The sequence below is a fragment of the Rhinolophus hipposideros genome (genome assembly GCF_964194185.1).
Source record: "Rhinolophus hipposideros genome assembly, chromosome: 9".
Lineage (NCBI taxonomy): Eukaryota > Metazoa > Chordata > Mammalia > Chiroptera > Rhinolophidae > Rhinolophus > Rhinolophus hipposideros.
In genome coordinates this window covers 15,638,262-16,180,653 of record NC_138055.1, presented here as the reverse complement: position 1 = coordinate 16,180,653, position 542,392 = coordinate 15,638,262, and the positions used below count along the sequence as shown (strand labels likewise).

At 41.1% G+C, this 542,392-nt stretch overlaps 8 protein-coding genes and 1 pseudogene across 19 annotated transcripts; 4 read left to right on the top strand and 5 right to left on the bottom strand.

Moving 5' to 3' along the window:
* Nucleotides 1-69,722: 69,722 nt before the first annotated feature.
* On the top strand, nt 69,723-202,552 carry STAB2 (stabilin 2; the record flags this gene model as incomplete). The annotated part of the gene is made up of 69 exons (XM_081059459.1): nt 69,723-69,797; nt 72,822-72,955; nt 74,298-74,413; nt 83,459-83,544; nt 84,333-84,402; nt 92,216-92,311; nt 92,802-92,927; nt 93,601-93,797; nt 95,889-96,022; nt 102,839-102,972; nt 104,647-104,729; nt 106,091-106,240; nt 107,579-107,722; nt 108,283-108,339; nt 108,492-108,617; nt 114,602-114,655; nt 114,943-115,023; nt 116,955-117,107; nt 119,633-119,695; nt 122,383-122,469; nt 123,333-123,419; nt 124,604-124,715; nt 127,139-127,319; nt 129,171-129,264; nt 130,518-130,676; nt 132,327-132,422; nt 132,998-133,093; nt 135,662-135,709; nt 137,506-137,642; nt 138,079-138,193; nt 140,352-140,429; nt 142,445-142,543; nt 142,631-142,738; nt 143,553-143,684; nt 144,480-144,608; nt 145,842-145,895; nt 146,934-147,029; nt 148,074-148,269; nt 149,640-149,735; nt 152,384-152,429; nt 153,279-153,355; nt 156,191-156,316; nt 158,091-158,164; nt 159,905-159,976; nt 163,503-163,622; nt 164,578-164,625; nt 165,424-165,507; nt 166,744-166,890; nt 167,689-167,829; nt 168,810-168,869; nt 170,219-170,395; nt 171,744-171,833; nt 173,982-174,128; nt 175,416-175,472; nt 176,566-176,692; nt 178,083-178,232; nt 183,648-183,752; nt 185,064-185,171; nt 187,150-187,343; nt 188,477-188,618; nt 190,317-190,450; nt 191,945-192,110; nt 192,235-192,341; nt 194,336-194,455; nt 195,376-195,516; nt 197,096-197,203; nt 198,077-198,205; nt 199,344-199,460; nt 202,063-202,552. The coding sequence occupies 69 exons, from the start codon at nt 69,723-69,725 to the stop codon at nt 202,111-202,113; spliced, it is 7,644 nt and encodes a 2,547-aa protein (XP_080915585.1). The 3' UTR covers nt 202,114-202,552.
* Nucleotides 202,553-204,405: 1,853 nt separating this feature from the next.
* Nucleotides 204,406-257,644, bottom strand: NT5DC3 (5'-nucleotidase domain containing 3). Its single transcript, XM_081059458.1, has 14 exons — nt 257,353-257,644; nt 241,883-242,067; nt 232,255-232,329; nt 231,737-231,792; nt 226,343-226,433; nt 225,210-225,347; nt 223,137-223,197; nt 222,607-222,709; nt 222,368-222,469; nt 220,042-220,123; nt 218,941-219,027; nt 216,366-216,506; nt 210,579-210,643; nt 204,406-208,619 (listed from the first exon to the last, which is right to left on the bottom strand). Exons 1-14 carry the CDS (start codon nt 257,543-257,545, stop codon nt 208,367-208,369), a joined length of 1,632 nt encoding a protein of 543 aa, XP_080915584.1. The 5' UTR covers nt 257,546-257,644; the 3' UTR covers nt 204,406-208,366.
* An 857-nt stretch (nt 257,645-258,501) lies between these two features.
* LOC308501822 (putative tetratricopeptide repeat protein 41) lies at nt 258,502-318,430 on the bottom strand (annotated as a pseudogene). The gene is made up of 10 exons: nt 318,250-318,430; nt 317,164-317,237; nt 305,844-306,651; nt 304,821-304,938; nt 303,023-303,125; nt 302,102-302,281; nt 301,451-301,544; nt 297,366-297,460; nt 261,426-261,527; nt 258,502-258,560 (listed from the first exon to the last, which is right to left on the bottom strand). The product of its transcript is annotated as a putative tetratricopeptide repeat protein 41 (transcript).
* A 736-nt stretch (nt 318,431-319,166) lies between these two features.
* Nucleotides 319,167-335,406, top strand: HSP90B1 (heat shock protein 90 beta family member 1). Its single transcript, XM_081060380.1, has 18 exons — nt 319,167-319,427; nt 320,403-320,502; nt 321,216-321,357; nt 321,934-322,050; nt 322,988-323,319; nt 327,114-327,225; nt 327,446-327,565; nt 328,346-328,462; nt 329,963-330,100; nt 330,209-330,286; nt 330,400-330,465; nt 330,923-331,192; nt 331,472-331,717; nt 332,223-332,359; nt 333,865-333,943; nt 334,025-334,180; nt 334,496-334,612; nt 335,117-335,406. The coding sequence occupies exons 1-18, from the start codon at nt 319,379-319,381 to the stop codon at nt 335,144-335,146; spliced, it is 2,406 nt and encodes an 801-aa protein (XP_080916506.1). The 5' UTR covers nt 319,167-319,378; the 3' UTR covers nt 335,147-335,406.
* A 675-nt stretch (nt 335,407-336,081) lies between these two features.
* On the bottom strand, nt 336,082-345,460 carry UQCC6 (ubiquinol-cytochrome c reductase complex assembly factor 6). Of its 2 annotated transcripts, XR_013994045.1 has the most exons (4): nt 345,258-345,400; nt 341,689-341,806; nt 338,179-339,892; nt 336,082-338,125 (listed from the first exon to the last, which is right to left on the bottom strand). XR_013994045.1 is itself a non-coding variant. In XM_081060392.1 (3 exons), exons 2-3 carry the CDS (start codon nt 341,794-341,796, stop codon nt 339,797-339,799), a joined length of 204 nt encoding a protein of 67 aa, XP_080916518.1. In that variant the 5' UTR covers nt 341,797-341,806; nt 345,258-345,460; the 3' UTR covers nt 337,863-339,796. The 2 variants fall into 2 exon arrangements, 1 of the variants encoding a protein (XP_080916518.1); XM_081060392.1 differs by having other exon boundaries at nt 337,863-339,892; nt 345,258-345,460.
* On the top strand, nt 345,128-363,866 carry TDG (thymine DNA glycosylase). 2 transcript variants are annotated; one of them, XM_081060382.1, is made up of 10 exons: nt 345,128-345,362; nt 352,890-353,032; nt 355,246-355,487; nt 356,313-356,382; nt 357,956-358,091; nt 358,295-358,377; nt 358,457-358,551; nt 360,868-361,039; nt 361,468-361,593; nt 361,930-363,866. In XM_081060382.1, exons 1-10 carry the CDS (start codon nt 345,340-345,342, stop codon nt 362,058-362,060), a joined length of 1,221 nt encoding a protein of 406 aa, XP_080916508.1. In that variant the 5' UTR covers nt 345,128-345,339; the 3' UTR covers nt 362,061-363,866. The 2 variants fall into 2 exon arrangements, with proteins under 2 accessions (XP_080916508.1, XP_080916507.1); XM_081060381.1 differs by having other exon boundaries at nt 345,130-345,362; nt 361,927-363,841.
* Nucleotides 362,333-415,572, bottom strand: GLT8D2 (glycosyltransferase 8 domain containing 2). Of its 4 annotated transcripts, XM_081060383.1 has the most exons (12): nt 415,193-415,572; nt 409,419-409,550; nt 404,151-404,561; nt 393,725-393,772; nt 391,240-391,332; nt 389,063-389,234; nt 385,423-385,540; nt 383,905-383,989; nt 383,173-383,285; nt 381,001-381,167; nt 367,577-367,689; nt 363,631-364,583 (listed from the first exon to the last, which is right to left on the bottom strand). In XM_081060383.1, the coding sequence occupies exons 4-12, from the start codon at nt 393,741-393,743 to the stop codon at nt 364,414-364,416; spliced, it is 1,050 nt and encodes a 349-aa protein (XP_080916509.1). In that variant the 5' UTR covers nt 393,744-393,772; nt 404,151-404,561; nt 409,419-409,550; nt 415,193-415,572; the 3' UTR covers nt 363,631-364,413. The 4 variants fall into 4 exon arrangements, with proteins under 4 accessions (XP_080916510.1, XP_080916512.1, XP_080916511.1 ...); XM_081060384.1 differs by lacking the exons at nt 393,725-393,772; nt 409,419-409,550; nt 415,193-415,572 and having other exon boundaries at nt 362,333-364,583; nt 404,151-404,381; XM_081060386.1 differs by lacking the exons at nt 393,725-393,772; nt 404,151-404,561; nt 409,419-409,550; nt 415,193-415,572 and having other exon boundaries at nt 362,333-364,583; nt 389,063-389,311; nt 391,177-391,301.
* A 153-nt stretch (nt 415,573-415,725) lies between these two features.
* Nucleotides 415,726-457,128, top strand: HCFC2 (host cell factor C2). Of its 4 annotated transcripts, none has more exons than XM_081058526.1 (16): nt 415,726-415,909; nt 417,310-417,458; nt 418,664-418,824; nt 426,510-426,718; nt 427,489-427,573; nt 428,978-429,084; nt 429,192-429,380; nt 434,131-434,298; nt 434,803-434,855; nt 440,576-440,753; nt 442,705-442,908; nt 443,453-443,526; nt 445,452-445,589; nt 447,132-447,317; nt 448,704-448,989; nt 456,932-457,128. In XM_081058526.1, exons 1-16 carry the CDS (start codon nt 415,747-415,749, stop codon nt 456,988-456,990), a joined length of 2,409 nt encoding a protein of 802 aa, XP_080914652.1. In that variant the 5' UTR covers nt 415,726-415,746; the 3' UTR covers nt 456,991-457,128. The 4 variants fall into 4 exon arrangements, with proteins under 4 accessions (XP_080914652.1, XP_080914650.1, XP_080914651.1 ...); XM_081058524.1 differs by lacking the exon at nt 456,932-457,128 and adding an exon at nt 451,530-452,461; XM_081058525.1 differs by lacking the exon at nt 456,932-457,128 and adding an exon at nt 451,581-452,208.
* A 10,481-nt stretch (nt 457,129-467,609) lies between these two features.
* Nucleotides 467,610-484,466, bottom strand: NFYB (nuclear transcription factor Y subunit beta). Of its 3 annotated transcripts, none has more exons than XM_081060441.1 (8): nt 484,318-484,466; nt 481,711-481,786; nt 475,420-475,513; nt 473,878-474,008; nt 471,742-471,939; nt 470,432-470,513; nt 469,553-469,632; nt 467,610-468,745 (listed from the first exon to the last, which is right to left on the bottom strand). In XM_081060441.1, exons 2-8 carry the CDS (start codon nt 481,714-481,716, stop codon nt 468,713-468,715), a joined length of 624 nt encoding a protein of 207 aa, XP_080916567.1. In that variant the 5' UTR covers nt 481,717-481,786; nt 484,318-484,466; the 3' UTR covers nt 467,610-468,712. The 3 variants fall into 3 exon arrangements, with proteins under 3 accessions (XP_080916567.1, XP_080916568.1, XP_080916569.1); XM_081060442.1 differs by lacking the exon at nt 484,318-484,466 and adding an exon at nt 483,223-483,743; XM_081060443.1 differs by lacking the exon at nt 484,318-484,466 and adding an exon at nt 483,209-483,347.
* Nucleotides 484,467-542,392: the final 57,926 nt, after the last annotated feature.

Sequence of the window (542,392 nt, the reverse complement as noted above, 5' to 3'; positions counted from 1 at the left end):
ATCACCCAGCCATAAAAAAGAATGAAACTTGCCATCTGCAAAAACGTGGACAGACCTAGAGGGTATTATGCTGAGTCAAATAAGTCAGACATAGAAAGACCAATACTGTATTATATGATTTCACTTATATGTGGAATCTAAAAAACAAATGAACAAACAAAACAGAAACAAACTCATAGATACAGAGAACATTTTGATAGCTGTCAGATGAGAGGTGGCTGGGGGATGGGTGAAGAGGGGGAAAGGACTGGAGGTACAAATTGGTAGTTACAAAATAGTCATGGAGATGTAAAGTATAGCACAGGGAATATAGTCAATGATATGGTAACACCTATGTATGGTGTCAGATGGGTACTAGATTTATCAGGGTGATCACTTTGTAAGTCATGTAACTGTGTAATCACTACGTTATATACCTGAAACTAATATAATGTTGTATGTCAAATGTAATTGAAAAATAAAAAATCATTAAAATAAAGAAGAGAATTTTTACAATAATCCAACAATGGGAACAACTGACCTTTTTAAGATACTTAATCATCCTAACTTTGAATATATTATTTTCCAGGGATTGTCAGTAAAATTTTAGTTTTCTACATAAAAGTTTTTGACCATCTTTTTAAATATGTAATCCTAAGTACTGTTAGGGATTATTTTTTTCGTTGTTTTTCATTATAAGTAGTATCCTTTAAATTACATTTTTTTCTATTCATTTTCAGGGTATAGAAATATGATTTAATTTTATAGATTGTTTTAAAACAGTAAGCTAGCTAAACTCTCAAATTAATTCTGAAATATATCTCTAGATTATTTCAGGTTTGTGATGTGAACAATTGCATCACCTGCTAACAGTGACAGCTTTGTTTCCTTCCATTCTTTATGCTTTAAATTTCTTGTCTTGTTCCTAGCTTACATCTCTAAAAGAGCATTTAACATTTGTGGTGGTGGTGGGCATCCATGTTTTTCCCAAAAACAGATTTACGGTTTATTTACTAAAGTAAATAAAGCTTGGTTGTAGAGGCCTCTGTGAATTCTGGGATTATTAGTATTTGCAAAGTATTCTAGGTTGAGAAGCACTTAATGAAAAATTGCTTTAATACCGTAGGTCTCAAAATGACAAAACTAAACATACTCTTACCATATGATCTAGAAATCGCTTTCCTTGGTATTGACCCAAAGGAGTTGAAAACTTACATCCATACAAAAACCTGCACATGGATAGATGTTTATAGCAACTTTATTCATAATTCCCTAAATATAGAAGCAACCAAGATGTCCTTCTTTAGGTGAGTGGATAAACTATGATACATCCAGACAATGAAATGTTATTCAGCAATTGAAATAAACTATTACACCATGAAATGACATGGAAGAACATTAAATGCATATTACTGAAAGAAACCAACCTGAAAAAAGCTACATACTGTATGATTCCAACTATATGCACTATGTGTATCCATTCTCAGAAAGGCAAAACTATGGAGACAGTAAAATGATCAATGGATGCCAGGGGTTGGTGGGAAGAGGGCAGAAGGGATGAGTAAGCAGAACATAGAGACTATTTTGGGCAGTGAAAATTCTCTGTGATACCATCATGATGAATACATGACTTTATACATTTGTCCAAATGCAGAGAGTATACAACACCACGAGTGAACCCTAATGTGATCTATGGACTTTGTGAGATAATGATGTGTCAATCAATGCATGTTCATCAATTAAAACAAAGATACTACCTGATGGGGATATTGATAATGTGAGAGGCTGTGCATAAGTGGGGGCAGGGGCCTATGGGATATCTCAGTACCTACTCTCAGTTTTGTTTTGGATCTAAATCTTCTCTTTAAAAAAAAATTCTTGTTTTTTAAAGTCTCAGGATAAAATGACCTAAATCTCTGTCTCCAATTTTGTGTGTTTTCTTTTCATGCTCATTTGATAGATAATTTTTAATTGTAGTATTGAGGCTTGAATTATGATATATTTCAATCAAAAGGGAGTTAAGACAGGAAATTGCTTACAAAGGTGTTGGGAAAGAAGAGGTGCAGAGTTCCAAAAACAAGAAGTGACAGAAATCACAAGGTGCTAGCCCTCATGTAATGAAGGATCCAAAATAGTATAAGCTTCAGCCTTTACAAAAGTTGTTGTTTCTTGGTTGTTCCTGATATTAATAGGAATTTATACAACATTTTTCCCATCAATTACAATGTTTGATGCATTTTTATTTATTATTTATTTATTCTCGGTAGACTGCCCTATCAGGTTAAACAAGTTCCCTTCTACTCCTACTTTGCAAAGTTGTTTTGTTGTTTTGTAGCACGGGTGTGTTGTTTGTTTTTAATTAGGAAGAGATGTTGAATTCTACTGGATGTCTTCTTTGCATCATATTTTGATCATATTTTTCTTTTTAATCAGTTAAAGTGATGCTACATTGACCGAATTTTCAATATTAAACCAGCTAGGTATTCATGGAATGAAAACAACTTGGTCACAATGTATTTTCTTTTTAGTATATTGCTGTATTTTGTTTGTTAATATTATGTTTGGTTTTATTTTATTTCTTCAATGATCGTGAGCGAAAATGAGGGTTTTTTTCCCCTATTTGTCTTACTTTGGTACCAAATTATGCAAACTTCATAAAATGACTTGGAAAACATCCTCTTTTTCTAATTGCTGACAGAGTTTGAATAAGATTAAAATTGCATGTCCCAAAATATTTGAACAACGGTATGGTAAAACTATCTTATTCTCATGTTTCCTTTGTGGGAAAATTTTAAACTACTGATTCAATTTATTTAATGCTTATAGGACTATTTAGGTTTTCTGTTTCTCTTGAATCAGTTTTGGTAAATTGTGTTTCCCTGAAAAACAATTCCTTTATTTTCTAGGTTTCCAAATTTGACATTAAAGTGTATATAATATCCACTTAGGTTTTTAATCTATTCAGCATGAGAATATGTTCCTGTTTTAATTCTTAATATTATTTATATTGCATTACTCTCTTTTTTCTTGACAAATTTTGCCAGAAGCTTATCAATTTTATTACTTTTTTCAAAGAACCAACTTTTATTTTTGTTGATTCTTTTTACATGCTTATTTTATGATTTATTAGTTTTTATAGTGTTTTTTTAATTATTGGTTTTCTTATGCATTTTGAGGTTTATTCCATTGTTCTTAACTCATTGATATATTTTTAAAATATTTTATCCAGCATTCGCTTTGTCAATTTAGAGAATCACACAAGATAATTAGTCTGCAATACCCTTAGAAATAGAAAAACCCCATTGGACTTTCCAACTTATCATTATTAATATTTTAAAATTACTAAATCTTCCACTTTTATTTGGCATCCAATTAGTTTCTTCAAAATGATCATTTTTCTATTGATTTTTTTCAGATTTTATTGGTGAGCAGTATGTTATTAGTAATTAGTGATCCTTTTCCTCTTTTCTTTTCAACTGGTATACTACTTATCTTTGTTTCATGTCTTATTTAATTTCTTAGAATTTTCAGAATAATCTAAAATAGTAGTGACATGGTAGGTATCCTTGTTTTATTTGTAATTCAAGTCCTCTAGTGTTTTTCATTAAGTATGATAATGGCTCTTACAATAAGATAGATTCTTTATTGCATTAAGTACCTGTTTCTAATTTATAAAAAAATTTATAAGGTATGTTATCAAAATCTTTGGTATTTAATAGCATTCTGATATGATTTTTCTTGTTTATCCAGCTATTGTGATATTTTTTGTTTCTCTATAATTCCTAATGTTAAATTATCCTGAAATGATATCTGCTGGGTACATAGAGTATAAGACAATGTATTTATATTATTTGCATATTTGTATAAGACAACATATTTTATGTACAATGATGACTTCCATGTGTTTATGGGGTTTTTAGGACATTGACATCCATATTCACCAGTAAAATAGTTTGTTGATTTTGTTTTATTGTACTACCTGTGTCCAGTTTGGCTGTCAAATGAATCAGGAAAATTTCACCAGTTTTTCTGTCCTATAACAATTTCTATAATGTGGAACATGTGTTTCTTTAAAACATTGAAGAAACTCACTTGTAAAACTGTCTGGGCTCAGAACCTTGTTTAGAGTTAATAATGTGAAAGCATTCTTCATCACTGCCATGACTTCTGTTCTAAGTGAGTCTTTCATCTCTCTGAATTAATTTTAATTGTTTGTGCCCATTTTTGTTTAGGCTTTTAAATGTATCACGATGAAATTCTACATGGTGGTTTCTTATATTATAAATCTCTATCTGTACTATAGCAAGAGGAAACTGGTTCATCCATTCCATTTCCTTGGAATTGTAGGTATGGTTGGTTCTCCTCTACTCTTCATGAGAAAATTCAAAAAAAAAACACACCTCCCCTCAAAAGATAATTGGTGAGATCAGAGAAGGCTTATACCTATGGGGCCCAATTTATCAGGAGTTACATTACTAAAAAAGTAATAAGGGTATCTCTCTATCTCTGTTTTTATCCTGCTTCCTCTTCTGCCTTCCTGTTCCAGGCCTGGTTTCTATGTGGAAAGCAGACCTCACAGACCTTGGCAAATTGTCTTGTAAGTCACTATTTGTCTATTCAGCTTTTCCACTGTGACTTTTATCTTCATTCAATTCAGATTGAAGATAGTGGGAAATCCATTCTGGCTTAAAAACCAAACCACAATCTCAATTTGTCTTTACCAGTGAGCCTTTTACTTGCTTGGCAAGGCATTTGGCCTACATTACCGTGTTTCCCCAAAAATAAGACCTAGCCAGACAATCAGCTCTAATGCATCTTGTGGAGCAAAAATGAATATAAGACCCGGTATTGTATTATATCATATCATATCATATCATATCATATCATATCATATCATATCATATCATACTATACTATACTATACTATACTATACTATACTATACTATACTATACTATACTATACTATATTATATTATTATATGAGACCCGGTTTTATATTATAGTAAAATAAGACGGGTCTTATATTCATTTTGCTCCAAAAGATGCATTAGAGACGATTGTCCGGCTAGGTCTTATTTTCGGGGAAACATGGTAATACAGCTAATAAGTTATGCAAAACAGGTCTTGAGTCTATGAAGCAGGACTCTGAGAGGGAAGAAGGCATTATTCACTTCCCAAACATAACCCCTAACTTATTAGAGACCTCTTCTCATTCTCAATCTTATGTGTTTGCGGTTTATCTTTTTTCTTAGGTCAATGGTCCTGCAATTTTCATGTCGTTGTTGTTTCACCATCTAAAATAAGAGATTTTGTCTGAACCAAAAGCAGTGGTAAAGACCTCAACTGCATAGCTTTATAGAGCTTCACTCCAATGGTACTTTAGTTATATGGCTTGGTTTCTTTACATAAACTTGCTTCTCTCTGCCATCTTCTCTTCCCTCTATCAAATAATTTCCTACCCCTCCACTGTATTTCATAGCGTCTGCTTACTTATGACATCCATTTGATCCTTAATGATCCTTAATGATTATTTCTCCAGGACTTTTCAGCTCTTCCTCTGGTGCTAACAGCTGGGTTGTGTCAGTATTCCCAGTTCATATCCAGCAGGTAGGGAATCTTACTAGCCCAGCTTGTGCCTTCAGGCTTAGCCGTATCACAGATCCCAAGAAGCCTAGGGAATGGTCAGCCCAGGGCTGGTCAAGCATCTGCCCCTACGCCTTGATCTCCATTTGGCCACCTCAATAACAGCTCCAAATTAACATGCCAAACCAGAATGCAAGCCTGTTCTCCCATCTCTGCTCTCTTCCCCATTTCCATAATGTGCACCACCATATGCCCAGTCATTCAGGCCTGTGTGCTCTCCTAGGTTCCTCCCTTTCTCTCATCACCTCACTTGCACATTCCCACTTATCACGTCTTATCCATTCTTCCTCTAACGCAGATCCCAAATTCACCCATTCTTTGCATTTCCATTAACTTCACCTTAATTCAGGACACTATCATTTCTTATTTAGATTACTACAACAGTTTCCTTATGGTCCCTAACGAGTCATGGCACTTCCGATTCTTTTCATCATTCAATCCATACTCTACACAGCAGCGGTAATTATCTCCTTAAAATAGAAATTCGGTTGTGCAGCTCCCTCACTGAAAATATTTCAATAGCTTCCTATTCTTCCTAGAATAAAACCCCATGCCTGACACAGCTTTCCATGATCTGTTCCTGGCTAATCTCTCCACCTCATCTCACAATATGCTCCCCCACTCACAATGTTCCAGCGATACAGGCTTCTTTCAGTGACTCAGGACCCTTGAAGCTCTGTTCTGCCTTAGGGCCTCTGCACAAGCCTCTGCTTGCTTGCTCTTCCCTCTTTGCTTCTTCATTTGCTTTAGATATGTGATCTTCTCTGAGAGTCTTTCCTTAGCCACTCTATGCAACCGGAACTCCCCCCCCAACTTATAATTCTTTAGTTTATTGCCTTATGTTTTCATATTTTTGTCTGTCTCCCTAAGTCATTGAAAAAGAAACTACAAAGAACAGAGAAAAACAAGCCGAAGTCAAAAAGAGAAGAAAATGAAAACTTCAAAAGATAACAAAAAGGGGAAAAGGCAAGAAATTGAAAGGGAGTAAACACAAAAATCATTAACCTTACTGGAGAAAAAAGTTCATAAACATTTTAAATAAATGCAAATAATGTGTACCCCTCCAGTGAACATTTTAACCACTCATTTCTAAGTCTTATATAATGATTTTCTAACTTTCCTGTCTTTAAGATTTATGCATGTCAATTTTTCCTGAATTCTGATGGCTGCTACAATCTTCTCTAGTCTGAGAACTTATCAAAATGAAGACTCGAAACGAGTTGGAAGCGTTTGAAAAAGTCATTACGAAACACTAGAAGAGTCTAATGCTTCTTTTCTCGTTGTAAGTTTGCATGGAAAGCATCCAAGACAAGTTTTAAAATAAAACGAGCCTCTCTTGTGGCCATGGGTACATGGGGCATCCTTTTCCCACAATAGCCTGGCCCTCTCGCCGCTCTTTGTCCTCTGCAATGCCTCTTTGTAAATCACAGGTGTTTGTGGGCATAAAGCCCATCAGAAGGGAGGTTATTGTGAAGAGTTCTTTCTTTGCCACTTGTTCTAAACCTGTTCAGAGAGTGCTCCGTGCCTTAGACCAAATCTCCATAAAAATCAAGAAACAAGAAGTTTTCTGTATTCCTGCCCAACAGCCGCACTATGACATTAGTTTCGACAGCTCTGTGACCCCGTATTGTCCCAACTTTATTCACTCGTCTCTTTTTGTCTTTCTCTCTCCACTCCTTTTTTTTAAGCCTTTATTGGGATTTTTTTATCTACTGTAAAATAAAAGCAAGAGGATGGGTGTTTTTTTAAAAGCACTCTATGTGGCGGCAGTTAAAAAAAAAAAGCTATCTGCAGTTACTGTACTAATGGTTTCAAAAAACACCTGCAAATCAAAGAAAGACACCATGGCAGTGTCTTCAGAGTTTTTTTTCTTCTTCTTCCCTTAAAGGTCCTTCTTGGCCATTATAGAGTACGTTCGGGAATGAATTTATGTGACAGCTATGAAGTTAGTATTAAAATTGTGAATAGTGTCTAGCAGTTTTCATGCCCTTAGTATAAGATCGCCTCAATTTGCCACACAGCGGTGAATAGAGTGGGGGTGGGGGGGAGCGGAGGGTGTCAAATGAATGGGAGGAGGAGGGTATGTGAATGGGAGGGTTCCCCTGGAGGGAGCAGCACGGTAGTCACAGGAGAAGAGTGATTTATTTTTGAAATTCCAGAGAGAAAGGCCAAGAGAAGCTGCCTAAAAGATTGTGGAGCATAGGGTGGGGGGATGTGAGATAAAAATGTCCATACACATTTAGCAACTGTCAACGCCAACTCTAGAAGCAGGGACAGGGCACAGAGGTGAAGGAGAGGGGAGTCCAGTGGTAAATCCATTCCTCTGGTCTTCCAAGATTGAATATTAAATGCCAGCGGGGAGCAGATGTGGGTAGGGGCTGCAGAATGGGGGTGAGAGGCATGGACAGAGGGGGTTAAGCGTTTATCTCAATGGAAATTAACCACTTGGTGAGAATTAGGAGAGAGCTGGAGCATGCTGGGCTGGGGCGGGGTGTGGAGAGTGTCTCTCGGGGTATTTAAAGAGAAGAACTCTTCTGATGCGAGGATTTGGGGAGGACATTCACAAAAATGAGGCGAGGTGGCGGCCTGCAAGGAGTAAGGCGGGGCGTGCCCTCGGCTGCCCCACGGCCCCGCCCCGGCGGCCCCCTCCCGCCTCCCCGCCCCCCACCCCGGGTATTAGCATGCTGGCCGCAGAGGGCCGGGCAGGCGGGGGAGGACAGCAGTGGGATCGCAGCGCGGGTCGCATTGTGGGCCGCGCTCGCCTCCGCGGGGGACCATCTGCTCGCTGTCAATGCATCACCTGCTCGTCTGGGCCGTCGCTGGGGCAACGGGGGCGGAGGATTAAGGAGCGTGTGCGTCTCCATGCAGGCCACCGCGGCGGGGGCGGGCCGGGAGCTCCTTGGCCGCCGGGAGCCCCGGGACCGGTCCGCCGGCAGAGGGGGCCTGCGACCACCACGGCGGGCTCCTCCACTCGCCGCTGCCCTTCGGGCTTTGCAAAGGCCTGGGAGCTGCCTTCACTCCAGGAGGAGGCTGGAGTCCCGAGGAGGAGCAGAGAGCAAAAGGCCCTGTGAACCCACCCAGAGGAAGAGAAACGCAATCCCCGCGTCTACCTGGAGCTGAATGGGCCACGTCCCAGGCGGGACCCCCGCAACCTCCTCCAGGGAATCTGTCTGGCCCAGCTCCGTCCCTGGGATCGCGGCACTGTGCAATTCTGAGCGCCCCGGAGTCGCTGGGCAACCACAATGGGGTCAGCATCTCGGGTAGAACCTCCCTGGCTCCGGCCACCCAAGTCACAGATAACTTCCACATCTCTCATCTGACCTTCTGGTCTGCCGCCCCCGACTTCAAGACGGGGGGAAGTCTTCGACATCAGAATATGAGTGACACCTGCCCTTTGGTCCTGAGGTTTATCAAAACGGGTTGATTTTCCACGGAGGGAGTAGTTCTGGAGATAAAACTCCCCAGAAATCCTGAAATTCCCCTTCCACTGATTCTTGCTCACACTCAAAAATGAATACAGGAGAAGTGCAACGAGAAACGCGCCAACAGCAGGGGGCAGAGCTAGGCTATAGGTGGGAGCAGTGTCCACTTGGGGATTATATTCCATCCAAAATCATGCTCTCTGGTTTAGAAGCTTCCAGGAAAATCTGTCCTCTGCCATTCCCCATCTCCACCTCCAACTGGTCAAGAACACTGTTGTATCAACAAAGGTTAGTCACATCTGTTAGATGATTTCATGCCCCTAATCAAAGAGGGACCAGTTAACTGCCTCCCTGTGCGCTTTCCATAGACTACACAGAACCAAGGAGCTGTGAAGTTTTAATCACAACTCGTAAGATGTCTTTTTTTCTTTTTCCTTTCTGGGCTGGCTAATTACTGTATTCCTCTACAGAATAACAGGCAGTAGCAGAAAGTTGAGATTCACAGAGTCCCAGACTGGACCTTCCACCCTGCGCCAGACCCACATCAGAAGCATTTCCAGCCAAGTAAAATCCCAGCTAGTTTCTAAAGAGCTGTGAGTCAAGAAAACCCCAACCTTTCTTGTTAGGTCTCATTCCAGGCTCTGGTAACTCTTGAGGAATCAACAGTCTTTCTTTGACTAACTCAGTAACTCACATCCATTTCCTGAAGTTCTGCTTTCTGAAGAAACAGAGACTCAGGCCTCTTTTCAAATCAACCCTTTGTGCTAAAGATATTGTTAAATTGTCCATCAACCTTCTCAAAATTTCTCCTGTCTTTTACTCCAGTCATTTTTATTTTCTTTAACAAAACCCTTAATTAAAGTTACACCTAATATAAGTTTGTGATATTGACCCTATGTACTCCAACTAAACTCTCATAGCCATTAAATAAAATTTCTCCATACTTTTCTGACTTCTAGATATGAACACCATGAATTTTATGATTAAAATGAACTCTTAGAATTTTACTTTTACCTCAATTATTTGCTGTTCTTACCAGTTATATACAGGAGGAAAATGTCAACTTATATATAAAACTATCCACATGCTTTGACACAATAGATGAAGGAAAAAGAACAAGTGTTCAATGTATAAATTTTCTTAAAAGTAAAGATAATTCTACCTATCCAAAACTACTTTTAATTGTGACTCTCGTGAGTTAAACTTGAGAGTTCCAAGAAGGCGTGTAGTTTGATTCACAGGTATTTCCAAATAGAATCAAGGCATCATTCCCACTAAAAGAAGGTTGAGTTTAAGACCAACCATCCTGTCTATAGATAAAGTAATTGAAACCAAAAGATAAGTAACCAGCCCAAGACTGTTACCCAAGACAGTGGGTAGGGATGCCCAGGGCACTCTCAACCCCACTAACCTCCCAGAGGAGCAGCTTTCCACACTAAAAACACCTCAAACTGCCATTTAGCCACTCTGTTCCCACTCCTACAGCTGCTGGCTTCACAGGCAGAGATGAGAACTCTTCACCAATTCAACAAATAATCATTGAACACCTGCCACACGTCAGGCAAAGCAAACAAAGATCCCTGCCCTCATGGAGCTCACTGTTTTGTAGAGATAAATATTTTTTTAAAAAACTACATTTACCCAATAAACACTTATTGAACATTTCTACAAAAGGAAAAAAATATACATCTAAATAAGATATGGATATCTCTCTCAAAAAGAGAAAAACACATACGAAGAAAGCAGAGCATAATATAATTAATCAGAAAATAGTATCAATATGACAAAGTATCATGGGAATATAGAGGAGGCATCAGATAATTTTTGTCTAGATAGCGCTGCAGAGATATCATGAACTGGGCCATAAAGTAGGAGTCCCCAGCACCTAAAACAGGGCATGGTGTGTAATAGATACTCAATAAATAGCTGTTAAATGAATTAATGATACATTTTCCAAGTAGACAATGGGAAGATATTTCAGGTAAAGATATCACAGTGTAAATCAAGGCTCCAGGACATACTGTTTAAGGAATGATGAGTGAGCAATTCATTGTGAGCAAAACAATACAAGGGGAAAGAGGAAGATGAAATGTTGGTGTGGAGGCTTTGAATATCATGCCAAGAATGTGGACTTTGTGTTGAGGACGAACAAATTTTCAACAGCAGAACACTTGTTTTAGACAGAGTCCTGCAAGAAACTCACATGTAATAAAACTGATCAAAGTAGAGCCGCCATGGTTGAAACAGGGATAGGACCTGACACCCTTCCACTTGGCTACAATTCCACCATGTAGGCACCACTGGGGAACCCTAGTATGCCCTTGGAACACTGTTTGAAAACCAGTGTCATGGACAATGGATTGTCACTGAACATTGTTAGACATGGGGGTGTTGAGTTTGGATGATAAGAAGTCAAGGAGAACAGTTAGAATGTTATCAAAATTGTCTAAGCACAAAAATAATGAAGACTTAAATTAGCTCGGTGACATGAGTAGTGAAATGGAAGATAAAGAAATTTTGAAAGTGGAATCCTTAATACGTATGCTTCAGGGAAAATAATGTCACCTCTGGTACATCTGAATCTGGATACTTCAAAATGGTAATATATCCCAAATTGTGCATCGTAACTGTTACTGTGGCCAACACATTCCCACACTTGCCAAAGTTAGTGAAAAATACAAATTCCTTTATACTAACAGCTTAAAATATGACTCATATGTCAGAATATAGATTTTTGGAAACGAAGATGAGTAAATGGAAGATTTAGAAAGATAGCAAAAAGGAGGTCACAGATGAGAGATACCAGAGGAACCAATTTTTGAGCAATGATTATTGTTATGGGGATTGGTGATCTTTCCCAGCACTACCTTAAATGTAAGCATTCAAGTGTTTTACTTAAGAGCCACATAAAATTCCTGATGGCTCACATTTAGATACAATTGTCTGTTAAGAGCTTGTGATTTAAGGAATCCATGACACTTCTGGACTGGGTCAAACAAAGATATATGCTCACACAAATAAGCTAATGGAAGAGAGGCAGCAAAGTAGAGCTAGGAAGCTGAGGAAATTCACATGATGAAGATAGCTGGCATTTAGCCCAAAGTGAAAACTATAAATATTAATCAGATGAGAATCAGTGTCACTTTGCTGCAAGAATGTTCTGTAATTAAAAGGGTGGGTATTGTGTTGTGCGTGTTAGCACAATTGCCGCCAATAAAATTGGATGCCAGCAGTTCCAGAGTGCTGGAGAGAACAGAGATTCTTAAGGATGTCACCCAGCAGAAAGTTTGCCACATAAGCATCAGCCATTTATGTCAAATTTAAATGATACTTCAAAATAAAGGGAGGAAAATAAATAAATAAATAAATGAACAAATAAATAAATAAATGGGAAAGAAATACCACAGCTTCAAATTTGTGTTTCTGTCTTTAAAAGAAAGGCAAGGCAAGAAATGTTGGTTGGATACCTAGATGTCAGGCATTTATCAGACACTTTCCAAACAATACGTCACTTACTCCTTACACTAAACGTGCAGAAAAGGTGTCATCATAACCATATTTCAAAGATGCGGCCGTTCCAAAGTTGGCTGTGTAGTCCAGGGTGTGACTGTGAAATGTGAAATGTCCATGTGAAATTATAAGATCATGAGATTAGGGTTCTTAATGGATCATCCACATGAGCACTGAGTCGCCCAGGAAGCTGATAACCGTTGAAGTGGATGGAAAGGCTTGGAGGGAGGTGCCAAAGCTCTCCTGTGGGGAAATCACTAGTGACTCTACTCAAGGGTGGGGCAAGGATGTTTGAGCAACAGACCAACAGTGTCAAAGGAAAGGGCATTATTGGAGATCAGGGGATTAATGGTGGAAAGAAGTAAAGTGGGGGAAGCATGCCGGTCCTTTATTTCCTCTGTGCCTGAACATGGATGAGAGAGGAAAAACAGCTTCCACTTTGGGAGGGTGCAAAAGAAGTTATCTCTTCAAAGGAAAACATTTTGGTTAGGTCAGAAGTCGAGGCACCTTTGAATGAAGAGGCAGAAATGTAGAAAAGTTCTGGTTAGGTCACTCTCTGGTCTCTCTCTTGCCTACAGTCCAGACCTTTAAACATTGTTCAAGGGCTCCATGAATGATCTTGTCCATGGTACCCTAATAAATGCTTAACAACCAGCTCTCTGGGAGGATAAAGCCACGATTTGCAGCATTTGCTAGTTTCCCTGGTGTAAATACTCCCACCATGACTCATTTCAGACTTGCAGCATAGCATTAATGAGTGCGGAGTTGGGAGAAGATACGCACCATCAGCTCGTAGGAGCAAGTGCACGTTGGCTCCAACACACCACTACCCTTGTCTAGTTCGTATTTTCCTTTTGCTTCTTCCCACTCTGTATTTCTGTTCAAAGAGAGGTCTGCTAATTTGTGCCAACTATACATTGCACAACTCTAGCAGTTCCATGTTCACCACAGACAGCGTTGATATGCACATGTGACAGCTTTCCTTCAGATGGCTGTGAAGTGTACAGAGAAAGAGACCTTCCATAATTTGCACAGTGTCATTTGGTCGTTGTGCTGCTCAAAGACCACAGACTAAAAGTCAATGCCAAATCCAGCCCATAGACATCTTTTCTTTAGTTCACACTGAGTTAAAAAAAAGATGTTTTTTTTTTTCTTTTTAACTTGCCAACATTTACAAGTAAGGAAACCAAAACCCAAATTTCTAGATTCTCTTGGAGAAATCAGAGCAGGCTGCATTATTAACCTATGGAAAGTGCCTACACTTGCACCAACGTAGTCGTTCAAAAGATGTCAGCCCCGTCAGCCCACCTGGCTGATATTTCATACTCATGGTTTTTATCATGATATCCTGGGATCCGTGTCATCTGGACTTCGTCTTCCTTTGCAGGTCTTCATTCACCTCTTAGTTTCTAGAACAGTCTTTCCACCTCAGGACCTTGTACCTGAGATTCTTCTTCCTGAAACACTCCACTCTCTACTTCCTTCACTTTACCAACTCCTACTCATCCCTCCATTCCAATTTAGACGTAATTTCCACCATCAGCTCTCAATATGACTCCCAAATGGCCTTCAGCAAGCTTATGCCCGTGCCATGTACCATAAAGTGCTCAGAGTGATCTTTTTAAACGGTAGATCAGATCATGGCACAGTGAAATTACAATGACACACAAGCTCCTTAAAATAGCCCTTCCAGGACTATGTGATTTGGACACTCTCCCCATTTTCCAGTTACACTGTTTGCCTTTCTCCTTCACAAATACACCACACGTGTGCTACTCCCTCCACGTGGAACGCTCTTCCCCAGGTCTTCTTCAGAGAGCCAACACCTTCATATCATTCAGGCCTCAGTGCAAATCAACTGCACATCCTCAGAGAGGCCTGCCATAGGGATCCCTATAAAATAGCAGCCCTCCTCCCTACCAGCCTCTCTTCAACTGCTCTTTATCACATCCTTTTCTCACATATCTCAGATATCCCCCCAGACCTCCAAATCGGAATTCCTGTACTTTTGCTGAGCTACCCCTGATGTTTCTAATGTGCACCAATTTGGGAACATCCAGTCTATGGTACAACAGGTAAGGAAATAACAGTATGTGTGTTAAGGAATGTTAGTGTTTCATTCCTTCTGAGTTTTTGTAGTTCAGTACTGCAGTGACAGTACAATACCACAAACCCAGAATAATTGTGCTGCAATAAAGTACTACTATTTCCTTGCCTATTTATTAGTGATACCTGATATTAGTGATACCTGAGGCCTCAATCGACAAAATTCCAGAGAGCCTATTAGAAACAAAACCCAAAATTCCTCCAATCCCTTTGAAGAACAGTGGTGAGCAGAGGGGTGAAAGGATGAAGTGGAGGATGGACACCTAAAGGTGATCTCCACAACAAACAGGATGACAACAAATAAAGACATGGGTTAAAATCTTAATGTTGATGAAAAATTAAGATGAAAGGAAAAGAAATGGAAAGTGGCCATAAGATCAGTAATGTATAATCAATCAGTCTTGTGAGCAGAGAGACTGTTTTCCTGCCAAGGGGAACATGGCAATCATGGAGAAATTATTTCCCAGCAGATTTACAAGCTTTTGAGTTTGCCCTAGCAAACCAAAGCCTTCAGTGATGTCATTTCCATGGTATGCTTCCAAATTTCACACTTACATAGGAAAAAGAGTCCCAAGTCAAATTTGAAAGCCCACAAGCAAGAGGTGGAAATGCAATTTAGTAGCTGTAAGACAGACAGTATTGCAATTGTGGAGAACACTGCTGAGAAGAAATGTCACTTTCTCTGAAGCGTCTATCATGTCTCTATCTACCGAGAATCTCTCCTAGGACCTTTCTTTTTTTTAACTTGAAATTACAGTTACTTATAAATATATGTATCTTCCCTTCTACACTGTAAGTTCCTTTAGGGCAACATAATTCACAATGGTCAATAACCTAAGCATTGGAGGCGGAGACACCTGGTTTCAAGTCCTGGCTTGGCCAGTTGCCAACTGCATGACCTTGTGTAAATTATTTGACCTCTCTAAGTGTTAATTTCCTCACCTATGTAAAAAAAAATGGTACTCATTTAAGAAATAATAATAATAGCTAATATTTATAAATGCTTCTGTGCCAGGAAGGTATGAAGTGTTCCAAGTATTTTACATGTAATATTTTAGTCAGCCTTCATAGGAACCCTTTGAGGTAGCTACTACTATTTTCCCCATTTTATAGATGAGGCAAGCTGAGATATAAGAATGTTAAGTAACTTGCTCAAGATTACACAGCCAATAGGTGATTGAGATGGTACCTACATCTGATGCCCTCTGATGCCAGAATGAGATGATGCTTGTAAAGTGCTCGGCACAGCAGTTGTGTGCCTAGGGTGATCTGTTCACACCAGGGAGTCCTCATGCCACCTTCCCCCCAGTGCCATGCGACAGTTCCCAACCCTAAACTACCTTATGCTCCGATCATGTAATGTTTGTTGCTGAGGAGTCAAGGCGGGAAAAACACAAGAATAATCTGTGAAATATCTCATTTCTTGGGAAGTTAATCACCACCCAACTAACAGCCTCAAGGAAGAACCATTTTCCTGGAACAGATTTCCAAATCTGCTCTCCTCAAAAGAAAAAAAAATCAATTTCAGCCCTTGAGCCAAGTTTGAACACCTACAGACAACCTTGCAAATATAATTTAAACAACACCCAAAAAAGCATCCTTGTGTAAAATACAGATGATACTGCTAAAGAAAAGAAAATGGTAAACCAAAGAGAGTTTCCAAGCCTGAACCAGTTTAGCACCAATTCTGAGCAGAGCAGGTACTGGATATTATGCATGGCTGTACTGACCCTAACTAAGTCCCATTTTTATTCTGAATTCCTGTTTTGAGCAGTGCAACACAGACCGATTTCAGAGATCACACACATATATGGAATACAATAAATCCCAACACAGAGGCTTTCTCTTTTTCATCCCTAAACACACGATAACAATTTCCATATCCCATTTCATCTTACACCTTTAGACTTTCTGAACCCAGGGAGTTGACATGGAGATATAATTTTCTTAAATCCCCTTGAAACTATCACTTTGTTTGTGATAAAATTACAGTATCACACCAGAGAAACCCTGGGTTTCTTTCCTTTGTGCTATAGGCTCAAGAGAGGCCAGATCACAGGCAATTGAGAACAGAAAACTTCAATGTGAAATCAGATTTTATTTTGTCCCTTCTTTAAAGGCTGCAGTTTGGTTCTTGGCCCATCTTTATCCCAGCTGTACACACGGCAATTCTCTCTTGTATCCTGCCCATGCTCCTCACGTCCAGCCCCCTCTCCTACCAAGAGACCACATGCTGTTGGTTGTTCCCAAGCTAGACAGTGAAAGACATTATATGGTAACTTTGGAGAGTTATAGAGGTTCCCGTCCATGAGGACAGGGGACAGGATTGAGCATCTAAATTCTCAAGAGGCTCACAGGTGAAGCTCTAAATTTTAAAGCCCTCAGAGAAGAAATGGAGGGGAAGATTGCAACATCTTTGAGAATTTCATTCTCCCAATATGGTAATCTCATTATGACCTGAAATTGGATGCCACTGATGTTTGGAAAGTCAAAGAAGTGAAAGAGAACCAAATAAATATTATACAAGGTTGGACAATTAAGTTCGCAAACTCATCCTAGAAAAAGTGCTACATACCTCATTGCTGAATATCACTATGGTCACCTTCGAAGTACTCCCCTTGGGAAGCTATGCACTGATACCAGCACCTAGTCTACCCTTCAAAGTAATTTTGGAACTCTTTTTCTGGAATGGGCATCAGAGCTGTCATTATTTTACATTTGATGTCCTGAATGTCATCAAAATGTCTTCTTTTCAACATTTCCTTTATTTTCAGGTAAAGAAAGAAGTCATTGGGGGCCAGATCAGGTGAGTAGGGAAGGTGTTCCAATACAGTTATTTGTTTACTGGCTAAAAGCTCCCTCACAGACAGTGCCTGTGAGCTGGTGCATTGTCGTGATGCAGGAGCCAGGAATTGTTGGCGAAAAGTTCAGGTTGTTTTCGTCTAACTTTTTCATGCAGCCTTTTCAGCACCCAATAGTAAACTTGGTTAACTATTTGTCCAGTCAGTACAAATTCATAATGAATAATCCCTCTGATACCAAAAAAAAGGATAGCAACATCATTGTAACTAGTTCATGAACTTAATTGTCAGACTTCATATATGTTTAATAAAATTATTTGTATAATTTATAATATAAAAATATGAAATATGTAAAAAATTATATACAAAATACATGTGTATATACACTCATATATGTCTGCATATATATAAAATTATATATGTATATAATTGAAATGTAACAAAAATTGTCACACTATAAAAATACCCTGCAACCCTCAACTAGGAGTGTGAGGTATTCCAAGTTTGATCACTCCATTGCTCAATTCCCTTTTCTTTCTTTCTCCTAACTTCAGTCTGACTCTCTCTAGAGGCATAGATAAATGCATTCAATTACTTGAAAGAGCCACTGGCTTGAGTGCATTTGCAAAAAGTTAGTACAACTAGAAGCAGGGCCAGGCAGAGATGTCCCTTTTCCTCCAAGTTGGCCAGTAATGTGGCATTCCTGGTACGGTAATGTTTGATGCCTTTTCAAACTGTTATTCTTTAAGTATTTTAAATTTTCACACTCTTACTTGCCTTAAATTTTCAAACATCTAAATACACTTTTTAAGCTTGCATGTTTTTTTTCTGTGGAGAGGATGACAATGACAGCTCTAGCTTCACTGTATGTGCTGGAATGTTAAGCTCTGCCTCAAGTGTACTTTAATGTAGTCTGCAAAACGGAAGCCCTGAAGGTATCCCTACCCAGTCTCCTCAGAGAACAGTTTAGAAAAATAAGAGTGTCATATTTGACCCTGCTCCTTGGGAGTCTTGGCCCTTTTCCAGGTGGATTGGCCATATTTTCATGCCTATCACTATTGTACTCTCCTGAGAAGTACTGGTGTATTTGATTTTCTCCCTTTATTAAATTTCCAGTGATTTTGTTGGTTCCTTTTATGGAATTTACTCATATAACAAATGGCACAGGTAGCCTGCCCTCCAGTGAGACTCTGGGACTCCATGAGGATTGTTGTTGTTGGGGGTGGAGGTAAAGCTGGTCTTGACAGGGTAGCAGACACCTCTTGCTCTGTCGGTCCAGCATTCATTCCTGCTTCTTCAGGTAAGTGTTTGCTGATAATCCGCTGGGGAAGTACACTCCACTCTCAGTCCATGTGTCCCATGGGTCATGTGTCCCGAAAGTGGCACATAACTGGTTCAGAGATGGACAGGTGACCCCAGGCAGGCCAAGGAGAGTTAGGATGTTTGCGTAAACCATAAGGAAAAGGGATCTCCCTTTCCATGGGGTTTCCTAAATTCCATTTGGCCATTTCTTGTCATCGGATGAAAAGAGAATGAAGCCACATGGAAAGAAACAGAGCCAAGAAAGAAAGATTCCTGAGGACATGACTTCATAAGAGACCTAGCCACGCCTGATGCCAGATATGCCCCTGAATTTCAATTAGGTGGGCAACTTCCTTCTCTTTGCTTAAGCCCACAAGAGTTGGTTTTTCTGTCCCTTGCAATGAAAAAGTCCTGATTCCTAAAAGCAAACTCTATGATCAGCCTTCCCCCTCACTAACAACAAAAAAGATTTTACCCTGAGATTAAGAAATGGGGTCTTTTTCTGAGGACAGATTATAGTACATCTCTGGGATTGGAAGACTCTAGTTTGGGGAGAAAATTAAGATAGAACCAAAACCCATTTGAACTAAATTTACTAACAGAAAGAGTATGCAATCCTTTAACGAGTACTACTGAGCACCAAATGCATGATAGCAAGTCAGTGTACCAGGTGCTGAGACACAACTCCGAAGACGAGGCAGTGACTGCCTCCTGATGTTCACGCTCCAGTGGAGGGAAACGGAAAATAAGCAAGTACTATGCCACATGGTGATGTGTTTTGGAGAGAAATAAAGCAGGACAAAGGGGCTAGGGAGTGGGGGATGCAATGATAGGAGAGCTTCTCATCTGAGCAGGAACCAGAAGAAGGTGTGAGAGCTAAGGTGTGAGAAACTCTGAAGGAAAGGTGTTCCTGGCAGAGGACAGAGCAAATGCAAAAGCTCGGAGATGGGAGGGGGCAGAACAGAGTCAAGGAACAGCCGAGAGCCTAGCGTAGAAGGATCAGTTGGAGGTAAAGTCTGAGTTAAGAGGGAGGCCAGATCTTATAGGGCCCACCGGGAATTATAAAGACGTTTTTACTTTGGCTCTGAGTGAGGTGGGAGCCATTGAAGAGTTTTGAAAAGAAAGATACAATCTGACATCACTTAAAGGTTCACTCTAGTTGCTGGATAGAAAATAGGTAGGAATTGGGGGGAGCAAGGACAGGCGGAGAGATATTGTCCCTAGGCAATTCTACACAAGCTTTTAGATGGAAATACCAGTATAAAACCTCTAAATCCAAATAGTCTGTGAAGCTCTAGTGTGAAGAACTGAGTATAAAAAACCAACTCCCAAATATACTTGAAGAGAAAGAGGTCAAAACCGTAGCACATAAATAGTTATTATTTTAGTCCCTCACAGTTCCAAACCCGTGGTTCTTAATCAGGGGCCATTTTGTCATCCACTCCCACCCTCCGCCCCGCACCCCAGCAGGCATTTGGCAATGTCTGGAGAACTTTTTGGTTTTCAGGACTGGCAGGGGAGAAGAAGGGGAGAGAGTGCTACTGGCATCTTGTGGATAGAGGCCAGGGAAGCCACTAAACATCTATAATGCACAGGACAGACCCCCATGACAAACAACTATCCGGCCCCAAATAGCAATAATGCCACGGTTGGAAAAACCCTAGTCTAGAGAATGTAAAGATTCTTCATTTTTTTTAATAATTAGTGACTTTTAAACTTGCAATAAATATAAAATCAGAGAAGCACAAACTGAGTTTGATTACTTTCCTCTTTGGCCAATCATTTGAAAGGCAAAGACTATAGCTGCTGTTTTACATTTAAGAACAACTTATTGGGAAAATAAATAAATAATGGCCTTTGCTTTCAAATAGATCACTAAGAAAACAAAAGTGACATAAGAATATTCCTAAATTTATAACAGGATGAAGACTTACAATTTTTTTTTTAATATGAAAATGTCACTCCAGGGAAACAAAAGTACCTGGCACAGATTTTTCTTTGGGGAGGAAAATGCCTTTGAAAACCCAACTAGTTGTATAATTAAGTGATAATGAATGCAGAGCTGTACTTTGTATTCCATTCCAGCACATTGGAGTTGAATCTGAGCTTGAAAAGCTAAATCCCTCAGTGCCTTGGCCCCTCATCAGTGAAGTGCAAATCAAGGCCTTTAACTGCTACAGAAGGGGTGGTTCCAAAAAAAGTGTGAACTACAAATATTATGTTTTCAAACTGCCTGCTTTCTAATGATATGCTAAGTTGTATGTGCAAACGGTATTTAATAAAAAGACATGTTTCATTGGAACAAGAAAGCAAACTATCATATGTGATGTTTTATGCATAATGGAATGATAATCTTTTTTTAAAAAAGAAATAAGGGCTATTAATTTTTATTTTACATGGAAAATAGAAATGCTTTCTGGATTTTTAACTCACCAATGATTTCACTCACAGAGAGACTAAATAATATTTTATATTTGTGCTCTAGTTAACATGATGTATAAGAAAAATGTGTGAGAGTATGTAGGTGTGTTGGATTGAGTGTTTTGCTTGGTTATAAAGATACAATATAGTACAACTGGTCCTTGAAAACTTGCTTGAATGAAAGTTGGAGAAACTTCTCTTAACAATACTGCAACAAAACCTTAATAGAGGACCTGCAAATGGAAGAAATTCATAACTTGACGAGCTATTTTATATTTTATCATAATAATTAAAGGTCAGAACATAACCAACCTGTAGATAGGTAATCATTCAAAGAAGCTACTATCAGTTGATGTCTTTCTCTTATTGTTTAAAAACAAATAGAAAGGAGGTGAAATATGTTTTTGTTTTCATACAAATTGGTATTTTCTCAAAGAGGGACTAAAAAATTCCACATGCAAAGAATTTAGGAGTTAAGCCTGATGGGGAGTAAAATAGGTGATCTAATACATAGTCAAGTTTAAGTAGCATTTATAAAATAGGTAGGCTTAAAAGTCTACTTAGTCACACAGGGCACCCAGGTCAAGAAAAACAGGGCTTCATAATAGGAAGGTAAACAAATGACAAAAACAATGAGACAGCATACTTCTGAGTTGAATTTAACACCACCTGGCATCTACCAGATTTAACAGAGAACACAAGTCCTCACTTAACCTTGACCACAGGCACCAGCCATGGTGCGACAGACTCTTGGAAGAAGACCAACCAGCCACAGGTCTATTGAGGAGACCACCGGGCAGGACCGGGACAGCAGTCAGACAAGGCTGCCCTGACGAAGCTGTCCAATCGGTCTATTCTCTTCACAGCAAAGACCTGATAACAGAAGGAGGAAGTTTTGGCAAGCCAGGTTGGTGACACAGTAAGACAGACCCAATATAAATTTCTCTTTTGTAAATATACATACATCCAAGTCTGTGTGCTTGAGAACTTTCTGGGTGAGACAGGCAAGTAGCATCTTCTGCTGGCTCTGGTCAAACCAGAATAATTAATTATTCATGGAGTTGCATATCCACATTGCCCCTCGTCCCTGAAAGTCAATATCCCAGCACTAACAGAACTATGGATTGGGAAGCTTGCAACCTGAAGCCTGGATGGCTCACGTAAGAGGGTTTGATGGAAGTAGTCAGGGCCACAGTGGCAAGAGCGGGGTGAGAAGGAGGCCTGCAGGATGTCTTTGCCGATGCCAACCATGAAATGTAGTCAGCCCCCTTGAAGTTCCATAGTGGCATGACCCCTGGATGGATGACCCACAAATTAAATAGACCATTTCCGATGAGTAGCTGGAGAGGTAAATGAACTAAAACTTCTTTTCTGTTATTTTCGGAGATACCCCAAGACAGCCCAGAAGCAACACAGAGGCCTGGCCTTTGGGAAATGCTTTGAATTATTAGTTTTTAATGAGGATGTCTTTTCTCTCAAACTGGATTAAAAGTTTCTTATGTTTCTCTCATCCCAGGCATTTAGCTTTTAAAGACCACCTTTAGCAAGGCCCCTCTTAGAGGAAAGAATAAAAAGTCATAAAGGACATTTTTAAGATTTGAAAGAAAATTCATTGAAAATAACTTTAGTTTCTTCTGAAAGAGAATGTAAATTACTGGTACATTTGTGGATTATACCTCCATGTTTTTTCCTATTGTTTTTTTGTTTTGTTTTTAATCATCATGAATCAGAAAGAAAAAAAAAACAATTGAAAAGCATTATTAAAAAGGCAGTAGAAATATGCTAATGCCACTAAAGGCCCAGCAGAAATTACAACACTTCAGTCAGGATATAAAGGTTAAAAACAATGTGAGTCATGAGGAAGACGCACAGATGTTACTTTGAACTCTAAGCCAAAAATTGGCCCACAGGCCTGCCAAGGGCTAATGCTGTATCAGTCAGAGTTCTTAGGGGCAAACAACAGAATCTACTTTGGTTGGCTTAAGCAGAATGGGGACTTATTAAAGTTACATAAGGTAGCTCATTGAATCTTAGAAAGAGACAAGGAGCCAGACCTGAAGTCACCTGGCTGGGAATTCTAGCCATCCCATGAGATTCTCTAATGAAACATTACTGCTCAGCATCCCCTATTGGGACCAGACACCAGAAACTTCCACTGCTGCCTACGTGAAGTGGAACCCATTGCCCCACCACACCCAGAAGTCTGACTCTCCCTCACATCGTGTCAACTCCTCCCATTGCTGTTTTCTGAATCAAGTCTCATATGGGAGGGCCCAATACGCACAGGCAACCAGGTGCAAGAGAGTCTAGAGACACGTGGTTTTTTGCTTTCCACCTTGAAAAGGACTTATAAGGTGAGAAACCATCAAAATGTACAGAGAATGTTCAAAGATGATAGGTAGCCACAAGTGACAACAGTCCACTATGAACCCCAATCTCCCCTTTTCATCCATATTTCTTTCCCCCAAACCCTCCATTCTAGGCAGCCTGATCTCTTTATTTTTCCCTGCACATCCTACATCTCAGTTTTACAATATGAGGCACAGTTTAGTAGCTCCAGATCACACAACTACAAAGAAGTAAAAATCTGAATTTGAACTCAAGACTGTCTTGAAGTCCAGAGTCCACATCTCAGTCATGTGTTGAGAGTAGATTTAAAATCTATCCTATCCTTCACCCTGTCCCCAACCACACCATTCTCTATACTAGGTACTTTGTACCATGTACTAAGGTAGTAATTTAATTCATTTCAACAATTTCAATAATTATGTTTTTAATGTCTGAAATGGAGTCTTAGTTCAGCCACTTAGAAATTATGTAATGTTGGACAAACTACTTAACCCTCTGAGTCCATTTCCTCATCCACAAAGTGAGAATGATGAGTTTCTCAAAGAGGTGATATGATGAGATTTTTGGAAATCTCTATAAACGCCTGGCAAGACCCAGGACAGGGATCACAGAAGACTGGAAAGCTATGATGTGACATAAGCCTGTATCACCTTATAAGGTGAACAAATTACCCACAATTCCTGGGCACAGGTTGTCCCCAGTAGGGAGTTGGGGAGATTTCACTCTCTTTGGACCTTAAGAGCAGAGGGTTGAGTTCCTTACCTCTAGCCCATGAAAGACCTCTCCTATGTTTTCCTACATATCACCTTATAATAAACACCCCTCCAGAATAGCTCTCTATTTCTTATGATCAAAAGCAAAATGAACCAAAAAGAACTAACTGAAATGGTGGCCTGAGCCAGAAACTCTTGAGACAAAAAAAAATGGAAATGTGAAGACTTCATGGGCATGCCCAACCACACATGCTTTTTCATCTCTCTGCCTTGTGTGAATGCCCTTTATCCCTGGCACTATTGGTGGACTCCTGTTCATCCTTCAAGACCCGTCTTCATTATTTATCGCCTTCTCTGTGAAGCCTTCCCCCAGGATAACAGAAGAAATTAGTCACTTTCTTCCCACTTGTGAAAGGCTTTTATGCTTCCGGTTGCTACAGTGCTCACCTATCTCCCCTACTAGGCAGTAAACTCTGCCTTTATTTGTCATGCCAAAATTCATTATGTACTCTATAACCTGTAGGCTATGGCATGCACAGTACTCCATTAAACCTTCGAGCTCCAGCAGCAAACACAATGCATGGTTTCAAAATGATGTTCAACAGATGTGGATGGAGTGACCAGCCCTGACCTTGATTCTATTTCCCTTTTGGTTGTGCTTCGTCTCACTACATGGGCACCACTGTGTTTTACTTCCCATTTTCTTGGCTCACCTTTTTGACTCAACCCTTATTGTGGCACCAACTGTACCCTGGAACTACCTGGCAATCTTATATCTCAGCTGTACCCCCATCTCTCATGTTTCTCCATCATAGCCTCATCCAGCTATCTTGATACATGTGCAAATCTAGAAGGAAAAGGGAGTCAACACTCCATGGGACAACTCTTGACCATTGGAAGATGGGAGCTGGTGGGGGAAAAAATGTTCCACTTTTTCATGTCTCAGGAGACAATTTTGAGGTTCATTCTACATGGGATTGTGTTCTAGTTGCCCTCAGAAATAACCAGCTAATAATATACCCTTCGACAGGCTTTCAAGTCTTCCTACTTTCACTATCTAGCCACCCCTCCACACACACCTTGAAATTACCTCCCAAAATAAATAGGGCCTCACCTCAGGCTCTGCTAAGATAGAAGTTCACAAGGGTTTTGATTGTAAAGCATATGGGAATAAAATGTCCAGAAAGACTATTCTTCTATCCTCAACAAGTCAATTTGGAAACAAGTCCTATTGTTACATAGATTATGAAAAAAGACAGTATCTGGCAGGTTCTTGTGGCTAGATAAGCAAAAACCTATCCAGTCCCAGAGAGGAAAACAATACCAACTTTGAAAGATGTTAGCCTAAAGGACCATCTTTGCGTAGGGAGACCATCTCCTATATCTAACTTGGTTTAGTATTGACAGCTAAGATAAATTAACCCTCTCTTCCAAAGATGGCCCACCTATAGTTCAAGTTCAATCCTTTCAGATGGTGGTTCCCAGTCACCGGAGGTCTGTGGGGCTATTGCAATATCCCATAATAATTTATATGAGCACTGTGTCTTATACGTAGAGAGAATACATGTCTCATCATTTTCATCTAAGTACCTATGTATGTAGATGTGTTGTGATTAATCATATAGAAATTCATTCAAAATGTTGCTGACTTCAGCCTGTATGTACCGTGTTTCCCTGAAAACAAGACCTAGCCAATCATCTCTACAATCATCTCAGACAATCATCTCTAATGCATCTTTTGGAGCAAAAATTAATATAAGACCCTGTATTATATTATATTATATTATATCATATTATATCATATCATATTATATTATATTAGACCCGGTCTTATATTATGGTAAAATATGTCTGGGTCTTATATTAATTTTTTGCTCCAAAAAATGCATTAGAGCTGATTGTCCAGCTAGGTCTTATTTTCAGGGAAACACAGTATTTTCTCCGTTCATAATATATATTCTGACATGAGGGGCATCTGCAAATTACTTTACCATTATAAAAGGATACCCATATTCCAAAAGCTTAATAGCTCCCTGTTTTAAATATTATTAATATCAAATAATTGCTTAATAATAGCTTCGATGCATTGAGTGCCTACATATATTATCTTAAACGTCTCAACAACCAGACAAGAAAGTATTATTTGTCTCATTATAAAGGTAAGAAAACATTCAAAAATGAGTAAAGGACTTGCCTAAGGACGCAGAGGTAATAAGTTGTGGAGCTAAGATCAAAATCCAGGCCTCTGAGACCCTATTGGCATCACTCATTCATTCATTTCCTTATTGGACAGACATGTTTGGGGACGTGGCATGTGCTATATACTTCGGGTAAACACAGTCGTTACCTAACCCCTGCTCCTCAAAACATGCTCCCTCTGCCAATTTAATTCAATTATTCTGTCTCTCTGTTCAGCTTAAGTCGGTTTAAAGTGTAACAGAATCTGACCTTCTCCTTTAGCTTATTTTCACAGCCCCTAAGACCCATCCTGCCTATCCTTTTTCAAGGATTTCTTGCTCTTTTATCATGTGTTTGTTCTCTGGCCTTTAGCTCACCTACGAAGATGAAAGAAGAGACAAGTCCAGCGATCTGAGTCTCTCTGGCCACCTCAGTTTCTTCCTTTGGCCTGGGAGGAAAGCTTGGGTTAATAGAGAGGAATCGAAATGTTGGCAAGAACACAGCCCCATCATGCTTCCTTGAGGCACAGAGTAGGAACAAGAAAGAATGGAGTGGTCATGTTTTCTAAGTGTACCCTTTTTGTGCAAAGCCAAAACGACATGCTTTCCTTACCCCCACCCCAACACACTATCCCTCATTCACACCAAGTGACAGCTAACACTGGGCCAGTTCTCCCTTTAAAATTGCTGTGAACAAACCCAGCAAACCCAGGCAGCCATCAACCCTGCCACTGAACAGAATGACTGTCAGCCCAGTGACACAGTAAGACTAGACCAAATCATTTTTTATTTATTTGAAATGTATGATTTGCGAAGTACATTTATCTATCACTACGGCTCAGGCTGTTTGTTCCCTGACAGGGTGTCTCATAATGAATGGCTGCTTGGGGGCAAAAAGAACAGTTCTGTTTCCAGATCCATCAAAGGTCGTGGGTGAACATCGTGCCAAGACAGTCACAGGACATCTCCAGGAAATATTTTCAGGGACACTCAAGGTGGCACAGTGACAAGGGGAGCTCAGCAATCGCAGTACCTGCACCTGGTTTTGATCAGGGTTGCCTTCTCCTGAGTCCAAGGGATGCTAATTACAAAATACACCTGGGCCAGCTGCAAAATTAAACATTAGATCTATCAGATGGTGTTCTTGAGTCTTAAAGAAGCAGTGTGGCCAATGTTCTTTGACCCAGCACTTCAACTCCTCTCGGAACTCACCTTAATGCATGCAAAGATTTGTCGCCAAAGCTGTTCGTCATAGTGTGTGATGATGATGACGACAAGTGATGATCACAGGCATGACAGCTTAAGGCCTATGGGACCTTGTGCATATTAACTCAGTTTCTCTTCATAGCAACCCCATCGAGTAAGGGCTATTACTGTTACCACTTTACGAATGAGGAAACAAACATCAAGTAGTTAAATAATTTCCCAATATCACACAGCCAGTAAAATGCAGCACTGGGATTGTGGCCCTGGCAGCCTGCCGTCAGACACTGTTCCCTTAACCGGTTATGCTAGCGGCGAGAAACCAGACACCTTAGTGCGTTTCATCTTTCAACTATGCAGAATTTTCAATCGTATATCTTTTAGTCCTCAACAAAGAGAATCCATAATAACATTCATAGAACAAAATGACCAAGCCACCTTTAAGAAGAAATGATACAATACTCAGGGAGACTAAAACACAGTTAGCTTTTTTTTTTTTTTTTTTTTAGCGTATTTAAGCTACTCTGGCTTCCTGGGCTGCAAGAGCCACCTTCTTGCTGTATCCTTACAAGGTGGATAGAGAGATGATTTCTCTCATGTCTCTCCTTAAAATGGCACTAATCTCATTCATTAGGGCTCTACCCTCATGACCTAATTACCTCCCAAAGGCCCCAACCCAAAATACCGTCACATTGGGGGTTAGTTCTTTAATATATGAATTTTAGGGGGGCACAACATTCAGTAAATGGCACCAAGACTCAGAGAAACTAAGAAACATGTTCAAAGTCATACAGTCGATCCGTGAGTGGTAAAGCCGAAATTCAGATTTTTTGGACTCAATGTTTTTTCTACCATGTAATGTTTCCAAAGGATAAGGAGATTTGGTGTCTTTTTCAAAATAAGCACCAATGCCAACTAAATTTAGTATTTTGTCTCAGGATCTTATGAAAACCAATAAATCCCTCTCCTCCAAGTACCTGAGAGCTTCCACGAAGGGTACAACCTAAAAATAGAGATGGTCCCTATGCCTTACATGTATCTCGTCTCAAATAATCCCAATAAAAAAACCAGCACAAGATTCCAATCTTTATGTTCACTATTTCACTCTTCTCTTTACCACTCTTAATAATCACAAATATTAAGTTCTAGTGGATCCTCTATTCCTCTTGATAAACTAGGGTGTAACTCAAAGGTAGATTTTTTTTTCAGAATGTAATACCTGGAATATTAGATTTTATCAATCTTTTCATAAAAATGCTGTGGGGGCTCAGAGTTGGAGCCCCTCACCGCTAACTGCTTTCATGATTCCTGAACTATTTTTACTGTGCCTCACCTCCTTCTCCATTCTCAGGATATTGGTTGCCAGGTAAACACCCCATTCTGAACATCCACACCTTATAAACAGGCCGTGCTGCGTTAGCACAACAATGCACAAATCTGCGCTGGCAGTAGGAGACAGTCAGGGATGGGGGCTTTGAGAATTTGAGCTCTGCAAACTGTTGGATTTCTCTGGAGTGTACTAGAGTGTGGGCGTTCTGCTCTTCAGTACCCTGACAGCTGTAATAAATGCAATTCCACTGATCATTTCAACCTGCAATTTGCAGAAATCTGATTCCTTTTATGATGTGTGGCTATTTCAACAGGGAGGCAAAACCAATCCTGCACTTGGGCATTGAACTCTCATCACTTTTAAACTTCTTTTTTCTCTTCTGTAAAACTATTTCCAAGAGTTCTCTTATGGTCACCCTTCTTCCTCATACTTACTTCATTAGGTAGCCTGACCCCTCTGACACTCAAAATAGTCCCAGAGACCCATAGACTGGGTCTTAGGAACGTATTTCTTACAATAACCTTGTCTGAGTTTTGCTTCAATCATTACGCTCAAGACACAAGTTATTTAAATGTGTATTACTGACTTGACTTTAGTATTTAAAAGTGCAAAGAAGTCTTCTCTTTATATTAACTAATGGAGGTGCTGAAAATAATAAAGCCTGAAATGGGAAAATTTCAGCTAAATCCTTTTTCAGAGATTCCTCTGAAAAGAGATGATGACCCATCCCAGGACATAAAAGTTATCGGTAAGTATTTGCCTAGTTTTCGTGGAGGCTGAGGCCATTCTCTTCTGGAATCCAAACTGTCACCAGCACATGGAGTCTGACTGACTTATGAAGAGTGTGATGTGGAATCGTTTGGTATTCTGCAAAGGCAGTGGCGTGTGTTGGGGGGCCAAGGCATGCTGGTGACTCTGGGGTCTGCCAGGCTTTCACTCTCTCCAGATTGCCCCTGTCTCACAGCAGGAGCTGACCCAGGCTTGGAAAAGGTTAACTAGCACAAACAGCCATCATTTGTGATGAGTGGGAAAGCCCCATGTGTTGTCCCAGCTTCTCTTTATGAGGCATGAGGGGTGGTTTTTCTCTGTTGTTCAGACGGTTGGCACAAGGTAAGTACCCAGCATGCTTCTGCTTTAGGAACTGGAAGGGCCTGTCTCCAGGCAAGTGTTCAGGAGACCAAAAAAAGAAGCCATCGGAAACCCTCCTCTTTCTAAACTGGGAGAGGTGAGGGGTGAAGGGGGTAGGGAAAGAGGTTGGGGTGGGGTGGGGGAAGGAGCAGAATAGCTCTTCAGTGTGCACTGAATAAATGCGTTCACCTCGACCTAATCGGTTCAAATGCTCTATTTTCAGATCCCATCTGCTTATCTCAAGGAAAGTTTGGGGAACAGCTCCTGTCCTATTGTGAGCCCATCATTTTGCAAATCTATTCCCGTCAGAGCTCTCATTATAACAGATGTCAGCAGCGGAATCTGAGCTGTCGGAGAACCGCCAACCATGAAAAGGAGGGGCAAAGGCAACAAGCCATGCACACAAAACCGTCACCCCCACCACAAACGTAAACAGGCATGTTTGTCACAATATTTTCCCACATTGCCTAACAATTCCAGGGGACTTTGTTTGAAAAGGAAAGGGGAAAAATCACTGTCACAATAAAGATGCAGAATTCTTCAAATTCATTTCCAAGTTGAAAGATTTATACCCTATTTCTAAAGTCGTCTTTCTCTGCAACAAAAATTAATATATGTTTATTCCCTACAAGAGAGTTTCTTGCTAACATTAAAATGGTGTACTGGCTAACTTTTGGTCTGGGCAGCAATGTAGAGTTTAAATTCTTTTTTTTTATTCTTTTTTTTCCTAATAAGACCTGCCTTCACACTGGGTTGTGATCAACACGAGACCTAAAATTTTGCATGTAGTAGGAAAGAGAGCACAATTTTTTGTCAGTCCCTCTTATTAGTCCCTCTTATTAGGCGTTAGAATAACCCACAAATGTTGTCTGTAGCAATAGGACATGCTCAAGGGCTGCTTCCCTTGGGAGCCGTTTGTCTAAACTGGATTTTCTGTGGTTAAAGAAAAACCAAGAGTTGGGTTATGGAACTGGAGATAGTGGGGACACTGGATTTTTTCCCCAGCTCAAGATTTTAGTAGTTTGAATGGCAGGTTCTTCTCCCTACTATTTAAGTAAAAGGATATTAACCTGGTGACTATTAAAAGTTAGCATTCATCAAAACATATTAATTCCTGGAACCTGAGAGGCTTCCCTGAGCTCTCATCCAAAATCAAAGCCCATCAGTGATTTTGTTTGAAGACTAAAGCCCTCACCATATCTGCAAACAGGAGCTTCACTTAGTCACACAGTTCTTTATTGAAGAGAAGACACATCCCTGAAAGAGCATGCTGGTTCTTTCAAAGTTTTATTTTAACCTCAATTTTAAAAGCTGCATCATGAGGCGTTGTGGGGTTACAGCTTTGACATAACATGGGTTGTGATGTTCAGTCGGTTGGTTTTTCTACTTTTCAGACCAAATGACTAAAGGCAGATTCCAGTGTTACAGCCTATCTGTGAAGCATTACCCGCACGTCCTATAAAGACACTTGACACAAGAGTCTGCTGGGTACTAGACTTATCGCAGGGACCACTTCTTAAGTTATATAAATGTCTAATCACCATGTTGTATACCTAAAACTATTAGGTTGGTGCAAAAGTCATTGTGATTTTTGCAATTATTTTTAATCTTTTAAGCTACAATTACTTTTGCACCAACCTAATAATATTGCACGTCAACTGGCATTGAAAGAATGTTAAATACATAAATAAAAAATTAATTTTTTAAAAAAGGCTCCTTTTCTGGCATATCCTGCTCTATGCTTCACAGAAACTCACTTAACTTTCATGACAACAAGACGGCCATGCAAATGTTAGTATTCCCATTTTACACTTGAGGAAATGGAGGCCCTCAATGAGTTAAGGTTTAAAGCTGCATCTTCCAACCCTAATGCCCCATGTCTTTCCTGTGCACCCTATATGTGAAAAAAAACCATCAGTTTCCACACCCATTTGCATCACAGAATTCCATGCAGTCACCAAAAAAAAAAAAAAAAACAGGTCAGAGTAAGAGAAGAATATTTATTAAGATAAAATGTATGCAGTATATGATGTGGAAAAATGCCAGATACCAAAAATGTGTATAGTATGATGCCAATTTGTTTTGCAAATGGATTTATTTATATGCCTAGATTAGAAATATGTACAAAAATACTAACTGTGGTTGTCACTGAACGGTGATAATCTTATTTCATCTTCTATGCATACTTTGTATTGAAAACAGTTTATACAATAAACTTGTAAAATAGTGTTTTGTCCATCAGAAAAAAATAAAATATTTGATTGGCAGTACTTATCACAAATAACGTTCTAAATGAAAGAAAATGTAATAAGAAGATAGCTCTACTTTATTTTGTGTAATTCTCTATGAACTCCTGACACAATGACAAGGAATCTTCTTGACTTTCAGATCTCTGACTGCCACGGCAGAATCAAACATTGTCATCTGCTATTTGAATGATATGCTTATTAAATTATCATTAGTATGTGTGACCTACTAACTATGTGACAGAATACAGAAAAATGAGGGTGAGCGCCATCACCATTACTGCAATATCTAGGCTTGCCAACCTCCTCTAACAGCAGGGGGAGACACAGCATTGAATCTTCAAAGAGGTCACATCAAACCACTCTTGCCCCACAGGCAAGGTGAAGCGCAGATCACACGGACAACGGGGAATTGTGTGTCTGCTGGCATGACTGGAACCAATGCCAATCAAACAAAAGCTCAGCCTTCAGTTCAGTCCCTGACAGGATGTGATTCCTTTCAGACTGACTCGGTCAACACAGTGAGCTCCTGGATATTTTCTGGCTGCGTTTCATAACATAATGATGTAAATGAATCTTTAGCCTTGAATATTAACTTGGAGCAACAATGCCGGTTATGTCCTCTAATTCAGTAATGACTGTACTTATCGAATACTATGGTGATTTGTCATTGCTAAAAACAGCAAATGCATTTGGGGGAACTTGAATTTTCTTCAATTGTCCCTTCAGATTTCCAGTCAAGTATTCATTCTGACAGTATAGAGTTTAATATTTATAATGCCCCAGAAGACCTTTCGGCTAATCTGATGTGCGCTGGTTCAGTGTCTTCAGCAGCTGCTGTAGTTTTGATTGTTGTTCTTGTACACTGTGCTTTTGGTCCTCATGGATTGTAGTTAAGAAACCTCCTCTCCCTGGCCCCATTTTCCATGAAAAACTTTCCTGGGTGACCTCAGGGCCTACAGAAAAGTACAGCTTGATGCCAGGCATGGTTTGAGGAACCAAAGCTCACCCTGCACTCAGAACATACTGAATGTTTCTGAAGCTACTTTTTGAAAACAACATTTCTGAGATGATGTTTGTGGCACATATTTGAGGTTGAAAATACGAAATTGCCATTTGCTAGGGCCAAAGGATTCAAAGAGCAATACTTGCCATGCTACAAATTTTCAAATCATGGGATCCGATAATGATCCACTGAAAATGCATAACATAGGTTAGTATTCTACCACCTTCCTTCTCAATAAATGATAACGCTCCAACATTAGCACTTTATGGGCATAGATGCTTTGTGTAGAGTCACTACTAGGTCTGAATACTCGACTAGCGCCTACTAACAGTGCAATAGTAGACAAGTCTTCATTTCCTTAAACCTCAGTTCCCTTATCAGCAAAATGGGGCTAATATAGTATCTATTTCGTAGGGTTGTTGCTCAAATTAAATGAAGCATATAAGTGCTTAGCCCAGCCCTGGCCATATAATGAGTACTCAATAAATTTAATTCTTTAATTCAATTAATAAAAATGTGTTAAGGACCTATTATCTCCAAAAACACCTTCACGGAGTTTACATTCTGGTGGATGGCATTGTTTTATCGAAATTCTTTGAGGGCTATTTAAAGGTTCTTCTTATACCAGAAATATCTGCCAGTCACCAGCCTAGATATAGAATTAAGATTCAAATAATTATTCTGAGTCTCCGTACATTTAAATTACATGCTCTGGAAGAGAGGAAAAGGAGAAAGAGAATGTTGGGATGTCTAGTAATTACCATCATCTCCCCATTCCTGCAATTATGCACCCAAATATTTGTCCAAGCATGACCCAGAGAATCCATGACCCACTGGGAGAACCCCAGCACTGCTTCCCAGGTACTGTTCTAGCTTCGGATGAGAAGAGCTGGACATGGAATATCAATCCCAGCCCTTGTGTCACAAGGAATGGAGAGAGTTCATTCATTCATTCATTCCATAAACATTTACTTCACATTTACTATGCACTAGTCACTGTCCTAGAGATAGAGCCCTGGAAAGAGACTGTCGCCTGCCCTCAAGAAACTTACAGTACACTTAGAGAAAATGCAAATGAACATGCAATTACAGTAACCTGTAGTAAGTGATATGAGACAATTCTCCATGGGTCTCAGATTTCTTCATGTCTCGTGAGCAGAAGTACTAACTGCTCTATTGATCAGACTATCTTTTCAAGAACGCTTGTACAGCAAACAGCCTTGGATGATAGAAATAGTATTTCCCTCCAGAGAAAAGGGCAAGCTTTTTTTACTGTCCAGTATAATAAAGATAATGTCTCTCTTTTGGGTAAACTTTGGTCAGGTTTGCTCGCAATCCATTATAAAAGATTCAGGTTCTCCAAGCCCAGGGTTCCTCTTATTAAATACAACCAATGCATGTTCAAGTACCACCTGGCCTGTGGAAATTGAGCTCAGGGAACCAATGCAAGAAAAAGATCGTAGTCTGGCAACTATTATTTCTGTGAGTAATAAGCCTTCCTTTGTCTCTGTCCTTCCAGAATTTAAGAGACTGTGACCAGCTAACATTTTGGAGTAATCGTCCCAAAGGTAGGGATTGAGAAGCCAAATCCTGAAGGCTTGTTAGAGTTCACTTATCATAGAGGAAGGAATGTTACCTCAGATAGAAAAATATCATGGATATTCTGTTTCCTGAAAGCTAGGAACAGCTTTCCTGACTTTACCCAACCTGATACTGAGTCCTTTCAATGGTTTTGTGAGCCTCCAATTCACTGTAATATTCCTCACTGCTTGAAATACCTAGAGTGGCTAGAGTGGTTTCTGTTTGCCTGGCCCAAACCTTAAACAAAGAGAGGGAAGTAGCAAGAGAGAGCAGGACAGTTTATGGAATGAGGGCATGGAGGTAACGGAGATGAGGATGGGATTCAGAGTTTAAGTGAAGAAATGAGCCTTAAAGAGGTGAAGGAATCCTTCCTTACTTACCTCAGAAGAGAACAAAAAAAGGATGAGTATTGAATAAATAAAAGTGAAACAGAAGGACAGGACATCTCAAAGTTTTCTTTTTCTTCCCAGAAGCAATAATAATAATTGCTAACATTTATTGACCCCCTAGTACATGTCCAACATTGACATAAGGACTTTAAATGTATTAGCTCATTTAATGGTCACGATGATGTAAGTTCCCCAATTATTATTACCTCCATATTATTATACAAAGGAGGGATCTAAGGTAGAGAAAGATTGAGTGTAGAACCATAATTTTAACTTGGGCAGTCCATCTCCAGATGAAACAGATATAGAGATATAGATAGATATATATATATAGATGACATAGATATAGAAACTTAGCTGCACAGCATTGGATTAATATTATCCTTGCTTCTTTTTTTTTTAATAAGGACAAATCACCTACAGTTAGAATATTGACAAGTTACCTTTACCTACCGTGTTTCTCTGAAAATAAGACTGGGTCTTATATTAAGTTTTGCTCCCAAAGATGCTTTAGGCCTTATGTTCAGGGGATGTCATCCTGAAAAATCATGCCAGGGCTTATTTTCCGGTTAGGTCTTATTTTTGGGGAAACACAGTATGTGCTTCCCCAATTCTGTTCCCACGCCTCTCCCCATCTGAAATCATCATTATATTGAACCTTAACTGCATCATACCTTTACTTTGTTAAATACATACTTTTGATATATTGGTGTACATATATATTAAAGTTAATTTTTCTTAATTTTAATAAAAGGTGACATGCTAAATGTAATCCGAGACTTAATGTTTCACTTCATATTTATTAAATATGAGATCATGTATATTATTTGCACTCTTTAATATTTTTATATTATTACTTTGATTTACTTAATCTATCAATTACTAGAAATGTGTATTAAAATCTCCATAGTATGAAGTTAGATTTGTCAGTTTTTTCTTATAGCTACTTCTGTTTTATGCATTTTGACAGTATGTTGCCAGGCAAATACACAGTTAGAATTTTTATATCTTTCTCATGAACTGAACCGTTTCTCATTATGTACTAAATTTCATTATTTCTTGTAGTGTCCTATTCCTTATATTCTAAAGTTATTAATATTATTACACCAGCTTTCTTAAGATTAGCATTTGCCTGTTATATCATTTTCTATACTTTTAATTTTTCTGTATGCTGACATTTTAAATGTGCTCTTAAATAGCATATGGCTGTATTTTTAAAAACCCAGTCTGATCATCTTTGTCTCTTAACTGGAATATTTACCATTTAATTTTTTGCAGTGACAAATGTATTTGGGTTTACTTCCATCACCTTATTTTGTACTTCCTATTTGTCTCACCATTTGTCTAATTTTCTCATTTCTTGCTTCTTTTAGATTGATTTTTTTCTTATTCCACTGTCTCTTCTATTGATTTAGAATTTATAACCACATTTCTACTATTTTATATTCCCATAAAATTGTAGCATGAATAGATATTGTTAAAGTCTAAAATTAATCATATATTTATCCTCTTCCCATGAAACACAAAGGCCTTAAAATATCTTAATTCAATCAGCCACTTGCCAATTTGCATACTATTATTATTCTGTGTATTTAATTCCATTTCAGCTTATTGCCATAAATGTTTTCTAAAATTCATGCTTGTTTTAGACCTATACATATATTTACAACTTATTCACTACTCTCCGTTCTTGCATCTAGGAACATTCCATCTGGGAACATTTTTATTATTCCTCAAATACATCCTTTTACAATTCTCTGTAGTAAGTTTCTATTGGTAGCAAACTTTCTCAGGTTTTATTCTTCCTTATAATGTCTTTATTTTACCTTGACTATTATATTTTTTGCTAAGTAATTTTAGGTTCATTGTTATTTTATCTGTACATTCACAAAATTCTACTTTCTTCTGTCTTTTGTTGTCACTGTTCAGAAATCAATTCTATTCAATTGCCATTCTTTTGTAGATACTCTATTTTTCTCAGACTGCTTTTCAGGTATTATCTTTCTTTGCGGATTTTAAACTTTGACTGTGAAGTTTCCAAGTATGTATTTTTTTTTATTTGCTTGATTGGAATGGATTAGATTCCTAAATACGAGAATTGGTGCTTTTCATCAGTCTTGGAAAATGCTTAGCCATTATCTCTTAAAACATTCCTTCTCCCTTATATAGCTCTACTCTTCCAATGAAACTCCAAATATTAGACCTTCTCACTCTATCCTGTGTTTCCTAATCTTTTCAAAATATCTTTCTTCTCTTTGTTTCTTTGTGTTTTATTCTGGATATTTTCTTCAGATCTACTTTCAATTCATCTATTCTCTTTTTTACTATGTCTAATCTACTATTAAAATCTAACCACTGGTGGGAATGCAGACTGGTGCAGCCGCTATGGAAGGCAGTGTGGAGGTTTCTCAAGAAATTACGAATAGAATTACCATATGACCCAGCAATCGCTCTCCTGGGTATCTACCCAAAAAATCTGAAATCATTTCTCTATAGAGATACGTGTACTCCAATGTTCATTGCAGCTTTGTTTACAGTGGCCAAGACATGGAAACAACCAAAATGTCCTTCAATAGATGAATGGATAAAGAAGTTGTGGTATATATACACAATGGAATACTATTCCGCATTAAGGAAAGATGATATAGAAGCATTTGTGACAACATGGATGGATCTTGAGAGTATAATGCTAAGTGAAATAAGTCAGACAGACAAAGCAGAGAACCCTATGATTTCACTGATATGTGGTATATAAACCAAAAAGAACAAGACAAACAAATGAGAAAGAAAAACTCATAGACACAGACAATAATTTAGTGGTTACCAGAGGGTAAGGGGGTGGGGGGTGGGTGATGAGGGTAAAGGGGATCAAATATATGGTGATGGAAGAAGAACTGACTCTGGGTGGTGAACACACAATGGGATTTATAGACGATGTAATACAGAATTGTACACCTGAAATCTATGTAAATTTACTAACAATTGTCACTCCAATAAATTTAATAAAAAAGAAAAAAAAATCTAACCATTGATTGTTTTTCTCTCTTTATCTAGTACCAAGTTACAAGGTAGACCATTATAAGATCAATTCTATTTTTTAATTATCATAATTTTTTGGTGCTTTTAGGTTTTTGTTATTGTTGTAGTTTATATGATGGGTTAACAAATAAACAATTAGTAGAAAGAATATTTCCTGGAGATCTTAAAGGATATGGGAGAATGGGAGAAAACAGAACAGTCACCTGATAGTGAGGTGGTACAAAATGGTGAGGTGTTTTGAAGGAGGTCATTATAAGAGAAATGAAGAATGTTGAAGTACAAAGCTATTATAACTAATTTATCATCTAGATTTTCATGCTGTCCAATGTATAGCTACTAGCCACATATGGCTAGTAAATTTAAACTAAATAAAATTTAAACTAAATAAAATTAAAGATTAAATTCCTCCATCTTACTAGCCCTATTTCAAGTGCTCAGTAGATATTTGTGGCCAGCAGCTAAGTACATCAGACAGCTCAAATAGAGAACAATTCCATTATTGGAGAAAGTTCTACTGTCCTGAACTGAGAGCTATAGCTCAGAAGAGGAAGCCCTCCCTAGGGTCCCACTACACATCAACAGGCACGATTTTCAATGCATGTCGTGGCTGTCTAAAGTTAAACGTCTTACGTGGAAATTCTATCTACCTCAGTAAACATTTATTAACCACCTTCTAGATGCAAGAACCAACCACTGCAGGAGGGTGGGGGGGCAAGAAGGGGAGACAAAAAAACAAGTTATATGTGGCCACTGCCTTTAAGAAGTTTACGACCTAGAGAGGAAGAAAGATGTGTGGCCTGCTTCAAGGGCTGGACAAACACAGGAATCGTTTCCTTAAGCATAATGTCTTCAAAGGCTGGAATTATAAAAGGTACCACATTCTAAATTCTCTCGTTTCAGTGTAGAAGTGAAGGTTTCTGGAACTTCGGAGACAATGGAATAAGACTTGTACATGTGACAACATAGGTCTCTTATAGAGAACCCAAGACTGAGATTCTTTAAAGCTCTCTCTCCTGCCCCATTTTTAGGGTAAAATGTAGCATGTTGAGGTAGCATGACATAGTTCAACGTAGTTCAATGTTGTGTGAAACCATATTTTCACATTTCTCCAAAGAAATGTAAATAGGTTTATCTTGGCTATTTCATCATTTGTAAAACAAGCAAGTTAGACTGCAAGGTAATCCCTGACAGTTTCAAAAAGATCATGTTCAAACGACTTATATTTTTTTTTATCTGAAAATATGAGAAAAAAGTAAGGTTTTACTAATCTGGATTGGCACTAGGCCCCAACCTGGGGGCTGCGTCAGAGGTCTGTGGTTACATGAAGCATGTGAAGAATCCTGAGGGAGGAGCAAGAGCTCCACGATGTGGAGGGACCACAGCCCTTTGCCCTGAATGTCTGGCGACATACTACAGTTGGGGTCCCTGTTAGTAGACGTACGTGTTATAGTAATTAGATAACCAATTCTTCCAAAATGGACAAGGGGTTAAAAAATGTTCACCAAAGAAAATGCAGACTGAAGGTAATGCAAAAACACATCTAACACTACACCACAGGAAACTGCCAATATTTACTCAGTTTTTACATAAGAAAAATAATAATTATTTTAATAGGGTTCAAACTAATGCTTGCAACACCAAGAAAGTGGCCTTATTCCTTGTGCCAGTCAGTCAACCACATTATAAGGCAAGAACCATGATCATATAATGAGACTTGATAGGAAGTGAGCTCAAAGAAGGTGAAATTATCAATAACATTTGCAATATAGACATATATCCACTGTCCTTAAATGTGGACCTCACTGTAAGTATATACTGGGCCTTAAGCTATTAGCTAATGATAGAACCAACACATCAGAATGACTTATTTACTTTATCTTTACATTATATTTTACTTGTTGGTGTATTTTATACTGCGCATAATGTGCATATGTCAGTACAGCAGTGCCCATCGGGCACACAATCAAACCCTGTGTAGATGATGCCATAATTGCCAGCCACAGGCCCTCAGCAGTAATCCTGATGTGGATGGCTTATGTTCTACTGCCACCTCGTGGCAAGCACACTGGGAACATGCCTAAGGTAACAGTGGGGAGGACTGGTTTGGACCAATAAACTCTAAACTTCCAAGGATCCTAGAGCCCAAAGAAAACAAGCTGAGTTTTCTTGAGTGTCACTGCCAAATTTGGAAAATTTGGAAACTGGAAAATTTGATGACTCACACCCGTGTCACATCAGGGTCCTACAACCTTGGCAGTTACCTCACCTCTTTGGACTCCTCTTTGCTTATCTGTAAAATGTTGATGATTTTCAAACACTTGATGAACTTCAAAATCTCCTCCAGTTCTAAAATGCCTATGCTGTTAATCATGTGTCACTTTTCCTTTGACTTGCTTCCAAAACTCTTCATTTACAGCTGCTCATGAAGCTATAAAATCTCAGAGTTTGTCCTTTCTTCTCTGTGTCTATTCCATTGGGTACACCTATGTTGAAATATTATTTCTAGGCCCAAAAGGGAGCCGCTCAGGGTGCCACATCAGCAAACCCAAACTTAGACAACCTTCAGGTCTCTATAAATGCTACACTTGACGGTAAATGCATGAATGTATGTCCAGTCAGCCAAGCTCCAAACACCAAGCCAACTCTGGGTTCTCTACTTATTTCCTTGTTCCTTGTTCATTTTCTATTTTTCGATTCCTTGTTCCTTATTCTTTGTCCTATAAAGCTTCCTGCCTTCTGCCCCATTTTGCAATTCTCTGAACCCTCAGGACTAGAGACTGTCTGATCCATGAAGCATTAAATAAAGTTTGTTTGTATCATCTAAGCCAGGGGTGTCCAAACTTTTTTCACCAAGGGCCATATGTGGTAAAATACACAAACAGCCGGGCCACTCACTCAAGGTAAAGCACGTATTGCCTCACCTGGTTTATTTAAGTAAACTAAATCAATCAGCCTACAACACTGCTTTGAATGGGATTTTTTTTTTTTTTTTTTTTAGAACAAAAAAGATTGGCAGTTCATTCTCAAAACAGCTGCCTTGGATTGCTTCTGGATGGTGGTCCTTCTTGACAGACCTGGAGGGGGTGGGGATATAAAAAAAATTATATACTATATTTCAAGCTTGTTATGCAAATAAGTTTGGATTGTAAACAGATCAACTAATATTTGTTTTAAACATGCTATCAACATAAAATGATTACATTTATTAATAGGGCTTAATAACACATGGAACGTGTAATATATTTTCAATTCAGGGGAACACGGTTGCAGCTCAGTGGGAAAAATGAAGTTGCGCTTTGGCCTGCAGGATTGCTGGCAGGCCCGGAGTCAGTTTTTCGGTTGAGATGTGAAGGACAACACAGAGATGGTCGTTGGTCATTTTGGTTCTCAATCTGCTTTTGTTCAGCCTCATCAGAGAAAATGTTTGTTCACATATGTATGTTGAGCCAACAGACTCATCATTCTTTTTGCGTGGCATCTCCTCAGAGGAAACTTAGCTTCTTCCAAGCTCCGGCAGAAGTCAGGTAAGGAGAGAAGCTGATGTTGCTTCTTCAGAGAATCATCACACTGCATTTCTATAAGTTCTAATTGCAGACTCTCTTCCACTTCTTCTGCATTTATCATGAAGAGAGTCGCGAACAGCTTGATATCGTTCTCAATGGTAGAAAAATCTTGGAAGCGCTGAGAAAATTCTGCCATGAGAGATGTGATCACAGACACATGTTTCCCCTTTTTATCAGAGAGATCGGCCTTTGGAAACGCAGATCTGATTTCAGACAGTGTGGGGAAGTGCGCGACATTGGAGGTGTGCAACTGTGCCTCACACAGTCGGAGCTTCGCACAGAATGCTTTCCTGTGTGCGTGAGGCTGCGGTCCGAGTTGGTCTTTGCCTTGGAGGTTTTTGTTGAGTGCGTTGAGGTGTTCAGTGAGACCAACTGAAAACGCCAGGTCTGCCAACCACAGAGGGTCACTCAGCTCATGAAGAGGTCGGTCCTAATAAAACCGCTGAAGCATGGAGCAGCGACTTAGCCAGCACACTTCTGAATGGCAGAGCAGGTCCCCATATGCAGCATCAACGTCAGGTAAGAAAGTTTGGAATTCTCTGTGGTAGAGTGCTCGTACTCCAATTATGTTTACCGTTTTCACAAGTGTTCATCACGTCGCTGAGATGTTCTGTCTCGGCACAGAGTGCTTCCTGGTGAGTGATACAGTGCATTTTACCTGCCTCCCCTCCGCTCTCCCGCACCTTGGCGCACACCACAGAGGCCATTCCTGTGAGCTCGCCTGTCACAGGTGAGCCTGTCACAGGTGGAGCTCCACACAGCTTGTCCCATTTAAGTCCTATCTTGTCAGCTGCATTTGACACAGCTTCAAAAACGTCTTTACCCGTTGTTGTGGTATTTAGACTGCTGAGCTCAAGCAGCTCCTGCAAAACGCAAAAGTTATTATTGTCAACTCCCTGCAAAAAAAATGAATAACTGTGCGGTATCTGGGGCGTCTGGGCTCTCATCACGTGCAAAGGAGTAGAAATAAAAAGCACACATTTTATCTGACAGTTGATGTTTTCTGTTGGCTGACAAGTCTTCGATTATCCGCACAACTGTGTTTCTTGATAGGCTAACGCTGTCGAATTCTTGACTTTTTTTCTGGGCACATTATTCCTGCGACTTTAGTGAGGCACTGTTTTATAAATTCACCATCTGAAAAAGCCTTCCCCTGCTGGGCAATGAGTTGAGCCACCTCATAGCTGGCTGTTGTGGCATTTTCTTGAGTTTTTTGGCACAGGAAAAATACTGTTGTTAAGCTAGCAAGATAGCTGTCATCTGCTTAACCTTCTGATCTCATTCCACACCAGTGTAGGACATGCAGGTCTGATGTTTGGTTTCTCAGTGTCGTCTTCCATTGTACTCCTTCATCACTGCCACACTCTCATTACAAATCAAACACACACACACTTCCTCTTGACTTCCATAAAGAAGTATTCATTTTCCCACCGTGCCTGAAATTTTCTACACTCACTTGCTATCTTGCGTTTCTTTGGTGTTGTCATTTTCATTCAGTGCGCTGTGGCAAAATTTTTCTTAATTTTGTGTTGCAGAGGAACGCCCTCGATCAACTCAGTAGCTCCACCTAGAGTTAAAACCAAGAAATGCAATACCGCCAGGTTTCATGTGCGGGCCATATTCTGGCATATTTTTGGAATTTGCTGCCGGCCAATTAAACATGGATCCCAGGCGGCAGTTGGCCCGTGGGCGGTAGTTTGGACACCCCTGATCTAAATTGTCTTCTTTAATCATTTTTAACAAGTGTCTGCCACTTACAGTTCTTAAGTTGTTTTTTGTTTCTGTTTATCTTGTTTTGTTTTACCTTTTATTTTGAAATAATTGTAGATTCACAGGAAGTTAGGGGGGAGATGTACAAGGAGGTCCCATACACACTTCTCAACCTCCTCCCATGGTAGCATCTTATGTAACTACACTACACAAGCAAAACCAGGAAACTGACACCACCGCAATCCACAGTTTACTGAGATTTCATCTGTTTTATATGTATTTGTTTGTGTGCATAGGTTGTTTTTATCTATTCCATCATTTTAGATTCCCAGTGCCTGGCAAATAAATGACCTTCCCTATATGTTGGGGAAGAATAAATTGTTCCAATTTCTTTTAAAAACTAGTTGGATTCTCCCTAAGAGGTTAAGTCCAACCCTGATTTCACAAGGTAAAACAGTTTTTACTGATGCTTCAGAACATGGCAAGTGAAGTGCTGGGAAATAAAAGCCCCCAGGTGTATCCCTCAAGCAGTGTTTGACAGGAGTCAAAGTACACACTCCCCAGTGTCCCAATCCTTGGCTGGGATTCTCTGAACATTGAGACTTCAGCAGAACTAAGTCCCAGACGCCCAGAGCACTAACCTGCTACATGATGGATGCTTCCCTTCCTGTTTCCTTTCCCTTCTCTCCTCGCAATGTTTGCTGGGATCAATCCCCAAATATATCACTTCCCTTTAAATCCCTGTCTGAGGGTCTGCTTCTTGAGAAACCCAAACTAAGACGGGTTGCAAAAGCACTGCACTGGAAGCAATTCAGAACCACAAAGCACAATGTGCAGCCTTTGTCTTCTTTAAGAATTCATTCTGAACTGCCTGCCAATTTCACGTTAATATTAGAAAATGGTCTAAAATGTTAGACTGGTGTTCCGTGACGTTTACATTTGCCACATTTACTCCAAGGAGATATACACTGAGCTACAGAACTCCTTTCTCTTTCTCAACCTCAAGCCCACTCTCCACCAAGACATGAGTTCTAACGCCAAAATATATCTTACAACAGTCCACGCCTCTCCATTCACATTGCCACTCCCCTGGCCCATCTCATCACCATCTCGTGCTAGACTTGCCATCTCTTACTAAACTGTCACAATAGCCTGCTGAATGGTCCATCCCCACTTCCATTCCTGACCCTTTCAATCTACTCTTCACATAGAAACTAAAAAGATAGTTTAAAACAAACCAGTGTATGTCCCTCACTTCTGGAAAATCTTCATTGGCTTTCCATTGCACATAGAATGAAATCCCCAACTCCTCCTCTCACCCTAGGAGACTTCTCCAGCTTCCGTTTTATGCCACTGTCCTCTTCACTCATAACACTCCAGGAACCTCAATTTCCTCTCTGTTCCTAGAAGGGATCCAGCCTCTCCCGCCACCAAACTTCATGCTTGCTCTTCTCTGTTTCTCACATACTCTGCCCAGACCCTTGGTGTGTTTGGTTCCTCCTCATCTTTCAGATTTCCTTCTCTGAAAATCTTCTCCAATTATCTTACCTAAAATCACCCACCCACATACCCCACTGTCATTCTCTAGCACTGCACCCTGTTTATTTCCTTCACAGAAACTATAACAAGTGCTAATTGTTTCATTTCTTGGTTCATCCACTCATTCAGAGACTATATATACTTAGCCATGTGTCAGGTCTAGTCCCCCTGGCAGGCATAGGAGGTATCCAGTGAGAAAAAAACAGGCGACCCTCATCCTCACGGGTAAAGAGTCTAGTGAAAGAGACAACTGTTAAACAAATAACATGCAATTTTAAAGCTGGCACTTGCTGAGAGGTGTTATGTACAGGGTACTATGAGAGCTCAAACTAGAAAAATTTGGTCCAGTTATGGAAGGCATCCCCAAGGACGTTAAAAAATGAGCCGAGAGTCTGTGCAGCAAAGGTTAACTCAGCAGACCCAGGTTGTTCAAAGCCTGCACATTCCCGAGAAAGGCCTATCTTCAGCACTTGTCCTGGAAGAGTAGCTCTGAGCCCTTGGAAGTTTCTGCCGACAAGAGTGGTTTTGTAGGCCTAAGGCCTTGGGCCACAAGGTACCAGTTTGATCCAATGGTTTATACTAACAATGTGATTGACAGTGAACACCAGGGTTTTGCTCTGGGAGACTGCATTCTGAGTAACTGAGATCCGGCACACAGATGCTACAGGTCGACATACCAACCCTAATTAAGAACCCTCACTTGGGTGAACTTCCCTGCGTGGCACCTCTTCACTCTTATTGTCACACATTGCTGCTGGGAGGATGAAATGCATCTATATGACCCTATTAGGACAAGACAGCTGGAAACTTGTGCCTGGTTTCTCCTGGACTCTGCATTGTGAGTTTTTTCCCTTTTCTGATTTTAATCTGTTTCCTTTTACTGTAATAAATCATAACCATGAATATAACAGCTTTCCTGAGACCTGGGAATTCTTCCAGCAAATCACCCAGCCTGAGGGTTTCTTGGGGCCCCCAGACACAGGGCCAAAAGAGCATTCAAGGCAGAGGCCCAAAAGCCCTGTGACAGCTCTGAGCATAACATGAGAGGCGTAACCAAAGCAATCAGTTGTGTGATACAAGTGTTCGTATTCTCTCTTTACCAATGAATGAATGGCAGCTCCATGAGAGTGGACATCAGCCATTCTTACTCACTAGTATCTTACTCACTAGGTATCACTAGTACCTACCATGATGCTTGACACATCATACATGCTCAAAGAATATTTGTTAAATGAATGAATAGCTAAGAAATAAATGAGTAAATTAATGAATGTATCTGGGATTTGTGTTACATTCTTATAGCACAGATAATTATTATTGATAATTGTTACCAATAATCATCTCTCAATACCTCAAGCTATCAAATGTAGTTACTTGGGTAGTACAATGGCAGCAACACTGTTTTGTGGCACTAGAAGTATTTAATTTTAATTTTCACCTTTTCAGCTTATCCAGGTGTTTCACGCCATTAAAACTCAATTGCTGATGCCAGAGTATCTGTTCCATGTAGAGCTGCTGTATTTTCTTCCTTTTCTCACTCCAGCAGTTGGATTAAGCAAAATCTTATACCTCAGATCTGCTGCTAAAGTCATTTGATGATCTCACAGTTAGAATCTGGAAATGGCTCCTACTTATCGAGCATTTTCTGTATACCTGGCATTGTGTTAGCATATTCCACGCTTAATCTCCTCCAGTCTTCACAACATTTTGTCAAAGGAACTGTCATTATCCTCACTGGATCAGTGAAAAGGGACATTCAGAGAAGTCAGGTCACTTCCCAATTCACACAGTAAGAACACAGGTTTTACTGACTCTTGAGAGCAGAAACCATCTACCAGACACAGCTTAGTATCCTGTTTCCCCGAAAATAAGACCTCGTCGGACCAGCAGCTCTAATGCATCTTTTGGAGCAAAAATTAATATAAGACCCTGTCTTATTTTACTATTAGACCAGGTATAATAATATAATATAATATAATATAATATAATATAATATAATATAATATAATATAATATAATATAATGTAATACAGGGTCTTATATTAATTTTTTGCTCCAAAAGACGCATTAGAGCTGATTGTCCAGCGAGGTCTTATTTTGGGGGAAACACAGTGTCTCTCCACCAGCATGACTCAACGCTTACATACTTGCCACCAACATGACTTAACTATTTCAGAAATTTCTTGTCCAGGAAGAGGAAGTTCCAAATAACTGTGTTGTTTGTTCCAGGAGCTTTCTGAAATCTACTTATCCGAACTATAGACTATTTAAGTAGCCCACATCAGGGTGAATAGCCCATTTCTCAGAATTCTCAACTGAGGTCATCAAACCGCTACTTGATCTTCAAGTTTCACTTCCAAACCTCACCTCATCATGTTCACAAATCCTACACCATTATATCTCAAAGTGGGTCCATTCTCAGTCAGGCCCCTGCTTTGAAAATCCTCATTGACCAGACTCCTAAAACATGATATATCCTGCCTTTGACACAATGCTTCCCCTTCTGTGATCACAGAGACTGTCAACATAGTGGTCTCCCTTACTGCAAAAAGCAATGCATTTGGATTTGCTTGATCAACAGTCTCTTGTAAGAGGCAGCAGTCTATCCCTGGCTTCTCATTTATCATGTGTGTGCTCTCACCTTCGTAGGTACCTGTATCCAACAAGAAATGAATCACCAATAAGTGCATCTCTGGGGTCCCTGCCTCAAGGTCAATCTTGTTCTGGTTCATCCCCAGGAGTATAAATTCTAAACTAATCCCAGATATTCTCTAGTCCCCTTGTCAGTTACCATAATATACTACAGCCAATTAAGAGCTCAGCTTAGAAAGGATCTAGAATTGCATTGGGGGGTTGGGGGGGAGCAATGGTCCCGGTTGCACTGAGAACATACCTGGTATTTAAGGGCCGGTACAGAAATTAAATTCCCTGGGTCCTTGTATCAGCAAGTTTTCACTGCATAACAAATGACCACTAAACCTCATTGTCATACAACAATAGGCATTTACTGCTCACACGGTTGAGTTCAGTTGGGGTTCGGCCTGGGGGTTGTGTCATCTAGTCTCAGCTCACTCATATATCTGGGAGACCACTGCCAGTCCACTGGTCTGGACTGGTTTCAGCTGAGGCTATTGGGGTGCCTCAGCTCTGCGCCATTTGTCTCTCATCCTCCAGCAGACTAGCTTTGGCATGTTCTCAGGGCCATGGCAGAAGACCAAGACGTCAGGTCCCAGTGCTCAAGGCCATTTCAGTCCTCTGCTAGTATCACATCTGCTGACATCCCATTGGTCAAAGCAAGTCACATGCCAGAGCTCAGAGTTAAGTGGGGAGGGCCCTACAAAGTTACATGGATGTAAGGAGAGGTAACGAACAGGGACCAGACGATGGCCTTTCTCCGGACTTCTACCTCATAACACATGCTTCTGTATAGCTCCCCATGAAAAGTCCATCCTATGAAGTTCAATTTCTGGGTCTCAATTTTATAAACACTTTACTTAACAAAAGAAAGCAGACCCTCTTGTGTTTTTCAAGCTTTCCTCCTCCTATCAGATGGGTGCCACATTCAACCATTGTTTTTGTCCCTGACACTTCTGTTTGTCTTTTCTACAAGAATGATAAGATATGAAAACACAGAATGGGGCACTGCAGAGGGAAGCCACATTAGTGATAGAAGTTGTCTTTGGTGCATTCAGTGTCCTTCTAACTCATCACCTTAGATGGCACTTCTCTCTGATTTTCCCCCCATCCTCCTCCTACACCTCCTTCTCTTTAATCAGTGTTTGTGTGCTAAGAAAAGTACAGGTTTTGAGTCAAACAGTCCTTGGTTGGCTTCTCAGCTGATTCACACAAAAGCCATGCTACCCTGGAACAATTCCTTCATGTCTTTGAGCCTCAATTTCCTTATCTGCAAAGCCAGAATAAGTCCCCTATTTGGAGGACTGGTGCGTTAAATGAGGTACTGTGTAGTAAGTACCCAGCATGTACCACAAACAGTTGATGCTTTCTCTCCATTTGCTCTGTTGCCGCAAGGAGGGGCAGGGAAAGCTTTTTAAATAAAAGAAGTGAATCTGTAAGAACAGTTCCATTTGCAAGAGATAGAGAACATAACTCAAAGCAGCTTAAGCAAACAAATTAATCATGGGCTCAATTAACTGAAAATCCAGTAGTAGTTCTGGTTAAAGACCTTATTATCATTATGACCCAGAATGATCAGGGACCATTCTCTCCTCAACTCTGTTTCTCCCCACATTGGCTTCTCTCAGGCATGGGTTCTCTTCAAAATGGCCTCTGGGACTCACTCCATAGTTAGCTCCCACAGTTCCAAGGCTAGTGGAAATCCTGTAACCCAAAACACATACACTAAGAACAGGAAAAACCTGGTTCTCGAGTGGTAAGATTACCAAATAAAATACAAGAGACCCAGTTCAATTTAAATATCAGGTAAACAACAAATAAATGTTTGGTATAAGTATGTCCCATGCAATATTTGGGACATACTTCTATTAAAAAGCTATTTCTTGTTTATCTGAAATTTAAATTGAACTCGGTGTCTTATACTTTTATTTGCTAAATCTGGCTACTCTATCTAGAGGGAAAATGATAATACTCTTAATAAAAGTAAGGAGAATGTATACGGGGCAACAATAAAAAGAAAGAAAAGAAAGGAAGAAAGAAAGAAAGGAAGGAAGAAAAGAAGGAAGGAAAGAAAATAGGTCCAACAGGTCCATTCCAAAGGGAAACTGGTTTCAATTCTTATACTCCCACTTCAGCCCTGAGACTTATGACCATTTTCAATACACCAATCTTGCTAAGTAAGTTTGGGAAGATATGCTTTCTTTTCTCTCTCCATTCTGACTTCTTTGCAGCAATACTTCAAACAATAAAGAATTTTTCTAAAGTCATTTAAATGCAACCAGAACATTTCAGAACCAGAAAGGAAATTAAAAGTCAACTCTGTCAGCCCCACTGTTTAACTAATAAAGGTGCCGGACTCAGCTGAAAAAAATCGATCCAAGGTTACATAGTACTTCCGGACAGAACTGAGTCTAAAGTTCAGATTTTCTAAAACCTAATCATTCTAATATCTACTCTTTCTCTGATAATCTTTGTCATAGCATCTAGAAAAAAAAAAGTCATTTGGGGATGACTTTGTAGCACTTTAAATTGAGTTGACAGAGAAATTCCACATAACGCTAAATTAAAACTCCAACAGAGAGGGGCAATGCATCCACAAAACGACTTGTTTATGTGGAGGCCAAGGATTTCCTCAAAACACGTGCATGATCCAATACAACCCACATGTGAGCTCTCAAATTCACGCTGGACACCCATGATGCATATAGCCCACGTAGCTTGTACGCCTCCCCAGGCAGGCCTGCCCTGCGCCTGTTCAAATAGAGCTTCTTTTTGGTGACAGCAATTGCGCCAGCTGAGCGACTCTTTTGAGCCACACCACAAAAAGACACGAAAAGAGGCAGCTTTCAAGATTAATCTCTGGGTGAGACCACCCCTTCCCAGGCAAGCAGGGTAGCTGTCAGCTGTTGATGGCAGGGCCGCATTCCAGGATAAAGCAGCAGCCTGCCTGTGCCCTCTGCCCAGCGCCACCCCAGCTCAGACTGATAAAGGCTTGGTCCACAGGCAGCATTCCTCCGCAGAGCAGCTGCACTCACGTTTTAACGCGTCCCATTGTACTGTCGATTTAATGAGGGCTCTTGGGCACTGTGTTTGTAAATGACAGGTCATCAAAATGCCAAAGCACGGGAGATACAACCGTCACCGTTAAAGGGGAAAAAAATTTAATTTAAAAATAAAATAGAATCATAGTAAAACCCACACTACTGTCTGGAATTTATTAATTTATTAATTCTCCTCTATCCCGAGCAAGTTACTATGGCAGAGTGGTTAAGAGCATTAGTTTTGGAGGCACAGACAAGTCCCAAGTCCACACCTGCTACCTGGGGCAGGTTATTGAAGCACGTGGAACTCCAACTTTCTCAGCTATAACACGGATATAAAAGCCATACTGTCCTCAAAGGAATTCTGGGAGGCTGAGTGAAACATTGCATGGAAGACGCTTAGCCTGACATCTGGTATCTTGTAAAATTGACAAATTAGCTATTATTTATTTTAATAAAATACATGTGATACTGGAAGACAATAGCCAAAAATGTGTGTGTGTATGTGTGTGTGTGTATGTGTGTGTGCAGCTCACTATTACCTAAACCACCTCCTCTTTACCGGGTTTTAATCCCTTTTCCACCAAGTCAGAGATAATGAGTTACAATTTGGAACGTGATTACAAACAGTGACTGGGACACACGTGCCATATAATTGTCAGCTATTATTATTATCGATCACATTGTTGTTATTGTTGTTGAAGAAACAAACTATTAAACACAAATTGAGTTCTCTCGAACCAGGCCTCAGTTGGCTTGACCCACTCATTAATAGGTTTCTCTGCTCTGAAATTTTGGAAGGAAAAGCAAGATGAAATATTATAAGGAATGGAGATGGACTCTGGTGAGAATTAGGCTAGAATGAGGGTCAGCCAACCACGACCCACAGAGCAAATCCAGCCTAATTTTTGCTTTTGTAAATAAAGTTTTATTGAAACACAACCTTTATTGACACACAGCCCCACTCATTAGTTTATATATTGTCTATGGCTGCTTTTGCATTACAGTGGCAGAGGTGAGTAGTTGCCAAGGAGATCTGCAAAGCCTAAAATACTTACTCGCTAGCCCTTTACAGAGAAAGTTTGCTGATCCCTGAGCGAGAAAGAAGGGAACAGGCCTAGAAAAGCATTTGGCATATAGTAGTTCATCAGTCAATATGCTTGAAAAACATAACAAACTGAATAAAATAAATAAATAAATGAATAGGCAGGAAGCACTTGATTTATTGTTGCTCCTGACCTGTCAAGGTCGTGATGAAGTCAGGACGACTTCATATTGATGTGTCAGCTCTGTTATTGTCCCGGGGGATTGTTTGAGCCATTGTTGGGAATGAATAGGGCATAAACATCACTTTGTAAATTAGACACAACAGTACTGGGTTCCTGCCAGTCAGCTCCAAGTGTTCCATCCTTTGCCCTATTCAAGCAGGAGAGGGAGAGAGGAAACTGGTAATAGCGGAAAATACATGTAACGTTACTTTGAGATACTATAGAAAACAGAGAGCAAAGGGGGCAGAATCTAAAATGGCACATTTGTCTTCAGCTGTAGCAGAGGAAAAGGCTGCGTCTGATTCTTAATCCTGCTAAACTCTACGGAGTGCAAAAAGAAAAGTAAACCTCTACGTTCAGAGAGATCAGTGAGCACAGCCATTTTGAAAACAAAAAAAAACAAGATAAAAACTTGAGTGTGGATATGGCTAGGATTTGGTTTGGACAAGATTATTTGAACACAGTTGTCTTCTAAAACTTCCATCAAAATTCCTAGCTTACATGTGACTCCTGGGTGTCCCTCCATCATAATGTGAGCTCTCTGCAGGCCCAGCATCGTCGCTGACCTTTATATCCACCCACAAAGCTTAGCACTTTGCCCTGTACTTCCTTTTCTGTTTTAAGCCCAGTTTGTGCTGGGTTTTCTTTGACTTGCTACTAAAATTGCCTAAGTTATACCATTATTGCTGACTATCAATGAACTCTGCCCTCCTCTCCTCTGAAACATGTTGATGAAAAAGAGGCAGCAAAAAGAGAGGTTGAGAGTTCAGAACCTGAAGCCAAACTCCCTAGATTTGAACCCCAAACTCTGCCACTTCCCCTTGGGCACATTACATCATTGTATCTTCATTTCTTCACCAATAAATGAGGAATAATAATAGTACCCACCTCATAAAATCATTGAAGACTTGTGAGATAGTTTGTGTAAATGCTGAGAAGAGGGCATAATGATTAATCAGACTATAAAAACACTTGCCATTACTACAGTGGTGATGTGGCCGACCTATGCTGTTCCCTTTGCCCATACCTCAAAGGAGCCATCACCCTTTCAACCATTTGATGCTTCCCCTAACTGGTTCAATATCTCTCTCTCTCTCTCTCTCTCTCTCTCTCTCTCTCTCTCTCTCTCTCCCCCCCCTTCATGGCCTCTCTTCTCCTTTGAACGTAATTGGCATGGACTGTGGGGACAAAACAAATTCTTTTACTACCCAAAACAGATACACAAGCTCACTCTGGATGAAATGGGTTTTTCAGACCCTAAATGTGTCATATATTAGCAACCAGATATACACACACAGAAGCAGAAACTATCAAAGGTCCAAAGCTGCATTTTCCATCTGTTGTGAGTGAAAATCCTCTCTTGAAAGGTGGAAAGAGGGGACCCAAGTACAAAATCCAAAATGCTGCTTTCACTCTACTGAAATGTAACCTGCGTAAACTGCTCCACAAATCAGAGGCAATTATTTATTCTCTCCAATCACCTCTCTAGGCTCCATAAAGCTTATTTGACATGAAATCTAGCATCTCTTTCTAAAATATTCTGCACCACCCCATGTCCCGCTTGTCCATAAACCCCAGGGATTGTACAATCCAAAAGGAGGGTCCATGTGGTTCCCACACTCACTCAGACTGGGAGAAAACTGGAGCCTCGGGTACTGTCATTGCCTCTTGGGGCCACACGGGGTCACTGTTACAAGCAGATGCTGCAGGTCTCAGCTGGCTGTGGTTCCCCACAGGTTGTTCATGTCCTGGCTCTCTAAGGGAACTCCATCCTTGTGCCGAGTGTAGCAAGGGAGCCTGCTGCACTCACAGGTCTGCCACTTTCAGAGACTGGCTCTTTCAGCTCATGTGTCCAACCACCTTCTAGAGAACATTAGCCAACCGCAGGCTAACGGAATCAGGTATTGGTTCTAGCACTCCCACCTCAGAGCCAGAATAGCCTTCCACCTGTCTTTTCCTCTACAGTGTTATCATTTTTCAAGGGGGTCGCACCCCACCCCCGATCCAAGGGGAACCCTCCTCAGTGGCTCCCAGGGGTCATGACTTTAGAAGGGAAATTGCCCAAAGTGATTCCAGAAGGCACCTTTCTCAGGATAGAAAAGGGCAAACACCACATTGAAAATCAGGCAGTGGGATAAAGTCAGCCCCTTGCTAACTCCTCGTGGGTGGGAAAGGAAGTGAGAAGAGGAAAGGAACTTGAGATACTGCCCTTCCACTTCTGCCCCTCACTCCACCCAGACTTTGTGTGCTCTCACTTCAAGAGATTGCTTGCCCTCTGTCTGCTGATACTAATTTGGATAATTTTATTAAATCTGTAGTTTTGTGTTTATCTTCACTAAAATCCCATTGACTGTCCTTTTTGGACCATTTTTGGGTAGTTTGTGGACTATCAGGTGGTGGGTGGCTCCTGTGCCTTCAGAGCTGCCACAAAAGACCACAAAATTAGCCATGACTGAAGGACATTAAATTTTTTTCTTAACTTTTGTTTTCTACTTAATCTGCTTCCAAAAGCACGTAGTAAGCGACTTTTTCATTATAATGTTTTCAACAACCTGTATGCATACAAAATTTAGGTAACCATTAAAATATACACTGTATTATAACAAATGCTGGCAGCAGGTGTATTTTTAAGAGTAGGACTAATAAATCAGATCTTCACTTTTTCAACTACCAGAGGGTTTTTCCCATCTCAACATTCTTGACCTGCTGTATGTTCCTCCCTTAACGTGTTACAGTTTTTACTCTCTTGATCTTTCAGTTTTTGCTCCCTTGATTGTTGGCCATATTCAACTGAATTGTTTTAATCAATGTGTTTCTTTAATATAACGTAATGTTCCCTGTTCTTTAAGAACCAGCCTCAGTGGAACATTTTTCTACATCAAAGACACAAACATATGAAAATTATAAAAATATAAGAGCTAAAACTATAAAACTCTTTTTAAAAAAATCATACGTGAAAAGTTTCATGACACTGATTTGGCAATGATTTGTTGGATATAACACCAAAAGTGGAGGCAATAGAAGAAAAAATAAATTGAACTTCATCAAAATTAAAAAATGTGCATTAAGGGACACTGTCAACAGAGTGAAAAGGTAATCTGTGGAATAGGAGAAAATACTTGTAAGTCATATCAATGATAAGGAATTAACACCCAGGATATATAAAGAATTTCTACAATTCAACAACAAAAAACAAACAAACCCAATTTTCAAATGGACAAAGTACTTGAATAGACATTTTTCTAAAGAAGATACACAAATGTTCAATGAGCACATAAAAAGATACTCTACATCATTAAGCATTAGGGAAATGCAAATCAAAATCACAGTGAGATACTATTTCACATCCATTAGGATGGTGACTATAAAAAAAAATTAAAATAAGTGTGTTGGCAGGGATGTGGAGAAATTGGAACACTTGTGCATTGCTGGTATGAATATAAAATGGTGCAGCCACAGTGGAAAACAGTACAGTAGCTCCTCAAAAACTTAAACAGAATTACCAGATGATTCAGCTATTGGAAAAGATCATCGAGAGCACATGACCAACAGCTGACCTGAGAGCTGGACCCAGGCTATTGGAGGCTTCTCTCCTCACCCCCCTCCCCTGCCTCCCTTGTCGGCCCACCATTCCCAAAGTAGGAGCTATACCAGAGACATAACCTTGACAGAGTAAGGTGTTCTTGAGACCAGCTGGACAGAATATATGACTGAAATCAGGAAAGGCCTCTATATAAACTTTTAAGATTCTGGTGGGCGTGTGTGGCCGTCCAAGACAAGCCTCGTAAGTAAGATCCCAGGCTTATTAAAACTTCCACCTACCTATCTGGAGCGATCTGCCTCTCTCTTTTGCCTCTACTTGGCCCTCTGAGTATCAGGCCAGTTTCAAATTTCACCCAGGAACCTCTCAAGGTTACAAACCAGCACCAGTAATTCCACTTTTGAGTATGTGAAAGGATTTCAATCTAGAATGAAACTGGAGGATGTGCAATGCAGAATCTTATGCACATGCCCTCAGAAGAATGGAACTTAAGAACTGAGAGACTGGTTTCCAGTAAATGCCTCGTTTACAGGAAACCGAGATTTATCTCCTGACCAATAAACTTCTGCCAAGAATCCCTCCTGGTCGTCAAGCCAATAAACTTACTGCTTGGATCTAGCTGGCTTCACTCTCTGCGCACTCTTTGTGCTAAATATAGCCCTCCCCAAACCCTCAACGAATTGGCCCATAGCTTGCTACAGAATGTGTTTCTTAAATTGCAGTTCCTCTGTTATTCCCGAATAAATTCAATTTCTGGTCATTTAAGCTTGCCTCGGTTTACCTCTTCATTTAGTTGAACAGATATATACCCAGAAGAATTGAAAGTAGGGATTCAAACAAATATCTGTACTCCCATGTTTGTAGTAGCATAATTCACGATAGCCAAAAAGTGGGAACAACACAAATGTTCATTGAAGGATGAATGCATAAATAAAATGTGGTATATATGTACAATGGAATAGTATTCAGTCTTAAAGAAAAGAAAATTCTGATATATGCTTCAACATGTATGAACCTTGAAGACATTCTGTCTGCTAAATGAAATAAGCCAGACACAGAAGGACAAATATTGTGATTTCATGTACATGTAGTATCCAGAATAGTCAAAATCATAGAGACGTAGGGTAGAATAGGGTTTCCAGGAGCTGAGGAGAGGGAGGAAATGGGGAATTAGTGCTTAATGGCTATGGAGATTTCATTTGGAATGATGAAAAAGTTCTGAAGATAAATATTAATAATAGTGAGGGCTACACAGCAATGTGAACATACTTAATGCCACTGAACTATACACTTAAAAATAATTAACATGGTAAATTTTATGTTATATATAATTACCACAATAAGAAAAAGAAAGAAAATTAGTGGTCTTTTAATTTATATAAGCTTAAATTCTATTTTTTTTTAAGGCAGGTGGTCCTCAACTAAAGAGAGAAGCAAATGGAAAGTGAAAAAGAAAATTTCTGCTGCAGATATCCAAAAAGACTCAGAGAAGGTAGAATGATAATAAGTGAAAACCACCCTCATCCGTTACTGCCGTATTTCTTTGTTCCATGCTTTCTGCAGAACTCAGTGAAAAAGAGATCTACCCCATCTCCAATTTCTCTCCTCCCATTCTTTCTTAAACCTATTCTATTCAGGTGTCCTTGCCTACCTCCCCACTGAAATTGTTCTTGTGAAGTTCACCAAAAACCTGAGGAACACAAGGACCCTAACAGATATGTAGCTTCTCCAAGATTATACCACTTGTTAATGAGAGAACTAGAACTAACACCCTGGAGAATGTGTAATAGTTTAGTGATTTTCACATCCTGGAGTAACAATTGGGAAACATCTATTCCAACTAGAACTAAAACCCTGGAGAATCTGTAATAGTTTAGTGATTTTCACATCCTGGAGTAACAATTGGGAAACATCTATTCCAAATGGTTTTCTGGTCTTGTTTGAGAGTCTGTGACAGCTCCACATCTCCCTCTATCTCTAGCAAAGGTATTCACTCCAGCAAAGTGCCACAGGGCAAGAAGTCCTAGAGAATAGTATAGGCCACCCAAGCATTGAAGACTCTACATCTTAAGGACTAGGCTTGGGGCTCCAATAGGGAATGTGGGGAGTGGGAGTGTTAAAGTCAGAGGTGAGTGGAGTTGGGGCATAAGTCATTGGTTTGTGGGTATCACATTGCTACTTAGGATAGACAGTGTGGGGTATATTTGTGTGTGTGTGTGTGTGTGTGTGTGTGTGCTAGTTTTCACCTTTATCATGGAGCCTGGTTAAAATTTATCTCCCCAGTGAATTAATTAGTATGACACACATAGGGACGGTTTTTTCTACATTGAAATCAATCATGATCATCATCGCTTTTTCCTTCTCTATTGGGACATACCTAACAGCATATAAAAATGCTGTTAATTCCCCTCATGTTTTAAAAATTTTTCCTTGATTCATTTCCAGCCCACCCTCATCCGTTACTGCCATATTTCTTTGTTCCATGCTTTCTGCAGAACTCAGTGAAAAAGAGATCTACCCCATCTCCAATTTCTCTCCTCCCATTCTTTCTTAAACCTATTCTGTTCAGGTGTCCTTGCCTACCTCCCCACTGAAATTGTTCTTGTCAAGTTCACCAAAAACCTCCATTCTGCTAAGTCCAAAAGCCTTACCCCAGTCCTCACCTTACTCCACCCCTCATCATCATTCAACACAGGTGAGCGTTCCCTCCTCCTCAACCCAGTTCTCCTGCACCTCTTAGAATCAGCATCACCTGAGTTTAGTGGTCTACTTTCTATCTACTCTCACTGCCTTGGTGACATTCTTTGCCCCTAGGCTTTAAATATGACCTATGGTGCTGATGATTCTCAGGTGTGTATGTCCTGCCCAGGCCTCTCTCTGGAACTCCAGACTCATTTATTCAACTATTCAGTGACATCTCCATTGGATATGTGATAGCCTTCTCAAACTTATATCCAAAAGTGAATTCCTAAACATCTCCACAAAATCCTCACACCCTCGTGTCTCAGTGGATAGTAGCTTCATTCTTTGAATTAGTCCGGCCAAAAACATTGGAGTCATCCTTGATTCCTCTCTTTGTTACTCACCCCTCATCCAAACTATCCACAACTGTCTTTGGCCCTCCTTGTGAAATATATCAAGAACCTGACCCCTTCTCACCACCTGCTTCTGTTTAAAAAGTTTTAAAATAACCTGTTTAAAAAGTCTTTAAGTGGAAGTCTAAATAATATTTTATTTGGCCTGATTTATACAGGTAGGTATTCCAAATACCCACCTTTACTTTGTCTACTTTGTGTAGACATAGGTCATATCTAACAAGATGAATTCTATTCTTGGTTGCTATCACACTGTAAATTTTACTTATCCATTCATTCATTCCACAAAGACATATGGAATGCCAGATACTATGCTGGGCTCTGGGGACAAAGTGCATTATAGCTTCCAGCATACTTTTGCACATATGATCTCAGTTAAACTGTATTTCAACCTTGTGAAATAGTCTGGGCAAAGGGAGGTATCTTGATTTGGTAGGTGTGAAAATGGAGACATAAAGAAATTGAACAATTCATTCAGGGTCAATAAGTTAGTGTGAAGTAGTAATAGATGTCAGGTAATCTTACTCTAATCATTTACTCTGCCTGTTGTGGTAGGCCACCGTGCTGATATCAGATACCTAAGCTAGTAAAATAGATTATCTGTGGTTCATCTAACTCAGTCGTTACAATGCTGAGCTGCATTGGGTGCTATTTGTTGTCACATTTAGACCAGGCCATGGCCATAGACGTCCTGAAAAATGAATATAAAGAACATGGTTGAGATTCTCACAACCGCAGAACTGAAAGTGTTGGGTCACCGATTCCCAATGGTCCACTGCATGGTCTACTAGCCTTATTATCCATACCATAGTACACCATGGGCAAGTTGGATGGATTGAGGCTTCCTATTTTATGTAAAAGCACTTAGCCTAGGAATGGGGACCACCCTAGCTCTCCAGTGCACATGATGAAGTACACACCTGCCAGGCCTGCCTCTACTTTGTGACTTGTTTAGGCCTGGAACAATCTTCCCCCAAAGAGCCACTTGATTAATTTACTTCCTTCAAGCCTTTCTTCAAATCCACCGCCCCCCCCATGAGACTTATGCAGACGACTCTATTGAAAATTGCCACATGCATTCCTCCCACCCTGTAACGCCTACTTCCTCTTATCCTTATCTTCTTTTTCCTTTTCCTTGGCATGTATCACTTCTAAGTCACCATACAATTCACTTGATTATTGTGTTTATTGTCTGTCAATTAGAATACATACTCATTTAAGGGCAAGAATTTGTGTCTTTTAGTTAACTGCTATATCTCAACTATCTGGAGGAGTGCTTGTTATATAGTAAGCACTCAATGTAAAAGATTGACAGAATAACTCACAGAAGTGAAAATTCTCAGCTCTATAAATGAGCAAGTTAGATAATTCAAGTAAAATATCACCCTAAAAAAACACATTTATTAAAACATACTCTTCTTTTTTCTTTAAATTCCTTAAGCCATTTTCAAAATCAGTTCTTTCTGCTCTTTATGTTGTCACTCAGTTCTGCTATAACATCCTCCTCTAAATGGGTCATTCTAAAATCTCCTTGTGTCTTAGTGAGTTTTTCCACATCTTATTCTGTTGGATTATTAGTTTGCTACCTGGGAAATCATATTCTTATAACTCATGTTACATATTTTTCTATTTCTTACAAATGAAGTGATTTTCATCCACAAAGTGCCAGACTTTTTCCATATATGGTAAGTATTTGGTTCAGAAAGAAGAGTTGGTTCAATATGTACAAGGGTCTGGCTCCAGTTCTGCCCCAAGCTGCTGACCCTGACCTTGAACAAGTCCTTGAGCTCTATGATAAAATAAGAGGGTTGGACAACAAGATAGTCACACTGCTTCTCCACATTTACAGGATTATAAATTTCAAATTTCTTTAAGTCTTGGACATTTTGGTAGTTGAATTAAATTTTGGGTGCATTCTGGAGGATTATATGTAAATTATTTTCTCCCTCAACTAATCTGAAATTGTTTTAATCCCTTAATATTACTTTCTCAACAACTATAGAACATTCTAGGATTTTGAGGAAAGGGATATATTTAATTAAGCTAAGATTCATTGCCATGGTGTTAATTTTGCCTAAATTATTTCATCAGGCTGCAGAAGCAGAAATCAGATTGAACCACATGAAATAGTCACTCTTTTAGGCCAAAAATGTTCTAATACTGGCAACTTCATATGGTGTACCCTAACATGGACCTGTGTAGCATTATACGTGATTAGAAAAGAATCTAAACCTTTAAACTTCATGGAGAGGCACCCTTTTAGTCCCTTTCTCATGGACTGAATTTTCTAGGAATGTTAGTATTGTGAGTATAAGATACCAGGGCTCAAGAGACGACCTGTTTGGGTTGAAATGTTACGCCTCCAGGTAGCATGTACATTGGACTCATGGCACTGCCTCTCTGTAAATGCTTTCCATCTTACAGAAAGGGCTGAACGAAATGATGGAGAAATGTCCATGCCTTCCCCTAGGCCCGAACACCCCTCCTGGTTCCTCCTCTGCATTGTGCTTTGAGACGATAAAGAAACGCACCCACTTGTTGTTAGGAACTGACAGGGCAAAAGGGTTTCCTGCACACTCATCAGATCCTGGCCCTCAGCAGTCAGCTTTCCCCAGCGGGGGATGTGTCCAAACATGTGTGTCCCTGTCCTCCTGGCCCTTTCCTTTTCCTTTGTTAGTTCAAATCTTTCTATGCAGCAAACTTTTTTTTATTCTTTCTTTTTTTTTCTTTTTGATTTTGTTTTTCCTCTTTGTAGAGACCAGTCAGCAGGTCCTACTTTAGGCAAAATTGTAAAGTTGGCAGTTTGTCTTCAGCTTCCCCCTTTCATTCCCTGTCAGCACCCTTCCACCTCCCATTCTTTTACTCATTCAATCAACCAACATTGATTGTTTAGGCACTCAGCATACCCAGGGTACCTTTCTGGTTAGGATGTTTTTTTTCATGATGGCATCTGAATTCTTAACTAGGATTATTAATTAATTATTATTTGGTATCAATTATTTGGTATTTATATAATAATCTGTGGTATTTACACGGTCATTGTGAGCATTTTTCCACCCAGTTGTTCAAGAACCATTTCTGTTTCTTCTCGTTTCCTCACCACCAACAGCAGCAATTCCTACTGATTCTGCCTTGAATAGGTAGAATCGTACTATGAATCTAACCACTTCTTTTCCTCCCCACCACGATCACCTTAGTTCAAGCCGCCCTCCTCGCTTCCTTACATTACTGTTACATCCTACTTGACCTCTTCTTCCACCTTTGCCCCTCTCCCCCAAATCCATTTTTCAAACAGCAGTCAGAGTTATCTTTTAAACACTAAGTAAGACCTAGTGTTCCCAGCTTAAACTCTTGCCATCACGCTTTTAATCAAGCACCAACCCACTGCCATGGCTTGGGTCCTGCCTGATTCTGGCTCTGGTCCTCTCTCTAGCCGCATCCACAAGCACTCTCTATTGCACCCGGCTACACTCACCCTGCCTTTATTCTGCGTCTCCGACACCCCAAGCCAGTCCCCATCTTTGGCACCCTCACTAGGTGTTCCCTCTGCCTTTTCCTCTGACTTTTACACAGTTGCTCTTCCCTCTGACTTTTATACAGTTGATTTTTTCTTGTCATCAGCTTCATGTAAATGTCACCTCACAGAGAAGTCATCTCTGATCACCCATGCGAACATAGTCATCTAGGCATTCTGTCACATCACCACTTTTTCATTTTCCACATAGTACTTATTCCATGTAATAGTATCTTGTTTGTTACTGTCTCTCCCCTACTGGAATGTAAGCTTCATGAGAACAACTTTTCATAGGCATTTTTCCCAGTCCCTAGAACAGTGCCTGATATATAGTAAACAAACAATTAATTCTTGTTGAATATTATGTGCCTGGTAGTTAACATAATGTTATTTAATCCTCTCAAAATTCCAATAGAAAAGGTACTGTTATTAGCTTTGTTTTACAAATTAGAAATCAGAGGCAAGTAGGGACTTTAAGCAAGGCTAGCTACATAACTTATGGGGCCCAGGACAAAATGAAAATCCAGGGCTCCTTGTTAAAAAATCATTAAAAATTAAAGTGACTAAAATCTTGGTAACTGACATGATGTAGAGAAAGGAGCAATTAAAACACTAGCAACCCAGAATCCTGAAGCCAGAGGTGATACTCAAGTGTTACTCAGGAAGTGTTTTAGCCCTTCTTTTTCTTTTTCCAACATGGAAAAAGTCTCTACAGATTCCAATCAGGAAATTAATCCCCTCACCCAAGAGCAAGCTATCACACCTCACGTTGCCACCACTGACGAGAGATCACAGGAGCAAAGAAGGTGAATGCTACCTGAGGAGAACATGAAGAGGGAGCAGTGAGAGAGCAGAAGGGCAGCCCTGGGCAGAGGAAAGCCGTTTCCAGGTCTTCAGTTACTGACAACAACACAACAGGGGACATTGGAAAAAGCAAACTGCCTTGAAACGTTGTTGATTAAAAACTCCCAACTCAGATGGAGATCCAAAATAGCTGAGTAGATAAACACTGTGCCTGCTTCTTTCCATGAACACATTGAAATTACAACTAAATTATAGAACAATCAACCTGGAGAACCATCTGAACTCTGGCTGAACAGGAGTTTTATAACTAAAGATATAAAGAAGCACGCCGAGACTGGTCGGAGGGGTGGAGATGCACAACAGGCTGGCCCCAAACCTCTGTGTGGTACATGAAAATTGGGAGGAATATCTCAGCCACAGAGGTTCCCCATGGAGGAGCAAGAGACCTAGCCCCACACCAGGCTCCCCAGTCTGGAGTACTGGTGCCGGGAAGAGGAAACCCCACAACATCTATCTGTGAAAAACACTGGAGATTCCAACCATACAGGTGGGACTGACGGCTGTGGTATATGGAAACCCAGACATCTTCTTAAACGGCCAACGCACAGACTCACACGCAGACACTTACCCTGGGCTCCGGTGGAGGGTTGGTGTCTCAGGGTGCATCGGAGGCATATGGAGGGCAGACTAAGGTATGTGGCTTTGGGCAAGAGGTGGAGGATAATTGCCATTTTCCCTGCATAGGGTCCTCTTCTTGTGTAGCCGAGCAGGCGGCCGCCATCTTTAATGCGTTGAGCCCGCCCCCTACGCTTACAGCCAATTCTGAATCTGGTCCAGTGAGCTCAGCTGGGACCCTACCTCACTTAATTCCCCCAATGCCGGAGGCACTTTCTCCCCAGTAGCCAGCCCCGCCCACATTGCACTCAATCTTGGAAAACTATTGGCGTCCCCTGCCCCAGGTGGGCAGCAACTGGCCTCGGTGTGTCCTAAGACTTTTGCTGAGTAGCTCCAGACCCAGCACTGGCACCAAACTAAAGTGTACATTAACTGGTAACCACAATTCTTCTCACTCTAGTGACTCCCTTACACGCTGCCTCACCCAATTTGCATACCACACGAGGCTCTATCAGTGGCTAAACCTTAAGAAAGCAGGCAGGTGGCAGTAGGCCTCCAGGTGTCCTGGCTTTTTGTGGAGCTACCCCAGGCCTGGTACTGGTGACAGCCATCCTCAGTTTGCAGCATGGCTTCTCCTGCGTGCCTCCAACTTTAGCACAGGCAGCAAACAACTGTGAATCACTTTGTAGCTCCTACCAGATGATCCCCAGCTGGTCACAGGCGGTGGGTGACCTGTGACTGTGCTGGAGCTCCTCCCAATAGGCCCCAGAACCAACATACTTGGAGATTGGCTTCAGATAACAGCAGAGCACTGCCCAGTTAGCCCCCCAAGCAGCACACTCAAACAGCAGTCTCAACAGGCACCAGAGCTTGCTACAGCAAACCCCATTCAGTGGAATAAGACCCCTACACAGCAGCCCATAAGCTGTGGACGTGGCCAAATGCCACAGCCAATCAGCCTGACAGCAAATCCCACCCACAGATATGCCAATAACAATCAAGGCTCAACTATAACAGGAGGCCACTAACAACCCACACAAGGAACATTCCTGAAGCATTTGGAGCAGGTGACAGGGAGACTGTGCCAGGGGCCCACAGGGCATCTACTACATAAGGCCACCTGGCCAAGACAGGGAGACATAGCAGATCTACTTAATCCATAGAAACAAACACAGAGAGGCAGCCAAAATGAGGAAACAAAGAAATATGTCCCAAATGAAAGAACAGGAGAAAACTCCAGAAAAAGAACTAAATGAAACAGAGGCAAGCAGCCTACCAGAGACAGAGTTCAAAACAATGGTTAACAGGATGCTCAAGAAACTTAGTGAGAACTTCAACAGAGGGGTAGCAAGCCTAAAAAAGGATATAGAAACTATAAAAAAGAACCAGTCTGAAGTGAAGAAGAATACAATATCTGAAATGAAGACTGCACTAGAAGGAATCACCAGCAATCTAGATGAAGCAGAGGATCAAATTAACGACTTGGAAGATAAGGCAGGATAAAACACCCAATTGGAACAGCAAAAGGAATCCCAAAAAATGAGGAGAGTTTACCTCTGGGACAACATCAAGCATAACAACGTTTTCATCATCGGGATACCAGAAAGAGAAGAAAGAAAGCAAAGAGGGATTGAGAACCTATTTAAAGAAATGATGACTGAAAACTTTCCTAACCTGGTGAAGGAAATAGACACAAAAGTCTAGGAAGTTCAGAGAGTCCCAAACAAGATGAACCCAAACAGGCCCACACAAAGCACATTATAATTAAAATGCCAAAGTTTAAAGACAAAGGGGGAATCCTAAAAGCAGCAAGAGAAAGGCAACTAGTAACTTATAAATGAGCTCCCATTAGAGTGTCAGCTGATTTCTCAACAGAAACTTTACAGGCCAGAAGAGATTGGCACAAAATATTCAACCAAGGGTGCTCTACCCAGCAAGGCTATCATTTAAAATTGAAGGACAGATAAAGAGCTTCCCAGATAACAAAAAGCTAAAGGAGTTCATCACCACCAAACCAGTATTACAAGGAATGTTAGAGGGACATTTTTAAGACGGGGGGGGAAAAAAACCACCAAAATTATGAATAATAAAATGGCAATAGCTACATATCTATCAACAATTATTTTAAATGTAAATGGATTAAATGCTCCAGGAGGGCTGAATGGATAAGAAAACAAAACCCTTACATATGCTGCCTACAAGAGACTCACTTCTTATCACTTCTTATTGAAAGACACACACACAGAAAGTAAAGGGATGAAAAAAGATACTTCATGAAAATGAAAATGAAAAAAAAAAATACATATACCAGACCAAATAGACTTTAAAACAAAGACTATAACAAGAGACAGAGAAGGACTGTAATCCCACTTCTGGGTATTTATCCAAAGAAACCCAAACGCTACTTCGAGGGGACATGTGCATCCATATATTCATTGCAGTTTTGTTTATAATGACCAAGATGTGGAGGCAGCCTGGGTGTCTGTCGATAGAAGAATTAATAAAGAGGAAGTGGTACATATATACAATGGAATATTGCTCAACCAGGGAAAAGAGTGGGTTTTTCCCATCTACAGCTTCATGGATGGACCTGGAAGGTACCGTGCTGCATGGAGTGTAAGACAGAGAAAGACAGATGCAATGTGATTTTGTTTATATATGTAATCTAAAGAACAAAATAAATAACAACAACAACCACAACAAAAAACAGATACAAGCTCATAGATATAGAAAACATTTTGATGGTTGCCAGATGGGAGGGGATTTGGGGGCAGCATGAAAAATGGGGAAGGAATTAAGAAGTACAAATTGGTAGTTTTGTACCAATTACAAAATAGCCATAGGGACATAAAGTAAAGCATAGGGAATATAGTCAATGATATGGTAATAACTCTGTGTAGTGTCAGGGGAATCACTTCTTAAATTATGTAAATGTCTAACCACTATGCTGTACCCCTGAAATTAATATAAAATAATATTGAATGTCAACTGTAATTGAAAAATTAAAAAAGGGGGAGGATAGGTGAAGGGAAATAAGGATCCAAATTTCCAGGTATAAAACAAGTCATAGGATTTAATGTACAGCATGGAGAATAGTCAATAATAGTGTGATAGCATAGTACGGTGTCAGATGGTTGTTGGACTTATCATGGTGATCACTTCTTTAGGTACATAAATGTTGAATAATTATGGTGCCCCCTGAAATGAATATAATATTGTATGTTAGCTATTTTTAATAAAAATCTTTAATAAAAAAAAAAACTCTTGTCTCAGAACAACTTTGAATGATTAGAGACAGAGATTGAACAATCTGCAAAAAGGTATATGGACCAAAGTAAAGAAAGTGACATCCCACCTTGTGAGGGACACACAGATCAGCAGAACTGGGGCAACACAGGAAGAGGAAATCCATACCCACCTTGGAGCTGCACTGGGTGTAGGGTAGAGATTTGTTTAGCTGTTGTCTATGAAATTGGCATATTTTAACTATATAATAATAATGATTAAGAGTGGCTGAGCACCCACTATGTGCTGGGAACCAGTCTAAGTCCTTTACTTGTTGATTGCAGGTACATTTGGGGAAAGCAGTGGTAAAGATTTGAAATAATTTGAAGGTTCTCTGTTCAAATGAGTCTCAAAGAAATAAAATTAACAAAACTGCTCGGACAATTTCTAAACAAAGCCCTGTGAGTTATACGTATTTTTTTTTAATGCCACTAATTGATAAAGTATATGAACAGGTCTCTGGAGTCCCCGTGGCCATTGGAAGCCTAACTTCTACTTTCTTGCAACTTAAACATAAAATAGTCAACCTGCTGTAGGCTAGAACTGTGTTTCCCTAAAATAGAACAATAGAGAACTAAATCTTGAGGTTGTTGGGTTAACTTGCAAAGGGAAAAACATCTCTTGGTCTGAAAAACAAATGGAAAATGTTACTTTAAGCAAAGTGAAATGGTGTTTCTTGGTTTGCTTACATTATGTCTTACTGCAGGACTTCTCAGAACCTTTACTAGGCTAATGAGAATAGTCAGTACGTCAGAAAGGGACCCCAGAGGTAGGCTTTTTCAAATTATCTGATGAGAGAATTCTTCCGCAGCGTTCCCTGCAGAACTATTTAGGAAATGCAAATATGGGTTCATTTTACTATTTCCCCAGGGATCTGGCCCACTCCAAGCCCCAGAGATGTATCCACGTCCTTCTGAGAAAAAAGAATCAGAACGAAGCTTCCAACTGCTCTTCCTGGTAGTATCAGTTAAGGCAATACAGCTGCTACAACAGATAAACCTCAAACCTTCCTTGGCTTTACAGAATAATGGTTAATTTTTCAACAAGCAGCAGTCCCATGCACGTAGAATCACCCCGGAAGCTTTGAAAAATACTCCTTCTGTTCTCCACACCCAGAAGTTCTGATTTGATGGTTCTGGAGGAGAGCTGGACACCAGGGAATTTTTCTTAAGCTCCTCCAGGATTCTGAGCCATGGTTGCAACCCATTTGAACCAAGGGCTTCCTCATCGGGCATCTTCCCATTCAGACTTCTGGGTTCGCCTCTAAGGCTTTCTGTATTGGAGATTTCTCAGATTATTGATCAGTATAATGTCATGTTGTTATGAAAATTCAAAAAGAGGAAGATTTGGCAGAAAAAAAGAGGATTATTTAACCCAAACTAGTCTCTGTAACTGTATGAGTCCCCCAGTTAACTCAGTGTCATGAGATATACCCTCATAAGCCCATCTTATTGATAAGCCCAAACTTTATCCTTTCTGGTTCTGGGCCTGACACTTTTCCATTATGTCAATGGGACTGGAGTACCACCTGCTATTTATTTATGCATTAAATATTTATTGTTTTAGGCAGGAGAGGGTAGTGGTTAACAGTGTTAGCTCTGGCACCACACACTTTGAAAACCGGATCCCCACCCATGAGCTGTGTGACCTTGGAAAAGTTGCCTAACCTCTCTGCATCAGTTTCCTCATCTGTGAAATGGAGAAAATAATCCTCACTATTTCACAAAGTATTGTGAGGATTTAACAGGTTAATCCATGGAGATACCTAGAATAGTGACTAGCACATACTAAGTTTTCAACAAATGTTAGTTATTATTATTTGTTCTAATTATTTTCAAATGCACATCTCAGCTGAAGGTTGCCAGAAGTATGGAGACAATGAAGGCTATGCCCCTGTTCTCAAGGAATTCACAGTTGGGCATGGAAGACAGACATACAGACAGAGGATTGTGACAGATGTGACTGGGCTTTTGTAGCATTAAGTGCATAACTTAAGTGCTAGGGTCTCCAAGGTGCTGTTGGAGGCACAGGACTGGTAGGCTTCCCTGAAGAGGTGGCATTAGATCCTTGAAGAGGTGGTCTTTGAGAGAAAGATGAAATCTATAGATTCAGTCATTTGCTACTGAAGCGACATAGAAGAGGGGAAAGGATGAGTCGAAAACCCAATTTTTGGCACCTGCAAAAAGACATTTCTTTGCAATAGTTTGCCAGCCAACCGGGTGAAACCACCCCCACTCTTCAAAGTCAAGGACACAGGCTTCCACACCATGCCCTCCGCTGGACTGTACTCATTTACGGGTGCTCCCACAAATACTGCCCAAGAGCAAGCTTGGAATCAGACAGCGAAGCCTGTAGTTTTCCATCAGGTGGTTGTGGAAAGGTTGGCAGGGCTGTGGGTCCAGGAGCAGACAGAACCAGAGGCATCAGAGGCAGAGTAGTAGGAGGCAGGAGCTTATTCCTGGGAATTTCACAAGGCACAATAACTCTAGATCATGTCTCTGCCCCAGCCCCTTCAGGATATCCTGTCATTCAGCCAGGGTACATATACAGTTGAGAGTGACAAGTGTCACCACAACCCCTGGATTTGCCATTTTTCCTGCCTAGAGGCAGGTCTCACATGTCATCACATTTAATCCAGAGAAAAGTGAGGGGAGGATTTAAAAACAAACACTGAAATGAGAAAGAATTCACTGGGAGTTCATCAGACGAAGTTAAAATAGATAAACAGTTCTGACAAGTGCCTGGCACGGAGAAATACTTCCTCGCCATGCTACAGAAATTAATGTTTTTTCTTGGATTGATGGTACAAAGTTTCTGCTCCCCACCTGAAACTGCAGAGCAGGTAAGATGAGACTTGAGTTTTGGGGCAATTTTTTTTTCTAATTTGTTAGTTTTCATGATATGTTCAAAAGCTTTTTGCTTTCCTATGTTGTCACGGATTGAGAGTACTATGTGGACTTCATAAAATAAAGAGAAAGCTTGTGGAGAATAATGGTGATGCACCGTCTTTCTGAAGGTGTGCTCACCCAGTTGGTGGCGATTCCTGTGCTAACACGCCATTGTTGGCAGGTCTGATTTTGATGCCAACATTCCTCTTGTCCTGGTGGATTTGGGTATCCTGGTTTTGTGTGTGTTTATTTAGGAGTCTCATCACTGCAAATACCTTCTATTACGCCATTCTGAATGGAGAAGATAACAAGGGCTGTAGAGAGATGTTTTGGGGAATTCCAGATTGGGTGATATCTGGCTGAGAAACACAGTAGTACAAAATGTGTTAGGTATTCATCCCTCTACCTCACAAGTCACAGTAGAAGTGCCCAGGGCAGTAGAAGCAGCAGCCCGTGTGAGTACACTAGCACGCCAACTTCTTGAGCAGGCTCACCTGAGTGGCCACTAACCAAGTTCAGTGTCAGACCTGCAGCAAGGCCCGCCTCCAGGAGGGGTGGGTGAAAGGCAATCCAAGTGATCGATTTAAAATGCATTTCACAAGATACAATGGCTGCTATATTAGTAATAAAATTTAAACATGATTCTGCACCTGTACCAGGCAAATTTTAATCTGCACCACCAGCTTCTTTCCAGATGGCTGGACTCTGACAGTGTCTGTCATGAAAACTTTGAGAGATGGGATAATGTTTATGCACTCCAGCTCTGAGGTTAGATAGGCGTGAGTTTGAACTGTGGTTTCATTTGTTTCACAAATATTTCTAAGGACCAGTGACTGTTCTTCACAGCTTACTAGCTGTTCAGCCCTGAGCGAGTTCCTGAGCCTCTGTAAGCTTCCATTTCTCCCTTGACAGTACTCCCCATCAGCAGTAATTACCATCCTCGCTATCACCATCACCATCATCCTAATGACTGCTTGCTTTGGCGCACATGTCGGGTTTTGACTGGTGCTTAAAGCTGAGTTTACTTTCCAAGAGGGGATCTTATGAGAAACAAAATGAGTCATTCCATTTGAAAAGGACAATTTGATGTCCAAAGGATTTTTGAAAAGAGAATATTAACTTCGGCCTACTAAGAAAGAAAAAACAAAGCAATGTCACCCCATATACTTACCCACCTGGGGAACCCTAATGTAAAGGCAATCCTGCTTTAAAAACTATAGAGGTATGATGACCACTCAAGGGGATTAATTCAAACTATACCTAAGGGTGGCTTTTATTATTATTCCATAAAGACCATTTCAATGCTATTTTTGCTTCATAAGATCACCAAATGAAAGCTGCCAGTAAAAACAGATTTTGTTTTCCTATACACCACTACACAGCGTGCAGGGAAGAGAAATGGCTAATCAAGGAATCAGAAGTCCACTCACTTACAGCGTGATCTTGGGCAAGTCACTAAACCTCCCCTCACCTCAGTTGTCTCATCCATAAAATGGGAATGATGACACCTGCCCTACTTATCTTTAGGGTGGTTGAGGTCAAGTAAGATGATGCCTTTGGAAGTATGCATAATATAAACCACTCTGTCAGTGTAAGGTTTCCTCCCTCGTTCAACCTTTATAGATTTCAACAAATTTGGAAATAGCTGTGGTGTTCCCTCGCCCCCTACTCCAGTATTGGGCTCGAGGAATATGCTGTGACATGACAAAGAAGTACGAGAAGTAAATGAAGAGCAATGACAACAACATTGTGCTCTAATGTTGTTAGAGCACACTAGAGCTCAGTGGCTGACCACTGAGAAAAGGAAGAGAAATGAGTGTGGATGTGGGGAGTGTTACACAGAGCCCTGAAGGATATGAGGTTTGGGCAGCCACGGGGAAGGGAAAGAACATTCCTATCAGAAGAGGCAACAAGCAAAACACAGAGATGGAAACAGAGAAGCAATACAGGAATTAGCACTTACTGCCTACAATATGCCACAGACTGGGCCAGGCAATTTGTACGTGTGACGTCATCTAAAGTCCTCAGTAACCTGAAGAGTGGTTATCAGTATCTCCCCTCACAGAGGCCGGCAAAGGGGAAAGAATTCATTCCAGATGGCACACTTAGCAAGATACTGTGCTTGATTCCCAGCATCGGTCTTTGGACTCCTAAGTTCAGTCTGTCTTCATGGTACAAAGTTGCTGCTTCTTAAGCTTGATGGGGACATGAAAGAAATTTGAAAGAGGGGAGGCAATCTACTTGGGAGGATCGGTACCAGTATCATGGACAAGGAGGGGTCCTGAAGACAGGGCCAAAGTGGCTCTGCATGAATCATTTTAACAGTTCTCTGCTGCCTGGTGTTGCTAATTGATGGTGTCTAGTGTGCCTGTCTGATTTCCTACAGTGCATTCATTCAATCAACAAATATTTCCTGAGCACGACTGTGTGCCAGACAGTGTTCTAGGTGCTCGGCACAAAATAGAAAAAGATTGCTGCCTTCAGGGAGCCCACATCCTAGCTGGATTGCAATCAAAAGATTGCCAACATATTGGGAGCAGAAGCCATATGCTCCACGACATTTAGCACCCAGGCTAGGGTTTTTCTGTGGAATTAATGTGGAAGTGGTATCCCTGAGATTTGTTGATCTATGACCGATTAACCCTGAATAACCTGCCTTGACAATTTCCCACTTAAAGACAATACTCTACAATATGTTGCAGGTTTCCCATTTGGAAAAGTGTAGGTAGTAAGGTTACCTCACCTTGCTGGACTCCAGACTTTAGATCAGCGATGGCAAATGGGTGGGACAAGCAACCCATTGCACAGCCAGGGCAGACAATGCTTGTTGATCCCAACACTCTTTCCAGATAAGATTGAAAGCAGCCCTCCAGTCATGACCAATCAACCTCTCTGCCATCCCTGTCATTCCATTGACATAAATGGAGAAGATTGGCCCAGCAAGGTTCTGCTAATGGGACTTTTTTTTTTTTTCACAGGCAAAAAGATGCGATAAGAAGTCTCTCCTTATAATTAGGACTGAGTGCCTATCCTGCTCACTCAGTCTTGGAATTAAGTGCCCCGATGGTTACACCAAAGTTACCAATGGCTCTGTAGGGGTTCGAGATTGCAGGTAACATTATGAGAAAATAAGTGTGCTCAAGTCTTGGAACTCAAGGGATTGTGAAACAGAACTTCCTGTCTCAAAAACTCAAAAACTCAAAAACTACAAAGCATTTCCATGATTTTCTCTTACTCTGAGACTACATGAGTTCAAACTTAGGTGACTCACAACTATGACCTTGAGTCTACAAAATATATTGTTATCAATTCACATTTTAATACAAAATTAACTATATTGCATTGCACATAAACATTCTCCCTTCATTTTGCCTTTCTTTAGTTTGAAAATACAGATTTTGTTTCACTTGGAAAGGGTTCTAGTCAGACCATGTTAAAAGCCTTGGGTCTGACAGTTGCCTTACCAACAAGTTATGGACCCTGATATTCATTAGAACCCAAAAAAAGGGAGACAAATGAATCACAGCTTCACTGCATTTCATGTGAGCTCTGCATTCCTGAAATCCTTTATGATTCAAAACTCTCATAATTCAAAGCTAATCCTTGCAAAGGATGACAAGCACTTCTGCTCACCAGCTAATAGACGAAGCCATGCAGCTCAAGTGCAAACAATGTTTTATTTACTTAGTCTACTCATTTAGACATTAAGCAGTACTGAATGATTTCATTTTTAACGTGTAAAGGATTAGTATGATTTTTTATTTTGTATACAATGAAACCTTAACACCGTTATATCTAGAAACACTAAAGTCAAATCCTGGAATAAGCCATCCAGGCAGCCATCCCTGTCAGAAAACAATGGTGTTGACCTCCACAGAATTGCTATTCCAGACCTGTATCTCAGCTTATACAAAAACTGTTCTAAAGAATTCATCGCTATATCTCCCTCAAGGAACCTGTGGCAAATGTCACTCACTACATTGTACCACCTCTCACAGAAATTTCTACACCTATAGTATCTGCAAACACATGTGCTACTCCTGAGCAATTGGTTTGCTTTAAACCCACAGATCCTGTGTTATCACATAACTTGTGATCTTTCTCTTCTCACACTGGCTGCTAGGATACCAAGTGACATATGTGAAGTACACTTTCTAGCATGTGCCTAGACCCCAACCCAATTTTTCTCATCTACTAACTTCACTTCTGACATCATTTTAGATATTTCACCCCTATTTTCATTGTGCCCTGATTTTTTTCACGCATTTCTTACAATGAAAGATAAATCAGGATTACATTTTATTCTACTAGAAAGCAAACTGTGTTCAATGTATATTTTTTTTAAAATATAGCCAAGTGTAAAGACCTAAATAAAAAATCTAGGGCAAACCCACTGCCCAGAGTTAACTGGATCGCTCTGATTGTGGGTTAATGTCCTCTCTTTATCCTTGAAGGTATACCTTTGAGGTCAGATCATACTCTCGGTCTCTCCCTGGATGCCGCCACATCTGTAGGAAGGACTACCTCCAGCCTCAGTGCTGTCCAGGTCACTGGGGCCCAGACTGCCTGGGTAAGTAGCACACTTTTCTTGGATTTTGATACTTGCTTCTCAGTGTCCCTCCCATTGGACAGAAAATGGAGAGGACGGAAACTCGATAAAAGGAGAATATCAGCATCTTTTTCTAAAAAGTCACATTTCTGTCTAAATGTCGACAATCTTTCTTGCCCTCTCAGCTTTTCTAAAGAAATCTGCTTTCCTCCAGTTAGTGATCTCTCTGTAAGAGAACCGCTTTCGAATTCAGAAAATGAGACAACTAAAAGGAAATCCATCTTTACAAAAAAAAAGATAACGGCCCATAGAGAGGAAGTAAGAATGCTGGGTTCTTGTGACCCCAAACACAGTTTTCTTTAAGAAGAAAGTTTGTTGCAACACCTCAAAAGACTGTAGTTATTGCTGAGCAACCAAAATAATTACTAAGTCTTCGAAAAATGTAGAAATTGGGATGGAATATCAAACTCTATACTAACCAGGTTCCACTAAAAGAAAAACTACTGGCCAAGTCTGAGCCAGTGGTAATTAGTCTCCTGTGGTCAAGCATTGCATGTGTTGGCTGAAATTCAACTTCTATCCTGGTTCGAGATGTTTACATTCTAGAGTGTAAACAAGTGACTTCATCCTTTCTATGACATGCAAATTATATGAGATCCCTTTTTGCCTTGGATAGTAAAAAAAAAAAAAAATCAGACATTTTAATTCATGAATTTGCCATTTATTTTTCATCTACTAAAATGTAATGAAAACATCTCCTTATTACCTACTTAAGGGGAGAGAGTCGTTCTCTTTTGCTTTGTGTTTTTTTCGATTAAAAGAACATAAGCAAATCGTACACAGCTTGTAAAATTTAGAAAAATATGAAAAAGAAAAACTACTGCAACTTGTATTCTGTCACACATCGGAAACCCTGAATAGTTTGGCGTATTTCCCTGGTCTTTTATTCCATACAGCTTCTAAATAGTTGAGCCCATATTGTATGTACAATGGTGTCTCCTGTCTCTTTTTGTAACTAATGATTAAATGAATAATAGCTTCCATTTACTCAACATTGCTGATATTAGGTTGTAGAGAGGTATTTGACCTGTATTATCTGATTTAATCCTTAAAACAAATCTTTGAGTTAGACATTTCTATCTCCATTTTGCAAATGAGGAATCAGAGATTTAAAGATTATCTCTTGCCAGTTTCCTTTGGACTGGTAAGTGATAAAGCAAGTTCTCATTTAGGGCTGCCTGGCGCCAAAACCTGAGAGAGAAAGAGGGTGAGAGAGAGAGAGATCCTCTAAATGTTTGTGTGTTTTTTTAAATTTCTCTTTTGATTGGTAGTACCTTCAATCCTCCCACTCAATCAATGCCTGGATCATCTTGCCTGGAAAGGGCAAGGTTTGGGGTTTAGGCTGTCTTGGCCCTACTCTCTGTTCTGCTCTGTAACTGTTCTGTTCTCCGTTTCACCCAAGCATGTTGGCACAGTGTGTTTCTAAGAGTTTATTACATCAGAATCAAGTGATTAACCCAGACTTCCAGATTTCCAGAACTTTTTTAATGCTAAATGTGACCCCGATCACATCCTATTCTTATATACATCCTAATATAACAGAAAGAACTTTTAGATTTAATTTTCTCTTTCTAACCCACAAAAATGAATCTGATACTAAGTTACTAATCAGAGACACCACAGACAAGAAAATGATTTGTCCAAAATATAGTAACAAAAGACAGCGCATCCAACATAATTAATGATGGACCACAGCCACGAAAGGAAAAGTACTCTGAGCCTTTTGCCAAGCTTTAGGTTTGAATTTAGTTCCATCATTACTGGTTTGGACAAGTTATTTCCAGCTTATGCCTCCATCTTCTTAGCTGTCAATGGGGGTAAATAGTCCTAGTTTATAAAACTATATTAGAGATTTTAAAACATTGATATAGGTGAAAGTACTTGGCAGGTGTATGACACAAAAAAAGACTTCTTATAAAAGTTTTATGAGTGAGTGAATCACCGTCAAAACAGACCTCTGATAATGAAAGGCAAATAAAAGGACACCCTTTCTCCGAGGCCTTTTTCAACTGTGGGTAACTTATCATGAACAGGTTAACGAGACTGAAAATCTTCAGTGGGTTTCACATGGTCACCCTCTGCTATATGCAATTGTGGTAAGGCTCACACCTGCCATGGAAGTTGTCTGCAATTCCTTGAACGTTCAGGCATTTCCTTCTGATAGGTCTGGAAGCCACAGAAGCAAAACATATAAAAACCAAGGCTTGGACATTCTTTCTGCTGTCCTCTCATTGGGACAAAAGTGTACTTCCCTTTATCTTCATCTTCCAAACATACTGAATGTCTCAAAAGGCTTCCTTCCTTCCTTTGGTTCAGGAAAGAGATAAATCCTCTACGTGGCTGTGTTCTTTCACCTCTTACATTTTGTGGTGATGACAGGCGCTATCTTGATTATCACTTTACATTTCCGCAAGGATAAGGCCATTTTAGAGCTGCTGACATGTGTCCATCCTTCTTTTTGAGGAAGTACAAGCTTTGGAATGGCCTTCTTTCCCAGGCAAGGGCAGTATCCACTTCCTTTTAATGCTCAAGAAATACATTCATACTCAACACCACTGGGTTACTCTTTAAATTCTTTTAATAGTACCTTATTCGAATTAGAAAATAACTCTATGATCAATTCTGAAAACTTGGAAAACTCAAAAAAGCAGAAGGGAAAAAAATTTACTCATCATCTTCTAAAATTAAGACTAAGGCATGAATTCTCACTTGGGAGAAAAAAAAAATATATATATATATATATAATCATTCTGACATAAGAAAGGTGTTTCTATCCATTTTTAATGTGATTTGCCCTCATTAAAACTTGTACTGCTTTGTCAGATCTGCATATGGAAGTCTATTCTCAGCACAAAAACATATTTTTAACCTTGCAACATCATACATTTGAACAACCAATATTCTATTTGACGTGAAGTAGATCTTTTCTTATTTGAATGTGCCAGTTCTTTTTATTCCATCACGAATGTTAATGAATTTGTGCTGTAACTCAAAGCAATGGAAAAAGAATGTGGCAAAACAACCTGATTATTTCAAAAGGAAATGATCTTGAATCTTCTTTTTCAGGTCAATGTCATCGAATTATGCACGTTGAATTTTTTTGGTTTGTCATGTTATTTGCATTTTCAGACCACTTTTTTCCTTCCTGGTGTATGTTCCTTGCCATCCACTGCACAGGTTGCAAATAACAGACTATATGGATTTGGAACCATTCTTTTAGGCATGCCCTTTTCAGTTCTGAGTGACAAATGATGCTGAGTTCACATGAGGAACCTATTTCTCATCATTTTCCCAGACAGACAAGTTCAACCAGAGTTATAAATTGAATACCGGGACAGAGTCTCTGCGTAGCACTGTGAGCCAAGCTTTTACACAAAGGTGGTGACATAGAACAGGCACCCCTAGAGTTTCTTGGGAGATAAAGTTACAGGGAGGTCCCTGGCCTTTGCTGGCCAGGAAGTTAGTTACCTTCCTTTAAAGAAACAGCACAGCTGATGATTTGCTGACAGCTTACAATGGGTAAGCCGCCTCCATGAGGAAAGTCACAATGCAAGGGACCACCAGAGTGTCCGTGAGCAAAGGGAAATGTGATAATGACCTAAAATAGCCTTATCAACTCCTGAGCCTCACAATGCATCAGAAATGTACCCTTATAGCAAATTCTGTAATCTCTTTTCCAAGTGTGGCTGCTGAACACGTCAATTTTACTATCTTTTTCTTAATGGGGGCCTGAGGGGATAGTGAATGATTAGAGAAGCGGGAAAGAAATTCACACTTTTGCATAAAAACCTCCACCTCCTCCCTGCCTGGGAAAATTCACATTGATTTTTTCCGGCATACCCAGAAGTTCTCAAACATTCCTGCACAGTAAAATTACTGTCAAGCCTGTGAAAATGCATATTCCTGGGTCTTACACCCAGAAATCCCCACTTGGTAGGTGTAAAGGGCCAAACTTGGCATAAAATTAAAACTGGTTATTCCTAACCAACGGGTTGAGTATGGACTGAAATACAGCCCATCCTTGGCTCACCAAGCCACACTTTCTTGGTCCACCCCAAGGAAGGACCACCTCTCAGTTGTAGTTTCATCCTCTTGCCAAGTCTTGTCTGTTGGATATATTGACGAGGGCAGTGGGGGCTGGGGAAGCTTTCTTAATTTGCACAAAGCCTCTCTATGCTCTGGTGGATTAGCCCAAGTCCTGTGAAAAGCAGATGCCAATGCAGCGCTAGAAATGCTGGAGGTTAATTAAAAGAAGTGCCTACAAGAGAAAATGAGAAGGAAGCCAAGAGATGCTGGGGGAGCCATCCAACAAGCACGGAGGTCTGACCCTTGTGAATAAGAGAGGGAGCCAAGGAAGGTTAAATGGGAAAGTCTTAGACCACATGTAGCTCTCAGAAAATTTGGTAAAGCTGACGGTGAGTCCTCCAGCCAAAGTCACCCAACAGAGGAGTTCTGTGTCTTCTAAGAATGGGCCTGCCCTGGTATCCCTGCCAGTCTCACTCACTGCTGGAAGCAGTCATGGGAAGTGTGGCCTCATGAATAAGATGGTGGTTTGGGGGGAATTTATGCTCTCACCATACAGAGGTGAGAGGTGCAATTTCATGGCTACTATTCCTGAAGAAGAGGGCCTTAAGAATCTGCCTTGGTGTTAAGGAAAGATGATATAGGAACATTTGTGACAGCATGGATGGATCTTGAGAGTATAATGCTAAGTGAAATAAGTCAGACAGAAAAAGTAGAGAACCCTATGATTTCACTGATATGTGGTATATAAACCAAAAACAACAAAAAAACAAGACAAACAAATGAGGAACAAAAACTCATAGACACAGACAATAGTTTAGTGGTTACCAGAGGGTAAGGGGGTGGGAGGAGGGAGATGAGGGTAAGGGGGATCGAATATATGGTGATGGAAGGAGAACTGACTCTGGGTGGTGAACACACAATGGGATTTATGGATGATGTAATACAGAATTGTACACCTGAAATTATGTAATTTCATTAACAATTGTCACCCCGATAAATTTAAAAAAAAAAAAAGAATCTGCCTTGGTAACAACCCCCCCTCCCAGGTGATTAGAAGCAGATGGTCCAGTAAATACCCTTAGAGAAACATCTGCCTACATTTTTAAAAAGAAAGGCTTGCTAACCGTCCCCTAAGGAACAAGGATACAATGTCACACTGTCAGGAGTCGGGATGGAGGAAGCTTTCCATTCCTCCATGATCAGCCTGTAACCCAGAATATGGTAATATTCTCAGTAGGTGACTCAGCCCCATTCTTCTCTATATGTTATCACAAGGCATGGGCTAAGTAGGAGGGACAACCAGAGGATAGGAAAGTTGAGTCTGCTCTAGAGGAGGCGTCAGGGAGAGTGTCTTTTCGGATGGGAAGGGCACAGGCAAGGCGTGGAGAGAAGGAGACGCCCAGGGTAGTCAGCTAGGGTGAACAGAAGGGATGTGAGATGGGAAAGGAGTTGGTAATGGACGGAGGAAACTATTCAGTGGAATGCGAGTGTGGGAGACTAGGGTTCAGGCATCATTGCCTGCAGAAGTAAAAATGCCCGGGAGGGCATTTCTGCGAGTTGGCACTGACTGCTGAGGCTCAGAGTGAAGGAGGCTCTATGTTCTTCTGAGCCAGCCCGGAAGGCAAGGTTGAGATCTCTCAGAGGGCCCCTTGCATGCCTAGGGAGAGGCATGGGGACCAAGAGAAGTGAACAGGGGCAGAGCTGTCACCGGTCTATCTTCCTGGTCCTGCCTAAAGTTGGGCCAAGTTCTTACAAAAACCATCTCAGCCCAAGAAGGGCCTAATGTCAGAAGGAAATGGGAGAAGAGTTGCGTGATAGTAGATGCTGTACAGAAATGTTCTCTTAGCACCTCATGTCAGGCATTGTGAACTCGAGTCCTTCAGCTGGTTTTCAGATGAACTTCAAAGTGCATCCCTGGGATGGTGAGGCCCTCTCCTTTTCTCTTTATCCTCACCTCCTGCTGATCTTTTTAAAATAAAGACCAGTCCTTAGTGATCTGGCTATTGCCCTCAGATCTAAGTCAACTGGGCCATTCAGGATTAGGTTGTTTTTGGTAAATGCAGGTGACCTCCAGTAGGTGGAGTGATGAGCGCTCCAGGTCTCTTCCCCCTCAACAACCTTGATCCCAGTTAGGAAACCAGTGTTTATTTGATTATCTGTTGATCCATGACTCTCTCCCCCCTGGACTGGACTAGAACCGTGGAAATAGAGACCAGATCTGTGCACACACCTTGTATATCCAGGATCTTACTTGGTCCAGATTCAAATAGGTGCCCGATATCGCGGAGTGTTGGTACCTGTTATACTGCCAATCTGAAAGAACAAAAACTGGAGAGGATGGAGAGTATCCACTCTAAATAATAACAGCCACCATTTATTGAGCACCTAATATTTCCAATCCCTACCAGAACCTGCCAGGATGACACTTGAACTGAATCTCAGAGCCAGGCATTGACATTCCCAAAAGGATACAGCTGGCAAAGAGTTGACCTGGGCTTCAAACCAAGAACGTTCTGATTATAATGCCCCGGCTCTTTCGTGACATCATTGCATCTCATGCAGCCACCGCCCTAGATGATGCAACATATTGGTTTTCAACGTGGTTTATATTAGCTACCTGTCAGCGTGTCTTCTCCTTCACGCATGAGCATTTCTGTTATCTGTGCTGTGGCCCTGGTGTACAGGAGGGCTTGGTTTGTGTCTAGCATGATGATATACAGTGTGGAAGACTCTGCAGCACCTGCCTGTGTTTGAAGCCTGGCTCTGCCACTGTTGTAAAGAAAGAAAGACCACAGACTCAAAGTGTACAATTTAGACCCTGTGGTTTACTAACCTTCTGCACGCAGGGAAGAAACAGAGGAGCCAGAGAGAACATAGCTTACGCATGTGCCACTCAACTCTCTCTCCTTCCAGTACCTGCAAGTTACATGTGTTCTTTTAAAGAACTAGCCTAGTACATCAAGCGAGCCATCGGGGTATCACTGAGAGAAGGGATGGCTTGTCTCTGTGGTCTCTTTTTTTTAGAAGTCTCTTTTTCCCAAAACTGCCTTTTCTGTTTCCATGGATGCTGATTTCTCGGAAGCTATATGGCACAGCAAGCTCGTGGCACGGAAGAGCTCTGAACAAAGGTCTTTGTCGATGGGTATGGAAGGGGAGGGAGGGCAGGAAGGTGGACGCTTCCAGTAGAGGAGGGGCAAGTGAGTCTTTCATTATCCCTTAACAGCTGGGTGACCTTGAGCCACTTTACCACCACATGCCTCAGTTTCCTCATCTCGAAAATGGGGCTTAAAATAGGACTTAATGTCAGGAGATTGCTTTGAATGGTACATACATACATCCTTTATTATTATCTAGAACTCCATACCATGAGCGGTTGTGTGGAAGGCATTTGCCTTGCTAACTCACATTTGGGGTGACATTTGATCCTGCCTCATTCACACAAACACATTTCATGGCCATTGTATGATTTCTGCTTGGTGTTTGCTGGTCCGGATCCCTTGTTTACACAGAACTCACCCAATGTGGTATTACATCCATGTAGAACGTAGACCAACAAGTAAAAAAGAAACAGAAATTTGTTTCACTCTCATCACAGTAGTATCTTACACTTCTGTCACTTATCAATACTTTAACACCCAATTGGATTTGGGGCCTTGTGATTTCTGACTTTCTAGCTGAATGTCCCCGTCCTGCAGGGACTCAGCTCCTGCTCCCTGCACAAGGCAGGATATGGTGAGGCCGAAAAGGAACACCCACAGAGCCATTTACAGTGGGGTCATACCACTATATTCTCGCTGGCAGCTGGGTTGGAGATACAGGAAGCAGGAGCCACACTATCTGCAATCTGCCAACCGACCAACCACTTTGCCAGTATAGCCACGGCAGTTATATCAGTGGCCAATGGCTAACCGGTAACAGCTGATGGCCACCCAGCCACAGCAGATGGCCATTGGATTACAGCTGATGGCTACGTAATAACGGAGCCAGCATCTTTCCACGTGAGGCCGAGAGCCTGGAAACTGCTCTCCTGGCTCTGTCCCTACAATCCCTCTGCCCCAACATGTACCATAATGCTTAGTGGGTAGTGAATATTCTCTAAATGTTTAGTGAATGACTGAAATCCTCTAATAAATGTCTATAAAAGCTCCAATTCAGGCCTAGCATAGCCCCAAAGTGCAAAATCTGTGCTTGTTTGGAATCAGCTTCTGAGTAAAATCTAAATTCTTGTGCTTGCCACACAAAGCTTTTCATTCATTGAACTCAAGGATCTGATGATTCCTCATCAGCTACCTCTTCCCCCAGTACCCAAGTTCCAGGCCCCAGCAAACTTCTTACCATTCCGGGAACAGGCTGTGGCCTCATACAACTCTGAGACTTCGTACTTGTCCTTTCCTCTTCCTGAAATGCCCTTCCCTTTCAAGCACAGCCAACTCCTATTGAGCCTCCAAAACCCCAGCTTAAGTAATTCCTCCTTAGGGATATCTCCTAGACTCCCCAAGGCAGCATTAATAGCTCCCTTTTCTGGTCTCCCTCAAAATCCTATCTAGCACACTAACAGGCCTGGCCTTAAAGTCACGCTAAGCGGTGAGCTGAATTCCCAGCTTTGCACCTTGTCAAGTGTGTGTCTTTGAGCAAATCATGTGACCTCACTGAACTTTATCCTCCTTATCTGCTAACCAGCACCAATAGCAACCCCTGAGGGTGGCAAGGGGAATGTTTTAATTAGATCATTGTAAAGTGGATAGCAAATGTCCAAGATTATAAAAATAAACAGCAGTTTGATGCTTACTATTACAGCTCCTGACATCACACAGCATGATTCACTTGCCTCCCCTGTATAACCCTAGGTGATACTAGCAGGGTCTTCCATTATTTCTTATCCCCACTCAGTAACTGGCACATAGTAGGTGCTTAATGCATCTTTACAGAATGCTTGTGTGTAGTCATGAATGAATGAATCTGAGTCCTTTTATTCCCTAGAATGTCCAGGAGGAGCGAGGTCCCCCTGCAGTGGCAGGGGTAGTTGTGTGGAAGGCATGGAAGGAAACGGAAGCTGCCTGTGCCAAGTAAGTTCAGAAACGTGTTCTCGCCTCTGACTCTGCTCCCTCTCCTTACCTTTTGTCCCTCCTTAAACAGACACATACTAGCTGGAGTCTCTAAGAAGTAGCGATATTCGTATAAAGAGTAGGCAATGTGCAAGAAAGTGACTTCTTAAAGGCATGGGGCCTTTGAGTCTGTTAACTGCTCAGCCTTAAGCGTGTCCATCTATGAAATGGGTTTGATAATAATACCTATGTAATTAGATTAGTTGAAAAAGTGAAATGAGATCATACCAGCGAAAATACTTTGTGAAACAATCCAGGGCTGTAGAAATTGTCATTGTCCCTGTTCATAATCACCACTATTAGAAGGATTTCTTTGTTATCCCATGAAAGTGACTTTTGCTAGACTTTTTAGATGACTGAAGTACAAAGAAATCCTTCTGAGAAAAAAACAATGAGCTCCACTGTCTTCAGAAATGCCACATTGAGAGAGTTTTCATTTCATCCTTGGATACAATGCTGAGATGGCTGTTAGCACTGGCTCTGTAGTGACGTCTTTGGACGGACAAAGCAGCTTTCTTCTGAAGAGCGCCATGCTCAGTAAAAAAATAATACAGGGCTTTACATACTTATTGTCACACAAAAACAGCAAAAAATAAAGGGGAAAAAATAGAAAGGCACTTCCAGATAAGCACAGAAGAAAAACGTAGCTGAGAAGCAAATGCTGACCAGACCATCAGTGAGAAATCAATGGACTTCCTGGGTAACAGATCACTTTGGGTCTAATGATATCTACCCGGGGTGTTTTGCAGAAAGGGTTTGGTGGAACAGCCTGTGAAATCTGTACGGATGACAATGTATTTGGACCCAACTGCTCAGCAGGTATGTCTGATTTTTGTCTAATCAGATGCATTTAGAAAGGCTGACAGTCTAAACATGGCTATACAGCAAAAGACCCCAAAAAGACTGTTCCTTGGGGGGAAAATACGAAAGAGTTGTGTATAACCAAGTCTACTGAGACAAAACAGAGTTGACAACAAATCTGATCAAACTCAGTTTTTGAAAAAAGGGCGTGTTTCCTGTGGTGTTCAGCACTTGCAGTCAGCATTCCTTACCAGCGATGTTTCCTGGCAAATTGGGGGCATACAGCTTCCTCTCTCTAGGCTCCATGAATCAACACCCACTGTTCTTTCCCGGTCCAGCTTCTCCCTAAGGTCTTTCCAGATCCTGGTCTCAGCATTGACCATCTCCCCATGGCCATTACTTCCACCATAGATCCCTTCACATTCTATTCTGTCCTTTCCTTTGGGGAGTTCGCAAATAAATGCCTGAGGTGATCAGAGATTGTTGGCTCCATGTTGCAGATTAAAACAAACAAACAAACCTGACACTGGTTTGTCCACTCTCTTATTTTTGGTTTCCCCCAGAAGTATAACCTGAAACAAGGATTTCAGTACCAGTAGCATATGTAGGAGGTGACCCCAGCAACCACTAAGAAAGTGACATAGGGGGAATAATGGGTGTGTTTTCAAGTCAGAGACTAGTGTGGACGAACAGAGCTTAATCCCCTGGGGAACTCTGGAGTTGGTGTGGAACTTTCATCTCAGAGTTATCTCACCTGAGGGGAGAGAGCCAGAGTGCAGCAAGAAGAATAATCACTCCTCCCCCAAAAATGTCCACATCCTAATCCCTGGACCTGAGAATATATTCCCTTACATGGCAAGGAGGAATTAAAGTAGCAGATAGAATTAAGGTTGCTAATCAGCTGACTGTAAAATGAGATGATCCTGGATGAGGATTTAATGAGATAATCAGTGCACGATAAATGTTAGCAATTATTGTTATTACCGATTATTCCCTAGTGTCCCCTAATCTTTCTCCATCTACCACTCCATAAAAGATGATTTCATAAGAGTCAGCAAAAATACATTTAAAACAGATGTTGGTATTCTGTATGTTTTTAAGATTACATTATACTAAAGGACATTAAACTCAAATATAGTCAATTGATTGCTTAGAAATCGATTGCTTAGAAATCGTGTGTCCCAAATTGTCCCTTTCCTTCCAGAATACTAGCATTTAAATCACTTATTTTAAATAAATATTGAAATGGGAAGGAAGAAAGACAGTATCTAGCATTGGTTACTTCTCAAGAAAGCCAATTAATTACTTTGGGATGAAAATATAGATAGAAAATTAATCCGTGTTGCCTCCAGGAAACTGGTATTGGTTGCCAGTGAGCACAGATGTCCATGGAGATTCCAAACATTTCTAAATAAAGTAGCATTTCTTCACACTTGCTTGTGCCATGGAGAGAGGGCAAGCGAAAGGGAGAAAGATGGTTTAGAGACCTAAATTGTTAAGAAAGTTACAAACCTAAACCGAAAGTCGGAAGAAAAAAATTCCCAATTCTAGGTTCTAACAGAACGTCGTGTGGTGACAGAAAGGTTCTTTACCTGTGTTATCCCACAGAGCCTCTGTCACACGTGACCATGGAGGACCTGAAATGTGGCTAGTCTAACCAAGGGGCTGAATTCTAAATTTTCGTTCATGTTACTTACTTTAAATGTAAATAGTCACATGTGGCTAGTGGTTACCATATTGGAAAGCTCAGCTCTAGAACATACGATGCCTAAGAAAAGGTTTTAAAACCAGACTGGCCTGTATTTAAAACCAACCCCAGCTGCTGTGTGACCTGGGGCAAGCTATGTAACTTCTGCAAGCCTTCCTCATCTATAAAACAGGAATCATGATACCTGCCTCACAGGGTTAACAACACAGCAGTGCTCTTAGCAGCATGGCACAAACACTCCATCAATGGAAGCAAGTATTAAATGAGGACAAAAGCCAGCCAACAGTAAGGTAGACAGTCATTCACCTATCAATGAATGAATGAATGAATGAATGGCTCAGTGATACTGGTCATTTCCTATTGGCAACGACTAGGGGAACTTGCAACCCTTTACAGCCCTGCGTCCACTGGGTGCCAGTGTTGTTTTATCCAATGAGGTGTTGGTCCCTCAGAGGTGGTGATTCTGCCTATAAGTAGGACAGCTCTATTAGCTGCAGTTTATTTTTAACGCTGGCTTTAACCTGATGCCGGAGCATTCTCCTCCCCGACTGGAGATTAATTTAGACACGATTTACGGCTGCATCGGCCAAGGATTTTCATGTCTGTTGCCAAGGCCCTACCCTGCTTGGTGCCTCACTCCTGGTTGGGGCAGAATGCAAAGCCCACTTTCTCTGACATGACCTTCAAGTCAGTCCCACAATCATGCCATGTGAATTAACATCAGCTGGCACGTGCTGCGCACCTGCTGTGTGCCAGGTAGTGTGAAAAGAGGCGTGACATATTTGACATACATGATCTCTTTGGCCCTTCACAGCAACCCGTCAAGCTGGATTCCTCATTTTATAGATGAAGAAACAGAGAGGCTTCTCAAGGTCACACGGCTATTAGAGGTGCAGAGGCAGGATTTGACCCCAAGTGTCTGTCCCTAGAGCCTGGACATCAAAGCATTGCACCATTCTGCCCCTGGCCAGCATCCACCATTAGACCGATGACAGGTGATGGGGATACAGATAGGGGAGAGATTAGGTCCCCACCCCCAAGGAACTGGAAACACAGGTGACCATTATGATCCAGTGTGCAGAGCACCGTGGAATGCTACCGGAACACCGGTGAGGGAGCAGCTCACTCTGCCAAGGGCCCCGGCACGGGGGCTTGGTGCACTGCCCCTCTGACCCGATGGCCACAGCTTTGACCACTTTAAAGTCACACACTGTTAAAAATTTGATGTATTTAAAGTCAAATTTCAAGTGTCTCTAGAGATTTGTCACAAATACCAAGGGCTCTTTAAATGACATCTGAGAATCCCTTTGCCACTCACTTCTCCTTCCCAAGGACACTTTTTTGGCAGTGGCTTGCAGCCCTGAGATGCATGTCAGAAGGTCCCTCAAGCTGTGCCAAGGCAGTTAATCCAGTACACAGGCTGTGCTGGAAGGCCGGACGCAGGGAGTGGCTCACACCAGGTTCTCCAGCCCAGAGGGGAGCTTAGCGACAAGGACAACTCTTGCAGTGAGCATCTAAATTGGGAGCAAGGACTGAGTCACATTCACCTCTCCTCTTCCACCCCCTTGCCCTCTTCCAATGACCACATGACAACCTTGTATCTCTTAAGATCTGGCTTCCCCACTACACTGTGAACTTGAATTTAAATACTGTGAATGACTCATATTTGTATCCCCCGTGCCTTATCCATTGCCTGCCACTAGGTAAGACCTAGGGTGATCAAACTGAGACTTCTCCGCTGGTATACCCACTCCTCAGCCCAGGTGTCTCCATGACCAATCTGCCTTCTCTCGGGAACTCATCTGTTCCAAAAGCTAAACCATAAGTGGACATCGAAGTGCTTTGCTAAAATAGAAACAGTGGCAAATCAGTTTTTGAAGGAAGGATGACAATTGAAAATCTGATTTAATTCTTCACTTATTTCAATGAGTTCTTGAGCTCGTTAGCTCCGATTTTTCATGTTATACAGGGTTAATGATTCTTGCCTCACAGCGTGCTGTCAGCGTTAAATGAGATAAAGCGTGGAAAGAGTGTGGCAGGATGCTTCGTAAATAGTAAGTGCTCAATAAAGGGAAGCCCAGGGCCAGTTCTAGGGTGAGGTGAGGGAGGCACATGCCCCAGCTGCAGAATGTAGCGAGGCATCAAAACCTCAATAATCAAGCTAAATCAATTCATTAGTTATTTAGAGCTGCTGGTACAAAGTACCACAAACTAGGTGACTAAAAGAAAAACACAGGAATTTATTGTCTCAGCTCTGGACGCTGGAAATCAAACAACAATATGTTAGCAAGGCTTGGCTCCTTTCAAAGCCTCCAGGGGATGACCCTTCCTTGCCCCCTCCAGCTTCTGGTAGCCCTAGGTATGCCTTGGCTTGGGGCAGCACCATTCCAATCATTGTCTCTGTTTTCACGTGGCCTTCTCCTCATATGTCTGTGTCCTCTCTTCTTATAAGGACACCCGTCATACTAGACTAAGGCTACTCTACTCCAGTATGACTTCAGCTTAACTAATTACATCTGCAGTAACTCTGTTTCCAAATAAGGTCATTTTGGGGTACTGAGGGTTTGGTTTCAATATATCCTTTGGGGAAATAAAATTCAACCCATGATAATCATATTCTTAGATTAGTGAACAAAACATCAAAATGTTAAATAAAAGCAGGATCCAACTATGTACTTGTGCTACCCTGCCTCACCTCCTCACCCTATACCCTGCCTCACCTCCTCACCCTACACCCTGCCTCACTCTCCTCACCCTATACCCTGCCTCACCTCCTCACCCTACACCCTGCCTCACCTCCTCACCCTATACCCTGCCTCACCTCCTCACACTACACCCTGCCTCACCTCCTCACCCTACACCCTGCCTCACTCTCCTCACCCTATACCCTGCCTCACCTCCTCACCCTATACCCTGTCTCACCTCCTCACCCTACACCCTGCCTCAATCTCCTCACCCTACACCCTGCCTCACCTCCTCACCCTATACCCTGCCTCACTCTCCTCACCCTATACCCTGCCTCACTCTCCTCACCCTACACCCTGCCTCACCTCCTCACCCTACACCCTGCCTCACTCTCCTCACCCTACACCCTGTCTCACTCTCCTCACCCTACACCCTGCCTCACTCTCCTCACCCTATACCCTGCCTCACTCTCCTCACCCTATACCCTACCTCACCTCCTCACCCTACACCCTGCCTCAATCTCCTCACCCTACACCCTGCCTCACCTCCTCACCCTATAACCTGTCTCACTCTCCTCACCCTATACCCTGCCTCAATCTCCTCACCCTATACCCTGCCTCACTCTCCTCACCCTACACCCTGCCTCAATCTCCTCACCCTACACCCTGCCTCAATCTCCTCACCCTACACCCTGCCTCACCTCCTCACCCTACACCCTGCCTCACCTCCTCACCCTAATCCTGGCCCTGCAGGACCCTGTCTTTATTGAAATTTTAGTTGTGCAGTTGTTGGCATTGTTGTAAAACACTGTAAAAGATGTTATGGGGAAACACAGGAAGGGGGAAGACCTTCTAAGAGATTCCAATCTAATAGGGAGGAAAAAACATACAGATTGAGAAGGGAAAAAAACAAAGCAGCCCTGACAGCTGTCAGCTGGTAGCTGGCCTAGTTACTCCCAGCTCAGCTGTGGTGTTGCCCTGCTGAGCGTAAACAATTCCACAGCATATCATCATCAGAGACTCGCCATATCAGTGCTAGAACAAGACAGAAACTAGGCCACTGCATAACCACGTCTGAAGAGAGAAATAAACAATGACAGTGGGCAACCATGAAAATAATCCACCAGCTGCCTCTTGGGTAATACGAGTGGCTACTGCTTCTTCTCCCATGGCCACTCACTGCTGCTGCTGCCTTTCTTTGACCCCTGACGTGTTCCTAGTGATCTCTGGCTCGTTGGCATGCACAAAGTTAATAGTTTACAGTACGATGTGATAGGGGACAAGGTACCAAAAAAGTGCTGCTGCTCCCAGAGGAGCACACATTCTGCTTTGGTACCTCAGATGGCACCACAGAGGTGGGGGTGGGGAGTGGGGGCTTTGGTTGGCCTTGGAGGATGAAAAGGATTCCCATTGGAATGCAGAAGGGAGCACGGCTGGCAGAGGCAACCATATGGAGCTGTGCAAGTGTACGATGTAGGTCCACCTGGCATGGTCTTTCCTAGGCCAGCCCCGTCCATCTCTTCCCTGACAACTCCCAGTGCCATTGCCACGTCATGTCATAGCACTGATCACACTGCCCTGTGATGGCTGCTTTCTTCTGGCCTTAGATGGTGAGCTCTTCGAGGGCAGGGACCTTGGATCAGAAATCCTGAGCACGGCACCCTGACCATAGCAAATGAAGGAAGGGGAACTAGTGAGTCATCCCTTGTGCTTGGGTCCTAAGACATGTGAAATGAAGTGGTAGAAGAGAAAGATGAAAAGTTTCTAAAGGTTATAGTCAGCTTGGAGAGGGCCTTATTTGCCAAACAGAGGAATTTCTATTTCATTTGGTTAGCAATTGGGAGTCACTGAGGTATTTTGGGGGAAGTCATCCACATTCCATTATCAATCAAAATAAATTTGGATGGACCGGACAGGTGAGAAATTGGACAGCGAATTCAGGTAAAATGTTACTGCAGGAGTCCAGGCAAAACATGACAAGGATCTGAATGAGGACAGCTCCAATGGAGTTGAGAGAAGAGCAGAAGATCCGGAGTGGGGCGGGGGGGGGGGGACACATAACAAGAATACAAAGGATTTGATGGTTTATTAGACGTTTGCAATACTTTAAACCTTATTAATCCTTGCTTTTCCAGTATTTGGTTGGGTTTTTAGGCATGTGTGTCTTCTTAATTACGTTTTATCTGAGCTAGTATTACATTGGCTTACATGCACCAAACACATGTGTGGGAGGCAGACTAATGGCCCCCTAAGGATGTCTACGCCCTAATCCTTGGGACTTCTGAATATGTTAGGTTACGTGGCAAAGGAGAGTTAAGGTTGCCGATGGAATTAAGGTTGCTAATCGGTTGATTTAAAATAGAGAGATTGTCCTGGATTATCCAGGTGGGCCCAATGTAATCACAAGGGTCCTTATAAGTGGGAGAGGAAGGCAGAAGAGAGGGGACAAATAGAGATGGCAGGATGAGAAGGACTTAACTTGACATTGATGGTTTTGACGATGGAGAAAGAGGCCATAAGCCAAGGAATGCAGGTGGCCTCTAGAAGCTGGAAAAGGCCAGGGAACAGATTCTCCTCTTGAGTCTCTAGAATGAACACAGCCTTACTGAAACCTTCATTTTTATCCCAGTGAGACACATTTCAGACTTCTGATCTCTAGAACTGTAAGATAATAAATTTGTGTTGTTGTAAGCCACTAAGTTTATGGAACTTTGTTATAGTAGCAAAAGAAAACTAATGCAGTACATTTCACAGAGGGCTAGGCATAAGATGCTGGTGACCCACCCAGGCAGTAAATCTTACTACAAACGAGCCACACGCTGAATACTAAAGAGTTGAGCATTTATTTCAAATGCCCTTCACTTCTCATTCCCAAAATGAACTGTCACTGGGCTGAAAAGTCATCTATTTCAAGGTAGAAAATATGACATATTCCCTGCCCTTTTGAATTTCTTTTTATGCTTGCATTGCCCCATCATTTGGGAAGTAGGCTTTATTTCCATATATTACTCCTGTTACCAACCGTGGTTGAGTCAGTGGCAACATTCCTCTTTTAAACGTGACAGGTGTATACATAAGGCACTAAGTTAATTCTCTTGGTGAGGTGTCCAAGGAGGAAGTAACTCATTGGAAAGTAGAAAAAGGAACTCCAATGCACAAAACATGCCATGTATGCTTTATATACATTATCTCACGTAACTCTATAGCAATCCCATGAGGGAGGAATCATTATCCATATGTTATACATATAAATAAATGGAGCCTAATAGAAAGAAACTGAAGTCAAGATTCAAGCCAGGGTCTCTCGGACTGCAAACTCTTGGTTATCCCCACCTCATCATACAGAGTCTCAGGAAATACTCTCTAAACATTATCCTTCCAGAATCTTTAGAAGTCGGTATCAGATAATGAAAAAAAAATCCCCATTTTCTGCCTTCAGTGTGCAGCTGTGTGCACGGAATTTGCAACAGTGGACTAAATGGCGATGGGACCTGTGAGTGCTTCTCTGCCTACACTGGGCCCAACTGCGACGAGCGTAAGTACCGCTGCTTTCCTGAATGCACACCAGACCAAACAGACATAGATGTATGCATTTCAACTGTGGTTGCATATACTGGGGCTCTATATCAAACGTTTTGCTGGAAGAAAACCAAAAATAAAACAGAGAGAAAAATAAAGGAAAGGAGAAGAGGGATAAGAAAGGGGAGGGGAGGGAAGAGATAGTCTCAAAGATTGGAGGTCTCGGAAGGTTTGGGAGCAATGCAGTGACATGGCTATAGCTATGTTTTGGGAAGGGCAAGCTGGTGGCAGTGTGAAAGAAAGAATGGAAGGAAGACACTGGAAAACTGGGAAACCCGTTGAGGCCACTGCAACAAGTTAGGCACCTAGTAAGTCACGTTCCCAATGACCGTTCTCAAAGACAGAACACATTAACAGGAAACAGAGGCTCCAAGGGTGCTGTGATTCACCAAAGGTCACAAAACTAGTAAATAGGAGAGCTGGGACTCAACAATCTTCCTTTGCAGCCATCCCTGAATGTGCAGCCTTGCTCTGCCCAGAAAATTCCAGATGCTCACCTTCCAGTGAAGACGAAACGAAACTAGAATGCAAATGCCTTCCTAATTACAAAGGTGACGGCAAATACTGCGAGCGTAAGTAGAATTTAGATCCTGTTAGTTTATTAATTGAGATGTTTAGGTTACTCAACAGAACAAAAAAGGACACTCAAAACCTCCGTAATATGAAGGCAATGACCACTTCTTCTATGTTGTTGAATGAAATATATAAAAAGTTCCAAGTAAAATGCTCAACGTGAAACTGGAGCCAGACTGCTTGGGTTCAAATCCCAGAACTGCCTAGTACCGACTACATGAACCTTGGACAAATTCTTTAATCGGCCTTTGCCTCCATTTTTCTATCTATCAAATGGGGATAATAATCGTACTTATTTTAGAGGATTATAAGGATTAACTGAGTTAATGTATGAGAAATGCTTAGAACAGAACCCAGTACATATTAGAAATTCTATAAGCATCAGTGCTTTCTTTCATGCTATTTTATATTTATATTCACACATAACATGGCATAATAATATAACAATACCATATTAGTAGTTTTAATCTCTGATGGTCATATATGGATCTGTTTGGTAGGTAAGGGTGATCAGGTAGGGTAAGATTAAATGTTTCTTACTCCCTCTCTTAAAACTTTGAATGGCCTTTGCGGCTTTGACGAGCCGTGATGGGCAGTCCCTTCAAAGTTCAGTTTCCCTTCTCCATCCTGAGTTTGATAACTGCCTTTTTTTTTTTGTCATTGCTTCTCAAGCCATCAATCCCTGTTTACAAAATATCTGCCACCCTCATGCTCGTTGCACGTACCTGGGACCAAATCGGCACAATTGTACCTGCCAAGAAGGCTACCATGGGGATGGCCAAGTGTGCTTACCAGTTGACCCCTGCCAGATTTACTTTGGAAACTGCCCTACAAAGTCTACAGTGTGCAAATATGATGGGCCCGGACAGGTGAGCTAATGATGGATGAAACTGATGCGAATAGAAGTAGGACAACCATCGAAGGTAAAAGGTGCCATAGGTACACTTTGTTTTTTGTGCCCTCCCAATTCTCCTTTTCAATGTTCAGTGTGGGCTTCCTCTCCAGACAGACTTGCATGTGATCAGGGCAGACCTCAGCATGTCCCCTCTCCAGTCCGTCCTCTACTCTCCCACTTTCCAAGATCCCCAGTCAAAACTTCACTGTCCTACACCCTTTTCTATCCCAGTCCTATATGTTGATTGACAAAATATACACACAACTCAAGTTAATTTAACAAATTAATTGCTAACCAAGTCTTGGGTGAGTGTGCAATGGACTTTCACCAGCAATCCCCTAGTCTCTCTAATTTCTTTTCAAGGTAAAAGAGGACTCTGAGAATCAAAACTACTCTGTCCCAAAGGGCTGAACACTGATAAAACATCAGGCAGCACTGGCAGACTGTGGGGATCAGTGAGGACATTCTGGGGGTGAGACCCTGACCCTCTAAATCACATCATGACCTCAACTGGTTTAATTCATCCTGGTCAGGAGACCTTTGCTAGGAGTATAGTTGAAAGAACATTTTCCCTAATATTTAATTCAACCATCAAATTAAGGGGTGCCTACTGCACTCATCACTGCACATCAAGTGTTCAATGGAGGAAATTCATCCACTCAGGAGGCTGTCGCTGCCTGCGGGGGAGGAAAGTTTTCAAGTGCCCTCCTCACTCTCAGTCACGGGTCCCCAGCAGTCTAATCAGCACCCATGGGAATGCTTCTGGCATTCCTTGCAGAGCATCTACCCACTCTTATCTCCAAGGAAAAAGAATATATCACACAAATATTGCTGCTATCAATTTCTGAAGCAGATTTGAAAGAAATTCAAAAGGCAGCACTCCTGTCCTCTAAATGAGGTCCCTTATGGGCAAAACCATGTTACACTCTGAACCAACATCTCAAGACCTTAGGAGTGAGGTTAAAAATATACTATATCTCTTTTAAAAATGTGTCCCAAGGCAGATTTTCGAGTCTTAGAAACATCCATTGCTCACACAGGAGTGCGTTCATTATTTCCATTATTCCAGAGCAGGGTTCCTCAACCTCTGCATGGATCATCTTTTGGACCAGATAATTCTTTGTTGTGGGAGGCTATCCTGAGCATTGCAGGATGTTTAGCGGCATCACTGGCCTTTAATAGCACTTCCTCCCTTTTCTACTGTGAATGAAAATCAAAAATGTCTCCAGGTATTGCCCAATGTCCCTTGAGTCGAGACTCCCAGTTGAAAACCGCTATCCTAGAGCAATACTTCCCTTCCAAACCTCAATCTCTATTCACCTGTAGATAATTTAAAACCAGGAATCCTGGTGCCAGTGAGGCCCAGGGTTAGCAAACAAAAAAACTGAAAAGGTAAACTACCAACAAGGTATATGAGTTTCCAAACAGATGAGATAAATAGACATGGTTTCCAATTCTAGACACTTTGACAAAGTTCTAGTTTAAGCCCGCATTTTGAACCCACCACAAGTTAGTTTTTACGGAAGAATAAAGATATGAATTTAAGAAGAATATCAGTTTGTTTTTTTTTTAATTTTTCAATTACACTTGACTTTCAGTATCATTTAGTTGCAGGTGTATAACATAATAGTTGGACGTTTATGTAATTTACAAAGGGATTCCCCCCAACAAGTCTTGCACCCACCTGACACCATATATGATTATTACAATACTATGGACTATATTCCGTAAGCTGTACTTTACGTCCCCCTGAATCCTGCCTACTTCCAACCAAGTAAGTTTAGAAATTGGTCCTTTCCCATGTGAGCCTGCTGATGAGAACCCCTACTCTGGTCAACACCTCTATTGTAGCCTCAGGAGAGACCCTGAGGCAAAACATCTTCAAACTAAGCTGTGCCCAGATTTCTGACCACAGAAACAATGAGATAATAAATGGGTTTTGTTTTAAGCCAAAAAAAAAAAAAAAACAGAGAGAGAGGGAGAGAGAGAGAGTGAGAAGAAGAAGAATGTCAGCTTCTGTAACTAACTAGAACCTTGCTTGTTTTTCTCTCCCTGTCTCCTGAAGTCTCACTGTGAGTGTAAGGAACATTACCACAACTTTGTACCTGGAGTCGGGTGCAGTGTGACCGATATCTGTGAAACTAATAACCCCTGTCACAGGAATGCAAACTGCACCACCATCGCACCAGGCCAAGCCAAGTAAGTCTTTGCCATGCCACCACCATCTTTCCAAGTGGTTCAAGAGGTGGCCAGTCAATGCTGCAAGCTCTTGAAGGGCAGGAAATATGTCTTTATGCAGCCTTGTGTCTACCCCAAACCCCACATAGCACAATGCAAGGAGCATAGTAGGTACTCAATCTTTGTTTAATCGGTGAATCATTCAATAATTGTTTCCTTTGTAATGGCCATTAGAACAGTCTGAGATACTGATCTGGCCAGCTAACATGGTATTAAGTGGTCAGAGCGTGGGAGAAGGAAACCACTGTCACTAGGAAAACAAATGACTGTTACAATTGCAGGTTTGCCCTCTAATGTGTATGCCTGTTTCCTCATCTGTGAAATATTGCTTGTTAGTGGTGCAAAACAAGACCAGGGAAAGTGAATAAACACTACTGGTGTTTCCTGGACTCCAGGTTTCAAAAGAAAGGGGTTTGCTGTGAGTAAAAATATTTGTGAAATATTCCTGAGGCAGAGGTAGTTCGCGTGATGGGAAGGACGTGGTATTTGGAATTTAAAGACCTGGGTTTGAGTCTATGCCCTAGTATCTATCAGCCGCATGACCTTGGGAAAGAAACACCATCTTTCTGGCCTGTTTCTCCATGTGCAAAATAAGCACAGTGATGTCTACTTCATAAGGTTACGTGAGAGAATGTTCTGGAAACTGCTATGCAGCTGTATTGTTATTTGTGGGTGAACTGAGACTAGAACCCATGTCCTTTGATTCCCAGATCGAGGCTTTTATCTTGGTGCCACTTTCAGCTCTCATTGTCATTGGCACCTATGAAGGATCTCTACTGCCATTATGAGCTCAAAAACATATGAGACATTGAACCGTGTAATTATAAAACAAGTTCCTGTCATCCCAGAGCTCCCTTCTATCTTCTCTGGAGTTCATTCCTTTTATAGTTGGGTCTTGAAGGTGTGGATTTGCCCAGATCAGTTTTGTGATCGTCATGCTCTATCTGGGCAAATAAGCAAATCCGTACTCACTGTGGGTAGAATAGAAAGTGCTTGGGTGTCAGAACATCTGGGTTCAAATCCCAGCTCTGCCACTTAAACTTTAAACTCTGAACTGAAGTTTCCTCTGTCATAAAAGGGGGAGAAGCAGGGTTGTGGTGAGGATTGCATGAGATTATATTCATCCATCTCTGAGCAGGAACTGGCATATGGAAATCTCTCCATACATGTGAGTGCACATACAAACACACCGCAGACATGAGAATAGGGACATATGCACCCAACACACGTAATACACAGGCACGTCTTCTCCTGAAACACAGATGCTGGTAATATTAACAACCAAACAAGCCAGCTTACACAATTTCCACCATCCTCAGAGAAAGCATAAGTAGAATAAACCAAACAAGCCAGTTTACACATTTCCACCATCCTCAGAGAAAGCATAAGTAGAATAAACACTTTCTTTCTTTTGTGTTTGAGAAGGTGAAATTGAAAAATGAAACTGGAACATGAGAATAATAGAAATTGCCTTAAAACTTGTGGTTAAGATGTCAGTGGGCCTAACAATGGATTTTAGGGATATGTGTGTCACTCACAAACCTCCCTAATCCCCCCACTACGCCACCAGAATTGACTGTCTTCAGCTGAAAAGAGGCCTAGGTAAAGGCTGAGTAAGTTACATTGATAAAATATGGGGCCATCAATAATATAGGTAATTTAGTTCACCCAGGAGAGTTGATTATAAGATAAAGATTTCTTTTGTTTATTCCTCCTTAATATGGCAATCGGTTTATGGAGAATGTTCAAAATCACACTGTGTTAGGCACAGAAGGCCACCCAATAAAGAAAAATGGGTTCAACTATGGGTTCTACCCTTCACCACTGGGGTGACCTTGAGCAAATCATGTAATTTTTCTGAACCACAGTTCCCTCACCTAAGTCGGACCAGACACCAAAAATATCTCCCTGAGGAGCGCTGACACTTTAAACTCTAAGTTCCCTTTTGATTATTACTAAGGAGAACGAATAGCTTCACGTCTGGTACAACTGTGAGTGTTTACTTTGACTTGGTAGAGGTGGGATGTCAGGGGTGAGACAGAGAAGCATTTCTCTCTTCTTGGATTCAGTTCAACTGTAAAGACTGGAGGTGACTGAGAAGGCATATTGGAAAAGTGTGGTTTCCATTCGGACTACAAATGGACAATAAACGACACTGAAATCTAGAGCCTCTTAGAACACTAGTGACACTGATGCCATTCCATGTTTGTCTAAGACTTGTACAGGCTAGGGGTCCTTGCTGTGAATAATCTCCCTGGAGTCCTATCCAAGGATACACTGTGCAGAGGTGAGAGCATGGGTTTTCCCAGATAGACTAGGTTTGAATCCCAGAGTGGCCACTCCCACGTGTGTTTCCAGCAGTACAACCTTTAGACCTGGGTGACAGGGGACCCAGATGGGATGCATTTTAGAGGGCCCCATCTGGCCCTCTGCTGACCATACCAGGGCAAGGAGTCTGAAGGACCAGGGGAATGTGCTACCCCAGAGCCTGAGCCCCCCTTACAGACCACACCCGGATACCCAGAACCCCATAATTCTCCACCCAACAGGCTCCAAAACACTTCCAGGACATACACAGGGTCTTCCTGGGATCATTCTCCCCAAGGTATGGCCAAGAGTGGCTGTTCTCAGAGGGTGTGGATGAGCCACCATTATCTCCATCACTTTCATGAACACGCCCTTGGCTCTAGTTCTACTGAACTACTTCTTGGTCTTCTAATATGCCGAGATATCCCCCCTGCTTAGACATCCTTCCCTCCCCACCTCTTCTGAGTCAGGCTAACACACTGATCCTTCAGTGTTTAGCTTCAGTATCTCTACCTCTAGGATGTCACCCCTGTCCCCACCCCCCATCCCCATCTACTCAGATGTCCCCACCCCAGGCATCCAAGGCACCCTGGAATGCTTCTATTTATCACCCTGAACTGTGATGAGTGCATAATACAGTGGTGATAAGCACAGGTACTGCCACTAACAGGCTGTGTGATCTTGAATGAGATACTTAGTCTCTGTGTGCCTCAGTTTCCTCATCTAAAATGGGGCTAATAACAGAACTCACCTCATAGGAATTTGTATTAAATAAGATACCATAATAAGGCCCCTAGAAGAATGACTGGCATAGGAACGATCCCTAGATGTCAGCTCTTATTATCATTACTGATCTCAATTCCTGACGAGAATGCAAGGTCCTTGGGGGTCCATGTCTTATTCAACTTATTGGAACAACTCCTGCCTCCCTTTGCAACAATGAAATGAGAGTTTGGAGGAACAAATGAATCAATGAAGGAATGAAATGAACAAGTGAAGAAATGAAGGAAGTAACTGTACTGAGTCTTTTGGGACACCCTATAATTAAATAAAACTAAATTTTATCCAGCATTAAACATAATCAGCCCCGTCCCATAACTTATAAAACGCAAATGGCATGTAAGTGTTCTTAAAGCCTCAAGATAACAAGAGACCTTTACACCTGCTAAAGAACCAGTTTGTAAAAGAGCCGATGCTGAGCTGTGCCATCGCCCCACTGAGAACATTTAAGTTGGAAAATTATCTCATGAAGTCTCAGACTTTGGAATGACATTTTAAATCAAAATAAAAAATATTTATGTCTCATACATTCCATTCAGCACTGAGGCCATTAAAATACAATTCTCCTGCTACCCTTAGGAAAAACAAGTCAAGACACTTCACACAAAGCAGATCTTTGGCCTCATAACTTAGAGACGTTTTAGAAACATTTTTAGTGGTTTGTCCAAGTGACTTGTCTTGCTATTACCAGCTGTCTTCAAATGAAACTTACGTACTTTAGAGCAGGATTAATTTTCAGCGATGATAATTGTAGCACTTCCAAGAATTACCCGTCCCCCTCTTTGCTTTCTTAAATTCACAGTCTTGTAGCACAGGATTTCCAGAGGCAGTTGATGCTTGACTAGGGAACTGGTTTTCGGTTGTATTAACTAGACTTCTTTCATGGTTAGATCTACCTGAGTGATTTCTCGTAACAAGGTTTCTCAACCTCAGCGCTACTGACGTTTGGGGCAAAGGTTAATAGATGAGCTTTCCTGGGGGGACTAGGTTTGAATCCCAGCAACAACTCCTGTCCCCGCTGAAACATTGAAATGAGAGTTTGGAGGAGCAAATGAATCAATGAAGAAATGAAGGGAGCGACTGTTTGCTGTAGGTGCTATCCTGGGCACTGCAGTATGTTTAGTACACCTCTGACCTCTGCCGCCTAGATGCCACTAGTACCTTCATCCCAGTTGTGACAACCACAATGCGTCCAGATATTGCCAAATATCCCCTGGGGGGCAACATTGACCCTGGCTGAGAGCGACTGCTCTATAACAACCCTGAGGACTCAATCAGTAAATTTGTCTGGCTGGGAAGCTATGTATCCCTCTGGGATTATATTCAATGTTACTTTCTCTTAGAAACTGTTCCATATTTCTCCAGGCAGAATCAGTCACTTCCTCTTCCATGCCCCCCTGCATCCTATGCAGTCTTCCTCATGGCACTTCGTGTGGAACTTAAGTGGTCTGTGTACGGACTTGTCCTGCTGTATTCCAGCCTCTCCTCACCACTGTTGCTGTTATCACCACTGTCTCCATCATCATCTCCATTGTTCTCATCATCATCATCATCATATTCCAAGTATTGAGCTGTTTCTATGTGTCTGTCACTGGGCCAGCTGTTTTAATTGCATTGTCTCTTCTATTGACAGCCTTGAATGTATTATGAAACTTATTTCATAGGTAAGGAAATTTGCCTATGATATTGCTATAAATTATATGTTGTCAGGTCCATCTCTAGCATGTGAGATGCTAAAAGGGCAAGGTATCGTTATTATCATCTTTATAAGCCTCTTAATTCAAGGTTCCTAGAATTAAGTAGGTACTTAGAAAATAATCAGTTCCATAGTTAGGCACTGTCCCAGGTGCTGAGATATAGTGAGGAATCAGGGGGAATCCAGGTTCCAGAAGAGCTTCCTATGTAGCAGAAAGAACAACACCTTAAAAGGTCATTTTGGTGGAAAGGGTTGTGATGGAGGTATCATCAGAATGTTCCTGGCAGGGGAGAGTCAGGGGGTCAGGTAAGGCTGCCTAGAACAGGTCACACCTGAGCTATAAGAGAGGCTGGGAGAGCAGATGGTCTGAGAAGGGAATCACAGTCTACAGAAAGAATTCAGTATCGCTGGAATTTGCAGTGCATGGCAGGAAGGAAACATAAGCAGGATCCCCCTCTGAGGGCCTTATATGCCATGCAAAGCACTTATACCTTATCCTATAGGTGAACGGACTCCTGGAGAGTTTTAAGCGCAGAGGTGCCAGACTTCCCTTTTGGAGAGACCACATTGGGGGTTGCGTGAAGCATTGATTTGAAGGGAAGAAAACTAAGGGCAGAAAGACCAGTTAGGAAATCATTGCAACAATCCAAGCAAGGGGTGATAAGACTCTGAAACGTTTGTGCAGCAAACTTGTTGAAAATACATCTATTTGCCATGGCACCATATTTAACAGCACAAGTGGACGAATGCGTGCATAATTGTTCTTTGGAATCTAAGCATGAGTCATATCTGTGGTGTGGTATGACCACAGCATCCCTGCATCTCTCTTCTCTGAGACGTTCTGCCCTACCTTACATTTGGGTCCTCATTTACCTCCAGGATCCTGGTGAATGTTGCCTTCCTAAGCACATTACCAAGTGCAGCCAGCTGTCAACTAATCTTGGCTGGGTGGCAGTGGTGTGCTAGAGCCAAAGCTTGCTGATTGTTCAGTTTTCAGAAAATTTGCAAGCTGGTTGGCATCATGTGGGTAGTGTGAGGATGGCCAGGGTAGGAGTATGAACCATGGAAATTGGCAAATGCTGAGAATTGGGGCTCCCCACCCTACCCAGAGAGCTGGTTGTTCAACATTTGCCAGCACACCACTGCTAATACAGCTTTAACTACGCCTTTCACTCTCTTTATCTTTTGTGAAATTAAACTCTAGTATAAATTCTGTGATTTTCATTGTTTATATATTTATTGTAACTCATTGACTACTTATTGTACAAATGTTACTGAAGTGCTTACTATGGACCAAGCCCTGTGCTAGGTCCTGGGGTTATAACAGTGAATAAATAAACAGCCCTTATCCTCACGCTTTCCTCAAATTAGATAGGGAAGCAGAGATGAATCAAATAACCACACAGCTGAAAAATCGCAGCTGCCACTGGTGGTACAGAGAGGAGCTACACCGTACCAGGAGAGTTCCCAATTAGGGGGAGGCAATCTATAGTGGGGGAGCGGGAAAGGGATGGACAATCGAGGACGATTTCCCTAAGGAAGAAACAATTGAGCAGAGATCTCAGCTAAAAAGGAAGGGGAGGGGAAGAGTCTTCTAAGCAGATCAGTCGCTCTGAGTGGTTACTTAAGGCTGGTTTCAGTAGCTTATTTGGACCCTGGTTCTGCAGTGAGGCCCTAGAACCTGCATGTATACATAGTAAGTTCTCCAAGGGCTTCTTGGTCACACTTTGAAACATACTAAGACAAGGAGTATACAAATATATCTAGTGTTTATGGATATGTACCATGTATTAGATATCCATTTCTTGTGGGCCTACTGTATGTCAGGCACTGCACCAGGCATACTTACTTGTGTTTGTGCCTCTCCTCTCCCGGCCTTGTTCCTGGCCTACCCTGGGTATTCCCCGTCTTTTGCAGATGAGGGAGTTGGACTGTAGGGTCTCATTGCTCAATGGCTCTAAGACCCTGAGATTATGTTTTCACCCTCTCTATAGATGCATTTGCCAGAAAGGTTATGTGGGCGATGGCTCAACGTGTTATGGAAACATCATGGAGCGACTCAGGGAATTAAACACTGAACCCGGAGGAAAATGGCAAGGAAGCCTGACCTCTTTCATCTCACTCCTGGGTACGTAGCTACAGGGGCAGATTTCCACGTAAAGGGCAGCCAGCCCTCTTTCAGGCAAGGGCATCTGCAAGATACAATCATTCAAAACTTGGTGGGCAGGCTAGGCAAGTCTTGTCGGGTGGGATCAGCCCTTCTAGGGAAGAGTGATACAGGTGGGAGGGAAAGCACAGGCAGCTGTTTCCAAGGAGACAAGCGGGACTTAGTGCCAAGAGATCCAGCAATGCAACAATTAGGAGGCAGAGAGCTGCAGACAGGGTCCTGGGGCCACCAGAGGGGAGCTGGGCTGCAACAACACTGAGATGGGGCAGCTACTAGGTGACTATGGAGACCTCCCTCTTTCCCTTGCCCTGTGGGTCTTCCAGGTTTGAAACAAGCTTGGCAGGTAATACTGGAAATAGAGAGTGATTAAGCCCCTGAGGCAATATCTATGTTCTTCAATGGAGGTGCTGTTTGAATTTGGAGAATAGTCGGCTGTGTGTGACCATTTCACACATTGTTGGATGTTTAGCCTCATTGGCCCCCCAACCACTAATTGTCTGTAGTGACACATTCTCCACCAGCCCTCCAGCAAGGGTGACAGCCCAAAGCACCCGCCTGCATTTCCAAATGCCCTCTAAATGTCATTACCCCACATTCCCTTAAAAATGAAATATCATAGCTGATAGCAGCATTAGGTAAGACTTTCAATAAAACACAAATTTGGCCAATCAACAGAAACCAAAACACAGACTTGACCAATCAACGGAAGCCTTCAAATATCAGGATTTAGAATTTACCAGTCACCAAAAATGATTTCCCAGAAAAAGCACAGATAAAGAGATAAATATCGTCCATGGGTCAATGCTGTGCTCTCAGCATAAAGCTTAACGGACATCCTGCATAAATGTCCTGCTCTTTCCGAGGCATTCAAGGGGAGTCAGGCATTACTGGCACGCCTTAGGACTCGGGGGCAATCTGCCAGGCTTCTCACAGCCTGAGAACTCTTAGAATGTCATCAAATGAGAGCAGACGGAGTGACAGAGTATCCTTTGCAGACTGGGTCCTGGAACATTTTCCTGGACTAAGTCCAGTTGACCTCTCACCTGCCCTGTTTATGAAGCACTGGTACACATGCCCTCCTGTGTGAGAGCACAGAGCCCATTCTTGCATCCCAGCTTCCCAAGGGGCATGGAAACAGGACCAGCTGCATAACTTGCAGGGCCCCATGCAAAATGAAAAGGGTCCTTTGGTAAAAAATAATTAAGCATCTTAAGATGGCAATAGCAGAGCATTAAACCAAGCATGGGGGCCTTCTGAGCCGGCTCTGGATGGAACAAGGGCTGGCAACATCTCAGAGAGTCAGGCCCAGGGTCAGGGACCTACTGGGTGGGTTTGTCTGAGGTTGTTGTTACGTGACCCTCACAGAACCTCTCATCCCTGGGTATCCTTGAAGCCAAGACTCCGGCTGCAGAAAAAAATCACACGGTTCTGAGGTAGCTTTGGGCCCTTGGCATCATGCTTCCTTACATTCTTAGATAGCTTCCCAGTTTATAGAGAGCCTGCACATGCCAGTTAGAACAGTGAAGCTCTTGAGTCAAGGGCCTAAGTGGACCCCAAGGACCATTGCCTCATTTCACTCCTCATGGGACACTGACCCATTTGTGTTTTCTTTTTATGTGAATTTTGACTTCTAAGACAAAGCCTATGCCTGGCCGCTAAGTAAACTGGGACCATTCACTGTGCTGTTGCCAACTGACAAGGGACTGAAAGGATTCAATGTAAGTATTTAAAATAAATCTACGGAGGGGCTAATGTCAAAAAAAAAAATTTAAAACAAAAAATCACCTTAGTAGGCAGTAACTTCTTTTACCTAAAGTGGGAAACCCTGATTAAAATTAAACTTACTGATAATAAGAATGATCACGTTGGATACATTTCTTTTAGTGAAATAGAACATCCTGACAGAAAGGACACAAATTATAAGTGCACAACTCAATGAATTGTCACAAAGTGAATGCACTGTGTATCCGGCAAGCCCATTGCCAGCTTTCTTTAAGAGCCCCCTGGATCCCCTTCCCATCATTACCGCTCAAGGCTAATTATTAAGGGTTCTTAAATAAGATTTGCGTAATGCAAAACTGCTCACTTCCTACAGGAAGAATTAAACTAATGCATTCGCTAGGTTGTTTGTTTCTTCCAAGTTATCATACATGGTCACAGTGATAGGGGAAACTAGAGGGAAATTGTAGTCTTCAATGTGACCAGCTGGTGTCTGAGGTAATGTTACCCGGTAGGAATGAACCTCAGTGCCTGGTGCAGGTGTAGCTTCATGATGGTATCAACGAAATACTCAGATTTGATTTCACGTCGGTAATGGACGTACTGATTTGTGTAAAATTGGTTTATCTTAATCCAGTATATTCTGTGATGATAGTTTTTGCTGCATTGAATGAAAACCCAATACGTTCCAGACTCCCGTACCCTAATATGCTACCACCATTAATCTATCTGAGATGAATCTATCATCAGTCTTCAGAGGTGCCCTCACCTCTCGGCTCTTGGGGAGAACTAGTAAATATTGAATGCCTCTGAGCTAGGCACTTTGCATGTGTTCTCTTCTTTAATATACAGATTGAATTCACACAAAAATAATTTTAAAAATGTATCTGTGGGTGGATTGTTGGCAATACACTGACACCAGGTAGATTTGGTCCAATGGATTTCAAAAATCATTTTACTGTTCAAAAGCTCCATGGATCCACTCTAACTTCATATTTCATTTCCATCTGCTTCCTGGGCTCTATCTAGGTCATTCCTTGTGCCTGCCACCCTCCTGGCTCCTCTTGGCCCCAGTGCTGGGCTCTCCCCACTATGTCAGATTCCACACCAGAGCACCTGCCACGGTTTGAGAGTATACTCTGCTTCACCTCCCACTCTCCAGATTTCTAATCCCTTTAAGGCCTGGCCCAGGACAGCTGCACTCAGGGAAAGTCATCTGTATGTGAAAGAGCCCAAACCAGAGGGAGGGTTTTGGCACTGACTTTGATATCTTTGATCCTGAACAAGTGAATGCATGAAATACAAACGTCATGTTCTCCTTCAAACAATAGAGACTGAAGAAACTGCTCTCCTTTCTTAGGTAAAAGAGCTTTTGATGGATAGTGAGGCCGCTCAGTACTTCGTGAAACTCCATATAATTGCTGGGCAGATGACCACAGAGCATATGAATAACACAGACACATTCTATACCTTGACTGGAAGGTCGGGGAAAATCTTCAGTGGTGATAAGGTAAGGGTATCTCTGATGTTCGCTCTCAGAGCCAGTGCCCACAGATGGCACTCTCTTTGGGTTTGCAGGTTGGGAAAGGTTACAAAGAACTTTTCTGATTCCTTGTCTGTCAAAGCACCTCCCTACACTGGAAGAAGCAGAAAGCAATACAAGAAAGGGTCAGGTAGGAGAAGAGAGTGCACTGTTATGGAGAGGGGGGTTTTATAAAATGTTTGATTTCTGAATTAGTTTGCAAGGCAACCATCATGCAACTGCCAGCAGCAAAGAGAAACTTTGAGCAGCCTGTTTCCTGGAAGTATCAGCACAAAGCCAGATCAGCGTTCTTCTCACAAAAGGAAATGGATGGTGTTTGTTTTAGACTATTGGAGTTTATCCATCCTCTCCAGCATAACATTCCATCTCTCCTAAGGCCATTAATTCTGTTTTGTTTTTTAAAAAATAGAACTATCCTCTTCCCCTTTCACAAATAGCTCTTTCTGTGACTCTACTGAGCTGGTGTACATGTGATTGAGTGACAGAATGTGTGTGTGTGGGTTATGGCCTATATGGTTGCACTTCACCAAATGTCAATAGTTGATAGATGTTTTACTGAGCACTTACTCTATGCAAGGTACTAGGGTAAATCTTTAGTTATGTTATATAAGATTCACAACAACCCTGTGAAGGAGTTTTGTCAGAGCCAAGATTCAAATGCAAGCCTGCCTGACTCCAAAACCTGAATTCTTAACCAGTGTATTGTATTGTGTGTGTGAGGATGGATGGATGGATGGATGGATGGATGGATGGATGGATGGATGGATGGATGGATGGATGCCTGGATGCATGGATGCATGGATGGATGGCTTTCTTTCTCACAAGGATATGCATGCATTCATTCATCCATTCATTTAACAAATAGTTACTAAGTCTGTAACTTATAGGAGCCACATGGGAAGAAGAAGGAATTCACTTCAGTTATTCATTCAACAAATATTTTTTACTGTGTGCCTTCTTTGTACAAGACACTAAAACAGATGATGAATTTATAGTAGATTGAATTGTTTTGCCCTTTTGGAGCTTGTAGTCTATTGTGAGACATTTATAATGCCTTATTCACATTTAGCATGTAATAGTCATCAGTAATGTTACACACTCTGTCTCAAATGATCTTAATGAAAACCCTGTGAAGTCAGCCAAACAGATACCGTCATCCCCATTTTAAGTGAAGTGATTTATCCAAGATCACACAGCCAATAAATGGAAGAACCCAAGGATTCAAGATTTCTGACTTCTAGTCCAGTACTCACTCCTGTGAGAACACCACATTAATTTTGTTTTATTTTTTCCTTGGTGTTTTAGGACAATCAACTAAAGCTTAAACTCAATGGAGGCAAAAAGAAGGTCAAAATTATACAGGGGAACGTAATTGCTTCCAATGGGCTCCTGCACATCCTCGACCGAGCCATGGCCAAGATGGCGCCCACATTTGAGAGCAACACTGAGGTGAGATACTTCAGGAGAAAGTGGTGGCAGCCCCAATCCATCTTCCTTTGTTCCCTGGAGAGTCACATCCAAAAAGAAAATGCATGCCAGCAATATGTACTTGTGCTTTATTTGTACTAGGATCCCAACCATGGGGGAGATAGGGTCATTTGTCTGTTTTCAACAGAATTCTGGATACCTCTTCAGAGAGAAAGGCATGCGGTAGGTGTAGGAAAGATCTTGATTTTGTGACGTCTTTTATAGCCACATCTGACAATTCAGTCCAATGACCAGTGAAAATTTGTCCCTCATGCTTTATGGAAGAGGGCAGTCTCACTTCAGTAAAATTTGTTCCCTCTGACCTATTTGATGGTAGCTAAAGGCCACTTCACGATGTGCAGTTCTCAATGACTGTTTTGACAACAATAAGAAATATTTGTATAATGTTGACCAGGTCTCTTTATATCTATCCACATTTACACCTAAACTCTGTCATCAGTTTTTTTTTTTAATGTTAGGGTATCTATTTCCTAAACCACCTTATTTTTTTACTGATTTTTAAACAAAATGTTTCTTTTTAGCAAACGATAATGACCATGCTACGACCAAGATACAGCAAGTTCAGGTCTTTGTTAGAGGTATGTCCTTTGCATGAGTTTCTGAGAACTGTTTAATGCTCAGTCCTTTGTAAAATTAGCAAGGGTGTCGATTATGAATATTTTTGTGAGGAATCACTCAAATATTTGTCTGAGATAGGTTACAAATATAAAATTTCATTTCTCAAATGCAGAAAACCAATGTGGGACGTGCCTTAGAGGAGGATGGAGTTGGTGGACCATACACCATTTTTGTTCCAAGTGATGACGCACTGAATAACATGAAGGATGGCATTCTCGATTACCTTCTTTCTCCAGAGGTATTATAACCTACATACTCTGACAACACCATGTCAGCATCACTGCTTCAGTCTGTGTCTATACAGGCTTTTTCTAAAGTAGGTATGGCAAATAAGTAGCACATTTACCACCACCTACCCTCCCACTGCCAAGGCAGACATCATTAATCAATCAGAGTATTCTGGAACTAAGCCTGATACCCCAGTGGCTTAAATCTGCCCAATAGAGTTCCAAGTATCTGTGACCAGCCAATCAGACTGGGCACAGGAAATAAAATCTATTTTCAAACCCAGATCTAAATTGTTGGTTTGATTTGTCCTGGCTTCTCTAATATTTCTCAGTAGCACAATTAATGTTTTAAGTTCTCTTCCATTCTAAAACTATCTAGAAAATGAAGTCTAAACTAGGCCATCCCGGGCCAGGAATAGGTGAAATTTAAAAGGAATAAATGTTATGTTTACATACTCCAGCTTTTCCTTTCTGTTGCTCTCATCTCTCTCCACAATGACCCTCTGCTTATATACCATGAGCCTTCAATTCTCTCACATTCTCCTCTAGAAAGGATACTTTGTTTTAGTCCTTCAGATTAAAGTGTAAATGACTGAAACCATTTACAGTGTTTCCTCTTCCAGAAATAACAGTCTTAAAGTAAAGAGGAGGATGGCTAATCATGGAATTTTGTTCATTAGAACATCAAATGGTAGAAGGGCCACAGGCTTTCTTCCAGTGTCCTGAAATCATGCTGCCATCTTGGCAACGGGGCAAACCTACCCATGACCTCATTTAAATCAGTGCTGATTATACAGAATGGTTGCGGAGCGGGGGAATCCAGGCCTTTTAGGGTAATGATTCCCAAATTATAATATGCTTAGGAATCACCTATGAGCTTGTTAAGGAGGCATATTCTTGGACCTTACCCTAAGCTTTCTGATTTAATGACACTAGGATGAGACCCAGATATGGACATTTTTGGTAAGCAACAACTTTGTAACTCAGCTAACCCAGGCTACACTGTTTTTGGAACCCTGGAACTTACTGCCTGTTTGGTTTAGAGGTTCATATGGATATATCCCTTCCTACAATACTCTCAGGTATCTACAAAGATATCTTGCTTTCAGAAAACTTTGGATTAAAACATTATGCATCGAGGAGATAAATCGGAAGGTAATCCCTTACACTGCAAAAAGATGTTCAACATATTAAAGGATTTGCTACAGGTTTCCATTTAAAATGCTATATATTTATCAATGTCTTAAAAATAAGATGTTCATATATAGAGAGATGATGTAATACAGAATTGTACACCTGAAATCTATGTAACTGTACTAACAATTGTCATCCGATAACTTTAATTTTTTTAAAAAATAGGAAGAAAAAAATAGGATGCTATTTTTAAAATATGATTCATGCTCAAATTTCCTAAACCTTAGCTATTGCAGGAAAACTGTTCGGCCTCTCTTTAAAACTCACACTTATACCCAATAGTAAAGTTAAACAAGTAATGTTGCTCCCCTGGGAAATTATTAAAATCCTGAGATTACGTCTTCTCTGAGTGCGTGAGCTTCTAATTTGATACAGATTTTTTAAAAAAAATAATAAAGGAGTTCTGAGATACCTAATTAGGTACACTTAGAATTACACTTAGAATTAAAACAAATCCTTTTTAACTAGAATAGAAAAAATTCAACCTCCCTGGTTTTTTGTCAAGCACCTTTGCTCAGAACGCTTTTCTCTTTCTCCTCCCTCTAACTCCTTCCAGTGGTGGCTGGAGCTGGCCCACTCAGGCTCTTGAGAGCAAATTGCGTGTATCTCGTTCAGTGAGATCACATTGGTAGCTTGAAATCAGCCTGTGGTGATTTAGACCATATGAATTGGCCAACGCTATAAATCATGGCTTTTTTTCATCCCATAGAAGTGATTTACCAGCACACCCCTGCTCCTGACTCTCAATCTCCTTTCTCTCAAAGGCAATGTTTTTCTTCCTGCAAAGAATATAAAACTTCAAGTCTCTGTCCTGAGTCAAAAACTATCTTTCCACTTCAATTTCTACGTGAGGAATAGAACAATCATTTCTGCCTCCTTTCCAAGTCCAGAGCCTGTGTGGGTTAAAATTTCTCAATCAATGAAGCTCCTTCCCTTTCCATCCATCTCACTAGCATCTTTCAGCTTTATCTGCAGGGAAGAACCTCAGCTGGAGACAGTAAAGTTCCCATCAACTATACCAATGAAATGGAAAATAAACTGATTTCATTAGAGGAATGGTTTCTAATTTAGCTTTGGGAATGCCACGTTTCCGTGCCAGTGTATCTTTCTATGTCTCTCTGAAGCAAAATTTCAGTCCTAAAACCATCCCATCCCCTCACAAACCACTGATTATAAGCCTCAGTTTAGAACTCCTCACTGACCTGGACAGAAATAAAAGCAAAGGGAGCAAGAGACTGGCTCTTGCCAATTCATAAGTACCTTGAAAGTAAAAATGGGACAAAGGGAGGTGAATTTACATATTCACAATGTGATAGAAAACTCTTTCTGCCTCTGGCACCAAAAGATTGGTGGGGTTCCTTGTTGCTGTTGTTATTACCTAAAACAGCTGGGAGGAAGTGAATGTCCTCATAAGGAAACGAATACACTACACCAAAAGCCTCTTCCACAGTACCACCTGGAAGCATATCCTGTCCATTTGAACTGCACTGGACTGAATTCTAACTGAACGAGGACCCCTAGCCAGATAAGGCAGCAGGCACGCACACATAGCGGCTGGTGTGATGCTGATCCATGCCTTTGTCCCTTTCATTCTCCCGTTTCTTGTAAAAAGGATCCAACACTCAATTTCGAAATTGAGGCTTTAGAAATGGGTTACCCAATTGATAGTCTTCCCTATAGAATCAGAAGTCTGGAAGGAGTCCATACCAGTCCCTTTATTTTGCAGGTGAAGTTGAGCATAGAGGAGCTAAGTGACTTGCTCAAGGTCACACAGAAGCAGAAGCGGAATTAGAACTGAGGATCCTGAGGTCCAGCTCAGTGCTCTTCCTGGGACCCCTTCCCTCCTCCTTTTATTTTTTTTTTAATTTTATGAAATTTATGGGGGTGACATTAGTCATAAATTATATTGGTTTCAAGTGTACATTTCTGTAATACATCATCTATATATTGCATTGTGTGTTCACCACCCAAAGTCAGTTCTCCTTCCATCACCATATATTTGACCCCCTTTACTGTCTTCTACCACCTCTCACCCCTTTACCCTCTAGTAGCCACCAAACTGTTGTCTGTGTTTATGAGTTTTTGTTTGTTTGTTGCTGTCAGTTTTTTATCCCAAACATGAGTGAAATCATAAGGTTCTTGACTTTTTCCATCTTACTTATTTCATTTAGCATGATATTCTGAAGATCCATGTTTTTGCAAATGACAGTATTTCATCATTCTTATGGCCAAGTAGTACTCCATTGTATGTATATGCCACAATTCTAATTTGATCTTCTTTACCCAGTCATCTATCAAAGGATACTTTGGTGGTTTCCATATCTTGGCCACTATGAATAATGCTGCAATGAACATAGGGTACATATGTCTTTATGAATAAATGTTTTCAAAATTTGGGGGTAGATGCCAAGAAGAGGGATTGCTGGGTCACATGGTAATTCTACTCTTAAATTTTGAGGACACTCCATACTATTTTCCATAATGACTACCAATTTGCATTGCCACCAACGGTGTATGAGGGTTCCTTTTTCTCCACATCCTCTCCAACACTTGTTATTTTTTGTCTTGTTGATAATTGCCATTCTAACAGGTATGAGGTGGTATCTCATTGTGGTTTTCATTTGCATTTCCCTAATAGTGAAGTGGGCATCTTTTCATGCATGTGTTGGCCATTTCTATCTTCTTTAGAGAAGTGTCTCTTCAGGTTCTCTGCCCATTTTTTAATTGGATTGTTTGTTGGTGTTGTTGTTGAGTTGTATGAATTATTTATATGTTTTGGATATTAGCCCCTTATAGGAGGTGTTTTTTGCAAATATCTTCTCCCTTTCGGTTGGTTGAAGTTTTGTTTTGTTGATGGTTTCTTTTACTGAGCAAAAGCTTTTTAGTTTGATATAGTCCTAATTCATTTATTTTTGCTTTTACTTCCTTTGCCTTTGAGGTAAAATTCATAAAATCCTCTCTAAGATCAAGGTCCATAAATTTGGTATTTATGTTTTCTTCTATGTATTTTATTGTTTCAGTTCTGATAATTAGATTTTTATCTATTTTGAGTTAATTTTTGTGTATAGTGACAAAGAGCAGTCTAGTTTCTTTTTTATTTTCTTTTTTTTTTGCACGTGGCTTTCCAATATTCCCAGCACCATTCATTGAAGAGGCTTTCTTTCCTCCATTGTATGTTTTTGGCTCCTTTGTCAAAAAGCATCTGCCTGTATATATGTGGGTTTATTGGCACAAACATTTATGCAGGGCCTGCCATGTACCCCATACTATGCTGGTGGGGACACAGTGATCAATAAAGCAGAAAGCCCTGGTCCCTGCCTTCCAGGAGTTTGCAGTCCAGTTTGGTCTGACATTTCCCAGTGGTCCCCACTTTTTCTCACCCCTTCTACCAATGAGCGTTCAAGCTGATAATAGCATTGCTTCTACCTGCAGGTCCCACTTCTGGGTACCACAAAGTAGCTGTAAGGGGAAGTCAGGACCGAAAGGCTAAGTCATGCTCAAGGTCACATAGTAACAGAATCAGTACTGCAGAAAGCATCACTTCCATGGCTAGATAAGTGGTAGTCGACTTCAACATTCTTTTGGGTAACCATGCTCTGCACGCAATGCAATTAACTTATAGATGTGGTGGCCATACAATTTATCATTTGCACCAGGACACTTTTGAGAGTGAATAGAATTGCCAGGGCAATAGGCATCAGCCAGAGTTGTACCAGACAAACCAGAATATGTGGTCACTCTACTTACAGGTTACTCCCCTGACATGGGGACCAAGACCAAATGCAGAGACAAGTTTGGGTGAACGGAACTCATGTTCAACAAGATTTTCTTTCAGCCTGGGACTTCTCACTGTTAGAACATGTCCCTCGAATCGTCACCTTGTTGGGCGTTACTATTATCTTGATTTGTGATACTTCACCTTTCCAAGCCAGAGTGACAGGCTGTGCCACTTAAGCAGAATTCAAGGGCTGTGAAGTTTGCAACTGCCAGCTCTGACTCAGCTCAGAGATTGCAGCAGACTGCAGCAGGCCACCAGCACTGCCACTGCCTTCTTCCCGCAAAGAGACTGGTCCCTGTGCTCTCCAACTGTGTGCCTCACTCCAGGGCAATCTTACAGGGACGACTCATCCTGTGTACAGCCCCAAGACCCTCATTTTCCTCCACATCTGCTTCCGTTTCCTGAAGCATGAAAAATCTTGGAAAGGGCTTTAAAGGAGAGATGAGCACATATGAGTACATCGTAGTGGTTCAGAAGGGAAAGTGTCCTGACCAGATAATCCTAACAAGGATTATATATTCCTAAATAATTAGTATGTGGTCTGACAAGCAGATGTTTATCTATGGCAAGAGTGAAACAGAACCATAAACTAAGACTGTCTTAGAAAATCAGAGCTATGACCTTAGGTATGTAGAGAGCTAATGGAGCAGAGGGATGGAGTGCTTGGGCTAAGTCTTAGGTTTATATCCTAAATTAGCTTTGTGACCTTGGGTATGTCTTGAAAACTCCATGTTATTGCACATATAATGAGTCAATACTAGTCCCTAACTCACAGGGCTGTTGGGAGGATTAAATAAAACGTGCACATGTTTTCAGAACAGCCCCTGCCAGAGTGGAAATCTGGTGAATGTTAGCTATTTGGGGAATGGAATTTTTCTCACCCTGGATTTCCCAATAAAGAGATTATGGGTTACTTATTTTTCCTGACTAAGTGTCCAAAGTCATTTGAGGAGATTCCCACAAAAGGGAATCTTGTGTTGTGTTTTCATCATTGACCAGCAAAATATTTTAATTATTTTGCAGGGATCTCGGAAGCTTCTGGAACTCGTCAGACACCACATTGTCCCATCTATCCAGGTTGGCCCCACTTTTCCTGCCCTATTTTTCCCTTGCTCTCAAGATATCTGACCTTGTCTTAAATTCCAATATTATGGTGCTAGAAAATATGTGACAGTTGTTCTTTTTCTGTAGTTTCAGGCATACCCTTAGCACATGAAGAAATCTTCAAAGCCATAAAAACTCATGACATCGAAGCTCATTATTTATGTCATAATCTGGCAGACTGTTTTTTTCCAGTGAGGACTTTATGAAAGCAGGTCTCTGGATATTGCTCTAAACATCTCTGTCTATTGTTCTCATTGCAGCTTGACGTGGCCACCCTCATTTCGACCCCTCACATTAGGAGCATGGCCAACCAGTTCATACAGTTCAACACAACCAACAATGTAGGTGAAAATTCTACCACCGGTATTGTTACTCACATGCATTTTTGCTCTTCTTCTGTTTATTCTTTAGGTTATCCTTTCTCTACATGAGCTCACAAGCTTTACAGATAGTTCACTCATTGGTTGTTTCTTTCGGCAAATATCTGCTGAGCGTCTAACTACCTGGGCAAGAGTCTGAACTAGAGGCCAAGGATGAAGCCGTGAAAAAGATAGGCGTCCAGCCCAACAAGAAAAAAAAGACTTTAAACAATGAATTAGCAGCCAGTTAATTATTTAAATACAATTGTAATAAGTGCCACCAAGAGGAAGTTAAGAGGGTTGTGAGAGCATGTTAGAGGAGGAATCTGAGCAAGTCCGAGGGTCCAGAGGTCCTCAGTGAGGAGGTGATGTTTTGGCCAAGATTCAAAGGATGAGTAGAGTGAACTTGGGCAGAGATGAGAGAGTTCCGAGCAGAAGGGAGAACATATGCAAAGGCCAGCGGGTGGGAGGGAACAGGATTGATTTAAGAAACTCACAGAGGGAATCATTATTCAGCTAACTCCCTGGGGTTGTAATATCAGCAAAATTCTGACAGTGCGGAGATTATAGCTCCTGTTGATTCATTGTTGACGGTGATGATGATGACCATACAACAAATATCTATTAAGTGCCTACTACGTGCCAGACACCATTTCAGGTCCTGAAGTTGGACCAATGAGCAAACAGACAAAAGTTTTTGGTTGCGTAGAACTTTCATCTAGTAAATAGGAGGATAGCCAATAAACAAATTAAGTAAGTAAAATATATCCTGTGTTAGAGAGTAGTAGGTGCTGAGATGAAAAACAGCAAAGCAAGGAAGGGGGATAGAAAGTGGGGATGGGGTTGACACTTTAGATAAAGTACCCAAGAAATCCTCATGGAGAGGAAAACATCTGAGCAAAGTACCTGAAGGAAATGAAGGAACAAGCAGTGTGACTAGCTGGAGAAAGAGCATTCCAGAGTGAGGGCACAGTAAGTGCAGAGACGCAAAGCAAGGAGCGTGCCTGAGCTGGTTGAGGAACAGCAAAGTCACAGTGGCTAGAACAAAGAAAGTAGAAGGGAGAGAGGTCATAGGGAAGTTCGACGCAGTAAGAAGGGGTGGGAGAGGCGTGGTCAGGTCACACATGGCCTAAAAACTCAGGGTAAGGACATAGGCTCTTACTTGGAACAAGATGAGAAGCTATTAGAGGATTTCGAGCAGCAAAATGACACCATCAGACATATATTTTGGGAGACTAGCTAGGAAGCCATTGCAATACCCCAGAGAAGAATGATAGTGACATAGACCAGGTACATGGTAAAAAGTGGTTGAATTCTGAAGATATTTTGAAGGTGGGTGGGATGGAGGGTGAAGAGAGAGGAAGTCAAGGATGGCTCCTGAGCTTTTCCCTTGAGCAACCACAGATGGAGGTTGCCATACAAGCTGCAGGTGGAGCAGATTTGGGGGGAATGTGGAGAACAGAATTCCTCACTCATTTTTGCTCCCTCCCCTACAACATAAGCAGGAACTTGTCTGCATCTGTTCACTGATTTATCCTCATCGCCTAAAGCAGAGCCTAATGCAAGGTCAATACATGGATCTGAATGAATGAATTCTTATTGCACCACAGAGAGGTAAAATAATTTGCCCAAGGTCTCATAGCAAATGTATTGTGGAGGGGAATAGTTACACTTCTTCCTGAGTCTGGCACCTGCAGGGATCATTTCTGCGAGGACATCCTTGCCTGGTGTCACTCAAGAATTCATTTAACAGATTCGTCTTTCCCTGTCTGCAAAGCCCTTCCGAGAGCAATCTTCCATGCTCTGAAAAGTGAACTTGAAGGCTCTTTAGTGAGGTCGCCATCGTTCAGCTCTGCCAGGGGACCACTAGTGTTCCTGCTGTAGAGAATGAAAATGTCATTGCTTCTTTTCAGGGACAGATTCTGGCAAATGATGTGGCAATGGAAGAAATTGAGGTCACTGCCCAAAATGGCCGAATTTACACCCTGACTGGAGTTCTCATTCCTCCCTCCATCGTCCCAATTCTGCCCCACCGATGTGATGAAACAAAGAGAGAGCTGAATCTGGTAAGGAAACTAGGAAAGTAGATAAGGGCCCCTGAACAGTCCCAGAGCAGACAACCGTCCTGCTATCATAATTCTGCAGAAGCTAACAAGCAGAGTTTTACCACGTGTCACTGTGTGTCCCCTTCTCTTCTTGTAAGGACACAAGTCATTAGATCTAATGCATCTAATCCAGTATGACCTCAGCTTAAATAATTACATCTGTGAAGACTCAAATGTGATCTTTCCAAATAAGATCACATTCTGAGAGTTGGGAGAACATAAATTTAGGGGCACACTATTCCACCCACTACATTTCAAGGGACTTGACGAAGGATTTAAAACAGACTTTCTTCTCAGGGGCATGCTCTGGCCTTGCCAATCAACCGTCTTTCTGTGCTTCTTTTCAAATACCAAACTTTCTGATTGCCTATGAGCGTGTGTACCCTCTAATGGCCTTTCCTGTTTCCATAGCAACTTTTTGGCTCAGTTGGTTTTAATCAGAGCACCCCAGATTTCAACATTGCTGTACCTGTGATCTTTTAGTTCCATAGAAACCACAACTCTAACGTCACAGTAATAATAGGTCTGGTTATTGCTTTCTTATGACACTTCAATAATGTTTCAGTGATTGTTCTCACAATATCTTTGGAACATGGGCATTAAACAAGTAACAATGGCCTCTTTTTACTGATTTTATTTTACTGATCCCTCTTCTTGTCATGAAGGCTGGAAATAGCTGGCTGAGCACCTGGCACAGGCTTGTGGCTGAGTCCAGATTTCCTCTCTGACCTAATGACTCTGATATGTTTTAAGCTGTTATGATGGAATTAGTCCTCCATGCCAGTCACAGACAATCTGGGGGATTGGATTCGACTCTGAGCACGGCACCACTTTTTAAGAGAGGCAGAAATGTTGTCCCTTTCCCAGCCAGTCTCTGGCAGTGATTTTTGTCTGGTTCAGTCCTTGAAATAAATATTGGCAGGTGTATCACCGGGCCTAGACCAGCATAAAGATCAGAACAGGACACAAGAAAATAGTCCCATTTCCTGGCCCAAAAATAAATATATTAGGAAAATAGGGCCTCTGCAGAAAACAATCAACAGGAGTCAACAATTAGATGTCTTCAGAGCACCCCAACCCTAAGCAGCCACCTTTCAAGTACAAGGAAGAAGTCTTTGAAGGGACAAGTGCAGCCCTAAGTGCTTGCCTTGTTGTGGGTTGCCAGTTCCAAGCTGTTCAAAAGCTTTTTCTCCATCTATGTGAAGAACGGAATCAAGACGTGGGTTTGTGCCGTGACCAAAAAAATTTTGATTAGATAGGGAGAAGAACTTCCCAGCTGCCTTAGTAAGGAATCTTCTACTATTTTTTCTGGGTCTAGTCAAATCTATCTGCTCCACATGGTTTAGAGTGGTTTTGATTAAGTCTGTTAAAAGCACAAACGCATTCTCTGGAAAGTATTTAGGGCTAGCAAAGAATAGAAGCTGCTGGCACCTTCTATAAGTCTCCGTTTTCACCAGGCTGAAACCATAGCTGCCTTTGGGTATGTATGTTTTGATTTGGGGGCATGTGTGTCTGGGCTTTAGAGGTTTAATAAATAGTCCTCTGTACTTGTTAGGGCCTGGGGTCCCTGCAGGAAACAGAATTTACCCCAATGATTCAAATGGAGAGACTTTACTGAAGAAGCTACCACAGAGAAATGGGCAGGGCTAAGAAAATGAACAAATTATGCTGAGGCATCTAGGGAGAAGCAATGGCAGGAAACCATTACCACCCCAGGACCAAAGAGTCACAGGGGTATGAGGGAGCAGAGTTACTTGAACCCGTAAGAGTAGGAAGAGTGGAAGAAGGGACGACTGTCAGGAGCTATAGGAATGGTTCCTAAGCATAGGGAGAGCAGGGAAAAAATACCTTGACCTTGCTCCCCACCTCCTCACCAATATCTTGCTGGTGCATGCCATCAGCCAAGATCAATTGGAAGCGGGCAAGGAAACCCAAGAGATCGTCCTCAGGGTCTACCTGCTGGAGCACAGAGCTCCGTGCAGAAGGTCAGAGAATGGATCTGGACAGAGTTGGATGCACACACTCCTTTCCTTCCTCCTGAATTCACAACCAATGGAGGAAGACGCCCACGAGCCTGAAAGGCAGAGATTCAATGTTCAGCCTCATTACTGCTAAGCTCATTGGAGAACAAGGACTTCATCCTACTACTTCATCCTTGGCACAAGTGGACAACCAGAGTGTCCCCTGAGAGGCAGGTGCCTCTCTACACAGCAGACAGTTGATCAGAAACCTGAGGGCTGTGGACAGCCTGATCCTAAAAGACAGAGGGGAAGGGGCTGAGCATGCTCAGTTACTTCTCCCAACTCCCTCCTGCATTGTCTCTGTTCCTTTTCTCTGGGGAGAAATCAGTAGGGGATGGGAAGAGAGGCAGGGGGTGTTACTCTAATGGAACCCCCTTCACAGGGAGGAAGTATGAGGCCAGACAGGATGGTCTCCTGCTCCCTCCTACAGGGGTACCTGTACTGACCCACCATCTTTTCTTCCAGGGCGCTTGTGTGAGCTGTTCCCTGGTGTATTGGAGCAAATGTCCTGCTAACTCCGAGCCCACAGTGAGTGTGACAGCTTCATGAAACCATATATCACCCAAGCAACCCCACTGGTGTAGTTTCTTATCTTTTCTACCTTCTTCTTAAAAACTATTAACTCCAACTGGGGTTAATATATGATTAGCTCTTAGCCTACCACCTAGGGGATGGTAGAAAGACAACCTTCAGATCCGCATTTGAGTCCTTGCTTATTAACCCTAAGTAAGTTGCTTAACCTTTTTACTCTAATTTCCTTCATCTATAAGTAATAATAATAATAATAATGAGCACAACAACAGGATTGGCATAGATGAAAAACCCAAGCGCAGTGCCTAAATCAGGTAGCCCTTCAGTAAAGGTTAATTCCTTCTCCATTTTCCCTTTTAAATAAAATCCAACGTTTGTGTTGGGAAGGCAAAACTTTCCCTCCACACTCTAGGGTCTCCACGGGGGCCTCAAAATTAAGTTGACATAAAACAAACTAACAGAAGAAAAGCACACAGATTTTGACACCTACATGGGAGCGTCCATAGGAGAATGAAGACTAGAGAAGTGGCAAAACCCAAATGCTTATATAGTAGGTTGAACAGAGGGGCAGTTTTGGAAAAGTAACTGAAATGTTTGGGGAAGCTAAAGGTAGATCAGTTATTTTAACAAGGTCTGTTTGTAAGGTTCTTCTTGGCTTCAATTCCCTGTCTATGGTGACAAGGTATTTCTTTTCTCCTGGTAAAGGGAGGAAATCTTTCACATAGCAGTTTTACCTCCTGTTTTCAGAAAGAAAAGGAGAAATCAGAGTGTCCCTTTTCTAGCTGCTGTTTTTCAGGTACCTTTAACTCAAAATAATCCTTATGCCCAAGTGGCATCCTTTGGAATGGCATATTCTCCCACCTGTTATTTGTATTTGCTCTTCCCCATCCTTATTCTAGACATAAATATCAAGAAAATGCCACTAGAACCATCAAAACCTTTTCAAGTTTGATTGAATTCCACACACCTTTATTGAGGATTTATAGTGCTGGCTCTAGGGGCAAAAAGATGAATAAGGTACAGTTTGTTTTATTTTCTTTTTGTCTTGAGAAGCTCTAATCTAAAAAGGGAAACAGACAATTTACAATTCATATGCCATGTATTGTATTGGTGGAAAAAGTAAAGTTGATGATAGAAATTCCTGCCTATAAGTCCATCCTCAGAAAGAACTTCCCAACCAGAAGTTTCATTCAACACTAACATAAGTCACTGAGGAAGGCGATGAGCTCGTTAATGCAATCCTATGGTGAAGCATTTGATAAAGCAAAACATTAAAATTAAATAGGCACAGGTGTTCAGGTATTTATTTTGCTAAATGAAGCCGTGAGTCCTTCAGCACGCTGCCAAACAGGGAATATGAAGAGGAAGGAGGAAGGAGGAAATCGTGTTGGTGGGTGTCACGGAGATTGCTGTGTGCCAGACATTGTTCTGAAAGCTTTACACAGCAATCCTACATGAGACAGGTATATTAGCATCCTAACCACTGTGGCGTCAGGGGACTGAGGCAAAGGAACATAAAACACCTCACACAAGGTCACTCAGCTGATATGTGGCAGAATCATGATCCCAAGGAAGTAGGAGGAAGGCAGGAAAAAAAGATGGGAGACATGGCTTTGAGCCAGAAGAGCCCCATAAACTGCCCCTCACATGCTCCCGTGATCTACACTTGGCTAATTATTCTGAGATCCAACAAGAGCACTAAATATTCTCTCAATGAATATATTCAAGATTTTAGTTTTTTATAGTCTGTGAAGTTCTCAATGCTGTCTTCTTGAGCAAGAGCCTAAGATGAAGGGGTAAGGTCAACATCAATATTTATCTACCCTAAAGTCAGAGCCAGGGACTAGTGCTTAAGACAAAACTTAAGATCGGCATTATTGTCCCATTTCACAGATTAGGCAGTTGAGGCCCACAGAGACTACACGACTTGCCTGCGTTATCCTAAAGTTCATAGGTGGTAAGGCAGGTCCCATTCTCTGGACCTGCCACTTACTAGCAGTGTTCCCTAGAAAAACGATTTAACCTGTCTGGGCATCAGTTTCCTCATCTATAAAAAAAGAGATGAAAATACCCACATGGAGTTGAAGACTGATAACCTCATTGTGCAATGTGTCTGACTCTAGTAAGCTCCTCAATATATTGTAGTTCTAGATAATTATGAGTGGACACTGGGGCTAGAGGATAAAAGGATGTGTTTAAATCTGTACTCCCCACCACCCCGATAGAAAAACTCAGACTATCACTAATTTTTTTGAGGGAGTGGAGGGGGCGTGGATCTTTCTAAAAAATAGAGATGAACTCTTTACTGACTCCAAAATTTCTATATAAAAGGAGTTTAGGGGTGGCAACTAATTGGAAGGGGAGTCTAAGCCATATGCAGATGACCATGAGCGTGTTCCCTGATCGATTAGCGATGTCTGCCACAGCATGAGAGGAGGCAGAGAGCTGCATGTGCCCTGCGTTGTGCAAACCTTGGCCTGTATTCTACTAACAAGGGAACGGAGTACCTAAAGATGGTGACCATGCTCTGACCAGGACCCACATGTGCTGGCGTGGTCTAGAGCAGCTTCTTGGCACGGACGGTAAAGTGGAAGTAGAACGTCTAGCATATGTGGAAGCTGAGAGATGCGCAGAGGACCACGAAACGCACACTGCAATGCTTGTTCTCACTGGCTTTCTTCCAGGCACTCTTCACACACAAATGTGTCTACACTGGCAAAACAGGGAGCCTGAAGAGTGGCTGCGCCAGATACTGTAATGCCACTGTGAAGGTGAGGAGTGGTGTGGCCGGGGCCCTCCTCCAGGCCAGCAGGGCTCTCACAGAGCCCAGCAAGACTGGGCAGCGCCAAGGCTACCCTCTTGGGCCCCAGGTTCTGTGCAGTCACAGGCTGCCTGTGGGACCTTGGCCATGTCTTCCTGCAGGGGAAGTGAAGGGCAGATTCTCTCTATGGCAGCCCGGTCACCCCCTTCCCTGCATCCACCCCTCCCATGGTGCCCTACGCTCTTAACATAGAGCCCATACTCTCAATGCCGCCCACACAGCCCACCCTCTGCCTCTGACCTATCTCTGACCTCATTCCCACCTCAGAGTGTGGGCAATCACTGTCCACTTCCAACCTCAGAATGTTCTTCCAGGTTTTCTTGGGGCCCAGTCATCTTTCAAGTCTCCACTTAACTGTCACCTCCACCCAATTTCCCCAGTTTCCCCCACCTCTGTCCTCACCTGCCAACTATATTATGGTACTTGGTTTTTTCAGCACTGACCACTCTCTGAAATTCCCTCCTCCTCTTCCTTCTCCTTTCTCTCCGCCTCCTCCTTCTTTCTTATTTATTGTCTCATCCTAATTAGATAGAACATATACCCCATGAGCAGAAGCCTTCATCTGTCTTGTTCGCAGGTGCCAGAGCCAGACTGGCCCCCGTGGTCAGCCCTCAGTAGATATGTGGTGAACAGATGGCTGAGTGCTGGCCATGCCATCATCTGCCAAAGAAAAAGTCCAGCTCCTGGGTGGTGGTTGGAGGGGTGGAGGGCCGAGTGCTGTTTATGACATTAATAGAAACGAAAATATATCTCCTTTAAGGAAATGGCACTCTGCTCTGGGTTTCAAAGGGCAACACGCATTTTGTTTCCCAGGTACCAACGTGCTGCAAAGGCTTCTACGGGCCCGACTGCCACCAATGTCCGGGAGGCTTCTTGAACCCATGCTCAGGAAATGGACAGGTGACAAGGACAGTCCCTGATGCATACTTTTTCATGAATGTTGAGGTTGACCTTTCTTAAGTTGAAAAATGATTTTTAAACCCACTGAACCAAGAAATGATACAATGCCAGCCACTATCCCCAGGAAGTAAAAATAAAAGATCAGTTAGTAAAAAAACAGGTAGCTGCATTAGAAGGAATCTTTTGGGGGCGGGGGGAGGTGGGGTGGAGGGAAAGGTACAGTGATGTTGCTTCTAGTCTCTGCTTTTCTACTGCTGACCGCATGACCTTGAGCTATCAGCAAGGGTCGCCGGACCCCTCCCATGGACGACAGCAAGCTTGGCTGCATTGATCTCCAAGATTCCTTCCAGGAGTAAGATTTTATGATACTTAACAACAACAACAACAACAACAACAAAATAATAGCATTGCCCAGTGATTACTTTTTGTAACCTATTTGCAAAACCCAGTGAAATATAAAGGCCAAAACTTAACTCATCTAGCTTGGAGGTCAGAGCTAAACAAGCAAAGGTAAAAAAAAAAAACAAAAAGTAGTGTGGTTCACATGGGAAAAGTATAGATCTGCACATTTAAGAAATCCATATCTGAATTAAGCCTCTTTCAAGGGGAGGGGAAAACGCAACCACTTGTGGGGACACCACTCAGGTGAGGAGACTAGGACGAAGTTGGTACTAATTAATGACTGAAGCCAGGTGGTTGGGGAGTCACCTCCGATGCATGTCAATCGTTACAAATCGAACCTTGAAACTGCTGGGGAGATGGAAAGCAAAAATATTTACCACTGAAGGGAAAGATACTGCAGTGTAAAGCCACAGATCCGAGCAAGTGAGAATCTGGAGAGAAAGGCCAGCCTTCATTCTGGAAGTCAGTGGCTTGTCATGCCATCCCTTAAGCATTTTTTGGAGATTCCCAGTTCACCACTGTGACTCCCCCTGCCCCTCCCTCGACTGACTTCCCTTAAAGTTCTAACTCCTGCCTTGGGACCCCCAAGCTTGTCACTGTTTTGAGTTTTCTACCTGATACCAACATGACCCCACTTTTCACAGATTCCCAAAGAGTCCTTTCAAGTGGGATTGAATCCGAGTTCAAAGAAGTCAGGCCATGCAACAAAAGGGCCTGGGACTTCTCGGGATGGGGAGGGGGGGATTGTCCTAACGGCCCACGGTGCCTGCCTTTGTTCTCAGTGCTCAGATGGCCTCGGTGGCAATGGGACGTGCATTTGCCAGGATGGTTTCCAAGGCTCCCAGTGTCAGTTCTGCTCAGATCCCAATAAATACGGACCTCGGTGTGACAAAAGTAAGTGGCCCTTCCAGAGCTTCCTTCTGCTCCTCAGCCAGCGTTCCTGCTGCACTGCAATAAGCCAAGGGTGCAGGCCTGGTGTCCTGGGTGCCTTTCCTTGGTGTATGCCCTCATCACAGGGCAATTCTTAAGCACTTGCTTCTCAAACTGTAGCACGTGCCAGGTTGCTGGGCCCCACCCGTGGAGTTACTGAGACAGTAGGCCTGGATGGTGTCTGACAATTTGCATTTCCAACAAGTTCCTTGGGAAGGCCGACCACTGTGGGTCCAAGGACCACATTTTGAAAACCAGTCTTTTAAAGTTTCCCCCACATACCTGAAGTGATAATAGTGGGTTCCATATCAAGAAATAGACTCGCCCCCTGCCTGTCAAGCAGTCTGCTTCCATCAGTCCCTCTCTTTGCAAAGTGTACAACCTTAGGCAAGTTATTACACCTCTTTAGGGCTCAGTTTCCTCATCTGTAAAATGGGGATAATAATACTAACTACCTCATACAGTTGGTATAAATGGAAACCACTTGCCTTAGAATAATACCTAGCACATAGTATGCACTACCAATAATACATTAACTGTTATTTTTATCTATTATTGTTGCTATTATTCTCAGTTCAGTGACATAAATGTCAAGAAGCTTATAGAACATGTAGAAAGTTCCACAACAGTAGACATTGAAAAAAATGAAGTTATGTAATCTTGGAAAATGCACTGTGTTCTTTAAAATGACATTATGTATATATTTATGTACATAAATATATTTAGATACATAATTCTAAGCTAAGATTAGAACTTAACTTAGAATGAAATTAACTTAGAACTTAACTTAGAATGAATAAAATGAAAGAAATGGATCAGAGCTGGATGTAGAGTCAAACCCAGCTGAAGTTAAATCCCCACTGTGCAACTTACTGGCTGTACGATCTTAGAAAAAGTCTCTCATTGAGCCTCAATTTCCCATCTGTAAAATGGAGATAATACTGCTACCCACTTCATTTGCCATTGATTAAGTTACACCATAATTTAGGGCTTTAAGTAATCAATAAATGAAGCCATTCTTATGACAATTACTCCTAACTTCACTCATTTGTTACAAAATGCACAAACCTTCCCGCCTCTTACTTTGTCTGATCTTCACAGCTACTTCTTAAGATGGACAGGAAGCCAGAACATAGCAGAGTCAGGGCTGCTGGTCCTAGTTCGATGCTCTTTTTTGCCAAATAAGGTTTCTGAGGGGAAAAAAATAGGGGTTTATTCCCAAACCTGCCAATGTTGGCATTTTTATGAGGCCAGTGGGGCAGGGAGCCAAGGCTGGGGGCAGCGGGGCTGGTCATCCTGCTCGAACACTCGCCCCACCCACCCCAGCACCTCACCATCTGAGGCAGGGGGTCCTTTTTTCTGGGGTCTTGTTCCTTGCAAATGAAGCCCCTATTAGTTTTTGAGAAGTCTTTTTTTTGTTTGTTTTAAATCCAGTCATGCTTTTCCAGCCCTCTTCCTGTGTTTCTCTTCTCTTTCCTGGATGTGGGTTCCAACCACCCAGACTAATTTCTCTCCCATCAGTCCTTTTTGGGGCAAAAACCACAGATTCCTTCATTTCTGATTATATTCAAGCCTCCAAATCCTTCCCACCTGCCTGTGAGGATCATTCACTCCCGCGTGCATAATAGGAACCTGAGTCTGATAAACTAGCTCACGCTGCAAATTTTAAATACCTATAATCAAAAGCAAAGCAAGCGGCTGAAGTTGAAAATGACAATAGGCATGTGGAAATGCCAGGTAATATGCTGACTTACTGTGTTTACACATGGTCACAATATAAATGGGCTTTGAAGGCCTGAGTTCAAGGTCACGCTTGGAAATTTAGCAGCAAGTTAGGCAATTTGCTTCACCTATCCAGGCTTCCATTTTCTCAGCTGGAAAATGGGGATGATAAAAGTACCTACTCCTGAGGCTGGTGACTATTAATGAGATGGTACAGGTTAAAGACAGGCCCAATGCCTTGACTGGTTTGCTGTGATGGAGAGTGAAGAACAAATATATAAGCTACACACAGCAGAGATCATGCCGGCATGAGCAATCACTGCTATCTTTCCAGAATGTCTTCATCAAAAGATGAGAAGTTTCCAGACTAAAGTTTCCAACTACGAAGTACATGAAAATGGAGTTCTCTGGCTCCTTTCGCATCATCACAACCCACCCTCCCCACCACACCCCCCACACAAACATATAAAGCAGCCCTAAGACCAAGTTTTTCTCATCCTTGATGGGCCACACTGAGAAGCACTTGAGACCCTAAGAAGCAGCGTCCAGAGTCTGCCCCTGCTCAGCCCCAGGTTCTGCTCTGACAGGAGGGCGGGGGGACGTGGCCCCTGTTTTCCATGACCCATGTACCCCAGCCCTGAATGTTCTTCTTCCTTCTCTTTCAGAATGTCTGTGCATTTACGGAACGTGTGACAACAGGATCGGTAGTGATGGGGCCTGCCGCGCTGGCACATGCAGAGACGGTTCCGCTGGGAGATTCTGCCACAAGCAGACCTCAGCCTGTGGGCCCTACATGCAGTTCTGTCACATCCATGCCACTTGTGAATACAGCAATGGGACAGCGAGGTAGGCCATTGCATGTTGGGGGCGGGGGGAGGTACCATCCTTAATGGCCCGTGGCCACTGTGTTACCTGTAGACAGACCCAACCCATTGTCTCCAACTGCCAATGTGGTTTTGTGAAGAAAACTCCAGACTGAGCTGGGTTCAAACTGCAGCACTCCCTTCTTTGAAAGTTGTGGCCTTTGAAAGCTGTGTGGCCTTGGGCAAGTTACTTAACCTCTCTGAGACTCACTTTCCCCATCATGCCAATAAGGGTGATGTTGCCAACCTAGCAGGGCAGGTGTAGACATTAGAAAAACTCAATGTAAAAGCACCCGGGACCAGGACTACTGAGTTATAGGTATTCAGTCACGGAAACTGTAATTATCATCATCACTCATGTGAAGGAAATGAAGATTTGTCCACCCACTTTCCAACCCTTTAAAAATAGTTTACTTCCTAAGGTCGTTAATAATAACTCCCCTGTTACAGGCACCTGCCAGGAAATTGGGTCTTTGGTCATTGGATCACTATTTGTTTCCTCAATACCATCTAACGTGTTCAGTGGGCTTGGAGAGAATGTTTCCTCTCCAGGCGTATCTGGTTCAAAGTCAGTATCCACTCAAACAATATCCAGGGCAATGCAGAGAATGTCTGAAATTCTTGGCCTTATTTTTACAGCACTTCTCCTAATTTGTAATTACATAGTTATGATATTTGCTTACCTATTTACAGTCTGTTTCCCCCACTAGACAATAGGAGGCAAGGGGCCAGAGACTGTCTTCTCTCTTCCACAGTTTACAACAGAAATGCATCTTCCTAAGGACTTAGTTAGGATCTACATCAATGCATAAAGCAAAAACCTTAAGTCATCAAAAGTGTCCTTAAAACCTCTTCACTCACCCACAAAAGACTACCGAGATGGGTCTGAATATATCATATAAGCTTAGCTTAGGTAAGTCAAATAGCGTTGGAACAGGTCAACCTATATGTTCATCTGCGTACCAGATTAAGTATTTAATTCCTCTAGGAACCTTGAGACATGAAAAAATTTTTTTAGATTTTTGTGATGCACACAATTTGCAACAGTGACATAGGGGTATGATGGAATTACAAGGTGTCCCAGCACCTATCAGAGGGCACTCAATAAATATTGGCTGAACCAATGCCCCCCCTCCCAATCTAATAGCGAAAGTATCAGGGTAGAACATTTTGAGAGAAGCGTCTGAGAGGGTAAGGGGTCAGGAAACTGTCAGCTCATATGGAATGAGGCACCTCACGGAATGAGGAGAATGTTGTGTGGGGGGTGCGGGGGGAAGAACCTGAGAGACTAGAAAAGGGAGAGAGGGGAGGTCTCACCTGACCGCCACTTTCACATATTTTAAGAATCGTTGCATAGAAGAGGGTAGACTTATTCTCTACTGAACCAGAGATAATAACTAGAGTTACAAAGGGGCAGATTTCTGCCCAGTATGAGCAGAAAAGCTGCCAGATGTCGAGCCTTAGAAGGTGCAAATGGGTACAAGTGCCCTGCTCAATGATCCACATGCATTAGCTCATTTAATCTTCACTACGGCCTTATGAGGGAGGTGGTCTGATTAGACCCATTTTCCAGATGAGGAAACAAAGTCTCCCAGAGGTTAAGGCACTCGCCCAGGGTCACATGACTGCTGAAAGGTGGGGCCTGGATTCCCCCCTGGGTCTGACTGACTGCAGACCCCAGCCTGTGACCACCTTGGTTCATTGGCTCCCTGCACAAAGGCAAACTGTCATTCTTTCTGGCCATGAACCAGTTCACGCCAGGCTGGATGGTCCTCTTCCGGGTGGTTGGTGCTTATATTTCTGGGCTGATTCTATTCACTCCTCTTCCTGGCAGCTGTGTTTGCAACGCAGGATATGAAGGGGATGGAAACCTCTGTTCAGACATGGACCCTTGCTCGGAATTAACCCCAGGAGGCTGTAGCCGCAACGTGAGTGTGATTGGTCTTCATTTATTTCCAGGCTGCCAGATTTTTTTAGGAAATCCTGAGAGAAGACCTTCCAAATGGCAGTGTCTGATGGCTTTTCACTGCATGAAGCACATCTGTTTGAACCTTGTGTTTTCAAGACAGTGCCAGGTGCCTTCTATAAGGCCCCACTTCCTCAGTGAACATGTGGCGGGTGGCGGGGGCTCTTTGGGCTCTTAAAAACACAGCCTGAGAACCAGACATTGAGATCATTAATCGAAGTCTTGATTCAAACGCTACAGCTTACAAGTGGCGTTCATGTATTCACATACATGGCTCCTAACTGGCTCCTCTAACTGGCTCCTCCCACCAACCCAGCGGAGCAGATTTTGTTATTCCCATTTTACGGACTAGGAAACGGAGGTTTGGGGACAGTAGGGACTTGCCCTGAGTTCTGTTATTGTCAGGGCATCAGCCCAAACGCACCACTGCTTTCACTAACACCTTCTGAATATGACCACCATCACCTGGTCCTATTCACCTTCATTCTTACCCACAATGATGGGTCTCCCTGCAGTACATCCGTTGTCCTCCCACAGACGGAGTGGCTTGAAGTGGGTCAGATTGCGTTTCTCCCATGCGGAAACTCCCTCAGGTACTTCCCCTGGCTCTGAGGATAAAATCGGACACCCTGCCTTGGCCCAGCCCACCGGACTCACCTTGGGCAGGCCCAGGCCACTCAGGCAGGCTCATCTCAATAACCTATCTGGCACCTTAGGCCCTCTCACCATGTCCTTCAGCCTCCTGATGTGGACATCCCGAGAGGCCTGGAGTTGGTACAGTGATGAGGAGCTTGGGCTCCAGCATCATCTAGACCTGGGCTTGTGCCTCGTGGTGGCCGTGTGACCTTAGGCAACTTCCATCACTTTTCTCAGCCTCAGTTTCCTTGTCTGTAAAATGGAGATAATAACACTGCCTTCGTCAAGATGGTGGCTTACCCCTGCCAAACATTAAGAACAGTCTCTGGCTCAATAAAATGGCAGTGAGGTCAGGGGTGGTGGCTGTTAGCTAGCTAACTCCGAGCAACGTGGCTCTTTAAACCATCTCACTTCCACTTTTCCACTGATCTCCATACAAATGTGTGTTTTACTCCTTTCCATTGAACTCCATGCAAATCTGTGTTTCTAGAATGTCCCTCTGACAATCCTTTTCTGCTTTTGGTATCATGTAAGTGGACTGAGGTTTCCGGAGTTTTGCTGCTTCTTTTCCTCCTGCAGGCAGAATGCATCAAAACTGGCATAGGGACCCACACCTGCGTGTGCCAGCAGGGATGGACGGGGGACGGAAGAGATTGCTTGGAGATCAACAATTGCCTTCTGCCCAGCGCTGGCAGCTGCCACAACAATGCGACCTGTTTATACGTAGGTCCCGGGCAGGTAGGTGTGACGTGGTAGAGAGCCAAAAGGAAGCAGGATTCCAGCAATGTTTTTTTCGCCCCGCTAGACACAAAAGAACTCTGGTTAGAACCTACTGCCGCTCTTTTATCATTTGTAGTAGTGACAATAAGTTCACTGTCACAACAAACTTATGATGTAGGTACTATTTTTTTTCACCTTTTGATCTCCTTCACCCATTTCATTTACCCCTACCCCTCACCTCTGGAAACCACCAATCTGTTCTCCATCTATGATGTCGGTTTGCGGTTGTTGTTTTTTATTTTTAAGATTCCACATATAAGTGAGATCATATGGTATTTGTCTTTCTCTAATTTATTTCATTTAGCATAATGCTCTCAAGGTCCATCCATGTTGTGGCAAATGGCAAGATTTCATTCTTTTTTATGGTTAAAAAATATTCCATTCTAGATATATGCTACATTATCTGTTCTCTGTCAATGGACACTTAGGTCGTTTCCATATCTTGGCTATTGTACATAATGCTGCAATGAGCATGGCAGTGTAAATATCTTTTCAAGTTAGTGTTTTGTTATCTTCAGATACATACCCAGAAGTGAAATTGCTGCATCATAAGGTAGTTCTATTTTTAATTATTTGAGGAACCTCCATACTGTTTTCCATAGTGGCTGCACCAATCTGCAACCCTACCAGCAGTGCACGAGGGTTCCCTTTTCTTCACATCCTCGCCAACACTTGTCTTTTTGAGGATAGTCTTTCCAGCAGGTGTGAGGTGATACTTCACTGTAGTTTTGATTTGAATTTCCCTGATGATTAGTGATGTTGAGCATCTTTTCATATACCTGTTGGTCATCTGTATGTCTTCTGTGGGAAAAGGTCTATTCAGATCCTCTGTCCGTGTTTTAATCAGAGTGTTTGTATTTTTGCTACTGACTTGTATGACTTCTCTATGGATTTTGGTTATGAACCCCTTATCATATATTTGGTTTACAAATATTTTCTCCCATTCTGTGGGTTGCCTTTTCATTTTGTTGACGGTTTCCTTCGCTGTGCAGAAGCTTTTTTGTTTGCTTTTTTTATTTTTGCTTTTGTTGCCATGCCATATAAGACACTTATTCCATCTTATAAATGAGAAAATTGAGGCACAGAAAGGCTAAATATTTTGCCCACATCATACAGAAAATCAATCATGGTGTGAGATTTCACACCCCGGCATTCTGACTCCCAAACTGCCCTCTGAGTCACACTTTGACCACACTATATTTCTGTAGCACTCTACAGTTTGTTTCTCTGCTTTCACATCACCTCATTTAAGGGGAACTGAGGCAGAGAAAGCTATTTAACCTTTCCCTCTTGGATAGAGGGGCCAGTTTTTCCAATGTGATGTCCTTGAGCATCTAAGTTCTCTGAGAATCTCCATATGGCCCTTCTGAGATATTAAATTCAAAATGGAAATACCAAGAAACTATCAGATTGGGAAATTTAACATAGAATGTGGATGACCAACAGCTCTGGAATCTGAAGTATAACAAACAAAAGACATGCACGCGGTTCTCAGGAGGGCCGAACAGATACGGTTCCCATCGTTCATTTTTCAATGCCACATGAGGGCAAGGCATGGGAGGCTGTTGTTTTTAATAATTCCCTTCAACTCTGTTTTTGGAATTACAGAATGAGTGTGAGTGCAAGAAAGGATTTCGAGGCAATGGGTTTGACTGTGAACCAATAACTTCATGCTTAGAACAAACTGGACAATGTCATCCACTGGTGAGTTACTTGATTTCTTTTATCCTTACTAAAGAGCAAAAAACAAACAAAAAATGCTTAAAAAGGAAGAAAGTTAGGATATTTTTTATCTGAACAAAATCCTCTTATTCCCAAAGGGAATCCCTAAGTAGGCTGTGCGTAGTTATTGCAACTTTCACTTTATTCCAAAGCTTGGGAAAACAAACACATGATTGCTACAAAAAACACAGGACACCCCATTAAATTTGAATTTCAGATATATGATGAATCCTTTTCCAGAATAAGTATGTCCCCAAGTTGTACATGGGACATACTTCAACTGAATAGTATTTATCTGAAATTCAAATGAGCTGTGTCCTGTGTTTTTCCTTGCCAAATCTGGCAGGAATGAGAAGAATTTCATTGTGATTAAATAAGTGCTGCACCAAACATGCAGACAGGAGCCTTTCCTTGCAACACTGGAGTCACTTCCAGCATCTTTCAGCCCCAAATTTGCAGTTCTCACTTTAGATGGAGCCTGATGTCTCACGGACGTAACTCATATCTAACTCTTTAGTTAGGAAGTCAAACCATTTTTTTCATCTTCGTTTTATCAGGCCACCTGTCAGTTTATTTCTTCTGGCGCCTGGAGCTGTGTCTGTCGAGAGGGCTATGAAGGAGATGGCTTTCTGTGCTATGGAAACGCAGCAGTGGTAAGTCATCTAAGATCAACTCCAGTACAGAATAATACAGACAAAGCTGTTTTGTGAAAATGCTATTAGCTAGAATGCCTTTCAAGGGCTCTACAAACCATTTGCTCCAGGAGATTTTATATGAAGAAGCTGCTTCTCACAGATGGTATATGTGAGTCACAAATTTTCTACAGGCTAAAGGGAGCTAACTTTTATTTGGCACCATCTGCGTACCAAGCAGTCCTGGCTTCTCTTTCTTTCCATTCAATCTCTTTTCATTCCCAAACTTCCCAAACGGACACCTAACTGGCCTGTGCTGAGCTCTCTGAGTGCATTGTGTGCCTCCTATTTGTACCAGAGCACCCTGTGCTTACCACACCTAGTGTGTGTGTGTGTGTGTGTGTGTGTGTCTTCAGTATACCTGGCATCTTACTAAGTCCTTAACATGCAGCAGTACCCCCATTTAAATCTCCCAACCACCTCTGAGGTTGCTGCTGCTAGTATGCCCATTTTACAGATGAGGAAACTGAGAGGCTAAGCAAACTTGCCTCAGGCTGCTCAGCTCCAGAGTGAGGAATCCAGCCCACGGCTGTCTAAGGGCAGAGCCCAAGCCATTACCCACCAGGGTCGAGCATGTACACGTCACACCGAATTGTCTTTGCTCATGCATTTATCTGTCTCCTCCCTCCATTGGATTTGTAAACTCTTGAGGGCGGGTCTTCGTCTTGTTTCCTATTTCACTCCCACTGTGTATAAAGATTTTTTGTTGAAATGAGACATTAAAGAAATTGGCAGAGTTTCTCATCACTTCCTTTTTGTTCAGCTCACTCACTAGTTTGTTTCCTGTCCCTCCTCTCAGCCGAAGCCATTGGTCTAACAAACCCCAGGACCCGCACTTCACCCAAACTAAGAACCTCTCTCAGGCTCAAATCCTTGTTCCCTGGGGTTGGCTGCAGCGTGTGCCCCTTGGCCTCTCTACCTATGCAGGCTCCTTCTCACCCTTCACTTCACACTGTTCCTTCTACTCACCCCGTCAGGCCTAGGAACCCAGACATGGAGCGTAGACCCAACATTTTGTCTGTACTGTCCATTGGCCACATTTCCTAAAACCTTAAAACCCTAAAACCCTGTTTTCACAACGTCCCTTTCCTCCCACAGAAAATGACATGAAGTCCAAATCCTCAGCCTGGGAGTCCAGGCATCTTTACACAGGCTCATGTCACTTTTCTTGCAAGTAGCTTAGCTTAGCTTTAGCTTAGCCATGGCTTTCCCAGCTCTATGCTGGCTCTGTTCTCCTCTCCCATGGACCCCGCGTCTGATCTTTCTGCCGCCAGTCCAGATCCAACTCGTGCCCTCCTCTCCTTTAAAGCAGCCCCTTTAAGGAATGACATGAGCTCTCAGCTCTCGTACTTATCCATTTAGTAATGTACTTTTTAACAGGTATTTACTAACTTAATAACCCCAACTACTTTCAAAAACGAATTGAGACAGCTCTGAGATTTATTGTCTTTATAAAGTTGTCTTGCATGTAATTGTTACTGCCACTTTCATGGAATTATATGATTTAAAAATGCTTTCACATACATTAATGCATATAATATTTATAATTCCAGGAGTGAGGCACCATCATATTATCAAATTCATTGTTCAGTTTAGACTCGAATTCTCAGAGGGGTTAAGTGACTGGCCCAAGGTCACACAGCTAGTAAAGGGCAGAGTCAGGAAAAGAACCCGGTCTTTTCTAACTCAAAGTCCGGAGCTTTCTTTACTCTCACACCTTCAAACATCATTGATATATTGGCATTCTTGATTATCTTTTCAAGTCTTAACTTCCTCAGAACCACTGTAAGTTGCGTAAGAGCAGAGGCCATTTTTCCCGTTTCCTATCTTATATTTTCCCTGGTACCAATTGTGGTGGTCCAATATACAATGTTCATTAATAAACACCATGGTGAGTAAATTAAAAATAAGAGCTAAAACCTACTGAGCCCATCCTGTATGCCAGCCTCTGTGCTAAGCACTTTAAAAACATTAACTCCTCCAGTTTGCACAACGACCCTATAAGTTGGTGCCTTTATTATCCCCTTTTTACAGATGAGAAAATTGAGGCCCAGAGAGATTAAGTCACTTGCCTAAGGAACCAGGAAATGGTCGAGCCAGCATGAAAATCCAGGCAGTTTGGCTCCATGTTCCAAGCCACTGCTCAATATTGGCTCTGAATGGGGGCTATCTACTAAGCTTTGTGACTCTCTTTAGGGTTGGGTGGCCATGTTCTTACAACCTGAATTCTGATTTGTAAGAACTTCAGGTTGTTGTTCCCTTTGAAGTTTCTGGAATTACTTCTTTACCTCAAATATAAAGGATAATATGGCCACTAAGCATGAAAAGAAAAAAATGTTTGGCTCTTGCAATATGGAAAGCTGGGACACCCGATCATGTCAGCGTCAAGGAGGCCCGCAAGACAAATGAACCTAGCCCTGGGAAAGTGAAGTACAGGCTACCCAGAAATGCACTGATTATGCTTCTCATTGTTCCTTCTCTCATGTTCTCTCTCATCTTTCTCTCCCTCCCGTGCACGACATGAATAAGGAATTGTCATTTCTCTCTGCGGCAGCTATATTTAACCAGTGGATAAACGTGAGTACCTTTGTTGGAATTTAGGATTGGGAATGTATGTAATTCTAGAAATTTGGAATGTATATAATAGAAAACTGAAAATGCAGCTGGTAAAAAGTAGGGAAGGCAATTGTCTGGAGCAGAGGTTCTCAATCCTTACTGCACTTTGGAATCACCTAGAGCACATTTTTTAAATAGCCACCCCTCTGCTCCCACCCCAGACCCTCTGATTTGAATGGTCAGATAAGTTTGCCCTGGACATCAGTGTATTTCAAAAGCTTCCCAAGTGAATCCAACAGGCAACCAAGGCTAAGAACTTCTGGTCTAGGATAAGCTGGGGTGGCCAACTTTTCAATTAATTCAAATATGTATGTATAGCTTCATTCATCACAAAGGTCTTTTCTCAAAGTTAACATAATTCATCATTGTAATTCACCAAATTAGAGTTGAGATTTATAGTTGCAGTCTAGGAAACTCCCTGTGTGCTTAGGTCTCAGCCCAACATGCTCTGAGGAGCTTTATCCTCTCCCCGTAAAGTTCTATGACAAAGAATCCAGTCCCTACCCAATCCAGCGGTCTGAATCCCTGTCATCTTTGCCTGAGTAGACAGAGGTGGCTGCCCCCACCAGCCATCACACAAGTGGTTTATCCCCTTTAAATAGACATGTGCCAAGATCAGTATTGCCTGGTCAGCACCCATCCTGGGACAGCTCCCTGTTGCTTCTACTGTGTTTCCCCAAAAATAAGACCTAACGGGACCATCAGCTCTACTGCGTCTTTTGAAGCAAACGTTAATATAAGACCGATATTATATTATGTTATATTATATTATATTATATTATATTATATTATATTATATTATACCCGGTCTTATATTATATTACATAAGACCGTGTCTTATAGTAAAATAAGACCATGTCTTATATTAATTTTTGCTCCAAAAGATGCATTAGAGCTGATGGTCCAGCTAGGTCTTATTTTCGGGGAAACACAGTATGCTCTCCAACCCCATCACATGGAACCACAGGGACTGAGAGTCCTATTGTGCACGTTGATTTCCATATAGACCCACCCCACACTCATAAGCTTGCCCAGTGGTGTACTGGACCCAGCTCATCCTAGCTCACGAGAGCACATCTTTCCCAACTCCACCTCCAAAACTGTCAGGTTGGTAGCTTGAATTCAGCCATGGTGCGAATACCCCTCAGAAATCAGTGAACACTATAAACCAGAGCTTTGTGTGTGTTTATCTTGAAGAGCCAACTGTTAAACATAAGCACACCACTGCTCTTACAACTAGCTCCAGGTAAGAATGAAAAAGTAGGTAAAGTTGGATTCCTGTCTCTCTCCCATGCTGCAACTATAATTTACTGTAATTTTCCCACCATCCTTATACCAAAGGTTCCAAGGGGTGTCAAGTTTCTCTGCAAATACACACACACACACACACTCGCACGCACATATAAGCACACACATATGCATGTACACATACACACACACGGTCATGATCCTATCAAAACTATTCACTGACTCTGTTTGGACTAAAGGGTAAATGACTATAATGACTCAAAGTGTGACTCAATCGGGAAAATTTGCGTTTTGACAAGGCTCAGATAATTATATAAAAGGAAAGAGTCTCAGAGGGAATATGAAGCATCTGCCAGTTGGTGGGATGGATTTGGGAAGGGGTCCCTGGAACCTTCACAGTGTCCCTGAAATTATATCAAAGGGAAATCGTCATCTCTGCCAAGCATTAGGTCAGCCCTGTTTGTCCCCTAACATGAGTCAGGCCACTTTCTTTTCCTTCTGTGTTTCAGAATGCTTCTTTACAACCCATGCTGTCAGCTGCCTCAAACCTCACTATCCTCGTGCCTTCCCAGCAAGCTATCGAGGACATGGACCAAGATGAGAAAGGCTTTTGGCTGTCCAAGAGCAACATTCCAGCCCTTATAAAGTAGGTATTGTGCATTTTATTCTTCACAGTATCTTACTGGCACCAGTGTGAACAAACTTCAGTGCAAGGAAGCCACATGGTCCTTCAGATCCAGGGAGCTGAACGGGTTCTAGGCCTCCCCTCAACTCTCCCCAGGATGGCAATAGTTAACATTATTGACAACCAATTCTGTGCTAACTGCTCTACATAAAACTCAGTTTATCCTCACAAGGACCCTATGAGATAGGCATTATATTTATTCCCATTTTATAGATGTGGAAACTGAGGCCCAAAGTGATTAAGTAACCCGAGGTGCCCTAGCTGATCATTGCAGGGGGAGATTTTGAGTCTGGCCATCTGGCTGCAGAACCTGTTGTTTGTTTGTTTTTTTAACTACTCAATGATTCTGCCTCATGCCTTGATATTTCACTATAGTCCTTACAGACTGTTGTCTTAGGTACCACACACTGTTGGGCACGTACGGAGTGGCAGATCTGCAGACTCTGTCATCTTCTGATATGCTGGCAACCTCTTTGCAGGACAACTTCCTTCACCTGGCGAAGACAGATGGGGTAGGAGAGCACTGCAATATGTCTGTTCAGTGGAAACATGTCACTTACATTCATAATGTACTTTTTAAATTTTTGTTTTATGGAAAGTTCCAAACATGAGCAAAAATAGACCAAAAATAAAACCTCTAACCCTCATGTAGGCATCACCCAGCTTCAACGGTCATCAATATATCCAGATACAGACACACACACACACACACACACACACACACAGTTACTCTATAGCAGTGATCTTATAAAATGTGGTCCTCTGCCCACAGTTTAGTCACAAGGCTCTTCCTGACAGACCCCAGACTGATCCAGAAAGTCAAATATTGCAATTCTTCTGGGTGAAGGTTGTGCAGTTTCACGACTTTGATGTTTATGTGTGGTTAACTGAGAGCTTCTTACTGTAGCCTACTAATTGAGTCATTATAGGTTACTAAAATTTAATATTAAGTTAGGGTCAGTAAGTCAACAAATATTTATTGAGCACCTATTATGCTCCAGGAGCTGATTGAAGTGCTGGAGTTAGGGTAGTTCCCAAGGAAGAGCTGAGACCTGCAGAAGCTCATCTTCTGGCACTTACTACAGTGTGTCAAGGACTTGAATCCAGTCTTCCTTGAGGAAGTCTGGCTGCCCCACTGCACGTGACACTGTCTCAAAACTCTTCCTATGAATTGCACAAGAAGAGAATGAAGGTTTACTGGAAAGGGAGAACTGCTACACCAGTGGACCATGGGCTGCAGTCCCAAATGTTTGATAACTACTGCTCTAAAGCATATCTACCTTCCTACTCATCAGTGTAAGCTCTACGGAAAGCTCCTTGCCTAGTGTTACCTAAATATGTGTGCTTCATCAGAAAATTCCTTTTCAAAATCAGAGAAGAGTTACAAATGGCCCCATGGGTTCCTTATATATCATTATAATTCTAGTGCATTACATACATATGTCAGACAATAGGGTTAGTTTTTACCAGCATTTTAAATCACTGATTCTTTTAGTAAGCATTAACCAAACATTCACCCTGGCAGGCTTCTCCCAAACTCTATAGATTCAAAGATAAATCAATCAAGACCACTGGTCTGGAAGAGCTAACCATCCAAGAAACTTTCTTAATGAGTTCACTCCTATGTCTGATATAAATGTCTCCCTTTAATCAACCAGAAGTGCAAAGTGGCCAGGCATGTTTTCTTTAGGGCCTCTGCTGATGTGACTTGGTTGCTGATCAGGGTAAGAAAAGTCCCCTTTGCACCCAAAGTGCCCAGGAAGAATTTCAAATGAAGGGTAATGGTGAGGAGAGGAAACCAGAGAAACCAGACAGGGTGCCTCGAGTCATGGTTGGTTGATGGCTAGGCAGGCGGGTAGGTTACGTTTTATTTACCTCCATTCCCCATGAAATTAATTCTCTTGAAAAGTAGTTGGATTCTGACCAGCAAAGTCAGTTACTGTCTGTATGAGTTTGCTAGGCCTATTCTAACAAAGTAATACCGACTGGGTGGCTTGGACAACAGAAATTTCTGTCTCACAGTTCTGCAGGCTGGAAGTCCGAGATCAAGGGATGGGGAGGGTTGGCGCCTTCTGAGGTCTGTGGAAGGAGCTGTTCCAGGCTACCTTGTAGATGATCATCCTCGTGGTCACACGGTGTTTTCCCCTGACAGTTGACTGTGTCCAAATTTCTTCTTCTTACAAGGACACCAGCCATATTGGATTAGGGCCCATCCTAATGACCTCCTTTGAACTTCATGACCTCTATAAAGACCCTATCTCCAAATAAGGTCACCCTCTGAGCTTTTGGGGTTTAGGACTTCAACGTGTGAATTTGGGGGAGGGAGGGAAGATAATTCAACCCACAACTCTCTCTACAGTGTTGTTCAAATAGCAGGGTCCCTGCATTAACTTCTTTAATGAAACAGAACAGAATGGAAAAGAAGTGATGATCAGATACCTCTCCCGTATACCTCCCCTGTAGTAGAAGAAAGTACTAGTTCATTCTGCTTGTGTGAGTGTGTGTGTGATGTGTAATGGGTCACAATTTAAAGATATTTCTAACTGTGGGTCATGGTCCAAAAGTGTGAAGAGGTCGCTGCTGCTCAGAAAGTGGAAAACCCAGGAATAATGTCAGTCCCAAGGTGTACTCTGCAGAGAGTCACCTCCCCATTGTGGCTTGCATTTACAGAACGTCACAATTGAAGGAGCATCCATCGTTGATGGTGACAACGCAGCTACCAATGGAGTGATACACATCATCAACAAGGTCAGAACTGCCATCCTCCCCACGTGCAGCTTCTCTTCTCTTTTTATCCTCCTGCACAGTATCTTTTGAGGAGAAATATACTTAACCTTAATATAAAAGCAACCTGTACTGTGCTTCATTACTTTTATTTTAACACCATTTAGAGGCTCTACTCATTCAAGCAGGCTCACTCACTGTTTGCTCTGCCCATAGTCTGCAGGGGGCCCTGTATAAAGTGTGGCCACATATATTGTATTTCTTATTCATGGGACCGTCTTACAGACACACAGAACCTTAGTATTGGGAAGTCCTTGTGCCCAGATGGATATTATCAAGAACTGAAGGAGAAGCAAATGCTTATGTATCACTTTCCCACTCCCCTCTCTGCATTATTAAAGTGATGAGATGGGGAAGACTATCGGGGAAAAAAATGGAAGAGGGTTGAAAACATATTGTGAAATGTTCATTTTCTTCTAAGATGCAATTCAACAGTATTCAAAGGTATGAAGTAGAAAATAAAAAACCATAATTTTCAGTTACTATATTAGGATCTTCACTTAAAGTTAGAATTTAGGGTATAGTGGGAACTTTTGAGATGTGGAAGATTAGAAAAGACAATTAACTAATTACATCGTAACTAAAATTGTTCTCATTTGGCACTTACATACTCACTTTTTGATTTTAAGTTACAGAAAAGGTCAACTATTTCCATTCAGAAAAGAAAGGCTATTCGTTTGTCTCCAGCATTATTTTTCAAAGACCTTCCAATTCTCTTTACCAAGAGACATTAAGAAACAATATTTTTTGAATAAGTAATTCATCACTTGCAAAGAGCTATGCTGGGTTTGTGGCTTCATTCAATGCTAAGTAACATTACTTTTCAAGGGTATTTTTCTTTCCTAATCCTGGCTTTCTAAAGTACTAAAAACCTTTTTTAAAAAATAGAAAATTACCTCTCCTTCTCATTTACATTTTTGATGGACATAACCCCCTTAGTAGAATAGCACCTCAACCCACCTCCTACACTGAACATTATTATCATGGAGGCTAGTTCACATCCCACCTCCTCTGGGAACCTTCCCTGATTTCTGCAGCCCACATCACCAAAACTGTCAGGAAGCTAAGTTCTAGAGTCCTTAGGCACGTGGCTAGCTGTGTGACGTTGGGAGAATTACATAATCTCTCGGAGCTTCAATTTTCTTCCCCTGTGAGGATTAAACAGCACCCTCCGTCAATGTGTGCTGCCTGGTGGATCCTAATAAATGTTTGTTTTATTCCCTTTGCTTGCCTCCGAAATCCCACAGGGTGTCTTGGTATAGAGCTCATTTAGCATAACTGTGCCCTCTTGTGTTGCTCGTTGTTCCTTATGGAATGGGCCCTGAACCCCTGTATGATGGCATGTCCTGGAGGGCTGCAGCTGCATCTGTGTCATCAGCACTCACACCTAGCCCTGAGTACAGTCACACTCGGAATGACTGACATCCCATTAGGGGCCAGGCATGGTGCCAAGTACCACGCGTCACATTATCTCATTTGATCTTAACAACAACCCAGAAGAAGGATGTGCTATTGTCCTCACCTCCCAAATGAGATACCTGGGGGTCCTCATGGACAAGTAACTAGACTGAGGAAGAAGTTATGTGGACACAAAAGATTCATGGATGAATGTCCACTGATTCAAGTTGTCTGCTTAGCCTCTGGGTTGCACTGGCTCCCTAAGGAGCTCCTTCTATACCTGTCCATTGGACATTGTGGTCACCTTGGCAGGGCCACCTCGTATAGTTGTGCAGGTTGTGCACTGCGTAAAGGTCCCTAGCTTAAAGATGGAGTGGGGCTGCAATCCAGCCTACTTCCCTCCCCAAGCTATGCACCCTTGTTGGTATTGCAAACTATCAAAGGAAAGGGTACCTTTTCTTAAATTTGCAGAGGCACCCGGGGGACTGGCAGTGACCCTTGTAATTGCATGAACCCAGGCATTGGAGAAGAGCAAGTCCTACCAACACATGCTAACAGAATTTGGGGGCTTCCTTCCCCAGGTTCTGGTTCCCCAAAGAGGTCTAACGGGCTCCTTACCAAACCTGCTCACCCGGCTGGACCAGATGCCTGACTACTCCATCTTCCGGGGCTACATCATTGCAAGTACCACATCCTCTGCATGACTCACTTGCTCAGGTGACCTGGGAACAGAGGTCCCTCACACACTTTGTCTCTTCCCATCACAGCAATATAATCTGGCGAATGTAATCGAGGCTGCTGATGCTTACACGGTGTTTGCTCCAAACAACAACGCCATTGAGAGTTACATCCGGGAAAAGAAGGTCGCAACTCTAGTAGGTATTGGGAATAATACCAGAGAAATTGTTTTCTGGAAATTCAACCACTCAACGTTGTTCAACCCATCAGTCATGTGCCATTTCACTCTTGCATCAAAACATCATTTCCGTATCCAGACACTCAATGTGAACTCATGGGGAGACTCTCTCATACACACACCTCCCTCGTGCCATAGCTGCCCACACACTGTATTTAGTTTGTACTCCTGGGAGCACACACTTGGGCCCATGTCCACCAGGATGCAGTGTCCCAGAAACCTGGATGTGTGTCCACAGGACACAGGTGTTCTCTTGTCCTGAGCCAACGCTGGGAGTGCAGGCCTGTCTCGTGCAGCAACAACCCACCTCACCCCACTGAGGGTCAGCCTGCCAGCCTTGCTCCGGCCCAAGTGAGACCCCAGGCCCACAGGCCTCCCTCTCTGCAGGGGACACAGATCAAGCTCTTGGAAACATCCCATCAAACCTCCTCATGATCCCTGAGGTGAAAGGCAGGCTTGAGTGTGGGGACTCTCTTCACAGCCGTTCTTTCCAAAGAAATCATCTTTAAAATCCTCCCCCAAACTTGCATGCCCTCATTCTGGGTCTTTGGGTCACGTAATGAGTTCCTGATCATCCTACATGGAAAATTTGCAAGTTATCTAAGGTGATCTGCCTCAGATGTAGTATTTAAGATCTATTGTGTCCTGATACTTGGTCAAAACTTGCCGTTCAGCAAGCTGTTGCTCCTGTAATCCCCCCGTGCCCGGCACATTGGAGCAGCCTGGTAAGTGGCTGGCCTGTGGGGTGACTTGCGCTTCTATGTGTTGTCCAGGAGGAGGACATACTCCGGTATCATGTGGTCTTGGAGGAGAAACTGCTGAAGAATGACCTGCACAATGGCATGCATCGGGAGACCATGCTGGGCTTCTCCTACCTCCTCGGCTTCTTTCTCCACAATGACCAGGTGCAGTTCTTTGAAAACCCAGGCATGAGTGTCTAGCTCCTGTCGTCTGTCATCACTTCCATATCGGAATAATCTCACCAGTGCTTCCTAAGCCTTATCGACCCAAGACGGTTGATAAGGTTGTCTGTGTTTCACCGTAAAGTCATGACTAAGCCAGACTGCCAAGCTGCCATTCACCCTTCAGATACCAAGTGTGGCTCTACCGATCATGGCATTTGAATCCCAGCAGTCACAGGTGCCCTTCAATACTGCTTCCTAACCAACCCGACAGTCCCCCAGCAGCCTCCAATATGGAAGGGAACCTGGCAGCCGATTAACCAGGAAGTAGAGACACGCTGCAAGGACAGTGAGCTTCATGCTCCGTGTCGTGGTTTGGGAAAGCATTCACACCTCCAGGACCTTGGGTCCGCAGCCCAGCAGAGCACATCCATAGCGCTATTTCGTCCATGGGCACTAACATAATGTGCCTGATTCAGAATTTTTCAATCCTAAACCAATGAATTTGAGAGATGGAGAGAAACCTTAGAAATTATCTGGAACAAAGGAAGACATTGAGATTCAGAGAAGAAAATCAACCAGCCCAAGGTCACACAGCCAGATGGTGCCAGATGCAAGACTATTACTCAGACTCCCCTCTCTTAGGCCAGAGCTTTTTCCACCACAATGTACTACCTTCTGGGTAAATATTGGGAGATGTCCTAGGCTGTTTCATATTGATAACCTCCAAACCCCATCTTCCCTGTTTCTCTTCAAATCACTGCAATAAAAACTTACATTTAACGTTCTCGTTCACAGCTCTATGTAAATGAAGCTCCGATCAACTACACCAATGTAGCCACTGACAAAGGAGTGATCCATGGCTTGGGGAAAGTTCTGGAAATTCTAAAGAACAGATGTGACAATAACAACACTACTATTGTGCGAGTAAGTTATAGCGAAGGCCAGTGATGCCAGTAGAGTGTTGGCTTATTTTCTGTACCATTTTAGGCGTAAGACTCATCTGTTAGGAGACCTCAATTCAGTTCCAACGACACTGAATGAGCATCCCTGACGTGCAAAGAAGCATGCCGGCTGGGGCTCCACAAAGATCAATAAGACATGACCTCTGCCCTCCAAGGGCCCACACTCTAGTGCAGTGAGATGTACCTTGAATGCCTAGGAAAGGCTTCCCAGAGGGTTGTGTTGAGCAAGATCTGAAACTATGGTCTTCCTCAAAAGGGGGAAAATGTCATGCCTAACAGAGACACAGGAAGGGGGCTACAGTGCACCTGTGGCAGCTATTGGCCTGGTCTGCTAGGAGAGAACATATGAAGAAGTATTATTTCAGTAATGGAGACTTTTCACTGCAGTCCATTGGATGGTATATGATCTTCCAGTAATAGTAATACCTGCTGACGTTTACTGAGTACTTGCGTGCCAGGCACTGATGTAAACATTTTCCATGTATTAACCCATGTAATCCCCACAGTACCTTACAAAGTAGGTGCTATTACTATGCCCATTTTATCGATGGGGAAAATGAGCCTAAGTGCTAAGAGAGAGGCTAAGGGAGACACCCAGTGTCCCAGAGCTAACAAGGGGCAGAGAAGGAATTCAAATCCAGGCAATGTGTCCCCAGAGCCAGAGCTCAGAACAGCCACACCAGCCGCTCTGGGACATGGTAGGTTAAGAACGAGACACAATGGTGGCCTCTTCCTGTTGTAGGAGCAGGTCACACTTAAGAGTTCCCATCATTCTCAACTTGTGCTCTTTGTGTTGAAATAATACCTATTACCTCCACTTTGACCCCTCATATTCTCCCAAGGCTGGGAATGGAATCTGGCCCAATTCACTAAATAATGGATTTTCAATAAATGAGGGTTGCTGTTCAAGGAATTGGGATTTAAAGGACATAGGACCTCCACACGTTAAGGGATTCTCAGCATCAGAAGAATATGGTGGAGGAAAGTGATGCTCAAACATCCAAGACCTAAAGTAGTTCCAGTGCTTGTCTTGAAGAGTATTAAAGGGTTGACCAGATGCGCTTCCCTCATATCTTTTTGATTTTCAATTCTGTATCCTAAAACTGTCAGCTCCAAGACCTGGAACATATTTGCAGCCTCCTTTTACACTAAAACTATAACCATGAAATGTTTTCTTTGCCTCTGTTTTTCCCAGGGAAAGTGTGGGAAGTGTCCCCAGCAGCCGATCTGCCCATTTGGAAGTAAACCACTAGTAAGTATTATTTTCTGCTTCGATAAAATAGTTTCCAGGGAGGTCCAACTTAGAAAAAGAATCTCAAACGTACCTCATTTTTCACTGCCCCGATTCCTTCATTTGGTTTTAATTTAATTTACCTTATTATGTTGTACACATCTTTCTATAGTCTTGAATCCATTTCTTTTGGACCAAAGCAAAATTTTAACTAATAAACAAATATAAGTGGGGGTGGGGAGATTCATCTCAAGCAACGCACAATGCAAAAAGAGATTTTTCACTTTCTACATATTCCAGTAGTCATTTGAGGACAGGAATAAGACATCTTATCGGAGAAGGCAGCTTCCAAATGCAAAACCATATCCAGCCTGGATGAGTTCCACCTGCCTGATTTCCTTTTACAGTTGGAATTACAACTAACTTTTCTCTAAGAAACAGATGGCAGACTTGGGGGAGTGAGGTGGACGTGTCTTTGAGTTAATTACCAATCTGTGTTTCCGGTAGATATTTCTTCTGAAAGCTACTTCTTCTATTCCAACCATTACAAAGAATATACACTCACACACCTTCCGTAGCATGGTGATAATTTGTAATGGGAACAATGCTGATTCTCTCATTTGAGTTTTAATTTAATCGTGTATATTATAGGGCTTTGTTAGCAGGCTTAATCCTTTCTCAGACCAAGGCACAATAGAAATCAATACAAAGATAGAAATCAAGTTTCAGATCAACCAACGTGTTATGCTGGAGGACATTTTTGTCTGGTGTATTCTATGATTCTTCCTAACTTAAAGTTAGTCTTCTAGAGAAAAGTTCTTTTTACAGAGTACTACCTTATGATACAATTATTTGGATTTTTCCATCTGGTGTTCTGGCAGCCAACATTGTTTGCATATTTTTTTTCTTACGAAGCAATTCCAAGAAACCATCGCCCTCCCTTTCCAGGACATTTCAGTCAGAGAGACAGTCATGTGTCACCCACCTACTTGCTTTTAGAGATTGGAAAACGTTTTTCTTCATTAAAGTGCTAATATAACCATTACTATTTCATAGGGTGAAGAGATGAGGAAATGTATTTATACCATGTATTTCATGGGCAAGCGTTCTGTATTCATTGGATGCCAGCCAAACTGTGTGAAAACTGTCATTGTGAGTGTAACGATTTAATCCTCCTTCTAAGTATTGCAGTGGCACTGGGAAATTTAATCATATGTTCTATTTCTCAAAGTGCCTTTGCCTGTGTTCTCTCTGCCATCTCCTCTTCCTACTCATTACCTTCATTATCATTGTCATTCAAAGCAGTAGTGATAGCAATAAAACGTAGGGCAGCCCAGTAAGTCATCAAATAGGAAAGCCCTGCAATCTCCAATTGCACGATGAAGAAATTGAGAGACTGAGAAAGTGAGACCCTCGCTCTCCTCACACCAGGGTGAAGTATCCTGTGAGCATGCTTGTAAGCAAAGGGGAAAGAAGACACGAGCTTCCTAAGGAACGAAAAGGTGCACCTGGACATTTAGAAACAGGACCGCAGAGCTGAGTACCGCTAGGCTGCTGCTTTGGAATCTGCAGGGAAATTCTTTATAAATTCTTGTCTTGCAGGAAGTTATATAGCAGACATAACCTCTGCCTATCCGACAGAGGCGAGGTGATTTAGCTCTTAAGCGGCAGAGTTTGAGACCACAGGAGATTTTCCAGGTTTTGTGTTTTAACGCTCTCCAGAATAAAGGCAGGCCAAGCCAAGCAGACCTCCTGCGGGGGTTCTCTAACTTACAAGAGATTCATTTTTAGAGTGCTAGAGATCTCACCTGCAGTGGCCTGCCACCTTCAGTGTGACGTAACGTACACCACGAAGGGGCCAGGCTTGGGGATGGTGAGGGCCCCCCGGTGTCCCACCCCTCTGGCATCACTTTTTGTTTTTGCTGCCCTTTCTTCTTTCCCACTTTCCTTCACCCTCTTCTCTTACTTGCCTGTTTCCTTTCCCTCTTTCTTCCCTCCTCGGTGGAGCCCTCTGTCCTATTCCTGACACCCTGGAAATTGCTTAGCCTCCCCCATTCTCAGGGGTTCTCACAACCCCCACAGGATGGGGTCGGAGCTAAGGGGACACAGCCAGTCCCACCAGCGGGATGTCTACACTGCAGCTGGACAAAACCAGCAGATGGAAGTGCAGGCTCAGCCTTGTCCTTTCTGTTTTAGACAAGAGAATGCTGTGCGGGCTTCTTTGGCCCCCAGTGCCAGCCCTGCCCTGGGAAGGCCGAGAACATCTGCTTTGGAAACGGGATCTGCTTGGATGGGATGAACGGCACGGGCATATGTCAGTGTGGTGAGGGCTTCAACGGGACAGCCTGCGAGACCTGTGTGGAGGGCAAGTACGGCATCCACTGCGACCAAGGTATGCACCCTCTGTCCCGCTCCCCCAGGCTGGAAGGGTAACTTGGCCTATGTCGCAGGCTGGCTGAAATCCTACCTCTATTATCATGTGATATAAGATCATTTGTAATGATCTTATCATTATGTTGTGTAATTTGCATAGGGCAGCGTGTCCCAACATTTCCAGTCACTCACCTAGACCTACCAGCTCACCCCCAGCCTGTTCACTGGCATTCCCCAACCCAGCCACGTTTCTGATTTGTCTGTGCTCACTGGCTCGCATAGTCACTCTCTCAATTTTGGACGTTGCTGGATAGTTTGAAAAGCAGACTTGTGCACATTGTCTCATTTAATCCACACAGGAACACTATGTACTTGGGTGTTGTCATGCACAGTTTAGAGACGAGGATATTAAGGCAAAGAGGTTGAATGGCTTCCCCAAGGTCACACCTGAGGAGAGGCAGAACTGAGATTTGAATGCACGCCTTGCTAGACTCCGAAGGCTTGCTCTTGAATCGTACTGTCCTTTATACAAAGATCACTCTTTTGATTCCCAGCAGCAAGCCACGTGCTTTAAATTGCTTTCACAAATATCATAATCTGTTTGAGCCAAGCCGTCTGCATCCTCTCAGCCTGACTTTCTTGTGTCCAGGGACACACACTTGCTTGACTTGGGAGGAGGGGTTTCCTAGTCCGTGATGAGAACACAAAGCACTTCTTTTATCTTGTACTAAAAGCCATAAATTTGACCTTGCTGTCCCTGTTCGGGCCACATAATATATAACCGGCATTATAGTGCCAGTCTGTCTCTATGTTACGTGGAAGAATTATCTGCTTGCATTTGTGCAGGAGCTCCTAACCTGGGATCCACAGATGACCCTCAGGGGCTGACTGGTTTTTTCCTGGGGAAGGTATCCCTAGCTTTCATCCAGTCCTCAAAGAGGTTCATGAGGGTCCTGTGTAACAAAGGAATCGGCATTTCTATGTTGTTGACGAGGGTAGTGCCATCCCAGGTTTATATACGCCCAGTATCAAATGGGCTTCTTTTTTAAGCCCACTCTTAGGGACCACAAAGGGTCCCACATAACCTTGGATCCTCAGATAATCCCAGCTGAGGACATTCTCACTGCTCGGGTCACCGCCCCAGAGTGTTACACTGTCCCAAAACTGTGGTCCTTGCTGAGGCGTGACCTGATTCACCTGTTAGCCTGCTCGATTCTACCTCCTCGGCCCCTGTGCTTCCTGTCAATCCAGCCCTCCGTGAAAGACAGCGGTTCTCGGGACCCGGGTGGGAGAATTAAGGGCACTGAAGTGACGCTTTGTGGTAAATGATTAATGAGTTATCGATCACAGGTCAGCAATCTGACAATGTGTGGGCATTTCTCCACTTAGCGTGTTCTTGTGTTCACGGGACATGCAACCAAGGACTCTCGGGTGACGGCTCCTGCGAGTGTGACGTTGGCTGGCGGGGCGTGAAATGTGACAGTGGTAAGAGCGAGCCCTTGGTACTGACAATCTGTTCTTAGCCTCCCTTTTTAGCAGCGACATTTTTTTTTCTTTCTGAAATAGAAAAGACCTATTTGTTTCTTCCTTGAGCTATAAAAGTAATTTCTACTTGCAGCAAAAGGCTTGTAAAATAAAGCAGGAAAAAAAGACAATAAAAATGACTCATACTCCCAAGGCAGGAAAAAGCTATCATTAATATTTTGTATTAGCCTTCTGACATTTTTATAGGTAGACAAATATCTGTGTAAGGGCCGTGTTCTGCATACTGTTTTGTAGTCTACTTTTTCACATCCCAATATATAATGGATATCTTCCCATGTGAATAAGGAGGGGTAAGTATTAGGTGGGTGCAAAAGTAATTGCGGTTTAAAAGGTTAAAAATAATTGCAAAAACCACCACTACTTTTGCCCAACTTAATATCATTATATTTTTTTAATTTCTATATAATATTCCATTATGTCTGTACCACGCTTTCTAAACCAATTTTCTGCTATCGTAAACAGTGCTGCAATGAGCATCTCACATACACATCTTTATGCATTTGTCTCATCCCTTCCTCCCACTCCTCCTCTCACCAGAAGCCTTGTGATATGTCTCGTGGCTTCCTTTCATATTTCCCTCCATTCCGTACTCCACATTTCTGCCAGAGAAAACGTTGCACAACATAGATGTTTTAGTCTGGTCAGGCTGCTACAACAAAGTGTCATAGACCGGGTTGCTTATAATCAGGAGGAATTAATATTGCCCAGTTCTGGAGGCTGGACGCCCACGTTCATGGTCGGGTTCTGGGGAGGCCCCCCTCTGGGGTGCAGACTACCACCTTCTTGTGTTATGGCAGGAGAGGCAAGGGCGCTCTCCGAGGCCTCTCTTATAAGGGACGAAGCCCCTTCATGAGGGCCCCACCCTCATGAGCTAATCACCCGCCAAAGACCCCGCCTTCTAATACCATCACATTAGGGATAGGTTTCAACATATAGACTGGAGGGGCAGGCGGAACAAAAACATTCAGTCTATAGCAATAGGTAAGATCATGTTTCCACCTCTCCCCCAGGACTTGACAATCTGCTATGATTCCTCATTGTCTCCAGGTAGAAAGTTCATTGCCTCCAGGACAAATACCTTATCAGGGAGGAGTACAAAGCAATTTGGTGGGGTTTTTTTGGGGAGTGGGGACTAAAAGGGGTTCTTTTCTAATTATTTTTTTCAGTTACATTTGACATTCGTATTATTTTCTATTAGTTTCAGGTGTACAGCATAATGGTTAGACGTGTATATAATTTATGCAGTGATTCCCCCCATTAGTCGAGTATGCACCGGGCACTATGCATAGTTGTTGCAACATTATTGACTATATTCTCTATGCTGTACTTCACATCCCCGTAACTATTTTGTAACTGCCAATTGGTATTTCTTAATCTCTTCACCTTGCATACAAAGCTATTCACCAGTTGGCACATGCCCAGTTTCCCAGCCTTATGTCACTCAGCAGTGCACACTCAGCACAGGGAGCTTCCAGTCTAATAATGGAAATAAATGTTCAATACTGTTCACAGAATGGTGGTATGGGAGTGTAGAGCAAAGAGCCTCTAGATTAGAGGAAGACAACCCCTCTGTCTCTATGCACATTCCTCACGCCTAAGCCCATGGCAGACATGACAAATCAATCACTGCACTCCTTCCCACTGAGGCCAGGTAGAGGTGCCACATCTTTCTCAAAAGAGCACACCACGTAGTGACTACCAATTCACCAAAATTGGCTCAGAAGTTTTAGAGTAGGTTTCAGAGAGGAGAACCTAAAAGATGGTTGGGATTTCAGTAGATAGTAAATGAGAAACAGACTTTCAGGTTTGAGGTAGAGCGTACATTAAGACACCAAATTGCATTGCATCCACTCCATTCCATTTGAGCCTGTTAACGTTCCTTCTGACACAAAACAGACCACTTTTGCAGCCAGGTCTGTTTTCAGGGCCTTCCGTGCGGCTTGCCAAACCTAATGAGATTTTTCTCCCAAAAGCTCTTGGCATGAGCATCATGCCCAAAGGGTACTCGTTCCTTATCTCTAACCATTTCTTTCTGGATCCTCCCCTGCCAGAATCATCAAAAAAACTGGGCATCTAACAATAAGAACTTATACGGTTCCAGGAAATTTAAGAATTAATTCAACAAATAGTACCTCTGTATGCCAGGCCCTGGGCTATTTCTGCACATACAAAAAAACAAACAAAAAAACCTTTTAGTATTAGTTATAATTAGGTGTTTTTTTGTTGATATCACTTCATAATAAAATGATGAAAAACGAGAAAGAATAAGGAACATGGGTAATATAAATAAAGTGGAAAATAAAGCACCAGGGATGGACGGGTAGCAACACACAGCCCTAAGGAAGGATACTGTGTTTTCCTCATCCTTTCATCCTCAGCATATTTGACCTTCAGATTTGGCTCTGAGCTTCCTGGCAGCCAGTGTAAAACATACTGACATGATCACATGGTTTTACGTAGTAAACAGGATGTACATCATTTACGACAGAGAAAGTAAATCTTTTCCTAGGACCAAGTACTGAAAGAAAGTTCTTGAGTGACGTTCATAAAAGAGGGCTGACAACGCAATTGGCTTTTTTTTTTTTCAGAGATCACTAAGGACGACTGCAATGGAACATGCCATACCAGTGCCAAGTAGGTACCCTCTGAGCCTCTTTTGGGGACAATGCGAAGGGGATTCTTTCCTAATAGTGTGCACCCCAGGCCCTACCTTCAGGGGAGAAGTTTCCTAGTACCGTTTCTAAGGATTTAGGATAAATTTAATATGAAACTAGAAATATCTCTGAAGAGGCCACCATCAACTTGCCAGATCCAGTCTTTTAAATAAGCTGCCACCTGAATTACCTGGCACGTTGGTAAAATGCCAGCTGTTACCTCCAGTTCAAGCCACAGGGACTCCTTCACAGAGGCAGAAGGAGCCCGTGGGCCTTTCGCTTTCATCAAACCTTACTGCCAATTCACAGCTAAGCCTTCTTCACATTCAGTTTCATGCTCCAAACTCCCAAAGGGGCCTAATGGTTAATTAACTAGGAGCCTATAGCTGGAGTTAGACATGAATTTAAATCAGCCTCTGTCATTGTCATTGGCTGCATGACCTTGAGTCAATTATTTAATGCCTGTAAGTCTCGGTTTCTTCATCTGTAAATGGGAAGAATACGTAATATCTACTTGTCAGGGCTATTAGATATTGTGTAAGTTACACGAAGCAATGTGTGAAGCACACCCCCTAACACAGAGGTGACTCTGATGATTAGTAGCTACTCTCTCCTTACCCCTGGGCCGCTGCCCACATATACACACTCTGGTTTGCCTGACAAATGACTGCCGTTTCAGCTGCCTGTGGCAGGACATGCTATAAATAGACTCTCCTGAGCATAGGCAGGCCCCCTGAGTGCCTCCTGGGGCAAGAGCGGGGATGCTGGGGATGAAGGGGGTGGGTGTTCTGTTTTCTCTACGAACAGCATTTGCCCTTTATCCTTGCAGCTGTCTTCTCAATCCGAATGGCACCGCCTCGTGCAAATGTGCGGCAGGATTCCAAGGGAACGGGACAGTCTGCACAGGCAAGTGAAGAAGGAATTTAGCTGCGGGGAAACGGGCGAGCAGAGCTGTGGAGAGATTTGTGTTCCTGCAGAATGAATGGGCAGTTGCTACCAGCTATTGATGGTAGGCTGCTGATTTTGCCCGGTGGGCAGGAAACCACTGTTTTGGGATGGGCATGTGGTTTGGAATGGGCTGGGGAAGGGAAGGGCAATTGCACCTCTTCTCTTCTCCAAGCAGCATTCACAGCCTTGACCACATTTGGGGGTCTTTAAAAAACACTGATTTGATTGACCTCAGGGGTGGCCTGAGCATGGGGACTTTGGAGTGGGACACAAAAGGTCTTGAGTCCTGTCTGGTTCTTCCTCCTACTACCCATGTGGCCTTGGGTGGGTCTCTTAACTGCTCTCTGCCCCCTTAGCTCATTTATAAAGTAAACATAAAACTATCTCCCTCGCCAGTGGTTTGGGGATGAAATGACCTGTCTGTGTACAATGGCAGAATGACACAGCTGTTAAAAACAGCTCCAGCATTCGACTCCCCAGGTTCAATCTAAGTTATTATAATTTGTGTTACCTTGGGGAAGTTATTTGACTGCTCTTCATCATTTTTTTAATCTGCGAGTTGTAAATAGTAAGAGAGTCTCTCTCACTGAATAGTTGGATGATAACCTGAATTAATACCTGTGAAATGCTTAGAACAGCCCTGGCACAACACTCAGTAAATGTAAGCTGATACTCTTAGAGTGCCCAACACATGTGGTGCTAGAAAAATGGAAATGCTTAGCGTCATTTTCCTCTGGAGCACTGTGTCCAGGCAAGCTTCAGATTGTGGCAGAGCTGGACAATAATCGCACCAATCTGCTTTCTAGAACATCTTATCCCGGGGATTCTCCCAGCATGCAGGTACTCTGACCCTGGACCCAGATGTTTCGTGCAATAGAAGGTGTACAGTAGACTAGTGAAAACAACTGGAAAGGACAAATAACTGGAATGTTTTTGTTGCTCTTGATTTGGGGGGAGAAAAGGCAAAAGCAGAAGTCACACGTTGATATGAGAACAACCAGCACTCCTGTAATACTTTCACATACAATATTAGATGTGAATCCCTTATATAGGTGGACCCCAAGGCTCATGTTAATTAAGTGGCTTGTCCAAAGTCACATGGTGAGTGAATGCCAAGCCAAGGCACACACCTTGGGACTCTAAGTGGATCTAGGTCTTTGGTCCAGTTTGAATTAATTTTTGTATGTGTTGTGAGGGTGAGGTCCCAACTCATTCTTTTGCATGTGGATATCCAGCTGTCTCAGTATCATTTGTTGAAAAGATTATTCTTTCCCTCATTGAAACATCTTGGCAACTTTGTGGAAAATCGATTGACTATGAGTTTATTTCTGGATTCTCAATTCTATTAGATAGATAGATAGATAGATAAATAGATAGATAGATAGATAGATAGAATATATATATTGCCAGTACCACACTGTCTTTATTACTGAAGCTTTTAGTAAGTTTTAAAATTATAGAGTGTGAGTCCTCCACATTTTTTCTTTTTCAATACTGTTTTGACTCTTCTGGGCCCTTTGAATTTATATATGAATTTTAAGATCATCTTGTCAATTTCTGCAAAAATGTCAGCTGGGATTTTGGTAGAGATTGCATTGAATCCGTAGATCAATTTTGGGGGGTAGTGCCACCTTAACGAAACTAATTCTTCTGATCAATGAACATGGAATGTCTTTTCATTACTTAGGTTTTTGTTTTTTCAATTTCAGCACTGTTTGTAGTTTTAAGAGTGTAAGTTTTATACTTTGTTAAATGTATTCCAAAGTATTTTATTCTTTTTGATGCTATTGTAAATGACATCTTATTGTTTTCTTAATTTCATTTACTGTTTGTTCATTGCTACTCTATAGAAATACAATTGATTTTTACCTATGAATCTTGCATCCTGCAACCTTGTTGAACTTGTTTATTAGTTCTAATGGTTTTTATCGGATTCCTTAGGATTTTCCATATAGTATAATATCATGTCCTCTGCCTATAGAGATGGTTCTACTTCTTCTTTTCCAATCTGGGTGCCTTTTATTTCCTTGTCTTGCCTAATTGCTGCAGCTAGAACCTGCAGTACAATATTTAATAGAAGTGGCAAGAGTGGATATCCTTGTCTTATTCCTGATCATGGGGGAAAGCATTCAGTTTTTCACCATTAAGTAGGATTTTAGCTGTGGGTTGTACACTGACATTCTTTAACAGGTTAAGGAAGTCCCCTTCTAGTATTAGTCTGTTAAGTGTTTTCATCATTAAAGGTACTGAAATTTTTTCCTTTCGCTCTTTCAATTGAGATAATCATGTACTTGTTGTCTTAATTCTATTAATAGACTGTATTCCATTGATTTTTGGATGTTAAACCACCTTTCTTTCCTGTATAAATCCTACTTAGTTATGGTATATAATCCTTTTTGTATCACATATTGCTGTATTTGATTTGCAAGTATTTTCTTGAGGAGTTTTGTGTCTATATTAATAAGGGATATTGGTCATAAAGGATAGTTTTCTTGTGATGGCTTTGTCTGGTTTTGATATCAGTGCAATACTAGCTTCATAAAACTCACTGGGAAGTCTTCACTCTTCTAGTTTTTGGAAGAGTTTGTGAAAATTTGGTATACGTTCTCTTAAATGTTTGGTAGAATTCACCAGTGAAGACAGTTGGTGCTTTGAATTCTTTTGAATTATCTATATTTAATCCAATGCCTGCCATTTTGAAATATGTTCTATTTCTCAATGACTCAAATAAAAAATACGTCAATTTTTTTCCCCCTCTCCTATTTCTCTGCTCTGTCATCTTGTCTTCTACAGCAATCAATGCCTGTGAAATCAGCAATGGCGGTTGCTCTGCCAAAGCTGACTGTAAAAGAACCACCCCAGGAAGCCGAATGTGTGTGTGCAAGGCAGGCTATACCGGCGATGGCATTGTGTGCATAGGTAGGTGTCCTCCCTCATCCATCTGGTGGCAATGGTTTAAGCGTCAGCCCTGTTATGTGATCCTAATGTGTGAGCGCTGCTGGGATCATCTTTCAGTTTGTCTGGGCAGGAAGGTATGAGGGTATGGAAATGTGACCACAGTGGTGTCCAAAAATCACTTTGGAAGGAGAAAGGGTGGAAACTTTTTCCAATTAAACATTATGAAGATGACTGAATTTTAAAACATTGGTTCTTTTTTTTATACAAGTACCACATTTTCAATATAGAAAAATTAGAGGATACATATACGCTGAGGGGGAAAAAAATTCTGGAATAACCACTCTTACGACTGTTGCATTATCCCATTTTGCAGTGTACACATGTATTTTTTTAAACAAAAATTGTTCCTCCTATAATGTTTGCTGTTTAACAATATGATAGAACAATTCTCCCTGAATACAAGTATACCTCCAATCATTACCTTAATGGCTACGCACTGTTTTTCTGTAAAGGTATGCTATCGTAAGTTGTCTGAATTTTAACTTTTCAGTTGTAAAAAAAAATTCACACAGAGGAGTTGCAAAAATAGCACAAAAATGGACCCACTTGCTCTTTACCTAGCTTCCCTTATTATTAATCTTTTGCCCCATTTGCTTTATCTTTTGCTCTCTTTATGTGTGTGTGTATTTTTCTAAACTATTTGCTATAGATAGATAGATAGATAGATAGATAGATAGATAGATAGATAGATAGATAGATAGATAGATAGATACTATAGACAGATATCATATTGCCTTTATCCTTAAATACTTGTGCATATTTAAGAGTAAATATATATGAATAAAGATAGACTCTTACATAACTACAGTTATCATTTCAGTAAATTTATTATTGATGTAATACTTTAATTACCATTTGTATTCTAATTTTATCAATAGACCCAATAATGGCCTTTTTTGATAGTTTTTTCCTCTAGTGCAGGGTCCAATCTAGTTCTGCATTTAGTTGCCATGTCTCTTTAGTCTCCTTTGACCTGGAATGATTCCTCAGTCTTTTATGACATTCACATTTTGGAATAATATCATCCACCACCCCAACTTTTTCTTTGCCAGCATGTCCTTCATTTGGGGTTTGTCTGATGCTTTTTCATGATTACATTCAGAGTTTGCATTCCAGGCCCAACCCTTCTCAGGACATCACACTGGAAGCTGGTGGTTTCCAAGTGCCTCTTGTTTGTGATGTTAATTTTGACCACCTGATCGAGATGCTGTCTGATTTCTCCATTGGCACAGTTACTTTTCTCCCCTTTGCTACTAAGAAGCAATCAGTGAGGACACACTTAATGCCAAGCAAATATCTGCTCTTCATTGACATGTCCTCCTAAACTTAACACGTATTGATGAATCGTCCCTGAACCAATTATATTGGGATGGTGGCAATGATTTTTTTCATTTCCTACATCTTGTCATTCATATCATGTTGGAATGGATTCCAAGAGATTCTATTATTTCAAGTCCTTGGCTGCAAACGCTCATATTCATTCACTAGAAGGACAGATTCAAGCCCACAAACTGTGCCTCGGCTGGCACAGCCCCATCCCAGAGTCGACTTTGAAAAACCATGTCTGGGAGCCTCCTGATTGGGTTACACCCAGCTCAGAGGTGTCAGAAAACGGAATCACACTTTGATGCCTGCTCCCCTCAGTCAGTTCACCATCCTGGCTGGCCCCTCCAGATGCCTTTACTGGAAAATGAGGCTTGATTCTCATGCCAGGTGTTGGCTTTTTGTTTGAAAGAGATCAACCCGTGTTTGGAGAACCATGGTGGCTGTGACAGGCACGCAGAGTGTACGCAGACAGGACCCAACCAGGTGAGCTCTGCCTCTGCGGGGAGGGCTAAGATTTCCTAGGAGCAACCTGCTGGGGCTTTAGACCCAGGCCTGAGAACAGACCTCTGGGGAGCAGCCGTGGAAAATAAATATGTACTTTAGGGGAAATTCGGAAGGACTTCCCAAAGAGGCCATTCTTTGCGAATAAGGAGAAATGGGAGGAGAGACAGAGGACTTAGGAGAACGGGATTTCCTAGAGTGGGGAGAAGCGAGCATCTGCACACTCCACATGGTTCCAGAAGCACCCAGACAGTCTTGGACAACGTTCCCCTTTCTTTCAGCTTTCTGATTCTCAGAATCTCACGATTTTCCTTTGGCTTGAGGCTCTGAAATGCATGTGCCCCAGCAGAAGATAATGGTTTTAGGCCCACTGTCAGTCATATGTTCCCTAACACAATGAACCTCGCAGGGCCTCCCTAGTGAGCAGGTTCGGGGAGGTGGGAAAATGTGAGGGCTCCAGTGCAAAGGATAGGAGCAGTCACAGGGTGAAGAGACACACGTAGGAAAGCTGGTGGCTCAAGGAGCCAAGCTCTGCCTCCTTGGTCTCTGTCACACTGTGAACAGCACAGCGGTCACGCAGGAGATAACATACATCAGAAACTGGATGACGAAGTCCAGTTCCCCAGGTCAATAGAACTATTGACCTTGTTAAGCCATTCAGAGACCTCAGTGCCAGGTCTTCCGATGGGCAAATCAAGCACATACCTACACCCACCCCAAAATAAGAAACAAATATTCTTATTTTGAAAGATTCTGTGCATGTATGTGTACTTACACATATAGTCACAGGGAAAACCAGAACAGGCAATGTTGGTCCACCTTACACATACTTTGGGGATCAGTAGAGTTCTGGTTTCTACATGTGGAGTGGGGGAAACCTACAAGATTTTTGGTGCTCAGGGCCTCTCCACGTCCTCCTCCGGATCTAGAAGGCAGTGAGAGGGATGCAGGTTGATCTCTGAGACAGAACCTTAGCCCAGGAGAGGCGGCTGATGGGCATCTTGGTAAAGGTGTGAGTCCAGATCAGGGTCCATAACGAAGGCTGAGGAGAAAGAGTAGTGAAAACCTCCTATTTGGCCCTGGCTGGCCCGGCCAATGAATTCAGTTTCTAACAATTCCTGTGTGGGAAGCTTTCATGTGGAGTAGAAAAGCCATCTCTTGGGAGGACACACCAGGACCAGGTGCCCCTTCCTTTGGACACACAGCTCGGTGAACAGAGTATGGCTGGGCTTCAGCTCCACTCACCCCTGTGCCCAGGTGCTGCTCAGCAGAGCGCATGGGACACAGGGATAAATTAGTCCCCAACTCCCGTAGTCAGTGTCCCCACCACCAACCTGAAGTGCCCAGCCGACTTCTGTGGCCAAACAGTGGGTTATTTTCACGTGTGCAACTAATTTGGCTCTAGTGTCTCCTAGCACTGGTACTGTGGGGCGAAGCCTGGGTGGGGATGGGCAAGAACTGAGTACAAATGGGTGGGTGAGACATATGGTAACAAAGTTTTAAAAAATAAAATAGCTTGGCAGCAAAGATAGGATAGGTAGGAGATCCCAGCACTAGAGGGAATTGTGCTAAAACATGATAAAAAAAATGACAATTATCCTTATAGAATAGATATTACCAATGTAGGATCTTCTAACACTACCATTACCATCGTGGAATTCAAGTGTGAGAACCAGCAGAATCTACCTGTGAAATGACCCATTTCCCTCCCCTCCTGAACAGGCCGTCTGTAACTGTTTGCCAAAATACACCGGCGATGGGAAGGTCTGCACACTCATCAACACCTGCTTAACCGTGAGTATGGTTAAGGGCTGAGGCCCTCAGAGGTCAGGCCTGGGGTTCCTCCTGCTCCTCTCCCTGGGGTTGGAGTGATGAGGGGATCTCCTCAGAGCTGGAGATCATGGCCTTTAGGCTCATGTCTCCCTCATGTTCCAGTTGTAATGTTGAGGAAACTCCAGTCTTCTGTGGCCTTCACCTCTGTCCGTGTCTTCTTTTCTAATAAGGACACGGTGAACTTAAGGCCCAGCTGGTTAATTGAAGATGATCTCTCGAGATCCTTAATTGCATCTGCAAAGACTCTTTTTCCAAACAAGGTCCCACTCACAGGCACCAGGGCTTAGGACAAGGACACACTTTTTGGCGAGGCCACGATTCAACACGCTGCAGACTTGAAGGAGGAAAGGTCCTTGTCCAAGATCACAGAACGAGCTCATGGCACAGCCAGAACTTGAACCCACATCTCTCTGACTTGAAGTCCACATTCTCGGCCACTTCTTGTGATGCTTGTTCCTCCCACAAGGCACTGACCCCAGAGGAAGCCCTGTCCAAACACCTTACTTCCTTTATCCATATCACTACCCACATGAGAGTCTCCAGCTATAGGCATGAGAACAGTGCAGACACCATGTAATTAAAGCCTTTCCTCTCCATGTGAGGTCCTTTCTGTCCGCTTACATCAGTCTGGCAAGCTTCTCAGGAGAACAGTGTCCCCACACAAAACCTTTGTGCAGGGACAATAGGGAAGAAGCTGCAGAAAGCAGGGGGCTGAGGTGTGGAGCTCTTACAATTAGTACTATGGCCAGCTTTATTTTAACAGCAGTTCTGCCAGTGGCTATTTCCACTTTTTCCAAAAATGGCCCCTTTGTCTTGGCAGTTAATGCAATGAACCCACCTGTACCAGACACTCGGGTACAAGAGTCATTAACTCATGGCCACTCTTCTTTGATCTGTAGCCATGACTGCCACCACCCACTGGGTTCTTTTCATGAAGAAAGGAAGTTTGTTTTCTTGCAAGATGAGTAATGCTAAGGCATATTTTTATGCTAATGAGTGTGATACAATAGAGAGAAGGAAACTGGTACTGAAGGAGAGAAGGTGGATTGTTTCAAGAGGAAAGTATATGAGTGGATGAGAGGAATGGCACCCAAAGCCCCCAGGTGAAGAGGGAAGCCTCACATACCGTGTTTCCCCGAAAATAAGACCTAACCGGAAAAAAGCCCTGGCATGATTTTTCAGGAGGACATCCCCTGAACATAAGCCCTAATGCAGGGGTGTCCAAACTTTTTTCAACGGTTTTCACCAAGGGCCATATGCGGTAAAATACACAAACAGCCGGCCACTCACTCGAGGTGAAGTACGTATTGCCTCACCTGGTTTATTTAAGTAAACTAAATATATTTTTGGAATTTGCTGTGGGCCAATTAACAATGGATCGCGGGCCGCAGTTTGGACACCCCTGCCCTAATGCGTCTTTTGGAGCAAACCTTCATATAAGACCCAGTCTTATTTTGGGGAAAACACGGTAGGAGCAGAGGCAGTGGTAGGTAGGTAGGTAGGTATGCAGGTAGTCAGTTAGTCAGTCAGCCCATCAGTTTGTCAGTCAACAGGCAGTTAGGTAGTTAGGTACCATAGCTAGGTAGGTGGGTAGGTAGGTACCATGTTTCCCCGAAAATAAGACCTAGCTGGACAATCACCTCTAATGCGTCTTTTGGAGCAAAAATTAATATAAGACTTATTTTACTATAGTATAAGACCCGGTCTTATATAATATAATAATATAATATAATAAATATAATATAATACCTAGTCTTATTTTACTATAAGACCGGGTCTTATATTAATTTTTGCTTCAAAAGACGCATTAGAGCTGATTGGCTAGGTCTTACTTTGGGGAAACACGGTAGGTAGCTAGTTAGGTAGGTAGTCAGTTAGTCAGCCAGTCAGTTAACTCAGTCACTCAGGGGCACCTACTTCATGTGGCCCCTTTACTATGAATTAACTTGAAATTGTCTATGTCTGGTCATTCTAAATAAATTATTGGTTCTGTGAAGACAGAGACCATGTGCGTTTCTATGTGTCCAGTGGGAAACCTTGCACAGCATGACACACATCTAGGTCGATGAATATTCACTAGATACCAGGCACCGTTTAAGGCACTGGGACGTCATCAGTGACCAAGCAGCAAAGTCTCTTTCCTCAAAGAGTTTCCATTTAGGGGGAAGAGATGGGCCCTCAGTGTGTAAATGATCAGTCAGTCAGTGGGTTGTTAGTGAGCTCATTTGTTACATAAGGAGAGCAGAGTGGGTGAGTTCAGGCCCAGGCAGGCGGTGAATTTCGGGACAGGAAGCTGAGGGGGTTCTTATCTCTGTCTGGGAGTGAGGGGCCAGTGACTGAGAGTTAAGGAGGGAAGTGAAGGTGTGAAATGTCTTCTCCAGAGAGAGGGGGTGGGCACAGGGAAGACGGGTTTGCAGGAGACAGACATCTCTTCAGTAGGAGGCGAAGAGAGCTTTCAGGAAACAGGAGGGGTTTGTGAGGGCAGGATATGGGGTCAGATCACAGGTGTGCAGAGCACCGTGTGGGGGAAGGTCCATGTGCTGGAGGTGACCTGGGGCACTTAGACCTCTACCTCTGACTGAGATAAACAGGAAAGTGGGATAAGAAAGTGTTCATCTTGGTGGTCTTAGAGCATGCAGGGTATTGGGGCAAGTAAAATCCAAAGTGTTTAGCTGGAGGACTCAGGGCCGCTAGCGGGTGGTGAATGGTCTTACAGGAGTCAGCTCGTTTGAACAGCTCACTGAGCTGTGTCAGCTTGAGGTGGGAATCTGGGGCCAAAGGTCCCTCCTGGGTTGAAACAGCTTGCTCCACCAATACTTTTGAAGTGGGGATTGGGATGGAAGGAAGATTTTGCAGCCAGCCTTTACAACTGTCCACCTCCTTCTCTGCTCAACCTCATCAGATTTTTTCTTGAGCTTTCCATTCTTTCCCCTCTCAGAAACTTTGCTTAGGCTTGCAGAGCCCTTCTTGGGGTTTCCATGGATGTTGGCTTTGAACTGTACTTCGCTTTGTTGATATTGTAGGTCTCTGCTCCATCTTCCACAGTTTATAAGCTCTTTGCGACCGAGAACAATGTCTTGGCTCTATTTTATACCGACTGCCTTTTAGCCAATGACTGTTACCTTTGCTACATGGGATCAGAGTTTAGCCTAAAGCAAGGAAAAGTCAAACAAGATTGGGGCCTTTCTCATTAATCCCCAGGTACTGAGGAATTTCTCATTTGGCAACTGTAGGCTAATCCATGTAGAGCAAAAGATCTGCTCAGATGACCTACCATCTTGGGATATAAGGCTGGGTAAATAAAGTGGCCCCGACAACTGTAGGGAATTAGAAAGCAATGTCAGGAAAAGGGCAAATAATGCAAACTAATCAGTTAGAGAGTGAGACCAAAAATCAATTTCAATACAGAATTGCTTTGTGAATATTGGTAGAGGTGGCAAACTAACGGGTCTGATTTCCATCCCCCACCCCTTGGAAATTTTACCAGAAAAACGGCGGCTGCAGTGAGTTTGCTATCTGCAATCACACTGGGCAAGAAGAAAGGACGTGTACTTGCAAGCCAAAGTACATCGGGGACGGCTTTACCTGCCGTGGCAACATCCAGCAGGTAACACAAAACAGGTTTCCATAAAGTAAACTCTACTTCTCTCACTGTGTTAAGAACCCAGGTCTCTAAGGAAGGTGTAAGTTTTGTAACACGGAAAGCTCTGTAACAATATGAAAGACTGTTATTAGATAAACTGGCAATGAAAAGAAATTTCATCTACCCATGGGAATTCATTTGACCTGGAATGAAGTGATTCAGATTGAATGGGTCTAGAGTCCAAAACACCTTGGTTTGAATTCAGCTCTGCCAATTTGTAATGTGACTTTGGGCAAATTACATCCCCTCTCTCGGCCTCAGTTTTCTCATCTGTAAAAGAAAAGAATAATGGTGCCAACCCCCTCAGGTTGTTAAAAGATTTAATGAGACAATGTGTATAACAGGGATAGCACACCCGGGCATTACCACTATATGGACTGCTGTCGGAGTGTGTGTGTGTGTGTGTGTGTGTGTGTGTGTGCACGCGCACGCACTAGGCAGAGAGGATGATGGGGTACAGTACTTATAGGTTTCTACCTGTTATAAAGTGGATGTTCCCTTATTTGGTGTAAAGAGGGAGTAGAGCATTCTGGCTGATCCAATAGTTTTGTTAATAAAAAAAAAACTAAGTGTGCCGTAAACCTATAACTCATGTTTTAAAATATTGGAACTTTTAAAAATACTCTTAAGCTCAGATGCTCCTGGAAATGACTGAACCTTCCTTTGATAAATCAGATGGTTTATCCAGAAGGTTTTGGAACTCCCAGTATGTCCACATAACCACCCTAAACATTAGTTGTAAGCCTATCGATTGGGCTTGAAAAAGGTGTACTGTGACAGATTTCCAGTTGAAACGATGGTAAATGCTCTTTTCTTCGGGCAACTGTCCTAAAATCACCCTATGTTGTTCTTGTATATAATTTATATTCATATTCTTATAATTCATATTAAGTGAGCCTGCCCTGTTCTTTGATTCTAGGAGCTTCCCAAGGACCCCAAAACTTCTCAGTATTTCTTCCAGTTGCTGGTAAGAATAAGTGTATCTGTCTTGCTACAAGAGGTGGGTCTCAAGCCACATACAGGGTAATCCTGTAGCCTCTGGTGTGGGTGAGGGTAGAAGAACGTCTGGGAACCCGGGAAAGGTTCTGCACTGGTCATTTGTAAACCTCTCAGATCTCAAGTGGGCAGCATGAATGAGTGAAAAAATGTCACACGGGCCCATTCTACACATAAAAACAAGTATATGAAAAAAACTGCCATCATACCAGGGCAGAAAAGAAGCATTACTGGGGCAATTGGTTTACTCTTTGGGTGAAAACATTATGTTAGATCTTTCTGCACATCAAACATCTGAATAAGTTCTAGATATATTGAAGGATAAATAATAAAAATCTAGAGGAATAAAATCTAGAAGAAAATATAAGTAACCATAGGATCTTAGCGTTGGCGAGAAGATAATTAGAACAGGGAAGTGAATCATCTTATTCCTTATATTTGTGTTATTATCCCAATGAATATGTGAAAAAGAATACCTGAAAATAACAAGGATTACGTCTCAGTGATGGGTATGGGTAGTTATTTTCTTCTTTATACTATATTTTCAACTCTCAAAACAATAAGCATATGTTATCTTTATAACCACATAAACATAAACATTATTTCAATGACAAAGAACCTGAATGAATTTGAATCTAAGACTAATTAAAGCACAGATCCCCGCATCCAGTATTCACTCCCCTCTGCCACCATCTACTCACTCTGCTGTTTCTTTGAGCCCCTGCCTGTATTTACGTTAAGTATGTGGCCCCCACCTTCCTTCCCACAGGAGCATTCTGTACAAGACCTGGTTGGTCCAGGCCCCTTCACCGTTTTTGCACCTACATCTTCAGCCTTCGATGAGGAACCCCGGGTAAGCACGAAGCTTAGGCAGGTGGAAGAGGTCTGGGAATGGAACACTGGCTTTGGGTGTCACCCTGGAGCCAACCGTGGAGACATTTCTGGGCAGGAGATCAAGGATCAGGAGATCAAGATCAAGGATCAGCTGGAGCTGACCAACAATTGAAAGGGCTGCCTCTCATCATAGGGACCCCTATCAGGGGAAGCATTCAAGTGGATTTGGGGTAACCGCTGGCCAGAGACCCCCTAAAAGATCGACAATTCTCAAATGATTTAAACCTCCCATAGACCCCCTCCCCCCAAAAAATGGCATGCTGGATTAAAGGGATTTAAATAGGTTCATTTCTTGCAGGACTTACCAGTGCCTTTACTGTTTTTATATTCACTGGGACTCTTCATGCTGGGTTGCCCATTAACATGTAATAATGTAGCAAACACTTATTGAGCATGCCACATACTGTTTCTAGTGCCTGGTCTATATTAGCTCATTTAGTCTTCATGACAAACCTGTGAGCTAAGTGCTATTATTTATCCCCATTTTACAGTCAAGAACACTGAGAGAAGTAACTTTCTCAAGGTCACATGACTAGCAAATGGTGGTGCAAAGACTCAAACATGACCCCAGAGCCTGTGTTCTGAATCACCGCATACACTGCCTCTCTGTGCATATATTTTAGACATTAGCAAAGCAGGGACACAAAAATAATTTTTGAAAAAATTTGACACTTGATAGTCTTTTTCATAAAGCCTCAAAGGAGCCATCATAACGAGAACCATGTGGGCTTTTTATTACACTGACTTTATGGTTGATATTGTTTGCATTTTGATTTACAAATGGAGAAGCATTGCGATCTTTTTCTATACTAAAGGTTTAAATCTGGCCAAGGTACTTTTCCAAGAGGGGAAAACCAATGCAGTCTTTCCTAGCATTTTTCACAAGAAAACTCTTTTTTCAAGCAACATCTCACAGGACTTGAGGTCTTTGCCACATGTGTTGTGAAATGCTGGACCAAAGGAACTCCAAGTTCCCTTCCATGCTGAGATTCTACAATGGAAGCAGGAAAGGAATTAGGGCTACCTTCTCCCTCTTGCCTGAAATACTCTCTAACCTGAAACCCTGACTCCTACTTGCCAAGGTCCGGGTGGGGAGAGAAATATGGCTCAGCACATGGAGTAGAGGACAGCAAAAGGGCGAGGGGGAGCAAAAGGCTCCTGGCTATGGCGGGAACCCTCTGGTCGTCTATTACAGATTAAAGACTGGGACAAACAGGGCCTCATGCCCCAAGTGCTTCGGTATCATGTCATCGCCTGCCACCAGCTGCTCCTGGAAAACCTGAAATTGACCCCAAATGCTACTTCTCTCCAAGGGGAGTCAATTGTCATCTCCGTCTCTCAGGTAAAAGAGGCCACTTCAGGAAGGTGCCCATTTTCCTTGGGCCTTCTTTCTTCTCCTCTTACTTAGAGTAATACCAGTAATAATAATAACAACAACTAATGCATGTTGAGTAATACATGTTGAGTGGAGTGTATGCCAGGTACTAAATGTTTGAAACATACTAACTCATTTAATCCACAAAATAATACCATAATCTAGATACTATTATTTTCTTCAACTGAGCTCAGAGAGATTAAGTAACTTGTCCAAGGTTACCCAGTAAGTAAATAGTAAAGCTTGAATTCAAACTCAGAGGAAGCAGCCTCAGGGGGTCAGCACCACTGCTTTTGGCAGCATTGGTGAGAAGCTGGAGAGGGATGAGATCTTTTGGTCAAAGCTACTTGACCATCCTGGTTCCCTCCCTCCCCACGACATAGAAAGAAATGATGGCTACAGAATTCATTGCAAAAGGGAAAAAGTGTGTGGTGGGGGCAGAAGGGAGAGTTGGTAACATAAAGGACACATGTGAACGGGAAGCTAATTTTGATCTGCTTGTTATTTTGTGTTTGAGAATCACAGTGAAATGCCTGTTTTGGTTGATTACTTGTTATTAACTTCTCCAGATGAAACTTATGTTTGTCTCAGTTTCCTTTTTATAATCCTAATAAAAAAAAATGCTAGACTTGGACCTTCAGGTTTTGCCACAGCTCTACTTAAACAATTCACTTTTATGACAATTGAACATGTTGGTGAGCATTCTGAAAGAAGGAATTTTGTGTCTGTTTCTATTTGTGCTCATTTTTTTTTGGTTGATTTCAGGACACGGTGTATATAAATAATAAAGCTAAGATCATATCCAGTGATATCGTCAGTACCAATGGAATCATCCATGTCATAAACAAAGTGCTGTCTCCCCAAAACTTGCTTATCACCCCTAAAGATGCCTCTGGAAGGATTCTGGTGGGTGAACTCACTAACTCTCAGCACGGAGTGACTGATAATACCAATAATGTATTCTTATCTCAATTTTTATTTTGAGGCACCATTTTGAGACATTTCACTTTTGCTGCTTTAATCTCAAGCTACTATTAAAAGCCTAGTAAATATTTTTCTTGGTAAGAACATAAGTAAGTCTATTTTAAATAAATAGACTTTTTTATCGGTTTTTCTTTAGTGTCCACAAGGGCAGGAGGTCTTGCATAGATTTGGAAGATGGAAAAATTACATAGATAGATGGGACGAGGGGTCACTAAAACTAAAGCTGGAGTAGAACTCCTTCTTAATTGACAGAAAAGACCATTTTAACTTTTATTGTAGTTTATTCATATTGGCCAGGGTTCTTCGTTGTAGACAACAGAATCCACTATACCTTTCTTAAATAAAAAGGAATTTCTTAAGATAGTAATATCCCCAAATCTCTTGAAAAGCCAGAGAACCTAATTCAGCTGCCGCACAACTAGGAACATAGCAGCCCAGGGACCCTGTAGAGGGAGGACCCCTGACTTCCCCACGGGGCTATTCCAACTGTACCAGCTCTGCCAGTGCCGCTGTCTCCAGCCTCACCACCTAGGACACAGGACTGTGGACACCAGATGCATCCACCATTGTGCTTGTCAGAAGACCTGATCTTCCTGCCAGCACCAACTGCCACCTCCTATTGTTTCTTTCCACCAGAGTCTTGCACAAGCACTTCTCCTTGGTGGATCCTATATCAATCACTATGGGGATCTAGCTACAAAGCACTCTGGGAAAATATAGTGCATAGCCTTCCAGCTTCTGTAATACAGAAATGCATGGGTACAAAAGAGCTGGAATGGGTGCCAATGAGTCCATTTATCGTACCTGCCATGTTATCTTATCTTATTTTGCTGAGCGTTTGTTAAAGTACTTTGTGAACTGTATGAGGAAAGGTATCATTCCCATTCTTGTTATCTTTGCAGCAAAATCTTACAACAGTGGCAATAAACCATGGCTACATCAAATTCAGCAACTTAATACAGGTAAAAACCTAGGAGAAAAGTTACCTCAGGGGATAACCTGCCTAAGGTTTGGGGAAGGTTTTTTTGTGTTTTGGGGTTTTGCTGTTGTTTTGGTTTGGGGTTTTTTTGTTGTTTTGTTTCGTTTTGTTTTGTTTTGTTTTGTTTGGGTCACTAGACAGCTACTGTGGGATCTGTGTGGGGAAGTCCTAATTTCCTAGAGAACAAAGTCATTCTCTGCCTCTCCATTCCCAAAATGTAGTATGGTTTGTTCAGCTATGTAGTGTACAATGGCCAAGTTAGAAACATAAGTATGTGCAGCTAGAGCGAGGGAGAAGAATTAGGACGTGCTCGTCCCTGAACTAGGTGCTTCAGATCAGGAATTGTCACCTGCACTACAGCAATGCAGAGGGAGGCGGAGGTGGAGAGTTGGGGAACCTATGCCGGGGAGGCAGGTAGAAATGACATTTAAAACATTATCGTTCCGACTTCAGAGACTGTTCCCAAGAACTGAGTAAAGAAACTTCGTGTTCAAACAAAGATTGCAGAGGAGAATCAGGGCGGTGTAGGGCTCTCCCCCTCCTGCCCCAACAAGTCCTGGGTGGACCCCCCATAGCACACTCTATGAACGCACAATTTCCAAAATGTCTGGGGCTCCAGCTGTCTGGGGAGCTTTTTCAAAATGGAGATTTCAAGGTGTTCAAAAATGAGAACCTCCAGGAATGTTACAGACAAGTAATCTTGGTTCACCTACCCACTCCCAAAACTTTATTATATTATCACCGCCACACCTGGGCATCAGGTCTGGTTGAACACAGACTTTTATAGCAAATTAGGAAACTTCTCTGGGGCTCCATGAAAGGAAATGATAAAGCCTACTTCACAGGGTTACAAAAAAATTAGGAAGAAAAAATATATATCATGCACCCAGTTTACAGAAGGCTCTCAAAATGATCCTTCCCCATCCATCTGGTCATTTCTGTTATCTATTAATAGAAAGCTTATAAACCTACAGAAGTACCTCGGTATTGGATAGATTTCACTTTTTAAAAATAAAATATGGGTAAAGGAATGAATGGGTCTTCCAGAAATTAAAATATCTGGGCAGGAGTAGTAACAACAACACACAAAAAAAAAAAGGTACTCGTTAAAGTTTATTTTCTTATTAACAAAGCCCAGAATTTGACTCTCTGTTTTGCTTTTCTAAGTGTTCTTGGACAACGGAGGGAGCAAATGGCTGGAGTGTGATGGTCCCCTAGTTTCTGGCTGTGTCATGGGGCAGGCGCAGAGGGGACCATGCCCCACCTCCACCCCACGCCCCACCCCCACCCCAGACCCTCAGCTTCATGGCTGCCCATCTCCCTGTGTTTCAGGATGCCGGCTTGCTGAGTGTCATCGCTGATCCTATCCACACCCCTGTCACTCTCTTCTGGCCCACCGACCAAGCCCTGCAAGCCCTACCCCCTGAACAACAGGATTTCCTTTTCAAACAAGACAACAAGGACAAGCTGAAGAAGTATTTGAAGTTCCACGTGATCCGCGACGCCAAGGTATTTTGTCTCGTGCACATGTGGCTGCAGCGGAGACCCGGCCCAGGAGCGGCCAGCCGGTCGGTGTGTCTCCACCTCCACAGAGGCCTGAGCACCCCGTGCCACTGTGCCCTCCTCTGACTGGCCCTCATTAATTGGCCCCTGCAGTATCCCACTGGTTCTGTTTCTCCCGCCTGTATGTTTTTGTTTTTTTCTAACTTTAACCAATACCCAAGAGCCGCGTTCCTCTCTGGTACAACAGGCCAGCCTTTTGTCTTCTGTCGTTCACATGGCAAAACGGCTGCGGACCACAGTTCCCAACTTTCTCCAGATGGGCTCTCTGTCTCCCAATTCCAACATCTCTAGGCAAAAGCTGCCAGTAGTTGAACAACTAATCAAGCTACTTAGCCAAGCTCCTGTGCTCAGGGAATCGAGACTGTGTAGGAGCCTGGCAGCTCTGGCTCAGTCCTCAGCGAGGACCCATCTTTCTCTCCAGGGGTGAGTCTGTCCAATCCAAGAATGTCAAATGTCCTAACTTCGGTTAGTTCATGAGACCTGCATGAGCTTCCTAGGTAATTTCTTGTCACAAATTACCACAAACTGGGCAGCTTGAAGCAACAGAAATATCTTCTCTCAGCGTTCTGGGGGCTGGACATCTGAAATCAAGGTGCTGACAAGGTGTCCCTTCCCAAGGCTCTGAGGGGACATCTGTTCTGTTTCTCTCCTAGTTCCTGGTGGTTCCCAGAAATCCTTGGCATCCCTTGGCCTGTAAATGCATCCCACCAATCTCTGCCTCTGTCACCTGGCTGTCTTGTCCCTCTGTGTTCCTGTGTCTTCACATGGCACTCTCCTCCCCTCTCTTTTGCTTACAAGGACAGCAGTCTTATTGGATGAGGGGCCACTCTACTCTAGTACGATCTCATCTTAACTAATTGCAGCTGCACTGCCCTTATTTCTAAGTAAGGTCACGTTCTGAAGTAGCGGGAGTCAGGACTCCAATAAAACTTTTGGAGGGGACATAATTCAACCCATAACAGTGCCCTATGCTACTTTCCTAACCCACTCATCCTGCCATTGGCTTCACACATCAACAGAGCAGATTCCACGGACTCCCAAGCACAGATGGGGGATGGAAGGGTGACTGAACATAGTCCAGCCGATGGAGACTTTTCCTACAGAAAGAATTTCCAACCTCCTAGAGGGCCCGTGATTATTATTCCTTTTGGTGACATCTACTGTCTTTTTAAAGCTGGAATTATTAGAACACTTGGAAAAAACTTGAGTCTGAATTCGGTTTGTTGGCAAATCTCCTTTGTGCCCTTCTTCAGCCCAAATTTAGGGTATTAATGTGGCATCCTCACTCCTACAGATTTTATCGGTGGATCTCCCCAGATCTGCTCCCTGGAAGACCCTGCAAGGTTCAGAGCTGAGTGTGAAGTGTGGAGCTGGCAGTGACATTGTGAGTATTGTCACCCTGGTGGGAGGTGAGAACACATTGTCAGCGTTCTCCAACCATTGCCCTTTCAAGGAGATACTCATTTTTTTCCCCTTCATTAACAGCAAGCTCTTTTCTCTCATTGCCATGGGCTGTAGTCCCCTAAGAGTAAGTAAGTGGATATGAAAAAGCTTATAAATCCTGGCCAGCCCAAGCTCTGGAAGCAGTGCCACGGAGCCCCACATCCCTTCCACTTGTGGAGAGCAGCTTTTAGTATTTATTATTTTATTTATTTATTTACTTACCTACTTATTTACTTATTTAGCATTTATTTTCCAGTGTGACACACTTCCCTGGAACAGGCAAGTGCACTGTCATTCCTTTCCCTTTCTCCCCAGCCCTACTGTGACCTCCTCTCCAGCTGTCCCTTGGCAATCAGAGCGAGCCAGCACTGGGCTCTACCTTCCTAGATCAGCCAGCAGAGAAAAAGTTTGTGATTTTTCACCTGCTGTAGCTAGTTCCTGAGCAATTTTACCTTCCTGTAATTCCATATGATGAATAGGTATGATAGGGTAATGGTAACTACCTCCTATATCCTATATATCATGGAAAACCCAAAACGACAGTGGCTTAAATATATAAGGGTTTATCTCTCTTGTAAAAGAAGTCTGGAAGTGGCCAATCCAGAGTTAGTATGATGGCTCAATGGGGGAGATCCTTCTGTATTTCTGTTCCGTAGCACAAGTTTCCAGCTTCAAAGTCACCTCGAGGTCCAACATGGCTGCTGGGGCTCCAGCCACCATGTCCACCCTCCAGGTGGTAAGAAGGATGAAGAGCAAAAGGGATGCAACTCCCAGATGAACTGATTCACGGAGCCTCCTGAGAAGTCCTATACAACATCCTGTTTCCATCTTCTGACCAGACAGAATCCCTTTGGTGTTTGAATCGGAATGCCATTGAATTTATAAATCAATATGAGGGATGTTAGCATCTTTACATTCCAAATTCTGGAAAATTATCCTAATGTACTTAACACCATTGAGATCAGCTGTAATATCTCCATACACCAAACTGGACACCTACCAAACAAACATAATAAGAATGCCCAATGCTCGTTCTGTGTGTTAATACAGCTTTCAGAGCACTTTGCAATGTATTATTTAGTTTGATCTTTATAACAACCCTATGCAATGGAATCATTCATCCTATTTACCCGGTGAAGAAAATTCAACGTCAGAGAAGTTCACTGACTTGCCCACAGTCACACAGTACGTAAGTGGAAGGAGAGAGATTTAACCAGAGTTTCCCAGTGTTCTTTCACACTGTCTGTCCCGTCAACCGATGCTGAGATTTATCCTGTTTTTCTTCTCACAGAACTTCCTAAAAGTATTTTGCTCACTGGGAGGGAGTGGGGTTAATGTATCCATCAACGTACTCGCTGGGGGGACCTTAGGGAAGAAAGCACTAAGATTGTTGCAAGCATTCAAGGAAATAATGTACCTGAAGCCCAATTTTGACAATGCCTAGTACATGCGAAAAAGAAGTTATTGTGATCATTACAAAGTGAAAGCCCATTTCTTGTATATCCTGGAAAGCAAGTTGTGTCAGGCACTTTGCTGGCACTAGATAAGAAACCTGGATTACTGCACGTGGAGGGGTCACATCAACAAAGTTTATCCTGAACCACAGACGGGTCATCCCTGCTCCACCCACCCTGTCACACCCCCCATTGCCACTGTGTCTACTTTGGTACAGGCGTGTTGCAGGGTGGCCAAGCGTGTGGGCTCGGGGGCTGAATTCCTGGGTATGAATGCCTGCACCATTCGCTGTGTGAACTTGGGTGTTATTTAACCTCTCATTGCCTCGGTTTCCTCATCTGTAAATGGGAATACTAGTAATAGTGGCTACATCCTAAGGTTGTTTTAAGGATTAAAAGAATTTGCACAGGTAAAGCACGTAGAACCGGACTTAGCACATAATACCCGCTGAGTGGTTCAGATATGTAACCTATATATGGGTATATATCAGTTCTTTCTGGGTCTTGCAGGTGCTGATTACATATGGCCTAGAAAAGGAAGAAGAGCAGTCTGAGGATTGTTGACTTCTCTCTCTCTCTCTCTCTCTCTCTCTCTCTCTCTCTCTCTCTCTCTCTCTCCTCCCCTCCCCCAACAGGGCGAGCTCTTCTTGAATGACCAAACATGCAGAATTGTGCAGCGCGAGCTCTTATTTGATCTGGGCGTGGCCTATGGCATTGACTGTCTACTGACTGATCCCACCCTGGGGGGCCGCTGTGACACTTTTGCCGCATTCAATGTCTCGGTCAGTCCTAAAAGCACTACTCTTACTATGGTAGGAGAACCTTGGGCCAAAGAACATCTCTCATAATCCAGCATGGACCCTGCTGTAAAACTACTGTTGGCTGGTCCTCAGCGAGCCTGGCAACCAAGAGATCAGTGTTCTTCAGATTCAGAATCAATAAGCATCAACCTGGCCCTGCACAGGCCTTGCACATTTTCATTTCTCCACCCACCCACCCAATCCATTCATTCCCTCTCCATTAAGGAAACCATTGTTGGGTACCAACCAGGTGCCAGCTATTCTGTCAGTCATTTTCAAGCCTACCCATCGATTATTCACTCATTCATTCAACAAACATTTTTTGAGCTCCCGCCAGATTAAACCCTATGAAATTACCACATGTGCCATACAAAAACGGCAATTTCATATGGTTCAGTCTAGCATTATATGCTACCTACACCTTCATTTATTTACTCACTAATAACATTGGAGGCATTTATGAGTGTATCCCGGACCCTGCACTGTATGCAGCATTTTCATATTTCACACTCATTCATCCACCCAGTACCATTTATTGAGTTTGGCTCAATGCTCACCTTAGCCCTGTAATAGTCCAATAACAGAAGTAGTGATTATGAACCCTATTATGTAGATTTGGAAACTGAGCCTCAAAGAGGTGAAGTGACTTACGTGGCAAAGTCTGTCGCCAGTTAAGTTTGGCAACTACCTGGCAACTTGTAAGCATTCAATAAATATCCCAAATTATTAGGATACCAAAGTAGGAGATGAAAACCCAGTTTTCCTTTTGGCTGTAGAGGGTGTGGCCTTTTTAACTTCCAAAGTATATTCACACATATTTTCCAGTTAGTCACTTTCCCTCACCAATCCCCTGAAGATCAAACAGCAGAAAGAATTATTATCCCTGTTTTATATATCAGAAAACTCAGGATCAAAGAGTGTGACTGGCCAAAGGTATCACAGCTGGTTTATAATGAAACTGACAGCTGCATCCACATTTTCCACAGCTGCTACACTATACCTGCGTGACACAGCCCTGGTCCATCCACCTCTGCATAACAGCGAACTTTTCCCCTCAAAGAACTAAACCAAGGAGCTGAGGTCCAAGAGAGACCTGCAGAATTCTCCATGGCGAAGTTTCAGTGTGTCTGCTCTTATATTCTTAAGCATAGTCGGAATCTTAATCAAAATTAATTAAGTTCTTAGCTCATCAAGGCATAAACCAGGGGCATTTCCTCCTATTTCCCAATATTCTTGATTTTTAAGTGTTTCTGTTTTCTTGAATACTAGGGGGATTGTGGGAGCTGCATCTATACTCCCAGCTGCCCACGGTGGACAAAACCAAAGGTAATTATTCATGCTATGATAACGTTTAGAGAGAACGAGGTTTGTTTCATTATCAGATACCAATTTTCTGTGAGGTATGCGCATGTGTGCCTGTGTGTGCATTTATGTGTATGTTGGATAACTGTAATTTATGTCATTCTTTCAACAACCAGGCCAATGGGAGATGAACATTCTTAATTCAGGCAACCTGTCAACCCACTACCTGTCTTCTTGGAACTGTCTAGAAAACTCATGGGATTATAGACCTAGAAGGAACATCAAAAATAATTATAATGATAAAACTAATAGCTGCATTTTGTTGGCTGTTGTTCATGTCCCTGATTCTGAGCTAGGCCCTTTATTTATACATTACCCCTGTTCTTCATTATAACACTCAGATGAGGCTATTTTTACCTCCACTTATGAAAAAATTGAATCTCAGAGAGGGTAAGCAATCAGCCCAAGGCCAGACAGCTAGCGAGGAGCAAGGCTAGCAGGAAATCCCAGAAAGCAATGTAAGAGTAAGGTTAAGCCAATGAAATTTGGAGTCCACAGATATAAGATCAAATTCCAGTGGCTTGTTTTTGGCCAACAACATACTCTATGTTTTTGCCCTGTAAAACTGAGCTAATAACAATTCTGATATTAGGAAAAGTAATTTTTAAAATGTGGATACAGAGCCTGGCACATAGTAAGTGCTCGTTAAATATTGGTTTTATTACTTATTCCAAGTTTTTTCTACTCTACTAGTAAAACCTCTAATAAAAACACTCCTACAAAACAAAATGTAACTTATACCCTCCCTACTGATGATTTGGGGGCCTTGCTACCCCTCCCATGATAGAAAGCTACCTCTCCTCCACTCCCTCTCGAAGCAATCACACCTTCTGCAAACACTGTAAGAGTCGGAAAATCCTTTCTCTTAAGACTGGGGAAGTCTAGCTCCGCACCCCCCCCCATTGATTTGCCTATCTATGCCCCCAAGAAAAGACTTCCCTGTAAAGGCCAGAGTCCCATTTTCGATTTGGGCAGTACCCAGATAATCCACTGGGAGCTGACTAAAGCCCAAGTCCAGGAGGTGGAAGGCGAGGGATGGTTCTCTTTCTTCCTTTAGGGTGTGAAGCAGAAGTGTCTGTACAACCTGTCCCTCAGGAGGAACCTGGAAGGCTGCCGGCAGCAGTGCGCCCTGGTGATACAGCTCCCCAGGTGCTGCAAGGGCTATTTCGGGAGAGACTGTCAGGGTGAGGGCGCCTCTTACCCCCCGGACATTCCAAAAGGATTGTACAGTCACTCCGCAGCATTTGCAAGTTTGGAAAGGACTGAAATTATGAAGTGCATGGGTTGCAGGGTGGGGGGGTGCATAGCTCCTAGTGACTCCGCTAAGAAAAGATGCAAAAGCAATCATTCTGAAGAGTTGTGTAGCCTTCCTCCTACTTTTTTCTTTTGTCACATTTTGGGTTTTTTACAGTTAAGAGTCTTGCAATGGTGTATCATGCTTTTTTTCTTAGCACATTTCCCATGGTGCTAGAAACACCATAGTTCCGTTTTTACTCTAGTCCATGATACTGATAATCATGTGAATTTAAATGTATCTAACAGAATTCTACTTTGACAGGGCTCTATACTAATATGATATCTGTGAGCCATTACTGCCTGAAAAATAAACTCTGCTATAGGACATATAACATCACCCTCCCTTACTTACCTCACCAGGAGAGGGCTCCATGCCAAAGGGCATTTGGGCCCATCCTGAAACCCCTGTGTCTAGATACAACTACTAGGCAACAATACATCAACAACAGAAGCGTGACAAATGCCATGGCACTTCCCATCTGCCATGCGTTGTTTTAAGTAAGCACACTAATGGAGTGCTATGTCCCATATATATCAATACATTTACACCTCGGAACAATCCCTAAGAAGTAGATTACATTGTTATCCCATTTTACAGATGAGAAAATGGAGGCACAGGAGCACCTGGGACTCCCACAGAGGATAAGAAGGCAGCCCACAGTCCCACACTGTGTCTCTAGAAGCCATGGTTTTAACCAGCATGCAGACTCCATTTGTTCTGGTCCAGTTAGAAAATTCTGGGCTGGAGTCCACACGATCACCTAGGCTCCACTCTTCATCACTAAAGTGTGGACCATTCACAAAAATCAGCGCCATCTCTTATATTTGTTCAGTGCTTTATATTTTCAAAATGTTCTCAGTTATAGTACCTCATTTGACCTTCATGTCACAAGGTGGTATAGGTCAAGTGGGCAGTATTTCATCATCATCATCATCATCATCATCATCATCATCACCATTTAGAGCTAAGAGAACTGAAGCTCAGAGCAAGTTTATTATTCAGGCCAGAGTCACTCAGAGCCAGGTCTCCCGGCCCCCAAATACAGTACATGGTTCAGCATATCACCCTGCCGAGGTAGAATCCTATCAGATACATTTAAGTTCATGTCCCATAAGCCAGTGGCTTGCCCTAAACATCATGACACTATGTGGGTGTGTCCCCAGGGCCACAGTCCCTCTGGGCTAATGGAGGTCAGAGCCCACAGCTAACGATGGGTTAGCAGCACATTTACAAATGCTGCGGAGACTGTTGAGTCCCTGCTGTTTCATTTCTTCCAGCCTGCCCTGGAGGACCAGATGCCCCGTGTAATAACCGGGGGGTGTGCCTCGATCAGTACTGGGCCACGGGAGAGTGTAAATGCAACACCGGCTTCAACGGGACGGCGTGTGAGCTGTGCTGGCCAGGGAGATTCGGGCCTGATTGTCAGCGTATGTGGTACCCACTCCCCCGTGCTATAGCCTGTTCAACTGTGTACTCCCCCATCCTCATCTACACATCCTCCTGACCTGGAAGCATGCATCTTCCCCTCTCTCCAGCCACCCACCTCCTATCTGCCTACCCTTACATGCTTCCCCTCCTAGAATGTATTCCCAGTTTCCCTCCACTAAAAGAGCTTCATCTCTAAAAATTGAAACTCACATGCCCTGCAGCCATCAAGGCAAGCTGTGCCTGAAAAACATCCATTCATTCAATTATTCAACCAAAACGTATTACTGAGTCCTTACAAATATTGATAGCTAACGTTTATGAAGTGCCTACTACGTGCCAAACAGGTTTTTACCATTTAATCCTCACAGCAACCCTTTTAAGGGAGGTACTGTTATTCCCACTTAGCAGATGAAGCAAATAAGGCACAAAGGGGCTAAGTGACTTGCTCAAAGCCAGGAATTGTTCTAAGTCGTAAGGATACAGTGGTGTGGGGAGGAGGCAAAATCCCACTTCTCAAGGACTGTATTTGTATATTCAAAGGGTGAAAATAGATAAAAACTGCAGTAACAAAGTAGTTATAAAAGGTTCTTTGCCAAAATTTAATGTTTCAAGACTATATATGTTTCTGAGTTCCAGTCAAAATGGCGCAGTAGGTAAATGCTGAGCTTACCTTCTCTCACGACCACATCAAAATTATAACTAAACCACAAAACAACCATCATTGAGAATCACCTAAAATCTTGCTAAACCAAAGCTCTACAACTGAGGACGTGCAGAAGAAGCCACATCAACACTGGTAGGAGGGGCAGAGACGCAGAACGGGCTGGTCTCACACCCTCGTGTGACCATTAAAAATCAGGAGGGATATCTCAGCTATGGAGCTCCACCCGGAAAAGCGAGGAGTTACAGCTCCTCCCCAGTGTCGGGGAGAGAAGTCCCCATAATTTCTGGTTGTGAAAACCAGTGGAGATTGTGACTGAATGAGACGGAGGGCAGCTGGAGTCCCGGGTGCTCCTCTTAAAAGGACTGCGCACAGACTTACCGACGGAATTACTGGCTCTGAGCTCCAACACTGGGGCAGCAGGTGGAGAGGCGACAAGGACATATTGGGGTAAACTGAGTTGTCTGACTTCAGGATGAAGGCCAAAGGGGCAGCTTTCTCCCAAACAGAGGGGCTGGCGGAAGCCATTGTTTATTTGCTGAGCCCTCCCCCTTCCTGAGGGCAGACGCAGGTGGCCATCATATCTGAGACTCCATCAAGCGGGCTAATGCTGTTCGTTTGCTACGCCCTGGTGATTCTGAGACCACACCCTGCCCGACTTTCGGGCACATCCAAGCGGTTTCCAGTGGCTTTTTCATACAAACTGCCAGCCTTGGCTAATGCGGCAGACTCTCCTAAGGTCTCTCAATGGTTTGTGGAAGCCAGACAAGAAGCCTCTAGCTCAGCATGTCCTCTGCCTCTGGCTGAGCAGCCCTAAGCCCAGCACTAGCAGCAGCTGGCCTTTCTTCATGGCTTGGCCTCTTCCAAGCATGGCTCAGGTGGCAGCCATCTGCAGATTGCTTTGTGGTTCCTGCTGGGTGGCTCCAGGTGGGGCACAGGCTGCAACCAAACTTGACCTGCAGTGGGTCCACTCCCAGGTGGCCCTGGGGCTGGCGCCCCCAACAGCCAGTTTCAAAATGAGATGGATCATCATCCAGTCGCCTCCAAAGATGACACACCCAAGGGGCAGATTGGGCAGGCACCAGAGTCCTGCTGAGGCAGATCCTGCTCTGTAGGATCAGCCCCTGCACCACACTCCTCCACCCGGTCAGTCCTCACAACCCTGGGCCCGAGGGACAATCCCTCCAATTGATGTGCAAATAGCAACCAAGGCTCAACTACAAAAGGAGGGCACACACAACCACACAAGAAACACACCTGGAGTGCACAGCACAAGTGACCAGGAAGACTGCACAACTGGGCCCCACAGCACACCTACTACATAAGGCCACTCTACTAAGACCAGAAGACATAGCAGCCCTACCTAGTACAGAGAAACAAACACAGGGAGGCAGCCAAAATGAGGAGACAAAGAAACATGTCCCAAATAACAGAACAAAGCTCCAGAAAAAGAACTAAACAAAATAGAGACAAGTAATCTACCAGACGCAGAGTTCCAAACACTGGTTATAAGAATGCTCAGTGATCTCAGGGAGAACTTCAAAAGGGATAGGAAACATAAAAATGGAGACAGAAAAATGAACCAGTCAGAAATAAAGAATACAAGAACAGAAATGAAGAATACGTTATAGGAAATCAACAGTAGAGAGTACATGAAGCAGAGAATCAAATCAGTAATTTAGAAGATAAGGCAGCAACCCAATCAGAACAGCAAAAAGAAAAAAGAATCTGAAAAAGGGAAGAGAGCTTAAGAGGCCTCTGGGACAACATCAAGCATACCAACATTCACATTATAGGGGTACCAGAAGAAGAAGAGAGAGTGCAAGGAATTGAAAACCTATTTGAAGAAATAATGATGGAAAACTTCCCTAACCTAATGAAGTAAATAGATATACAAAACCAGGAAGTGCACAGAGTCCCCAATAAGATGAACCCAAAGAAGCCAATAACAAGACATATCATAATTAAAATGCCAAAGTTTAAAGACAAAGAGAGAATCCTAAAAGCAGTAAGAGAAAAGCTACTAATAACTTATAAGGGAGCTCCCATAAGATTGTCAGCTGATTTCTCCACAGTAACTTTGCAGGCCAGAAGGGACTGGCAAAATATTCAACATGATGAAAAGCAAGGACCTACAACCAAGGGTGTTCTACCCAGCAAGGAGAAAGGCTATCATTTAAAACCAAAGGACCGATACAGAGCTTCTCAGCCAAGAAAAAGCTAAAGGAGTTCATCACCACCAAACCAGTATTACAAGGAATCTTAGAAGGATTTAAGATGAAAAAAAATAAAGAAAAAAATATATATATACATTTATATATATAATATATATTTATATACATTATATATAAATATATATAATATTTTATTTTATATATATTTTTTATATTATCTATATATGTTTAAAATAAAATGGCAATAACTACATACCTCAACAATTACTTTCCATGTGAATGGATTAAATGTTCCAATCAAAAGATAGGGGGCTGAATGGATAAGAAAACAAGACCCTTATATATGCTGCCAACAAGAGACTCACGTCAGATCAAAAGACACACACAGACTGAAAGTAAAGGGATGGAAGAAAATATTCATGAAAATGGAAACAAACAAATCTGAGGTAGCAATACTTATACCAGACAAAATACACTTTAAAACAAAGACTACAACAAGAGACAAAGAGGGACATAGCAATCCCTCTTCTGGGTATTTATCCAAAGAAACCCAAAATGCTTCTTCAAGGGGACGTTCTCATCCATATGCTCATTGCAGCATTATTTATCATACAATAGCCAAGAGGTGAAGGCAACCTGGGTGTCCCTCGATGGATGAAGGGATAAAGAAGAGATGGTACAAATGACACAATGGAATATTACTCCGCTGTAACAAAGAGGGAAATCTTGCCATCAGCAACAACATGGATGGACCTAGAGGGTATTGTGCTGAGTACAGTAAGTCAGACAGCAAAAGATGAATGTCATATGATTTCACTTATAAGTGGAATCTAAAGAACAAAATAAACAAACAAATGAAACAGAAACTCATAGATACAGAGAACATTTTGATGGCTGCCAGATGGGAGGGGGTTTGGGGGCAAAGTGAAAAGGGGACGGGATTAAGAAGTACAAATTGGTTGTTACACAGTAGTCATGGGACGTAGGGTTTAGCATAAGGAATATATTCAATAATGTTGTAATAACTAGGTATAGTGTCAGATGGGTAGTAGATCTATCAGGGTGATAGATGGGAGGGGGTTAGGACAAGGTGAAAAGGGTGAAGGGATTAAGAAATACAAATTGGTAGTTTGTCATTGGGATGTAAAGTGTAGAAAATATAGTCAATAATATGATAATAACTATGTATAGTGCCAGATGGGTACTAGTCAGGGAGATCAATTCCTAAGTTATAAAAATGTCTAACCACTATGCTGTACACCGAAAACTAATATAAAATAATATTGAATGTCAACTCTAATTGAAAAAATTAAAAGCGGGGAGATAAAGAAGAATAAGAGGTTCAAAGTTCCAGGTATAAAACAAATAATTCTTAGGGATGTAATATAAAGTATAGGAAATATAGTCAGTAGCATTGTGATAGCGTGGTACAGTATCAGATGGTTGCTGCACTTATCATGGTGACCAGTTCTTTAGCAAGGGAATATAATCAGTAATGGGGTAATAACTCTGTATAGTGCCAGATGGGTACTGTTGAATATCTATGATGTACACCTGAAACTAATATAGTATTGCATTTTATCTATATTTTAATAAAAACCTTTTTAAAAAGAGTAATTACAAAAGGTATAAAGAAAATGAAGCAGGTAAAGGGAACTGTGGAAGAGAAATGAGCACGTGCAAAGGCCCTGAGGCAGGAGTGGGCTTAGCATGCAACAAACAGCAAAGAGACCAGGTGGCTGAGCAGAGTGGGCAAAGAAGAGGGAGAGAGGAAGGAAATGAAATCTGAAGGTTGCCAGAGGCCAGATCACATAGGAACTTCTCAGCCAGAGAAAGATCTTTGGCATCTGTTCTAAGTGTGATGGGTGGGCTGTAGAAGATTGTGAATGGAGGAGTGTCATGAGCAGAGTAGAAAGATCACTTCCGCTGCTCTGTGGAGAATATCCTGCAGGAGAACAAGAGCAGAAGCAGGGCCACCAGCAGGGGAAGCTACAATCTAGGTGACAGCTAGTACTGCCTTGGGCTAGGGTATTAGTGCTGGAGGTGGGGAGAAGTGGAAGGATCAGTATGTATCTTTAAGATTTTACTGTTAAGTAGATTTCTCCAATAGGAGAGCCACATAAAATCCATTTAAGTTCATGCCCCATAGGCCAATGGCTTGTCCTAAAATGAACATCACAATACTATTCTGTTACATACCCCATCCCATTTTCTATTTCCATGTTTGTGACACAACATATTTATAATTACATGGTCAATAGCCAGTTACTCCAAGACTATAAGATCCATGAAAACAGGGACCTTCTCTCTCATGTTTTCCATGGTAATCTCATCGTCTAGTAGTGTCTGCTCCATGACAGCCACTGAATAAGGTAGTTTTTGAATGTTTGAATGTTTGAATGAATACATGAATGAATGAATGAATGAATGAATGAATGAATGAATGAATGAATGACTATGGCATAAGCAGTGTGCCTCCCACACTGACAATACGGCCAACAGGTGGTCATGAGCTGGTTGATTGGATTTCAATCCCTGATCACTGATTACTGATCACACTCCAATTTGTTGTTTTACAGCCTGTGGCTGCTCTGACCATGGACAGTGTGATGAGGGGATCACAGGCTCCGGGCAGTGCCTCTGTGAAGCAGGATGGACGGGCCGCTTCTGCGACACTCAGCAAGGTCTGTCATGCGAGGGGTTGGTGAGCCGCCAGTAGCACCACGCTGCAGTGGACCCTACAGAGAGCATCCAACTGAGAGGGTGGGGGTCTGAGCAACACCTAAGAAAAAGAAAAAAGATAGCACAGCAGATGTTCCCTTTTCCACGTAGAAAAGATGACTTGGATATGTGGCCCCAGGCACCAGGAGGTTTGGCAACTTGAAGCCAAACTAAAGGGAAAGATTTAATTCAAACCCTTGAAACCAGTATGCGGTCCTGTGCTATCACGGAAGGAGCCGCCTCAGGCAAAGAATTCAGGATCAGACAGGAATGGTCCCGCAGCATCGTGGTCCCGGGCCCACATGTGTACAGACACAGAGGCAGAGTGGTTTCATAGTAAACGCCCCGCTTTGGGGTCCAGGATCTGGCCCCTGGTTCTGCTGCTCACCAGATGCGTGGCCTTAGATAACCCACCCACTCTGAGCCTTCACAGGCTCATCCTTAAAAAAAGAAGTGTGTGAGGCACGCTTTGCAAGGGGAGCGTTGTTCTAAGGGTCAGAGATCATGTTTTGAAGTGCCCAGGGTATGTGGGCACTTAAAAGGACTACTATCATCATGGCCATAATCTTGATCCTTACCGAGCAGTCAGTATTCTGAGGCCTCCCTCGTACCCAAAGCCCTGTGTTCTGGCAAAAGCCCTGAGATGTGAAATTTGAATTATCCACTGTGAATCACTGTCATTTCATCCTCCCTGGGGGCAGAAGGGCATGACTAAGCTCTTTCTGTGGGCTTTGGCAACCTGAAGTTCCAAGTCCCAACAGCACCCTTAACTGCGGTGCCTCTTCCTTCCCGAACCTCTGACCGCCCCATGGATTTGGGCTGCCTGTTGATGCTGCAGCTCCATCCAGTCACCAAAGCTCCAGACTTCTCCCAATCTTAATGGTGCCCTCAGAAAGCTGTGGGATTTCTCCTCCAATTTAACCATCTCTGTCTGGAACCCCGTGTCCTTAGGACCAGAGCACTAATCTGCCAAATTCATCTCTGCTAGCAAATTTTGCAGTATAAAGTTTTAATTAGTTGCTCCTAAAGTTAACATATTTGCATTTTAATCCGATTAATGTTGCAGAAATAATGTCTTAATATGAAGGAATAAATCCAGAATCTCAGAATTTCCAGGCTAAGAAGGACCCTAGTAAGTCCACCCATCCTCCTCCCGCTGTAAGGGGACACTTTTGAAACACAGTAGCAGGCCAGAGAGTCTTGAGAAGATGCTTTAGGCAGATCTCAACTCTCTCACCACGATGCAGGATGAATGGTGACCTTTTTCTTTGCAGTCCTGCCCCCAGTATGCACACCTCCATGTTCTGCTCATGCCACCTGTAAGGAGAACAACACGTGTGAGTGTAACCTGAATTATGAAGGAGATGGAATAACGTGCACAGGTGGGTCCCCTTCGTGCATGTGTAAAATAGCAATGTGGTACAGGAGCAGAGCGGGACTCAGTCAGAGTTCCTGGGCTCCATCCTGGCCCTTCTACGTCCTGCCTGGGCCACATGGCAATACACACACTCTCTGTGACTCAGTTTTCTTAATGGGTTTGCTCACGCATGACCTACCTACTTCCCAAGTCATGGTTTTGAAATTGCTTTGCAAACTGCAATGTACTTTATTTTATAGTGTTTTTCTAACTCTATGATGAATCCAGTCTTATTTCAAAAAATTCATAACATACACTACAGTATTTAAAAAATAACAGTTAAACCTAGTCAAATTTTCACCACTCAGTGAGAACCACTCTGAACTTTGCAAAGTCTGTCCTTAGTAGTTAAGATATCAGTTCACTCACACAACAACCCAAATGAACAGTGGCATATACAAGGCAGATACAGTTGTACCTCGGTTTTTAAACGTCTCCGTTGACGAACATTTCTGTTTACGAATGCCATAAATTTTATGGATCTATGGTCTCATTAGATAGCAAAATTCATGCTAAATTTGCAGTGTTAGGGGTTGATTTTAAAGGTCTGGAATGGATTAATCCATTTTGCATTACTTTCTATGGGGAAACCGTGCCTCAGTTTTCGAATGTTTCGAACTCGAATGGTCTTCCAGAACGGATTATGTTTGAAAACCGAGGTACCACTGTATTTAAATGTTAACTTTTATTCATAGAACAGTTTGGATGAAGGCATGCAGGATTAATATAGGGTATCACTCTGAAAGGTCATCTGGCAGCCCAGACGCCTAATATCTTGTAGCTCTGCCATCACTGACTTGCCTGGCCCAAGATGGCCACCACCATAAGCACATCCCAGGCAACAGGATAGAGATGGAGAGGAAGGAGGTCAACCTTCCTCTCTTTAAGAACACAGCTAGTACTTGCTAAAATACTGTCTGTCCCCATCCCATTGGATGGACCCAAATCATAGGTGACACCTAGCTGCAAGAGAGCCTGGAAATGTAGTCTTTGGGCAACCATGAGCCCAGCTAAATATATATTCTGTAAATAAAGGAGACAATAGATATTAGGGCAAAGCTACCAGTCTTGGCCACAAGTACATTCTTTTTTCATGAAGAAATATTCATATAGAGATATGAACTTTCTTTATAAAAATGAGATCTTGCCATCCCTGCTGTTTTTGTAATCTTCTACAAGACAGTCCAGAAGTGAGTCAGTGCTTAACGGTGGCAGCAAAGACCCAAGTTCTGTCTTTCTATCCTGCCATCTTTAGGGTGAGGCCTTCTGTCTTCACGTCCATTATCTCAGTTTCAAGTGGCTACAACCACTCCAGGCAAAAAGACTGGCAAGAGAAATCAGATGGCTTTCCAGCTATTCCAGAGGCTAGAGCTAATCTATTATTAGGGGATTGAAATTTGGGGGATTGTGGAAAACAAAGGTCCTTAGAGATAGCACAACACAGTCAGGAAAGCATGGGCTTTGGAATCAAATCATCCTGGGTTTAAAATCCCAACCCCACCAAGTTCAGCTGTTTTGCCTTCCTCAGGTCAGTGAAGCTCTGAGTTTCAGTTTGTTCATCTGTAGGATGGGGGTACAATGTCTCTCTCACAGGTGCTCAATAGTGCACTAATTCTACACACACCTATACACACATAACCATCCTAACGTTAAAAACCCAAACTTATTCAGAAAAGTACTACCAAAATGGAGCCTAGATGTATGTGCCAAAGGGGGCAGAGGTGGACAAATGCCATCAGGCCTGGTCTATCAGGGTATTAGCCACAGGATAATGTTTGCAAAGGCTAGCCCAGAGACCACGGGGCATGGGGACAGAAGTCACCGACATGTGGAGACCCATGTATGCCCCCATCACCTCTGGTCCTGTGACTCATACCCCCTAATCTGAAGCCCCAGTTACACAGATGGTGTCTCATTGAGCCCTCTCTCCCCTGTTCTTGCAGTTGTGGATTTCTGCAAACAGAACAACGGGGGCTGTGCGAAGGTCGCCAAGTGCTCCCAGAAAGGCACAAAGGTCTCCTGCAGCTGCCCAAAGGGCTACAAAGGGGATGGCCGCAGCTGCACAGAGATAGACCCCTGTGCAGACGGCCTCAATGGTGGGTGTCATGAGCATGCCACATGCCAGATGACCGGCCCGGTGAGTCTCTTCCCCAGGGAAATGTGAGACCAGCTTCTTGTGCCTCACTCAGGCTTGCTTCTCCACCCTGCTTACCATTCTGCCTCTTCCTAAGTTTTCTTCCCACCTCAATCTATTTCTTGTTAAGTCAGCAGGCTAAATGCAAGGTGGTAGCCTAAGCAGAAGAGGATATTAGTGGGAAAACAGATGAAATCCACAGTCTATTGTGTAGTTAATAGTAATGTGCCAACACTAATTTCTTAGGATTGACAAATGTACTACGGTTATGTTAACTGTTTACATTAAGGGAAACTGGGTGGAGAGTATATGGGAACCCTTTCTGCTATGTTTGCAGTTTTTCTGTAACGCTGAAATTATTCAAAATAAAAAAAGTTTATTAAGACAAAGAAATTTGGTAACAAGTGGCAGGAAAAGTGCAGGTTTGGACACACCCTCAAGTCTTTATAGAATGGAATCATTGCCCTGTTGCCCTGTTTACCTGATGAGAACAGAAGATGGTAGGAGATTATGTCCATTATGATTATAAACGTGAACTTAGAGTCACACAACCTTGGAGTCTTAGCTCCTGGACTTCTACACTGTGTGGAATGGGGCTGGCTACTTAACCTCTCTGAGCCTCAATTTTTTCATTTGCAAAGTGGGCCAATAATGCAGACCTCCTAGGATTGTTGCGGGGATTAAATGAGATCATTCATTGATTCAACAAATGGTCATCAAGCACCTCGTATGTGCTATTTCAGGTGCCAGGGATGTAGCAATAAAAAGATTATATACAAGGCAAGGGAGAGGGCAATGCTCGGTAAGGAAACAAACGTACAAGATACATACGTTCAGGGAGCACCAAGCGTCAGGAAGAACATAAATCGGGCCGATGTGAGAGAAGGGACAGGGAGAGCTAGTTTATTTCAGTGGATCAGGGAAACGACACTTGAGCTGAGATGTGAAGGATGACATTTCATCGTGAGCCTGTACAAACACAACACGTAGCAGTTACTAAATTCCCTCTGGACAGCAGAGGTGTGTATTCTTGGTCCCTCTAAACATCTCCTGTGCTGGATGATGGCCCACAAAGCACTTGGGGGCTCTGGGGTCCTAGAGAAGTGGCTTTTTTATCGTTTCTACTCTCCCCACAGGGCAAGCACAAGTGTGCATGTAAAAGTCATTACGTGGGAGACGGGCTGGACTGTGAGCCAGAGCAGCTGCCCATTGACCGCTGCTTACAGGACAACGGGCAGTGCCACGCCGATGCCAACTGTGCCGACCTCCACTTCCAGGGTCAGTGTGGCCAGGGGCTGCTGGCCCGCAGCACCTGGTCTTCAGGCTTTGGGGAACGGGATCTGGACAAGAGCAAAAGGGGAAAAAATTAACTTTAAAAAAGGAAAAATTTTAATTTAGTATTTTTTAAATTAAAAATTAAAACTTGGGGACCAAACAGCCCATGCATTGCCCAGGACCCAGTGCCCAGGAGGCCGTGGGCCTCTGTCAGAGAGAGACGGAGTAAACTCAGAATTAGACCCTGAGCCATGAGAAGCAGGAGGAAGCTCAAAACTCATCTAGCATGGGTTTTCCTGATACTCCCTTTCCCCACATTGCTGAGTAACCCCTGCCACCAGTTGATTGGAACTGAATCTAAGGAGAGTAGTTCAGGGTTTAAACAACAACGAGGAAGCGCCTGCCACATACAGAAGCGACTTCTCAGCAATTGTTCTGATCGTAGCACATGGATGGGCATAGGCCCCACTTACTTTCAAGGATGATGTCAGTGGCTTAGAATAAAGGTACAGGTATAATGAAACAAAGTACAGAGGTGCGGGAGTTAGGGCCTCCTGAAACTGGATGGAAGAAAGCCATAAAGGACCCAGAAACTAGTTCTGAGCCAGGGTGAGGAGGGGCTTCTGTGGTTCAGAAAGCGATTCAGGGCACTGCGTATTATGGCTGACGGGATGTCTCTGACTGGGTTGGCTTTGCTTTACAGACATGATCATTTTCGTGAGGCAGGTTTTACACATTTCAATGATAACTACTGACTTACTACCTATATGTACTAGCTTAGTCCATCAGGGCTCCTACAATAAAGTGCCATAGATTGGGTAGCTTACAAACAACAGAAATTTATTTCTCACAGTTCTGGAGGCTGGAAGTCCGAGATCAGAATGGCGGCACGGTCAAGTTCTAATGAGGGTCCTCTTCTGGGTTGCAGGCTGCCGACTTCTCGTTGTGTCCCCACATGGCAGAAGAGGCAAGGGTGTCCTCTGGGGTCCCTTTTATAAGAGCACTAACCCCATTCATAAGGGTGCTATCCTCATGACCTAATCACCCCCCAAAGACCTCACCTCCTAATACCATCATATTGTGGGTTAGGATTTCAATACATGAAGATGGGGGGACACAAACATTCAGTCCATAACATATATCAAGTCCTAAGACACCTCAAATTTCTTTTGGAGAGGAGATAGAGGAGGCATGGGATATATAACATTGTCTCCTTGTAAGACAATCCCCAGTGTAGTTAAGGACATTTGTATAAGACCAGGAAAAGAGAGTAATAAGACGGAAAACAGCAATTTGTCTCATTGATGGTGCAACTGAAATGAGAGAGAAGAATAGAGAAAAATTGAAAGCAGAGATGCGAACAGATATTTGCACACCCTTGTTCACAGCAGCATTATTAACAACAGCCAAAAGATGGAAACCACCTAAATGTCCATCAACTAATGAATGGATAAACAAAGTGTAGTATATCCATACGAAGGAATATTATTCAGCTTTGAAAAGGAGTGAAATTCTGATACACGGTACATGAATAAACCTTGAAAACATTATGCTACATGAAATAAGCCAGACAGAAAAGGACAAATGTATGATTCCACATACAGAAACTCCATAGTTGGCCTTCCGCTTGGAAAGTCCTTTGCAAGGGACGCTGCCAACCAGGCAGGCTGAGGTGGGCCATTCCTCTTCTTCCCCTCCTAGATACCACCGTTGGAGTATTCCATCTACGTTCCCCACTGGGCCAGTACAAGCTGACCTTTGATAAAGCCAAACAGGCCTGTGCCAACGAAGCTGCAACTATGGCAACCTACAACCAGCTCTCCTATGCTCAGAAGGTGGGTCCCCAGTTAGTGGGTACCATGCATGCAGGGTCCAATGGGGAGGAGCTACAGCATCTTCTTAAGATGGTCTGGAGACTTAGACTTGGGCTGTTGCCTTCTTGGAGGGGAGTGCAGAAAGCTCCTGGAGCTATAATAACTTGTCACATATAATAATTTGTCACATCCATTACGAGTCTACTATGTGTCTGGCACTGTGAGGGGTAGTTTGTTGACATTACTATCCATCCTTATGACATCCCTGGAGGTACAGACAGGGCAATGGTGCCCAATGTCAAATATGGCCTTGACTCCAAAAGTCTGTTCTCAACCATGACATTCAGCTGCCAAGACAGAGGCACAGACTGGGAGTGCACCTCACAACTGGAAACCAGAAAGAGATCAGTAACCACAAGTCTAGGATCCCCATGAACCCACAAAGCAGTCGAGTTTCTCTGGAATAGCTGGAACTCTCTGTGTCTGGAGGGGCTGTGAAAGGGGTAAGTGGGGATGGTCCCGGCTCTCAGCCATAGCCAGGCAGGAAACGGAGCTCTGGCCAGTGCTACTCTCGGCCTCTAACAGAAGCTCTGCCCACTGGGAAAGGCCAGCACCTTGGAGTTACCAGCTAGTGGCTGCCCACTGGGGGTAGAGGAGGTGGCTGCCTACACAGTGTGATTTTATAGCTCTTCCTTCACCTCCATCGCCAGACCTGACGTTTCTAAGGAACAAAGGCTTTGATGGCAGAACCCAGGTTCCTGGAGGGTGTGAATTTCTCCTCTCCTGCTTGCTGGTTGGGTGGCTTTGATCAAGCCATTGAAACCTCTGTGCTACTTGGAATGTTAATATGAAGACTAAAGGTAGTATGGCACAGAGACTAGCACACAGTAGGAACTCAGGTTTTAAGAGTAAGAGTTCTGGAGTAGACTACCGGGGTTTGAATCTCAGCTCTGCTACTTGCTGGCTGTATGACTTTGAGCAAGTTATTCAACTCTTCTTTGCCTCAATTTTTTCAACTATATGATAGGGTTTTGGTTTTTTTAAGTTCCTATCTCAAAGGGTTGATGTAAGGGTGAAAAATGCTGACACATGAAAAGCCCTTGCAATAGAACCTGGCCCAGAATACGCTCTCAGTGTTATGGTGATGATGCTGGTGGTGATGATATTGTTGATAATCAGTTAGAGTTTTGTCAACTCATAAGCAGAAGAATTTACAGCCAGGGGTCAATGGCTGATAGCAAATCCTTTCTCAAGAGCGGGGCAGAAGATAAATGAGTGTGACATACTCGGCCACATACAAGAAAGAGAGGGTGCCACTTTCATCCATCCAATGGTTCAATCAACGAAAACAACGAGCATATACTATGTTCCAGGCTCAGAGGTATAATAGGCAAAATTAGCCATAACCCCAGACTCCATAGAGTTTACAGTCTGATGAGGGAATCAGACATGAACCCAGGAACCCACAACACATCTGAAATGGCAGCTGATCTGTGGCCACATGTGTCCCTACAGGCCAAGTACCACCTCTGCTCAGCAGGCTGGCTGGACGGTGGGCGGGTTGCCTATCCTACAGCCTACGCCTCCCAGAACTGTGGCTCTGGCATCGTTGGGATAGTGGACTATGGACCAAGAAACAACAAGAGTGAAATGTGGGATGTCTTCTGCTACCGGATGAAAGGTAACTAACCCCAGATTCCAGGCCACACAGCTGCTCAGCCTGGCCAGCCATCCTCCCAGGGTGAGCTTGGCAGCCCGGGGCCCTGCCTCACTGGAGCACAACCCCATGTGTTCCTGCCTTCCAGATGTCAACTGTACCTGCAAGGCGGGCTACGTGGGAGATGGCTTCTTGTGCAGTGGGAATCTATTGCAGGTCCTGATGTCCTCCCCCTCACTCACAAACTTCCTGACGGTATGTACCATGTCTGCTGGCTTTCACCTCAGGGAAGGAGGGGTTGCCTCAAAGCAGATTAGAGAGGTGAGTCCTTGAGAGGAGACAAAGGCTCACGGTCACGGTGAGGAGCATGGTCACTGGACCACATTGCCTGAATGTAAAGCTTGCGTTTGCCGCTTGTTGCCTCACCTTAAAGTTCCTTTCCTCCCTGGGCCTCAGGTTCCTCATCTGTACTATGGCGATAACGATAACACCGACTTCATTGGGTCACTGTAGTAAGCAAATGAGTTAATATTTGTAAAGCACTTAAACCTGGCCAGCACGTGGAAAATGCTATATTGATGTTAGCTAGTGTTATTATCTCTGCATCTAGAGCAGTGTAAGAGTCGGATCTGTAGGAATGAGATGCTCTTTTGTCTTCATGGACAGGGAGGGACACAGTGAGCTAAGTCTGCCTGGGGATGACCCACTGAGCCAAATCACCAACATGGCACCCACGTGCATTTTGCACTGCACTTCAAGTCACTTTGATATTCTACAAGTTATGTCCAATGAAGAGAAAACCCCAGTTGGAGAAGGATTTGACGTTGACTGATCAAAGAACTGAGCTAATAGTAACAATAACAAGAACCGCTAATATTTCTTGAGCATCTACTTTGCACTGGGTACCGTACTGAGCCCTTTCAGAGCACCTTGCACTTAGTCCACAGTTCTAAGCTCTGAAAGGCAAAGGATTGTCTCTGCCTTGTGGCTGGTGTATAGTAGGTGCTTAGTAAATACTTGTTAGAAGGAATAATCCTTATGCAACCTTGTAAGGTCACTTCTGCTATTATTCCTCTTGTGGCTAAAGCAACGGAGGCTTAGCAAGGTCAAGGACACAGCCAAGGAAAACGGACTAGGCATAAATAGAGGTCTTGCAAGATCAGGGCAGAAGTTAGAGAACAAGGACCCCAAAATGGTGAGTCTCTGTCCATAGACCAAAGGTATCTATCTAACTGGTCTGGAAATCAGGATTAATATTCTAAAGAAAAACACCCAAACCAACGTTTCTGTTATGTGGGAGCTTGTCCTGTGACAGCATTTCAGGGAAAAAACAGTATCAGAATAAAACCCACTACCTGTATACTCTTCAGCAAATTAGTTTCTCTGGGCATTAGTGGTCCCGTCTGCACAATGATAAAGTCGAACTGGGTAGTGTGATTTCTTAAAATGTATTCAGTGAGTATTTGTTGAAAACTGACTATGTGCTTGATACTATGACTGAACAAAATAGACACAGAAAAAAAAAACAGAATAAACAAGTAAAGAGGATTGAATGCTAGAAGGTGATATATCCTAAGGAAGAAACAAAGCAGAGCTGGGAGGTCGAATGGGGAGGGGGTGGGGCACCACAGGGCTCTCATTTTGCATAAAGTGATGAGGGAAGGGCTTAGAGACAAGGTGACAATTGAGACAACCAACCGAGGAGAGAGAGTTAGCCATGCAGATTTGGAGGAAAAACACTACAGGCAGAAGGAACAACCAGGCAACGGGTGAAAGGCAGCAGGGTGCCAGGCAAGTTGGAGAAACAGCAAGGAAGCTGGTGTGGCTGGAGCCCAGTGAGCGAGAGAGAGAGGACAGCTGGGCCTGGGGTCAGAAGAGCAACCATGCCCAGGTGGTTCAGGCCTCCTGGGCCATTTGAAGCATTTTGACTTTTCCTGAGTGAAGCCAGGGCCATTGCAGGGTTTTGACAAGAGGAGACTCAGGCTTTGACTTCACATTTCAAAGAATTGCACAGGCTGCCATGTTGAGAATGGTCTAGGATATGGCTGTGACTTAGGACCTCAGGATTCACTGAGGAAAAGAAAAGTGCTCCTAAAACTTTCTCAAGGGACAGTCAGAAGACACAGCAGATGAGTGGCAGCCTGAGGTGGAGCTAATGTCAGGAATGTTTCCAGGTGTGATCCTCTCCAGCCATCACAGGCCTTACACACCAGGGCTGGCCCATCTGATCCCTTCCTTCCTCTCCCCAGGAAGTGCTGGCCTACTCCAACAGCTCGGCCAGAGGCCGGGCATTTCTGAACCGCCTGACTGACTTGTCAATTCACGGCACCCTCTTTGTGCCACAGAACAGCGGGCTGGGGGAGAATGAGGTGAGTCGGGTCCCTGGTGTCTGTGCTGTAGACTAACGTTCATAGAGAATCAGTTACCTACCACCACAGCGATGCTGTGTCACAACTCCCCCCAAAACTCAGTGGCTACACATTTATTTAGCTCAAACATCTGCAGGTCAGCTGGCAGTTCTTCCGGTCGTGGCCAGGCATGCTCACATGTCTGAGATGGACTGGCTGTCAGCTGAGCTAGGCTGGCCTGTCTGGGGCTCTGCTCCTCAGGGCTCTCAGCCTCCAGCAGGCTAGCCAAGGCGTGTTCTTACGGCGATGGCAGAAAGTGGTGAGAGCAAGCCCAGTCCTGCCAGCACTTTTCAAGCCCCGGTCTGGTGGTCACATTTGCTAACATGCCACTGGCCCAGTAAGTCAAATGGCTGAGCCTAAAGTTAAGAGTGGGAGGCCCTCAGAGTCACATGGCAAAGGGCAAGGATACAGGGATGGGTGACGAACCTGGGCCATTGATGCAACCAATCCACCATACCAAACTTTGTCACGTCATGGCACACAGAGGAATCGGCAATGTTTATTCAGCCCTCCCACAGATGGTTGACCTGCAGGCTCTGACAGCCTCACCTCCTAAGGCTGACAGGATCAACACCCCTGCCTACTTGTTCATCACTCTAGGCCCATTCTTCCCAGGACACCATTGGGAAGCTCTGCTGAGATCATAAAGATAACTTTCAATACCACTTGGTAGCTAAAAGGGAACCTCAGGCAGGGGCCAGACAACCAAAAGCCTCAGAAAAACTTGACTTTTCCTGACCTACATATGGAAACAGAAGAGCCAAGGCCATGAAAGATGACTGTGTGTGTGTGTGTATGTATGTGTGTGTGATCCTACTCATTAAAAAGAAAAAATATTGCTTGGCCTTTAAAAACCATTCTTGTTTCTCCTTTCCTCTCAGACGCTGTCTGGGCGGGACATCGAGCACCACTTTGCCAATGTCAACATTTCTTTTTACAATGACCTTCTCAATGGCACCATCCTGCAAACGAGGCTGGGAAGCCAGCTGCTCATCACCTCCAGCAAGGACGAGGGCCAGCTGGTATGAAAAGTCTTCTGGGGTTTTTAGGAAAAAGAAATGATACATGCAAAGCTCCTAGCATACAGTAGGTGCTTAATAGATGGCCACTATTATAATGTGAAAATACACTCTAACCCTGCCATTAGGAGATGGTATTAGCTGCAAACCATAGCATACTACACTGCTTGTTAGGCTGCCTTTACCCCTTTGCAAGTAAGCCATTGGTGACCAGTGAGGAACTATCAATGAAACAACTTTAAAGCTGTCTGATTGTCCGCCTTTGTTTCTGTCACACTGTCAACCGATCCCAGGTGTTATCACGTGATTCTTGAAGTCAAATGAACCTACTATGAAAACTACTTTGGCCACTTGCTCGCTGTGGGAACTTAGACAAGTGATCCAACTTCTTAGTGTCCCAATTTCCTCATCTGAAAAACGGGGGTGATGGGGATGTGTTGATGATATTGAGAATGATGATGGCGGTGATGACAATATGGATAACAGTGATGGTGATAACAGTGGTGATATCATGATGACGGTGATGATGGTCTCTTTCGATGATGGTGATGATGATGGTAGTGATATTAATGGTGATGGTAAAGATATTAATGGTAACAGTGCTGACTATTTTGATGATGATGGTGATGGTGTTGATGATAATGATGGTGGTGATATCAATGGTGATGGTGATGGTGGTGACTATTTTGATGGTGGTGGTGGTGGTGGAAATGATGGTAATGAGAATGGTGATTGTGGTAGTGACGATATGAATGGTGGTGGTGATGATGATGGTGGTGGTGATATGAATGGCGATGGTGATGGTAATGTTCTGATGATGATGATGGTGGTCATGATATTAGAAGTCATGGTTGTGGTAATGATCACCATGAGGTCAAAATCATAGGCTCTTGTGGGGATTCAGTGATTCAAGGCTTGCAGCATGCAAAATAATGCCTGACATGGAGCAAATGCTAAATATTGTCTTTTTAATTTTTACCTAATAAAATATTTCTGTTATTAAAGACCAGTAGTTTAGTGCTTCTCAAACTTTAACAGGCATTTAAATTACCTGCAGGTTTGTTAAAATGCAGGCTGTAATTCAGCACGTGGAGTGTGGGGCCTCAGCGTCTGCATTTCTAATGAGCTCTTAGGTGATTTCCCACACCACAAGCCAGTGGATCACACTTTGATTAGCAAGGGATTAGATCACTTAAAAATGCCTTTTCCAACGGTGGGGAGTGATGCTCAGAGCACTGGATCTGGAGTCCAGAGGCATGGGGTCTGCCACTTACTACCTGGGTGATCTTGGATAAAACATTTTCCTCCTGAACCCTCATCCATCAGCCAAGTGGGCTGGACCGTTAACCCCTTAGGTCCTCTGCAGTCAGATCAAGTTGTTGGCACAAGGGCAACTAATGTGTTCCGGGCTGTTCAGAGAGTGAGCTGAGTCCTATGCTGCCTGTCGGTGAAGGGAGGCCTGCAACCCAGACTCTGAGATCTCGGGCAAAACAACCAACTTCCTGCCATGGAAGCATCGCCCCATCGGGAGGAAGAGCCACATGACTACAGATCTCCGTCAGCCTTCTTCTTGTTTCCCTAGGAGACCAGGTTTGTCGATGGAAGAGCCATTCTGCAGTGGGACATCTTTGCCTCCAATGGGATCATTCATGTCATTTCCAGGCCCTTAAAAGCACCGCCGTCCCCAGTGGTGAGTACCCAGAGTTCCTGGAGAGGGAGCAGGAGGAGCCCAATGTGTGCTCCCCAGGAGGTACACTGTTGCTGGAAGCCCTGTTCACCCCCTTCCCTGGAGACTGGACAGGCCTCCCCCATCCATGATAGCTGGCCTTGGGGATGCCTGGTTCATCCCACCCCCATTCCTGTGCATTAGCAACACAACACTTGTCACCATTAATATCTGTTGACTAAGAGAGACAGAATGGGGCAATGACGAAACCACTGGAAGGGGAGTGAGAAATCCTGGGTCTTCCACTTCATGGCTGTGTGATAAGTCCCAGAACATCTCCGAGCCCCACTTTTCTTCCCTGCAAAATGGGGGGTCATATTGCCTTCCTTCCTGGGTTCTTGGGCGCACTATGAGTTAATATAAAATAACTAGGATCGTCCCTGGCACATGCTGCAGAAGAGTTGCATGGTTGGTTGGTGGTGTTGGTATCCTCGCTTTGTCCCAAAAATGTGAGGGAGGGGTGAGCACAGCTGGCTTCTGGGAAATTCCACAGCATTGCGGTTACGCGCATAAGCTCCAAAGCCAGACTGGCTTCAAGGCGCACCTGTACACTGGCTTCGTGATATGGGGCCAGTGCTTAACGTCTCTATGCCTCAGTTCCCCCATTTAAAAATGGAAACAGTCATAATTGTCCCTATCCCTTTGGGCTACTCTATGGCTTAGCACAGACTCTGGCAGTAGTAAGAGTAGATGCAGGTTAACTGCTTTATCATTATTTTTATTCCAACATGTCCCAAGAAGCCCCAGGCCTGCAAGAAGGGGGTGCGCTCCAGAAAGCGTACCTCTTTGGGGAAGTCCCCAGTTCTAAGGACCGACCCCTCCCCTTTCTGTGTGCAGACTTCAGCCCACGCTGGCGTGGGGACAGGGGTAGTCTTTGCCATCATCCTGGTCATTGGAGCTATCGCTTTGGCTGCATATTCTTACTTTCGACTAAACCGCAGAACAATTGGCTTCCAGCACTTTGAGGTACGAGCAAGAAACATGGGAACAGGGGGATGGGGTTCCTCTCTGCAATTCAGCCCTTGGCTCTGGACTCCTTCTGGGCTGCTTCCGAGCGCTCACCCAGGAGTTGGGTGCTTGGCACACACTTCCTGCCTCCTGGGTGGGGTCTGTGCCCCTAAGAGCAGCAGCAGTGCCAGCTCCAAGCACCTCCTCCTGAGACAGGGTTGGTGAGGAGGGTGATGGGCTGCCAATAGCACAGGGCCTCCAAGCCTCTGTGCCAGGGGTCTGGCTTGGAAGCCAATGCACCAGGGCCCAGAAAGCACTCTCCCCTTGGAGGATTCACGAGACAAGCCCTCACCATGATTGGCTTGGGCTTCAAGACTGATTCTAAGGTGGGAAACAGAGTCAGGGACCTGCACAGTGGGGCCGCACACTGCAGCAAGCGAAACATAATGCCCATCTGAACTGTTTTGGAATTTCAAATATTTCACCCTATTTTAACTGTTGAGCCCACAGCTAGGTCAGCAGGTCTTGGCTGACCGTAGGGTGACCCTGGGGACCAGGCTCAGCAGCGGCACAGCAGCTAAGCACCCTCTCTTAGGAGCTTTCTACTCCCTGGCCCAGCCTCTCCTCCCGCTGCCTCCTCCAGACACTCCTGGTAAAGACTGTGCAGAGCCCGCAGGCAGCAGTTCATTTCCTTCTAGCAAATAACCTGCCTCTTGGTATGCTCCAGGGGCAAACCTCAAAACATCATTTTTAGCACAAATGGACACTCTGTACAAGCCCTTTTACATTAAGTTCAAAGGCAGGCAAAACCAGTCCAGGGTGATTGAAGTCAGCTTACCCCAGGTGGGATTGGGTAATGGGGGTCCAATGGCAATGAGAGTACTTCCCGGGAGATGGAAATGCCCTTGTGCTGATTTGGGTGGTGGTCACACCTAGATGGAAATATTAAGAAGTCATTGGGGGAAAAAAATCATTGAGCTGAACACTTAAGATGGGTGCATGTTACTACGGGTAAATCAGATCTCAACTCAAGTACAGTTAATAAATAGTTCCCGAGGTGGAGGTGGGGGGCTTGCTTTCCCTGCCATCTTGGAGGCACCCCTCCAGCCCCCAGCACATCCTGGCTCTCAGCTTAGGCGCTTGTCTTTCCGAACAGTCAGAAGAGGATATTGACGTCACAGCTCTTGGCAAGCAGCAGCCTGAGAACATCTCAAACCCTATATATGAGAGCGCCAACTCGGCTCCCCCAGAACCTTCCTACGACCCCTTCATGGTGAGTTTGCATTTTTATCTAGAACAGGTTCAGATGGGGTGCAGGGAAATGATGTCTTTCAGCAAATCTCACTGGAAAGAGTCCCATCAAGAAAAGCTCAGTTCTAGGACAGGTCTTGGGGCAACACGCCTAAAAGCCAGTGTGGTGTTGCAAGCAGAGTGAAGCCGTGTGGTTGTTCAGGCCTGGGTTCTTCTGGGTGGATGACAGAAGCTTCCCACAGTTAGAGGTAGGGAAGAAACAAGCTGTTGCCCAACCCCAACCTCATGACCAGGTGACATGTCGTAAGGAGAAGAAATGGGCTAAATTCTGCTGCAAACATTTGAGGTAGCAGCTGCCAAGTAAGACATAAAGTCTTAAAAGGGTATGTTTCCTGTAGTTATGCTTTACAGTTGCATTTACATTGTTGGCGCAGATGCTTCTGCCTGTTGTCAGCTGCTTCTTGCTTTTGGAGCTATGTTCTTTTGATGAGGTCCTTTATATCTAGGGGTGCATGCTGTGCTCTGATCTTCCAGGAAAGGCTCATTTGTTCCTAAAGTTGGTAGTCCTTGAGCTTAGATGGGGCCTCCACTGACTTCAACCCAGGGGGACCCATTCACACTGAACGTGGAAGGTACACCCTGCCTGCCAGTGTATTGCCAGTTCTGGACTGAGATGCTAGGGATAAAACTTAGTGCTGCCTTTTATACAAAGATAAGGACAACAGACAGCCAGTCTATGCACGCCCTTTTGTACCTCAGCAGACTGAGCTGATGGCCTTACTCAGGTATTTGGTCTTATGTGGGTCTAGAACCTCCCTGCAACAGTAACCAGAGCCAGAGAGCTGCTGTGCTCACTTTGTGTGTGGACATGTGCTGCCCCTCCCCCCAAGGCTGTATTATGGTTGTTGGGTTTTTGTAAGTTGGTCCTGAAACATTACACAAATATTTTATTGCACGACTTTAAGCGTCTATGGTGCAACAGATGTTATTTTTCCACGGTGAACCAAATGTAAATACCATCTGGTTCTTGGTGCCTGTGGCAGCAGATGGACTATAGTTGCAATAGACGGAAAAATAACCAGATCATAAATCCCATTTTGTTTTTCTAATCAAAACTATGTGAAAGTTTCTAGTCCACATTGCAAGGGTAGGTTCAGCTAGATTGCATTTGTTAATATTTTACTTCTGCAAGCATTACATTGAAATCAACCTCATTTTAAAAGCAGGGAAAGAAAGTTATCTGTCCTGTTCAAGGCGCTCCTTGCCTTCTCAGCTCTCTGGCCCCTTCGAAGGACATGCTCAGCACCGTGTATGAGAGAGTCACCTGAGGCAGGCAAGAGTATCATAGACGCAGGATTCCCCCAAAACCGTCTCATCAGACCTGATGGCAAAAATGTTCCAGTAACAGTACGCCTGAGCTGAGGGTACCATCCCAAAAAGTGACATGCTATCTTCTCTTGCCTTTTATACTGAAGGGTGGGAGGGACCTATAGAATACCTGTAGCCAATGCAGACATCTTGAACACATCGATGATGCTCGTTAACAAAGCTTCGGTGCTGATCAGAGCTAAAGACAGCTAAAGGCTTGGGGTGGCTGCCTCTGCAATATGGCTTCTGACTGACTCTCTCAAAGCTCAAGGGCCATCCTTAGTTCAAGATGAATTTTCAAACTGAAAGGATGTTTTTGGTAATCATAAGAATAGCCACCTTTTGTGGGGTGGCCCCTCCCTTAAGGTAGTATCTAATTTAATCCTCACACCTCCCTGTGAAGTAAATATTACTATGACCCTTTAGAGATGAGGAAAGGACAGCAGAGTTGAAATGATTTGTCCAGGGCACACATGCTTCAAACAGCAGTGACTACAGCCACCCCAATCCTTTGCTGTCTTAGCTCTGATCAGAACGGTAGCCCTAACCATCACACCGTCCTGCCTGCCAACATGAGACATGAGACAGCAGCATGAAGGAATGCTCCCACCCACGTGTGTTCCCAGGGCACTTGGGGAAGAATTTTATTTTAGGCTGTGGGGGAGGGAAACGTTTTCCTTGACTCTCTTAGGGTCCCTGGCTAGGTCTGAAAATAAACTGACAGATTCACAGGAGAAAAGCATATGAATTTTACTGCATCATTATGGGAACCATCAAAGAAGAATGAAGACCTGAAGAAGTGGCCAGAGATGAAAGTTTTTATACTTTTAGACAAAGAAGCAATATACTATTTGTGAAAAATTGACAAGACACAGGGGTAGAAAGTGGTGAAGAAGTAGGAAGATAAAGTTAGTGTCACAAGGTTTGTTTGTACAGATCTCCTGGACCCAATTCCTCATCTCTGGTGATGAGTATCTTCTTTCCTCACTGTACAAGGAGGGGCCCTTTCATATGGCAGTTTTATGACCTGTTTCAGGGAAGAAGGGGGAGGAAGAGAGGAGGTCAGAGTGACCTTCCTGCCTCTGCCATCTTCAGCTTAAGATTTAATATGCCAAGATGCCGTATTTTGGGGTAATGTGTCCTGAGCCCCATCAAGGCCTCAGACTAGTGGTCAAAAGGAAACGCTCAACCTGGAAAGGTGTGACAAGTACGAAGTCCTGGGCCCTCTCTGCGTTTCACAGACCTCTCTTTTCCAGGACTCCGAGGAGCAGCAGCTGGAGAGTCGTGACCCTCTGGGGGCACTGTGAGGGCCCGACCAGCTGCCACCAGCCATCACTCTGCCCCCCCGAACCTCCTCATAAAAGGCCATCAACTGTGAATCCTCAGCACCAGCTGCCCTTCGGGAACCGAAGGTCCTCTAACACTTTGAAATATAAAGCACTCAAGCCGTACCTCATCTCTTGGTGAATCTGGGGGACTCTTGTTTCTGTGGGTGAGAGACCATGTCAAATCCACCCACCAACTCAGGGGGGCTTCTCCCTCCTCTGACCTTCTGCTATCTTTCCTGTGTACCTGTAGAGTCAACATTCTACCCAACTCGATAGTAACTGTGACCTTGTCTTACTTCCCTATTAGATTGGAAGCTCCTGAAAGCAGGCGCTTGCTTTCTTCATCTTGTGTCTTAGCACTTGGCACCGCTGTCTGACACATCAAAGGTGCTCAATAAACGTTTATGGAACAGAAGTCAAGTCAGTGGAACCAACTCAGTGTTCTGGGAAACAACAATACAGTTCGCCACAGGAGGGGTCAAACTTTGAAGACAAAATCCATGTATTAGAACTAATTAGGGCCCTTTCGATTAGCCCACATCTGCCTTATGAATTATTTCTTAATTCTGTTTTGTTTACTTGTTTGTGTATTTTAAGGAGACATGGTAACCACAATGAGGTGCCACTTCCCACCTAAAAGGATGGCTGTAATCAAAAAGTACTGGCGAGGATGTGGAGAAACCAGAACCCTCACACACTGCTGTTAGGATCTGCAAAATGGTGCAGCCACTGTGGAAAAGAGTTTGGCAGTTCCTCAAAAAGTTAAATGAAGAGTTACCATATATGATCCAGAAACTTCTCTAAGGTATATACCCGCGAGAAACAAAAACATGTCCAAACTCAGATATGCATGTTCACAGCAACATTATTCATAATAACCAAAAATGGAAGCAACCCAAATATCCATCAGCTTATCAACAGTGTATCCATATAATGAAATGTCAGTCCACCCTTAAAGGGAACTAAGTTCTGATACATGCAACAACATGGTTTAACCTTGAAAATATACTAAGTGAAAGAAGCCACACACAAAAGACCACATACTGTGTGATTCCATTTATATGAAATGTCCAGAATAGGCAAATCAGAGACAGAAAGTAGATTAGCGGTTGCTAGAGACTGGGGAAGGAGTGGGAATGGGACTTATCGCTAAGTATGGTGTTTCTTTTTTGAGTGGTGAAAATGTTCTGGAATTTACAGTGGTGATATGCAGGACTCTCCATGCAATGCAGAACATCTATGACACCAGGTCTCTGCCCTCAAAATGCCAGAAGTGCCCTCCCTATCACTGTGACAATTGAGTGCCCTCCAACCCACCCACCACACATTCCAAACTGTCCCTAGAGAGGGAATCCTGGCCAAGTGTGGGGATGTCTGCTGGGAAGAGAAGTGAAAGGCTGTGTTGAGCAGATCTCACACTCCTCTGTTGCCCTCACAGCCCACAAAGCTTTGTTCCACGTTATTGGGGGTTTCGCTGAGCCAAGTCGAAAGTTCTGGTAATCCTGTGTCTTATAAGCTTTTCACAACTCCAAGAAAGGTAAGAAGTCCCAGTTTCAAGCAAAGGCACAGCTTACCCTCTCCTCTAGGATGCTACACCTTAGGAATAATCTCACATTTCCAGGAAATGGCTCCTCAGAAAGAAGATGGGACAGATTTGCTAGTGGGTCCACCAAGGCCACCATCACAGGTACAAAAAGGCAAGTGACTGGAAGGAAAAACAGTAGGCTACCCGTGGAACATGTAAATGAGATTAAGGTCTTGGCATGATGAGAGGTCAAGGATATTAAGATGTTTAAACACACACGCACACGGTTTTATAAAAAGCTCTTCAAAATATTTATAAATGTATCCAAAACCCAGTAGTGATCTGACTTCATAGCACTCACTTCTAATTCATTATTATTCAATATTTTCTTACCTGAAGACATTGCTTCCAATTTCCAGCTTTCCGGGTAATTAGATGGCAGACAAACCTGTGGGTCCCCAGCTCCTTGTCTCATGGTGGGAACTGTCTGAGAGAGAACAGAAATTCCAGGTGGGTTACCTGCCGCCTACCTATGGCGAAGCTCACACCAATTTTCCACCTGTGGCTTAATTACACAGTCTTCGGGCTCGAAAGCAAGCAGGTGCGCTCTGCGGGGAGTGATGGGACAAGAGGGGTGAGAAATGAACCCCAGATCTGTTGCCCCTTCTCTCGGGGGTATTCTTTTTTGGGTACCTTAGAATTTGATACGGCTCTGTCACTAACGTAAGCACACAAAAACAGATGACTTACAAAAAACTGGATGATACAATTCACTTTTATTTGGCAATAAGTTCAATATCATATAACATAAAATCAACATTTAGAACAAAGAGCAAATTCACATTCAGAAGAAGTAGCACATCTACCCAGTTTGCATTTATTGGGCCTGATTATCACACTGGCACAATCTGCCGTTCTACTAAATAATTAGAAAACGGCTTCCTAAGTCAAGCGTTCAGGCCTGCGGTGCTACAATGCCACAAAAGTACAGAAGCGCTGGTATGGGGTGGGTTCCCTGCACGGCGGATGTGCTGAGACGGAGATCCACATGCAGGTTTACAGGGTGTGTTCTCAGGACCTACGCAATGGGAAGGGAGCGAAGGGAAAGGGAGAAGGAAAGGGGGCATCCGTGAGGGGGCTTGTCAGCAGCAGAAACTCCCAACGCGGGCAGCACGCCCAGCAGTTGGGGGAATAAGTCCTTCGGTTTTCTGAAGGGTTGGTTATCTGGGCAGCCAAACGCATCACCCACGACGAGCACAGTGACAAACGAGTGTGATGAGAGGTATATTCAACTAGTGTGCAAGCCGGGCAGCTCAATTACACATAACAATTACGCCATGTGCTGGAAACACAGTATCGTACCACTGTTCATGTAAGTAAATATGCCCAGAGAGCAGCTCCTAGGGGAATATGGCCACTCACCTATAGAACTTCTTCCTACGGCCTGCCCCCACTGTGAAGTCGCTCATCTGCATGTTTTCAGCAAGGTAATCTCGCCATCGCCACCAACACAACTCACTACAGCAGGGGTTGCGAACTATGGCCTGAAGGCCAAATCCAGCCGCAGCCTGTTTTTGTAAATCAAGTTGTAATGGAACGGAACTGTGCCCATTCCTAGAGTAGTGGCAACAGAAAATGCCCTATAAAGCTGAAAATATTTACTGTCTGGCCCCTTACAGGAAACGTTGACTGCCGCCTACATTAAAGACACTTCACTCCCTTTCCTTTCCTTAACCTACTAAGGTGTTAGAGTTAGCTGAACTTGGAGCCAAGCATCCAAATGCTAAGGCAAATAAGAGAGGGGTGTGGGGGAAACAAGAAAATTGACACCAAAAGAAAATCAAGAGGGCAAAACACAGGTTCCCTAGTAGGTGAATAGGGCAATCAAGGACTCTGCCTCTGGCCATAGTTTTAGAGCCTTTTAGGTAAGGGCCCCCCAGTGGGCCTTTGGCAGCAAGAGAACTCTGCAGAGTGGGATTCAGTCCACTACTGAGCACACCTGACTGCTTCAAAGGCCTCTGCGAGGAAGAGACGAAAAGCTATCTGGTTCACCCACAGCTAAATTAGCTAGAAGGAAGGATTACTTTTCGTTTCTCCTTTGCCATAATTAAGAGGGTCAATGCACTCAAAGCAACTAGTCATTGAGTCAGACATGTGCCTGAATCAGTAACAGGTGTTTCATGTTATGTGGCATTAATAGCGATAGCAGAAAAAGAAACTAAAGAGTGGGAGCTCTAAGCCAAACTCCTAAAATAACTCAAAAACCAGGTTTCATCTATCAAAGCAACTCTGGAAGAATCCATGGTGCAGGTCCCCTCCAGGACCTTGCCTTCAGCTGGCACAGACTGCCCCTGGACTGTGAATTTTTGTTCACATAATTAGAAAATCAGTCTAACCAATGCTAAATTTAAAAATGGAGAGTATTTTTAAATGTACAAACTAAGTTTATGCTGTTTGCTTTCCAAATTGCTATTTTAAAGGGTGGAAAATAGACCCACTTCCTTTGCACCAACATGCACACATCCGTGGGCGTACCAGAGAAGAAAAGGGGAAGGACACAAAGCCCAGTAGTGTGTCAAATCCCAGCTGAGTCGTGACAATGACAAGTTAAAATCTATCTTGACTGAGCGCAGATGAAAAGGCCTCTGTCCTTCATCTGCAGATGGTTGTCCTGACCCGTATTGCTGGCCCGGGCACGGGTCTGCAGTCCACACGCACACTTTCGGTGGGCCCCGCGGAGACAGATGCCGGGCTGCAACCACATGATCTCAGTACTGCCGCCACGTGGCGCATCTCAGTACTGCTGTGTTCAGTGGCCGAGACTAAAACCTTAACTGGTAATAAATCGTAAAATTCATTGTCATACCCAGAAAATGTATTTCTCCTCCGAGGCTTGGGTCACCTAGCCTAGATATCCATGAAAGCAGGTTTTAAAAATTGTTTTATTTCATTCTTGAGTAAACAAAACACCCCAAAGCAGGAATTAAAAGCCAAAAGCACCAGTGTGTCCTTTGAGGACCCCAACACTGAGCAGCTCTGGGCATCCACCTGCACCCCTTAAATGCCAGTCTCCAGTAAACTCTGACACTTAAAACACCTGGGAGCTAACAAACAGTAAACAAAAGGCCTGCCCCATTTCCAAAAAGGAACGGACTTCTGTGTCTATAATAAAACTTAGAAGTAAAAAAGGGGTCTATCTAGGTCTATTGGGTCTAAAGGGTTACCTTCAGTATTACAGTTAAATACAAGAAAACATCACAAGTAAAAATCCCATTACAGTAAGTGGCATCACAAAGCATGCTATACACGTATGGAATGCCAAGCTAGCATTTGTCAGTAACTGGTTCCGACACATTTATTACAATAAAAATGCTGAATTCGCAAGCACCCTCCACAAGCCCCCTTCCTGCGACTGCCCATCCATTAGGTTTAAGAATGTACGTCACTTGAATTATCCTTAGAAAAGAAACGAGAAATACTCAGTTAGCTAAGTCATTTCTAACCCTTTTTTCTCTCAGTTTCAATGCCCTTTTTATCCTCTCCCACCTGTAACACAGACACCTAAAGAAAACCACCCCCCGACTCCCAAAATAGCCACACAAAGATGGCAGGAAAGAAATCGAAGGAGAAGAGAGAGTGAGAGCAGGCGAAGTGGTGAGGGCCCCCTCTCTCCTCCAATGATGAATGCCACGCCCATGGGCGAGGCTGCACACGTCTGCCGCCCTCCAGAAAAGGATGGTTTACGGTAATGCCTATGTTTGAACAAGATTCCAACACAGCCCAGCGAGCGTCACGGCATGGCATTTCAGTACAAGGACTTTTTTTTTTTCCTTTTTCATTTTCTGTCCTCCAATGAGCACATCAAACCAATGCTTGGGTGGCATTTTTGAGGCTCTTCTGACCTGCTTGTGGCTCACAGTCTTATTGTACAAAGTCTGTTCTGAAAACTTAACCAGACGCTCTTCTCTCCTGACTCTCCTCCTCTGGGGAAGAGAGTGAACCTGCCCATCACTTGTGGCCCCATTTGTCCTTCCGCAGCTGGGATAGGACCCAGGAAGTGGACCCTGAGGACAATCAAGGCGAAGGACTCTCACCTTCTCTTGTTCTTTCTTACTTAAGACTTTCCGGAGACGCTGTTTTTCTTTGAGTGATGTACCAGAACGCCAAAGCCCCAGTACCGAATGGCAGGGGCATCGGCTGCAGTTTGGGGGTCATCTCTGCTACTCACTGACGTCGAGTTGTGCTCCTGGAGAGCTCACTAAGCCATCCGCTTTCTGCAGACAGTTTATCGCTGCACATCACTGTGCCCCGCAGTCCCCCATCAATGTTCAGTACATATTCCGGGAGGGAGGCAAGAACAGTTTCAAAGCTTCACCTACTGGAATACGGAGATGGCATCAAGAAGTCTCACCTGTCCCTAAAAAACGGACATTAGTTGCAGTACCTCGAACAACAGGAAAGCAGATCACAGAGTCTCCATGTGAAGCATGCCGTTAAGCCCAACGTGTGCAGGAAGGTGGGGCTGGTGGGCTGCTAGCTTCTGTCTTAACCTGGGGAGTCTTCTCCATAAGGTACAAAATAAATATCGAAGGGCACATTTGTATCTTTTCTGAAAGCAACACTCGTATCCACACAAAGTCACCGGCAGCATGTCCACCCAATCCAGAGCCTGGCTGTTTCTGGCTTTTTCCACGGGTGGGCACCAGATTACTTGGCCAGGGCCTCCTGCAGGAGGGGGAGTCTGAAGGTGGGGATCCCGTCAGACCACGCGGGAAGTTCGTGCTGCAGGGGAGTCCTCCTGGGGTAGAACGTGTGGCTGACATCGTAGTTCAGGAGGCAGCTCAGAGACGCCATGTAGATGTCAGCAAACCGTGACAGGCGCCTCAGGAAGTAGGTCGGGTTCTGGTCTGTGCGGAACAAGCTTCCAAACTGGGCGTTGAAGAAACTTTTGGTCATTTCTCTGAAGAAGAAAAGAAGGGCGTAACAGACAACGTTCAGAAAAAGTCTGCTTTTCAGGCACTAAATTCAAAATCACCTTTTCATTTTCAGAGGATTCATTTGAGAGGACAATTAGCCTAGAAGGGTGGCCCCGAATTCTAATCAGGAAAACAGTCTGTGCGTCCATCCGTCCAAATGACTCTGATCACATTTCCACTAAGGCCAGCGGGACGGAACACTGTAAAGCCCAGAGTGTATGCCCCTCTAGATCTGCGCACCACATTTCCCGAACAAAAACAGAGGAGGCTGGAGCTGCTTCTGAAGGTACAGAGAGATGCACAATGTTCTCAGTCCCCAAACTTCCCTCATCTACAGATTGGAACCAAGACCTCCTTATGATAAAGTTTTAGTAAAAACTCTAGTAAGAGAAGTAAAAGCATATTATAAACTCTAAAGTACTTTGATGTCTGAGAAATTAAAGATTCTTTTATAGAGATGAAAATAAATCTCCACTATCCATTACTTGGCTTCAAACACCCCACTGCCTCCTCAAAGTCTAGGTTACAAGAATTTTGCAAGGCTGTTCTTCCCACTCCAGAATCTAAGCCCCTGCAGGTGTGCATAAGTGCGTATGTGGGTAAATCAACACCTCTATCACATGTACACAGGATATGCACATCTCTGATGGCTAGAACATTCCAGCAAAATGGCTAAATACCATTTGACTATTAATAAATCAATCAGTTACAAATATAACAAACATTATAGTTACCTGTTGTCATATTGGTAACAGTAGATGTGATAACCAAAAAGTAGAATATTAAAAGAACTCAATTAGGTCCATGGGTGGAATGACATAAATGGTGTTTAAAATTTTACTGAAAAATTTCATAGAGATAGGAAGTTGTTAAAGACTCAAATTCAAAACCAAAATCTCTGATGGGTGAAACAGTTCCTTTATCTAACAATTTGCAGTCCCTGGAGTGTAGGACCCAGGTCTAGCCTTCAGGGGTGAGAGGCCCAGAGTCAAATCATAATATATGCCCATCACCCTCTTACCCGACATTTTTAGACCAACGTTAGAGTGATAATCAAGTTAGAATAAGCGACTGGCAGCCATGGAAAGGGAGGAGGAAGGATGAGTCAATACATCCACGGCTTCTGCAGCCCGAGGGATGGACTCTGTCCCTTCTCCATGCTCCCCACCAACCAGACTGTCCATTGCTCAGAGGCCAGAACCCAGGCAGTGACCGCGACCTCCAAACCTCAGAGACAGCTGTGCCTGGGGCAGGGGAGGCCAAGGACGAGAGCAGATATAATCGTGTAAATGGGTCCACACACCACCATCCTCTCAGGGAAGCACAACTGTCCACAAGGCCTATTTTGAACAACTGTTCCCTTAAAGGCACACCAGAAAAACTTTTCTGATAGCAGGGGGCATTCTTCACCAATAAACGTAACGATACTGAGTGCAGGCACATTCTTGAAACAGACGAGGTTACAAATAAGCACCAGGGCTGCAGGAGGCCCAAGAATTCATTGTGGTTCAGGGCCCATCTCCAGTACTGTCCCAGGAGCCACACTGGGTGGCTGGCATTATCAACTACAGGGCCACCGGCTGCCCAAATGGAAAAGTCAAGCAGGCAGGGAGTAGGGATGGGTAGGAAAAGCTCCTTCAAAACAGGAAGGGTCTGGCAGGGAATGTGGAATCAAAATAAGTTACGCCTGTGAGTTTAGGTGAGAGAAATAAGAGTACAGTCATTTTATTTTAAAAAAAAAGAGACAAATGACAAGGGTAGGAGGTGTGAGGGAGGTCACTGCTGCCTCAACGAAATGTCACACACCACTCGCTGACAGCAGATGGGTGGTTCTGGACACTGGCGGTGTCACATTCATACCTGGATGTTTGGGGCAGGTGTGTGGGCTGGGCATGTGCAGACAGAGTGACAGACTCCCTACATTGAAAACGGGCTGCTCTTACCTCATGTCTTTCCTCTCCTTTTTCCACTCCTGCAAAACCAGCTGCGACTCTGCATCTCTGTGAACCTGCAGGGCACAAGCCAATTACTGAGACCATTCTGGTAGCAAATAGACACATTAAGTAATGAGCATTTGTTAGTGGGCAGTTTTTCTTAAATTTATTCAGGTCTAAGAGATAAGCACTTCCACAAAATAATACATTTTTAGACTTCCCAGTTGCAATCCTCTCTCTTCACCAAAATAGTTTTAAATGTCCAAAAATGGATATATGGTTTAACAAATTAAATGGAATATTATGAAGGTATTAAACAAGGCTCCTATTAGAAATACTAAAGTACTGGGTGGCTGGTTAGCTCAGTTGGTTAGAGCGTGGTGCTAATAACACCAAGGTTGCCAGTTCAATCCCCGCATAGTTCACTGTGAGCTGCGCCCTCCTTAAAAATCATAATAATAATAAAAGAAATATGAAAATATTGATAAAGCCTATGTATAAATATAATACATATGTCTCCACATAAAACATATGTATATATGTGTATAATGTATCCATTACACATATGTATTACCTATATAAAAATATTAATAATACATACTACCTATTACATATATTTTATAGATATATGCATCAATATAAAAACGGCAGTTAAGTGGAAATAGCAGGTATAACAACAGTACATCCACTAATTGGACGCACGTAAAAATATATGCATACATTTGGAAATTAACATAGAAAATGTTCTTTGATGTGCAAGGATAGTAGAATTACAATTTGTTTAATTTTTTTTCCTTTATATTACCTTTTAAAGTATTTTTTTTAAAAAAATAACTGTTTCTGTAAAAAGCAAGAAGGTCAAGTACCTCAATGAGATGGAAAAACAAAGGATTTTCTGATTGGGCTGAAATATGAGCGCAAAGAGAATGACAGTTGCCCATAACCTACCAATGGAATCTCACAAGTCTCTCTACAAGGCTCCTGTGGCTAAAGAGAAACACTGGACCAGAGCCAGGGGCGCACATGATCCCAGAGGACAGATGGCTCCCTGCGACTCATGATCACAGGGCAGCCTTAGGACCCAGAGGAAAAGAACAAACATGCAAATCACCTGCTATTGACGTGGGAGCCAAGGCCCTTCTGTTTATCACATCTGCCCAGTTCAGCACCCGCTAAGGGCTCTTGTCACTTCAGACAAAACCCTGAGCTTGCAATTTGGGGCTCTTGCCCCACACCGCTGCCTCCACCACCAGGAAGCAGTGACCCTGAATGACCATTGCCTGTGTTACTGGAGCACCGGACGACTGGCCCGGCACTTCGAGGGGTATTGACGGTTCTGTGAGCACAGTTTTAATTAGCTTTCACTTTTTAATCAACAAATTACTCACTACACAATTTAGGCTGTATAAAGTATGTGATTAGATCAAAAATCTGTAGGGTGTCACAAGGAATTTTAAATATATATACACACACACACACATGCATACACATACCTATACACACACAAACATACATGCATCAACACATATACACATATCACATGCATCTACATACATATACACACACATACACACATATTCAGCACCTACTATGTGCTGTGCATTGTGCTTGATGCTAAAGATACAAGACAGGCCAAGATGGAGGCCCTTACGGGTGGGAGGGCGTTACCCAGGTAAGCAGATCATGACAAAACAATGTGATATGGCACAGAATGGGGGGTCAGTCTGTGGGAGGGAATTCCCGCCCACCTCTAACCACACACCTTTTTTCCCACACATCCTTTTTAGTCCACGAACGAGCCACCCGTGTCCAGTATGAAGGAGAAGCTTCTAGTCCCTCACTCTGCTCCATGCTTGCAGGAGGAGAGAATTCTATGGCTGGTGACCACAATAAGAATTGCCAAGGTTAACCTACTCTTTCCTTTTTGAAACTACCATGTTTCCCTGAAAATAAGACCTCACCGAAAAATAAGCCCTAGCATGATTTTTCAGGATGACATCCCCTGAACATAAGCCCTAATGCGTCTTTGGGAGCAAAAATTAACGTAAGACCCGGTCTTATTTTCGGGGAAACACGGTAGCTGCCGCAGAGCATGTGAATGCTCCTCTCTACTCCTGCCCCCAATCCCAGAGCTGGCTCTGCAAACGTGAAGAGCCAACGTGGGTGTCCAAGTTCAAGGCATGTTCTCCAGCCCAGCTTTTCCAGAATGGAGGGGCAGCCATGGATGATGGTTCACCTCCAGCAGAGCCCAAGGTTGCTGAAGGACATGCAAAGGTTGCAGGCCCCAGAGATCTAAGGTCAGGGGCAAACTCCCAGAGGAGGGTATTCTGAGCTCTGCTGGGTGCGTGCCTTCACCCAGCCTCCCCTCAGGGCCTCCTATCCAAAGCCCACCCCGCATCTGGCCGTGGCTGTCTCCCGCCTGCCCTCCCAAGAACCTTTGCCCATCACTTGTCATTTCTCCCATACAATCAGAGTCCTCACCTGGATCCTTCCCATCAGCATTTAAACATGCTAAAGTCTCTCCCATTAAAAAAACTATTTTCCCTTGAGTCACCCCTTCTCCAACCGCATTTCCCCTACAAGGCCAAACTTCAGAAAACAACCATCTCAGGTGTCTGAAATCTACTTTAAAATATTTCAAAGATTGTGTGTTAATTAGTTATAACTAATCTGTAATTGAAACCATATACCCCAATGTGGGTAGTTTGTACCGGGAAAGAGCAACCAGAAGCCCACGCCAGAGGTTACCTAGACACTTGAGCCATCTTTAGCCCCCGTCATTAAATAATGTACTCTGCTCTTCATGAGCAGAAATGTAGGCTGGCTTCATGTACTGGCCTTCCCACCCCTGTGTGGGCAGGATATTACAACGTAGCCAGCAGCCCAACAGCCTATCCCAGAGGAGGCCAAATCCAGCCCACCACCCATTTTTCTATCGGTCTATGAACTTAAGAATGGGTTTTCCTTTTTAAATGGCTGAAAACATATCAAAATGAGAATAATTTCATGATACAACAAAATGATGTGAAATTCAAATTTTAGGGTCCATCAGCAAAGTTACAGAGACACAGCGACTAGCAGCCACTTGCATACTAAGGCTGCAAAACAGGTGTGACAGAAGCTATATGGCCCAGAAGTCTGCCAACCTCGGGGCCAAATGAGGCTGTGATGTGGTTACCTGGGAAGACCCTACCACCATTAGCCACACCACTAACCAGCACTACCACCACTAACCACACCACTAACCAGCACTACCACCACTAGCCACACCACTAACCAGCACTACCACCACTAGCCACACCACTAACCAGCACTACCACCACTAGCCACACCACTAACCAGCACTACCACCACTGGCCACACCACTAACCAGCACTACCACCACTGGCCACACCACTAACCAGCACTACCACCACTGGCCACACCACTAACCAGCACTACCACCACTGGCCACACCACTAACCAGCACTACCACCACTAACCACACCATTTTGGGGGACCCTTTAAGGCTAGTTAACAAAATTGTGCTTTATAGCTACTTTTCTTAAAACCAAAAATTATATACTTGTAGTTAATGCATCAGACTTGGCTCTAAATGACACTCTGCTGTCCCCAAAAAATATCACACCCATGCTCAGAGGACAGATGTTTCTCCTCAGAAAACAGTTCAAATAACGTGCTAGGTGCTCTGAAAATAACCCCAAAGGCAGTTCTAGAAACATCTGACACGGGATCACTGGAATAATTTATAGCTTTCCAGTGGAAAGGGGACAGGGAGGACAGTGAGAAATGACATTCATTTGGATATTTTTTGACTAATCAGCCACACTTCTCTGTATCCTAGTGCTGTAAGAAGTGTCAGGACCCGAGGCGATAGAGCAGGGAGGTGAAAGCTCGAGTCCCAGCATCACCCCTTACTTGAGCGAGTTCTCTTCCCCTCTGAGCCTCAGGTTCTTCATCTATAAAAGGGGGTGATGTCAAGACCCACTTCAGAGTTGTGCGAATGAACCAGATGTAAAGCCCTTAGAGTCTGGAACATAGTACGTTCTCATTCCTAAACAGCTTGAGCCTACTGTTCACTAACCTGGTGATTCTGGAAAAGTTACTTATCTCTTAGCCTCTGTTTGCTTACATGTGAAATGGGGGTGGCAACATAAATGTCCATTTCCTCTTCTTCCTTCCCTAACCTTACACCTTGTATAATTAATTCTATAAATCACAGAAATATTCTCAGCACTTCCATTTTCTAATCACATACTCAGTCATCAAACTTTTTATATCGGTCAGAGAGAGAGAGGAAAGCAAAGAAACTGTCCTCAAAGCTAAAATGCAGGGACAGCATCTACGTGCAGGTCACGTTTGTGTATCTGACCGGCTGCCAGCATCACAGAGAGACCACACAGCAGGGAAGCACCGAGTGCAGGGCTCAAAAGCAGGAACCTGGGCATCACACAAGGTTCAAGTTCTTCCTTTCTCATCTTATGACCTCAGACATGTTACCTAACCTCTCAAATACCCAGTTTCCTTACTCTAAAGTGGAAAAACTGCTACCTACCTACACAGGACAACTGGGACTATTAAATGAATAATGCGTGCAGGGCAAGCCCTCAGCACAATGTCTGCCATACAAAGAGTAACTATTATTACTGTATGCCATACGCACAGACTCGAGGCTACACTAACCCAGAATCAATGCCTTTTATTGTTAGGAAATCATCTCACAGACAAGCATTGCAAGGAAACAGAACAAGTTTTTGTCAGAGGTGAGCCAAGAACCCATGTAGCTGGAGCACATGGAAGCAGGACCCGGGGGACATGCAAGGTCCGTGCTCTGGACTGTGTGTGCCCTGGAGTAACGAGCTGGCCTCCACCCTTCACAGCTCCGCCTGAGCTCACTGCCAGCTGCCTCCACACGGGCTGCCAGCTGGGCCAAGCAAGGCAGTTCCCTGGCCATTTCCAAAGCGGGTAGGCCATGTCAGAGGCTGCGGGTGCATGAGCCAAGAAAGCGGGCATCTGTGCCCCTTATCCTGAAAGAGTCAGCACTCGCACTGAGATGGCTGCAGGCTCGGCCCGCTGAACCAAGTGAGAAAGCAAGGAGCACCATGAGATTGGGAAGCAGGTCACAGCTGCCAGGGGGGAGCTTCACAGGCCGGGAAATCACCACTAAAAACAACACTGCTCACCAACTGTCCAAAACTGGCTATGTAACTTACAAAAAGAAGAAACTGGCACTGTACTCTAGTGAGCCAGCAAATTGTGGGTATTATCTTCAAAATCAAATGGAGGCTGCACACAGGACCTTCACTCTTGCTTTGAACATTTCCAGTAAGCCATGATGCCCAGCCTGAAGTGTTCATTCCATAGGACCCCTAATTTTATAGATGGGGAAACTGAGGCCCAGAATGGAGAGGATCACTGCAGGCTAAAAGCAGAGCAGAACTAGACCCAAACACTGGCCGTGGTTCTCGAAGCCTACTATCCCACAGGTCACCTCCCAGCGGGGCTTTAGTGGGAAAGTGAGGACGCTGGATTGTCACTCACAAGGGACGTAAACGAACACCTGTATTCATACAAGCTCCACAAAGCTCTTTCTCCAAATGAGGGCATTTTTAAAGATCTCTTCAAGGATATTGGCAAAACTCTCTTAGGGGCAAAATAACCCAGTAGTTATTCTGCAACATGGCTTACACCTCATACTTTATAACCACAATTAAACAGAAAATACCTACAGTAACTCTGACTAGTGGACTAACTTCAGGCTTAAATAAAAGGTAGGAGAGAAACAAAATTCCAAACCTGCATTTGCTCCAACAACCCGGTCAGGGTCTGCAGCCACGTCATGGTCTGAATGTACTGCTCCGTGTTCATGATTCTGAGCTCAGATCTTAACTCAGGGATAATTGCACCAGTTCGCCAGCCATGCTTCAGGGTCAAATCCTGATCACAAAGATCACAGAGAGCCAGTATCAATCTCAACAGAATGTAAATCATTGCATTACCTTACCCAGACACAACAGGCATTCATTGAATTACTTTTTAGTTGTAATGGTTAGTTAGTAACCAAGCCCAATTCCATGGATTATATTTAATTAAAACCTAGTTAGCCCAAGGCTTTGACCATTTTCCCCCAAGAAAGTTTCTATTCCAGAAGTAATGACTATGAGTCACAGCCCTTGCAGAAACACTGGGTGAGGAATCATTAACCATGGCCTGTAAAACAACAGTTAGGTCAGGGGCAGAAAGAGGCTCAGCCGAGATGCTGTTGAAGGTCTTCATTCAATTCATCCACAGCTGGCTGAGGAGCAGCACTGGGCACCATGCCTTGTGGGTTAGGGGAACCGTGGGATCTCAGGCTTGGACTCATCTCACAATGTAAACATACATGATCACATTTTTCATTCCAAATATTGTAACCCTATGATGTGACAACAGGCCAGACTACCTGATGCCAACTATGTCCTGGAAAATCTAAGATACACAATCACCATACTGAAGGGTCGTTCATTTCTCTCATTTGGCAAACATTTGTCAAGTACTACTACTATTTGCTGGGCCCTGTCCTAGACACAAGGATAAAACAATGAACAAAAACTGACAAATCCCTGCCCTCATGGGAAATACAGACAACAAATAAGCAAGTTTTATAATAAACACACCGTGTTAAGAGGTCTGAAAAATTTTGAAAGATTGAAATCATACAAAGTATCTTTTCTGCTCACGAGGTATGAATCTAGAAATCAACAGAAGAAAAAAACTGGAAAATTCACAAATATGTGGAAATTAAACAACACATTATTAACCACTGGGTCAAAGAAAAAAATCACAAAGGAAATTAGAAAATACCTTGAGACAAATCAAAATGCAAACACAACATACCCGAACTTATAGGGTGCTACAAAAGTAGAGCTAAGTGGAAGATTTATAACTATAAATACTGACATTAAAAAAGAAAGGTCTCAAATCAACTTCCTAACTTTATATCTTAAAGAACTAGAAAAAGAAGAACAATCTAGATCAGAGATAAATAAAATAAAAAATAGAAAAAAAAATCAACAAAACCAAGAGTTGGTTCTTCAAAAAGATCAACAAAATTGACAAACATTTAGCTTGACTTAGAAGAAAAGAGAGAAGACTCAATTTACTAAACTCAGAAATGGACGTGGTGACGTTACTACTGATTCTACAGAAGTAAAAAGGATTTAAAAGAGTACTATGAACTGCTGTATGCCAACAACTTGGACAACCTAGAGGAACTGGACAAATTACCAGAAACACACATCCTACCAAGACTGAGTCATGAAGAAATAGAAGATCTGAATGGACTTCTAACCAGTAAGGAGATTGAATTAGTAATGAAAAACCTTCCAACCATGATGGCTTCACTGATGAATTCTACTAAACATTTAAAGATGAATTAGTACCAATCCTTCTCAATCTCTTCAAAAACTGAAGAGGGGGGAACATTTCCTAACTCCTTCTATGAGACCAATTACCCTGATATCAAAGTTTAGTGTGGAAAGCTGGTTAAAACACAGATGGCTGGGCCCACCCCCAAAGCTGCTGACTCCATAGGTCTGGGGTGAGGCCTGAGAATTTGCATTTCTAACAAGTTCCCAGGTGATATTGATGTTTTGGGACCACAACTGAAGAACTATTGTGACCGTGTTTCCCCGAACATAAGACCTAGCCGGACCATCAGCTCTAATGCGTCTTAATTAATATAAGACCGGGTCTTATATTAATTTTTGCTCCAAAAGACGCAGCAGGCGCTGGAATCGACCCCCTCTACCTCCAGTTATATATTGCTCCAATTATACCATAGGTTAAACCATAATTCAAGTCCTGCCATACTCCTCTAGTTATTCCAAGGGGCATAAAAAGTCTCATTTTCACATAACAGCTTTCTTGGAAATGCCGGTTTTGTACTCTTTTGAAGTGACTGGCTGGCAAAAGAAGCCCTGGCTGATGTCTATAGACTTTTATGCTGCAGTTGTATATTTCTGACGCATTCATAAAAGGAAAAGGAAAGAACACTGGCATTTATTTTTTACCATTATTCAAATGGAAAGATTTTTCTGATAAACTCTGAGTAAATTGCTAATTTCCACCATTTCCAAAAAAATTTATCTTTCTCACAATTGATCCATCCTGTTCTGTAAAAAATGAGACATAAAGAAAAAAATTTAAAAAAAAATAAAAAAAAATAATAATAAAAAAATAAATAAATAAATAAAAAAGAAAGAAAGAAATTGTGGCCTACTCCTCATTTTTATGTAAGTATAACATGGTCTGAAGCAAAAGAGAAATTCCTTAATCACTGTGACTAATACGTCTGTCCCCCAACAAAGAAATAGGAAAACAGGCTCCTCACCGCCAGGTCACTGTATATATGGTCACCAAAATATAATACTTTGGATCCTCTCCATCCCGTAAGCTTCAAAAATTCATATAAATTGCCCTGCAATAAGGAAAAACACAGCTATTATATCATATGACAGATAGAGACCTGTGTATAACCCATGGTCCAAAATACCTGCTTTTTAAAAACTTCAAAAAGTTTTTGCTTTTATGATTTATATTAAGTATCAAAATATCAAAATAAAAGCATCTCAGTATGAAATTTTTTAAGCCTTTCTTCTAAGTCGAATACACTTTTCAAAAAGATTCATATTGTACATAATTCTTTGTAATGACCTTTTTACGTGTAACATGCTGTGACCATCTTTCCAAGTCAAATATCAACCAGCCTTGTAATTTCCGTTCCTGAGAAGTATTATACTTCATTTTACCAATTCCCTGATGTTGGACATTTATTCTGTATTATTTACTTTGTTGTGTATTTTGTAAGTAACTTCATGATAAACATTCTTATACCAGGGTTTTAGCTACATCTTAATCATTTTCTGAGGCTCACTTTCTAGAGGTGGAATGACTTTATCAATTTAGCTAATTGTTCATGGCCTAGAAAATTAACTTAATGTCAAATCTAGCAGGTTGTTACATACCGACCAGGAATGGATCAGTATGTTAAAAAATAAAACAAAACTAACTTCAGCAACACACTAATAGTCAACAATTAAAACATTTATTCAAACATTTGCAAGCCTTATATCATGCCAAAATATATTAAAACTATATATAAAACACAGCTTGTCAGAAATAATAATGTAGTATGTCATGGGATTAAATGCTTCTTAAAGAAAATTTTCCAAGCTTTGCTATTGACTTCTTAAATGTTACGTAATGCTTTAAATTTCATTTTTAAAAACTATTCAATTCTGAGTTTAGATACAACATATTGAAAATATATTGACTTAAGCTTAAATTTTGCCACCAACTTATAAACAGTCAGTTGGAGAAGAGTACTCAGAGCTGTGCCTGGCACACAGTAGGCCTAAGAATGTAGGCTGTTATCATTGTAACTGACCACACAAAGCAAAGCAACAAGAAGGATAAACTGGTCATGAGATACCTGCTTGTAAATCTGGCCTTTCTGCAACTTGTGGATTTTATCCCAGAGTAAGACACCTTTCTCATTCACCTTTCGGAAAGGTCTAAGAACAGAAATGGGAGACATGATGACACGTGGCAGTCGTGCAGGCTGTCTGCTGCGTGAAATACTACTCGGCTACTCACTGGGAACAGACAGGAGATCCACAAACCTGAGAAAGCCTGAAACCGAACGCCACCACATCCCCTGGCCCAGGGCAATACCTCCCAAACTGCGGACCCAGGGAATCCAAGGACGTGAAGTGGAGAAAGAACTCTAAGATCAAATACATTTGGAAAATACTATGCACTATGTATCTATATGTCCCTCTTAAAAAATTACCAGTGGCTATGAAAAGGCCTCCTGTAAAGAAACTGCCTTGAACTCAGATTTCCCAAATTTATTGAACCATAGGGAAAATATGTTTTTTTCAAAACAAACTCTATTTTACAAAAAAAAACATATTGAAATACTACTTTAGTGTACTTATCCAGCTTTGTACTTGAAATTCAGCCACTCTAGCTATAAAACCAATCAGAGGATCAGATGAACTATTTTGATAGAAAATGGGAAATAAGAATAAGGACTCATTCTTCACCCAGGGAGTGCTAGTCCAAAGAACGAGGGGCTTGTTAGCCTTTATTTTTTTAAGGTAACACCTATTTGGATTGTTCTTCTGAAACAATCCAAACATATATTACAAAAATATAAACTCACTTCAAAAACTCTGGAAAATGCAGAAGATATTATAATGGAGAAAAGGAAAATTACCCATAATTCCAGCACCTAGGTATAAACACTTAATATTTCAGTAAACGTCTTTCGGTCTTCATATGTCTGTTATCTTTCTTTTTTAATGAACATATAAAATGAGGATCATTTGTGTATGCTGATGATACCTTTTTTCTCTAATGTTGTGAGCAATTTCCCATGTGATTATTCTTCATACATCATGTTTTACAGTCATAATACATGCTCACTGCTTTTTTCCCCCAAAATCCACCATTTTTATGGCTGCATAATATCCCCTCATGGATGTTCCTTTAGGGTGTTTCTGACCTTCATCATTATACAATAACACAGGGATGAATACAGATGGCGAGTTATTCAGCTCTTACTCCAGCCATCCGGAACAAGGCAAAATAAATGGATGCCGTGTGGGAAGGCGCTGTGCTGGGACCTGACCACCAAAACCCACCCCGGGAAGCGTCCAAGACACGTTTCTGCCACTCTATGTACAAATGACAAGGGATAGGAGGGCCATGGTGAAAGGAGAGATGAGGTCCTTCTGACCACACCCCAGAATCTAATAAGAAAACATGGGAGAACGCTTCATTGGTGACAAAGCAGTAAGCCCGTGTGAATGGCTGTTTCTGACCAGCTTTCTAGTTTTTCCTTCATTCCCTTGAATTCTGTCTCTACATACGGTTCTTGGCTTTGCCTCTTCTGCTAGGAGTCACTGACACTTGGAAAGCTAGGAATTTAATCCATTCAACACTAACTACAGAGCCCCGCCTTAATGCACTTCAGATCACCTAGCAGATAAGGAAAAGGTTACCAAGTGCAAAATTGATTAATGTGGGTAAAAGCATTTCAAAATAGGCCATTATTATACAAATATGAGCTATTTTTATAACCCTTGCCACAGTAACATTCTACACTATTGACATTTGGGGGAGATAACTCTTGGTGAATAAGTATGTCTCACATATTAAAAGATATTTTAGTATCCCAGACCCCCACCCACTAAATCCTAAGAACAAACCCCAATCACTGTCACAACCCAAAACCCCAACTCCCCTATTTCCCAAGACTACAGGGATAGAAAGACATTCTGTAAGTCTTGGTAAAGATTTACTCCACTTGATGCAAAACCTGTATTGCAGAGTTTTGCAAAATCCAATTGCAATTTTAAAAGCATCATTTAGAGCTCTATTTAAAGACCTACCCACCCGGTGGTTTGCTATTGCTGTTGTTTTGTTACCCTTTACAATGCATCTGCTTCAAGAGAGCTAATTTACCATGTGGCATTGAGTTTGGGTTTTTCACTGTTGTCAATCGTTTTCTTAAATCCTGACTCATAGGACCAAAGCAGCCCGAGTTGAACTGAGAACCATTTCAAAACGTGTAAGGTGTCTGCTGTGAACTAATCTTACCCTCCTTCCAAGTACTTGTTCAAAGGGTTAAAAATCAAAAGCTATAATTTCAGATGCTTGTGCTTTTCCATCTGGATTTCACCAAGACACGTACTATGTAAGTATTCACAGCAGCAAATGAATAAAATCTAATCCCCTCAAGAGACACTCACCTCCGCTTATCGTTAAAGAAGTTTGGCTTCTCAGCCTGAACGATGACCACGTCAAACAGGTCCCTCCAGTCCTTTCCAACAATGTAGCTCATCCCTTTGTCCCTAGAACATGTCAGCCCAGTTAGTCCAACCTTAATTGGAATTCACTGCTTTAGCAACTTTTTCTTTCAAATTTCTAATTGTTAAATGCAATACGAGACGTGAGCCAAAAGCTAGCCAGGAAACAGAGAACAACTTACACAAAGCTACTGGGGCTATTGGTGATGAGAAACATCTTCTTGCCATGATCAGCCAGTTTGGCCAACACTGCCCGGGTCTGCTCAGAGTAGCAGATATACTTTTCTAAGAGCAAGAGAAAAATTCACACATGGATTCAGAATGAAGTCAACTCAATCTGTCAATTGCTTATTGAATGGAATCTACAGGTCCAGTGCTGTCCTGGGCACTTGGGGGAAGAGAAAGAAGCTTTAAGGATGCTTGATTCAGGGTGGTCTATCAGTCTCCAGTGCAGCAGTAGCCAAGACGCTGCCTCCTCGGTCTAAGGGGAAAACATGAAGCGGCTGCAAGCTGCTAGTGCTTCTCTGAGTCATGTCAAGTTCAGAGGCATAGGGCAGGGAGGCGGCTGAGATGCAAGGACACGGGGTCCTTACACAGCACTCAGAAAGGGGCTGCAGCTCCTGCTCAGCACTGGATGAAAGTAAAATGGCTGCGCTACTGCAGGGCAAAGGGCAAGGCTGAACCGATCTCCACGGTGATGCTGAGAACGTACCAATATCCGCTTCGATGGCTCTGTACATGATGCCTTTGATGTGCACGTCTCGAATTGAATCCTGTCAAAAGATACAACAGTACAAGTGAAATGGCATTCATGAAAGTGTCTGTCACTAAAAGCCAAGCACCAAATGAAATCTAAATTCTCATCCATCTATCACAGGTGGCCCCCCCTTGGAGAAAACTTCAGTTTCCATGGTGAGAGTGGCAGTTTCCAATGCAGTTTTTCAAAAGGTCACTTGGAGGAGGTAATTTGGGTAAATAATTCTGAATAAAGCCCCACCTGATAAACTGTAATTATATGCAGTATCATGAACAAATGATTCCAAGTCATCTGGGCAAAGGGCATTATTGTTCTTTTCATCTTTGAAACCTTCCTCTAGACCCCAAAAGCAGGTTCACTAATCTAGAAAAAGGCAGAGACGATGATGGGCTCCTTCTCTCTTCAGTGCTACCAGTGACGCGAGGAACTGCCAATGAGATGGTAACTCAGGCAGAGCTGTGGTCTAGCCTGCAGATACCAAGAGGAGGGGGCAGCAGCTAATCCCTTTGCAGGCCCCAGGATGTGGCAGCCTGATGCCTGGCGGGTGTCAGAGCACAGCGCCACTGGGTGGCACTGGGTAGGTCCTCTACACAGATGGTACTCCTGGAGGCGCATTGAAATTTTCTGGAGCCTGTGGCAGGGGACTGGGCTGCAGGTAAACTGGGCCATAAGCCTTAGAAAATTGGTACATATCTGCCAAGAATGAGCACCTATAGACTGTAAACTCAACCTCAATTGCCTTCTAGCACAGGCTTGTTTCAACTTCACATGGGCAGAAGGCAGTGGTTAAGGGTAAGCCAGAGCCAAATGTCCTGGCTTCAAATCCAGGCTCTGCTAGTTACTAACTGTGTACCCTTGGGTAAGTTACTCAACCACTCTGTGCCTCAATTTACCTAGAAAATGAAGGTGATAATAACAGTATCTAACTCAAAGCATCATTGTGAGGATTTAATTAGTTAATATGCATAAAGCAGCCAAATCAGTGCCTGGAATATAGTAAACTCTGCATATGGGTTCACTGAGACAGTAATACTTATAGTAAAAAGCTGAACTTTCCAATAAGTATCTCCTCATGAGTGCCAAGTGTTACGTAACTACAAGTGAGTCTCAAAGATTCTGAAAGATGAAGTATTAGTGCGCACAAAAAGGAGAAGAGAAACTAAATATTTAAATTCAGTTCAAATAACACCAGACTGAATTGAGAAAATAAAATTCATCTTTTGTCTTCCTAAAATCCACGATTTGGGGCAGTCAAAATTTTTAATTGAAAAAAAGAAATTTAAATTAGTCATAAACATATAATAAAAACATCATAGTATATGAATAGGGATCTTTAAAAAATACAAATATTTAAATAAATATGTAATTTAAATACTTAAAAAATATATATAAACATTTATAACACATGCTTAGAAGAATATATTAAATACATATATCAACATTAAGTACTAAAAAAGGTTCAGTTTAAAGAATGTATATAAACACAGGTGAAAGCGAATATGAATTAAAATACATAAATAAAAAGTTATATAAATGAGGTGTGTGTTATCTGTCTGTCTCCCTCTCTGACTGGATTTTTGCACAGCTTCTGCGGGGCATAGAACTTTTGTGTGCAAGAGAAAAAGGAGCCCCCTCTGGGCAACGTCTGCCCCCTCTGGGTCATCCCCCCCACCACCATCACCACCACATCACAGCCTGAGACACGCATGCCACCTCTTTGTGTGAAGAGTCACCCCTCCCTGCGGGCTGGCTGGGGGTGAGCTGGATACCTGGCCCTGGCCTTTGGTTGGTAAGAATTAGAAATCCAGGTGACAGTATAAGCACACCCTTCCTTTAACAATAAATCTGACTGATTTCCAATTCTCCGTAACGTGACATCTTTCCTACAATTTTCAGGGTTAAACTGCAAATACGAGAGCTCCCAGGCGAAGGACTATTTCAAACACCTCAGCTACAAAGGAAGCCTAAGGAGTCTGTTAACTTCGCTGAAAAGGACGCAGCATCATAATCTCTCACTGGCGACACAACCTTGACGTCTTTGTACAGGTGGACAGGTTCATAGTCGATGTTGTTCTTCAGAAAGTATTCGTTCACACAGGACAGGAGGGTCATCTCCGGCAGGGAGAAGATGTCCATGAACTGCTTCATGGTATTTCCATGGGAACTCTGCAGGCAGGGAGGACACTTTAGAAACGGAGGCCGACAGCTCAGCAGAGCTCACAACTCTACTGGTCAACACCTGGATCCCTCGTCACAAGAAAAGGAAAGTCTAACAATAAAACATGGAAATGTTCACCTCGTTTCTTACCGTTCACGGCACAGCTGACATCTTGCTCTAAGCAGAAGTGGCATATCCAAAGAAATGCCCTGATTTCCCCTCAAAAAGTCTAACCGTCCCCTCCCCCTTCCGCCCCGTCCCCCTTTCCTTTCCACTCGCCCATGTGCTCTGTCCACCACCCAGCTCACACTCTTTCAGCAAACACAGAGAAGAACCAGCAAACAGATCACTGCCCTTGGAATGGCAGAAAAAGGCCCTTAACGCTCTTGAATTTGAGTGTCTCACGACAGCCCATGTGTATGTTTAAACAGAGCCTTTCTGTGCTCGCTTCGGCAGCACATATACTAAAAAGAGCCTTTCTCTGAATGCCTGCAAATTATAATACTCAGTTTACCGGCTGACGGGACATCTCCCATTGCATTTTGACAATGCAAATAAGACAATGGCTCTCATTAGACAAGAAGCAAAAATTCAGAAGAAAGAGAACCACAGAAGTCAGAAAAGCAGAGGTTTCCTTTCAGGCATATGGTAACCTGCTGCCCTCAATCTCAGTGGAGGCAACAGCTGCTGCACTAAGAGCCCCCAGAGACTTAATCCAGAAAGTGGGGACACACCAGGGAGGTGGTGACAAAAAGGAGTAAGTACAACGAAAGTGTAAGGCTTTGTCAGGTAAGGAGGAATGGGCTAGAAAAGGAGAATCATGAACGAACCCAGGAAGCCTCTAACATACTTCTCTCTCTCAAACTGAGGGTCTCTGAACAAATTTTCTTGTCAATTCCTTATGAACAGAGAGTCTAGTAGTTCAGGCTACAAAATCTACCAGGCCATGTTTCGAGAAGGAAAAGGACAGGCTGTTTTGAATAAATAAAGCACTTCTCATTACCTTGCCATAAAAGTCGCTCATCTGCTCCAAAGGCACGTGGGACCCCTCGTACATTTCGATGACTTCTTCATCAGGGACAACACTGAGGCCTCTGGAAGAATGACAGGCAGTGCAGTTAAAGAGCTCGACTGGAGACAGCAATCATTATCAGATCTCTGGCAACTGCTGGGAGTTTCCCACCGAGGTGTAAGACGCTGTTCTCACAAAAAGGCAAGATGAGCCACCAGTGATTGCTGCAAATAACAGGCGAGATGCTACTACTATTACTACTAGTGGCATTCTGTTGGTAACAAGACAAAAATAACAGCTATTATTACAGGGCTCCTACTATATGCCAGATAGGAACTCCACACAGTCATTCGCTTAATTCTCAGCAAGCCTAGGAGGGAGGCACTATTATTCCTCCCATTTTCCAGCAGAAGCAACCAAGGTCAGGCACCTGCCCAAGGTCACCAAAGTAGAAAGTGGCAGGTCAGGATTGGATCCCAGGCTTTGTGGCTCTTTGTCACACTTCCTCCCTTAACAAGGTGCAAGGTAGATGACTTATTCGGGGGTGGGTGTTTTTGTTTTGTTTTGTTTTGAATGCTTGTATTACATTAGGGAGAGAAAGGCCAATTCTGTCTCCACCATCCTCACGCCCTCTGAGACTTTACCCTAAGAAGGTCAGTGCTGAGATGAAAAAAGTCATACATAAGGCTCAGGTGGACTAAACGCCATGACACTAGGCAGGAAGCCTGGGCCCCACCTCTGACTGTGGTGACCCAAAAACTATGTGACACTGAAGGCCAGTGTCCTCATCTGTAAAAAGCCAAGATAACACTTGCCTGCCTCCAGGAGCTGCAGGATAATCTGCAGATGAATTGAGCTCCTCCACAGAGGGAAACATAAATTCTGGAGTCAGAGTGGCTAGATTTTACCCCTGCCTCTGCCACCAGCACTGTGAACAGATTCTGTCACCTGGGACTCAATGGTCTCATATTTCTACACCTGGAATTGCCCACTCTAGAATGTTACGAAGGGAAATGTCTGCTCCGCTAGAAGAGACGGTGCTTGAGAAACAGACTCCATGATGAGGAAACCACAGAATGAGTTATGGAAACTCCACGCCGTGCTACAGCGGGAGTATAATTCAGTAAGAATTTTAGTTACTAATACAAATAGGTCGCTTAGCATACAAAATCACTTGGCCAATATTAAAATACACATACTGTAAAATATAACTTATGTTTGATATGTCACTTCAATGAAAATATAATTTCAGCCTCTTTCTTCCATTCTCTACCCTCATATTACTTTTTAAAATATATTGAGTGGATTCATTAGTATTTTGCCTCCGATCTTGATTAACTTTGAAAACAAAAGAGGTACTATATTTCCATTTATCTTTGCTCCAGAAATCAGATAAAACACTGACCCTGAGCCAGATCATTCTAGACAGTGACCTTGGGAAACAGTTCTGGCTAAAGCAGCAGCAGTCAGGCGTGCACACCCCTAAAACTCTAACACTTAGAAAGAAAATGGAAAAAGTCAAAGAGGTCTTCTGGGTGACATTTCTCTGTGTCTCCACGAGGCCCAGCAGCCTTTCAGAAGTCACTGCTACCTCTAACCAGTCACAGGCACCTGGACAGACAAGCTGCGTCCTTAAGGCCCAAGTAACCAAACGTCCACTCCAAAGAAGCGGAGAAATCAGTCTGCTACAGTCAGCTGAATTCCATGGGAGGCACCTCCCACAGACGGAGCACCGTGCAGAATGGCTGTTGACAGGCTCAGGCCAGCTATTGCTGCACTTGAATGAAGCCTAAACCAGCACTGAGATCAAAATGAAAACTACTTTACACGGCCCTGTATAGTTATGAGAAATATGAAGGTTAGGGGCACAGATCTGAACGAGTCTGCCCGGGGTTCAAATCCCAGCTCCCTAGTGACTAGAGGGTACTGCCTGGACAAGGAATCTGACTTCTTTGGGTCTCAGTGTCATGTTTAGAATGGAAACAGTAATAGCATCTACCTCCTGGTGTTACTGAGAAGATGAAATGAGTTACTGTATACAGAACAGTAACTGGGATATGGTAAGCGCTATCAGAGTTCTGCTGGTGGGGTGTGATGGGAACAATCACCCTAGTTTTTCTCAAGGTTCCAATTAAGAAACAAAAATGTGGGTACACAATGGGACTGCAGTGGAGAGGCAGTATGCCACCTCCTCTGCGCAGCAGCACCCACTCCCGCGGCACACAGCATAAAATTCAACCTGATAGAGGAATGGCAAGTCCCAGGCAGCGGGTCTCAGAAACAAGTGAGGCTGAGATAGAAACAGTCTTCCCAGCCATTCACTTATTCATTACCCTTTTGAGTGGAAAGGGAAGAGAAGTGACATTTACGCATGCCTATAATGTCACTGTTCCAAGTATGCAACACAAGCTGCCCTCAAGGTGGGCACTAGAATCAATCCCATTTTACAGAGGAGCAAAGGGAGGCTTTGAATGGTCAGGAGGTTGCTCAAGGCCTCATGCATGTAAGCAGTGGGGCCGGTGTTCACACTCAGGAAGTGTGACTCCAGAGCCCACACACGTACCCCTGCTACCTCAGCGCACCACACCCCATTCTCAGCGACCTTCCCAGGACTGAAAGCTGAACTCCATCCCTTCTAAATGCCCCAGCTGGCTCCTCCTGCCTAGCTCTGTCTATACACCTTAACACAATTCTCCTGTGAATTTATCTACAGGAGAGAGCAGACGATTAGAGGATCATGTGACTGTAGAAGAGGCTGAAGGGGGAGGAGAGGCCTCAGCATAAGTCAGCCCTGAAGGAGGGATGAATGAGATTTTGGGAAGCAGAGAGGAACGGAACCAACATGCTGGCAGAACGCCAGCATGAACAGATATTGAGCAGTGAGAGAGGAGAACTCACAGGAAAGGAATACATGTGCTGTTTGCACCTGCCCGACACCCACTCCCTCGGAGGTGGGTGGAAACTGCTGGAAAAGAAACTCCCCTTCCCAGGTCGACCTGGAGCTGGAGAGATGGAAACCTGGTATTACCACGGTCACCACAGGGAGGGGCCTGCCTGAGAGGGGGCTAACCCAGAAAGCAACAGAGCCAAGAGATGAAAAGAGTTCTGACAACAGCAATGTGGCTCCTGGAGCCAGCGGAACCTGCAACTGGCCTATCCTGGGAATGCACAGTTAGTGAGCCAATACTGTGGTTTTAAGCCAGTTCCAGTTGCAACCAAGAGTCTTAACCAATCCAGGAAGTGCAGAAGCTGTGGATGGAAGAAGAGGAAGCTAAAAGTTTAGAGAAAGGTGACAAAAGCTGAGGTTTGGGCTCTGTTCTCTAGACAGTGGGCAGCCACCCAGGATTTCAGAAGAGAGGAGGGGGTGGCTGAGGCCAGTGCTTTAGGTAAATCAGTAGAGCAACAAAGTCCAGGACAGACTACGCTGCAGAAAACTGTAAAAGCCCAGGAGAGAAGGGAGAAGTGTCTGAGTCAGGGAGCTGCCAGCAGGAACACAGAGGGAAGGATGGAATTGCAAGTCCATGAGGGACTTCCAGTGAACACTGAAGACATTCAGAAAGACCATATCGCACGAAGGCCAAAAGCACAGACTCTGGAGCCAGGCTGCTTGGGTCTGAATTCTACTTCTGTACGGCCTTGGGCAAGTTGCTTAACATCTCTGGGACTAATAAGTACCACTTCATTAGATACTTGTAAGGTTATTTTGAGGAGCCAAAGAGTTAACACAGATATGGCAGTGTCTGTCCCACAGCAAGACTCAATATTTATTCATTGCTATTTGTTAGTACTAATATTATTGTTATTCTCATCACCACCACCACCTCTCCTTTCTCCTGAAACACATTAAAATGACAATAAGAGTCAAGTATAAATCGCTCAAAAGGTCAAAGGAAATGAGGACAAAGACATCGGTAGAATAAGACATTTCAACATCAGTAGACAAGACAAATCATAGATGAAAAGGAGACACTTAGCAACATTGAGAACAGGGGCCTGCAATAGGAGACCAAAGAGAACAACTGATTAACCACCACAGATCCCCAGAAAGGCTCAGCCCTTGGAGGCACCAGGAAGCTACTCGAGGATGTGCTCCAGCAAAATGAGAAAGTAAAACTAGAAAGGGGAAAACACAAGTCCAAGGATGAGCAATCAGTGGAGACCAGAGGAGGCAGCTCTCCATTTTTTAAAAATGTGAATAATAGTGTTCAAAGTGTTTGAATTGTTGATAAATAAATACATGCTTGGTATTTGTGATGGAAAATTTAGAAAACTAGGGACACGTACACAGAAAATGAAGCAAATAAAAAGTGAGGTTATTATTAAATCTAAGAAAAACCTAACACTACCAGGAAGAAACAATCCCAGTGCACAACTTGGCTTAAGACCTGCAGAGTCATAATGCAAACAATGATGGTGAAATAACCAGATAACAAGGTTAGGAGAATGAGGACAGAGAAGGGGGCGCGTGAGCGAAAGCGCCAAATCCTTATCTGTCATAGCAGGGATGATGACCAGAATTAATACATTAGGAAACAGAAGTATCGGTATGAGCACACTTATTAGAAATAGGGAAAAAAAGGTTTTTTTAATCCAAAAAGAGTTTTTAAAGGGGTTGGGTGGGGGAAGGGAAGACAGAGGACTGCTGTTGTCTGCTATGACATTGTTAGTACTATTTGACTGTAACTGTGTCTGTGTTTCACTTGGATAAAAATATTCATTTTAACAAAGAACTTGTGAGAGAAGAAACTAAGATATGCACACCTCTTTTTTTTAAAATACAATATATGAATCTAAATATAAACCACACTCCTAAATCCCACCCCTGAATTTGAGAATTTTAGAAAAGATAAAACCCGTCATTTTCAAAGTTCCAAAGATTTCTGACTGAGCTACATGCTTCTACTAATTCTAATAAACAAGGAATAAAAACGTCTTACTATCCAAACTACTCAACTACCGTGGGGGTAATGAGAACCCACTCTCTCACCCTGACATCCCTCCCCAAGCAGACCTCCTCTTCAGGATACTAGCTCAGCTGGCCAGCAGCACCTCTGGGAGGAAAGCCAGTCCACCCTCTCAGCCTCCGGAGAGCCCCGCAGGTATCTTAGCACATGTCCACCATCCTCTTAGTTGCCCTGGGCTGCAGTCACTCATTTCCTTGGGTGACTTCCTACCTTCACCCCAAGCTCCTTGAGAACACCCTTCTGTGCCAAACTATTAGCATCTAGCATGGTAGTAGGCCCCAATGAATGTCTCTAATGAAGGATGAGGGAGGGAATGATTCACAAAGACACACACTGCAGCTCTCCTCATCACTGGACAGTCAGAGACCCAAAGCCACTTGGTTACTTCGGGTGAATTAAATTTGCCTCCTTGTACTCTTACCTGTAGACAGTTCCCAGCTGGATGTAATGAAATGCATCAATCTTCATCAATACTGCCTTCAAAAACAAAAACATAGGGACAGGTAAATAATACACAACAATTCACATATGTAATGAGGATTCTGGTGTCATTATAAATCATAGCAACATTAAGTTGTCATAACACGGAAGCACACTGTATGTTTCTGAAAGGTTTGGTTGCTGATTAAAGCACTGTGCTACTCATTAATAAGGAAATGGCCTATCTGCAAAAAAAAAATCTGACAACTGGCCCCTCCTCAAAACATCAAAAAGAACTACCAGAAATAAACAGTATCTCCCAAATTACTAAATGCATTCATTTCTAATACTGTGTATTAGAAAAGGACTTAATCCAAAGATGTTTTGAATAATTCAGTTCTGCATCCCCAAAGAATATAATTTAAAATTAATTTATGTGTTCAGCAAAGAAAAACACCAAGAGTACATTTTATTCCCAAACACCGTTAAACTGTAGAAAAACACGAGAATTAAACCTACCCGCTGCACATCATAATGAAGTCCACGAATTGCAAAATTTGGGTTGTAGTCATAATTCCTGATTTCCACAGGATACTAAAAAGGAAGAGACGAATCAGTCTTAGCGAACACTATACTGAGTTCAAGGTGGTGTCTAGATTTGGTCCTTGTCAAAGGCTGAGGTGGCTACTGCACTTTGGTGGGAAGGTGCGGTGACATGGGACAGACCACCGCACGTCCCTCTGCTTCCGGACCGAGAGGCCTCTGGCGCCAGAGCCCTCCCTCCTGCCCCACTCTGTTTATCTGCCCGGCACATGTTCCCCCAATTTCTCCTGTCTTAACTGCCTCTTCCCCTCCCGTCCCTCTGCCCCTGGACTCCCAGATCCCTGAGACCCCAGAAACGTTTCTGCTTCTACGTCCTTTTACACACTGTCAACCATCCATTCAGCTCATCTGTGAGCACCTCCATGTCACAGCTCCCCAAATGGCCCCATTACTAGGTTTCATAAAGACACCTAAGCTGAAACTTTCTCAAAAGGGTCCCTCCATATAGCTTTCATCACGTTCCTCGTCTGGGCAGCTGTCCGCTGCTCACCCTCCATGGGCTGGAGGGACCCCACAGCTGTCGGTGCAGCTCCCTCCCACTCAGGCCTGGAGAGGCCCTTTCGCAGCACGTGTTTCCCCGTTATTGCTCCAGCTCTGACTCAGAACATGTCCCACTTCTGAAGGCAGCTCGGCTCCCCTGGCATTTCCTGGTTACTACACCATTCCTCAAACGCTGTAAAGATCCCAGCTCCCTGCTTCTCCACTGCACCAGGCATCTGACTCCTTGCTGCCCTCTCCGGATCTCAGAAGTAGAACACCAGCTACCCCACAGGCAGCACCAATGCCCCGAGCACCCCAGGCCCTGCCGTTCCCATTTCATACATGGGACATCAGAGGCACTGGATGGAACAACCTGAGCTGGACCATGCTGGGGCGCAGTGGGCAGGGAGTCAGGCTTGGCCCTCTGCCCTTGCTCTCCCCCACACCCTCCACCCTCAGAGCACAGCCCTGCAGGACAGAATATCTAGTCCTGACTCTAGGGCAGGCGTGTCAAAACGTTTTTCAACGTTTTTTACCAAGGCCATATGCGGTAAAATACACAAACAGCCGGGCCACTCACTCGAGGTGAAGTACGTATTGCCTCACCTAGTTTATTTAAGTAAACTAAATATATTTTTGGAATTTGCTGCGGGCCAATTAACAATGGATTGCGGGCCGCAGTTCTGACACCCCTGCTCTAGGGAGACTGTGTCACCAGGATCTTCCAATCATGATGCAGACTGCTTAAGAAAAAACCTAGGCAACAGTCAGGAAGCACAAGAAACCTCTCTGCATGGCTGCACTGCTAATGTTTCGTGGCCAGGGTCACACTGGCATGAGACATTGCCCAGTACCACCAGGCTGAACCACATGCGGCAGGTTTTCAATTCAAGCTGCACAAAGTGCCGACTCAAATGTAACATTTGGGCTCATTTACCTGACACCTGCCACGCATCCCAAGAAATCACTACACAGTATTTCCGCCACGCGTGCCCAAGAATTCTGAACACTGGGCAATGTTCTGCATTTTTACTAACATACTTCTTACACACACACACTCCCAGAACCCAACACGGGGCACCACAGTCCTGCTTACGGAGGTGAGGCCAGGGGACACCGCCCCTCTGGAGCCTCCTTTAGACTCGGGAGTGACGAGTCAGGGAGGGAGCTATTAACAAGTTACTGAGAGAGGGGCTTTTACTGAGCACTGGCCATGTGCCACACTGTCCTAGCCACTTTCTGTGACTTCATTTTATTTACTCCTCACTCCCCAAGCATGAAGGAGGCAGGGCACCATATGTCTGGTTTACTGTTGAATAACCTGAGAAGGAGAGTCAAGGAGCCTGCCCAGGCGCACAGAGATAAATAGACGTTCGCGTACTGGCCGAACCCAGGTCCGCATCACGTCCACGTCCCCAGCTACTAACCTTGACATTACAACACTGCCGGCGAGCGCCTGAGGTTCAGATGCCTATAAATAGACCCGTTTCTCAGAGGTCCCAGTACGGTATTTAAAGTAGCCTAAATTATGAGTCTAGTTAGAGCCAGAGTAGAAGCAGCACCCTGCAATCAATTCTGAACCAACCTGAGCCACCGTACTAGCTGCTCACGGCCTGCCATGACAGCCGGTACTGCCGCTGAGAGGACTCAGTGAGTTCGCTGAGGACTCACCGTTTCCAGCTAGTTTAGCTGAGGCAGCACGTGAATGAGACAGCGAGCGCACAGATACTCTGTACATGGACTGCTGGAAAGTCTGGGCCTCCTTCCTTGAACAGGGCTTCCCTGGGCTCCCCAGTAGGACACGAATGTCCTAGTGAGACACGGCCCCACACCCACTCATGTTCCCCTGCCTGTGCTCTCGCTGTGTATTCTTAGAGAGCCACTCCTGCTAGATACACAGTGGTTTTCCAATGGTCCAGAGACCACAGCAGACGACCTGGAGAACTGACAGAAGCAGCTGAAAGAGCCCCTGTGGGACAATGTCGTCCTGATGAACACAGGCCCCCCAAATCCTAATCCTACTATGTGCTACCTGTGTGACCTTAGGCAAGGTCACCTGCCATTCTGAACCCCCGTTTTCTCATCACCAAGGTCAGAATAACAAGAGTCCTCCCCTATGTGAAAGCAGAGAAGATCAAGCCAAAAGATGCGTGCGGGCTGTGAGGGCAGTTTCCGGCACAGAGCGAGTGCTCAAGAAAACTGAGTTGCTTTGCTGAGCTGGGAATCGAGAGGCCTGGGCTCTTAGGCTGACGTTACTAGCCTCTGCTACTCTACTCTCCTGGAGGACTTCAGGCGAGTCACTTAACCTCTCCAGGCCTCCTTGATATGGAAAATGAAATGGTTGGATTGGGGTGATTTCTATGCTCCACTCCTGTCCCTAAACTGATTCCCCATACAAGCAGCCAAAGTCCAAAATGTCCTCATGATGGGCCCCTTTCCAACACACAACACACACACACACACACACACGCGCGCGCGCGCGCGCAACATCTCTAGGAATAACCAGCAAAAGTAATATCCGGTTGAGAAAGCCACAGCTGCTCACATCAGCCAGGTCTCCAATGGCCTATGACTAGATTTTCTGGACTCTTCACAGTTTAGAAACTTTCCACCTGCCTGAGAAACATGACTCACCCAATGTGTCATGAAGATTACAGGCATCCCTAAAAGCAGAAAGAAACATAAACAATAAAAGACTTTTACTTGGGATTTTTATTAAAAATTTTCTTTTTTGGACCCAGTCTGGTTTCCTTCAGTACCTGGATTTGCTCCAATTCCAGGAGACTCTGGGCAGGCTAGTGTGTGGGGGCAAATAAAGATGGAGGTTTCCCCCTGATAATGCTACAGAAATGTCCCTTACAGCTTCAAGGAAAGTTAAGACTGAAACACTGCAGAGAATCCATGTGTTAGTTCCCCATGTAATTCCCCCAGTTCTGCAGTTTGGCCATGAGCCCCTTTCCTTGCTAATTACAGAGCTCTGGCCACAGCTATGGAGCTCGGCATTACAACACTGCCTGTGAGCGCCTGAGGTTCAGATGCCTATAAATAGACCTGTTTTTCAGAGGTCCCAGTATAGTATTTAAAGTAGCCTAAATTATGAGTCTAGTTAGAGACAGGGTAGAAGAACATAAAAACAAAGCTCTCCAAATCCACACAAAATATGAAGCAAAGGCAAAATGACCTGCATCAGAGTGGCGGTTCCACGCCGAGCACAACACTGTCACTTAACTGGAATTCAACAAAGAAATCAAATATTTGTCGAGCACATACTTTGTGCATTAGGAATATGGCCATGAACGAAACTGACACAGTCTCTGCCACCCAGAAGTTTCCATTCTACTGAGGAGAGGCAGACCATAAGCAAATAAACACACAATGCAGTGATAAGTACTACAAAGAAAATTTAGTGTAAGGGTTCCGAGACCTCAAACAAGAAAAATGAGGAGCAAGGACTCGGGCAAGAAAATGTGTTCCAAAACAGAGGAAACGGCAAGTGCAACGTGCAAAGGCCCAAAGGTAGGAACGTGTCTGGCAGTTCAAGGAGGAGCAAGTAGGCTGGTGTGGCTGGAGCAGAGTGAGAGCAGGTGGGAAGGGAGCTCGGGAGGAAGCTGGGGCCGGGGAGCGTGGGATGCCTTCCGGCATTCTGAGTGTGATGGGGGGCTCCAGAAACACTGAGCCCACGGGTGAAGTGATTAACATTTAAAGGTTCCCTCTTGCTCCCAAATAGAGCAGACTAAGGGGGAACAGCGGAAGCAGGGAGATCAGTCAGGAGGCTAGGGCACTGTCAGATGGGAGGTGATGGTGGCTTACACCGGGGTGATGGCCGTGGGGGAGGTGAGGAGTGGATGGGGTCAGGACACCTTTGGAGTGAGTGAAAAGAGAGTTCACAGCTGCAGAGTGACTTCCACCCATATAGTACAGCATGGGGAGGCGGAAGAGAGTAACTGTACAGTGGAGAGACCTCTGCCACACGATCAAGGCCAACATGACCAGTGATAAATCATGTTGACGAAATGGAGCCTGGGAAAGACGTGAGGACCACGGCACTTGACCGCTGTGGTCCTCCTCCTTCAAACTCTGTGCGGACAGAGCCAGGAGTACAGTTTCCAGGCTCTCGGCCTCACATGGAAAGGTGCTGGCTCAGGTAGTAAATAGCCATCAACTGTGATTGGATGGCCATCAGCTGTGGCTAGTTGGCCGTCAGCTGTAACCGGTGAGCCATTGGCCACTAATATTACTGCCATGGCTTTAATAGCAGAAAAAAAATGGGAGCTAGCAAGAAGATGGTGGCTAAGCTAGCAAGCGTGGATTGCAGTTAGCATGGCGGACTGTAGCTAGCGAGGGGAGTCGGTCAGTTGGCAGAAAAGCGGACAGCAGGTCGCACGTCGTGTGAATCCAGCCTCCAGCAAGCCTATAGTGGTATGATTCCCCTACCTATGGCTCCGTGGGTGTTCCTTTTTGGCCTCACCATATCCTGCGTTCTTATGTGCGGAGTGGGACCAGAGACCCCACAGGCCGCCCCACACGACAAACGCATAACCCCAGTCTAACCATGAGAAAACCGTCAGACAAATCCCAAGAGATGAGCATCCTAAAAAATACCCAACTAGTATTCTTCAAAACTGTCAAGGTCATCAAAAAAAAGGCAAGTCTGAGAAACTGTCAAAGCCAAGAGGAGCCTAAGGAGACATGACAACTAAATGCAATGGAGAGTCCTGCATGGGATTCCTGGATCAGGAAAAGGACATTAGACAAAAACTAAGGAAATCTGAATCAAGTATAGACTTTAGTTAATAATTAATACTGGGTCTTACATTATGATAAATGTACCACAGTAATGTAACATGTCAACATTAGGGGAAACCAGGCAGGGTACATAGACAGGAGCTCTCTGTATTACCTTTGCAACTTTTCTGTAAACCTAAAACTCTTCTAAAATTAAAAGTTTGTTTATAAAGAGAAAGAGAAAGGACCCACAGAATTTGCAGAGAGACCAGACGTGGAATACAAGAAAATGTGGGGGTCACAGCTAATGTTAAGTTTGGACTGAACAACCATGTGAAAACCTGGTGATTGATGATCAGGAACACTGACGAGGGTGCAAATTTGGGAAATGAAATCAAGAACTCTTCAAACACTCTCTTTTTATCCTTTGGCGGACATGTGAAATGATGAAACAGGTGCAGTTATCACCCGATATTTTTCATTTCTATTTTTGTAAAATCTTGTTCTTATAAAAAAGAAAAAGGGTAATTAAGAAGGAGCTGGAACTTTTACACTTGCTTTTTGGGAAGATGCTAAATTGCAAACTTACTGTTCTATTACTGTGCATCTCAAAAGCAGATGCATTCCCATTTCTAGGACATTTAGTCTTTGGCAGGAAAAACAGCACTAAACTCAGTGCTTTCAACAGCATCTTAGAAGAATTTTTTCAAATCCAAAGCAAGAGAAAAATCTGCACAAGCTTAATTGACTCTATTAATATGCCTGATATAATTACTGTTATGATATACTTCTTTTACCAAAGCAACAAACAGACATAATGGGAATGAAATTTAACTGGCCCTAAATCCAGAAGCTTTTCTAATCATAATGATTGCACTTTTTTTTCTATCTATGTCATCTCTCTTTCCCCCCAAATTTCATAAATTTTTTATCTTCAGAAATTTTTAATCTTCATGAATATTTTATTTTCTTATGAACAATAGACCCGTAAGGTAGCAACGAAAGGTGTTAATTCCACAAGGGGAAATGTGGAATAAAGGAGAGAGCATTTGTGTCCTGGAAACAAACCGATCTAAGCTCAAATCCTGGTTCTGCCTCCTACCGGTCTCCAAAAGCCTCAGTTTCCTCAGCTATAAAACAGAGACAATATCTATTTGCAGGGCTGTCATATGGATTAGAAATGATAGTAATAATAGCAAACATTTATTGAGTGTTTTCTATGTGCTATGTTCTTTACATAAATTAACCCATGTAATTACCAAAATAACATTGTGAAGAAAGTACTGTTACTGTACCTGCTTCACAGAGGAGGAAACCGAGGCCCAAAGAAATCAGGTGAATTTCTCAAGATTACCTACGAAATAAGTGGTAGAAGCAAGAACTTGAACCCCAGCCGTCAGGCTCTAGAACCTGTGCTTTTGGCACCTAGCAGACAATCAACAGACGGTGCTGTAGTAACAATGACCTTCATTTTATACATGATATTAGAGTCACAGCAAATGCTGCAGACGACCTGGGACTAGATGCCAGCACCAATGTACCCCTCCGGCTCGATCTCCCAGTGAGGTGGTTCAGAGGTGGTGTAGTTTGGCAGACAGGAGAGCAAGGGTAGGACCACCTGGTTCTTATCCTGCTTCCACCCTCACAGTGGAGAAAAAAGGACCGTGGGTTAGACAGAAGAGCATCTCTTGCACGAATGGAGAAATGCATCTACATGGCAAGTGGCCAGATAGGTTTATATCTGGTAAAGTGGCCATAACTAAAGAAGGCTGGCTGTTGGCTAAAGGAAATGTTATTTTTTGGCAAACGCCATTCATTTCTGCATTCTGAATGACATAATGAGTTGTTTATTAAAACCACTAATAACCAAAAGCTGAGGGGATCAGGAAATATACCACATCAAATGGTGAAGATCCAAAACTAATGGAAACTGGCGGCATTAATAAAGGCATGGTATCCAGAACCAGAGAAGTGACAGCCTCCCCCTATTCCACACTCGTCAGACCCTACCTGTAGTAACCTCTCCAGTTCAGGGCTTCACATATAAGAGGGAACAACCAGAGCAGACACAAAGGAGGGTGACCAAGATGATGAAAAGACTAGAAAAGAGGCCAAATGAGAATGGTTAAAAGAACTAAGAATGGGGGTGGCCGGTTAGCTCAGTTGGTTAGAGCGTGGTGCTGCTAACACCAGGGTTGCCGGTTCGATCCGCACATGGGCCACTGTGAGCAGCACCTTCCTTTCAAAGAAAAGAAAAACAAAACTAACAATGACCAGTCTGGGAAAGAGGAAAGGAGAAGTCTTGGAGGACCGGTCTGTATATATGACACCCAGCCTATTACTCAGTCAAGTTTTAAGTTTCTACTCACACCCACCCAGCCCAGCTTTGTTGAGAAACTCCTTCCAGACTCCACAGAAATATCACCTTCTTTGTTGGTTTCCCAGTTCCCGCAGGCAGAAAAAGTTGTTCCAGCCATCCTCCACACATCCCTCGCTCTCTGTTCAGATGTCTGTAGAGACCTCCACCAGGTGGCTTTATAATCCATCTGTCTACCTGACCGACTCCCCCACTACACTGTTGGGTCTCCAAGGGCAGTACCTGGGTCCTTCTCATCTTCATCCTCCCTGCTTCTGGTACAGGGCTTGGCATAGAAAAGGCACTTAGTAAAGGTTTAAGGAATGCGTGAAGGAATGAAGAAAAGCGATGGTGAAAAGCGGTATGAGGCAGAATTGTTCAACCCATGGAAGAATCCCCCAAATCACAACTGCCTCCTGGAGTAAGGCACTCTGGTCTGAGACGGAGGTTTGAGCTGCACCATTTGGGATACTGTGGGGGTTCTCCAAGGGCATGAATCCAACTGACCTCTGAGGATGCTTCTCATCCTGGTTCCTGAAATGTGTACTCAAACTAGAGGACAGCAAGCTAGGTTTTGAATGTTTCTCTTTTTCTTTCCTTATTCAAAGCTCTCAACAATACTATGCATCAGAGGACATTCAAATGTTCTTCATAAAAGAACACAATTCAAATCAGTGATGAGGATAAAACAGCGTGTAGGATAAGCCCTGACATTTCTTTTTCTTTCTTATAATGCAAGTGCCTGACTTAAGATTTGATTTCCGAAGCATCCATTTCAAAGAAGCATTCTCTTCAAATCTAGAATAAATACACCGCTAAGCACAGGACTAGACAGAGTCAGGCCACCTCCTCCTTTAGAGATCTTGGTTGATTTTAACAAATGACCATTTGGGCTACTGGTTTTCTCTTCCTGTGCTTTAAATTCCTGCTTGTATGTTTTAAATTCACCGATAAAGAGTGAGCCCCCACCCTCAACCCCACTAAAAACGGAACCCCAGGCCCACACATGGCACTGTCTGGGGCGGTCTGTCTCCTGCTCTCTCTCTCTCCACCCACGACCTCACTGTGTGACCCCAGACGTGCTGTGCAATTTCCAGGCCTTGTAAATAATAAACCTGACTCTTTTCCAAGTCTCCTGATGGTTATTGCTAAAGGGCATCTTGCAATCATAATAAAAACCACAAGGATTGGTCCTGCCACAACACTGGTTATTGATAGGCTGAGATTAGTACAAAATATATTGCGTATCATTTGAAGAATTCTTCTAACCAGAATTCAGCAGGCTGCCACTCCCTCCGACTTTGGGAGAAACTATGTCACTGCTCTGTGAGAAATGACTGCACAAATATCTGTAGGTGGATCTGCGCTAATGCATAACTTGGCAAAGTCTTTTGTCAGAGAGACACCTAAAGACTTAAAAAAAAAAAAAAACACTATCTTCTGAGTACAAAGTTTCAGTTAGGCAAGATAAGTAAGTTCTGGAAATCTATTGTACAGCATGGTACCTATAGAGAACAATATTGTACTGTATACTTAAGGTTTGCTAAGAGGGTAAATCTTATATGAAGTGCTCTTAACACACACGCGTGCACACACAAACACACAGGGATGGGGGGAGGGGGAAAACAAGGGAGGGAGAGGGGGACAATAATACCAAAGGGGGCAGGGAGGAAACTTTGGAAGGTGATGGCCTTGATATGGTGGTGATGGTTTTCCAGGTGTATACTGATCCCAAAACTCATCAAGTTATATACATTAAATACGTACAGCTGTTTACTTGTCAATCATACCTCAATAAAGTAGGGGGGGAAAATCTTTCAGGTAGAGTCATTGGAAGGGAACAAACTGCTCACTGATTCAGCCACAATTTACTAAATGGCATCTACGTGCAGGCACCATGAGGCCAGGTCCACTCAGCTCACGGCTATTCTTTCAATGTCTAAGAGACCGGTGAAGAAGACTGCAATGTCCCTGGGCTCTTACCCGGTGTTCATTGATGAGAAGGTCCCGAGCGGCATTAAATATCAGTGTGTGGAGGTGCTTTGAATAAAACACCAAGGTGTAGTCATAATCGAAGCCATAGATCTCTATGTCCGACAGGCTCATCTCGTTGTTTGAGAAAATGGCATCTGGATTCAACAAGTTGTTCATAATAGAAGGAACCAGCTCTAGGAGTAAAGAAAAAAAAATACATTATACCATATGATAAATAAGGGTTAGTATGTTTCTAAATAAAATGAGCCAACTAAAGTGCAAGAGTGATTTGCTTTTCTTTGAAAACATGCGGAGTGAAAGAAGGCAGTCACAGAGGATTACAAGTTGTATGGTTCCATTTCTATGAAGTGTCTAGAACAGGCAAATCTATACAGATAGAGAGATTAGTGGTTGTTAGGGCTGGGGGGGGATGGGGAGAAGTGGAATGACTGCTAACGGGTATAGAATTTCTTTTTGGAGTGATGAAAATGTTCTAAAATTGATTATGGTGATGGTTGAAGAGTTGTTGTGACTATACTAAAAAACCTGAATGGAAGACTTTATGTGGGTGAATTATACGGTATGTCAATCTCTTAACAAAACTGCTAATAAAAAAAGAATAGTTGCTTCAACTTCACAAAAAGATTTACACTGTTCATAAAATAATACAGGTTACAGACTTTAGAAGATAAACAGATAATAAAATTTAAATGTCAAAAATCATGACATCACCCAGAAAAAAACTATTAACATTTTATGTATTTGCTGCCACTATTGTTCCATGTATATATTTTACATTGTTGACCTCACACTGTATATACAACTTTGTATTATGCTCTCTAAATTTAATTTTCTATCATGATTGTATTCTCCAATCATTACAGACTTTCTCAGACTATAACTTTTAAACCATTACATAAGATTTGGGTACCCTGTGCCAAATCGGCCTATTACTCTATGTTACACATTTAGGTTTCTTTTTAATAAAAAAAAAAAAAAAAAAAAACTCCAATAAGTATCTTCATACATTAACTTTTACCCTTCTGATTATTTCCTTCAGATGGTTTATTAGAAGTGTGATTAACCCACAGCAAACCATCAGGGTTCCCTGGATCCAATAATATTAAGTTGGTGCAAAAGTAATTGCCATTTAAAAGGTTAAAAATAATTATAAAAACCACAGTTACTTTTGCACCGACCTGAATAGTTTAGAGTTTCTTTTTGAGTACTTCTGACTATGTGTAAGCATAGCTATTTCATAATTTTTATTCTTTCTTGGAGGTTTTCCAAAAACTCCTTCTACCTTACATTTCCCATGAGTTCACTGGACACTTTTAAAAATGTCCATCCCATAAAAATATGGGATGTCCGTGATCTTATTCTTCCAACATCTTGAAACATTTTGCTATTTTACCATTGCAGGAATTATTTCATCATTACCCATCAATTATTTCCACCTATGATAAAAAATAAAATAAAAAAGACTAAATTAAGAAAACGGGAGAATGACAGAAGGTTGCCTGAGATAGTACAATAGTAAAATAAATCCTCACTATGACATCGTCCTTCAGTTTCCTCACTGCACGGCCCAAAGTACTGTATCATTTTCAAGAAGGTATAAAAGAAGTCTGAAGAGACCATCTTTGCAATCATTTTCTTAGGTTTCATGGAACACAGTTGAAAATTCAGTTTTCCGTTTTCCACCCGTAATGGCGAAAAGAATAAAATTGACAGAAGAAGACATTTCACAATTATTAGATGAGTCAGAAGATGAATGTAAAGAGATAGAAAGCGGCTCTCTAGTCTAATGATGATGGAGAAATTGATCGTATCAGTGAAATCTCAAGACTACGAGTCTTCAGCGACCATATCCCAGATGAAATTTCAGGTCAAAGGCTGCAGAGTATACTTCTCAAGACAAAAAGGACATCTGATATTCTCATCCAGTTTTCACAGGTAATCATTTAACAGTAAGAACCTCATCATGTAACATTTTGTGACAGGAACACAAACCATCCTATTTTGCTAAAAGGATATGTGAAAGCATTCTTTCATCTTTTATGATGTTAGTCGACCATAATTTACTCGAAACAGCTCGTAAGTAGACAAATGCTGGAGGCAGGTGATTTTTGGGAGACAGGAATAAAACCACCAACAGGCACACAGAAACTGACCTGTCCATATCTTACTACTAAAATGGAACTGTCTGTACTTTACTACTCTTTATGTTACTAAGGACTGGCTCCACTATAATAGCGAATATTTATTTACTAAGCATTTACCACGTACTACATGAGTCGTGAGCACTCTATATTACCTCATTTAGTCCTTACAACAACCTTATGAGGTAAATACTATCCCCATTTTATGTATGAGGACACTAGAGGCACACAGAAATTATATAATTTGCTAAAGGACACACACCCACTGAATGGCAGAGCTGGGCTTTGAACTGAGGAAATCTGACTTCAGAATCTTTGCTGTTAGCTCCCTTCCCCAGGATTATAGGAATCAACAAGCATTTGAGGAGGGCACACTTTTTTCAAAAATAAAATGGACTCAATCCTCAGTCGTTTCAGTGTTTATCATAGAGTCTACCGTGCTTCCTCTTTCCCTTTTGTTCACTTCTTTCGGGCTCGCAAAGGCCTAGTTATCCTCTTCCGTTCTAAGGGCCACCTTAAGTACTCAGAAGGTACTACTCTAGCAGTATGACAGCTGCAATCAGGGGACAGTCCCAGCCACTGGGACTATCTTACATTCTGTAAGCGGGATGGCTTACAGAATGACTAAAATGAATTATTTTCTTAGCATTTCAGAACGCTCTTTACAGCTTTGGGGCTTGGATCCTTTTGAAAACCTAACACAAGCTATATAGAGAATCCTCTCCCTAGAAATATGCACATATAGATTTTGCACGAAATTTCAAGGAGGTTGACCCCTGAAGCTTACTCATGTCTCCAGTTAAGTTGCTATGTAACACTAACTTAAAACCACGCCTTCACATCTCCACACAGAACTTCCAGGTCAGTGAAGGCAAATGGACAGAGATGGATGGACAGATGGATGGATTTCCCTCCCCTGACAATCTAGATATGGCTGAGTCTACTGAAAACTCAAATAGTCAAGATTCACCAATTCCACTTCTTCAATAGTTTCTTTTGTCAAAATCAATGAGATGATAACCATGGCTTTTTTTTTCTTTTGCAAATAAGACCAATCCAAGGACAGAAAACAGTAACATTTTAAGAAACCCGAAGGCACACAAGAACTAGCTGTGAGGAGGGGAGAAGCGGGTAGTCCCAAGCTGTTCAGCATGAAACACCAAAGACCTTCCGGCCTTACAAAATCAATGGGCCACCACAGATGACGCTATTTTCTAAATCTGACCACACAGCATTGTCGGGAGAAGGTAAGTGAAGCGGCATGGCTTACAGAATGACTAACAGCTCTACTTTCACAAATGAACTTTCCAAGGGAAGTTCTAACAGCCTGTTTAAAGTAGAAGTTTATATTTAGAAATGGTGTTGGCAATGAAGTCTCTCTCCCTTTCTACCACCTGAGAAGACTATGTGACGCACTCAGGAAACACTATTAAGAGGAATATCACTAGCAGCCAAAAGGTGCCCTGAAACCCCTCACTGGACTGAAAGCACTGGGCATATTAATCACATGACCATCACCAGAAGGCTTGGAGGTTTAATTTGTCATCACTAAAAATAAACAGGAAGAACATCAGAAGCTTAAAAGGGATCTCAACACCCCCTGCAACCACTTCAAAAAGTGCTAAGAATAAAACAAATACTTACAAAGCAAAAGAAAGAAATGTCAACCACTCACCAAGAGAGAAACAGTCTGTATAAATTGTAGACTCTAAAATATAAATGGAGGGGACCTGACTACTAGTCAGTTACATACTTTCCCAAAGCAGAACAAAAGTGGGTACGAATTTAGAAAGTGAGTTCCCTTTGTCTCTATCTAATGGATGATGACAGCAAGACTATACATACAATTAGTACAAGGAAATGGAGAGACAGTTCTGCTGCTCTGGCCAATGCTCTGACCAGAGCCGGGTTCCAATGCAGCCACCCTGAGCTGGAAGCCAAGGGCAAGGGCCCTTCAGGGGACAATGTAGCAGATGGGGCACCCAACGGCCCACTCAGCAGCTTCCAGTTTCTTGTCTGCTAATCTCATGGAGTACTGGAAAATGTGGTGAGCAACCTATAGGAAAAGATGTAAGCTTCGCGGTGAAGTGGGGGCAAATCTTTTTGTAGTAAAATATACATAACACAAAATTTACCACCTTAACCTTTTTTAAGTGTATGGTTCAGTGGCATTAAGTTCATTCGTATTGCTGTGCAACCATCAACACCACCCCCTCCAAAACTCTTTTCATCTTGCAAAACTGCAACTCTGTGCTCATTAAACTATGTAATGCCCTGTTCTCCTCCCCCGCCCCAGGCCCTGGACACCACTCCACTTTCTGTCTAAATTTGACTGTTCTAGGTACCTCAGATAAGGGGGAATGATATGGCATCTGTCTTCTTATGACGGGCTTATTTTATTTAGCACACTGTCCTCACGGTTACTCCATGTCATAGCATGCGTCAGAATTCCTTTCCTTTTGAGGGCTGAATAATATTCCATGGTGTGTATGTACCACATTCTGCATATCCACTCATTCATCGATGGACACTTGGATTGCTTCCACCTTCTGGCTATTGCAAATGCTGCTGCTATGAACGTGGGTGTACAAGTATCTCTTTGATCCCCTGCTTTTCACTTCTTCAGGATATATATCCAGAAGTGTAAGAGCTGGATCACACGGTAATTCAATTTTTCATTTTTTGAGGATCTGCCATACTGCTTTCCATAGCCACTGTATCATTTTCTGTTTTCTTTTTTTTTTTAAGACTGCCACAGAAGAATTCCTTCCTTGCCTAAATTTTACTTTTATTCATGACAGAGAAATGAATGAAGTCAGAACTTAGGTACAGGAGTCAGACATTTCCCATCTAGTCAAGGAAACATTTCTAAACTGTAAAGACCTGAGACTGGGAAATACAATCTTTGCCAAGGACTTCGTCCCCTTCAATGTTCAGAAATGCTAAACGACATCTCCCTCAATAACGGCCTCCAGTCTAAAAGAGCAGTGTGTGGGATAGTGCTGAGGAGAAATCCAGGGCGTGAGTCATGACAAGAAATATTCCTAATGTCCTCAGAAAGGCAGCGTGATGACTACTCAGTCCTTGGGCACACGGCACTGAAAAGCTCTAAACGTTTACCAAATACATTACTTGCTCTCAGCATTATCCCAAGAATGAGTCAGATCAAGACAGGAGGGGTACGAGGGATGGGCCTGAGAAAATGAGGTCCTACAGGCACCCTGTGGAAAGCAGTGGTTGTGCTCGCCCAGTGTGGCTGCACCATCTCCTGCTCACGCCCATTCTGTTCATCTCTCCTTCCAGGCACATGGGGAGGCTTACAGTCCTCTCTCCAAGCCCCACCCCTGGCTCTGGCCAGCTCTGGTCAAAACAGAAGTGACAGGTGCCACTTCCAGACCACTGCACACTCCCTTTCCCTGCTGTACCTATCCTGGCAATATGTGCTATGGAGACACCACAAGATGGAAGAAGCTGGGAAGGCTAAGCCACCACATGGAGGGCACCTGTCCTAGAGAGGTGCCAGCAGACTTTGCGTGAGTGAGAAATAAACTTTAGTTATAGTTGTCTGTACGAAGCCACTGAGATTTTGGTGTTGCTTGTCACTGCAGCAAAACCCAGCCTCAGCTGACTGATGCACTTTCCATTCGTCCAGTATGCTGCATTTCTTTGGGAAAATACCCCTCTCCAACATTCAGACTACATGGTGTCCTTGAGGTTCCTGACTCCAGGAGGAGAGCAGGTGACCAGGCTGGCCAAAGAGAGCCCTTGAATTCCCTCCCTAACCAGCACTGATTAGTTTGGGGCAAGCATAGGACACCCTCTAGCACATCATCATTATACTTTTCCTGCAGCCAAAGTGAACCAACAAGTCCAAAATAAGGAAATTTCTGGATTTGTAGGGGAATTTCAAAGAACAGTCATTCTATTCTTCTAAACTTGGACCTCAGAGGATGTAAATCTGAAGATGGGAGGCGCCACTACTAGGAACCTGAAAAGTCCAACGGAGAAGAGAGCACGATTGAGAGAGAGAAGCAACCCAGTGAGAGTCATCTCAACTTAGCCAAGTCATAATAAGTATGACTTGAGGTGGTTAGTGCTGCCTCTGCATTTTTCAGTTATACCAACCCATAAATCTTTTTAATTTTTTTTACACTTAAATTCAAATCAGTTTGAGTTTTCTATTGCTTGCAACTGAAGGAGTCCCAAGTTAAACTTAATTTCAAGGATATTCAGCCACACAAAACTCTTACTACCTAGAAATTTTTCAACTTTTTAACCTGGCTTCAAAGGCATTTCCCATTTATACTTTAATCTACCTTTTCAATCTTAAATTCTCCTTCATACGCCCCATTTTCAATAAGATGAGTAGTCTACTACTCTGTGCTCTCCAGAATACCCTGTAGTTGGGTACTGACTTAAATTAAATTCACCTGAAGTATTCTGTCTCTTTGTCTAACTAAATAGTGATTAGCTACATGGAAAAAACGTCAAGTAAGATTTTCCTTCACACTGTCTCAAAACAAACACCAGGTGAATCAAACAGTTAATTATTTTAAACATTAAAAAGGTGAAAAATGTATGTTACAATTTACTTCATCTCTTAATAAAACATAACTTTCCAAACATAAAAGCAATAGAATAAATCACAAAAGGAAAACATTGACCGATCTACAACATAAAATTTTCTGTGTATCCAAAAATATCAAAAACAGTAATTTGGGGGAGAAGGGATATACTCAACAAAGAAATTAAAACATAAACAGCAAAGCATTAATATCCTTAGTATTAAAAATTCCATACAAATCTGTAACAAAAGGAGACTCCAACAAGTGAAAAGATAAAGAATGTATCTCATAAGAGAGGAAATTAAATGGCTAATAAATACAAATGCTCAACCACCCTAATTATTTTTAAAAAGCAAATGAAAACAATTAGACATTTAACAGTACTAGCTCTCTCCTAAAGATGGAATTACACATGGTTTCATTGTCTTTATTTCACTCACATTTTTTTCCCCTATAATAAGCATGTGTTCCTTGGCTAAGAAATCAAGATGCCATCTTCCTCCTATCAGATTACAGCAGTATTTCTGTTGTTATAGTTGTTGTTATTTGTAAGTGTTGGCTGGGAGGGGAGGGGGGTTCTATTCTTATTTTGTTTTTAATGACAGAACACAGAGTTGGTGCAGGGACTGGGCCGCCCCATTCCTTGCCATTTAGAGTACAAATCAATTCGAGCTTCCTGGAAAGCAAGTTCATAATAAGTACCAGGAGTCTTAAAAATATTCATACCCTTCGACCTAGTAATTCTCCTTCTAGGAATCTATGCTAAAGCAATATTCAGAAATATGGATAAATGTTTATATACAAAGATTTGGTTATAGTGATATTAATAAAGCAAAACTGGTAGAAAACATGCCCCATGTGGAGGCCCAAATATACATCTCAGGTATTTGAACTCAGGGACCAAAACGAGCTCACGAGAATATGATCAAACAGAAAAGCTGAAATACCCTTGAAAAATCCTTGAAGTTCAATTTTTTTGGTAAGGCAAACCACAATCCCAGAGACAGGAAGATAACATTTTTCTTTATTAATGAAAGATTATTAATTATGACTAATTAATTAAACTACGATTTTTTTCTTTTTGATATATGCCCTAGACTTCATACTGTTCTCCTAGAAAAAAGAACATACAGACCTGAACTCCCCGAAGAAAGGAGAGGAAAAAGGGAGAAAGAAACAACTTTTCTTCCTAGAGAATTTTAGTGGTTACGAAAATTCTCCCAAGTACAACACCTGCCTCATGCTGGACCACTCCTAGTGTCCCACCTCCTGGGTACCTGCCTCGGGCCAGGCAAAGACACAGTCCTCCCCTTACTGCTTTGTCTTTATAGCTTTACTGAGGACCAATGATGTATAATACATCACACATGAAATGTACAGTTTGATAAGGTCTGACATATGTATCATCCCAATAAAGAAAACGAGCACATCTAACACCCCCAAACATTCCCTCACACCTCTCTGAGGTCCACCCTTCTCCCACACCCTTACCCATCCCCAGGCAACTGCTGTTCTTTGGGTCAGATTTGTTTGCATTTTCTAGCGTTTTATACAAATGAAGTCATTCAGCATGTAGCATTTTGGTAAATTACTACCAAATATCCCACTACTAAACTCTCAGGAATTTTTTCAATAAGCATGTACTGCACACCTTCTATGTGTTAGATATTGTAGGGGACACTGTGCAGAGATTATACATAAAAATAATAAAGCACAAACTGTAATGAGCAACATCACAGGCAGTGAGGAAGACTAAGAAATGGCTCTCTGACAGATGGAGATAAGAGGAACTTTACACAGGGCTGGCTGTGCCCCCGAGGAGGGGGCAATTCAAAGCCATTTTTATTGCATCTATTCATCTAAAAAGAAGCTTTCATTTTTTTCACTAGTTTATATAGTTTGTATTATCTCCAGGAAAAATCAATCCATGACAAATAGAATTACTCATCTGAATAATTAATAATGCATATGACATTTATACCTCTCCCACCAAAAGTTAAAATTAATCTCTCATTACTCTGTAAGTGTATGTGTAGTTCTAACTGCTCCATAGAAATCCATCATGCTTCCCAAAGTTCCAAAAATGAAACTACATGCAACTATATTTGATATCAAATTATATATCGTAATGGTTCAATGACATCCTAATCTTAAAATAAGTCACTTAATAAAAAAGAAATTTAACTGCTCAAAAGAAAGGGGAAAAAAGAAAATGTAGCCATATCAAAAGATCACACCCTAGGCAAACTATCAAGAATTTTTCATCAAAGTATACAGGACATAGAAAAGGAATGAATATCAACATCTTCCATATGCCATGCATTGGGAACGTGTCATTCATTATCTCAATTAACGTCCCAAAAACTCCATAAGGTAAATACTGCTGTCCCCAATTAGTAGATGAAAAAACAAGGCTGAGAAGTTAAGTAACTGGCCCAAGGTTGCAGTTACTGAACATTGAAAATGTAGGTAGCATGTCTGGCATAGTACTCGGCACACAGGTGGTGCTTCATAAATGTCAGTCCCGTTTCCTTTTCTCTGCTCATCCATTCATTCAGCTAACATTGTTCCTAGATCAGCATAACCCAGGATCCTCGCCCCATCCCTTTCAGGAGATCTTTGAGGTCAAAGCTATTTTTATAATAATAATACCAAAACGTGGTAGGCAGAATAATGGTTCTCCAAAGACATCCACATATAATCCCTTGAACCTGTGATACGTTACCTTTCGTGGCAAGGGTGGGTGGGGGTGGATTAAGGTTGCAGATGGAATTACGGCTGCTTCTCAGCTGTCTTTAGAAAGTAGCCTGCATTATCCAGATGGGTTCAATGTAGTCACAAGGGTCCTTACGTGTGGAAAAGGACAGCACAGGATTCAGTGTCAGAATGATGTGAAATCAGAAAGACCAACTTGCCATTGCTGGCTTTGAAAATGGAAGGGGCCATAAAGCAAAGAATGCAGAAAGCCTCTGGAAACTGGAAAGGCAAGGAAACGTTCTCCACCAGAGGGTCCAGAAAGGGCGCAGTGCTGCCAACACCTTGATTTTAGCCCAGTGAGACCCATTTCGGGCTGCTGATCTCCAGAACTATTAACATAAGGTAACAAACTCGTGTTGTTTTAAGTCACTACATTTGTGGTAATTTGTTACAGGAGTGATAAGAATTTAAGGCAGAGATTAACTGCCTTTTTCACTCCTGTTCTCTCACTAACATGCAATGGAGTTTTCCAGAGGCTACATGAAGTCTGATACTGCGATAGGCTGAAGCAGAATCGGATCCAAGAAACTGTCTCCTGTTAATCCAGACTTTTTATAGACATTTGCAAAAATGTGAATGATTTTCTAAGGTTCTTAGAAAAAGTTTAGGCATTCTTCTAAAGTTCTTGTATTTTGGAAAACAGTCACTTGTCATAAAAAGTGTACCATTTATGTTAACAGGTTTATGTGAACAGATTTATTATTGTTTTAAATAAATGAATACTTATTTTTAAAAATCGCCGCTTTAATTTCTAATACAGTCACTACTTTGGTTATAACCTATACAAACAAAAACTTTGGGATCTTCAATAATTTTAAATGTGCAAAAAAGTCCTGAGAGCTACAAGGTAGAAAATTCAGACCCTAGCTATAGCTATGCCTGCCTTGTTCACTATTATAGCTAAATACACAGAGGCTATACAGAAAAAGCGTATTTCCGGTTGTACAGTTAAACATCTCTGGGCATTAATAATGTATATTCTTGTTATGCATATTATTAGAACTTTCCCAAAAATGTTCTTTAGAACCTCTTATTGAGCCATTATCCAAATAAGGAGGGATCCATGGTCAAATTTATTTTACATCCTACCTCTGGGCGAGTCCTGCATTTTAAAGGCTCTGATTCACTAGCTCTGATAAGCTTATCTGTAAAGACTCTTAACATATATTCTCCACATTCCATTAACCACATCTCTCAGAAGACGGTAGAACACAGGTCTAATTTTTAAATTATGTCACAAGTATCTAAGGGTTGCACTTTATGTTCATTCTACACAAGTCAAACTTAACTCATTGTGCTACACACAGTCCAAAATTTTTTATTAAGTACTCAATGCTCTCCACCAAGCACTCTGAATAAATCCTTCAACAGCCTGTAAAGCTTCTAACACTTCATATTAATCCCCGTATTTTTTTTCCACAATATACTTTATAGCTCCAGCCACGTAGCCAAACCTTCTAAAAAAGACCAGGCTCTGAGATGACTTTAGAGGGGGGGAACCCAGCAAGCTCTCCAAATGTGCATACAGTTAGAGCAGCTCTTCTTGGAGGAGAGGAATGCTCCCAGTCTGGACCTACAGGGACAGGCTAATTATCTGATGAGCACATAAGGAAGGCCGGGGGTTAAGTTCAAAGACACACACAGTATGCAACGTAACAGGAAATAACAGAACACAGACACATACATCTGCCCCTTTACATTATAATCGCACGATAATTTCTTAGAATTCACCATTTTAGGAAAAGACTTCTCAGTCTTGACACCATTGACGTTTGGGGCTGGATTATTCTTTGTGGTGGGTGGGTGGCCGGGCTATGCATTGTAGGATGTTTAGCAGTGTCCCTGGCCTGCACCAACTAGAGGCCAGCAGCACCCCCTGCCCCCAAAGGGTGACGATCAAAAAGGTCTCCAGATATTGCCGGAAGTCCCTTGGGGAGCAAGATTCGCCCCACTCTGGTTGAGAACCACAGTTCTACGGGAAACTTTTGCTACAGGTTACAAACCAATATTTCTGTTTCTGCAAATACAAAAACAACTTTTGTTTGAGCTGAGTTCGATACAGGACGCATAAATATTACGCTTCAAAAAAAAAATCTTCAGTTAAAAAAAGGAAGAAATTCCAATTGAGGGACATTCTACAAAGCATGCGACCAGTACTCCTCAAAACTGTCAAGGTCGTCAAAAACAGAGAAACTGAGAAACTGTCACAGCCAAGAGGAGTCCAAGGAGACACGACAACTAAACGTGGTGTGCTGTTCCAGATGGGACACTGGAGTAGAAAAGAACACTCGGTCAAACACTAAGGAATTCTGAAGTATGGACCTCAGCTAAGACTGACACATACTGACAATGTATCAATATTGGTTCATTCATTGTGACAAAAGTACCATACTCATGTCACGTGAGAGGTTAATAGGGGAAACTGCGTATAGGATTTATAAAAACATGTAATTTTTCTCTAAATCTAAAACTGATCTTTAAAGTTTAAAAAATAAACTTTATAAAACAAATTTAATTAAAGTTGAAAAACAAAAGGAAGAAGGATGGGAGGGAAAGGGTAAAACAAAGTGAAAATCATGTATTCCCTGAGCTGGCTTCATCCTGGGAGCCCCTTCGAAGGGAAGATCCTGAACAGGTTGGATTACAGCAAGAGATCAAGTAGCCAGAAAGAAACAATCAGGAAGTGAGAAGACAGAATTATTTCGTCTTCTTGTAAACGGAAACCAACAACCACAAAAACCATATGTTTTTGTATGAACCATCAGTATTTCTTCTGACCTCTCACTCCTACAGACACAGTTCAAGTGTCAGCCTAGGCAAACATTTCCTGCATCCCCCAGCAATGATCTGCTCTGGTTTCAGAGTCCTTGGAGCTGTTGTTTATCTCCCCAAGCTGAACTGTCACTTATCTGTTTACCAGTCTCCCCATCCCGGCAGCATGAGTCCCACGCTTGGAACTGGCAGGGGCTCAGCCACTGTGGGTCCCTCCCTCTCAGACTCATCCACCTGTGAATCAACGACCTTTGAGCCCACTGCTAGGTGCTTAATAAATGCTTAGTGAATGAGCGCAGGCTGGGCACATATACTCATACAGACTTCAGCTTAACAGGTAGGGATGGTACAACCCCCAACAGGGCAGAAAAGGAAAAGTCAAACTAAAGTCCCTGTGTTCCAGGGGGTGACAGAGAGACCATGTGCTGGGGTATGAAGATGGGATGAGGCACACGAATACCTGATTCATAGACCTGTTACACTTGAAAAGATTTACTCATGATTTAGTCCAGCAGCCTCACGCTACAAAGGGAGAAACCAAAGCTTGCTCAAGGCCACATAGCTAGTTATGGTGCTGCCCTCGGTGAAGGAGACCTAAACTCCAGAGCTAACTAACCTACCTCCACCCCTTACTAAGTGTGTCTAAAGCTGAATTATTTAATAGCTAATAACAATAGCTGCTATCTACTGAGCATCTGCTGAGCCCCAAGCCCACATTAAAAATCCTCACATTATCCCCAGATTACAGTTGAGAAAACTGAGATCAGAGAGGAAAACAACTTTCCACCAATGTCACAGAACTAATAAATCTCAAAATCTCCCTCCAGCTGTCATACTCCCAAATCCCCCTGAGACTGTCACACATCAAAGCCCAAACTCTGGCCCATGGCAATCTTTATTACCCAACACTTCAGCTGTCCCATTCACAGACACTGCTCCAAACCCCTTTCATGGATGGATTCACTCATTCCTCACCACAACCCTATGATGTCGGTACTATCAGCATCCCACTTTACAGATGAGGAAACTGAGGCTTCCTGACATCCCCAGGATCTCAAAGCCTGCAAGCGGCACACCTCGTCCACAAAATAAGAATGGCCAAAATGTTGTCTGCAGTTTCTTATAAAACTAAACATGTAATTGTCATTCCATCAAGCAATGGCATGGCATTTAGAGAAAGGAAAACTTAATGTTCACACAAAAACCTGTACACAAATGTTTAGGGCAGCTGTATTGTAATAGTCAAAAACTGGGAGCAACCCAGATGTCAGAGGGAACCGTGGTTAAACAAGGTTAAGCTGTGATACATCCACACCATGGAATGCCTCCTACTCGGCAATGAAAAGAATACATTCAACAACTTGGGTGAATTTCCAGGAAAGAGTATTCAGTGCAAAAGCCAATTCCAAAATGTCACATACTATGTGATTCCATCTACATAACATTTTTGAAATGACAAAATTTTAGAAATGGAGAACGGATAATGCCCCAGGGATTAGAGCGAGCACAAGGAAGGGGGGTGTGTTATAAAGACAAGACGAGGGATCCTCTTAGTTAACTGTTCTGTATCTTGACGGTGGTGCTGCATACAAGAAAAAACTGTACCGAACTAAATGTACATGCATATAAGTACAAGTAAAACTAGAGAACTATGAATAAAAGCTGTGAAACGCATCAATATCAATATACTGGTTTTTATACTGTACTATCGTTTTGCTAATATGTTACTATTAGGAGAAACTGGGTAAAGGGTATGCCAGATCTCCCTGTATTAATTCTTACAACTGCACGTAAATATACAATTATCTCAATGAAAAATTTCAATTAAAAAAAGTAGTCTGCCCCAAAGCTGGGGTAGATGACCTAGATTTCTTTCACCAAAGCTCTGCAATTCCCAACGTTTCCAAAGCCACTCTTCTTTCCACTTTCTTTCCACTTCTCCACTTCTCCAAAGCCACTCTTCTTTCCACTTCTTTCCACTTCTTTTCCACACAACCACTTCAAAAACCATTGCAAAATTAACTCTGAGCAAAAGAAAACTAAGCAAATAAGCCCCATTTAATTAGCATTCTGCATTACTAGCCACATTGACTTCCCTCAGAAAAGTACCCCAATTGCTTTCTTTCACTAAACTGACTTCTGGCCAAAAGATGGAAAATGTGATCCTACAAAATGTTCTCTCCCAACAAATAATCTCTATCTGTGTGTGCCACCTGCACCATCACCCCAAATAAATCAGTTTAAAATTTTCTATTCTGAATTTTCCTTGAAAGAAGCAGCACCAGCGGATTATCACTGGCTCTTTACACCAGTTCACAAATGGTCAGTTGCTACTGGAAAGCAGAGCAGCCCAGAGGAAATAAGAAAGTGAGTTAGGGGCTGAGACAGACCTCAGTCAAGGTGTGACCCTGGCGAGGTTCCTTACACTTGAGTCTCACCTTTCCCACCTATAGAATGGGGATGTGGCACCTTCCTCATTGGTATGGGAAGAATTCAGGAAGACTGTGCGCCTGGCACTAGTATTTTACCTGTCCTCTTGCTGTCTCTTCCCATTCCTCTTAGTGACCACCGAGCCAAGCTAATTTTATGGTTCACCTGGACACAAAGTAGTCACTCCCTGGTCTTCCCTCCTCACTGGGGTTAGTAGATAGACCAAAACATTCCCAACCTGGACCCCTCCAATTTCAAACACAGCAAATCCTCCCCTTAAATAAAGAAGAAAAATAGATCAGCCTCTGTTCACTGCCACCTGCCCAGCAGCCCTGCTCCCGAGTGATCCGCCGCCTGCAGGATTCCGGCTGTTACTATTGTTACTGCGCGTTAATAACAACGTCTCCCGGTGCATTGGGGTGACCGTCTCCCAAGCGATGTCGGTGGAATCCCCGGGACAGCCCCAAGCGCTTCCAAGGCAGATTTCTAGTTAAAAATCCCAAGAACTTATAAAACATCTTTCCCAACTGGACAAACGCAAAAGTTGTAAAGTTTCTGGAAGTGCGTTTTTCCGCGTTTCCCCAAATTGCGCTGCAGGAGCGACGTCGCCCGCGATAAGGGTTGGGGGCGACCGAGGGTCACGCCCCGGGGCCCTGGAGGTCAGCGGCCGGACCTGCGCGGGGCTGCGGGTGCCCGCTTCCCTGCTGGCCGCGTGGGAGGGACCCTGGCGCCCCGGGCCGGCGGGAGCCCCCACCCACAGGTCCTGGGGGGTCGGGGGCGCCGCCGCGCTCACCGTCCGTGCTCCTCTTCGCCTCCCGGTAGCGCTCCCAGAGGTAACGTTTCATGTCCGGGGCAGTCCCAGGTGCCGTGCACAAGTGCCGTGGGGGGCCCGCGCGCGGCCAGCCCCGGGCCGCAGTCCCGCAGCCGCCCCGCAGAGCCGCCGCCGCCGCCTTCGCCCCGGCCCCACGAGTCGCCGCCGCGGCCATCCTCCCCGCCGCCCAGCTGCGAGTGGCGCCGCGGGGCCAGAGCTCTGCCCCGGGATCGGCCCCGCTGCGGGCGGCTCCCTGCGTCGGAGCACGTGGTGGCGCGGCCCCCTCCTTCGGCCGCCTCGGGGGCGGGGCCTGGGTGGGGCGGGGCCTGGGTGGGGGCGGGGCCGTGCGCCGGGTGGGCGGAGGCTGGTCCTACCGGCGGGGGCGGGGCCGGGGCCGGGGCGGCCGGGGCCACGAGCCGAGTTGGCTGCAATCACAATTTGATTCTGAGGCGCACCTGGGTGGCTGAGCGTTTGGGCGGACGCCGGGTCAGGCCGAGGCCACGTGGAAAGGGATGACTCGTGGCTGGCCCTGGGCCACTAAACGTGACTCTCGCGCTGCCAGCCGAGCTCCGCATCATCTTCCTCCCACGGTCTGTGGCTGTCCCCTGACTCTGGCTGCACAGGCAGTGCCTCAGGCCCCGACTTCAGGAGGTGACCTCTCTATATACATTAGTGGCCTCTGAATTCTGGATCTCCCCTGGATCGCGGGGGCGGTTCTGGGATGTCCCCGGATGCCCGGCTTGTATTCTTAGAATGCCCACCGGCCGGGAGGGGGCAGTTGGGCCACGGCCCCATACGTGGGCTGATGTGTTTGAAGGGCACACACCACTGTACAGCCTGGAAGGTCAGTGCCCCTCCTGAGATTTCTGCCTCTCTAGGGAGGCCCTCAGGACACCGCCACCCAGCCTCCGCTCCTGCCCACATTCACCCGCGCCGTGCACCTGTCTTCTCTCAGACCTATAGGCTGCACCTGTTCTGTGCATTGTGGTTCCGCCAAAGCCAAAGCAACAGCCCCCCCACCATGTGACTGAGTCAGACTCAGCTCCTGCAGGAAACACTGACGTGGCCCACCCAGGACCTGGCTGAGAATCACTGAACTGCGAGGACTTGCCAGGCTGTTGGTTACTGCGGTTACCGCCGAGCAGGGTGCTGCGCGGAGTACAGGGTACTCGCAAGGCTGGCACTCTGCCCTGGAGACCATACAGCCACGTGTGAAAGAGGTGGGGCACGATTTAAGACAAATAACACTAAGTATTAGTGCAGGCTTAACTTGTGAGCTGGAGGGATCCGGAGATGCTTCATGGAAAAACGTGGACTCTGGGTTAGACGGTGGCAGCTAATGACTATTATACTATGTATTGAAGAATGTGCTGTGTGTACTGACTCATGCAATCCTCTCGGGAATCCTGAATAATTTCTCCCATTTTGCAAACTAGTGATTGCCAGCTAAGAGCAGGTTTGGGGTGGGTGAAAAAGGTAAAGGGATTAAGAAGTACAGGTTAGCAGTTACAAAATAGTCAAGGAGATGTAAAGTACAGATTACAGAATATATTCAATAATATTGTAATGACTATGTATGGTGTCGGATGGGTACTAGACTCATAGGGGGAATCACCTTGTCTGTTATCTAAATGTCTAACCAATATGTTGTACACCTGAAATTAACATAATATTGAATGTCAACTGTAATTGAAAAATTTTTTTTTACTTTTTATTTTAAAAAATTCTCCCTTGGGGTCGGCCCGGTGACTCAGGCGGTTGGAGCTCCGTGCTCCTAACTCCGAAAGCTGCCAGTTCGATTCCCATATGAGCCAGTGGGCTCTCAACCACAAGGTTGCCAGTTCAACTCCTTGACTCCCGCAAAGGATGGCGGGGCTCCACCCCCTGCAACTAAGATTGAACACAGCAGGTTGAGCTGAGCTGCCTCCCAGATGGCTCAGTTGGTTGGAGCGCGAGTTCTCAAACACAAGGTTGCCAGTTCCATTCCTCAAATCCCACAATGGTTGGTGGGCAGTGCCTGCAACTAACAATGGCAACTGGACCTGGAGCTGAGCTGTGCCTTCCACAACTAAGACTGAAAGGACAACAACTTGACTTAGAAAAAACAGTCCTGGAAGTACACACTGTTCCCCAATAAAGTCCTGTTCCCCTTCCCCAATAAAATCTTTAAAAAAAAATTGTCTCCCATTTTATAAATAATGAAACTGAGGCTAAGAGAACTGAAATAACTTTCCAAAGTTCACACAGCTTAGCCCATTCTTCCATTTAGCTTCCTAACATACTAGGTAAGATTTAGTTGGGTGATAAGGAAGAAGGCAGCCAATAAATAATCCTTAACAGGTAATATCTCACAAATCATTGATAAAATGAGAGGCAATTAAAATGTTTAAATCATATATGATATCAAGTCCATGGACTCTGATGCTTTAAACTGACTTTTTGGTTTTAGTTTATTCCAATTTATATCTTTTCTTATTCATGTTTCATAGAAAATGTTTTGGTGATTGAAACTGTAAATTTTATTTACATGGAGAATTAATTCATAAATTCAAGATAGATAAATGTTGTCATGCAGCTGCCTGCCAGTCTGTCCCCTCGTGTCTACCCCTAAAAAGAAAGAATACTCTGTGAGCTAATTCTTTCAGGGACTTTGCTTCACCTTTGTGCTTACACCACATGTCTAGCTGTTTGGCCCCCAAAAGATGGCTGGCTAGCCAATGACGGGTAAGATTCCTCAAGAGAGGAACGACCTAAGACAGGCACAGTCACGTGGGGACCACCAGGAGAACTCACTGGGTTGATAGAGGTGGGCATAGACCCCTGCCTCCCCCATCTAAGGAGAGCCTCTGCCTCTGTGGCTGTATTCCTTCCCACAACCTGCTTGGGAAGTGATTCCAGATGTGATAACATCAGTTCTCCATCTATTCTTATCAGTAAGTTTCAGCATAAAGGTTTTGTCCCCTGGGGAGGTACAAACAACAATTAATAATACATCATGGGACTTTCGGCAGGCAAGGGTGGTTGGTTTGAACCAGTTTTCTGGTATGGTGTATGAGACTCACAGACCCTAGAAAAAACAATGCTGCTTCCTTGTATGTGCATCAATAAAAGCCACAAGGTGGCCTGATTCGGGGCTCTCAGTCCTTTGAGGCTGTGAGACCCTTGGCCCCTGTTTTAAAACTTTCTTGATTTCTGTTTCTTTCTTAACCCTTCGCCGTCCCTTCTCGTTCTCTCGCTGCCCATGTTGCGCTGGGTGCGACAGATAAACTATAGCAATGTAAAAGTAACACAATTAGAACTTTTATAACATTGCTTCAGTATACTTTTAGATATGGAGCCCTGTGAGGTCAACATTCATATACCTACCATAAAAATGTGAATCACATAAAAATTATTCTTCTTAGCGAAAACCTGTTACAGTATTTTAAGGGGCTAAAAAAACCAAATCCCTAGACCTTGATTAACATCACTCCTAGGAGTTATAAAAGAAAATATCTCGTCAAAGAGTTCTAAATAAAGTAGAAAAAAATTACAGATGCAGAAGAGTCTGTGATAATTTTTATTCTTTATTAGCATCATTTGAGGTCTTCAACCATTTTCTTTCAAACTGAGATCTCTGCAAAAACACTTCTGAGGAATTGAACTGTTATCTGGGCTATGAAAAAGCCACTTTTCTAAAGTGAGGTCAGATATGGATTCCCAGGGATTATTTGTGCTAAGAAGCCATAGTAGGGGATGCTGGTAAATTGTAGTTATTTGGACTTTTCCACTCTTCACTTCAGCTGACAAAATCCGTTACTGTGAAAGCTTTACTACACTACCCATTTTACCCACAGATAAAGTCTTAGAGGAATAATCTTTCTTTTTCTTTGCTGCTTCTTTTTCTGGGCCATTCCACATTTCAACATTATTTTGTGTCTTCTGTTGGGTCTTCTCCTCAGCAGAAATGGAAATAATGGGTCTCAAGACTTTTTTCCCTTTTCTGGAAGCACCTTTTGACTTCCCTGAAATTGCACGAGGTGCCAAGTCCGTGCTTTTAGCCCTCTGTAACTTACCTGTATTCATGCACACAGCAGAACTCACACTATCTTAGAACTCTGGGCACTATGGTAGTTTAATTTCAGCAAGTTCTCCCATAATGTGCCATTCCTAGAACCCTCAGAACACCGCTAGCTCATCCCTTGAGACCAACATCTCCTCCCCCAAATCTGCTCAATTTCCCTAAGAAGGCTGCAAAAGATCAAAAGTTGTCAAGATGTCCTACATAGAACACGAGTAACAGAAGCATATATCTTTCTGAGATTTAACACAGAAACTCACGGCAGGATTCCATGGATTGATGACTCAGAAGATCCCAGGTAGGTCACCCTGAAGTCAGATGATCTGTACAAATAGCCCAGTGCCTCAATCACGACCTGATGACAAGAGTCACTGATCAGTAACTGACCCGCTGGATATTTGAAAATAAGAATATGAGCATTTTTAAAAATTACTCCTGACTTCACACATTTAAGAGAGAAAGATAAAAGACATGTAGAGAAGATGGCACTGGAACATCACCTATTGCCGTATCCCTGCCAAAAACATTTAACTTGAATCTACTTATAAAGAAACAATCAGACAGCTACAAATTGAAGAACATCAGGGCAGGGAGGGTAGGATAGAACCTGACCTCGACTCTTCAAAAATGTCAATGTCACGAAGGACAAAACAAGCCTACTTAAACGGTCTAGACTAAAGGAGACAATCTAATGCAAGGAAAGATCTTACATAGCATTCCGAATCAAAAAATAAACAGCTAGGACACTTGGGGACACTTGAAGATACTTGAACATGGACTGTACATTAGAGAATATCAGTAATGGTTCAATGTCCTTGGTTTGATAATTCTAGTGTGGTTACGAGGGGAATGTCCTTGTACTCAGAATACACACATGGAAGTAGAGGTAAAAGTGTCATAGTTGCAACTTTCAAATGATTCAGAGAAAACTGTATGTGTCTCTGTGTAGATAAAAGAAAAATAAGGCAAATGTGGAAACGTGTTAACAATTGGTGAATGTAGGTGAAGATTATTTAGGTGTTCATTATACATTGCCAGGTGCCATTACCATTAATTTAACATAATTCTCTATAATGTGTTAAAAGGAAAAAAAGCTGGAGGTATCATGCTACCTGATATCAAATTATACAAGGCCATAGTAATAAAAACAGAATGGTATTGGCATAAAAACAAACATATAGATCAATGGAACAGAATAGAGAGCCCAGAAATAAATCCATCCCTATATGGTCATTTGTGACAAAAGAAGCAAGAATATACATTGGGGTAAAGACCGTCTATTCAATGAACGGTGCTGAAAAACCTGGATAGATAGATACATGCAAAAAAAATGAAACTGGACCACCTTCTTATGCCATATACAAAAATAAACTCAAAATGGATTAAAGACATAAATGTAAAGCCCAAAACCATAAAACTCCTAGAAGAAAATATAGGAAATAAACTCTCAGACATTACTCTTAGTAATATTTTCACTGATACATCCCCTCGGGCAAGAGAAACAAAAGAAAAAATAAACAAATGGGTCTATGTCAAACTAAAAAGATTTTTCACCCATCAAAATCCCAATGGCGATTTTTAAAGAAATAGAACAAAAAATCATCAGATTTGTATAGAACCACAAAAGACCCCAAATAGCCAAAGCAATCCTAAGAAAAAAGAACAATGCTGGAAGTATCACACCCCTTAACTTCAGCTTGTACTACAGGGCAACAATAATCAAAACAGTATGGTACTGGCAGAAAAAGACACAGACCAATGAAACAGAATTGAGAATCCAGAAATAAACACACATAAATATGGACAGATAATTTTTGACAAAGAGCCAAAAATATACAATGGATAAAAGACAGCCTCTTCAATAAATGGTACAGGGAGAATTGGAAAGCCATATGCAAAAGAATGAAATTAGACTGCTATCTGTCACCGTGTACCAAAATTAACTCAAAGTGGATCAAAGACCTAAACATAAGACCTGAAACAATAAACTGCATAGAAGAAAACATAGGTACTAAACTTATGGACCTTAGGCTCAAAGAGCATTTTATGAATTTGACTCCAAAGGCAAGGGAAGCAAAAGCTAAAATGAATGAATGGGAATATAGAAAACTTAAAAGCTTCTGCACAGCAAAAGAAACCATCAACAAAATAAAGAGGCAACCAACTGAATGGGAGAAGATTTTTGCAAACAACGCCTCTGATAAGAGATTAATATCCAAAATATATTATAAGGAACTCATACAACTAAACAACAACAACAAAAAAAACAATCCAATTGAAAAATGGGCAGAGGACCTGAAGAAACATTTCTCCAAAGAGGACATACAAATGGCCAACAGACATATAAAAAAATGCTCAACATCATTGATCATCAGAGAAATGCAGATAAAAACCACAATGAGATATCACCTCACCCAAGTTAGAATGGCTATCATCAACAAGAAAAATGGTAACAAATGTTGGAGAGCCTGTGGAAAAAAAGGAACCTTCATACACTGTTGGTGGGAATACAGATTGGTGCAGCCGCTATGGAAGGCAGTGTGGAGGTTCCTCAAAAAATTAAGAATAGAATTACCATATGACCCAGCAATCCCTCTCCTGGGTATCTACCCAAAAAATCTGAAAACATTTATCCATAAAGACATATGTGCTCCAATATTTATTGCAGCTTTATTTACAGTGGCCAAGATATGGAAACAACCAAAGTGTCCTTCGATAGATGAATGGATAAAGAAGTTGTGGTGTATATACACAATGGAATACTATTCTGCCATAAGAAAAGATGAAATAGTACCATTTGTAACAACATGGATGGATCCTGAGATTATAATGCTAAGCGAAATAAGTCAGAGTCAAGAACTATATGATTTCACTGCTTTGTGGTATATAAAACTGAAAACAACAAAAGAACAAGACAAACAAATGAAAAACCAAAAACTCACAGACACAGACAATAGTTTAGTGGTTACCAGAAGGTAAGGGGGGAGGGAAGTGGTAGATGAGGGTAAGGGGGATCAAATATATGGTGATGGAAAGAAAACTGACTCTGGGTGGTGAACACACAATGTGATATATAGATAATGTATTACAGAATCATACAGCTGAAATCTATGTAACTTTACTAACAATTATCATCCCAATAAACTTAAAATTAAAAAAAAAAAGTTATTTCACAGCAAAGGAAACCATCTACAAAATGAGAAGACATCCTACTGAGAGGGAGACAATATTTGCCAATAATATCCAAAATTTATTTTTTAAAAAACTCATACAATTGAACATCAAAAAAAAAAACAATCCACTTAAAAAAATGGGCAGAGAACATGAAGAGACATTTCTCCAAAGAGGAAGTACAGATGGTCAATAGACATATGAAAAGATGTTCAACGTTACTAATCATCAGAGAAATGCAAATAAAAACCACAATGAGATACCACCTCACTCCTGTCAGAATGGCCATCATCAATAAATCAACAAACAACAAGTGCTGGCAAGGATGTAGAGAAAAGGGACCCCTTGTGCACTGTTGGTGGGATTGAAAATTGGTGCAGCCACTATGGAAATCAGTATGGAGCTTCCTCAAAAACTTAAAAATAGAACCACCTTATGACCCAGAAATTCCACTCCTGGGTATTTAGCCAAAGAAATCCAAAATACTAATTCAAAAAAATATGTTTACTGCAGCACTTGTTTACCCTATGTTTACTGCAGCACTATTCATAATAGCCAAGGCAAACAACCGAAATGCCAATAGATCCAATAGATGATTGGATAAAGCAACTGTGGTACATTTACACAATGGAGTATTACTGGGCCATAAAAAAGAATGAAATCTTACCATTTGTGACAACATGAATGGACCTAGAGGGTAGTATGTTAAGTGAAATAAGTCAGACTGAGAAAGACAAATAACATGATCTCACTTACATGTGTAATCTAAAAAACAGAATAAACAAACAAACAAAGCAGAAATAGATTCATAGATACAGATGAACAAACTGACAGTTGCTTGATGGCAGGGGTTGGGGGGCTGGGTGAGAAACGTGAAGGGATTAGGAAGTACAAATTGGTAGTCACAAAATAGTCATGGGGGTGTGAAATACAGTATGGGGAATATAGTCAATAATGTTGTAAAGACTATGTATAATGTCAGATGGGTACTGAACTTACCAGGGGAAATCACTTCATAAATTATATAAATGCCTAACCACTGTGCTGTACACCTGAAACTAATATAAAATAATATTGTCAACTATAATTTAAATATATATACATATATACACACACACATATATGTATCTTGTATATGTAATGTATGTCATTGTAATGACTAGGTACGATGTCAGATAGGTAGTAGACTTGGGGTTACCACTTTGTGAGGGGTATAAATGTGTAATCATTATGTTGTCTTGTACACCTGAAACTAATATTTAAAAAGTTAAAAAAATACATTTACAATCTAATTTGCAAGTGTACTTATTCATTCATTTTACCCATTTACAAGACTGCTTTTTAGGGGCTGACTTTGTACCATTGATTATAAGCATAATGTAAGGCCAGTGCATAAAGGGCATCGATCTGGGCATGTACAGAGACTTCTAAGCATTGAAGGGCAAAAAGCACTGACAGATGACCCAGCCAGCGTCCCTGTACTTAACAATAACAGTCACAGAAAATTTATGTAATTACCATCCGTCAGGCCTGTATACTCCTGTGAGGTGTAAACTATCCTCACTTGTCTTATTTTTTTCATTTACTCTTTTTAATAGGACCTATATCCACATGGTTCAAAATGAAAACATATAAAGATATAAAGAGAAAAGTGTCTCTCCCATCTCAGTCCCCATTCTGTGCAGTCTTTTCCTAAAGCATGCGTCATGCGTCCTCCCAGAGAATTTTTAGTGCCTGTTTGCTATCTTTTAAAGATGAGAAAACTGAAAGAAGTTCAAAGTAATTCGCTCCCGTTCACAGTCGAACAACCCCAGGTCTCCCTCACCCCCAAGCCCCTGCCCTTGACTGCTCCCCTAGGCTGCCTCTGACCCCATGGCCTTCTGCGCATCAGCTGTGGCTTCTGTTTGCAGAGATGTTCTCGCTGTAGCTCTGCTTCCTGGGTCATAGCCCGGGTCACATACTGCCTGTAGCTTCTGCTGGAAATCTGACAGAGACTTTCAGCTGTTGTCTCTGCTTAGCAATCTGTGGTTATTCTTCTTTTTGGATTATTTTCATGTCTCCCTAGTATGTTCCCAGGTGCCCCAATTTGGCTCGGCAGAATGCACTTGTGAAGGACCCTGCTCAGGACAGCCACATTGCACTGGCCTTCACTGGCCTTCAAAGGTCACGTGGAGAAGAACAGAACCAGAATGTCTCATGTGGTGGCCGAGCGAGAACTTATTCTCAGAGACCCTCTGGGTGGCAATAACCAGGTCCCTCAGATGGCTCGTTCCACCCTGTAGAGGCTCTGACTCGCTGGGGACTGAGACTGTCACGCCGACCGGCTGCTGGTGCCCGTGGCACACACTGTTTCAGGCTTATGCTCCCCAAATTCTCTCTTGGTCACACCCCTTAGCTCCTCGGGCTCCTTTGCCCTCAGGACCCACTCTGGACCTGTACCTACAGCGCTGACTTCAGAACTTTTTGGGGACACAATCTGACTATACTTTCTGGCACAAGCATGGTAAGTAGCTGCCAGGAAAGGACATTCTTGCCTCTGCCCAACCCCGGTCCACCCACCCTCCCTCGGGGCCGGTACAGTGACTCTCATCTGGCTTCCAATCTTTGCTCTGGCTGGATGGGGAAGGAAGCTAACATTTAACTGCTTACTCTGTTGGTTGTCTTGCATGTATTATCTCATTAAATCTTCAGAACAACCCTATAAGCAGACATTTTTATCCCCTTTGGCTGGTAAAAAAAATCAAGACTCAGAAAGGTTGTGTCCATAAACCCAGAAAAGAGCCAAACTGGGATTTAAATGCAGGTCCCTGGGATCCAAGGACTATACCTTCCAGAAGTGGGAACAGAGAACACTATTCTCCCTGTCACATTGGTTCCTTAGGAGATTCTCCCAAAAAATACAGCCAAGAAGGAACCATCAGTTACCACTTCCATTTTGTGCTTGTCGACAGAGCCACATCCACCTTAGTTTCAACAGAGCATGAACTGGGGTTGGGAAGAGCGGGGAAGGTCCACTAACTTCCTTGAAAATCTGTTTTCATATTTTAAATGCTAAGATTTCCTAGCCCCACCCCACCCCCTTTTCCTTCAGTGTTTAAAAAGTAAAGTGGTATCTTTATTATTTCCTGGGGAAAAAGAAACCACCCTAATTCACCCTCCCTCACCAACCTTTATTCACGATGACCCTTCTTGCTTGAAATGCTCTCCCTCACCTTCTTCACTCTGCAAACACCTCACAGCCAAGTCACTTCCTCTGAAAAGTCTTTCTTGTTGGGGCAGCCGATGGTTCAGTTGGTTAAAGCATGAGCTCTCAACAACAAGGTTGCTGGTTCGATTCCCACATGGGATGGTGGGCTGTGCCCCCTGCAACTAAGATTGAAAACGGCGACTGGACTTGGAGCTGAGCTGCGCCCTCCACAACTAGATTGAAGGACAACGACTTGGGCCAATGGGCCCTGGAGAAACACACTGTCCCCCAATATTCCCCAATAAAGTAAAATTTTTAAAAAGTCTTCCTTGTTGCTTCTTATATGTGCTTCCCCATACCCTCTAGCAATGTCTGTCACCGCACATATCACATTGGATTTCAGTTATCTCTTATGTGCTTATCTCCGCAACAATACCACAACCTCCAAGAGCTCACAAACAGTGGGTCAGAGGACTGGGTTCCAAGTTCTGAGTCTACTATGCACCACCTTCAAGATTTCGGAAAGCCCCTTGGTCTTTCTGAGACTCAATAATTTTAATATCTAATTCATAGGATTCTCTGATCAGTTGCAGTGGGGTAGGTCATATGACATATCTGCTATTTCTTCAGCTTTAAAATTAGCTGAGGAATCTCTAGCGTCCCTTCCAGGTTTAAAAGTTTTCTCAGTTTATGAGGACTATTTGATGTATTCCTGCAAACAGGAGCATTTACAAATGTTATCACCCATTAAAGAACGATTAAACCTACACAACAAGTAAAAAGGAAGCTCTGTTAATAGTTGTAAACTGGATTGCTGGATTAACCAGGGCCCTCTACTTCCTCTACAAAACATGCCACCTGATTGATGCCCAGGGCACACTAAATGCCTGCAGCTAGTAGGCTCATTACTACCCTGCTGGCAGATTTCTGTCCCTAACTGCTGGGTCCTAGATGACCAGGAGTCAGTTGGGTTTGTTAGTCTAATACTGGTGACTGAATGAAGTATGGTATAAGCTAATAAGGTATCAGCGGGAAATGAAAGAGAGTTGTTTTCTATGAAAAGCAGGCTGAATGCTTTGAAATTCTTTCAAATTATGAGAGGGCAAGACGACCATAAAAGACTGAGGGAGGCAAGAGGTGTCAACTAAAAAGGATCCTGCACACACTGCATCACAATTGTGGAAGTTCTCACCCTACAGGAGCCAAAACTAGAAATTGTGTGTGATGCGTTTTGAGAAAGATGACATCTAATAATCAGAGGATCTATTAAAAAAAAATTTTAAGACCTTGATTCTAAATTTAAAATTGGGGAAAGGAATTACATGTATATGTTTAAGTTAAAATTAAAATGCAAATTTTGTCTTGATATAACTTACCAGACATTTTAGATTAAGGGACCTATAGAGAAGAGGTTTCTGGCTGACCCAAGTATTTTAAAATCAAACGAGGAGAAAAGGACTGACTCACCCCACTAAAAGTCAACCACTAGAGCCTTTGTTTAATTTCTTCCTTCCACGTTTGACTGAGTTCTTTTAATAAAAGAACTCCAGGGAGGGGGAAGTCACATAATGTTCATCTACCATACTTCATTCAAAATAAACAATTCAATACAGAACACTCAGCTTGATATAATGGCATATAAAAAGCCACATGTCTGGTGTGTTTTTTTTCTCAATAGGCAGATTGAAACCACTTATCAGAGAAGAAGAAGAAGAAGATGCCTCTGTGTGAGTGGTAGCCTGGATCATAAATCATAAAAGCCCACTTCTTATAGTCAGGATTTGTACTAAAATCTCTAGAATTGAGAGTTTTATTAGATTTTTTCTTGAAACTGGATTGAAGCTGAGATGAGATGAGCTGTAAAGGATCTATTAAACAGAAAGATTTCATTTTTGGATTTAGCACCCTCTCGCAAATCCATCATTTTAATTGGTGTTTACTATAATCTCATGCATAAAAATGTGATGAGTATAATTAAAATCTGAATTATCATTTCTGGAAGCTCACTAGTTTCAGACCCTGTGGATGATTACACTGTATTCTACAGGTTGATCGAATGTAATCATAAAAGACTCAGGAAGGTGCCAAGACTTTCAAGTTAGCAATTACCATCGTTAATCTATAATCCACACTGAAATCGGAAAAGTCAACTAACGATTATTGTTTTCAATAGTTTGAAATACAATCTACGCCATTTCTTCCACTGGTGTGAGCTGGAGCACAGCCAGCACTTCTGCTGAATACCCAGGCCAACGGTGTAATTACCCAGAGAGAACATGTTTACCCACTTCCCACCCTTCCCGCCTTGGCAGAGCCCTTCTGTACAGTTAGCACCGTCTCTGAGGCTTGGAAGATAGGAAGAATAAATCAGAAGACCCTTGTTCACAGTCTGTTTGAGAGGTCAAAATACATTGGAAAGATACAGGAAAAGAGTGTCCAAAAGAGTCCTTCAAGCTCCTTTGTGACTCTGGAGTCACAACACTGTTTAAGCATATTATATTAAAAATCCCTTGTGATGACGATTGTGGGGGTTCAGAATGAGTCACTCCGTGTGTCTCTGTGGTATGGGGCTTATTTTAAGCTAAAGGTAACTGAGACCTGCATAGAAGTGCCCCTTCTCTGCCAATTCACATCCTCTACTTCCTTAAGGGTCCCTCCCAAGAGACACGCCTGAAAAACTTCCCACTACTGATTACTGCATTCCTTTATATGTAAGCATATAACTCTGCAGAGAATCTCCAAGCACTCAACACCCAGATTTTACAGATGGGCCCAGAGATAGACCGGGGCCAGGTTGCTTATGTGACAGTGAAATTCTCTCTCTCTCTCTCTCTCTCTCTCTCTCTCTCTCTCTCTCTCTCTCTCTCTCTCTCTCTCTAACTGTCATAAAGACTCTCTCTCTCTCTCTAAATGTCATAGCCTGCATTTCTCCCATAGGCTTCAGGCTAATAGCTCTTGCTACAGAAATGCTCATTAACTAGAAGAATTCTGCTTGAGACTTGAGTATTTTGCAAAAACAGCCCCTGGTCAAAAGGTGCCTCTCCTGAAGAAGTGGGGAAATATGTACAAAACGATAACTGTTTATCAAAGATTTACAGGAGTCTCAAGACGACTCAGACCAGCGGGGGGTCAACAGACCAACAAGGGACAAAGAGATTTAGAAATGTCATGCTCTTCCTTGGAGCCCTGTCACTGCCTACCTCTCTGCGGTCCTTACTCACTGCCACCCCTTCTCCTGTGACATAAAAGACAGCTGAATTTGGGGCGCTCTTAAGATGGATTTGCTGAAGTATTTAAGACCTCCATCCTCTCACACTTGTGTCTTCTCAATCAATAAACCTCTCCTTATTCCAAACTCGGACATTTCAAATGCTGGACTTTTGAAGCATGGGGCACAGAAACCTTGAATCAGTAACAGTTGTGACTTGCCAAAGGTCACATGGCTGATTATGGCAGAGCTCAAACTAAACCCCAGCGCAGGCCCCGCCAACCAGGTTATGCTTTAAACTGTATGTATGTGTTGCATTTTTTATTATAGATTTGTAATCTATAATAAAGACCTTCCTTCAAGGCGGGAGTTTATCGTCTTTTGCTTTTATATCCCCCAGAACATGAAGGACATTCCTAGTTTCCATCTATTTCTCTTTTCCTGTTACTGCATCCAGAAAAGGCCACGACACTATTACCAAATTTAGAATTTAGGATGATCTGAATTGAAATACAGGCCATGTGGCATTCATAAAATCCGCAGTGGGAGACCTAGGGGACCACTTCAATGTGATAACCAGCTCCCTGCAGAACACCAAAGGGAGACAGGCTACAGAGAAAGGAAACAAACATTAGCTTCATACACGAGACTTCAAACTAAAATCACAAAGGCAGATGTAAGCAATGTCTTACAACTGAGCTGCTGTTCACATGGGCAGATTCCTGATGAATTCTCCAAGGCAGGCTTACTTATCTTTATAGGGTGAATGATTCTCCCAAACTACCCCAGATCTACCCACTAGTCAGGGGAAATGACACACCCTCACAACTCCACCATGGATGACAATGTATAAAGCACTTAAAATAAATACTTGCTGAATAAATACAGTGTAATCCCCAGTATACCACAGTTGTTCTTCCTCAATGCAAAAATACATCGTCGACTTTAAGGAGGAATGCTTTGATGACTAATGCTTGGTTACACTTTTACAGAGGGCCTAAGACTTCTTTAAAAATACCTAATGGTGATGAGTCCCAACCGTATGTGGCTCTGGCTTACTTCTTATTTTACGGAGTCCACTCGGGCACATTCCATTTAGACAGACATTTTCCATTAAAGGTAGGTAAAGAGGATGTGGGTATGCCACCCCAAAGTATGCCACATTGATCTAAGAATTATTCTGAGCTGAAGGCATTTGAATTCCTAAACTCCCATACATGCCTAAAAGCAGAGCCTCCCAACAGGACTCAAGTGTCATAAAACCCCACCCAAGAGCAACTCGGAAACTTCTCCTCCAGGACACAAAAAAACTGGCACCACACCCAGGCAGGCATTGTTACAAAAACATATCATCTGGTCTACTCAGGGCCCACTTATCTTCCCCTCAAATCCCTAGCTTTTCTATAAGTGCCTTTTCTCCCCCTCCCTCACCCTTGTTAGGTACACAGACCCCATGTTCTAACCATGCCCTGGAGTCAGTTACATCACTAAATAATAAGCGTGATGCATTTGCTAGGGAACTTCAGCCTTATGTTCCCCTGTTAATCTGTCTTTTGTTTGTCTAATTTTACAGGACCCCAGTGGGAGAACCTAGGAAGGGGAAAGGGAAAAACAATCCCCTACAGTTTTGGTGATGAAATTCCATCATTGAGATACCTCCCTCCGTCTGGAAGCTGAAGTTAAGAGATCCTGAACCTCAGACAAAAGCTGCAGAAGATTCAACTTCCTACCAAAGTCGGCCTCCCAGATTCCTGTCCCCAGGGTCCAGTGGAACAAGGGTGGTAAAGTCTGTCTTTTCAGTTTAATTTTCAGGCCCACCCAGAGACCCTGAGACAGTTAAGGAAAATTTTTTCCTCCTCTATGTCGGAAATCTAAAAATACTTCTTACATGTTGAAAGACAACTGATTCAAAAGTCTCTATAAACAGTCTACTTTTCCTCCCAACACTGTCACCTTGTGTGCGGAAGATACTGGTCTGTTCTCACGGTCACGGATTGAAACAGAAGTACAAGAATCCCACACGAACAGCTGGATTAACCATCTACAATACTCCTGTGAGCCACAAGTAGGCTTTATATTAAATAAATCAACAGCAGGAGAGAAAAACAATAAGATGGTGGCAAAAAAAGGGCTTCTTACAGAAAAAAATACTTGATCATAACCATATGGAAAATTGACTGCAAAATTGAAACATATTGGAAAGACTTACTTAAGAAGTCACAAAAACACTGCAATTTTGATTCTGTACGCCTTCTTATCTGAACGTATATGAATGTATTATATTTCCATCAGAGACCAGACACCAAAACTGGTAACAGGATACTACTACACGAAGCAACGAGATTAGATATCCTAGTTCCTTTTCCATAAATTTTCTCTAGATTCACATCTGCATTTTCTGGTTGTAAACAAAATCCTTCATGCACTCAGCCTGGAAACCTTATTGGAAAAAAAAAAAATGCACGCACGCACACATACCCCTTCCTAAATCTATAGATTGAAAATATTCTTTTCCTACAGATATCAGGTATTTTAAGCCTTCCTCCACCCCCACCGTCACCCCCCACAACCCCCACAGCAAATGACAAGGCTGAAAACAATAATGTTTGATTGTAAAATGGATGGTAAACATACATCCTGGGGGAAATGGTTGGTTTAAGTCAGGGCTTCTCAATCTCAGCACTCTGGACATTTGGGGCTGGATAACTTTATGTTGTGGGGGGCTGTCCTGCACATTGTAAGATGTTTGGCAGCATCCCAGCTCTCCACCTACTGAGTGACAGCAGTACCCCCACCCCCACTCCTGACCGTCAAAGTGTCTCCAGACTTTTGTTCTGAAGAAGATTGTGCCCTGTGGCACTCCGAAAGTATAGTCCCAGCACTTATAGAAAATGAGATTTCAGGGCCAGCCCAGTGGCTCAGGCGGTTAGAGCTCCATGCTCCTAACTCCGAAGGCTGTCGGTTGGATTCCCACATGGGCCAGTGGGCTCTCAAGCACAAGGTTGCCCGTTCAACATCTCGAATCCCGCAAGGGATGGTGGGCAGCGCCCCCTGCAACTAAGATTGAACACGGCACCTTGAGCTGAGCTGCTGCTGAGCTCCCGGATGGCTCAGTTGGTTGGAGCGCATCCTTTCAACCACAAGGTTACCAGTTTGACTCCCGCAAGGGATGGTGGGCTGCGCCCCCCGCAACTAGTAACTGGCAACTGGACCTGGAGCTGAGCTGTGCCCTCCACAACTAAGACTGAAAGGACAAGTTGAAGCTGAATGGCACCCTCCACAACTGAGATTGAAAGGACAACAACTTGACTTGAAAAAAAGTCCTGGAAGTACACACTGTTCCCCAATAAAGTCCTGTTCCCCTTCCCCGATAAAATCTTTAAAAAAAAAAAAAAAAGAAAAGAAAATGAGATTTCTTTATAGCCTATTAGAAGAAATAAACAAAGCTGTCCAAGGCTGAGAAGTCTCTACTTGGCACACCGGAAACCCACTCATCAGACGCACAAAAGGTGGGAGGCACTGCCCTGTGGGACTCATGTGCCTGACTACCCCCACCCCACCCCACCCTCCAGCTGTGGCGTGTCTCCAACTTTCTGTCCAAGCATTACTTGCAACTTCCAATTCAATTTTCCACTCTCCTCAACTACCAAGTTTGGCAGCAACATTCCAGGCAAATGACAGAAACCACTGAGTGGCTACTATTTACAGAACAAGCTAATGGCTTACTGGGCCAACTAAGTACTGAGACAGTAAAAGGTAAAGTCCTGCCATTCTGGTCCCCGGCAAGAGCCTGGAGAGTGGGCCCCATCTCTTGTGAGGCCTCTGAGGAGTTCTCCAAGAGTGACCATGGAAGACCACCCTCAACATGTGAATAAATTCCACCTAACTGAGCTGACACCAGTGTAGAAGAAACCGAACATTCACTATAAACCACAGGTAAGAAGATCAACATTCTGATGGAAGAAATTTAAAGAAAAAAATGGAAACTCCTCCCATGAAGGGGAACAAAACAGTAATAATAGAAGCAACAAGTAGCAAGAGGAGCAAATGAACTCAACTGCCCTCCTAGGAAGATTTAAGGCCAAATTTTTATTGCAATTTTTAACTTTCATTTTAAAATTTTTATTTTGGCCTTCAATCAGAGTGTGCCTTCAGATCTCTGGGCCAGCTCTGAGGTCTATGTTCTATAAGTAACGTCAAAGGTAGGCCCATGTAAACAGCCATTTTATTATTTCCAGTCATGTGTTGCTTTAGTGTCACAGGAAGAAGTATGAAAGGCTATTCCTACAAAACAGTGTCTTAAAACCAAATTTGAGAAAGAAGGGAACCCATACTGACTAAAGAAGGGAGGGTATGGTTGGGCATGGTAGTCTGCCTACAGAGGAATGAGAAATGGGATGGAAAAATCTTTTAAAAGGTATCTTTCTGGGGTCGACGGGTGGCTCAGTTGGTTAGAGCGTGAGCTCTGAGCAACGGGGCTGCTGGTTTGATTCCCACATGGGCCAGCGAGCTGAGCCTTCCACAATTAGATTGAAGTCAATGAGCTGCCGCTGAGCTGCTGGGTGGCCAGATGGCTCAGTTGGTTGGAGCGTGGGTTCTCAACCACAAGGTTGCCGGTTCAACTTCTCAACTCCCAGAAGGGATGGTGGGCTGCACCCCCCGTAACTAACAACGGGCAACTGGACCTGGAGCTGGGCTGCGCCCTCCACAACTAAGATTAAAAGGACAACAACTTGACTTGGAAAAAAAAACGTCCTAGAAGTACACACTGTTCCCCCAATAAAGTCCTGTTCCCCTTATCCAAAAAATAATAAAATAAAAAATAAAAATAAAAAGATATCTTTCTGTTATGGACTCAATGTGTACTCCCCTTCCCCCACAAATTCTTATATTGCAATCCTAGCCTCCAAGAAGACTGTATTGGGAGATGATTAGGACATAAGGGTAGAGCCCTCATGAATGGGATTAGTGCCCTTATAGAAGGGACCCCAGAGCACTCTCAGCCCCTTCCTTCCACCATATGAGAACACAGCAAGAAAATGGCTGTGTAGGAACCAGGAAGTGTGTGGGTCCTAACCAGACACTGAATCTGCTGGTGCCTTTATTTTGAACGTCTCAGCCTCTGGAACTATGAGAAATAAATTCCTGTTTTTTAAGCCATCCAGTCTGTGGTACTCTGTTATATGGTAGTAGCCCAAACAGACTAAGACACTTCCTAATGAGGGAAAGTACGTGCAAAAAAAAGGTTGAATGTGGAACAGGAGTTGCTCACTTCAAAAATGAAGACATTTTTAATAAGCAAAGTATGCAGGTAAAACAAAGGGAAAAGTCACCAGCTCCTAATGGAACCAGATCAGAGCAATTTACCTGATTTGCACAAAGTATGACTTAGGCTGCTGCTCAGCTGCTTCCTGAGGAGTGAAGAGTTGGCCAGAGTGCCTGCATTTTCCTTCATTTTTATTACTCGTTCATAATACTCAATTGCTTGCTTTCTTTGGTTCTAGAAAAGAGAAATTTAGTTAGTTTTGCATTGAAAAAGCATTGCAGTCATTCATTCATTCATTCATTCATTCATTCATTCATTCAACATACATTTACTGAATGCTGGCGCTAGGGCTGTGATGCAAAGATGAGTAAGACTAATCCTTGTCCTCAGAGAATTTCCTGAGGTAGGAGGAGAGATTGGAGACGGAAACCGAAGACCGACTGCTCATGATGGGCATTGAGTGTAAATCTAAGGATTTGGGACTTTAATATCAAACAGTGTTTATTAAAAGAATGATGGGACCCTATTTGCATTTTAGAAAATTCTCCTGAGTGGACGTGTGGAGGATAAACTGAAGCAGGTGAGGCTACAGGCAGGGAGACCAGTTAGTCCAGAGGAAGAATGCTGATGTGAAAGGAGACCTGCTAAGGTTTGGTGTCACATTGAATGCTGTGGCCCTAGCGCTGGGAGCACTGGGCATCTCCACGAGCAGTAAAATGACGTGGTTAGGATCCTGAGCTGTAAAGTCAGGCAGGCCTGGACGGGACAGCACAGCTGGGCACAGAGGCTCCGCAATCCAACTTCCCAGGTGCTAATCCTGGCTCTGCCATCTCAAAGCTGGGCAAGTGTCTTCATCTCCTAAACTTCAGTGTTCTCATGTTCAAAATGAAGATGATAGCATTATTGTGAGGATTAAATGAGAAAATGTGTAATGAATTTAGCATAGTGACTGATGATAAATATCCTGAAGATGTACCATTAAGATAACACTATATTTTCGGCACTGGGTAAGATGGGAAAAGCCTTTTGTCAGGAGAAGGGGATGGATGTGTTCTGTCTTCAGAATGGAGACTCTGGATCGCCCAAATACTCTGGAATCCCCAAATGGAGATGTCCCATAGGCAGATGGTTGCACATATGTGCAGCTGATGATAGAGGTCTGAGAAGATGGCGACAAGAAGCCATCACCACCTAGAATGATGGCTGAAGCCCTACACAGGTGTGGTGAAGGTGCTAAGACCGAGTGTCGTGCGGGGGACCCTGCTCGCTGAGCCATTTGTCGTGCAGGGCGTCCGACGGGGTCTCTGGTCCCGCTCCCCACATAAGAACGCAGGACATGGTGAGGCCAAAAAGGAACACCCACGGAGCCATAAGTAGGGGAGTCATATCACTATATTCTCACCAGCGGCATCCACCTCTCAGCAATTCGCTCTTGCTAGCCCCCATTTTTTCTGCTAGCGTAGCCACAGCAGTTATATTAGTGGCCAATGGCTTACGGGTTACAGCTGACGGCCAACTAGCCACAGCTGATGGCCATCTGATCACAGTTGATGGCCATTTACTACCCAAGCCAGCACCTTTCTATGTGAGGCCGAGAGCCTGGAAACTGCTTTGGGGGGCTTTCTCCCCACACCGAGATAAGCGTAGAGTCCGAGAACTGAACCCAAGAGAACACCACCATTGGACAAGAGTCAGGAGAGAAAGAGGAAACCCACAAACGAAACCAAGAGGGCATAACCAGAAGATAGCCATGGGGGCGGGGCCATCTCAGAAGCCAAGGGAATGTTGCTTCAGGAAGGGAGCGTCTGAAACTGTCAAACACTGACGCAGGTGAGGACCAACAAGATCAAAGTGCAGACACGCATTTAGGATGTCCCTGGTGACTTCCACAGGAGAGGAAGACGGGGTCAGTGGGGGTAGAAGTCAAACAACAGTAAATGAGAAGCGAGGAAGAAAAGAACCTTGTCTGTGAAGTGGCAGCTGCTAATGCATGCACACAAAATTGAGAAAGAGTAGATGACATTTATTTCCCTGAAAACGTACCACTGTTCCTCTTACAACAGTTTGTTCATTCTCTGTCCTGAACATTTTTTACTTTCAATTTTTTTACCTCATTTATCCATCCCCCATCTACGAGTTAAGTAGGAAAACAATGGTGTCCAACCCAGACCTATCTCCCAAGCCCTGCTCTGTACATTTTTTCTAGACAAGTGAGCCTCTACTGTATAAACAGAGGACCCTTCACAAATGTATCCTTTGATTTCACAAATAGCTGCCTGGGGCACTCATTGTGAAATAGTAGTGGGGAGCGTAATGAGACCTACTTTTTAAACCAACATGCCATTTAAAACAGGGTTTCTCAACCTGAACAGTAGCAACCCCCATCAAGTTGTGACCAAAAAGGTCTCCAGCACTGTCCAATATTCCCTGGGGGACAAAACTGCCTCCCAGTTGAAAAGCACTATATTAAAATTTTAAAACAACCTAAGCTGAAGAAATGATAAATGTGGTTGAGTCCAGAATGCATGCGTCACAAATAATAAGATCTTTCCCCTAAAGATGGGAGGCACATGTTTCAAAGAAGTCATTATTGCCTTACGAAATCTTTTTAGAACCTCTCTTTTGGAAGCGCCCTCAGAGCCCCAAGAAAATTCGTTTAGCAGGCTCTGTGGTGGCCAGTCTCAAGGAATTGTTGCAAAACTACTTTGAGAATAGAATCATAAGATTGGTGCCTCCAAAAGGAGTGCTCCAAAGTGGGACATTCTTTTGGAATGTCTAAGCTTTGGCACGCCTCCTACAAAGCCAGCTTCCTCCCTTCACAACCAGCGTATTTCACAAGCCACGCTTCCTGACGCACTGGTTGCTATGTGGGGGCAGAATCTGTACCCACCTTGCTTGTCACTTCCACCCCAACCCCTTTCATCGTGTTCGGGCTGGGCCAGGCCCTCAGTAAATCTGAGCTAAGTGAATGAATGAGTAAATGGTGGCAATCATTTGGAAACTCAACACCTCATAAAATAATTGGTGCTTCCAGACAGACACGAGTCAGTGATGGAAATCGAGACCTCATGAGGGAAAAAAACATGTGGTGCAGGGCGAAATTTCAGTCATAATAAGACAGCAGAGAATCACTGGACTCTACTCTCCGAAAGATGAAGAGTGGTCAACATGGCTTAAATCAAACTCTCTTATGATTTCTAAGCTAGGCCTCAGTTACTTTGTAACACATAGGTGGTAATAACAAAATAGCTACCAGTTCTTAACGTCTCACTATGTGCCACACTTTGTGTGAAGCGCTTTGTTCACTTTTGCACTTAACCCTGCTCACAGGCCCAGGAGATAGTTACTAGAATCCTCAGCAAGTAGAACTCACTGAATCAGAGGTTAACGTTCTTGCCAAGGTCACACAGTGGTCAGTGCCAAAGAACTTTAAATCTGGGTCAGCCTGAAAACAGCCATGCTCAGTTCACTACTCCATGCTACCTTCTGAGGACATGAAATACCTGCAAATTCAAATTGATGCATTTGTCACATTTATTATGCACCTGTGGGTTGTAATATGCCATGGAGGATACAAAAGTTGGTACATAAGCATAGTCTCTGCCATAAAGGGACTTGCAATATTGAATCTTAACAAGTCTCTTTACATAGAATTCCTTCTATAGAGAGAGATGTGTGCCAATGGGTTGGAGGCAGTGTTTTATGAAAATTTGAAAGTCTTTGCTTGAAAAGAAAGGTGGTTTTGTCTTGGGTTATGCTATCCTTGGTCCACAAATTATACTACAATTAGTGAAAATGTATAATTTTCTTAAAGGGCAGTTAAATGTCATCCTAGGTATCATCCTACACATAGTTAGTAGTTATAGGTTATGAGTAAAACTTTCATTGCATTCAACAAAGTGAAACGTTCATAGTTCAGGAAAAATAAATTAATATAAAGACAAAACAATCAATCAACCTTCCCTAACATCTTTATGAAAATTATAGCCAACTTTTTAACCAGTCTTTAATTAATTCACTCCAATCCACTACTCAACTTCCCCTTTTGCTTTATGAACTTTCCTTTTTCTCCCCAAATGATACCAATTAGTATTCATTCATTCTACAGTGACTCCCATCTATTTACTGCTTCTCGTCATTAATATCCAGTGTGAGGCATGAATTAAAATCATCACTTCTTCACTGATGAATATAATTAATTGATTCCTTGATTTGTGAACTAAATTGTAAAGGAACAAATGTAAAGGATATTTGAAACTATCCAATGTCGCGTCCTACGCAACAAGGGCAGTGAGGATGCGAGAAGGGGCAGTTTGGGTTAAGTTTTTAAGAAAGAAAGAAACAGAGACTTAATGCTGTTAAATCTCTCAGAAGGCCAGGGGTCTCTCTGTCTCAGAGGACTGGAGCCCAGAATAAGGCCGCCTGAAGGTTTTTATTGATAGGTGTACCAATACAAGAAAATAACATTGTTTCTTACAAGGTCTGTGAGACTCATACATCATAGTAGAAAAATGTCTATTCCAATCTCCCTTTGTCTGTAAACAGCCGAAGTATAAGGTCCCATGATGTCTTACCTAAGGTATGTACCTTCTCAGGGTCAAGTCTCTCATATTGTAACAGCTCCATTGAGATAAGTGGAGAGAACTGATCTTTATTGTCTTCATGACTTCTCTCACAAACAGGTGCAAGGGAAAAGCCAGGGCCCATAACAGACTTTCCCAGGCAGGGGGAAGGGGAGGCAAGGCCCCTTCCCATATTCTTCTAAGGCAGCTCATTGGGGGTCCCCACTGGGTTCCGCCTGGCTTAGGGTGTATTTCCCATGAGATATCTTACCCGTCTTTGGCTGCAAACCATCTTTTGGGGACCAGACAGAGAGACATAAAGTGTAAACACAAGGATGGAACAGAGTCCCAGAAAGGCACAATCTCACAAACTCTTCTTTCCTTAAGGAAAGACATGGAGGGACAGTGGGCTAGGCTGTTGTGCGACTACAATCCAACACAAAGGGAATATCATTTGAAGGATTTAAAATTATTACCCACCTTATCTGCCCTAACACGTTCTCAACACTCAAAAACAACTCTTCAGTTTCATTGGTCTTGCCCATAAGTTTCAAAAATCTTCCAGTGAAGAACACTAAATGGCATTTGTCTCTGGCAGTAACCTCCGAAAACCTGCATTCCAGCACTAGAATGGGCAGAACAGCAAATAATCCTGAAGCATATTTGGAAAGGAACAAAGAGCTCCGATTACATACAAGAGTTAAATACATTATCTGTATTTCAGTGTTTCTCTCTCAAGGGATCAGCATTTTGCTTTTTGTTCAGGTTTACATATATTACCAAGTATTTTAAACTACAACATGAAAAATAACTCTAGAGGTTTTAAATAATCTTGGTATGTAAATTTTGAAAACCAGAGAGTCAAAGAGCAGTATTTCTATAACTCAATCCGTATAGTGCTATAATTTGTATTTGGGGGTGATTTTCAGGCAAGAGGAAAAAGGTGTTTAAATTCCTTACACAACTCTGCCCTCTGTTGCCAACTATCTTGAATTACTGAACAGAAAGAACAGAATGTTATAACAAAGTAAGGAGCATGCCGTGTGTGTGTGTTTGTGTGTGTAGTTACACCTTACTAGACACAAATGAAAATATACAGAAATTATTTAAACTTGAAGACCGAATTTAATACATGGTATTGCAGTCATTATTTTCAGAATTTCTCTTTCCAAACATGCCAATATCTACACTTCTACATTTGTCCATCTGTTACATTTCAAATTATTGTGCCCAATGTGTTTGACCCAAATATGTTCCTTGCTCCTCACCCGCTCCTTTGCACATGCTGTAGGCCCTCCAGACCTTAACTACCCCCCTGCTTTCTTTCTGCCGACCTTTCTGAGGGTCACCATTCAGGCACAGAGTAAACAGTGATCGAGCATCTATGTGTTGGGCAGCATTCTAGGCTCTGAACGCCAAGCATAGCACGTGGACTTGCAGCCCTCAGCACTGCAAGGAGGCCTGGTGGCTTTGCACCACAGCTATTGTGCCTCAAGTGGGAGAGCAAACACTAAATCAGAGCCAAGGGAGAGAGAGCGCTGAGGACCAGAGTCCAAGCCGTTTGTCCACAGGCGCCGTCGGAGCAAAGGGGCCTGAGGTGGGTACAAGAACTGAGGGACCAAGCCACACAGACAGGGAACCTAGGAACTATAAGCAGCTGCTTGGAGAAGGCAGACAAAGGTGGTCTGGACAAACAGCCGGGGGATGGGTTCCTGCCCAGGGAGAGACCTTTGCACATTCCAGGAGGGTTACTGGGTTCAGATTCCTGTCAGGGTCTCAGGTTGGAATGGACTATGTCCATCACCGTGTTTAATGATCAATTCAGCAGTCTATGTGCTTCAAGAAATATTCATCCATGAATTCTGCCTCCCACTGACTACACCCTCGTGTTCACTCAGCACCAACACATAGTTGGAATAGACAAGAAAGTAAACTTTCTCATTATAAAATAACATGTGTACGTTACAGAAAAATTGAAAAATGCAGAAAAGTACAAAGAAAAATCCCTCATAATTTCTTCATTCAAAGATAGTCTCTGTTAACATACTGCTGTATGTGCTTCTGATCTTTCGTGTGTCCCCACAGTCATTTTTTTTAACTTAAAATTGGTATCATCCATAAGTTTAATATGTTTTTTACTTCCATATTCAACAAATATTTATGTCGGTACTGTGTTACATGTTGAATACATATTGAATATAATATTCGTGCTTCCAGACCTCATAGAGCTTATAGCCTATTGGGAAACATTGTATTGTAAATATTTTTCCATATCCTTAAGAATTGTTTGAGAATGTACATATTTATGACTGGATTGTATCCCATTTTACAGATTATCATAAGTCAATTTTTCAGTATTATAAAATGTCATCCAGTGAGAATTATTGGCAGAAATCTTTTTAAACATCCCTAATTATTTCCTTAGAAAAATTGTTAGAAATTGAATGACCTACAGGATATTAATATTTTTAAGATTTTAGATCAGGGGTGTCCAAACTTTTTTCACCGTTTTTCACCAAGGGCCATATGCGGTAAAATATACAAACAGCTGAGCCACTCACCCGAGGTGAAGTATGTATTGCCTTATCTGGTTTATTTAAGTAAAGTAAATATATTTTTGGAATTTGCTGCGGGCCACTTAAAAATGGATTGCGGGCCGCAGTTGGCCCACGGGCTGCAGTTTGGACACCCCTGCTTTAGATATACATTGCCAAATTGCAGATGTAAAGACTATCTTATCTTATCTGGTAAAGACTATGCAGATAGAAAGACTATCTCAATGTAAACTCTTACTGTAGCATGAAAAAGTATTAATATCTATTTCCTCACACCTTTGCCAATATTATTGTTTTTAAAACTCATTATACAAAAAAAATCGTCAGTTTGGTAACTGAAAAACAGCATCTCGTTATTTTAATTTCCATTTATTTGATTACAAGTGAAACAGAATAGTGTATTGATTAACAATTTATATGTTCTTCATCAACTCTGAATGCCACCAACTGCAAGTGCATCTCTATTTCAGAAATGGGACGTTTTGAGAAAGCCTGCTCCTTAGAACCAATGAAATCCAGTATTTATTCTTTAATGAATTCATTCCTGCACCAACCATTTACTGAGCACCTTGAGTACCTGCTGTGGGGCCAGGCACTGTCCTGGGCACAGTACATAAAGGATGAACCCAAACAGACCTGGGCTCTGCCAGCCAGGCTGTCAGAATGGTTGGGGAGACAGGCCATCGTATAATCACACAAATAAATATAAATTCATACTATGAAAAGAACCATGAAAGCGGTGGTGCTATGAACTGAGGAAAGTTTTTCGAGGAAATGACAATTGATTTGAGAGTTTTAAGAAAAGAATAGAAGGTTTTGTGGCAAAATGAGGGTGGGAGGGTGCTGCCAGTGAAAAGATGAGGCTAGGATGTCCCCACTCACCCCTCCTGTTCAACATCATACTGGGAGTCCGAACTAGTGCACAAAGACAGGAAATGGAAATAAAAGATATATTGGGAAAGGAAAAATAAAACAATCTTTGTCCACAAACAATGTGATTGTCAAGGTAGAAAAAAAAAATTAAAAATCAACAAAAAACTCCTGGAACTAATAAGCAATCACAGCAAGGTTACAAGGTTAATACATGAAAGCTAATTGCTCTCCTATGTACCAGCAATGAATAATTGGAATTAGAAATTTAAAACACAATATAATTTATCATAGCACCCAAAAAATAAAATACTTAGGTATAAGTCTAACAAAATATATACAGTATCTGCATGCAAAATCTATAAAACTCTGATGAAAGATATCAAAGAAGATTTGAAGAAATAGAAGGATATTCCATGTTGATAGATGGAAGAGTCAACATTGCTAAAATACTTGAGCTATAGATTCAAGGCACTCTCAATAAAAATCCTCCACAGATGTTCAGCTGATCTTTGACAGAATGGCAATGACAATTCAACGGACATAGTCTAATTAACAAATGGTCCTGGAACAATTAGACATCCATAAGCAAAAAAAAATTTTAAAGAACCTGGATTTACTCAAAATGGATCATAAATCCAAATATAAAATGAAATACTATAAAACTTTTAGAAGAAAAAAGAAAAAAAGCTATGTGATCTTGGATTTGGCAATGAGTTATCGAATACATCAAAAGCATAATCCATGAAAGAAAATATTGATTAAGTTGGACATTTTTGAAATTAAAAATGTCTGCTCTGGGGGCAGCTGGATGGCTCAGTTGGTTAGAGAGCAAGCTGTCAACAACATGCTTGCCGGTTCAATTCCTACATGGGCCAGTGAGCTGTGCCCTCCGCAACTAGATTGAAGACAACAACTTGGAGCTGATGGGCCCTGGAAAAACACACTGTTCCCCAATATTTCTCAATTAAAAAAAAAATGTCTGCTCTGTGAAAAGCACTATTATGAGAATGAAAAGACAAACCACATTTTGGGAGAAAATGTTTGTAAAATATATGTCTAATGAACAATTTCTATCAAAATATACAAAGAAATTTTAAAAATCAACAATTGGATGTGTAAAGATGCTCAACTTTGTCATTATGGAATTGCAAATTAAAAGAACAATAAGATACCATTTCACACCTATTACAAAGGCTAAAAAAAACAAACACTGACACCACCAAATGCTAGTGAGGGTGCAGAACAACAGGAACTCTCATTCATTGCTGGTGGGATTGCAAAATGGTACGGCCCTTCGAAGACAGTCTTACCATACGATCCAGCAATCATGCTCCTAGGTATTTCCCCACTGATTTAAAAATTTATGTACAAACAACAACAACAAAAAGCAAAAAAAAAAAAAAACCACTTATGTACACATAAAAATTTGCATGCAAACATTTATAGCACCTTTATTCATAATCACCAAAAACTGGAAGCAACCAAAACGTCCTTCAATAGGTGAATAGATAAACTGTGATACATTCACACAATGGAATATTATTCAGCAATAAAAAGAAATAAGGTATCAGGCCATGAAAAGACACAGAAGAATCTTAAATGCTTATTAGTAATCTTCACAACTGTATACAACAGTCCTGACAGCTTAGAGAAGGCCAGTGGTAGTAGAAGTGGACAAGTTTGAGAAAAAATGTCAGGGCTCAGTGATGAAATGGGGAGGGAGTAAAGGAGAGAAAAGTGTCAAGGATTACTTCAAGGTAGTAAATTGAGAGACGGTCCCTGGAAGAGAATCCGATTGTGGAGGAATGTCCATGAGTTCAATTTTACACGTGTTGGGTTTGAGATGCTTTGGAGACATCATCCAAGTGGAGAGTTAAGTATGCAGTTGGATATATGGTTCTGTGGCTGGAGAAATAAATGTGACTCACGTGCACATGGACAATTACTACAGCCAGAGACATAGGCTTATGGTAAAATTAAACCATGAGAGGAGAAGAGTCTTAAGGAAGCCAGGTAGAAAAGGAGGAACTAACAAAATAGACAGAAAAGGAGCAGCCGGAAAGATGCAAGATGAACAGGGGAGTGTGTATCAGCAAAGCCAAGAGACCACAGTGTTTGGAAGGAGAGGGCATGGTCAAAAATATCCATTGATGCTAAGAAGTAGAGTCAGGCAAAGACAGAAAATGTTTTTTGGATGGCCTGCTCATGATCTTGCTTGTTTTTACGGAAGTGTTCATCATTTTCTTATTGATTTTTAAGAGCATTTTATATATTAGAAATATTAATCCTTCGTCAGTTATATACATTACAAATATTTTACTTATTCACTTGTCTTTTGTTTCTGGTTTTTCTCATTTTTTGTGTTATTTTGTTTTACATATAGAAATTCCATGTTTATTTAGACACATTTATCAATTATCTTCTCCTTCATGATTTACACTTTTGTTTTCTTGCTTAGACTCATCTACATGTTCTTATAATTTTTTAATATAAAATTTCATTATCTTGTATTTAACTCTTATCCTTCTGGATTTTGGTATAATGTTTCTGGTAACTTTTTTTTTTACCAAATAGTGGGCCATTATCACAACAGTACTTATTTATTTATTCCATAATCCATTTGATTTGAAAATCGTTTATCACTAATTTTTTATATCTATACCTAAGTCTGTGTCTGAGCTTTCTACTTTGTTCCACTGAGCTATCTACTTTTGTTCCTAGTAATGTTTTTAAAATTATTATAGCTTCATAATAGGCTTAAATAACTCGATATTCAAATTTCCCTCATTATTTTAAATTGTTATTCTCACATATATTTTTCTCTAAGAACTTTAGAATCACTTTGAAAATTTAGAAGTATTTTAATTCCATTGGAATATCAATTAGAATTGTCTTATGTCCATAAATCAATTGGGGAAGAATAGTTAGCTTGACGACATTGAGTTGCCCCATCCAAGAATATTGTTTGTCTTTCTACATATTGAAAGCTTATTTTCTGTAATTCTGAAAATTTTATAAAACTAAATATCCTACACACTTCTTGTTAAATTTATTCTTAAAAAAAAAAAACTTATTCTTAAGTATTTCATATTTTCTGTGGCCATTGTGAATGTATCTTTTTATTTTTCTGTAGAGCTTTAAAATTTAATAAACCATTTTGTTCCATTTACCAAAAATATTTAGAGGTTTCTGAAGGTATCAAGGGCAAAGCTTCATTACATTAGTCATGAAAAGTTGGTATTGTCGCATTTACTAGAACCTCCTGACGAGATTCCATAATGCAATGCATTTTGTCCTTTGCCCTAATAAGCCTGCCCCTTAAAGACAAGATGATTCTCCCTACACCACATCCGCGATCTGGAGGGCAGCCAGCCATCTGCCAAGATGGAGCTACGCTGGGACCTATCCTTCTGCCACATCTGTTCTTAGTCTGTCTCTTCACATCTTCGACATTGTCCAAAAAAAAAAAAATGAGTGTAGCCAGAAATGGGTTTTCCTCACTTTCACGTGACCCAGGGCTCTAGCCAAACACAGGAGTATCATGTCGCAGATAATCTACAAAAACTGATTTGGCCACAGAAGTTGTCCTCTAGGCTCAAAGATCTCTCTGCTGGCCATCAATCAGAAATGCAGCTTCCCCAGATGTTTCCCGCAAGGAGGGGCAAGCTCCAGCGCCAGGAAGCACCGGGAGAAGCGAGTTCCAGACTTGGCACTGGGCCTCCTTCCATCACCGTAACCAGTTAGGCTGCTTGTTCCCGTCGCAGCCACCAAGGGGAGCCAAACCACACAGTCCGCAGGGAGGAGCCGAGAGGCTGGGCGTGCGCTGCATCCTGGACCCACAGCCTCCAGCAGGCGGCGCTGCATCAGACTCTTCCACTGCGCGGTCAGACTAAACAGACTGGGTCCCCCGGGAAACTCTCACTACCTTTCCAGTAGCAGGCAGTGGTCAAAAGTGGAAGTGGTCCGTTTACCTTTCAGAACAGAATGGGGCTGATGAAGCATGAGCCTCAGAAGGAAATTCTTAGTCATCCCGTGTGGGGAGGGAGGCTGGGCACTGCTGTGGGGAGGACGCTGTCACCGTCCCCATGCATTGGGGCTTCCTTTCTGCTTTGAAGCACGCCTGCCCGAAAAGCAGCTCTGCACCCGACAGCGCGGTCTGGCCCTCCCCTCCTCAAAACTCTTTCCACTGGTGGATTTGGGGAAAGGAATTTGTCCATCATCCACTTCCCTGGCCAGGCTAGCCGTGCTTCCGGGGATGCTGGCTCTGCTGTGCTCTCCGCCCTAAACCTGCTGCTCCCACCTGCGCCCCTTGTCCCTCCTGGGCTTGCGCTTCCGGTGCGGCTTCGTGAGGCGATTTCCTGTCCCCTCTCTGATTCATACTGCCTTAAATATGGAACTCTGTGGATTCTCCTTCATGCTCCCAAACAATTTATAACAGAATTTTGCTTAAAATGTAGGGTTGTCAGAGAGGGGTTTCAACACAACACAAATTAGAGAATCATTTAAAATGGAATAGTAGACAGTTAATTAAATACATTTAATTGACACCCATCCTCACTTTGGGAATTTCTAACTCCTTGGTCTCCTGGTTTTCCTCCCACCTGTCTAACCCCTCCTCCTTCTCCTCTTGCTTCCCGATCCTCTGCTCACCCCTTGGAGCACTCTCCTAAGCCCACCTCTCTTCTTCCTGTTCCTAAACGCTCTCATTTCCTCTCCTGGCTTCAGGCCCCACAGTATGTATGGGTCCCTGACCCAGCTGTCTTTCTCTGAACCCAGAGAGTATCTCCCCCTCACATTCTACAGTCACTCCAGACTCAACGTGGCTTCCATCCCCTAAACCTGCTCCTTTGTTAGATGGCAATAGGTAACATGCTTACAGAATCACCAGAAAGGCCCTATGGATATCTCCAGCCTAATTCAAAGGGACATATTCTGAACTAGGCTCATGTATACCAGAAACCCCTGAGATTTTACACCCTGAAACAGCTGATTTCCTCCCACTTTCAACCCCCAGCCCCCAGCCCCTTCCATCATGTTATGACATACCCATGTTATGACAAGCAGTTGTGGCATTATCAGGAAGGACACTTACCCCACCTTGGAGATCTAATCTTCCTCTGGTTAGCTATCAGCTTCCTCTGACATACGGAACTCCCCTCACCCCATCTCTTACCCCCTATCTCCTTCCTCTGCCCTATGTCCCTAAGCATTGACAAATCTCCAGATGGATCCGGTCTTTATTCAACACACTGGTATCCTTAGAAGTATCGCTTGGGTACTTTCCCATGGAGGTTTAGAGGATCAGACAAATTCCAAAATTACATAAGTAATGCATGGTAATAAGAATAAAGGTAAAAGCTACATGGTTAAGTTACCAAAAGGGATGGAGGTATGTAGAGCCCGAATCCATTCCTAACTATCTGGGAGACCTTGGGCAACTCACCTCACCTCTCTGAGACTCAGTTCCCTTAATTTCCATCAAGATAGTAGTAGTATTATAGAGGTTTTATAAGAATTAAACAAAATAATACGTATAAAGTACTTGACTTAGAGCCTGGCATATGACAAATGCTCAAAAATCTGTTATTATGGTCACCAGACTGTAAGCCCCATGAGGTCGGGGATTCTGTTGGCCTAGTTTACTGCTACGTCAGCAGTGTTGGTGAGTCCATGGCCAAGGAAGGTGCACAGTTTCTATTTGTTGGAAAAATGAATGAAGGTTATTACTGTTTAATAAGCCAGGAAATACAGGATGAAAGAGACAGACAGAGAGACAGAGAGACAGAGAGAGAGGTCTCTTCAGTCCTAGCCCATCTTAACCCTAATATGGCCAATCCTAAACAACTCTACCCACAATATTGGACCCCAGATCTTGGATTCAGGGAGAATTAAGCTGTGAACCAGCAAAGGGTAAAAGAAGTAATTTGAGAGGATCAACTTTCAAACTGTGATTAAGTGACATGGTAGAAGCAACCCAAAATTACAAGGACAATCAACTACCTCGTATTCTAAAAGCATTTTACAACATACAACTCTGTCTTGCTTTTCATTTTTCAAAAGCAATATTTTCTATAGAAATGTATGCATATTAGAACCTAGAAAATCAAGTTATGCAAAGAAGCTTTAATGGATTAAGTCTCTCAAGTGCATTAAGATTCTGTTAGAATCATTTGGAGTAATTATGTTTATCAAATACAGAGGGTGCCAAAAAAAAAAGTATACACATTTTAAGAAAGGAAAAAACTGTATTAAAATTGTAATACTCAATATATACCAATAAAAAAAGATGAACACAAGGCACATTTGACTTCTCCAATTACAAGAGGTGCTCACGGTGGTGAGCATCAGCGTGATTTTAATACAGTTTTTCCTTTTCTTAAAACGTGTATACATTTGTTTGGCACCCTCTGCACGTATCGGCTGCAAATCATGTGAAAGGTTCTGTGCTGGATCCCTTGGAGATAGAGGAGATAAAATGATCCGTAATATAAAGTCAAGGCATTAAGGGAAATGGAAATGGGTTCTGTATACAAATAACCCCTTTCCAAGGCAGAATATGAGTCTAAAGGCTACTGGAGTTTGATGCAGACCCATCACAATGAAGAACAGCTTCATGCAGAAGATGTCTGAGATGAGCCTTGAAGAATGCACAGGTGGAGATAAGGGCAAGGCTGTCTCAAACTAGAGCGGGCATAGGTGCAGCCCTGGCAGTAGGGAAGTACAGAAGCATTCGGAAACAGGAAGTGGTTCACAGCGGTGGAAGTCACCAGGAGCACTCCAGGAATTCTGGACATGGTACAACACAGGACAGTCCCACACAATGAAGCTCTGTCCCGGGGAGGGGGGGGGGCTATCTGACTTCAAATGTTCTGTCACTCACATAGTGGGGGGTGGGGCGGGGGAGACTTTGTAATTACCTAGCCTAGACACCAACTCCATTTTACATGTAAACACAAAGGTTTTTTGGGTTTTTTGCACGGGTTAAAAACACATTGAATTTTCTAGGAATGCAACTGCCATATGAACTGATAGAAGATTATTATTTCATCTTAAATGGTACCAAGTTTTGCTCACCATTTCATAAAATCACAACCCTGATGGTAATATTTCTCAATGTTTGAGCCTTGAATACAGAATGCCCACACCAGTCTATACTCCTAGCTATCGCTTTCATGGTCGTTTTCCATATAGAAGCAGGCACATGCCTACTCCACTGCATCTTCTAATTGAATCGTGTCTGAGCAATTACATGTTAAAATACATATTATTTTATAATAAATTACTTTTCTATCTTCATCTGTTATATAATATTAAAGTGTTATATTGACATGTACAGATATTTTTATATCAGAAAATGACCATAAAATCAATGGCTTGAAAGTTATATATGAATGTGAGACATAGAGGAGGAGAAGGTATCAAAAAAAATAGTCTGAGCTTGGTCACGCAATAAAAAATATGTTTCAAGAATGGAGAGAGACACACTCCTTGACTTCAGCTTGTACTACAGGGCAACAAGAATCAAAACAGCCAGGTCCAGGGTGCAAGGCTTGGCACACTCTGCCAAGGATTCCTGCTATTACTTCTGCCCATTCCATGTCACTGACGTGAATGCAGACTCTCCTGAGAGCCAGTGCTGGTGAAGGACGGAAACCATCCAAAAGAGCGAAATGTCCCTCTGTTGGCTCAAGGGGGCAAGACAGTGCAGCAATGGGGACGAGGGACTTAGCTCCACAGAGCCCTGAGCTTGAACTCCCTGCCATGCCTATGTGTAGCTGTATGACCCATCTCCTTATCTAGGGCAGCAATGCATTGAATGACACACTGATAAAGCCTTTAGCATAGTACCTGGCACCAGAAAGCCAGTTCAATACATGGAACTCAGTTATTCGGGGCTGCCACCTGGTTACAGGGGGCAACAGGGCAAGGAAACATGTGTCGCATCCAGCGCAACAAGGGCAGTGAGGGTGCGAGAAGGGGCAGTTTGGGTTAAGTTTTTAAGAAAGGAACAAACAGAGACTTAATGCAGTTAAATCTCTCAGAAGGCCAGGGATCTCTCAGTCTCAGAGGACTGGAGCCCAGAATAAGGCCGCCTGAAGGTTTTTATTGATAGGTATACAAATACAAGAAAGTAACATTGTTTCTTACAAGGTCTGTGAGACTCATACATCATAGCAGAAAAATGTCTATTCCAATCACCCTTTGTCTGTAAACAGCCGAAGTACAAGGTCCCATGATGTCTTACCTAAGGTATGTACCTTCTCAGGGTCAAGCCTCTCATATTGTAACAGCTCCGTTAAGATAAGTGGAGAGAACTGATCTTTATTGTCTTCATGACTTCTCTCACAAACAGGTGCAAGGGAAAAGCCAGAGCCGGCAACAGACTTTCCCAGGCAGGGGGAAAGGGAGGCACGGCCCCTTCTCATATTTTCTAAGGCAGCTTATTGGGGGTCCCCACTGGGTTCCGCCTGGCTTAGGTTGTATCTCCCATGAGATATCTTACCCGTCTTTGGCTGCAAACCATCTTTTGCAGACCAGACAGAGAGACATAAGGTGTAAACACAAGGATGGAACAGAGTCCCAGAAAGGCACAGTCTTACAGACTCTTCTTTCCTTAAGGAAGGACATCGAGGGACAGTGGGCTAGGCTGTTGTGTGACTACAAACGTGTAAGTGAGAAAGTCAGTTGTTCTACTCAGACCTTCTGAAACATGTCGCAGAAGGGACACCAGCTGCCTGCAAGGCAGGCGACGGTCATGAGGAGTCAGGAGAGCTGGCTGTGGGCAGTTCTCATGGGCAAGATCCCTTGACCCTGGGCAGCAGGGATGAGGAGAGGGGAGCAGAAATGTGAGCTACACAGGGACATCCCGGCATCCCCACTAGGAAGCCCCACCCCACCCAGGGCTCACAGCCCACGCAGGAGCAGCAGCTGCTGACAGCTGAGGCAACCACAGGAAAATGCTCTCTGCAAAGACTCTGAGAGCTCCATGGACTGGACCTCTCAGGCCCCGCTGATCTCAGCAGCAGCTCTTCCTCCCCTGCCCACATCCACCTCGCCCGCCCCCCAAAAACTCAGCTTCCCTGCAAAGACAGCTGTGCTCACCAACCCTGGGCCCAGCCTGCCGAGCCCCCCTCAGCCTGCCAGGGCCCCCCTCAGCTTCCTCTTCGGGTTGCAGGGGGTTGCAGGGGTGACAGCTACCAACTCTCTTGCTTTGCCGTCCTCGTCTCCCTAGTGTAGCTGATGAATAAGACTCTCGTCCTCGTCTCCCTAGTGTAGCTGATGAATAAGACTCTCTTGTTTCCATTAGCAGTGCCCCACTCCCTACCTCTTTCTCCAGCTCAGTGAGGAATAGCAATAACACTGTTAATGGCAACCGCATGCCAGCTCCTCCTTTAAATTCTTTATGTGTATGATCTCTTAATCCCCACACAGCTTCCTATAGGTACTGCTAGTCCCATTCCCATTTTACAGATGAGAAATTGAGGCACAGATTGCTTAGGTAAACTGCCCAAGATCGCACAGCTAGTAAGTAAGTAGCGGAACCAGAACTGCATGTGCAGGAGGGCCAAATCCAGAACCACAGCCCTTCCGCTCGGCCTCCTGTCCCCCGGCTGCCAAGTATTCCTCGGTTGTTCCTGAATTTATTCTACTTTGTCAGCCTACAGATCTGTTTGTTTGAAAGATAGCAGCTGTTTTTATTAGGCGCTTTCAGCACCTAAAAACACATCATTAAAATAACAATTCTCTTTGGGAATAAAATCATAATTGGGCGTGTATGATTCAGTTGACGTCATCAGTCTGGCCAGACTGAACACCTCTGGATGTGCGTGAGGAGCATTCGTCACCTTGGTAGAAAGTCAGTCACACCTGCTGCTAGCGACTCTGCTTTCATCCACTTCACACACACAGAAAAATGCTCCCAGAGAGAACTCATGCCCACGTGTTCACCCTACTTACTCGCACACCCTCACCACACACGCAGAAAGAACCTCACATATCTGTCCCCTTATCCAGAGATCATCCGCATCCATCAAACTCGCTCAGTACCCAGGGGCACACCTGGGTTCAAGCCCCAGGCGAGAACAGTTGAATTCTGAAAAGCAGGCACAGTCAGACACATACAAACGTGTGCATACACAGCAAAGCACCTAACAATAATAGCTAATTTATCAGTGCTTACTGTATGCCAACCACTGTGCTAAGTGTCTTTGTTTTCCATGCTTTATCTTATTATTCTCTCAGCTACCTATAAGACACTTTTCTTTTTATTATCCACATTTTATAAATGCGAAAATGGAGCCAGAGTTAAAATAACGCGTTCAAGGTCACGCAGCTAAGTAGCAGTTGGGCTCCCCAGCTGCTCCTAGAACAGGGTAGATCTCACACAGTTACCATCACCCCCTGTACATACCTTGTATCGTAAATATCTCACGTCCAAAACAGAACTCTTAATTCCCCTCAAAACCTGCTGGCCCGTCCCCCGGCCCCATCTCAGTGAACAGCCCTCACCATCCTTCTGGCTTCCTAAAGCCCAAAACTAGGAGTCATCCTCAGTGCCCACCTGTCCTTCAACCCCCACATTCAATTCCTCAGCAAGTTCTCCATCCGTCCAAAGCCCACACTTCCACCGCTACCGGCCCCCTCCACGCCACCGCCCCCCCCACCACACCCCCGCGCCACCGCCCCCTTCACGCCCCCCCCATGCCACCGCCCCCACCACGCCACCTCCATCTCTTGCTTGGGACATCGCAATAGCCTCTAACAAGTGCCCTGCCCCCATGCCAGCTCCCCTACATCCTTTTTCCACACACCAAGCTGATTTTGATCGTTCAAAAATATCCATGATACCATGTCCCTCCGCTGGCCTCCCAATGCACTGTAAACAAAATAAATAAATAAACGGAGCCACTGCAAGCTGGGAGTCGGAGCCGCCATCCCAGAGGAACTGCCTTGCCTGTCTTATGCCTCAAACCCTTGGAATATTAAAACAGGGCATAATAACCGTTGGTCCAGGCCTGAAGCAACATTGTGTCCCAAAGAACTGTTTGCAAGGATAACGAGAAAGCAGATATGACTATCAGACTGATGACTACCTGACCGAAAATTAAAAACATTGTTTAGAATCAGTGTCACTGTGTTAGCTTATCACCACCCACCCTGTTTCCCCGAAAATAAGACCTAGCCGGACAATCAGCTCTAATGCGTCTTCTGGAGCAAAAATTAATACGAGACCTGGTCTTATGTTACTATAATATGAGACCAGGTCTTATGTAATATAACATAATATATAACATAATACCAGGTATTAATTTTTGCTCCAAAAGACACATTAGAGCTGATTGTCCGGCTAGGTCTTATTTTCAGGGAAACACGGTAATAGAAATGCCTTCCTTGTACTAATGTAATTGTTCCCGTTCCCTTTCTCATAAATACCCCTTGTCTTTGCCTCCTAATCAGAACACTATTTGGGCCTCAGCCTGAATCAGTGCTTCCCAAATAGCTATTCTTTTTGATCTCCAGTAAATGCTGTCGCCTTTCATTTGGTCCTCTTATTTTCAGGTTAGTAGCACTCAATAGAAGCCCAAGCTAACGTTCTGTCCTATGGAGCCCAGATACGAAGTGGCCCGGCCTTCACCTTCTGCTCCGTCTCGTACGACTCCCCCTGCAGCCCGCTGGTCTTCCTTCCCTTCCATACTCACTCAACTTTGTTCCCGGCTTACAACCTGTATTACCTCAGCAGTTCCCTCGGCCTGGAATGTTTTTTTCTGATCTCCACATGGCTGGCTCCTCCTGGGAGTGTCTTGTGGAGATGGCCACCTGTCCTGCAAGTTCATGCTCCCCCTTCCGGAGCAGGGGTTGGCTTTCTATCCCCACCTGATTCCCAGTGTGACCATGCGGGCTCATGGTGGCCAAGTTCTTGCCAAAAGAAGAGAGTGGAAGTGCTATGTATCACTGTCAGGCCCAAACTTTAAAAGAACACGTGTGCCTTTTCCACCCTTTTTCCTCTTCCTCTTGCCAAAAGCAAAGAATTCTGAGGCCATAGGGGAAGACACAACCTCAAGATGAAAGGAGCCTGTATCCCCAAATCACCATAGGGAGGAAAGCCACTTGTTACCTAACTAAGAACCCGTATTCATACTGGGCTGTTCCATGAGTGAGAAGTAAACTGCGTTTAATGGGATTTCTTTGTTACGGCAGCTAGAGTTACTCTAACTAATACAGAGTCCCTGACCACTCAACCTAAAGAGCCACACTGTCACCTTATCACATCGTTCTGCATGACATTTATTACTGTTCCACGTGTTTCTTGTTTATTTATCTACCTTTCTCGACTGGAACATCATATCTATGGGAGCCATGACCTTATTTGCCTGACTCACTCCTATACCCCCAGGACAGTGCCCGGCATGGAACAGGCAACCTATAAACATACTGTAATGAATGTGCTCAGTAAGTGGTTGTTGAATTGAGTAGGAGGAGCAAGAGTTGAGAGGCACAGGCTGCCTTAGAGGCCTTGTACTTATTTTTCTTCGACTGGAATACTTCCCCTCGGACATCGGCCTCGCTCCCTCCTTCAGGGATTTATACAAATGTTCCTTTCTCAGGGCAGCTTTCCCAGACTACAATTTTTAAATCCTAACAGTTCTTACACACATACACACACTGCCTACCTTCTTTCTCTACTTTATACTTCTTCATAGAACTTATCATCATCTTTTATTTGGTTAGTTACTCGTTAGGACCTGAGGGTGGTCCTCCCCCATTCTCCAATAACACGAAAACTCTGTGAGGTTAAGGATTTTTGTTCATTTTGTCCATTATTGTACCCTCACCGCCTAGAATACTGCCCTGGCACATAAAGGTACGAAATTAACATTTGGTGACAGAAGAAAGCTAAGAGAGGAGGAGGGAAGGAGCGAAGGAAGGGAGGGTGGGAGAGAAGGTGAGAGGAAGGAAATTTAATTCTGTGAGTGAAAGAGGTAGGTAGATATGTAGGTGAGACATACAGGGTTTAGATTGGAACAAGAGAAAAATAGCCACATGAGCAGAAGACAGAATAACTAATTTCTAACAAAAATTTTCTGAATGAATTGAAAAGTTTGATTCCATCACCATAGTTTGTAATTCACTGATGAAGGAATGTATCACGGACATGATGTCATGCTTTCACAGGTGCTGCCCACAAAATGAATGACCAACATGCTCAGCTATCTATTTCTTCTGAAGTGATTCACCCAGTTGGCAATCAGAGTGGACTTCCCAAGAGCAAAATAGAGTTGGAAGTTGGAAGAGAATTCATTCTGAAAAATAAAGGGGTAAAGTATAGTCAAGAATATTTATTAAGGAATGGAGGGAAGGAGGGAAGAAAAATTTTCCCAAATATGTTGGTCCCTGAAAGATATGAAATTCTAGTCTGTCAACTTTGGCCTCGATTGGCTCCAAATAAGTCATTCACCCTGTGGACTTTAGCTTTGTTCTATGTAAAATTAGGAGACCATAGAGATGGTAACCTCAGAAGGTTAGCCACACAGACCTTAGGGTGGTCCAATATCAACCTAGAGCAGTCTAAAAGCCCAGGGAGGGAGACTGTTCCCTTGTATCCACCCTGCTCATCCCTTCCCAAGGTCACAGTCACCACCAACAGCCTGGTCCTCCATATCACATCATCGTAGGAGAGAATAAAAAATTAAAACATTCATATGCCAAGGATCCCCATCAATCCTGATGACCATGACATTAGAATCTCAATGAAATGATCGTAATTGTTAATGACTCACTGAGGAATAGCCTGCTCCTCTGCCAGGGTGTTTTGGCTGGTAGCGGTAGTACAGCAGAAATACAATTTCTTTGAACTGGCATGAGCACAGTATAACTTGGCCTGTTGCCTCCCACCCACTGGCCCCGCCCTTTTTTTAAGTGCAAAGCTTCTGGAGATGCAGAAGAACACAGGACCGTGGGAACCACTGCATATAGACTCTAGACCTGCTCCTTACGCACTATGATTTAATAAATACATGTCTAGTGATTTTTCATTGATGTAAGTTCCATGAGGGCAATTACCAGACTTATTTTGTTCACTATTGGATATTTAGTGACTGATCATAAACTGTTGAATGAGTAAATGAAATAAAGTCAATAAACCTGACACTCAGGTTCACCAAAGCAAGTGGATCGATCTGAAAACCCATTAAAGTAGAAAACCTAAAGTAAGATCGTAAATAGTAGTCACTCCACAAGAATTCTGTCTCCGTTAATTTGAGCAGAAATCAACCCTTTATTGCTTAGTTATTTTACCATCAAATCTGCATGGCAGAATTTGATTTTCTGTTCTATTGGCACCTTGCCCCGTTTCGGTTTATGCTCAGCCAAGTAGCCGGAGTGAGCCTGTCAAATACATCACATAGGTCATTGCTCTGCTCAGAATAGTGAAAGCCCAAGCCCTTACAGTGACATGTGAGACCAGACAAAGCTCACAGCCTCCCCCATCCATTACTTCTGCAGTCTCTCCACCGCCCTCCCTACAGCTCTGACTTCCTTCCTGCAACTTGGCCGCCCTGCCATTCCTCCAGCCTCAGGATCTCTGCATTTGCTGCCCCCTCTGTCTGGGATATCCTTCTGACCCGTATTTGCATAGCTTGCTCCCTCATCTACTTCCAGTAGTTACCCAAATGCTTCCTTTTCTCCTACCAGATGACCTGCTCCCTTTCAAGGTTTCATTTTTCTCCATAGTCCTTAAAGACACCTAACTTACTATATTTTACATATTTATTGTGTTTATTGCCAGCCTCTATAATGTAAGCTCCATGGAGGAAGGGATTTTTGTCTCTCTCTTTTTTTTTTATCCTATATCCCTTTAGTCTTTTTTCTATGGATTTTCACAGTAGACCTTAGAATATATGTAGGTCCGACAATTAAGTTCACGAACTTGCCACCATGCGCTTACATTGGCAGCACTGTACAAACAGCTCAGTAAGGTTTCATAACCTTGGTACATCAGTGTCTCACAGTTGTGTTCCTGTCGACCTGTGGCAATGTCTTGCTGACTGGTGTTCATTATTGTTGTGTGTTGTTGTGTGCCATCACGAGAATGTCTAAGCTTGAATTAGAGCAATGAACAAACATTAAATTTCTTGTTAAACTTGGCAAGAGTGGATGTGAAATTAGGGACATGTTAGTCCAAGTTTATGGGGATAATGCCAGGAAGAAAATGGCAGTGTACAAATGGATTAAACATTTTTCTGAGGAGAGAGAACACATCACTGATAAAGAGAGGTCAGGGCAGCCAGTAACAAGGAGGACTGACAAAAACTGCAAAAATTTGTCGAATTGTATGTCAAAATTGTCAGCTGATTGAGAAGCATAGCAGACCAAGTAAACATCGATAGAGAAACAGTTAGGGAAACCTTAACTGAAAATCTTGGCATGAGAAAGGTATGTGCAAAAATGGTCCCAAGGAGCTCACCGATAAACAAAAGCAAAGGAGAATCGAAGTTTGCCAAGACCTTTTGGAGAAGCAAGACGATATTTTGGGCCATGTTATCACTGGTGATGCAACATGGATGTACCAATACGATTCTGAAACAAAGCATCAAAGTACACAATGGAAGTCAGCCAATTCTCTATGACCAGAAAAGTTCCGTCAGTCCAAATCAAGGGTCAAAACGATGTTGCTACACTTTTTTCATATCAGAGGGATTATTCATTAAGAATGTGTACCAACTGGACAAACAGTTAACCAAGTTTACTATTTGGAAGCGCTGAAAAGGCTGCGTGAAAAAGTTAGACGACCTGAACTTTTCGCCAACAATTCATGGCTCCTGCATCACGACAATGCACCAGCTCACAGGGCACTGTCTGTGAGGGAGTTTTTAGCCAGTAAACAAATAACTGTATTGGAACACCCTGCCTACTCACCTGATCTGGTCCCCAATGACTTCTTTCTTTACCTGAAGATAAAGGAAATATCGAAAGGAAGACATTTTGATGACATTCAGAACATCAAGGATAATACGACAGTTCTGATGGCCTTGCCAGAAAAAGAATTCCAAAATTGCTTTGAAGGGTGGACTAGGTGCTGGTGTTGGTGCATAGCTTCTCAAGGGGAGTGCTTCAAAAGTGACCATAGTGATATTCAGCAATGAGGTATGTGCAGCACTTTTTCTAGGATAAGTTCGCAAACTTAATTGTCAGATCTCGTATACTCGTAATTAGGGTACATCATTAGACTAGGGTCTTAATGATTTCAAGAACAAACAGAAAATGGAAACATTGCAAAGCATTCTGTGATTCCTTTCAAAATTAGAGGAAGAAAAGAATACTGTTGCTCTAGATGGTTGGTTATTAAGACAGTGCTTTGAAACTACAGAAGGCCCTTTCTGTCACCTGCGCACACAGTTCAGGAACTCAGAGGGGACAGTATTGTCTCCCACCAGCAAAGCAAACAATACCCTGAATGTTTCCACACAGCTCAGCTCAAAGGACTGATTTAATTGTTGTATTTTTATTGAGCACAATTGGAGTTGTTTAATTGCGATAGAATTTATTACATCTCATCCACTCTAAAATAATACCTAAATTATAAACTGAGTGACCTATAATTCATATACCCCCCAAAATCACCATTTTAGAGTGTACAATTCAGTGGTTTTCAGTATATCCACAAGGTCGTTCAAATATCACCACTATCTAATTCAAGAACATTTTCAGCACCTCAAAAAGAAACTCCACACCCATTAGGGGTCATTCTCTATTTTCCCTCCACCCTCAGCCCCTGGCAGCCACTAACCTACTTTCTGTCTCTATGGCTTTGCCTATTCAAACCTAAGATTTTTAACACACGACCTATATGTTTCATAGTCTTTATATAATAGTCTTTAATATCTTGACTGAGCACCATGTTGTATTAACCAAACAACTCATCTTTCTCTTGGCAGGAGTTCCCAGCACCACAAGAATTTTAGTCATTGTACCTCCATGGGCTAAAATGACGGGTGCTGAGATGGGGCAGAGATGGGGGAGGACAGCCCTGAGCCATCCAACCACTATGGGCTTATTTCAAACCATAAAACTCTCCCAGAATAAATAAGATCTGTGCTAATAACTGAAGGATGAGGATGGAAGAAATAAACCTATCTGAAGAAGCCCCCTCTTTCTAGGGATGAGACTGGGATGGATACGCAGACAACCCCCATTCATACTTCACCCCTCAGCCTCTTCATGTCTGTGGGTGGTGAACAGACTATGTCATTGCCCAGGGTTGGAAAAGATTTGGGGCTTTTAATGTAGAGGACCCTGGATAAAACATGAAGGAGTACATGCTTTGGGTAAGGTAATTCCATTCCTTAGACACAAACACAAATAGTGACATGGCCCAGAGTAGACGTTTAGTTAGTACAGGCTGAATATCTTAATGTAATTAATAATAAGTTGATGATGTATGAGGAAGCTCTTTGTAAAATACATAATACTGTACAGAGCCATCACTCCTATTTCCTCATCTAATTTCTTCTCCTCAGAGTCATTCTATCATAGTCAGGAATTACTTAGACCAAATTTGATCTATGGGAGAAAAACAAGGCAAACACTCTGCCCCTCAGGAGTTTCCAATCTTCCTGAGGAGACTGAAGAAAGTCTGAAATAGCCAGGAAACCTTTGCAGATGCAGAGTGCTATCTGATCAGGAAAGTCTAAGCCAGGTGTGGCTTTCAGGGAGCCTGTGTTGCAGGAAGGGACCGGCATAGAGTGAGGGAAATGAGGGAACATACTCCAAATTTGAGAGATCACTTTTACTAAAGTCAGGTTCTTTTCCTTGAGCCCAATTGAAAGGTTTGGGATTTCTTGACATCTTACTTGAGCACAGAGTCTAAACTGGAAACTGCTGGGGCACCATTAAAATCAAATTCACATCCTTTGAGACAAAGCTCTCCAAGATTTCAAAGATTCTGTTTGACTCCTTGGAAATAACAAACACCTCCTGGCACTTCTCAGTAAACTCTGCATGATAAAAACGTTCAAAGTGGTGCTTGTAGTCTTTATTGTCAAAAAGATAACTTTTAATATCTTAGTTTTCAAGTTTTCACGTTTTCAATTACGTGTGATTATTATAAACGCCCAGGAGCTTTGCACAGTGGCAGTATCGTAGCCAATGATGTTTATCCGAGGTGCGATTATTGCTAATAAACGCTCCGGAAGGGATCTACCCTCTGTATCTACGTCACCTTCTTTCTATGTTGGCACCACATTGCACAGTCCATTCCACGTTCTAATGAAAGCAAACTCCTTAATCTTCCTAATGCTCTGTGTACTTGAAACCCTACTTAGGATTCCAAGGTATTTCATGACCTCAGAATGACAAGAGCAAAAAAATAAAATTAGATTTGCTACATATGTTACCTCATCGTTTCAGATTGTTTGCTAAGGTTGAAGATACCTAATTCAGTGGTGTGGGGTATGTGTGCCTGTCCGTTACGGCAGGGGTTAGGGAAGATTGCCCTAATCCAATGACAACCATGGGTGCAGTTACAACTTAATCTCTCTGGTAAAATAAGGTGCAGGTCCAGACAACTGGATCATCTCTGAGATTCTGTACAGTGATTCTAAACTCATTGCCTAAAGTCAGTGTGTTCTGGGCTGCCAAAGTACCCCCCTGTCTCTGGAGACACCTATATTCCCTGGGGGTGGGCATGTAGGGGATGGGCAAGGGGGCGGGGGGGCCATTAGACACAAAAAGGAACACCAGGTACATTAGCCTGAGATTTCTGAGATACTCACCTTGTGCCTCTATAGATAACTTGGCTGCTCTGTGGTTCATATGAGTTCCAGAATGACCCGGGGGACCTACAATCTGGTCAAGGTGAACTTCCAATTTCAAAACCTTAGACAGAATTTGGGATTACCCCACAGTTCAATGGGTCTCTCCTCAGCAAAACAAACATCACCAACTAATCTCAGTATCTCCAAGGATTCAGAAGTGCTTCAAAGCGTCAAGGGTATGAAATGATACCTCTACATTGCCTTATAATAATGACCAGCTGCCCAAATGGCTTATTGCTACCCAAGCTGTGAGATGTTGAAATGACCTGGGTGATTAAAGAGTATCAAAGATCCAAAAGAAAAATAAGTTAGCACTTCTTTCTAAAGAATCTATCCATTCTGTACCTTCTAATTCAGACATTTAGTCCACCTATTATACATTCAAAAATAAAGTCTAAAATAAGCTAATCTTTCAATAATACCCAAAATCAAAGACTAAGGAGACTACTATGGAAAAATGATCTGTCCCTAATCCAAATATACAGAAAGGCTTAATACTGAACACCTTAGTAAATATCAACCAATGGATACAGTTCAAATTGAGATAGTTGAAGAATACCAATATTAACCATATTTCAGGCTTTAGCCAAATATATATACAATAACTCATTCTTTACCCTTCATTCTCATTAGCTATTAACTCTGTGCCTGATATGTGTCAGGTACTGTTTTCAGGTGCTTTACACACAGTATTACTCTCAAGGTGGTTAATGTTAACACATTATATAGAAGAACAAAGGCTTACTGTTGTGAAATTATTTCTTCAAGGTCACACAGCTAGGAACTGAAAAATCTGGCATCTGAGAACATATCTGTCCTTAGACATTGTATTATAAAACTCCAAGCCTGTTGTAAATATTCACGATACTTTTTGGCTGCCCACATGCCTTCACCCAACCCTGCTTTCAGTAACAGCCCCAGATTATTATTTGACATCCCACCCTGTCCCAACTCTCAATTCATGTTATTCTAGTAAATCTGACTCCTTTTCCTGCTCTAAAAGTGGCATGTGACCCAGGATTAGCCAATCAGAACATCATATTCTCTTGGCATCAGTGACTGAGTCAGATACAAGAATACGGTCCAGGTCAAGCTAATCAGAAATAGACTCAGTGCTAGGACTTTAGCCATTTCTGCTGGACTTGAACCTGGAGCATTTTCCTTTCGTGATGGAGGAGCCAGGGAGTTGAGGCACCATCAGGAGAGCAGAGCAACGCTGAGAAAGAGTGAGAAACCAGGGCCTGGTAATATCATTTGAGCCGCTGGATGAAGCCTGAGCTGAACTGGACCCAATGTCAGGCTTTAAAGTTATATAAGCTAGTAAATTCCCTTTTTGTTGAAGCCAGTTTGAGTCACTTAAAACCAAAAGAATTATGCTTGATAGAGTGTTCTTTTCCAGGGCTCCAAAATCATTTGACTCATTGGCAGAGTTTTGTTTGACGAGCACAGGTGGGATTTCACCTGCCCTTACCCCACCCCACCCACCCAACACTGCATTTGAATGACTTTAGGTGGGTCAACTCTTCCCATTCACTACAGGTCCATCTGCTCCCTATCATATGAAAAGGAATATTGCCTACCGGGTCCCTGGAGGCCTTTGAGAATATACCACCTGCTGTCATTTTCTATTCCCACATTATTTGGGCCCTTACAACAGTTATTTATAACTTTTTGGGGGATCACTGAACCTTTTCACAACCTGATCAAAAACACAGGCCATCTTCCTACCCGCCAAAACACACATATGCATACAAACGTTCTGTTCTTCATATAATTTTAAGGGTATCACAGATCCCTCCGGAAGTCTGTCTACATAGTCTGTCGTATTTTGATATTGCTCTTCTATTTTAAATCTGGTACATGTCCACATGACACTATTTTCAAAAATAAAGGAAACAGTTTCATTTAGAGGCAGTAGGATGTTAGGCAGTGCTGCTCAAGCTTTAATGTGCATGCAATTCATTTGGTCATCCTATTAAAATGAAAATTCTAATTCAGCAGACCAAGATCCTGCATTTATAACAAGCTCCCAGATGATGCTGAGGCTATTGGTCCATGGGTGATTACCTTCTGAGTAGTCAGGGTGAAGGAGAACAAGCATGGATTTTGGAGTCAGAAGGACCTGGGTTCAGATCTTGAAATGGTCCCACGCTGATGATGACATCAAGTGAGTTAAGTATCACACAGCAGCTTTCATTTGTTCATCTGTAACACAGGAATTATAGTACCTAAGACCTTGCGTGGCTAAATGATGTAGATTAAATGTTATAACACACACAGAGCACTAGACAGTAAAAGGCAGTTCTGATGCCTTCATATCAGTTTCTCAACCTCGGCCATGGTGACTTTAGGAATGGAAGCTGTCTGTGCACCGTAGGGTGTTTAACAGTACCCCTGAGCTCCACCCCCTAGGGGCCACTAGCATGCCAACCATGACACTGCAAATGTCTTCAGACATGGACAAATGTCCCTCTGGGGGCAAAATCGGCCCTGGTTGAGAATCTCTGCCCTAGATCTACAGAAAAGATCCACAACTGCCGATATTTCAGGTCTTCTGTGAGCACCTGCACTTCCTAAATAGTCTTCCAAGATCCATTATTTGCTCTTAATTTCAGTTTCAAAAAATCTTCAAATGGAGAAATTCATGTTACAGGAATATGGTGACGATTTTAAATGCTTAAGGAATATTTTCAATCATTTTAAAATTCCTTTCACAAGGACATACAAAATACATTATTCACCTTATGCTGATAATAGATTTGGCTATCTCCATATTTACTATCCTATATTTTCAGTCATGAAAGTGGCTGGGTCAAGTTTTTCTATCCCAACCAACCAGTCCTGGAAAACCAGCTCACCCAACTCATGGGGATCTTGATAAAATCTGACAGGGAGCCCTTTGATAATAATCTTGACCCTAAGCTTTCCAATCCTTCATTTTTTGTCATCACTCATCAGAGAACCTGAGGACAATCTATCCTCCTTGTCTAAAGCCTTCAGCAGCATAGTTCTGGTCCTAAAGTTAAAATACCGAAATTGAGACTCATTTAGAAATACTGCCTGGATGATCTCAAACTCCATCAGGCTGCAGTTGGGATTCTCCAGGATGCAAGGATAACCAGGTTTGCAGCAACATAGAGATTCTGTTACACTGTGGATAAACTTGACAAGTCAATGGCTTTTGTGAACACAAAAGGTGAATAGTCAGGGTGAAAGTCCCCATATGTCTCACCCAGCATGCAGAGGAAGAAGGAAAAGCAGCTGTTCACATAGTCAAGCCAGAGCTCCAGATGTTGGGAGTGGAGACAAAATGGTGTCTAAACAGGTTGGATGGTAAAGGTGTTTGGGCCTTCAATGATGACCACCTCAGGTCTACAGCTTTGACACACGTGCCCCGGGAACTACAGAGTTCATTAAGTTGAGGGAAGATGCCATTGGCCAAAGTCTCTCTTTTCTTGAAAATCATTCAGAGTTGAGCAGATGTAAGGTTGAATGGGTGTCTGGGGCTTTAAAATGAATTTGGCATACCAGTCTGCATTCTCATTTGCCTTCTGGTTTATTTCACTTTGCTCAAGGACGACATCACACTCAAAACACAACAACTTTCACCTTGGCACAGCCACCAATCTCCACTGCTTCTAAGACTTCCCCCTAATTATGTTTGCTACAAACAGATTGAAATCATTCCCCAGAATTGCTTCCTTCTTACCGACGATTGAAGGTTTGAAATGCCAAACAACGGACAGATCAGAGTTGAAAACAATCTCAATTAAGTTAGCACTGAAAAAGAAAGAAAAAAACACATTCATTTTAGGAAGACAGCAAGTTCACATCTCCCCTGTTCTCCCAAAACTTCTTTGGAAGAACTGAGAGCCATGAGGTGAGTGGGCACGGGACAGAGCTCTCTCTCTTTTCCCCAGCCTCCCACTCTGCCTTTCCCTGATCCTTAGCCAGCTGCTACTTCTGCCCCCTACGGATTTGAAAATTAAGCAAGGGGTCTTGCTGAGAGTGTGAAAAGGAAGACAAACCCAGAAAAGTAGCCTTAGGTATCTAGGAGCAGGACAAGCCACGACCTGTGACTGTGACCCAAAGCAAGAATGAAAGCAGGTATGAAGTTGACATCAGGACAAAGAAACAAATCAGAGTATGATAAGGCCCAAGACCAGGAATGCACCTGGCAACTGAGAGGCAACAAAGTCTGGATCGAAGAACCTGATGGAGTTTTGTGCTTTTTCTCCTTCTTCTTCTTCTTTTTAATCTTAAATTCAGCTAATGGAAAAACACACACCCTCTAACAATAATGTAGATATGCTTGCATCTAGCTCAGAAACAAAAAATTAAATGAAAACAACTAGTTGAATGAGATTTTTCTTGATGCAAACTATTTCCACACTATTTCCATTGCTTTTTGGGTTATGTTTGGTGCTTTCACCTATGGAGAAACATATCATGTAATAATGCATAGGGCAATTTTTCATCAAGATCATCTGACAACTATATAATAACGCAGTGCCTTTTTAAAAAGTGTTAATACTTTTGCATTTAATTGTCACAATAATCCTGTGATAGATAATATTACCACCCGACTTTACAGATAAAGAAACAAAAGTTCATACATGATAAGCAACATGTCAGAAGTTACTTGGCTAATGAGCCAGGATCTAAACACAGGTCAGCCTGACTCCAGAACACATACATTATACTGCCTCCATATTATAGAGATAAGACTCTAAGTCATGAGACACTATAACTCTATGGGTGGGAAACACCTACCTAATAAACAATGTTGTAATAAACAGGTGGTGAGTTGAAAAATTAATTTAAACCATAATCTCACACTATTGTACCAAAAAAAATTCTGAAAAATGACAGAATGGGCATCATCGCTGCTTAATTAATAGATTTCTCACCAGTCACCTACATAGGAGGCTAGAATTAGATTAACAGCCCTCGCAAATACCCACTTTCTCTTATTCCCATGTCATCAGACGTCATTTCTATCTCAGTTACTATCGTGTCCCCAACACCTAGTATAATGACTGGCTCACAGTAGGTGTTAGGTAAATATTTGTTGCATGAAAAATTTTAATATAACTTTTAATGAAAAAAACATAATTAAATATTTATTAAACCTGGAGAGGACTTCCAAAAGTCAAAAGCTGTAGAAGAAACCACAAAAGATGGTGACATAATTACATTTTTAAAAACTTAAAAGGCATACAGACTATAAAAAATATTTGCTACAAATAAATTTATCTTTATTACAAGAAAAAGACTGACACACTAGTAGACTAATAAGTAAAACATACAAATAGAGAAAAAGAAAAACAATGCCAGAATGCATATAAAAGCGTATTCAACATTTCTAGAATTCAAATAAATTTAAAAATAAGTAATGATATCAATTGTTTTTAAAGCATAGCTAATCTAAATATTGGTGAAACTTCTATCTCCTATATAGCTATGGAACTGTAAATTATTAATTTTGGAAAACTAGTGAAAAGTATATTTGGAAACTAAATGGCAATGTGCTTCAAAATATATTATTTATAATGTTGACTCAATGATACTACTTTCTGAGAATTACTGCAGGGAACTAATCAAAATAGTGAAAAACTGCAGTCATTAAGATGTTCACTGCATTGTTTATGATAGAAAAAATGACAAAAGAAAGAAAACAAACTAGTCTTCACTAAGGGAATAACTAAGAGGATAAAAGTACAACCACTGACGGCAGCTTGTGCATCTACTAAAAAGACAGTTATGGATTTCTGTTTCCAGCCATGCTAGAATAACAGGGACTAGACTTGCTTACCCACTTCAAAAATAAGAAAACTGGACAAAATATGTGAAATACCTGTTTTCAGACATTAGACATCTGGCAGTCCAGGAGTGTAAGCCCTGAGAGAAGTAAACTAGAGGAGCTACATTATTATCAGAGAAAGCAGACTTCAGAAGAAGAGTATTACTCAGACTAGAGAGTGACATTACATTATGATAAAGTAGTCCACCAGAAGATGTAACAATCCTAAGAGTGTATGCACCCAACAACAGAGCTTCAAAATACACAAAGCAAAAACTGAGACATAGAAAGATCCTTAATATAGTTAGAGATTTCAACATTCCTCTCCCAGTAATCGATAATGCAAGTAGACAGATAATTATCAATGATATTCAAGATCTGAGAAATACTACCAAAACAATTTGACCTTATTGACGTTTTTTAGAATATTCCACCCAACAACCACAGAATACAGATTATTTTCAAGCACCCATAGAACAAGGACCATATTCTAGGCCAGGGGTTAGCAAATGACAGCCTGAAGGCTAAAGCCCACCTGTTGGCTATGTTTATAAAGAACATTTTATTGGAACACAGCGACTCCCATTCATATCCTAAAGTTCATACTACAACAGCTAAGTTGACAGCGATCATAATACCTACAAAGCCTAAAATATTTTCCATCAGGCCCTTTAAACAATAAATTGCCAACCTCCATTCTAGGCTATAAACCAAAAAGTCAACAAAGCTGAAAGAACTGAAATCACATACAACATGTTCTCTAACCAAGTGGAATTGAATTCGAAATTGATAATAAAAGGATACTTGAAAAATTCACAATCTTTGGAAATTAAACATTACATTTCTAAATAACTCGTGCGTTGAAGAGGAAGTCAAAAGAAATATTAGAATGGTGACAGAAGGCCGATCACTGATTGCCTGGTGAAGGATGGGCGAAGAAATTACTGGGGAGTTCACAGGGAACTCTTTAGGGCGATGGGAAAGTTCTATCTTAATTAGCATGGTGGTTAGGTGTAGGCATTCAGCAAAACTTATCAACTGAATATTTTAAATGGGTACACTGTGTTTTATGTAAGTTACGTCAAAATAAAGTTAATTCTTTAAAAATTTGAGAACTACATAGCAAGAGGAGAATGTTTATAAGTAAGGAGTAAGTGGAAAGGGAAAAAATAGGTATACGCCATAATAACAATAGTGCTAATAAAACGGCTAAATATGGGAATCGGTACAGAGGTTAAACGTACAAGCTCAGAAGAACCCCCTGGATTCAAGTCCTTACAGTAAGATTCTTAAATTCACTGTGCTTCAGTTTCCTCATCTGCAAACTAGGGATAACAGTACCTATGTCATAAAATGGTTGAGGAGATTAAAAAAGTCATTAGGTGCAAAATGTTAAGAACAGTGCCTATAACAAATATTCAGTGAATGTTACCTATCTTAATTAGGACAAATACATGTGAAGAAAAAAACAGGACAGAAAATGATAAAGTAGCTGTGTTAGAACGGTGAGATTATAGCAAATCTGTTTTTCTAACCAAAATGACTGTAAATTATAATTATATTATTTTACAATTAGAATTTTAAGTCAAAAAAATAATAATCACATCCACAATTGCTGTTTCTGCAGAAAGAGGGGGTTAATTGGGGAAAAACGAAGACAGAAAACACAGGAGACCTAAATGGAAGTAGGACATGACTTTTTTTGTTTAAAACAATTTAAGTCAAAAAAATTTGGAGTCAATATAAACCTGGCCTCATGGTCTGACTCTGACACTACTTCCTGCAGTTGTAAATCTGGAAATAATGACCACACCCATTGTGCGGGATTAAAAGAGACTTTGTATAATAAGCACCTCATGAATTTTTGAAATTAAAATTTTTCTTTTAACACTGCTAAAATGGACTTCTCATTAAAAAATATCCATCCCACAGATTTCTTAAGCAAGTTATCATGGTTTAATTTACATTTTACAATCTACAAGGTACACACCAAGCCCTTAATAAATGTTTCATATTTCTATTGTTTTCTGTGTTAATATTATCTCTACCCAAAATGTTTGACTTCATATTTCGCGATAAAGCAGCCTCAATGTTATCACTGTATTTATGACTGCACTTTATAACTAAAAGTTCTGAGAATATTAATTAACTGGTCAAATATTCCTCTGACCTTTCACGGAAATTTCAATATTTTAAGGCTTAGAAATTTCTATATTCAAATGCCATACTCTCTACTCCCAATGATCACAGCATCTAACTTGAGTAATTTTACTCTGACAGCCCCAAACTGTACCTTTTCTTTTAAGCTTTTTTATGTTTAAAATGTAAATCAGTGGGAATGTAAATTGGTACAACTTTCCTAGAGGGCAATTTGCCAGTGTACATTAAAAGCCTTTTAAAACAAGTCATATATTTTTACCAAGCATTTCAATTTTAAGAGTTTATTCTATAATACTTGTCTTTAAGGATTTCTTTCTAAGGATTTTCATTGCAGAAATATTTATAATGGTTTAAAAAATGGTAACAAATTAAAGGTCTCAAAATAATAAATCGGAAAATTACGACATAGTCATGACATGAAATAATGTACACCCATTAAAAGGTATCTTGTAAAAATATTTGTTTTTAATATTGTTTAACACATATTGGCAAGTGAAAAAGGCAGTTATAAAACAGTATTATTGTGTGATCCTAATTTTAATTTTAAAGTATCTATGTTAAATATTAACAAAGACACCAAGATGGTGATAGTGCTATATCTAATAAACACATATGGGTTATTTTAATTTCTTCCTTGACCTTTTTGTAATTTCCAAATTTTTTTTAAATTTATTGGGGCGACAATTGTTAGTAAAATTACATAGATTTCAGGTGTACAATTCTGTATTACATCATCTATAAATCCCATTGTGTGTTCACCACCCAGAGTCAGTTCTCCTTCCATCACCATATATTTGATCCCCCTTACCCTCATTTCCCACCCCCCAGCTCCCTTACCCTCTGGTAACCACTAAACTACTGTCTGTGTCTATGAGTTTTTGTTCCTCATTTGTCTTGTTCTCTTGTTGTTTTTGGTTTATGTACCACATATCAGTGAAATCATAGGGTTCTCTGCTTTTTCTGTCTGACTTATTTCACTTAGCATCATACTCTCAAGATCCATCCATGTTGTCACAAATGTTCCTATATCATCTTTTCTTACCGCCGAATAGTATTCCATTGTGTATATATACCACAACTTCTTTATCCATTCATCTATCGAAGGATATTTTGGTTGTTTCCATGTCTTGGCCACTGTAAACAAAGCTGCAATGAACATTGGAGCACACGTGTCTTTATGGATAAATGTTTTCAGATTTTTTGGGTAGACATCCAGGAGAGAGATTGCTGGGTCATATGGTAATTCTATTCGTAATTTTCTGAGGAACCTCCACACTGCTTTCCATAACGGCTTCACCAGTCTGCATTCCCACCAACAGTGTGTGAGGGTTCCTTTTTCTCCACAGTCTCTCCAACACTTGTTACTATTTGTCTAGTTGATGAAAGCCATTCTGACTAGGGTGAGGTGGTATCTCATTGTGGTTTTTATTTGCATTTCTCTGATCATCAGTGATATTGAGCATTTTTTCATATGTCTATTGGCCATTTGTATGTCCTCTTTGGAGAAATGTCTCTTCAGGTCCTCTGCCCATTTTTCAATTGGGTAATTTCCAAATTTTTTATAACACATATTTGTGACTTTTGAAATCATTAAAATTTTTTTCTTTAAAAAAAGGCTTTCAAACTCTTTCAGGTAGTCAAGAGGTATGTGGTAGGTAAAACAACGTAAGACATTTTTAAAATATGAGTTCTACATTGTTCTGCCATTACCGGACTCTGGGGTCTCATTTAATTTCTCTGGACCTCAAATTTCATAAGATTATTTTTTTTTTTAGAAAAGGAAGACTGGGGAGGCTTGAAATGGGAGCATAAATTGGTATAGCCATTTTTGTAGAGGAAATGCTAAATATCCATGAAATTTTGAATGCACATACTCTTTGACCTAACTATTCCAAAACTAAAAATTTATCTTCCAGATAAACTTGCACAAATATGAAAACCTGTGCATATTAAAACATTCCCTGCAGCACTGTCATAGCAACAAACTGGAAACAAGACAAATGCCTATCAAACAAGGGAGTAGATAAAAGGAAATGAGACATCCAAGATGTATGAATATGGAATAAGCTAATGTGTAGAGTATCGTTCCATTTAGCTTTAAAAAATTAAACATTTCATTTTTAATTTTAACACACACACAAACACACATTTCTGGAAGGATGCATGAGAGAATGAAAACACTGGAGTGGGGCGAAACTAGAGCTTTTACCTTTGATCTTATACTTTTCCATTCCAATTTGGGGTTTTTTTAACCATGAAAATATATTAGTTTTATAATTTAAAACTGAGAGGGAGCGCTATGGAACTACATGATTTCTAAGATTCCTTCCAGCTCTAAAACTCTGTTAAGTCCCTAACATACAGTGTTTCCCCAAAAATAAGACCTAGCCAGACAATCAGCTCTACTGTGTCTTTTGGAGCAAAAATTAATATAAGACTCTGTCTTATATTACATGGCATAACATTACATTACATTATATTATATAAGACCCAGTCTTACAGTAAAATTAGACCGGGTTTTATATTAATTTTGCTCCAAAAGATGCATTAGAGCTGATAGTCCGGCTAGGTCTTATTTTCGGGGAAACACGATAAATTATCAACATGGCTGATTTGATCATGCAAATTATCAAATTTATTTACCACAATTTAAAATTTAGCAAATCTCTTATTTGAAGTAAATTCAATTCCTCCTCTGCTCTGCTAGAGTTCAAAATTGATAGAGGACAACTGTATATGTTTTAATTGACCTGTTTTTCTAAGCAGACTCTAGGGAGATGTTTGTTTTTAATTAATAGAAAATAAAATGTAAACTACAAAACTACAGGTGAATTTAATTTATAACAAGTTTCAACTTTCTGATTGTATGTAACAGAGTCACAGCACCCAGAGATTTTACTAGAAAATGCAGGTAAATATTTTATAAACCAAAAGTCAATACTCAACAGGGTCACGTGGTGTGAATTGGGGTAGGGGATAGGAATAAGATCACAAACAATCCAAAATTTCAGTTAAAACAAAAGTATAGTGTAAACTATAATTCCTATTACATTAAATATCTAGAAACATGTTGTTCTACAGCCAAAAATAACACAAGTTCCATAGTTTGGAAACATTAAACATCATATAAATTGTTTGATGAAAAGCTACCAAAAGGGTAACATGAGAAAATAATTACGGTTGTTTAATGTCTTAGTTGAAATCTTGATATTCTTTTGAAACATTAAAACAGGACCAAGGACTTTCGCTATTATAACATACAAAACGTATTCATCGACTATGTTATTGGTAAGGCTTCCAGTCAACATTAGGCTATTAGGAGTTAAGTTTGGGGGGAATCAAAGGTTATGGATGGATTTATGACTGCGCAGGGGATCAGTGTCCCAAGCCCCATGTTGTTCAAAGGTCAACGGTACTGTGATGTACAATTTGAAGCAGACTAACCCTCCTACCAAAACAACTAGACAAGCTTGATAAGATTCTTGAGAATTTATTTAAAGCCATCAGATAGCTACCCAGGCAATGAAGAGTTTGAAGAGACAAGATTCCAGAGAGAAGAGAAAAATTAGAGAAGTGAGCCCTACATTCTCTGTTGCCTTTCCCCTCCAAGCACTTGCTGATTCTTATGCCACAGAGAAACAATATTCTTAGAAGAGGGTGCAAGGCTGATAAGCTAAGCAAAGCTCGGGAGCCTCATAGTGCTAGGAAGACAAAGCTGGAGTTCAGGGCCCACCAAGGAGAAGGCCTGGTAAACCCAGGCTTTCCGTTGTATTTTCTGGATGCTCAGTCTTAGTTAAGGCCTCCCCAACCCCTAGCATGTACTCACAGGCTCTTATTTTCTCCTAAACTGAATTTACTTTCTATATGGTGTAAGATGGGAGTCAATTTTATTTTCCTTGAAATGGATAACCAGCCAGCATCATTTATGAAATAAACTACCCTTTCCCCTCTAAATTGAAACATCGCTTTTGCCGTGTATTATACTGAAAGTCTATTTCTGAATTCTCTCTTGTTGCACTGATCTGTTTGTATATTCAAACATGTAGTGACATTTATTATTCTTTTTGACTGTGCAGCATCTGAATCCCCTTCCCATGTTTGAGAAAATCCCCATCTTACGATTCTATCCGTAGGAGCCCATCCTTCACAAAAGAAGCTGAAAATGTCAGAGCCTTTCTCAGGTTCCCTTAAAGCTAGGGTGTGACAGCAGTCAGCTTCTAAAATGGGTCCCAGTGATCTGTGATTCCTGGTATTCACACCCTTGCGTAATCCCCTCTCTCATTGAGCAAGGTTATTGCAGAAATGATGGTACCGGTATGTGATTTCTAAGGTTAGTTATGAGTTACTGTGGTTCCTGCCTTGTTTTCTGACTTGGATCATCACTCAGTCTGGGGAAAGCCAGCTGTTATACCGTGAGCACCCGCAAGTAGCCCTGTAGAGAGACCCATGTGATGAGGAACTGAGACCTCCTGCCAATAGCTGTGTGAATGAGCCATCATGGAAGCACACCCTCCAGCCCAGTCAAGCCTGGATGACTGTGGCCTCTGAGAGACCCTGAGGCAGAACCATTCAGCTAAGCGCTCCTAGATGCCTGACCTACACATACTGTGTGAGATGAGAAACATTTGGTGTTCAACCTGCATAGTTTGGGGGTAATTTGTTACACAGCAATGGATAATACATAGAGTACAGCACCTTACCCAAGTTCTCCACTTATTTTATATTCTTCAATAAGATTTTCTAGTTTTCTTCACATAGGAGCTATGTCTTTCTTGTCTAGTTTATTCCTAAGTATTTTATGGGTTTTATCTCTAATATGAATGAAACATTAAAAATTTCCACTTACGTGTTTTTGCAAGATTAGAGCAAGTCTATTGGTGTTTACATGTTTATCTTGTAGTCAATAATTTACCAGATTCTCATATTTATTATGTCTGTGAGTGTGTGAGCGCGCGTGTGCTTTCCCCCCTAACTAGAGTCTCTCAGGTTTCTGAGACATACAGTCATTTTACCAGTAAGAAGGAATTTCAAAATAAAAGACTTGAACTTTTCTAAAATTAATGCCAATTACTTCATTCTCTTGTCATGCTGTTACACTCTCTTAAACAGTGAGGGACAATACTGAGAATAGCGGGTATCTCTGGTTCCTGATTCCTACTAAAATGGGTTTCCGTGTTTTGTTGTTTAGAATGAGAGTTGCTTTTAGTTTGGTGGGGCTTTTTGTTTGTTTGCTTTTTGGTTGAGATATAATTTACATATCAGAAAAGTCACTTTTTTAAACGTATAGTTTGATAAGTTTTAACCACCACTAAAATCAAGATCAAGAGTATTTCCATCACCCAAAAAAAGTTTCCTCATACTCTTTTGCAGTCAGGCTTTTATATCTTTGCTTCAGTTTAAATAAGATACATGCGGGAAGCATTTGATATCTTGCTCCCTGGCACACGTCTTCAGTTTGGCTCAAATAAACCCTTATAAAAAAATTAAAAATTAAATAAATAAGATACAGGTGCTTATGATGCAATTCCACTGTTAATATTTGTTCAAGCTCTGTATGAATAGAGACCATATCTATATTGCTTACTCCTACACTGCCAGCACCTTGTATAATACTTGGTATATCGCAGGTCTTCAACACTTACTGAGTTAATAAATGAATGAATAAGTGAACCAATCAACCAACCAACAAATTCACCTTGGTGCTCAGCCCCATTCCTTAATGCTCCCTGATGCCAACTGCTTTCCTGCCTTTATCTCCCAGGTCTGCATTCTCCCTGACTCCTCACTGGTGCACAACAGCTATCTACCAGGTGAGCAATCCATTGCCTCAAATGACATCCCTTTGCCTATCTGGTTTTTTCTTCCAAGAAGAAGCCGAACAACATCAAAAACAACAAAGGTGGCTGTTTCCAGTAATGTCCATTGACACAGAGTGTCAAAAGGGACAAACTAAAATTAGGAAGCAAGGGAATCAGATCCAAAGGTAGGCAGTTTGATATCAATCTTCAGTGTAAATTCTGAAGGAGCTAGACCAAGACGGAAACTGACCATAAATACTGGGTTAAAAGTCAGAAGTGGAGACCACGGTGGAGAAACAGCAAGGCTGCGAACTGGGGGAGCTGCCCATTACTCCTACAGGACGCACAGCCAGCGTCTTCTGCCAGTCTACTGTGTTGTGTTCTGCCTGCTTCATACATTTCCCACCATCACCTGCAAAAACATATACCCACAAACAATGGATCTATTTTGGAGGGCCTGTCTCATTCTCAGTTCCCTCCAGGTGCAGCACTAACTACATACACACCACTAAACAGGTAAGATGGAATTCGCAGTTTCAGAACTGGCTACTGACTTGTTCAGAGCTAGAGAAAACGGTGAAAAAACTGAGCTATGAAGTGCAGAAAAGTGAAGAAACTCATCTTTTTCTAAAGACAAAACAATAAGAGTGAAAACATACAAAGACACAATTCTTTGAGATTTCTGAACGTAATTAACACCCTAGTATACTCTAAAAATAAAAATGCAAGCACAGAAGCATTAAAAAAAAAAAAAGGCTGAGTAAACTACCCTTTGCTTACTAATAGCCAATGTTGGTAATTTGGGCAGATGTAAATAAGACACCACCACAATGTGTAGACAGCAACCACAGAAAGAAGATAGGCAGACCTAAATAGGGGAAGTTATAAAAGACTACAGAGACTATCACTGAAAAGCTTGTCTTCGGGAATTCGGATGATTATATGAAAACAAATTCGAAGTTTAATTTCCCTGGAGGAAGCCATAAGGAAGAGGGAGGAGAGTTTTAGCTGGAAACGGGGAGCGAGTCCGAGGGGGATGTAAAGACTAGATTAAAGAGACATAAAAAATATGTCCAAAGACACAAGCCTAGTGAGGGACTTCCCTCACTGGGAAGACACCTGGTGCTTCATGTGTCTTTCTGATCGCTGACTGGGTATTTCTATGAAGTTACAAAGCAGCTCCTTTCATTTACAGCTCGACAGGTTTTGCTTTCAAATACCTGCAGGTGTATCCTCCCGCGCGCTGGCAACGAAACGTGTTTTCCTCTTCTGTGGTACCACGCTCGCCACCTAACTTAACAGCGGGGACTTGGGGACTGCCGGGTCACCAGCTTTGGACTTTACGAAGAAGTCAAGGGCATCAAAGTTGTTTGCAATTTCCCTCAAGGAAGAAGAAAAATAAATAAATTAAAAACCCTCACTACCTTTTTCTGTAAACCTAATCAGGGAGGCCTCGGGATTCCCGCAGCGGAACGCGCAGAGGGACTGAAGGGAAGGGTCAAGTTGCCCAAGTGACCGAAAAGAAGCCTGATTTGGAAACGTTTCCAAACGTTTGGAAGGTGTTTCCAAGCCTGAAGAGGAACCCAGACTCAGGCCGACCCCCATAACACGGCGCGGCCTTGGCCAAGGCGTGGCGGCTTTCTAGGCACGCTTCAAAAGCTGTGTACATTTCAGAGTCCTGGAATAGGTACAAATCGCTACTGCGACCGGAACGAAACGTAAAATCGTAAAACACGCAGCAGAGTTCACGCAAGGACTTGCTGGGATAATGTGGAAAAAAGGGCCAAACTATGCAGCTGGCCAAAGACTACGATTCCCAGCATTCAATACAGTGTACCCCCTACCGTGTTGCATGCCGGGATTGAAGTTACACACCACCCCATCCCCATCTAAAAGCGATCCGGGGATTTTCAACTACCTCTCACGTATTTCTCTTTTTCGAGAAGTACTACCAAATAGAAAGCTCACTGAGAAAATTCGCACTGGAATCCATCCAACGTGACTCCACGTGTAGTCAGAGGAAAGATGAAGAACGCGTTGCCATGGCTACCGTTTCCCCTGGTCACGGAATAAACGCTCTCTAGGATCCGGAAGTGGTTTCCCTGTGACCTCTCCAAAAAGAGGGATGTGTTCTGGGCTGACGTTAATTGGACGGTTTCCCAAAGAGGCCAAAGCTTCCCAGGCAAAGGGGCGGTCCCGCGTGAAAGGGGCCCGCGGAGCCCTTTGATTGGAGATTAGCAGCTATGGATGACGAATCGGAAGGAGCCACGCTTCGGGCATCGGGCACCGCACCTGGACAGCTCCGATTGGTGGACTGCAGTCCCCCCCGCGAGTCCCTATTGGTTACAGAAGGTGCGTGGTGCGGCAGGATTGGTGAGTTCGTGTTTCCCGTCCCCCGCCCTCGAGAAGTGGGGGTGAAAAGCGGCCAGACCAGCTTGGGGGGCAGTGGGCGGACCGCGCGGCTTGAGGTCTAAGGATCTGAACCCAGGGGTGGCAGGGCGGAGGCAGCTCCTGCGATCAAAAGGGACTTGAGAGCCTCGGCAGCCGTGCGCCATGAGGGCCCTGTGGGTGCTGGGCCTCTGCTGCGTACTGCTGACCTTCGGTGAGTGAGCTCCGAGGAGCGGGCCCCCCGGATGCCCCCCCTCCTCAAGCGCGGCGTCTTCTCGAAGGTTCTGGGGGCGTTGAGCCTGGGAGGGGGATAACAGGGCCTGCGCTGGGCGGAGGGGCCCATCACCTTTCCTCGAAAGAGGCTCAGGGGCTTTCGTCCACTCTTCTCTGGAAAGGAAAAAAGAACAGAGTTATTTAAATCCCTTGCAGATCTCCTGGTATCCGCACCGGGAGGTCTCAGTCGCTTGGATGTGGGGTCCCTCTGGAGCTCCCGCTATCCCCGAGGTTGTTGTAGGTGCCCCGTCCGACGGACTCGTGCAGACGTCCCGACATTCCGCTGTCCGGGCTTAAGGACCCCGCAGGTCTGCCGCCCCCCAGCGAACGCGCGTTCCTTTTCTTCGGCCCGTGCTGGTCTCGGAAGCGTGGGGCCCTGGGTCACCAGGAAGGCAGCGTTAGCGTGTTTGATTCACTTTTGCTCCAGCTCCGTAATATAAAAATCTCTTAACGTGTCTTCCCCTTCTCCGACCCCTGGACTGGATTTCAGTTCCCTTCGCCAAAGGTTGCACAAATCCTACTTGTATTTTGACCTGTGATGTTGAAGGCCTAAGTTTTGATGTGGTCAGTTTGGAGGCCTTCCCTTGGCCTGCGCGCAACACGTGTGACTGTAGAAGAGGCCTGGTATCAACTGCTAAACGTTATTTATAAAGGATCCGAAGTGGCATTTTAGAAGTGCTGGCTGCCTCGGTATTTTAGAATCTCCCGGGGAACCTTAGTATTTGGGCTTAAACAAGAACCGTGCAGACTTGGGTTTACATTGGGTATTTCAACCAGTGGATCCATTCTCCCATCCCTACCTCCCGTATTTACCAACTGAATGATGCAGCCCCTACCCTTGCCCTGTCTGATTATATGCCTTCTGAGAAGTACACGAAAAAACAACAGTGTTTTTCGGTGTTAAATCTTTCTTCAGGGTCGGTGCGAGCTGATGAAGTCGACGTGGATGGTACAGTGGAAGAGGATCTGGGTAAAAGTAGAGAAGGCTCAAGGACAGATGATGAAGTAGTACAGAGGTTTGTGTTCATTTGAAACTATACAGATAAGCTCTTGTGAACACTGTGGAATACAGTGGCTTCTTTTGTATCTGCAAAGGTCCTGATGAAGTGTAACACCCGAATTTATAACCTTGAAAATGGTCATTCAAAATGTAGGAAGCCATGTGCGCACATAAATATCACCTAACTTGCCGCTAAGAATGGTCAGACTTGATTGAAGTCTTTTGAAAACTATCTGGATAACTATTGCAAAATACTAGCACTATTACCTTCCTAAAACCTTAGGAGAGACTTTCAGTTGGTTTTGTACTCAGTAAGTATGTACACTTAGTAGTTTTAAAAGTAGGATTTCTGTCGGTAGCAGTGTTTTAAAATTTGGCTTTTTAGGACTTAACTGACAGTTTTGTAGACCCTAAAAGGCCAAAGCTTCCCAGTCAAAGGGGCAGTTCCATGTATGGGGGAACATAAATGAGTATGTCTTTGCTTTTTAGTAGAGGAAAGTTGGGTTTATTTTTGTGACAATTTTAGGAAGAGTATTTCCATCTTGGTGTCCTACTACTGTGGTAAAATAACACTGAGCTGGTAGATTAGTAATATTTTATAAAGGTCTCCATTTCACCCTTTTAACACTATGGACAATCTTAAGAGATCACTGTGCTCTCATCACAGATCCTATATATTTAGAGGAAACTAAGCAATGCAGTATTTGTTTATCAAATTTATTTCCTTAGAGAGGAAGAGGCTATTCAGTTGGATGGACTGAATGCATCTCAAATAAGAGAACTTAGAGAGAAATCAGAAAAGTTTGCCTTCCAAGCTGAAGTAAACAGAATGATGAAACTTATCATCAATTCATTGTATAAAAATAAAGAGGTAAGCAAATACTATTTTCTCTTTGTTTGGTAGCGTACTTATTTACTTTCATAGTAAATGTTCTTACATGGGAATTCCAAGTAAGTAGTTAGCCGGGTTTAAATACCCAGTACTCTATGTACAAGAATTGCTACTAGATACCATGTTTGCACATGCGCACGCGTGTGTGTACATGTGTGCGAGTGTGTGTGTGTTGGGTTGAGTCAGGGATTATTAGACATTTTCCCTTCTCCAAATGTGTTCATGGCCTGCTAAATACTGTGAGTGTTAAGGGCCGTCACACAAAGCAGGCTTCATGTACTGCATACCTAGAGATCGCTAGGAGGAGAATAGAGCGTAACTACTCTTACCAGTGCAGGTATCCCATCGAGTTGCTCTAGTCCTCTGTGTAAGGAGCTGTACCCCCTTTTACCAAGAGAGTGAAGGCACCTCTACCTAAGGAATGATAAGAAATCATTCCTTAAAGAGTGCTTTTTCAGAGTACAGAGGAGAAATAAAAGGAGTTTGACATTAACTTTAATGTCTTGCATGTCTTGAAGCTAACCTGAGTGTGTATTAAATCTGGCTTCCATTTAGATTTTCCTGAGAGAACTGATTTCAAATGCTTCTGATGCGTTAGATAAGATAAGGCTAATATCGCTGACTGATGAAAATGCTCTTTCTGGCAATGAGGAACTAACGGTCAAAATTAAGGTAAGCTTAAAACAGTTTTACAATAAAAACATCCTTGGAGATACAGAATCCGTATTAGTCAAGGTAGACTAGGTTATGCTACAGTAACAAGTTTTATTGGAACACTGCCATGCCTGCTTGTGTATTATCTAAGACTGCTTTTGTGCTACATGGCAGAGTTGAGTAGTTGTGACAGAAACCATATGGCCCACAAAGCCTAAAATATTTCCTCTCTGGCCTTTTTACAAACCAAGGTTGCCACCCCTGGCTTAAATCATCAGTCACAGGCTGCCTGTGGCCTTTGCTTTGTGTCACCCGCACTCCAGGACACGGGCTGATGGAGCAGCCGCCATCTGGAGTGTATGTAGCTGGCTGCCATGGTGTAGAGAGAGCTTGGAGGGTCTTACATCAATTAAAGGCTCCATCCTGAAAGCCACACTCCTCTCACTTATAACTCATTGGTCAGAGCTAGGCATATGGCCTTACCCAACCATAAATAAAGGACGTCTATGCCTGTTATATTTCTGGAAGGCAGAAAGCCGGGAATGTTCAGTGAAGAACACTGACCATCACAGATTCCAAATACAGAAGTCATTCAAGTTTTGTACTTTTCTATCAGAGAAATAGGCAAAACATAAAATTGTATTTTTCTTGAATATTTGCTTCAAAAATAACTTGTTTTGTTTAGTCTATCTCTGCCCTGTGACGTTTAGACCAGTCTCTGCTCTCTTTGATACTGAGAATTATTCTCTATAAAGGAAGTTGCTCGTACTTAAGATGGGCACTTTCTTAAAAGGCCATAACATACTATATGGAGGAAAATATTTCAGTTTAATTTTCTGTATTGGAATTGAGGTGGCCCAAAGTGGGAGTTTCTCAATGGATATAGCTCAGTATTTACTCCTCATACTGTGAGCAGTAAGCAAATATAACTGTCTTGTTTTTGTCTTGCTTTTAGTGTGACAAGGAGAAGAACCTGCTACATGTCACAGATACTGGTATAGGAATGACTCGGGAAGAGTTGGTTAAAAACCTTGGTACCATCGCCAAATCTGGGACAAGCGAATTTTTAAACAAAATGACTGAGGCACAAGAAGATGGCCAGTCAACTTCTGAATTGATTGGCCAGTTTGGTGTCGGTTTCTATTCTGCCTTCCTTGTGGCAGATAAGGTCATTGTCACGTCAAAACACAACAACGACACCCAGCACATCTGGGAATCTGACTCCAATGAATTTTCTGTAATTGCTGACCCAAGAGGAAACACTCTAGGACGGGGAACTACAATTACGTGAGTGTTACTAATTCCTAATAAGAATTAATGGTCGTAGTAAGGCTCTTGAGTCTCCAGTTCGGGCTCTCTGAGCAAACAGCTTATTTTGGGCCTTAATTTCCTTGCCTATAAAATGAGGAAATTGAACTGTGCTCATCATTTGAGGACCTAAGGCCCAGCCAGACACAAAGAGCTGTGCTGGTGTTGTTTGTGGAGGACATAAAGTAGGAAGGGTTAGCTCTTCCAGGGAAGAAGGCAAATTGGAGGCCTCACAGAGCAGTGTCTTGGTCCAAGTTTTCCAGGGAAGCGAGACTTAGAAAAGTAGTTTAAGTCTGTGGAGCATCGTGGGTAAAGCATGGCGGAGCATTATATTCATGGGATTAGTTTTCTGAAGGGTGTGGAGGATGGCAGAACTGGATGAGAGGAGAATGGGTGACCACTGAAAATATTCAAGATCTGTGGTAGCAACTGGGGTGGTTTGGAGAGAACAAGTAGAGATAAAGAGCTTGAACAAACTCATGAAATTTCTTTGGGAGAAAATGTCCCGGATGAGAGTAATTAGTAATGATTGAATTCGAGTTGGAATTCATCTTAAGTCAGTACCTATTGTTTGTGCAGATGAGACAGGGCTTAGGTCCACAGGGCAGCTTTCTGCCTTTTTTCCCAGAGGTCAGTTGGCTTGCCCAGTCCTGCCAAGTGAAAAATGTCCCTGAAGTCTGGCTTTCTTTTTCCTTCGTTCAGTTTTAAATTTTCTTAATAAGAATGTTTAAATACTCAAGTAGGTAAGAAGCATTATCATTTTGACCAATTTTCTTCATCCCGAAAAGTAACATTTCCTGTCTTCATCAGCACAGATGTTCCTTAATGAAGGCTAATTAGATGACTGCATTTTAGTACTTGTACTAATTTATTCTTTCCAATTTACCTTTCCTTGCCTTTGTCATTACCATTTCACATCTCTCGGTCTCATTAGGAGGCATCACTGTTATACCCCAGTGCCCTTTCTCGTTAGCTGTTAAGGGTATATATAGGTAAATCACATCTCTTAACTAGAAAGAGAACATGATATGTCCCAGGAGGAGCTGATGTCTTAGGATACTGAGAGACAGGCAAAATTATCTAGATATAAGCGTTAAGAAAGCGAACATTTTGTTGACTGCTCTGTTCCCAGGGTCTAACTCTTGCTTGGCAAATACTTGTATAAATGAATCAGGTATCAGGACAGTTTCATACGGGTAGCATGGATCGTTGATCAGTAAATGAAACTTGACAACAGGTTGTGCTTTCCCTGGGCAAAATTGCCTTTTCAAGTTTTCCTGCCCCACCATTCACTCAATGGGTACTCATTTCAGTGCCTATCACCTGCTAGGGTTTAGGGCAACAATGGAGAAGAAGACAGATGAGGTCCCTGCTTTCACGTGGCTCCTTCTAGTAAGGAAGAAAAACATGAAGTCATTTCATAGTGGAAATGCCAGAAGGGAAGCTAAGAGACTCCTCCCTTACCAGAAGGCCTTTCTGAAATAGTGGGAAGTTAGGTTCAGATACTCCAGGCAGCAGCAGGCCCAGCATGTTGAAAGTTTCAAAGACAAGAGGTCCCTGTGAGGATCTGAAGGTCTAGAGTGGCCAAAGGAAAACAGAGTGAAGGCAAGAAAGTAACGAGGTCAAGATCTTGCCTATGTACATGACTTCATCTTACATTTGACCGATAAAATGGAAGCCACCAGACAATTCAGTTTCCTACCTACTCCTGTCCATCACCCCAAAGTTAGCTGCTGCTGTACCGTTCTGAGAGATTTTGTGAGGATTAAATGACGGCATGAAATTCACATCCAGTAAATGCAAACTGAAGTAATTGCTTCCGTCCTTCTTACAACAATGAGGGAGATGTTCTACATTTTTCCCTAAAGCTAGTCTCCATTTGCGATCTGTTGTCTTTCATCTTAACCTCCACAGAGACAAAGCATAAATTAATTCCTACTCCATCTTTAAAGTCAGCCTTTCCCACACACCTCCCTCTTTCCCACCAAAGTATAAGCATGTTCTAGTCTCTGGGGGATGGAAGGAAGGCAGGTAGTACCATGCTCCCTTATACTGTCAGGCACACACTATTTGTCTCTCTCCTCCACAGTTGAGCTTAAAGTACACTTGCCTTTGCTGCTCCTTCACCTTTTGTTCATGCCTCAGTCCACTGTACGTCAACTTTACCACCTTTCCATTGAAATAAAGTCACCAGTAAGTAACCCTTGTTCCTGAAGCCAATTCAGGATTTTTGAACTGACATTGCTCCCAGCAATGATTCTCTTTTTTTCTTAGTTTTTCTCTTGTGTTTTCTACAGAATTGGCTTTCTGCTACACAGTCCTTAAAACAATTCACTCAGTACCCAGCCTCCATGATCCTGCGTATCTTTTTTTTTCTTTGCCCATTTCTTAAATTTTGATATTCTCTTGCTTTAAAATTTAACTTTCAGCCCTTTTGTCATTATTCTTGTATTCCTTATTTAGTCTCACCTCTGTCATGCTTTTTCTCGGGATTCTCAAATCTATATTCTTACTCTAGATGAGAAGTCAGCGAGCTTTTTCTTAAAGGGCCTACTAGTAAATATTTTAAGTTTGTGGACTATAGGATCGGTCACAGGGCACAACTCTGCTGTTCCAGCTTGAAAGCAACCGTAGACAACATGATGAATGAGGTTGTGTCTTGATAAAATTTCTTACTTGCTCCAGCCATAGTTTGTCTGCTTCTGATCTCCACCTAACAACTGAGCTCTTTGCTCATATGTCTAATTTAAATATCTAAGATGTAGAACCATCAGCTTCAGCTTGCATCCAAAACTGAACTCTTCCCCAACCCAGCATCACTGAGATGACGCGGCTCTAAGACCATGACTTAGTCACCACGTTAGGCTGTGTCATCATGTACTGTCTACTTGTTGGCAGATGCTACTAACCTTCACTTTTTGAGGCAGGAAAGGTACCATGGATACAACATCCTTCATTTTTATTGGGAGCAGAAACATGAAGATAGGGGCCACCTGCTATGTGAGAGACTATGTTGGGATTTGTCATTTGGGGTGGTGGAGGAAGGGTTTGTAGAAGTGGCAGGAAGGGAGAAGAGGAAGCAATGCTACAGTTGTCAGCACTGGAGTTAGCTAAACCAGTGCTGTCCAGGAGAACTCGCACGGAAATGTTCTGTGTCTGCACTGTCTTACATGGCAGCCACCAGCCACGTGTGACTATTGAGGACTTGGATGTGGCAGTGCAACGAAAGAACGAATTTTAAATTTTATTCAAATAGTTACATATAGGGGGCTACTGTTTTGGGTGGTGCAGATATAAACAATAGTTCAGATTAATTTTCTAGCTTTTTTTAGGAATGTGTTTTTATTAGGGGTTCGCTATCTACAATAATCATTGGATCTCTAGATTAACTATCAGTGCATATAATTATACTTTTCTCCAGAATGTTTCAGTGTTTTTACACCTTGAGCTTTCTTAAGATTTCAGTCCTTCAAATGAAAAAACCCCAACATATTTAGAAGGTTGGAAACATTTTCATTTTCTACCTACAACTAAGGATGTTCTCCACTTAAGAGAATGTAAGGAAGATTTTTCCCTTTATCATACCCATCTTTGGTATATTTAGTTCACAAACTCTTATTGATGATGAGAGTCCTAACATGAATAACAGAGGCCATCCTGGGTTACACAGACCTACTGGCTGTTAGCATTGTTATGAAGGTATTTAGATGAATTTATAATCAAATCATTTAAACCATGCATGTGTCTTTATAAATGGCTTATTTTCTTTGCAGCCTTGTTTTAAAAGAAGAAGCATCTGATTACCTTGAATTGGATACAATTAAAAATCTTGTCAAAAAATACTCACAGTTCATAAACTTTCCTATTTATGTATGGAGCAGCAAGGTAAATCTATATTGAAATTTATATGTATTACCTTGGCACATATTTAAATATTTAATACTTAATGAAGATGAAATGTGATTTTTTTCAGTTTTGATACTTATAGGATTTTCTAAAAGAAGACCTATTTTTTTGAGTTGTAATTTTGTTTTATATTCTATAAATCAAGTCAGAATTATTAAAAAGATGAGTTTAACAGTAATTCTACTTTCTACTCCAACAGACTGAAACTGTTGAGGAACCCATGGAAGAAGAAGAAACAACAAAAGAAGAAAAAGAAGAATCTGATGATGAAGCTGCAGTAGAAGAAGAAGACGACGAAAAGAAACCCAAAACTAAAAAAGTAAGTCTGGTTCATCTCCATATTTAAAATCTTGTTTAGGATATTTTAGAGAAAACTTGAAAACCCAAGTATGTACAGACTGATTTGAGGCAAGCTTCAAGTTTTAAAGGTCACCTTTTCCCAAATGTTAAGTCCATCTTTTAAAAACAAGGATTTTGTGTTTTCTGCTTCCAAAAAGTTGTAAGTACCAAACACAGGTTATTTTTATTAAGAATTTTCTAACTTCTATATGTTGCTCAAGACTGGTGGCTTATAACATGTCTTGAACTTTAAAATCTTAAAAAACTTTCTGCATCTTTTGTCACGTGTTAACTATACAGGTATTAACTATAAAATTAGTTCTCTGGTCTGCTATTAAAATATATGTCTTGGAAATTAACCTATCATAGGTAGGTAGCAGAAGTAATGGTGGGAGGTTTTGAGGAATTTTTATTGGAAGATGTTGGATTTCTAGAAGTCATGAAATAGGAATACATAATATGTGTATCTTTCTAACCTCAACATATTTTAAAGAAATAACATTTTAGCTAGTTAAAAAGAACAATGAAGAAACCTTAATTAGATTTTAATAAATTATGATAAGCAATTGCTTATTTTATATTAAATGTCAGCCTTAAGTGTTGACATTTTTAATTTTTGATTCAATTGGTAGGAACATACTAGCTTAGAGGTACCCTTTGGTGCTTCACATATTCTTTTGAAATGTCCTAAAGCTATGATTTCCACTAGTGTAACTGCTGAATGGTGTTGGGAGAGACTAATCAAATACTGTAACTTCAGGTTGAAAAAACGGTCTGGGATTGGGAACTTATGAATGATATCAAACCAATATGGCAGAGACCATCAAAAGAAGTAGAAGATGATGAATACAAAGCTTTCTACAAATCATTTTCAAAGGTAAATATTATTTTAGAATAATGTGATAATGAAACATGATATCAGAATGTTTTAAAATAGTTTATAAATACTTCACAATTGGTTTCATTTTTAATGCTATGTATTTTATATTGCGTATTAAAAAAATTTGAGAAGAAATCTGTAGCCTTCACCAGGTTGCCAAGGGGTCTGTGTTACAAAAGAGATTAAGAAGTACCTACAAGGGCAGAGGTGTGGTTTCCACTATAGAACCCATAAAACAGTCATGTTACTGAATGACTCTTCTTTGCTCAGGCCTCCTTCTCGTGTTGCTTCCTTCCTCAGTCACTTCATAACACAAGATGGAGCTCCAGCCATTACATCTACGTCACAGAGCCATCTACATCACAGACACTACATCTTTCTCCTTTAAGGAGCCTTCCCAGAGTCTCAACTACCAATTTCTGTTTACAGAAATCTTGTAAACAGATTTACAAGATCTGAATGGCTTTTAATGTAATCTTTAAAGAGCTTGTTTACAACATCAAACAATTACTGTGAGGTCATATGCCTAGGTAGGAATAATTACTAACTCTGGTTCCTTGCCTAGTTTTTTCCTTTTACTGATCCCTTGTAATTCTTGAATCCACAACTAGCATTAAGATTGTTCCAAGGTAATGTTTCCCCAAACAGCTTTTTTTATAGAGTAGAATAGTTTAATGGACTTAGCATGACTACATAAAACTTAATACTGTATGATTCTGTCTATTCTTTACTCTTTATTCCACCTGTAAATTTGTTCCTTAACCTTCTTGGTTTTCCTTATGTTAACATCCAACCATCCTTTAGGCTTTTTACCTCTAAAAACTTGCCCTGGTTCTGCCTCCACTTTCATTCCCATGAACTCTAAAGTCCTAGTGTATGCAAAGATACTTTCATCTAGGTCAGCTGTATTAGAAGATATAATGTGAGCCACATAATAAGCTGGTTTACTTTGGGGAGGTTTCTGTACCGTGTCTTCAAAGTTCGGCTTTGTATTTTACACTTACCATCACATCTCAATTCAGACTCACCAGATGTGGCTACAGTAATGGATAATGCATATAGATCTAGGGAACTCCTCTTTATACTTTTGTAGCTATTTACATACCTCTTTATAGCCATAACTGTAGTCCAGATTCCAAGGGAGAAATCTGTTCCTGAGTCCTTTTTGTGGTTGACCAGTCCATTCTTGAAGTGATGTTTATGGTTTTGTCCTTTAGGATGGTGGTTTTCCCATCCTGCTCTCACACATGTGGAACCTGGACTCACCCATCCTTCCCGAGTCTAGAAGTACATAATGTTATTGACAGTCATCATCAAAACGACTATGTCTAGGCAGTTAGAATTGCAGTCTTAGTTGTTTCTTCTTCCCTCCGTAACCTCCCCACCCCTTTTTTGATAAGGGCACTCGTTTGGTTAATTAAATGCTGAACTGCACGGTAGCTTCTGCACTGCCTTTGTTTTGTGCCATTTGGGTAACTAAGTACCAACTTTCCATAGGAAAGCGATGACCCCATGGCTTATATCCATTTTACTGCTGAAGGAGAAGTTACTTTCAAATCAATTTTATTCGTACCCACATCTGCTCCACGTGGTCTTTTTGACGAATATGGATCCAAGAAGAGTGATTATATAAAGGTGGGTGTTTAAGTAGTATAAACTGAATTTAAAGTTTGAAAATGTAATTTCCAGAAAGTAACTTTCTTTCTTTTTTTTTTTTTTTTTTTTTTTTTTGTCTCTGCGTAGCTCTATGTGCGCCGAGTATTCATCACGGATGACTTCCATGATATGATGCCCAAGTACCTTAATTTTGTCAAGGGTGTTGTAAGTATCTGAAGATTGGGGAGAGGGGGGATTAGAGTGGTAGTATTTTGGTGGGGAGGAGGTTGTTTGGTTTTGGTTTTTCTGCTCACTGAACTTTCTTTTGCCATCTGAAGGTGGACTCAGATGACCTCCCCTTGAATGTTTCCCGTGAGACTCTTCAACAGCATAAGTTGCTTAAGGTGAGTGTCTCTGGGACGATACTGGCTGCTTTGCTCTTTGATTCAAGTCAGAGGACAGTTTCCATTAGTGGAGTCACCAGATTTTGAGACTAGTCTTTGGCTCTACAGATGAAGAACTTAATTTTACTCTGGAATTCTCAAATCCTGAGAATTTGATTGTTTTTTTCCCTTTTTATAATACAAATTTTCAAACATAGAAAAGTCGAAAGAATTGTACAGTGAACATGTACATATATGTACATATACACATGCACACACACACAACCTGGTCTAAAGTTAGAGTGTAAACATCAAAGCAATCTTGTGACTATTTCCAGGGACAACTACAATGTAAAATGTAATTTTACTACAATGTAAAATTACATTTACATTTCCAGGGACAACTACCTCACATATTGCAGGTTCTCAAAAGTTTGAGATGAAGTTCTTTAATCAGTTACTCCTTAATTTTGTTCAGGTGATTAGAAAGAAGCTTGTCCGTAAAACTCTGGACATGATCAAGAAGATTGCTGATGAGAAATACAATGATACTTTTTGGAAAGAATTTGGTACCAACATCAAGCTTGGTGTTATTGAAGACCACTCCAATCGAACACGTCTTGCTAAACTTCTTCGATTCCAGTCTTCTCATCACGCAAGTGACATTACTAGTCTAGACCAGTATGTGGAAAGAATGAAGGAGAAACAAGACAAAATCTACTTCATGGCTGGGTCCAGCAGAAAAGAGGTGAGATAAACTCCACCTGTCAGGGATCATGGTATATAACTGTGAATTTATAACCAGCTCTTGAGGGGAAAAAAAGAAAAATTTAATTGTAATTAAGAACTATGGTAGTTTGGAGGCCTGGTCAGTCATTGATAGGAAAGTCACTTACATTCTTTGTTCCTCTTAATTCTCCACCTGTAAAATGAGGTTGTTAATACTATATAAACATAGATACTAAGATGAACAAATAAATACCGAGGCTAGACTTGGAATTAACCTTTAATTCCCTTAATTTCACAGGCCGAATCGTCTCCATTTGTTGAGCGACTTCTGAAAAAGGGCTATGAAGTGATTTATCTCACAGAACCTGTGGATGAATACTGCATTCAGGCTCTTCCTGAGTTTGATGGGAAGAGGTTCCAGAATGTTGCCAAGGAAGGAGTGAAGTTTGATGAAAGTGAGAAAACGAAGGAGAATCGTGAAGCAATTGAGAAAGAATTTGAGCCTCTGCTCAATTGGATGAAAGATAAAGCCCTCAAGGACAAGGTATTCTTCTGGAAATTAGAAATGTGAAAATTGTAGTATCTGCCTTTTTTTTTTAATTGTTTTGTCAACATACTACTAAACTTTGCAACTGGTTACTCTGTAACCATGAAAACTTGTCAGAACATTTAATATTGTGGTTAAATTATTGGGGAGGGACAACCTTAAAATTTAGGAACTACAAAGAATTAAAAGGATAATAGTGGTTATTCTATATGAGGGTACTAGGGTTTTTTTTTCCTTACAACTGAAAATTTTCTGTAGTTTAATATTGCTCTTGTAACAGGTTAAGTTTTATATGTTGTTAAAAATTGGTGATTTAAGTATTTCTGATTGAAAAATTCAGACTGTTAAATGACAGTGTCTCCTGAGAATCTGAATGAGTACTTTTATGACCTGCCACTATGTTTATGATCTTAAGTGATGAATCCTTAAAGAGTTGAAAGGCAATTACTGAATGACTTTAACTATTGATATTCATGTCTCTAACTTTGGTTCTTGTCCTAAGATTGAAAAGGCTGTGGTCTCTCAGCGCCTGACAGAGTCTCCTTGTGCTCTTGTGGCCAGCCAGTACGGGTGGTCTGGCAACATGGAGAGAATCATGAAAGCTCAAGCATACCAAACGGGCAAGGACATCTCCACAAAGTAAGTGTCCTCGGGAAAGTCTCTACCAAGGTGTCAGTTCTTGTCCAGCCTCCCTTCAGGAGGTAATGCCAGCTTCTATACAAAGAACGGATGTGTTTCAAGTTTCCACCACTGTCTACTATATATTAGGTAGACAACAAATTTATAAAGGGATTCCTCCTACATGAGATGGATAAAGAAAAGGTCTTGGGACAGAAATGGTCCAAGATGGCCCATTAGGGAAAAAAATAAAAGGAAAGGTCTTAGACTCATGATCTATTTTATATACAAATGCAAATTTTCTTACTGTTACACATAAATTGTCTGTATTTTTGCATTACACTATATGCTTGGCCTGGTATCTCTTCTACATTTTAGATAATATTAAGAGTTATAAGTTATAGATGAGGTTAATGACAATTATATTTCTCAAGTGAATTAAGTCTTTTTAAACCACCACACCCCTCCCCTAGATAATATGCCCCACAAAATGTAAAATTTGACCCATGAGTTAACAAGTATTTAAACTCAAGGTCCAAGTACTAGAGATAAGTGGGTCTTCGGTACCCTTTATTTTTAAGAAATACGTATTTCAAGCTTGTTTTATTGTCACAACAATGGCCTTAAAAACAACTTTTTTTGCCTGCTTTTATTCTCTCTTCTACCTGGAATAACTTCTTATTTGCTACCTTTCTTATTTGCATCATACTTTTATCCCCAAGGCCTTAGTTTTAGGGATTCTCACAAATGTATTCATTAAAATAAGTACATACATGCATACACACATATCATAATTAGAAGAACAGGTTTCTGCTTATATCCCATTACAACAGTATAGTAGTCATTTAATACGTGTCCACCTATTTCAGTCATTCATTGACAAACACTTGAGCACCTATTATGTTTATACACTGATGGTCTAAAGTAGTCCTCACTGCTGTCTTCGGGACTGTGACTAGTGGTCAGAATGACGTATTGTCATAGCTCCTAAGCCCAGCACAGATAATGAGTATACCAAGACGGGGATAATGTGGACCCTCAGTCCTCAGCATGCAGCTATAGGAGGGAGGATAGTCACAACTGACAGTAAAATGCGAAAGATGATGAAGATATGTTCAGAATGCATTGAGAACTGAGTTCAGATAAAAAGCAGTTTTCCTTAGAACTGTATTGGTGTTATTTGAGCAGCACACAGAGGCTGCCTAGGAACTCAGAACTCTGGGAGACAGAGCTGCATTTAAAGGAGTGACAATAAATTAAGTGGGGATGAACAAGACATTAAATCAGTTCATCCACTCAACCAAGTGCTCTAGACACAGGATTCACTAGTAAATAAAACAGTTCTTTCTAAGTCTCATCTGTGTCCATCCACCTTTAAAAGGGAAAACCTGATGTAGCAATATAAGTACATCTTGATTTCTCCAAGACTTGTTCCTTATAATTATGAAACTTAGTAATAGAATAAGGGAATTGTGTGAACCCTAAATTTTCATATGTTCATTAATGTTCATTTTTGTCCCCTCAAGTTATTATGCCAGCCAGAAGAAAACATTTGAAATTAATCCCAGACATCCGCTGATCAGAGACATGCTTCGACGAGTTAAGGTAATATTACAGTCTTACTCCTTCATCTTTTCATTTGAATACTTTGTACCTTTTAACCAAGTGTGATTTCTTCCATCTCAGGAAGACGAAGATGACAAAACAGTTTCGGATCTTGCCGTGGTTTTGTTTGAAACAGCAACACTGCGATCAGGATATCTTTTACCAGACACTAAAGAGTATGGAGATAGAATAGAAAGAATGCTTCGCCTCAGTTTAAACATCGACCCTGATGCAAAGGTTTGTATCCCTAGCCTTCCAACACAGGCTTAATTTTTTTTCTTTTTTTAAGAAAAGGCTTCCCATGATTAAGTGATAAAGCTCTGAGAAATTGGACTAATTTCTACTCTTTTGAAATAATTGTTTTTTAAGTCCCCAGTGTCATGCACTGTACTAGAAGTTAAACAAATTCTTTTACATGCTTTTTTTAATCTCCCTTTGTTAGCTTGACTGTTAACTCTTAATTAGAGGATTATGAAGTTAATTATGATCCTAAACATTTAAATGAGCAAAGTAAAAATAGATCCATTAATGGGCGCATAAATGTTCCCTTAGGTCGAAGAAGAACCTGAAGAAGAGCCTGAAGAAACAACAGAGGACACCACAGAAGACACAGAGCCAGATGAAGAAGAAATGGATGTCGGAACAGACGAAGAAGAACAAGAAACAAAGGTACAGCAACTCAAGAATGGGACTTGCATTCTAGTTCTGGCAAAGTTAGGACTGTAACATACAGAAATCTGCCCCAAAATAGGCATCTCAAATCAAATTTGAAAGCTGGAGCAAATCACTTTTTTTGCCTAAATAGTGTATACTTTAATCTTTCCACTTCTTTCATCCTTTATTTCGGTCATCCATTCTTGATGTTTTTAAACAGATTTTTCCTTAGCCCACAATATTTCTATATATATTCTTGGCCATTTGCTTCCGACTTACTATATAGTAACAGGCTGTTATAAATTTTTGATTGTTGTGTTCAGGGGCCATTGCTCCTTTTGATGGGGTCTAAATTATCTAAAATTCTTACAGATTACCAAAGTGATGTTTTAATCTACCACTGAAATAATGAAAATAAGTTTAGCCCAGTCAGTTCTTTTTTCCACATGAGAAATTTTGTGAGCTAAAGGGTTTTGTTCTGCTAGCTTTTAATGTCTTCTGATTTTTCTGTTTTCACAGAAATCTACAGATGAAAAAGATGAATTGTAAATTATACTCTCACCATTTGGATCCTGTGTGGAGAGGGAATGTGAAATTTAAGTCATTTCTTTTGGGAGAGACTTGTTTTGGATGCTCCCCCCAACCCCTTTCTCCCCTGCACTGTAAAATGTTGGGATTGTGGGTCACAGGAAGAAGACTTTTTTTAGTTGAATTTTTTTTAACATTCCTCATGAATGTAAATTTGTACTATTTAACTGACTTGGTGTAAAATCTTGTCATGTGTATAAAAATAAAAAAGATCCCAAATATTCAGTGTCTTGCCTGTCTTAATTTTTAAAAATCATTCATAGAGAGACAAGGGTAGTCTTTCTTACAGAAGAATTCCAAAAAATATACGTAGATGTACCCCTTTTGTGGAGATGGAGCTTAATTCCTCTTGAGTGTGGGCTGGATTTAGTGACTGTCTTCTAGAGTATGGAAAGGGATAAATAGTAACTTCATGGGAGAGAAACCTGGCAGATGTACCTTAACCAAGGGATCAAGGTTACTTGGTCCCATTACCAGTGATGTGGATCCCCCCATATGATGTGATGAGAAAGGTACTTCACCTCTGGTACTCTTGACAAAAACCCATACCCTTTACCTAGTGAGAAAAACATCAGACAAACCTAGAACATGTGAACAGTACTCTTTAAGAAAAGTTTCTAGGTCAAAACCAAGGAACGAAAGTAAGGAGACAGGGTAACTAAATGCAATATAGCACCCTGGATTAAAACCAGTGAAATCCAGATAAAGGCTAGAGTATATAGTTAATTGGTTCCTTTGACGTGTAATATGTACCATGGTTATTAAAATAGCATTCATGGAAATGGGAAAGTGTATACAGGAACTCTGTAATGTCTTTGCAAGTTTCCTAGAAATGTAAACTTACAGGAATAAAAAAGGCTATTGTTAAAAAAATCACCCACAGGCAGACGTAACTACAGATAATTGAGCAAAGTGCTCATTGAGCTATCATTTAATTTCTTTTGAAATGTATTCTTATTTATGGGAGAAACAGTTTCTCTAATTTCACTAGTCACGTAGCCATCCAAAATGGTAGTCTCTGTTTTTTAACTGGTTAGGGGGAGAGAATCTTATTCAGTTGCAAATTCAAAGATTGAGTGTTACAAAATTCTGTAGAAACTAATTTTATGAACTAGGAAGTTTTGTTAGGGACTTCAACTTTTCTGATAATCCAGAACCCCCTTGCCAGGATTCTGTTTCTTCTATTCATTGTATGCTTCCTACCCCTTCCCACAAAGATAGTTATCTAGTGTTCATTTCCAAATAATCACTTTGAAATTATCTGCTACACTACTAAAGTACAGATCTTTAAAAATCTGCTGCTTTTTCCCTTACAAGAAATAAATGGGAGCTCAGTCAGAGAGAAACATGCTATAATGGAGATACAAGCTTCCTTTCATGATAGTGTTACATTAGCTATTACAATATTTGTTTCCAATTTTTGTGGCCACAATAAATTACCATTTTTAATAAAGATTGTTATAGAAGTTAAAGCCATCAGATTTTATTAGTGACGTCTGAACCTTAACCATCCAATTACAAATTCTGAATTTCCATTGTTTCTAGCAGGAAGCATAAAAAGCATACTCCCTCAGTTTGTGGTAAAAAAAACAAGCAGCTGTGTCACGTACCCTTTTACACAGTAACTGTTTAACTGACTTATTACCAAACAGGTTGCTACTATCTATCTTGGACCTTTTTTTTATCCCCCATAGCTTTACTAAGGAATAATCTAGTACTACTCTTAATTTTTGGTTTATGTGTATCACACATTTGGTTTTGCACAAAGCACTGAGATGGAGTTTAGTATACATGTTTGTTAAGGAGTGCCCTTCTATCAATACCTGTGGAAGGAAAGGAAATGGGATTGAGCAGGAGTTGAGCTGCAATGCAAGTCCAAAGACAGCCTCGGCCAAACCCCTGGGGAGTTGAGGAGCTAAAGCGGAGGCCCTCAGTGTTGCTCACCCTCTGCTGGGCTGAAGTGATAAGGCCTTTCTACCCCATCATTCATTAGATGTGGGGCCCTCCAGGTGTGGCCCTGAACAATGCCACCTAGCTGGGACAATCCTGCTGAGCTGACAACTGAAGGTTGCTCTCAGCACTGGGGCCACAAGCCTTTCCTTGGTGAATCTGGATGACACATTCCTACACCCACCACAATGTATATTTCTCATAATGAAGGTCAACTTCAAAAAAGGAAAGCCATATATATCTTGGTGAAAGTCACTTAGAATCAGCACTTACTGAAATAATGGCATTTTTACTTTAGGTAAGATTTTAATTTTACTTTAGGTAAGATTTTAACTATAAAATTAATTTTTCACCTTCATGAAGCTATTGTCTTACAGGAGAGTTGGGTTCAAATCATGACTCTTCCTCAATAGCCAGACCAATCACTCTGTACCTATAAAAGAAAGGTATGGGGGTGCTTTTAAAGTATGGTCCACTGCATTCATCCAAGGCAGGAGGGTCCTCCCCTTGTGCCCCAGGGGCGAGTCCTTCATGCAAAAGGTGAGCAGTGCCCCAGCCTTTCATATGGAATGGATTGAGGAGCTCCTCCCTGGTATCTACGAAATGCATTGTCAGAGCTCACCAATTTGGCATTCATATCCTAAAGTGTGGAGAACTAGAATTTGAAAATGTTAGCAATGAGAAAAACCCCACCTAGCAAATTCAATTGCTGAAACTAGTTCAGAGTTAAAAAATGATTTTATTGTTAATTTGTACTAAATCAAGTATCTTTTCTGAAACCTTTGGAATTCCAACTCTGAGGAAGTTAGGCACCCAGATTAGAATCACTTAATTAGTGTTTAGAAACCCATTTTTAAATTCTTTGAATTAAAAAAGAAGTCAAACTTCTTCCGGTCTGACACAAAGTCCTTGCAATGGCAGCTGTAGCAAGCTTCACCATTTGTAAAGTTATACAATTTTTTTTCAAGAAAAATATTCAATTAATGATAACTACGAAAATTTGATCTAGAGAAGATACATCTCTATGTACAAGGTCTATGTACTATGAAAATTTGATCTAGAGAAGATACGTCTCTATGTACAAGGTCACAGTAAATAAAATACTAGCAAACAGCAAGCAATCTCAACAAAAACTTCCATCTTCTACGTGAGAATCCCAGCCCTTTCGCTAGGGTGGGCTATTGTTCGTCTGTCATTGACAATCGGAGATCCTTTTTGTACTGAAAGCATATGATACGGTACCAAGTGACATGGCAGCAGAAAACAAAGAGCTTGTATATAAGCCTGGAAATAAGGCATTTAGTTGCTTTATACTATTAAACTGAAAGGGGTATTTACCATGAAGCGTAAAACAAAAGTGTTGTGCTTGCATTTAGGGATTTAATATTTTTAAGATTTCAACACTAACTCTAAAGATCGATGTCATGCAGCAATTTGCTAACTGGCTAAGAAGTAAGCCTGCATTATCTTTAAGAATGCAGAATTCTAAAAAACTTCTGTTGGAAAAATAGCCCTGAACAGAAAGCCAACTGCTCTATCAATTACTTTTGTCCTATATTTAGACTCAGAAATGTGTTGAAATGTTTGTATTAATTTCCTAGGGCTGCCACAACGAAGTACCACAAACTGGGTGGCTTAGAACAGAAATGTATTCTCTCACAGTTCTGAAGGCCGGAAACTTGAAATCCCGATGTCAGCAACCTTGCTCTGAGACTCTGGGGTAACACCCTTCTTTGACTCCTCCCAGCTTCTGCTGGTGGCCCTGTCCGTGGTGTTCCCTGGCTTGTAGCTGCATCACTCCAATTTTTGCTTCTATTGTCACATGGCGTTCTCCCTGCGTGTGTCTGTCTTTAAATGGCATTTTCCTCTTCTTTTAAAGACACCATGCATATTGGATTAGAGCCCACCGTAATGACCTCCCCTTAACTCTTACATTTGCAGACACCCTATTCCCAAATAAGGTCACTTTCACATGTACTAGGGATTAGGACTTCAATTTCTTTTGGGGGGGATACGAGTCAAAACCCATAACGTGCTCCTTTAAGTTTTTCAGTTATCTTTAAATATATTTTATAAGAAAAATTAAATACTAACGTGGTTTATCAAATTTGGGGGTAAAGAAATTGTGACAGTCCAAGTCACAACTGTTATAATTTTGTTATGTACACAATTCCAACTTCAAACTTTAAATATTTTAACTTAATTCAACTTAGTTTGTTAATTAACAAATAGTACTTTCCAATATTTAGAGAAACATTAACTTATCACCATATGCACTGTCAATGTCACTTTTATTATAGTTAATTTATAATTCCTATTTGCTGTTATGTCAAGCTTATTCAGAGAAACAATCTAGAATTATAAGGGCAGGAGTCCTGGCAAATTCTCTTATCTCACATAATATTCACAACTAAATATCTGCCAAACCATATTCAAGAAGCTGATGATATATATGAGCTTTGGCAGTTGTCAGGAAACATTGCTTAAACCACAAATAAATATCATTGCATTAGTTAATATCTACTGAGCACCTGCTCTTATAGTCAGCATTGTATTAGGTGCTTAAGGACAACTAGATTGACTCAATAAATTTCAAAAATATATATTTAAGACGTGTACTATTGTTCACAGAGTTCTTGGCAGAGTTGTAGTTTGAGGTTTCTACTGCTGAGAAACTTGAGGTTTGTGTTGTTTCTCTTTCAGTCCCAACAGCTCCGTTTTGAGTTCTCCACGCTTTGGTGGAATATCAGGTATTGTCTATAAAAAAAAAAAAAAAAATAGATGCCAGTGCTTTCTTAGACTGTAATTAAATGTGACCTGAAAGACTTCAAAGAAAGAGTAAAAAGTAAAAGAACAAAAAGTCCCGTGACTCAGTGATAATCTTTACTATGAGAACTCACAGGTGATCTAAGTCCCTTTCTAGCCCTAAATTTATGTGACTCTATCTTCCAAGCTATGTCTTAAGTACTTCAGGACTTAGAGAGAGAGTTTGCATCACTATCGAGAGATCACAAATTTGAATAAAGCTTTCCATTTGGAAATTCACTGCTGCACTATTTACTGAGTCTCCACAATGCATAAAGCAGTGAGCAAAAAAATAGGAAACTGCCTTCAAGAAAACCAATCAGGAAAGTCCCGAGAAACTGACTTTTTTTTGCAGCAGCAGCAGCAGCAGCTTTAGTGAGATATACTACCATACCATTCACCCATTTACAGTACACAATTAAATGGCTTTTAGTATATTCACAAAGTTGTGCGCCATCACTACAATATATTTTAGGACATTTTCATCACCCCAAAAAGAAACCCCATATCCATTAGCGGGCACTCCCATTTCCACACAGCCAAGCCACTGCCCTAGGCAACCATTAATCTACTTTTGGTCTCTATAGATTTATCAATTCTGGACATTTCATAGAAATGGAATCATACAATATGTGGTCTTTTGTGATGTTTCTTTCACTTGGCAAGTTTTCAAGGTTCATCTGTTGTTAACACATATATCAGTACTTCACTTCCTTTTAGGAGCAAACAATATTCCATTATATGGATATACATTTTATTTGTCCACTTATCAGTTGATAGACATTTGGATTGTTTCCACCTTTTGGTTCTTATAAATAATACTTCTGTGAACATTTGTGTACAAATTTTTGCGTGAACACGTGTTTCCATTTCTCTTGGGTATAAACCTAGAAGTAGAATAGCTGGAGCATACGGTAACTCTGTTGAACTGTTTTTAGAGGAACTGCCAGACTCTTTTACACAGCAGCTGCACCATTTTACATTCCTAACAGAACTAAACGGTTCCAGTTTCTCCACATTCTCACCAACACTTGTCATTAGCTGTTGTTTAAAAATTAACAGCCATCATGGAGGTTATGAAGGGGTACCTTATTGTGGCACAGTCCTTTCGTGGAGGAAACAAAGGACAAGTAAAGACAAAGGAATAAAATGACTGCAAATTGTGGCGAGTGCTCTATGGAAACAAAGGACTCCGACAAGACTAGCAGAGGAGCAATCCTTCTAAAGCTGTCCAAAGGATCCTCGTTGCTGGAGGAGCTATTTGAGCAGAGACTTGAAGGTTTGAAGAAGGAAACCAAGCCAAGGTCTGGGAGCAAAGCATTTCAAGAAGAGAAAAACGTAGCCTTGAGGTGGGAACAGGCTTGATGAGTTTGAGAAACAGCAAGGAGGCCAGTATGGCTGCAACGGGAGGGGGGCGGAGGGGGAACACAAAAGGGAGATGGTATTAATTTTTAAAAAAACAGCCAATGACAAGTGTTGGTGAGAATGTGGAGACACTGGAACCCTTTAGTGCTGTTAGGAATGTAAAAGGGCAGTGGCCGGCGGGCACCAGACTGTGGGAGACTTTAAGACTGTCTGACTCCAGTGCAAAGCTGTGTACGGGCAAGACACGCATCGCTCTAAACGCCATGGCAGGCAGGTTTTAGGCCCCGAGCAGACCTGCTCCTGACTTCGTCTGAAGATCACTTGTGCTCTGGGGGGAGAAGGGGGTGGCCCGGGAGCGAGGCAAAGGGCCCTCCCGCACTCACCAGGTCCGGCCGGTAGTACCTGTGCACCACTTGGGCGCCAGCGAACATGGCTAGGAGGCTGGCAGCGACCATTTTCAGGTAGGTGGTCCAGGACACGCCCGCGGGCATGGTCGGCGGGCTGCACGGGAAGGGAGAGCGGGCAGTGTGAAAAGGCTCCCCGCTCACGGCTGACCCCCGCCGGGAGACATCGCGGCGGCGTACAGACGCAGTCACACCACCCCGAGCCCCGCGTCGTTTAGGAAACGAGGACGCTGAGAGGACGAGCGTCCCCACCACGCCTTCAATGGTTTCTCAGTGTCGGGGGCTGGGCCTTCAGAACTTAGAGGCAGCTTTTACCGAGCAAGCGGAAGTCCGACCCCGCGTGGCTGCCCTGCGCTCCTTCAAACACTAGGAAAATTACGGACCCCACTCCCACCCGCCCTGTAGGCGTGCCGGGGGAGAGCCCGTACCGCGGAGGGCACGGGCGCTCGGCAGCGGGTCAGCGCACCGGAGGAACGGCGCTCAGGGGCCGCAGCACACGGCCGACAGGCGGGACCGGAAGTGCAAGGGCTGGGGGCTGCGCCGGAGGGAAACGCGGGAACACCGCCGGCTCGGGCACGTGACCTGGGCGGAAGTGAGGCTTGGGGCCGGAGCTAGTCTTTTTTTTTTTTTTTTTTTTTTAACCGATTCCCAGTCGTTTCCCAGTCCCGGGTTTTTGGCTCGCTCGTCACCCTCCCTATAGTAGGCTTTCCCTGGCAGACGTCGAGTTTGGGGCTCAGCTCGGGCTGGATTATCGCACCATGTGTCCTTTAGCACACACAAGAACATTGCTCGCGTCAACTACCTGTTAGGAACGGGTGGAGATGTCACCCTGCGGGGTGAGCGCTTAGGTGAGGCCGCCCTCCGGTGAATGAAGTTAAAAGCACTCTTCGTCCTTGTGCCCAGCATCAAGACAACAGCTGCACCAAGACAACAGCTATGCCCTTGTGCTTTGGTGCCAGTGGAAAAAAGGAACCCCGAAATGGACAATATTTAATCTATGTATTTTTAGATTGTGCTTTGGTGATGGATTGATTGTTAAGCCAAAGGTTAATGCAAGATTGAATTCTGAAGGATTATGGTTGCGTGTATACACTCACTTTTTAAACATTTATGGAAACATATCTGACAAAATAAACCACATATATTTAAAGCATACGATTTGATGAAGTTTGATGTGTACACCTGTGTCATCATTCTTACAATCAAAATAATGAACATATCCATCACCTACTAAGTTTCTTTCTGCCTCCCTCCGTGGGCAACCACTGTAAGCAAGCTTTCTTGAAAGAGAGAGGAAGATTGGGAAGAAAAGACAATGACTCGCCCCTTCTTTTTGTCCTGTATCGTACGAGGTGTCTTTGAAGCAGAGACACATTTGGCAGAGACAGGAGAAGGACACTTCTACGCTTCCCCAGGCTCTGGGGGGCAAGGCTCAGCAGCAGAACAAGTCTGTCTTCCAGACTCAGGTTCAGAGCGGGGAGACACACGGATGGGCTAAGGGCATCTTTGTTGTGACTGCTTCCCCACTTCCAAGTTCAATGTCTTGCTCCCCAACAACTCTTCCAGTAAACGCTTCCTTTTACAAGATGGGACTACGCCGAGGCCCCTGGTCCGCTGTCATGAATAGAGCTGGCAGACCCAGAAGGGGCAGGACCCCACGGTGAGGGAGACCCTTGCCACCCAACGGTAACTCTTCCTGCGTGAATACATCCTGAGAAAAGTGTGCAGTTCTTTACATACACTTTGTCACCAGACTCCTCTCTGAAATCAGTGAGGTCAGCCACTGGCTTTAAAACTTTTCTAGACTGTGGTCCTGAGTGATGAGAAAAACCAGAGAGAGAGCGGCTAAGCTGTTGTTCATTCATTACTACAACAAATATTCAATGACTACCTACTATTTTGCACTGGTCTCAGCCTACGCATAACCAATGTTGTGACTGAACCAGCCCTTACGGTTCTTATCATTGCAAGACACCCTTCAGCAATAGCCATCAGGAAACTGAAAAGATCCAGGTTTATTGCTTACAAGACCCGGAAATTACACAGCTTGCCTGGAGCCACACTGCAGCGGGGTCGAGGGTGGGGGCTTGGGGTTTCACGGATTCACTCTTCATTAGTGAATTTAAAACATAAGAGTGGGAGTTTAAATGGGAGGAAAAGAAACAAACAAGGAAGGGCCCAAGTGGTCAGTTATTAAAATCAACCAAGATCTCTGAAACAAAGGAGCCTCTGTCGGGGGAGGCGGCCTGGCTCCATCTCGTCCAGCGTCTGGCAATGCGTTTATTCTAGAAAGCCGGTCGACAAAGTAGATGCCTCTTTGAAATGAATGTCTCCACCGTCAAAGCGTACGTTAGGTGCTTGCATTACGAGAAAGAAAGAAAAAACAAAAGCCAGGGTTTACACAGACCTACCACGAGTCAGGTTCTCCGTAGTACCTACTAAGGGACACAGTGTTTGTAAGAGTTCTGAAAAGTTGAAAACTATTAAAAGTTTTATTTAAGCAATGGATGTAATACACATGAATCATGCTGTACTTCTCGTGAAAGCCCTTTGCTGGATACCAGAATGAAGACACATGAAGCCAAGAGCCACGGCCATCTCCCAGTTCACATATTAGTTAGTGAGCAATACGCTGAGATTTGGAGTCATTTGCTACCACGTCTCACGAAAGGAAAGTTACCTAAGACGCTAGCCATGTTTTTCATCATGCAAACTAGAGAAAGGGAAAGCCCATCTCCATTAAGAGTTATTTAATGAAGTCCTTGTACAAACACCAATGACAACTTGAGAACTAATGAAACAAATGCCAGCGATAAGAGCCACTGGGGGGAGGGGGAGGTTGTCTTTCAAGTTATAAGGAAAACGGGATGCCTGAACGGCATCTATTATCATAGACTTCAAACGTTAATATTTTTACACATCCAAAGTAAAGCACACAATGGTTTATGTAAATGGTTTACATTTTACAAAGCAGTTGTACAATCGTCTCAATTTACTGATTAGGAAACTGAGGCCCAAGATGATACAACGGCTTCGACTCCCAGGTTTCCTGATCCCTAGTCTCTTCTTTCTTTCCTAATACGTTTGTTAATTAACGCAAAAGTTTTTAACCGGGATCAAATTTGGGGTGGAAATGCCCGGCGAATCTTGATTGATAAGCATACCCGCCCACGCTACATAGCGCCCCTAGAGGCCATCACCCACTCACCCACCATCCGCCCCACACCCAAGAGTCGGGGCGAACAAACGTTTACGTCATCAGAGCACTCGCCTCCCACCTTTTTTGTCCTCCACCCTTCCCGAAAGGCCAAGCGGCGAGCAGTGAGCTCGGCGAGACGGGAGCAAACGTGATTGGGCTGCCCTGCGTCACCTGACTCCCACAAGTCGTGGGATTTGGCCCTCAGCAAACGGAAGCCGCGCGCCAAAGTGGGGTTTGCGCCGGGGGGAGGGGGAGCAGGGAGAGCTAGAACCTGGTGGGAGGAGCTTGAGCGTTAGCCGCCGTCCCAGCTCTGCCAAGCAATCGTGTCCAAGTCTGGTTATTGTCGTACCGCTGTACAGACGCCGGGGTATTACAGCGACCAGTCGCTTGCTTGCCAGGCAGGGAGCCGTTCGCGCGAGCGGCAGCAGGGAATGGACGCGGAGAACGCGGGCAGGTAAGGCCGGGGCGGGGCGCTGCCCCTCCCCCCGCGCCCCTCGCGGCGGGGCTCGCGGGAGCGCGCACGCACGCAGGGGTCTCTGAGAGCCGCCGCCGGAGCACAAAGGCCGGGCTGCGCGTGCGCACTGTCCGCCCGCCCTGGCCACGCCTCACCCGGGCAGCACGGGCTCCGGCACCTGGACCGGGGGTCAGTCCTTTGCGGCATTTAGTCGGCTTGGAAATGCGTTAGTAAGCAACCGGCAATCTCCTGTTAATATTTCTGGTTGCCATGCTTGGTTACATCTCCCTGCACCCTTCTTTATGCAAAGAGCTGTAAAGATGGAGTATCACGTAGCCCTCCAGGAGTTTTCATTTTAGACTTTGTAGATGGACTGTGGCTTCCCTTCCCCCAAGGTTTACTAGAAGCCTGTCAAGGTCCACAGGGTAGATAACATGGCCATACTAGAGCTCTTGAATTCTGAGACTGTCAGTAACACTCCCAAGAAAGCATCTAAAAATACCTAATAGTGGTTTTGGGGACGAACTTAAGAATCTACCTTTAGTGTGTCCCTTGGGGACTGTTAGACGCGTGGAGGGAACGTTTTGCAAAAGAGATACCGAGAGTTGCACTGGCAGAAAACGAAATGAAAAAATAAAGAATTAGACGTGGTAAGAAGGTCTTTTTTTAGAAGGTGACGATTTATATTGGTGTAAAATACTATTAGACCTCTGAGGATTATCCTGACTCTCGGTGATTGATGGGCCATGAACTTAGGCAAGTTCTCTGGGCCTGTTCATGTCTGTAAAATAGGGCATCTTTGGAATCCAGTTCTGACACGCTGTGAATCTGTGTTACGTGGAAGGGAGACTCCAAAATAGTCCTCGAGTTTAGGAAAGGACATACGTGTATAGCGGGGACATTAGACCTAAAATAAAGCACTCCACTTCTCTCCCAGAAAAACTTGACAGGTAAAAGAATTCACCAGAACTTGTGGAAATCACTCTCACCTTTTTGATCTTACTTCACATCAGAATTGAAACCTGGGTAAAGCCTACCATCAAATGAATTACATGTTATAAGACCTTATTCAGTGTCTTACACAGCAAAGTAATAGGTCTCTGGTACAATACTTAGCTCAAAACTGTCTGACTTATATTCTCTATTCACTTCACGCCCAGGGTGATTGATCATTTTTTATTTTGACTTGCAAAACTTTAACCTCAGGAAATACAGAGAATGCTGTGTTAATATTGTAAGGAGTGTGTATCCTTGGGGATTCTGAAATGACAGGCCCCAGATAATCCTGAGAAAGTGGTTCTCTGTCACCTTTACTTCGTGCTAATCCAGGAATGGAATGGAACGCTGGGTAATGAATTTGCTTTTTATTTCGGAAGATTAATTTCAAAAAAATTCAAAGAAAAAAATTCCACGGATGTAGCCAGAATCTTTAAAACATAGTTCATGGGGCCTAGCAAACAGCCTAACCAGAGAGGAAACAGAAGCCAAGTATGTTTCAAATGAGATTAAGCATGAAAAGGACATTTACCAAAGCTGGAAGTAGAATGACTGGAAAAGTGTGACATGGACTGAAAAATTGTGACATGGACCACTGAGAATACAGACAGGAAAGATTAACCCTCAGATGAGATCAGGCATTCTAGAAATGTTAAAGAGACCAAGAATAACTTTTTTAGTTAAGTGTGGACAACGAAAAGGACAAGAAAGTTCTGGGCTTTCTCCCTCGTTTACTGGCATGGTGTTAAAGGTGACAGAAAACATAAGCACTTGGTTCTGATTTTGATTTTTCATCTCCTGTGTTAAGAAATACGACTGTAGACTGGAAATGGCAGAATGAATATCCGTAAGAGACTTAAAACTCAAGACCAGTAAGGGCAGTTAAGAGAACTTTTAGCTGCTCTAACAAATCATATGTCCTGGCGTTGGATGTCAAGTGAGAGGCCAGATTACTGCAGTCTTTAACAGCTTGTGGACAACAGCAGAAGGGTCTGAAGCCTGAAAATAAACTGATGGATTCCTATTTCTTCCAAAGGTGGAATATGTCCTCCAATTTATTAATGTTGATCCTAAACAAAATGTTTACTTCTTAGTGGTTATTGAGCATATTTAAAAGGAACTAGTGATCACTAGGCTTCTGAATAAGTTCAGGAGAAAACAAGACCAACCAAGCTAAGTTCATTCCTTTTTATATAATAATATTAGACTAGACAGCGTCAGGAGGAGGATGATGACAAGAGGTACCTAAAATATTTAGTCATCTCCTGCTGTCTTTATTGTTACAGCAAACTACTATATACCAGGCACTGTTTTAAGTGTTTTACATGTCTTAGCTAATTTAATCCTCATAACCAACAAATTAGGTGAGACTATTCCCATTTTACAAATGTGGAAGCTGGACATAAGGAGGTTAAGGAACTCGCCTACAGAGCTAGCAAATGGCAGAGCTGAAATCTGAACCCAGGCAGTGTGGTTTCAAAGGCTTCTTCCCTAACAGCTGTGCCATACCACTTTGTGTGTGGGAGGTAGGTGGGCGGGCAAGCTGAAGATGGACTGATGGCAGTCTAATTAGGTGAAATCAAAACTGGTTTACTACTGAGTCAAGGGCAAGCTGAAGAGAGGTCTATACTGATGTGCCATTTAGTTCTACCCCAACTTTATTTTCTTCAGAAGTTGATCAACTTCAAGGTACCAGTGAAATGCTGATAACATTTGTCAGCGACCTAACTCCGGGAGGTGTTTGTGGAAATGATAGTTTGAATCAGAATCCAGATAAACCCAACTGGCTGGAACGGTGAATCATCTTTTACAAAAAGAGGCACAATCCTATACTTAGGTGTGGAATAATCAGTGATGCAGTATAAGATGAGGGAGAGGTGATAAAAGGGCACTTTTCATTGATGGTGAACTTGGTATGAATAAGCAATATAATGGGTACCAGTAAAGCTAATGTAATGGGTTGTGTAATACAGCTTTAGAATAAGGAACTTGATAGTCCTGCTCAGTTTCAGGATGCTGTGGCTATGACTGGAGTATTTTTTGTTTGTTTGCTTCTGAGCACCAAAAAATGACCAAGGAAACTTGGAATCATACTGTAGGAAGTTAGTTAAATGAACTGGGGACTTTGGCTTATTCTAAATTTTTGTGTTTGTGGTTTCTAGTAGACTGTGCACAGTAAGTACCCGGTAATGCATGGTGAAGACACACACTTCCACTTAGCAATACTGAATGTAGTCTTTAAATAGTTATAATGGTATTCTATCGTAGTTTGTATAATTAGTCCTTTATTAGTTGAGCATTTGGATTATTTAGCGTTGATTTGTTATTTTTGTAAGTATTCAGTTGTATATGCTTGTTTAAATGAAAGGTAATACAGTGTTGCTATAGACTGAATGTTGGTGTCCTCCCAGAACTCATATGTGGAACCTAACCCCCCGGTGTGATAGTATTTGGAGGGGCGCCTTTGGGAAGTGATTAGATCATGAGGGCAGAGCCCTACTTAAGTGGGATTAGTTCCCCTAGGAAAGAGGCCCCAGAGATAACCCTCACCCCTTCCACTGAGTGAGGAGGCTACAGTGAGAAGGCGGCCCTCTGTAAACTGGGGAGTGGGCCCTCGCCAGACCAGAAACTAAATTTGCTGGCACTTTGAATGTGGACTTTCCAACCTCCAAAACTATGAGAAATAAATAGATATTTGTTGGTCTCTGGCCACTCAGTCTATGGTATTTTGTAACAGCAGCCCGAACAGACTAAGACAAATGTATTTAGAAAGAGCAACTTAATTCTTTAAAATAGTGGAAAATAATTACAAATTAAAGAAATTGGAGTTGTTCATTTTACAGAAAACCTTAAAGAATTTAGTTGCTTGAAATACAGCAAAATCTGAATTAATTGGACTCCTCTGTGTGTGTGTGTGTGTGTGTGTGTGTGTATACATGCACTCACGCATGCACTCGTATACGTGCACACAAGTGTGTACATTTTGAGAATGACTGTTGGAAACATCAGGAAAATAACAAAGTTTATCAATTTCAGACAGTTATAAAAATCAATCCTTTGAGCACTGTTATTCAAGAGAAGGGGGTGCAAATGGAGGCTAGGAGAGAGAAAGGGGTTAACAGCAGGAAAAGGAGAGGGGTAGCACACAACAGTTATGGGAGCAAATGATAGGGGAGAAAATGAGCAAGGGGAAATAAAATCATTCATACTTTCAAGTTTGATATCAGGGAGTTATAGAAAATAAAAACCCTTGCGGTGAGTCCACAGTCTGGACACATTTGGTCCTATTTTCTATACATTCTCCTTCTATGTAGAAATCACCACATCTCATCTCTTGTTTTCATGGTGAGGGAATGCAGGTCCTGAGAGGATAAATGGCTTGAATTGAACAGAAGTGCTCTTCTGTTGCTGTTCCTCAGACAGAGACAATTATTTCATAAACATTGCAGAATTCTGAATTATGAAGTGGCGATTACCATATATAAATACAACAAATGTGTTTAAGAAATATTCTCACATTAAGGTTGAAAGAGATTATGCTGCTTACAAATTGAACTATTATTAGATAAAGGGAAACTAAATTATCCAGAACTCTAGTTTTCTAGGCTTCAAGTTCATTAAGTTTTTTGTACAGATGGAATGCTTTCTTCTGCCAAGTAATTCAGAATGTTGTAATCTACCCTCTTTTCTTTTGTTCTGGCTGTTAGGAAGCTATTAAGATACTCAAGCTAAATTTAATATTCAAAGATGGTATATTAGCTCAAAACTTACACGTTCCGTTTTCCACAACTTTATTTTTTTTATTTCTGTTCTAATTTAACTTACCGTAAAGTGCCAGAGATCATTTTTAGAAGACTAAGGACACATCCATATTATAGATACATTTCTAGATTTCTTTCAAAATTGATATATAGCTCTAAAATAAAACTCCAGATTTTTGCTGCATTATTTTTCACTTCAGTCAACTGATTTCAAAAATACTAATTTTCACTTTCTGAGCCCCAGAATTTCTGAAGATGCTCAGTGACCCCCCAACTATGCTAAAGGAGCCACATTTTGGAAATTTTCTTTTTTTAAAGTTCAGAATCCTTTTGTAATGTGAATGGTGTCTCCCTAATTTGTGTATTTTAAGTTCGATTTTTTCTGACGTATTCAAAATGGGACACATCAGTGAAACTCTGAGAGTGGTAGCAAGAAACATAGGGGAGAGTGGTAGGTTGCCTTCCTGACAGTGTGACAGAATAAGAACAGACCTCGTGCATACTTCTGTCCTCTCATTGTGACATCTTTTATATATTCCATCTGAGAGGCTGTTAGCATTTCAGAAAACTGCCACTGGCCACAACCAAAAGTTACAGTTCATTTTACTAGAATTTCCAGTAACCTGGACTTATCCAACTCCTCATTAGAATATTTAAATCATAGGCATTGAACAACTAATATTTTGACATTTTATTGACAAGAGTTATGAATAGTAGTCAAAGTGTGAAAAAGGATGTTTTACTTTAGTCAGGATTTAAACAGTTCACTTACCTTCATTTTTTACATTTTATCTTCTAGTCCTTGTCTACGTATTTTCCCTACATGTAGCCTTAGTTTACAATACTATTTTGTATTCTTTTCCACTTTAAAATATACATTAAACATTGTCTGTGCTCTTACAGAATATCAGTCCATTTTATTTTTAGGGGCTGCATAATTTCTCAAGTTAATGTTTACTGAATCATTGTATCATCTTTTTAAACATAATTTGAGAACATTATATTTAAATAATAGTAAATATACTGTATATAGAGTATAAATATACAGTATAGTAAATATACTGAGAACAGTATATTTAAAGAAATAAAATTCCTAAGATAATTTAATATCTTTTTCACTAATTCTAAACCTTTTTAAAAATCAGCTTACCCTTAAAGATAGCTTGAAGTTAAAATGCCTCCAAGTGGCTTGTCCTTTGGATAAAGAAGGGGATTGGCCCCTGTTTTTCTTGGAGAATCTTAACATTCCAGCCCAGCCACCATGGATAAATAGCCTGTTTCTTTGTGTCTGTCTCAGCCATTTACACTTTTCCAGGAGAATGCTTTAGTTTGCCTTTTAAAAAAAATCATTTTATTAAGATGTTTCCAGGCTATAAAGTTGGCCTGTTTAAAGTATACTACTAGTTTGTCTTTTTAATCTCTTCTTTCTGAGCTCCCTGTCTTCTTTCTCCACGTCAGCGAGAAAGAAAACTAGTAAGGAGAGTATCTTGCCAGAGACAATACGAATTTTCTCTCCAAATGGTAAATGGCATTTACTACTTAACTATTAGGTTGGTGCAGAATAATTGGGGTTTTTGCAATGTTTAACCTTTTAAACTGCAATTACTTTTGCACCGACCTAATACTTTATTTCCTAGTGTTTTGGTTTTTTCCCTACTGCCTATTTAACGGCATTATTTGGCATTAGCTGTAACTTGAGTTTCATAAAATGTATTTACTTCCCCTTGTGCTGGTGGTGACAGCTGGAAATAGTGGTTTATAGTCATCAGAAATATCTTTTGGAAATTGTTTTCTGTCCCTTACATTGAACGGAATACTTTGACCAGTTTAAATCATGTTCAGAAAAGTTTAGAGTGGTTTTTGCCATGAATTCATAGACATTTACAAAATAATCCACTTCTAGTCCTCAATGGCAAAAAAGCAAAAACCCAGCAATAATTAAAAAAACAGGTCCAATGAATAAATAAGTAAACAGGCAAATAAACCAAAAGAGAACGGTAAATTATATTAGAGGAAGGGTGGGAACGGGGATGTGTTGGTCAACGGTACAAACTTCCAGTTATAAGATTAACAAGTTCTGGGACTAACGTACAGCGTAGTAATTATAGCTGACAATACTGTATTAGTTACTTGAAGGTTGCTAAGAGACAAGATCTTAAATGTTCTCACCACAAAAAGGAAACGGTAATTATGTGACTCGATGGAGCTAAAACTAGGGCAGTAATCACTTTGCAATATGTAAGTGTACCAAATCAACATGTTGTACTCCATACACGTACAGAGAGTTTTGTGTGTCAGTTACGTCTCATTAAAGCTCTGGGGGCAAGCCAGGCTGGGGGGAAAAGTTACACTGGAGGGAATCTTTGTGACAAGAGGACAAAATACTGAAGGTCAGGACACAAATTGTGTTTGTGGACATTTTAACCCTGTGGTCAGCCTCTCAAGTCCCTGTACTAGAAAAGTCCTGTGATCTCATTTCAGAGAAAGTACAGGCTGACTTGACAGGACTGGTAAATTTTATTGATGACACATCTTGTCATTAAACTGGGTGAGAGAATTAACGTTTGGTTAGTAGGCGCTCAGCAAAGGTTGGCTGTGTACAGATGAGAATGGATCCTTCTCCTCGCTTCTCACCTATTATCAACTCTAAATAAATAGTAAAGTCTGATTTCAGAATATTTGGATCCTGAAGATTTTTTTTATAGCTGGTGTTTAAACTTACATTTAGGTAACTTTACCCTCAGATCTTAATATTTAATTGTTCTTTCAGCTGTTCACTTGAGCAGGCTCAAGCTTTTTGTACATTTCCATTTCAACAAATGATGGCGGAAGCTCCTAATATGCAAGTTATGAACGAACAGCAAGCACCAGCAGAAGTTCCAGACCCGTCTCCTGCTGAGGAACCTGTAAAAGGTAGTTTTCATCAGGACAGGATAGAAAGTTAGCTATTGGATTAGAGCCAATTTATTTAAGAAAGTATTTAATGATGAATTTTAGCTCTATTTTAATGTTAAAAAATTTAATGCATTTTTAAAGTACTTACTATCTGCCAAGCACTATGATAGATTTGGGGGAATAAAAGAACATGGACCCTGCCTTGGAATGTCTGATAACCTAGGAGGGGAAAATAATAAGTTAACACACATTATGCGATGAGAGGGGCATAGGGTGCAGTGAGAGCTCGCGCGGTTGGCACCTAACTGGGACAGAGACCCAGAGGCAGCTTCCCAGAGCTCTGAAACTCAAGGTTGAGGAGACGTCATCCCCATGAAGAGGGAGATGGGGAAAATTCCAGGCCGCGGGGGCAGCATGCACCAAAGCAGTGATTCTCTGTCACTGGAGTCTGGGGACAGCAAACAAGTGGTGAGAGATGAGGCTGGATGGGGCAGTTGAGGCTTCTTTAACCTGAAGAATGTATATATATTTCCTGTCCCAAAGACAGTGGAGAGCTGCTGAGAGAATGTAAGCAGAGACAAATATAACAATATGTATATATTTGTCACAACAAATATATATATTTGTCACAAAGACAAATATAATGGTGTTTTAAAGTATCAGCCTAGAATTATTACAGAGCATAGGTAGGATGGTAGAGAGCAAGCAGAATTTGGAGGCAAGGAGTGGATTAGAGACTGAATAATCCGGGCATGACATGTGGAGAACCTAAAAGGGTGGAGGAGGACAGAATTAGGAGCTACTCAGGAGGTAGAATTACCTGGCCATGGTAAATGGATTTCTTGCGGGGAATGAGGGAGAAGGAGGAATAAGGAAGTAACTCAGGCAATCGACTGAAGAAGTTACCATTCACCACGATAGAGAATTAGCAGATATAGATTTGGGGGTTGAGCGGAGGAGAGAAAGTAATGATTTTCTCCAGTGCAGCAGTATTGTATGAGAAATGTGCTCCGAGTTCCCGTTTATGATTCCAGGAAAGAGCACATCTAACTTCACTACACTGGAGATGCCTCTGACCTTGACTCCTGTTTTTCTGGGCAGGAAACACTAGGACCTCCCCAGCTGTCCCCCAGTGGATGTGGATCCCTTGGCATAGGGAGTGGCTAAAGCAGTGTCAGGTAGAAAAAGGGAAGGACGGAGGCTGGGTTGGGAAAACGCAAGAGGCTTAGAAAGGATAAGAGGGATGTTAAAGAACTGAAGGTTAGAAAACCAAGGCTTCCTGGGGGGTACTTTAGGTCAGTGGTTCTTGACCAGGGGTCAAGGGACGTTTATGATTGTCTGGAGACACCTTTGGTTTTCATGACTGACGGGGTACTACTGGCATCTAGCGGGTGGCTGTTAAATACAGAATGTTAGACTTTCTGTAGTGTACAGGACAGGCCTCCGCAACTGAAAATTATTCAGCCTAAAATAGTAGTGCTGAGATTGAGAAATTTTGCTTTAGGTCCCAAGATCAAATCCCTAATCTTGCCTTTTGAAAAACTACTCCCACCAGTTTCACCAACCACTGAAAGCAGGCCAGAGGTGCAGTGCTATCAGAACACAGAAGGCATTTCTCTTCTTCCCTACAAGGCTGTGCGTAGTCCATTTTCCAGGTCTGAGATTTAAATATATTTGTAATTCTTGTCAAAAAAAAGAAAAGAAAGAAAATATTGCCAGCCAGAGATTTCATCCCCAGCACCTCTAAATTCCTCTCTTTTGGCTGTGTGTGGAACAATATACAATCAAAATCTCTAAAACAAGCCCTCAGGCCATTTGAGGTTTTTTACTGCTCAGAATTTGGAGGAAATTGAGTTAAAATGTTTCCCTTCCTCCTTGTTTTTCTATCTACTTATTCTTTCAGTGGTTTACTCAACTATGTATGTAATTACACTTGGAATGCCTATAGATAGTACATAGGTACTTTGTATCTATGGAGAGGCCCAGATGCCAGGTAACATTGTGTGGAAAATCAATCTGATTATGATGGATGTTGTATCCCAAGAACCTCCAGTGGAGGAAGGAGGGTGGGGGTGGGGCCACATGAACCCCATTCTAGGGTGAAACAAAGGGAAGATACTACAGATGTTGGGAAATAAAAGAGAAAGGTAAAAAGGATGTTGACAGGATGACTTCTGGGAAAGCTGTCTAAAGTTTTCTGCATCTACATTCTGGAAATTATTGTGTTTCAGTGACTCCAAAAGGAAGGAAAAGAAAACCCAGAACAACAGAACCCAAAAAACCAGCGGAACCCAAAAAGCCTGCTGAGGCCAAAAAATCTGCCAAGGCCAAAAAATCAAAAGAAAAGCAAGAAAAAATTACAGACACATTTAAAGTGAAAAGAAAAGTTGACCGTTTTAACGGTGTTTCTGAAGCTGAACTTCTGACCAAGACTCTCCCAGACATTTTGACCTTCAATCTGGACATTGTGATTGTAAGGATTTTTGTCCTCACTGGGTTTTGTAAATAGCATCAGTGGTTTAACTTAACTTTTATCCTTGCAAATCATTTTGCTGAACAGAACCATTTCTAAGAATCCTTTTGGTAGGAAATGCTGTCACCTTCATGAGGTTGAATTATGTGGGAGTGTTTAATTAAGAGGGTGGGCTCCAGAGTGGGGCTGTCTGCTTTCCAGTCCTACCGCCGTGTGGGTATGACCCTGGATAAGCCTTAACCTCGTTGGTGGGTATGACCCTGGATAAGCCTTAACCTCGTTGGTGAAACAAGGGTGATCATAGTAGTACCGCCCTCATAGGTTGCGATTAAATGAAAGCATCCACGTGAATCACTTAGATTGCATGACACATGTGAGTTCTCCATAAATGACAACACTGATTTTGAACTTTGATTTTTGTCTATAACTTTAAGAAACATCAATATGCCAACAATTGTAGATGATGTGGAGTAAGCTGTTGGAGTTGAGAAGCAGACTTGTAGCTGCACTTGGGCTCAGATTGACTGATTGCCCCAGGACCTCTTTCCACCCCAGTTGGGAGGGGGTGGGAGCCTGGGGATATGAGGGAGTCAAACTGGTTTTTAAAAACATAGCAAAACTTCTAATATAAAGGAAATTTCTCTCCTCAAAATGGAATACTTTGTTCAGATCAAGAGTAGGTAATTAATTGATAAATGATACTGTTTATGATGTCAGATTAAATTTTTATTTTAATAAATTCAGTGTTGTCCACCACTCCTCCACAGAAGCCATAAGGTTTAAACCTTACTTTTCAAGACAAAAATGTATAAACATTTCTTGTAGATTGGAATCAACCCCGGACTAATGGCTGCTTACAAAGGGCATCATTACCCTGGACCTGGAAACCATTTTTGTAAGTGTTTACTTTTTCTTATTATTTTTACATTTAAACTAGATATCTTTGTCAATAGTTTGGGTTTTTCTTAAACCACGTTGTGTTTTTAATAAGAGAGACTGTATATATGTGAATACACATACATGTTTTCTGTGTACACAAAAATAAAAGGTTCAAAATGATGTGTCACTGTTAACATTTAGGTTTATGAAAAGGAGTATTTCTCTTTTGTTTGAATTGTTTCAAATGAGTTTTACTACTTTTTTTAAGGATTTTGTTTTTCAGTTATTTACAGACATAGTACCATAATGCATGGTTGTGTCAGTGCAGACAGAAGACTGACCTCTCGAGATTTCTGCTGATTATTTCCTAGGAGAGATGAAATGTCTTGATCATTGGCAGTCAAGTTGTAGTTGTTAAGAAATGCTGTGATTGGAAACATTCTGGACAGATACTTTGTATCTGGCAGAAAATAGTAGTAAAGCCTCAAACTTGAAAAGGGAGTTTTCAAACCAAGTCCTGTGTATCAGTGGTCTTCCTTAACACTGCCTAATAGAACAAGGCATGCAGTAGGCCTTTGGGAAATACTAGCTGATTATCTAAGTAACATTAAAAACTTTTAGGGCAAACGATAGTAATATGTTTTGGGAACTAACAACATACTGTCTCCATTATTTAAAAAACTTTCTTCTAGAAAAGTTTGAACTTTATGTTTTCTCCACTGTCAAAGTGTTTCAATGTTCCGAGTCCATTGGTATACGTTTATCTGTTTGAGGTATTTCAGGGACAGGTGGTGGTATCACTAATTATTAGAAAGGAGAACAAACAGTTCCAAAGTTTTCTACACTGACTAGCTGAGTATTCTTTTTTTTTTTTTTTTTTTTTTTACAGGACTTATTGGGGAACAGTGTGTACTTCCAGGACTTTTTTCCATGTCAAGTTATTGTCCTTTTAGTCTTAGTTGTGGAGGGCACAGCTTAGCTCCAGGTCCAGTTGCCGTTGCTAATTGCAGGGGGCACAGCCCACCATCCCTTGCGGGAGTTGAGGAGTCGAATTGGCAACCTTGTATTTAAGAGCCTGGGCTCCAACCAACTGAGCCATCCAGGAGGCAGCTCAGCTCAAGGTGCCATGTTCAATCTTAGTTGCAGGGGGTGGAGCCCACCATCCCTTGGGGGATTCGAGGAATTGAACTGGCAACCTTGTGGTTGAGAGCCCACTGGCCCATGTGGGAATCAAACCGGCAGCCTTCGGAGTTAGGAGCACAGAGCTCTAACTGCCTGAGCCACCGGGCCAGCCCCTAGCTGTGTTTTCTTGATAGGCATTTACCTTACCGACACAGTAACAATAGTAGTATGAAAAGGAGATAATAATAGTAATATCTCATAAGATAATTATGATGCTTGATTGAGATAACCAATGCAAAGGGCTTAGCATAGTACCGAGCATGTAGTAATTGCTCGATACAATATTTGACCTATGTTATAATCTTTTTTTTTCCTTAATTTCAAGAATAGAATGGAGACTACCACATCAGTCCATGGGACAAAAACCTTTGACCTTCTACAAAAATAAACTGAACTCTTTTTCACAGGGAAGTGTCTGTTTATGTCAGGACTGAGTGAGGTCCAACTGAACCATATGGATGATCACACTTTACCAGGGAAGTATGGTATTGGATTTACCAATATGGTGGAAAGGACCACACCAGGCAGCAAGGATCTTTCCAGGTAATTTTATAGCATTTATTTTTATAGGTTGGAACCTTGGCCATTCTGGTGCCTCAGGCACTCAAGGAACATCGTATGTATGTAGTTCAAGCTGAGCTTAACAAATAGTATATGAATTGATCTTTTATTGAAAGCTATCTGAACCTAGCACATTATAAATATTGCCATTCTTATATTTTGACTACTTTTTAATTCAATTTTAGTAAAGAATTTCGTGAAGGAGGACGTATTCTAGTGCAAAAATTACAGAAATATCAGCCACGAATAGCAGTGTTTAATGGAAAATGTAAGACTTACTTTTAAATTTTATCTTTTTTCTTTGCTAACATTATGGGAAATGTAAATGTGTTTGATTTTTATTTTAGGTATTTATGAAATTTTTAGTAAAGAAGTTTTTGGAGTAAAGGTTAAGAACTTAGAATTTGGACTTCAACCCCATAAGATCCCAGACACAGAAACTGTAAGTCCTTAAAATTACATTTGTAAATCACCTAAATATGAATCTTTATTGTAGCTAGTTTCCCTTTTTTATTTGTCCTATACATTGTAATTTATTCCAGGAAAAAAAACACTGTATTTTGTTGAATAATATCGCTATATCAACTTGAACTAATAGTTGCAAATTAACTCAGATACTGTTACAGTTTTATTAGGAAAAGAAATAGTTGATGTTATGTTATTTGGCTCAAACATTGAGAGGAGCGAGCTCACTATGTTCAAAACACATTTAATGGCATATTCTGTCAAATTCAAGTAAGTTAACCCTTATTCAGTTGTGAAACAAACATATCAATATAGACATCCCAATTAGTAAAATTGCTAATTGCCCCATTTATACATATTAGTCCACTTTCATTTTAAAACCACATAAATAGTACTGCGCAGTCGTAGACACATCCAGCCAACCTGACCGGCACTTGGTATTATCATTGTTTTAGGCATGAAGGTGTGATGAAATACCACCGTGGTTTTCAAACTCTGTCATTTCTGCAGACATTTGGTTCAAACATTGCTTCCTAAATATAGTTTTAAGTTTCGTTTACGACTTTTAAAAAAACACACATGCACAGATCCGTGTGTTACAGATAGCATTTTAAATGATGGAGAAGCCAGTGTGCTGACAGGTGTTTGTGGAGACCTCAGAATAAAGTTTCTGCCACCTACATACATTTGAACTTCTCCTTTTTAAATTTCTGCTGTTTTTAACTTCTTATAAATATGTGATTGATAAAGTGGGTTGTAGCACTGGTCTTTCTTCAAATTGAGGCCTACCCTTGTCTACTTAGGTAAAATTGTACAGGTGAGTTCACTACTTCCTCTAGAGGACTGAATTATTGTCCCTTCAGTGCCACATGAGGCACAGGTACATCTCTCGGATATGTGATTGTAGTAGTACAATAATAAGTGAACTTGAATTATATCATGATAGATAATTTTAGCTCTTATAATGAGCTGTGAGTGCATTTATCTTTTAAATTTTTTCTTTTTTCTTTTTTTTTTTTTAAAGTTTGGCTCTGTGCAGTCCCAGCCATTTTATTTTATTTTATTTATTTTTTATTTTTTTTGAGAGCCCACTGGCCCATGTGGGAATCGAACCGGCAGCCTTCAGAGTTAGGAGCATGGAGCTCTAACCACCTGAGCCACCGGGCCGGCCCTATCTTTTAAATTTTATTCTTAAGAAATATTCACAGTTATTGTTAATGTTAAGTGATCAGCTTTGAACCAACAAAATCTACTCTTTCAAATTTCTGAATCACTGTAATTAAAGAACATCTTGAGATTAGAAAATGGGCTGTTACAAAACCTGGTAGCATTTGCGCCTACATATCTTTGTGAATTAGGATTTTCTAAATTCTTCATAAACAAAACAAAATAAGTAAATAATATTTTTTTTCTGTAATATATGGTTTGGAGGCCAATTTAAAAACTACAAAAATCGCAACTGGGAATTCCATAATCTAGTAGTCTCACACCCAAGTGTATAAGAGATACATTGTTATGTATTTTACGCTCTGCAAAGGACAGTTTGTCACCATCATCCAAAATGATAAATGTAAATGTATTTCTCCCTCACCATTCCATTTCTAGGAATTTGTCCAACAAATACACTCACACCTATTCTAAATTGAGCATGTACAAGGTTTTTCACTACAGCTTGCAATATTAAGAGATTAGAAACAACCTAAATGCCCACAGTTGGGCTCTGGTTAAATAAATATGAAATGTACTACATTGTTAGAAAAAAGGAAGTTCTTTTTACTCTGATAGCTGTCTGCTAAGAATTATCTCAAAAGCAAGGTGCAGGACAGAGAATAGAGCATGTCATCATTTATGTGTGTTTTTAAAGGGACGAGGGAGCATGCAGACACATTTGATTGTATATTTATGGAATACTTCTGGAACTAGCAACTTTGATTGCCCTTGGGAAAGAGAACTAAGTAGATAGAGACAGAATTGGGAGGGAAGACATTTCATTGTAAACTTATATGCCCTTTTCTACCTTTGGAATTGTGAATCATAAATGTACTACTAAGAAGAAAAGACTTAATTGATAGATGAACATTGTGTGTGGGGAGAAGCTTCATTGTTTTTGATTTATTGACTTGTAATAAGTAGATATTACAAATTTGAACTCAAACACAACTACTTTTATTGATTTTGCATATATTGATATGTGGTATCACGTTATTAACCCAAAGAAAGATTAATTTTCTAATCTCAATATGAGTGGATTCAATAGAATTATTTCTATAACTATAAAATTTTATGATTCTAGCTCTGCTATGTTATGCCATCATCCAGTGCAAGGTGTGCTCAGTTTCCTCGAGCCCAGGACAAAGTTCATTACTACATTAAGCTGAAAGACTTAAGAGATCAGTTGAAAGGCATTGAACGAAACACAGAGGTTCAAGAGGTGCAATATACATTTGACCTACAGCTTGCCCAAGGTGTGTCACCATTATCAATCCTTGTATTCATTTTATGTATATGTACATTGCAGGAGGTATGTTGTGGATCTAAAAGCAGGAGAAAAAAATAAAAACAGTTCTATTTGTAGCCAGAGTGCTGTGATAATTGATACTAGTCACTGTTAAAATCTTTTTCTAAGGTCTTCCATCTACTCTGGGTGCTCCTACAGATGTTGAAAATACAAGAAACATAGTAGCCCACCTAAAATTAAATCTTACAGGCTTTTAACGTTCTTATGAGTTAATTTAGTACATGGTTCAAAGAGTTTAAAAGATTATTGCAAAAGATGTACCTTAGTATATGTGAACATCCAAGAACAAGATTTCTTCATCATGATTTCTGAATAAAGCTGTTTTTAAAATTGTTGTACAAAATCAGTTTTAAATCACTTTTACCTTCCTCACAGAGGATGCAAAGAAGATGGCTGTTAAGGAAGAAAAATACGATCCAGGTTATGAAGCAGCGTATGGTGGTGCTTATGGTGAAAATCTGTGCAGTAGTGAACCTTGCAGCTTCTCTTCAAATGGGCTGAGTATGTCGTCTCATAGAGAAAATTTGATTGTTTTTTTTAATGTGACTCATAGAGAAAATTTGATTGTTATTTAATGTTTAACTACACAAACGTTCACAGCTCATTTCCTTTAAGACTGTGACTCTAATAAGTCTCCTAGTTGCATTTTCCTTCTTAAATGACAAATGAAGATTTATTAGTCCTATATCTAAAAATCGAACAGAAACTTGTAATTGTATTCAAGAAGCTTGCTTAACTATTTTAATGACAGTTCCCCTTCACTGGACAGTTAAAATCTCCTAATTTGATTATTTAAAACTTTTAAACAATAAACTGACATTCTTTTCCCCCCAGCAGCTGACAGTGGAGACGCAACTTTCAGTGACATTCCAAATGGGCCATGGATGAGCCAGTCATTTACAGACCAGATTCCTTCCTTTAATAATCATTGTGGGACACAAGAACAGGAGGAAGGAAACCACGCGTAAGAATGGTGCTTCTCAGCTCTGCTCCAATGCTGCAGTTTTAATGCAGTTGTTAAGAACTGGCCCTCAGTTTGCTAATGCAAGAATTTTCTTAGTGTTTTACTCTGGTGATATAATCATAGTACAGTTGTGTGGTAGAATCAACTGTATAAACCTAAGTGGTGTGGAAGGAAAAAGTAGGGTTTTCTTGTATACGAGTTTTTGTATTCGACTTAACCACCATTCCAGCATTTTATAAACTGTCTTTCATTTATGAAAAAATTGATTTTTCTTTTGTGAGTCACTTTTAATCTGTAATTTTAAAATGTAAGAGTCTGAATATTTATACTTGATTTATTAACTGCATAAATTTAGGTCCACCTTTACCCTTTTATGCCTAAGAAGGGCATGCTAATAATTAGAATTACTGGTAAAGAGGCACATGTGTTGGTTTTCATGTGTGATGTTCAGCCTCCGTGGAGCCTCATTTGGTAGCTTTTAGCGGTGTCTCCTGGGCTCCCAGAGTCGTATTTGTACTCAGACCTCTGCTTTACCAGTGGTGAGCATTTGTGAGAGTTGCTTAGTAGTACAAATGTAGAGTGTGGCAGCGGCACCAAGGCTACCATGGCCTTGCCTGACAGGGCATCGAGCCCTGGCTTTGGCCTCCTCGCCCCTCTAATAGGCAGAAACTATTCTGCTGGAATGGTAGGTTCCAGAGAATGCAGTAGACCTTTTTAATTTTACTTCATCTGTGTTTTACTTGAGAGACATACGTTTGATAGGGAAAGAACTGAACTTCTCTCTTCAGTATCACCATTCGGATTTTATCCTCTCTGGTTTTAAGGATGTAATGTGGGAAGTGATGAGAAATGAACTTTCAGGCTGAGCAACAAGATGCTGGAGGTGTTTGATAATCTTATTTAAACTGGTGCTTTTTGTCCATGAGATGTACCGATACAAGGAATACAGAATGTTTCTCACGAGGGAAATCCAATAAGCCAGTCATTTCAGAAATCCTTTGTCTGCATCATTGTTGTTTGTTACTGTGGACTAAGTGAACCTCATGGTAAGGTTAGTTTGAAGTAACGTCCCTTTGATTCTCTAACATGTTTTCCATGGTGCTATGAATACTCCACACTCCTAGGCCTGGCAGATGTAAAGCTGGGTATTCGGAAATGCCATTTGCATTTACTCCTGATCACTTACACCCAAGGAGCATGCTTTTCAATATGGAAATATTTATGAGGTGTGTTTTGTTTTGTTTTTCCCCTAAGAGGGTATATGGCTTATTCTTCTTTTTATAATGAGAGAAACAAATCCTTGTTGTGAATCTTAACATGCTTTTTAGCTATGGCTCTGATGGATTTCATTTTTCCTTTAGTCTAGGTCAAGTTGTGTAAAGTCATTCATGTTATTTAAATCATGTACTGTACTGCTGTTTACATGGATGTTTTGTGCGGGTGCTTGGAAGTGCCTTGCATCAGGGATTAGGAACAACTGAATTATTTTTTCATGGGACTTTGTAAAGCATGTAACTAGGTATTGCTTTGGTATATAATAATTTGTAGCCTTACAATAGATTTTTTTCTTTTTTAATTTAAGTGGAGAAAGTACCCTTTAAATTATGATGTACACTCACTAGAGAATGGGTTTGAGGATTTTCCAAGCATAAAATAATGGTGTTTTCATTAAATATGACAGATGACTAGTAAATGTTGATATATCCTATACATGACAATATGACTTTTTCATTAAGTAATATTGAAAAAAATTTTAAATTCATTTGAAAGTCTGATGGTTTTTACAATAAAAAAAATATTAAGAATGATTATCCTTGAGTTGTAAGCTTTTCTTTAGCAAGAATGTTATTCTTTCCTCCTTTAAACCTGAGATCGATTTACCTTCTATTTTTTCTTTTTATCTTCTATTTATCATGTAGAGTGTATATATAGTGAAAAATCATTTAAAAAATCTATGGTTTTTATTTTTTCAGACATTCATGTTTTAAATGTAATACAAAAGATTGGCAACCTGTTAAAAAATACCTACATGTGAAAAGTACTTTTAGAAATTTGAAAAATTTTTAGATATAATTATTATTGAATTCAGCAAATTGATTGCTGAAACCCAGATGGGTTTGTTTCTTTCCAACATATTTCACTGACATAATCTTGATTTCCTTAATTATCACTTGTGCTTAAGGAAGTAAATCAATACCTGTTTGATCCAAAGTACTATATGCACACATTAGCTTTTGTTTTTCATATTGTGGATCATATCTATCAAAGATACTGTTCATAAAGAATGGTGTTATAGTAGGCTACAAATGGACAAGTCCACATTTTTATACAGAAAATATTTAAAATGTCAAGTTATATCAGCTATTGTGATTGAGTTTAAATATCCCTGCTGGGTCAGGAACAAACCAGCTTTCCCATAAATCGTTGTGAACACTGGGGAAGTCCCAAGGTTTATGTCTTCCATTCCAGTGGAGTAGTTTTGCTTCTTGCAGAAAATGCTCCGAATATCTGGTATCTGGATTCCAGCCTTCATTGTGTTTAGAGAAAAGTAATAGGCTTGTTAGAAAATAAAATTTTTATATTAAAAATTGAATGCATGTTCATTATGAAAAACATAAAAATTAAACAAATCAAAGAGTATGCAATGAAATTACCAGCCATCCTAAATCTCAAAAATAACCATTGTTAGAGTTTCTCAAGAAATCCTATCAGTAATGTTCTACCTGTACAGCAGTATGTATGTAAATATGCATGTATATATATCATGTATGTGTGTACATACACATACTGTAGATGTACTTTTAAATATATTTGTAACTTGCCTTTTAAAGTTACTGTCTTAGGAAACTTTCCACAGTAGTATATGTGGATTTACTGAATTATTTTTAATGACTACATAGACTGAATATATGATTATTTCTTTAGGGAGTTTCTTATTAAGGAGATTTAGGTTGTTTCTATCCCTTCACCAGCATAAACATTGCTACAATGAACAGTCGTCTATGCATATTTTGTGCATGTATACAAATATATCCGTAGGATAAAAATCTTCTAAGTGGAATTGCTAGATTAAAGGGTGTGTGCCTTTTACATTTTGATAGGAGAGTGCCAGATTGTCCACAAAAGAATTTGTAATAGTTTCCCTCCAACCTAGCATTTATAGGAGTTCTTGTTTTTCTACATTTTCCCTGAATATAGCAACATTTTCTTTTAAATGGTCTTATTTTTACCGTATGAAATGTGACCAAGAAAAGATCTACTTGTTAACAAACAGCTATCTCCATTGGAATAGTATTCCCTTCATAAGTAATCACTTAGAGACTATGCATTTACCCTAATATTGCCGTTGCTCAGAATAGTTTTAGAACATCTCTTTCAGAAGGACGTTAAGAACTTGTGAATGTAAATCTTTTTTACATATAGAACATCTCTTTCAGAAGGACGTTAAGAACTTGTGAATGTAAATCTTTTTTACATATTTTAAATATATCCTCTATGGTGTTAAATTTTCTTCCTAAGAAAGGGAATTTGATATTTTTGAAAAACAACTGAAAGTCCATTGAGTAAAAAGATGTAAATATCTAGAATTATGTTATTCTAGTTTATGTTATTCTAGTTTAACATACAATGTGAGAAAAAAAAACAAGAAACTGTCTTCTGTTACTCATAAACATGTCGGTGAGAGCAGTTGCAGAAGAGGAGCTCAGTATCTCAGGCTGAAGTGACATAATTGGAATAATCACCAACTTCCAAAGAATCTATACAAAAGTAATACTCATTTGGGAAGAGGCACCTTCGTGTGATAAATCTCCACTAAGTAGGACGTCTCTCAGCTCCGTGACTGAAGGACTCTGTAGGGGCTTGCAGTTTTGCTTTTAGCTGAATGGTTTTCATAAATTTTTAAAATCTTAAGTCTCTCTGTTTAGACTCAAAGTTAATACCCATCAGCGTTAACATTGCTTTCTTCTTTCAGAACACTCTAAAACCGAGTCATTTTTCAAATGATCACTGAGTAGATTTACTTTGCAGACCATCGCTGATTCCCAAACCTTCAGTACACAAAAGGTTCTGTTCTACAAAGAAAAAGGAATTTCCCCCTTGGAAGATCCTGCCCCGTCCTACTTGTGAATAAGTTAGATAATTTATACGATGTAATTCTGAGTCTCTGTTCCAAGATCATAACATGCTCTAACATTATCGGTCTAAGCTCCGCATAGCTGTTCCTACACAACATTTTTTATAGACATTCTACCTTGATGGGATTTTCTGCACATTCATTACACAGAAATCTTGATATTTGACCTAGCAGTGAACTCAACATTACTATAAATGAAATCAGATGGAAAAATAGTGTCCTTAACTTCCCTGTGTCACTCTTACGTGCATACAGATGCTCAGGAAAATCAGGAAAGATTCTGGTAATGAGGCAGAAGCAAATCTATATAGAATCATTAAGGGGAGACAGGAACTCATTAAGGGGAGATAGGAATCCAGCTTCCATTTTTGTCTGTCGTTTCTTTTAAAAGGGAGAGTAAGGGACTACCACCTTGCAGGAGTGTTCTTAGAAATAATGTTCACCTTTATCACCAGAACTTAGCTCAGTTCTTGGCAATGTAGTGGGCACCTGGTAAAGATAAACCCATAATCATCTCCAATTCTAAAATAATCCCCCAATGTTTATAAACAAAAGGATTTTTAAAAACTTCTATGGCAGCAAAACCTAAATCCAACTCGGGGTATTGTATAATGTAAGTATGTGAACCACATTACCTTTCTTAAATTCAAAACCTTTTTAAATTTATAAACAGGTCTAGCCCAGGGGTTTTGGCTCATGGGTTGTGGCCACGTGTTTGGATGAATGTGAATGTCTTCTGTGCCTGGTTCTATTCTAAACAATTTACATGTATTAGGTAATTTATTCCTTATATATTAAAAAAAAAACTTTATAAGGTTCTGTAAGCTTCAATTTACAAATGAAACTAAGGCACACAGGGGTTGAGTAACTTGCCCAAGATCATAATAGCAGAGTCGGGATTCCAACCCACATCCTAGAGCCTGCACTCCTGTAGTGAAGAGGGAATAAGACTGCTAAGGGACTCATAGTACACGACTAGTAGACAACTTAGATAAACTGTCAGCTGTCTCAATGCATCAAAGCCATTATGCTAATTCATTTGGTTTTGTCCACTCTGGCTACTGCAAAAGTGTAATAAAGGCATGGGGAAAAAATTTGACAGTGAAAGTTCTATGTTAATGTTTATCTGTCACGTACTGTATGCTAAGCGTGAGTCTAATTGCTTTTCATGCATTCCTAGAAACACAGCTCTCTGGTCGGCCATTTTTATCAGCTGCATTTGCAGAATTTGAGCAGTGAGGGTTAAATAATGTGTCCAAGGTAATCTCCAAGGTCACCTAGAAGGATTTGAATTGAGGAAGCTGGTGCTATAGCACGTTTTCCCCATCTTGGTGCTCACTGAGTCTATAAAATGCTCATTTGCGTTGTTTTTCTAAAGTACTTACCCAGGTGCCTTATGTGCCACAGGGGGTTGATTGTGGAGTATTTTCCATGAAACACAATCAGCATTGGGGAAGTGGCCACCCCTCCTCCCAGGGAGCTGCTGTAGAGATTTTCCCTAAGAAAAGAAATAGAAAAGCAGCATTTGGTCTGGAGCCCCACAGACTCAGATAAGGTAGAATCTAATAATTTTAAAAGATGTAAGACAGTCTCTCACTATATAACAAAACTATACCCTTTCATTTTCCCACAACTTTTTATTTTGAAAATTGTCAAATCTACACAAAATTGTGAAAAGAATACCATGAACTTCCATGTATTTCACCTACATTCACACAGAGTACTAATACTTTGCCATTTTAATTCTCAGGATTTTTTTATGGCAAACAGATAAAATTCTGATCCTACATTATTTAGAATAACTTTATTCACAAATTCAAGATTACATAGTACTAAAAGTGTCCAGAAAAAAGAAGGGAAATACAATGTCATAATTATAGTGGTTGTGTTTAATTATCTCCATTTAAAACTTCAGTAATGAAAAATGATAAATTTTGAAAAATTCAACCCTAAGAAACAAAGTTGCCTTTATAAAGTAATTCTTAAAAATAAATCTACAGAATCTGGTACAGGAAGAGCTTTGGAATTTCAGAAGCTCTCCACGTCCCCCTATGGAGGCAGCGTCCTATGACCCAGGCGAACTGTTCACAGAGGAGAAGCCGGCCTTCCAGGGAACACCCCATTGTGTGAGAAGCCGGAATAGTGCAGAGAAAATATAACACTGCAGTGTGAGAAAGAATAAACGGCTACAGTCGGAGAGAAAATAAAACATTCTACCAACACCTACTGGAAAACAAAAGACAGAACCCATCCTATCAGCCTGATTCAGAACCCACTCCTGTAGGTGTCTAGGAAGAGAAATAATAAATCATTAATTGCCATGAATAACCAAGATAACAATACAGCTCAGGAAGAAAATGAAAAGTCTCCAGAAAATGAATTTAAATACATGGAAATATGTGACTTAAATGACAGAATTCAAGATTGCAGTTCAAAAAAAAATTCGAGATGCAAAAAAAACAGGCAGTTTAATGAAACACAATCACGGAACATAATGAACCATTATACCAAAGAGATTCAAATTTTAAAAAAGTACCAAATAGAGGCCAGCCTGGTTGCTCAGGCAGTTGGAGTTCTGTGCTCCTAACGCTGAAGTCTGCCGGTTCAATTCCCACATGGGCCAGTGGGCTCTCAACCACAAGATTGCCAGTTCGACTGACTCCTTGACTCCCACAAGGGATGGTGGGCTCCGCCCCCTGCAACTAAGATTGAACACGGCACATTGAGCTGAGCTCCCGATGGCTCAGTTGGTTGGAACGTGTCCTCTCAACCACAAGGTTGCCGGATCGACTCCCTCAAGGGATGGTGGGCTGTGCCCCCTCCCAACTAACAATGGCAACTGGACCTGGAGCTGAACTGCACCCTCCACAACTAAGATTGAAAGGACAACAACTTGACTTGGAAAAAGACCTGGAAGTACACAATGTTCCCCAATAAAGTCCTGTTCCCCTTCCCCAGTAAAATCTTAGAAAAGACAAGAAAAGAAAAGAACCAAATAGAATTTCTGGAGATTAAGAACTCAGTGAGAGTGAAGTCATAGGAATGGCGGCAGCAGGGCGCACTTTTTGAGTTCTTCGGATCTTATCACAAACGGGACATCTATAACCCATCAAAGGACTCTCTGCTCATCACGCAGAACAGCTAAGAAACTCGTGCAAGGATTACTTGAAGGTGGGCAAATTGGGCGAGCAGGGGAAGAGGGAAGGGAGCGGAGTGGAGATGTGGCCCGCATCTGTGGCTGTGGAAACGCGGTCCACACCTGTGGCTGTGGAATTGCAGCCCGCATCAGCAGCTGCAGAGACATAGGGGATCCCAGGATGGAACAGAGAACACAAAAGCCAGGAGGTGGACTCTTTCCCTGCGTCCCACAGCTGATCTCTCATGCCGAGGGGGCATCATATCCAGCATTTGTGGCAATGACCTCAGTGAGACCTCCAGTTGGGCCCTAGGACACAAACTCCATACCTGGGCCCCTCCCGACCTCTTTCAATCCTACCCCCGCCCTTCCAGAGACTTAAACTGGCCCTTGAACTGAGGAGTAGTGTCAGATTACAGAGGAGCCTTAGTGCTCAGGCTCTGGGAAGACTGGCAGGCAGCTCTAACCCAGGGAAGAGGCTGGGAAGAGTGTGATTTTTGCTGGGCTACGAGAGAAGAGACTCCTCTACCCCCAGCCACCACCTTCTCTGGCCTGCAGGAAGAGTGTGACATGGCTGGGCTGGGAGAGAGAAGACCCCTCCATCCCAGCCCCGACCCTTTCTGGCCTGCCAAGGGCAGGGCAATTACAACTGCGGAGGCACTCCCAGGGATCAGCAGTAAGCAGCAGACACAGCTCTGGGCTTTCAGCAGCTCAGAAATCTCCCGCTCACCACACACACACACACACACACACACACACACAAACACACACACACACACACACGGAAGAAGTACCCTAAGACTCAGGAGAACTGGACACAGGGCTGGTGGTGCTACTCTCAGTGCGCATATATGCAGGCAAGAGCAGAAACTGCACTGACTTTGTAGAAACTACCATCCAGACCCCTCAGCCCCCCACATCTAAATCTGCAGTTCCAACGTCACTCTGGACACCAGGTGACTGGCTCTGCCTGCACAATACGCAGAGGACTCTTTGGTACAGCAGAGGACAACCTGGAGATTACTTGGTGGGCTTAAGTCGACTGGTGCTGCTTTTGGTTTTGTATTGTTTTGTTTTGTCTTTATATCTTTGATATCTTTGCCTGTGTTGAGTGAGGGTTGTCGGTTGTTTTTACGTGTGAAGGTATTTGATTTTTTCTTTGTTGTTGTTGTTGTTGTGCTTGGTGATTTGCTTTGTTCTGAAATTGCCCTACCAGGGCCCAGCTTAAGAGGCACGAGATTCAACATACCCAGAGGCCAACTCCAGACAAAACCAGAGTACTACCGGGTTTGACCTACAAGTCACACACCCAGAGGGAATTCTCTACAGGCACAAGAGCCCATAGAGGCCAAACCACATTTAAGTGGTCAACCCTCACTCAGCAGAACAACCAGCAGTGGGCAGAGCCAAGTCTCACAACTAGTCAACCTAGGAGTTAACCCCACCTACTCACAAGCGAAAAGCAATTAAAGATCTTCTTTAACAGGACAATATACACAACAACACAACACAAGAGTCACCTTTGGAGCACACGCAGAGGAGAAGAACGAAGTAGTGCAAGTCAAATATAAAAGGCACATACTACATAAGATAACCCAGCAAAAACTAAGAACTGTAGGGAATCTACCTAATACAGCAAAGCAAACACGGAGAGTCAGCCAGAATGGGGAAACAAAGAAACATGTCCCAAATAAAAGAACAGAAGAAACCTCCAGAAATGGAACCAAATGAAACAGAGGTAACCAACCTATCAGAGACAGAGTTCAGAACACTGATGATAAGAATGTTTAAGGAGCTTAGAGATGACATAAAGAAGGATAGAGAAATCATAATGAACAACCAGTTAGAACTAAAGAACACAATTACTGAAATAAAGAACTCACTTGAAGGAATTAACAGCAGGTTAGATGAAGCAGAGGATCGAATCAGCAACTTAGAAGACAAATTAGCAGAGATCACCCAAACATAACAGAAAGAAAAAAGAATAAAAAACAATGAAGATGGGTTAAGAGACCTCTGGGATAACATCAAGCGCAACAACATGCGCATCATAGGAATACCAGAAGGTGAAGAGAGGAAGCAAGGGATTGAGAACATATTTGAAGCAATAATGTCCGAAAACTTCCCTAACCTGATGAAGGACACTGACATACAAGCCCAGGAAGTGCAGAGAGTTCCCACCAGGATAAACCCAAACAGATCCACACCAAGACACATTATAGTTAAAATGGGAAAGGTTAAAGACAGAGAGAATCCTAAAAGAAGCAAGAGAAAGACAGGGTTACATACAAGGGAACTCCATAAGACTATCAAATGACTTTTCTACAGAAACATTGAAGGCCAGGAGGGAGTGGCAGGAGATACTCAAAGTGATGGAAAACAAAGGCCTACAACCTAGATTGCTTTATCCAGCAAGGCTATCATTTAAAGTTGATGGAGAGATTAAGAGCTTCCCAGAAAAGAATAAGCTAAAGGAATTTATTACCACCAAGCCAGCATTGCAAGAAATACTAAAAGGACTTCTATAAATAGAAGAAAGATGAAAACAATCTAACTACAAATTTAAAAATGGCAATACCTATGTACCTATCAATAATCACTTTAAATATAAATGGAATAAATGCTCCAATCAAGAGACATAGGGTGGCTGAGTGGATAAGAAAGCAAGACCCTTGTATATGCTGTATACAAGAGACTCACCTCGGATCAAAAGACACAGGCTGAAAGTGAAGGGTTGGAGTAAGATATTTCATGCAAACGGAAATGAGAATAAAGCTGGAGTTGCAATACTTATATCTGACAAAATAGACTTTAAAATGAAGAACATACTAAAAGACAAAAAGGGCACTATATAATAATAAAGGGATCGATCCGACAAGAGGACATAACCCTAGTAAACATCTATGCACCCAACATAGGAGCACCTAAATATATAAAACAGATATTGACTGACATAAAGACAGAGATCAACAGTAACACTATCATAGTAGAGGACTTCAACACACCTCTGACAACAAGAGACAGGTCTTTAGACAGAAAATCAATATGGAAACAACAGCCTTAAATGACACATTGGACCACTTGGATTTAATCGATATTTTCAGAGCATTTCACCCCAAAGCTGCAGAATACACGTTCTTCTCAAGTGCACATGGAACATTTTCCAAGACAGACCATATATTAGGCCACAAAACAAGTCTTGATAAGTTTAAGAATATTGAAATCATACCAATTGTCTTCTCTGACCACAGTGCTATGAAATTAGAAATGAACTACAGGAAAAAAAACTGGGACACATCAATTCATGGAGGCCGAATAACATATTACTAAATAATGAATGGGTCAACCGGGAAATCAAGGAAGAAATCAACATATTTTGAGACAAACAAAAATGAAAACACGATGACCCAAAATCTATGGGATGCCACGAAAGCAGTCCTAAGAGGGAAATTCATAGCATTGCAGGCCTACCTAAAGAAACAAGAAACATCACTAATCAACAGTTTATCTTCACACTTAAGGGATCTGAAAAAAGAACAGCAAAATAAGCCCAAAGGGAGTACTAGGAAGGAGATAATAAAGATCAGAGTGGAAATAAATGAAATAGAAACTAGAGAAACAATGCAAAAGATCAATGAATCCAAGAATTGGTTCTTAGAGAAGATAAACAAAATTGACAAACCTTTAGCCAGACTCATTAAAAAAAAAGAGCGGACCCAAATTAATAAAATCAGAAATGAAAGAGGAGAAGTGACAACAGACACTGCAGAAATACAAAAAATTTTAAGAAATTACTATGAGCAACTATATGCCAACAAATTTGACAATCTGGAAGAAATGGACAATTTTCTAGAAGTGTACAACTTTCCAAGGCTAATTCAAGAAGAAACAGAAAACCTGAATAGACTGATTACCATCAGGGAAATTGAATCAGTAATCAACAATCTCCCAACAAACAAAAGCCCTAGACCAGATGGTTTTACAGGTGAATTGTACAAAACGTTCAAAAAACAATTATCTCCTATTCTCTTCAAGCTCTTCCAAAAAATCCAGAAGGAGGGAAGACTCCCAAACACTTTTTACGAAGCCAATAACACCCTGATCCCAAAATCAGACAAAAACACCACAGAAAAAGAAAACTACAGGCCGATATCTCTAATGAATATAGATGCCAAAATCCTCAACAAGATATTAGCGAACAGAATTCAGCAATACATTAAAAAGATCATACACCATGATCAAGTGGGATTCATCCCTGGTATGCAAGGGTGGTTCAACATCTGCAAATCAATTAATGTGATACACCACATTAACAAAATGAAAAATAAAAATCACATGATCATAGCAATAGATGCAGAAAAAGCATTTGATAAAATCCAGCAGCCATTTATGATAAAAACCCTTAGGAAAGTGGGAATAGAGGGATCATATCTCAACATAATAAAGACCATATATGATAAACCCACAGCTAACGTCATACTCAATGGGGAAAAGCTAAAACCATTCCCCTTATGATCAGGAACAAGGCAAGGTTGCCCACTTTCTCTACTTCTATTCAACATAGTGCTGGAAGTTCTAGCCACAGCAATCAAACAAGAAAAAGAAATAAAAGGCATCGAAATCGGTAAGAAGGAAGTAAAATTGTCATTATATGCAGATGACATGATACTATATAGAGAGAACCCTAAAGACTCCACCAAGAAACTATTAGAGCTGATAGATGAATTTAGTAAAGTAGCAGGATACAAAATTAATATTCAGAAATCAGTTGCATTTGTATATACCAATAATAAAACATCAGAAGGAGAAATTAAAAAGAAAAAATCCCATTTACAATTGCTCCAAAGACTATAAAATACCTGGGAATAAATTTAACCAAAGAAGAAAAGATCTGTACTCAGAAAATTATAAGACACTGAGGAAAGAAATGAAAGAAGATACAAATAGATGGAAACACATACCATGTTCATAGATAGGAAGAATTAATATAGTTAAAATGTCCATACTGCCTAAGGCAATATACATATTCCTATCAAACTACCAACGACGTTTTTCACAGAAATAGAACATGTAATTCTAAAATTTATATGGGACCATAAAATACCCCGGATAGCCTCAGCAATCTTGAGAAATAAGAACAAAGTGGGAGGTATAACAATACCTGACATCAAATTACACTACAAGGCTACAGTAATCAAAACAGCATGCTACTGGCATAAAAACACACATAGATCAATGGAACAGAATAGAGAGTCCAGAAATAAATCCATGCCTATATGGTCATTTAATCTACGACAATGAAAGCAAGAATGTATGGTGGGTAAAGACAGACTATTCAATACATAGCACTGGGAAACCTGGACAGAAACATGCAAAAAAATGAAGCTGGACCACCTCCTTACACCATATATAAAAATAAATTCAAAATGGCTTAAAGACTTAAATCTAAGATAATAAAATTCCTAGAAGAAAATATAGGAAGAAAATATATTTCCTAGAAGGAAATATAGGAAGCAACTTCACAGACGTTACCCGGAGTAAGATTTTTACTGATTTTTTCCCCTCATGCGAGGGAAGTAAGAGAAAAAATAAACATGCGGGATTACATCAAACTAAAAAGTTTTTTCACAGCAAAGGAAACCATCAATAAAACAAAAAGGGATTCTACTGAATGGGAAAAGATATTTGCCAATGATATATCTGATAAGGGGTTAATATCACAAACTTATAAAAAAACTCACTCAACTCAACTCCAAAAAAACAAACAACCCAACTGAGAAATGGGCAGAGGACATGAAGAGACATTTTTCTAAAAAGGACATACAGATGGCAAACAGACATATGAAGAAATGCTCAACCTCACTAACCATCAGAGAAATGCAAATAGAAACCACAATGAGATACCACCTCACCCCAGTCAAAATGGCTATCATCAATAAATCAACAAACAACAAGTGCTGGCGGGGATGTAGAGAAAAGGGAACGCTTGTGCACTGTTGGTGGGATTGCAGATTGGTGCAGCCACTATGGAAAACAGTATGGAGGTATCTCAAAAATCTGAAAATGGAACTACTTTATGATCCAGCAATTCCACTCCTAGGCATCTATCCAGAGAAATCCAAAACTCTAATTCAAAAATCTTTATGCACTCCTATGTTTATTGCAGCACTATACACAATAGCCAAGACATGGAAACAACCAAAATGCCCATCGGTAGATGACTGGATTAAGAAACTGTGGTACATTTATACAATGGAGTATTATGCAGCCATAAAGAAGAAAGAAATCTTACCATTTGCAACAACATGTATGGACCTAGAGAACATTATGTTAAGTAAAATAAGTCAGACAGAGAAAGACAAATACCATATGATCTCACTTACATGTGGAATCTAAAGAAAAGAATAAGTGAATGAGCTAATCAGAAACAGTTTGGGAGACATAGAGGAAAAACTGAGGGTTGCTAGATGGGCGGGGGTTGGGGATAAGGGGGAAGGTGATGGGATTAGAAAACAGTCGGTAACCACAAGATGGCCATGGGGTTTTGAAAATTAATTTGGGGAATGTAATCAATAATGTAAAGATTTTGCAGGGTATCCAATGGACACTTGTCCCATTTGGGAGACCACCTCAGGGATGGTGTAGATGCCTGATCACTGCACTGTACACCTGAAGCTGAACAATAATGAATGCAAACTATAATTTTATATATATACATATATATGTACATATATGTATGTATATACTTACAAGAAGAGAAGTACAGCATTAGGAATAGAGACAGTGGAAATGTAATGTCTCTGTGAGATGTCAGGGGGATAGTGGGTGGGGGGTAGGGGGTTCACACAGTGTGAGGAATATAAATGATAAACGCCTAAGTATTATTTTGTCTTGTGTACCTGAAACTAATTAAAAAAAATAAAAGAACTCAGTGAAACAAATGAAGAATGAAATAGCCAGCTTAGGTAGTAGAGTTGACCAGATGGAGGAAAGAATCAGTGACATCAAAGATAGAAATCTGGAAATGACACGGATGGAAGAAGAAAGAGACTTGAGACTTAAAAGAAATGAAAGAACTCTACAAGGACTTTCTGGTTCCATCAGAAAGAGCAATATAAGAAAAATGGGCATACAGAAGAAGAAAGAGAGAAGGGAACAGAGAGCATATTCAAACAAATAGTCAACAAGAACTTCCCAAACTTTTGGAAAGAACTGGATCCTCGAATCCAAGAAGCAAATAGAACACCTAATTACCTCAACCCCAATAGGCCTTCTTCAAGGCATATTGTATTGAAGCTGTCAAAAATTAATCACAAAGAATCCTCAAGGCAGCCAGGGAAAAGAAGACAGTAACCTACAAAGGAAAGCCCATTAGATTATCATCATATTTTTCAGCAGAAACTCTACAAGCCAGGAGGGAGTGGAATCAAATATTCAGATTATTGAAAGAGAAATTATGAGCCAAGAATAATATATCCAGCAAAGATATCCTTCAGATATGAAGGAGGGATAAAGACCTTTCCAGACATACAGAAGCTGAGGGAATTTTCTAACACATGACGTGCACTACAAGAAATACTAAAGGAGGCTATTAGACCACCATCAACAGGGACAACTTGTGGCAACCGAAACATAAAAGGGGGGGAGAGTAAAGGCCTGAACCAGAATATGGGAATGGAGAAAGTAAGCATGCTGAAGAAAATTGAATACTCTAAATATGAAACTCTCTTTTACATAACTTAATGGTAACTACTCAAAAAAAATCCAGAACTGAAATATATAATGTAATAAAAGAAGAAACAGAGAGAAAAATCATAGAATACCACCACACAGAAATTATAATAGACAACAACAAAAAGGCAAAGAAACAATGGAGAGACAGTCTTACCAGAAAACCAAAGACAGAAAGCTAGGAAATCCTTACATATCAATAATCACCCTAAATGTAAATGGACTGAACTCACCAATAGAAAAGCACAGAGTAGCAGATTGGATCAAAAAACTAAACCCAACCATATGCTGTCTCCAAGAGACACATCTCAGCTACAAGGACAAGCATAGACTCAAAAATGAAAGGGTAGAAATTGACACTCCAAGCAAATGGTATCCAGAGAAAATCAGGTGTTCCCACACTGATAGCAGATGAAACAGACTTCAGGATAAAAAAGGTAACAAGAGACAAAAATGGACATTTCATAATGGTAAAGGGGACTATACAACAAGAAGACATAACAGTCATCAATAGTGATGCCCCTCAACGTTGTGGTTGAGAGCCCACTGGACCTGTCAGGAAGCACCGAAATATACCAAGCAACCACTAACAGAACTAAAGGAAGAAGTTGACCAAAACACAATTATACTAGGGGACCTAAATACGTCATTGACAGCTACGGATAGATCATTCAAAGAGAAAATAAAGAAATAGCAGCCCTAAATGACATTAGATGAAATGGACATAATTGACATTTATAGAGCACTTCATCCTAGAACACCAGACTATACATTTTTTTCTAGTGTACCTGGAGCATTCTCAAGGATAGACCATATATTGGGACATAAAACTAGCCTCAGCAAATTTAAGAAGACTGAAATCACACTAAGCATATTCTCTGATCACAAGGCTTTGAAATTGGATATAATTACAAAAAGAAAGCAGGAAAAAATACAAATATGTGGAGATTAAACAACATACGTACTTTTAAAGAATGACTGGGTCAAAGAAGAAATAAGAGAGATCAAAAGATACATAGAAACAAATGAGAACAAAAATACATCCTATCAAAATTTTGGGGATGCAGCAAAAGCAGTTTTAAGAGGGAAATTTATATCATTACAGGCCTATCTCAAGAAACAAGGAAAATCCCAAATAACCTCATGTTATACGTTAAAGAACTAGAAAAAGAAGAACAAGTGAAACCCAAGATCAGCAGAAGAAAGGAAATAATAAAAATCAGAGGAGAACTAAATGAAATAGAGAACAAAAAGACAATAGAAAAAATTAATGTGACAAAGAGCTTATTCTTTGAAAAGATTAATAAAATTGACAAACCCTTGGTTAGACTCACTAAGATAAAAAGAGAGAAGACACTAATAAAATCAGAAATGAAAGAGGGGATGCCACAGAAATACAAAGGATCATCCAAGAATACTATGAAGGACTATATGCCACCAAATTCAGTCATCTAGAAGAAATGGAAAAGTTCTTAGAAACATATAGCCTTCCTAGACTGAATCACGAAGATTTGGAAAATCTAAATAGACCGAGCACCAGTAAGGAAATTAAATCAGTCATCACAAACCTTCCCAAAAGCAAAAGTCCGGGACCAGATGGTAGAATTCACTAGTGAATTCTACCAAACCTTCAAAGAGAATCTAATACTTATCCTACTCAAACTCTTCCAAAAAACTGAAGAAGAGACAATACTCCCTAACTCATTTTATGAGGCCAACATTACCCTGATACCAAAACCTGGTAAGGATAACATACAAAAAAAGAAAACTACAAACATATTTCTGATGAATACAGATGCAAAACTCCTAAACAAAATTCTATCAAATCGAATGCAACAATGCATTAAAAAGATTATTCATCACAACCATGTGGGGTTCATGCCAGGGGCACAAGGATGGTTCAACATATGCAAATACATCAATGTGATATATTAGATAAACACAATAAAGGACAAAAATCATACATCAATTGATGCAGAAAAAGCGTTTGACGAGATACAACATCTATTCATGATTAAAACACTTAATAAAATAGGTATAGAAGGAAAATACCTTAACATAATAAAGGCCATATATGACAAACCCTCAGCTAATATCATAATTAACGGTGAAAAACTGAAGCCCTTTGCTGGAGGTGCCACACTCCCTGACTTCAGCTTGTACTACAGGGCAACAGTAATCAAAACAGCATGGTACTGACAGAAAAACAGACACACAGACCAAAGGAATAAAACTGAGAACCCAGAAATAAAGCCACATAAATATGGACATAATTTTTGACAAAGAAGCAAAAAACATACAATGGAGAAAAGACAGCCTCTTCAATAAATGGTGCTGGGAGAATTGGAAAGCCACATGCAAAAGAATGAAACTAGACTGCTATCTGTCTCCATGTACCAAAATTAATTCAAAATGGATCAAAAACCTATGCATAAGACCTGAAACAATAAACTGCATAGAAGAAAACATAGGTACTAAACTTATGGACCTTGGATTCAAAGAGTATTTTATGAATTTAACTTCAAAGGCAAGGGAAGTAAAAGTTAAAATAAATGAATGGGACTATATCAAACTAAAATCTTCTGCACAGAAAAAGAAACCATCAACAAAATAAAGAGGCAACCAACAGAATGGGAGATTTTTGCAAACAGTGCCTCCAATAAGGGGCTAATATCCAAAATATACAAGGAACTCATACAACTCAACAACAAAAAAACAAAAAACCCAATTGAAAAATGGACAGAGGACCTGAAGAGACATTTCTCCAAAGAGGACATACAAATGGCCAATAGACATATGAAAAAATGCTCAAAATCACTGATGATCAGAGAAATGCAAATAAAAACCACAATGAGATATCACCTCACCCCAGTTAGAATGGCTATCATCAACAAGACAAATAGTAACAAGTGTTGGAGAGGCTGTGGAGAAAAAGGAACCCTCATACACCGTTGGTGGGAATGCATACTGGTGTAGCTGTTATGGAAGGCAGTGTGGAGGGTCCTCAAAAAGTTAAGAACAGAATTACCATATGACCCAGCAATCCCTCTCCTGGGTATCTACCCAACAAATCTGAAATTATTTATCCATAAAGACATGTGTGCTCCAATGTTCACTGCAGCTTTTTTTATGGTGGCCAAGACATGGAAACAACCAAAATGTCCTTCGACGGATGAAAGGATAAAAAGTTGTGGTATACTATTCGGCAGTAAGAAAAGATGAAATAGTACCATTTGTGACAACTCGGATGGATCTTGAGATTATATTGCTAAGTGAAATAAGTCAGACAGGAAAAGTAGAGAACCATATGATTTCACTGATATGTTGTATATAAAACTGAAAAGAAAAAAGACAAACAAATGAAGGAACAGAAACTCATTGACATAGACAATAGTTTAGGGGTTATGAGAGGGTAAGGGGGTAAGAGGGCTCTAAAAGAGGATAAATGGGGTCTAATATATGGTAATGGAAAGAGAATTGACCCTGGGTGATGAACACACAATGTGAGGTATAAATAATATATTACAAAATTGTACACCTGAAATCTATGTAACTTTACTAACAATTGTCACCCCAATGAACTTTAATTTAAAAAAAAGAATAATAATAATAAAAATCTACATAAGAAGGAGAAACTTGACTGAGATAAATGATTTTCAGTAGAAAAGGTTCACTAGGATTCTGGGAGAAGATCTAAAGTTACATTATTAAACAATTTATTAGAAAATTTTATATAATAAGGAATTCTGCAGGATATTGCTTCCTCTGACATGTCATTTGAGAATAAATTTTCATCTACTGCCCCTTTCTCAACAGTGCCTCTGTGGGAAAGTATCTCAGATGTGTATAAAATATTTCTAATGCCTGAGTTATGCATAGAAAATTAACTGAATGATTTTGTTCCCAAGCATGGAAAAAAATGGTAAAGAGGTCTCCACATACTCCACATTTTTTTTCATCCATTTCTCCAATTGTTTGGTGATACGCTGGTGCTTCCATTCTGTCATGTTGGCAACAATCACACCAGGATTGAAAGAGCAAGTGCTGGGGCTTATGCCGAGGTCCTTTATAGTCTTCTTCCGGTAGTCCAGATAGCCCATATATGTGTTCTGTAAAGGAACAGCATATGCAGGCTTTGGATCAACGAATATTTTGTTTCTGGAAAATGATAATTTTCTTAAAACTGTGCAGTGCCTCTGGGTTCTCTCCTGTGTCACTGGCCACATCCCAGCCTCCTTTGCTGGCTTCCTCTTATTTCCCCAACTTCTAGAAGCTGAGTGCCCCTAGTCTCATTTCCAGCTCCTGTTCCTTTCTCTAGTGCTGACTCCTAGATAGCCTCTTCCAGTCTCCTGGCTCTACAGACTATCAGTGTAGATAATCCTGACCTCTCTGGATTTCCAGCTCCTGTTACATCTGCCAACACAGTTGTCTCCTTCTAGATGCTTAATAAGGCAAGTCCACTTACATCCAAAATGCTCCCAATCCTATCTTGAATGTGCTGTCCTACAACCTGCTCCTCCTCAGTTGGTGGTAACTCTGTCCTTCTAGTTCCTGAGGCAAAATCCCCAGGGTTATTAGGTCATCCTTGACTCCTCTTTCTCACTCACTCCTCATACAAGTCTGTCAACAAATCTATTGGTCTCATCTTCCAAAATAGATCCAGAAGCCAACCACTCCCCAGTGCCGCTACTGCTGCCTTCCTGCTCCAGGTCTTAATTACCAATCACTGGTTTTCTGTAAGCTCCTCCTAACCCCATGTCCTTGCTTCCATCCTTTTTAACCCCCCTGTCTTGATGTTACTCATCTGCTCCAAGCCCCTCCAGTGGCTTCCCATCTCATTCAGAGTAAAAGCGAGAGTTTCTAAAATGGTGTGCCCTGTCCTATACCATCTGCCCTCCCATGATCTCTCCAGGTTCTATTATTCTTCCCCTTGATCCCTCTGCCACGCTGACCTTATTCCTTTAAGACACTGGACACACTCCCACGTCAGGACCTTTTCACTAGATGTTACCTCTTCTTGGAATGTTTTCCTCCCTCTTTCAGGTGTATGCTCAGCAACACCATCTCAGCAGAGCCTGTTTAAAATGCAGCCCCACCTCCTTCCTGAACTAAGTATTTTACTTGTCTTCCCTCTAGAATGTAAGCTACACAAAGGTAGGCATTTTAGTTTCGTTTGCTGTATTACTAGTACCTAAAACAGAGTCAGGCACATAGCAAGCACTCAGTAGGTAGTTAAATGAATGTAACAGGAGGTGGGACATATTGTTTCACCCATACTGGCTGCCATAAGCCACCTCAGTGGGATGCTCAAATATGGCATGGAAGTAACGGACACACGCAGGCATGTTCTGTGTGCCAGGCACTGTTCTAAGAACTCCACAGGCATCTCATTAATTGCACACAATAAGTTTAAATGAGATCACAAAGCCACTGAGTGACGGAGTCAAGATCCTGACATGGTTGTGTCTGGCCCCAGAGTCTAGCCTTAAAGTGTCACATCTTAAATGTCAGACATTTAAAATTATTTCCTGAAACTTGTTTTGAAGAACAGCATTCGATTCTTAATGGCATGTTGTATTTTAAAGCCATTCTTTTGGTTTCAGTATTATATATAGGTTCAACTTTCCTCATTTCCACCAGGGGAAAGAGCTCTTTACCCTTGAACAAAATCAGTATTTTCCTCTGCTGAAAGAAAAAAAAAAGCGATGGTCAAAGCTCTGAGACTAGAACCAAAGATTCAGTGAGTCTCTTATACAGAAAACACCATCTCTGACACAGAGGGTGGTTAAACGTAACCTAGATAACAACTATCCTCTCTGGCGCATTTACTATACAGGGACACTTGGACATGTTATTTCATCACAGTTCACAAAAACACAACAACATAGATATTATTATCATGTTTCAGATACAAAGTGGGACTTACAGGGTTCAGTAACTTGCTCCAGAATCGCTAAGGTGAGAACCGGAAACCCCGGCCCCTGTGGTGTTCTGCCTTCTGCAGACCAGACTGGCCGGGTTCTCAAAGGTGTAGCTTACATTCATTTTGAGTTGTGGGAGGAGAAGGGGTGAGAGTGGCAGGGGAATGTAGGACTTCTGAGTCAGTGTGCTCACCTGCAGCCCCACAAGTCTGTTTGTGTTCTGAGATGAGGGCAAATCACAGTCATCTGAAAACGCAGCCGCATGGCCCAGGGCCAAGGTAGTGTCATACAGTTCTTGGATATCACCTGAATTTAGAAATACCAGGAGTTAAAATATTATAGCACTTGTTTTAGGGCTGGATAGAGCCTTAGAGTTGAAACTAATGCTCAGTTTTGCTATGAGGCAGAAATATGTGATGCCTCCCTGATGTCACGTGGCTTGGCGATTTACTTAATAAGAATAGCTTGTATCAATTTGGAAAGCCATTTGACAAGATGCTCTGATCAGCATTGGTCAAATTTCTTTATTTCTGTTGCTATGTAGGTACCACACCAATGCTAATCTGATTTGCATGTGGGAGAGAAAGAAGGCAACATTTAAACACCAAAACTTAGCTCACTTTTAAGAATGTCATCAGTGAGACTGTCTCCCAACGTTTTAGGGATGCAGAGAAAGGAAAGGCAACTAGATTTTTTTATCATAGATTTTGACTATCAGAGAGAGGCTCTCAGAAAGTCAACTGGACTATCCAGGGGAGTATCAAACCCTTTTCAAAATATTCCCGAATTTACAATACTATACTCCCAACTTTAATAAGCAGTCAAAAATCACTGGGCAGCTAGCTGTTTGGAAAATGAAGAGAGACAGTCTTTCTACTTATCAGCTGCTCCTTTTCCAAGTGGTCTTAGCAGTCAGCGAGTATACCTTGTACAATTACATCATCATCCACATAGATGACTTTCTCATGTTGGTGGATAAGCAGAGGGAGATAAAATCGAACAAAGTTCAGCTGTTAAAACAACAAAAGAAGCAATGTTAAGGAAGAGGCTATGGCTCAGTGTCTTCCAGGGTTGCTGGAGGGTCGGCTTTGACCATGGCCTTGGCCCAGCTCCAGGTTTACAGCAGAAAAAAACAGGCTACAAAGATGCCTCTCTCAGCGTCTGGTGCCCGAATTATCTGGGCCCTGGGGCTGAAACCAGTGCTGGCAGGTAGCACTTCTCCTAGATCCAAACCCTCAACTGCTCAGACGGTCGCCACTTTCATTTCCATGGACGGCTACAGTGGGAGTCACAGAGGCTTCCTCGTCAATTTTTTAGGCCACAAGTTGCCTGTCTTCCTTTACACTTATTCATTTGACTACTGTCAACTAATCAGCTACACAAACACACACACACACACACACACACACACACACACATCATCCCTAATAGTAAGCTCAACCTCTTAGCACCTTGAACCAGAAAAAAGTCAGAGAAGCACTGGCTGAGAGTGAGTATTGTTAGTCACAACAGGGCTTAATCCAAAGTCCCAGCTCAGCTTGCAATCCAATAATAAATATCTGGAATTGAGGAAAGATATGTCATTAGAAGGCGCAGAATGCAGCACATTTTCAAGGATGGATTTAAGTAACAATTATATGTAGAAAATGGCTACATTTTCTGTACTTGCCATCAGCACCACTCTACGCAGGGGAGGGGGCTCCCTTTTGTAAGCACTATTGTGGTAAAATATTTTAAGATTCCCCAAACTAGAAAAAAAGTGGGGGGCCAGCCTGGTGGCTCAGGTGGTGGGAGCACCCATGTTTCTAACGCCGAGGTCGCTGACTGCCTCAGCCAGGGGACAGAGCAAGGCTCATAATACCAGCGTGGGCCAGAGAGTTGTGTCCTACACAACGAGACTGAGAAACAACGGCTTGAACCAGAATGTGGGGGTAGGGGGAGGCGGAAGAAGGGGTAAACCAAAAAAAAAAGAAAAAGAAAAAAAGTGGGTGTCTCCTGAAAATATCTTAGTCGATACTAGAAAGTATGTAATCCATCATGCTACTGTTTTTCCTTAGCTGCTGGGATTCTCCGTACTAAGTTTCAAGTCCAATCACAGTACACACAATAGCATGTAGGGTTGGGAATATGTCTTCCTGGCCTCACTACTCAGCCCAGATCCCCACCTCCATCCCTACAGGCATAGTTACACACAAAAATGCATCCTACATTTTTTTATGCTTCATTTAATAATTTTTATGCTTCTTTAACAACTTCATTATGTTTATGGAAATCATCTTAAATCCTTTCTGGAGCAGGTGGCTTATAAATGACAAATAAGCGGAGTTTGGTGGAGATCTAACAATGGTGAGGCCTCACAAATATTCCATCTGCATCCCAGTGCTCCGTACTGAACAAGGTCTCAGCGAGGACTGTCCCCAGCACATGCACGGTTCCTACTCACAGGCTGGAGCAATTCAGGCCTCGATGAGTCTGGTCTGATCTTCCCCTTGAGGACCATAGGGTTGAATTCCACAACTTTAAAATGTATTTCTCTCAGTTTAGAATGTTCGATCCATTTTCTAAAGAGATGACAACAACAAGAAAACCTCTCTCATACACACCTCCCACGTTTGCTTAGTTTGCCTGTTGCCTCAGAGTCAATCTGTTACCTCCACAAAAAGTAAAAAACAAAATGTCGTCAACCTTAGTCAAGTTGAGTCTATAAATCCTTCTGATTCTTTCCCCATCTGGTCGGGCTTCAAAGCTTTTTTTAAATTTTTTTTTTAAATTCACATAACTGTCTGCAAAGGAAATGAAACAAAACAGCAATAACCAAATATCTCTCCAGATCTACATAATCTCCACAGCAAACTAGGAACAGAAAGTGTTCCTTCTTTCTTATAAAGCCGCATCTATGCTTGCTAGTACTATCTTTGCCACATGCTAACAGCTCTGTAATGTTATGAAGCAGGACATTCTCAACCTGCTATGGTGACTAAAGTCACTTCTGAACTGCTGTTTTGACTCCGAGCACGATTTTAATTCGCCCTTGTCTCTGTCTCTCAATCTTCCCCATCCATCCTTACTCCCTGCCTTCTCCACTTCATTTTCTAAGTCTTACAGACTCTTTTTATCCAATTCATAACAAGATCCTTGGTAGACATAACCTCAAAATAAAATTTCCAATGACTAAAGCCATACATGGTAGCATTTGTTGTTGATTAAAAATTGATGGAAGTAGAACGGACTCTGGGTGGGGAACACACAATGCAATATACAGATGATGTATTACAGAATTGTACATTTGAAACCTATGTACTCTTACTAACCAAGGTCACCCCAATAAGTTCAATTTAAAAAATCGACAAAAGAGTTCAATCTTCCCAACAAAATTTAGATCTGCAAAATCTGAACCATGAAAAAAATCAGCCATTTACTCAATGTTATATGTCAATTATATCTCAATAAAGCTGGGGTGGCGGGGGGTGAGGGGGAAACAGTCATGTCAATAAGAAAAAGATAGACAAATCAGCTAAAAGAATTGACAAAATACTCGAACATTCATATCCAAATGGCCACAAAATGTGTTGGGGAAAAAACGCTCAGCCTCATCAGAAATAAGGGAACCTCAAATGAAAACCACAATGAGATACTGGTAGACACTCATCAGGACAGCAAAGTTAAAAAGACTGACTACACAAAGTGTTGGCGTGGCGGTTGTTACGTGGGTGTGCTTACTTTGTGATGACTCAGCTGTACACAGGCTTTATACAGTTTTCTGTTTTTGTGTCATACTTCAATGAAAACAGTTTTTCAAATATTTTAAAACAAGGGGAGGTGGACTGGATAATCAAGAACAGGACTCATTCCTCACTCAAATGTCATAAAGTCCTGAAGCTCATGCCTTTTGTTCAAGTACAAACCTTTCCTCAGAACACATGACACATGCCATGTTTTGGGGTTTGGTTATCTGGTTTTTATACCCACAGATAATTAAAGGGCTGTTCATGACAAGCTAAGTGAACAATCTGCAACAATAAATGATAAGAAGAGTGAGAAACGAGACAGAAAAACTAGAAAGCATGTATACAGCTGTCACGGACCATTTAGATCAGGAGCAAATGTCTTACATATCTCAGTAGTATCTCCTAACTGTGCTGTTACCCAAAAATCTAATTAAAAAACCATACATAAGTACACTCTCATTATAAATGATGGAAATAACACTTGAAATACCTTGAACTTCCCTTCATCACTGCTTTCTCCAATTCCTCCATCTTCCCTAGAGATAGTCACTGTTAACAGTTAAGAGATCTTTCCAGGTCTTTTTCTTCACAGAAACACACATATGTACACGTATACATATAAAGTTTGGGGGTTTTGATTTTCAATGCTATAGACTGAATGTTTGTGTCGCCCCCCACCACCAAATTCAGATGTTGAAACCTAATCCCCAATGTGTTGATATTTGGAGGTGGGGCCTTTAGGAGGTGACCAGGTCATGAGGGTGGAGCCTTCATGAATGGGATCATTCTCCTTATACAAGAGACACCAGAGAGCTCCCTTACCCTTATGTCATATGAGGACACAGCAAGAAGGCAGTCCTTTATGAACCAGGAAGAGGGCCCTTAGCAGACATGGAATCTGCTGGCCTAGATCTTGGGCTCCCCATCCTCCAGAAATGTGAGAAATAAAATTCTGCTGTTTATAAGCCACCCAGTCTGCAGCGTCCTGTTATAGCAGCCAGAATGAATTAAGATATTCATAAAATGGATCATACTATATGAGATATACTAAAATTTGCATTTTCCACTTAACAATCTGCCTTGGAAATCTTCTAGTCAGTGTACACAAATTACCTTCTTTCTTTTTAAATAGCTGGATCGTATTCCATAGTTCATTTAAATATTCTTCCATTGATGGACATTTAAGCATTTAGCAATTTTTTTTTTACTATTTCACATAATGCTAAAGTTAACATTGTTGTACACATATTTTGGTACTATGTACCAGAATTTCTGTAGCACAGATTCCTAACAGTGGAAGTGGTATGGTGAGTCAAAATATATATTCATACTTGTATAACGCTTTAATAGATATTGCCATATTGCTCTCTCAAAATGCTTTACCAATTTACAAAGTGCACATTGTGTAAACAAGTAATAAGTATGTCCATTTTCCTGCATTAGATATTGTCGTATTACATTTTTACCATCCTAATGAGTGAAAAGTTGTATGTCATTTGTTGTTTTAATTTGCATTTCCCTATTAGTAACATGCAACATCTTTTCATGTTTGACTATTTTTTCTTCTGTTAATTGTCTATACTCATTTTTCTATATTCTGTGTTCTATACTCATTTTTCTACTAGATGCTTACATGTTTTAAAAATTTTGTATGAATTCTTTATATATTTTGGATAGTAATCCTTGGTCTAAAATACATGTTAAAAATATTTTGCTTAATCTATTGTGTAATTAATTTCACTTTTCATACTGTTTTTCATTATTTTAAAATATGTAAATGTTATGCAGTCAAATACATCAATTTTTTCCTTACAATTTTTGGGCTCTGGGAGTCAGTCTCCATACCAAAATTATACAATTGCCCCATATTTTTATAATACATTTAAAATTTTATTTTCTGTCTATTTCTTCTAAATCCAGCTCCAATTCATTTTTTTAGTGTGGTGTGTGATAGGAAAGAGATCACTTCACAGTTCAAAAATCACACTTAGTGGTGATTCTGAGCCATAATAAAAGGATTATGTTATATTAATAGTCTCTCAGGTTAAGAAGGCAGAGAAAAGAGAAACCATTTTAGAAAGAAAGACTTTCACATAAACTGCTTAAAGATTGGGGTTCTTCAGTTCATTAGACAATTCAGTTCTGCAGAATGATGCACTGCCAATAAAAAACCATTATTATGGTCTTGCTGAAAATCCCTTAGCTAAGCAACACATTTGTCAGTTCACCAAGTAAACCTCAGGTCATCCCCTCATTAATTCGAATGGCATTTCTCAAACCAAAAAAGAAGGGAATCCATTTAAGGAAAGACAAGGAAGATCAAAAGAAAGTAGAAGTCTATTGTAAACAAATTACCGTATTCGAGATAACGTGTTTCGGAGCCCAACTACATAGAACAAAATGTTGGCGTCAGTGTTGCTGTAGATGCTATTGATGGCAGCCATAGCAGCACCCATTCTCCCTGCTGCTGCACAAATCACCACAGGAATCTCATCTTCCAGTTCCTCAGGAGTCTCAGAGTGATCAACTGGAAACATCAAAATCAGTGTCTTGGAACATGAAGGAATTTAACAGTAGAGCCAGTTTAACTTGTCTTCCACACTCCTGGGGGAAGATAGCATACTGTGGAAGAGACTGCTGGATGTTCTCCAGTATCCAGTCTCTTCCTCCCCTTAGAAATAGAATGCTGAAATTTTAGCTGGCAAAATAGCCAACCACTAATACTATTTTTCCAGACTCCTTTGCAGCTATATGTGATCAAGTTCTGAACAGTAGGATGTTAGTGCAAGTAATGTGTGCAATCACTGGGTTTGCTTTTATAAGGAATTTTCTTACTCTCCCTTTTCCTTACCCCCTTCCCCTTGCCTGAGTGTTGGTATGATGACAGGAGTTGGAGCAGCCATCTTGGACCAAGAAGGGGAAGCTACCTGTTGAGGATACTAAAACCATAAGAAAGAAGGAATCTTGCTCTGGATGATTGTAGAACTGACACATCAGACTTGCACTTGAGAGAGAAAATAAACTTTTATTTTGCTTAAGTCACTATTACTTTGGCACTTTCTTACAGAAGTCAATCGGATAGCCTAACATATACACACAGTTGAAAAACATGTGAAGAACTGAAAAGCCTCATTTGATTCAACAATTCTTCAACTTTTTGCTGAACTGGAATATTGACCTCGCCTACACTGCTATAAAATATTCTGCTTGTGATCTTCCTTCCCATATCTGCCCTCTAGTCAAGTGTCACAAAAGTTGACAGAAAGAAAAAGGAGGTAAATGAAAAACATGATTAATGTACTAGATCAATAATTGATTATTCTTTTGAGCCTTGGCTATGATACAAAATATTGATAATACAAATGTATATTATTTTAAAACCAAAATGCCATCATACTTTTCATAGTCTTCGGCAAATTTTTTTTCCCACTCAACATACCGTGGGCATCTTTCCATGTCAACACTATGCTCTGTTGAATGGTATTTCATAACAACGATTCTTTTTTATTTTAACACTGAAGAAGGCAGCTATCTGCCCGTTAAGCAGAGGGGCCTCAGAAGAAACAAACACTGCCGGAACCTTGATCTTGGATTTCCAGTTTCCAGAACTGTGAGAAAATAAATATCTGTTGTTTGATCCACCTAGTCTGTGGTACTTTGTTATGGCAGTCCTAACAAACAATACAGATATCTTTGTATTTACTTATTGTGAGTGTACAGTTCAGTAATTTTTTGTTGAAAATTTATTGAGTTGTGCAACCACCACTACAATCCAATTTTAGAATATTTCCCTCATCCCCAAAAGTTCCCTTGAGGCAGTCTGCAGTCAGCTCACTCCCACTCTTGGCGTCAGGCAACTACTAATCTGCTTTCTGTCTCCACAGATTTGCCTTTTCTAGAAAATATGTATAAATGGAATCATACAATATGTGGTCTTTTGTGTCTGGCTTCTTTCATTTAGCATAATGTTTATGAAGTTTACCCATATCAAAGCATATCAGTACTTTGTTCCTTTTTATCGTTGAAAAGTATTCTATTGTATGGATATACTGGGTTTTTTTTTTTTATCTATTCACTAGATGATGTACATGTCTCTCATGATGCTTGTCTCTGAGCCCAACTATTCAAAGGACTCAAAAGGACATATTTAAATCGAGTTTCTAGATATCCCATATTGATGGATTACATGCCTGCTTACCTTCTTCATTCTTTTTTTTACAATATATTTTTAACTGTTGTAAAATACACATTACATAAAATTACCATCTTAACCATTTTTAAGTGCACAGTTCAGTGGCATTAAGAACATTCACATTGTTGTACCACCATCACCACCATCCATCCCCATAACTTTTCATCTTGTAAAACTGACACCCTAGACCCATTAAACAATAACTCCCCATTTTCCCCTCCCCCAGACCCTGGCAACCACCATTGTACTTTCTGTTTTTACGATTTTAACTAAGTACCTCATGGAAGTGGAATCCCACAGTAGTTGTCTTTTTGTAACTGGCTTATTTCATTTAGCATACCTGCTTCATTCTTGAGCACAGTCCCCTTATGTACTTTCTTATACAGAATCCCACAGAGGGTCACAATCAGAAGGAACAGCAACACCTGATTAACTGAAATAAAAATAGAAACATGTTCAAGTTTAACCCGTCAAGCTGAAACTGTGGGAAAGTTTAGCACAGCCACATGAGCAGATTCCTCCCGTGACATACACAGGAGTGGGGGTCTGGGACCTTCTTTTAAGCAGAGCGCATGCAGAGTGCAGTTAACCTGGGGAACTGTTGATGCTCCAGGACACGCATAAGTAGTTTAAGGAACATCCAGGGTTAAACCCAGGCAGTCTGATAACAGAGGTTACAACCGTAAGATCTACACGAAGCTGCCTTTTCTGTGCATGAACACTTTGTTTCGAATCATAGCCAACATTTATATAACACTTATGATGAGCCAGTACTTATTATGAGTACATATTCTTAGCCATCAGAACCCGGCTTCTTCTCAGTTAATTCACCCACCGGTCAAGGAGGACGTACCGAAAATTCTTGCCTTGGGTAAGAGGTTGGAAGACCTCTATACCTCTTCCAGTTTTAAGCTTCCAGGAGCATCTGTTCCAGAACAGCAACACTAGCCCCTGAGATCTACTAGGAAGTGGAGTGGTGTAGGGCAGTATTTTCAGAAGTATGGAGCACATACCACCAATTATGCCAGAAATGATTTAGGAGGTCTGTGTTTAGACAACATTTGACCTTGAATGACTTCCTTCCTTTCTCTCTGTTAAAAAGTTTTATTGAGGCATAGTTAAAATACTGTTATAGGCTAATTGTCTATAACTCCTAAAATTCATATGTGGAAGCCCAAACTCCTAGTACCTTAGAATGTGACAGTATTTGGATATAGGGCCTTTAAAGAGGCAGTTAAGTTAAAAGGAGATCATGTTAGCATTAAGTAACCATGGCGGTGATTTAAGTAACATTAAATCACAGTGTGAGAAGCCAGTCCTAATTTCATATGCAGGCAGGCAACAAAAGCTTTGCAGAATTGAATAACATTGTTTTAATCATATATAGTTGTACAATAGCCTTTTTAAGATAAGAGATAACTGTTTTTCTATCAACAGTAAGGATATAAACTTTCTATTATAAAGTACACTTATCGTTTTTTAAAGGAGTCAAATAAAGAAAATAATCATGCACAGGACAAAAGGAACACAAATGATGAAAAATAGTAAAGGCGCTACATTGCCATATGTGGTATACAAATGCCTGCAGTTTGGGAAATCTTGGTAGAGGGGAAAAAGCTGGGATTTGAAGTCAGACTCAAATCTCATTTCTACTACTTCCTAGCTGTGTGGCTTTGGACAAGTAATCTAAGTCTCAGTTTGTTCATCTGCTAAATGGGAATTGTAATAATTATTACCTCACACTGGTATTTTGAGACTTAACAAAAGCAATGTAAGCCCAATAAAGATTTTACAATTGTCATGTATTATTATTTTTTGTATGCAAGATATTTAACATTTATTAGTCTCATACAAATCTATTTTCTGGCCCCTAGGCTTTTGTTTGTACATATGTAAAACTTGTAAAATGAAGGAGTTGTACAGTTTCTAACAATGCTTTCCAGAGCTGCATTCTGAGGCCCAATGATTCTACCTTGCTGACATCCAGCTCCTCTCTGCCTCTGCTTTATCAGATTCAGCCAGAGACAACCACATATTAGACTCAACTAAAAAAAAAAAAACAACAACAAAAAAAAAACACAAAAAAGCTATAGAGAAGATAAGGGACACATTTCTATAGTTTATCAATACATCTGATTAACATTCACCTTCCACAGCCAGTTTTGGGATTGTGGCTCAATGTCACTACCATCTGACCCTTTCAACCACGGCTGTTACTGCTAATGTAGAGTTGACAGATAAAACTGGTTTTTTTAAATTATTATTATTAGTATAAGTATGTCCCCTGCAATATTTGGGATATACTTATACTAAAAAATTATTCACAGTTTATCTGAAATTCAAATCTAACTGGATATCTTATCTTTTCATCTGCTACACAGGGCAACTGTACTGTGGGGAATAACGGTAACACAATTAGGTTACTATGTTTTTCCCCAGATTCACAAACTACTTGATCTAAAATCAGGCAAATCAGGGTTTTGATGGGGTCTGAGATTATATAACTTCAGGTGAGTCTTTAAGAACAATAATGTAAAATTACAAATGCTAAATTAGACAGAAACATGAATATTTAGAATGAAAAAAATAAATATTTGCTAGTTTTATAGAAACATATGATCCCTCTCATGAGAAGTGCACCTCTGACTAAAATACTTAACAACTTTCCACAGGAATCATCCTGAAATAATGATGCCAAGAATGGCTGATGGGAGAACTAGCAATGAAAATCAAAGCCGATTAAAAAAAAAAAAAGCTAAGACCCAGCATCAAACAGCCCTCCAGAATCTCTTTTTAATCATGGTTTTCAAAAATTGTCATCTTACTTTTTCGTAACAAAGCCATTTGTGTTCACGTGGATAAAATACTGTGACCTGTGGATTAAAGAATAAAATTTTGTTTAACAGTGAATCAACCCAAAAGTCATCATACAATTCATAAGGACTATGTCTTTGACAGTTTGGGATGTGGTGAATTGTGCAATCATTCTTTACTGTCCTGAATCTAAAATTTTGGAAGCTAAATATCTCTTGAATGTGTAGTTCACCTCTTCAAATTAATTTCCCTGGCTATACAAACTGTACAAACGGCCCCCAAGAGGTAATCTTTGTCTTCAGGTTATTTTTTTTACCTTCTCCAAAAAGAGCCCTCTGGGTTGGTAGATCAGATGGCACTAATTGGAAGAGGTGTCACACAAGGTCTTCTTGAACTAAACTATCAACCCATGCCTTTTTTTCCTGTTATTATAATTTCATTCCTTTAATAAGGAATCTTTTACATCTTCAGGAATTCCTTGTGGAGACAGAGCCATCCCTGAGAGGGGCACACCTACACTAGATTCATTCGTTCGTTCGTTCATTCATTCATTCAGTATTTATTAAAATCCTAACAAAAGCCCAGCACTGTGCTACATACCGGGGAAGCACCAATGGACAAATCTGTCCTGGTCTCTATCATCGTGGAGCTTTCAACCCACAGCGGAAAACAGATACTAAGATTTAACAAATAAAATCATTAAATTATGGTAAGTGCTATGAAGGAAACAATGGAAGCGTTGGGATAAAGATCAGCAGAGGTGGAGAGTATATCGGGAAGAGAAATCAGGAAGAGCCTCCTGGAGGAGATGGCATTTGATCAGAGGGAAGTCATCTTCAAAGGAAGGCTTGAGAGAAGCCGGAGACAGATTTGGGGTAAACTTTGTCATTTGCATTGCTGTGCACTGTTTGAAGTAATGAAAATACCCACCTTTATACAACTTCCTATAAAGCAATGTTGAAAAGCCCTTCTGCTTCTATATCGAAGATTACATAAAATAAAGAAGGGGCCAAGACACAAAAGAGAGGGAGATTTTTCACTTGATATTCTTACAGGGCTTATATTGAACTTATTTAATAACCAGTATGGCTCTTGGCTCCAATCAATTAAAATGGGCACCACCGGTGTCCCCCTGGTGTATTCTGACTAATAAACAGCAGCCTGGGCACCTATAGAATATTGAATCACATGAATGGATTATCTATTCAAACAGTTAAACACCTGGGATTCTAAATACACACGTGCTCGTGCACATACACGCACACAACGCATATTCTGAGAAGCAACTGGAGTTGCTGTAACATCATCAGCCATTCTCATATTCTACCAGACCGACTTTTTACTTTTTACACAGAGCCCTTGGCTTTGCATGAGACAAATTCAAGGCAAAGAGGCCTATCAACTAAATATAATCCAGGAACAAATTCTTTGAACAGAAGAGGCCAAATGCTTTTTCAGTGAATAAAAAGTCAGCCTTATGAGAACTATTTTTTCTGCCAAGATATTTCATACATGCTGACAAAGTAATTTCTTTGTGCCTTCCTAGATTTCCATAAATTTCCTCGTGATCTTCCATAATTAGAAAGTGTGCTTCACCCATGGAAACACAAATGGTATTTCTACAAGAGTATTTTTTATACTTGGATTATAGATCTTAAAAAGTGAGTTCTATTATCAAATAGAGATTCAACAATGTGCTCAAAGTAGCGCCAGGCTTAAGGAGGCTAGAAAAGGGCTGATATATCATGAAGAAGTTTCAACCAAATACTTCCTCAAATTCAAGCCATATCTTTTCCCAATATTCTAGAGTATTTTATTTGTGCTGAAATCCAAGGGTGCTAACAAACTCTCTGTTCTCAAAACACATCTGTGACAACTGTGTCCTGCTTGTCCCAGTTCATAATTTATCTATATGCTCACTACAATATATAGTCACAATATATAATGTATCTTACCTTATATAGTCATTAAAAGAGGCAGTGGGCATTGGGAGAAGCGGGGGATAGCTAGAGTTAAACCATTAGAAAAGAACTTTAGATGATAAAATTCATTTCCATCTGGAAATCTAAAATTCAATTTTGTCATGTTTGCATGTTCTTTGACTCCTTTGTGGCATTTTGCCAATCACCCCAGGAGCTGGAAACAGACTTCCTTTGTGTTAGGGGGAAAAAGTTAATTTGCTGTAAATAACAATTTGTCTTGAAAACTCAAAGTTTATTTTAAATTAAGTTGATCCTTCTCAATTATGCTCCTTCAAAGGAACTTCTGAACTTGAAGTTTGACTTGAGGCAGCAGGCAGAGAACTGGGATTAATACCCTCTTGAAATTAGCAAGGTGCCTGGGGACCCAAGGAGGACAGGCAGGAGGTCACAGTCCTCAGGGTCTCTTCACAAACCAAAGTGTTGTGAGAACTCATTGGAAGTGATCTGAGGGAACTCTTCAACAGGGGTTTGATTCAAGTCTGCTATTCACTGTAAACAACCAGCTACAATGTCCTTTTATTTTCCCAGGATAGAGACTGTCTACTCACATTTGCTAAACACATTTGCTAAACACATTTGCTGAACACATTTGCTGAAGCGACCCTTCTCTCACTTTCTTGTACCTGGGAAAGAATTGAGTCAAAACCACACAGTACTTAGAATTCTTCTGAGATTGATTCAGGTACTTAATCCATCTATGACTTTAGATGGCATGCGTTCAGCTAACTTCTTGAGATGATGTAAGGCTAGAATGGTCTTTGTACACATGCCCCCAACCCCTCCACTCCATGAAGGAAGGCCATCCAGTACCACAGGAGAGAATGACGGGAAGAGCAGAACGATCCGAGCTCTGACTCCCTGAGACCAGCTTCTCCTTGAGTGTCCCAGTTAGCCAAGACAATACATTCCTCCTTTTTCCTTAAACTGCCCTGAAATGAGGTTCAATTTCTTGCCAACAAGAATCCAATGAATGGTGTGCCCATATAGGAAGAAGTGTGCAGGGGCCAGATAATAATAACACCTACCATTTATTGAAAGCTTCATTTGCATCCAGCTCTATACTGACTACTTATGTATATTATCTCCTCTCATTCTTCCAACATTTTTCAGGTACATATATTACTATTTTCATGTTTCAAATGAGGAAATGTGGCTCAGAGAGGTCCCATAACTTGCTCAAAAACACAGCTAGTAAATGGCAGAGCAGGGATTTGAAATTAGGGCTCTTGACTTCAATGCTCATGCTTTTCACCATGAGGTCCTGGAGCTCTTGAAGGGCCATTTTGGCAACTCCAGAAAGCACGTGAGTTGGGTTCCAAGTAACAGATGTCACTGTGTGCTGATGAAGTTTCACAGCTCACAGGCATGTTGGTCTGCTTGCCCCTGAGTGCTCTGTTACTCTACCTACTGAGATCCTGCCAGAATCAGAGAAACAGAAAGTGTTGACTCATCGGAGGAGGGGAGGGCCCCATCTCTCCCTGTCCAGCATGTTGCCAACTCTAAAATCTCATTAAGATAAAACAAAAGGCTTCAGGAAACTGATAATGGCACATTTAATTGCAAGGCACAGCAGTGGGGAGCCAAGGAGGGGAGTTCCTGAAGCAGATTCTTATAAAAAACCTTTTAAGATGCTTTTCGAATACGAGGCAGAATGAAGTCCTTACTTCCAAAAGACAGCCGGCTTTATTTAATTTTAAAAAATATATGAAGTTGTATAAAGATTTGGCATGCCTGACTGGCTTCCTTCTCTCCCTCTTCAGTTTCATCTCATCTGTGGTAGTTTCATCTCATGTTTTTCTGTTTAAGCTTCTGTAGATTGGTGTTTCTGGTATTGGCACTCAGAAGCATTTAATAGGTTAAGTAGGTGCTCAAGGAATGTTTGCAGCTCCTAGATCATGTGGATTTGGTAGAGGGATCAGAGTTGTAAGGAGGTAGAAAACTGAGGGAGGTAGAAAACGAGAGCTGGAGGAAACAGCCACGGAACATCTTCAGAACGCGCAGAATACGATGCGTAGTTTTGGGGCCAAGAGAAACAGGAATGCCTGGGGCAGAGCCTGGGAGGGCAGCTTCTGGGTTAACACAGTTCCCTCAGGGAGGAAATGCACCATAGTAATCATTCCTATGCGAAAGGAGGCCTGGGTGCACAGGAGGTGCAGACCCCCTGCTGTCTCTCTCCTCCTTTACCCACTTCCTGGACATGGCTGGCGGAGCTCCACACCAAGGCCTCCCTGTCTCTCTCAGAGTAAAAGCCAAAGTCCTTACCGTGTCCTACAAGACCTTACATGATCACACTGGCCTCCATGCCAGACATTCTCCTGCCTCAGAGCCTTTCACACTTGCTGTTCCCTACCTAGCATGCTGTTCCCTCCACCTGGAACATTCCTCCCAGATATTCACATGGCTCTCTCCTTCACTTCCCTCAGACTCTTAGTCAGAAGCCCTTAATCCCAGCAATACATAAATCACTTCTCCTTGGCATGTACCACCATCTGACACACTGCTTATTTCATTACTGGTTTATTGTCTGCCCTCCCAACATTAGATGGAGGCAGGGAATTTTGTCTGTTTTGTTCATTGCCATACCCGTATGCCCAGCAAAAGTGCCTGGCAATATAAACCCTCAAAAATATTTACAGACTGAAGGGGTGCACATGGGATCCTCTCCCCTAGGACGCTGCACGAGCACCTCAAACCTCATACGTCCATAGCACCTCCCCTATAGAAGCTCCTTCTCCGGTGTTCTCTGAGTATCTTCACCTTCTCCCTCCCAGTCCCACATTCAGTCAATCATTGATTCCTACAATTTCACCGCGTAAGTGTTCCTTAAATCCATCTCCTTCCTACCCTGCCTCATCTCACTCACTGCCTCCCTCTGCAATAACTTCCCACCTGGCCTTCCTGCCTCTAGAATTTCTGGTCTCTTTCCTTCCCCAAGCTATCATTGGTACAACTGACATAGTGACTACTTTTGTCATTTGATAATTACATTAAATTAATTTGAAACATACATGCAGTACGAGTACCCTTAGTTTTTTGTTCCATTTTTCTTTCCTTCTTATCACTTGAAACAGTTCAAGTCTACTGAAAGAATGAACTTTCATATACCCTACAATGAATTCACCAATTGCTAACATGTTGCTATATTTGCTTTATTTCTTCTCGCTGTCTCTCATATATATGTGTATGTATATATGACATATATATATATATATGTCATGTCATCGTGATATCATGACATTTCACCTCCTAATACTTCAGCATGCATCTCTTAAGAACAGGGACATTCTCTGTTATAACCACAGAGAATTCTCTGATATATTCTTTGATATAACCACAATCCCAATATCACACCTAGAAAAAACATGAATTTAACAACATCCAATAAGCAGTCCATAAGCAAATTTCCCCCATTGTTCCAATATCACCTTTTCTAGTTTGGTTGTCGTATCTTTAGTTTCTTTTACTTTTGATCAGGCCCATCCCACCCACACTGCCTTTTTATTTTTCATGACCTAAATTTTTTTAAAAAGACAAGCCAGTTGACTTGTAGAATTCTACTGACTGATTTAAAACACAATTCTGAGTGTCCCTTTCCTGCCTAAAGCCCTTCACTGGAAACCCACTACCAAAAGGTTAAGGTTGGAACCTAAGATGCCCAAAGGTCTTCCATGCCACCCCTTCTGTCCAAGCTGAACTGCTTGAAGGTTAATCTCCAAAGCTCTCCACTATCCACATCAAATCTATGCTTTCCTTGCCTCTGGACTTCAGTTCATGAAGTCTGCTCTGCCTGAAACGCCCTTTCCCTTCCTCTTTCCCCAGCAAGTTGCTACTTTTGCTTTAAAGACTCAATTTAGGCATCGCTTCCTTCAGGAAGTCTTACCTGATTACCCTACCTGGGTGCTCTCCTGATCTCCATTCCTATTCCTATCCCTGTACTTAGAACACTGTGTTCTAAGATTATGGACGTGCCTGTCTTCCAGTAAATCATGAGAGGATTCAAGAGAGGGCCTGTGGCTTACCCCACCTCTGTGTGTCTCAATAAATGTGTGCGGGATGAATGAGTGAGAAACAGGAGAGAGGAAGAAAGGGAAAGAGGCTCTTCTTTTGTTCTTCCATCTCAGGAAGAAAAGAGTCAGCATGCCTTTACTAAGGAAGAAAGCCAGAAGGAGGGGATGGTCCCATTCTATGAATAAAAGCAGAAGGGCTCTCATCTTCTTACCTGCCTTTCTCTTCTCATCACAACAAGGAGCTCCAAAACAGTGTCTCCTGCATCTTTGTAAACTTTCCTAGGCTGAGTGACTTTGTGTTGTGGTTTCCATGTAGTAATAAATAGTCAAGCCTTTAGCGTTTAAGAGCTCATAGGCTTGTTTTCAAGATAGCATAGTGCCAGGTGGGTACTAGACTAATAAGGGGGATCACGGCAATAAATTATATAAATGTCTAACCACTATGCTGTACACCTGAAACTAATATAAAATAAGATTGAATGTCAACTGTAACTGAAAAATAGGAGGGAGCAGGGGAGTCACCGCACACCCAGTGATGGACAGAGGAATTCCCTAGGCAAGACGGGATGGTGGCAGCTTTAAAGATGGGAGGAAAGAAGGCTGAGGTCCTAGGGCATGTGACTAGGAAGAAAAGGAGAATTTAGGAAATTGGGCTGGACCTGACAAGAGACTATTAAGTTTAAAAGCAGGCCTTTGAATACTTTGTCTGAGGCACTATTTTACCAGATGGACAAAGGAGTTTGGGCTTGTAGCCAAATCTGCAAAAAATGTTTTAAGACCTGGAAGTGGCTAAGGGGATTGGCTTTGTCTTAGAAGAAAAGGCAAAAGTAGGAAGGGCTCTTGAGAAAAATATTCCCCAAATCAGAGCCCCTGATAGGTTTTATTCTATATGCCAATCTGAATCAGTTGGTAGGACTTTTAGTATTGCTAAATTGAGAAGGAATCTAAAGCCATCAGCTGACTAGGTGAAAAAACAAACAAACCTGCTGATTGATTAATCATGTCTGCCTTGGGTTCAGGTAGGAAGGAATTGGGAAGGACCTAAAAGTTATTATTGAATGACTTAAATCTGGTAGGGCATGTACCTGACTTTGAATTCCTGGTTCTGCTCCATTTCTTAGCTGTATAACCTTGGGCATTTATAAAACCCAATGTGTAAAATGAGACTATTCTACAGATTAAATAAATAGCATGTAATAATAGGTAACACTTACATAGCAATTTCTATGTGTCAGTCATGGTTCTAAATATATATATATATTTATATGTATGCATATATATGTATGTATGTGAATATATATATATTCACTTGAATATATAGACCTATTTACTTCACAACAATCCTATCAGGTTATTATCCCCAATTTACCAATGCAGAAACTGAAGTTCAAAAAGGTTAAGGACCTGCCAAGGTGACACAACGAATGAGTGGCAGAGGCAGGATTCACACACAGGCAGCCTGGCTCTTAGTTCACATTCTTCACCACCTTAATAGCTACTAGAAGCCAACCACTTTCCATTGCTGACTTGTCATTGTGTGTCAGGCAACTGACATAAGCTCTGTGATTTAATTTAACTCCATAAGACTTGCACCCTAAAGTTCGCACGTCTGTAAAACACATTTTACAGAGCAGTTCATCTTAAACCAGGCAAGCAACAAAGTCATGAACAGGACAATAGAAAGGGTTCACCTGAAGAAAGAGATAGGACAAAATCAGGACCCAGAAATCTGGGCTCTAACAAAACACTTTGGCCTTTTTACTTTCACTGTAACATGAAAGGCTTACTCAAGAGCCATCAAAATACACAGGACAGGAAGCCAGGTGAGGGAGTTTTCAGTGCAGGAGGACCCAGGTTGCTTTCTACTGTGTGGGAATGAGGTGTTCTTCCACCAAATGGCTTTAGACCAGGTGTCAGCAAACTACAGCCCCCGGGCCAAATCCTACCCATCACTGGTTTTTGTAAACAAAGTTTGGTTGGAACATAGCCAGACATAATATTTGATATTTTGCCTATGGCTGTTTTCACTCTATAATAGCAGGTATGAGTAGTTGCAACAGAGACCATATGGCCCACAAAATCACCTATCTGGCCCTTTGCAGGAAAAGTTTAATGATCCCTACTCTTCACTTTTGGCCAGATTTTCTAGGTATCAACATGGCATACATTATCAATCTTATGTCCTTGACTAGAGAAGAAAGAAGAAGATGTCCCATGGATATTTACTAGGGGCATGATGAAGTAGGATGTCCATAGAGGAACCAAAATGAAAACAGATGTGGCCAGAATAGGATATTGCAGAGTGTGCTCCGAGGAATGTGAATCAATGTGATGTGACAAAATGGTTCAGGGATCAACTGGGAACCACTGTGCTAAAGAAGTTTAAGCAGATTTCTCTACTGCGGGACTTCTCAGAACCTTTTTTTTTTTTTTTAAGATTCTATTGGGGAAGGGGAACAGGACTTTATTGGGGAACAGTGTGTACTTCCAGGATTTTTTTCCAAGTCAAGCTGTTGTCCTTTCAGTCATAGTTGTGAAGGATGCAGCTCAGCTCCAGGTTGCAGGGGGCGCAGCCCACCATCCCTTGCGGGAGTCGAACCGGCAATCTTGTGGTTGAGAGGATGCATTCCAACCAACTGAGACATTTGGGAGCTCAGCGGCAGCTCAGTTCAAGGTGCCATGTTCAATTTTAGTTGCTGGGGGGAGGAGCTCACCATCCCTTGCGGGACTCGAGGAAGTGAACTGGCAACCTTGTGATTGAGAGCCCACTGGCCCATATGGGAATCGAACCAACAGCCTTCGGAGTTAGGAGCATGGAGCTCTAACCGCCTGAGCCACCAGGCTGGCCTCTCAGAACCTTTAAAAGGCCATTATGCCTTGAGATTTCTGAGAGGGTGACATGGTTCACAAAGCTCATTTTTCCCATGGCACTGTCTTCTGCAGAACATTCTTTGGCAAATGATGAACTAAAAGAAGTCTTTAGAATCATGCTCCTGGGAACTAGAAATCAAAACTATAAGGGCTATGATGTAATAAGCATGTCTTTCCTTCAGCAAGGAAAGAAGGAAAACAAAGAAAAAATAAAGAGAACTAGAGTGAAAAAGCAGAGAGCTGTCTGAAGGAAGAAAGCAGGACCCCGGACAGAAAACATGTGAGGACAGGAGAAACACCTGGGTGACCAGGCTATCAGAGGGAATGAGGTGGCAAAAGCAAGGCTGCTGCCCAGTGAAGGGTATATGGTCATTTTCACCATCACCATCTTCGTCATTGGCATCACCAGAGAAGCTAAGCTTCCCTGACTACTCACTACTCCACAAATCCTCTAGACAAAGGATTTCACTTAATTCCCATTTTACAGATAAGGAAACAGAGTCACAGACAAGTTAACTCCCCCAGAGTCAACGCTTATAAAGCTTGTAAGTGGTACTGCGTAGATTCAACTCTGGAAGTCAGACCCCAGAACCCATGCTCTCACCACCGCACCTCACCAGTTGACTTCTAATTGCATGAGAGGGAGGGCTGGAATGTCATTACATAACACAAAGAGGATACTGTAACAAAGAACATACTGTATAGAAATGTGACACCGAAACATTTGGTGGAAAAGACAAAACCAACCAACCAATGTCACTGGATATTTAGCTGCACAAGGCCAAACTGCTAAGAGGACTGAGGTTTTCCCCACAGCACAACCAGACGTTTAGATATCATCCTATTTTCTTCCTCTCTTTTTACTCTTGTAGTAACTATGCTTCATTATGTTGTAAGTTATACATCAGGGTATATCAGGCTTTCCAGCAAACTACACTAGCTCATAAAGTGAGCATAAGACATTTTCTGAATGTTAAAAAGTATTTTCAATCCAAACTCTATGACCATGCTATTGTCCTGGTCATAACTCTGTATTTACAATCAGCCTAATTTAGATTTTCACACTTGCCAGTTCTTTTTGGGGAGGATTGGGACCCTCAGAACAGCTTCCAAGGACAGATTCTGAAAACATGAATCACCGATCAATTAAATCTATTCTGGCTCAGAAATGTACCTGCATTAAATGCTAGACTAGCATTAATCTGTGCCCTAGCTAACCACTGATTTCCATGCTTAAAATATGATGCAAATAGTAAATCACACCATTTGGTGTGGGTGGGGATAAACCCAGGTCAGGAAAAGAAGTATAGGACACAAAAAACTTGCACACTGAGTATCCTGGATTTGCTATGATGGCCAAAAAAAAAAAAAAGAAAAGAAAAAAAGAAAAAAAAAAGATAAAGAAAAAAAAAATCCTTTGGAATCCTACCAACATTGGCTGGGGCTCCTGAAGGCAAAAGTTTGTGTGGAACAGTCTACTTCTGATTTACTTTTTTGAGTCTGTAGCAAAATAAAGGGCTGCTACAGAGTAAAATGGAAAGGCTGCCACATTGCACTGCTCGTAAAATTCTGTTTACCTGGTGAATGGTGAGGGCAAGGCTTTGGGATCCTCGGTCCAGAAGAGCTGCAGGGCAGGGTGTCCAAATCGTGGCTGGTCACAGGCTGCTGCCCTTCATACTGCTGCTGCTTCTAAGATCCCATTGGAAAACCCAAAGGGCTGGAGAGTCCAGGCCAATATGATGTTTCCAAGAGAGTATTCCTCCCTTCCCCGCACCCCCCTTTGCTTGCGCTGACTTTGGAGCAGCTCCACTCTCTTCTACCCCGGGGTGAAGCAGCTGGGAATCCGGGCGGGCGTTGTGCTGGGGGAGGGAGGCGGCCCTTGAAACCACTTCCAGATGTGCTGGGCAGGCCTGCTCCAAAGCGCTAGACTTCCTCCAATATCCTGGTCCAGCAGTCTGCGTGCAAATCATTTTGAAAACAAGGCTGCTCTGGAGGAAAAGATTTGAGACTGAGGAAAAGCAAATGCTTGGTGGGTGCATTAGACCACATGTTGGGTCTAAAGTAAACTTTTGAAAGAGCAGAAGTGGAAAATAAGTTCAGACTGATTTTAAGAATATCTTCATAGACTTTAGCTTCTCCTGAAATCTCCTAGCAATTAAATTCCTGTTGTCCCCAAATCAAAGCCCAGATAGCAGCTGTGGTCTCATTCTACCAACGTAATGACAGTGACAGAAGTTTTAAGATGGTGTGTTTGTGTCTGAACATGGGAAGGAATCAGGCAAGGAGTCAACCCCACCCATAGATTCTCAGAAACCCAGGAAAGGATGCCAGCAGTTTGCCTGGGAACATGGAATTTATGTCTGCAATGGCCTCTCTCCCTAGTTCTTATAAGGAAATGAGGATTCCACTGCTCACTGCCTCCTAAAGTGGTGTTGCCCAACAGAAATATAATACAAGCAACGTTAGAAACTTAAATTTTCTAGCAGTCACGTTAAGAAAAGTACAAAGAGCCAAAATTAATTTTAATGATATCATAACTTCAATACATAATCAATATAAAACATTAACCAAATATTTATTTATTTATTTATTTTTGGTACTAAGTCTTTGACATTTGGTGGTGTTTCACACTTGCAGCACACCTCAATTTAAACACTAAATTTCATCAGAAACAAATATGTATTAAGATTTCATAAAATGTACAAAAAGTCACATACCCAGGTTGTTCTTACGTTTTCCGGTAACTGAATTGAGTATGTTTTTCAATTTAATTAAAACTAAGTAAAATGTAAAATTCATTTCCTCAGTTGCCCTTGTCGCATTTTAAGTACTCAATAGCCAATGTGGCTAGTGGTTACTGTACTGAACAGTCATTGAAAGAAAAAGGATTTAGCGGGGTTTTCTCAGACTTGAACTTGGAGCGTGGGAGTATCGTGAGTAGCTTCTGTTTGTATAGAACTTTGAACATTGACAAAGCGTTTTTGTATCTTCTATTTCATTTTATTCTCACAACATTCATGTTTGGTAGTTGAGCAGATGTCATTCGCTCTAATTTACAGATGAGCAAACTGAGGCTTTGAGCAAGTTAAAGTCCAAGTTCCCAAAGCAAGTTGGTGATGAGGCCAGGACCGGAATTCCTATTCAGCTGTTCTCAACTGTTTCTTCCTTGAGACATGTTTCAGATACTAGGATTTTGGGTTGCAACTCTAGGGTTAAAATGAATGCCCAATTATTGCATTCTTCACTGGGTCATCCTTCAGCTCCACGTCCCTATTTATACAGAATTACTGGCTGCCCTGGTGGCGTTCCCTAAGGCCCTCACCCAGTCCGACGAGTGCGTCATTTTTCTTTGGAGCAGGCTTGACATTTTGCTATTCTTCCCTCTTAACTCCTAGCAAGGTGTACTCTGGTTTAAACCACAACTCCACTCAATGTCTTAGCTAATGACTTGGCTGTAAGATATTTATCTCTGGTTGCAGCCCCAAAAAATTTTTTTTACACATTGATCCTTGTGGGAAGTCAGAAGATTCAGTGGCGGCCAGGGTACGGTGCTGCAAGCACTCTTGCTCCAGTCTTCACTGAACCCACATGAGCAAAAATCACATGAACAGCTCCTGCCCCACGGCTTGCCACTGCCCTTCCAGAAGGATGTGCTGTCACGAGCAGCAGGACAACGGGTCCCTCGGACATCCCAAGGCATTGTGGTGGGAAGCACTCCAAGTGGATTCCTGCCGGTTCCAGTTTCCTCCAAAGATCGTGTTTTCTCCTTCTTTGCATCTCTCATCCACCTAGCAGAATGCCTGATGCAGTGGAAAGGCTGGTGAGTAAGTAGGTTCAGAGAATGTGACAACCAAAGCAGCCAAGCGGGGGACTCAGAATTGAAATAATAATTTTGTTGTTTTCATAGACCCTGCTTGCTATTCTTATTAGCTTCTACGTGGACCCAAATGTCTCTGGTCGTTGCTCTTTGTATACTTTCTCCCTGACCCGCTACTGTCTCCAACTCCAGGTTCTTTCTCCTGTATTTCTGCTGGGCCATGTTCTGAGGATACAAAAGGCTTGTTATCCATGACCTGGATTTCCACATTGTTATGTATAGAGTCTTTCCTGGGAAAGATGTGAAGAGAGCAGACACACAGGATACAGGTGCCACTCTGGGAAGTGCAGTGGCTTCCAGCATGGGTTCTGGAGACAGGCACACTTACCGGAGGTGTTAGCTCAAGCCGGATATGACTAATACTTCCACGTTACTAAATATCTCCGTTCCCTTTCCTCATCTTTAAAGTGGGGGAGCCTCATAGGGCCTGTGCCAGGGTTAGAAGGCACCATGCATGTAAAGCACCAAGTAAGGGCTCAATACATGGATGCGATTCGCATTGTTGCATGAAGACGCTAATGGGATGAACTAGAGAAAGAAAGTGCAACAGTGAGGTGCTTACAAATTAAAGAAAAAAAGTCCAAGGAAGTTCTACGGTGTTGCAAGCACTGCTGGTAGCCTACTTATAACCCTTTCTGCTTCCTCCCTTCAACTAGAAACACAATCTATTGGGGCAGCGTCCTGCCCAGTTAAAAATATTCCCCTCCTCAGGCATCCTGCAGCTAGAGTGGCATGTGAGCCGCAGAGTCAGCTGTCTGCGACTTCCTAGAAAGCTCTGTTTTCCTGGCAAAGAGCTGTCTGGTGCCCTGTGCTCTTTCTTCCTGTCTGAAATGCAACCTGGATGCCTGGAGGTGGGGCAGCGTCTTGCAGCTCTGAGGACAGAAGTTCCACCCAGTGCTGTCAGGCGCACACGGTCACAGCAGCTGTGCAGAGACTGCGGTGTTGGTCACCAGGGCCGTGGCAGGGCATGGAGGGCTCACTCCAATGGGCTGATGGTGGAGACGTGGAAAAAGGCACTGTTTGAAAAGGTGTAGTCTGTGTTAGGACAACCTGGTTAAGAGATAGTGCAGTAGCCTGGGGTTAGCCATTGCAGGGAGTCACTACTATACCCGGCCCTGCAGGACAAAGGAAGGGAGTGGTTAGCAGGGCTGGGAGAAAACAGCAGCATGGACAGGGCTCCCTGTGTGGACCCCCACAAAAGGGACTAGGGGGCTAATTCCCCCAACCTTACAATCTCCTGTTGGTGGGGCCTCCTACTGGCCAAACCCAACTGGAAGTCAGAGGGTAAAGGAGCCAGTGATGTAATCCATTTCGGTCAGCCTCTCAGGGCACTCAACAGGTTCAAGAGTGGAGGGTAGGTCTGTATAAGCAAATAGAAACTATCCTTGCCTAGTGTGGCTAGGGTCCCCGGGATGTGATTCACAGCCGGCACATGTTTAGAGGGTGGAGCAAGAACACAGGAAGAGCCTAAGTCCCTCATGGCATGGAGTCACCAAAGCAGTTCTGAATGAACGACTTAAGGAACATCTTGCTATGCGAGGAAAAGCAACCCTCATGGGCTTAAGTCGGTTGGGTCAGTGTCATGCAGGGCGTCATGCGGGGGTCTCAGTTCCCACTCCCCACATAAGAACGCACTGAACAGGACATGGCTAGGCCAAAAAGGAACATTCACGGAGCCAAAGGTAGGGGAGTCATACCACTATACTCTCGCTGACGGCATCCGCCTCTCTGTAATCTGCTCTTGCTAGCTCAGCCACCATCTTCTTGTTAGCCCCCATTTTCTGCTAGTGAAGCCACGGCAGTTATATTAGTGACCAATGGCTCACTGGCTACAGCTGACGGCCAACTAGCCACAGCTGACGGCCATCCAATCACAGTTGATGGCCATTTACTACCTGAGCCAGCACCTTTCCACGTGAGGGCGAGAGCCTGGAACCTGCGCTCCTGGCTCTGTCCCCACAGTCGGGTTCCCGCTCTGTGCCTGAATGAGTCCTATGAGATCCCTATGTGTTTCACATGCGGCTTCAGTTTGTGCTATCCTTAGTCAACGCAATGTGTATCTGAGTTATTATTAGCTCATGCGTATTTCTTATTCGTTGAAAGTCAAATGTTCATCATTTCTTCTTACCCAATGAGCCTGCCTTGCTGAATGTATTACTTTGTAGATAAGTTCTTAGGTAAAATTGGTTAAGGCTGATAAAGGTAACTGGGAGGAAAGGAAGATGCACCCTGTGGTGACAGTGAATCACTAACTGGGTCAGTGTGACAAGCTGCCATTTATCGCCTGTCTCCCAGGTTACCCCACGCGTGGCAGGAAGTGCAGCCACAGGAGCCTCAGTTCCCTCTTTTGCCTGATGGTGCCCAGAGATGGGTCACCTGCTCTGGGTTCTTCCCTGCGCCCCCCCCCCGAGCTACAGTAACTTCTCCTGCACCCTCCTCTTTGCCCCTGGGTTCCCTCTCCCACATGAGATGACTGTTTTTCTTCCTTGGCTCTTGTGCCCATTTCCTGTTCTGGTAAATGGTGTGGGCTCTAACTGGCCTAGAATTCTGCCTTGCAGCTGCCCTGTCCATGTCTTGGCTGCAGCTCTAGCAGAGACCCATGGCCAGAGCCCTGCCATCTGCGAACAGGCCTCTCAGACACCATCTGCTTCCTTCATCTCGGGAACAGTGCCTGCTCAGGCTCTCTGCTGTGGAGTTCAGCCTACCTGCTGGCATCCCCAAACCCTTTCTCAGACCTCTGCCAATAAGCCCTTGGCCTGAGTCCTCAACTGAGTTTCAGGTATTTTTGGACATGGCAATTTAGACTCTTGGCTGAAAACAGCACTGTCTGCCGCCTCCCAGCACCAGGCCCTCCCTCTGAAGCTGACACCTCGGTGGCTTGTAGCTCAGGGGGAGGAATAGAAACAGTAGTAATGTAATGAAAATAGTGATGATGATGATGACAGAGGTAAAACAATGTGCTACTTACGAAACGCTCACGACAGGCCAGGCATGGTGTAAGCGCAGCACCGTGCTTGCTTTGCATGGTCACAGCACACAGTTCAGTCACCACGGTTTAGTTGAGCAGCCTCAGCCCCGCCGCCAACAACACAGTTTAAATCTGTTACCAGAGGATATTAACTATGAGTCACGGCGTACGTACAAACTTTGCTGCTAGCTGTTCAGTCCACCAAATTACTATGCAAAGAACAGATCCACATCATGAGCTGTCACCACTCACGTCACTTCTTTCGCAGTGTGTCTGTTGGTGACTGGTCAGTGATGTCTATTGTTCAGTTTATGTGCAGACGGCAAAGCCTGTAGTTGTGTTGCTTCCTTCATTCCCAGTGATAAATCCATGTGATATGTACAAAAATGGATAACAGAGAGAATTGGCCAACAAAGACAAAAGTGTTACAAAGAAACAAAAAGTGACAACGGTGGGAGTGAAGTTCAAATGAAAGGTAAATGGAGGTAGAGAAGAAACAGCTGGCCTTGGGAAGACTCTGTCACAACTGAATTCTAGATACACCGTCAGAAAAATTTACGGGAGGTGAATTTATGAACATAAATGAGGAAAGTGGTTGTGATGAAAAGGATGAAGACGTTCCAGAGAAGGAACAAGGGCAAAAAGTTCACATTAAAGGAACTCGCAAAGATGTGTCATGACATTTAAAGTGCGAAGAATAAAATATGAGAGGCTGACCCAAACTTAGAAAGGAGTGTGACAATTTGCCAAGGCACAGAAAAGATGCCCACTCCGTATAATAAGTGATACAAGAAGGGAAGCACTGTCCAAACTACCCTTTGGTAAGTTTTATACAGAAAAATAAAACATTTCATTCTCAATGTTTGCAATATTTTAAATTACAACAAATATTAGGTGGACTAATTTGTTTCATTTCCTTAGCCATTAAAAACCAACAGTAAGAGCGTTTCAAATATTTTGACAAAATTTTTCAAAGGTCACGGAACAATCGTAATTTTTTCCCATTGAGAATTAAGATTGCTTTGCAGTGTTTCAACTTACATGGTCATTTTTACAAAACTGCACTACCGTGCAAAGGGAGGACTGCCTGCACGTTACATATATTATCTCATTTGATCTTCAAAATAACCCTAAGAAATGGATGCTATTATCATCCCCATTTTATGGACAAAGAATCCGAGGCTCAAAGAGGATAAATACTCTGACCCAGACCACACAGCTAGTAAATGGCTGCACTTATTGGATTCTAAATCCCATGATCTTAACCTCTATGCCATAGTGTGAGTCCAGGTGCCTGATGGGTATTGGGCATGGGGGAGCAGGAGTGAAGGAGAGAAAGTGATAGATAAAGGTACCTTCTCTAATGTAACCTCAAAAGGCTAGAGCAGCATTGTCCAAAAGAGCTTTCTGTTTTCTATTATATACTTACAGAATATAAATATTTACATAACCTATAATATAGAAACATATTCAACCCTAGTATACATGTAATTTTACATGTACTTCTTAATCCATCTTTCTGCAATCCTCCAGGATCTTGCTCCATCAAGTTGAACTCTCCCTGAGGCAGGTCTAGTTGGTTAGCTCAACCAAAAGTCATTTCCAACCTTTTTTCTCCCTTGCTTTCTTTTCATTATTGAGGCTAAAAACAAACAAACAACCACTTTGATAGACTCCTGTAGCCACCCTCTTGGCAAGATGACCCCCAGTGTCTGCTCTCCCCTTCTGTTTCTGTAACAGAACCTTGTATACCAGTTGGGCACATGGCCATTCTAAATAAACCTACCTTTCCCAAACTTCCTTCAACTAGCTGTGGCCTTGTAACTAAATATTGGCTTATGGGATGTAAGCAGAAATAATATATATAATTTCAGAACGTGTTCTGGAGAGGGAAAGATTCCTTTTCCTTACTCTTTCCTGCTGGCTGGAATATACATGTGATAGCTGGAGCTGGAGCAGCCATCTTGGACCATGAGTTGGAAGGAAGAATTCCAATCCACAAAGTGTACAAATCCCTGAGGACTTACTGAAAGCCATGCCAGCTTTCCACTGCCACTTCCAAAATTCATTTACATGGGAGAAACATCAACTTTTAAAGCCATTATAATTTTGGTGTTTCTATCACTACAGAAACATAATCTTAATATACCCCATGCCCCAGTTCTGGCCACGAAAACCTAAGGGCAAGTGTGCTGGATGGCTTCTGGGCAAGATGCTTTTCCTTCCTGTAAAAGGAGAGCTCTATAACCTGATCCTGGCGGTCCTCCTGCTTCATGCCTTTGGGCATGGTTGTGTGAGGACACAATGACCAGGGCTACAACAGCCTTCTTGTGACCACAAAGGAAAAGTCAAGAGAAATTCAAAGCAACTATCCAGAACCGTGATACTACTAAACTGCTGAACTAGCCCTGAACCCACCTACCCTAGATTTCTGGTGCAAGATAATTAAGAGCCGTATCATTTAGCACGCTGTGTGTTGAATATTCTGGTTCTTGTGACAGAAAGCATTTCCAAATGACATTTCTCTTGCTATATGTTCTTGTTGATGTCCTCCACAAATTCGTATGTTGAAATCCTCACCTGCAAGGTGATGGCATTAGGAGGTGTGTCCTTTGGTATTTTGGTGCTTATGTCATGAGGATGGAGCCCTTATGAATGGGATTAGTGGTCTCATAAGAGAGACGCCAGAGAGTTTCCTGGCTCCTTCCACCAAGGTTACAGTGAGAAGTCACCTCTGCAACCTGCAAGACAGACTTCACAAGGCCCTGATCTTGGACTTCCAGCCTCCAGAACTGTGAGAAATAAATTTCTGTTGTTTTGTAAGCCACCCAGTCAGTAGCACGTTGTTATAACATCATGAACAGAACAAAACATCTCTATTGTTCCTTCAGTCTTCCCTTTTCAACTGGATCCTTCTTTGGGGCGACAAACATGCTCAAGTCTCATTTACGCCCTGTATCCATTTCTCCACTCCAGCCACTGTTTTTTAATTTCCTCTCATGGGAAATCTCTGTAAAAAGTAGACTATACATGGTATCAGCACTTCCTCACTTGTTATTCATTCTTCAATCTTCTCTGCCTATCCTCCTCCCACTCCACTATTTTCACCTACGCAACTAATAACTTCCCAGTTTGCAAATCAAACAGACTCTTCGTCTTTTTGCTCTCTGACCTCTCTACCTATGGCTTTTGTCTTTGATAACCACTTCCGCCCCTGTGAAACCTCCTTCACCTGTGGCTTCTTTGACTTCACTCTCACCCAGTTCCCTTTTGACCTCTCTGGCTCCTCATTCTCCATTTCCTTCGTGAGCGCCTCCTTCTGTCTTTACCTCTTAAATGTTGGCTTCTCAGTGGCACTTTTCTGCTTCACTCTTCTCTTCCCTTTCTATACTCCTACATGGTAACTTCCATTCCTGTAGTTTCCAAGATTGAAGGTAGTTATCTTGAAAATTGGGGACCTCGTCTAGACTCCTCACTTAAGCAGAGTTGAGTCAAAGCTTCTCTGGTACAATATCTCTCCCACTGGATTAAGCACTTAGTCATAGATTGAATTGTCTCCCCCTCCCAAGGATATGTTGAAGTCCTAACATCCAATACCAACAGAGGGTCTTTGTAGATATAATCAAGTTAAGACGAGGTCATTAGGATGGGCCTTAATCCAACATGATTTATGACTTTCTAAGAGGAGGAGAAGAAATACAGACACACAGAACAATACCAAGTGCTGATGGAGGCAGAGATTGGAGTGATGCAGCTACAAGCCAAGGATTGCCTACGACTGACGCCCACCAGCGGAAGCTAGAAAGAGGCAAGGAAGCATTCTGCCCTACAGGTTTCAGAGGGATCATGGTCCTGCTGACACCTTGATTTGGGATTTCCAGCTTCTAGAACTGTGAGACAACAAATGTGTTTTAAGCCACTTGGTTTGTGGTACTTTGTTACAGCAGTCCTAGAAAACTGATATATACTTCCTCCAGTGTCCTGCAGCTCCTTATCTAAGCAACCAGTTATAACTTATAATTTCTTTTGTCTTAAGACTACTTTGCCTTCATCTTTCTCCTAGTTTAGGGATTTTCACACTTTCAAATATCCTAGACCAGTTTTGTGTTTTTAATTTGAATATCAGCGTTGGGGTTGCAACTTTTTAATTTTGCCCTTTGTCTTTTGCTATAAGGACATAAAAAAAAAAACCACCCAAACTTCCTCCTACTTACAGCATCATTCATAAAAAGTAAGGACATTTTAACACTGAATGCTCGCAACAAAGTATAGTTCTTTAAATTAAATATTTTAAGTTCTATAAAAAACTCATTGCTTTATCCCAATTTCTCCAGTTTTGTTTCCGATACCTAACAACTTTGTGACAGAAACACTTAAGAGCTCATATTATGTATGTGACAGAGCAAAATATTAATACATAAATATTCATAGCCTCCTTTCTTTGTTCCCAGCCATCTTTCCCCTCCCTTCCCAAATTCTCTTTGACCATATTTGAAATAGGGGTAATAGTAAGAGGAAGAATTTAAGAAGCAAGAGCTGGAAAGAATTGTGAGGATTCTTTTTAAAAAGGTAGACAATCAGGGCCGGTCCAATGGCTCAGGAGGTTAGAACTCCATGCTCCTAACTCCGAAGGCTACTGGTTTGATTCCCACATGGGCCAGTGGGCTCTCAAGCACAAGGTTGCCAGTTCGATTCCCCCCTCCAACTCCCGTAAGGGAGCTGAGCTGTGCCCTCCACAACTAAGATTGAAAGGAAAACAACTTGAAGCTGAACAGCACCCTCCACAAGTAAGATTGAAATGACAACAACTTGACTTGGAAAAGAAAAAAAAGGCCTGGAAGTACACACTGTTCCCCAATAAAGTCCTATTCCCCTTCCCCAATAAAAATCTTTAAAAAAAAAAAAAGGTAGACAATCACCCCTCAAAACAAAGTTATGGATGAGAAGGTGGAGAGGCATGCTTAGGTTTGAGATAGTTGAGGAAAGGGTTGAGCTAGGCATGGGAGAGAAACTGAAAATGATAAGGGATGAAGAAAAAGAAATTTTAGGAAATTTGATGTACTTTGTGTGTATTCTTCCTTCAGTACCAGCTCGAGCGTATGAGGTACAGATTTACTTTCAATACTTTTTCTCTTTGAGTGTGATTCTGTAGAACCAGATCACAAGGCAGCTGAGCCTTACAAGGGATACAGGTGACTGTGGCAGAGGCGGTACTGGGGTTAGGGGCCCTGGAATCAGCAGCCCTGTGTTAGAATCCCGATCCCAGTTCTTTTCTGCTCTGTGCCCAGGGGAGCATTACTTTACTTTGCTTCATTTTCCCGTCCATGAAAAGGAGATAACAGCACCTTCTGCACTGGATTGTTGGGAGGATCATGTGAGATAATACAGATAAAGTCAGTGCTTGACACTGGAGGACGCTCAGATATTAGTAATAAAACAAATCTACAGAGGGTGCCAAAAAAATGTATACACATTCTCAGCAAGGAAAACTATTAAAATTGTGATACTCCATATATACCCAAACAAAAGATGAATACAAGTCACGGGTGACTTCTGCAATTACAAGAGGCATTCAAAAGTGGTTCCCATCAGCGTCCGGACACTTCCGATTACCACCAACTACTGCTTGAGGTTGACCCAAGTGTCCACTTGCTTTGTTTAACCAAAACAGAAGAAAAAAGCCTTCCGCGGCTCAGCGGTCCTCAACTTCTTGGCCAGGCATGCACAAAGCCCGGCCGGCCCCACCTGCCTTGGCAGGCTCAGCTCCCACCTACCCTCAGGTGGTGCCACGCGGGGGCAGCTCTCCGGACCGCCGGAGGGTGGCCCCGACTCCCTCGGCCCCTCGCGCGTCCGCGGGCGCCCTCCGCCGGGACAGGCTTTCCGCTCCCGCGCCGCGTGCCCCGCGCTGGGAACTTCCCCGCGAGCTCTCCTCCCTCCGGTGGTACTGTGACTGTTTCCAGGGTCTGATTGGCCCGCACATCATAGATGCTCCAAGTGGCCGTAACGGAAAACGCCGTGCCTTCTCCGGCAAATACAAAACTGGGGGCCCTGGGGGGAGGGAAGACGGGTCGGCAGGAAGTGTTCTTCCACCAAAGCACCGGTGCCACAGGTGCCCCGGCCGCCGCGTCGCCGGGGACGGGGGCGGGGCTTCCCCGCCAGGACCCCGCCGCTCCCCGCGGCCTCCAGCCTCGCCCGGGCCCCCGCGGTCACGTGACACCCCCCACCCGCCCGGGGCGCACCGCTGGGGGCGGGTCCCCGCCCACCCCCGCGAGCGGAGGCGCCGGAGCCGGCGCGGTGAATTGTGGGCAGAGGGGCGGGGGTTGGGAAGATGGCGGCTCCCAGCCTCCTCAACTGGAGGCGGGTTTCCTCCTTCACCGGGCCCGTCCCCCGCGCCCGGCACGGACACCGGGCCGTGGCCATCAGGGAGCTGATGATCATCTTTGGTGGGGGCAACGAGGGCATCGCGGACGAGCTGCACGTCTACAACACGGGTAGGCGCGGCGGCGGCTCCTCGGCCCCGCCTGTGGGAGCCGCGGAGGGGGAGGGGAGGGGAGGCGAAGCGGCGGCCGCGGCCCTGACAGCTGTCACTGCCCTGCCTGCCTCGTCCGGCCGGCGGCGGGGGGCGGCTCGGCCGCGCGGCCCCGGCGCTGCGGTGCGCCAGGCGGCCGCGCCGTGTCCCGGTACCCGCGGGGCAGAACCGGCCCGCCGCGGGCGGTCCCGAACCCCTCCCGCCGCAGCCGGGCGGACGTCGGCGAGACTGTTTCTGACCGTCTGGGCCTCGTTCCGAGTCTCGCTCACCCCGGAGCCCGGGGCGCGGGGCGCGGGGCGCGGCGGCCCCCGTGCTGTCAGAAACCCACCCCAGCCCCCGCGGAGGCCGCGCCGGCCCTTCCCGTGTCTCTTCCTCGGGAGGAGGAGACTCGAGGCGGGGCGGGTGAGGTGGGGAAACGACAGGCCTGCGGCGCCTTCTCCCCAGAGGCCGCCCGCCTCGGGCAGGTGGCGGCCAGGAGCTCTCCTGCGTCGGTAACCTCGTTAACCCGCGGGAAGCGGTTCGTGGGGGAGGCAGCGTCAGGCGGGTGTGCGCGCCGCTCCGAGGGCGGACGGTCGGCGGGCGCCCCCTGCACGGCCCGGGAGGCCCGACTGTGCGAGCCCCCGCGGAGGAGGGAGGCGGCTGGAATACATTTCCCACTTGTGAATGCCCCAGCGATCGTGAGAAAGTGTGTCCCTTGGTATAAGGAAAATTACTGCATTTGGGGTCTGTGTCGTGATCAGGAACTTTTCTTTGACCCATCCACTTGAACCATAGTGGTCATTTAAAGGTTAGCAAACTATTGGCGTAGGAGACATTTTATTGTTTCACCTTCTCCTCCTCCTGGCACCCCGGAGTATAAAGTTACAAAGTTATTGGACCATTGGATGTCGTGCACAACCCTGGCTCTGGAATAAGTTCGGCCTGGTTTGAAGTTTGCTCCGCCAGTTGCTCGTGATCAGCGCTCAAGTTACCAAACCTTAAGTGTCAGATTTTTTTCCCTCGCACGATGGAGATGATGAGATTCATCAAGTAGGATTTTTGTGAGAATGAAATGTGACAGATCAGGGTTTGTCTATGACAGCGCTGTAGACATTTGAACTGGAGAATTCTTTGTTGTAGTGGGCTGCGCTGCACCCTGTAAGATGTTTGGCGGCGTCCCTGGCCTCTGCCCACTAGTGTCCAGTGGCACCCTCTCCCTCCGATTATGACAACTGAGAATTTTTAGTTTGCCGCTGGGGGCAGGAGCAGAATCATCCCCAGTTAAGAACCACTGATATATATCAGTGCTACATACAAACTACATACTCATAGTTTGTGATAACTGTTTATTATAATTGCTTTTAATTTTATTTTGGCAATTAGTTACAAATCAGTGGTTCCTACCAGCTGTTAGAGGAGACATCCCTCCAGGCTGTGCTGCCCATGGATTTGTCTGTGACGGTACCAGAATATTAGTATTTGGGGGAATGGTTGAATATGGAAGATACAGCAATGAGTTATATGAGTTACAAGTAAGTGCCTTTCAAATTAATTATTTCCGCCTGTAGCTTTAATAATGGCATTACTCATAATTCTTCGAAAGATTGCAAAATAGTTTAAATTTGTGAGATTCACCTTTTATAGTTTTGAAGAAATTGTTTCCACTTCACTAAAAAGCCAGTGTCTAATGTAAGGCTTTTTCCAATACCTAGTGCAACATTTGTAACATTAAGATATTTTTCCAATATCTAGTGCAACATTTGTAACATTAAGATGTCTGTTACTTATCATCAGTTGTACATGTTACATATTTAGGCTTTTGTATTTTGGTGCAGTAGTTCAAGGTTGGCCTGCAACGGAAGCACCCAGAGTGCTGATGAAAACACAGATAGAGGGCTGGCGAAAACATAGATCGCTGGGCCCAGCCTCCAGAGTTTCTGAATCAGTGTTATCTAGTAGGGCCTCACTATTTGCATTCTTACCAAGTTCCCACTTGTTGCTGGTCCCCAGACAATACTTTGAAAACCTCTGCCTTAGTTAAAGAAATTGTTACCCTCACACTAATAGTCATTTTTTTTTCTGGCAGTACATACAAAAAAGAGGTAACAGTTTCGCATATCCTTTCTAAATTTGACTCACTACTAAACCAGACTCAGAGCCCTCTGTGACAGCCCTAATTGACTTTTATTACTGAACTGTGCATATGTTCCCTGGGCCGTGATCATGAGGGCATCTGGTAATTGGCAGAGGTAGGTGGATTATACCTATTTACAAGCAACTCATTTCACAGTTAGTTTTAGATAAAGAAATCATGGATGGCCAGAGAATAAGCTTTGGAGTTTTGTTTGTTAAATGGTCTTTATGCTTATTTAAAGGTTAAAATATATACCATTCATAGATTACCTAATTTCAGAAAGTAGGAATATATAAATTACTTTTAATCTTAAAGCTATATATAATAATTTTTATTTGCAAAATATTTTAGGACTGTTAGTGTTTATTATTATAAGCTTAGTTTGCCGTTGTGGAAAGTTGTGAATATGAAAGACTAGACTGAATTTCTATTGGAACATTTATTTTAATTCTAGAAGTTATCTGCTTGTCATTTGTCCTACAAGTAACTTATTGGAGCTTCTGATTGGATTCGGATTAAAAAGTATTGAGATGATGTTACACTATTAACAATATAGGAATGCTTTCCTGATTTTGTCTGAGTGTATTTATGCTCTTTTTTTAGGCAAGTCGTTGGTTATGGAAAAAAGTCAAACCCCATCCCCCTACTTCTGGTTTACCTCCTTGTCCTCGGCTTGGACATAGCTTTTCTTTATATGGTAACAAATGCTATTTGTTTGGTGGCCTGGCAAATGAAAGTGAAGATTCCAACAATAATGTTCCCAGGTATGCTGACTCTTTTTTCAGCCCAAAGGCTTATTTTACGATTTAGATTAAGAATATTTAATTTCTTCACCTTTAATTGTTAAAAGGGATGAAACTTAGCCTTTTGCCTGTAAACTTAACAATGAACAAATTTGTGTGCATTTGTGTTTTCCTTAGTCCGTGGAGTATATCTGTTTTCAAAACTATGCCGTTTCTAATCAGAAATCCTTATTAAAGTGATATTAATATAACTGCTTGTAGCAATATTTTTGTATCTATTGAGCCACGATGTATTTTAATTATCATAAGTGAAAATGAAAAGTAACAAATGTTATTTTCAAAGTAAGTTTCTCTGGAAATTTGGAGACAAAAATCTGAATATAAAAAGGCCATTATTTCCACTTTTCATGCAGGAAGCTGTCAGAGTGATTCACAAAAGTGAATACTTTTTGAACCAATACTCCCTTCCTTTTTCCAAACAGAATTAATCACTATCTCTTTTCTATTCACATAGGGTTTTGATCACTTGGTTATTATAGCACTCAGGATTTGGAGATTTTAGAGTCCAAAAGGCTGTTTTCTGAATCACTGCTTACTATGTGTGTCCTTTAGTACGAGTAATCTAGGCTTGTTTTCCTTCACTGTGAAATGGAGTGATTAAACACCTACCTTTCTGTGTCATTGTGATAGCTAAATAAAGTCATTGGCATAATTTTTAAAGTTGCCATCCACATATAGTACAATAGTTGTTATGACCGTGTAATGTATCTTTTTACCTACATTAGATTAACGTCTTAGTTTGTTTTTGTGTGTGTGTGTTTTTCCCCCAAACTTTAAAAAATAACATACACTAAAACATCATCGGAAATTTTGAAACTAGAGGAAATGAAAAAATATTTATCCCACCACACTAATCCATGTACTTTTACTTTTAGCACGTCTTTTTTCATTTTTCTATTAAACAGATTTTTTTAGGTAGAGACTCATAAAAATTCAAGAAATTAGAAAGTATATAAAGTTTTTTCTTATAGCATCACTGTCCCCTAACCTAGGCAAACATACATAATTCAGTTTGATGTGTATTTTGGGGGACCTTTTTCATGTAATACATTGTATTAGTCAGCCTTCCTTAGGTTATTGTATCTAACAGGCAAGCTTCTCAAGTTTACCGTACTTGAGGGTGCAAATAGATACATGCAATGCTTTTTAAAGCCTCTGATTAAAGCTAGTACATTAATTTCTGTTCACAGTCCGTTGGTCAAAGCAAGCCATAAGGCCAAGCCCTTAAGTCAATGATCCAGGGATGTATGTTCTGCATACTGGGAGAGGAGAGTTGGGAGCGTTAATTTGATCCTACACAGACATGTATTCACTTATAGAAGTGAGAGCTTTCTTTTTGCTTTGTGACTTTGGGTTTATTTGTTTTTGTTGTTTTTTTCCTTTAGTGATATATCTTGGAGCTCTTTTCCTGGCAGTAGACACAAATTGACCTTTTTTTTTTTTAAGGCTGAAAAGTAGTCTGAATTATGCAAATTATTTAACCTTTCCTCTACTGATGGACATTTAAATATTTTCTTTTCTTTCTTTTTTTTTCTATTACAGTTTTCACACATGTATAAATATTTTGTAAGATTGATACTTATAAGTGGAATTGGGGGGGGATGTCAAAGTGTGTTTACATTTAAGTTTGTTAGGTACTCCTGAATCAACCTCCAAAGAGACAGAGCCATTTATATTCCTAATAACAGTATATGATAATACCTACACCTTTGGCAATACTAGCTTGTCTCCCTCTTAGTTTTTGCCAAGCTAATAGGTGAATACAATTCGTGGGTTTATTTTGACTTTTTTAAAACCTGGCAATGAGCTTGATAACTATTTCTTGAACATTTGCCGTTCAATTTTTGAACTTTGTCATATCCTTCTTCATTTTTCTTTTTTTAAAAATTGAAGAATAAATTATATACCATAAAATCTAACCCTTCTATATGTACAATACAACGACTTTTAGTAAATTCACAGTGTTGGTTAACTATCACCACAATCTAGTTTTAGAACATTTCCATTACTCCAAAAAGAAACTTCTTATCCATTTGCAGTCAGTCCCTATTCCCATCCTGATCCCCAAGCAACCACTAATCTATTTTCTGTCTCCATAGATTAGCTTTTTCTGGACATTTCATACAAGCGTGATTTTCTGCATTTATCTTCTTTCACTTAGCATAATATTTTTGAGGTTCAACCATGTTGTAGCATGATCAAATATTTCTTCCTTTTTATGGCTGAATAGTACTCCATTGTATGCATGTACTACATTTTATTTATCCATTCATCAGTTGATGGATATTTGGATTGTTTCTAGTTTTTTCGACTTTTATGAATAATGCTGCTATAAACATTTGCATACAAGTCTTTGTATGGACATGTATTGATTTCTTTTGATCAAACCTAGCAGAATTACTGGGTCATGTGGTAAATTTATGTTTAACTTCTTAAGAACTACCAAACTGTTTCCCAAAGTGACTGTACCATTTTACATTCTTGCCAGCAATGTCTGAGGCTTCTAATTTCTCCACATCCTTACTAACAGTTGTTATTGTCTGTCTCTTTTTATTGTAGCAAAATAGTGGGTATAAGGTTGTACCTCATTGTGGTTTTAAATTGCATTTCCCTATTGACCAGTGATGTTGAGCATCTTTTCTGGAGTTTTTTAGCCATTTGTATATCTCCTTTGGTAAATTTCTATACAAATCTTAATTGATTTTTAAATTGTTTGTAGTCTAATTATTGAATTGTAAGAGTTCTTTATATATCCTGGATACAAGTTTGTTTTAATCAGAAATGAGATTTGCAAATATTTTCTTCCAGTCTGTAGCTTGTCTTTTCATTTCCTTTTATCTTTTGAAACACAAAAAAGTTTTTAATTTTGATAAGTCCAATTAATCAATTTTTTCTTTTATGGATCATGCTTTTAATGTCATATTTAAGAATTCTACCTATCTCAAGGTTATGAAGATTTGTTCCTCTGTTTCTTCTAAAAGTTTTATAGTGTTAGCTCTTACATTTATCTCTGATTCATTTTGCGTTAATTTTTATGACTGGGGTAAAGTAAATGTCGAAATACATTTTTTTACATGTGGATATCCAATTGTCTTAGCACCATTTGTTGAAAAGACTAGCCTTGGCATCTTGTTTGGAAATCAGTTGACCGACCCTAATTGTAAGGGTTTATTTCTGGACTCTTAATTCTATTCCATTGATCTGTATGTCTAGCCTTACGCCAGTACCACATTTTAGCTTTGTAGTAAGTTTTGAAATTGGAAGATGTAAGTTCTCAAATTTTATTATTCTTTCTCAAGTGTATTTTGCCACTTTGGGTGCTTTGCATTTCTTTGTAAATTTTAGGATCAGTTAGCCAATCTCTGCAAAAAGTTCTGCAGGATTTTGATAGGGATTGTGTTGTATATATAGATCAATTTGGGGAGAATTGCTGTCATTAACAGAGTCTTCCAGTCCATGAACATGGAAATGTCTCTCCATTTACTTAGATATTTAATTTCTCTCAGCACTATTTTGAGGTTTTCAATGTACAAGTTTTTATCTTATTTTGTTAAATTTATTCCTAATTTTTTTTTTTTTTGATGACTGAGAATAGATTTGGTTTCTTAATTTCATTTTTGGATTGTTCATTAGTAATATGTAGAAATACAATTGGTCTCTGTATATTGATCTTGTATCGTGACTTTGCTGAATTCATTTATTATTTTTAGTCATATTTTCATAGATTTCAGTTTTTATTATTGATTCTTAGGAGTCCTTTCTATATCACGTTTAATATGTTCCAAATATTTTTTCCAAGTCTTCTATTTGCCGTTTTTGTTTTAAAGGGTTTTCATTTTTGTTTTATCAAGTTTGACAACATTTTCTGTTATGGCTTTCTGGTTTTGTATCTTGCTTAGGAAGACTCTCCTACACCAAACTTATAAAAGTAACTATTCTATATGTTCTTCTAGTACATTCACAGCTTTGTGTTTTGTTTAAAACATTAATACATTTGAAATGTATTTTTGTGACTACTCTGAGGCTTTCAACTTTTTTCTTCCTAATAGATTTCCAATTCTCCCAGCATCATTTATTAAATAATCCATTTTTTCCCTGTTCATTTGAAGTCCCATCTCTGTCATATGTTTATCCTCATATAAATGAGTCTTTTTCTAGGCTCTTCCTAAACTAGGGGTTACAGACTACATGCTGCGGGCCAAATTTGGCCTGCTGTCTGTTTTTTTCCTTAAGTTTTTATTTATTTATTTATTTTTTTGGTGTTTTGTTTTGTTTTTTGAACAGGACTTTATTGGGGAACAGTGTGTACTTCCCGGACCTTTTTATTCCCCCAAAGTCAATTTGTTGTCCTTTTAATCTTAGTTGTGAAGGGCGCAGCTCAGCTCCAGGTCCAGTTGCCATTGCTAGTTGCAGGAACATAATCAGGGCTATGTTCTGAGGTTGTGGGAAGTTCTCCATCTCTTATTATCCTTAAAAAACATTTCTTGAATATTTAGTAGTAATTTTCCATAATTTTCTGGAATTAATAATAAGTTAAGGGGATGATGTTAGACTACCTTTTCAATATCGCTTATAGTTATTGATCTATTTAGATTTTCTAATTTTTCTTGAGTCATTTGGTAATTTGTGTCTTCCTTGAAAAATCACTCATTTCATCTAGTTGTTTAAATTTATTGATAAAAATTATGACAATTCTCCCTGTATCTTTAAAACCTCTGAATCTGTGGTTAACATCTTTTTTCTCATTCCTAAATGTATGTGGTTGTCTTTTCTTTTTTCTAATCAGACTTGCTAAGTGGTTTGTTTTTTTATTGGAGTTTTCAAAGAACCATTTTTTTGTTTTATTAAAATATTTCTCATTTATTTTCTTCAACTCTATTCCATTTCTTTTTTCCCTTTTTCCTAGCTTCTTTTAAACTTCTATTAATACTAGTTTGAATGCTTTTTCCAACATTTTTTAAAACTTTTTCTCACTTCTAATAATTTGGTTATTAATTCATTTATTTTCAGTATTGTTTCCTAATAAATGCTATGTACTTTCCTCTGATTACAGCTTTGGCCATATTCCATGAGTTTTGATATATAGTGCTCTTCTTGTCATTAATTTCTGTTTTTCTCTTTAATCTCAAAGTAATTGTGCATAATTTTTTAAAATTTCCACATGGAAAGTTTTGTTATTGTTGCTGATATTTACTTTTACTGTATTGCGGTTAAAAGAAAAAAAGTTGACTATGGGGTTTCTCCTTTCTGGAGATTGTCTTTGTGGTCTGTTTCACAGTCAATTTTTGTGATTATGCCATAGGTGTTCATGAAGATTATGAGTTCTTGACTGGGTACAAGGTTCTTTATTAAATCACTGTTTTAAATTATTATTCAAAGCTTTGGGGGTTTTTGGGTGGGAACTAGGTTATATCAACTTCTGAATATTTTAAAGTCTGCTAGTGTGATTGTGAATTTGTGTTTTGTTTCTTGTATATCTAATTTCCAACCTGTGTGTATTATTTTGTTGTAGACTTATCTTTTGTAAGTAAGACTAGCAAATAATCAGTATGAACTGGTATAGCATACTCGCTGGCGTCTGTTCTAATCTGTTTTACGTCTGTGCCATATCAGTTGTTAAATAGTTTAATATAATCCTTGCTGTTAATTGCTTATAGCTGGATTCGGGGTTCTTTTATTTTGTTTCCTCTGCATACCCCCTGCCCCCAAGAGACATTGTTTTATAATAGGGAAGATTTTCCCTGCCCTTTTATTTTATGTCTTCTGTTAACTCTGCTTGTTGTTGCTACCCCCTACCCTGCCCCACTTTTCCTGCCTTTACTAGATATTTTTAAATGAGGGCAAACGTTTGTATGTATGTATGTCTATATATCTATGTATCTGCATGTGTATACATATACATTTATATAATTTTTATTTCCTGTTCTGGGAATTGTTACTTTATATCCTTTTATCTATGTCTATTGTGTGATTGGTCATTATCTTGATTTTGTAGGAGCTCTTTACATTAAGAAATTTAATCTTTTTCTGTGATGTGTACCAAATTTGCTTTCACAGTTTATCATTTTTCTTTTGACATTATTTATAGTGTTGTTTTTCTAATCTTACTAGTTGCTTTCCAGAGGGTATGCTTTGGTTATTTTTCCTGCTGTTTACCTTTTCTTAATTTATTGTTTTTCTTTGATTCTTCTTCTCCTTTTAATGATCTGAAAGTTATACATGCTAATCCTGTGCTTCCTTATTGCTCAGAAATTATTACACACATTTGGGAATAGATTACTATCTTTAACTTTAGGTGATTTTTTTTGCTTACCTCCTTTGTCCATATGTTCGTTCCAATAGTCTTGAATCTTATTCCGTATTACAATAATGTTAAGAAATTAATTTTTTCGTAAGTCTTTCTTACTGATTATTTAGATGACCAAGATCATCAACATCAATTTAAATGTAATTATAAATTATTGCTTTCTTTGCATTACCATTTTTCTTATTCAGTGTATTCTTTCTTGGAATTCCTTTTATTTTTCCTGATTGATGTCTAGAATCACTTTTCCCCAAAACAATTATATGGCTAAACTTTGAAGTTTTATGTATCCTCAAATGTTTTAATTTCCTCCCTCATACTTGAGTAATAATTTGGTAGGAAATAGGTTTCTATAAAAGTCATTTTGCTCAAAACATTGGAAACATCCATGTCACCGTTGAGAAATTTAATGCCAGTTTCTAGAATTTAAAAGCTATGTAGAACATTGTTACAACATTGTAGAGTGAAATTTTAAAAAAAAAGAAAACTTGCGAAGCAGCATTTGTAGTATGCCTCATTTATACATGTGTGGATATGCTTCAAGCAGGCGGTCTTACCAGTCATTGTCAATTGTGATTTTTCTGGTTATTACAGACCACGTAATAAATTGTCCCAAAAGTTAGTAATGAAAAGTGACAACCATTTCGTTATTTATGCTCATGGATTCTGTCATTAGGAATTCATAGAGGATACGGGAGTGAAGATTAGGCCCTCAAATGGGAAGGCGTGAATGGTCACTTCTGTGTCTGATGCTTCAACTGAGACGGCTAAAGGATGGACTCAGCTGGCACTGTCATCCTATGTGTCTACATTTGGCCTCTCTAAATGGTGGTTTTTGTGGTAGTTGGACTTACATTGTGGTGCAGGATTCCAAGAGCAAGTGTTCCATAGTGAAGTTGCATTGACCTTCTGTGACCGAGCCTTAGAAATCACGTGGTGTTGCTTCATCATACTCTAATAGTTAAAGCCATCACAAGCCTGCCCAGAACCCAGGGGTGGGGACATAGACCCTACCTCCTGGTGGGAAGAGTGTCAGAGAATCCGTGGCTGTTTTGAAACCATCACTGTTGTTTTCATGGATAAGAGTATTGTCTAACTGATGGCAGAAATTTTTTAGATCTCTTTTGTTAACTACTTCATTCCCAGAAAAGTGCCTGGTACACAGCCGTGTTTGATAAATACGTGTTGAATGAATGAGTATGGGGTTCCTGCTCTCCTAATGCCTTTCTATACTATATGAATTTTTCACAGTAAGCGTATATTATCTTTATAGATAGAAACAAAAAGCAGATGAAAAGTACATATTATGTTAATGTTTTTAATTTCTGGTATGATATTCTAGGTATTTAAATGATTTCTATGAGTTGGAGCTACAGCATGGTTCTGGTGTTGTGGGTTGGAGCATTCCAGTGACAAAAGGGATTGTGCCTTCTCCGCGAGAATCCCACACAGCTGTTATATATTGCAAAAAAGATTCTGGCAGTCCTAAAATGTATGTTTTTGGTGGAATGTGTGGTTCTCGCCTGGATGACCTGTGGCAACTTGACTTAGGTAAGCTTAACTTGATTCAGGTTCAGGAACTGGTTATGATTGATAAAGGCAAATATAAAAATTGCTTTGAAAAATATTTTTGAGTACAGTATTTATTGAGTTGCACTTAGATTTATAACTAGCACTTGGAGCCATCTCCGGGGCAGCTGGGGTGTGATGTGAATGGTGGCTGATCAATGAGGTTAAACAGATGATTGTTTATGATACTAACACTCCTGTACTCCCTATAAGTAGGGCCACCGTATTTCCTGGTTTGCCTGGGAATGCTTATTGTACCAGTAATTATAAATAGTACCCCGTTTCACTCTGTAAAGTGTCCCAGTTGGGGATGATCAAATTTATATGGTTACCCCTTGTACAGGAAGTATAGCATTAGTAATGTCATTACTGGTCAGTGGAAAACCTTTGGGTAGCTCTTTTTAAAGAGATCCTAGGAATGAATGATTGAGCAGTAGGCATACATTTCACTTTTGACTACCTTCTATACAATGTACCCTTACTTAAAACGTTAATATGCCTAATCTGGCCTCAATTCAAAATCGGTGGTACCCTAAATACACCTCATTATTATAATTACTAACATTTAAGTGTAAATAATTTCTGTGACTGGCAATTCATGTCAGCTGGAAATGCTTATTTTAAAATAAAATTCAAGTAACAATTTGAAACATGTTTGCTTTATTTTAGTAAGTCCTTTTCTAAAATTCTGCCAGTTCATGTAATTTGCTGTTATTAGATCAAGTTGCTAATGTACTTATTTTTACTTTTAGAAACTATGTCATGGTCAAAACCAGAAACTAAAGGGACAGTGCCACTTCCACGAAGCCTTCACACAGCCAGTGTTATAGGAAACAAGTATGGTGTTTCTTTGTTTTTTGGTTTGTTTGTGTGTTTTTTAACCAACTTAAGAAAGATACACTAAAAAAGTGTGATGCTACTAGTTTCTTGGAAATATATTACTGAATTTAATAATGTTTGTGCTTACTGGAGTTAAAATAAAATGCCTATGGAAGCTAAAATTCTTAATGTGCTGTTTTCTTATCAAGCTGCCCCCTTATACTTCTTTACGTTCCTTACAATGGCTTGCACAGAGTAGATATTACTTAAGTGTAAGGCAGAGTGTTGTCAAACTGATTGGTTCTGTATAGACAGGTTTGACACACCCAACTCACTGTTTCTTTTTACATATTTTACATGTTTTTGGTAGTGCTTGATTTGATATGTATACTCAGTGATTATACTTTTGATGGAGTTATGGTTAGACTACAGACTCTAACCAGATTGCCTGAATTCAAGTCTCAGCTTTGCTACTTTTCCTTTGACCTGGGGCAAGGAAACAATCTGTCTATATCTCAATTTCCTCAAATACAAAATGTAGATAATAGTAAATTCTATTTCACAAGGTCGTAATGAGGATTAAATGGATTAATACATAGAAAATGCTTCAAACAGTTCCTGGTACATAGAGAGCACTTCTTAATGGTGTGTTGTTACTGTCATCAACAAGGTCCCTTATTTGTGCAACACCGAGCCAGGATTGCATATTATTTGCTTGTATAGGGACTTTACCTTAAAAGTAATGTTTTAGGAAACAACTAGTTGTAATTTAGAACCTCATCAGTTCTTTTTGAAAAACAGACATAAGCAAAATAGACATTTTTAAAACAGAAGAACACTTTTATAATATGTAGCTTTTCATTGGAACTCTGATATATAAAATAAAAATAGAGCTTCTCTGATTGGCTTGAGGTCAACTCTGCCTGATGAGCTTTTCTCCTTTAGTAGCAATTAGGCATGTCTCAAGAACCTGAGGAACATGGTTTAAATTTTTTTATTGCAGTGATATCAGTGGCCAAAGTTATATGAAACTAATCCTCTTTGGTTACTATATGCATACAATTCTAAATTTGACTTTGAATGTCATAGATCATTTGAATATCTTTCTGACTGAGATACCTTAGTACGTTACATACACTATTGATTTTCAAATGTATTATAATTGAAATATTTCCCACTTTAAATAACTTGCCAGAGATAAATAATTTGATTCTTTATTGCTTTGTAAAATTGTAAACTCTTGAAATACTACATTATTCATTATCTTATTCCCATTACCTTGACAGTGATAAGCGAGTGAATAGTTCTGTAGCTTGGCGTTAACAAATAAGAAATTTAAGTCTGTTCTTAGAATTTTAATCTAAAAAATAAAACTTTAGAAAAAATGTCAGCTACTTTATGTTCTTTTTCTTTGCTGTTCAGGATGTATATTTTTGGTGGATGGGTTCCACATAAGGGGGAAAATATTGAGACTTCACCGCATGATTGTGAATGGAGATGTACCAGTTCATTTTCTTACCTAAATCTGGGTGAGTCTTTTAAGAGTTACTTATTGAAGTACAATTTATTAATAAAAGAATTTTTGTTTTGTTGTTTAAGAATAATAGATTAGTCATGGATATGTCTATCTTTTTAGATACAGCAGAGTGGACCACCCTAGTATCAGATTCTCAGGAAGATAAAAAAAATTCAAGACCAAGACCGAGAGCTGGACACTGCGCTGTTGCAGTTGGCACTCGATTATATTTTTGGAGTGGAAGAGATGGCTACAAAAAAGCACTGAACAGTCAAGTTTGCTGCAAGGATCTTTGGTATCTTGATACTGGTAGGTAAGAGTATTTAACAAATACAGTTTCTCCTTTAGGTAAATAAATATTCGAATAATGTCTGTCGTTAAGAGACTTACTGCAAATGCCACTGCCTCACTTTCTCATAATTAAAAATGCATGGAAGAATTAACGTATGTAGATACTTCCACTTCAGGCGAGTTTCTTAATTTTCCTCTCCTTGAGTGTAGACCGGGTTTAGTGACTCCCTTCCAAAGAATAGAGTATGGAAAGGGAAAAATAGTAGCTTTACAATAAAGAAATCTGGCAAACACCACCTTAATCAAGTAATCAAGTTAATATCAAGTAATAAAGTGATAAGTCATGTTGCTATCATTTGCCCCTGCCTCCCCTATCATATGCTAAGAAGAACCTTCACCTCTGTGGTACTCCACCCAAAAATCTACAATCCCACTCTAACTATGAGAATATATGAGACAAATCTTCAGAATATGTGAACAGTACTCTTCAGATTTTAGAGGTGGTGAAAAACAAGGAAAGACTGAGAAATGGTCACAAATTGGAGGAGACATAAGGAGATACCATGAGTAAATTTGCAAGGTGGAACCCTACATTGGATCCTGGAACAAAAAAGACATTAATTGAAATACTGAATAGTCTGTAGTTCAGTTAATAGTATTACTCTGATGTTAATTTTTTAGTTTTCACAAATGTGTTAGCATTGGGGAAACTGAGTAAGTGGTATATGGGAACTCTTTTTGGCAATTTTTCTGTAAATCTAAAATTATTCCAAAATAAAAAGATTTTTTTTTAAAGTATTACAACACCAAAAAATTTTAAAATATTCCAAGAGTGCGTGAGGGCAGGGAGATGATGAACAGTAGCCAAACAAATTAACAAAATAAGTCCAGTTTCTGTTAAACACGTGAAGACAGTAAGAGAGAACAATAAGATAGTGAGATGGGTACTGGGAATGCAGGGGAGGGGTGGCCACTCCAGAATAGGTAGGCAGAAAAGGATGAGATGGCATTTGGGATGGAATCCAAATGGTGAGAAGATGCTATTCGTGTAAAAAGCTAGGGCAAACGCTGCAGGAGGAGAGAACAGCAGGTACAAGCAAGGGCCCTGAGATGGGAGTACTTGGCGTGTTTGGCAACAGATTTGAGCCGAGTGAAAGAGGAGAGCGCAGGAATGGAGGTTAGACAGGTGACCACCGACAGATCATGGAGGACCTTGAATGTGATGATCGTTTAAATTGCTTTTAGAGTACAACAGCACCCCTCTTGAAGGAGAGGTGTGCCATGATCCATTGAACATTTTGGACCGGTCACTGTAGTTATGTGGAAAATAAGTTGCAGGGGTCAGAAGCGTACACAGAGAGCCAAGTTAAGAGGCTTTTGCAGTAGTCATGGAAGTCTTAGATTATAGTAGTGACAATGAGGTGAGTAGAAATGGATACATTCAAAATGTATTTTGGAATTCTTGTTGACAGAACTGACTGATGAATTGGGTGTGGCAGGTGACAGAAAGAGAGGAGTGGAGGATGAGGATTTTAGCTGGAAGAATTTGGTTGTATTTCCATTTACTGAGATGGGGAAGACTGAGGAGAAAACGAGCTTATGGAGAATATTAAAAATTCCATTTAGACTACGCTAAATTTGAAATAACAAGATCAAGTAGGCAAGTTGAGTGAATAAAGAAGTCTGGAAGCCACTAGAGAGATCAGATGTGGAGATGTAATATGTGTTGTTATATGAGGAAAGCAGATTATAAAATGTACCTATGAGTCCACTTTTTTTTTGAAGTATATAAATAGAAAAATCTGGAAGGATACACTGTGTACCAAAGTATTATCCAAGAGGTGAGGTTATACATTTTCTGAAAAGTTTTTCTCATCTGTATTTTCTGCAGTAGCATGCATTGCTTTGGCAATGTAAAAACAATTTGATTTTAAAATTAAGATAATTGAAAAAAATAAATGGAACAAAATTAAAGACTAAATGCTTTCTGTGAAAGCAGCACATACTAGCAAGCGGGAGATAAATATAGAAGATCCAACTTACTGATTCATCTTTGAAATTGGGAATTATTAACTGAAGTCCAAGGATAAGCTTCAGTCTCTGAGATTGGAAGAAAAATAAGCATGTATAAGTTTTTCTCCGTAGGAATATGTCACTTGAAGCAGATTCTCTAAGGGGTCTGTGACTTTTAAAAGGATAAAAATCATTGGCTCTGAATGGCCAGTTTTTCCATAAACCTTTCCATAAAAGGCATTAGACATAAATCTAAAAAGTAATGATCTTTTAGATCTTTTAGACATGATCTAAAAGTAATCATGGCCATTATCATAAGGGCCATTTAAAATTTTGCTCTTCTTTTGGTAAGTTGGCGTCCATTTGGGGGGTGGGGAATGAGGGCTCTTCATCTTGCCTTTTTTCACTTTTAGTTAAACTTTGTGAATTTTATAACATTTAAGAGTAGTATAATTCCATAAGCCTTTTTATGAAAAATAGTGGTCTTTTGCTCCTATCCTCCTCCCATGTTCCTTGCTTCACAAGCAGCAGCTTTCAACTCTGTTAAACAATTCTTGGTATTTAATTCCACATCTCCATATAATTATACGCGCACGCGCACACACGTGCACACACACACATTTACTTTGATTTTTTTTTTTCAGTTTAGGCATAGTGTGTTCACGTTCTACCATGGAATTTAAGGATTTATTTCTTTTTTCCACTGTTCCTCACCTTCTTTGCATCTTCCCTACCTCCTAGTCTCTCAGGATGATTATACCGTAGTTTTGTTAGATTAATATTGAGTTTTTGCATCATGACTATATAAACACTATTCACAGGTGACCCATGTAGGATATTGTGAATACCTTCTAAATTTTTTATTTGCCATGGATTAATAATTGTTTTGTTTGTTTTAGGTTTGTATGTACTTACTACTAATTCAATCCATACTCTGTTATTTTTTTAAATCTTCTTTCATCTCATTATGGTTAGATGCATCAGATGTTTTATCAAATTTCATCATTTTGAAGAAATTTCTTCTGCTCCAATCTGGGATGGTTGCACTCCACAAATCAAGCACAGCTATCATCTTGGAGTCTCCCTTCATCATCTTCCTGGGGATATGTTTTGCCTCTCACCTCTGCCGGATTCCCTGTTTCCTGGATCCCATATTTTCCCCTGTCTTATTTTACGCCCTCATTTTTAATGGAACACATCCCAGCAAAGGGGTGCATAGGTGACAAATTTATTTTGAGATCTTGCCTTGTTTGAAAATACGTTCAGCCTTCCTTCCTTCTTAATTGGCAGTTTGTATGGAAAAAGAATTCTGCATTAGAAGTCATTACACTTAAGAATTTTGAAAGCGTGGTTATAATATATTCAGACTTCTAGTGTTTTTGTTGAGAAATCCAAACCACTTCTGATTTTTGGTCTTTTTAAATGTGACCTTCCTCTCACCCCTGAGAGCTTTTAGGATTTTTTTTCTTCATCCCCCCTCTTCTTAATTTTCATGATGATATGCCTGTTGTGCGTCTCTTTTAATCCATTGTGTTGAATTTTCAGTGGGCCCTTTCAGTCTAGAAATTCATGTTCTTCAGTTCTGGTGATTTTCTTGATTATTTTATTGATTTGCACCCTACTGATTTCTCTGTTTTCTCTTCATGTAATTTCTTTTCTGTGGGGAGTGTACTTCCTGGACTTGTCTTATATTATCTGCCTTTGTTCAGGTATGGGTTGCCTTCCTTTGAAAAAAATTAATTGGATTGTGAATAGGATCATGGAGGAATTTACATGGGAATAGTTGAAGGAACTAGGCTTAGTTACCCTTTAAAACAGACCTATCTGATTTCTTCTGTTAAGGCCCAGGTAGTAAATATTTTAGGCTTTGCGTACCATGTGGTCTCTGTTATAACTTTCATGCTGTTGTAGCATGAAAGCAGTCATAGATAATACATAACAAGTGAACATAGCTATGTTTTAATAAAACTTTATTTACAAAACCAGGCACCTGAGCCATAGTTTGCAGACCTTTATTCTAAAAGATACAGAGAGATAGATATTAGACTTGTTCTATCAAGGATTAAATTATAGTTTATAGATTTCCACTCACTAGAAGAATAAATTTCCTTATATAACTGTACAAAGATGGAATGTACTCCCTTGGGAATTGTGAGTTTCATGATTTGATAGGTAAATTAAAAGAGGACAAGGATATTGCAGAAATAATCTCAGGTCCTTTTTTCCAGTTCTAAGAGTCTATGATTGTTATTTGTTTGGGAAATGCTGGTAATATTCTATACCCAAGTAATTACCTGTTTTGGGTAGTACAAGTTTTGATAAGAGGGTATTAACTTCACAGAAGTTATGTTTTTCCAAAATATCGTATCTGAATCATCTTTGCTAACATTAACAGTATTGCTGATATGTATGCTATTGGCTAAATAGTGGCTCATAAAATTAAAAACTTATAGAGAGGGTAAAACTAATGTGGCTATAACTATGTAATACTTGGTTGCCCCCCTCCCCTTCTAGGATTAAACACTTTTTTCTGAATCTGATGACTCAAATAGCTTGGAACTAGATTGTTTGTAGAAAATGGAATCAGAACCCCAAACTATTTTCATTTGACCAACTATAGCTATGTTTATCTGAGTAAATTATCTGAGAAATATTCATTGCTGCCATTTTCAGAGCTCCAGGTCCACAGAAATTTTATAGGCAAACTATTAATACATTTGAAACTTAAATGTATAATATCAATATTGTTCTTTAGAGAAACCACCAGCACCATCACAAGTACAACTGATCAAAGCCACTACCAACTCTTTTCATGTCAAATGGGATGAAGTGCCTACAGTTGAGGGTTATCTTTTGCAGTTGAATACGGACTTGCCATACCAAGCTGCATCATCAGATTCTTCAGCAGCACCAAATATGCAAGGTAACAAGTTTCATGCTTAAAGCATGGATGCTCATATGTTTGTTTGTTTTTTAAAAGATACTACAGAAAAGTCTGTGAAATTGAATATGATGTGTCCTGCCTGGTACATTACATACGTCGTGTTTCCACTCTGAAACTTGACTGTCTTGCCATTATTATATAATGGAACACATAGATATGTAGGGTAGAATGTTTCTTCTGCAGTTCATTTTGATGGACTTTCTTAATTTGACAAGCTACTCAGCTTAATAAATATTTCCGCTTTTTTCCAAAAGTGTTTTTAACTAACAGGCACTTGGAAAGTAAAAGCAAATTTAATTTTATATGTTCTTTCAGAAAGGATTTGAGTCAAATATTAAGCAAACTATTGAGAAAGCAGATAAACTTTGATAAAGATACTACCTTTTAAACCCTGAATATGTAACTTTTAAAAATATTTGATTGTAATATATTTTATTGAAGTTAATTTAGAGCATATCAGTCTGAATTTTCTCATTCCTACAGGAGTCAGGATGGACCCTCACAGACAAGGCAGTAATAGCATCGTTCCCAACAGTGTAAGTTTAAAAAATTTAGGGTGGTAAATGAATGTTTATGGTTATAGTCCCATTTAAAAAATATATATATTTTTAGCATATTACTCTAGGACAGGGATTCGATTCTCAACCCTGACTGCACATCAGAATCATCTCTGACATTAAAAAACAAACACAAACAGATTTCGAAGCCTTTCCCCAGATCTAGCAGCTGAAGCTTTAGGATGATGCCCGGGAGCTCTGTTTTTTAAGGAGTGCTTCGCAGATCATTGTGACAGCAGCCTGAATTAAGAACCCCTGGCCAAGAGATTGAAGTCTAGCCTTATTGCACATAGCATTAGAGGCTAATCCATCGTAATTTATACTTACACTTATCTTGAAATCTATATTTTGACATTTCTAAATATCATGCATTCATTTTAAATTTGTAAAGATACTCATAATGAATTCATACTTCAAAAATGTACATGAAAAGTATTTCTTTAGTACATATTTTGTTTACAAAAGAATATGAGTTGCTAAATTGAGCACCTGTGTTTGTTAGGTTATTTCTTGTTTATGAAGTGCTCCACAGTAGGTATTTGTGGAGACTAATGAATAAGCTTACTAGGATTTGCATGGTTTTTATCTGGCAAACTGCTATCTACATTCACGGTAGACTCTTTTCAAGGGAAGGGATGTAGTTATAGGCTCACATGTTCTAAACATGGGTGAGGACTAGTAATAAGCAGAAAAGGTTTATTATGTCAGGAAGGGTATGTAACAAGTAAAGCCCATGTTAATAGACCACACACACACACACACACACACACACACACACACACACACACACACAGTATTCCCCCCTTATTTTTATCTTCAGGGGGTATATTCCAAGACCGCCTGTGGATGCCTGAAACCATGGATAGTATCAAACACTGTATGTACTGTTTTTTCCTATACATGCATATCTATGATACAGTTTAATTTATAAACTAGGCATAATAAGAGACTAACAACAATAACTAATAATAAAATAGAAAAATTATAGCAATACACTTAATGAAGGTTATGTGAATGTGGTCCCTCCTTTCATCGTATAGTCTCAGTGCTTTCTGGCACAACATTGTCGTCAGTCAGAACACATTTTCTGTTCACGTCTTCCACCCACAGGTTTCAAGTCTTTTCCATCTTAACTAAGCATTCATTATGCACTCTGACTATACCTTTTTTAGTTTGAGGTACAATAGCAAAACTAGCATGAATTTCTTTTTCCTCCTTCATAATTTCACAGGTAGAAGATTTCTTCTTACTATAGATCTTAGCAACCTTAGCGTATGATTTTTTAAATTTCTTCGTTAAGTCGGTAACTTTCACTTTTTACTTAAAGGAAGCACTTTACAGCTTCTCTGTGGCACATCCGAATTGCCAGCATCACTACTCTTGCACTTTGGGGCCATTGTTAAGTAAAATAAGGGTTATCCGAACACAAGAACTGCAGTACCACAACAGTCCACTTGATAACCCACTAAGTGACTAATGGGTAGGTCGCAGATAACAGCAGGGATACGCTAGACAAAGGATTTATTCTCGTCCAGGTGGGATGGAGTGCGACAGCACGAGATTTCATCATGCTACTCAGAACAGCATGCAGTATAGAACTTATAAATTGTTTATTGTTTATTTCTGGAATTTTCCATTTAATATTTTCGACCCACAGTTGTGTGTGGGTAACTGAAGCCGCAGAAAGTGAAGCCATGGATAAGGGAGTGCTGTACACACGTATGTTATATGTCGATTATATATTTTATGTATATATATGTATACATACAAATTTAGATGGTACTATAAAGGTTTATAATAAAGAGCAATAGTTTTCTACTTTGTCCCTCCTTGCTCGTGATTATATCTCTCTAGAAACAACTACTTTCAACTATTTTAGTTTTCTTCTGGTATCTACCTTTGTACTTTTAAATAAAATCCTTAAACTGCTACTTCTTGACTTTCTAGTTTTAGACCAGTTGTCTTTAGTAATGGAAGATCAAGATTTGATGGTCTCTTAAAGTATTGCCATTTCCTTCCCTTCCCCTTTTCCACATCGTTTAAATATTTTCAGATGAATTTGAAAATTTGTTTATTTGACGTTTACATTATGATGATGACATATTTACAGCTGAGCCACGTAGTATGCTATGAGCATTATTCCTTTTTCACATAACTTTTTGTTTTTCTTGGCATTGTTAACTGCCTCACTTTTTCATTTGCTTAGTTTTCTTCTTGCCTATTATTAATTCATACTCAAATTATAAAACTCCTCTCAAAATATTCAAACATGTAAGGTAGTTTTTTTTTTTTCTTCTTTCTTATTTTCCCCCTTGGAAACTTCCCTCCTGAGCCCTCTCTATTGATATTCTAGTCTTACTGGTTCTTCTCTAGGCTTGTTATACAGCAGTCACCTTAGAACTTCCATTTGTTTCATATTAGGAATTTCTTTTATCTCTTTCCTGTGTTACAGCCCATGTTTCTTGATCTCATTTCTTTCTTGGTGTTTTCCCTTTTTTTATTATAATACTCCCTCTAGTAGTTTCCTGAGAAAGGGTTTATGAAAGGTAAATGTTGTAAAAATTTACATATCTGAAAATGCTTTTGTCTATTCACATTTGATTGGTAGTTTTGGCTGAGTTATAGAATTCTATATTAAAAACTTTTTCCTCAGAAATGTAAAGACATTTTCCTACTGTCTTTTAGCATTCAGTGTTGCTGTTGACAAGACTGATGCCACTTGGATTCCTGATCATTTATATGCGACCTAATTTTTTTCTTTTTTTCCCCAGTATTCTGAAATTTCAACAGTGAAGTGCCTATGTCTTCATTCATTGTGCTGTGTGCTCAGCAGACCCCATCATTCTGGAAACTCATGGCTTTCATTACTGATTATTTCTTCCCTCCATTTTCTCTCTTATTTTTAAGCTACTGATAGTTATTGAATGATGATAATTCATTTCTTTTGCACTAATCCTCTGGTTTTACTTTTTACTTCTTATCTTTCTATTCTGCTTTCTGAAGAACTTCTTCATTTATGTTATAAGTCCAATTCCTAAGTATATTCAACCACATATTTAATTCCTAAAAGCTTGATCTTATTCTTTATTTCTTTTATAGCATCTTATTCTTGCTTTATAAGTACATCTTCCTTTATCTCTTTAAGAATTATGCTTTTAAAAATTTTTGGAGTTATATTCTGTTCTCAGCAATATTTCTTTTTTTCAAGCTCCTTTTTTAAAACTTTTTTTGGTCTTGGACTTTTGTATTAGAGGCTGCTTTCGAATGCCTGGTGATGCTTGGTTGTCCTTTCATGTTTAAAGTAAGGCATTAAAAGGAGCTTGGAAGATGTCTTAGTCCATTCAGGCTGCTGTCACAAAATACTGTAGACTGTGGGGCTCATAAACAACATAAATTTATTTCTCGCATTTCTGGAGGCCAGCAGTCTGAGATCAGGTGCCTGCGTGGTCAAGTTCTGGTGAGGACCCTCTTCCAGGTTGCAGACTGCTGACTTCTCATGGTATCCTCACATGGTGGAAGAGGCAAAGGAGCTTTCTCGGGCTGCTTTTATAAGGGCACTAATTACCCCCCCCCCAATACCATCACCTGGGGGATTAGGTTTCAACATATGAATTTGTGGGGGGACACAAACATTCAGACCATAGTAGAAGATCTATGCATATGGGCATGGCTTGTTGATTAGTAGACCTTAACAAAAGTAATTGGATGAGGGAATCCACAAATATCAGTATCTGTGGGTCTTTTCTCTTGGCCAGTGAGTTTCCCCTGAGAATTCCCCAAACTTTTGCCTAAGGGATATAAGACTGGCTGTCAGTATTCTGGGAGCTTAGCGAGGGAAGTGGTGGTGGGTGGTGTCTCTGTGTTCAGCGTGCAGACTTTCACTTAATCCTCATTGTCAGTATGGGTGTCTGGCATCCAGCCTCCCCTGAGAGACACTGTAGCACAGTCCAGAGCCTCACATGTCAATCTTTCTTCCTGTTTCCCATCTTCAGTTAGAATGGGAGAGAGGAATTTGTCTGCTTTTGTGTGCTGGAAGAGCAGAGCTGGGGTCTTCTGTATGATGGTGCTGAGGTGTTTACTTGCATTCTGCATCTCAGCCTCCAAAGAACCTGATGCCTCCAATTCCCAAGCCTTTCTGGGCTGTACGGCACAAACAGTTTGCCTCTAAGTCACTTTCTACCCACAGGCGCTTAGCTTTCAGCTTTTTCTGCTTTATATCTTCTTATCTACTGTTGTCTCTTCTCCCATTCTGTTTTCGTATAAGTACATGTACCTTTATACTTAAAAAAAAATTCCTTTGTGATTATTTGAGTTGGGTTTTATTTATTCATAATTTAAAACATTCTAGTTAGACTGGATATCTGATTTTTAAGCAAAGAGTACATTAGAGACACTATAACGTGGAGATTTTAGAGTGAAATAAACCTAGGTTCAAATTCTAGCTTTGCTACTTATTGGCTGCCAGACTGTGGATAGATTATTTAAGATCTCTGGGTCTCATTTTTTTCATATCTAAGCAAAGGGCCATATTATCCAACTTATAGAATTCCTGTAAAGATTAATTGAAATACAGACTTTATAAATATGTGTCACAATGCCTGTCACATAGTATAATGCTCCCTGATGGTTACGGCTATCATCGTCATCTTTATTAAAGTAGTACCATCACTATTAATTGGAAGAGATGTACAGGGCACGTTATGGACAAGCCTCTTTAGAGCCATGAGATGTAATTCACAATATAGTTATAATTGACAGTGAAGGTGGAAATAGGAAAGTAACAAAAAACAGGTAATTAAAAAGGAGCAGAGCAGCAGTATAGGGGGATTTGAATGAAGCCGGATCACTTTTATGGTTCAGTAGACCTACAGGTATTGCTATATAATAACTGATGTTCACACTGATGATTTGAAATATCAAAAAGTTTAAATGTGTTCATTATAGTGTGCTTAAGAAGGCAAAGAAAATATAATTAGGGGAGAAGGTCCAAGATGGCGGATTAGGTAAATGCTATACCTACTGCATCCCAGGTTCACACCATAATTACAAATACTGATAGAACAATCAACCTCAAGAAGCATCTGAAGACTAGCTGAACAGAACCCCTATAACTAAGGATATAAAGAAGAGGCCACATCGAGACTGAAAAGAAAAAAAGAGAAAATATAGTTAGGAAGACTTCTATCTAAAATGCTTAATGGTAAAGCATGTTAATATATGTATATGTATTAAATCTTGATATCTATATGGAAAACTCAATTAAACAGAATAATTCATTTGCTTGAAGCTTCTGGATCACTGAGATTTTACTTTAGGAGTCATCAGACCGGTAGTATACATGTCTGACCTTGTTAAGAAAATTTGACCAGAATGTTAAACTCAGTAGCTTTGATGTTGTAGCCTATATTATGTACGTATTTACTTGAATACTAACTACAACTTATTAAAATGTAGATTTTTTCAGTCAAAATATATTCTCCCTTTTCACCTTCAGAACTGATCTTTTGAGAATGGAGATTAAGTGAAATTGTTTTCTTAAGCTATTATAAAATTTAAAGAATCCTACACAAATTAAGAATATAAAGTATTTCATATTTTGCAACAAAAGCATTAAATTGTAAATTATTTTGCTTATTTTTATATGTATTTTTATTTGATTGAATGTTGCTTGCTACAATAAACTATTTTATTTCTTCTAGATCAGTGATACAATGAACAGTGCAAAAACTGAACATACAGCTATGAAAGGAACTTCAGTGAAAAACAAACCAGATCTCAAAGCATCAACTGATTCTAATGCCATTTTCCATTCATCTTTGGCAGCTAATGCTTCTAATCATAATAGTTGTGTGGTGGATATGCTAAGGAAAAATGAAGGTATAAAGACAGCGTTTTAAATAAAGTTAAAGCTTTTTATAATAATGGTAGGGAATTTTCGAGTCTTTGAAAAAGTAAATGTGGCGCATCATGGACAATTAAATGTGAATGGCTACCCAGTCTCAGGTTAACATAAGGAGATTGGGCTTTTTCTCTGCAGGTCAGAGTAGCTGGTATTTCAAGAGTGGATGAGTGACATGATTAGGTTTTGTTTTTCATGCAATAGGCCCTCTAACCTCACTGTCTAGAAGAACTATAATAGGAAATGATTGGGAGATTTGTTAGGGGGTTCTTTTAGGACTCCAAGAGATGCATAGAGACTAAAGCAGTGGGTGGGATAGACAGAAGAGAATACATGTCAGATTTTTAGAAAGTAATATCTATTAGACTGGGAAATTGGTTGGATATGAGAAATGAAAATAAGTTGAACATGACTCCAGTTTTTTGGGTTGGACATTCAATGGACGATGATACTGTTTACCAAGATAGGAAATACAGGAGCAAGAACAAATTTGGGGGGAAAAAGATAGGTTCAACTTTGAATTTACTGTTTTTTGAGGCACTTGAGGAACATATTAGTAAAGATTTCTAATGGGCAGTTGGATACTTAAGTCTGGAGTTGAGGACGCAGTTGTTGGCTGGAAGTGTAAATTTAGAAGTCAACGGTATCTAAACTGTGAGCTTCACAAGAACAGGGCCCTCGTCTGACCTGTTCACTGCTAGATTCCCAGCACCTGGCACAATGCCTAGGACATATGTATGATTCATGAATGGTAGTTAAAACACAGGGCATATATGTAAAGGGAGAAAAGAAAAGGCTTAGAAACGCCTGCATTTAAAGAGTCATTTGAAGAAGAGAAGCCAGTTTAAGGGATTGAAAAGGGGTTCCTAGAAGGTTAGGAAAAGAACCAAAAAGATTGGTATCATTTTTTTCCTCCTTTATAGTGGGCATCACAGTTTGTGACTAGTGTACACATGTCTCTCTCTACTACCTGACTATAAGTTCATTAAGATATGGACCATATCTGCTTTGTTTCACCATTGTAGAAACAAGTACAATGTCTGGTAGATAGTAAGTCTTCAGTATTGTGGAATTAATGAATGTAAGTCATAGAAAGAAACAGTTGCAAAAAGGAGTATGTGGTCAGCATAGTTTATATTGCAGAAAGGTGAGGTAAATGAAAATTGAAAAGTATCCCTTAGAAATCATCAACATCTGCCAGAGCCATTTCTTTAACGTACATGGTGTGCTAGAAACCAAATTTGGGGAGGTCAGAGAAGTAGAGACTGCTGTGAAGGAAATTAGTGAGGGGAAATGGTGCTAAGAAGACTTGTGGGGTCAAGGAAGATGCGTGTTTGTTTGCTTGAGAGACTTGATAATGTTTATAGACTGAGGGCCAAAAACTGCTAAAGAGTAAGAATCTGAAAATTCTGAAGAGAAAGGAATAATTGATGAGAGGGTCCCAAACTATGGGGGAGGAATGGGACCAAGAGCACAGGAGGATCGATTGAACTTCCTTAGGAGAGAGGTGGGCACATCTTCTGAAATGGAAGACAAGATGGAGAAGATGGACACAGTGACAAACGCCTTTCTAGTTTATGACAGGAGAAGGCAGAAAATTGATGGTATTCATCCCTGAAGACCTCAATACTTTTCCCCTAAAATGGGAGGCAAGGCCATCTGATGTATGACTTAGAGTTTGAGAACAGTGATTCAGTGTTCAGAATAGAAGAGGGAGCTGAGGAGTGGGACATCCGTTTTGGACATAACACACTTGATTTTTCTAAACATTTTATGCCTACGGGTTAATTCATACAAATGACATTTGTGGTGCTCATGTTTACGATTTTAAAATTGAAAAATACCACAAATTATATAACAAGAACCGTAAGATACACCAATTATCTGCAGGTATTATGTTAATAATTGATCATTTCCTTTTAATTTTAGGTCCTCACACTTCAGCAAATATAGGTGTTCTAAGTAGTTGCCTGGACTTAAGAACAGTAATCCCTGAAAGTTCTGTATCCAGTACTGTTTCCAGCCCACAAACTATGGTAACCGAGCAGACCATTAAAACTGAATCATCCAGTACAAATGGGGCAGTTGTTAACGATGAAACTTCACTAACAACATTCAGTACCAAATCTGAAGGTTTGAAATGTGTTTCACATACTGTCTTTTGCACCATTTTTGTGTATAAATTCATCAAACTTACTTGTTTTAAATGGGTATGGCATTTCATCTTAGATTGAATCATATATAAACATAAAAAGCATTTCAGTTAAAATCATTATCTAATATACTCTCTGTTGCCTTACATAAAATGTTTAAATCAGCGCACACACTGAAATACAATATTGTGAATATATTCAGCAATTCTTTTTCCTTAGAAAAGATTACCTCTCAACTATAGAGTAACAGTTCTCCCAGCTTGATTGATTTCTGATTTTGTAAGTTCTCATTTTTTTGCAGTAGGAATTGTGTTTCATCTTTGGTAAACATTCTCTGAAGTTCTAGCTAGTTATCAAATCCTTGAAAACTGAACTTGGTGAATTACTTTGAGTTAGAGGGTGCATAATTCTAATTATTGTGCTTTTCTCCCTCTGACTATTTTTGTATATTTATAAATTATATTTTAATATGTCTTTGATAAGCAATTATGTAAGTCTTATCTGATGAATTGTTTAATTTTTAGTTGATGAAACATGTGCACTGCCTGCAACTAAGATCAGCCGTGTAGAGGCACATCCTGCAGCAATGCCATTTTCTGTAAGTATGTGACCTGGAGATGATGTATTTACAGCTGGTTAAATGTGCTTCAAGTGCTGAGCAACAGCACCAGAAATTCACAGAAATATTTTTGGGTGTCCTCTAGTAATGATCTGACATAGTGAGAAATGAAGGGTTGAATGGGAAAATGTGCACAGTATAATATTAAGTGAAAAAAGCTGGATAAAAAATAATATATAGACATATACTGTGGTCCCAATTTTATTAAAAAATGCAACCAATACATACGTTCATACTCTTAAATGAGTCTGCACACATGCACACTACAATGCTTTTTGACTTTTTCCAAGTTGTGGGGCCACAGATAATTTTTACTTTCTTCTTTGTTCTTTCAATATTTTTCTATAACGAAATGTGTTACTTTCATAATCAGAAATGTGTTTATGTATATATGTGTATATGTAAATTAAATTAATGTATATATGTATATATGTAAATTAATAATTTTAAGAGTAAAAGTACATGTTATGAAAGTAAAACTTGAAGGGCTCTTTTGCTAGCTACTTAATAGAACAACAAATATTGCAATATTGGGTTAGACATTCCTGTAGGATAGCCCAGCATTCTCTGACGTTGGGTTGTTTTATGCAAGGCCAGAATTGGTCTGCATGGCACCAAACTAAAAATGCTAGGAATGTGCCTCACAAATATACCAACATTGTCTTAATTAGATAAATATGAGGACAATACGTGTTCGTGTGCATGTGTGTGTACATATTTTTAAATTTGTTTTTAAATTATCAGTCATTCAACTTTATTGGTATGAGCAGGAGTTTTTATTTTACCTAATATTTACTTTTTAGTGTCTTCAAAAATGTTTATAGTTTTAGTTTTCTTTCAATAATGATTTTAGGGAATTTGATCATATATTTACCTTCATCAGAATGTTAAGTCTTAGCGTTCCTAGACTCTTCTCAGAGAAGAATTATTAAAATGAATTTTTTTCTCTTAAATCTATTTTGCAATGCATCAGCCAGAATATATTTATTATTTCAATTGGAGCCAGTTGTTTTATAAAAGTTGTTGAAGAGAGTTTTTACAACTTAATCAAAGCTACTTTTCATTTTAGCCTTAAAGACGCCTAGTTAGCTCACTTTGTCATGTGTGATAGCCTAAGCAACAAATAATGTGAATTATAAGCATGTACCTTTGCTGTTATATATTTAAGACAGAAATAAATAACTAAAGTGCACATTTGTTTTGAGCTTCTGGAAACAGTGTCTCATTTATAAAGAAGAAGGCTTAAAAAGGTTAGTTCCAGGGATAAGTATAATTCACTTATCAGTAAAAGTAGCTTAAGGTAGAGGAAGTTTGTTTTAAAGCAAGATAAAAAAAAAAGTAAAACTGTTTAATCTGCTCCTCTTTAGTATAATACTAAAGTATATTTAAACTGCATTTTAGTTTTGAACATTTTTTCTCCTTTTAGGTTTGGAGAATCACAGGTATTTCAAGTGTAAAGATCACTGAGTTTCTGCTAGTTGTTTTTGAATCTAGAAATAAGCCAGTTTGGAATGAATTTTTTCTTATGTGCTCTTTTTGGAGCAAGTGGTAATGTCACACTAAAGGGATTATATTTCCTGAGAGAGTCTCTGAAATGACAATGTTCTATAAAACAGCTGGCATTTTAACATATCACTGATTGAAAAGCATGCTAACTCCAACTAGGTTGGTAGTCCAGAGCTACTGACTTGGACGATGCCTGTCACTCCCTGGGTTTGAATTGGCATCCCTGTTTCACTCTCAGTTGACCTAATCTGTTAAGAGTTTATTTACTCATGAGCTATTAATGTTGTGGTGTTTACCCATATATTTACTTGTAGATCACTGCATGGATTTATTAAATCTTAAAATTTCTTATATGCTCAGTAAAGAGTCTTCATACATTTCTCTTTCTCTGAAATTAGAAAGAGACTCCTTCAAATCCAGTGGCCACAATGAAAGCGGGAGAACGGCAGTGGTGTGATGTAGGAATTTTTAAAAATAATACAGCTTTGGTGAGCCAATTTTATTTGCTGCCAAAAGGGAAACAAAGCATCTCAAAGGTAGCTATTGATACATTTTTTTCTCTCTGAGTTATAAGCCTCAAGAATGAGATTCTTTTATAACCTTGATTGAAATCTCTTGCATGCATGAAATTGGGATCTGTTCACAGTCTATCGTTTAGAATTCTATATATGTAGTTATCTTGTATTCTTTTTTAAAGGCTTTTTTTGTAGACTATATCACAAGAAGGTCATAAATAACAGAGTCTGGCCAGTACAGATAAGGATTTTTTGAAATATCTCTAATTTTGTTACTTGATGTGTTCAGAGAATAGAACTTTTTTTTTTACTGAGAATTTTTTTATTTCTGATTTCGCAATTTAAAAAATTCAAAAGCTGCTGTGGGCTGTTGAATATCGTCTAATTTTCCCTTGATTCTGAAGTCCCTTAAAGAGGACCCCAAATGTATAAGTGAGATATTAGCCCTTTAAGAATTGTGATACAGGTAACAGCCCCAAAGCACATTGAACTAATCTTTTTCTGGAATGGAGAATTTCAGAGAGGGAATTGCCAAGGAAATAGATATTCAGTTCGAATCTCCCAAAGATCTACACAAATGGAGAATATATCATTTATCATTATATTTTAGTTTCTCTAATATTACTTCTGGTGTCCTTTTTCATATTGAATTCTTCCAATTCTTGAAAACAATAGAAATCCTGGTTAATAATTTGATAGTATTATGCCTAATGAAATTCCTGGCTACAGTTTGATTTCATATAAGGAAATATCCATATCTAAGGTCCTAGTGGCTACCTTTTTTCCCCCAAAAGATAAAAAGAGCTTAAAATCTAGAACCAGTAAATTTGGTTTGAATCATTAGCTCCAGCACTCAACAGTGTGACCTTGGACAGATCATTCGTTTAACCTCTCTGAGACTCCGTTTCTTCATCTAAAAATGGAGATGACACAACTCCCTTAAAAAGGGGGTCAAATATATGGTGACTAAAGGAGGTTTGACTCTGGGTGGTGAGCACACAAAGCAGTATGTAGATGATGTAGTACACAATTGTACACTTGCAACCTGTGTAATCTTATTAACTAATGTCACCTCAATAAATTTAATAAAAAATAAAAGTAATGGGATGATACTTGTGCTACACGTTTCACAGAGGTGTAGTAAGAGTGTGGGAGAACATGTAAAAATTGTTTGAAAGTGGTAAATGTTATAATCTTCCTACTCAGAGTATGCAGTCCAGTTATTTAATTTAACATTTATTCAGCATGGAGATGAGATAGTTGTTACTTCGTTTATAGTGGTTGTTAATTGTTTTCTACATTCATACTCTTCATGTGCAGCATACCCTTACTCGCTTTTTATAATCAGTGATTCTCAACTGGAAAAGGCACTTTTCCTCTGAATAAGAATGACCAATTTATGGGCTTGGTTGCTTTTGTATTGGAGGGCTCATTCCAGCTGTGAAAAGAGAGAAATAAATAAATGTGAACTAGAACCTTAAAACATAATTCATTCTTTAAGTTTCATCTAGTTAAAAATAATTCATTGAACCTTTTCTTTACTTTTGCGTGTATTACATTTAGATAGGAAATGCAGACGTCCCTGACTACAGTTTACTTAAGAAACAAGATCTTGTTCCAGGCACAGGATACAGATTCAGGGTTGCTGCTATCAATGGTTGTGGAATAGGCCCTTTCAGCAAAATCAGTGAATTTAAAACTTGTATTCCTGGTTTTCCTGGAGCTCCTTCTGCAGTCAAAATTTCAAAGGTAAGATGTCTGGTCAAGACTTGATCATTTCAATTATGTGAAACTTTGTACATGAAATAAAACTGCCAGTTTAGAGATTCTTATTAGTGTCTGATGTTGATTTATGAGGATAGACTGGTTTAGATTGGAGACCTAGCTTTGGCGTTTTAGACTGGAAGTTTTGTGTTTTTTTTTAAATCAGGATGTTGGTGTTATCAGGTTAACTCTCAGACTATTCTAACTTTTTATTGTAAGGCCCTTCATTTTATTCCTGAATATTTGGGGGTGGGGGGGATCCCTCTGGATCTGGAGACCCTTGGTTTTCAGGTTGTTTTTTATTTGAATTGTATTTTGTAAAAATTTCTTTCAACTTTCTCTGCACTATCTAGAACTCTACAGTCAAATATTGGACTTCCTAAATTAATCCTTGGAGTTCTCTGTTTAGTCTTTCAAAAAAAAAAAAAAGAGTCAATGAGAGATACCTAAAAGAGGTGGATTAAAAGTTTAAAATACGTTCTTTGCTAATCACACAATATTTTAAGGACCAAATTTCAAGCAGAATTACAGCATCCAAATTAGAGAAAGTCAGGGAAATCTGGTATGCTTCTTAATATTAATTTTGTTCTTGTTTATGGAACCAAAACGTTTGTGCTGGAGAATTTTAATAGAATACAAGAAATTTGATTTTATGTTTTCCTATGGTCCTGCCCCTCCTTAGAAAAGAAAAAGTCTGCTTTCAAGTAAGAAAAATCTCTTTCTTGGGATAATACAGGCAGATATTTAAGCCTATTTATGTTGAAAAGTTGTTATAAGGGCCGGCTGGTGGCTCAGGTGGTTAGAGCGCAGTGCTCCTAAAGCCAAGGTTGCTGGTTCGATTCCCACATGGGCCAGTAAGCTGCGCCCTCTACAGCTAAGATTGTGAGCAACAGCTCTCCCTGGAGCTCGGCGGCCATGAGTAGCTGGAGCTTGGCGTGAGCTGCGTCAGGCTGCTGTGTGCTGCCATTGGCCAGCGTGTATGGCCCACAACCATCGTGGGCTGCTGTGTGGTGCTGACCGACCATGACTGGCGACCAACTGCCTCAGCCCGGGGAAGCTCAAGGTTCATAATACCATCATGGGCCAGGGAGCTGTGTCCTACACAACTAGACTAAGAAACAATGACTTGAACCAGAGTGAGGGAGTGGGGAGGTGGAAGAAAGGGGGGGAAAAAAGAAAAGTGGGCATGAATTAAACATTGCAGATCCAATTAAGGTAGGTTTTTTAAAACTCAACAATAAAAGTTCGAACATCTAATTACCACAGCAAAAAGCATCATTTTGTGTTCTAAAGATAGACTCAATATAACTGATATGAGAGAAAACTTGAGAACCTTTACCTGTTTGTTTTTTCTTCTTCCCTCTCTCCAAGAATGTTGAGGGTATCCATCTTTCCTGGGAACCTCCCACTTCACCTTCTGGAAATATTTTGGAATATTCAGCCTACTTGGCAATTCGCACAGCACAAATACAAGAGAATCCAAGTCAGCTTGTATTTATGAGGATTTATTGTGGTCTTAAGACATCATGTATAGTAACTGCTGGGCAGCTTGCAAATGCACACATTGATTACACATCCAGACCTGCCATTGTGTTCAGGATATCGGCAAAGAATGAAAAGGGATATGGACCAGCTACACAAGTTCGATGGCTTCAAGGTAACAATAAAAAAGCACCTTTAAATTGATTCTTTTTTACTAAAGCTATTGTGATTACGATTATTTATTAGTAACTGGTTATGAAGATTTGTCATTTAAAAGAGTATTCTTTGTATTTCTAGTAGTTATACATTTGACTTTGTAAGTTGTTCTTAAAATGTAGTTGCTCAACTCTAGATCCAAATAAAAATAGGAAAGAAGCAAAGACTCTTTGACAAGTAGTATATGGATTCTTCCTTATAGTTGTAGCATTTTTATAAAGGAAAATTGTAAAGTTAAGGTAAAAGCTGGACGGCTTTATTACTCCAATATCTTTTATAAAGGCCATGTCACTCAGTCATCCTCGAGTTATTGACATGATTCTAGTAACTGGCGTTTGTACACTGTGTTGTCTTATAGAGTGAATGTTCTCCACATTGTAAAGGCCCTGACTTTGAGTACTCACTTCCTCTACCTGTATTCTGTATGAGCAGTGGTCCTCTTATAACTATCTTCTACTGAATAATATTTGTGATACTAATTTTAGCAGCTATTTGATTTCTTTGTTTATCTACAGTTAGCACAGAGCTTAAGAAATTAAAAAAGAAAGAAAGAGGCAAGTTCAGAAACTCTGCTTTTGAATTTTCATTATCTTCCAAGAATCATGGCAAAATACAAAAAGAATAATGGGTCTTCTTGATTTACACCAGGGTGATATATTGGAATATATTTTTGGCCAAAGCACTTAACTTATCTGGCCCTCAATTTCCTCATTACACGAGGGAGTTAAAAGAATTTACCTTCAAGGTCCCTTTTAGCACTTAAATTCTGTATTTTCATCAGAGTGAAGTATATTCTTGAGCATTTTAACATCTGTCTTCATGGCCCAACTTTGCTTTAGCTGAAATTAAAACATTCATAATTTAAAATTCAAAATTAAAGTATGTGTCCCCCTTATTGCAGAAAGAAAAAAGCACCTTAAAAGGACACAAATTTTGAAAGTGTTTTAAACATTTGTAAAATTTTTGTAAATGCTCTAAATGTTTTATTTTTGCATTGTTTTTACCTCAAAATTGTATAAACTTTTTTACAACTGAGATATAAGCATTAGATAGCATACTCAGGTTCCATTACAACCTTAAAGATGCAGATAGGCATTATGGATACTCTGCTACACATAACCTGTTTTAAACCTTTTAGGAATTTCATGGTTTCACTGTCTATTCAAATCGGGAATGGATATACAGAGCAATAATGGCAGAAAAGATATTTCAAACTAAGAGCTGCAGTAACTGCAGGGGCACAGGTCTATCTTTTTTATACCTTGTAATCTTATGCCAGTTTAGGTTGACTGAGTAGCTATGTCCTCAAACTTCATGTGTAATATTCCCAGAAAAGATGGATTTAATTTTGCAGAACGGATATATATGTATGTTCCAGTTACTAATTTAAAGTGTATAGAATATTTTAATATATAATTTTTGTAAAGAACTGGGATTTTTATACTACAGTATTTGTAATTAATGTGTCTCACTAATTAAGTTTCTGAAAAAAAATATGCAAACTGTTAGACACATAATGAGTGATTTCCAAACTCTAAAGGTAAAATAAATGCACTACTATGGTGATGTTAGAATACCGTTTTTTGTGGCTGTATGAATTCTTAATCTTTAAATGTACTTTACAATCAATGTTTACAAGGAGCTTCTCTGGTTTGTTATCCCAGCACCTCCCTTGGTGAGAGCTTCATTCTGCATTTGTTTAACTCATATGCTTTTGCTTTTGGCATATGCTTGCTTTTTTGCACTAGTAGAATTTTAACTTACCTCATTATTATGTTTGTAATCATTTGAATATCTTCCATATGTCTGATATAGTCTAAAGAAATACTTAACCAAAGTTAAATAAAATAAATGGTAAGCAATTTTGCACATGTAAAATGCTAGGGTTTGTTGTGTATATGTATGTGTTTAGTTATAAAAAGAGTAAGAATGGAAAGTTATAGTAAGTATATGTTTCAAGTCCAATTATTTTAATGATCTACTTGCTTTCTTAGAAAAAGGTCTGGCTTTTAACCCCTTATTCTCTACATTAATTAACAATTTGCATCTTGAAGCACTTCTTTTGATGACAAAGAATAAGTTGACTTTAAACAAAGAATAGAGTATTTGAGTGTGCACATTTATACCTATTTAGTATTGGGTTTAGTTTACTTAAATGCCTCTACTGTTCTAGACCAGGAGGTGAGTATGAACCTGTGGTTCTAACATGTCTTATTTTCTAGAGAGAAAGGCAGACTCTGTTATCGTTTTTTTGGTTTTTTGGTATTTGTACATTAAGTACTAGTCACATATATCTCTCTGATAAGTGCTGGTGACTGAAAGATGCTGTTGAGAAATCTCTTTGGTTTTGACATTAATAGTTAATAAGAGCTCTTTGAGCTGTGTGTTCGTGACCAGAATGGATTGGGGTAAATAATAACAAAAGTGCATTTAGCGTCTTACAATTGGCACATTTCTAAGTGAAGACTTTTTTAAGTAGCAGTGGGTTTTATTTTGCAGATATCATAAGAGGATTTGCACTGAGTTAAATTACTTTCTTTACTCCTCCAGCTGGGTAAGCAATTCAGATGTACAAGTCTTTATGCCACAGTCCTCTTCCTGGGCTCTGCAACTTTGGTTCACATATGTAGTAAAACGATTTTGACGTTGCATGCTCTTAGAATTATGTTTTCTAAAATAATTGTATTGACTTCATTTTAATTTAGTAAACTGTTTTGGCAATTTACGTAGCGATAGGGTATTATAAACTCACTTTCATCTGCATTTCTTTTAAATGGAAATAATCTGATTGCATGTATGCGGCCCCCTGCCCCCTAACCCAATTACATAAATATAATCATCTATAAAAAGGTGAAACTGCTGATCCATTATTTTAAAGACTTGTAGACTAGCAAAGGTTTATTCTGGTTAGAGATATGGTCTACTATAACTAAAGATATTTTTTAAAATTGCAACACTTGTAGCATAAAAATAATTTGTAACATTGAATATGAATACATTATTAGTATTTAAAATTATTGCAGTCATCTGGTCATAAATGAAGTAGGTTGCAAAATAGACTTGGTTTTTGACCGTTTAAGGTATAACTGACACTTATGTTTCCCAAGGCTGATTTTAGGCAGTTTTATGTATTGTGTACCAATGATATGTAAAATAAAGTACCTTTTCTACTATAACCAATTATAGGTGTTATTTATTTTGAACTATATGAAAGAAAAATTAGTAATGGCAGAGTAAATCTCTAGAAATGTTGATTTTTATATCATTCACTTAAAATAATATAGGCAGTTTCATAAAGAGTGAATTGTGTCTAAAAACTTGTTTTTCAATTCATACATTGTGTTTGGGAGTCATTTTCTTATAGAAATGTAAAGCCTAATCCTTACTGTAGCTGAACTAGTTTGCTTGAAAGTAAAAAGGCAAGTGGCTCCAAAACACAGTCTAAACTTGTTGTCACCTCTTTTTTGTCTTCTAGTTACTCTTTACATTTTTTTAAATTATAGTATAGTTGGCATACAATATTATATTAGTTTCAGGTGTATGATATAGTGATTCAGCATTTATCATACCTTATGATTGGATCACCATGAGTCTAGTATGTCTGTCACTGTGCAAATTTATTATATTATGGACTGTATTCCCTGTGCTGTACATTACATCCCCATGACTTCTTAGTTTATAACTGGAATTTTGTACCCCTTAATCCCCTTCACCTTTTCACTCATCTTCACACACCACCTCCTCTGGCAACCATCAGTTTATTCTCTGTATCTGTGAGTCTGTTTCTGTTTTGTTTTTTTAGATTCCATATATAAATGAATTCTATTTATTCTTAATATTTTTTTTCCTTCTGCTTTTCACCCATTTTAACTCAGAGCAGCGGGGCTTCTGTCCACTAAAATGGCTCTAGCAAAGATTGGGGATAACTTCTCATTTCTCAAATCCAGTGAATTCTTTCATTATACTGATTCTTGTCATTTGAAACTTTTAAGCACTCTCTTGACTCTCACAATTTTCTAGTTTCTCTGATACCATGCTCTCTATCTTCCTTTAAGCGTCTTCTGTCTGCTCTTCTTTTCCACCCTCACCTATCTCCATGCGTTTTTTTCAAGATTCAGGTCACGTGTTGCCAACCTGATGAAGCCTTTCCGGACATAGTCTATTTCCAAGTAGATTTGACCCTTTCTTCTTGTGTCCCCACTGTCCTTTGTTATAGCTGTGTCCTTCTGTTACAGCTGCCTAAAAACTTCGTGCCCTTGTTTGTTAGCACTGTTTCTCTCCCCCTGCCAGCTGGCAGGTCTTTGAGGCAGAGACTGGGTGTTTACGTCTCTTCCATATCACTCATTTAGCTGGTACTTAAATATTTTAACGAATTATTAAAGAAAATTGTCATCTTTACATCTCGCCATACTCTCACTCCTCCTTCTCAAACTGGGGTCAAAATGGGAGGCAGGCTTCGAAAGGGAAAGAGTTTTTAGCAGATTTAAGCCTCATGAGGAAATAACAAACTCCAGCTTTGTCTTACCCTATCCTGCAGTTACGTAGGGTCCTAAGAGAAGTTCTGGGACAAATAAGGATGTGTCACATATTTGCTAGGCCAAAAGGGATTTAGTATCGGTATGTGTAGATCTCTAGAGGAAGTCTTGAGTCTCAAAGGACCTGAGCATTTAATGAGATCAGTGGACATTGCTGGATTACGATTTTTATCATTGGATGATCAGGAGAATAAGCTAAAGATATTTGTAAAGTTAATCTTTCTGATTTCCATGTAGGAAAGGCATGGGCAATTGTGTAACATTAGAGAAACTACTACCTACTTAGGGTTTGAGCACAGGGAGCTGCTGGAGGGCACGGAACACCAGCATTAGAGTCGCGCTGGATTCAGGTACATATCAAGGCAGGTCACTGGTGTCACCTCTGAGCTGTAGAACAAAGGATTCTCACACTACTGGAAAGCAAGTGACATTGACACACCTTCCTTCCAAGTTTCCCAGCTATAGGTGGGAATCCCTATACTTATCTATTCCTATACCTCAGGAAAAGACTTTGTGTTTTTTTTTATCATGCCTATAAAAACATTCTGTGGAGAAACAATACATTATATAAACTGAATGAAGAAAGAAAAGGCTATAATATCCAAGGATACCAGCTTCCTTGTTCAAAATAGATTTCTATATCTTATTAGTGTCCATTGGCTTCTTTCCTGTCCTCTGCAGAACTAAATTCAGGAAAATTTCCACTCGTGGGCCTGTACATCTCAGCAAGTCCTTCAGAAACAGTGTAAGGTTCTTTTGTCCATTTGGTATCTTGGGTAACTTAAAGTGAGCAAGGGCCTCGTACTGAAGTTCATCAAATTCACAATCTGACCCACCCCTGCCAGTACCTCAAATTCAAGAGTCTTGAGAATACAGGGCCATGAAGCCTTTTGGTCTAGAATAGAGCAAAGGCCAGGGAGCCACAGGGATTTCCTATTTCCTGATTTGATTTGCTGGTTCAACAGTCTTTGCAGAGTGCTCAGAAATGTGGAGGGTGTTTACATAGAGCCACTGAAGATAAAAGTGCAAAAAGTATGTGCCATATCAGATATGAAAGCTGTAACAGAGAAGGAAATGCGCCCTCGTCCCACCCACTCCCCTTTCCTGGTCCCCTTCCCACCCAGAGACAAGAAACTAGAGGACACGTCACTCACTCCTCAGAATGAGAATGAGGAAGGTACAAAGAGAACCCTTTGTGTCTGAGCATTATACACCGTAAAAATAGAAGGTAGCAGCTGGCATTTGGTTTTGAACATAGAGAAACTCTTTCCATTAGTAAATCATGGTCCAGCAGAGGTCCAGCTCTGAACGAGAGGATTATCCATTCCTCCTCCTATCTGGGGAAATAGGGTGGAAACGCCCTAAGAGCTGAGGAAGGTTCCCTCCTTAATTCTCTGTTTTTTATTAGCGACAAAGGAAAAAGCTACGGGTATGATAATTACCATCTAATATAACAAAGGTGTGCGTGTGCCACTTATGGCTACACAGCTTGTAAGAGTGGGCAGAGTGCTGCAGGTCCAACAATCCTGCTACCTGCAGGTTAGCACCTCCTGGTGACATTGTCCATTCCAGCTTAAATATGCGTATGATTTGGGGTCTTACAGCTGCCTGAGATGTTTAAAATATCCACTATCATGTCTGGGACTTCCTAATGAGTTGGCACCCTTGTGTTAGACCCAGCTGGGGAGACTGGACCTGGAGAATCCACTTTCTACTTCCCCCATGTCCTGGGCATGGGTGCCAGGAACTTATTGCCAGGCCAAGGCTACCTGTTGCACCAGCTCCCTACCTCAAGATGGTAACTTGAGCCTGCCCTGTTTGGATACACAGGATAGATCGAACGTTTCAAGATCTGTTTTTTTCCCAATTTTTAAATTGTATACCAAAATTTAGCTAAATGCCCTGAATCAGGAGAAGTTGTCCCTTAACTGTGTCTTGTTTAATCTGCAAAATGGCACTGCCAGCGATGACCTTGGCAAAGACGTGATTGCAAAATTGTTATGACCTGTCACCTATTATCAATCAATGTGCACAGTCAGTAGCCACCATGCACTGTCTGTGTTTTTGGATTACTTAACACCAAATGCATTATTAGAAGAATGTGCCAAAGGGAATTTGTATTTTTGAACATCAACAGAGTTCAGGAAAGAGGCAATGTCTTTGTCAGTTTATTTTGGGATCTACTTCATCTATCAGCTTTTATACGAATAATTCTACCCAGTGAACAAAGTAACCAATTTATCAGAATCATGCCCGTGACTCCAGCCTCCTTGGCAGAGCAGTACTGTAATACCGTTAATAATACAATATTGTTGGACCCTGACTCTATGGGAACCTAGTTAACTTCTGTGAGGAAGAGCCCATACTCATTTCTTTTTTCACGTTATCATGGACTTTGTCCCCACCACGTACAGTAATTGGCTGATTTGCAATTCACAGCAGCAGCAGAAACAGCAGAAGACATTCCCTTTCGGTTGATGAAATTTTGTGTTGCGTGACCTTATATCTTTTATTTTAAAATATTTGTTGGGATATAGGTAAAATGACCACACACATACACTCAACCATCAGCTTAAGAACTAGAACATTCTCAGATACCTAGAATCCTTCATTTGTCCTCCTTCCACACACATCACACGAGGTAAACATTCTGGATTTTTTTGTTAATAATTCCCATGTCTTTATGTATGGTCCTCTCATCTATATATGTATCCCTAATATGTTGTTTAGACTTACCTGTTTTTGAACTGTTATGTAAGTGGTATTAATGCTGAATGTATTCTGTGACTTTTTTCTGACAACTGTTTCTGAGATTCCCATCCATGTTTATGCATGTAACTGTATTTCATTTGTTTTCACTGCTGTATAGTATTCCATTACATGACTATACCACCATTTATCGGTTCTTCTGTTAATGGAGATTTGGATTATTTTCAATTTGGGGCTATTACAAACAATGCTGGTGTGAACATTCTGCCAATTACAGTGTAAGCCCATACGGTCTGATTTAGTCTGATTTTGTCTGTTTAGACATTCACGATGCCTGGCACAAGGTAGATGCTTTGAAGAATGAATGAATTCTTGTGCATGTCTCCTAATGTACATGTACAGAGTTGCTCTAGGGCAGTGGTTTTCAAAGTGTGGTCCAGGGACCTCTGAGGGTTCCTGAGATCCTTTCAAGAGCTCTGTGAGGACAAAACTATTTTCATAAGAATACTGAGACATTATTTATCCTTTACTCTCATTTTTTCACGAGTTTAAATATTTTCCAGATGTGTGATGACATCATCATTCTGACAGCTAATCAAGTGTGTACTTGTGAATTTTTGTGTTTGAAAATGTCTGCTTTAATTTCTAATACAACAAGTATTGATAAATATAACCTGCATGAACAACAGCAATTTGAGGTCCTCAATACTTTTTAAGGATGTAAAGAGGTTCTAAGACCAAAAATTTGGAGAACCGCTGCTCCAAGAAGCAGGTTTTACTTGGTCATGCTGAACTGTTTTCTAAAGCATTTGTACCAGTTTACACTCCCGGAGTGTCATTGTTCCACATCTTAGCAAACACTTGGTCTCAACTGTCTTTTATACTTGCCAATTGGATGGCTATTATATGGTATCTTACTGTGGGTTTAATTTGCATTTCTCTGATTACTAATGAAATTGAGTGTTTTTTTCATATATAAAAGTGTTCCTCTTTTATGAAATACCTGTTCATGTCTTTTGCCCATTTTTCTATTGGGTGTGTGTCTTTTTTCATTGATTCATATTTCTTTATGTATTCTGGATACCAATTCCTTGTTATTTAAACATGTTACATATATCTTCTCCCAGTTTGTGTATTATCTTTTGTAATTGTATTGAATCTGTTGATCGACTTGGAGAAAATTAATATCTTTTCAATAATGAGTCTTCCTAGCCAAAAACATTGTATATCTCTCCATTTATTTGATCTTTAAATATCTCTCAATAAACTTTAATAATTTTCCTCTATATTACGCCTTCACGTTTTATATTAGATTTCTTTCTAGGAGTTTTATATCTTTTAATCCTATGGTAAGTTTTTTTAAATTACAATTTCTATTCTAACTGGTTGTTGCTGATTATAGATATATTGTCACTATGTGTTAATTTTGGATCCAGCAATCACAAGCTCTAATAATGTATCTAGCTAGCTATTCTTTTACTTTTTTATATATATTTATGTGATGTGCAAATAGTGGAAGTTTTCTTCCTCTCTGATGCTTTTAACTTTTAAAAAATTTCTTCTTACATTTGTGAACTGACTAGGACCTATAGTACAGTGTTCAGTAGAACTTACGATGAACATCCTTGTCTTAACCCCAATTTAGAGAGAATGCTTTCAACATTTCAGTTCAGTATTTTTTTTTTATAAATGACCTTTATAGGGTGAAGGACATTGTCTTCTATTTCTAGTTTGCTAATAGTTTTATTATAAAAGGATGTTGAATTTTATTGCATTTTCTCATCTATTTAAATGGTGGAATTGTTTTAATTTTAATGTATTAAATTATAGTAATTGACTTTTTACTATTGAACCAACCTTTAATTCCTAGAATAAACCCAACTTGGTCACGGTGTGTATGTGGGTGTGTGAGTGTGTGTGGGAGAGAGAGAGAGAGAGAGAGAGAGAGAGAGAGAGAGAGAGAGAGAGAGAGAGAGAGAGAGAGTGTGTGTGTGTGTGTGTGTGTGTGTGTACATTGTTGGACTTAATTTGCCAATATTTTGTTTAGCATTTTTGCTCCTATGTTCATGAGTGAAACCAGCCTATAATGCTCCTTTCATGTCCTGTCATTGTCTTACTATGATGTCAAGGTTATACTAGCCTCATGAAATGAGTTGTTCAATTGTCTGGAAGAGTTTAAGATTGGACCTTGTCTTTTATTTAAAGATTTTTATTAAAATACAGCTAACATGCAATGTTACATTAGTTTCAGGTGTACATCATAGTTATTCAGCAGTGCCCACCTAGCTCTATACAATGTTATTACCACACTATTGGTTATATTCTCTTGCTAAAGAAGTGACCACCATGATAAGTCCAGCCACCGTCTGACACTGTCCCACGCTGTCACATATTATTGATCTTTTCCCCTCTTTAAAAATTTTTCAACTAGAGTTGACATTCAGTATTATTTTATATTAGTTTCAAGTGTACAGCATAGTGGTTAGACATTTGTGTAATTTAAGAAGTGATCCCCTGACTGGTCTAGTACCCACCTGGCACGATACATAGTTATTACCTTATTATTGACTGTATTCCCTATGCTTTACATCCCCATGACTATTTTATAACTACCAATTTGTATTTCTTAATCCCTTCACCTTTTTCATCCTGCCCCCAACCCCCCTCCCATCTGTCACCCCAATAGATCTAGTACCCATCTGACACCACATACAGTTAGTACAATATTATTGGCTATATTCCTTGTGCTATACCCTACATCCCCACGACTTTGTGTAACAACCAATTTGTACTTCTTATTCCCGTCCCCTTTTCACATATCCCCCAACCCCCCTCCCCTCTGGCAGCCATCAGAATGTTCTCTGTATCTATGAGTTTTTTTCTGTTTCATTTATTTTGTTCTTTAGATTCCAATTATAAGTGAAATATATGACACTTGTCTTTCACTGTCTGACTTATTACACTCAGCAGAGTACCCTCTAGGTCCATCCATGTTGTTGCAGATGGCAAGATTTCCTTCTTTTTTATGGCTGAGTAATATTCCGTTGTATATATGTACCACCTCTTCTTTATCCATTCATCTATTCAGGGACACCCAGGTTGCCTTCTTATCTTGGCTATTGTAAATAATGCCTCAATGAACATATGGATGAACACGCCCCTCAAAGTAGCATTTTGGGTTTGTTCAGATAAATATCCAGAGGTGTGATTACTAGGTCCTTCTTTGTCTCTTGTTACAGTCTCTGTTTTGAAGTCTATTTTGTCTGGTATAAGTTTTGCTACCTCAGCTTTTATGTTTGTTTCTTTGTTTCCATTTTCATGAAATATGTTTTTTCCATCCCTTTACTTTCAGACTGTGTGTGTGTGTCTTTCAATCTGAAGTACATCTTTTTTTTTTCCCAAGTCAAGTTGTTGTCCTTTCAGTCTTAGTTGTGGAGGGCACAGCTCAGCTCCAGATCCAGTTGCCGTTGCTAGTTGAAGGGGGCACAGCCCACCATCCCTTGCGGGAGTCGAACCGGCAACCTTGTGGTTGAGAGGATGCGCTCCAACTAACTGAGCCATCTGGGAGCTTAGTGGCAGCTCAGCTCAAGGTGCCGTGTTCAATCTTAGTTGCAGGGGCAGAGCCCACCATCCCTTGTGAGATTCGAGGAGTTGAACCCGCAACCTTGTGGTTGAGAGCCCACTAGCCCATGTGGGAATCGAACCGGCAGCCTTCGGAGTTAGGAGCATGGAGCTCTAACTGCCTGAGCCACCGGGCCGGCCCTGAAGTACATCTCTTGTAGGCAGCATATGTAGGGGTTTTGTTTTCTTATCCATTCAGCCTCCCTATCTTTCGATTGGAGCATTTAATCCACTTACAGTGAAAGTACCTGTGGATAGATACGTCGTTATTGCCATTTTTTTCATATTTTTAAAAAAATTTTTTTGTCTCATCTTAAAGAAGTCCCTCTAAGATTCCTTGTAATACTGGTTTGGTGGTGATGAACTCCTTCAGCTTTTTCTTGTCTGGGAGGCTCTCTATCTGTCCTTCAATTCTAAATGATAGCCTTGCTGGGTAGAGTAATCTTGGTTGTAGGTCCTTACTTTTCACCACGTTGAATATTTTATGCCAGTCCCTTCTGGCCTGCAAAATTTCTGTTGAGAAATCAGCTGACAGACTTATGGGGATTCCCTTGCAGGTAACTAACTGTTTTTCTCTTGCTACTTTTGTGATTCTTTCTTTGTCTTTAACCTTTGACATTTTAATTGTGATGTGTCTTGGTGTGGGCCTGTTTGGGTTCATCTTGTTTGGAACTGTCTGTGTTCCCTGGGTTTGTATGTCTATTTCCTTCAATAGGTTAGAGAAGTTTTCTGACATTATTTCTTCAAATAGGTTACAATTCCTTGCTCTCTCTCTTCTTCTGGTACCCCTATAATGCAAATGTTGGTAGGCTTCATGTTGTCCCAGAGGCCTCTTAAATTATCCTCATTTCTTTAGATTCTTTTTTCTTTTTGCTGTTCTGGTTGGGTGTTTTCTGCTGTCTTATTTTCTGCATCACTGGTTCTATTCTCTGCTTTATCTAATCTACTGTTGATTCCTTGTAATGTATTCTTCATTTCCATTATTGTGGTCTTTATTTCTGACTGGTTCTTTATGTTTCCTATCTCCGTTTTTATGTTTCCTATCTCTTTGTTGAAGCTCTCCCTGAGATCACTGAGCATCCTTACAACCAGTGTTTGGAACTCTGCGTATCGTAGATTGTTTATCTCCATTTCGCTTAGTTCTTTTTCTGGAGCTTTGTTCTGTTTTTTTATTTGGGACGTGTTTCTTTTTCTCCCCATTTTGGCTGCCTCCCTGTGTTTGTTTCTCTGTACTAGGTAGGGCTGCTATGTCTTCCGGTGTTAGTAGAGTGCCCTTATGTAGTAGGTGTGCTGAGGGGACCAGTGGCCCAGTCTCCCTCGTCACTAGCCGTGCACTCCAGGTGTGTCCCTTGTGTGAGTGTGTGTGCCCTCCTCTTGTAGTTCAGCTTTGGTTGCTATTTACACATCGGTGGGAGGGATTGACCCTTGGGTTCATTGGTTGTGAGCATTGGCCTTGACTGCAGGAGGAGCTGTGCAGGGGCTGACCCTACAGAGCATATTCTGCCTCAGCAGGACTCTGGTGCCTGCCCACTCTGCCCTTTGGGTGTGTTGTTCTTGGAGGCGGCTGAGTAATGCTCCAGCTGGCTTCAAAGCTGGCCACCTGGGGTGCCAGCCCCAGGGCTACCTCAGGGGGGAGCCACTGCAGGTCAAGTTCAGCAGTACCCTGAGCCCCACCTGGGGCCACCTGGCAGGAGCCACAAAGAAATCTGCAGATGGCTGCTGCCCATGCCATGCTTAGAAGTGCCTCAAGAGGCCAAGCTGTGAACCAAAACAGCTGCCACTAGTGCCGGGCTTAGGGCTGCTCAGCCAAAGGTACAGGAGACGCTCAAGCCAGATGCTGCTTGTTTGAGTTCCACGAACCTTTGAGAGACCCGAGGAGAGTCTGCAGCATGAGCTAAGGCAGACAGTTTGTACAAAAAAGCCACTGGAGGGGTAGCCAAATGGCTCAGTTGGTTAGAGCACGAGCTCTGAACAACAGGGTTGCCAGTTCAATTCCCACATGGGCCAGTGAGCTGCACCCTCCACAACTAGATTGAAGACAACAAGCTGCCACTGAGCTTCCGGAGGGGCGGCCGGATGGCTCAGTTGGTTAGAGTGCGAGCTCTCATCAACAAGGCTGCCCGTTCGATTCCTGCATAGGATGGTGGGCTGCGCCCCTGCAACTAAAGATTGAAAACGGTGACTGGACTTGGAGCTGAGCTGTGCCCTCCACAACTAGATTGAAGGACAACAACTTGGAGCTGATGGGCCCTGGAGAAACACACTGTCCCTCAATATTCCCCAATAAAATTTATTTTTTTTTAAAAAAAGCCACTGGAAGCAGAAGCGGAAGCGGCTTGGGAGTGCCTGAAAGTTGGGCGGGGCATGGCCTCGAATCACCAGAGCGTGGGGAAGGAACAGCAAATGAACAGCGTTAGCCAGCTTGATGGACATTCAGGTATGGCGGCCGCCTGCGTCTGCACGCCAGGAAGGGGGAGGGCTCAACAAAGAAACAGTGGCTCCCGCCAGCTCTTCCATCCAGCTCCTCGGTCCAGAAGAAAGCTGTCCCTTCATCCTTCATCCTGAAGTCAGACAACTCAGTTTGCCCCCGTGTGTCCCTGCTGCCTTTCCGGCTTCTGCCCTGGTGCTGGAGCTCAGAGCCAGTGATTCCCTTGGTGGGTAAGTCTGTGCATGGTCTAGGAGGAGCGCCTAGAACTCCAGCCACCCTGTGTCTCACTCAATCACAATGTCTGTTGATTTTCACACCCAGAAATTATGGGGACTTCTCTCCCGGCACTGGATCCCTGGGCTGTGGTGGGTGGGCCTCTCACCCCCAGGGGGGAACCACTCCAGCCGAGATATCTCTCCCAATTTTTAATGGTCACACGTGGGTGTGAGACCAGCCCATTCTGCGTCACTGCCTCTCCCACCAGTCCTGAGGTGATTTCTTCTGCATGTCCTTAGTTGTAAGGTTTCAGTTCAGCAAGATTTTAGGTGATTCTCAAACACAGTTGTTTTGTAGTTTAGTTGTAAATTTCATGTGGTGGTGAGAGAAGGTAAGCACAGCACTAACCTACTGTGCCATCTTGACCAGAACCCCCTCGTATGGTCATGGACCTTGTGTTTAAAGCCATTGGTCATAAAAAAAAAAAAAAAAAAAAAAAAAAAAAATAAAGCCATTGGTCATTAAGAGAATTTTAACTGTTAATTCTATTTCTTTAAGGGTTATAGGATCATTAGGGTTTTATATTATTCCTGAGTCAGCTTTATTTTTTTTTTTAGGGATTTCTCCATTTCATCTTAGTTTAAATTTTTTTGACGTGAATTTATCCATGTTATCTATCTTTGTAGTTTTCACAGCATCTGTACCAATAACTTTTTCATTCCTATTAGCTTATTTCTGCATTTTTTTCCCTTAATTACTCCTTCCAGAGATTTGAATATTAAACCCATTAGTTATCTTAGAAGTTATTTGCAAATGCCAGGGGTATGTTGTAGTTGTCTTAATCTTTATTATCATTTTGTCAGGGAATATGGACTATAAGATTTCAGTTTTCTGAAATGTGAGAATGGCTTTGATTTATTATGTGACCAGTTCTCATACATGTTCCTCGTATTCTTGAAAAAAGTGTGTATTCCCCAACTGTGGAGTATCGTGTCCGTTAGATCAAACTTGTTAGTTGGGCTATACAGATCTTCTCTTTACTGATTTACCATATACTTGATTTCTTATTTCCTGAGGGGTCTCAAGATCTTGTTATGGTAGATTTCTGTTTCTCTTGAAGTTGTTACTATTTGCTTTTTTGGGGGTGGTATTATTAGAGGCATACTAATTTTATAGTTTTTCTATCTTCCCTGGTGATAAAACCTTTTGTAACTATGTAGTGACTGTCTCTGTGAATGCTTGTTGCCTTTGTTTTGTTGTTGTTACTTACCATAGCAATATTAATCTTTATCTGAATATCCTAGGTTTTTCTTTGGCTTTATATTTTAAGTTTGCAGGAGACACACAAGATAAGGCCAAAGAAAATCTGTCTTTTTAACTGGATAGGTTAGTACATTTATATTTATTGTGATTACAAATATAAGTTGGATTTCTAGGTCATGTCATTTTTGTCCATTCCTGCCATCTTTCCTTGTCTTTCGTTTTTCATTTTCTTATTCTTTCTTCCCCTCTATTTGTTGGGTTTTTATTTTCAATTATCTTCTTGAGTCCTATTTGGTTTTAAAATCTCCATGTTTGTTTTCTGTGTAATCTTTTGCTTACTATTCATGTTTTCCATGCTTCTTTCTATTCCTTTACACTCAATTTTTTCCTGTGTTGATACCAGTAGTCTTTGTGGGTGATTCTACCATTGTATAAACTGTTGTTTTTCACTTTTGGTGCCATTTTTCCTTGTTTAGTGATATTTTAAACTTACCTTCTTTGGAAAATAGGAATTATTTGACGTATGGACTGAAATTGAGATCCTTGAAAGAATTTGCTCTGCCAGACACTCAGAGGCTGTCAATCTGAAACCACTTTGCTATCAGCTTGAAGGTTCTGTGATTTCAGATCACACAGAATTTGCGGCTTGGCCTTTGGTTAAGAATTTGAGGGTGCTGGTGACTTATCCCCCTCCACCCAACACCAAAATTGAGACAAGCAAGGTTCCTTGCTGCCCATTTCTGTGATGGTCCTTCTAGACCCCAGTGAGCCTTGGGCTTTATGTCCAGTCCCCCTCCACGGCTGTTTCGTGGTCCCCAGAGTTCAACGGAACTCCCAGGGCAAAATCAGGCTTTGGTGCTGGCTCACCTCACCAGTTTCCTATTTTTACTTCGTTTTTGGAGTTTTGCAGATGAATTATTTTCACGTCAACTCGGTGATACATTGGAATATATTTTATATTATTTAATATCACATTGTTGCTTAGGTTTTATTCAGCATTTGGTTTTGTAAACTGGGAGTTATTGAGGGTATCTAGGCTGCCTTACTCTCGGAATTGAAGTGTAAATAAAAATTTGCTCTACTTTGCCCTTCACGTGAGTAGGAAACATGGTAGTCTGTAGTCTGTATAGAACTATAAGATGCCTCATTTCCTCCTTTTACTGTCCTGCAAGACAGCACTTTAGGGGACTGCTACTTGCAAGGGTGGAAATGTATAGAAAGAAACCATTTTTTAAGTTGTCCTTTCCTCCAAAGAAATGCCTGTCATTTCCCGGAAATGGCTGTTAACCCAAATATTATTCCTTTGTGTTGATTAGTGATTGGTCTGAAATAAGGATTTGGATTTGGTTTCTTGTAAACCCAGCATTGGGGGTTATATATGCTTATCCATATGCATAACTAAGCCTTCTTGGCATACCTGCCCTGCCTGAAAAGCACTGTCCTTTTGTGACTTACTTTGCCCAGCAACTTTTCAACCATCTACCCAGTGTTTAAAAGATTCTGCCTAATGTTTTTGTATTCTTTAAAATCAGGTATAAAAAGTAGCAGTCTTGAAAGAAATATCTAAGGGGCTATAGCAGCCAGCTATGTTAGGCTGTTACAAAACTACTCAGCTTTGGGTGGTGCTATTTTCTGTATGTGGCAATTAGTATAAAGTTTTTACAAAAGTTTTAAAGGCTTTCCTGAAATTTAAGCTGTACGATATGTGGGACTTAGCCAGGCAGAGGGAAAGAAAGAATGTACTAGGCAGAGGGAAGTATATGGGTTTAAGGCCACAGCAGGGAGATGGAAGGGGGCAAAGAACTTGGCTCAAGGACACAATAAATCAGTGTGGTTGGAGCATATGAGCAAGAAGCTCAATTTGGTGAAGGAAGCAAAGTAACATTTCCAGCTCTGAAAGAAACCATACATCAAAATGGAGTATTTTTCAGGCAGTATATAGTACAGCTCCTTGAAAAACAAAAGTCCAGTAGGGTTGTTCTAATTTTTACTCATGAGCATACTATATGTGACTTAATGTGAGTTCAAAGTCAACATAGATTAATATGTAAATTATCGAATTCAGGGAGACCAAAAATACACATTTAAAACAGACTAGCTTTTAGCATAGATCTTACCCAGTACCACTTATTTGAACTCAAAAGTACATTTTATCACATAAAGCAACAACTATTGTCTTGTTTTGGACAGTTGATAAAAACTTTCCCTAAGAGAAAAAGTATTTTTTTTAAAATCCTGCACTGTAAGATTTTATTCTTGTCAAATGGTAGAAACTATTTTATTTGGTTTTCATGCCTATTTGCTACTGCTGTAAAATTCTTGTAGTTGGACCCTCAGCACTATGTTCAATTAGCATTATTAAAGGTAACTGGTATTCCTTTACCCACTAAGACAATCCAAATCCAGAAAACAGGCATTAAGGCATGTTTTTGAAGAAAGGAAAAATACTGAATGGATATTACACTGTAGGAGGAAAAGAAATACAAATAGCTTAAAACATCATCATTCCACGTGTATGACATTAGGAAGGTAGCATTAAGAAAAATTCTGAAGTAAAACATCTTCACTGTAATGAGGTAGTGAGGAATAAGCTACTCAAGTCCCTTCTTCTATGTTTTAGCCACTGAAGTTCATTTCTCTCTTAGATACTTATAAAAGCAAGGTGCAGTTATTAAAAAAAACAAACCACTTTGAGGTTAATGTAGGAGCTTATATACTTAAAATCCACAGGCGAAGAAAACATGACATTCAATTCAATGCAACAGCCCAAGTAAGAAGCCACAACTACCTCTTATGTGCATAAAAGATTATGTACCTGACACATGCCAGAAGGGTCTGAAGGCCATATAACCCCAAAGCTGACCTGATTTTACCTACTTTAAAGCTTTAATACTACCAGCAAATTATTAAATTTAGAAATTTGTTTTGGTATATATTGGTATAAATTTTAAAGTCATCTCATTTTTCTTTAGTCACTTATATAGTAACATACTGCCTGGATCAAATGAAAGGTATTTCAAAAATACACTATGTGAGTATCAAAAAACCTTAAACTTTTGTGTATCTGTTAACCCAGCAATTCTACTTCTAAGAAATTATCTTAAGAAAACAGTCATGGATGTACATACGATTCAGCGAAGTGTTGTTTATAACTGAAAAGACATACAGTCAAAATGTCCTGGAGTATTAAATAAATTATGGTTCAGCCATACAATAGAGGAATAAAAATAGAAGACTATGTAATAACCTAAGATGTGCACAGTACGTATTAAGTGAAAAAAGCAGGTTATGAAATAGTATGCAAATGAGCCTAGTTTTATAAAAATATACATATTTAGCAAAGTAAAAGAACAAATGATATTTACCAAAATATTAACATTAACATTGGTTATTTCAACACAGTAGGATGATGGATGATTTGGCTTAACCACGCCTCACCTGTTTTGTGTTTTGGGGGGTTTTTTTGGTTATTTGAATTCTCTGAAATGAAGATTATTTTTTAAATGGGAAAGGTAGTAAAGGAGTATTTAACCTCAGATTAGCCCAAATATGCCCCCAAAGGCTCCTTCTGGCAAAGTCAATGTTTCTATTCAGCCTACATCCGGGAAATTCTTCTACCTTGTAAATATGAGTGTCCTTCCAAGGTGACCCTCACTTAAACTCCCTTTCTTTTAAGCAAACTACAAAATAGCAATTATTAATATTTTAAAAAGTTAATTATCATCTAAAAGTACAGATGAAAAAATACAAATCCTCACTTTAAGAAAGTAACACCCCAAGTACATACTACTAAATTATACAAAGTGACATTATCTAAGTTTAGTTTATTGCAAAGGTCAAGACAGCACACTGGAAGTTGGTGGTTTCTATTTCACACCGTTCACGGCACTCACTCTGTTATTCATTTCATTCACTCACCCATGCAAACAAAGGTCTGTGTACACACAATGATGTCTGATGTGTCTTGGTTCCCACAGTATAATAGGAAACTTGACATTTCAATTAAAAAGGTAAAATGAAGACATTTACCATCAGACTACAAAATTCCTCCTCTGGAAGAGGATACTATAGTATTTGAAGATATGCTTTAGAAAAATCATATACAAAATGAAACGGGCACCATTTCAAGAGCACTAAGACTGCATTAAACGTAAATGAATTCCAACACTCATAATAATGTAACTCATAAACAAATTTAGTCTTAACAAAGCTCCAATAAACTAAAACTATCTGAACAGGCACAATGAACAGTGTAAACACTGTTAATGGGCACCAAGTTTAATAGGGCAGACAATAATTGCTTCTGCATTCACACTTGATTTTTCAATTACATTTTTTTTTATAAATGGTGCTGCTTAAGCTATGAATGTTTTACCAAAAAATTAATTTTAATAAATATGGCAAATGCTAAAAATCTAGCTAGGTTATCATGCAAGATATTATATAACCAAGACAAACTCAAATTTATAATAAAGGCAACTTGCATTCAAAATGAACTCTACCCTTATATTTTATTAAAAGGGCAAACATCATGAATTAACCCAGCTGCTTACTTGAATTACAAAAGTAACATGATTCAATATGAAAATAAGAAACTGTCTACAAATCTCTGACAGTAATAAATTGCAATATACAATGCATACAGGAGTCATACAGAGCAACAAACTCTCGTACAAAACAAAAATATTTTAATACCTTTAAAATCCAAATTTTTTCTTTAAAATCATTCATGAAAAAGATTCTCAAGTCAGAATTAACACCTCAATTAGTCAAGCATCAGGAAGCTACATTACAGCTATTTAATATACAAAGAGACATCCTTTCACCAGTCATTTCCTTCTAATGTCTCTGCTTCGGAATCATACAGATGTCTTGCTTCTCTATACTCCCCATTCCATCATTTCTTCAGATCATGAAAACTGAATTTGTTGAACACCAGAAATCTAAGAAAGTTTAAATTGATAAGAATTAAAGAAATGTTAGTTTAAAAATAACTTATGCATATTATAAGCATTTAGTGAATAAAAACATTAGCCAGTGAAAAATGAGTCTGCTTGCCACCCCAAATCTCCTTTACACCCTGAGGAGCTACTTTATTAATTTCTTTTGTCTTTTTAGAAATCTATGCAAATATGAACATGTGTATATATATATTTTTTTCCTGTTTTTTATTTTTTCTATTTTTTTTATTAGTTTCAGGTGCACAAGACAAGGCAATACTTAGACGTTCATCATTTATATCCCTCACACTGTGGACCCCCCTCCACCCTTCCACTATCCCTCCGACATCACACCGAGCCATCACATTATATATATAAAATTATAGTTGGCATTCATTATTGTTCAGCTCAGGTGTACAGTACATTGATCAAGCATCTACATCTTCCCTGAGGTGGTCTCCCAAATGGGACACGTGTCCATCAGATACTCTACAAAATCTTTACATTATTGATTACGTTCCCCAAATTATTTTTCAAAAACCCTGAGGCCATTTTGTGGTTACCGACTGTTTTCTAATCCCCTCACCTTTCCCCTTATCCCCACCCCCCCCGCCCATCTAACAACCCTCATGTATATATATTTTAACCACTAAAAGTATACTATACACAGTTACATATTTTGAGAAAACAATTTTTAACAACCTTCTTTATTATGTTCTTAATAATATGTTGAAATTAACTACCTGCGATAAAAATCAATAGATATAATCAATTTTTTAAATAATTTAAAGTACAAAGAAGGTACTCTACCTGTTGATATGATGTTGTGTAAACCATAACATTTTGTTGTTGACCATCTGCAGTTATTAATCCAGCTGGTAACTGGTTAGCTAAAAGACAAAAAAAGTTAAAGTGAGAAAAGAATTGCATCCAATTTCTTGGCCTGTACCTTAAGGTTGTGCTATTCATGTCTCATTACACTTCTGTTGCTTATCAATGTCATCTTGGGCAAAATCATAACCACCCAAATTTTCCATTTAAATAAAAGCTCCTTAAAAAAAGCACATTTCGTTTATGGCATTTTTGATTTTCTGAATCTTTATTTCTCTGAAGTGTGTTTTAGCTGATTGCCCAAGTGTACAAATCTGCAGAAAGACTAGACGTTTCTGCTTCATAGGCAGACCTACAGCCTGAGGAGTGGCTAGGAGCAACACTTAGGTAACTAAGCAGCATGTATTTTACGTATGAGAAATAGAAAACATATACATATAAATTTTACATGAGAAATAGAATCACCATAGACCTTTATTTCACCAATATTACAATATGATAATTTTTTAAAAAAGAAACCAGCTCAAATTTATTTAAATCTATAATTCTCAATATTCAATCTCATATGAATCTTAAACCAAAAACTAAGGCTTATGGAAATCAGAAATATTGCTGAAAGATTACAACGTCTGCAGAATTAAAATTTTATACTTATACTTCACTGACTTCACATATAAGGGCATGAACTAATAAGAATGATTCAAGATTGTGCTACGTCAAGATACTGAGTGCTGATATTCCTAAAATACCACTGCAGACTTCTAATATTAATATCTGCAATACTAAATCACTGCTAACAAGCTACGAGACTTGTTTAGAACAAATCTAGTTGCCCAAATGTGCCACAGCACTGCTTACTAAATGCCTCCTCTGTTAGCTCTTCACTTAATCCGTCGGTAGCTGTCACTGCTCCACCAATTCCTTTCTCTCCTTTCATAGCCTGGGGAAGGAAAACCGAAAAGGTAATCACCACTATTCAGAAGAAACTGTTTTCTAAATTAGACTGCTTACTTATTTCCTAAAATTAGGAGCTTCTATTTTTACAAACACTACCCCGAGTATTTATTAACACTTATGGTTAATTACATATGAAGAGGCCCTTCAAAATGCTAACTTTTTATATAAATAGTAATCATCACAAGACAGTATTAATGACCTACAGCATCTAAAATATTTATGGGTAAAAAGAAAGAAATTATTCTAATTCCACACTACATCAAAATGGAAATAGAACTCTACTTAAAGGAAATAGTCTGTAAAATACTAGAAATATTCAGCTAATAAATCTACAAATAATTCAAGTTTATCACTTAATTATATACACAGTTCTCAGCCAACTGGGCAGTACTATAACTGCAAGTTGGGAGTTTAAAATTTCTAAATCAAAATGACAGTTTGAACCAACGACCTCTAAGTGTCCAACTTAGAGCAAGGTTCTGTGATGCTGAAGATTTGGAAAAGACCTAGGAAGAATTTACATATTCTCTTCCTTTAATCATCCCATGCAGGTATCACTAATTTAATGGTATTCTAACACTAAAGATACTAAGAAAATACTTTGAAAGCTAATGTGAATCTGACACCCAAGTTGCAGTGTGGAAATAAATACGCTGATCTTAATTCATTTTCACAAAATTTATAGGCAAAGATAAACCAAAATAAGAAATGTAGAAGAATTCAGTCAATAGTAAGAAAGGGATATAGCTACAATTCCCTCTCTTTATCTAAAAGGCCACAAGCTTTGAGATGCTACCTCTTTTATTACAGCTAACATTATTGAGCGTTCTTTATATGCCAAGCTAAGTGCAGTAAATAGATTATTTCACTTAGTCCTCTCAATAATTGTGAAGGTAGGTACTATTATTAGCCTCACTTTACAGACCAGGAAACCAAGGCCTAAAGCACTTAAATAATCTGCCAAGGGTCACAGAGCTCACTCACATGGTGGCAGAACTCCAGAGTCCACTTTTAATCATTATGTAACTATCATTATTAATAATGGGGGGGGGGAAAGGACTTATTCTTTAACTACAGTCATAGAAGTGATTACATATTCCTGAGAAATTAATTTGGCATAAAATGAATTTTTAAGCAAATAATACATGCAAAAGTTAGTGAATTGTGTTATCTTATTTTCTTAAACGCATAATGGAAGACATTTTACTTACCTCTCTGAATTTCTGAAGGTATAATTTTAGAGGTTCTACATAACTGTCAAAGCCTAAGGTAGACATGGCAAAGAGAATATCTTCTCCATTGATTGTCTTCCGTTTCTCCTGATGGCATCTTTCACTTGCTTCAGATGTTATAAAACTGATGAACTCACTTACACATTCTTGAACACATTCTTTGGCATCTTTTGCAATCTGAAGAGAAAAATCACAGGGAACTTTGGAGGGAATATAATCATCACCTTCCTAACAACTTGCAAAAATAGAAGGCTATTCAGAAGAATATAAACTTCAGTTTATGACTATTAGACTTTAATCTTTGAAATGTATGCTAATAACATTAACACAATTTGTGCTATAAAAATTCCAGCCCTCAGAGTGAGAATAAAAACTCAAATACAAGTGAGAGAAGCCTTGACAATCATTCACAGGAAACAGCTATAATTTACCGGAGGTATAAAAGCAACCACAAGAGGTCCCTCCCACCCATCATGGACACTTACCAACCAAGTGCCCCAAGAAAAGCAATCCGGTCATGTATGTAGTATACTGTGGGCTAGACTTAGGTACAGGTACTACTTCTCTGTTCTAGCATTTCCATGAATAAGGACACCAGAATTTGTTTTAAAATAAGACTGAATGCACATGAGGCTTACACAGCAATACAATAATGACATCTGGTGACATTTTTACTACTGAAGATAAGAAGTGTCAGGTATAGGTTTTGAGTTTATTAAAAAGCCTACCTAAAGAAGCACACACCTACCACCTCACTGTAGAAACAATGCTTCTCTTAAGGGTCTGGGGTTTGAAAGTGAAACTCTAATGGATTAAATTATGCAATTCCAAAGCTATTTAAAACAGAAATGATACTCAAAATCCTTGCTGAAACAGTGTTTTTCACCTCCATGCCTAAGTTACATCATGCAGAAAAGTAAACAAGAGTTGCATAAATGCAGTCAAGCAAGATAATGTGAGCGGGGGTGTGTGTGTGTGTGTGTAAAAACTTTAGATTTTCTAGTAGTCACATTAAAAAAAGAAAAAAACAGGGTTAATTATATATTTTACTTAATCCAATAAATCTAAAATATTATTTAAACACGGGATCAGTTTAAAAATTGAGATGTTTTAATTCTTTTTTTCATACTAAGTCTTGAAAATCTAGTGTATGTTTTACATTTACCACACATCGCAATTCGCTAGTCACATTTCAAGTGTTCAATAACCACGTGTGGCTCGTGGCTATGGTACTGGGCAGTACAGGCCTAGCCTACTTAAGCAATAATCAGCAATTGTGCTTTTTCACCCTTAAAACATAAAGAGGACCTCTCAAATTGGAACTTCTAGTCTCAGTGATGTATTTTAATAATACACTTATGTATAATCCTTCTTTCATCTGTACTTACAAGCTACAATGATAGATGTATGTTATACAATATAAAACTATATAAAAATTGTGAATTTTAAGACTAAGTGACGAGTAGTAACAATGAGTTTTTAAAAGTTGTTCTAACAAAACTACTTTTAAAAAAATCATACTAGTTGAATTTTAATGTATGTTAATATCTATAATTATATTAAAATAGTTGTTTCCAAATACGATTTTTTAAAAATCCTTACAACATCCATATCAGTCCCAAATTACCTCATTTTGCTGCAATATTGTAGAATTTACATCATATGCCCAAACTTATTTTACTATAAAACCCAGTCTTATATAAGACGGGGTATAATATATATGATATGATATATGATATGATATGATACGATACAATACCGGGTCTTATATTAATTTTTGCTCTAAAAGACGCATTAAAGCTGATTATTAGGCTAGGTCTTATTTTCAGGGAAACATGGTAGTTCTGATGATGCACCTGTTTTTAAAAATATTCTGAATTCTATTGTATCTGCTTCCAATAGGGAAGAGTGGGGAGGGGGACGGAAGGGAGCATTTGGGAACATGACACAACTGAAAATGGAACATTGTTCAGTAACTAAATATGTAGAATTGAAAGAAATACTTTATTTGCTGAAAGTGAATGACTGAAATCAAGAGCTAACTGTATTTGTGAACTATGTATGCCCCGCCACACGTACCCCTCAAAAAAGACCTAAACTACTCCTCTGCATTACCTTTCCCGTTTGAGGTATGGCATTTTTCATTATCCTTGCCACATTTGCAATTGGAAGATATATATCTTGTTCTCTGAAACTTTCTTTTGAACCATTTGTGTCTTCATGATCATTCATGCTGTCCTCAGTATCTAAAGAGATAAAAATAATTTAGGTTTAAAGCTTCTCATAATTTTTACTTCAAGATAGACTTCCTAAAATGATCTAGCATAAGAACCATTTTGGATCATTTCCTAATCCTTTTTAGGGATTAGGATAGTGGTTCTTTTCACAATTTTCTGAGGGCCAGAACTAAACCTACTCATTAATTTGAAACCCACTGTATAGAGCACTTTTGTCCTCAACTCTGCCTACTGAAATCCTACCTACCCGTTCTCCAAAAAGCTCAAAAACATCTCCACGGTACCTTTAGAAACCATCTCTCCTTTCACAAAATATCATCAGTGCCTGTCTGCACATTATAATTCTTTTTATTTCTCATTCCCCCCATTATATTTCTGCTGCTTGAGGACAGGGATTAGTCGCATGTCTTCCCTAGGACTTGGTATAGCACCTTCCAGAGGAGGTGCTCATGAATACATGTTGCATGACTCAGTTATAAAACTGAGAGACCTTGACCTATGGCTCCTTGAATACTGCTAGATTAAGAGACTGTTTGTTTCTCCAAAGCCAAGTTTATATAGAAAGGAAAAACTGGACTTGACTATTACTGACCCAATTGGATCATTACTAATGTAATAGCTTTTGAACAAAGCTGTATCAGTGATCCAATGTTCTTACAAAAAGTGAGTTTTCAAATTATATAGATTTAGATATAATTGAAGCTTTCACAGTACCAATGCTATCCTTTTATGCCTAAATGCATTATCTTGTAAGTAAACCTCCCACTCCATATGTGATAAATAAGAAAGGCACATAAGCTGATTCAATATACAGTTTTATGTGTTAATGTTATCAAAAATTAACTTGTTTGTGTATGTTTTAGGATGAAGTAACTAACTGCCTTCTTCCAATTGCCTTCTAAAAAATATATCTTAATATTTTTTAATCTAACAAATCAGAATGCCACAAAAGTAAATTATTTCTGATAGGCCAACATAATACTGCCATTCTAATACCTGACATAATTCAAACTTAGTACTGAATGAAAAACAAAAATAAATCTGTTCATAATTACTAGAAATATAATAGTTAGCAACTCACCCTCTAAAGAAATATTTTATTTACTGTATCAATTGAATAAGATATTTCCAAATTAATACTCAAATAGGAAATGAGTAACAAATTTTTAAAGAACTGTACCAGTTTTTAAAAAGCATACTTTTATAGAATTCTTTTGTAGAACTCATCACTCTTTTGAAGACTATTTCTAATTAAAACAATCTAATTAAATACACCTTCTTCAGACTTTCACTGAACTGTGATGCAGGATTGCTAATTTTCCTATAAAGACAAAAGTAACCTAGAACATCATATTAATAAGATTTCCACTTTCTAATTTGTTCTGATTTGTGAATTTGTTTCTAATTACGGCTTTCTTACCGTCATGAGGCTGTATAACATAATGACTCCCACCAATATAGTCTGCAGAAATTCCTAGTTGAGAAGCATCTGTCGTAGAACTGTCACCATCCATCTATGAGGAAAAAAAGTTTTTCAATACTCTTCAATAAAACTTGTCTAAAATAATAGATTCAATGCTCATAAGATGTCAATTACATTTTTTCATCGCTTAAGCTTACTAAAAGAAAGCATTTCCATTTCTTGATTTGGAAACCTTTTGATAATTTGTCAACTATCAAAGAGTCCCCTCTCCATCTTCCATAAATGATAAGTGTAAGACTAACAGGGAAACAAAACAAGGAAATAAAGCTAAAACACACACCTCTCTCTTTTCAGCTGCATAACCCTCAAATATAGTACAGGCAACCCTGACTTACAACCTAACTTATCCCTGGAATGACAAGCAAAACCAAAATCAGCTTAGTAGTCTCTTGGAAGTCACCTATATCCATCACTTCTAGTGCTCCTGCTAAAAAGCCTGATATCCCTAGGCAAACCCTTTTGTTCTTGCTGCAGACTTTCTTTCTTTGTGATCTCACTGAAGTTCTACAGTAAACAATGCCTTGGTTTAAACTGTTGTTTGGTGTAAGAAGCATATGGATTCCTTATACAATCTGTACCCATGCAGCCCAAAAAGTACACCCGTATTTTGAACAAGCCCATCAACCTCCAATTCTAGCCAAAGGTCAGTTTTCTCTTCCCCCAAACCTCAAACTTTTCATACTTTAAAGAAAAAAGGAGACTGGAGATCTGCATATAAGGATAGGGAAATTATAACCACAGATAAGAGTGAAAGTTAAAATGACTATTTGAAAAGAAGCCTGCTTAATTAATTTTGCTCAGAACTATAAGAATTCGAAGAGGGGAAAATCTAGAAAAAACCCGAACCATAAGCCCTAAACTGGCTACATTCCATTTCACCAACATGGCAACTCCTGGAAGTCTTTCTGCTTTGCAAAACAATAAGAGACTGGCTAGTTGTAGGCAGAAAAATGTAGATTAATTATCTGTATAAACAGTGTAGCAAAAATTAAGTGTAATTTAGACATGTTTTCAGCCAAGTCAAAAGACACTTGATCCTGAATATTCATCAAGGCCCAGGACCCAGCACAAACTGAAGGTTATTCATTGCAGTTATTTGAGTGCTTGTGTAACGCGTCTTCTTTTCCATGTCTGTTGGATATTTATATAATACTAAAATATGCTGGTTTCCAAGTCTTCAATAACATGGCATTTCTTTGATGCATCTGCTGATGGTGGTATCTAATTTAATTGTAGACAGATACAGGTCCATAATTTATATAGTGGTTTTAAGGGATTAAGGAACAGAATTCACCTACCTTTAATAATATGTGAAAGTACAGGGTACCTAGTTACTGATACTTCTTAGTGGCCGCCAAGAGGTGGCAAACAACAGTCAGTGAGCTCTGACTGACTCTCCTACTGATTCCTGAAAACAAGCATCCCTACTGGTTAAAAGGAGTTCTATATAAAATGGAAATAATATCACGTACCCCATCTTAAACGGCTAATATAAATGAATGTGAACATTACCCAACTAAAAGATGCTGTTTTGACGCCAAATTGCAAACAAGATACTAGGAGAGTAGTCTTTAACAGACAGATAGAATGATGATGGATTTATTAGCCATACAAAAGAGCTCAATTAGGATAGCTGTGAATTGACTAGTTTTTACAATGCCCTAGGGGAGATCAGCGTGCAGGAGACCGGACCAAAGTGGTTGTCGCAGAACATCCAAGTGCAAACAAACCTTTTTTAAGGGAGGAGAAGAAAAACACAGTAACAGAAATTCTTTCCAAAGTGAATGTCCACAGGATACCATGAGTCTTTTTAAATAGGACACTGTTCAAATAGCCAGGATCTGGGAGGTTAATTAATTTATAAATGTAACATTAAACAAATATTGAAGGCAAAAAGTTCGAGTCACATTATTTTGTCATGCGCTGGAATGAGCAGCAAGATTATCATTTGGATTAACAGTATTAGCACCTAACCTCAGTCTCCTAAGAAATATTTCCAAAAGTATTTCATAGAGTCATCAGAATTAAACAAATAGAAACCTGCCAAGGACAATGTTTGTCTCATACTCAGGAGATGTCAGATATCCTCCTCCCCCCTTTGAAAATAAGCCACACCATCATCTGCTTCGCCGTATGTGTCTTTGGTTCCACAAGTTTTAGCTTTTCTGTCATTTCATCAAACTTCTGTCTTCCTCTCCTATTTGTACCATTAAAATTTGTGTCCCCTACTTTAAACCCAGTGTTCCCCATCCTCCTAAAATCTTTTGGATTTACTCCATTCTCCAAGCCAAAAAGTAGTGTTACTTTCTTCAAATCCCCAAGGCACTTAGTATCTTCCATTCAACAAATTAACCTCATCTTTGATGCGTACAATATGCTATCCATATATAAGGAATGAAGGGGAAAACTTGATAGATATAGCCCAAAGCGTGTTTTTTTCTAGGTCTAAAACATCTTATAAAAATTTACAAAATAGGGCGGCCAGTTAGCTCAGTTGGCTAGAGTGTGGTGCTAATAACACCAAGGTTGCCAGTTCAATCCCCGCATGGGCCACTGTGAACTGAGCCCGTTTAAAAAAAAAAAAAATTACAAAATAGATTATAGATTGTAAGTAAGCCAGTCAACAATTATTTACTGCGCAAACAGCACTTCCCAGGTCTGTGCTGTGTGCTCGTGACGAAGTAGTCAACAACACAGGCTCGTCTGTCCTCATCTTGCATAGAAGACAAATGTTACGTAAAATGGGGCCTGGGAAAAGGGTGGGGAGCATACCTTTTAGTACTTCCAAGGAACAGATTCTGGAGTCAGATCACCACTTTTAATTCCCTGCGACTTACTAGCGTGAGACCTTGAGCAAGTAAGATAAGAATAGGGCTTACCATGTACAGACAGCCTAGTACAGTAGGAGTGCTCTGTAAATGTTATATATAGCAATTAAATAATTACAAATAATTAACTAATTCTTAAGTGTCAAGTGCTAAGGAAAACAAGGATGTTTTGGTACATGCTTTGGGAGTTTCTTCTAAAAGGGACCTCACTAGTCTGAGTCAAAGAAGACTCTTAGGAAGTAACATTTAAACTGAGACTGAAAGATGAACAGATGTGAGTGAGGCAAAGACAGATGGGAAAAGAATATTCCAGGGAAAGGAAATAGGGGAACATAGTACTGGTGGATTGGAACAAGCTAAGTAGGGACCAAGCAGTTCCTTGTGGACAAGAGCAAAAGATGACTCTGGCTACAGTCCAGTGTAGAAAATGAACTGGAAGCGAGCAAGAATGGTGGCGGAAGACCAGTAAGGACGATAATGCTACAGTCAAAGCATGAATTCAGGCAAGATGATGGTCACTCGACAGCACTGGAGATCAACAGAACAAGGAGACCGGAGAGATTTTACTAGTAGGTAAAATCACCAGACTGGGTAACTGACTGAACAAAAGTGGGAGGAAGGACCAAGGGTAATGCTGTGATTCTTGTAGCTGGGTCAACAGATGGCCGTCACTGCAGAGAATGGGAAAGGAAAGGCGTAGGAGTGTTGGGCCTAGTTGGGCCTAGACCATCAATGTGTAGTAGTACCAATATGTCCAGTTGTGACACTTCCAGGCCTGGTATAAGAACAGAGAAGCTAAAGCACTGGATTTCATCCAGACCACAAAGAGGGAAGAGCATGTAATGATGACAACAGAATGGGTAAAATGACAAATCATTAGATTCAAGAGAAATGATAAATTTGGATAAAGTGGTTAAATCCCATTACATTAATTGTATTGACTATTCTAATTATTTAGTTGAAAATACTGATCTAAAATATTATGTGAAATTAATGGTCAGCTGGCTTATCTAATAAATTTTTATTCTATTTTTTCTGTAGTGATATTTAAACTGTACTAATAATTTGTTGTACAAATGCAGTAAATAGTGCCCTCTTTAATATGTTTAATATGTATTGAACACTTTCTAAATATCTCATGCAATGTTCACGACCTTGTGAGGATGAGAAAAACTGCAGTTGTATGAGGCTGACAAAGGTGACACAGTGAAAGGGACTGAAATCCAGAGTCTCAGTTGCCAAGTACTTTACAGTATTTGTTCCTGATAGTGTTTCCCACTGGCCTTAAACATAATCTTTAATTGGCCCCTTCTAAATTCTAAGTCTACTGACTACATATTGAAAACATTTAAAGCTGCTTCTCAAACAAGGACAATATTCACCTTACCAGGAGTCAGTGAGGCAGCACTGGCTTTTAGGACCAAGCACGGAGGGCTGAAGCTGGGCTCTCACTTCCTAGCTCTATGTCTTTGCTTACCATCCTCTTGGTGCCTCAGCTTCCCCGTTTTTAAAGTGGGGAAGCTGTCAGAAGGGAAGTGATTGTATAAAAAGCACTTCACAAAGAGCATGATACACAGTAAGAATTCAACAAATGTAACCTCGCATGATTACTGTCCCTTCAAACCCAGTTCTCATCCCTCTTTCCAGGCATAAAGAGTTTTTTCTCTCACACAACCCCTTTTACCTGTTCTGTGGATCAGATTCCTTTTTATCTCTTTGAAGACAAGAAATACAAAGATTGTTCCTCACTAAAGTATCTTCAGTCCTCTTTACCAGCTTCTTCCCTCTTCCTCGAACATGCTTAGACTTTCATTAAACACACAGAAGTACATGAGAAGCCTTAATTCTACTCCACACCCTTGCCTAGCTTCATTCTCACCCTGACTACCCTTACACACCTCTTCATTCCTATTTAAATTCCTTGAGAAGTGCTTTCCCCACTGCAACATGACACTGAAACCACTCTTAGAAGTTGTCAATGACCATGCCTTCAGCCTACTTGACTATCTTTATAGTGCTAGGCACTGCCAACCCCACATTTACGCTTGGAATTCTCTTCTCCTTTGATTTTCCTGGTTTATTCTTTCCTCTCCATCTCCTAATTGTTATTTTTATCCAAGGTTATCATATTCTCTCTCTTCCCTTCCTATCTTAATGAATTCATTAAGTATCACTTCTACGCTCATAAATCCTAAGTCTATAACCATATCCTGCTTGCCACTCAATAAGGTATGCTTGTAGAACATGTCTGATATCCTATCATTGCCGGAAGATACTGGAAGATACTGGAAAATGAAACTCACCTTCCCCATCCCCTCCAACGAGGCAATGGATGTCAGCTCCTTGATCTCCTTTTCAACTATTGCAATCCTGTTAATACCATCCTTCCACTCTTCCAGGCTAATTATACCAGTGACATCTTAAGTTCTTCCATCTCCTCCAAGATCTATCTAATCTGTTACCTCTTTTAAAATATCTTCTGGATATGCCCTTCTTTTCTATTTTCACTGCATTGCTACCCAACTTACCTGAGAACGTATTGTTTTAAGAGTAATCTTACTAAAACACATCTACAGCTCTTACACCTATAATGGTTCTAAAAGTCTTCAAATGCAACCAAGTTTTCATGGCTGTACAAGAGTGGATCCCCCACTTAACCTAACGAATCTTGTTTTCAACTCCATCTTAAGTGTAATAAAATCTTAGTGCCACCCTGTGCCTTATGTAGGGATCACCAGGTGCAGTTTTTATTTTAGCAGTGAAGCAACAGGGCTCAAGGAAGCTGTGACACGCCTGACATCACAGTAGCAGACCTAGAACTGAGTATCCAGAGGGGTCGAGTGGTATTTGTTCACTCGATTTTCCTATGAAATCTCCACGTGGATCATGAAGATCTACTTCCCATCCTCTGAGCATAAGTCATTCGTCCCTGCCTTCAGGCTTTTACATTTGGCCACACCTTCCACCTATCCAAATGCCATCATCCTTCACGGTTCAGCTGGAGGCCTACAGGCTCCGTCCAAGATATTCCCAACCACCCAGGCCTTCCACACCTCTTCTTTTCACTTGTACTACTATCCTTAGAACCATCATTTTCCATTCTTCATATAAGTGTCCTCTTTTAATTCGACTAAAGTCTTACCAGATAAACAGAAAGCTTCTTAAGAGCTGGGATAAGCTTTACCCTGGAGTTTTGCCAGTACTTAGGGGCCCTTAGGAAACACTACATGCAAGTCACTAAAAAGAAGGAAGCTTTAGGAATGAGTATAGATACCATCTGTCTAGACTTAAAAGGCATTCATTCTATCAGGACTCTCCAATATAACTCAGTTATAATTTTGTTTCCAGCTAATTACTGTGCAAATATAATTAACAACCAAAAATGGTAAAACATACTTACTGTCATGAAATACTGTTGTCAGTGGCGTTCAAGAACACCTGTCTAAAATGGTGTCTAATTGTTGCCCAATTTCAACCTAGAAGATAAACATCTATTAGTAGTAAACATGTATAGCCTACAGGCTTTCTTCCTAGTAAAAATTTTAAAGGCACATATAATTTTACCTACTATTCTTATTCAATGGGGTGCATGGTATAAAATGGTGCAAAAAAGCAGGCACCCAATAAATGTGTGTTAAATTGGAAGATTTATTTTGGAGAACTGAACTCTAAAAGTTGATTCCATTGCGGAGGGTGGGGGAATTGCTTTTCCAACATAACCCTGAAGTTAGTCATGCTCACCATAAATATTCATCACAACACACCAAATTATATAATATGCAAGAGACCAAAAATTACATATCTATATTACTTAAACTATTAACACCCAAAGCACAAACACCCCACTTACCAACTGAATTTGGGGGGAATAGTTTTCTTAACGTTTTAGAGTGAAATTAAGGGGTCCAAAACCTCAAAAAAGATAAATTTACCTCGGAATATAATACTTTTAAATTGAATATCTCAGATTATACTGGGAAGAAGATAACCATGCTGCCCAAAGAGCATATATAGAACAAACACAATCAATTAAGACTTCTATTTATAATTTTAAAGCACCACCATTTTGGACTAAAACTACATTCAGTAGCTCTTCATTCTCACTGTACATAGCTGAATAAATTGGTATCAATTACAATCTCCATTTCTCATGTGCTCTTTTCCCTTTTTTCAAGTGAAACAATTAAGGGGGGGGTGTCAAAAAAACACCCTTTCAGTGTTAATTTTAAGGAAAGAAAAACTACACATGTGTATTCCAGCATGAAATCTAGGAAACGGCAGAAAAATTGTAGCCACTGATTTGAATTTTTAAAAAGCCACTTCAAGGGTGGAGGCAGCCAAAGGCAGGCTGACATTGCCTGCTATGATCGTAAAAGCAATTTCTAATTTCTTTTCAAATATTGTCCTCTAACCCCCAAATTCCTTCCCTATAGCTGTGTTATTTGCTATTTGTTAAGCGTGTCTTTGAAAAAACAAATTCCTCAGAATACTTATAAGAGCTGTATATATGATGTATTTTGCTTGGGGGAGGGGAAGGGTCACACCTCACCACACTCACCCAAATAGTTGAGTATTCATTTAGATTCAGTATATTAAAGAAAAACACTACCACCTCATATGGTATGTATTTTCTTAAAGGCAGGTTGTGATACATATGAAAGCTCAAGGGAATCCATACATCTGTTTAAGGTTTCAAGAAATGTAAATTTGTATCCAAGAAATGCGGCGGACCCTTCCTCCACCCTCCTCCATTCTTCCCCACCAGAGTTTTGCACCAATAATAACCCTTAAATTAAGCTACAAGAGCAGTGGGGAGAAGCAATAATTGCCTTTTAAGGAATTCTGATTACACTTTCAATACTTTACAAATAAAACCCCTAGTTATTAATGTCACTTACACCGTTTGGTTTACCTTATCACTCTAGGTTGCTGATCAGTTTGCATACTGAGAGCCCAAACCACCCGTGATTCGTAGCACGAACCACGGAGCTGAGAAGTCCAGGACGGACAGCGGGATGCTGTTTTTTTTAAAGGTCGCGTGCCACCCGAGCTTGTTTAAATTTATCTTGCTACAGTACTTTGGGGGAGATCACGGCTTGTGGGTGCTCTGTAATTCTTTGTTCTCGCAGACTACTGCTCCTCAGGCCCGGAATATGCTCCCCGCCTCCCATCCAAGATTAAACCTCAGTCCAATCCGACAGGCTCCCTTCCCACCTTCGGGGCAAGTCCAGGGACCGCCAGCCGCCCGACGGCTGCATTCTTTACGTGCAAACCAAACTGCGGGGCGACCCGATGCACTCCTTCCTCCCCACCAAGGCGCGCGAGCTGGCCGCAGCCCCCCGCCCCGCCGATGTGTCAGTCCCGCCTGCGCCCGGCGGACGCCCCTGGCGCGCATCCCCCCGACTCGCCTGGCCCGGGCCCCGGGCCCGCGCCCAACGCCGCCCGCCCGCCGGGCGGTGCCAGGGCCGCCGGGACAGACAAAGCGGCCCGGCCCCGCCATGCCCCCGCGGGCGGAAGGGGGGCACTCCCCAGGGACCCCCGCTCCGCTGCCAGGCCCACGGAGCAGGGTCGGGGCCGGGGGCTGGAGCTGCGCGCCCCGGCCCCCCCCGGCAGGCCCCCACGCAACATGGAGCCGGTCCGGGCGCCGCCGACAGGGGGGCCCGACGGAGCCCCGGCGCCCCTTCTCGGCCTCCGGCCCGGAGCTCGGCGGCGGCGAGCGGGAGGCGGCCTGGCCAGCGTCCCGCCGCTCCTCGGCCCCGCGCACAAAGAGCCGCCCCGCGGCCCCGCGCCCGCTTCCCGGCCGGGCCCGCAGCGGGAGCGGCCTCGCAGGCGCCGAACCGGCCCCGGCCCCGACCTGGGCGGGAGGGCGGGCGGGCGGGCGGGAGGCGAGTGCCCCCGGCCGCCGCGGCGTTGGCGGCGGGGACGGCGCCGGCAGGAGACGGACATTTCATTCGAGCTAAAGTGGAGTCGGTTTAGGAGCGATCATTGGCCGAAGCGAGACACAAACCTCCAATGCAGCCCTGGTTGGCTCCCGTCTCCAATCGGCTGTTTGGTTGGACAGAAAATGGCTGCGAAGGAACCAGTCCCAGCGCGGAGCTCCGCTTCCAGCACTCGGCCTCCCCTCCCTCCGCCGCGGGCCGCTTCCCTCGGCTCGACACCCTCCCTCCGCGCCGGCCGCGCGCCCTCCCGCCCGCCGCGGCCCCGCCCCCCGCCCCGCCCCCGCTGAGGCCCCGCCCGGGGCCCCGGAGCCCTGCGGCCACCCCTGCGCTAGCCTGCAGAGTGGGCTGTGGGCCACGCGCGGCAGGTCTTGGGTGGCAGCGGCCTGTTTGCTGAGCCGTGCTTCTTCCGAGGGCCAGGATCCCGCGCACTGCTAAGGACTCCGCGGGCTTTCTTCCCACCGTCTTTCCCCAGGCCTCTGCGAAGCGTGATTTCTCAGGTCTTCCTCTCTTTAAGGCCCCCTCCGTCCCCACGTGGAAGTGGCTCACCCGCCTGAGTGCAGCTTGCCTGCGCCTCGATTTTTTAAGAAGGGGAAACCAAGGGCAGAAGCCGCCAGCCAGGGCGACACCCGAGCTACGGGGTGGATTTGAAAGGCAGTTAGCTCCTGGAACGCCTTCAGCACCTCGTGTTTTCCTTGTGTCCGCTGTTAACTTTGCCAAATGCACAATGCTCCCTCTGACTTGGTTCCTGAGCTTGGGTGTTCGCTTTTTCGGATTTCATCTAACGATACAATCCTCTCCCTCGGGTTTAAGAAGTTCGTCAGTCGGGCCATCCTTCACCCCGAACTTAAAATGTTGCATTTCCTGCCACCCCCATAGTAGTTGCCACCTGACATGCAGCTTTCCCCAACCAGATGACATTTAGGCTGCAGGAATCCGTGGCCCGTTCTTGCCTCGGTGCAGCCAGGCTCCCTCACTGACTTTCCCGGACTGCAGTCTGGGTGGGACTTCCCTGGGCTGAGACCATCATAGATGGGCAATGAGCCAGAAGCCACTCGCTGCAAAGAGCGGCAGGATTACTGCAAAGGGAACCGGGAATCTCCTTTACTTCCACTAAACAAGTGGCCTGGTGCCACGTTCATCCTTCTAGCTTTAATCATTTAAAGATATATAGACGTGTTTTATTTATAGAGCTCCTACTGTTTCCCCACATATTTTAACTTTTCTGGAGCAATGAAGGAAGCAAACACAAATGAAGTCTCCAAATTAATCCAAGAGTAGTAAGGAGCAGTGCCATTGTGGAATCAGACGACCTGGTTGGAATTCCAGCTCTTCTTACCAGCTTGTGACCCTGGCCAAATTGCTTTACCTCTTCCTGATAGTTTCCTCACCTCCGTAAAGGAGGTGATACTAGCTACTTCTTAGGCTTGTTTGGAATTAACATAAAGTCAATACACATAGAAAGCACTAAGAAAAAGTTGGCTTATTACCTTAAGATCTTTGTAGGACATGATTTTTAATCTTCAGCAAACTTTTAAAAACTTATTTGCTAAAAAAAAAAAAAAGAGTAAAATTGGCCTGCATTTCACTTCTTCCTTTCTCCATGATTACCTATAAAGTGGAGTTTTAGGAGTGAAATGATGTGCTCAAAGGCAGGAAATACAAAAAAAAAACAAAAACAGGCAGTAGCGGAATTGAGAGAAGTATGACTAATCCACACACTGGATAGTGTACCAAACGGTGCAAAGATGACTGTTTTCTGAGTTAATACGATGTTATTTGAGTACTGTTGATCTAACCTACATGCTTAATTCAGATTTAACAAAAGATTATTCAGCTCCTACTGTTTACCAAGCACTTGTGTGAGGAGCCCCCGGCTGTAAAGGTGAACAAAGCACTCACCTTACTTACACTTGTAGCTAATTCTAGGTGACGGGGGACCTAGTCCACAACCTCTCTGCAGTTGAATCCCAAGGACAACCTGTCCTTTTATACCTGTATTCAGAAAGCCTCAATAAATGTTAACCATTTTTCGTGCTCATGTGGTAAGAGAGAGGTGATCACAATTTAGTCTTGGGAAAGACATTATAGCTAATCTGGAACCTGCATTAAAGTCAGAGGACAGAGGAGAGGGGTCTTTATCCCCAGTCCATACACTACAGCTATCCCTTAGTTTATACCACCAATTACATGAGTCATAATTCGGCAAACAAAAAAAACAGAATCTCGGGCACAATGAAGACTTAGCTGGATTTTACATTATTGCTTTAATGAGGCCTCATAGTCCCATGATGACAGTGTCTATTATAGTATTGCTCCTGTTTCCATCTTCCTGATTTGACTCTTGCCCCTTTCTTCTCAATCCATTCTATGCAGTCAAGGCCTGGAAGGATCTGGGCTTTAGGTCACCTCTCTCCCCATCCCCACCTCTCCACCTTCTAGACATACTCATGTTGACTCTGCTACAAACACACACACACACACACACACACACACACACACACACCCCAAGTTCTTGCTGTAAATTCTTAACTGGCCTCTTTTCATCTTTGAGGTCTCACCTCTTCAAAGAGGCTTTCTCTGACTCCTAAAGTAGCCTCACCTCATTACTCTCTAGAATGTCATCCAGTCATATCATCCTATGTGAAGGTAAATATTATGTTCACTCCAATACACTTAGCTTAATTGGATTATCTTGTTTATTTGTTGACTATAAATATATTTCAAATGAGAACACTTCTTATTACCCCCACTTCTACCACCGTGGTTCAAGCCACATCTCCTTTTACCTCCTAACTTGTATCTCTGCTTCCACCCTGGCCTACATAGCAGCCAGCATGTAATCCTTCAAAGTAGAAGGAAAAGTCTAATTGTTCTTTGGCCACAGTACAAGTAACTACCAGAATCTATTTTAATTAATCAATCAATGACAACCTCCCAATCAGGGACAGCCCCTTGCTTTGGAAATTAGCCAATCAGCAATAGCTACACCCCAGTAATCTTGCTTCCTTAGCTATCTGTCAACTCATCCCTAAACCATCCAGCTTCTAAAAGTGCTGCTCCCTGAACCTCATCCTTCCCAAAACACTATGTAAGACCACAGATTTCTTTGTTCAGAGATATTCTACCTGACAATGCAGATGTCCTTTGCTTAGCAAGAAATATATTCAGTACTTTTTGTTTCCTTTTAGAGATGAATGGTGGCCTCATGAGATCTATGGTCTGTTCCCTCCTTCCCCTCTAACTTTATCTCCTCCTACTTTCTCCTTTGCTCAGCCCACTCCTTTTTGTCCTTATTTCTGGCAGGAACACTCCTGCATCAGAGCCTTTGCTTTGGCTGTTCCATCTGCCAATGGAACAGATTATTCTTCCTTCAGTGTCCACACAGTTCACTCTCTCACCTCCTTCCACTTCTTAATGAAGCCAACCCTGATCACTTAACGTAAAAATTGCAATTTCAACTAACTACGCTCACTCTCCTTTAACTGCTTTATTTTATTTTTCAATAACACTTACCACCTTCTAACAAACTATAGACTTTCCTTTTATTTCACGGTTTATTGTTTGTCTTTTCCCACTAGAAGTTACTCTATAAGGACAAGAATTTTTGCTTGTTTTGCTCACTAGTGCATCCCAAGCACAGAGTAGGTACTCAATAAATATTTGTTGAATGAAAGGATTTTTAATATTTTACCTTATTAGAATACAAACTCCTTGAGTACAAAGACCTTATTTTCACCACTGTATTCTCAGTGCCTGGAACGGTAGTTGGCGCATAGTAGGAGCTCCATAGATATGCATGTGTGGAATGAATGTATGAGCAAGCATTGGAAAAAAACTATATTTTAATTAATAATATAAATGACCATGAAATTACCAAAGCCTTATGAGTTCTTTCTCCAGAGAAACAGAGTTAATGAACATATTTAAAATTCCTCAAGTTATTATAACGTGTTAATCAAACTATTCAAATCATTCAGCAGTATTTCCCCATGGATTAGATAAATTAATATACTAAAAAGCATTGAATGATATGCGCTAAATGGGTGAATAGTATGATATGTAAATGATATCCCAATAAAATTGTTATCAAAAAATCCTACCCATTGTTCATATCTTTATATGGAAGGACATGCAAATTGATAAGAACACTAAATCTCGAATAGAAAAATGAGCAAAGAACATAAAATAGAAAATTCATAAAAGAAAAAAATACAAATGGCTCATAAACAAAATACAAATGTGAATCAAAAGGAGAAACCTATCAAATAAGCAAAAAATGTTACAATGATGATGTGTTAAGATGGACATTCCCATACACTGATGATGGGAAGCTTTCTAGAAAGCAATTAGTCAGTGTGTGTTAGCAGCCTTTACAATGTCTTATTCTTCCAGTCAATAAATATATTAAAAGAGATCATTTGTAATGTAGCTAATAAGATAATTAGGCAATAAGGTATTCAGAAGAGCACTGTTAGTATTAATAGTAGAAAAATTTGGGGAAGAACTATGTGGTAGGCAAACTCTAAACTGTCTCCCAAATGATCCCCACCTCATGGTAGTCACACCTTTGTATAATCCTCTCCTTTGGAGTGTAGGCTGGACTTATTGATTTGCTTTCAATGAACAGAGTACTTGTGCTCGCTTCGGCAGCACATATACTAAAATTGAATAGAGTACAGCAGGTAACATTAGATTACAAAGAGACTGTGAATGCTGTCTTGGTAACTTTTTGATGGATGGATAGATGATAGATTAGATAGATAGACTGACAGACAGACAGATAGATGTGTATATAGACATAGATATCGGTGTGTCTTTAAGTGTGTGTATAAATATGGAGAGAAAAAGAGGGAGAGAGAGAGAATGAAAACATGTCTCCAGCCAAAAGCCAGCAAGGAACCAAATTCTGCCAACAGCCAAGTAAGTTTGGAAGTGGGTCTTTCCCCATAGTTGAACCTTGAGATGACAGCAGTCCGCCTGGTATCTTGGTTGCAGCCTCGAGAAGCAAGCCCTGAGCTAAAGTCACTCCCAGATTCTTACCCCACAGAAACTGCGAGATAATAAATGTTTCTTGTTTTAAGCCACTGAGTTTTAGAGTAATTTGTTACACAACAACAGATAACTAATACAACCTAATTGTCTAACAATTTGAAAATGGTTAAATAAAGTATGTCACAAAATAAAATATTATGCTGCAATTAAATTTTTTAAAGAATTTCTAATAATATGGGATAATGTTCAGAATACAATGTTGAGAATATAGCCAACCGCACAAAGATATATAATGCAACCCCGATTTTGTAAGTTTATATGTATATGAACACTAACAGAGAAAACCTGAAAGTAAATATGTTGAAAGTCAGCAGTTTTCTCTGAAAAACAGAATAGGGGCTCAATGCATGCTTGTTGATTTCAGTTAGGAAATCAGTCCATTTTTATTGAATATCTACAACAGGTCAGCCAGCCCTGGGGGGAAAGTGGGGAACAAGATCAAGTCCCTGCTCTAGCAAAACTCATTTCTTGATGAGCTCTCATGGTGGTTTCTGCTATGGTGGCAGTGTTAAAGACAGATGGAGGGTCGTGGATAGATTGACAATACATTTTAGAGGTAGAACATTTTAGTGCCAAAAAGGAATAGTGAATAAATAGGGTTTATTCTTGGGTGGTTGGCTTGGGTAACTTGAGTGGAAGGTGGGACAGGTTCTAGATCTGGGTTGCTTAGTATAAAACCCTGGTACCATCAACTACCAGTTGAGTGACTTTGGGTTCACAGGCTACATAATGTCTGCATGTCCTAATCTCTTTACCTGCAAAGTGTTATCTCCATTTTGGAGATAACAACCTAACTCTTAGGGTTGTTGGGAGGCATGAGTTAGTATAAAGAGCTGAGAAGAGAGCTTGGCAAATTCAAAAATGGCCAACAGTGTTAGTCATTATTGTTGTTATAATTATTGAGAAGGGGATGACTGAAAAAGAAATCAAAATTAAGAATGACTGTGAATACAAGAAGTGTAATAGTTATTAATTTTTTTTATTACAGTGGAATCATGCCATCTTTGGTATGGTAAACCAAAGGTAATCTGATTTACCCAGCTATGGGAGTAATTTATATGCAATGTGATCTGTAACACCCATCATCATTGCGGATTAGAGGTGCCTGGGGAAGAAATAAAAGGGTTGTAAATTTTCATACCAATAGGGATTCTAGGGAAAGATCCTCCGAGGGAGATGTGATGAGGCAGGCTGAGCGCTGGAGGGGAAGAAACTGCTTGGCAAGGTGTCTGAAGGGGAGGAATGGGAGGCCACAGAACTCTGTCCCACCTCTGCGACCAGGACAGCCCCTGAGGAGTTTTAGTGTAAGTCATAATAAAATGGATGCTTCACTGCAAAATATGTAGATGGATGGAAGTCCCACTAAGTTCTGCTTTCTCCAAAATGGTCACTTTGCTGTGTTTTTCAATTTCAAATTCTTTCCAAAAAAAAATAATAATTCCCCTCATTTTCTGATATCCCTGCTTTGCTAGTCCCTGAACACATTCTTGGTTTGCATAAAAGGTAATTTCGCCTGGGAAATTTTGGGCACTGACCCCTCACCCCTCTCCATTTGGCTGACACATCCTTTAGAATTCAGTTTAAATATCACCCTCTCCAGGAAGCCTTTCTTGATTCTCCAAGTTCAAGCCTTAGAATTACATCCATCGTGTTCGCTAAAGCACAACCTCCTCTGAAATGTAGATTCTGTAAGAGCTGGGCCATGTCTGTCTTATTCGTCACTGCATCCTGAACAGTGCCTGGCTCAAAGCTGAATGAAAGTTTACTGAATGCATAAATTATTGAAAGAGTGACTTGGATTCACCCCCTTCCAATAATCGGCTAGACAAAGTTTTCTGTCAGTTCTGTGGAGGTCACTATGACCTGTCTCTAGGACTCTGACACTGCCCCTCCCTCAAGAATCAGAGACAGAGACCGTCTACAACCATGCCTTTGACTCATTGAGCCCAATGACCACCCAATCCAATCAAAGGATATAAAATGAGAAGCACAGACTGAATTTACATGAGTGTTATTTTCTGAGCCTAGTGTGATTTATGACCTTACTCTCGAAGTCACTGAGTTTTATGAAATGTAAAAATGCAGGATGCCTTCCTTGCCAAGTGCTCCTCCCAAATGGGCACATCCCCCACCTTAATTTTCCTTCTGAAATAGGGTTTTTCTGTCTGAAATCTCCTCCCACTTTTGTTTGCTTATTATCTAAAAAGTCAGAGTTTCATTTACTGAATTGCTAAGAAATTCTTGAAATCTTCTAGCTGAAATGTTACAAACTCCTACCCAGCCAGTGTGGTCTTTCAAGGCAGCACACGTGAGTTTATTTCACTTATGCAAGATTTGGAGTGGGGAGGGTGGAATTAAAGTCATGTGAAGTTGATGGCTTCTTTACTGGTGGCCCAGGCCTCACCCACACCTGGTTCCGACCGAGATATGTCTCATATTGATGTGACCTGCCTGACCTCTGAAGGCAGATCTGAGATTTGGCCACTGGTGTTTGTTCAACTTCCAATCCATCCCAAGTATGAATCCTTACCCAGAATTGTAAACTGGACACCAAGGAGAGCAAGTGTCAGTCTCTCTCTGATGTCAAAGCTGGGAGGAACCTGCCTGGTGGCTGTTACCTGCCTGGCCACAACCCCTGGGGAGAAAGCCAACACACAACGAGAGAAGTAGAGAGGAGAATCAGGAGAGTCACTATAGCATTCTAGTCTCTGGTTCTCCATTTTGTCCAAACTAGGATTAGCTGGGTTTTGTCTTTGAAGTCAAGTCCTGTGTCTAGCGCAGTCCCAGACATAATAACCACAAAGGGGAAGTTACTTTTGTTCATTGTGCTACAGCTTGTCATCATTTTTCATCTGAGTGAATATATGTACCCAGCTCTCTACCATCCCAGGTGATATGCAGTGCAAAAGAAATCATCCCAAAGCTGATAGTTAGGGAGACAGGCTAGTACACAAGAGAGCACTGAGGAAGTATAGAGTGTGAGACAGAAGAGTGCACAGAGGGAGACGCGGTGAACTGCACTTCCAATTTTTTTAATTTTCAGCTGAACAAAACTTTTTTATGGCATTAGAATTGAACTTTTACAAGTCTAGCCTGATCACTTGGAAAACTGTTAGGTAGAATCTCTATGCCTTCCACTGAATTGATTCCAGATGTTCAATTCGTGGCCCTCTCCTCTATTCGTGCCCCTACTGCCCCCACCAACAGGGCAGGAGTCACGTGGCCATGTTTCTCCTGTAGCTCACTCTAAGGATCTTAGCACTGTAATCATGGCAGGCACTGAGAAAAAATTGTTATGTCGGAATGATTAATAGGACAGACATCGCTTGTGAATACAGTGTGCCACTGTCTGCCCAGCATGCCTTTCCATTTTTCTTCAGGGAACATCACTCTCCTTCTTTGGAGGCAATTGCTCTTCCCTCACTCCAACCACATGGTCTAAGTGGGTGCAGCCAATCATATTATGTGGGTAGTTGACACAAGCTAAGCAGATCACAGTACCTCACCTCCACAGCGACAATGATTTGCTTGAGGAGTGGGCATGTGACCCAAATCACGACAGAGTTTTAAAAGATCTAGGGGGGAAAATCTAGGAAAAGAAGAAGAAAAGAACTTTTCTTTCCTCTTGGGTGATAAAGCCATGATGTAACCGAGAGTTCTCAACTGGCATCTCCCTTGAAGTATAGAAAATGCTAGACCACATAGGATAAGAAATGCAGAAAAGGAGAGCGAGAACGAGAGAGACAGAGAGAGAGAGAGAGAGAGAGAGAGAGAGAGAGAGAGAGAGAGAGAGAATTGAATTCAGTCTTTGAAATTCCTGAACTTTCCTAGTTCCCCTTTTCAGAGGCTGAATGGTTATGTGTCAATTCTGAGAACCACTCCAGTATCCAATAAATCACCCCACCTTTCTTTTTTATCCCTTACTTAGTTTCAATTCAGTTTCTATTATTTGCAATCCAACAGTCCCAATCAATATATAAATTGTCTGGGATTTGAGGATTGTGACTAGAGCTTGTTTTATACACATTGAAGTGCTCTGGTAGTGTTTCTTAAGTGTCTGTAGAAATGTTATGTTACAAAAAAAAAGAAAGAGGTAAGGGGGATCCCGTGCCCAAACAAGTTTCAAAATTCTGAGTTCAAAATTAATTAAAAAGAAATTTTTTTTTTTAATTGTGGGACTTGTTAGAGTCTGTCTTATGTAATGTGCATTGTGAGTCTCATGACGTGGATACATTGGTTGCAGTGTTTCCCCTTTCTGGAAAAACATTTCTCTAGGACTACTGTTCTGTGGGCCACACTTCAGGATAAGCTTGTCTCGTCTCTAGATTTGAATATAAGAGATGATGACGCCATCCTTTGCATTTGGTGCAGTACAACAAACATTTACTGAGTGTCTACTATGTGCCAGGCACTAGGATTACAAATATGAATAAAACAGGTACTGTTTCCTGCCTTCAAAAAATGATCTAGTAAGGGAAATAGCATGTATTTCTTACAATTTCAGTGTGGTATATGCAGTGAACAAATTGTGTTTAAGGGAGACATGGAATATAGGAGATGATACTGTTCATTCTTTCCAAGGTGGGGTGTGGTGTTAGGGAAAGATCCAGGGAGGATGGGGACAATGAAACATTCCAAAAATGAAAGAAGCTGTCACTCATTGGGGAGACAAAGTGGGAAAGAAGTGTTTGCCTCGTTTCCAGAATAAAGTCTGCCAGGACTTTATTCAGCTGGCTTAGTGAGGTGATGGCTCCCTCACTGTCTTAGACCCCTAGGGCACAGACTTCACAATGCCAAGGAGCGCCATTCATGCAGACTGTAAGAAATGGCGTCCCCAGTAGTTGTGCAACATGGTGGCTCACCCTTCATACACCTGTTGTAACTTGTTCTCCATTTTAACTCACCCCCCACCACTCCACACCACCACGAGGCTCAGAAAACCTTTACCTAGCACACTCTGGACTATTTTACCTCACAACAACCGTAGGAAATTTTGTTTGTGTACCAACCCTCTTTTAATTGGAATGATGAAAATAGCAACATCAGTCTTCACAAGCTTACATACAGTATGGCTCCGTCCTTCTCTTGTTTGTCTTCTCAGCGATAGCAGGCTGTTTCTGGCTCTGAATCTTATTTGCCTTGGGCTAATTTCCTAAACCACTTAAGATCGAACAGGCCAACTGGAATTCCAGAGACCCTAGCAGAGATAGGGGCCCTGCAGGGACCAATAGAGGCATTTCAACAAGTAGTGCTTTATTTTCTAAGGAAGAATGGAACCAACCCAAACAGGCCTTAGCCTTTGGAGTTTGCTATATGCTCTCATGTGAGATGACAAAACCAAAATCCTTCAGGCTTGCTGCCAATAACAATTTGTAAACACATGTTTTGGAGGAAACATTGATTTGGAAGTTCAAAGTTCTTCTGACCTTTTGATCTTTGAGTCAGTCTATGCTTATCTTTTTATTTCTTGGTGCATTACAGAACTCTCATTAAAACATGTTTATCCTGTGTTCAGAGTTATTTTTAAGGAGGGTTAGTGCTAGTAGCTCTCCCCAGCTTGTGAGGGCTCAGGGCAAATTACACTCTGTTCCTTCCTCCCAGCTCAAAACGTTTAGGGCAGATTAAGTGATACTAAAATTAATGTCAAGAACAGCCTCAAGAAGAAAATTAGACATACAACAAGATGACCAAGAAGCATGAGGTAGCCCAGGGTCCTGTAATCCACTCGCCTCCAGTATTGGAGGAATTCATGGGCTGACTGTGCAGGTCTTTTATGTGTGTTGTGTTTTTTTTTTTGTCCACTTGTGAAGCTATGGCCACACCCAGGTGGTCACCACACGGAAGCTAAATCCAAGAATAGCATTGGATAGAATCATTCAAAGTCCTCAGGCATAAACTGGGAAGAAAATTTGAGGCCAGAGGTACCCTACCCATCTCATAACATTTCTCTGTGGCCCAGAGATCCTGTGAATTCTGACCAAAGAGGGAGAACCTTTGAGCTGAAGGGAACTGAGAAAGCCAAAACACATTCTCTAGGGGTAAAACAATACAAATGGTCAAAATAGAATAAAGAATCAAAATTAATTGGGGTCCACTCAAGAAGATGAGTTGTGGCTGCACTAAATGAGATGGATAGAAAACATTTGGAGGGATATTAAAAGTTGACAAAACCTGGAGATCTAAAGGATGAGAGAATCAGGCTTCAATAACACCTGAGAATTCATCAGTTTTCTGTCCTAGGTCTCAGACTGTTTCATACACTGTGCAGGAGAAGCCCTGGACAGAGGGCCCGTGAGATATTTGAGGGCTATGAAAATATTTGGGACCTTGCCAAAAAGTATTGCATTACAATACAGAGAAAAATCTCAAACTATAAGTTAATAAATATTAAGTAAATGTATATGAAGCATCTTTATGTCAGCTTCATTAATTGTTCAATCTAGTATTCAAAAAAATTTCCTCATATTAGAAAATAATTTGTAGACTTACATACTGTTCAAGAGCATGGACTGTGATGCCAAATTGCCTGTGTTCAAATTCTGTCTCCTCTATTTACTGTGTGACTTCTAGCAAGTTATTCAACCTCTCTGAGCTTCAGTTTCCTTATCCTCTGTAATCACATATATAAAATGGGGATAATTATACTTCTAACCTCATAGATTATATGAAAAGGTAAATGAGTAGAACACTTAGACTTGTGGCTTGGCACATTCTGAGAACTAGATGTGTACTAATTATTGTTATTATCACTACTTTGTCATTCGGAAAAAAAATCCAAATTTTGAACTGATTTCTAAAAAATCATAGCCATATTAAATGAGTTACTCATACTTTAATTTCAAAAGCAAAAGTATAAAATCTCTTTCCAAAGACTTTCTTAAAACATTTTATTAATAAAATGTTTAAACCAATACAAATGTAAAGAAAATAATATAATGAAGGCCATGTATCCTTCACTCAGCTTTAGCAGTTATCAACTCACAGCTACTCCTTTTTTAGCTATACCTTTACCTATCCCCCTACTCCCCAATCCAGTATTATTTGGGGGGGAAAAAGGAAAAACCCAAGACACCCTTTTATTTCATTTTTAAATGTTTCATTTATGTCTAAAAAGTGACTCTTTTAAAAAACATAAAAACACAACAAAAAATTTAATATTTAATTCAAATATCTAACTAATGTTCAAATTTTTGTGCTTATTATAGAATTGATTTTTTTTTTTACAGTTTGTTTCAATCAGGATCCAAATAAAGTCCACTCAGTGTAAATACATATCTCTTTTTTTTATTAGTTTCAGGTGTACAAGACAAGGTAATACTTAGACGTTCATCATTTATATCCCTCACACTGTGAACTCCCCTCCCCCCATCCATTATCCCGCCGACCTCACACCGAGCCATCACATTATATATATAAAATTATAGTTGGCATTCATTAATGTTTAGCTTCTGGTGTACAATGCCATGATCAGGCATCCACATTATCTCTGAGGTGGTCTCCCAAATAGGACACATGTCCATCGGATACCCAACAAAATCTTTACATTATTGAATAAGTTCCCCAAATTAATTTTCAAAAAACCCTGAGGCCATCTTCTGGTTACCAGCTGCTTCCTAATCCCTTCACCTTTTCCCTTATCCCCTCCCCTTCCCTACCCCCCCCCCCCATCTAACAACTCTGTTTTTTCTTTGTGTCCTCAAAACTGTCTCTGATTAGTTCATTCACATATTATTTTCTTTACATTCCGCAATAAATATCTCTTAAATGCCATTTAACCTATAGGTTTTCCCCTCCATTTCTCTTTTTCTTTTGACTTACAATTTTTCTTTTTGAATAGAGCAGGTTGTTTGTCCTGTAAAATTTAGAGTAGTCTGTATTTTGCGACTTTGTCACAGTACCCTTTTGACACATCCTGTAACACATCCTACTCTCTTTGGTATCTCCTATGAGTTAACAGATCTAGTTATTTGATTAGATTTAGAAGCAGTTTTTTAAATTTTATTTTTAATTATAGTTAACATACAATATTATATTAGTTTCAGGTGTACAACACAGTGATTCAACATTTATATACCTTACAAAATGATCACCACAATAAGTCTAGTAACCACATCACCCTACATAGTTATATGATACTATTCCCCATGCTATACATTACATCCTTGGGACTTACTTTATAACTGGAAGTTTGTACTTCTTAATCCCCTTCCCCTTTTCAATCCATCCCCCAGTTCCTCCCCTCTAATTTACTTGATTAGATTCAGATGGATTTTTTTTTTTTTTTGATGCCTTTTTCAGAGGTACCTCCATCGGAATAGGCAAAGTCTGGTTGGCTTTCTTTTTGAGTTAATCCGCAACCATTGATGATTGTTGCCTAGACCATCAGTAACTCATTAAAAGTTGAAAAATTGTCATATTCTAATTTTATCATTCTTTCTTTTAATAGTTGGAACACTACAAAAAAACGATGTCCTCATCAATTATTTGGTTACCCTGAAGTATAGTTTATATAGAAAAGGCAAGATAAATGCTTATTTCCTTTTATTTACTAGTTTTCAAAATAATGAGTTGGTTCTCTAGGATCCTACAACAGTGCATAAAGAGTTGTTATTTTGGCTTAGTTCTTCACAATCTGGTTATGCTGACAATTGGATACACAGTTAACTTCTTTTTCTTTCTTTTTAAAAACTTTGTTTTCAGTATTAGATATTGCTTTTTTGTCTTTTAATTTTAGTTTTTATAATTATATGAAAAATACATGGTTCCTTAAATGTACAAAACAAGTTGTAATAAAGAAAGTCTAGCTTTTGTTTCCCTTCTTTCCAATCAGTTTCTTCCCTTCCCCTACAGATAGCTGTTCTTAATGGTATATTCTTCCACTGTATTTTACTCTGCCAAATATATATATATATATATTCGTATCTCCTTTTTATATAAACTTTGGAATATTATACTCACTTTTTTCCATCTTTATCAAAAAATATTTACGGCAAAAAAAAACCCAACCAAAAGTACAAAGCATATTTAAGGTGTGGTGTGGTTGGGTGCTATTTTAATGTTTGCTATAAAAGGTAGGCAGGCCTACAACAGCTCAGAAAAAGCCAAGCCGGCTGCTTTCATCTTCCCACCCAGACAAAATCCATCCCATAGCCGGGCTAGTGTGAGGTCTGTACAGCGACTGAAATCAGCTGGCTGAACGTGGGAAGCATCCTGGAATGGCGAGGAAATGCAGTTCTTGCCAGAAGCAGTTCCTGTGAGGGAGCATCGGGTGCAAGCTAAATCTCAACATCAGACCTTTGTGATGGGCTTTAGCATTTAAGGACCCTCCATTTCTCAGAAGGTAGGTGGAGGACCTCGCTAGGTGAAACATTTTTGTTTGGCTCTAACAATAACGGCACCTTATGACGAACACTGCCTGGTTGCTCTGTTTTGGTCTTTGTGTACAGACTCAACACAAGAGTAAGGAGGGAGGTAGATGGCCAGGGCCAGAGGTCGGTGTTCCAGGTCGCGAGCGGGTGGGCGGAGACCGGAGGACAGTGGGTGGAACCAGGAGGTGGGTGGGTCTGTGGCCTGGGGGCGGGGCCTGGCGGGAAGGAGGCGGGGCTGGACGCTGGGCAGGAGAGGAAAGCGAGGCCAACCAGGCTGGGATCGGGTTAAGTGGACCGCCCACCAGGTCTCACCGACCCTACGGAGCCCAGCCAACGCAGCCCAGCCTTTTCCTGCCGGATGCTTCTTACCGCTGAGTCAACTCATTCCCCCACTCCCTTGCAGTCCCCAGAACCAGAAGGCCGAGAAGGAGGCCAGAGAGGAGAGTGGAAGGGCAGGTGGCTAGAATAGTTTGGAATACTCTTCCCCTCTTCAAAGCACACGCAGTCTCAGGCTGCTCCTTCTACCAAACGAGGGCCCTCTCTTATTCCTAAGTCTGATTTATTTGCTCAGACTGTCTTTGGTATGTATTTCCCCTGTATTAAAAGTGGCCCGATTTCTAGGATGGAAAGAAAAACATAGTAATTTGACCTCTAGGGAAGGCTCCACCAGTGGCCTTCTCATCGTGTTTCTTGAGGCAGAAAGAGGGCACAATATAAATGATTATGGGGTACATTGATTAGGACACATCCCTATATAGAATTCTATGCTGCCATGAAATAGACTTAGGTAGATTCATATGTACTGCTGAGGAAAGATGTACATAATACACTGATGACTACAAAATGAATCAAGTTGCAAAATGATACGTATGCTTGTAAATGTTTTGGAAAAGTTCATAGCAATATGTTGTCAGAAGTTTCTTCTGGGAAGTGGGATTGGAGAGTAATTGTATCAGTGACAATGCTTTCCGTTGCAATGAAAGAAAACCCCAACTCAGAGATTCAGACAATAAGGATATTTATTAACCTATACAACAAGAAGTCCTTGGGGAAAGGAACCCTAGGGTTGATTAACTCAGTAGCTCAGGACAGCATTGGTGACCCAGGTTCTTCCATCTTTCTGCTTTGCCATTCTCTGTGAGTGGGCTTTGTTGTCAGGCAGCTCCTCTCCAGGGGGAGAGGTGCAGTAGTTTCAGGAGAAACATCCAAACTTAATATCCCTAGCAAAGAAGGCCAAAGTCACTGCTAGCCAAAGTCACCTGTCAGAATAGTCCCATGTCTCCCAGAAATAAGTCTGGCTTAGTGTTCCTGCCACATTCCATCACTGGCTAGAAGTAGGCCCTGGGAAGCATGGCCTCAGAGGCTCAGACACTGCAGCAGCCGCCAGTCACATATGCTCCCTGAGCTGAGATGTGAGGGGGCATTCTCCTGACATTGACAAGCATTTTCTTTTTAAGAACAAATGCAACAACTGACTTCCCCTATGTGTCACATGTCCTTGTCTAAACCATTATGATTGACTTAAAGATAGACCAATCAGGATATCCTTAAAGATACCCTCAGGCTCCATCAGTGGCCACCTCCCCAGAAGCATGTGGCTATGGGTGGGGGAGGGCTGCAAAAAATCCAGGTTCTGTTAGGAAAAAGAAAGTGGGGAATGAGTGTCAAGTACATAACCAACAGCTACAATGGAGAAGAGGGAGATTTTTAATCTGTATATTTTTGTACAATTTGGATTTTATGAACACGTGTTACTTGTATAATGGTTATTATTTTAGTTAGGGCAGTTAAGAGAATGGGACTTGGCATCAAAAAGAAAAGTATTTGATTCCTTCTCTATGATTTATAATCTGTAGCCTTGGGCAAGTAATTTAACATCTTCAAGTCTTTATTATTAAAAAGTTGAAAGTGATACTTAAATTAGAAAAAAAGTACAGAAAACATTAAAGAAATGTGAGTTTCTCTTATGTCCTGGGGAACAAATTAGTTGCTATCTGTAAAGATTCAGAAACATATGTGTTAGATTACACCATTTTAGGTTTAGTTATTGGTTTAATATTTCAAAAAACTGGAAAAATACAGTTCTTCCATAAGCACATTTTATTTCAAATTGTTGAAATAAAAAGGAAAGTCACAGTGATTTCTTTTTAACAAGTTCAGTAAAATGTTCTTTCATTGCCTCTGAATTAGCTGGTTGTTTGGAATGATAGAATAGTATACTTGATAGAATAATAACAGAATAATAACAGATAGAATGACAGATAGAATGATAGAATAATAACAGAAAGTTATGGGGTTTGATTATGAAGTTATGTGGCAATTTTGAGAATACTCTAGTTCTCTTTATTTATACAATTATATATAATCATGGTTCTTCACTATTTAAAATGAAATCAAAGCCCATATCTTAATCATTATCTTAATATCACTTTATAATGCCTGCTAGGAAAACTGGAAAGTTGGGGAACTGTGATTAATTAGAGGAGTATTTCTAGGAGATACTTGAAGTTGCAGAGATGAAGTGGTCTTTAGAGTCTACAATGTAAGGTAAGAATTCAGATCTACCCCCAAACTATGCATATGGTGAGATCTTAGGAGAGTCATTTATCTTTGCTGTTTTAAGTTTTCTTGTTAGAAAGCAAAAACATAATTAAGCTGTTTGAAAATTATACCATATCAGTTATCTATTGTTACGTAAAAATTACTCTAAAATTTAGTGTCTTAAACCAACAGTTCATTAAGTTACTCAAAATTTCTTTGGGATCATAATTTGGGCTGAGGTCAGCTAGCTGGATTTTCTGCTGGTTTTGTGTAGGGTCTCTCATGTGATGACAGTCAGCTTGTAGATTGGCTGGGAACTGATTGATCTAGGAAGCCTCAGCTGGGATACTCTTCTCTGCTCCTTTTCCTCCAATAGGCTAGCTCAGGTTTCCTCACGTGACACTCTCAGGGACAAAAGAGGGCAAGCCCAGTGTTCAAGCACTTTTTAATTCTCTGCTTGTGTTATGTCTCCCAATGCCCCATTGGTCAGAGCAAGTCACATGGCCATACCAAACATTAGTATGGTATGGGAAGGGGTCTACACAACATGTTGGATACAGGAACACTGACTGAGTGGGAGCCTGTTGTAACAATCTACCTAACCAGGACATCACATTAATCAATCAGCAAATGTGAAGAATCATAGTATAAATTTCAAAATACCAAATGAGTGACAGTCATACACCCTGGTAGGTAAGTAGAGCCAGTGCTGTTACTTAGAGTGCGTTTAAAACCAACATACCTGAGGGATTTGTGAACACAAAATGACATTTATCACCATCTCAAAATTTGCATTATTTTGACATCTGCTTGGCTATAAAATACCCTCCCCAGAGGAAAGGCAATGTGAACCCCACTCAGAACCCAGTTTCATCCTCACCACCTGTCTCGGGAGGTTCTCTGCTCCCTAACCCTTCACTTATTTTTTTCATTGTACTGGGAGTCGATTGCTTTCATACACTTAACTCAGTTTGTACATTATAATTATACATACATTTGTTTGTTGCCCTTCTCCCCTAGAACATTCTACAGAAAGCTCCATGATAACAGGAACCATGTCTGTTTCACTCCCCAGTCTGTAGGGGCATCTAGCATAGGATTTGGCACATACTAGGAGCCTAATAAATATTTATTGAGCAGGCAATGAAATGAAAAGCCACACTTACACAACAAGTACCTCTTGACGTGGTTTCCCAGCACCAGGCATCTTATGTTCTGAGAATACAGTGAATTTTCCTGTCCCTTAATGGATGATTCATTCTGTCAATAATTTGCCAGGGGAGGGCAGTAGCTCCTTGCTTCAAACTCTTTTCTCCACATACATCTTCTGTTAATTAGTTTTTCCCTGAACTGTGGCAGAACCAACTCCCATGGATTCTACCTGAGCTCTACCCCTGCTGGAAGTTCACCATTCCTTCTACAACTGCCTTAGGGGTCTTTGTCACTTCTTGCCAGGACTCCCCACCTTAGCTTCCTAACTGGGCTCCTTGCCAGCAGTCTTACCCAATCCCACCTCACCTTCCCCTCAGCTGTCAGAGATATCATAAAAATATTTGAAAAATTAATTCTAGGGTTAAGACCTCCCCTGGTCCCCAAAACCTGGAGATAAGATCAAAGTCCAAAGGTTTTGGCATGAAGTTCAAGGCATTTCTTAATCTGCCCTGAGGTCCCTCTCCCAGTTTCTCTGTCAGCGCCAGCCCCCTTCCTCGCATGCAGCCTCTGCCCCAGCCACAGAGAATGTTCCAATGTTGAATGAAATCTGCCTACCCTTCCAGAACGCCATAATTTGGTGCCAGATATCTTTTTTACCTGGCCTGTCTTCACCTCTCTTCCTTCACCCGGCAATCTCCCTTCTTCTCATCACTCAGAACTTACTCACAATTACATTCTCAGAAAGCCTGTCCAGCCTCCTTTGTTCATACCTCTATTAAAATCCTCATACAGTATGTTGTAAATCTACAGTCACAGCTCATGCTGCTGCTGTTTCCAGCAAGCAAGAAGACGTGTTGGAAGAGATGGATGAAGGAAAGAGGAAAGAAAGAAATTAGAAATGGGGAAAAAGAAAACTTAAGTGTGTCCCACAGTTGGTATCCCATCCCTGACTTCTTACTTCCTGCTGCCTCTCTGTTCCACTGAGCAAATTACTCTGGAAGGCCTTTTGTGGGGAACATCTATTGTGTTTGTCTGCCTGACATCCCTTCCCTTTTCTGGAAACAGCATTCTTCTTTTCTATGGGAAAACCTGCCCCATGCAGTTTGAGTGGGTTTGATCATATCCACCTTCCAAGGGACTCCATTCTCTTGGACATAATGAGTGGTTCAGAATTGGGCCCAGGACCCAACTAAGTGAGACCATTCAAAATCCTCCTTGAGACTTTTCTGACAAATGGATATGAGAAGATGCTCGCCTTCTTGAGGATACTAGACTGGGAGGATGTAAGTCAGGTCTGCCAGTGATCGTTATGATCTCCATTAGAGAAGATGGAAAAGGGAATGTGCCCTGATGATGTCATTTGAGCTCCGGGATCAAGCTGAGCCTGAAGCCACGTGACTTTAGGGGAGCTAATACATTGTCTTTATTTATTCTAGTTCGTTTTGGGTTTCTGCCAGTTACAGCTGAAAGAGTCCCCAACAACTATACTTTAAAACCAAAAATGCTTCATTATTATCTCAGCTTTACTCAGAAAACGTGTGGATTAGATATGAAAAGTAAGGCCGTCCTCTCACAGTATGGGGTATGAAACACAACTGAAGCAGAATCTTTGGGTGAGGAAACTATGGGTCTCTCTAGTCCTTCTTGAGTCAGCTTCTCAGAAAACACCTTCCTTCTTGTCTATAAATGTGGCAAGGAAGTTTCCAGAAATCAGGCAAACCCATTCCCAAATGTAAATACCAAAATTTATGTTACTTTGCCCAAGAGAAGCTCTTTTGGCTTAGTTTCTTTTTGGATTAACACCTTTATTGTTATAGAGGCTATTTGTATAGCTCTGTTAAAGAGCTGGATTAAGAAACCTGGTGCTGCTCATTGTCCAAATACTAAAGCCAGAGGCAATTCCACTTTTCTTGTTTTCTTCCAAGGATTTCAGTGAACCATTGAGTTTGTTTTTATTAATACTCAGTAAAATCTAACATGAACGCTTACTCATAGACCCTTCTGTTAAAACTTATCTCAAGCATAAATGGTGTTTCATGGCTACTGAATAGAAATAATATGGAATGTGAGAAAGGCCTCACACTTTTTGGGGAGTCAGTGGTGCTTAAGGAAGATAAAAAGGGAGAAGTTCAAGAAATGATGGCACTTTCAGATCTCTCTATATGCAGGGCTCCAAAAGACTTTATTTTTATTTAAGTGTATTTTATTTAAGTGTATTTTATTTAAGTGTAGAGAATTCCCCCATTTAGAGGTTTTTAGAGCAAAGCAAAATCAGGGGCTGTTTTCTGAAAGAAAAACTAAAAGAGGCAGGATTAACAAGAATCAACTAGCACCAAAAAATCCTGCTTTTGAACCATTTTTGGCAGATCAAAAAAGGCCAATGAACCCTGGGGGTGATGTGGAGAAAGGAGCATAGGTGAAATGTCTGCAAAAATAAAATTAGTTGAACCCTTTCATTTCAGGACAACTTCTCTAAAAGGGTCCATGAGAAACTGTCATTAGAAAGGTGTGTCCAGGAGGCCTGGACAAAGAACACGCTTTACGATGCTGCTTATGACCTTCCTTTCTTTTACTCTGTAGCACCTTGAGATCATTGCCTACTCCAAGTAAATAGAACTGTTATTTTCTTTTTTCTTTCATTTACTTATTCATTTGAGAAATGTTTACTGAGTAGCTCTTACTAGCCAGGCACTGATGAGCAGCTTGTGCGACTCATAAGGGAGCAGAAGAATCTGAATTGTAGGACTTCTGTTCTCACCCTCAACTTATCATCCTTTCTAACCTGGACTATTCAACAAATATTTACAATAAAGGCATATTTGGTGCCAGGCACTGTGGGAGGCCCTGGGATACCACAGAACCTGTCATTTCCCCTGGCTGTAATGGTGGCAGTTAGGTAGGCTTTGATTCCTAAAAAAGCCTAACAGGACCCAAAAGGACAATGTTGCAGAAAAGGCTAACATACAGCCAGAGCACTCAGGTAAGGTAATGCAGGAAGCAGCCAAAGTGTACATCACGACCAAGGGTCTAGAGACGCCAGATGTGGGCACCAACTGTCCTCTTTCTGCAGATCTGAACGAATGCACTTTTGTTTTCAGATCAGGAACCATCAACATGTGCACTGAACACCTTGGAATCAGAGTGTTCAAAATGGAGCCCAGGCCAGGCTTCTTGTACCCTGCTAGTCACCTTGGATATTTTGCTATGCAACCAACCCCAAAGCAGAGTGCCCCAGGGGGTCTCATGGAGACCAGGTGCAAATTATCAATCTCACAGGTATCAACAAACAATGCTGACAAGCAGGTACAAAGGCCCTGAAACAAGCCTGGATCCACAATGACAGAGCAACAGGTTAGTCTTGGCGTTTACTGCCTTGACCAGGGTCCAGTGCAGTGCAGGTGCGTCTTTCACCTCAGCAACCCATCTCAGACCAATGCCAGGCGCACAGGAGTTAACCCCGAACCCCTCCAAAGCATTCGCCACGCTGCACCCAGTGAGGTTTTATTATTTGTTTTTAATAAAACAACACTTAGTGTGAAAAACCAGAAAATAACACGTGTTGGTGAGCAAGTGGAGAAACCCTTGTGCACTGTTGGTGGGAATGTAAAATGGTGCAACCCCTGTGAGAAACAGTATGGAGGTTCCTCAAAAATTAAAACTAGAACTACCTTATGATCAGCAATCCCACTTCTGGTATAAATCCAAAAGAAGTGAAAGGAGACTCTTCAAGAGATATTTGCACACCCATGTTCATAGAAGCATTATTCCCAAAAGCTAAGATGTGGAAGCAGCCTAAGTGTCCATTGACAGATAAATGGATAAACAAAAAATGTCATCTACATAAAATAGACTACCATTCAGCTTTAAAAAGAAAGGGGATACAGTAATAGAGAACAAATACGCAGAACTACCCCTAGATTTTTCTGTGAGCCTATACATTCCTTTTTTTCCTTTTGAGCTATCTAATATTTTAAAATTATTTATTTCTTTTTTTTCAGTTACAGTTGACATTTAATATTAGTTTATGTTAGTTTCAGGTGTACAGCAAAGTGACTAGGTATTTACATAATTGATGCCATAATCCCCCTGATTAGTCTAAAACCCATCTGGCACCATATATAGTTGTTGCAACATTATTGACTGTATTTGTCAATAATGCTGTACTTTACATCTCTGTGGCCATTTTGTAACTACCAATTTGTATTTCTTAATCCCTTTTAAAACTTAACCCAGTTTGAGTTATGGTGGCTTGTATCCAAAAGATTCCTGACAACACAGAACTATACATGCATTATCTCATTTAGGCTCATTGCAACTCTGTGAGATAAATTTTTCCCTGTTTTATTTTTAACTGAGGTAAAATTTATACACAGTGAGATGTACAGATCAATACAATTGTCCAATTCAATAGGCCTATGAGGTAATGTTTTACTTAGGACAATTTTAGTTGCAAATAACAGAAACCTATTGAAAGCAGTGTAAGGGAAAAAAGAAGTGGAGGAAATTATTATAAAGACGTAGATATATCTCATGGAACTTGAGGTCTCTATTGCTGCATAACAAATCACCACAAACTGAGCACCTTACAAAAACACCCATTTACTATCTCCCAGTTCAAGACCAAAATTCAGGTATCAGCCAGGCTGAGTTCTTGTCTGTGGAAAAATCTGCTTCCAAACTCATTCTTGTTAGTTAGTTAGGCAAGTTCAGTTAGTTCCTTGCAGTCATAGGCCTGAGATTCTCCATTCCTTTCCAGCTGTGCCACTCCAAGAGGTCACCTACAGTTCCTTACCACATGGTCTTAGAGGCAGTTTTCAAGAGTAATTCTCAATAGGAGGGGGGGGGTGGTGGTTTTGCACTCTCCCCCACCCCTCGACGACATTTGGCAACGTCTAGAGTAATTTTTGGTTGTCATAACTAGGGGACAGGGATGCTCCTAACATCTCATTGGTGGAAGCCAGGGATTCTGCTAAGTCCTACACTGCGTAGGACTGCCCCCAGCCCCCAACAAAGAACTCCTCGAGCAGAAATGTCAAAGTGCCATGGTTAGAAACCTTGACATAGTCTAACAAAGGGGATGGCTAAGGAAAATCAGGAGAAGGGAGGCCTAGATGTCAGCAAAACCCACAGATTGCACTGCAAGTGCCTGGCCCACACTAGGTTTTCTATCATTTTTATGTTCTTTCTCTTTGTTCTTTCCTTGACTTATTTTCCCACTCTATTCCTGATTCCAACCGTTTCACACACATCCTCTTAGAAATCAGCCTTCTTTCACCTGACCACGAAGACTAGTTACCATGATCACTCCCAAAACCTAAAGCCCTCTCGGAATGCCACGTCCCCCACCACGCCTTGAACACTGAGGTGTCGCTTTCTCTCCCTGACTCCAGGCCACAAGCACCTGCCACTCTGAACACATCACAAATGTAAGAAGGCATGTGACAGTAAATGGACAGTGTGTCTGATTGAATTTGCACACTTCAACTCTCCACACCTAGATGATCATACATATTCTCTTTTGGCTTAACTTTGCCCCCCCGAGATATCAACAATAATACCAAATTTATGTCACAGCTGCTTTTCTCTCTTTCATGTATCCAGTTTCTGTCTCCTCTCATCATGACTGTATCCTGGATACAACTTTTTTGTTCTTGTTTCTTCCCCTTTTTAAATATTTTTTTTTTTTGGTTTCTATGGCTCAAAATTCAAAAGGTACCAAAGGATAATATGCAGTAAATGTTACTCCCACCTCTGTCTCCATTTCTCTAATCCCTCACCAGAGGCAACTACTGTTACTAATTTGTTTGAAAATTTTTACAGAGACATTATTTATAAGCAAGTACACATATAGATCCTTCTTCTTCTTCTTTTTTTAAAACAAATGGTAGTATACTATGCACATGGCTTTGTGTCTTACTCTGGCTTACTATATTTAAAAATTGTTTGGAGATAGGGCTGTTAGGAGGTAATCAAGATTAAATGAGCTCAGGGGTGGCTGGTTAGCTCAGTTGGTTAGAGTGTGGTGCTGGTAACATCAAGGTCGCTGGTTCAATCCCCATGTGGGCCACTGTGAGCTGTGCCCTCCTTAAAATAATAATAATAATAATAATGGTTAATTAAAAAATCAAGCTATTGTTGAGTATATGAATAGCTTTTTTAAAAAAAAGATTAAAAGAGGTCATAAGGGTGAGGTCCTAATCTGATAGGATTGGTGGATTTATAAGCAGAGGAAGTGAGAGAGATCTCCTTTTTCTCCTTGCACACCCATGGAGGAAAGAACATGTGAGCACCCAGCAGGAAGATAGCCATCTACAAGCCAGGAAGAGGGTTCTCACCAGAACCCAACCATGCTGACACCCTAATCTCAGACTTCCAGCCTCCAGATAAACACCCTAGCAAGTATCTTTACCCTTAAATGAGGAAAATCAAAGCACAGAGATACTAAGAAATTCACCTAAAATCAATACAGTCAATCCATGCTGGCACAGGACCTGAATCAATGTAGGCTGGCACCATCCCATGCTTACCACTTACTGAGCATCTTATTGGGTACCTAAAACTTTATGACTTGAGTATTATTATTCTTCTCATTTTCCATTTGAGGAATCCGATTGAGAGAGGTTAAGAAATTGGCTGAGTTGACATAGCTAGAAAGGGTGAAGCTGGCTTCAAACAATGTAACATCAGAGCCACTCTCTTAAACACAAAGTAAATTCCAGAGAAAGCGTTTGCATTTTGTCTTCTCTCTATGGCCCACCATAGAGAAATTGCTATAATTCTAAGAAATTTCCTTGCTACATTTAACTTTAGAACAATGCACTCAACTATTACCCATAAACTCTTTTACAACCTATTTTATTGCCCTCGTATTTCTACAAATAGTTTTTATTGGAAAAATTTTGCAACTAGGATCAGATCATTTCAAATGATCCAGCAGAATGGAGAAAGAGTATCACAGAAAATAAAGAGTAGCTCATCCTCAATTTCACAATGTTGAATGTTTGCTTAAATGTCACCTTCTCAATGAGGCTTGCCTTAACAATCTATTTAAAATTGTACCCCGTTATCACTCCCACAGCCCCCTCATTACTCTCAAACCTCCTAATCCTGCTCAGTTCTTTTCATTTATAGCTTTTGTCACCTTCTAACTTATTGTATGTTTTACCTATTTATTATTATGGATTGTTTTCTGTACTATCATCTTTGCTAGAATTTTCCATGTGATTAGGGACTTTTTTTTTTAAATCATTTTGTTTATGGCTGTGTCCCCCAGCATGAATAGGTAGGCCTGGTACTGAGTAGGTGCTCAGTAAATATTTCTTGAATGTTTTTCTTCAAGAACTTATTTGTTGTAACTTCAGTTAAAAATTTCAGCCCAAAACAAAGTTTGGAGGAAATAGAGGCAAAAATTATTTATTTTCCAATAAGTAATATACTCAAATGGTTCAAAATTCAAAAGATATATTTAAGGTTGGACTGTGAAAAATCAGCTCTCCACCCTGTTTCCCCTACCATCTTATTATTGTTTTCCTCCTTGGAGGCAACCAATGTTATCTGTTTCTTTGGTAACTTTATATCTCCCATCTTTTTTTTATACAAATATACGATATTCATAGGTACATACTGTAGCACATATATTTTTTTAACTCAACAATATAGTGCGATTAAGAAAGTTGAATGCTTTCAAAGATGGTTCTTCAGAAACTTGATTATGTGTGAACATTCAATACGCACATGGGGCTATGTCAAGAACCTTGTGTTTAGGTTGTTTCTCCCTTGCAGCCTTGAGCAAATGAAGTCACATACCACACTGCCATTTCAGCCATCCATGGTGATGTGGCACAGAGGGGCTGGGATGAATTAGATCACAGGACTCGTAGACGAGCGTGGTATGTGAGGGGTGTGTACTGAGCGTTTCTAAGATTTGGACACTTCTAGGTTGGTTTTGAATGCATATTCCTATGTACCGTGTTTCCCTGAAAATAAGACCGGATCTTATATTAATTTTTGCTCCAAAAGAAGCAGTAGGGCTTATGTTCAGGGGATGTCATCCTGAAAAATCATGCTAGGTCTTATTTTCAGGGAAACACTGTAATGTTCTGTTAGGCTTCTCTAGAGAAACAACCAAATAAGATAGATATATATACACACACACATATATGTATATATGTATACATATATATACATATATACGGAGGGAGGGAAGGAGAGAGAGAGAGAGAGATTTAAGGAATTTATAAGGAATTGGCTCATGTGGTTATAGAGGCTGGCATGTATGTCCAAAATCAGCAGTGTGGCCAGGAGGCTTGAGACCCAGGGGAGCCGATGGTGCAGCTGAAGTCCAATGGTTTTTGCTTAATAAAAAAGTTCTGGGGGCGGCCAGCTGGCTCAGTTGGTTAGAGCGTGAGCTCTTAACACCAAGGTTGCCGGTTTGAGTTCCACGTGGGCCAGTGAGCTGCGCCCTCCACAACTAGATTGAAAACAGTGACTTGACTTGGAGCTGAGGGGCACCCCCCACAGATGGACTGAAAAACAATGACTTGACATTCTGGAAAAACACACTGTTCCCCAATTTAAACAAAAAACGTTCTGGAGATGGATGGTGGTGATGGTTGCACAATAATGTGAATGTGCTTAATGCCACTGAACTGTACACCTAAAAATGATGAAGATGGTAAATTTTCTGTGTATTTTACTATAATTAAAAATAAATTTTTAAATAAATTTTATCTCCACTTGTGCGGGTGAGAAATTTAGGAGCAGCTTAGCTAGCTGGTTTTGGCTCAAGTTTACAGTCAGATGTCTGCTGAGGTGTCAGTCATCTGAGTCCGAAGTCCATCTGAAGGCTTAACTGGGGCTGAAGGATCCGCTTCCAAGATGGCTACTTACAGAGCTGCTGGCTGGATGCCTCAGTTCTGTGCTGGTTGTTGGCAGGCAGCCTTAATTTCTCACCACATGGACCTCTTGAGGTCCATAGGACTGCTTGAGCGTTCTCCTAGCACGGCCACTGACGTCCTCCAGAGCAAGCCAAGTCATCTGAGGGAGAAGCCACATGTTTTTTAGGATCTAGCCATGAATGGCATCTAGTCCTCACTTATGCAACAATCCTTTGTGGGAAGTGAGTCACTGAACTCAGCTCACACTCATGGACAGGGAATTAGGCTCCACCTTTTGAAGGGACTAGTATTAAAGAACTGGTAGACATATTTTCAAACCGCTTTAGCATTTGAACTGGCGTAGGAACAAATTCTAATAAAAAAAACGACTTAATTTTTCTAAGCTTTTGTTAACTCAAATGACATGGCCACAGTGATGGGATATGTGACTGGCCTGGTCTGGGTTTCCTTGAGCTTCATGGTATGGGTTTCTTCACCAAAAAGAAGGATTCTGTTTCCGGAAGGAAGAGGAAGGCATACTGGGCAGTCATATGTGTCCAGATGTCCACTGCACACATCATTTTGGTTTCAGCAAGTATCACCATGAGCATACTCTAACAGAGACAGTCCTTCCCTCTCACCCTTTGTCCTGAGTTAGTATTAGAGGAGTCTCAGCATTTTTCTTTTTAATTTTTAAAAATTGTGGTAAAATATGCATAACATAAAATTTACCATTTTAACCATTTTTAAGTGTACATCTTAGTGGCATTGAATTCCTTCACATTGCTTTATAATCATCACCACCCTCCATCCACAGAACTCTTAATCTTCCCAAACTGAAATTCTGTGCCCATTGAACAATCACTCCCTATTTTTCCCTCCCCGCAACCCCTGGTAACCACTACTCTACTCTATGTTTATAAATTTGTCTCCTTTAGATACTTCACATAAGTAAAATCATACTGTATTTGTCTTTTTGAGACTGGCTTATTGCACTTAGCATAATGTCTTCAATTTCATCCATGTTGTAGCATGTGGATGGAAAAAAGGAATTTCCTTCCTTTTTTAAGGATGAATACGTAATAATCCATTGTGTGTATGTAGTATATTTTATTTATCCATTCCTCCATTGATGCACACTGGGTTGCATTCATCTTTTGGCTATTGCAAATAACGCTGCTATGAACACAAATGTAGAGTCTCAGCATTTTATCAGTAGCTCACTTGCAGCCATTGAAGATTTTATTATAGAATTTAGGTCCTGGGCTCTAAGAGTCGCCGCCGTGTGAGTAGAAAAGTACACTGGATGTGCAGACAGAAGACTCAGGTTGTGGTCCTCAATCCATCATGCATCAGCTACATGGCCTTAGGTGAGTCTCTTTATCTCTCTGAATCTCACAGGGGTCTGAAAGACTCAAATGAAATAATACAAATGGAATGGCTGGCATGACAGATAAAGAAGGAAGCAGAAATAACGATTGTGTAGTTGCTCAACTCCTTATATCAGCTCCTGGCATGAGCGAGGCCTGAACATCATAAGTTCTCAATAAATATCTGCTTCATAAATGAATTCGAGAACCTCTTGGTATAATCAGTTAATTGTTTAAGTTTCATTTGTGAGAGCATCATATTGTGATAACTACTGGGTTCCATCTTTTTCCTTTTCTTACTCTGCACATAAAGATTTGTTGGGACAATATTTTCAGACAGCATACAATATTGTTTTAATACAGAATCTAGTTGCAGGGTACTTGGGTCCAGAAACTCAAAACTGAAAGCTCATTTTAATGAAATAAAAATCCAGTCTGTCCCCAAACTGGTTGGTCTTTGATCATCCTTAATCTTCAATATTCTTTTAGGGCTAATCTGATCTTTTCCCCTAGGAGTTAACTGCTTTGCAGTATCATTGACACTAATTCCTTATTTGCCTGATGAAGGAAGAGGACTCGGTTCCCATCTTAAAACTGTGCCCTCATTATAAATGCCAAGATTCTTTCTGGAAGGATCCACAAGAACTTAACAGTAGTTGCCTCTAGGCAGGGAGGTTTGGGGCTTGGGGTTTAGAGTAAACTCTTTTGTATTTTTTTTTTAGAAAAAGAAATCTTATGTTGTGCATGTTTTACTTTAAAAATGAAAACACTATTCTTGAAGGAAGAATAAGTGCTAATCATGTGTTCAGCCAACCCTGCGTCACTGGAGAAAATAAAGATTAAAATGGCCAACAGTTCTTGAATCACAAGACAAAACCAGCCTAAAGAAACTACAAACTAGATGAAGCTGCTTTAGAAACAATGGTGTGTAGGACCTGTCAACAACATGGGAGGTAGATGAAATTGGGAGCAAATTCTAATTTTGACATTTTTTTAGCAGAGTAACCTATTTAACACCTTCAATTCTCAGTTTCCTCGTTTGCAAAGTGGGGATGATAATGCCCATCTGTTATTGCTAATGTTGTAAGGGTATTTGGAGTTTTTCTCAGGGAACCTTGAAGAACACAGCTTCCAAGGCAAGGCAGAAAACATCCATTTGAGTGTCTACTGTGTGCCAATTATCATGTTGTGTGTTTACTTTTATTTTATTTAATCTTCATAGCTATTATGCCATGCAGATATTATAATAGTTCTCATTTTATAGAGAAGGTGGAGGCTCAGAGAAGTTCAGTAGCTTGTTCAAAATCACACAGCTAATGAGTGCCTAAAGCAGGATTCGAATTCAGGTCTGCCTGATAACGAAGCCCGGGTCTCAGCTTTACACAGTTGGGAGTTCAGTTGCCAGGGCAGGCACCATGGGAACTGTTTGAGGCAGGGGGCAACCCTGACTGGAATGCATCAAGAGGAGCTGCCCCCGTAGGTATATCTCTCAATGAATGATTTGCCACAGGTGGTGTTGGCGTCTACCTTTCTATCCATAGCAAAACCACAATTCATTTTGTCTTTATCTTTCCTGGCATACTTAGTTCATTGCGTTGGATGAATAGACCACAGATAGTCCTACAAATACGTGGTGACTCAGTGTTATACAATAGACTCACCTTTGCAATAGAACATGGAGTTTGTGTGTGATTCAAGCAAAAAGTTCTAGCATTAGAGAAATTAAATTTAGGGGAATTGCTTTTTTAAAATCTAACGTTCGGGGCAGATTCAAAGAACCAGAAAACTCAAATTTAAGTAGCATGTTTTGCAATGTATAATTGATGATGTTATGCTTTTCGATGTGCAATTGGTGATTGATGTTCTGTGATAGGTTGTTCACATTAATTCTTTTAGGCACTGAGCCAGGTGCTGGGGAGACAAAGGTGAATTAGACACAGAACTGCTTTTAACAAGTTCACCATCATGTAGAGAAAACGTTGGTATCAAAGTGTAGCTTGGAGGACTTGACTTCTCCTGCCCTCCCAGCCTCCCAGCCAACCCCAGTCTTTGATATGGACAGTCGGAGTTTTCTCAAGTTTATGTGAAGCCTGGCAAACCCAGCTTCATGTTCTTTTCTGCCCCATCTCTGCCGCTTGAATCCCCCAGTGGGAGACCTTCTGGAACTGTGCTGGGGGGTACCAGTGCAGCCTGAGTGCAATGACTATGGAGGCATTTGGCCCAGAGAGCCCCACTCTGAAAGATGAGTAGAGGTAAATCAGGCTAAGGGCGGTGGCAGGGAGCTGAGCCAACTCCGTAATCTCAGGGCCCCGAGGTGACTTGGCTTCGCTGTGCACTCGGCTCAGTGGAAGAACAGTGAGAGACATGGATTAACCGAGGGCATCCTATGGCCTGTGGAGGAATTTGTCTCCTCCTCTCTTCCAACTGCCTGTAAATTTCAGAGATGGCAGAAGTTTTGTTTTATTCTCCTCTAGAGTCATAGCTCTTATCTCAGCGACTCATTGGCCTGTCGCTGGTGTCAAATGTGTGTGCTGTATGGAGGCAGGTTTGGGGGAGCCACACAAAGCAGAGATGTCACAGACCTCCCTGACTGCCACACAGGCAGGATGTGGGATGGAGGAGAGACCAGAGCCTAGGGTCATAGTGGAGGGGTGGGTGGGGGTAATTTGAGTATCAGGCTATGTGATCCTGGGCAATTAAACCATGGATTCTCATCTGTAAAATAGGGCTCTTGTGCAACGATGTAAAGGACTCCGCAGGATGCCTGGCTCATCGTAAGTACCCCCCAGAATGCTGGATGAGTCAGGTAAACACATGATTCTCAGCTACTTTTATCTAGGTATTAAAAAAAAAGGGAAAGCCATCATTTCAGTTAAGTGTGTGCTTTAAATAGAAAGAAACAAAAGACAACCCCAGTTGGAATTTTGCTGACAAAACAGTAATTTCAGCATGAGTTGAACAGCATGTTTTAAGGAAAATCATCTCTGAAACAATCCTTCCAGCTGAACAAAGGAAATGTTGACCTGGCTCACAGAGGGAGGGAACTTTTCCTTGCTTTTAAAAGGTCGTGTCTTAGTTATATTAGTCACTATAATCGACCGCAAACACCTCAATGAAGATTGTTATTAAGATTCACTTCAGCTTTGTGCAGTGCCTGTTTTTAAAAGGCTTTGGTTCAGCTTTTGTTTTCTGTATTGAAGCAAATCAACACCTAGAGTTTGCCCAAGAACATTTTGACTCTGGGTTGCTCCCAAGAAAAGCAGGAAATAAGCTTGCCCACAAACCCAGATAAAAACAAAGGGCCTGCACCACTGCCACACATCTGGTGACCAGACAAGTTCACTAAATCTCAGCTGGGATGTAAGTTCCTCAAGAGCAGGAAACTTGTGTTAAGACACCCTGTAACCCTAGAACAAAGCCGGATCTTGGGTGGATGCTTAACATATGTTAATTCATTGAAAGAAGGAAAAATAAAGCAATGCACTGGTAGAGAATAGTGACATCCCACCTGAAGTGGCACAATGTGGTTTTGGTGTTAAAAAATTACTCTCAGGTAGTATGGAACTTTCATTCATTACTAGTGGGAGTACAGATGGGGACCACCATTCTGAAAAGCCACTTGGCAAAGTGTAAGGAGAGCCTTAAAGCTCTACATACAAAGATGTTCACCGCAACCTTGTATGCAATATTTTAAAATAAGAAACAAACTAAGTGTCTAACAAAGAGGATCCGGTAAACACAGTGCAGTAGTTCTATTGGAAGGACTGTTATATTGACAGTTATTAAAGATAATGTTTTCTCTCTTCCTTTCTTTCCTTCAATATTGAATCCCTACAACGTCTGTTCTAGGCGTTTGGGATACATCCAAGAGGGGGAAAAAGCAAAGTGCTATTCTGGTGGGGTTTACCTTTTGGGAGGAGGAGGAGTGAGAGCAGGAGACAGAGCATGTAGGGCAAGTTAGAAGGCTGTTAATGCTGTATAAAACCAGAGTAAGGTAAGAGGTGGGGGTCAAGGTGAGGGTGGGATGAGCAGGCTTCTCTTTCAAATAGGATGGTCAGTGTAAGTCTCATTCATTGGCAAAGCCTGAGGTAAGGTTGGAAGCCAGGCAGTTATCTGAGTGGTTTACAAGACTATGTGATGAAGTGGAAAATGCTAGTAGGGCACCCCCCTCCATCCCAAAGTAGAGCATTCCTATGAAACCTTTTGTAAGCCGAAATGGCATAAAGTGAGGAAGTGATTACCATTGATAGGGAAAAATTTTGAGCATTCCCAGACCCCCTAAAATAACCTACCACATCATAACTAAAATAACACTAATATAATAGTAAAAACAGGAGTGTGCACAATAAATCGAAATAAAGCCCAGATGCTCACAGACGCAGTTCAAAGATATGACGGCTTGATGCTGAGATACTGAGTGTGATTCCCAGGGAAGGACCTTGGTGGGACCAGTCCGCGCTGGGTGCACACTGCCTCTATAAGGCTCACTGCAAAATAACCGCTGAACTCTATGCTGAATACGTTTTCTTCTTCCTTTTTTTTCAAAAGTGAAAATCCTCTTCATTTCTTTTGGTTACTGAAAACAGGTACTAAGATAGGTCTTTCCTAAAAGTGAAGGGGCTTAATGTGAACGTTCTTCTTCTTTTTTTTTTTAAATTGGGGAATATTGGGTCATAGTGTGGTTTTCCTGGATATCAAGTTGTTGTTTTTTTCAATCTAGTTATGTGGGGGAGGGGGGTGCAGCTCCCTGGCCCATGTGGGACTGGAACCCGCGACCTTGGTGTTATGAGGCACTTGGTGTTATGAGCACCGAGCTCCAACCACTGAACCATCCGGCCGCCCCTTAATGTGAACTTTCGAAAAGCGGGGGATACCTGTACTAAAGGAAAAGCTGGATGTAAAACGATGCATTGCGGGGGGGAAAACAACTGGAAAAGAGTATAAACACAGCAACAGTCGTTTGCAGGGTAAGATTGTGAACGATGCTTTAAATTTCGTTCTTTCCACTATGCATTTGCCTACTTATCTTTCGTGAGCGTGTTTTAATGTGAACACCACAAGCTTAAAAGAAGGTGGGCTCCTCGAGACTCCCGCGGCCCACCTCGCCCCCCGCCCCTGGCCAGCAGGGGGCGCGCGGCGTCTGCTCCGTGTCCCTCAGCTCCCGACTTCTCACCGCATCTCCCGCGCCATGGGCTGCTCGAAGAGCAAGAGGATGGGGGCGAACGCACAGCTCGAGCTGGAGGCCAAAGGCAAGAGCGGCCAGGGTCGCGGTGCGTCAGGTACGACCCAGGGGGAAGGCGCGGCCCTAGGGCGCGGGGCTGGGCGAGTCTCGGGCGCCCTCCGGAGGATCCGCGATGGTGGGTACAGCGCCCTGGGCCCGGCTGCAGTTCGCCGTCGTCGCGTGTCCGTCGAGCGCCAAGCTGCAAAGCGCGGAAACGGAGGCCTGCCCTGCCTGGGCCCTAGGGATGCTCGGCCGGCGGAGAAAAGCCACCTTACCCCGTTTATCCAAAGAAACAGAGGCTGGAGGCTGATCGGGGGGCTGGCCGGCCGGTGGCTCTGCGAGAGGTAGGAGGTGGAAGGTGGCCTGTGCGGCCACACCTGTCCGAAGGTGGTGCATGGACAAACCCGGACGGAAGCACTAGGCTGTTTTTTTGCCCACGAGCTCGTGAGGGTGTATCTTGTCCCAAGGACCATGTTTCAAAAGAAACACTAGAGGGGAAGAGACCCCCTGGTTTACTTCGCCCTGGGGAATTCACCTGCACATTTCAAAACCTCAGGACCCTGGGCGGAGGGTGACAGAACCCCAAATCGAGGGAGGTTAAGCGCCAAGGGGTATTTTAGGCCAGTGTAACTGGAGATGCTGACTGGGTAGGTCCCAGGTGAGGCCTGTGTCCTGCCTCGCTCGCACACACACCCTCCTCCGCCATCAAGAACCGTCCTTACAAGACAAATACTCCTTCCTTCCACTTTCCTCACCCCTTGGAATCTTAGGCACGTTTCCTGTACCCGCATCCCACTTTATCATTTCAATTATTTTTTGGAATGAGAAAGGTGCTTATATTTTTTCCACTTTGCAGGTAATGATAGCAATGACCCACAGTTACTAAACGCTGTTTTAAGCACTTTACATGGATAATCTTGTTTCATTTTACCAACAACACTACAAGAGGTTTATCATCACCCCCATTTTACATACGAAGAAACAGGACAAAGAGGTTAGGAACCTTGCTCAAAGTCCCACAACTAGTAAGTGGTAGAACTGGGGTACAAGCGGAGGCAATTTAACTCCAAGGCCCAGATAGAGCATAACCCTTCTCACCCAGTTTTGTCAGGTGTGAAAAGTGAGACCCAGAAAAGTAACTTGCCGAGTTGTTGGAATTAGTGCTGTAGGATCTGTGTCTGTCAGAGGCTCACAATTCAGTTACGAGGCCGCAAATGGTGAAGGGCTAAGAGAAATGGTAGAAACAGCCAAGGGGGAAGGCACATCCTTTGGAAGAGTAAGGATTTGACAGGGGTGTCTCAAGAGGAAGAGCATTCTTGCTGGGGGAGCAGATGATAAAACCATCCTGGAGAGTGAGTGTTGCTGGTGAATGGGTTCTTGGTCACACCGCAGGAAAAAATTCAAAGGTGCATCGAATAAGCAGAGCAAGCGGTGAATTTATTGAAAGAGGACAGGACAGTGTACTCCCAGGGTGGTGGGAGTGGGCTGGCTGGGAGAACAGCCACTGCTCCAAAAAGGGTTGGGGCTTGAGAATTTATTATTTTCGAAATGAGGGCATGAAATAGTCAAGACTTAGGCGTTATAGGTGTTCCCATATGGGTCTTTGCCGACACTCCTTCCTGTTGGGAGGAGGGATGTTTTTTTTTTTTTATTCCCGTTTGGCTCTTGTCAGAATTGTCTTGGCTACACGGGGTGGGGATTTTCATTCCCTGTAATCTACTATTATAATCCATTACAATTAACTAAAGTTCACCTTGAGGGGCAAGATAGAGTTCTGGGTCTGCTATCTGCTGTGGCCACTGGCAGGTCTGGTAATTGCACCTTAACAATGATCTCATCTCCTCCCTCCTTTGTTTCCCCTCACTTTCTCCTTTCTTTTCTCCCTGAGGCCCTGTTCTTTCTGTCTACTATAAAGTTAGGGTTCATATCCTGTAGGAGTTAAGGACTTGAGTTGGGAGAAAGGAAGAATAGGACGGATGTTTGTATGGAGGCCCTTCCTCCTCAAGGTCAAGCAGCTAATTTGTGGTCATTACCTAAATTTCTTCCGTTAAACAGAAAACCACAGGCCCAAAATGGCATCATTCACATTGAAAGCCCGTGATTCCAAACCTACTGTTAATACCCGATCAAATTACAGTTTCAACCTCTTCCAGAAACATAATCAACCAGTCTGGAATTTTCTAGTGAAGCACACGTAAGGTAATCTGTCATGTAGAGCCTCTCCATTCCCTGTAGAAAGAGGCAATCTACAGGATAAAAACCTTCCTCATTTTTTTCTCCCAAAGAAATGGTATCCTAGCCTAAACATAATCCTTTTTTTTCTTTCAACAATAGCTCCCTTACCTGACCCAACTTCCTATAAAATTTTCTGATAAGACCCTCTGCCTTCCTCTAAGGGTAGGTGACCTTGCCCAGAAATAATCCACTCTTTTAACTTCTTAGTCCCACCCTCTTTCTGCCTATAAAAACCTTCCATTTTGTACAACTCTGTGGAGCAACCTTCTAGTAGTTACTACTAGATGGGATGCTCCCCTATTCATTAATTGCTTAATTAAAGCCAATTAGATCTTCAAATTTACCAAGCTGAATTTCGTTTTTTAACTCGTTTCATCTACACTATGAAGGAGTTTGTGTATCTTAAATTCACCTTTCATGTACCACCTTCAGGATTTGCCCAATATCCATGTACTACTATTTATTTACTATTTTTCTTTATATCCACCTTTAAAACTACTTTTTAATTGAAGTATACTGTATGTACAGAAAAGTGAAATTATCATAATACAGCTTATTAAACTTATAAACGGAATATCCTTAGTACCTCAGAAGCCCCCATCATGGCTCTTAACTCCCATACTAAGGGCCACCACTACTCTGATTTGTCATAGTATGAGTTTCACCTGTCTTACATTTTACTATTTAAAATAAATTTAGCATTGTTTTAAGCATGAACCTATGAAAGCACTGCTTTGTCCTAGATACTTTTCTGTACACATACATATGTGGATCCTATTGATGTTTAAAACGTTCTTTCAGGTGTCACCTGTGAACATCCTAGAAGCTATCTTCCTTGAGTACCGCTAATGATCAATTTTAGTGAAATGCTGGACCACATCATCTCTACGTTCCTTCCCAATATAAAATTATATGTTTCAGTTTACAGAAACGCGATTCCTTAAATAAGCAGTCAGAATCTAATGTGACGTTTCTTTTACCATCTGGCCCAAGTTGTAACGATGAATGTCTTGATTGAATGAGTCTCCAACCAAGCACTTATTATTTATTAGGCGTTGGGGAATCAGGAGCAAACAAGGCATGATCTCAGGCCTTGAACATACAGTCTAGTGGAGAGGATGGATGTGGAAGATGCAGTGTCATCATGTGTCATCATAAGGGTGGATGGGTACAAGATACTCAGGAGCTGTAGCAGGAGGAGGTAACTTCTGGCCACTTAGAGTTTAATTTGTATTTCTGCCGTGACACAGATTCCATTCTGTTTTAATTAACTTGCAAACATTTTTTTTCCTGCTGGATTTTTGAGGATCAGGAATGTGTCTTGTTCATTATTTTATCTCCCAAAGTCCTTGACACACTGCCTTACAGATAGTTGGGACTCAGCTAATATATCCATATGGCCCACATAGCAAAGGGCCATGCTTATACAAGAGAAATTTTCCAGAAGCTAATGTTACTGACGATGACCAGGTTCTCCAGTGAGGTGAGAAGAGTGTTTCTCAAAATGTCCTAAGATGACCTGCTGCAGTATTAATTACGTAAGTGGTGGGGATGTGTAGGTTAAAAGTTCATTTTCCTGGTCTCTCTACCCAAGACCTACTCAGTCAGCCTCAGTTAGGGTATTGGCCAGGAATCAGAACTTTTGGTGCCTCAGATGATTCTGTAGCAACCAAGGTCTCCGAACTTGGCTGTGAGGTGTTTGGGTCAGAGTCAAACCACCTTTTGCTGGGCAGAGGCTCCTGTCCTCAGCAGTGGGGGTGAGGCTTGGGTGGAGATGGTCACTGCAGATCACTGAGGCTGATAAGGTGAGTCAGATGTAATAAAAGGACATTGAAACCTGTAGTGTAGAACCAAAGATCATCCTGACTGACGCGCTAGGAATCTGCAGTTACTATTACATAGTTTACTCAAAAGAAAACTTGCTTTTAGCCCGCATTAGCAAGATAATTTAAATAAGTCTTTGCACATTATTTGGATCTTCACACTTGAATGTTTACTTCTTTGTATTAATGTGTACTGAGTATTTTAAGCTTTTAAATTAGTCTTTTTTATTTTAAGTATATTTTGGATTTACAGTTGGAATTCCATGAAAGAAAGTATTAATCTGTACGCCTTTTTTTTAACCTTCATAGAATGTCATTGAATATTTCACAAATGTTCCTTATATCCTGGTTTTTAGCTCTGAGCTTTACTTTGCTGGTGGAAACTAGTCTACATGCGTGCAGCTGTAAATCACTATCATACATCACTATTGGTGTTAAAAACAAACTGTTACCTATTAGAGTAACTGATAGTGCGGAGATTTTCAGCTTTCAACTTTCAGGTATGTCGAGAATGCCTTATAAGTATGTTACCAACTTTTGATCAATATGTAAAAGTTGTGTTTTTTTTTGTCACAGTTGAATATGTGTGTGTGTAAAGTGTGTATACACACGCACACACACATACGCTTTAGATATCAGTGTCTGTCAGATGAAAAACTGAGTGGAGAAGGTTGTGGGAAGTGTCATAGACTGAGAAACGACTTGTTATATACCAAGTTTCCCTGAAAATAAGACCTCGCTGGACCATCAGCGCTAATGCGTCTTTTGGAGCAAAAATTAATATAAGACCCAGTCTTATATTATGTAAGACCAAGTCTTAAAATAAGACCGGCTCTTATATTAATTTTTGCTCCAGAAGACGCATTAGAGCTGATGGTCCGGTTAGGTCTTATTTTCAGGGAAACACGGTATGAGAAGAATTAAGAGGCCATAGTTGTGGGGTTGAAAACTCAAATATCTACAGGGATAGGCAGGTAATACAAATGAGCGAAGCCGGCAGGTGGTAAACAAGAGGGAATGGTGAAGACTGGGATGAAATGAGGAAAGAATGCTCTAAAAGGGGCAAACCTCTGCTTAGTTCCTCTTCCGTTTGGTGGGAAGATGAGTCCAGTGTTGCCAGACCTTCTAATTTTTCAAGAGAAACTAGAAATTCATATTTATTCTTTTTGTGACTTCTTCCAGTTTGTGAATGTCAGCAATAATTCTATTAAATAAAACAAACAGTGGGAGCCAAACAAGATTTGATTGCAGGTAATTATGGCCTGGGAATATGTAGGAAAATGTTGAGTTGGCATTAAAAAAAAAAAAAAAAAAAAGAAAAAAGAATGGTGCCTTTTGAATGTCTAGGGTAAGTGGCCAGGTCAGGGCAGAAAACAGTTTTGCTGTAATGACTGTTGTCAAAGTATGGTTTTCATAAAGTTGAAAACATGAGTTTTGTACAAAAATAAAATGAACATGGATAAAAATTTACTAATCTCGTCAATAAATGAAGGAATCAGTAAGGTCATAAAGCTGATGTAAAGGAGAATTCAAGAAATAGAGACTTACATAAGCAGTCAAAGATGCTGAATTGAATTTGCTAATAGTTACAAAACTGGTTAATGTCCTACAGGGCTATAAAACTGTAACCTTTCATATTATTGGACAGAAATGTCCAAGTTCACATGACATTTCTTTGTCTGGAAGCTAATCAAATAATAAATAACAAAGTCAAGTGTAGGTACGTTCTCTTAGAGAATTAAATGATCTTTGAGTGGGCTTGTTAAATAATGCCCCACTATAACATGGAAAGGACACTGTCAACCTCTTCTCTTTATTTCCAAGTTTTGGATATCTTTTTCTTAAAATCGTGGATATTACACCATAGTTATGATTATCGTGGAATTACTGTTCACTTCTTTTGTGGTGTTTTAAGCCACTTATTCCTCTAAAATGTGCTGCCCAGATTTGGCTACTTTTTTGAGGATGGGCAGCTGCAGAAGTCTTCGAGCCACTGTAAGCATATCGAAGGCCAGTAAGGACTGTTCCATTGAGTGCTTCACAACAGATTTATTTTGAAGTGGGCGTAGTGCTCATAGACATCACGTTTGTTTTAAGTTTGCGAAAGTAAGCTGATCTTTTGGAGCAAAAGCTGGATTTAATGTATGCACAGAGATCAAGGTAGAAGGGGGAGTAGAAAGAACTACAACTCAGTAAGCAGCTCACGGCTCCCAAGTCAAATTTGTCAGAAATATAACCTGGGGCTACCCAATCCCTGTGTTGGGAGAGCAGGAAGTATGGTTTCCTTATACCCATTTGCAATAGGGTTCCATGGGATCTTTCTGGATGTGATTTGAGCTGCTAGACTGGTAATGCATTCCTCAGGATTGCAGGCGGATCTGTCTGGGCAAGAGGGATGTCCAGGCCAAAGCAGTATGAAAGGAACACTGAACTGGGATTTGGCCCTGAGTCAAGCACAGAAAACTCCCATCACTAAGAGGCAGCTGAAGGTAGGGACTGAAGACCAGGGAAGCATGAGACTGTGTGTGTCTGGCAGCTGAGTTTGGCGGAGGGGCAGGCTTGCTAAGGAGTACTAATTGTATTTATTAAAATAACAATAACAACAAAACAAAGCTAAATCAACTTCTCTGGTTCTGGGTGTGGGTGGAGGAAGGGATAGATTTAAAGGGAATTGTATGTGAGATGTTTTCTTTTTGAGGTCCGCCGCAGGCTGCTGTGTGCTGCTGTGGGCTACCGTGTGCTGCCAGGAGAAACTGGCAGCCGGCGAGGACCGGTGAGAGCTGCTGTGAGGTGCTGTGAGTGGCTGACCCACTACCAGCGACCCACTGCCTAAGCTGAGGCGGAGGGTGGGGGTAGGGGGTAATAGAGGAGGTGGGGGGTAGGGAGTAATGGTGTGGGGTGGAGGGGTGGGAGTTGACGGGTGGGGTTAGGGGGGTTGAGGGGTGGTGGAGCTCAAGGCTCATAATACCAGCAATACCAGCATGGGCCAGGAAGCTGTGTCCTACACAACTAGACTGAGAAACAGCAGCTTGAACTGGAGGGGGGAAAGGGGAGGCGGAAGAGGGGGGGAAAAATCATTCATACTAGATTCTATCAACTCTGTAACTCCTGGTGAACTCTCTTTTAAAGGACCTTTGATAGATTTTGGCCTCTTTTTAAGCCTTCCTCTTTTGTATTTGGTACAATTTTTTCCTGATCCCTGAGCAGGTGCCCTCACTCATCTGTTCTTGAATGTTTGGTCCCTGGCCTGGACTGCTCTTCCCTTTCCGCTTTGCGGGGCAAGCTGTCCTTACCCATCAAGACCAGCCCAGATGAGTTTTGTGATTCTCCAAGTAGAGTGAGTGTCACCCTTAGTGAACACCTACGGCCCTTCCCATTTCTGTTATGATACAGAGTGTACTGTGTAGTATATTCTACTAGACTGAGTTCCCGGGGCGTGGATGTCTTGTTCAGAATTGAATTTCCTGTGTGGGACACTGCATGGCACATAGTAGGTGCTCAGTAAATGAAGTGAGTCAAGTTATTCCCTCCTGTTTGATTTTCTCTCCCACTGTTCATCAATCCAGGAACTTGTTTTTCCCTTTGGAAACTTCTTTTATCTAATTCTCTTGCCTCTGACTCTGGAATCCTAGCAATGGGACATGTCGGGCAGGTAAAACTGCCCTTGTCATGAGGGAGAGGGAATGAATGGTATTGCCAACATCCCACATGGAATGTTGTAGTTTCCAGTAATACAGTTCTTTAAAAGAGGCAGAACCTCGAACATAGTCGTGTAAATTAGGCTGTGTTTACTCATTCAGCACTTATGAACCATTTTCTAGATGATAGGCATTTCTGGAGTTGTTTTCTAGAGTAATGTATAACTTCTGAACTTTTTATGAAAAATAGTAATATTTATCGAAAGCTCGTTATGATCCAGGCATTGTGCTGAGTATTTTACATGTATTGTCTCATTTAATCATTGCAACAATGAAATGGGGAAAATGAGGCATGGAGAGGGCGTATAACTAGTAAGCAGTGGCACTGTGATTCTCACCCGGGAAGCTGATACTCTTAACCATTGTGCATACTGACCCACTTAGTAGATTGATTAGCCATTTCCAAACTAATGAGAATCCATATCCCTCCATCCCCTAAGACTTGGAAAGTAAAGCATTGTGTTCTCATGAAAACAAGCAGTTGAATGAAAGGATTTTGGAGGATTGCCAGTACCTGGGAACAATGGAAAAGGAGCATATTCAGGCCAGTTTCACCTTATATTTCAGGACAAGTAGACTAAAAATGAGTCATAGAAACCTTGAATGCAGCTAAAAATTCCCAGCTTGGGTGCTGAATGCTGAGTGCTGTGGGCTCACTGACCCTGACTGCAAAGCAGAGTAAAATCCTTTTATCATTTCATGTCCACAAGTTCAGCTGTGTCCCTGGAACATAACCTTGAACTGGAAGAGCCTAATATAAAACAACGTAGCTTCTATGGTTGGACCATCATTACAGAGAGCTTGTATTATATTTGAGGGCTACTTATTCAGATTATGGCTCTACAAGTCGCTTGAGGGGTAGTGGAAAGACAATTAGAGTCAAGAGAACAGAATTCTAGTTCCGGTTGTACCATCAACTAGCTGTGTGATCTTAGATAAGTTCCATAGCACATCTGGGCCTTGGTTTCCTCATTTGCAAAATAAAGTGAATGGATACACATTAAGTCCTTTCCAGCTCTAAAACTTTGTGGACCTGTCTCCCAGAAAAATTCGAAAAAGTCAACATCAAGTCTCTAAATACATAGGAAATAGAATAATATAATAAAAATAATATAATTCCAAATAAAAATACCTAGCATTTTATAGGATTCCACAATATGCAAGGTAATTTCACATGTATCTAAGACATGCCTTTTTATCCAGTCTTGGCTGCTGGATTGCATGCCTGAATAACTACCAAGATTTTAAGATTCACATGATTTTATGTGTGCAAGTCAGAAACTCTGGAGATTGCAGGAAAGAACTTGCTTTAAAGTAATAAATATATTAAGATCCAAAATAATGTCTTCATTGCTTTTGAAAAAGATTTGAGTAGTGGAATTCGCATAAATCCAAGTACAATTTTCTGGAACCAGTTCTCTGAAAGGAATGATCCTTAAATTCGTGTCCTTCGTCTATGTATAAGATCTCTAGTGCAGACTTGTTTTTTATTTTATAACAAGTGCACAGATGAGTGTATATTTTGGGATAGCTTTAAAAATTTTATTTTGTAAATTAACATACAGTTAAATTTGACCTTTTCGGTGTTAGTTTTATGAATTTTAACATATGTATACAGTTAGGATACGTAATCATTCCACTATACCCCAGACTCCCTTATGCTATCTCTCCGTGGTCACCACTCCTAACTCTGGCAATCACTTCTCTGTTCTCCATCAATAGAGTTTTGTCTTTTCAGGAATGTCGTATAGATAGAATCACACAATCTGTAACCTTTTGAGATTGGTTTCTTTCACACAGCAGAATGCTTTTGAGATTCACCCAATTTGTTGAGTGTGTCTATAGTTTATTCCATTTTATTGTATTTATTACATTGTATGAAAGTACCTTAATGTATTTACCTTTCCCTCATTGAAGCATATTGGGATTGCCTCCATTTTTTGGTGATTTATCAATAGAGGTACTATAAACATTTGTGTACAGGTTTTTAAAAAGTTGAGATATAACTAACATGCCATAAAATTCACTATTTAAAAATGCACAGTTCAGGTGGGCAACCTTCACCACTCTGTAATTTTAGAACCTTTTTATTATCCCCATACCCATTAGCAGTAAATGCCCACTCCTCCCTCCCCCAAACCCTGGCAATCTACTAATTTATTTTTTGTCTCTAGATTTGCCTATCCTGGACAGTTCATAGAAATGGAATCATACGATATGTGGTCTTTTTGTGACTGGCTTCTTTCACTTAGCATGTTCTCAAGGTTTATCTATGCTGTAGCATGTATCAGTACTTCATTTCCTTTCATTGCTGAATAACATTCTGTTGTATGAATATACCACATTTTTTCATCAGTTGATGGACATTTGGGTTGTTTCCACTGTTTGGCTGCTATGTATAATGCTGCTATTAACATTAGTGTACCAGTTTTGTATGGGCACATTTTCTTTTCTCGTGGGTATATACTTAGGAGTGGAATTACTAGATCATGTTGTAAATATGTGTTTAACTACCCCCCCCCACCCGTATCTGCCTCTCCCCCCCACTCCGGTTCAAGCTGTTGTTTCTCAGTCTAGTTGTGTAGGACGCAGCTCCCTGGCCCATGCTGGTATTATGAGCCTTGCGCTCCCCCCCACCCACCCCAGGCAGTCAGTCGCTGGTCATCAGTGGGCGGCTCAACTGCAGCTCATGCGGTCCTGGTAGCACACGGTAGCCCACAGTTGCTCACGCCGACCTCCGGCTGCTCACGGCAGTCCAGCTCCAGGGAGAGCCGTTGTTCACAACCTTAGCTGTAGAGGGCGCAGCTCACTGGCCCATGTGGGAATCGAATTGGCGACCTTGGTATTAGGAGCATGGCGCTCCAACTGCCTGAGCCACCAGGCCCAGCCCTATGTTTAACTTTCTGAGGAACTGCCAAATTGTTTTCCAAAGGGTCCACACCATTTTACATTCTCACCAGCAATGTATGAAAGTTCCAATTTCTCCACATCCTTGCCAACACTTGTTATTGTCTTTTTGATTTTTAGCAATCCTAGTGGGTGTGAAGTGATACTAATTGTGTTTCTGATTTGCATTTGCCTGATGACTAATAATGTTGAGCATCTTTTCAGGTACTTATTGACTATTTTTATATCTTCTTTGGAAAAATGTCTGTTCAAACCCTTTTCTCATTTTATAATTAGGGTATTTGTCATTTTATTGTTGAGTTGTGTTTTTTTATATATTCTGTATACAAGTTCCTTATCAGATAATATGATTTGAAAATGTTTTGTCCTGTTCTTTAGGTTGTTTTTTTAACTTCACTTGATGGTGTCCTTTGAAGCATAAAGATTTAATTTTGATAAAAGTCCAATTAATCTATTGTGCGTTTTTTTGTGTGTGTGGGTGCTTTTGGTTTTACATCTTAGAAATCATCCAAGATCACAAATACTTATTACTACATTTTTTTCTAAGAGTCTTATAGTTTTAGTTCTTAACAGTTGTTCTACTCATATGATATATTTTGAGTTTATTTTTATGTATAATTTTTATGAGGAAAGAGTCCAGCTTCATTCTTTTTCATGTGGATATTCAGTTGTCTCAGCACCATTTGTTGAAAAGACAGTTCTTTCTCCCATTGAATTGTTGTGACACACTTGTCAAAAATCAATGTAACAGTTTATTTCTGGAGTCTTAATTCTATTGTATTGATCTATATAACTATCCATATGCTGGTACTTCACTCTCCTGGTTACTATTGGTTTGTAGTGTGTTTTGAAATTAAGTGTGAGTTCTCCTACTTTGTTTTCCTTTTTCAAGGTTGTTTTGGCAATTCTGGGTCCCTTGCATTTCCATGTGACTTTTAGGATTAGTTTGTCAATGTCTGCAAAAAAAAAACAGCCGGGATTTTGATAAAGATTGTTTTGAAACTGTAGATTAATTTGAGGAATGTTGCCATCTTAACAATATTAAGCCTTCCAGTCAGTGAATTTGAGACGTGTTTCCATTTATTTAGTTCTTTAATTTCTTTTAACAATGTTTTGTAATTTCCAATGTACAGTTCTTGCACTTATTTTGTTAAACTTTTTCCTAAGTACTTGATTCTTTTTGAGGCTATTATAAATGGAAATGCTTGCCTAATTTTATTTTCAGATTGTTCATTGCTAGTGTATAGAAATAGAATTGATTTTTGTATTTTAATCTTGTGTATTACAACCTGGCTGAACTTGTTTATCCATTCTAAGAGGTATGTGTATATTCCTGAAGATTTTCTACACACGATTGTGTTTGTTATCTATGAATACAGATAGCTTTTTTCCTTTCCAACTTGGATACTTTGTATTTCCTTGCCTATTTGTACTGGCTAGAACCTCCAGTGTAATCTTGAACAGAAGTGGCAAGAGCAGACATTTTTATCTTGTACCTGATCTTAGGGGAAAGCATTCAGTCTTTGACCATTAAGTATGATGTTAGCTGTAGGTTTTTTATAGATGGTCTTTCTCAGGTTGAGAAATTTCCCTTCTATTCCTAATATACTCCTTGTTGAGTATATTATCATGAAAGGGTGTTGAATTTTGTCAAATGTTTTTTTCTGTATCTGTTGATGGTTATGTACTTTTTGTCCTTTATTCTACCCTGTTTCCCTGAAAGTAAGACTTAGCCGGACAATCAGCTCTAATGCGTCTTTTGGAGCAAAAATTAATATAAAACCTGGTATTCTATTATATTATACCGGTATTCTATTCTATTCTATTCTATTCTATTCTATTCTATTCTATTCTATTCTATTCTATTCTATTCTATTCTATTCTATTCTATGTCTTATATTATAGCAAAATAAGACTGGGTCTTATATTAATTTTTGCTCCAAAAGACGCATTAGAGCTGATTGTCCCACTAGGTCTTATTTTTGGGGAAACATGGTATTAATATAAAATATTGCATCAGTTGATTTTTTTATGTTAAATCAACCTATGCAAAGTTTATCCTGGGATAAATTCCACTTGGTCATGGTATATAATCCTTTTTATATATTGCTATATTTGATTTGCTAATATTTTGTGCAGGATTTTTGTGTCTATATTTATAGGGGATATTGGTCTGTATTTTTCTTTCCATGTCATGTCTTTGTCTGATTTTGGTACCAGGGTAACAGTGGTCTCATAAAATGAGTTGGGAAGTGTTTTCTCCTTTTCTGTTTTTTGGAAGAGTTTGTGAAGAATTGGTGTTAATTCTGCTTTAGATGTTTGGAAGAATTCACAAATGAAGGCATCTGAGCCTGAGCTTCTCTTTGTAGGAAGTGTTTTGATTATTTGTTCAATCTCTTTGAACAAATTAAAACTTTTCTTTTTTTATTGAGCCAGTATGAGTAGTCGTGTCTTTCTAGGAATTTATCCATTTCATATAGGATATCTAATTTGTTGGCATACAATTGATTATGTGGTTTTTCTTTTTAGACTGTTTCGATGGTAGATTACATTGATTGATTTTTGAATATCGAACCACTTTGTGTTCCTAGGATAAACCCCACTAACTCATGATGTATTATTATTCTTTTTACATCTTGATAGATTCAATTTGCCATTATTTTGCATCTTAGTTTATGAAGGATATTGGTGTATAGTTTTCTGATCTTGTACTGGTCTTGTCTAGTTTGGCTGTCAGGATAACACTGGCCTCATAGAATGAATTGGAGAATGATCCTTCCCCTTATGTTTTCTGGACAAGTTTGTGTAGATTGGTAGGGTATCTTTTAATAAGTTTTTTTTTTCTCCTGGCATTTGTGTGTGTATGTGTGTACATCTGAAAATGTTGCGAAATCAGAGGAATTTCTAAATATCCCTGCTTTTTGTAATTTTCTCGTAAGCCCTGGGGTTAAAGGAAATCTGTTCAAATACAATGTAAATTTATCTTTTATTTCTAAACCTTTTATGAGAGAATTGGAAAGATTGAGTCAGTTTCTTTAAAACCCCAATGTTGATCATATTGGCTAGACATTTTAGTGTAGTATGATTACTCCATTTATTGGCTATTCTTAACACTCATTGGGTAACAAAGAATACAAAAAATGCAAAATGTTTTCTGTATTATGTTCAAAGTGTGCTTTAGTGACATGAGAATTAATGGTCTAGTGTAGGTAAGATCTTTGTAGTTAGCTCTTAAGTGTTATTTAGTGGGTGTGTGTATGAAGGATCCATTTACTAATTTTCTACAGATTCCTTTTATATTTTAATGACTATAATTCGGGTTTTATAGTGGGTATGTTATATAATCAAAAGTAGCACTTACATTTTCTTCACGTATATGCTTTATATTCCAAAAAGACCTATTTGTAGAAATGTTTAATGTATCTAGACCAAATCTTATATCACAGATGAAGAAATTGAAGTTCAGAGGGCATTGTTAAGCCAAAGATATATATAGTTCCCGTACATGTAGGTGAGAAAAAATATGATTTCTTAAGTAATTTTTAAAAGGTGATGTACTAAGTAAATCTTTGAAATGTTATTGTTTCATGTGACATTTTTTAATGCTTTTATACTTCTGATTTTTAAAAAGTTCTTTAGTATTGTCTTTAAAATGATTTTCTAATCTTACTAACAGCATCAATATGAAATTTAACTAATAGGTGAAAGGAAATTGGAATTTTTCCTTCTTCCATTTGGTCCTTCAGTAATCCTTTCAAAGTCCCTGTTGTAGACCTAACTATGACAGAATAATCTTTGGACTGAGTGGTCCAGTAAACCAAGACTAACCACACCCCACCTCACCCCACCCCACCCACACACAGTCAGCTTCCAGTGACAGTACATTGAACTTCCTGCATAGTTTCTCCCATAATAAATCATATCATAAACCAGTCCTTGGGAGAAGAGATATTTCCTTTCAAATCTGTATTCTCAGGCTCATATAGCCATTGAATCCTGTACATGGCAAAAAATCATATTAGAATACAAGTTTGGGGAGCTTTTAATCAAGGTGGTGGAATAGGTGAATGCTGTGCTCATCTCCTCCCATGACCACCTCAACATTACAGCTAAACTACAGAACAACCATCACTGAGAATCACCTGAGGTCTAGCTGAACAGAAGTCCTATAACTAAGACTATACAGAATAAGCCACATGGTGACTGTTAGGAGAGGCAGAGATACGAACTGGTTGATCCCACATCCACATGTGGTGGTTAAAAATTGGGAGGGATATCTCAGCTGCAGCGGTCCGCTGTGAGACGTTCAAGGTCCCAGCCCCAAACCAGGCTCCTCAGCCCAGGGTTCCTGTGCTGGGAAGAGAAGTCCCCATAACTTCTGGCTGTGAAAACCAGCAGAGATTGTGGCTGAGTGAGTTGGCGGGCTGCTGGAGTCCCAGGCTATCCTCTTAAAAGCCTGTGCATGGTCTTACTCGCTGACTCACTCACTCACTCTGAGCTGCAGTGCTGGGGCAGCATCTTGAAAGGTGCCAGAGTCATACTGGGAAGAATTGAATTGTCTGGCCTCAGGGCGAGGACTGAAGGGGCAGTTTTCTCCTAGACAGAAGGGCTGGTGGAAGGCATTGTTCCTTTGTTGAGCCCTCTCCCAACCCAGCCTGCAGACACAGGCAGGCACCATACCTGAGTCTCCATCAACCTGGCTAACACAATTCACCCCATTCTAGTGATTCCCCGTGACCCTGCCTGACCCAACTTAGGGGTCCACCTAAACTGTCTCCAGTGGCTTTTCCATACAAACAGCCTATCTTTGCTCATGTTGTGGACTTTCCTGAAATCTCTCGAAGGTTCACAAACCCCAAATAAGTAGCGTCTGGCCTCGGTATGCTCTGTACTTCTTACTAAGCAGCCCCAAGCCTGGCACCAGATGCATCCAGCCTCAGTTTGCAGCTTGGCCTCTCCCAGGCACCTCCACGCCCAACACAAGTGGTAGTCATCTGAAGATCACTTTGTAGTTTATACCAAATGGCCCCGGGCAGGGTACAGGCAGTGGCTGACCTTGGTCTGCACCAGAGTTTCCCCAAGAGGCCCCAGAACCAATACACCTGGTGTCCAGCTTCAGACCACACCAGAGCACCACCCAACCACCTCCACGAATAACACACCCAAAAGGCAGACTGGGCAGGCACTAGAACCCCACTAAAGTGAATCCTGCTCCATACAGTCAGCCCTTGTGCAACAGCTCCTCCACTGTAGTCATGGCCAGTTCTCATGACCAATCTGCCTGAGGGTCATTCCCTCCCAATGACATGCCAACAGAAATCAAGGCTCAACTACAACAGGAGGGCAAACACACCCACACAAGGGACACACCTGCAGCACCTGGCTCAGGTGACCAGGGAGATTGCACCACTGGGCCCCACAGAATACCTACAGTGTAAGGCCACTCTACCAAGACAGGGAGATATAGCAGCTCTACCTAAAACATGAAGACAAACACAGGAAGGCAGCCAAACTGAGACAAAGAAACATGTCCAAATGAAAGAACAGAGCAAAACTCCAGAAAAAGACCTAAACAAAATAGAGACAATCTATCAGGTGCAGAGTTCAAAACACCGATTATAAGGATGCTCAATGATCTCAGTGAGAACCTCAATACACAGATAGGAAACAAAAAATGGAGATGGAAAACATAAAAAGAACCAGTTAGAAATGAAGAATACAAAAACTAAAATAAAGAAAACATTGGAGGGAATCAACTATAAATTAGATGAAGCTGAGGATTGAATCAGCAATTTGGACCATAAGGTAGCAGAAAACACACATTCAGAACTGCGAAAAAGAAAAAAAGAATAAAAAAAAAATGAGGATAGTTTAAGGGGACTCTGCGACAACATCAAGCATACCAACATTTGCCTTATAGGGGTACCAGAGGAGAAGAAAGAGAGCAAGGAATTGAAAACCTATTTGAAGAAATAATGACAGAAAACTTCCCTAACTTGGCGAAGGAAATAAAAATAGAAGTCTAGAAAGTTCAAAGAATCCCAAACAAGATGAATCCAAACAGAACCACACCAAGACACATCATAATTAAAATGCCAAAGGTTAAAGACAAAAACAGAATCTTAAAAGCAGCAAGAGAAAAGCACTTAGTTACCTACTAGGGAGCTCCCATAAGAATGGCAGCAGGTTTCTCAACAGAAACTTTGCAGGCCAGAAGGGATTGACACAAAATACTCAAAGTGATGAAAAGCAAGAACCTACAACCAGTTACTCTACTCACCAAAGCTATCATTTAAAAATCATAGGAGAGATAAAGAGCTTACCAGACAAGAGAAAGCTAAAGGTATTTATCACCACCAAACCAGTATTACAAGAAATGTTAAAGGGACATCTTCAAGAACAAGAAGATAAAAAATATATAAATAATAAAATGGCAGTAACTACACATCTATCAACAATTACTTTAAGTGTAAATTGATTAAATGCTCCAAGTGAAAGACATTGGGTGGCTGAATGGGTAAGAAAACAAGACCCTTACATATGCTGCCTACAAGAGACCGATTTCAGATCAAAAGACACAGACTGAAAGTAAAGGAATGGAAAAAGGTGTTTCATGAAAATGGAAATGAAAAACAAAGTTGGGGTAGTAATACTTATACCACACAAAATAGACTTTAAAACAAAGGCTATATAACAAGAGACAAAGAAGGATCCAGTAATTCCACCTCTTTGTATATATCCGAAGAAACCCAAAACACTAATTTGAAAAGAGATATGCACTGCCCATATGTTCATAGCAGCATTATTTACAATAACCAGATATGGAAGCAACCTAAGTGTCCATCAATGGATGAATGGATAAAGAAGTGGTACATAGTATATACAATGGAATATGAGCCATAAAAAAGAATGAAATCTTGCCATCTGAAGCAACATGGATGAACCTAGAGGGTATTATGCTAAGTGAAATGTCAGACTGAAAAAGACAAATACTATATGATTTCACTTATATGTGGAATCTAAAAAACAAAGTAAATGGACAAGCAAAATAGAAACAAACACATAGATGCAGAGAACATTTTGATGGGGTTGGGGGATGGATAAAAAAGGAATGGATTAAGAAGAACAAATTGGTAGTTACAAAATAGTCATGGGGATGTAAATAAAGTACAGCATAGGTAATATAGTCAATAACATTGAAATAGCTATATGATGTCAGATGAGATTTATCAGGATGATTGCTCTGTAAATTATATAAATATCTAATTACTATGTTGTACACCTAAAACTAATAAAACATGTCAATTGTAATTGAAAAATAAAAAATATATATATAAAAAAATACAACTGTGGAGTGAGGCAAGTGCGAAATTCCTTCTAGACGAGGACCTGCAACATAATCCAGGTTTAATTTTAACCTTCTAATGAGCCTCCTTTGAAGGAGATGCAAGAAGAGCTATAACCAGGATGTTGTAGCCCTTCTGTTTTAACAGCTTGCTTTGAAGATAATAAGTACTTCACATGACAAGTTCTTTTTAAGAACTAAAACCCCCTTTTAAGGCTAAAAAAAACCATCCTAATGTTTTATTTCGGTTTGGTAAATAGTACTGGATATTAAGATATTTATTATATTCAGCATCAGAGAGTCATCCTCATGTTCTTTAAGGAATCTTTAGTCTTTCTTCCTTGTGATTCCACAAATACTTCTGTTTTATTTTCCAGAGTGTCTCACACCCTGCAGACTTTAAAAAGTACATATAATTATCTTGTCTTCTTCACTTTACAGATCATGTCATGCTTCCCCATTTAAGCTTCCCCACTCTTAGGTTTTTTTTATGGAATAACTTTTTATTTGATGGAGTCTTATTAGACCCGAGTGTAATAATAATTCTGTGTGTGTTGTGTGTTGAATAAAATACTATTACAATTATTGTTAAAAGAAATCTGACGTGGCAGTGTGTTTGCAAAACCCTTTGTACTTGAGTTGAATAATAAGTGTTGTTAAGAGCTATGGGATGTGCAGAAATCCTTGATTTCTTCTGACCTTTTGCAGTCCAGATGCTTTTAACCCCAGGCAACAGAGTAAAAACATGCACGTGACAAACCAGGAAGTGAAGATAGCAGGCGGAGTGGAGTGTTATAAAATTTTCATTGGCACATTTGAAGTGGTCATGTTGCTTATTAAAGGTAAAAATTCAAGTTCTGGCAAGTGGCAGTTTCAGTGTGTTTTAAATCAGTCAACTCTAATAATCTTCTGCTGATTTTTTATTAGTTCTCGTGACCGCAATATAGAAACACAGGCCTTTGTAGCCTCATGTAATATGTAAGGATCAAAAAAGGAGAGAACGTTGATGAATCTATTCCTTAGTAAGAGTCAATCTACATCATCTTTTTTTCTTTTTGTTGCATTTTGTTTTAAGTAGCATGGAATTAGAACTCGCAAAACAACGACAACAAAAAAAAAAAACCCATTTTCTTTTTTTTCTTTTTAAGAGAGGGCCAGACTGAAAGACTACTCTTTCCAGTTAGTTTTGGGGGCTTACAAAAGAAGCCAACTTGTGTTAACTTTATTTAGTTTTAAGAGAATAATTTTTTTTTTGAAATCCTAGATAAAAATTTTAGCTCCTAAGCCAACCCTACATTTCACATATCGTATCTTTCAAACTTTTCAAAACGTCAAGGTTGATGGTTTTCAGGTGGTTTTGGTTTCAAGACTCCTTTACTCTTAAACATTATTAAGGACCCCAGCAGTGAGAAAGGGAAAGAATATTATTATGAAAATAGTTTTGTCTCATGGACCTCGAAAGGTTTGCGTACCACATTTTGAGCACCACTGGTCTAGGAAACTATGTTTAGAGATGTTTATGTTGCATTAGAGAAGTCTTTGGGATTCTGCCTGAACAAAGAAAATCAAGAAATAAGTCCCAGAGTATCTCATTAGCTACAGATTGAGGTACCCAGGTTTGGCTGACTTACAACTTCCTGAGTTTTTCAAATGCAAACCAGCCTCCATGCAGGAACATGACTGACAGAGATGGAATGAAGATGAATGAGCCAAACTTCTCCCACAGATCTGAACAGGAATATGTTATTATGGGCCCAATAGAAAAGAATCTGAAAGCTACTACCTCAGCAAATTAGCAATTCACCCAGTCAACAGAAAACTTGAAAGAATAATATGATGAATACCCATAATCCCTTGATTCACATCTTGCTACATTTGTTTTATTTTCCTTTCTTATATCTCGTTTCTCCCTCGCTCTCCACTCCCCTCCACCCCCCGCCAACACACACTGTTTTACTGAACCATTTGAAATAAATTGCAGACATCATGACTTTCACCCATAAATACTTCAGTATGTGTATCCTAAGAATAAGGATTTTGCTACATAAACCCTATGGACTTAATGTTGATAAAATAATATCATCCAATATAATAAGTTCATATTAAAATTTACTCAATGATCTCTCAAATTTTTTTGGATCCAAGATCTAAGTGAGGATTATATGTTGCAATTTGTGGCTAGTTATAATATTTTGCAAAAAAAAGTTTTTTTCTTACGTTTGAGAAATACAAGAAAGAAAAAGCCATGTATAATCTTATCATGACATAGCTTATAGGTCATTTTGCATATCCCTTTTTAGGACCCCTATATGCAGAGTTTCATACATAATTGTAAAACTACGGTGCACAGGATTTGGTATTCTGTTTCTTTTCAATTAACATTATGTTAATGATATTTCCATATCGTTTTGAACCTTGAATAGTATGCAGCCATTAAAATTACTGAAAAACAAGAGAGCTACTATAATTTCGCCTTTCCCCCAATGTTGGACATCTATTGCTTCCAATTTGTTACTATAAGCAATGATGTAATGAAACTGTTGGTAAAAGTTATATAAAAAGAGGGGATTGAGAATTGGGATTTGAAAAGGGTGAAGCAGGCTGGGGAGCAGGGATAGAATCTGTTTGCAATTTAGCCTTTGGAGGGAGAAAGGCTGCTGAGACAAGATATAATTATGTTTCTGTCCCTAGAAAGGTGATGGAAAGGTAGGGAGTGGAGAGTGTGGATAGGCCAGTGGCCTATTTTATCCCATTGGGTTTTACAGGAAGTTAACATGGTTAATCCTAAAGCTATAATAGAACGCACCTTGAAAAGGGATTTGGAAATTTCCCCTTTAGGTGATGGTAATTATATTAAAAAAAAACCACTGAAAGGTTTTTCTGTGAGAAGTGGGGGTCATTTTTGTCAATACAATGTTTTCATTATTTTAGATTTTTTTAAAAGGTAAATTCCCACAAATGAGCTCTGGGTTAAAGGTGTGGCCACTTCAGTGATTCTTGTTCCATCCTTCGAACTGTTTTTTGAAAGAATAGTATTAGTTTACATTACACTCCCCTTATGTCTGTGGATTTATCTCAATGTACATTTACCGTCATTGGGAGTTTTCATTTTTAATAGATAAGAAATCACACTTCATTGCTTTAATCTGCATTTCTGATTATGAAATGAAAGTAAAATAAATCAGTCTTTTTATTCTAGGTTTACTATTTTCTTCCTACTGATTTGGCTCTTCCTCTTTATTCATTTTATCATTTGTGGTCCTGCTGTGTTCTAACCAATTTGCTTGAGTTCTTTTTGTTGTTTTGTTCTTTTTGTGTTTTATGTAAAAACTTTCCCGAGGCTGCTCTTTTGCCTTAAAAATTAGTATTATTATTATTTTGCAGAACAATTTGTTGCTGTTTTTCTTTGTATTTACTTCTAAGTTTAGGAAGTTATTGCCTCAGTAGAGATTTGGAAAAGGTTCCATTTAACATGCTTTGTTATATAGTAAGAGATAAGTGAAAAAACTTTTTTTCAAATCATCAAGCCGTCATTACCATACTATTTAAAAAAATATATTCTTTATTGCTTTGTGATACCCTTTTATCATTAATTATTTTATATTTGTCTATTTCTGAGCTATCCAATCTTTTTTATTGATGTCTGTGTTTATTTTTGACAGTGTAACTATGGAGCATATTTTATTTTTACCCTTTAGTTTGAGTTTTTAACCAGTAGACAGTAGGTTCTTCATGGATCCAACTATTACTCATTGATCTTAGAAAAGTTGGGGCAAAATAGAAGAAACTCATAAATACAGTTTTACCTGAATTTTTCTGATCACCTGGTTCTGTGCTGTTCTTGCACCATTTACTTAATATATTTCTCTGAATGCTGCTTCAAATTTTACTTCAAAATTGAGGGGAAAAATTTAAAAACAAATGATAAACATAAACAAAATTGTATTTGCCTTTTATGTTAGAGGCAGAATTTAAGGAAAAATTCTGATCGTTTTGATTAGTTGGGCAATCCCTTATTATTTATTATCCATCTATCTGTCTGTCTGTCTGTCTGTCTGTCTGTCTGTCTGTATCTATCTATCTATCTATCTATCTATCTATCTATCTATCTATCTATCTACCTACCTATCTATCTAATCTATCATCTACCTATCTATCTATCTATCTATCTATCTATCTATCTATCTATCTATCTATCTATCTAATCTATCATCTATCATCTCTATCTATCTATCTATCTATCTATCTATCTATCTATCTATCTATCTATCTAATCTGTTTTTCAGTGAACAGTCTTTTCCTAGTTAGATTGCAACTCTTTTTAATCAGAGAAGATATTCCTTTCCTTGTAATGAATACTATGTTTTGTGTATTGACAAATATCTGAGCTTAATAGGTGGGTGGTGCCCTTAGCATACATGTTGTATAAGGCATTGTCACCTTCTTATAGAGTTAGTCATCCTGTGAAGTTAAAGGAGTCAGTAAGGCATAATGAAATCGGGAAGCTTGTGTGGCAGCCCTGATTCTGACACCAGTTAACTACTTATCTGGACCTCAGTTTCCTCATCAGTGGAATGAATAAGTTGGCTTAGTGATCCCAAATATCTTTCCCATGCGGACATTCTGTGATTCTCTTTCCATGAGCTGTTACCACTAAGAATTCTGTTGCTGTCTAAAATAATCAAAATGGAAAAGAGAAAATGAAAGCCAGAGTTTAATTTTAAAATTTGGAAGTATCACTGGTGGGGCTGTCGTCATGAGTCATGTTCTTAGCCCAACAGTTCTTACTTAGGAGTGTGCATTAGAATTACCATGAGCATTTACAACATACGCATATATGCAAGTGCACACATAGAAGGATAGCTAGAATAAAAAAGAGAAGTGTGGGCAAGCATATGGAGAAATTGGGACCCTAATACACTGCCAGTGGTAATGTAAAATGGTGTCACTGCTTTGGAAAAGAGTGGTGGTTCCTCAAAAGATTTAATTTGACCCAATAAGTCTACTCCCAGCTATTTACTCAAAAGACTTAAAAACAGGTGTTCAGACAAAAACCTGTACATGAATGTTCATAGCAGCTCTAGTCACAACAGCCAAAAAGTGGAAACAACCCAAAGGTCTATCACCTGATGAATAGATAAATAAAACATGTTTTATCTATACAGTGGAATATTACATGGCAATAAAAAGAAATGACGCAGTGATACGTGCTGTAGCGTGGATGAACTTTGAAAATGTTACACTAAATGAAAGCCAATCACAAAAGACTACATATTGTAGGAGTCCAGAAAATAGATTAGTGGTTGCCTAGTGATGAGGGGCGGAGCTTGGGGGGAAATGGGGAGTGACTTCTAATAAGTACAGTCTTTCTTTTGGGGGGGGTAATAAAAGTGTTCTAAAATTGGTTGTGATGATGGTTGCACAAACTCTGTGAATATACTAAATCCACTGAATTGTATACTTTCAATTGCTAAATTCTATGGTATGTGAATCATATGTCAATAAAGCTGTTCTTCAAAAAAGTGTGGGTTCTTAGGGCAGCCGGTTAGTTCAGTTGGTTAGAGCGCAGTGCTCTTAACAGCAAGGTTGCTGGTTCGATCCCCACATGGGCCAATGTGAGTTGCGCCCTCCACAACTAACTTGAAACAACTACTTGACTTGGAGCTGATGGGTCCTGGAAAAACACACTTAAAGTAAATAAAAGTTAAAAAAAAAAGTGTGGGTTCTAGAGAATTATAACCTAGATTTGAATCCTAGCTCCATCACTTACTGAAAGCTGTGCAACCTTGGGGTACTTGCTTATCTCTCTCAGTCGGTTTCCTTGTTTGTACGATAGGGATGATGGTAGCAGTCCCTACCGATTGGCATCCTTGTAGGGATTAAATGAGATGATACATACAAACATAAACTCCCTGTCTAGTTCTGAGTAAGCATGAATATTAGCTATGAAGATGATGAGGAGATTTGAAGGAGAACGGGTAGGTGTTCGATACGCAGAAATAAGAGGAAATCACGTCTAAAGCCAGTAATAAGGATTGAGCTTGGTTTGTTTGTGGGCCCTGAAGAGGATAGCTAGTTTAAAACACAAGCCAGAGGTAGCAATCTCTTGGTGGTTTTGGCTGGCAATCAAGCCCAGGATGACTGTGCTGTCACGTGGGCTTACATGCCACTATGCTGGATCACGTTTGTTCTGATGCCTGACAGGGCCACAGCAAAATCCTGGGGTGAAAACAGAGAATCTGAAGAAAGTTTTTATTTTCATTTTTAAAATCTTACTGTGTCTGGCCTGAAGATCCCGTGTCTGCTTATCCAGGAGTTAGTTGGAGAAAAAAAGAGGAAGCTTTGGTTTGAGTGGTCTACTCCTGTTTCTCTGAGCTGGGTTGTGTAAGAAGGGGGCATAGCGTCTGGTCTTTGGCTTCTCTGCATTTACACCGTGGTGGGGAGTGGGCGTGGGGTAAAATGTGGTTCTTGATGTCCAGAACCTGTTACTTACTCTCTTACTTCCAGGGTTGGTTTAGACTGTCATTTGTCAGGATCCCCTGAGAACTAATCTTG

Excerpts from the sequence above, each read along its gene's own strand:
- TDG (XM_081060381.1), top strand. The coding sequence starts at position 345,340 with ATGGACGCGGAGAACGCGGGCAG. Across the intron at positions 345,363-352,889 it reads GACGCGGAGAACGCGGGCAG|CTGTTCACTTGAGCAGGCTC; the intron begins GTAAGGCCGGGG and ends TTGTTCTTTCAG. Across the intron at positions 361,040-361,467 it reads TGACCTACAGCTTGCCCAAG|AGGATGCAAAGAAGATGGCT; the intron begins GTGTGTCACCAT and ends CCTTCCTCACAG.
- GLT8D2 (XM_081060383.1), bottom strand. Across the intron at positions 383,990-385,422 it reads GGCCTGAATTGCTCCAGCCT|CTGAACTTTGTTCGATTTTA; the intron begins GTGAGTAGGAAC and ends TTGTTTTAACAG. Across the intron at positions 381,168-383,172 it reads ACAGACTTGTGGGGCTGCAG|AACACATATATGGGCTATCT; the intron begins GTGAGCACACTG and ends GTTCCTTTACAG.
- HCFC2 (XM_081058526.1), top strand. The coding sequence starts at position 415,747 with ATGGCGGCTCCCAGCCTCCTCAACTGGAGGCGGGTTTCCTCCTTCACC. Across the intron at positions 426,719-427,488 it reads CCTGTGGCAACTTGACTTAG|AAACTATGTCATGGTCAAAA; the intron begins GTAAGCTTAACT and ends TTTTACTTTTAG. Across the intron at positions 427,574-428,977 it reads GCCAGTGTTATAGGAAACAA|GATGTATATTTTTGGTGGAT; the intron begins GTATGGTGTTTC and ends TTTGCTGTTCAG.
- NFYB (XM_081060441.1), bottom strand. Across the intron at positions 474,009-475,419 it reads TGTTATACAGCCTCATGACG|ATACTGAGGACAGCATGAAT; the intron begins GTAAGAAAGCCG and ends TTATCTCTTTAG. Across the intron at positions 468,746-469,552 it reads ACACAACATCATATCAACAG|ATTTCTGGTGTTCAACAAAT; the intron begins GTAGAGTACCTT and ends AAACTTTCTTAG.
- HSP90B1 (XM_081060380.1), top strand. The coding sequence starts at position 319,379 with ATGAGGGCCCTGTGGGTGCTGGGCCTCTGCTGCGTACTGCTGACCTTC. Across the intron at positions 320,503-321,215 it reads GATGATGAAGTAGTACAGAG|AGAGGAAGAGGCTATTCAGT; the intron begins GTTTGTGTTCAT and ends TTATTTCCTTAG. Across the intron at positions 328,463-329,962 it reads TCTACAAATCATTTTCAAAG|GAAAGCGATGACCCCATGGC; the intron begins GTAAATATTATT and ends AACTTTCCATAG.
- NT5DC3 (XM_081059458.1), bottom strand. The coding sequence starts at position 257,545 with ATGGCCGCGGCGGCGACTCGTGGGGCCGGGGCGAAGGCGGCGGCGGCG. Across the intron at positions 222,470-222,606 it reads AATAGCCCCAGTAGCTTTGT|GGACAAAGGGATGAGCTACA; the intron begins GTAAGTTGTTCT and ends GACATGTTCTAG. Across the intron at positions 220,124-222,367 it reads TTCTTTAACGATAAGCGGAG|ACCTTTCCGAAAGGTGAATG; the intron begins GTGAGTGTCTCT and ends TTCTGTTCTTAG.
- UQCC6 (XM_081060392.1), bottom strand. The coding sequence starts at position 341,796 with ATGCCCGCGGGCGTGTCCTGGACCACCTACCTGAAAATGGTCGCTGCC. Across the intron at positions 339,893-341,688 it reads GGTACTACCGGCCGGACCTG|ACAATACCTGATATTCCACC; the intron begins GTGAGTGCGGGA and ends TTTTTTTTATAG.